This window comes from Balaenoptera ricei, chromosome 14, assembly GCF_028023285.1.
Source record: "Balaenoptera ricei isolate mBalRic1 chromosome 14, mBalRic1.hap2, whole genome shotgun sequence".
NCBI classification, from domain to species: domain Eukaryota; kingdom Metazoa; phylum Chordata; class Mammalia; order Artiodactyla; family Balaenopteridae; genus Balaenoptera; species Balaenoptera ricei.
This window is the reverse complement of record NC_082652.1, coordinates 28,947,891-29,399,281: the sequence shown is the minus strand read 5'-3', so window position 1 is coordinate 29,399,281 and position 451,391 is coordinate 28,947,891. Positions and strand designations below refer to the sequence as shown.

The 451,391-nt window shown below is 43.3% G+C and overlaps 8 protein-coding genes, 1 long non-coding RNA gene, 2 other non-coding genes and 2 pseudogenes across 48 annotated transcripts; 8 read left to right on the top strand and 5 right to left on the bottom strand.

The window, feature by feature from the left end:
• The first annotated feature begins 4,048 nt into the window (after window positions 1-4,048).
• On the top strand, window positions 4,049-31,984 carry IMPA2 (inositol monophosphatase 2). The gene is made up of 8 exons (XM_059893685.1): window positions 4,049-4,273; window positions 13,827-13,960; window positions 20,183-20,287; window positions 22,070-22,115; window positions 23,853-23,961; window positions 29,507-29,615; window positions 30,208-30,359; window positions 31,495-31,984. The coding sequence occupies exons 1-8, from the start codon at window positions 4,178-4,180 to the stop codon at window positions 31,608-31,610; spliced, it is 867 nt and encodes a 288-aa protein (XP_059749668.1). The 5' UTR covers window positions 4,049-4,177; the 3' UTR covers window positions 31,611-31,984.
• Window positions 31,985-37,178: 5,194 nt separating this feature from the next.
• Window positions 37,179-51,930, top strand: CIDEA (cell death inducing DFFA like effector a). Of its 3 annotated transcripts, none has more exons than XM_059893725.1 (5): window positions 37,179-37,276; window positions 44,229-44,373; window positions 45,070-45,216; window positions 47,978-48,159; window positions 50,211-51,930. In XM_059893725.1, exons 1-5 carry the CDS (start codon window positions 37,239-37,241, stop codon window positions 50,356-50,358), a joined length of 660 nt encoding a protein of 219 aa, XP_059749708.1. In that variant the 5' UTR covers window positions 37,179-37,238; the 3' UTR covers window positions 50,359-51,930. The 3 variants fall into 3 exon arrangements, with proteins under 3 accessions (XP_059749708.1, XP_059749710.1, XP_059749709.1); XM_059893727.1 differs by lacking the exon at window positions 37,179-37,276 and adding an exon at window positions 37,286-37,622; XM_059893726.1 differs by lacking the exon at window positions 37,179-37,276 and adding an exon at window positions 37,635-37,898.
• Window positions 51,931-52,056: 126 nt separating this feature from the next.
• On the top strand, window positions 52,057-62,126 carry LOC132347881 (uncharacterized). Its single transcript, XR_009497308.1, has 4 exons — window positions 52,057-52,295; window positions 52,981-53,100; window positions 55,713-55,974; window positions 61,916-62,126. It is a non-coding gene; the product is annotated as an uncharacterized LOC132347881 (long non-coding RNA).
• A 1,416-nt stretch (window positions 62,127-63,542) lies between these two features.
• TUBB6 (tubulin beta 6 class V) lies at window positions 63,543-76,519 on the top strand. 2 transcript variants are annotated; one of them, XR_009497291.1, is made up of 5 exons: window positions 63,543-63,683; window positions 63,971-64,079; window positions 65,604-65,714; window positions 72,004-73,120; window positions 76,065-76,519. XR_009497291.1 is itself a non-coding variant. In XM_059894551.1 (4 exons), the coding sequence occupies exons 1-4, from the start codon at window positions 63,627-63,629 to the stop codon at window positions 73,065-73,067; spliced, it is 1,341 nt and encodes a 446-aa protein (XP_059750534.1). In that variant the 5' UTR covers window positions 63,543-63,626; the 3' UTR covers window positions 73,068-73,485. The 2 variants fall into 2 exon arrangements, 1 of the variants encoding a protein (XP_059750534.1); XM_059894551.1 differs by lacking the exon at window positions 76,065-76,519 and having other exon boundaries at window positions 72,004-73,485.
• Window positions 75,439-102,778, bottom strand: AFG3L2 (AFG3 like matrix AAA peptidase subunit 2). 3 transcript variants are annotated; one of them, XM_059894548.1, is made up of 17 exons: window positions 102,547-102,778; window positions 98,673-98,772; window positions 97,852-97,929; window positions 95,759-95,865; window positions 95,469-95,621; window positions 93,399-93,473; window positions 90,143-90,267; window positions 88,135-88,408; window positions 86,713-86,850; window positions 86,036-86,189; window positions 84,972-85,079; window positions 84,751-84,876; window positions 83,971-84,081; window positions 81,541-81,656; window positions 79,958-80,158; window positions 78,158-78,352; window positions 75,439-76,076 (listed from the first exon to the last, which is right to left on the bottom strand). In XM_059894548.1, the coding sequence occupies exons 1-17, from the start codon at window positions 102,661-102,663 to the stop codon at window positions 75,837-75,839; spliced, it is 2,418 nt and encodes an 805-aa protein (XP_059750531.1). In that variant the 5' UTR covers window positions 102,664-102,778; the 3' UTR covers window positions 75,439-75,836. The 3 variants fall into 3 exon arrangements, with proteins under 3 accessions (XP_059750531.1, XP_059750532.1, XP_059750533.1); XM_059894549.1 differs by lacking the exon at window positions 93,399-93,473; XM_059894550.1 differs by lacking the exons at window positions 95,759-95,865; window positions 98,673-98,772; window positions 102,547-102,778 and having other exon boundaries at window positions 97,852-97,928.
• Window positions 102,779-102,983: 205 nt separating this feature from the next.
• PRELID3A (PRELI domain containing 3A) lies at window positions 102,984-190,175 on the top strand. 30 transcript variants are annotated; one of them, XR_009497362.1, is made up of 9 exons: window positions 129,785-129,918; window positions 145,425-145,593; window positions 146,253-146,342; window positions 147,508-147,578; window positions 147,671-147,773; window positions 176,690-176,812; window positions 177,392-177,612; window positions 179,519-179,582; window positions 186,342-186,359. XR_009497362.1 is itself a non-coding variant. In XM_059895401.1 (9 exons), the coding sequence occupies exons 1-9, from the start codon at window positions 129,887-129,889 to the stop codon at window positions 188,098-188,100; spliced, it is 699 nt and encodes a 232-aa protein (XP_059751384.1). In that variant the 5' UTR covers window positions 129,785-129,886; the 3' UTR covers window positions 188,101-188,202. The 30 variants fall into 30 exon arrangements, 26 of the variants coding, with proteins under 26 accessions (XP_059751381.1, XP_059751400.1, XP_059751384.1 ...); XM_059895401.1 differs by lacking the exons at window positions 176,690-176,812; window positions 177,392-177,612 and adding exons at window positions 186,595-186,640; window positions 188,063-188,202 and having other exon boundaries at window positions 146,253-146,361; window positions 186,342-186,408; XM_059895398.1 differs by lacking the exons at window positions 129,785-129,918; window positions 176,690-176,812; window positions 177,392-177,612 and adding exons at window positions 102,984-103,107; window positions 188,063-188,673 and having other exon boundaries at window positions 146,253-146,361; window positions 186,342-186,408.
• On the top strand, window positions 118,155-119,261 carry LOC132347736 (S-adenosylmethionine decarboxylase proenzyme-like; annotated as a pseudogene).
• Window positions 179,584-388,180, bottom strand: SPIRE1 (spire type actin nucleation factor 1). 4 transcript variants are annotated; one of them, XM_059895392.1, is made up of 17 exons: window positions 387,642-388,180; window positions 343,224-343,258; window positions 266,303-266,536; window positions 251,287-251,412; window positions 227,598-227,675; window positions 223,768-223,932; window positions 217,434-217,520; window positions 216,125-216,254; window positions 206,809-206,981; window positions 197,543-197,630; window positions 192,890-193,032; window positions 190,479-190,652; window positions 186,541-186,678; window positions 185,882-185,952; window positions 185,334-185,361; window positions 185,101-185,237; window positions 179,584-182,821 (listed from the first exon to the last, which is right to left on the bottom strand). In XM_059895392.1, exons 1-17 carry the CDS (start codon window positions 387,937-387,939, stop codon window positions 182,563-182,565), a joined length of 2,364 nt encoding a protein of 787 aa, XP_059751375.1. In that variant the 5' UTR covers window positions 387,940-388,180; the 3' UTR covers window positions 179,584-182,562. The 4 variants fall into 4 exon arrangements, with proteins under 4 accessions (XP_059751375.1, XP_059751376.1, XP_059751377.1 ...); XM_059895393.1 differs by lacking the exon at window positions 190,479-190,652; XM_059895394.1 differs by lacking the exons at window positions 343,224-343,258; window positions 387,642-388,180 and adding an exon at window positions 296,869-296,929.
• On the bottom strand, window positions 361,942-362,610 carry LOC132348155 (ATP synthase subunit a-like; annotated as a pseudogene).
• Window positions 388,181-399,090: 10,910 nt separating the features above from the next.
• On the bottom strand, window positions 399,091-417,039 carry CEP76 (centrosomal protein 76). Its single transcript, XM_059893732.1, has 12 exons — window positions 416,881-417,039; window positions 416,050-416,205; window positions 414,912-414,993; window positions 414,051-414,275; window positions 412,750-412,935; window positions 410,122-410,219; window positions 409,615-409,743; window positions 407,380-407,568; window positions 404,844-405,010; window positions 403,471-403,804; window positions 401,408-401,625; window positions 399,091-400,849 (listed from the first exon to the last, which is right to left on the bottom strand). Exons 1-12 carry the CDS (start codon window positions 416,941-416,943, stop codon window positions 400,711-400,713), a joined length of 1,986 nt encoding a protein of 661 aa, XP_059749715.1. The 5' UTR covers window positions 416,944-417,039; the 3' UTR covers window positions 399,091-400,710.
• TRNAR-CCU (transfer RNA arginine (anticodon CCU)) lies at window positions 411,456-411,528 on the top strand. Its single transcript has one exon. It is a non-coding gene; the product is annotated as a tRNA-Arg (tRNA).
• Window positions 417,040-417,272: 233 nt separating the features above from the next.
• On the top strand, window positions 417,273-435,033 carry PSMG2 (proteasome assembly chaperone 2). The gene is made up of 7 exons (XM_059894069.1): window positions 417,273-417,435; window positions 418,855-419,026; window positions 422,371-422,429; window positions 430,162-430,280; window positions 431,138-431,311; window positions 433,749-433,869; window positions 434,734-435,033. Exons 1-7 carry the CDS (start codon window positions 417,379-417,381, stop codon window positions 434,824-434,826), a joined length of 795 nt encoding a protein of 264 aa, XP_059750052.1. The 5' UTR covers window positions 417,273-417,378; the 3' UTR covers window positions 434,827-435,033.
• A 10,041-nt stretch (window positions 435,034-445,074) lies between these two features.
• On the bottom strand, window positions 445,075-445,147 carry TRNAK-UUU (transfer RNA lysine (anticodon UUU)). Its single transcript has one exon. It is a non-coding gene; the product is annotated as a tRNA-Lys (tRNA).
• Window positions 445,148-451,391: the final 6,244 nt, after the last annotated feature.

The window sequence follows — 451,391 nt, the reverse complement described above, 5'->3', positions numbered from 1 at the left end:
CCCCTCCCTCCCAGCAGGTTCTGGCAACCCCAGCTCTGAGGCTGGGAGCTGCTTCCTGCCTTACTACCTCTGCGGCCTCAGTTCTCTTTTTTTGCCTTTTTACCTGCTTATCCAATTTCTTTTATTCAATTCTCTCTGTTGAAATACCCAGTGTTGTTTCTGTTGTCCTGATCGACCATGATTGATGTCATGCTGGGAGTGATGGTCCAAGAAAGCAGACTCACAGGTCAGGCCACGGGACTGATGTGGGCAGGGAAGACCTTGAATGCAGTGCCAGGCTCCTTGCTGATGAGAAGCGGCCCGTGGTGGCCTCGCATCACTATCAGTCAGGTGATCACCCGTGGTTCGTTGTGATGAAGCATTGACTGGCCTGTCTCAAGGACCAAGAGGCTGTGGCCCTTGACCATTAGGGCAGCAACGAACATTCCTGGGTGGTGGCTGGGGGGGCCTGCAGCCGTGTTTAAGAAGGAAGCCAACATGTGAGGGCACGGCTACAGGAGTGGGGATTCGGACTCTCCTGAAAACTAAACTCAGTAACTTCTTCTTGGTTTGAACGTGTGCGAGAAAGCACATTCTGAAATGCCCTTAATCACGTGTTAAAGTAGATAACTTGAACGAGATACCCCAGGACGACCCGCCAGAGCACAGTTGGACGCTAACCTAAGCAGCTTTAAGTATCAGGGAATCTTAACACCTGCTCCTCAGTCCAGGCACCTGCTCCACGCTCGCAGTTACTCTCTGAGAGCCAAACGGAGGGGTTTACTTCGACCCCAGTTACATTTTCCTTTGCCAAGCCGTCCACAAAAGTCCCTGAGGCCTTATTCTGTTATCTACTGTGAGTTACCTCTTAGGTTTGTCAGCTTAAAACTGACACATGCTTTTGTTCCTTCAGTTCTAAAAGCAAGTGCCTACTAGATTCAAAGACAAAGAAAAGCAAATAATTGCATAATGTGTCTAGGTCTGCAGCCATTTGGGGAGTTGCCGGGACCTAGGGGCCTGGGAGGGGCCTGGGGAGGCCTAGGAGTGGAAAATTACTGATTCTGAGTCAGAGGAGAGGCAAGGTCTTCAAGGTCCCCAGACAAGGTGGTCTTGGCAGAGACCCTGAGAAAGGGGATGGAGGTGCCTGGGCCGGGCTCACAGATGTGCCCAAAAGCACGGCTGGGGAAGTGGATGGGGAGGCTTCTGAGTCTTGGGCTGAACTCCCTCCAGAAAATGGCAGCGCGCTGGCCGAGTCCCAAGTCCAGTGCGGGGAGGGCAGACCCCACCCCTGTGAGGCCTGCCAGGTAAAACTCTGTAGTTGCCTATGGTCAGGTCTGAAAAATCACACGTGTAATTTTGACCTGGAGCCAGACTCCTCAGAATAAAGTTCAAGTAGGACATGATTTCTCAACCCCAGGGTTATTATCCTTTTGCGCTGAACAATCCTTTGCTATGGTGTGTGTGGCGGGGGGAGAGTTGTCCTGTGCACTGGGGGATATTTGGCAGTTTCCCTGGCCTCCATCCACTAAGATCGTCTCGTGTGTCTCGGCACACAGTCAGCGTGGAGGAGGGTGGATCCAGATGACGGGAGGGGGTGGGGGGGCCCACCTGAGGCTAAGAATGACCAGATGTCATACTGGGATTCAGATGAGATGAAACAAACAACAAACTCATCAAATGTCCAAACCAGCCATCGTAGCCCTGGGAAATAAGATCAAAATAACTTGGGGAGGTAGAGAAGTAGGTAGAAGAAACGAAAACTTGGACATTTTATTTATTTAGACTTTGCTTTGTCCCAGAAAAGACAGGAGGGAAGGGACTCCCAGATTAATAAGGACAGAGGGGGAGGCATAAAGGAGACAGTCTCTCCTGAGTGCCCTCCCACCTCTCACCGCCCCCCCGCCTTTGGCCCAGCTTGGGCACCTTGCATGCCACCTCCTGATAACCAGAGCACCCACCTAGGCTGCACCCTCAGGTGGGGGTGGGAAGGGGCAGTTAGGAAATCGTTTTCCAGGGTGGAGCCTGGTACTCTAGGGGCTACCAAAGTTACTGTGGTTCCCCAGGGCCCCTGGAAGAGGCAGCGAGCAGACTGGCATACAGGGCATGATGGTGAAGGAGCATTTCACGTTTCCACAGCGAATCACCATTAAAGCACGGGAAACTTGGATAATCCATTAGAAAAGGCTGATTTCAGTATTCAATGATTAACATATTTATTAAGCACCCATTATAGCTAAGCAGTATGGTGATCACCTTAGGGTACATTGGTGAGCAAGTCTTTAATAACAGAGGTGCCAAATATTCACAACAGCCAAGCCATGGAAACAACCTAAGTGTCCATCGACAGAGGAATGGATAAAGAAGATGTGGTACATAGGTACAATGGAATATTACTCAGTCATAAAAGAGAATGAAATAATGCCATTTTCAGCTACATGGATGGACCTAGAGATGATCATACTAAGTGAAGTAAGTCAGAAAGAGAAAGACAAATACCATGTGATATCACTTATATGTGGAATCTAAAATATGACACAAATGATCATATCTACGGAACAGAAACAGACTCACAGACATAGAGAACAGACTTGTGGTTGCCAGTGGGGAGGGGGCTGGGAGAGGGAAGGATTGGGAGTTTGGAGTTAGCAGACGCAAACTATTTTATATGGAATGGATAAACAACAAGGTCCTACTGTATAGCACAGGGAACTATATTCAGTATCCTGTGATAAACCATAATGGAAAAGAATATATATGTATAACTGAGTCACTTTGCTGTACAGTAGAAATTAACACAACACTGTAAATCAACTATACTTCAATGAAATTAAAAACAACAACAAGAAGTACCAAGCACATGTATGTTAACCCGTATTATACTTACCAAAAATATTTTACAGTTGAGGAAACTGAGTCAAAAGAGGTTATTTGTAACTTGCTCAAATGCACACAGCAAGGAAGGAATGAGGCTAATACTTAAAGTACTTAGGAAACCTGGGGGCACCAAACTTCACACTAGTTAAAACCACATGATTCTGCCTTAAGATTTTTGGAAGTTAGGCAAGGAAGTTATGGTCTTTTTCTCTAGATGTGTGATAGGCTGGACTCCATGTGAGTTTATCTGAGCCCCAGGTTGGTCCGGGCCGGGGTTGGGGGGTGGGGGTGTGTTCAGAAAGGGTAGCTGAGAAGAGGCCAAATAGAAATGTCCTAACTTCCTAATTTTGCTTTGTGCTGGGAGTAATCTCTAATGAAAACCTGCCATGAGGATCAGCAACTGAATACACTTAATTTTAAAATGAAGCATCCGAAGCACAGTCTTAAGTATTTTCAGAAACCAACTCCCTATTTGACAATCATGAAAAACATGAACAAGAAAGATGGAGCGGAGCCTGCCCTCGGCTGCCCCAGTGCGGCCGGGCGGAGCGGGCAATTCTCCGCCAGTTTCCCCACGTGTAGGGCGAGGTGGCCGGGCGACCCTAACACACTCCGTTTCCTGATTCCTCCTTGTTGTTTGTATTTCCACCTGTCTCTCGTTCCTACACCTAAAGCCTCTCCACCGGGTGTCCAACGCACGGTGGGCACAGACGAAGGCTGACCGTGTGAACAGGGTCCCGTCGGGGTGCACGCGGTCAGCGCCTGTTACAGGGCGGGCCGGGCAGCTCCTGAGCTCCTGAGCTCCAACTGTAGGAGGACCGCCGCCCGGTACTCGCGATGAGCGGTACTCGCGATGAGCGGTGCCCGCGGCCAGCGGCGCCCGAGGTGCTGCCCGGCCGGGTCCGCGCGGGGGACGCTCCTCGCTCGCGGCCACACCCTCGGGAAGGGCTCTGAGCTCCGCGAGGGTCCGGGCCGGGCCCCTCTCCCGCCACGCGGCCCTCAACTTCCCACAAGCTGGACCCAGCTTCAGCGGGGAGCCGGCGGGGCGGGGCCCGGCGCTCTGCGGGCGGGGCTCAACGCCAGTCGCGCAGGGAGAGGGACCCAGGGCGGGAAGGAGCGGGGCTCGGCGCGGGGCGGGGTTTGCGCAGGAGGGCGGGGCAGGGAGGGGCGAGGGGCGGGACGGTACGCTGGGCGCTGCTCCAGGGCCAGGCGCAGCTACAGGTCTGCTCCCCGCCCGCTCCCGGTCCCTCGCAGGTCCTCACGGGCGGGCGAGCGCGGCCCAGGCGCGGAGCGGCGGGAGGCGCCGGCGGGCCCGAAGGCCGCGATGAAGCCGAGCGGCGAGGACGGGGCGGCGCAGGCCGGGGGCCCGTGGGAGGAGTGCTTCGAGGCAGCGGCGCAGCTGGCGCTGCGGGCTGGACAGGTGAGCGCGCCCCCGGGAGCACGGCAGGCGCACTCCCACTTGGGGCAGAGCGGACGCAGGGCGTGGGCGGACGGAGACCCCGAGGGCCGGGCCGGGACCTGGGGGCGCGAGCCGCGGAGGGGCTCCGCGCAGCCTACCGCACACCTGTGCACCTGCCACGCCCGCGCCGGGACGGGCGCCCTGGATCCCGCGGCCGGGAGGCGCGGGCCGGGCTCGGGGCGCAGGGCGTCCTGGCGGGAGCGGGCGGGTCAGGGCGCGCGGACTGCCTCGAATTTGACCCAGTGGGCGGGACACGGTGCGGTTGCCCCGGGTTAGAACCCCTACGCGTGGTGGTCGGGCGGACAGCCTGTCCTCGCGCATCCGGAGTCTAGAGGGTTCGTTCCACTCTGCGTTTGGAGGAACTGCTACCCTCACCGGAAGGGTGACGGTCAAGCAGCGGAGCTGAAGAAACCTTCAGAGGGCAGCCCCTCTCTTCGCACTTTCCTGTGTGTTTTGTTCCCCCATTTCCTCGGTGCTTCACGCCTGGGGTTCCGCGGGCCACGTGCGGCGGCGAATGGGGGGCGCTGGGGGAGGCAGGGCGCAGGGACCGCTCGCTCCCTGCTCGCGCGTCAAGGCTCTCGGCTGCGTTCCTGCGAGCGGAGCGGGAGGGTGGACAGAGGAGGAGCCCTGCGCGTAGACGGATTTTCTGTTTCCAGCGGCAGTTCCTTTTCGGTCTGAAAGTGCCCCACGGGCTAAAGTCCTGCATTTGAAGTGAGTCCTTAACGTGCACAGTCACAGTGCGGTCCCTTGGTCCCCTAGAAGTTAACTTTCAACACTAGTGGACCCTCCCTCTGTGAGACTTGATCCTTGGGGAAAAGGAGGGCCCCAACCTTACCTGCTGCATTGATGGAGCTCATGGCTTCAGGGCAAACGTTCTTCCTGGAAAGCTGGTCCACTGTGTGAGGGGCGCGCTTGCCCTCCCCCCTCCAGAGACCCTCACTTCCTCTCCAGAGTGAGCGTCTTCAGGATATTTGGTAACTTTTAGGTTCCACCATACAACTTTTCTTCTTTCAGCTTTGAGAAGAAGCCAGTTTAGAATTCAGACACCACTGTGTAAACCCTGGTGAGTTGTTACGGGTTTCTGTGGTTTTTCAAATTTAGATCCTTGAGGAAACAGAAGGGTTTTTGAACCCCCCCCCCTTTTTTTTTTAACAAATTTACAAATGCTTACACAGAACTTGCAATATAGCAGGCACCGTTCTAAGGGTCCTGGGAACTTTAACTTATTTAAGAGATAGCTTCTGCTTTTGCAACTTGCCAAGAACAACAGAAAAAGCTTTTTTTGACAGTGGGGAAGGATGCAATAAGGATTCTGCCATTGGGTGTCTGATCAGGGGGCCCAGAACTCTGGGCTCCCTCCTGGGCATTATGCTGATGCTTCCTGCCTGCCAGGCAGTGGCGGGGAGAGTGGCCGAATTGCCTGTGGCTGGGACGAACAGAAGCCACACAGGGTCATCCTAACCCGTGTAAAGAGGGACAGACTGTCTTAGTAATGTTCTGACAGTAACAAGGTGATGATTGGAGAAAACCTGGCCTGTAGCCAGAAAGCCCCAAGAGGCATGAAGGGTGGTTAGTGGTGATTCTTGGGAGTCCTCCTTAGCCAGAGGCACATTTGGTACAGGTTCTGTGGCCTTGTGGCCCAACGTGCCCGCCCTCTCACGTTCAGCTGTTTTATTAAGTCTGCTACTCCGGAGACAGCTCTGTGTGCTCCACCGAGTCTGGGTTCTCTACGTTCAGAGGGAGTGCCCTCCCTCCCAGGAGACAGTGTCTGCCGTCCATGTTTCAGACATTGGTTCGGGTCAGGGCAGCCCTGGACGATTTGCTGCCACCTCCCCTCTGCCGCATCCTGAGAGGCCTCCCAGACCCCTCCTTCCTTGTCTCTCCACCACCCATCCCTGTGGTGCCCCTGAGAGGCATCCCTTCCAGTCCCAACCACCATACCACTGCAGAAGCCCCTCCCTGGCTGCTGGGCTTTGGGGAGGGGGGTGACGTCAGCCCCACACCATCACCACCACAAGTACACAGAGTGATATTCATTGAAATGGGTATTTATCATCTTTTATGTGATATGTGAGCAAAAGTATCTTAGAAAACTATGCTTTTTAAGTTGACCTGCAGGGATAGATCCAGGTTTTCTTGAACCTGAAGTTTAGACAATTTACAGGCCCTCTTTAAGAGAAAAAATACAAACTTACAAATTCAAAATTAGATATAAATGTTTATTTAGAATAAGAAAGATCACAACAGCATAAAATTTAAGATGCTAACAAATATAACAAAATACATAAGAATAATTTTTTAACTGCTTCTCAATCTTCTGTAATACTCTTTTCCCATTTTTGGCTTTATACTCTTTACATCTTTGAATGACAACGATTTTGTAGTATTTTCTATGGAGAGACTAGAAAGGTAAATTCAGGCGTTCCTGTAGGATGGCTCATTGAAATTGATTACTATGATTTAGAAAAGTTTAATTAGGCTTCAAACTTGTTATTGGTAGGGTCATATAAATGTTTAGGATTGCCATCAAATTTGAGAATCCTGTCAGTTTTATTTTACATATTAGTTGTCAGACAGGGAAGAATTTTCCAGTGTGCTCTGAGGGGATGCCCTATGTCTGCCTCCAACTGCCCGGAGCAGAGGGGCACAGCGGGGGCTCTGACCCAACATCCCTATTTGTCTGGCTTGCATTGCCACAGGTGTTTTTGTTTGTTTGTTTCTGTTTTTTTGTGTGTGTGTGTGGCTGCATTGGGTCTTCATTGCTGTGCATGGGCTTTCTCCCTAGTTGCGGCCAGCATGGACTACTCTTCCTTGTGGTGAGTGGGCTTCTCATTGCGATGGCTTCTCTTGTTGGGGAGCACGAGCTCTGGGGGAAGGGGTTCAGTAGTTGCAGCACGTGGGCTCAGTAGTTGCGGCACAGGAGCTCAGTAGTTGTGGCTCAGTGGTTGTGGTGCACGGGCTTAGTTGCTCCGCAGCATGTGGGATCTTCCCAGACCAGGGCTTGAACCCGTGTCCCCTGCATTGGCAGGTGTACTCTTAACCACTGTGCCACCAGGGAAGTCCCCACAGGTGTTGTCTTGATTTGTGATTTTATTTTTTATCAGTTATTCACACAGGGAGTTTAAAAAGTGAAATACTGCTAAAGGGACTGTCGTGGAACCAGCAGTGTCCTGTCCCGTGTCATCCTCATCCTTTTCCCCAGAACTCACTGTTTTCAGTTTTCTGATAGTTACACCCATTTTCTAAATGGTAGCTCTGTTTTTGCGTCATCCTCATTAGACACTGTTATGTCCTGTTGCTGCGTTACCTGTTGGTTCCATTGGTGCCTGTGCTCACGTGCTATGACCACATGTAGCACACGGTCAGGCTGGGTAGCATGGTTGTATTACATATTCTTTTCTTTCTTATGCAACTGGTGTTTTCCTGAAGGTTAAAAAAATTTTTTTTTATTTGCTTAGTTTTCTACACACCTACCAACAGCCATCTTCTGACTTCCCAACAAAATTTTTGATGATCTCCTTGGTATAGACACTCATGGGTCTCGCTGCTGGGGACACGTGGTCCTCACACCTTCATGTGCATCAGAAGCACCTGGAGGGCCTCCACGGCAGGCTGCATCCACCACAGGGTTCCTACTCACCGGGTCTGGAGTGGGGCCGAGAATGAGCACTTCCACCAAAACCCCAGCTGATGCTGTCCAGCTGGGGATGGCACTTTGAGAAACACTGCTGTATGTAGTATTTTGTTACGTGACTATATGACAGTTTATTCATTCAACTCTTGAAGAAACTCTGGATAATGTCCAGTTTGGAATTATTAAGAATAATGTTGCTCGTCCAGCACTCTCGCATGTGTCTTTTGGTTACCTCCGTATGCATTTCTGCTGAGGATAGATTAACAATAGGAGTGAAATTGCTGTGTCATCGTGTATGAAATTCTGCCAGGTGGTTTTCCAAGGCGGATGCAGGGATTCACGATTCCCCAGCAGGAGGTGAGGGTTCCTGTTGCCTCATCTCTCAGGCGACACTTGGTGTTGTCTGTCTTTCCATTTTAGCCCTTGTGACCGGTTTGAGGTGGTGTTTTACGGTGGTTTTAATTTGCATGTCCTGTATGACTAATGAACTTAAGTGCCTTTTTATGTGTTTACTGGCCTCTGTTTTTAAAAGGGTGGTGCTAAAACAGGTTAGAAATGTATTCATTCACACAACAACTATTTGAGTAACTCTGGAAAGGACCTTAACCTTACTCTGAGTGTGATTGAGGTTCGGGGTCGAGTGCCATGTGGAGCCCTGCAGGGTGATGGGGAGACCACCCTGGCTGCTGCTGGGGTGGGGGTGAGGCTGCAACGCCACAGTGGGTGGGGCAGAACCAGATCTCCGATGGAAGTGATTAGAATATTCCAAGTGAGGGATGAGGGTGGATCTGACTGGGGGTGGTGAAGAAGGTGGTAAACAGATGTATTTCGAAGGCAGAGCTGCCAGGTTTGCTGCCGGATCGGAAGCGGGTGTGAGAGGAGCCAGGGGTGCCTGCAGGGTTTGGGCCTGAAAAACTGTCCAGTGGATTTGCCAGAACTGTAGGGGGAGCAGGTTTGGAGGTGGAGGTCAGGTCCTGTGTTCCGCGAGCTGTGAGCTGTTGACCTTGAAATGCCGGTGGATCTCTACGTGAGGGCCTTTGGGTGGAGAGTTCACGTGAGAGGCTCAGGGTGGAGGCGCCAGCTTGGGAGCCGTCAGTCGGCCTGGGCTGGTGTCTCAGGCCAGGTCCCGCCCTGGACGGGGACAAGCAGGCTTGTCTGTCCTGGGCTCTCCGTAGGCGGATCCCAGGTCGAGCTCCCGGCGTTTGCTCTGGGAGATCCCAACTTGGCGGGACGTGGAGGTGGAGGTCCCCCTGCTGTCCTGGCTGAGGATGGAGGGGGCAGCTGGTGACCTCACCATTTCCACTGTCAGTCCTGGCCTTGTCAGCCCCGGCCTTGTCAGCCCCACCTGCACCCGCGCCCCAAGCCTCCGCAGAGTGGGGTCACCCATATTGACAATTGTAACACTTTCACCCACATTTGAAGCCTCAGCCAGGATGGAACTTGTGAGATAGCAACTGGCAGGTGAAGCAGCAGCCCCACTGGCACACATGGGCTGAGGGTCCAGGGACAGTCTATGGAGAGCTCTCTCTCACGCAGAGAAGGGTTTGTGTTTTCCGTCTGTTCTGGCCTTCAGCTGATGGGGCCAGGCCCACCCACATTCCAAAGGGCAATCTTTACTGATTTACCGATTAATATGTTCATCTCATCCAAAAACGTCCTTGTAGAAACACCCAGAATAACATTCAACGCAGTATTTGGGTACCCCACGGCTCAGTCAAGTTGCCACATAAGATTAACCATCACATCACATTCATAAGTCTGGAACCTGAAACATGGCAGTACCGCCAGGCCCACATCTGCAGAGGAAAGATGTTGCCTGTTGAAACCCCACTTCCACAGACTTCTCCGTGTGCGTTCCATGGGTCCCCGAGCTCACACAGGTTGCTCCGTAAGGATGGGTGATAATCGTATGGTCGACTTGGGGACAGTAGCATACAACCGAGATGGTTCACAGACAAGAAAGAGGCATTTGGACATGTCTCTGAATGACACCTCAGATGCTGGAGCTGATGGGGTTTGAAATTCAGGCTTCAGTGACTTAAGTCCCATATTTTATATATTAAACATTAACAGAATGTTATTTCGAGGGAGAGATCCAGGCCAGGAGGTCTGTGAAGTGCAGGCTTAGCTAGTGAGTAGCTGAAAAACATTAATTAAAAAACAGCACACACTAACTTATTGCTGGCAAAATGAGAATGTTTAAAATCCCAAGACTGAGAGAAAACAGATGTGGTAAAGGGTTTTAGCAGGTAACTCACCCAGAACCCCACGGGCCTTTCCCCTGAGGATGCGACTGTGGTTAAAAGGCAGGGCTGACTGAGTCTCGTAATGATTTATTTAAAAACAAGACACTATCCCCACCTTTCCTCTCAGTGTAGGAAATTGTCTGAATTGAACTTTTCTTAACCTCGTACTGAGATTTGTACATTGTATATGTGGTAGGTTTGGGGGGTTTTGTCATAAGGCGTTAAGTTTTGTGAGGCCTCGGCCCCCTCAGATGGACGGATGGGCCTTCAGAGGAGTGGATGGGGGAGTGTCTGGGGCCAGGATGGCCAGCTCATCTGAAGGGCAGTGTAGTCTGGGACGATAATTCAGAAACGGGATCTAAATATCTGGGAGTGTAACCGGATGAGAGGGAGGAGTCGGGAATGGTCTGCAGGTCCCTCCCAGGCGTCCAAGGCCCGAAGGAGCAGCAGCCAGGTGGCCGGGAATGCGGGTGTGGCCTGCCCTGCGCTGAGGGACACAGGCCCACAAGGAAAGGATCATCACACAGCCATAATAAACACTAATAGAAGCGGAAAAGAAATCCTTATAAAAGGACACGCTCTAGCATCCTCCTCCTGGACCCGTAATTTCCGTCCTTTGCATGATCTGTGGCTGGGGGCCTGGCTCCCCTGGGAAGGAGCCCAGATGACATCAGGACACCCCACTGCCCCGGGCATGTCTCCCCTCCGTTGGATCCAGAGGATGGAGAGGCCAGGGTGCTCAGATGAGGCTTCATGAGAGCACTTGCTGAGCGTCTTCCCGACTTAGTTACCTGAGCCCCGTGTGCACCCAGCAGGTGTTCTCTGAGACCCCACCATGTGTCAGGCTGCAGAGCCCTCCTTGGGGGTGGGTTCAGACACTGGGCAGACAAGGGTCCTAACCCGGGAGCCAGGAGCGCACTTGCAGGGTGAGCGCCGGCTCTGTGGGAAGGTGACATCCCAGTCACAAAGGAGGAGTGCTGGGGCCAGGGGAACCTGGCGTCCAGTGGGAAGGGGGTGGGAGGGTGGGTGATGGGTTCGGTGCAGCAGGAGGGGCAGGGGATGCGGGGGCGCAGAGGTGGGCCAATGGGCTGGCTCCTTTAGAGTCGGGGACAGAGGCACGGGGTCCTTTCTCCCCGCCCCTCCCAAGTCCAGTTAGAGTCTGGGAGGCAGGCTCTGCTTCCCGAGTCACCGAGGGGCCCGTTCCTTCCCGCCACTGCTCTGACCCCGCTGCTCTGACCCCGGCAACCACGCCCAAGTCATGGCGGAGGGAGTGGAAGGGCAGGAGGAAGTGCCATGCCAACGGTGGCCCTTTGAGGACGTGACTCGGGAGTCACACGCATCGCTTCCCCTCACGTCCTCGGGGCCGACCTTGGTCCCAGGGCCACACCTGCCTGCACAGGAGGCTGTGATGCGGGCTGCCATGTGGCTCGGTGCCCTGCTAACCTTGGGCTCTGTTCCTAGAAGGAAGAGGACCAGCTACTCGGGTCCAGTTGTCTCTGCTCCAAGCCAGCCCACAGAGGCCACTGTGAGCTACATCGGGGGTGACTTTATCCTCGGGGTGACAGGGGGCCATATGGTGCTTTATGGGGGCCCAGGCTTAGAGAGCCCTTCTGGCTGCGCTGCAGGGAGTGGACGTGTGGGGGGCCCCAGAAGGCAGGACGGGGTGGAAGCCAGAGGGTGATGGGCTTCGAGGGCAACAAGAGGCGAAACAAGACAGATCAAGGGGTCAGTGTTCCACAAGCGCGTGAGGTCCGGTTGGAAAAAACGGTGCTGAGTCTGTTTAAGTAGTCTGAGGTGTAATGTACTGGTGACTTGAAGGGTTTTGCACCTCGGCTGTGTGCCGGGCACGACCCTAGACACCAGGCGGGCAGCAGGGAGCAGAGAGCAAGCCGGATTTTCTGTTAGAAAACGTTGCAACCAATCTGTTATCTTTGCAACCAACCTGGGAAAACCAAACAACCGTCTGGGCTTGGTGCTGGGATGAGGACTGCCCCTGTCTAGGGGGTCCTGCTTATTCTGTGAAATCCTGCATGAGCACCCTTGTCTGCAGGCTTCCTGGAGGCGTCTTCCTGGCCTCCTCCTCTTCAGCAAATGGGTACATGGGATGTGGGTACAGGGCATGTGTGTACACAGTATGTGTGTACACGAGAAGTGGGTACAGGGCATGTGGGTACACGGCATGTGGGTACATGGCATGTGGGTACATGGCATGTGGGTACATGGCATGTGTACAGGGTATGTGTGTACATGGCATGTGGGTACATGGCATGTGGGTACAGGGTATGTGTACAGGGCATGTGGGTACATGGCATGTGGGTACATGGCATGTGGGTACAGGGTATGTGTACAGGGCATGTGGGTACATGGAATGTGGGTACAGGGCATGTGTGTACATGGCAGGTGGGTACAGGGCATGTGGGTGCAGGGCAGGTGGGTACAGGGCATTTGTGTACGCAGCATGTGCGTACATGGCATGTGGGTACAGGGCATGTAATTACATGGCGTGTGTGTACAGGGCATGTGTGTACATGGCATGTGGGTACGTGGTATGTGGGTACAGGGCATGTATGTGTACAGGGCATGTGTGTACACAGCATGTGGGTACAGGGCATGTGGGTACAGGGCATGTGTGTACATGGCATGTGGGTACGTGGCATGTGGGTACAGGGCAGGTGGGTACAGGGCATGTGTGTACACGGCATGTGGATATAGGGCATTGTGTACGCGGCATGTGGGTACAGGGCATGTGTACAAGGCATGTATGTACACGGCGTGTGTGTACAGGCCATGTGTGTACACGATGTGTGTGTACAGGGCATGGGATACACCCGCCTAAGGTTGAAGAGTAAGTATCACGGGGTGGGCGGTGTGGATGTCAGGTGGCGGCTGAACGAGGGGGTCCTTGGAAGGAGGTGAGGGATCCTGGGTGCAGCGGGTCTTGGAGGAGAGGTCAGAGGTCGCTTCAGGGTCCTGATGTCACCGTGGTTGGGAACTCGAGCTGTGACTCGGGCAGAGGTGACAGGATAGGCCCTAGCTGCAGTGGGGCTGTTTCCTGATTAGTACCCTCAACGCCTTCCTGTGTGGGCCCCCAGGGAGGCCCTGGCGCTCAGCCCTCCGTCCCCGGTGTAGGCGAAGCGCTGGCAGCTCCTGGGAGACCAACCCACTTGGTCCTGCGACCTGATGCACCCAGCCCCCGGGGCGTGAGGCCAGGGCCTGCCTTCCAGTTCTCTGCGTGCATTTTCACTTTCTCGGGTTTGGTTTCGGCTGGACCGTTTGGGCTCCCGATCCAGGGGCACGTTCATGTGACTGGTAAAGTGAAAGAGGAGAAGCAGTTCCTACACTGAAATCTCCCGAGTTCAAGCTCGGGGGCTCCGTGGGGCTCTGTGGCTGAAGCGTCACGTCCTTAGAACCGCGTTTCTTTCCTCCAAAGAAAGACTAGTCCACCCATGACCGCCTTTCTCGCGAGAAGAGTAGGCGGCAGTGAAGGCTCCCAGGAGCCCCACAGAGAGCCGGGCGCCACAGGTCCGTCTGTCTGGCCATCCGCGGTGGGGGAGGGGGCCCAGCTCCGGTGCAGGACCGTCCCCAGCGCAGGGGGTGCTGGCCAGCATCACCCACCTCCCGACTTTCATTGCAGATCATCAGGAAAGCCCTTTCTGAGGAAAAACGTGTCTCAACAAAAACGTCGGCCGCGGACCTGGTGACAGAAACAGATCACGTGGTGGAGGCCCTGATCCTGCAGGAGCTGCAGCAGCGCTTTCCCTCCCACAGGTGGGTGCGCTGGGGCCTCGCTGACTCCTTGCTGTGACCCGCCCCCGGTCGCGTGTCCACCACCCCCGCGGATCCTGGTGGGGAGTCCCCTCTGCTGTGCCCTGTCAGCCCAGGGCCACGTGGACTTTCCCAGGACGCGTCCCCGCGTGTGGCCGTCCCCAGGGCCGCCCGCCCCTCCTGCCAAGCCCACACCAAGCCCCCAGGGCCACCCCCCTCCAGAGCAGGTGTCCCTGACCTTTTGGGTCACCATGTGGAGAATCCGATGCAACGATTAATCTTTTCCTTGAAAAAGGCCAGCATTTGCCCAGCGCTGTGTGTCTAGTTCCAAGGGGGCCCAGAGCCCCAGGAGCGGACGCTCTGAGCTCGGGGAGGGGGCTCCTTGGGCACAAGTGTCCCTTTCCTTCCTTAGGGAGCTGCTCACCCTGGAGCCCGATCGCTGGATTCCCAGGTGTAGATGACATGTCTGTCCGGCCCCACGTCCGTGTGGACGAGTGAGGGGCTCCCTCCTGCCGCGTGACGCCCTGCGAGTGACTGGGGGCGAGGGGACAGGCCGTACACACTCGCACCTTCTCCCCGCTCCTTCCTTCTAACCCGCATCACCTGGGGGGTCATGTGTGTGTATGTGTGGTGTGTGTGTGTGCAAGCGTGTTGACGGCAGCCCTTGTGTTTCAGCGTCTCTCCCTTTTTCCTTGTTTGGCGTCAGGACCCTAACATCTGTTATAATGGTTACAGGCTCTGCACTGTTTATGATTTCTTCACTTTCAAAAATCTAAATTAAATGGCAGCGTCCAAAAAATCACAGCTGACCTTTGAACAGCATGGGTTTGACCCGCTCAGGTCCACGCAGACGTGGCTGCAGACGCGGGGCGGGGTGGGTGGGGCTGGCTGGCAGGGTCAGCGCCCCTGGCCCCGCCGTGTTCAAGGCAGTTGGATTCCCTGAGAGGTGACGGCTCAGGAACCACCACTGGTTCTGGCCCAGGAGCTCTTTCTGTTCCTGCATCGTCCAGTGGCTCCAACAGCAGTGAGGCAGCTGGACTGTGGGGCCCTGGGGTCCAGGGTCCAGGTAAAGGCTCTGGTCACTGCAGGGCTCTGCGTGGTGGCGGTCCCAGGCCTCCTGGCGCTTTGCAGTCGGATCACTCTGACAGACCGAATCCTGAAAATGCTGGCCGGTTGCTGGTGCTTTGGATGCACTGTTATGTCGATATGGGGCCTGGTGTCTGTTTGCACAGTGTGAATTTACACGCTCCTTGCCAAGTGTCACAGGACAGAAGACAGTGTGTCACACGGGGGGCCTCAGGCTCCGAAGCCCCTTCGGAAGAACTGTCTGGGTCTGCCCAGAGCAGCAGTCCCCACCCTGGGTGGGTGTCAGGCCCCCTGGAGCCTCTCCAACCATGCCTGCCAGCCCACCTGACAAAGCCCTGGGCGGTGCAGGTGCCCCCCAACCCCTAACAAGAGGCAGCGGTCCCCAAGCTGCAGGCTGCGAGGCAGGGACTGGCTGCCCGTGTCAGCCTGGCTCTGCTCCCTCTCCCGTCTTGGCTCTGAGAGCAAAGCCAGGATGCTACTCTCTGCTCTGTTGCCTAGAAAATTCAGATAGGTGAAATCATTTTTCAGCATACCTAAGTCAGGTTTGGTTTCTTCCCAATGATTAAGATTTAAAAGAAAGTACCAGAATTGGGGGACATTTAATTGTATTTTAGGTCAGAGACAAATTGAGAAACTTGTGATGAGGAAAAAAGTTGCATGCATATTATAAGATAAAATAGTATATTGTTATTTTTCTGCATTCAGAGTATTTAAATATATCCCTTAAACAGCAAGTTGGTATAAGGCTGCCACCCTGTCTTAAGAAGTCTGAACTTATGCTCTTCCTCATTTTTAGTCTTTCACAAAACAGTACTAAAGATAGATTGCATGGGACTTCCCTGGTTGTGCAGTGGTTAAAGAATCCGCCTGCAACGCAGGGGACACGGGTTCAATCCCTGGTCTGGGAAGATCCCACATGCCACGGAGCAACTAAGCCCGTGCACCACAACTACTGAGCCTGCGCTCTAGAGCCCAAGAGCCACAACTACTGAGCCTGCGTGCCACAACTACTGAAGCCTGCACACCCTAGAGCCCATGCTCTGCAACAAGAGAAGCCACCGCAATGAGAAGCCCACACACCGCAACGAAGAGTAGCCCCCGCTCGCCACAACTAGAGAAAGCCCGTGAGCAGCAACAAAGACCAAATGGCAGCCAAAAAAAAAAAAAAAAATTAAAAAAAACCCGATAGATTGCAGCTGTTTTGACTTTGATAAAATAAGAAACAACCTGACTGTGGGCTCCCTGGTTTTGCTACTTTATTTTACTCACTGGTGAAATCCAAAGCCTGGGAGATGGGTGTGGACAGAAACTGCGCTTGCTTCTGCCCTCGGCTGGGCAGTCGCTCCACCCCCAGGGACGGGAATCTGACCACGGTGTCACCCAGCACTGACGCTGCCGCACGGAGGAGATGACACAAGGAACCAGGTCAGGGCCGCGTTCCCGAAGCACTATGTTGGCGCCAACGGCATGAGCTCAGTCTGCGTCCGGGCCGCCTCTGTGGGTGCCGAAACCCGTTCCAGCTGTGCTCCCAAGTGAGATCCAAGTGGGGCGACTTTGAAGACATGCAGTAGCATCGCTGAGCCTGTCTGCGTCCCCTTGTCCGGGAGGCACAGGCCGGGGGAGGAGGACGGCTGGTGCTCTCTCGCCTCTGCCCGGCCTGGGCCCCTGGTGGGACATGGCCGCACTGTCGTGCTGACCGACCCCTGTGCCCTGTGGGGTGCGTGCACTCGGGGAGAAGGTGTTCCTGGCCACCACCACCTGGATGCCTGCCTGCATTGTCTCCCCACTGCATTTCACGCTGTGTCCTCGGGCAGCAGAGCCTGGGCCGAAGCCTGAGCGATGAGGCCGAGGACATTAGCTGGCTCCCTAGTGGACTGAAGGTGACCCTGACCTTGTCACAGAGCCAACAAACTGGCCAAAGAGAAGGCCTGGGTGCTCCTGGCCATAAAAATCACAAGGAGGGTTTGTTACGACTCTTAGGAAGAAGTAATAAAGCAGAACGTATTGGTCTAACTTGTTTCCAAGCTCTGAACCTTGTCCCTGGTGCTGTTTTCCTCTGTACCTTCCATAGGCCTATGAAATGGCCCCATGCTCAGTCACTTGTGTTGTTTCTGTTTACATTGTGGGTTTTTCGTGGATGGTCCAGTGCCCTTGTTGAGGTGTCTGTTACTCTCTCACATGCCATCTGAGTCCGTGTACCCCGGCCTCTGCAGGAATTACCTTCCCACACGGAGAAAATCAGGATCCACAGGCTGGGGAGGTATTCTGGTGCCTTAGAAGAGTGGACACGTCCGAGGCCCTGCCCCCGGGGCCACCCACGGGCCCGAGGCAAGTGGGGAGGGGACCAGTGCTCCCCGCACCTGGGCTTGCGGTCAAGAGGAGGGTGCCCTCGGCCTGAACAGTCGACGCCCAGAAAGGCCAGGCCTTGGAGTGGCTGCTTGGAGTGACTCCCACCAGAAATGCCCCGCAGGATGAAAGCTGTGTCTGCAGATGCATCATGGGGGCTGCTCCGGGAGCCCAGAGACCACGTACACACATTTGCTGATGGACTGACTGCCAGCCGCAGGCTGTGGTCCAGCTGTCTGAGCTGTCGGCCCCTCCTCCTCCTCCAGGACCCCAGCGACTCCTGCCAACCCCCCTAGTAGGTACCAGCTTCTCGCTTAAAATCAGGTTAGAAAAGGAAGAAGATTCCACATTCCTCCCAGGTTCCTGGGATCATCTTTGTTGTGAGTCATTTCTATTCTCGACCTTAGTGACGTCTTCTCACTGCTTCCTGGACCTTGTGCCCAGTTCAAGCCTGGGACTTTGTCCTTATGTGTGTGTGTTTCGGGTATGGCCCCCTTTCTTTAAGAACATAATCACAAACTTGCAGGAAAATCACGCTGCAGAAAGCACTGAAGACGGATTTAATACCTTACGTCTTTGACTCAGAAAACCTCAGAGCTAATGCGGCATAGGATCGTCCCCTTGTTTCTGCCAGGGTTAGCGGTCGGGGAGTCACCCTGCCTGGCCGCACCCCGCCCAGCCTCCTCTGACTTGATGGTCACCACGACCTTGTTCATCTAGACCCGCCTACCTGGGTCACATGATCCGAATGATCCAAATTCCCAGGGGGGAGGATGGCAGGGAGGCTGCCCAGCAGGAGGAGGGACAAGAGCCAGGAGCTTCCCTGATGCATCTGGTCTGCCCTCTGGGCTGTAAGCTCCTGGGGGCGGCTGTAGGCTTTCTCCACTCACACGAATTTTCCAGGTTCCTCACCCCTGTCCCCAGTCCGGTGCTTTGCTTGCTCACACGTGGGTTTTTCCAGGGACAGCGGTGGCGGGGGGCGGGGTGGAAACAGCAACCTGAAAATGATGATGTAGCCTCATCGTGTACACGGACGAGCTTCGGGTGATTTGTCTGTGTCTGGATGACTCTGCACATAGAGCGTGAGTTTCATAATCTTTGGGACAGAAATGCTGCCAGAGTTGAGGGGGACCAGCTGAGTGACGGTGACAGCACTGTGTCAATTGAAATGACACCAGAATGAAGGGCACCTTCACAGTGTTAGGACCGTGACATGCCAGCCTGGAGAGCTTCCTGCGGTGACAGAGGTGTTCTGTCTGCACGTCCAGTGTGGTGGCTTCTGGCCCGTGTGACTAGTGAGACTAAGGCGCCAACTCTTTTTTTTTTCCCAACTCTAACTTTTTTTTTTTTTAATTTTTATTTATTTTATTTATTTTTGGCTGCATTGGGTCTTTGTTGCTGTGCGCGGGCTTTCTGTAGTTGCGGCAAGCCGGGGCTGCTCTTTGTTGTTACGGTGGCTTCTCTTGTTGCGGAGCACGGGCTCTAGGCGTGCGGGATCCAGTAGTTGTGGCACGCAGGCTCAGTAGTTATGGCTCGTGGGTTCTAGAGCACAGGCTCAGTAGTTGTGGCACACGGGCCTAGTTGCTCTGCGGCATGTGGGATCTTCCCGGGCCAGGGCTCGAACCCGTGTTGCCTGCATTGGCAGGCGGATTCTTAACCACTGTGCCACCAGAAAAGTCCCCGACTCTAACTTTTAAATTCTATTTAAAAAGAGCTTCCTGACGACTACAACTGGGGTGTGCAAAACGCCAGCAGTAGGACACCAAGCATTTCTTGTTTTTCACTCGTTTTTCCTTCTTGGTAGAGGTGTGCTGTGGTCAGGGCCCCTTTTCCTCTAGGACAGACGTGCATGTGAGGACCTAGTGGGAAGCCCTCGGCGGGACCAGGTGAACCTGATCTGTTGGGGACAGTCGGAAACCTGTGTCGGGCGCCGTCCTGGGGGTTTAGGTGGAGTTTGTTCTTTCCTCCCAGGAGGCAGGGATGCAGACACTTCGGGGGACCCTCCAGCATGAGCCAGCATGGTGGGAGGGGGGGACAAGAGGGAGGGGTAGGGGAGCCATCCCTGGTTTCCGGCCTAGGTGGCTGGCTCCTGGAGGCTCCCGTTGCTGAGACAGACCAAGTGGACTCTGCCTTGTTGCCGTCTAGTTCAGGTTCCCAATGGGGCGTGGACAGCCTTGTGGGGGGGCTTGTGTTCAGAGGACTCGTCACAGAGGACAGGCGGGGACAGGGGCCCGGGGTGCCTGGCCTGCGTACTCCTGCAGGATGGGGTCCAGAGGGGAGCCCAGGGGGGTGGGGCCTCCCAGGAGCAACGTCAGCTCCCGTCTCCGCATGCGGGACGGATGCCATGTCACCACCTGCGGTTCGGGGAGGCCGGGCTGGGTACAGATGGGGTGTCAGCTGTGATGCAGCCTGTCCCCCCCAACCCCGGGCCAGCCCCGCAGCATTCTCAGGCCCCTGGCTGGCTCTCTTGGCCTTCTCCCTGCAGAGTCAAGTCAGCGCAGAGCTCAGCTTCTCGCCAGCAGCTCTTCCCACATCCATTCTCAGACCCCCGCCTGGCCCACCGCACCCCCTGGTGCTTTAACAGAAGGTGTCACCTTGTGTGTCTGGGTCGTGCCAAGTGACAGACTAGCAGAGGGCAAAACGCAGAAGGTCTTTCCCGGACGCTGCCCCCTGTTTGACCAGAGAGGCCGGGTGAGATCTCCTCACCCTGCCTGCTGGTCTCCGGGGCCGGGGCTTGAAGCGCTGAGTCTCAAGTTCCTGGCCTTTTCTCAGGCTGAGCTCTGTCTGCTGCAGGTTCATCGCGGAGGAGGCTGCAGCCGCTGGGGCCAAGTGTGTGCTTACCCCCAGCCCCACCTGGATCGTCGACCCCATTGATGGCACCTGCAACTTCGTGCACAGGTGAGCGCAGGCACACCCCAGCTTTTCCAAACTAGCACGTCAGCAAACCTCTAGCGGGTTTGTGGTCTCACTTACAAGTCACGATACTTTAAAATAAGGTTTCGCATTTGTGAGATACGTTCAGAGCATGTAGGAAATTTTCACTTGTTTAAAAACTATTGCATTTGTCACATTTAAACGTTGGGTTGAATTAAGAAGGACCCTTAAGGAGGCCCCTGGAGAGATGGGCAGGGTTGTAAATAACATAGGGTGTCTGGTCCAGCAGCCTTGGGAGCACGCGTATGGATGGTGGCCTGGGGGGTTGAGGAGCCGCCGGCTGCCGGCCTAATCTGGGCAGATGTCAGCCCAGAGCAGCAGGTTTCCGGGAGGTCAGAGGCATGTGATGGCAGTGACCTGCCCAGCCCCAGAAGCGCTGACGGGGGTCGGGGGGGCGGGGGGTGTCAAAACCTCCCACGAGGACACTCGTGCAGCCCCAGAGCTGGTTGGTCCGGGCTCCTGCCCCATCCCGGGTCCCCATTGGCGGTTGGGGGGCCTGTGGACCTGCAGCCCCCACCAGCAGGACCCGCGGGGGGGGCCCCTACCATAGGTGAGCCAGCCGCCCGCTTCCTTCCTTACAGTGAGAGGGACCGGGGTGTGGGGTCCTCAAATGGAGCGTTTATGTGTAAGTGTGGAAAGTGATTCAGCGCATAACAGGTGGCCCTTTAGAGACGGTGGAACAGAGCCATCTGGTGACAGCAACAGTGTCACCAGACTCTAGAGCGTGACACTCCTGGGGAGTCCTGTGGGACCACGGGGCTCCCCTCCGGATGTGTATCTCCGAGTGGGGCTCCTGTTCCTGTCCCACTGGTCACCTGTTTGAGGGTGGTAGGGACAGAACGGGCCAAGCCCTACCATGGACAAAGGCCACATGTCCACCCCAGGACCAGAGAGAGAACCTGGACGACAGTGTCATTTGGGAAACAAGCTGTGAGGCTGACCCTTAGGCTCCAGACACAGTCCAGGGCTGTCCAGACACCGTCCAGGGCTGTGGTGACCCTTGAAGCCTCAAGGCATTTGGGGGCCTCTGGCCACTGCAGCTCGGACAGGACCTGTCCTGCTCGTGTCCAGCAGCACTGGGACTAGAGCAAGTGCGAAAAGCCTTCTGAGGGTGGGAACCACAGCCAGGCCCAGCCATGGCGTGTCAAGAGCCTCCCCATGGAGACCGCAGGGGACATCACGGCGCAGCCTGGGCAAGGCTGGGTCCCGAGTCTCCTGGGTTAGAAGCAGCCCTTCCTTGTTCCTACTCGTTAAGCCCTAACGATCCTCACATAAAGGAGAAATCGTTCTGGAGATGTAACCTGTAAACCCGCAGGCAGGATGCAAGGTCACCTCCCGCCTTCCACGCAGTGGCCACGCCTGCTGTTCTGCTCGAGGCTCACCCAGGGGTCATGGCAGGAGGGACGTGATTGTCTTGGACCCGGCCCCTCAATGGACGCTGGGGCCAGGCCCCTCCGTCCCTTCAGCCTCTGAGAACCAGAAAGCTGATTATTAACGACGCTCCACCGGGTCCTCCATGGTCACTGTTGAGTCACGTCCGTCCTGACGACGGCCAACACTGTTGTCTGTCAAGGTCGCTGTTCTACATGTCAGCTCGGCCTGCTTGTCCTCGAAGCGCTCAGTGAAATTGTGGGAGGTAGTTTTTGACAAAACAAACCCGGCCACGCTGTAGAAGGGCATATGGAGGCTCCTGAGTTTGCATGCGTCCATGTGTGTCACCGTGTAAACCATCTGTCTTCTCTGCAGGTTCCCGACCGTGGCAGTGAGCATTGGGTTTGCTGTGAACCAGGAGGTACGTGATGGGTGGGGCCCGGCCACGCGGCCCCTTGGGTGTTGTTTATTCATCTTGCTTCTTGGTTCCAACCTCTGTTTTCCTCTCCTTGTCCTCGGCCTTCATCACGACGAGTAAATCCAAGCATGTGTTTTCAAATCCAAGAAAGTAAACAAGTGCAAACCGGTTTGGGGTGTGTGGGTTTGGGGCTCCGGCCAGCCCTCCCCCTCGGTGGCCGTTTAGCGATGCCGCGTGGAGGGGACGTTCTGGGCAGATGTTCCCAGTTAGTCTCCATCTGACCCCTGGGGCGTGTGATCGAGTCACACACAAAAGAAACTCCTATTTTTGGAGGACATTTCTAATCCCAGTGTTCTATTAGTTCTTCATTCTCCTCTAGCTGTTGGGTGAGAACATGGCTGTTGAATGGTTCCCATCAACCTCGGAACTGGACCGTATCGTGGAACCTGCAGAAAAGGCTGGATCCAGGCTTAAGCTTTGTTATCCAGTTTCAGCGATTACACTTCGGAAAAGCCTTACCTTCGTTGCAGTTACTACAGTTACACTTGAACAGGGCTGGGGGCCAGGCTTTGCGGAGGGAGCCCTCATCAGGGCACCCTCAGGGTTAGCGCAGATTCTGGGGCAGCAGAGGACTCATACCCATGAGAAAGAACTTAATTTTTGAGGTGAAGATAAGCAAGAGCCTTAATGTTGAGATCTGGTGAGGGAGTCAGCTACTCACTTGTTTCTCTGTTAAATGTGGTCATTGAGATGAGCAAGTGGAGCAGGAAGCTCGGGGGCTGGGGGCTGTTCATCCTGGCGGCAGGGTCTCTGACTGGCCAGGCCGAGGCCTGTGATGGTCCGGGGTGTGTGCTGGGTACACGTGTTCTGGCCTCGTCGTGGAGGCCCTGGCTGCCTGCCGCAGGGTCTCAGAGGCCGGCCAGTTCCGGGACTGACCCGGGCTTGGGAAGGGGGGGCGGTCACGTGCTGACTGGAGGGGGCGCAGGCTCTGGGTGTGTGCTGACTGGAGGGTCTTCCCAGAAGTGAGCCCTTCTCCTGCCCGCCCAGACTTCCTTCGGGCGTTTGCGGGGCTTCTCCTCGTTTTCTCTGTCCGTTGGCGGCCCCCCAGGCCAGGCACGCGTGCTGTTCTTAGCCCAGGATGGCAGGGAGTCTGGGAGGAGAGGCAGACGGGCTCCGGGTGTAGGGAGGCCTTTTCCCAGCTCCCCTCCTCTCGGCACTGGCTTGTGGGGACTGAGGCCGCGGCCCGATGATGTGTGCGGTGAGGGAGGGATCAGCCCCTCTGGTGAATCACGTCTCTTCCTGGGCCACCCCGGGCTCTGTGATGCTCTTGGATCTCCAGATGCATTCTGAATTCTTCACACGTCAGCAATTTTGAGGGTTTCTTGTGGGGTTTGATTAGAGTCACAAGAGCCTTTTTTCCCCTCCCAGAAAAAACAAAAGAGGCCTTTTTGAAGAAGGAAGCTTTTTCAGTAATTTTCAGTTACTAATGCTTGATTATGATGTCAGTTTAAAATATAGTTTTATTTGTTTAAATATATCTTTAAATATAGTTATTTAAGAAAAGAACATTTGCTTTCATGTCCAGGTCTAGGTTTGAATCCAGATGCTGATTTTTTGCGTTCCCTTTCGAAAGCTAATTTCTGTCCACGGTCCTTGTGTTAGTGGTCACAGCTAGAGCTGCATGGCCTTCGGTCCCTGTGTCACATCCTGTGTCTGTTTTCTGTCCTGCCCTCCCCACAGCTGGAGTTCGGGGTGATTTACCACTGCACCGAGGAGCGGCTGTACACGGGCCGGAGGGGCCGGGGTGCCTTCTGCAACGGCCAGCGACTGCGCGTCTCCGGGGAGACAGGTGGGCCCCGCTCGTGTCACGCATTCCGCGAGGCAGTGGTGGGGATCTCCTACCGAGGTCCAGTCTCTTTGGGGACAGCACGCCCCTGGTGGGCTGGACGTAGGGCCAGTCTGTGTCTCAGTGTGGATGTGGATGTGGCCGGGAGCCTTCAATGGGCCCTTTCTGTTCTGCTCTCACCTTTCATCCCTAATGTGAGAAGGAACCCGGCCACTAGTTCCCGCGTGGTCCCAGTGGACCTGGGCGAGCTGGCCAGGCCAAGGGCAGAGTCAGAGGCATACTCTGGCCCTCGGAGCTTCTTGGTGACCTGGTTCCCCAGGTGCGGGCTGTGGCTCCCTGGATGTGGACCCACTGCCATTGGCTTCAGTCCCTGTGAGAACACGGATGGCCGCAGGGCAGCCGTGTCCGTGAGCCGTGTTGTATGCACCACAGATGTTCCCCGTCCTTGTCATTCCTGGAGCAGGACCCAAGGACACCGGTGGCTTTTACAAAGGGCTGCTGTTACACTCAGACTGCCTGTAACATACAGAGTTGACAGTATGTGCCTAGTTGGCCTGAGAGGTGGTGAGAGGGGTCAGGAGTGTCCCTGCCCCCGAGCTGCCCGCAGCCAGTGAGGAGACGGGCCTTCCAACCCAAGTCAGGTCCGCTGAGGTCCGGTGAGAGCAGCGCCATCTGGATCCCTGGGCGGGGTGACTGTGAGCAGCGGATCTGCCAGGGAGATGACCGCCCCGTGAAGGACGGGCGACGCAGGAGGTCAGGCAGGAGGCCCAGGCGTCACGAGTGTTGGGGGGGAGGGGGCAGGAAGTAACGTCGCAGGAGCTCCAGAGGGAGGGGCCCGGCAGGACCACGGACCGGCCTCTGCCACCGCCCAGCCCAGGCTCCTGCCCGGGGACTGTTTGCTTTGGCCGCGTAGACAGCAGCGTTGATTACAGCTGCGCCTGCCAGGAGCTGGCCTGCCAGCCAGTTGTGTAACTCGGGGCTGAGGGAGCGAGTTGGTAAAGGCCCTGGTGAACTTTGCTCCACATTCATTTGCTGTGACTCGAGGCTCGGTGCCCACGCTCGCACCCATCCCAGGCCCTCCGCCCACGGGCCTCCTTGCTCAAACATGCCGTCCACCCACCTCTGCAACACAGAACCCCAAGTCCGTCGGTGCTCATGTCCGAAAGCTCACTTGGGATTTTTTAAAAATTCTGACTCATAAAGTCCAGGGTGATGTTTTCAGCCCTGGTTGTCTTCTATTTGCCGGGTGACGAGGTTTCTACAGGAGGTGACGGAAGGCTCTCCTCAGCAGCATGGTCCTTAGGTGTCGTACAGACCTGGCTTCAAAGCCTGATTCTGACACCTTCCACATGTGACTTGTCAGCTCTGCCCCTGGAACCTCAGTGTTCACGTGGGCGGGAGGTGACGCTGATGACAGCTGTGAGGATCAAATTAAGTCCTACCCGCAGGGCACTCAGGGACGGCCTGGCGCTGGCGCCCAAAATGAGAGTCGTTATCAGAGAAGGAATTTGAATCTTCGCACGAGATCAACCAGCTATCAATTCTGGGATGCGTTTCTGGAGGAGGTGGTCGCTGAAACAACCACCACTCATCTCCCTGCTTTCCTTGCCTTCTCTTTCCTGTGCTCCTTTCTGCAATGTCTTCAACTCACAAAAGCAAAGCAAAGACCGCACTGCACAGCGGTAAAGGATTAGATGAGGCCAGAATTTCTTTGGTAGTTTTTTCTCAAAATTCTACCTTGCAGAACTGCAAACACATACAAAGGAGACAGAAAAAGTACAGTGAACCCACATGACCCATCACCCATCAGGGGGCCTGATGTCGCCCCCCTGCCCCCTCGCGGCCAACCCTGCTTCCTCCAAGCTCCCTGCCCCCACCACCCCAAACAACTCCCTGCTACAAACCCCACACATAATGGCACTTTCTAGCCAGCATTTCAGTACGTACCTCTCTGTCACTTTGTCTTAAATCTTTTCCACCGATTTTTTAATTTTTAAAAATTTCCTCCTTTTCACCTTCCATGTCTTATAAAGCATAATCTATTGTGTTTATTTATTCTCGTTCCTTTAGCTTGACCTTCTTTTCTGAACTGTTTTCTTTCCTAATTCTTTCCTAGGTTCTCTCCCCTCCACTTTTGAGTGATGTTCTTCTTCCGTGGATTCTCCGTTTCTTTCACTTGCAGCTACTTCTGTTTTGTGGACAGGTCTTTCTGGAAATCTCTGATCGACTAGAGAGATGTTATTCTGCTCCCTGTTCTCTTTTTTCTTATGATAATTGTGTATGGGATTCAAACATAATTCTTTTACATTCTTTCTAATTGAAAGAGCTCTGGAGGCCGGTGGTGTGATGGGGTGGGGGAGTGAACACTTTCCATCGTCTCGTGGCTCTAGGGCTCCCTCTTCTGCTGTGTTTGTGAAGTGCCTGCAAAGTTGGCCTCTTCCTTGGACGGTTGGCTCTGCCCCTCCCTCGCTGTTACCTGGATCTTCTCCCTCCTTTGCCCCAGATTCCCGTCCAGTGAATTTGGGGTTCACTCCCATGCGTTTCTGCTCGGTGGGTCCTGCCCTGAGAGTCCCTGGAAGGTCGGTTACGAGAGGTCGTAGTAGCTGTCAGGGGTTCGCCCGCCCACTTGCCCTCTGGGGCCTGGATACGCCCTTGTGGATGTAGGTTTTTGTAGATGGTTTTTGTCTGTGGTTTGCGTTTTGCTCTCCCAGCTGCTCTTTTTTTTATCAGAGGGGATTTGGAAGAGGTTACATAGGTTTCCAGGGCAGCCTTCTCCAGGATTCTGAACAATACTTTTTTTTTTTCCAATTACTTATTTGTTTTTGAACATAATGTATTGAGGTGAAGGTCGCGTAACATGAAATTAGCTGTTGTAAAGTGAATAATTCAGTGGCATTACATTCCTGGCGCCCCGTGTTTGGGTGGCTCTGGGGTAACCCCTTCCCGTTGGTCACTCTCTGCCTCTCCCTCACAGCCCCCAACCTTTTTTCTGTCTAGTTCTGGGGTTTTCAGTGAAGTACAGCTAATACTACTTTTCATGTGAGGAGCTCACGGTCTGCAAGGACCTGGAAGCCCAAGCACGTGTGTCACACACTCCAATCCGAGGCCATCACGGGAGCTGTACGCCCTGCGTCCATGCCCACACTTCAAGGCACAGTCACCTCTTTCCTGTGAGGATGTATTTCAGGGCAGACAGAGGACTTGCCTCTCTCACCTCTAAGCTGTAAAATCTCTCTCAAGACAACAGTGCTCTGATCCTCAACCAGAAAAAGGGTTTTCAAATTGTTGGAAGTCACGGACTATTTTTTTCACCCTAAAATTTGTTTATTGAAAGAGGATGCAGAGATGCCCTGCTTCAAAATCTATTTGATTTTTTTTATAGTGGTAAAATACATATAACATAATAATTGCCGTTTTAACCATTTTTAAGTGTACAATTCAGTGGCATTAATTACATTCACAATCTTGTGCATCCATTTCCTCTATTTCCAAATTGTTTATCGCTGCAAATAGAAACTGAACTCATTAAGCAATGGGTTCCTGTGCCCCACACACACACCCATGAAGTCACAGAATATTTTAAATTATATGTATATTAGTATTTGATTAAGGGCTAAACTATTATGATAAAAATAGTTTGAAAGGTAATAAAAGTCATAGTAAGTCATAGTAATTGTGGAGAGCTAGTCAGAATTAATCATAATATAAGACAATATTAAGTAGAGGGGATTGTCATTTTTACCTTTGTTTCATTATCTGGGCAAAAGAAAACAACAGAAAGTATTTTGCCTCAGGTGGCAGAGTTCAGATGACTTCTTAATTGTCTGGGTTTCATTTAGGAAAAAACACCACTTGAGCAAGCATGAGGAAGAGTGGATACACTGCAGCTGGGGGGCAGGGGACACTGGGCACAGAGGTGTCTTCTCACAGATGAAAAACAACGGGAAGAAACCCTTTCTTTGGCATCATCACCAGACAAGCTTGAGTCAAGGTCTGGGCCTCACGACCTCCTGCAGGTCACCCACTGCGCCTGGCCCTGTTGAGGTCTTTTTCTTCAAAACAAGGCTTTTTTCCATGGGAAGGTGCCCTCTCAGCTTGCAGCCCAGTGAAGGTGGGGTTGGGAGGTGAGCTCTGGAGGGCAGACTGGGTCCCTGTCCCCGGAGATCCTGGAGCCGCCGCCCTGTGCCCCTCGTGTGGGTAGAGCCCGAGCCGCCACCAGACACACGGCAGGGCTGGTCGCTGGCCCAGCTGTGGTGCCAGGTCTCAGAAAGTCTTTACAGTATAAAATGAGAGCCTCCAGTGTGAGAAAAGGGGAAATGGTACAGACTCAGTGTCTCCTCCCAGTGGTCTCTCCCTGGTGGGAGGTGACTTTATAGGAGTCAGGCGGGATTGGGCCTGGGGAGTGAGGTTACCTATGGGCGTGTTTTTCCTCCACTTCATGGAGGGGCTTTGTTCTCTCAGCTGAACACACGGGAGTGGCTGATCCTGCCTGAACGGCAAGGCCTGACGAGACAGGACACTAGATCTGGATGTGATTGCGTGTGTGGCCAAGAGGGACAGTGCTGTGACCCTCGCAGTGAGTCAGGCCCGGCCCACCTGCAGCCACTTTCCTGTGTCTGGTGGCCACAGCATCTACCCCAATGCTGGGGGGTTACTCCCGAGGACCCCTTTCCAAAGACGTTGCTTAGCAGTCGCTTCCTCGGCAGGGATGACGTTTCCATCTTTGTCATCACGGCAGCTAGCGAAAAGCTTTTATTATTATTATTTCGCAGCTAGCGAAAAGCTTTTATTATTATTATTTTTTAAATTTATTTTCGGCTGCGTTGGGTCTCCATTGCTGCCCGCGCGGGCTTTCTCTAGTTGTGGAGAGCTGGGGCTACTCTTCGTTGCGGTGCGCGGGCTTCTCATTGCGGTGGCCTCTCTTGTTGCGGAGCACGGGCTCTAGGCACACGGGCTTCAGTAGTTGCGGGCTCTAGGGCGCAGGCTCAATAGTTTTGGTGCACAGGCTTAGTTGCCCTGCAGCATGTGGAATCTTAGTTCCCTGACCAGGGATCGAACCTGTGTCCCCTGCATTGGCAGGTGGATTCTTAACCACTGCACCACCAGGGAAGTCCTGAGAAAGGCTTTTAAAGGCAGATTTATTTGATGAGGCATTGTTTTTCCTCCAAACATGGGGCGTTCCCAGTTTGGAGTCACTTTGTTTTTATTTGTGACTGAATGATGCTAGTTTCATGAGCCACCAGACTCTTCCGAGTTCTTGCTGGTAAGCGTCCTTGAAAAGAGAGAACTGGGAGGTCTACCCCCCGACCCCTGCATCTGGGACTTTCTGGGGCCTGGGAGGTGAGATGGTCAGGGTGTGGCTTCGACTCTAGTCAGCACGTCCTTCCTTTCCCAGGCCAGAAACCTCTGCAGCATCAGCCACCCAGGGAGGACACTGAATTGAGCAAGAGCGGGAGGCGGGTTTGCAGTTCGCTTCGAGGAAAACCCCGACTGCTGGGTGAGAACTGAGCCTTGGTGTTTCTGACTTGGAGAAATTCTCTCCACACAGATCTCTCCAAGGCCCTGGTTCTGACAGAAATCGGGCCCAGACGAGACCCCACGACCCTGAAGCTGTTCCTGAGCAACATGGAGAGGCTGCTCCGTGCTGGGGCCCATGGGTACGTGCTCCCCTCCCAGGACTGGGACCCGTGGGTGCATGTTCCCCCTCCCCGGGACCCACGGGACGCCCAGGCCCCACGCACAGCTCCCAGGCTGCTCCCCGGGGCAGGAGCAGTGATACGCGAGCCAGCCCGGTCCCCAGCCGGGAGCTCGTGCAGCCCGTGGGGGTGGGGTGGCAGGGGACCTGTGGGAGCCCATCTCAGCCCCTTGTGTGCCCAGAGCTCAGCGCCCTTCGTGATGACAGTGACGCCCCCCCAGCCCAGTCTCCCCCGGGTCTGTGCTGTGACTGCGGCCACCCCAGATGGTTTAAATCTAAGATCGTTGAAGGTCCACAGAGTGAAAGTTGTGTCCTTCAGTTGCACCAGCCACACTTCAAGTGCCACGGCCTTGGGCTGGTGGCTTCTCGGTGCCGAGTGGTCCATCACCACAGAAAGTTCTATTGGACGGCATGGCTCTGGGCCCAGGGCTCAGAATCGAGCTTTTGGGAAGAGGCCCTGGGCTCTTGTTTAGCTCCTGGGGGTGCCCGCGGTGGAGGGGGCGGGCACTGGAGCAGAGCCATTCAGTGTGTTTCCCCTCCTCCATCTCCGCCAGGGTCCGCGTCATCGGCAGCTCCACCTTGGCGCTCTGCCACCTGGCCTCTGGTGCCGCCGATGCCTACTACCAGTTTGGCCTGCACTGTTGGGACCTGGCTGCAGCCACTGTCATCATCAGGGAAGCAGGCGGCGTCGTGATGGACACGTCAGGTGAGCTCGGGCCCTCAGCCCGCCCTCGTCCCCTGGGGTGCATCCCCAGGACAGATCCGCAATGCCCCAGACAGACAGGCCCCCTCCTCTGCTAACAGGGACATGTAGGGAGGGCAGTGGGCCAGGCCAGAAGGCCCCTCCCCCTTCCTGCCTCCAGGTGTGAAAATAGACCCAGGGTCAGGACGGGTGGCTGTGAGTGTTTTCTAAACACTCACTTCCCTGCCCCCGCCCCCCCCCCCAAGTCCACTGAGACCACAGAGCAGGAAGCATGCTCCCTGATCCAATGACGAGGATTTAGGTGATGGATCCTAGAGGTGACCTGTTCCTCTGTCTCAGAGTCACCGTGCCCAGTTACCGACCCCACGGGGGCGAGTCCTGCAGCGTCCCTGTCCCAGGGACACCCATGGAGCCTCATCTGACATTGGGGTCCTCTGTGGAGCCCATCCTCCCCCAGCTTTAATCCAGAGCCTGTTGCGGAAACGCTGGGCTCCGTTTAACTGCTGGCGCTGGCGGTGGGCCCTTCATCCCATGATTGCTCCGTTTTTGCTCCTTCTCCTCGGGAGGCCCTAGTTGAGCTTCCGGGAGGGTGTGAAGTGAAGAGGGGTCAGCCTTGGGCATCAAGGCCAGGCAGGCCCGTCCCCGTTAAAGACGTGTTTGTCCTGGATGTGACCACGCGCGCACACACACACACGCACGCAGGTGCACTGAGGTCTCCAGTGAGGCCTTTAGGCCTGTTCACACCTCCAGGAGGTCGAGGGCCTTCATCCTGCCCCAGATACCTGGTGCACAGAGCAGCCGCATCGAGGGGCCCATCAGAAAGGCCACCCCCAGCACCCCCCACCCCCACCCCACCAAGGCCTCCTGGGTCCCTGGAGCCCCGTGCAGCACAGAGTTTGAGAACTGCTCCCTGTCCTGACCTAACATCGTTTGAGCCTCGGCCCTGAACGCTGTACCTTAAGCCGCTTTCTCCCAGCACAGCCTCAGGAGGTGCCGGTCCTGCAGCCTGGATGGCACCCAGGTTGGGGCAGAGCGGGGCTGAGGCTCCACCCTTTGGGCTGGCTCAGCCTGAGTGCTGGGCTGTTGGGGGTCGTGCCACCCCCTCCCTAACCCAGACACCCTGTCCCTCTGTCCGCAGGCGGGCCGCTAGACCTCATGTCTTGCAGGGTGGTTGCTGCGGGCACACGGGAAATGGCGGTGCTCATAGCTCAGGCCCTACAGACGATTAACTACGGGCGGGACGATGAGAGGTGAGGGGAGCAGACAGGGCTGCCCCAGGATGGGGCCTTCCTGGGAGCCTGGAGCAAGAGTTCCTGATCCCCAAAGGAGCCATCAGGCTGGAGTCCGGGCTGTCTGGCTGAGCCCACATCTTGGTGACTTTGGTGTCCAGTGGTTCCTCTCTGTAATCTCACGTAACCTTGTGTGGGTTGGTCCAGCCCTCCTACCGGGGCCGAAACCTGGATCTCACAGGACATATGTATTGATACTGCAATGGCAATTTTTTTTCCAGAACGCAAATCTCAGGTAATAAGGCTTTTGAACTGCTGATAAAGCAGACTTGCTCTCAGCGACCTCCCCCGCCTCCGCCCAGGGTACTTCGGAATGCAATAAACCAAATGATGACTCTCTGCTTGTTTCCCTCCACAAGTGTGTCTCCTGTTTCCCCAAACGACCCCAAAAATCCACAGGCTCTTTAGGGAGGTTTGCATATGACAGCCCAGAGGTGACATGCTTGCTATCTGCCTGCTGCGGGTGATGAAAACGGCTTCAGTAATTATCACATCAGTATTTAAAATCCGAGACGTGGGTCAGATTGAAGAAAACCAAACCTCTAAAATGCTATCATTTTTGTGATCAGTTTAACAAAGAAAAATATTTTCTGGGCCTTATTTTTTTCATCTTTAGGAGGAGGAATTACATATAAGAATAATTCTAATGACGATATTCACTGGCTGGCCACAGGTCTTTTCTGAAGTTTAAAAATCGAGAAAGTCAGTCTTAGGACAGAGGAAATTCCAGCCCACACTTAGCTTTCTCCCTCATGTTCCTAATTTGCTGTCAACAATAATTAAAGAGTATTTAGAGCGGCCCCAGCACCTGCTGTCTCTGGCACCTAAACTCCAGGGCTTGGCCTGTGCAATGACCCAGGCACTTTCACCAAACCACACCCTGGAGAGCCCTCGGCAAGCCCACCGGCCCTGCTCCCCTCTGCGGACACTGCGGGGCCTCAGAGCCCATCACGCTGACTCCCCTGTGCCACCTGCTGCTCACAGGGCAGGTGCACTGGGCCCGCTCACACACCTGGTGGAGCCCAGGGGGCCTCCCAGGGGGTAATTCCCTCCCCAAGCCAATCCCCAGAGGCCTCACCTCCACCTCCCCTTGGGTTACTGATTGATACATTCACTGTCTTTAGGAAGTTTTCTGATCTGATCTGAATGGGGTGCCAGGTGATGTCCCGAGAGGCGCACAGGTAAAGGGCTCAGACACGTGAGGACTGGGGTCTCCTTTGGGACTAGGGGGTCTCATGCCTGCCGTGCATGAGGACCCACCTTTGATACCCACACGAGGACCGCAGGCTGCATGCAGGTGGGGAGCCTCAGCGGCCACTTGGTGCCCCTGCCACCCCTCGGGGCCTCGAGTCTCCCCTGCACCCCGACCAGTGTCCGGCCTCTTGTTGACCCCCATTGAAGGCACACCGTCCTCCAGAGACCACCCCCCACGCTGGGACCCTTCAGCTTCCGTCTCGGCTCTGGCTTTCACCTGTGGGTCCGTGAATAACCAAGGAGGCTTCCATGTGGTGGTGTCAGGACTCAGATCCCTGTCTCGTCCTGCCCCCGCCTCCAGGTGAGGTGGCTCTGGTTCGCTTCTGGGCACCAGCATCCATCCCCCCCCACCAAGCCAGTGCGGCCTCTAGACGTCAGGCTCCATCTGGCGGCCCCTGTGCTCCGCCTGACCAGCCAGCCCAAGCTCCCTCTGTTGGGACACCGCCAGCTGTCCTAGCTGGTGGATTGTACGACCACATGTAGGACGTTATTCTCTTCACACCTCGTGTTCTAGAATCAATGAAAACAATACAGCCAAGTAGGGAAGCAGCTTCTCTCTGTGCAGGACCACAGCTCTGCGAAGCTTGAGCACCACAGGTGCAGAGCATCTAACCGCAGGATCTTATCCCAAGGCAGTGGGAGGACGCGAGAGACGGGAGCCGTCCCCGGGCCGTGGCTGCAGGGCACTTGCAGCCCCACTTTGCTGTGCGAATCTGGGGAAATCGTGCGTTTCTGGTGGCAGCTCCCGCCTAACCCCCTGCAGTGCACTTGAGCGGGCTCTGCGGTCACGCACGGATTTGTGACGTGTCGGCAGGGCCCCACAAGCCGTCCCCGCCATGGGCATGTGCTGGGCACGCGGAAAGGCACGTGACCACTCCCACAGACTCTAAACAGACCTCGCGGATGGTGATGCTGCCACAGTCTGGTCCTCTCCAGAGCTCCATGTTGTGTATGAGCTCGCAAACCTCGGTGCGTCCACAGTGGTGTCACCAGTCTGCCCGTTGACAGCCTTGGCTGGAGAGTATTCATGCAAAGCCTAGGCTGTGAGACGGGGGTCCAAGGACGGGGCGGGGGGCGGCGGTGGGCAGGACAGCAGGCAGAGCAGCAGCCAGACGCCCAGGCGACCAGGTCGGTGGCCGGAGGAAGAGCTGTTTACTGCCACCAGGCAGCTGGTGGCAGGTCCCCCCTCCACGACCTTGGCAGGGAGGCCACATGTGGAGCCAAATGGGGCCAGAGTGGACATGTGGGGCAAGAGGGTTGGAGCCGCCACTCCCAGCTGTCCAGAGTCTCGTCCCTGGGCACACGGATGCCTTTTGCTGTCTCTCAGCTTCGAGAAAAGCCTGAGCTTCTGCTCACCCTGGTCACTGCCATGGCTCGATGCTGGCATGGGTGTCCTGGTCCTGCACTGGCTCTGACAGATTTCTGGTTGGCAGTAAGGCCAGTGCAGAAAAGGAAGGAAAAGGTCTGGGCCACCCTGGTTTTCTATTTTTAAAAAAACATGATGCCATATCTGTACACTGGTGTTCACAGTGGCACTATTCACAGTGGCCAGGAGAGGGAAGCTACCCAAGTGTCCATCGATGGCTGATGAATAAATGGAATGTGGTCCATCCACACAGTGGGGTATTATTCAGCCTTAAAAAGGAAGGAAATCCTGACCACTGCTACCACGTGGATGAACCTTCTGCTCAGTGAATCCAGCCAGACACAAGAGGACAAACACTGTGGCACCCACTTGTGTGAGGGACACGAGCAGTCAAGTTCATGGAGACAGGAGTAGACGGTGGGGGACCAGGGGCTGCATGGAGTGGGTAATGAGGGTTATTGTTTAAAGGGTATGGATCAACTCTACCTCAATAAATTTTTTTAATTAAAAAAAGTGTATGGAGATTCCATTTTGCAAGATGCAAAGGTTCTGCGGATCTGTGGCACGAGTGTAAATATACTGAACAGTACTGAACTGCACACTTAAAATGGTTAAGATGGTCAATTCTGTGTTATGTGTTTTACCACAATTAAAAATATTTTAAAATTATTTTTAGAATATGATGCCTACTGGTCTTACTGTTCTTTTTTGCAGCATTATTTATGTATTTTATATTTTTACATTATTTTGTGCTGAGGTGTAGCTTACATACAATAAATCACATCATTCCTGTGTGTTCAGTTTGCTGAGTGTTGACTACTTCAATCTTTCACTATAAGTGTCATACTGGGGTTGAAGAGCTCGACTGTAGACCAAGTGTCAGGTGTGACTAGCAGTCACTTTTATTTCATTAGGAGACGTGACATCACTATGGTGTGTGTGACAACCTTCTGGTTTCTTCAGAGATGCAGGTTGAAGGATTTGATGTGAAGGGGTTCAAATAAAAATAACAGATTAAAAAAAACAAGCAAATATGTCAAAATGTTAACGGTGATTGAATCCAGGCACTTGGTATAAGGATGCTCATGGCATGTTCTTTCTATATGCCTTTTTTTTTTTTTAAAGGTTTTTTAAAAATTTATTTATTTTTATTTATTTATTTTTAGCTGTGTTGGGTCTTCGTTCCTGCTCGCGGGCTTTCTCTAGTTGCAGTGAGCGGGGGCTACTCTTGGTTGTGGTGCACGGGCTTCTCATCGCGGTGGCTTCTCTTGTTGCGGAGCACAGGCTCTAGGCACTCGGGCTTCAGTAGTTGTGACACATGGGCTCAGTAGTTGTGGCACGTGGGCCCTAGAGCACAGGCTCAGTAGTTGTGGCGCATGGGCTTAGTTCCTCCACGGCATGTGGGATCTTCCCGGACCAGGGATCAAACCCGTGTTCCCTGCATTGGCAGGTGGATTCTTAACCACTGCGCCACCAGGAAAGTCCCTATATGTCTTTATATTTGAAAGTTTTTAAAATAAAAAGTTTTTAAAGAGGGGAGTTGAATTGACTGGACCCACTTTTTCATTTGTCAAACTGCGTGTCTAGTCTGGTGGGGCTGCTCTAACAGAATGCTCTACACAGGGTGGCTTATTATGAATGGCCGAGATTTACTGCCCACGGTTCTGGAGGCTGGAAGTCCCAGATCAGGGGCCAGCAGAGCCGGGTTCTAGTGACGCCTCCTCCTGGTTCATGGCTGGCCATCCTCTCCCTGTGTCCTCATGTGGCAGAAGGGGTGAGGGAGCTCTCTGGAGCCTCTTTTGTAAGGACATTAATCCCATCCATGGGGGCTCCGGCCTCACAATCTAAGCACCTCCCAAAGCTCACCTTCCAGTGCTGTCACCCTGGGCATTAGGGTTTCAATATGTGATTGTGGGGTGGACACAAACATTCAGGCCACGGCAGGGGGTCGGGGGAGGGGCAGCTAAGGCCCAGTCCAGCCCCGGGTCTCTGGGCAGGAACCCCCTTGCCTGGGGCTGGGGTTTCCGCAGGCCCTGTGAAGTCCAGGACTCTGGAAAGAAATTGCTTTTGGCTCCACACTCATCTCGTGACACCAGTGACCCTCAGGGCAAGACATGTGTTTGTCTCTGTGACTAAAGGGAGGCGGAGCGCGGGCAGAAGGGCCTGCTGTGCTGGTCAAGTGAGTCCCGGGACCGAGGCAGAGGTCAGGTCACAGCTCTTTGGAAAACGGCTCCTCGCAGCAGCACGGGCAGCAGGCTGACAAGGCGAGGGCCAGTCACCCTGCGTACAGGGCGGCGCTGGACACGTTCATCCCGGTTTACCCCTTTTAAAGCGCCGGGGTTGGGAGACCACCCCACTCCTTAACCCGTTCAAGAGAGTCCGCTCCAAGTTCGCAATTAAGAGCTATGGAATCCCTGACAGCCCCGCCCCTTCTGGGGTCTGAACAGGCGCTATTGCATCTTCCCATCCCGAGGGCTATGCAAGCAGGAGCTGGGTTACCCTCTCGCCCTGGCTCGGTGTTTCTCTCGCCTTCCTTACTCTGATAAAGTCCCGTCCCTGTAGCTAAAGGATTGTGAAGTCCCCGGGGTCCTTCACCCCCTCTACCCCCTGTCCCGACCGCGAGACAGCCTGGCGGGTCGGCCCTGAGGGCTGGTCCTCGCCCCAAAGGCAGCGGCTGGCGCGGCCCTAGGGGGCCTGCGCGCATCCCGCCCCACGGTCCCCCGAATCCTGGGGCCACATCCGCCTTTCCACAGCCGAGGCCACGCTGCCAGCGTGGTGGTGTCCCCGACTGCCCCAACCTCCGACAGGCCGACCGGCGACCCCCTATGGCCTGCGGAGCGGCTGGGCTCTGGGTCGTGGCGACTGTCGTCCTCCGCGGCCTCCGCAGCCCGAGGGGCGTGGACGCGGGCGGGGCCGGTAGCGGCGCTTTAAGAGGCTGCGCCCGGGGAGGCCGGCCCCGCAGCGACCCGAGCGATGGAGATGGCCCGGGACTGCGCCGGAGCCCTCCTCAGGCTAGTGCCCCGCGGGCCTGCGCCCCCGCCGCCCTCGGGGCCCTCGTTTCCCCGCCCCCTCTCGGCCCCCTCCGCCCCCGGCTCCCCTTGTCCCCACGAGCCCCGCATCCCCCTGCCCCCTTCGTCCCCCTGCGCCCTGGTCCTCCTGCGCCCCCTGCGCCTCTCACCCCCCCGGCGCCCCTTGTCCTCGTGCGCCCCGCTCTCCCTGCGCTCCCCCACCCCCGCGGCCCCTGCGCCCAGGCGCCCAGCCGGAGCCCGCGCGCGATCCCTTCCCCGCCTCCGGCCGGCCGCCAGCGCCAGGTGTGGCTCCCGAGGTGCGCGTGCGTCCGCGGAACAGGTGACCGTGGTGAGTGCGGAGCGGCTGCATTTCTAGCCGCGACCGCCGCGGGTGCAGACGGGGCCCGTCCCGGGAGGCCTGGGCGCCCGCGCGGCAAGGCTTCTCGGGGTTCCGGACCGCGGCGGGAGCTGGGGCGAGACGAGGGGCGTTGGTGGAGACGCTGGGCGGCCTCGAGGCGGCCAGCTGACCCCTCAGGGCCGCGCGGGCTCCGGCTCGGAGCGTGGTGGGCTAACCGGGGCGTGCCCGGGCCTGGACGCTCCCTGACTGTGCTGGCTGAGCCCCCAGGTTTGTAAGGAGGAGTTTGGGGGGAAGTGGTGACGCTTTGGGGGGCGGAGAGGGGTAGAGGGGCAGAGGGGCCCGCGGACCCCCGCCGCCTCCTCTCCTGGTCCACGCGCCTGTGACCCAGGCCCTGCATCACTTTTTTTCCATTCTTGGGTTCATCCTCACACCCAGGAAACCCGAACCAATCCTTGTCTGTAAAATCCTAAAGATATTGGGTGGCAGTAACTTTACAGACTTGGGGGAGGGATCCTGCTTCTCTGAAGATCTCCTTGAGTTCTTTAAAATGCAGGTTTTCCAAGGTGACTGGGGTGGAGGGATGGGCTGGGTGAGAGAGAGGGGAGTGTGATCTGTAAGCTTCTGAACCTGGGTCCTTAAAGGGGGATCTGTGCCAGGCCCAAGGTTAGAGGGGGCCGCCAAGATGGAAGGGGGCGCTGTCTGCCACTCGGGTTTTCTCTTTAAAAACAGGACCCCAGGAAGGTGAGAAACAGACGTTTTCATGCATCTTCACTGATGTGGTTTAGGCCTAAGGGGAAGGCCCTTGGTTTCTTCCTCTACCTCCAGCTTCACTCGCCCCCCAGTCCCACTCCCAAGGGTAGCAACTGCTGACAGTTTGTAGTGCATCCTCCAAACTTTTCTCCCATGGACCTCTCCGAGGTCCTCCCGGCACTGAGCTGGTGGGCCAAGTTGTAAGGACTGTGAGAGGGCCCTAAGCCCTGGCTTGTGTGGCCTGGAGCGGGAGGAGACGAGGCCTGCAGAATTAAGGCTGCCCCTGCCTTTGTACCTGACCCTACAGCACAATCCCAAACCCAAAACATCTCTGTGTGAGGTGGAAGAGACTTGCTTCTGAAATGTTGGCAGATGAGCACATGGGGAAGGACTGATCTGCTTAGACAGCCCTGAGTGCAGGGATCTGGGAGCTAGGGACCACCTCTGGGGACTCACTGTCATTGGGTTCCTGCTTCAGAACTGAGCTGCTCTAATTCTTGGGACCCCACCTGCTTCTGCACCATCTGTAACACTTGCTGAAAAGAAAACTTTTGTCTTCTGCCTTCTTTAAAGCCGAGTCCAGGCTGCAGACCCAGCAGCTGCAGCCCAAGGTCTCCTGGCTCAGCTCTGGACACCCAGGGTGTCCACAGGGTGTGTGTTGCCACAGACGAAGTCTGCTCTGACTTTGTGTTCTGGCTTTGATAACATTCACACTGACCCTGAGGTTGTTACAGAGCTGATCTCCTTTACACTTTGTGCAAAGTAGCTGCTTTTGTAGCTATTTAGTACCTCTTTCCTTGAACAAGGAACTCTAGGTTTTGAATAGCTGCCCTTTCAGTACAAATTTGACCAGTCTTGTTAGTGATGCAAGCAAGGAATTGACTTTTCTACAAGTCAATCTCCCACGTTACTGATGCTTACTCCTTCGTGGTCTAAACTCTTATTTTAATAATATTCAAAGTGTTCAAAGACTTCACGGTCATGTATTGGATATGATTTCTAACCAAGCATTTTGCTGGGTGGGTCAAGGCACAGCCGGGAGCTGCCACAGTCCCGCCATGGGGCTCCCAGTGGGGCCCACATGTCCCATGTGTTGCTTGTCATGAGCCGGGCCCGCTGGGGAGCAGGAAGCCTCGCAGGGGCCAACACTCCTCTGCTTCCTGCCGCAATGAGACCCCACCACCCCCGAGACTGTCCCTCAGCCACTGTCCCTGCAGCTCTCGGAGGCCCCGCCAAGCCTGATGGATGCTTTCCAAGGCCTGCCCCTTCTCTGCATTCCCATGGCTGGGGTCACACCTCCCTTCCCTGCACTGTCCTTGTCACCCAGCTTTGGGCACAGAGCTCTGTCTGAGCTTTATCTCTTCACGTGGGCCCTACTTGTCCACCTGACGGCCTGTTCCCGGGCCTGCTTTTCTCCCCCAGTGCTTTCAGAACAAACATCAGTCCAGAGGGTGGCCTAGAAAGATGCCTTCTTGTGACCTGTGGGCCAGCTTTGTTCCACTGCAGTGGGGTTCACGTCCACTGTCAGTCTGTGCCTATTGCTTTATTTCCCACTCTACGAGTTGAGGTCTCCTTACTCCCTCCTGGAAAAATACAGAGACTTCCCTGTTCCTTCACTTCTGGGAGATACACACCCTCACAATTTTCCAGAATGTTCTATGAAGTCTGACTTTTCTTATCGTCTTGATTTCCCCAAACAATCTATTTCCTTGAAGAGCCTGTTTCCTTGTTTTTTTTTTTTTCCATGTACTGAGCCATTTCCCTTCCTGTTTTGTGTGATTGCCTGCACGTTCCCAGGGATTAGAGGGCGGCCAACATGAGGGGTTGCCAAAAGCTGGATTCTAAGTCTTCTTAGTGCTCCTGTGACAACTTTGATGTAGTACAGCATTCAGGGGGAATAGCAACACATTTTCAGCCTTGGGCTAGTGGCCAGTGACATAAATGATCCCATTAAGAGGACCAGAATTGAGCTGGATTAATATGTTGCTTTGTTCGTGTGCCTGGTTGTCCCTGCTGTTCCTTTCGCTGGAGCAGGGTAAGCAGGCATAGTATTTGTTAAGCAGGTTTAGTGTACCTAAGATATCATTTAACCCCTTTTTACATCATCTATAATATAGTCTTGATTATATATAATTCAGCACATCAAATCACTCATCCTGTTCCTTGGAAAGAATGGCTCACGCCTGCAGGGCCTTCTTATGTGGCTCCTGAGCCTTTTCTCCAACAGTGACCCAGTTCTCTGTTGGGAAACATATGGCGTAAGAACAGCAATAACTGGATGTCCTTCTTTATTGAGGTCGGCTATCTCAGGGCAGCGAGGAGGGAAGGCCCCCGGAGTGACTGCCAGCACTTAATCTGCTCAGAAGTTAAAAGACAATGAGGGCTTTGTGGTGGGCGGAGCTAGGTCAGTGGATCACCTGGGGGCTCACAAAGGTGGCGATAAGATACAGACCACGACTAACTGGGTCAGAGCTGTTCAGCCCAGGGCGTGCCATTGACCGCCGCCCCCCAGGGCCCGGGTCCAGGTTCCAAGACGTGAACTTTGTCCTTCCACCCTCCCACTTCTCTGGTTGGCCCTAGCCTGTCTTTTACTCAGGGACAAAGGAATGACTCCCTGCTCTGGGGGGAGGGAGGCTCTTGTTGGCAGGCCCTGGGCTCCCCACACCAGAGGAGGGTTTCACCAGTGGACAACCTCCCCCCCCCACCCCACCCCGACTCTGACGATCCCTCCCTCCATGCCCTGAGCCTCCCTGGTACTCAGCTGCGATGCTCGCCTTTGGCCTGGTCAGGCAGTGTGCTGGTACACTTCTTTCCTCCTCACTGCGAGCTCAAGTTTCTGATGATGCTACGATCAGGTTAAGAACAGAGCCAGGTCCCAGCTGTGAAGCATTGTGTGGATAATCCTCGCTGCCTTGTCCACCGGGCTGCCGGGGAGGGCTCTGAGCGTCAGCCCAGCAGAATGTGGGGCCCTGGTTGTTGTGTTGTGTAATGAGGAGCCTGTGTAACTCCCTGGAACTGGGGCAGAGGTCTGGAGGCCGTGTGTCAGGCCCTCCGCTGGGTTGGTTCAGCCCCGGCCTCCCTCGCTGGGCCGCTCTAATTCTTGGGGGGGAGCCGTGTGGGGACCACTGGCCAGGCATAGTCCCCTTGCAGCTGCCACGCTGGCCACAAGCTGGGTGGTGACACTGGAGAGGAGCTGGGGGTGTCCTCCCAGCCCGCAGCTCTTCTTCACTGGCTCTGGCCAATGTTTACTGCTTGGGACTTGAAGTTCAGAGAGATTCCTTATTAACTGGGTGACCTTGAGAAACCACTCTGAGCCTCAGTTTTCTCACCTGAGAAATGGGGTAATACTTTCCTTGTAAGGTTGTGATGAAATTAGTTAATATATTTAAAAAGCCAGCACAGGGCTTCCCTGGTGGCGCAGTGGTTAAGAATCCACCTGCCAATACAGGGGACACGGGTTTGAGCCCTGGTCCGGGAAGATCCCACGTGCCGTGGAGCAACTAAGCCCGTGCACCACAACTACTGAGCCTGCGCTCTAGAGCCCGAGAGCCACAACTACTGAGCCCATGCGCCACAACTACTGAAGCCCACACACCTAGAGACCATGCTCCATAACAAGAGAAGCCACCACAATGAGAAGCCTGCGCACTGCAATGAAGAGGAGCCCCCGCTCGCCGCAACTAGAGAAAGCCCGTGTGCAGCAACGAAGACGCAATGCAGCCAAAAATAAAAATAAATAAATTTATAAAAAGCCAGCACGTTGCTGGCTGTGGCAGGTGCTCGGATGCCTGCAGTCACGAGGCACAAGCCTGATGCCGGCTAAATATGCTTCACACCAAATTCTTGCTGACAATCTAGGTAAAGAGGTTGTGACACCAATTCTAGCATGTAAGGATGGGGGAGGGGCTTCCCACACAGCACCAAGCATTTCTCAGTCGCTGGCAGGGTGTCCAGGGAAGGCAGATTCTTTACCACTGGACCACCAGGGAAGTCCCTGAACTCAGTTCTGACACCATCTACCCAGAGACGGTGTCAGATTCCACAGGGTGAGGGCTCAGCCCCACAAGACTGCCCCCCACCCGCCCCCCGCACTTCAGATGCCAGTCGCAAGTCCAGGTTGTCACCTTTGTCCATAAGGAAAGTCCAGTCTAGTTGGAGAGATAAACCATAGATAAATGACTGTGTGTGAGATATATATATATATATAGATAGATGCATATGTATATAGATGCAGGTGTGTGTATATATAGTATATATATATATATGCAGGTGGCCGACACTGGCAAACAGGGCAGGTGTTCCTAGAATTTTAACCTTCGTAGAGTTACTCTAGACAAACTGCTATAAGTGTCAGAAAGCAGTCATGTCCTCACTTTGTATCTTCTAGGTTGTCCCCCAAAATAAAGCCCTTTGTTTCATTCTCCTGATTGTCACTGAACAAGGATTTGTCCAAATAGTCACCACCTATTTGAGCGCTGTTCGGGGTTGGGGGACAGTGCCATGACAGGTGCTAGTCCCTCGGGGTCTGAGGAGATTGAGTGTCCAACATTTATCACAGTGGCCAGCACAAAGCAGGACCTGGGACATTGCTGATTTCTGTTTATATTGTGAATAATTTCTCTACAGATACATTCCTGATATAAAAACATCCACTGTTCAGGGTGGAGCTCCTCCCTCAGTGCCAGACTGGTCGCCACAGAGACTGAAAAGCCCCTTCCAGCCCCACCAGCAAGGCGCATCTGGTCCCCTCCAGATTTATTTAGACAACTTCTTGCTTGTGGGTTTAAGAGCACACATGGTGTCAAAGGTGGTTCTGCATTTCTTTGATTGTTGTCAAATCTTCACCTCTTCACTGATATGCAGGCTTTTCTTACTCCTTCTTCGCCTGTGGCATCTAGATCACCTTTCTGAGGCAGAGACCAGGCGCCTGGTCTGAATCCCAGCTCTGACCTGTGGGGCCGCTCTCTGGTCTGAGTTTCTTCACCTGTAAATTGAGAAAACTAGGTTTTTTGAGGATTGAGTGAATACATATAAAGCAAAATATGTGTATGTTGAAAAAAACTACTAAAGTTACTACTTATCAGCTGTTTTAAATTTACCCTTCACTTTATTACTTTTTAGTATTTGCTAGGTAACAAAACTTTAATAATCAAGGGTTGGGGATTTTTTTCCTCAGAAAATTGTCTTCATTTGGTTTTGCTACGTTGTTTTCTTTTCCTATGTTAGTTCTTTTTTTGTGGTGAATTGTTAAATTAATTCTTTGATAAATGTGGAACTCACTCCAAAGTGCCACATGACATACAATCTGAAGTGGTTGCTTTTCCAGCCGCAGTGATTACAGGGTTCTGCTGTTCCTCATTTATCCTAATTTCAAAAAATTGGTTTATTGCTATAGAGAACACTATCTGGCTTTTAAATTTCTGGCTTTGTCTTATTGTGCAAATATGTAACTATTTGTGTGTGTGCCTAATTCTTTAACTCTGTTCAGTTACTACATGGCCTGGAGAAATCATTTTCTTAGATTTTTCAGCTCTAAAACCCATGTTTGCAGAATATAATTGTTATTTCTCTTTTGATGACCTTACCTTTCCTTCTCAAACAGTTACTGCAAGGGCTTTGAATGTTCTGGTAAAAATGGGTGTAACGATGGTTGTATTTTTTAATTGTATGTATTTGTTTGTTCCTTGGATGTCAGGTACACAATTTTTAATCATCCCCAACCATTGGCTTCCTTTCTTTTAGGTGCAAATACTAAGCTTGTCTTATTTCTGTGTACTTCAAACCTCTCTTTAAAGACTCTTCTTTAAAGTAACATCAATTTGTTTTTACTCTTCCCTCCATTTCTAGGCCCCTGACGTTTATGGGGTCGCAGACGAAGAAGGTGCTGCTCACACCCCTCATGCATCCCGCTCGCCCCTTCCGGGTCTCCAGCCACGACAGGAGCAGCCGCCGAGGGGTGACCGCCAGCAGCCTGCAGGAGCTCCTCACCAAGGTACCCCCACCAGCCCACATGGGTCCCGGGAACAAGCCAGTGCAAGACAGAGGGTCTGTGTCCTGGCCTCAGAGGGTCTGGGGGAGCCTTCTGACATTAAAGGGAATATTGCTGTGTCCCTGTCGCACAAAAGACTTAGGTACAGAGACGAAAACCTTCAAAGTAGCCATCAATTGATAATGTGGCTTTGGTTCTTTGACAGGGGGAATATAGGAGGCAGCAACTGTAGAAATCTGGTTTTGGTTATAAAGGCCAGGGACGAATTGTCCTTAATGTAAAACAGCGTCCTCGATGGCCAGATAAGGAAGAATCATAGACTCTCATCGGAGACGAGAAATGAGAATCCAACACGCCATCTCTGAAGCGACAGAGATGTGGGCTCTTTAAGTATCACAGATACAGGGTCGTTCTTTTTATTTGTCCAAATAAGCAGGACATTTTAGAAACTGAATATTATTCAGTGTAATCCCTTATCTCACATCGTTGAAACCTCTGAAGAAGTTAGGTCCATTTGACTTTTTAACTTCTCTTTTCCAAGCAAAGGCTGAGTCATAGACACCAGGTAAGGTACATCTTTACCATTTAAAACCCTCAAAATCGGCCAACACTTCTGGAACCATGACTTAGTTGATGCCATGGATGGGTCCAAACAGAGTCTCTCACTTCACCCCGTGACGCTGGTGTGTTCTGACCTAGACCCTGGATGCCCTGGTTATCGCCAGCGGACTGGTCACGTTGGTGTTGGAGGAGGACGGCACTGTGGTGGACACGGAGGAGTTCTTCCAGACCCTGGGGGACAACACGCACCTCATGGTCCTGGAGAAGGGACAGAAGTGGACACCGGTAAGCGTGTTGTCTGGGCAGCTTCTGGGAAGGCTTCTCACCTATGGAAGTGTGGTCCCCACTTTGGGGTTGACCGGCCCACTTTCCAAATACCTCCTTTGTGTTCACCTGATAACTGGATCTCCTACCCTCCAGGGATGCTTTCAACTATTTCTAGGAAACTTGGCATCTTTATGAACCTGGACTATGTGATTTAGAGCCAGTAATTCTGAGGGTCAGGCTTTGGCCAGTGAGGGGCTACAGATCCGGTTAGAGTGTGTGGATATGACCTGTGACCACTCACTGTCTGTGACCTCAGGAGGTGGCCAGCTGACACAACTGGTAAAATTAGGGAGGGGTGTGTAGGTGTAAACACAGTGATTTAGGCAAGCAAAGAGGTAGAATAAAGGGTTTTATTTCTGAGAAAACTATAGGTTATATATCTTGGAAAACATTCCCACCATAAAACACCTAAAAATGTAAAGCAAAATATTCAAACATCTTTTTGTATGCCTAACTGACCTTCAAGAAAGGGAAATCCTCAGAATCCAACATTTTATGGAAACCAGGATCCAGAGAGGGAAGCAGGCAGGGAAGCTGGCATCTCCCCTGTGGGCAGCCAGTGACCCCAGCTCTGCTGGATGCTGGGCGGACAGCTGCCCAGAGCTCTCTCCTGAGCACCTGGCCTCAAGCTGCCCCCCTGAGGCTTTAGGGACTGCTGAGTCCCAAACCACGCAAGCTGGAGTGTAGTTTACAGAGACCCGGGGAGGAAGCATCAGTGGACGGAGTTTATTCACTGATGCTTGTGACCCAGCTGGTCCCTCTCTCCAGCCCCCGTGACCCACGTCCTCATCCCCAGAACCCAGGAACGTGTCACTTTATGTGGCAAAGGGGACTTGGCATGGGGTGATGATCCTGGATTGCCTGGTGTGGCGGTGTCATCACAGGGTCCTTGTAAGGGGGACACAGGAGGGTCAGCGAGGGCGGAAGCAGAGAGAGGAGTGACGGGAAGACGGGCCACGGGCCGAGGGACAGAGGCGCCTCTGGCGCCGGGACGGCAGCCCCAGCAGGACAGCCTGCGGCTCACTCAGGACCTCCAACCCCCAGAACTGTCAGAGCATCAGTCTGTGTTGCTTTCAGCCACTCAGCTTGTGGCCATTGGTCCCAGCAGCCCCAGGAAACTAATTCAGAAGGGAAGGGTCTTTTATGTTCGTTTTGCTAGTGAAATCCTCTTTTACTTAGTGGGGGAGTCAGTCGCCATGTGACAGGTTGAAGCCCCCGTGTGGTGGGCGCTGAGCTGGGGGTCAGGGTGGTGACAGGAGGCTGTGGACGAGAGTGGCACCGATATGGTGGTTCTCGGGGTGAGAGGAGGCTTCTCTGTCTGGTAACAGCCTGGTTGACGTGAGTCTCACGCGGGGTCTTAGGCGTCTGGACCTCCTTCCTTCAGGGATTGTAAGTCCTGCCCCACTTGTAGGGGTTTCTCAGTGAGGCTACTTGACTTGACTTGGCCAGAACTTCCAAGAAGTAGCCGCCAGGGGTCTCCCTTCCTCAATCCAAAGCCTTGGAGCCTGTCCCGTGGGGAGCAGGTCCTCAGAGCATCTTCAGGGGCCTCCTGGGTCCAGATGATGGAAACCACACCCCCATTAGGTCCCGAGTTTGGGGAGGCATCTCGATTTTGACTCAAGACCAAGGATGTTGGGAGAGTGAGATTAAAACTTTCATGCGTCAGAGAGGAGCTGTGTCAGGGGCTCAGGTGGAACTCACCCCTTGATTCTGTAATCTTAATTTTTACTAACGTTTCCTAAACGACAGACACACCCTCTCCGAGGCAGCAGGACCTCGGTGCGTTAGTCGATGGGCTGCAACCATCATGTGTCCAAGTGGGCGGGGGGTGGGGCGGGAAGAGAAGAGGGGCTCCAGCAAGAAGGGTTTGGGTGCTTTTAGAGGAATTTATGGTTTAAATTCAAATTTAGTAGATTTTTGTCAGAGTATTTAACACTCACAGCCTCAACTACTCCCAACACCTAAAGTTCATGAAAGTTGTACCTCTATTTGAATCCTGGACACTGCAGGACCATGTTGCAGCAAACCCACCAGGACGTGTGCCTGGGATGTATACCTGGGATGTGTACCTGGGACAGCTTTGTTCTCTCTTGTTTCTTCTCAAAGCTTCTGTGGGAAGACTGTTTATAAACCTGGGATTTATAGAGGTCTCCGACCTTCTCTCCCAACCACAAGGGTCTCCGGTAGACCGAGAGTAGGTCCCACTAGTGTCCCCAAGAGGGCAACCTTCTTCCAGGGCAGGAACTAGAAATCAGGGGAGCCCACGATTTATCACACGCCACCAGCCCTGGCTTAGCTGTGGATTCTGGCACTTTCCGTGGTGCCTCTCGTACGGCGGGAATAGCGTGCCCACTGGCCATCAGGCGGGCTGTGGCACAGTCATCAGCAGGCGGCCGCGTGGCCCTAGGTGACCAGGGTGAGTGCGTTTCCACCTCAAGTCACCAGCACAACTGTCCACTGACCCCTGGACCCTGAAGCCGAATCACACTCATCTCCGGTCACTGAACAGAGCAGCTTGGAGGAGGGCACTTTCTTATGGGTTTGGACCCCATGGCAACATAAGCACACTGATCTGCTGAAAACATTCCTCGAATAGTTAGCGGCTTAGTCACAGATTTTAAGCTGACAGGACAGCTGAAACCAGCCTAAAACCAGAGGCACAGGATTTGTTGGTCACAGCGAGGCCAGTGCTGCAGGCTTTCTTCCTCCACGGCTCTAGGGTGGTACCTACATCCCAGCCCGCCAGCCGCCAAAGAGACAGGGGATCGCGAGAGTCACCTTCGACTTGTACAAGCTGAACCCCAAGGATGTCATCGGCTGCCTCAACGTGAAAGCCACTATGTACGAGATGTACTCGGTGTCCTACGACATCCGGTGCCCGGGCCTCAAGGCCCTGCTGAGGTAACAGACTTGGGGACCAGAGAGTCTGGACATGGCGGGCAGCCCGTCCCCAGCCCCTCGAGCCCCGGCCTTACTCTCACTCATGTTGTCATAAAAACTCTTACGCCACAGACTTACTCAGAAAACAAAAACTTGAGCCAAAATACATAGTTTTCTCCAAAGACCAATAAATACGAAATGGAAAGAAAACCTAAATAATAAATAGAAAGAAGAACCAAATTCCTTTTAAAACCTAGAGCTGTGCATTTAAAAACCTTATTTCTCAGCAATGACAGCTAAAACCAGAGCCAAGGAGATTCTGACCTGGTTTGTGCAGATTAGCCCCCAAACCTGGATGAGGACTCGCACATGTAGTTCTGTGTTACGGAACTTGAAGCTGGTGGGCAGGAGGTGCTGGCCTTGCCCCTCTCCACGCACTGCCAGGGCACCCCTACCCCACAGGCCGGGCCTGGAGAAGACGGGTCCCGATCTGTACCCCAAAACGGTTTGAACACATTCTCTATGTGCACCAGGCACACTCCGGACACCCGGCCTGTGAGCCCTGCACCAGGGGTTCCCGCCCAGCCTTGCTTCTGAGCAGCCAGCTGTGTGACCTTTAACAGGTTACTCAACTTCTCTGAGCCTCAGTTTCATCATCTTTAAAATGAGGAGTTTGCTTCCAACTTCTCTGATCGCATAGGCCCTAAATACACCTGCTTCCAGCCCTCCGTTAATCCGTTACTGAGCCTCTAAAGAAGGGATTCGGGTTGGGGGGATGCAGGGAGAGGGTGACAGGAGAAGGAGGTCTTTGAAGTTCGCCTAAGAGGTGCCACGTGACACCTGATGTCCCCTGCACAGCTCCCTGGCAGGGCCTGCCTGTTTCTCTGGGGCGCTGGTCCCCTCCTTCCGCTGTCCCAGGACGGCTTCCCTGAGGGAAGCACGGGGCAGGGTAGTGCGGGCGGGGAACGAGGCTTTCCTCATTCTGGAAATGAGGCTGGTCCTTCTGACGGGGCTGCACGCCTGGTACACGGTCGTGCGGGCAGACGGTGGCTTCCTTTGGCCTCCTTTCCCACCCAGAGTCACCGAGGCCCGGTCCCAGACAACACATACTGTCCTGCTGCTGGAATCTGGACCGCCCCCCCCATTCCCCAGGGACCTTCCTCTTTTTGCTGAGACGGGTGAGAACAGCTTGATTGCTTGATTTTTCAAGTGAGTCGGGAGAGTTACAACAACTTAGATAAGTGTAAAGAAAGTGAACCCACCTCAGCAAAATCTTTCCCGAGAGACGACCCAGCCTTCTTGTCACTGATTCTCACCGTCTGGTGGATCTGAGGGTGGTGCGAGCAGCTGCAGGAGGCCCTCAGATATGAGGCTTTGCTGGCCAGGCCCCACGGGGACGCCAGGAGTGGAAGTCCCCACCAGTGCGGCCGAGCCCTGGTTCCTTGTGAAGGGACGGACCTTAAAATGCGTGGAATTCCTCAGCTTTGGACTTGGTAGAGAATAAGAATTTGAGTTAGAGCTATTTTTTAGTCTGAAACAATACGAATGCCAGGTCAGCCTTGGGCTCAGACGCCCAGGGTTGAGTCGCGGTGTCCCGTCAGCCCTAAGCGAACTGGGTCACAGGGTCGCAACGGCAGGTGTGTTGAGTCCCCTCCAGCCTGGGGTTCCTTTCACCCCGACTCGACTGAGTTCAGCCACAAGCTCCACAGCCCTGGCAAGGCCGCCAGGGTTAGCAAGCGGCCAAAGGAGGACAGAGCCTGTGCTGCCTGGACCGCCCGCTCAGCATGTTCCAGTGACTTGGTGACAGGCCACATTCGGGAGAGGCCAGGGGACGAGTGGTCCCAGGCCAGTGGCAGGGGAGCTGCCGGAAACACAGAGTCCCAGGTCCCACCCAGACCTCCGGAGCTGGCGCCTGCATCTCAGCGCTGGGAGGCTGTGCCCTGGGAGCTGGGACTGGAAAGTGCTGGGATGTAGGCTGTGTGGCCCTGAGCGCGTGCGGGTGTGGGAGTGGGGAACCCCTGTCCTCTGCCCCACGGGCCCGGACCGCCGCCCAACCGCCCCGTCTCTTGCAGGAGCCTGCTGTGGTTCCTGTCTCACACCGCCCAAGTGACCGGCCAGTGTCTCGTCCACACGGGCACCTACATGCTCCGAGTGCTGGCTGACACGGAGGAGCGGGCGGTGCCCGGCCCACGCCCTCGCCGGGGGATCACGAGTGGATAGGGGCGCATGGTGTGGAGTCTCCGCTGGCCTCAACCCCGCAGATCCCTCTCCGGACACGCATTCTGAAGACACTGTGTTCCCACCACGTGTCCCCTGCTCAGGAAAGAAAAGGGGCCTGAGGGCACTGCCAGGGGCCAGGCAGTGGAGGCCCCCCAGGTGGGGATGGGGTGGGGGGACGGGGGCAGCACGAGGCCTGCGGCTCCACAATAAACCAGTCAAGAGAGTCGCTGTGATACCGCACTTCTTCCTCCTGTCTTCTTCATGTCAGAAAAGCACACAAAACTTACAGAAGCAAAACTCAGCCAGAGATGCTCTGCTAACACGTGCAATCACTTTTAAGTCTGTCAGGAGACAGGAGGGTCAGATGTTATTGTAGGGTTTTTTAATGTCGGTCCTGAATGAGCCCAGTGGCCTGAAAGCCTGTGGATCTGAATTTTTAGAGGTGATCAAGCTGCACTGGCAACCTTTCCTTAAAACAAAGCTGCTCCAAGCCGGGGCCTGATGCAGGGCGGGCGTGGCCGAGTCAGGTGGGACCCCAGGCCACGAGGGATGCGGGGCAAGCCCCGACCACATGGCTTGGGAGGGGGCAGTGCGGCTCCCTGGGGGAAACGGGACGCTGCTGCTAGACTAGGAGACCGGCAGGAGCCAGGTGCCATTTGGATCTGTGGTTTTCCTCCTAAGAAACGCTGCCACGGAGGCCTGTCCCCTTCCTGGCTGACAGCCCAGGACAAAGGGAGACACCACAGCTTGTCCCAGAAGCACAGAACCTCCCGCAGTCAGACCCCTGGTCCCGGACTCGTGCTGCCCTGCCCCCGCCCCCATCACAGCCCGGATCCCCTCGGACCCCTGCTACACCGACCTGACTCCCACCCATTCCCTGCTTCACACGCCCAGCAACAGGGCCAGGAGCCCAGGACCGCAGGCAGGAGGGGCAGAAGTAAAGGAATTGCAGCCTCATTCCTCAGAGCACAGCCTCTTTTTCAAACAGAGCAAAATAAAAAAGGCATCTCAGGGCCCCCCTTCCACTCCTGCTCGGCTTCTGGGGGAAATGCAGCGGGTGGGGAGGTTGGCAGAGGTGGGTGGTGCTGCCACCGGCTCCGCGGGCTCTGCTGTGAGCGCTTCCCTTACAAGGAGCTCGGCTGGAAGCCCTTTCCGAGCGAGGGAGGAGGACGGAAATGGCTTTCCGGCACCTTCCGCTGGGCGGCTCCTGCCTCTCACTGACGGAGGGCTGCATCACTTCCCAGGGATTTGGCCTCCTGGAGAGGGGCGGCCCGGCTTCCAAAAAAGGAATTTTCACTCAGTGCCCTGAGGCCTTGACTCAGCCCTCTCTCTGACTCAGCGCCCTTTCCTTACTGCGTCCAGGGGCTCCCTGGCCTGTTCTAACAGGGATTAAGCAGGAGGAGAATGTGGAACGGACAGGGGTCTTGGAAGCGGGTTACATTCAAAAGAAGTATGGCTTAGAGTCTGGGATTTTCTGAATGAGCTCCTCCACAACAACCTGCATCTACCCACGGGCCTCCTATCTCCTGCTCCCGCTCCTGTGTGATGAATAAATTGTGTGCAAAAAGAAAACTCTGGACGTTTCCTCTCTCCTTTCTGCCATCTTCCTCTCTGGGGATGCGGGTTCCTTTCTCCGATGATTGATGATCGTAGTTTCTACAAAGGAGCTGGATTTTGCTCTGGCAGTTTTCAGTCAGTCTGCGGCAGGGACCCTGGGGCCTCGTCACCAGCAGGAGCCCAGTGCTTTCTCTGGGTGCGGCGCTCTCCCTTCTGTGCAGTGAGGCCTGCAGCTGGCCAGAGCTTGCGACCCGCACGCCTGGGGGCTCCCCTCCCAGCCCACCACCCAGACTCCGGTGACGGCAGACAGAGCAGGGCTGGCCTCAGGGCTCCAGAGATGGAGAGGAAGCCAGGCACCACGTCGCCCTGAGTTGCGACAGGTAAAGGCATCCTTTTTCCTGTGTCCTCAGGCCACATTTCCAGCATCCCCAGAACAGTCAAGGGCAGGGCCTGTGTCCCCAGCTGTCCAGCTGTCACCACCTGCTGTGGGATTCCTCGGGCCTGCTGAGGCCGGCCAGGCCTGTCCAGGAGGCAGATGGCCACATAAAAATAGTCGGGGGCCTCGAGGTGCCACTTCTCCAGCTGTTGTGTTGAGCGGAAGCCAGATTTGGGGGGGGGGGGGGCCTCAGTGAAGGCATCGGGGCAGCTGCATTGGAAGGCAGGGCCGGCGGGGGGGAAGTCTCACCCAACAGAAAAGTCTTGCGACCCCCCCAGCCCTCCCTGGAATGAGCATCCGACACAACGGTTCTTCTGTTCCTCAGTTTCTAGTCAATCCCATTGCAGCTGAAACAGGTCATATAGGCAGAGCTGCAGAGCCCCAGCCTGTCTCCTGCTCAGGAAGCCAGGGTCTAGGCGGTGGTTACGGGTTCAGTGAAGTCAGGTGAGGACGTCTGGTGGCTGCTGGTTGTACCTGAATCAACAGTCATACAGCTCACACCTGAGAACCGGGGGAGGGTCGGCCTCATGTTCAGTGTTCTTACCCCAATCAAATGAATTTCAAAAATAAAAGAAGCTGGGGTCGAAATGTGTGGCTCGACGGTTTACTTGGTTTCCTCACCTGTGAAGGTGCAGTGAGTACCTGCCTGGAGAGGACGGTGGGGGAACACATCGCGGAAGGACCAGGCCCCCTCCCGGCACTGGGACCCTCTGTTTCTCCCTGGAAAGGATGAGCGAGCCACGTGGCAGGTATCTGGGAGTTGGTCACACATAGATTTAGGAGGGAAGGGCTATAGAATCGGGGTGAGCTGGGCCGTGGGTGTGGGTGGGGAGGGATGTTTTCTGAATCTGGGGCCAGAGGGGCCTGCGGGCGCGGGCGCTGCCGCCACCCACTGCATTCCTGGCAACAGCTGAGACAGCTGGAGGGCGGGCTTGGCCTGAGCTGCGTCTGACTCCCCAAAAAGCCAGGGCTCTCTTGTGGGGAGGAAGGAAGAAGAATTCACACGGCTTCGCGTCAGTACCTTATCTCAGGCACCCTCCCAGCAAGCCTGTCAGCAGAGAAAGCCGCCCAGCCCAGAGCCTCGGAAGAGGGAAGGCACGCCGGACCACTCCCCACCTGCCCTCCACGCCCACCACCCCTGCAGGGAGAAGTCAGGACCAGACACAAACCAGCAGGAGAGGTGGGAAAGCAATTCGGGCAAATACCTGGAGGATCATAATCAGCTGTGAATGATTCTGACTCTCTTAAAAGCACCACCTGAATTTATATTTAACTCGAACAAAACCCTGGTGGAAACCTGTTTGTTTAGGGAGGCATTATACAATTCTTCTTCATTTCCCATTGTAATATTCTGGGCCCCCCTTTCAGAAAAGGAAAGTCCTTCGAGGCTGTGAATTCTGTGCCTGTTTTCTTCCTTCACAATCACTTACTCAGTGCAGTTGCATGTTAAATCACGTGCTGAGTATTACAGGCAACACGCGGGAAGTCTAGTCTCCAACCTGAGGAATTTATAACCCAGCCCAGGAGGCAAGACTTCTACGCGTGGAATGCCTGGGCACCTGGGCACCTGGCAGGTTGGTGGGCGCATGGTGTGCAGTTGGTGCAGACATGGGCCAGGGAGCAGACGAGAGCTCAGCCCTGACACACCTTCTCGGTGCTTCACATCCAACTGGAATCTGGGACCAGAAAAAGGGCCCATCAGAGCATTGCACCTGCAGGTGGCGATGATGCAGATTAACTTAATTTAATCCAGTCTACAGGTTTATGTAGCAAAAAGACAAACATTCCCATTTGTGCGCTTAGTTGTGAAAGTGCAACATAGCTTTAAATATCTTTCCTGTTCCTTACACAACAGCCCAGTGGGTGAAAAGAAGGGCTGGAAAAAAAGATGATCAGGTCCAAAAGATCCAGAGACGTGCAGGGGAGGGGCAGGCGAGCTGTAAGCGCCGGGGGGAGGTGAGGAGGTGACCTGAGGGTCTCTACAGGAAGGGGAGCGGGAGTCCCCAAGGTAGACAGAGCTTGTTGTCAGGGGTCCAAGGTCCAAGCAGAAGATACAGCAGGGAGAGGCGGTGGCCAAGGAGAGCAGGAAACAAGAAGTGGGGGCTGCCCAGGGAGAGGCTCCAGCTCCTAGGAAGGCTGGGGCCGGTGACCCACAGCAGCGTCCAAACCACAGGGAAACAGAGTTCTGTGACTGGAACCAAAGGTCAGAGTTTAGAGCAGGGACACGCAAAATTAAATCTTTTCCACGAATGATATTGCAAAGCAAAGACAAGGATAACTAATCAGTGGACACAAGTTCTGGCCTATAACATATTTATCACAAAAAATGTACCCTGGCATGTATACCAACGCTCGCGGGATTCATCACCCACAAGGCACTGGAAACTACCAATCAACCTCTGGATGTGCAGGCGGGGCGTCCTCTGGGGCTCGGGTGTCCCAGGAAACCCCACCTCTCTGGTGCACAGCTCAGCTCCAAGCTGCAGGTCCAGGGCTTTTGCCCCAAGGCCGGTTGCATCAGTGGCTTCTCTGCCCTCCAGCCTAGAAGCCAGTACCCGAGGCTCCCAGCCTGGATGGTGGATCCCACGTCTTGCCAGGACTCGTTGGTCTGGCCATCCAGCCAGCCCTGCCCGTGTTTTCCTGGGGGTCCGCTCTGCCTGTGCAAACAGGTCCTGTCGAATTCTCCTTCAGCCGTTTCCACAAGCCTGCACTCTCACACACTCACGGGCAGCCTGCTTCCTTAATATTAACATGAAAATAGTAAGCATGATGGCGATCACTATTTGTTCCAGCACGTCACATTATTATAAATGTTATTTTTCGTCTGTTGCAGACGTTACTAAACCTCGCGAGGATTATAGTCAGGACCTAATGGTGTCCAGGACGCAGTAAGGACTGTTGAAGAAAACAGGGAATAAATCAATGAATCATCATTGAAGACTTAAACAGTATCCTACGATGGGAGTAGGTGGGACCCAGCCCCTGACCTTAGCAGCTTTGCTGCCAGTGAGTGCGTCTGAGGGCCAGGCAAGATCCCAGGGACGGTTCCCAGGGAAACGCACGGCCAATTTTCCCCGTACTTCTCACCCCCTTCAGCACGGTGCTCCGTCTGCCCCTCTCTGTGTCCCTCTCCCCTTTTCTCCTCCTGCCCTCTTCTCTCTTTCCTGACTAAAAGGTGGAACTTACTGTTTGTTCTATCAACTAAGTCAATATTTGATTTTAAATATTTAAATATTTAAATAAAAGGTGGCTGAGTATATATTTCTCCATCATACACACACACAAGAAAACAACTACCTTCCAAATCACATAATCACTTAGATCAATTTCTATTTTGCTTAATGTACCCTTAATTTTTTAGAGCCCAGTGGTCTCAAGCGAGCCAGCAAGGTTGCCTTCTACAACCAGGGACGGAGAGGTGCGTTTATGGGGTACCAACCACACATGCCGAGCGCCTGCTCTGTGCGGGGTGCCAAGAGAGAAAGAAGACTTTCCATACCCCCCACAGTATGCCCAGCGACCCTGCGGGGCTACAGTTACAGCCCACGTCCCCCTGCGGCAGAGCCGAAATGAAGCCCACCTGCCCGACCTCAGACTCCCTGCGGCACTGACCTTTCTTAGTGGTGAGTTATGTGCCCCAATGTCCCCAAGGAGAGGACCCAGCAGAAGTCACAGAGAAGGGGACAGAGAACACTGCAGTTCTCCTGCGGGGGGTGTGGATGAAATGGCAGGGGGAGGCATCCTGGGCAGAGCCAGTGGGAGAGCACCACCCATCCCCCCCCACGGCTGGGTGCCGTCCTGCGGCTCCCGGGCCACCTCCACCTGGATGGGCTCCGGCCTGCAGTCCCCCGCAAAGGCCTTCCTCTTGGAGGGAGGGACATCAGGGCTAAGAAAAGACAGCAGGAAGTGTGTCCGAATGTTATTAATTAATTAATGGTGTTTGGGCGTTGGATGTTGTCTTTTGTTAGTTTTCAGTCTTTTCCAACTTTTCTGAAGCTTGTCTATTTCTCTCCTTTTTAAAAATTGTGGTAAAAAGCACATCACCTGAAATGCACCATTGTGGCCCTTTTTAAGTGTCCAGTTCAGTGGTGTTCAGTTCATCCACATTGTTGGGTACAGATCTCCAAGACTTCATATCTTGCAAAACTCATCCTTTAGTTTTTTGGTTTTTTTCTTTAATTATTTATTTATTTATTATTATTATCATTTTTTTGGCTGTGTTGGGTCTTTGTTGCTGTGCACGGGCTTTCTCTAGTTGCGGCGAGCAGGGGTTACTCTTTGTTGCGATGCGCGGGCTCTAGGCACGCAGGCTTCAGTAGTTGTGGCTCAAAGGCTCTAGAGCACAGGCTCAGTAGTTGTGGCACATGGGCTTAGTTGCTCCACGGCATGTGGGATCTTCCAGGACCAGGGCTCGAACCCGTGTCCCCTGAATGGGCAGGCGGATTCTTAACCACTGTGCCACCAGGGAAGCCCCATCTTTAGTTTTTTTTTTTTTTTTTAATATTTATTTATTTATTTTTATTTATTTATGGCTGTGTCGGGTCTTCGTTTCTGTGCGAGGGCTTTCTCTAGTTGCGGCAAGTGGGGACCACTCTTCATCGCGGTGCGCGGGCCTCTCACTATCGCGGCCTCTCTTGTTGCGGAGCACAGGCTCCAGACGCGCAGGCTCAGTAGTTGTGGCGCACGGGCCTAGCCGCTCCGCGGCATGTGGGATCTTCCCAGACCAGGGCTCGAACCCGTGTCCCCTGCATTGGCAGGCAGATTCTCAACCACTGCGCCACCAGGGAAGCCCCCATCTTTAGTTTTTAATGGAAAAATAATATAAAGACTATTTTTAAAAATATTACCTACCCAAGGCCAGTCCTGAAAGCTGCTGGGCCTCAGCTGGTTTGAAAAACCCTGGTGAAGGTGTGTCTCCTCACCTCCCCCTCCCCAGCCCCTGATGGGGACCCTCCAGAGCTGATCTCACTGGGCAGCCCCCGGACCCCCACCCCATCCAGTACTGTGTCCCCTCCACCCTCCTCGCTGATGGCTGCTGCCTCCGCCCCAGCCCCGCACACCCTGCCTGTGTGTCTGAGATAAGGGGCCGGGGCGGAGGGAAGCTCTGGACGCCTGGCTGCAGAGCCCTTGACCCCCTCGTGCTGCAGAGGGAGAAACGGGCTCCGTGGTCACACAGCTTGTCAGGGGGTCACAGGGGACAAGATCCCAGGGTTCTGTCACCCCGTTCAGAGTCCATCCTTTTACAAGAAGCTGAAGACAGTTACACTGGGCCGGGGAACAGAGAAGGTGGTCAGGATGGAGCTGACTCCGCGTTTCGGAAAATAAGGAATGCAGAGGGTGAGGCTTGGCTGGTGAAAGCCATTGGGTTCGTTACGGGTGAGACATTGTTCCTCTTTGCTACAGAACATGGTAACAATTTCGTTATCATCTGATCACATCTGTTATAGATTTGATTTTCTAGACTCAGCTTTATACATGAATTTCTTCTTCATTGTGCACTTCCTGGATACATGCTCACTACTTCCTTAAAAACAGATGACTCAGGACTATCAGATTGCATTTTAGGTGAGCTGGGTTTTGTCTGATGTAACTTAGGATGGGTGTTGATCAGTCATAGGATGTGAGAGCTGGCAGGGAATTTAAAGACCGTCTGGTCCTACTCACTCACCTGCAAATGAGGAGACTGACTTGTCTGAATTTAGAGCTTCCAGGAGGCAGGGTTGAGCATCTCGTCAGAGTTTCAATTCACTTCCCGCGCGCACGTAGAACAAAATAGGCTGCAGTCACCCTCCGTGCGGCCTTCCTCTGGCCCTCCAGGGGTTTACCATCACACATCCTACCCTGTCTGGACTCTTGTCTAGAAAAGGCACAGAAAACGGAGTTGTACTTTTGTTCCCAACCCTGCACAAGATCGGCCGAGGTGGGGTGTGTGTGTGTGGGGGGGTACCTGTCACCTGTTCACCACCATCCGGATGAACCCAACACAGAGGCAGGTGGGGCGGGCAGAGCTGCGAGCAAGAGCCCGGCCTCCTTTGATGTCCAGTTATCCTACTAGTTGGGCAGCCTGGCTGTTGACTGCATCCCAGCCAGCACGGTGCCGGCACAGGACAGACACACAGCTCACGCTGGTGGGTTGGGTTGGACCCGAAGGAGCTGTGTCCCCAGCTGCCTGGTGACCATCATGGAAGGAATAGGGATTCACACACCATCCCCACACACACTTGGCTCCTGTGGACCAAGGGAACCTGCCCTGGTTTTGAAGACCTCCAGCCTTTGGAAGCCCTTCGGGGACGTCCTCCTTGTCCCTGGGAGCTGCCATCCTGGCCTCCGGCCACTCCACACTCCTCTGACCCTCTCTGTCCCCAGTCAGGAAGCAAAGCCCATCACCACGCCATCACCTAGAGAGCCCCGGGACTGCTGCCGGCTGGCTGCGCTCCCCACTGGCCGGCTAAATACTTCAGTTCATCCTCCACCACCACCATTTCGTTTGCAGTTTCCAAACCCACGGGAGAGTTGAAAGAACAATCCCGAAACAAAATGCACACCCACACCTTGTCTGGGCTGGGCTTTGTGAACACTCAGCCACATTTCTTCCCCTCTGAGCACACACGCCCACCCTTCCTATGAAGCACGTGAAAGCAGGCTGCCTGTACCCCCGACATCTCATTATCACACTTAAAATAACATCGGTTAGATATGATCCACGCTCCACACCTGTTCTCCAAAGGCCTGTTGGAGATGAAAACAACCGCAGCACTTGGATCCCATCAGGGCCGCTGTCTCTCCCTCGCGGTTCTTTCCCCTCCCTTCATCTTTTTAAAATCCTGAACAATCTTTGTGGCTTTATTCTGAACTCTCTTCGTGTTTCCCAGATCTTCTGTAATCAGATTTACACGGAAATAAAAGGCCCTGCACCCCATGACTTGCTCATCCAGCAAGGCAGCCCCCTGGAGGCCCCCACTCTGGCCACCTTCCCTGTTGAGAAAGGGAGGCTCTTCATCCTAAAGTAAAACCGGAGGTGGTTGCTGCTGTTTGAGATGCTGAGCCTGGAAAGGCAGGTCTCATTTTTCAGTGGAATAACTGAAATCCATGAGGCAGAGGGCAGCTCATCAGGCAGAGGGCCGAATGGTCTAACCCACACACCTCCCCAAGCATTAGGTGCTCTGTGACCCTGTGTTACAGGGTCTGGGTCTCTGGCCCGGCCGTGATCACGCGAGGGATGCAGTCAGGCCCTGACCTCCGGGGGCCTCACACTGGGCGGGGCCGCAGCCCCTGGGCCTCTGGAATAAGTGTCCCTCTCACATCCACTTGGCCTGTGAGCCTGGTGTTCTGGTTGGTCAAATATTTGTTTAAATACTATATATGAAATACGACTTTTCCAAAGAATTAAAACCCAGGAAAATATACTTTCCTAGACAGCATGACGGGGGCCAGTATATAATAGGTCTGCAGGCTCCACTTGTAACCAGGACCCTCAGGTGGACCCACCAGCTACATTTAGGCTCCACAGACACGGGCCCAGGGCCCACTCGCTAGATGAGCAGGACCTGAGCTCCCCTTTGCAGAACTTCCGGAGAGGGAGCTTTGACAGCTTCAAAACGGCTTTGTTGAAGGTGCAGATGGCGGAAAAGCCCAAGAGTCAGCTCAGAGCCTCGGCACTGGGCACTCGGCACTCGGTGGCCACTTCCCGCTTGTCCCAGGAATCCAGACCCACCCCCCCCCCGCCCCCGCCCCCGCTCCACGGTACCAGCCAGCCTCCACTCCCAGTCCCAGCACATGCCCCTGCCTGGCCGAGCACGGGTGGACAGCCACTCCCTTCCCAAGCACCGTCCTTTGTCCACCAAGAGTCACATCACATAGAAGCACAATGGTCCCATGTCATTACACTTGTCAAAACCTAGGGTTTTAGCTGCAAATAAGGCCACAGGTGGCTATCACCAGCCTGGTCCCAGAGCTTGACCTGGTCCCTTGGGGTCTTTCTCCAGGGGCTCCTCAGGATTTGGAGAGGACAGGATGGAACCTACCTCCCCGTCACCATGACTTTCAGACACGGGCAGGGAGCAGTGAGACCTGTCCCCGGGGTTGGGGGGCTTTTTCCCACCTATATCCAGACCTGGGCAGTGGCCCCAGGTCCTTACCCCACGTGGTGACCGTGGAGGAAACAGGGCAGGGCGAGGGGCTGTGGAAGGTGGAAAGCGAGCAGACAGGAGGCGAGGACCCAGAACTCTGGCTCTGTCCAGACCGGGCCCTGGGTGGCGCCCCTCCCACTTGGGGCCCCCGGGACCTCAGGACTCCCTGCCCAGACATCCCTGAGCTTGCTTCACGGCCCCCTCCTCCCACTAGTGACTGTGACACGGAATGTGGCCCAGGGATGGCCATAGTGGGGGGGGGGAGAGATGGAACGAGGGTTGGTGTGCACAGGAGATGCTTCCCGTGTGGGACGCAGGAACGGTTTCCGCAAGCCTGATTTGTAGCTGCTGTGTCTTTAGCCTGCCTGTGCCCTTGCTTGGGCCCCGTCCGTGTTAGGGGCAGGGGACCCTTTCACTCCCACCTGCCTCAGCGGCAGTGACAACTAAACTTGGAGGGGTGGCGTGCAGATTCTGTACAAAAGCGTCTAGCACTGAGCCCTTGTCACCTCCCCCTCCCCCCTCATGGTGCAGGGGGCAGGCTGGGCCGCTGGTCAGCAGGGAGAGTCCATCAGAAACTCCAGTAAATCAGCCTACCCCCCATCAAATCCAGGTGTCCCTGAGGCCATGCCGACACCTATTCTCTGGCTCCAGTGAACACCTTGGACTCAAATTCCACCCAAGGAGTAGCTTTGGTGAGGTGGCCATTTCAACAAAGCACTGAAGCTGCCAACGTGGGCACTTCTCTTTACTCAGGGGCTTGATTTCGCAGGGACTGAGTGACCAGGCTCTTCCAGGAACCACAGCCCCTCCCTCCACTCCCTGCACCAGACTCAGCACCAGCACACAGATAAAGGGAGCATTTCTTTGGAGTCAGTAATTAAATTGAGCGACGGCAACACGCAGGCTAAGCAAGGGTGCTGGGTTGTCTCGGGTCCTGACTGGGGGCATGGGCGGGGCTGTGCCCCCTAACCTGCTTCCCCAGGTGCCCTGTGTGTAAAGAGAGGTATGGGGACCTACAGGAAGGCAGAGAAGCAGCATTGCAGGGGAGGGTGAGGGGGGACAGGGCAGGGATCTTAAGGTTAAAGAAACTGACCCCTGAAATTGGGAACGTTTGAAAAACTCCAGAAGAAAACATTTTAAGTTCTCCACTTCTTTCAAACCACACACAAACACACACACACACACACACACACACGCGCGCGCACATTAGGATTTCCCCAGAGTTTTCACGCATCTAAAAGGAAACTGGTGGTGCCAATGACAGAAGGGTTGCTTCCTCATCATGGGGCATTTCCACTTGGCTTGGGGTGGGGTGGGGCACAGCCCCCAGTTTCCACACTCTCCTCACCTGAAGTGTTCACGGGGAAACTCACACACACTCAGGCTGAAGGTGCCAGGGGCTCAGATCCCCCAGGACAACCCTTTCCTTTTACAGACGCACAAACCCAAGCCCAGAGGATCTGAGGTAGCACGGAGCTAGTTGGAAATGGAGTCGGGACTGAAATCCAAGTCACCCTGACTCACTGCAAAGTGGTCATTCCTTTCCACCATAGAGGACCGCTTGGAAGGGGGACCGCAGCTCCTGAGAGCCTAATTCACGCCCAGAAGTGACCTCGACTCTCGCCTGGCACACAGGAGGCATTTGTGGCACAGAAATACCTGTGAGCCGCCTGGCCAGCTGGGCTGCCCACAGGAGTGGCCTGGAGATTCCTGGGTGTCAGGTGGAGCCGTGCCCCTGGGAGGCTGGCAGCGGGGGCCCAGGCTGCTGGGGTGACAGCCCCTGGGGGTTGAGGACCACTGAGAAGGTAGGGTGGGGGACCCAGAACCCTGATGCCAGCAGCTAAGGATTAAAGACTGTTTACCTGCTGGAGGGGCTGTGGGCAAACACTGGGGAAGGGGAGGGCGGGGGTTCAGAAAGGTCGGGCTGCACCTTGTAAAAGGAACAGGAAACCAAGCTTTGCACAGCAGAACTGTCTCCTGGGCCGGGGGAGGGCTTAGCTCATTCCACAGGGAACCCCTGACTTTCCGTGGCCCCAGCGGAGAGAGAAGACACACGAGCTCCATAAGATTGAAGTTTCCTCCCTCCTCCAGCTTCGCACTTATTCACACGCAGGAGGTCCGCGTCCACATCCCCTCCCAACAGCAAGGGAGGCCCCGACCCAGTGATGGGGAAAGTGAGGGAGCCAGGCAGAGAGCCCAGACCCCTGCCCCTTCCGGGGCCAACAAAGAGCCTTTCCTCCCAGATTCCGGATGGAGAGGCTGCGTAAACTGTGCAGGGCGGGTGTGTGTGTGTGTGTGTTCGTTTTCAGGTCCAGCCATGTGTTCACTTTAATCAACTCCATCACAAACTGTTCCAAGTGCTCAGAACCGAAGGGCACCTGTATTTCGAGATGGAGATACAGTAGGGCGGAGACGTAAGAACCCGTGCCGGAGCCTGAGTCGGGGGGCGGGGGTCAGAGTCGCCCCGAAAAACTCCACTCCCGTGTCCCACAGCCCTCTACCCGCTGGGTTTGAACCCGTGGCGGGCGGGGACCATGAGCACCCCTAGGCCCGCGGTCCGGGAACCCGCGAGGGGTCTCCGGTTTCCCTCCGCGCGGGGCAGCGAAGGGGTGGGGGTCGAGCTTGTCCTTCCCGTCCGCCCACCGCCCGCTGCGTCTCCGCCCCGACCCACTCGGGTGGGCGCCCCAAGGACCGGCTCTTCCCCGGCCCGGCCCCCCAGCAGGGGTCCCTCCACTGTCCCGGGTCTGTTCTCCCTTCTGGGACCGCGCAGGGTCGAGGCAGCCCGGGAAGAACGGCCCCTGGGTGGGGAGCCCAGGGCGCGCAGGCCGCGGGGAGGAGCGGAGGGAGGCGCACCGACCGCTGGGGGCCCGGGGTGGGGGCAGGGGGAAGGCGCAAGGACCGCGGGGGCGAGGGGGCGAGCGGGTGTGAGGCGGGAGCTGGGAAGACCCGGCCTGGCCCAGGGAGATGGGGGAGGGCGCACGGGTGGCGGGGGTGGAGGGGGCGCGGCCAGGGGGGGGAGGGCCCGGCCATTGGCCAGGGCGGCTGGGGGAGGGTCGGGGAGGGGCGGCTGGCGCCGAGTCCAGGGCGCGGAGCGGCTGGGCCCGCAGTCGCCGCGCTGTCCGAGCAGCGAGCGCCGAGCTCGCGCCATGAGGGAGATCGTGCACATCCAAGCGGGCCAGTGCGGGAACCAGATCGGCACCAAGGTGGGCGCGGGCCGGGCCGGGCTCCCTGCGGGTGGGCGGCCCGCCCCTCCCTAATCCCTCGGGCCGGGGCAGCGCGGGAGGACCGGTGCGGCCGAGGGGAACGTCACCGCGGGACCCGGCCCCGCTCCCCGTCCCCGCGGCCCCGGAGCGCCCGCTGGCAGCTCAGGCGCGCCTGGAATTGTGCGGCCGCTCCCCGCGCGCCGCCCGCCCGCCGGGCCGGCCCTAGGGGAGCCGTGGGTGCCAGGGCCCAGGGCTGACCGTCTGTCCTTCGCCCCGCCCTTTGCAAGTTTTGGGAAGTGATCAGCGACGAACATGGCATCGACCCTGCTGGAGGCTACGTGGGTGACTCGACGCTCCAACTGGAGAGGATCAACGTCTACTACAATGAGTCATCGTGTGAGTGGCGCGGCGCGACCCCGCCCTTCCCCCCGATCCCCGGCCATCCCTCTCTGGGACCCCGTCATCGCCCTGTGGGACCCCGGCCATGCTCCCCCTCCCCAACCCGCGGGGCCGCCCGGCGCGTGGGTGGTTCACTCTGGAAAAATCCTCCCAGATGTAGCGGGACGCCCGACTCCTCCCTCGCTCCCGCTGGGGCGGGAAATCCGACGTCGGTTGATTTCAAACAGCATCTCGTCCTCCCTGGCGGGTCTGAGCTCTTGAAGCGGACCCGTTGCTGCTGTGAAATCAGCTTAGTGGGTCATGTCCGGCTCTTATTAAAATTTATTTTATCTTTAAAATTTTTATTTCTTAATGAAGGTTTTTGGTTAAAGCTTTGAAAAACACTCCCTCAAATGATTTTTCTGGCCCTTTGCAGACCTCCAAAAAGACTTTACATCCCCTGGAAGCTGCAACTACAGACAGAGAGGGTCATTGTCTGGTGGAGTTTAGTAAAAATTCCAGGTTGTGGTTTATCCAAGTTTGAGAATAGTATCACCCCTGTCCTGGGTAGCTACATCTATATGGTGGTTACATTATACTTTATTTTTGTAACAACGTTTATTATAAAAGTGATACATGCCCTTCACAAGACAACACAAAACTAAGACATTGAAGGAACACCCAGGAAGTGACAGGAGCTGCCCTTCCATACACATGTGTCCCCGGCCCCAGAGATAAGCACGCTCTGTCTTTGGAGTTACTGCTGCTTGTCCACACGAGAGCTGGGAAGAACAGGACACATAAATTACTGGGTTTTAAAAAGGTCTGGAACAGCAGGACATGGATGGTGAGATTCCTGGATGGAACTGAGAAGAGGGCAATATACATGGCACTTGCTGGTCACCCTCAGGCCTAGCCTGGTGACATTCTTTCTTCAGCCTGGGTGTGTGCGTAGCAGGACGGGTTGTAGAGCAGTTCCCAATGCAGTCCTAGTGACCCCACCCTCATGGGGACAGTTTCTTGCCCAGTTGGTGTGAGCGTGTGCTTACAGATGAAATGGCACACGGCCACACTTGTCCATAAATGAGACAGTCTCCCGGGAAACAGCCGTGGACGCACCTGGAACAGGTGCTCAGACTCGCTCGTGGGTTCACGTGTGTGTGAGGGAGGGAGGTGCCAAAGTGTCCCGGCAGCTCGGCCACTCGCTGTAGCAAGTACAATTTCTGTGGAGCTAAAAAGTAGAACTGCCCACGGGTGAGAACTGGAAAATACAGGCGGCAGGAGGTCGGGAGACCTCGTTTCTCATCCTGCCTTTTCCAGGAACTTCCTGTGCCCTGTGCCGGGCTGGCTTCCTCATCCGGACAAGTCCACGGTGGACTGTGTACTCTGGGGCTCCCCTCCCCCAGGGCTGAGGTTCTGTGACTCTAAGAAAGCCCGCTCTGTACATCCCAGGTGGCTGTGCTGGTGGGACTTGCTCCCGGGAAGTCCATTGCCTTAGGAACCAGAGACTGACCCTTGTGGGTGGGCTCTGTTCTCTTCCAGCTCAGAAGTATGTGCCCAGGGCTGCCCTGGTGGACTTGGAGCCGGGCACCATGGACAGCGTGCGGTCTGGGCCTTTCGGGCAACTCTTCCGGCCTGACAACTTCATCTTCGGTAGGTTCCGTCTTTCCTCCTTTCTTCTTCCTCTTTTTTATTTTTTAAACATCCAGCTAATTTGGGTGCAAGATTAAAAACATCACGTGGTGTAGAAAAGCTTAGAATGGAAATCAGCAGTCCCCAGCCCCATCATAGGCAGCCTCTTTAAGAAAAGTACCCTCTTGGGGAGAAGTAACCTTTGATTCTGTAAATGAAATGCTTACTGGTGATAGTTGATTTTGAAAATTTTTAGACATTAACTTCTTTTTCCCTCTTATAAATGACTATCCTAATATGATAATAATAATTTGTCTTTGGTTTTTATGTTGCTCATCTTTTAACTTCAGTGTGTTTATATTTCTTCTTCCATCATCTATAGACAGTTGTTCTGCTTTCTTTCTGAAGGTTGGTGCCATATGAATTTATTAGTTTTATCGGATTTGGGCAAATCTTCCTTCCCCCTTCCTCCACCAGAAAATGATGGCAGCGCCTGTTCCTCTGCAAACTCCTCAAGAAAATTATATAAAATTAAACGAAGTGGCACTGTTAGTGTGACCAGCCTCTTTCACCTTGGAGCCATGGTTTTGGGAGTCAAGGTTACTTCAAAGTGTACAAGAGGAGGCAGAATCTTGGAAGATTTTATTGGTACATGAATTGATTCCCTTGTATTAGAATCAGGCAGTGACCTGTTATAAAGGTACAGCGAGGTACCTTCAGCTGGGTACATGTTCACGAAGTTTATGAGTCCTCTTGGTGTCATCCCCTTCCCCATCACAATGACAACCTACACAAGCAATGGGACAGGCGAAGCTTCTGATAATTTGTTCAAGGGTTTTTGTCACCTTTGATATTTCAAATAGACCAGGACGAAGGTCTCTGGTGCCCCTTTCATTACATCAAAAAATCTAAATTAGCAGTATTTTTATAGTCTACAAATGGGGACATTTATATTCTTTACCTTTTGCTGAACTAGACTTTTCATAGTTGTTCTCAAGCAAAGATGCTTCAAGATCCTACCATCCAATATGGTAGCCACTAGCTACGTGTGGCTATTTAAATTTAATTAAAGTTAAATGAAATCAGTCTACTTCCTCAGTTGTAGTCGACACACCCAGTGCTCAATAGCCAAGTGTGGCTAGTGGCTACCGTATTGGACAGTGCAAAGATACAACAGTCCCATCACTGCAGAAAGTTGTATCAGACAGCAGTGCTCACAGCCTTAATAGAGATATTCTACCAAATTAGGGGAACGAAGATGGTACTGATATGAAATAGCTTTAATAGTAATTTTTAAAAGTTGACACTATTTTTAACTAAGAAAATAACATGTTTGCCATGGGGCATGGAGAGGACCCAGAATGTCTGAACGCACTGTGGTGTGCTGTTAGGCTCAACAATTGTTTTTTAGTCATTCTCCAGTTAATAAAAGAGGCCGAGTTGCCTGTGAATGGAGATGGTTCACCCCCATTGCCTTCAGAGTTGGTGAATTAAAAAAAACAGTGTCATTCCATTTTCAGATATAGTTTGAAATAGTTTAAAAAAAAACACTGACTTGAAGTAACTAATTTTAAAAGTGGAAGTTCTCTGCATTTGAGTTTTAAACATGAATATGCTTTAGAAAACCCCAGTTTTTTCTTAACAAACTGCTCGTTGCATAGCAGTCATGCCTATTAGTGGGAGAGAGTTTTGTGGGACAAAGCGAAGCACCAGGAAGGTTGACCTTAGGCCTCTCTGTACGTGTAACTTTCTCTTCCGGATTCAGGGCTGGAGGGGAGTCTGGGAGCACGTAGCCCTAAGCTTTACCCCACACCCTGTGTGAGCTGGAGGTGAACCAAGGGTGGGCTCTGAGGCCCCTGGGATCTGTTGCAGCTTCGTGTTCTACAATTTGGAGCCACTGGTTAATGTCCCAACCTCTATTGCAGAAGATGCTCAACTCCTGACCCCCAAATATTTAACTGGGAACGCCTGTTGCTATGAGACAGTGGCAAAATATTTTCAGAAGCCTCCAGCTTCCTTCTTTTGTCGATGGCCGAGAAAACCTCATGGCTGATCACGCTGTAAACACCGAGGAAGCCAAGTGGATGATGTGAGCTGGAGGGAGGGGAGGGTCAAGGCCAAGGGGCTTCACTGGCTGTGGCTGCCTGTCGCCCGGTGTCCCCACTGCCCTCCGGTGATTGGTTTCCACGCTGTTTAGTGAAATCATTCTTAGTCCCTCGGGGCAGCTGAAGGTGCATCTGCTCTTCACCAAGCTCCAGGCGGGAGGCTGGCCCGGCGCGTGCTGGCTTGGTGGGGAGATGCGAGAGTCGTGGGGGCCTAGGAAGGATGTGATGGTTTTCCAGCCTCATACGAGAAGGCGGCCAGCCAGGTTTCACCGTAAAGGGAGTCTGTGTTCGTGAGCGAGAATGCAGTTACCTCCTGGGGGCGGGAAACGCCCCAAGGGGCCGTGGCAGGACTCAAGGCTGCCCCTCTGGAGTCTGTCCATCTCTGCCCCCGGCTCGATGGCCTCGCTGACGTCACCAGTCCTCTGCTCATAGATATTTAGCTCTTGACCTTTTCACTGTTACAAACTGCTCCCTGGTGAATCTCTGTCCACATGTCATTCTGCGCGTTTTGGGTAGACTCGCTGAGTCAATGGGACCAACTTGGATCCTTGTCGCTGACTTGCCCCCTGTGGAGGCCCGTCCTCCTCATGCCCCCAGTGGCTCCAGTGTGTGTTGGGGGGGCCTTGCCCCAGACCCCCGTCAGCACGGTGTTACCAAGCTTTTGAGCTCTGTCAGCTTCATGGAGGGTAATAGAATCTCCTTATTTAGTTTGTATTCCCCTCGTGAGGAGTATGCCATGGGTTTGTTACTTGCACTTCCCTCCCTGCGATCTGTGCTTATATCCTTTGCCCATCTTCCTAAAGGCTGTCGTTGTCCTTATGGATTTGTAGGACTTCTTTAGATGCTTCCGAAGGGATTCCCTTGGTATAAGATATGAATCACTAATAGTCAGTACATCTTAAACTTACTGAATAATCACAGAATTTCGGTGGTTCTTCTTTTACAGACTTGCACTTTACACCACAGGGCTTAGCACTGATAAATGCTGTGCAAGATCCAAAGACATTTGAGCTAAGACTCCTTCCCCATGTGTGAGGCCGCCCCCCGGGGTAACTGCAGAATCCAGGGGTGTCCGAGAGCAGGCCCCGCCCCCAAGTGCCCAGAGCCTTCCTTCTGCTGTGGTGCTAGGCGGGTCTCCAGGGGCAGCCCCGGCTGTGTCACTGCCACAGCTCAGTTTCCCCCATCGGTGCACGGGGGTGGTGGTGAATTGTTACCACCAGTGGGGTAGACAGAAATCAAGGGAATGTCTTTGGCGTAAGGGGGGAGAGGTCTGCACAGCATGTGCCAGCAGCGCCTTGGCCCCTCTGCTCCTCTTGCTTTCTGAGTCCACCTGACGCAGCCGAATCCCCTGCCCGCTCCACCTTCAGCAGTGGGACCACCGTGGTCTCTTTTGTTCGACGTGTAGGGAAAGTTTGATAAGGGGGATGCTGGATTTATTTTTAAATTTTTTATAATACATGATTCTTTTCAAAACCAAATTTGATATACCCAAACTGAAGAAATACAATGTCTTTAAATAGCCTTCCTTGCTTCCTCAACAGCTGACCATTTTAGCCGCACCTTACACTGCCTAATTACCAGTTAATGAGAAATGGCAATGCCTTGTCTTTTTTTTTTTTTAATTAATTAATTAATTTATTTATTCTTGGCTGTGTTGGGTCTTCGTTTCTGTGCGAGGGCTTTCTCTAGTTGCCGCGAGCGGGGGCCACTCTTCATCGCGGTGCGCGGGCCTCTCACTATCGCGGCCTCTCTTGTTGCGGAGCACAGGCTCCAGACGCGCAGGCTCAGTAGTTGTGGCTCACGGGCCCAGTTGCTCCGCGGCATGTGGGATCTTTCCAGACCAGGGCTCGAACCCATGTCCCCTGCATTGGCAGGTAGATTCTCAACCACTGCGCCACCAGGGAAGCCCTGTCTTTTTAATTTATCTTTAAATCTCTGCATCATTTACTTTGATTTTACTGCTTTTTGTAATTTACCTTACAGTGTGCTCTAGAATTCAGTTCTCAGTGGTTTCTCTAATATTCCTTAAAATGCATATTAACATATTGATTTGAGTTGAAAATTAAAGTCATGTTTTTCTGACAGAAAGTAAGTCCAATCTACAGAATCGCTCTGATAATGAGGGCTGCCTTTGCCAGTTAGGTTACGTGGCCAGTAGTTTTTACAACCTGAATAAGCTAAATCTGCAACCTAAAAATTTTGACAAAAATATATTTAAAACATTTCGTTAAAAACCATATTTGCAAAGTTGTGTTGGAATTAAGATTTCAAATTTTCCAACCCTTTCTAAGTATACTGGACCACACAAAGAGTCTTTCAATGAAAGAGCATTAGGTAAGTCTTGGTGCAAAGCCTTTTGGACCAACAGAAGGAAAGTGTGATTGATGCAAGTCAGGTGTTTCCAATTCTGCTTTCCACAAAATTGAGTTTTGGGCTGAAAGATGATTAAAAATACTTTTTTTTTCTTTTTGGCCATGCCACGTGGCATGTGGGATAGCCAGGGAAGTCCCTAAAAATACACTGTGATGATAGATCACTATTTGATTTTTGGCATTTACTCTGAAGATCAAATAATTCAATGACATTGTTAGAATACAATTGATTCCACTTACATATTTATGTGAACAAGACTTCTCAGTATTTATATATGTAAAAACAAAGAAAAAGGAATAAAATGGATGCCAAGTACTTCCCTGGTGGTCCAGTGGTTAAGACTACACTTCCACTGCAGTGGGCACGGGTTCGGTCCCCGGTCAGGGAAGATCCTACATGTGGTGTGGTGCGGCCAAAAAAAAAAGAAAAAAAAGGATGCCAAACCTTGTCTCATTCTGGCAATATCTGATGTTCACACTTGGATAAATGAACTAATTGAAAAGAATACAGTTATTGACATTTTAAACACCTTGTGATCATAGGAATTTTTTTAAAAAATTCAATTTCAACTTAGGATTTATTCCTGTTTTTTTTTTTTTTTTTTTTTTTTGGCCATGCTACGCAGCTTGTGGGATCTTAGTTCCCCGACCAGGGATCAAACCCTGGCTATGGCAGTGAATCTGCCAAGCCCTAACCACTGGACCGCCAGGGAAGTCCCTATTCCTGATCTTTACATGGACTCTGCGGGATACATTTAATAGAATGATGTAACATGTTTGTTTTCAAAAGGGAGTATTTATAGTACCTCGGAAATTAAAATATCATTTGCAACTATTTGAATTTATGAAGACGTTAGATGTCAGCTTAATGTTGGGGTATGTAGTTTTTAAATATTTTCAGGGCTACAGAGCAGTGGTGTCTGAAGAGCACTGCATTACAGGAAATGTGCAGTGTCCAGAAAAGCAAAAATGAAAATAAGTTCCTCCCGGTCCTCTTTGCCAGATCTTTTCAAGTGCATCCATTCAAACAAACACAGGCCTGTGTATACAGCTTGGAAAAAATGCTTTGTCTGCTGATGGAGCTTCCATTTTATAACGAAGTGAACTGAAAATTAGGATTTTAAATTGAGCAACCAACCTTTCAGATTAAAAATTTTTTCCATAAAGTAAAGTAGAAATAAGCATGTTGGGGAAAATGCACTGTTGCTTAAAACAAGCAAACAAAAACCCCAAAACAGACTAATGAGAAGGTCTCTTTCTAGTTACTTGAACTCCTTGGAAAAAATACAAAGACTTTCACATATGTTAATCTTACCACGACTGACTGGAAGCAATTTGAGGGCAGGAATGACTTCCTGTGCTGCGTGTTTAATTACAGGTGCAAAATAGTGGGTGCTCAGAAACTTTTGCAACCGTAATTCTGGATGATGAACGAGGAGCCCCGTTAACGTGAGAAAGTATTACTGTTTCGAAAAGAAAGTATTTGTGCATAGTACAAGATTCAGAGAGCCCAAAGGAGAGGGGAAAGCAATTTGTTTTTTAATGTATACTTTCTGTCCTCTGTCTTTTACCTTGTGGGAGAATTATCTACTTAAAAACAAGAATGGAATTACCAGGTCAGAACACGCGTACATCTTAAAACTGGTGGATTTCCCTTGTCTGAAGCAGCTGCCTGCCCTCCCGCGCTCCTGCAGTGCTGGGGGACCGGGGCCCACCCCTCGCTCTATTATCTAATCGTTTCCTAACACATTTTAAACGTACTAACGGCCCCTCGCAGCTCCCCCCGCCCCATAGCCCTGTCTGAAACGTGTCCCCTCTCTTGCTTGACTCCAGGACAGACTGGTGCCGGGAACAACTGGGCCAAAGGCCACTACACGGAGGGCGCCGAGCTGGTGGACTCGGTCCTGGATGTGGTGCGGAAGGAGTGCGAGCACTGCGACTGCCTGCAGGGCTTCCAGCTGACCCACTCGCTGGGCGGCGGCACCGGTTCTGGGATGGGCACTCTCCTCATCAGCAAGATCCGCGAGGAGTACCCCGACCGCATCATGAACACCTTCAGCGTGATGCCCTCGCCCAAGGTGTCGGACACGGTGGTGGAGCCCTACAACGCCACCCTCTCCGTGCACCAGCTGGTGGAGAACACGGACGAGACCTACTGCATCGACAACGAGGCCCTGTACGACATCTGCTTCCGCACCCTGAAACTGACCACGCCCACCTACGGGGACCTCAACCACCTGGTGTCGGCCACCATGAGCGGGGTCACCACCTCCCTGCGCTTCCCCGGCCAGCTCAACGCTGACTTGCGCAAGCTGGCCGTGAACATGGTGCCCTTCCCGCGCCTGCACTTCTTCATGCCCGGCTTTGCCCCGCTCACCGCCCGTGGCAGCCAGCAGTACCGGGCGCTGACGGTGCCCGAGCTCACCCAGCAGATGTTCGATGCCAAGAATATGATGGCGGCCTGTGACCCCCGCCACGGCCGCTACCTGACCGTGGCCGCCGTGTTCCGGGGCCCCATGTCCATGAAGGAGGTGGATGAGCAGATGCTGGCCATCCAGAACAAGAACAGCAGCTACTTCGTGGAGTGGATCCCCAACAACGTGAAGGTGGCCGTGTGCGACATCCCGCCGCGCGGCCTGAAGATGGCCGCCACCTTCATCGGCAACAGCACGGCCATCCAGGAGCTGTTCAAGCGCATCTCGGAGCAGTTCTCAGCCATGTTCCGGCGCAAGGCCTTCCTGCACTGGTTCACGGGTGAGGGCATGGACGAGATGGAGTTCACTGAGGCCGAAAGCAACATGAACGACCTGGTGTCTGAGTACCAGCAGTACCAGGACGCCACAGCCGACGAGGGCGAGGAAGCTTTTGAGGACGACGAGGAGGAGGTCAACGAATAGAGGCGCGTCCCTGCCTTGGACGCCGCGGCTCAGAGGTCCTTCCTCCAATCCTGGTGAGTCTCCCGGCCGCCAAGGGGAGCCCTGGTCTGAGTGTGTGGGGACGGGCCCCTCGCAGAGGCAGCGAGACTGTCCTGTCCGTCATCCGGGATGAAGGACATCAGAAGAGCGGGGACTGGCATCCCTACCCAAACATCAGACCAGAGAGGACTTGAAAGAACTCATGGGCCATAAATAAAGGGCTAAATAAATAAACCTCACCTTCTCTTAAGTGTTCAACCATGTCTGGGAATTAGGGGGTTAGAAACGGTGTGTTTCATCCTGTGATGACACCTGGAGCCACAAGGTGCTGCCTCGTACTGGACGTGCAGCTCTGAACTCGGGAACAACCTGGTCACAATAAACCCTAAGTGTCCCTGTCTCTCCCGCCTCTGCTTCCCCGACAGCACCCGCCCCTTCCTGGGGTGCAGCCCTGACAGCCCACTCCACGCAGGGAGGGGCTTCACTTCCGTTGGAGGCTCTCGGGCAGCCCTGAGATTCTTTAATTGGTGGCTCCTATGGAAAGCAGCACACCCCCAAATAAAAGCCCTTGTCCCCGTTTGTACGTCCCCAGCACTTACACCCCCACGAATCTTTCCTGCGTCCAGCCCTAGGCTAGTCCGCCCAGCCTCCCCTAACAACCTGGCTGAGATTTGGAGGAGCCACAGAAAATGACCCTCAGGCTTCCAGCCAAAGCTGGGGACACACAAGCTCAAGGTGGGTGGGGTGCCGGCTGGCGGCTCTGGGAGCTGCTGTGCTTCCTGCTGGGGTGCAGGGCCAGCAGGCAGGCCCTGCACAGGGCACAGGATCCCCCGCCCCCCCACCTCACGGTGTCTGCTCCCTAAGACGCCTTTTAGGCTCAGCCTCCACGGGGCGAGCGGGCTCGCTTCCCAGGTTCTGGCTTCTTCCCCCTGGAGGGCACTGTGAGCCCAGCTGCTTCAGCCCAGGGAACACGAGCGTGTCACTGCGGGTGGAAGCATTTTAATGCTAGTGCTGGACCCCCTGCCCAGCCTCCCCACCCCTCATGGGTCCCTGAGGAACTGCTGAGCTGAGCCCCTGCCCCATGGTGGTCCTCTGTAATTCTGTGTCCGCTGCGCCTTGGACAAAATGACCCACAAAACATGCAACATGGCTTGAACCGAGGTGAGATCCCGTTTTTGCAAAAATCTAACCATTTTGTGAAACTACGGTGAAAATCTCTCACCGCCCCCATCTACGCTGGACCCTCACTAGGTCTGATGGGCCTTGAGCGCCTGCTGGAGGCCAAACCCGAGTCAGGCCCCGACACACTCATGCTGCGCGGGTGCCGCACCGAGGCCACAGCGGCCACTCTGGGCCCCACTGGCCGCCAGCCATGCAGGACCTCATACAGCGCAGGGGAGATGTGGGTCACCACCCGAGCGCCATCAGGCCTGACTCACGACTGGCACCACCCAGGAGGCTCAGCAGGGGCGGCGCACGCTGGCCCCCTCCCTGCAGGGCTGTCCTCCTCACGTAACAGCCTTACTCAACAAGCGCCCAGAGCACCCCGTGAGGAAGGGAAGGGAGGCTGTGATTGGTACCCCTGCAGCCCCAGCTCCCGGGATGCTGTGATGCCGTTAGTGCTTCTGTGGCCTGGCGAGCTGGAGTGTGGAAGAGTGGTCCCAGGATGGGCAGGGGGGCGGGGGCCACCTGGGCCACCTGCCACCCCATCGGTCCAGTGCTCCTCCAGGACGCCAGCCGATTCTGTGCCTGAAGCCTGACAAGTCACGTCCCACAACACATCTGCATCAAGAACACACAAGCAAGTTGGAATAACACTAAAGGAGACAGCTAAAAAGTATTAAAAATGCAGAAATGTGTGGTGCCTCCAAGTCCAGATAATGGCATTTGAAGACCTACATCTTCTTCGGGCCACCTTCTGGTGAGCTCTGACCTAGGTCTGCGGCACTGTGGACTCTGGCTTTTCTGGAACCACAGCAGCACATCACTCCCTTCTAACAGCAACAGTGACCTCGCGGAGGGCGCAGGGCTTCCCAGCCCCGTGGCAGTCCAGCCTGCCAGCCCGCAGTCCAGCGGTGGTTATACATCCGCTGCAGACCCACACATGGGACCAAGGCCCGGTCGTTGTTGGCTGAGTGAGGATGTGCCGTCATGGGCTCACTGACTCACTCGGGCCAACACACTTCACACCCTGAGTTCATCCTCCAGGATGAACAAATCTAGACTTCCTGAGCATCTCGTGGGAGCTGAAGAGAACCGCAAACCTGAGACCCTTAACGGTGACCTCATTCAATCCCTTCCCGTTACGTTTTCTGAGAAGAAGTAGCCCAAGCATAATCAGCGACACTGTATGTTCAGGAGGAAAAAAGTGCAGTGTTTACACTTTATTTTTGACATAAAGCCGTATTTACACAATACATTCATATTTTTAAATGTTACAGCTCTCTGTAGAAAACCATTCCATCACAAAACAGCAACTTGTGACCCGGATTCCATCTTTAAAATATTAAATCAAATGAAAATATTCCTAATTTCATAGCCCATCACAGAGGGAGACTCTGAAGGGAGGCGGGAGTGAAGAGCAGGTGACAGTGAGAGGGCCCCCACCCGATGGGGACAGAGACCGGGAGAGCCCGAGGCTGGGGCACGTGCCCTCCCCCACAACCCGGGTGACTTCCGAGGCCGTGGACGAAGCACCCCACTTCCCACTGTGTCGTGAGGCCGAGCGCGGCTCTGAAGGTGCAGCTCGGGCTACGCGGGGCCAGCGCCCTGGACCTGGCTGGCGGCCTTCTCGCCCGAGGGCTCCTCTGAGCCCTCCCGCTCCCTGTTCCAGTCCTTCAGGCCCTCAGGCAGCGAGGTGTCCTCGTCCAGGCTGCCGGTGCCTTCCACAAATTCCTCATACGTAGACTTTTCCGCAAACGGTCTGGGGCCCAGGAGTTCCACCATGTCGTTCTTGTCTAACACTTCTTTCTCTAACAGGAGCAGAGCAACCTGCAATGCGAACACCTGCGGTTAAACAGTCACCCAGCAACGTCTCTCCAATCTCATCACCTCCTATTTACAGTCAACCCCCTTCCAAAAAACGGTTTAGGACCACTGAAAAGAGATATTCACGGTCATGTCACTTTAGAATAAGATGTGCAAAAATCCTGGAAAAACACGTGTCCCCACGAAGGGCGCAGCTGCACAGTGTGGTGCATCCACGTGGCCCGTGACTGTGCCCTGGACTTAGTGGGGGAGCTCTGTCCCTGATGCCGCAGAAAGACATCCTTGGGGAGGAGAGCCAGACGCAGTGTCCCTGGGCCCCACCTGCTTCCAAAGAGGGGAGGAGCTCCCTCTGGCTTACGGAGCAGAAAGAAATACTGCAAGGAAGTGTGAGAGTGATGCAAGTGACTGAGGGTGGGGGTGGGGGAAAGGGTGGAAACAGGGAAATTTTAAAAGGTGGTTGACAAAAATAAAGACAAATGAGGCAGAGACACAATACGAAGCAGGAGATTAACGTGAAAATATGCATCTCGAAGTTCTGGTCTCTGTGTGGCTGAACCACAAGACTGACATGACACACGGCCACAGAAAAAGGGACCCCTGCCAGCTACGAGTGGGGAGGTGAGGGACGGTGTCAGGAGGACAGGGAACAGGGTCACGTTAGACCCGCTCACTGTTACCACTGCCTTTCTACTTCTGCTGCCACCACGGCACCATCTCAGGAAGTTAAAACACACCCACGGCTGCCTCTGCACTGGCCTCTGACTGTCCCCCTGGAGGTGGCACCCTGCTGCCACTCTCCTTTATTTTTTTTAAGTTTTGGTATTTTTTTTTTTAAAGATTTATTTTTTTTAATTAATTTATTTTGGCTGCGCCGGGTCTTAGTTGTAATGTGCGGACTCTTAGTTGCGGCATGCGAGATCTAGTTCCCCGATCAGGGATCAAACCCAGGCCCCCTGCAATGGGAGCGCGGAGTCTTAACCACTGGCCCACCAGGGAAATCCCCGCCGCTCTCTCCTTTAAATGATGAGTTTTTAAGCATTTCCACTCCGGATTCTTTCAGTACTCCTGACTATAAAACACAGGGGCCGGATGAGATCTCCATGAAGGGTGCCTCTAGCTCCAGAGCTGTGTTTCCCGCAGAGCTCTGGAGGCCCCAGACACCCTGTCCTGCCCTCTGCACCCCCTCCTCGCTCACTAGGGCCCCACACAGCGAGTCCTCCTCTCCTCCCCATGTTCACTCTGTAGCCTGATGAGCTGTCAGGGTGGATGTCAGCCTTCTCTGCCCTCTACCCTCTCCCCTCGGAGCCCCTGCTGCAGGCCCCCTCCCACCTACCCCATGCTCTGTGAAAAGGCACCTCGGGCTCTGCCGGGCACAGCTCACAGTGGGCTTCTCTGAAGATCTGCCAATCGGACAGCATCATCTTAGAATAGCTTTTTTCTCTATCAATCCTTTATAGAAGACTTTTCACCTGTGCTTTTGTCATGAGAGTGTGGAATATTTAAAAAACAAAATTCTCCGTTTGGTTGCACGGATTCTGAATAATTAAGAGTTTACTGGATGCAAGAAATCGACTGAATTAGAAAGGCTCCCTCCCTTTTGAAAGTGCTATCAAATGAGGCACAACAACGGAAGATACAAAGAATGTTTGTTCACGGAAGGTCATAATTAAGCAAAGGTCCTACATATCTAGTTTGGCTAATTCTTTCATTTGCCGTTCCACTACCTCTTTACTCTGGAGGTGAAGAGCAGTGGTCAATCCTGATCAGGCCACCGGGCTCTGCATCTGGAAGCACTTGGTGGGTGAGTGCAGGTTCAACTGTGTGTCTGGTGTTGTGAACAGACTTCGTTAATCCCGCGCTCACATTCCTAAGAACCAGCAGCCGGGATCGTGCCCGCTGCTGCTCCTCCCACATCCCCCCAGCCCCACAGAGACAGCAGACACAGCATCAGGATGGAGGAAGGAGCCTGGGATTAACAGGCACAGGGGATGTCGGCGTCTACAAACCAACCAACCAGTCAAGCCATCAGTCTCAACTCTTTCTGCAAAACCGTGCAGAGAATCATTGGTGCACCCAGCACCCACCTTCTCCACATCTGCTTTCTTTTCTGTGAGAAGAGCGACTGTCCTCTTGTAAGCATCGTTGATAAGTATTCGTACTTCGTCATCTATCAGTCTGGCCGTGGCTTCGCTGTAAGGCTTTTCCAACACCATGTCCCCCTGACGGGGGAGGTCAAAGGAGATTTGCCCGACCTTTTCATTCATGCCGAACTGAACAATCTGAAAAAGAATGCGTGACTAGTGGTGGGCATCCATTTCTGCTCACAGGTTTTTATAAAATGGCAGCAAATCCACTGACATGAAATCCACACACCTCACTGCAGTACTACTCGTTAACCCGCAACAACGACACGGCGGCCTTGAGTCGGCCAAGTAGACCAGGGTGTTCTGCATAGATGGAGGTTGGTAGGACAAGACCAGAGACCCACAGGCAACATCTACAAGGCAGGTGGCAAACGGGCAGGGACAAACCCCAACGGTGACGAGACCTGCTTGAAATCGCTCTGCACGAGGGGAGGTGAGGACAGGCAAGGAGCATCCGACAGACGGGAGGAACCACCCAGGCCACCCAGAGGCTCCTCCCGCGTCGCCCGGGCTCCAGGAACCTGTAAGGGGCGTCTGCATTCTCCCTGAGTCCATGGGGCCCGGCCTGTACCCCATGAGACCCCCACACTAACTAACCACACAAAAACCCCACATTAAGAAGCTGTGGAAATAAAATCCAAACTGACCAGAAAAGAGAAGGTGCAGATAAAAGACGGGAGCAGGAACAGATCAGAAAGTAGGAAGTCACGTTTTTTAAAAGTTTATGAAAACAGCAGGAAAGGAAACTCTAAAACCGTAAAACTAGAAAAACTGTCTTAATCCACCTCCTTCCTAAGAGATCAGGAAAACAAACTTCATGTAAAAGTGGGCAACAGAAAAATCCCTTACAAAGTTGTTATGAGAAGAAAGTAAGGAGAATAATGTCTACACAGATAAGGGAAGTGGGATGGAGAGACGTCCATAAAACAGATGAAAACTGTAACCCACAACTTCAGAAAAGGCTAACCGAAATCAGGAAGGTGAAGGAAAATAAGAAAGAATAATATTAAGTCAGAATCAGAAAATTTAGATGAGGTGCTAGAACGCAGGAAATAAAAAAAGAAAACATTACAATTATTTTTTTAAATGGAGATTAAACTAGAAAGAACACAAGAGCAAACAACCCCAACAAACAAATGCCCTAAGAAAAATTATTGGTTTTTTTGGGTTTTTTTTGGCAGTGCTGCGCGGCACAAGCGATCTTAGTTCCCTGACCAGGGATATAACCCACGTCCCCTGCATTGGAAGCTTGGAGTCTTAACCACTGGACCACCAGGGAAGTCCCAAGAAAAATGAAAGGTATGGGAAAGTAACAGGCCCAGAAGAGCTGACATATGAATAAAAGGAGTTCCCAAAGAAAGTCACTGACATCAAGTTCCACGACAGCAAAATGACCTTGTCTGGGGATGGAGGCGGCCGGGATAAACTTAAAGGAAACAGGGGAATGGCTGCTCCCAGCAGAAAGGACCAGAAGGGACAGGCACCGGGGAGTCCATGCGGGATCCCATAGGCTTGTAACTGAACGTAAACTCTACTGATGTGCTTTATACACTCTTAGTAATAAACTTGAAAAACCGAACTCTCAAAACAAGGGTTTCTTTTCCTAAGTTTTGATCGTTTTAAAATGGATTTCTCTTAAGAAGTAACCCTTGCCTGGAAAGCCTAGACCAGTCAAACAGCAGTGCTGTTCCAGAGCCGTTGGTGCAGGTGAGGATGCAAGATGACCCCGCCCACACTCACCTGAGCATACGCACTCTGAGTCACTTTTCGCAAGTCGTCCTGAGCACCGGTTGTGATTCTCCCGAAGAAGATCTCCTCTGACACGCGGCCGCCCAGAGTCATGCACATCCTGTCCAGGAGCTGCTCTTTGGTGTAGAGGTACTGCTCCTTGGGTAAGTACTGCGCGTAGCCCAGCCCTTTGCCCCGAGGGATGATGGACACCTGAGGAGGAGAACACACGGCGCGCTGAGGACGGAGGCGGCCACTGGAGGCTGATGTGGAGCCACAGGGAGACTCACTGGCGAGGAAAGCACCACAGACTCGGCTTGAGGAGCTGGGTGGGAAGGCCCGTCCAGGAGAGCATTTTCTCTTAGGGTAACCTCACCCGAGAGGTCTATAAAGTATTTCTTGTCTCTTATAAAGCTCAACTGGAAGTGTTCAGTCCTGACAACAGGGCTGCTGCTGAGTGGCGACCCCTCCAGACTTGACCGCTGGCCCCGCCTACCCCGCTTTCCAGAAGGCAGACAGAGGGGCCAGCAGCCTTCGTTTTCTAGTCCTCTTGTTGCAATTGAGTAGATTCCTTTAATTTTTACAATCAATGCGCCCAGTTACAGGTTACAGTTCAGTGAGTTCCGACAAACAGCCTCTCCCACAACCAAGATACAAAACATCTTCCTCTTCTCCCCGAAGTCCCCTCCCCCGCCCCCACAGATGAGTTGCAATTTCTAGAACTGCAGTAAATGGCCTCATACAGTATGGACTTCACCGCATCTGGTCTGTGTCACTGTCCCCGAGACCCACCCCCACTGCCGGCTCTGTTAACAGTGCACTCGGCTCCACTGCCGCAGAGCAATCACTGGGTAAAAACACACCAAACATCCACTCCTTCTTGAGGGACTTTGGGGGCTCTTTCCGGTTTATTGCTATTACAGATGAAGCAGTAAAAGTATTCCATGGACATGTTTTTATTTCTCTTGGGTAAACACACAGGAGTGGGACCGTTTGGTTGTATTGGAAGCATTTGTCACCTTTACGAGAAACTGCCTAACTGGTTTCCACAGTGGCTGCCCCGGGTCAGGTGCCCGTCCGCAGGCATGGGGGCCAACTGGACTGACCTCGGGACACGTGGAGCTTCGGCAGGGTTCCACCCACACCTCCCGGTGACTTAGGGCATCCAGTATCTTCACGTGCCTGGCGCCCATTCCTATTCCTTCTCTTGGGAAGTACATGCGCATATATCTTGCCTATTATTTTACAGGGTTGCTTGTTTCCCTACCACTGAATTTTAAGAGTCCTTTATGTATTCCAGGTACACGTCCGTCCTCTGTCATATACACGTACTGCAAGTATTTCCAAGGTGTGTGGCTTGCCCTTCATTTTCTCTGTGGAGTCAGGGAAACCCTCTGGGCAAGAGAGCCCCAGACGCCCAAGCCTGACCCACAGTAGCAACTGCTTTTCCAGAGTGAACCCCTCCAGCTTCTGCACACTTTTCTTTCCAAACTTTATAACTCATCTGTGTGACCCCTTCACCCCAACACCATCAGCAGATGTTCCTGCCACGTGGCCCCGTATGGCCACCGTCTGTTCCACGCCAACTGCCTCACCTTCAGGAGGGGGTCTGCGTGCTCCAGATACCAGCCGGCAACTGCGTGGCCAGCCTCGTGGTATGCCACCGTCTTCTTCTCCTCGGGCTGCAGAACCTGAGTTTTTTTCTCTAAGCCTGACATGCAGAACAGAAAACAAAACCCACTGCTTTAGTGACACCGACATCAAAGGAGATTTACACGATACCACACAGTGTCTCATCTAAATCGTGACTCAGAGACCAAGCTGCCTGTGACCATGGAAGATTCCCAATCAGGGGCAGAACGAAGCAAAGCATCAACTTCAAAATATACAACCACCGCAAAACGCATTCACTACCCCACCCCAGGCCCACTTTCTCCTGCTCTCCCACTCGAGTCACATATCTTGTTTTGAGAAATAAACAGAAATGCAAAGTAAAATTCAGCACTAGGGTCAATTTGACACATAAAATTCACAGAAAACGAAGACATCTGGAAAGAGCTCACTGCCTAGTCTAGGCATTGGGAATCACCAAGTAGGGGGAGACAAGGACCCGGCCGAGGTGGCGGGCACACGAGGGTGGGAGGAGAGCCAGGCCCGTGAGAGGGCCTGGGATGCCTGCTCAGGGCCACAGACCGAGGCAGCAGCCCCGCACCCCCAGCAGTGCAGCCGCAGAGCAGCCCTGAGAAGGTGCCCCCGAGCCGGCCCACGTGTTGCCAGAACTGAAGGACCCCCGCTCCAGCCTGGATGGAGGCGGACGCGGAGCTCGCCCGCACCTCTGGGCTGTAGTCTGTACTGATACAAAGCTCACACGTGACACCAGCTTTCTCGTGTTCCAGGTACTCATCTGAGAATTTCTCAACTGGTAACACGTTAAGGAGTCTGGGAGATTGAAAAAGAAAAGAGGGCAAACTGTGTTCCCGAGGACTCAGCCCAGGACAAGCACACGCCGCAGAGCCGCCAGTGGGTGGGGAGAGGGCAGGTGGACAGCCCTGTGCTCCAGACACAGACACGCAGTTCTCATGCCCCCAAAACACAAGAACCCCCAGCTTGTCACAGGATTTCCTCTCCTCCGCTCGCGATCCCGTCACAAGGCGCGTGCTGGCCCTAGCGGCTGAGCGTGACGCCCGTGCCCCTCAGGGCAAGGGCTCTGCCCCACCCGCCGCCCTGGCCTCTTTCACAAACTCACTTTCCTACTAAACACGCCCCCCTCCCCCGCTTCCCCCTGACCTAAAAGAACACAAAGAGTCTTCTCCTGTGTTTACAGTGAGGTATTTTAACTCCACTCACAACTCTGTCATTTTAGACTTTTTCTTTTCCCTAACTAATCTCAAACGGTCCAGTCACTCACTCGGCCCCGCTACAACTCCCCCCACCAACCAACGCCCGGCCCCTCCCGGCCCCCCTGCAGTGGCACCTACTCCTTGTCTCACCTGCTAATGAGCCTGCCAGGCCTGTGGCACAAAACAAGCTTCGGAAACTGCTGACAGCCGTTTCCCCCTCGGCTGTCGGCTGCGTGGCCCGTGCCCTCACCCACCCCGCACCACGGGAACCACGGCCGTGCGCAGGACCCCACGGGGACATCCCGCCCCGGCTCACTTCCCGCCAAACCAGCGGCCCCGAGGACGCCCTTCCCACCTGTGGCCATGGGGCTCCCACGCTCACGTCCGCTACCGCACGTTAAGGACCAGTAGGGGCTCTGCCTCCAGACGCGCCTCTTCTTCAAAGATGCATCTTCCTGAACTATCACTGACTATCCCGTTACTCAGTGGCTCAGGAAAACTCGTGTTAGTACAATACTGGCCACAAAACAACATTAAAAAAGCTCTTAACACTCAAGGCTTGCTAAAATCTAGGCTTCAACACCTCTCTCCACTTTGTCTTCCTTCCCACGGGAACTGGAGTCTGAGCAACTCACCTCCCTCCCTGAGGCACAGGCCATGACCTGCTCCTCTGCTCACCCGCGTTCACACCACATCCCCTCCTCCTCCTGAGCCCAGTTTAAACCCCGCTCTTCTGCGGAGCCTGCCTGGCTGCAGTACCGTGCCCTCCTCTGAACGTCCAAGTTCTCCAACTGCTAGTTATCTTTTTAACGGTGTTAACTATAAGCTCTCTAGAAAGCAAGGAAAACACATTACTGGCCAACCCTGCGTGACAGGTGAGCATTTCCCAGTCAAACGGTTGTTACAGCTGTTCATCCATCACCTATATCTAGCTTAGAGCACATTTAACTCATGCGATGAAATTTTTGGAAACAGAGAGGTTGTGAGTGTTTTAGAAAAACTAGATTGCTATGATGCTATAGTTCAGGGGAGGACACCTCCCTGCTTGCCGCCCGTGCAGCATGAGGGTGGCGTCTCAGACCCATCCGACAGGGTGCCGGCAAGCCCCAGGCCTGGGCAGATACACACCCCGGCCTCAAACTCACGCCATCCGCCCTTGGTCGTGGGTCCCACCAGATGCCTTACCGCCAATTACTCGTTCAATTGCTTGTTCGAAGTGTTTCTGATTTATGGAATCTGAAAGGTGTCTCGCAGCGATCAAAGCAGCTTCATTGCAGACGTTGGCAACATCGGCTCCTGTGAAAGGGACACAAACAACGGCTCACCCACCAAATACACCTGAGCTCACTGGTCACACATTGTGAAGAAGGGAACCCGGGCCAACCGTCCACCAGCAGCAGGCTGTAGCGCTCAGTCCTGCCTGGCACAATCTGGCCCCTGAATTGCGCGCTGCAAGTATCAGCAGCAGACAGATGCCCACAGGCAGCCCTCCACCTTTAGAGACTGTGCAATGACAGCAAACTAAGACAGCGCTTTAAAATGCCCATCAACTTAGTTCCACCATCTCTGTTGGGAAAGTGACTTAAGTGGATATTGGGCAATCTGCTGAAATATAATGAAATACATAGGCATTAAAATGACCTAATGCATTCAGTTAAACAACGAAAGTTAAACATGAGAAGCTTGCCAACAGCTTTCTAGATCCTTAGGTCTCTGTAAATTACCTTTACAGAGAAAGTATATAGGGACACAAATAGGCCATAACACAATGTATGTGCTCAACAAAAAATATTAAAAAGTCAGGCCCCTGGGACATTGAAGGTGCCTGTGCCCGTGTATATAACCTTCTCAGGCTGTAGATAGATGGTCCCTTCTATTTCATGTTAAGTTCGGAAGAAGGGAGAGAGGGAACAAGAAAGGAAGGGTCACATCCTGTAGACACAACAGCAGGTCGTGCTCACCTACCTGAAAACCCTGGGGTCAAGGATGCGAGTCTTCTTGCCAGCTTCTCCTTTTCCAGGGTGCTGTCCAGTTTCAGTGGTCGGAGGTGAACTTTGAAAATAGAGGCTCTTCCTTTTATGTCCGGCGGTCCTTGAAAAATTATTTTTAAGGAAAAAAAAACCATAGTGAAACAGTTGTACCCCTCCTCACAAGAACTGGCCTGAATCCAGGGAAAACCATCTCACCGATAAAGATCTGCCTGTCGAAGCGCCCTGGCCTCATCAGCGCGGGGTCCAGGATATCTGGTCGGTTGGTGCCCGCCAAAATGACCACGTTCGTCGTTGTGTTAAAGCCTGGAAATAGAACAAAGGCATCACCATTGTTAAACGCCGTGAGGAAGAAGGTGACAGCGTGCCTGTCCAGAACGTATGAGCACGAGACACACCACTTTAGTTTTCTATTTATTATCTAGTGATTTTTTAAGTCACAAACTTAATGATTTTTCTTACTATTCATCTTGTCCTTAATGATTAAGTCATATATAGTATAAGACTTAAAGATTTAAGGATCAACTACTAAAGACAAATTACCAAAGATTTTAATTTATGTAACTAGAAACGTAGATTACGTTGTCAACTTTACCAAGTTTTAAAAAATCAGTAAGGTTAAATTTGCAAAGGAAGTGTCTGAACTCCCTGGGCCACAGGGACCACTCACTGCATATCTGAAGGCAGGCACCACCCCACCTCCAACCTCTTCTGCAGACTCAGCCTGCTCGTCTGACTGGCCATTTCTCAAACGGCAATGCCGTGGCCACAGAGCCGTCACCCCCAGGACCCTGGCGCTGAAGGAGCCTGGCCCGTTCCTCCAGGGTGGGCTCTGCTGTGCACGGGGGTCCGCAGAGCCGAGGATCAGTCCCACCTTCTCAGTCTGGCTCCCATGCCCGGCCCAGGAACGCAGACCCGCTCAAAATCTGCCAAATTCGCACTTGCTAACGCATGGGTTTTCCTGATCCTTCAGAATCATAAATGGTTTGAGAATGAGATTATGATTCTTTAGTGAAGCATTTCACCAGTTTTTCTCTTATTTGGCACCAGGTACAAATGCCATCTTAACACCAATATTAAGTTACGGCAGGCTGCCAGGCAAGACTATTTTGCTATTACCTGTACTGGAATAAAAGAGCCTTTCGATAGGGCTGTTTATTTTAGCAAAGCCTCTTTGCTCTCTGTATCAGCACAGGACTCTCATTTTAGAAACATGAAGAACAATTAGCGCAGTTCAAAACACAAAAGACTTGAATATTCACCATCCATTTCCACCAGCAGCTGGTTGAGGGTATTCTCCTGCTCACTCTGCCCCCCGAAGTTGCCCCTTCCTCTCTTCCTTCCCACAGCATCTATTTCATCGATGAAGAGGATGCAAGGGGCATTCTTCCGAGCGAGGGCAAATAAGTCACGGACCTGGATGAAAATGTAAGCACTGGAGTCACTTGACAAGTGAGTGTTATCCTCCCAATAAAACACAGACATCAAGCTTCCTGTCCCCCAGGAAGGCCATCCTGTGTCACACACTGTACAGTACAAATTTAAAAAGTTACAAGCAGCAAAGAAGTCACATGGCAAACGGTGGGAAACTTATGTAAGGTGAGCAAATATTATTTCTAAAAGCTCATCAGTTATTGTTATGTAAGAAGCACGAACACCAACAAACTGACGCTACATATCTTTGTCCTACTAAAAGGTAACAGGTAGAGTTGTAAAGTTTGTATTCAGTTTATAAGTCCAACCACCCCGGGCCCCCTTCACGCCCGAGGCAGGCAGTAACAGCAGACACTTACTCAAACACCCAGCGACGTGTACACACAGCAGAGGCATGACCCTCCCGAGCCCAGCCAGCTGTCGCCCCGCCCTCAGACCACGGCAGTGGGGGCCCTGCGCCCACCTTCTGACCTGCTGAGTTAATACAGTGTGAGGTGAGACTTACTCTAGCTGGACCCACACCGACAAACATCTCCAAGAACTCAGATCCACTAACGGTGATGAAAGGGACGTTGGCTTCTCCGGCTGTGGCCTTCGCCAGCAGTGTCTTCCCAGTGCCTGGAGGACCGGTGAGAATGGCACCCTTCAGATACAAAAAAGAGAAAGTATATTTGACCAGAATTTCAGAAAAATAAATTGCATATCCATAAATAATTCCAAGGTATAAATCTGTCTACAAATTTTAGTGATATACACTAAATATTTCTTAAACATGTGAACAATGATAGTAATTATATTAGTAAGAATATTAGTAACATTATATTAGTAAGAAGAGAAAGAAAATTATATGAGAAATATAGAGAAATATATTAGAAATTATATTAGAGAAACATAGAGAAAGTAATTATATTAGTGAGAAGAGAAAGGAAAAGACTATTAGAGACTATACTGTTTTAAAAAACTTGGTAAGAATGTGAAATTTGAAATACTTCTCTTACTTTTTAAGACTTTTAGTGTTTCTTTTTAGACCTAACAGTATATAAAGGGTGACTTAAGCTGGGAATCTACTAATAAACCGCCTGAGGTTTACTGCAATAATTCAAGGAGACACAAATATCACACTTCCCACTTACATTTTGCTTATTTTCTTTCCTGTAAAATTTCACAAATGAAGTAAAAATCTAATAACCAATGATGAACTTAAAAAGAATACTATGTTTGCTCAAACACTGTAATTACTTAAGTCGTGGAGATGCCTAAATATGATGTGAACAGGTATGCAAGTATAGCAAATTACAGAACTATAAAATGTGACTTTTTATCCATGGAGGCAGGCAGGACATGAAATCAAGGAAATGATGATTCCCTTTACAAAGGACTCCTTTAAAGTAAACTTTATTAACGGGTTTTAAAAAGAATTAGTTAAACATTTTCTCTTCATTTACTTAACGCCTGAGCCTGGCCCTGGGGACACAAAGATGGGCAAGGCTACCCGTGGCATGCAGTGGGCGGGGGGAGGTCTGTCCTCCATGGAGTCCTGGGCCACGAACCTGAGTTCCAGGCCAGGCCTGCTCATGGTGCTGAGCGAGGGACAGCGAGGTCACAGCAGAGGCAATGTGCTCGGGGCTGCTGAGAGGGGGGTGTCTAAGTGGCCCTGGAGGGAGAAGGCAGCAAACCAAGGGGAGAGGACACACAGTTTCTCGGGAACGCACGCTACCTGCAAGAAGACACATCCACGCAGGACAGCTGACCTGAAGAGACGCGCAAGTTAAACGGAGACTAGTAAGTTAAGATGGAGGAAGGAGAGAAAAAGAGCTACTTTATAAGTAATCAAACTTCATAAAATTGTAACTTCAGAGATCAAGAAATACTTCAGAAGATTTTTGGGTTAATGAGCTGAAAACCGTCTTCTGAAAGTTCATTTTACCTTTGGGATTTTTGCTCCTAGGTCTTGGTACTGCTTTGGGTTTTTCAGGAAATTCACAAATTCCATTATCTCTAGCTTGGCCTCCTCGCAGCCCGCCACATCTTTGAACTTCACATCTATCTCGTCCTTTAGGACCTTGGCAGTGGTTTCTCCGACACTGAAGAGTCCGCCCATGCCCCGGCCCGTGCGGCCGATGCCGGCCGGCCCCCTCCGGATGGTGTAGAGCAGGAAGGTGATGATGAGCACGGTGGGCAGCATGCTCAGCAGGAAGGAGCTGGGGGCCACACGACAGCGCAGCGCTCAGGCGGGCGGCCCTGGCTCGGCTGCCCTGTGAGGGACCCGCCACCCCGTAACTGCGCACGGTTTCTGCCTGTGCAACACCGGGCTATCCGGGTACATCTGAGGCACAAGGAGACTCTTAGTGTGTCAGTATCACTGAAGGAGAATCTCAGAAAGACCAAAGAAAAACCTGTTCCTAACACGTACGCTGTCCAGTGGTGCTTTATTCCTACCTCAAGAACCACCATTTATGCACAGGACAGACCTGTGATTTACTATCACTACATCAAAATTTCAAAGATATTTCGTTCAAATTGCTCATTTAACAATTTTAACATGATTCTGGCGTTAGCCTGGGTAGAAATTCCAGTTCTCTTATTGGAATGCATCAACTTATTCTGAAGAGATGTCTTCCAAATATTCAATCCTTGCGAAGGCAACAGTGGTGAAAGCTGTCTCTGGGCGGCTCGTGCAGGCTCAGAGACCCAGGGGCAGGGGTGCCCTCCAACCCGTGCCTGCCCTGGGGGGAGCGGCTCAGGGATGACCTACAGCCTTTTGCTTTCTGTTTGTCTTAATAAAGTCAATTTCCACACAACCACGGGCACAGACATATACTTATACTGGGTAACAGAATGCAATTTAGTTTAACTTACCCTAAGAAATTTAGGTCAAAACCTGATACATGGTTTATGTAAAAAACAAAACAAAACAAGAATAAAACCAGGATTAGCTTTCTAATTTTTCATCTATTATAAAATTTTAAATGCTGCTATAGCATTTAAACCATGAACAATTTACCTTTGGTTTATTTCTGGAGAAAAAAAATAAACACACTGACAATAAAGGTTTAAGGAATGGTGCAACAAAACTTTGTGTAATGTTTCAGGACCAGCCGACAAAGTTAAGTAATTATATGATAACTTCGGGGACCAAGGGATATATTGCATCACGTGTGAAATAATCTCGGCAGCTAGCTGGATCTATTAATAATACTGCAGGTAGATTGCAGATCTACATACACCAAGACTCAAGAGACTCCCTGAAGCCGAGTAAGACCATCAGCTCAATAACATGCTAGCTACCCCTTTCTCTGCTCTCTTACATGTACAAAAAAATTAAGCTTTATTTCTACTTTTTCACTCTCAAACTGGTAACTAAATCAAGGTATGCGTTCTGCATTTAATGCAAATGGGGTCACCACCAGGAGATCTACCAGGGCGTCCATGGGTGAGCACTCAAAGGCCATGTATTCCCAAATAAACCCAAAGACAAGCAACTCCTGAAATCAACAAGCTGTTCCTGAAAGACTCAGACCTGAAGTAGCCTTTCTAAAGACAAATAACCTTTAAGTGAAGAAGCAGCTCTGACCAGAGAGGAAGAAGCATTACTTAAAAATCCTGGAAACTCTGTGAAATACAAATGTAAAGGATAGTTAAAAGGTGGGAATGCCACTCTTTAACACAAACGGGCTCTTTATGCTAAAATCCTACTCAAGAACGGAGCATTGGACATTAACCCCAAACCACTGCTTAATCAAGATAAATATTAACATGTAGAAAATCAACCAGTCTCCAGCAAACTAGTAAGTTACTAATGGTTGAAAAGAACTCTGGCCAAACTGAGAGGCCAGTTGAGAATATAAAGTGTGATGCGATGCCCCCTGGTGACAGAACACACAGTGAGCCCAGGGGCACAGGCAGCCTCCGGTGTTCACAGACACGCTTCTTACCCGTCACTCTCAGCAATGTAGACCACAGGGACCCGATTCTCCCCTTCTATGCCCAATTCCTGCTGTAAAGTTTCCAGATTCCGCTCAAAGGTGTCCACACTGCCAATATTGAACCAGACATATTGCTGTAAGGACAGAAAAACAAAATATCCTAATTTTGTTAGGGGAATGAAGAGGAAACAAAGGATTCAATTTACAAAGGATTCAACTTTCCAAGAATTTTTCAGAAATACTGCAAATTTACAAATTAAAAAACCCAACAATAACACAAGACGTGTTTTAACAATGCAGTGACTAAGCTTCACTCAGTGAGAACCCTTGACAAGCCTCAGCCAGTAAGCATTTCTATAGGCAGCATTCCTCCACGGTCCTAAAATTGTAAACTTGAAAAATGAAAACTCTCTTTGAAAAGACAACCCTTTTCATAAACAAACAAGCGTCCTTTTCCTCTTGTCCACTTCCCAGGAACTTCTTAGCTGCCTGGTCCCAAACTAAACACCAGCCTGCGGCAGTGATGGCACTTCTCAGTGTTGGGATGGTTCCCAGCCCCAGATGCACCACGACACCCTGGGTCCTCAGAAGGAGGTGTTATCACCGACCGCTAGGAGGCAGCTCCACCCAATGGGGCAGAAATCCCCTCCAGTCACTGGACCTGGGAGTTCCTGGGACCCTAGGGAGGGACACCTGAAGGGCTGGAGGCAATGGCGATGCTCCCCGCCAGCACAGGGTTCCCCACCGTGCTGGCGTTTACTGTCCCCGTATGACAGAGGACAAAACTACAGGGGTGACCTCGCCGCCCACGGTTACACATCTAGGAAGCCAGTCCAGGCAGGCTGGCTCCAGGGCCAGCGACAATAACCAGCAGGCCACACTGGCTCTCCGACACAACCACTCCCACCTCTGGAGCTTCCCCACACACTGGCCCCTGTTCCCAGCACCCGGCAAGTGTCAGCTGCACTGCACAGCCCCGAAAGACTTTATTCCTCCTCTAACCTGCAAACACCTAAAAAACACGTAAACCTCAGACACTTGAGACGTGTACACAGACAAGAGCAACACGTCCCCGCAACCCTTCCACCACCAGGGTTACTGAGTGGAGGCCGTCACTCTGGTGTTTCTCTCCATGTGTCTAAAAACAAAAGACGGCGAGTAAGTTGTATAATATTATATAACAATAGTTCTAGGTAAGTTGTTCACAGACAAAGCTACACGATTCCTGTGGTTATAGGCCCCAAATGTGTCAATGACAAAACACTCCCCAACTTGGCTCCCACCACCAACGGGGCAACAAGCTAAATGATGCCTCATATCAGAGAGTCGGGCGGACCAAGGCCCAGCAGCACGGAGATTCCAGGGACAAGACCTAGGTGAGACCCTCTGGGGTGGGTCCCAGCTCTGCAGGTGATTCCTATGCACACTGAGGTTTGACAACCACCACTGACCTACACAATCTCATTTGAGAGCTAAGCCCTAAGAGCATTAGTGTCACTCCCATTTTAAAGATAAAGAAACTGAGGCTTCGAGGGGTTAGGCCATAGAGCTAGTAAAGAGCAGAGCTTATCTGAGGCCAAGTGTGTCAGACTCCAAAGCCTGTGCTTATACAGCACAGCACAGCAATTAATATCGCTATGCCATAAGCAGTTGGACACTGAAAATCTTAGACCCATTTCCGAAAGCTTGAAATAGTCTTTATTAAACAGGCAATACATATTCTCTGTAAAAAACTAAAGAAACACAAACATAATGAAAATAAAAAGCATCCATGACCTCAATATCCAGAGATAAACACTATTAGCAATTTTGATGTTGTTTTTTCAAGGTTTCATAATACCCCTTTTACAATCTTGAAATATGCACAATTTTGAAAAGAAATCAACATAAAACCTTAACTGTAATATAAAGGAGTGATACAAAGTAATTTATAATAAGATGGTACGAATTTCAATATGAAAATGCTTGTGCATGCCAGTACTAAGTGTAAAAACTGCTCCCCAGGGAGGAGCAGGCCCTACTGAGAGCCGAGCCCCAGCAGGCGATTAAAGAGGGACGTGAGGAGCCGCTACTGCTGACCAGGGGCCTAACGGGCCTGTTTATATGGTTCTAATTTTTTGCCCTATAAACAATGTTTTGGAGGACATTCTTGCACAGACACCTTTACATGCATCCCTAATTATTTCCCTAGGATTATCACTGAAGCAAAATTACTGGGTGTATGCGTACTTTCAAAACTGCTGATACACACACTGCCAAACTGTCCTCTTGAAAGGGAGTGCCAATTTAATTCCCAGCACTAAAAGTCTGAGGAATAGTTCTGAGAAAAAAAAAAGTAGCATGGTTATTAATGAACATTTCACCATAAGATAAAGAGAATGGGGGGTGGGGATTAAGACAATTCAAACAACTTTCCTAACAGTGACTGAAATACCAAAGTCCTATGACGTTACAGATATTCTTATATTTATTGATACGTTATCAGAGACACGGTCACCATCAGTTCTCCTTTTCCTTAAATGTGGCCCCATCCAGGCAGGATGACGACGAAATGGTGAAGCGAAGGCATCCTGAGATAGAAGGGATGCAGCCTGGAAGAGGGCTGGCCCTAGAGGAGCTGTAAGATCGCAGGATGCCCAGGGGCTAGGAGTGGGCCTGGGGGTTGGGCCCAGGAGGGCTGGGAATCACCTGGAAACCTCATCTGCCCCCTCCCCCCTCCCCCCCATAATCCCCTCAACCCACTCTGGGGTCTCTGGAACACAGTTCAAACTGGTTGGACAAGAAATACAAATGTTTTTTTTAAAATAAGAACAGAAATGGAAATTAAAATAATATAACATCACAAAACAGTTGGGAGAGATATGACCAGAATGCTTCTTAAACTGATTTGACAAAAGGTGTCTTAAGACATAAGCAATTCAGATTTTTAACATTTTTTTTCTTAACCAAACAACTGTTTTCTCAGTCTTGAAAAATCATAGAGACTGGAATACTGAAAACTAGATTTCACTCACTGGTTCCTAAATGAACAGCCAACGTGATCACCAAACCAAACCAAAACCAAAACCACTGCCCAGTCCCTGCACACGTTACGGACACAACGTTCACATCCTCACTGTTAGTGAGGATCCTGGCTGCTGCGCTGCCCAGCTCCGACGCGGCCAGTGTACATGGCTACCGCAACGTGAGGGAATGCTTGCTTTTCAGTTTTACATCTGAAAAGTTAATTTACAGCTAATTCATATCAATTAATAAAATCATTTACCCCATCAACAGGAGTTTTTCCTGGTGTAAAAGTCACTCGAACAAAACGCTTGTTGACGACTTCCAGTCTGTCTACCTGGAATTTTGAGAAGTTAAATATTCAAACATAAATTTACACAAAGACTTGAGATATTCTTTTAAGCTCATCTGAAATGCCTACATTTCAGACACACAAAAGAATATAAAGTAAAGAAAGAAGATAACGTAAGGATTCCCCGTGTTGCCCCCTCCTGCTTGAGAAAGAAAACATCACAAACACTGCTGAAGCCCCCAGTCACCCAGATGTGGCCGCTCTCTGCAGCGGGTGCTGGCCACCCCAAAGCAGGGCCTGGTCCCAGGCCACAGAGACCCAACCCTGAACAGACACTCACTTCTGCCTGTTTTTAAACTTTAAAAATGGTCTCATCTGGCATGTACTTTTCTACCACTTTTTCTTCTGTCCTTGTATTTGTAAGGTTCTCCTTGCTGACATGTCAGTTCTGCAGGGTACCCCATTTTATAAGTACACCCCAAGGTATTGGTCCATTCTCCTGTTCACAGACATTCAGGCTGTTTCAAACGCTCCCCCATCACAAACAATGCTGCTGCGAACATTCCTGTGTATACCATCTGGACATATCTTCAAGAACTTCCCTGGGATACGTACCTATAGATAAACACAGTCCGGCTAGGCTGCAGGGCAAAATCGCTCTCCAAAACACTACTGTCCTCACTTGCTATTGTAAGACTTTTAAATTTCTGCCCCTCTACGGTATAAAATGGTTTAAACTTGATTTTCCTGCAAGCTTCTAACTACACAGGGTCCTGAAGATCGCTTGTACACCTCACCCTGAGGGCTCTGGCTGCTGCGGAGTGGAGCACTTTTGGGGGGGCCTGTTTCCTGCCGCTGTCAAGTCTGCTCTGGCAGGAAGTCTGGAAGGTACGAGCCCAATATGCGAAGTGAGGGAGCCCTGGAAGGTTCCAGGAGGAACCGGAATAGGGGCTCACCATCTGGAAAGGACTATAGAACTCTACCCCCCATAAAACTGCTGGGGCAACGGTAGACTGAGTGCAGAGAACCAGCAGGTCAGGAGGAGATGTGGCTACAAAGCCAGGACCTGTCCCCACACTCGAAGGATAGGAGTCACTTCTTAGAAAGCAGGCTCCTCACGACACCTGGGAATCACACAGGTGAGAGCCTCACTTGCTTCAAAAATCTGAGTAGATAATCGTTTCCATTTTGTCCATCCTCACCTTACTGTACGACCTTTAAAAATAATTTTAGATTCTTTATATTTCTTAAGTATTAACATCTTTATTTTACTCATTTCATTGAAGAAAAATCCAGTATTGAGAGCTTAAATCATTTCCCCAAGGTTACAGAGCAGGCCTAATCCTCGTTCTCTTACTACCACTTTACTTCATCAAGTCTAAGATGGGCATTTTTCATATTTTAACCTCTCAGACATTGGGATGCATGTTGACAACTGATGGTATTACACAGTTTCACTGGCGGCTCACTCAATCTTTCTTAGTAACATGTAAAATAACATGTCCCTTACAATCCACAGCATCTTAAATGAGCTGAAACCGGGTCTCACTGGGCAAAGACCCAGCCCGGCGGCACAGAGCTCATGCCCAGGCCTTCACTCAGAGCCCATGGCTCTCACTGTAAACACTGAATCACCTATTCACCCACTTCCAGGCCCACAGGAGATTACAAGCAGTGAAGGTGTAAAGGAGCTGGGAGAGGCTGGGAGAGGCTGGGAAAGGTGCAGGGAGGAGAGGCACCCGAGGGCACAAGAGGAATGATGGGAGCAGACGGGGACGCCAGAGCAACAGTCAGGAGCCGTGGCTCCAAAGCGAGGCTCTAGCATGAAAAGAAATAAAAGGAGTTCGTGGTAAATTTGGGACTGCTGGGTCAAAACAAACAGGTTCCTTGGTTGCAGTACTTTCCAGCATTAGAAAAATCCAACACGGGACTTGATGACGAACAAGCCTGGCTAACTTGGTGGCTGTTTATCACTTTATTGGCCTCATCTGAACCCCACCCTTTGAACCCCTGCAGCCTGCGGGCCCACTCAATACTTACTACTCCTTTGGAAAGATAGTTATTGACAAAGTCCTTCCATGTGATTTCTCTCCCGGAGCTCTTGAACAGGAAGTAAAACAGGACTCCTCCCCAAAACAGGGCGGTCCAGAGAAAGTACATCCTGAATTCCTTGTCATCCCACGGAACGTCACCCTGGGCAAGGAAGGAGACATTTCTGTGAAGCATGCAATGTAACAACACAGTCTATGCTGTGCTGGATGCAAATCCCTTCCAATGCCATGAATGCCACCCCAGAGCCCCAACGTCAACCACACAGTGTGGAATCAAACCTTCTGGAACCTGGACCACCAGTGAGAATCATCTTTCTTCCCACCTCGTTTTCCACCACCACCAACTCCTCCTCCAGAAGGACGCGGGGCAGCCGCTGGCTTCGGTTCTGTTCACAGACAGAGAGTGTGTACAGCGGCACAGCAGGATTTCCTATCTCTCAGCAATGTTTTCATTAATACCGTTTAATAAAGTTTTATTGCAAAACACATGGCAACTGAACAGTTACTAAACAAAGTGCTATGAGGAAGCCTGAGACTAAGAGAGGGGTAGCCCTCAGGGAGGCTCCTGGAGCTGCACACTTACCCAAGGACCAGCAGACACACGACTCCGCCCATCTTACAGATAAGAAAGGGGCTGATATGCCTGCTGATCACCTGGTGCAGTGCTCAGTGACAGTGAGCAAGTGACAGAGCTGGGATCTGAGTGCACATGAGTGCGTTCCTGAGTTCCCACCTGAAGGTAAAAAGTAGGTGCCCCCGCCCTGCCCCAAGCCCTGAAGTGAACACTTAACAGTTTCTTCTGCAGGAAAGACATGATTTTGATAACTGGCCAAAAACAAAACCACCACCACCAACAACAAACCCACCTCATCCCCATAAAATCTGTTGGTAAGAATCTGAAATTAGTCACTGTCATGAGTTGAACTGTGTCCTCCAAACTCATTTGCTGGAGTCCTACTCCCCAGTGATCTTAGGGTCTTCACCAAAATACACAAGTTGAAATGAGGTCACATGGGTGAGTCCTAATCCAATATGATTAATGTTCTTATAAAAAGGGGACATTTGGACACAGACATGCACAGAAAAAAGGAGACATGAAGAGACCCAGGCAGAAGATGGCTGTCTACAAGCCAAGGAGAAGGCCTGGAACAGACCTTTCCCTCACGACCCTCAGGAGAAACCAACCCTGCCGCCTGCCGATACACTGATCTTGGACATCCAGCCTCCAGAACTGAGAGACGTACTGTTGCTTCTGACACCCAGTTGTGGAACTTTGTTCTGGCAGCCCTAGGAAACTAATACAGTCACTAATACCTTCCCTTTCCCCCACTTCTCCATCCTTTCAAAGACCCACGAATACTGTTCTGACATCGTCAACTCCTGGGAAGCCACCCCCTCACTGTGCAGGCCAGGAGGCTTCAGCACCCAGTCACCTGCAGGGCTTCATGGCCTGGGCTTCCTGCTGTGCTCACCCCTCCGAGATGCACACAGGCAGCTCCTGCACCCCTATTTTAAGTGAGGCAGGGTCTCAGAGAGGCAAGCCCACCGCTGAGAGGCCCAGGCCTGGGAAATAAAGAGGAGGCACATTTCTAAAGTTGTTGAACGATGTCCCATGTACTCTGGGACAAAGTAACATATATGCAAAAGGTACCCAATAGGTTATATTTAAAAAGTGGACCAATCACCATTAATCAGTCCCAAACCAAGGTCAACAGGAAGTCGCCCAGTCACCAGCGCTCCATCAGCCCACACAGCACTGCTCCTTCCTCGGCTCTGGCCTGGCTTTCATGCTCCACATTCTCTTAGCATGTATTTGTCCCTCCAACGAGACCCAAGTTCACTTAAAAACAAAGGCTGTATTTTATTTTTCCTTATATTTCCCTAGAAGGAAACGATGCCAGCTGAATGCCAGCACGTGCTGGGCACTGTGCTAAATGTTATCACACGTGAAAGGGGAACAGGGCCTGGGACCCACACAGGCCCCCAAGCCGCTGGCTCTGACAAAACCTCTCTGAGTCGCTAAGGGACGATAAGCCTCCGAGGAACAACTTGAAAAACACTGCACTCACAATACATGTCAAGTAAATTGCATGTATTGATAACATGTGCCAAATGTACTTACCAAATATGCAGTTAGATATGACTGATACTGACCAGCCAATATCTCTAAGGTAAACTTCAATTAATTCAATTTGAAAAATGACAAGAAATATGAGCAGAAAATTAAGATAAAACGAAACAGAATTTTATATGTCCTCCTAGACTACAGTTTCAGAACTGACTTAAGATTTTCTTTGTTCAGTGAAAACTATCAGCAACATCATATATTAAGGGAAAACAGTAAGTTCAAACATAATCTTTTGAAAAGGTACCTTTTTTTTCTCCCATAACTTCTTTAGGTTCACTAGCTTTTTTTCCATTTTTCCCATTGGGAAAGTATTTTTCAAATCCTGTTAGAAAAGGAAAAAAATACATATCCTCAAACTAAAATTCATCAAGTTTTGTGTACGTGCTCTTTGTTTTTATTTTTATTTATTTAAAATAAATTTATTTATTTATTTATTTATTTATTTATTTATAGCTGTGTTGGGTCTTTGTTTCTGTGCGAGGGCTTTCTCTAGCTGCGGCGAGCGGGGGCCATTCTTCATTGCGGTGCGTGGGCCTCTCACTATCGTGGCCTCTCTTGCTGCGGAGCACAGGCTCCAGACGCGCAGGCTCAGTAGTTGTGGCTCACGAGCCCAGTTGCTCCGCGGCATGTGGGATCTTCCCAGACCAGGGCTCCAACCCGTGTCCCCTGCATTGGCAGGCAGATTCTCAACCACTGCACCACCAGGGAAGCCCGCTCTTTGTTTTTAAAGCAGCTGATTCATCACTAAAAAGCACAAGCTAGAAGTATAACATTGCTTGTGTAGGGAGTAAATCAAAGTCTAGATAATACAGCTCACAACCCCGAAGAGTCATAGGGAAAGGCCTCACTGGCCTGCCCACCTCATTACCGACAAAGGTGCCACATTTGAAGGTGACACACTGTCATCGCTGCAATCACACAGGAGGAGGTGGGGTGGGTTATAAGATGAGACATGACTTAGGAATCAACCGAAACAACGCCTCTGCACCTGCCCTGTCAACGCCCGCTGACAGCGAGTCTCTGTCACAAGACTGTCTACCGTCACAGTCACATCTAAATGTTTACCTTTTGGAGGCCGAGAACAGAATCTTTGATAAGCAGCAATCACATCTGTCAGAAGAGAACGTCTGCTGGTTTTTGCTTGAGTTGTAGCATATTGATAAAGCTGCAACACAACATATAAATAAAAGCATGAAGGTTACATCAAGGTAAGAATGAAAAGAGCTTCATTTCCTAACACCACCAAGTGGATGAAATGCTTCTCCCTTCAACAGGCAGTTACAGACTAGAATAGAACGGCTCCCCCACCGAGGGAGGACTAGGGTTGTCCAGCCCTGGGCCGTTCTAGTGCAGCAAGAACTAGGAGATACACACTTCGCCCAGAAAACGAGAGTACTTCAAATCATACCTAATTAAGAGCTGCAGCCCAATTACGATTCTCTACCAACACGTTCACTCTGGCATTGTTTACTTAATTTGTAGCATTCAAAAGGCAAACTCTGACATGGAACATCTGCTGCCTCACTTGCAGGGTCTATCACACTACAAGGTCATTTACCTGAAATTACAGAACAATGCCGCTTGTGAACACAATACTAAATTTATTTGTGCTCAAAGACAAGAAAGTTATGGTCCAATGTCACTGATAGCCCTTGTACTAGTAACATTTGCTAAAGGTATTTGATATACTGCCATCCTGACAAGTCCCTTTACAGATATATCTCTGCTTTAAATAACATGCTGCTAAAAATTGTTTGTAAATACTGCCTATATAAGTCAGAATATAATGTAAACAAACTGAACAAGCTCCTTATTAAATATTTAGGTGCACAATTAAAAGCAATCAACGGCAAGGTCCACTGAGGGGCTATATCCAAATTTGGCAGTGGAAAAGTTCAAGTAATCCTATCCTTTTGAAAAATGAAAATTCACCACCATTTTTTAGGACAAGCTTTTACATACAGGTGAGAATGTTTAAAGTGAAGTTCATCCGCATTAGTATCCATCCTCACTTGCCTCCTTTATGGTCTGATGAGAAAAACAAAATACCATAAAACCATATAAAATCACTTCACATCCACAAGTGTGGCCATAATAAAAAAGAGAGACAATAACAAGTGTTGGTGAGGATCTGCAGAAACTGGAACTCTTGTGCACTGCTGGGGTGATGGGTACAGCCACTTTGGGAAAGTTTGGCATTCTCAAAATGTTAAACGTAGAGTTCAGTTACCACGTGATCCAGCAAATCCATTCCTACTCAAGAAAATTGAAAACATATGTCCACACAAAACCTTGTACATGAATGTTCATAGTAGCATTATTCATAATAGCCAAAAAGTGGAAACAACCCAAATGTCCATCAACTGATGATGAACAGACAAAATGTGGTATATGCACACAATGGAATTTTATTCAGCCATAAAAAAGGAATGAAGTACTGATACACGCTACCATGAAACCTTGAAAACATTATGCTAAGTTAAAGAAACCAGACACAAAAAGTCACATATTACATGACTCCATTTATATGCAATGTCCAAAATAGGCAAATCCACAGAGACTGTAGATTAGTAGTTGCCTGGGGCTGGAGGAATGGTTGGGGAGAAATAGGGCATGACTGCTACTGGTTATAGGGCTTCTATTTGAGTGATGAAAATGTTCTGGAATTAGATAGTGGTAATGGTTGCACAAACTTATGAATATACTAAAAACCACGGAACAGTACACTTGAAAACGGTAGATTTTATGATATCTGGATTAAATAATCAACTAAAAACCAAAAAAGAATGAGCTGATTTAATTCCAAATTAATGCACAATTAATAGCAAAGTAGGACAGAAACACTGATACTGTTCTTGGTAGACAGCAATGCTGGTCTGAGAGAACTTGGAGCTTCTGTTATGTTGGGCCCTCCCTGACGGCTGGGAACACTTGGCCTAAGAAATAACCACTGATAATGGATAAGAGTGTGCCATATGTCAATAAATATATTCCAATGCCAAATCCATTACGGGTGTGGATTGAAATGACCTGTTATCCACGCTGGACAGGGCAAGAAGTCACTGAATATCTGCTCCAGGCCAGGTGTTGCCAAGCAGTGGGGAGCCCACCGGGGGACCAAAACTAGTGCTGCCTCGAAGAAACTCAGAAGAGTAAGGAAGAGTCCTGGGAACAAATCAATTACAGGACGGCACCGCACGTGCAACAATACAAAACCTTAAGTAGAAAGGTACAGAGGTGGCACAGAGAAGGAAGTGGTTTCATGTTTAAGGGACCTAGCCATGTCACAGGGAAGTGACACCTAGCCTGGGATTTGAAAGACTCACAGTTCACCAGGCAAACAGTATCAAAACTTTTAATTTTGGTGAAGCTGGAAATCTGATTTTTTGCATGATGATCTTCAACATATCTCATGATATTAGGGGACTCACAGTCATGAACCTGCAGTGGGAGAAAACAACGAATGCCCAGGGATACTACTGTGAGGGTCAAATGTGATAATATATGGAAAAACACTTTTAAAATTGTGTGGCAATACCCAGATTTACATTATCATTTCCAATCATTCTGAAAGCTACTTGAGAGCAAGGGTTCTTTATTAACACCATATTAAGCAAGTCTTTGTATCACAATAAAGTACAGAAATGGGTACACGGTATGTACTTCATAAACATTATTAGCTTGCTGAATAATCAGCCCCCTTTAGGCTCTCTTTTCAAATTGCATTGACCTGGAATACCTCTAGCAATAACCCCCGTGACTGTATTTAATGATGAGATTATTTTCTACAAAAGAACCATCAATTAAATATTTTTCCTCTATCTAATCTAAGCCCATTCAAAGAACAATACATATAAAAGATTATGAATTTGCAAAATTTAAGTACAGAGGACCCCAATTTAGAGAATTAGGTTTTACGTCTGACGATGTGAGTACTTTTTAGTTGTGAAGCATCGGTTTCAATCCTTTGAGGATTATACCTGAGACCACACATCAAAATCTTTTCCCCAGGAACCTCACTGTGAGAACAGATTTTTAACAGATGGACAAACGTAGAGGAAAATCTGTCCTCTCAGCGTCCCTTGCAGGTAGCAGAGTAATGCCCTGGCGTCCCCACCCAGATCTTCAGGGCAGTACCAGGGAATATGTGGCACCGACTTCCACAAGCAGGAGACTTCCTTACACCTCAGCATCGAAGATTCACGGAAACTATAGTGCCACTCGAAAGAAAGGCCTTTTAGATAAGATTCCTGACAAAAAACCCTACAAACTCACAAGGCAGATCCCTACCTGCTTATTACATGTCTGAGTCCAATATTCACAAGGGACAAAAGAGGAATTCGAGCAAGGTAAGACGGGGAAATGGATGTAATGCAAGAAACGGAAAAAAGGCCTAGTGCACGGCCATTCTGAGTAAGAGACGAAGCCGAATAACCCTGGCTGGCAAGGGGGCTTCGAGGAGAAAACATCAGGAATGCAGGTGCTATCACTGCCCTTTCCGTGTAAAGACTGAGAACACTTCCTCCAGGGCATCTGGCGACTGACCCCAGGGCTCGCCCACCACCCCCGGGGCTCCGTGCGCGGTCGTGGTCAACCTGCGCGAGGCGGGTCCGCCGCGCGCACAGCCGACATCGGCTCTGGGAGCCCGGGCCTGCCGGCGGCAGAGCGGCGCCCCTCTGGGGGGGTCACCGTTAACGATCCCGGTTGTTAGGCGTCGTGTCCGCCGGACGGCGACAGCCCCACCCCCGAGCCCTCGCCGCCGGCTCCCGACGCGCTCCGCTCCGCAGGCCTCCCGGGCCCAGGGCAGCCCCGCCGCTCCGAGGCCCGTCTCCACCCGGGCCGGGGACCCACGCCGAGAGCAGGGCCCGTGACCTTGACTCCCGGAGCCGGGCCGGAAGCGGGTCGTCGGCCGGAAGCGGGCCGGGGGCGCCGGACTCACCTTCCGCAGGCAGAGCCGCTCGGTGGGGCCCGCGCGGCCGCCAGGCACGAGCATCGGGGGCAGCCCGCGGGTCCGGCAGGCGCCCCGGCCCCACAGCAGCAGGCACCGGTGCGCCATGGCCGCCGGCGCGTCCCTCGGGCCGGGCGCTGACGGGCAAGCGGCCGTAGACGGCCGGACACTCTCAGAGCAGAGGCCACGGGACGGCTCGGCAGCCACCCCAGGCTCTTCTGCGTCTGCTCGCGCCCCGCCCCGCCCCGGCGCGCTGACGTCAGCCGCACGGCGGCGTGCCCTCGGGCAGGGCCGCGGCCCCACCTCCGCAGCGTTCAGGGTCAGGGCGGAGGTGGGGCCTGAGGGGAGGAGCTGAGAAGGTGGGGCGGGGCTTGAGGGGAGGAGCTCAGAAGGAGGAGGGCGGGGCTTGGGCTGGGGCGCTAGCCTTGGCGCTGCACGGGCTAGAGCACGGGCTAAAGCGCGGGTCGGCCCCGCCGAGGCCGCTGGGTTTCAGCCGGGTGGCCCTTTCCCTCAGGGCGGAGGCCGTCTTCGACCCTTCGGACACCTGTCTCGGTAGGTCCCTCGTCACATACTTGCTTGAGAGCCTATTCAGTGGGGCCTTGTCCGTGGCAGGCACCGTCCTAGGCTCTGGAGGAGCCAGGGCGGCCGTCAGGAACCGGGCCCACAGCAGGTGAAGCTGCGCGGCCGTCAGTCCCTCAGCAGTGAGAGGAACTTGTTCTCCCAGACGAGGTGGAGTAGCGGGAAACGAGGGAAAATGTGTGAGTTACTGTGGCCGGTTAAGTCGTGTGGGCTCTGCCTGGGGGGAGGGAGCGTTCTTTTCCGGTTCGGGTTCGAGTAGGCGAACGTGACCGTAGCTGAGATCCACACAGCACAGGCTTTATTCAGCGACCAAAGAACGGAGAAGCGGGAACTGAGTTCACGGGTCAACTTCTGCCCACCTGGCCGTGTCACCGTAGGGTAGGTTCTTGTTTCCTCACAGAATTCAGAGCCCCACACGGAGGCCGCGGAGGCGAAGCGAGGGTTTACTGAGCGACCGCACGCTATCGGGAGGGAGGGCGGGCTGCTCGGGTGAGCAGCTGCCCTGAGTTTCTTACCGCGAGTTGGTTATATGGGGCGCGGAAACAGCTGGGAAGAATATTCATTACAGGGCGGGACTCAGGGGAGACTTCTCTCGATCTTATTTCCCTTCTCCGCTTCCCCGAGGACGGGGGAGTTTTGGTCCTCTTTGGTCTTTTCAGGTCTGTCGTGGCTTCAGGTGCAGGATGGGTACTGCCCCGGTCACAGTGTTAATTCTGTTGTAATGAGGGCATAATGAGCAGAAGGTTACTTTCGGACGCTGGTGGTTCCTGCCTTTCTTGTTTGCCTCTAGGACCCCTGTGGTCACAAGATGTATGGTTTCCTGTCAGACTCCCACGCCTCCTTTCTCTGCTCTTATCTGGCCAACTGCCTGCTCTAACACTGGCCCCCTCAAGGAGTTTGGACCCTTAAAATCTTTTAAGGGTCAAAGGGTCGATGGTCCGTCTTCTGAAGCTGCTTCAAGCCGAGCAGGGGCATTGTGCCTACCTGTGGGGTCCAGACCACCTTGCCATCTGTCAGAGATAGGGGTCTCGGGGTCATTGGCAGAAGCAGGGATGGAGAGTGGGGAGTGGGAGGCTGCAACCCTGTCCAGGTGATGTTGATAGTCCCCATCTTCATGTGGGCTGGGTTGAAATCCCTGGCGTACCATCATCTGCAGGTGAAACTTGTAATCTGGAGGAAACAAACTTAACACGCAGGTTAAAAAGGCAGGGGCCAAAAATCAGTAAAAGTACTATTGCGATCAGAGGTCCAAGTAGGCGTAAGAACCAGGGGTATGTAATACCCCTCTGACTACGGTCCCAATGGAGTCGGCGCTGGGGTTACCCTTTCCAAAAATGTATAGCCATTGAGCCTGTTTATATACCTTTTGGATATCTTCTTCCATCTGGCCCATGGCGTTGATGTAGGTGCAACACGTTTTATTATTGTGCATACCCCTCCCTTCTAAGCTAGGAGATAACCCAAGGCCAGTCTTTTACCATCACCACATTTGCTAGGGAGTTAAGAGAGGTTGAGAGTCTGGAGAGTGCATTCCCCGTGCTCCTGGCCAGAGTAGGTAGAGTAACTGACAGGTTACGAAGCATTGCCTTGTGGTATGCAAAGCCTCCCTGTGGGACCACCAAGCCAATAGCAGCTCCAATTCCTGCCAGGAGGAGGCCAATCGCACGCTGGAGCCAGGGATGGGGAATGGAGATATTATATATGGATATTACCCCAGGGGCTAAAAAGGCGAGTGTGTAGGATCCCATGGTTAATCTTTTATGTATGCATTGGTAGCCCATGGCTCAGAGGGGATTCACATAGATGGGACCCTGCAGCCTTCCTTTTGGGTGGCCACAAATTATGATGTGTCCCCTTGGAGCACATAGCCATGTCTGGGATCTGTTTTCCTGAAGAAGCTGGCTCTGCCAGGTGAGGTTGGGATTCGTTGAGCAGGTGCAGCTGGGACTAAGTGGCCCTCCTCGGATCCCCACCTCAGGCAAGTGGGTCTTATATGGGGGAAGAGGTTCCTCTTCATGTGAGGCAGTCACGTTATATTTTGTGAATGGAGGGGGTAGAGTGCCCGCTTTCCAGTTTCCAAAACGGGGGTAGGTCGTGGACTCCCGGGATCCCAGGGATGCCAGACATGTCCAATGGGTGGAATTCTGTGTCTCATCTAGCTCTGTTGAGGTCACTTCAGGTGTCCACCTTTTGCATTTGTATCTTTGAATAGACCTTCAACATATGGGTTGTGTCCTACCCCTAAAGATGGCTGTCAGATCATGCAGTCTTGAAAGTTTGAAGATATGATCCCTGTGGGTTTTAGGGAAAGGCTGGGTACTTTACCAGTCAAGTTAATGCAAATGACTGAGGACAGGTTAAAGCATGTCCAATTGACTGTGGAGAGAAGCACTTCTGTGGGTGGGTCCCAAGACCAATTGGACTGGTTAAGAGTATAGAGGGAGGTGTTGGCCGAGGCTGGGTAGAAGATGGGTCCCCCCGGGGCCTCATGGGGGTTGGCATGGCAGACCCAGCAGTTAGTAAGATTTTCAGTTTTTCCTGTGGTGGAGGAAATTTGTACTATGCAGTTGCCGCTCCATCCCCCTTGTGCAGGTATCCACAGGAGGGAGAGAAATTTTAGGGTGAATAATGGCTTCATGGTGGCGGTGGCGAGCTAAAAGTGAACAGTCTTCTTTAAACCCAGCATGGACAGAGGAGTTCTTCCCTGGCAGGGGTGGTTAAGTGAACTGGTAAAATGTAAGTAAGAGAATAATAGCAAAAATGGTGAGTAAGAGTCCAACCCACCAAATCATTTTACTTATCTGCCAAAGATGTCTGTCCTTTGAGTATATATTCAACTTCTTAGTTTTTAAATAGGAGCCTCAGGCCTTTGGTGGGCTCACAGGTCCAGTTGGAGGTGTCTTCCTGTTCATAGCCAGGGTCCTGTTTGGACTCAAGAGGAACTGGCTTGATTTGGGACAGGTGAACCCAACTGTTGATCCCTTGTAATTTAACTGCAATAAGGGTGCTGAGAAGGACCTAGTAAGGGCCCCTCCACTTGCACAGTAATTGATCAGAGGGGGACGCTTCTCTCCATGTTTTTAGGAGGACAAAATCTCCCAGCTGAATATGAATGGGGTCAGTTTCCTGGCTGGGGGCCTGATTTCCATATTCTGAAATCGCCTTTTGGACCAGTCCCAGATTAATTAGGTACTTAATAAGCTCACTGGTTTCAGTATCCACCAAAATGTCAGAGGATAAAAAGGGCCTACTATAAGTCATTTCAGACGGGCTGATCCCTAGCCCCGTTTTAGGTGCCCCCTTGATTCTCAAGAGGGCTATCAGTAAAAACTTTGTCCAAGGTTCTAATGTCTCTCGAAAAAGTTTAGCCAGGATTCTTTTTAAAGTTTGATTTGCCCTTTCCACCTTCCCTGATGGTTGAGGCCTCCAGGCAGCATGGAGGTGGTAGCAAATGCCTAGGGCAGTAGAGATTTGTTGGGTAACCCTAGCCGCAAAAGAGGGACCGTTATCACTTTGTAAAGACCGTGGAAGCCCAAACAGAGGAATTATTTCCTTTAGTAATGCCTTTATTACCTCCTGAGCTCTCTCGATCTTAGTTGAAGGCTTCCACCCATCTGGTAAAAGTGTCAATAAAGACCAGAAGGTATTTATATCCCTGGGAGGATGGCATCTGGGTAAAGTCTATTTGCCAGTTCTCCTCTTCTTTGGATGGGCTGGAGGAGAGGTGGAGGCCTTAGTTTTCCCCCTGGGTTATTATGGTAACATATATTACAGAGCTCTGTGACTTCTAGGCTAGTCTGAGAAAGGCCCATGCCAGAGAAGACTTTTTCCACCAGGCTAGTCAAAGCATCCCACCCCAGATGAGAGAAGTCATAGAATGATTTTAAAATATTCCATTGTAATGCTCTGGACAGCATTATTGTTTGTTCCTTAATCCACAGCCATTGGGGCCCTCTTGGTATCCCCTAGTTCAGGCCCACTCTATTACCTTGATTGTGTACAGGGGTGACAACAAAGTGGGCTGGGGGTTGATTATGAGGAAGTAAGGTGGCCTGAGCTGAAGGTGTTTTTTGGTTTTTGCTTTTTGAATTTTATTGAAGTATAGTTGATTTACAATGTTGTATTTCTGCTGTACAGCAAAGTGACTCAGTTATGCACATATATACATTCTTTTTCATATTCTTTTCTGTTATGGTTTATCATAGGATATTGAATATAGTTCCCTGTGCTATACAGTAGGACCTTGTTGTTTATCCATTGTATACATAATAGTTTGCGTCTGCTAATCCCAGACTCCCAACCCTTCCCTCCCCCACTCCCCTCCCCCTTGGCAGCCACAGGTCTCTTCTCTATATCTGTGTGTATGTTTCTGTTTCATAGATATGTTCATTCTTGTCATATTTTAGATTCCATATATAAGTGATATCATACGGTATTTGTCTTTTTCTTTCTGACTTACTTCGCTTAGTAGAATAATATCTAGGTCCATCCATGTTGCTGCAGATGGTATTATTTCATTCTTTTTTTGTCTGAGTAGTATTGCGTTGTGTGTGTGTATACATATGTGTGTGTGTGTGTGTGTGTGTGTGTGTGTATATCACATCGACTTTATTATCCATTCATCTGTTGATGGACATTTAGGTTGTTCCCATGTCTTGGCTGTTGTGAATAGTGCTGCTATAAACATAGGGGTGCATGTATCTTTTTGAATTATAGTTTCGTCCAGATATATGCCCAGGAGTGGGATTGCTGGATCATATGGCTACTTTATTTTTAGTTTTTTGAGGAACCTCCCTACTGTTTTCCATAGTGGCTGCACCAATTTACATTCCCACCAACAGCGTAAGAGGGTTCCCTTTTCCCCACACCCTCTCCAGCATCTATTATTTGTACACTTTTTGATGATGGCCATTCTGACTGGTGTGAGGTGGTACCTCATTGTAGTTTTGATTTGCATTTCTCTAATAATTAGTGATGATGAGCATCTTTTCATGTGCCTATTGGCCTTCTGTATGTCTTCTTTGGAGAAATGTCTATTTAGGTCTTCTGCCCATTTTTTGATTGGGTTGTTTGTTTCTGTGTTATTGAATTGTATGAGCTGTTTGTATATTTTGGAAATTAAGCCCTTGTTAGTCACATCATTTGCAAACATTTTCTGCCAGTCTGTAGGTTATCTTTTCATTTTGTTTATGCTTCCTTTTGCTGTGCAAAAGCTTTTAAGTTTGATTTGGTCCCATTTGTTTATTTTTGCTTTTATTTCTATTGCCTTGGGAGACCTAAGAAAACATCTGTATGATTTATGTCAGAGAATGTTTTGCCTATGTTCTCTTCTAGGAGTTTTATGTTGTCATGTCTTATATTTAAGTCTTTAATCCATTTTGAGTTTATTTTTGTATATGGTGTATTCTAACTTCGTTGATTTGCATGCGACTGTCCAACTTTCCCAACACCACTTGCTGAAGAGACTCTCTCTTTCCCATTGGATATTCTTGTCTCCTTTGTTGAAGATTAATTGACCATAGGTGTGTGGGTTTATTTCTGGGCTCTCTGTTCTGTTCCATTGATCCATACATTTGTTTTTGTGCCAGTACCATGCTGTTTTGATTACTGTAGCTTTGTAGTATTGTCTGAAGTCTGGGAGGGTTATGCCTCCTGCTTTGTTCTTTTTTCTCAGGATTGCTTTAGCAATTCTGGGTCTTCCATGGTTCCATATAAATTTTAGGGTTATTTGTTCTAGTTCTGTGAAAAATGTCAGGGGTTATTTGATAGGGATCTCATTAAATCTGTAGATTGCTTTGGGTAGTATGGCCATTTTTACAATATTAATTCTTCTAAGAGCATGGGTTGTCTTTCCATTTCTTTGAATCATTTTCAGTTTCCATTACCAATGTTTTTTTTTTTTTGGTAGAATTTTTTTTATTGTAGTTGATTTACAATGTCTTAATTATTGTACAGCAAAGTGATTCTAAGTGTATATACATATATATATATGTATACACACACACACACACATACATATGCATTCTTCTATTTTATATTCTTTTCCATTATGGTTTATCATAGGATATTTTTTTTTTAAAGATTTATTTATTTTATTGATTGATTGATTGATTGATTGCTATGTTGGGTCTTCGTTTCTGTGCTAGGGCTTTCTCTAGTTGCGGCAAGCGGGGGCCACTCTTCATCACGGTGCGCGGGCCTCTCACTATCGTGGCCTCTCTTGTTGCGGAGCACAGGCTCCAGACGTGCAAGCTCAGTAATTGTGGCTAACGGGCTTAGTCGCTCCGCGGCATGTGGGATCTTCCCAGACCAGGGCTTGAACCCGTGTCCCCTGCATTAGCAGGCAGATTCTCAACCACTGCGCCACCAGGGAAGCCCATAGGATATTGAATATAGTTCTCTGTGCTCTTCAGTAGGACCTTGTTGTTTATCCATTCTATATATAAAAGCTTACATTTGCTAACCCCAACCTCCCACTCCTTCTCTCCCCCAGCCCCATCCCCCTTGGCAACCACCAGTCTGTTCTCTATGTCCGTGATTCTGTTTCTGTTTCATAGAAAGGTTTGTGTCATACTTTAGATTCACATATAAGTGATATCATATGGTATTTGTATTTCTTTTTCTGACTTACATCACTTAGTATGATAATCTCTAGTTGCATCTGTATTGCTGCAGATGGCATTATTTCGTTCATTTTTATTGCTGAGTAGTATTCCATTGTATATATGTACCACATCTTTATCCATTCATCTGTCGATGGACGTTGAAGTTGTTTCCATGTCTTGGCTATTGTGAATAGTGAGTGCTGCTATAAACATAGGGGTACATGTATCTTTTTTTTTTTAAATAAATTTATTTATTAATTAATTTATTTTTGGCTGCATAGGGTCTTCATTGCTGTGCGCGGGCTTTCTCTAGTTGCGGCGAGCGAGGGCCACTCTTCGTTGCAGTGCGTGGGCTTCTCATTGCAGTGGCTTCTTTTGTTGCGGAGCACAGGCTCTAGATACGTGGGCTTCACTAGCTGTGGCTCGCAGGCGCTAGAGCGCAGGCTCAGTAGTTTTGACACACGGGCTTAGTTGCTCCGCGGCATGTGGGATATTCCCGGACCAGGGCTCAAACCCATGTCCCCAGCATTAGCAGGCGGATTCTTAACCACTGTGCCACCAGGGAAGTCCTGCATGTATCTTTTTGAATTATAGTTTTGTCTGAATACATGCCCAGGAGTGGAATTTCTGGATCATATGGTAATTCTATTTTTAGTTTTCTGAGGAACCTCCATACTATTTTCCACAGTGGCTGCACCAACTTACATTCCAACTAACAGTGTAGGAGGGTCCCCTTTTCTCCACACCCTCTCCAGCACTTTTTTAAAATATATTTATTTATTTATTTACTTTGGCTGTGCCGGGTCTCAGCCGCATCACGTGGGATCTTCACCACGGCACACGGGTTCCTTAGTTGTGGCATGCTTGGTTGCGGCATGCAAACGCTTAGTTGCGGCATACGTGTGGGATCTAGTTCCCCAGCCACGGATCAAACCTGGGCCCCCCTCATTGGGAGCACGGAGCCCTACACACTGGACCACTGGGGAAGTCTGTAGCATTTGTTATTTGTAGACTTTTTAATGATGGCCATTCTGACTGGTGTGGGCTTGTACCTCATTATAGTTTTGATTTACAGTTCTCTAACAATTAGTGATGTTGAGCATCTTTTCATGTGCCTATTGGCCATCTGTGTTTCTTCTTTGGAGAAATGCCTAGTTAGATCTTCTGCCCATTTTTGGATAGGGTTGTTTGTTTTTTTGTTGCTGAGTTGTATGAGCTGTTTGTGTATTTTGGAAATTAATCCCTTGTCAGTTTTATCATTTACAAATATTTTCTCCCATTCTGTAGGCTGTCTTTTCATTTTGTTTATGGTTTCCTTTGATGTGCAAAAGCTTGTAAGGTTAATTAGGTCCTATTTGTTTATTTTTTGTTTTTATTTCTATTGCCTTGGGAGACTGACCTAAGAAAACATTGGTACGATTTATGTCAGAGAATGTTTTGCCTATGTTCTCTTCTAGGAGTTTTATGGTGTCACATCTTACGTTTAAGTTTTTGGCCATATTGAGTTTATTTTTGTTTATGAGGAAAGGGTGCGTTCTAACTTCATTGATTTACATGCAGCTGTATGACTTTCCCATTACCACTTGCTGAAGAGACTGTCTTTTTCCCATTTGATATTCTTGCCTCCTTTGTCAAAGATTAATTGACCATAGGTGTGTGGGTTTATTTCTGGGCTCTCTATTCTTTTCCATTGATCCATATGTCTGTTTTTGTGCCAGTACCACTCTGTTTTGATTACTGTAGCTTTGTAGTATTGTCTGAAGTCTGGGAGCGTTATGCCTCCTGCTTTGTTCTTTTTCCTCAGAATTGCTTTGGCAGTTTGGGTCTTTTATGATTCCATATAAATTTTAAGATTATTTGTTTTTGTTCTGTGAAAAATGTCAGGGGTTATTTGATAGGGATCACATTAAATCTGTAGATTGCTTTGGGTAGTATGGCCATTTTTACAATATTAATTCTTCTAATCTAAGAGCATGGGATATCTTTCCATTTCTTTGAATCATCTTCAATTTCCTTTATTAATGTTTTTTAGTTCTCAGCATATGTCTTTCAACTCCTTGGTCACGTTTATTCCTAAATATTTTATTTTTGGGGGTGTGATTTTAAGAGGTACCATTTTATTATATTCCCTTTCTGATATTTCATTGTTGGTGTAAAGAAATGCAATCGGTTTCTGTATGTTAATCTTGTGTCCTGCTACCTTGTTCTATTCGTTTATCAGTTCTAGTAGTTTTTGTGTGGACTCTTTAGGGTTTTCTCTGTATATTATCATGTCATCTGCATATAATGACAATTTTACCTCTTCCCTACCATTTGAATACCTTTTATTTCTTTTTCTTTTCTGATTGCTGTGGCTAAAACTTCCAGTACTATGTTGAATAGAAGAGGTAAGAGTGGGCATCCTTGTCTTGTTCCAGATTTTAGCGGGAAGGCTTTCAGCTTTTCACTGTTGAGTATTATGTTGGCCATTGGTTTGTCATAAATAGCTTTTATTATGTTGAGATATGTTCTCACTATACCTACTTTCAAAACGGTTTTTTATTATGAATGGATGTGGAATTTTATTGAATGCTTTTCTTGCATGCGTTTCTTGCATCTATTGAGATGATTGTTGTTTTTGTCTTTTCTTTTGTTGATGTGGTGTATCACATTGATTGATTTGCATGTGTTGAACCATCCTTGTGACCAACTTGGTCATGGTGTATGATCTTTATGTGTTGTTAGATTCAGTTTGCTAATATTTTTTTTTTGAGAATTTTTGCATCTATATTCATCAAAGATATTGACCTGTGATTTTCCTTTTTGGTGGTATCTTTTGTGTGGTTTTGGTATCAGGGTGATGGTGGCTTCATAGAATGTCTTTGGGAGTGTTCCTTTCTGTTCAGTTTTTGGAAGAGTTTGAGAAGGATCTGTGTAAGTTGTTCTTTGTATGTTTGGTAGAATTCACCTGTGAAACCATCTGGTCCTCAACTTTTGTTTGTAGGGAATTTTTATTTTTTATTTTTATTTATTTATTTTTAAAATGTATTATTTTTAAAAATTTATTTTATTTATTTTGTTTTTGGCTGCATTGGGTCTTCATTGCTGTGTGTGGGCTTTCTCAAGTTGCGGTGAGCGGGGGCTACTCTTCATTGTGGTGCGTGGGCTTCTCATTGTGGTGGCTTCTCTTTGTTGTGGAACACAATCTCTAGGCATGTGGGCTTCAGTAGTTGTGGCACACGGGCTTTAGTAGTTGTGGCTCGCAGGCTGAGTAGTTGTGGCTCGCGACAGCTCCTTTTATGATTCGAAGATCTTGGATCATTGTATATTCCCCATTTGGTTTGAGAACATGTAGGATTGGAGTATTACAAGGAGATTAGCATGGTAACAAAAGCCCATATTTGATGAATTTTGAGATCAGGGATTGGAGGCCTCATCAAGCCTCTGGCTTTGTGGGGTATTAATGCTTGGAAGGGAAGTTATTAGCCTCCTTTAAGGTGATTTTCACAGGAGTGGCAATCTTTGCCTGTCATTAGATTTCCTGGTCCCAGACCTGTGGATGTATGAGTTCTTTAATTTCTGGGGAAATATTTTGAGCTAGACTGTCCATGTCTTGTATAATGCATAGTCTAGCCAAAAATAGGTCTTCGTTTTGGTTTTCAGGGACAGTAAGAGTCACTTACTCAGGGAGAGAAAGATTTGGAAGAATGAAATCTCTTCCTAATAATGGGCTGGGGCGTTCAGGCATGACCAAAAACTTGTGAGTTATAAGAGTTTCCCCAGGTGCAAGTTAGAGGGGTGGTGAAATGTTTTCATTTTGGCCTTCCTTCTCCCCCAACAATAGAGCAGGTTTTGGGGGCAAGGAGCCTAGCATGAGAAGTCAGGACAGAGTAAGTGGCTCCTATGTCTAGTAGAAACTGGACAACCTGCCATGTCAGTGGTCACCTGTGGTTCCTCCCATGTGATAATGACTTTCTTCTTGGGAGGTCCCAGGTCCCATCAATCAACCACTGCCATGACTGGCAAGGGGGAATTTCCCCACTCCCTTTGGAGCTGAGGGCATTCCCTTCTCCAGTGGCCCATCTTCTTACAGAGTGGGCATGGTGTCTTGGGTGGAGGCTGGGACCTGTTTTCTGGGCATTCCTTGCTCCAGTGTTTGGGGCTCCCACAGTTAAAACAGGTTCCTTTACCTGGCGGAGGTCTTCTGGGAGTGCCTTTGGGGTGACCAGGAGGTGAGTTAGGTCCTGCCATGATGGCTGCCAGAAGCTTGGCTTGCTAATGGTCCCTTAAGTCACGCTGTTCCTTCCTTTCCTCCTCAGCCTGGTCTCTGTTGTTAAAGACACTGAAGGCCATATCAATAAGAAGGTTGCAAGGGGTTTGGGGGCCCCATGGCAAGCTTTTGACAGACGTTGGGGGCTGACAAGCTAATGAAATGAGTTGCAAGTACAATGCGTCCCTCAAAAGTGTTTGGGTCAACAGTCATATACTTTTAGAGGGCATCTACCAGCCTGGCCTGAAATAGGGCTGGATTTTTGTCCTGACCTTGAGTGATCTCTTTAACCTTATCATAAATGACAGGTTTAATTATGTATAGTTTCATCCCTTCAGTGAGGCAAAGGATCATGTGGTCTTTTTTAGGGATACCAGTTTAGCCTGGCTGATACTCCCAATTGGGATCAATCAGCGGCACTGCCATCATGCCCACAGGATAATGATTGTGTGGGGCAGCGTGTAGTCCATCAGCATATGCTTGAGCCTCTGCCCAAATGTAGGTCTTTTCCTCAGGGGTGCAGCAGTGGGAAATGGCAACATTCAGGTCCTTCTAAGTGAGGTCGAAGGAGAAAGTCAGTCCCTGGAGTACTTCAGTGAATCAGCTAGGGTCCTCCAAGAATGGGCGTAAGCGGTTGCAGCACTGGTTAAGGCTGGACAAAGAAAAGAGCGCAGGCTTAGTAGTTGTGGTGCACAGGCTTAGTTGCTCTGCGGCACGTGGGATCTTCCGGGACCAGGGCTTGAACCTGTGTCCCCTGCAGGCAGATTCTTGACCACTGCACCACCAGGGAAGTCCCTGTATCATATTTTAGATTCTACATATAAGTGATATCATATTATATATATATATATATATATATATATATATATATATATATATATATATCTCGCATCTTCTTTATCCATTCATCTGTCAATGGACATTTAGGTTTTTGTGTGTGTGTGTGTGATATGATACTATGTTTTTATTTTTATTTATTTATTTATTTTATTTTTTAAAATAAATTTTTAAAAATATTTATTTATTTTATTTTTAAAAATATCTTTATTGGAGTATAACTGCTTTACAATGTTGTGTTAGTTGCTGCTGTACAACAAAGTGAATCAGTTATATGTATACATTTATCCCCATGTCCCCTCCCTCTTGAGCCTCCCTCACGCCCTCCCTATCCCACCCCTCTAAGTGGTGACAAAGCACCGAGCTGATCTCCCTGTGCTATGCAGCAGCTTCCCACTAGCCATCCATTTTACATTTGGTAGTGTATATATGTCAGTGCTACTCTCTCACTTCGTCCCAGCTTCCGCTTCCTGCCCTGTGACCTCAAGTCTGTTCTCTACGTCTGCGTCTTTATTCCTGCCCTGCCACTGGGTTCATCATTACCGTTTTTTCAGATTCCATATGTGTGTGTTAGCATACGGTATTTTTCTCTTTCTGACTTACTTCACTCTGTATGACAGACTCTAGGTTATCCACCTCATTACAAATAGCTCAATTTCATTGCTTTTTATGGCTGAGTAATATTCCATTGTATATATGTGTCACATCTTCTTTATCCATTTATCTGTCGATGGACATTTAGGTTGGTTCCATGGCCTGGCTATTGTATATAGTGCTGCAATGAACATTGCAGTACATGTATCTTTTTGAATTATGGTTTTTTCAGGGTATATGCCCAGTAGTGGGATTGCTGGGTCATATGGTAGTTCTATTTTTAGTTTTTTAAGGAACCTCCATACTGTTCTCCATAGTGACTGTATCAGTTTACATTCCCACCAACAGTGCAGGAGGGTTCCCTTTTCTCCACACCCTCTCCAGCATTTATTGTTTGTAGATTTTTTGATGATGGCCATTCTGACCGATGTGAGGTGATACCTCATTGTGGTTTTGATTTGCATTTCTCTATGTTTCCATGTCTTGACTATTGTAAATAACACTGCTATGAACATAGGGGTGCACCTATCTTTAATTTTAATTTAATTTTTTTTTTTTGGCTGTGCCATGCGGCATGCAGGATCTTAGTTCCCCAACCAGGGATTGAACCTGTGCCCCTGCAATGGAAGTGCTGATTCTTAACCACTGGACCACCAGGGAAGTCCCTGCATGTATCTTTTAGAATTATAGTTTTGAATGAGTATATGCCCAGGAGTGGGATTGCTGGATCATATGGCAACTCTATTTTTAGTTTTTTTGAGGAACCTCCCTACTGTTTTCCATAGTGGCTGCACCAATTTACGTTACCACCAGCAGTGTAAGAGAGTCCCCTTTTCTCCCCACCCTCTCCAGCATTTATTGTTTGTAGACCTTTTTTCTTTTTTTAAATAAATTTATTTTTATTTTTTGGCTGTGTCTTTGTTGCTGCGCGCAGGCTTTCTCTAGTTGTGGCGAGCGGGGGCTACTCTTTGTTGCGGTGCATAGGCTTCTCATTGTGGTGGCTTCTCTTGTTGCGGAGCACGGGCTCTAGGCATGCGGGCTTCAGTAGTTGTGGTGCGCAGGCTCACTAGCTGTGGCTCGCAGGCTCTAGAGTGCAGGCTCAGTAGTTGTGGCTCACAGGCTTAGTTGCTCCATGGCATGTGGGATCTTCCCAGACCAGGGCTCGAACCTGTGTCCCCTGCACTGGCAGGCGGATTCTTAACCACTGAGCCACCAGGGAAGCCCTGTTTGTAGACTTTTTAATGATGGCCATTCTGACTGGTGTGAGGTGGTACCTCATTATGGTTTTGATTTGCATTTCTCTAATGATTAGTGATATTGAGCATCTTTTCATGTGCCTATTGGCCATCTGTATGTCTTCTTTGCAGAAATGTCTATTTAGGTCTTCTGCCCTTTTATCTATTGAGTTGTTTGTTTTTTATTGTTGTTGAATTGTATGAGCTGTTTGTATGTTTTCGAAATCAATCCCTTGTCGGTTGCATCATTTGCAAATATTTTCTCCCATTTTGTAGGTTGTCTTTTCATTTTGTTTATGGTTTCCTTTGATGTGTGGAAGCTTGTAAGGTTGATTAGGTCCCATTTGTTTATTTTTGTTTTTATTTCTATTGCCTTGGGAGACTTACCTAAGAAAATATTGGTACAATTTATGTCAGAGAATGTTTTGCCTATGATCTTTTCTAGGAGTTTCATGGTGTCATATCTTATGTTTAAGTCTTTAAGCCATTTTGAGTTTATTTTTGTGCATGGTGTGAGGGTGTGTTCTAACTTCATTGCTTTATATGCAGCTGTCCAACTTTCCCAACACCACTTGCTGAAGAGACTGTCTTTTTCCCCTTTTTATATTCTTGCCTCCTTTTTTGAAGATTTATTGATTGTAGGTGTGTGGGTTTATTTCTGGGCTCTCTGTTCTGTTCCATTGATCCATGTATCTCTTTTTGTGCCAGTACCTCTATGTTTCGATAACTGTAGCTTTGTAGTATTTTCTGAAGTCTGGGAGGGTTATGCCTCCTGCTTTGTGCTTTTTCTTCAGGATTGCTTTAGCAATTCTGGGTCTTTTATGGTTCCATATAAATTTTAGGATTATTTGTTCTAGTTCTGTGAAAAATGTCATGGGTGATTTGATAGGGATCGCATTAAATCTGTAGATTGCCCCCAACATTCATATTTGAAACCCCAACTTCCAATGTGGCTGTATTTGGAGATAATGTAGTATCCCTTATGAATATACATGCAAAAATCTTCAACAAAATACTAGCAAACCAAAGACAACATCATATTTGAAGGATTATACATCATGACCAAGTGGGATTTACCTCAGAATGTCAGGTTGGTTCAACATAAGAAAATCAATCAATGTAATACATCACATTAATAGAATGATTTTTTAAAAATCACATGATCGGTCCCACAGTATGGCCGGCGACATTAGCTAGCGCTCTCTCTACTCTCTCTAACGGGGAAACAGCGGACTACAAGAGACTGAGCTGTATCTGCCTCTATTTCCAACAAACTCACGTTCAACTTTCTCTTACAAAAAAAAGAAAAAAAAAAAAGCCGGGAAAATTTTATTAACCCTTTTTTTAAAAAAAGTTAATATAAAATTATAGCAAAAAAGGAACCCGAACTTTAGTAACACAGCTGGAACAATCCACAGCGGCGGCGGCAGCAGCGGTGGGAGAAGAGATTTAATTTAGTTGATTTTCTGTGGTTGTTGGTTGTTCGCCAGTCTCACGGTGATGGAAGCTGCACATTTTTTCGAAGGGACCGAGAAGCTGCTGGAGGTGTGGTTCTCCAGGCAGCAACCCGACGCAAACCAAGGATCTGGGGATCTTTGCACCATCCCAAGATCCAAGTGGGACATACTTTTGAAGGATGTGCAGTGTTCAATCATAAGTGTGACAAAAACTGGCAAGCAGGAAGCTTATGTACTCAGTGAGAGTAGCATGTTTGTCTCCAAGAGACGTTTCATTTTGAAGACATGTGGTACCACCCTCTTGCTGAAAGCACTGGTTCCCCTGTTGAAACTTGCTAGGGATTACAGTGGGTTTGACTCAATTCAAAGCTTCTTTTATTCTTGTAAGAATTTCATGGAGCCTTCTCACCAAGGGTACCCACACCGGAATTTCCAGGAAGAAATAGAGTTTCTTAATGCAATTTTCCCAAATGGAGCAGCATATTGTATGGGACGCATGAATTCTGATTGTTGGTACTTGTGTATTTTGGATTTCCCAGAGAGTCGGGTAATCGATCAGCCAGCTCAAACCCTGGAAATTCTGATGAGTGAGCTTGACCCAGCAATTATGGACCAGTTCTACATGAAAGATGGTGTTACTGCAAAGGATGTCACTCGTGAGAGTGGAATTCGTGACCTGATACCAGGTTCTGTCATTGATGCCACACTGTTCAATCCTTGTGGGCATTCAGTGAATGGAATGAAATAGGATGGAACTTATTGGACTATTCACATCACTCCAGAACCAGAATTTTCTTATGTTAGCTTTGAAACAAACTTAAGTCAGACCTCCTATGATGACCTGATCAGGAAAGTTGTGGAAGTCTTCAAGCCAGGAAAATTTGTGACCACCCTGTTTGTAAATCAGAGTTCTAAATGTCGCACAGTGCTTTCTTCGCCCCAGAATATTGAAGGTTTTAAACGTCTTGATTGCCAGAGCGCTATGTTCAATGATTACAATTTTGTTTTTACCAGTTTTGCTAAGAAGCAGCAACAACAGCAGAGTTGATTAAGAAAAATGAAGAAAAAACGAAAAAGAGAACACACATAGAAGAAGGTGGTGGCTGCTTTTTAGATATTGATACCAAGGGCCATGCTTTCCATAACCACCACCTTGTAGTTGCAGAAAGCCCTAGATGTAATGATAGTGTAATCATTTTGAATTGTATGCATTATTATATCAAGGAGTTAGATATCTTGCGTGAATGCTCTCTTCTGTGTTTAGGTATCCTATGCCACTCTTGCTGTGAAATTGAAGTGCATGTAGAAAAAACCTTTTACTATATGAAACTTTACAACACTTGTGGAAACAACTCAATTTGGTTTATGCACAGTGTAATATTTCTCCAGGTATCATCCAAAATTCCGCACAGACAAGGCTTTCGTCCTCATTAGGTGTTGGCCTCAGCCTAGCCATCTGGGACTGTTCTATTAAATTGCTACCAGGATTTTGCATCCAGTTACCTCCACTTTCTAGAACATATTCTCTACTAATGTTATTGAAACCAGTTTCTACTTCATACAGATGTTTTTGCAGCACCAATCAAAGTTCTTCTTCCACGAGTCGAGTCCTTTACGAAAATGACTGCAGTTATCCATTTTGTGTATTACTATCTCTCTGCTTCCTATACTTGTGTGACTTTAATTGATTCATTCCTCACCATGGTGTCTCCCTCCCAACCTCACCCCCTCCATAAAGCAATATGCTGTTACACTGTGGGTTTACACTAACCTTATACTCCAGAGGGGGAACGGGGGGATGGACCGTGGGCTTAATTTTCTTTTAAGGTCAAGGGAGTTTGGCATTCTTCGTTACCATGAGCTCTTTTGGAATAAGCTGGTGTTGATTAGCAAAGAAGGTGTAGATTGATACTAGGGAATATTGGCAGAACTGTATGGAAACTGTATGCCATTCTGTGCCTGCCATTAAATGAGATTAGCTTCTCATGGGTACCATGTCTTTATTAACTTGCTAAGTAGTAGTATAAAAAAATTATCACTAAATTTGTTAGCAAGGAGATTTAAGATAAAGGTTGTGTTGGATTCAACAAGTCAAGTCAGCTCAGATGATTCACCTCAACTTTACTTTCATAGCCATTTCCACTAATTTCTATTAATGATATGCCATAATCTTTGGTTCAAGGCAGAATCGATGTCTTTGCCATCTTGTGACTTAAAAAGTTCTGTGACTTTGTGATGCATGTGATAGTGTTCTGACGGTTCCTCTTACTGGTATTTCTTTCACCATGGAGTAACATCAAGTGATGAATGAGAACTGTTCAGGTTATTCAGACATACTACACAGTGAATCAGAGTGCTATCCATAAAACATAACATACAAAATTCCAAAATGGTCAATGGGAAATGACTAGAAATACAGTGAATCAGAGTGCTATCCATAAAACATAGTGAATCACAGTGAATCACAGTGAATCAGAGTGCTATCCATAAAACATAACATACAAAATTCCAAAATGGTCAATGGGAAATGAGTAGAAATACAGGCTTAAAAGAGTTGGCATCTTTTAGCTGTATTTGCTAATATGGACATTTATTTAAGCAGCTGCGAAAAGAGCAAAGTTGACTCAATTTTGTATTTCTTCTTGTTCTCAAACAATTTTTGATTCTTTCTGGATTGATGCAGTGATGTTTTTGTTCCTTCCGTATTTATAAATGAAACACTTTTTTTTAGTGTTTCTAAACATAAATTCTACTTGGTTTGAAATCAAGTGGTTGGAACACTTTTGACTTTTAAACATGTTGTTGTTTCAGAGCTTCATTGAAGAAGCTTTCAGTCAATGGATCAGTCCGATTCTGTAATTAGCGCACAGTACCTAATGTTTTGGTGCTATTATGAGGACCAATGCTCAAAGTGGATTTTGTTCTTGAACAGTGTCCCAGTAGATTTGATGAACATTTATTGGCTTGAGGTCTGATCCCCCCCACCGCCCCAGCCCAATAGATTTAAGATTTCCATTTAATGTTGAGAAACTGCACAAATTTGTATGGAACAAAGCCTAGAAAAATGAAAACTATAGATTGAATAGTAATCTAAATTAATCCTCATATATATGATAGAGGAGGGAAAATTTTGGTGCCATAATTTCTCTCTTCATGGTGTTGGACTTAAATCAGTTGAAATGTATTTCTGTACCACAATTTAAGCTTCAGTAAAGGTTTGGTTAATTCGTTGTCTAGTGACATTCAGAAAGTTTTCTGTTGATGTATTTTTTAAAATAATATATATGACCAAATACTAGACATCTAAAGTTTTTATAATTAATTGAGTAAATCAATATTTAATGATCATTTTTTAAGATTTATGGGAGTTGTCATAAAGATAAGATCTCTAAGCTCCTGGGAGAACAGATTTAAACATTTTTTTGTTAGTGGCTTCATACCTGAAGCTCAAAGGAAATCATCCGGGCTATATACCAGGATATCAAAGAGTAGAGAGGGTGTAAGTAGTAAGAATAAGAATGCTAGAATTTGGAGCTAGAAAAGTGAAAAGTTTGAAGGTGGAATAGTCTAACATTTATTAAGAAATAGGCTCTTGATGGTGGGGTGGGGGCAGAGTCTAACTCATGGTTATTTCTATTAACTAGAACAGAGTTATAAGCTTTTGATCATTGTGCCATGCAGGTACGTATCTCATCATCTGAGTTAAAAAGGGTTGATCGTAGAAAAGCAGGTTGTTACATATGTGTGCAATACCTACAGCACCAGATTCTTTTACATGAGCAGGTAACTGAGTTTGGCAGACACTTGGTGTTAATCAGATTCAGGGACATAATCTGAAAAATATGGTAAATGTGATATCACACTATGAAAGATAAAAGGCTTTTATTGTCCTAGCCAGATAACTCACCATTTCCTGGCTACCCACCTTCAAACTTGACATTCTCATATACCCTTTTTGTCATAATGGAAGAAGTATTGGTCCTTTGGATTCTATCCACCCATTCCTACCTTCAGAGACTTTCTGAGTTCACTGCAAGCATGTCCACTGTTGTTCACCATCAGTTTGTTTTACTTTTCTAGTTTCTTCCCACTTATGTTTGCTCCTTAGGGGCTACTTTATTAGTCCTTTACAAGATGACAAGTGTCAATTCTTAGCCCAAACTGAACCCTCTTCAGACTACTTCTTGCAATCTAGCATTTTCCTGAGTTGTTCAAACCAGAAACCTAGGATGAAATTGAGGCAGGGTCATAGAGATCTGTTATGTGACTAAGATTGGAAGAAAACCATTGGCAGTGTCAAGAGATGTCCAATGTGCTGTTGGATATGTGAGCTAGGAGCCCATAAAAATACGTCAAGATTTGTAATTAAACATCTTACTTGGAAGTATATTAAAAAAAATTGTACCTTGAACCTTCACACCCTAGCTTCGATAGTCCTCAATTCTGCTTTGGTACATTCGTCTGTCCACTATACACACTTCTTATTAGGTAAGATTTATAAAATTGAAATACACAAATCTTAACTACAGTTTTGAAAATGGATACTTTTAGCCCACAGTCATATCAGGACAAAGGAAGGTTCCCTTATACCCCTACCTAAGCAACAAAGCACTACCCCTACTTTAGTTGGTAGTTTAACTACTATCCATATTTTTTCACCATAGACTAGGGTTTCCCTCCCCCCCAGCTCTGAAACTAAATTGAATCACTTAATGCTTTCATTAGTATAAAGTTTTGAGAGGTTGAACCATGTATTTCTTTTTATTGCTGAGTAGTATTCCACTGTATGAATGTACCACAATTTGTTTCGCTATTCTCCTGTTAATGAACATTTTGTTTCCAATTTTGGGAAAATATGAATAAAGCTGCTATGAACATTCACATATAAAAACAAAACAAAACAAAAAATCACATGATCATCTCAATTGATACAGAAAAGGAATTTGACAAAATCCAACACCATTTCATTAGAGAAAACACTTGGAATACTAGGGAAGTTAACTTTCTCAACATAATAAAGGATACTTGTGAAAAACCCACAGCTAACTTCTTACTCAATGGTGAAAGACTGAAATCTTTCCCTCTAAGATCACGAACAAGACAAGGATGCCCACTTTCACCACTACTATTTTTTTCTTTATAAATTTATTTATTTATTTATTTATGGCTGCATTGGGTCTTCGTGCGGGCTTTTCTCTAGTTGCAGTGAGCAGGGGCTACTCTTCATTGAGGTGCACGGGCTTCTTGTTGCGGAGCATGGGCTCTAGGCGCACGGGCTTTGGTAGTTGTGGCACGCGGGCTCAGTAGTTGTGGCTTGTGGGCTCTAGAGCGCAGGTTCAGTAGTTGTGGCACACGGGCTTAGTTGCTCCGTGGCATGTGAGATCTTCTCGGACCAGGGCTTGAACCCGTGTCTCCTGCATTGGCAGGCAGATTCTTAACCACTACGCCCCCAGGGAAGCCCTCACCACTACTATTTAACATTGTACTGGAAGTTCTAGCCAGATCAATTAGACAAGAAAAAGAAATATTAGGCATCCATATTGGAAAGGAAGAACACATGACATGATCCTAATTATAGAAAATCATAAACAATCCATTAAAAGTTGCTAGAACTAATAAATAAATTCAGCAAAGTTGACGATACAAAATAGGGAGTGAAAGTCAATCTCTCATTCTCACTGCTTAAAGGTAATTTTCTTAGAGTTTTTTTTGGTGTGCTGTGTATGTGTCCATACAGTTTACATGTATTTACAAGCATATAAAGTATATTTTCATGTGAATGAAATTGTAGTTTATACACTTTGCTTTTCTGATTAACATATACTTTTGTATGTTAATAGCATATACTTCCACCCAGTTCTTTAATAAGCTTTCTGGTATTCTATGGGAAAAGTATAACAGTTTCTAACCAAGGGTCAGTTAGACTGCTTCCAATTTATTTGTATCTCAGATGCTACAATGAACATTATTATTGATGCATATATATATATATATATATATATATATATATATATATATATATATACACACACACACACACACACACACACACACACACACACACGTGCCAATATATATTCAGAGGATGATATCCCAGCAGAGAAATTGCTTGGTAAACATTATTACAAAAAATAAATAAGTTACATGTGTTTGGGGGCTAGGACCCTGAGACGGCGCACACGAAGCTGTGCTGCACAATTTTTCCACCAGGTGGCAGGAGAGGTCTATTAATCTATTAGTCTATTAAAGACAACCGCGCATTGTGCATTCAGAAAACTTTTAAGTATCACAGGCTGGTCTGGATTTTTCTTCCTCCTAAATGATGTTACTGTTGTTCATCTATAACAATGCTAATTATTTTCTATAAGGTGAAGCTGATGTGCTTTTTCCGCCTGTGGTCATGACTTGTGCTGCTGTTCCTGGTAATGTGCCTCAAGTAAAGGAATCTAAAGACACAATATTAATATCTCCTACATGAAAACAAGTAAGAGAGTGAATTACAACATCAAACCCTAATAATGCAAGTTTCATGAATGACAATAGCAGAACATTTAGAATATTCCTAGTCACCACTTTACTTGGTAGTGATCAAACATTTTTCTAAAACTGTTGGTCACAGTAGTGCACAAAAATCATAAAGTTTCTAGATTTTTCCTAGTTGTATCTTCTCGAGAGAAAACTGATGATTGTTTTGGACACCAGACCCCTTGGTCATAAGCCATCTTTGCAATGCCAGAGGCATAATGGGAATTGGATAGAATTAAAGTGCCCAGAAGCAGAAATAAGGAGCAAAAGTTAGACTACTTATTGTAGAGACTTACTCCAGGAATTGTATTTAAGGGTTGGGAAGAGGAATTAATTACATAGAAACATATACCATAGAAAGTAAAAGCTCACAGGCATATACTGTTTTAATAAAACATGAGAATATCTTGGCTGTGTTGAGGTTCAGGATAGTTCTGACTCTGGTTAGAGAACTTGTCTCTGGATACCAATAATATTCCTACATAGGATCTTGGAAGATCTAGATGTTGATGGTGCCGGCTGGAATCCTGCCCTTCTGCCCTCTTGTTCTAACTGCATGGAGGGTTGAGGAATCCCTGTAAGTCAGATCTTCATGATCATTGTATTTCAGGATCAATTAAACATCACAGCCTAATGAAGAATATCCATGACAGTGGGAAAGGAACGGCTCCAAAAGTTCTTCAAAACTCCTGGGAGATTTGAAGAGAACAATGCTGGGAGATTGATTTTCTCTCTAAATTAAAAAGCTATTCTGGTACAGCAGTTTTCAAACTTATTTATTTTTAGCAGCAGACTCTTGTAAAAGTGAAATTTTGACACCGAATCTCAATATATAAAATGTGAATAGATTAACAAAAAAGACTAGGACCACCGGTTGAAAAGCCTCTCAATTTACCCCACAGGTGACCCACGAAGGCACTAGGATTTCCTAAACTCGACCAGGTGTCTCTGCAGTGGTGACAACAGATGGAGCCCCACCCACCCTGGCCAACCTGCTCCCAGGTTCATGATGCCCTTGGAGTCATCCTTGACTCACTGAACAGGCACTTATCTGGAGCTCACTGTTTGCCAGATACCGGGACCGAGCGTGGGCACACAGAAATGAGCCAGGCCTGGTCCCATCCCAGAGCTCAGTCTAGTGCAGGACGCCTTTCCAAACTCCAGAGCGCTGTGATTGCCTCGGCTGCTCATTAACAATGCCTGTTCCTGGGCCTCACCCCAGAGGTAACAATTCAAAAGCTAAGAGAGAGGTCGAGCCTAGACACCTGCTTCCTTAATAAGCATAATCTGGTGGGAGAGACAGAAACACAAACTGGTGCAGTAATTATAAAACAGTGTGCTGAGAGTAACGATGGAGGTATCAGGAGCAGCCGCAGGAGGGCGAGTGGGCCGAGGAGCACCCCAGGGCACGGCCAAACAGAGCTCTGGAGGGGGTGTGGCAGGGTGATGGGACACCGCTCTGAGGGGCCAGCTAGGGAGCTGTGCAGGAACCCGGAGAGGGTGCTGCTGGACGGAGCCATGTCAGCAGTCAGCAGGGATGGTGACAGCAATACTAACCACGGTCATGTACTCTGTTCTCATTAATTCCCACAAGTCCCAAAGGACTTTTTGTTTTTTTTTACTAGTAGCGTTCCCATGTCAAGGATGGTGATACTGACATTTGGAGAGGTTAGCAATTTGCAGCATGGGAGCCAGGACTGGAACCCAGGTTTGTTCCTCTTCAAACCCATGCCTTCAGCTACAACTATTAAATCGTATTGGCTCTTAAAGAATGCGGAAGAAGTAAGGGATTAAAACAGTCTTGAAGAGGTAAATCCCAAAGGACTCGATGTTTGTTTGGATGTAGGGGTCCAGGTCTAGCTTGAGATGCCTGGGTGATGCCAGGGACCTGGGCAGTGCATCCTAGCGGAGGAGTCTGTTTAAGTGGGAGATTCGTGGCCATGCTGCGTTTGAAGTAGGACCTAGAGAACGCCCCGTGGGCAACTGGACAGATGGGTAGGAATGAGATGGAGAGGCAGGCCGGGGACTTAGTGGAAACCAGGACACTCAGTGAATCACTCAGGGAGCAGGTGTAGAGGCAGAAGAACAGAGAGGGAAGAGGCGTGTGTCCTGGGAAGGACCAGTGCAGAGGATGCAGACGGAGCAGAGGTCCCAGGAGAGAAAGCCCAGTACTTCTCATGCAGCACAGAGGCCCGGGGGAGGGGGACAGAACAGCACCCGTTGGACTGGAAGTGCGATGGTTACTGATGACTAACGAGAGGTTCCGGGAGCCCGTTCCAGCCTGCGGTGGAATACATAGCAGTAAAGGAGCAGGAAGAGCAGATGCGGACTCCTGCTTTGAAAGGTTTAGATGTGAAGTGGGGCACAGCTCCCAAGATGCTGTGTGGTGGGGCCAGGGGTCTCCACTTCTAACAGGCTCCTGGGCAGCTCTGCTGCTCCTGGACCAGACTTGGTGGAACAGAGTGAAACGGTGGTCTTTGACCAAAAATGGAGGTAGCAGTATAGACTTGAAGCCGGGTGTGACGTTCATCTGTGTTCAACAGGCATTGATTTATTGTGTGCCTATTGGGTTTCTGACTCTGGAAGTAACAAGGATAATGATAACCTAGTTCCTGATGGTCATAACACGTGGTGGTAAGTCTCGGATGCAAGTACGTACAAGTAGTGATGGAACCACAGAGGTGCTGACACCTGAGCCAGGCTTGGCCGCTGGGACCCAACAGCTGTGTGTGAGATGGCTTTGAAGGCGAGGCGGGTGCAGGTCACAGTGAGCCTGGAGGCCACCCTCACTGTGCTCCTGCCCTCAGGCCCCAGCTCCACCACTAAGTAATGTCTCTACAGAGATGTTTCCTGGTTAGGGTCTTGGTTTCCCCACAAACTCTCACTGCAATGTCTTCTGTCACCATTGGCCCAATTTCTTCAGCCTCATGCTCAATCGTGTTTGTGGAAAATGCTGATTGTAAATGATGATGCTTTTTTTTTTTTTAAACTTTTTTTCCAGTGGTTTGAGAGATGGCAGTTTATTTATTTATTTATTTATCTATTTATTTATTTATGGCTGCATTGGGTCTTCATTGCTGCGCGCGGGCTTTTCTCTAGTTGCGGTGAGTGGGGGGCTACTCTTCATTGCAGTGCACGGGCTTCTTATTGCGGTGGCTTCTCTTGTTGCGCAGCGCAGGCCATAGGCACGAGGGCTTCAGTAGTTGTGGCACGCAGGCTCAGTAGTTGTGGCTCGCGGGCTCTAGAGCGCAGGCTCAGTAGTTGTGGCACACGGGCTTAGTTGCTCCACAGTATGTGGGATCCTCCCGGACCAGGGCTCGAACCTGTGTCCCCTGTGTTGGCAGGCAGATTCTTAACCACTGTGCCACTAGGGAAGTCCAATGATGATGCTTTTTAAAGCCAGAATTACAGCACTGAGCTCAGAGCCCAGCACAGGGCGTGTTCCATAGCTGGCTACAATGGCCAGTCACTGCAGCATGGCTGTGGGGGATTCATCTCAGCTCTGCCCTCAGAGTGTGATCACTCGGCGCACTTTTACACCTCCTCAAACCCCAGTCTGCTCGCTAATAAAATGGGCAGCAGCGCTGACATGGGAAGATCGCCGTGAGGTTAGAGCGCAGGTGGCAAAGGTGGAGTGTGTGGAGCGTGGAGATGGTGGGGCCAGGGTCCTAGCCCAGGTCTTTGGGCTGCTTCTGCTCTCTCCCCACTTCACTGACTCATCGCACAGGTAGGCTCGGGATGACCGCTCGCTGTGGGTGTTGCGCTGGGTGCTGACCTTACACCCCAGCTCTTTCTGCAGAGGGTCACCCTCTTCTCAAACTAGCATCTCGCTCCTCTGCATTTGAACTGTATTTGTGGTAGTGCAGGGTAAATACAAATCTAGAGTAAAAATGATTTTTCCTGAGTGCAAAAGGGAAAGGGTCTCTCCTTTACCCTTTCTTAAAGCATCTACTCTAAAACACTTCTAAGTTGTCTTTTTGAGATCTAGGTAAATGTTTTTATTTATTTTTAATTAAAAAAAACTTTTTTGGCTGCGTTGGGTCCTCGTTGCTGCGCGCGGGCTTTCTCTAGTTGCGGCGAGCGGGGGCTACTCTTTGTTGCGGTGCCTGTGCTTCTCATTGCAGTGGCTTCTCTTGTTGCGGAGCACGGGCTCTAGGTGCGCGGGTTTCAGTAGTTGTGGCACGGGAGGTCAGTAGTTGTGGTTTGTGGGCTCTAGAGCGTGCGGGCTTCAGTAGTTGTGGCGCATAGGCTCAGTAGTTGTGGCTTGCAGGCTCTAGAGTGCAGGATCAGTAGTTGTGGTGCACGGGCTTAATTGCTCTGCGGCATGAGGGATCTTCCTGGACTAGGGCTCGAACCCATGTCCCCTGAGTTGGCAGGCGGATTCTTAACCGCTGCGCCACCAGCGAAGTCCTACATGAATATTTTTAAAGGCTAAGTAGGCCTTTGGCCAGTTGAAGAACCCAGGAATGTTTTTTCTCAGGGACATGGGAGCCATCTTTTTGAAACATTATCCTAACTTACAGGGAGCACCTGGCTTCAGGCTGCAACCCTACCTTCTATGGGAATGAGAAATATATTTCTCCTTTGGACAAAGACAAGTAGCGAACCCAAGTGGCCACTCCAGTTGCCGGGTTAATTTAGGATGAGCTCTGACAAGCGGTGCTGTCAGTCCGCTCACTTGACATCCGGGTCTCTAGGGTCGCACCTGCCTGGCTACATAAAGGGTTGGATTTCGTGGGGTCTTCGAACCCCGCAGCGGACTGCCTGCGAGGGGCCTCACGTTCTGGTTTAAGGCCTTTCCACACCTGCTTCTTCCTTCCCCGCCCCACTCCGCGGAGAGACTTGTTGGGCTGGTGGAACACACACACTGTTCCTTATTCTTCCCAACAGTGGGAACCAGCATGGCTAGAAGGAGCTTTGGGAAAATTTGGACCACCTGACCAGTAGGAATGAGCCCCGCCCCCATCCCCACAGTGGCTCCGGGGGGCCTCGCCCCGCCCCCCGCCCCCGCCCCCGCCCCGCTGCGTAGTTGGTGTCTGCCTCAGGCACGGCTACTGCCAGTCCCTCCGCGCAGCCGTGGTGCCGCCGCTCTCGTGATGGGCGGGCGCCCCGCCCAGTCCCGACCCGCCCACTCCCTAAATGCCTGGCACGCTGCGTCCACACGCCCCGCCCCCCCGCGGAGCGGAGCATCCCGGCCCTGGAGCTTCCCCGGGCCTGTAGCACCCCGGGACGCGCTCTGTGTGGGCGGCGATGAGGGTCTGGAGCTCGGAGCATGTGTTCGGGTGAGCCGGCTGCGGCCGCAGTGGGTCCAGACTGGCCTGGGCCTGGGCCGCGGCCTCCGGGAGGGCGGGCTCTGTCCCTCGTTGGGCCGCGCTGCGGGCAGTGACCTGAAAGGGCCCGGGGTGGGGGGACCGCGTCTTCGCCCCCGCCGGCCTGGCCTCACGTCGCGTGGGGCTGTCACAAGGGGCGGGGGCGGGACCCGCCGAGTGGCTGATCACGGCCTCCAGAGGGAGCCGGCGTGGGCACGTGGGGGCTTTGGCCCTGAATGCACTGTGGGCACGGAAAGCCTCCAGCTGATTAAAAGTGCCCTCGTGACCTAGGCGGTGTTTTCTCTTGTCACTTTATCTGTGACACTCTGAGCTCATTCTTTCATATTTTTTAAAGGAACTAAGATATTTAAATTCTTTGATCCCACTTAGAACAGCATTTCGTTTTTTAATTTAAAAAATACTGCATGAAATAGAATTGTCATCCTTTGGCCTTTTCATGTAAAATTATAATGAAAATTTATCAGTGGGTTAAAAACCTCCAAAATTATTTTAATGAAATCTTTAGACTTGATGGGATCCAATTTTAGTGTTGATTTTTGTACAGCCTGCAGCCTGTAGAAAAATCTCATCTGGGGTTCCATTCCCAGACTGACTCCAGCGATTTTCTCAGTTCTCCCAAAGATGGGGCATGGCGGGCACTATCTGGATGCAGAGGGGACAGGTTAAGTTCCTGCAGATGGTGGATGCCCAGGCTGTGCAGCTCAGGCCAGGACTGCCCTACAAATTCAGGAAATGTTGGTCGACAAGCAGAAGTGAATTGTCAGCTGTGAAAAGTCACTATTGATAATATTCACCCATTTAAATCATACAATTCAACGACTTTTAGTAAATTTACATAGTTGTACAACATCTCCGTAGTCCAGTTTTAGAACATTTCCTCATCCTGCAAAGACCCCTCATGCCCATCTGCAGTCACTCTCCACTCCTCTCCCCAGCCAGATCAGTATCTGCTTCCTGTTTCTATGGATTTGCCTTTTCTGGACACTTCACATAAATGCAATCATACACCAAACCGTCTTCTGTGTCTGGCTGCTTTCACTTAGCATGATTGTTGAGGTTCATCCGTGTGGTAGTGTGCATCCTTGCTTCAACCCTCACTTCATTCATTTTGTGTCCCTGGGACGTAGTAGGTGCTCAGAGAGGGACCAAGGAATATCCTGGGGAGCAGATGTCCTTTGAAATGAGGGCGACTGTCCACCAGAGGAATTCCCGTCAACCCCTGAGCTCCTGTGGACTGGGCACAGATCTCCTCCCATTGATTTTTGAACTTAAACGCTAAGCGCCATGATGAGAATTGACAAATGTGGAAGACAGCTGTGGGGAGGTCACGCGGCTGCCAGGGCGGGTGACATGATGCTGTGTGGCAGCATCACATCTGCAGGACGGTACAGATTTGGAAGCCTGGCTTTCTAGCTGAGCTTACCGTGGAGTTTTCCCCTTGCTTAGTCCCTTGAAATCCCTGATTTTTTTCCTCTGAGGATTACACACCTTTTTCTTTCTGTACTTGTTTTCTGTTTATATGTTTGTTGAATATTTGATTGGAAATTAATAAATTTACTCTTGAAAGGCCAAAAATAATCAGGCACAAAGACTCTAAAAAATCTTTTTTATTGAAATACAGTTGATTTACAAGGTTGTATTAGTCCCCCCCCACCCCCTGCCGCACCACAGACATGTGGGATCTTAGTTCCCTGACCAGGGCGCAAAGTGCGCCCCTGCAGTAGAAGCATGGAGTCTCAACCACTGGACCACCAGGGAAGTCCAACAATGTTGTATTTGTTTTAGGTGTACTGCAAAGTGATTCAGATATATATATATATACTCTTTTTTAGATTCTTTTCCATTATAGGTTATTACAAGATACTGAGTATAGTTCCCTGTGCCATACACAGGTCCTTGTTGGTTATGTATTTTATATATAGCAGTGTGTATATTTTAATTCCCAACTCCTAATTTAATTCCCTACCTTCCCCGTTTGGTAATCATAAGTTTGTTTTCTATGTCTGTGAGTCTATTTCTGTTTTGTAAATAAGTTCATTTGTATCATTTTTTTATTAGATTCCACATATAAGCAATATCATATGATATTTGTCTTTGCTTGACTTTTACTTCACTTTGTATGATAATCTCCAGGTCCATCCATGTTGCTGCAAATGACATTACTTCATTCTTTTGTATAGCTGAATAGTATTCCGTCGTGTACGTATACCACATCTTCTTTATCCGTTCATCTTTAGATGGACATTTAGGTTGCTTCCATATCTTGGCTATTGTAAATAGTGCTGCAGTGAACATTGGGGTGCATGTATCTTTTAGAATTATAGTTTTCTCTGATATATGCCCAGGAATGGGATTGCAGGATCATATGGTAACTCTATTTTTAGTTTTTTGAGGAACATCCCTACTGTTTTCCATAGTGGCTGCACCAATTTACATTTGCACAAACAGTGTAAGAAGGTTCCCTTTTCTCCACACCCTCTCCAGCATTTGTTATTTGTAGACTTTTTAATGATGGCCACTCTGGCTGGTGTGAGGTGGTACCTCATTGTAGTCTTGATTTACATTTCTCTAATGATTAACAATGTTGAGCATCTTTTCATGTGCCTATTGGCCATCTGTATGTCTTCTTTGGAGAAATGTCTATTTAGGTCTTCTGCCCATTTTTTGATTGGGTTTTTGTTGTTGTTGTTGTTATTGAGCTGTATGAGCTGTTTGTATATTTTGGAAATTAATCAGTTGCATCGTTTGCAAAATTTTCTCCCATTCCGTAGGTTGTCTTTTTGTTTCGTGTTGTTTCCTTTGCCGGGGCACGAAAGCTTTTGAGTCAAGTTTTCCTCCATTGTTCACACACCGAAGAAACCCTGGGCACTGGAGATCAGACAGAGCTGAGAGCAGTATAAACTCCCACAGAAGTGGAGAGCCCTTTGGTTTCAAGTAGATTAAATAGTAGTGGAAAATATAGGACCGAAATAGAAACATATAGAAAGGGGCACTTAAAAATTAACAGGTTTGTAAATGCAGGTTTATAAATCCCATCCTTACAGCATTGACTGAGGTTTCAGGTGGACTATAACAAAATGTTTAATAACAGCCAGTATGAGTAGATTCCCAGCAGAGTCAAGGCCGTACACTGCTTGGATTCCAGCAGCTCCCAGGAGAGGTCTCTAGTAGGCAGTGTCCCTCTCAGGGAAGTAAGGAGGAGAGGCTGCCCTAAAGCAGGCTTGCTCTCTGGTCAGGAGGAGGGAACCCCCTCCCTTTTTAAATAAGAGAAATGGAATGTTACAGGTAGGAGGTGAAGTGCCCACTGTCCCCTCCTAGTGCTGTTCCCTCCTCTCTCTCACAGGCGGTCATGATTGTGAACCTGGTGGGTAGCCTCCTGAAGGTATATGTTCCATAAACAAAATGTAGTATTGTTTGTTTTTTTTAAATAGAAATCACTGGCACCATCTTGTACAGATCTTTTCAGTTTCCCTTTCTTCTCAACAGTGTGTTCCTGAGATCTGTGTGTGTGTGTGTGTATCTGTTTGAGATCTGGGTGTATGCATGTACACACACACATTTGTATCTCAGCTGTATAATATTCTAATATTCCATTTATTCCATAAAGAATATGTCACCATTTTTTCTCTCTCTTATTGAAGGGACATTGTTTCCCCCTTATTACAAATCATGTTGTGGTGACCACTCCTGTGTATATTTCTGGGTCACTTAATCAAAGGCCTACTTAGGCCAGAAATCCTCAAACTCGTCAGCAGTAGGACCTCTTTACACTCTTAGAAAATATTGGGGACCCAAACAGTGTTTGTTTATGTGGGTTAAATCTACTAATATTTACCATATTAGAAATTAAAACGGATAAATTTTAAGATATTTATTAATTTATTAAAATTAACAGTAATAAACCCATTACATTAACATAAATAACATTTCTTAAATTTAAAAAACCTGTAGTTTCCAAAACCCCTCAAAGTAGTGAGAGTGGCACTGTTTTGTTTATTTTTTCCCAATTTCTATAATGTCAGGCTGCATAGACACTTTTTTTATTGTCAACAGATTTTATTTTTTTTAATTTTTAATTTTATTAAAAAATAATTTAATTAATTAATTTTTTGGCTGCGTCGGGTCTTAGTTGCGGCACGCGGAATCTTCGTTGCAGCATGTGGGATCTTTCATTGCAGCACCCAAGCTTCTCTCTAGTGGCACATGGGCTCCAGAGCGTGTGGGCTCTGTAGGTGCGGCACGTGGGCTCTCTAGTTGAGGCACACAGGCTCAGTAGTTGTGGTGCGCAGGCTTAGTTGCCCCGTGGCACGTCGGATCTTAGTTCTCCGACCAGGGATCCAACCTGTGTCCCCTGCATTGGAAGGCGGATTCTTTACCACTGGACTACCAGGGAGGTCCCTGCATGGACGCTAACTTGATGGTCCTGTCGGCTTCTGCATTCAGTGTTTGCAGTCTGTTGTTTTGGTTGAAGTAAATGATTAAAATCCAGCCTCACACTATATGTGAGTAAAACCTAGTTGGCAAAGATATTTCAAAAGTCTTTAAAAGTAGTCGTGGTTGTTCTTTGCTACTGCAACGAAACAAGCAGTAGTTTCTCAAATTAATTGCAGTGTAAAATCTGACACCACGAAGACCAGAGTAACTGGCCCGTCTCATACTTTGAATGACTCCTTCTCCCATGTGATCTGTGATGTCTTACACTGGTCACTTGGCTGTGTGGGTCACCGGGTACAGTGTGGGGCAAGCAGCAGGCCCATGGTAGTGATGCAAGTTTTCTAAAATTTCAGTTTTCACTTAGAAGCTCAAGTTTTATCTTTGGCAGCAAATGCCATCAGGTGTTTTCTTCCAAGTGACAGGCTCACTTCATTAATCTTTGAGAAAATGCCTGTCCGACACCCATGTCTGAGTGACCACAGTTTGTGGTCAGTTGTTTCAAGGAGAAGTGGTGGCTGGGGAAGCACAGTAGCTGGGCTGCCACCCCTGTGGCTGCCAGTGCTTCCCGACCAGCGAGGCCTCCCGCGTCCTTTCTGTGCCCTCGCTCAGAACCAGGGATCCAGGTGTAGTAAAATGAGTCCTTTTACTCTCTCATCAGGGATGGGCCCTGAGTGCACAGCTCAGCAGTGACCACCATGCAGCCTTGGCCCGGCTGTCACTCCTGGGGAGAGGCTGGCAGTCTGTGGCCTGACTCAGGCTCCTGCAGCTTCAGCTGATGTCATGCAGCCAGAAGGGCAGGCCCTCCCAGCAGTGCCCAGGCTCCCGGGGGGGCCAGAGAGCCCAGCTTTGCGGGCCTTGCTCCAATAACCACTGGGCTGGCCCGGGGTCTCTTGGGGTCTGAGCACTTTATCTTTTTTTAAAAAATATGTATTTACTTTATTTCATTTCATTTCCATTCCATTTCATTTTATTTTATTTTTTTATTTCATTGCGCTGGGTCTTAGTTGCGGCAGGCGGGCTTTCTTTTTTTTTAAAATAAATTTATTTATTTATTTATTTATTTATTTTTGGCTGTGTTGGGTCTTCATTGCTGCAGGCGGGCTTTCTCTAGTTGCGGCGAGTGGGGGCTACTCTTTGTTGCGGTGTGTGGGCTTCTCATTGCGGTGGCTTCTCTTGTTGCAGAGCACAGGCTCTAGGTCCGGGGGCTTCAGTAGTTGTGGCACGCAGGCTCAGTAGTTGTGGCTCGCAGGCTCTAGAGCGCAGGCTCAGTAGTTGTGGTGCACAGGCTTAGCTGCTCCACAGTATGTGGGATCTTCCTGGACCAGGGCTCGAACCTGTGTCTCCTGCATTGGCAGGCGGATTCTTAACCACTGCACCACCAGGGAAGTCCCCACGCAGGCTTTCTTAGTTGCGGCTCATGGGCTCCTCACCTGTGGCCCGCAAGCCGCTTAGTTGTGGCATGTGAACTCCCAGCTGCAGCATGTGGGATCCAGTTCCCTGACCAAGGATCAAACCTGGGCCCCCTGCATTGGGAGAGCAGGATCCTAACCACTGTGCCACCGGTGAAGTCCCTCCTTCAATTTTTTTTTTTTTGGACTCCTTATTATGCACGTTATGCAAGAGTGGAGACTGGAATAATGAGTGCAGTGCCCTCCTGCAGGCTAACAGTGCCTCTCACAGATGTCTGGTCTCACGTGCCCCCATCCCCTGCTCCTTCCCCTGGGTTGTTGTAGGCAGGTCCCAGGCACCCTGTGTCCTCACCCCACTTCCTATTTCCGACACCCTCACTGAGCATAGAGTTGCCTTGTTCTTCCTCTCCAATGCCCCCAAGTGGGACCAGCAATTGCCCCCTCCCTGGCTGCCAGCCCAGCCGTGTGCCCCCAGCCCCCAGTGCTGCTGCTGGCCCGTTCCTGCAGGATGGGCACGGAGGCCTCCCTGGTGCGGCTCACAGGCCACCATGCTCACCGTGAGCCTCGGCCAAGGCTGGGGATCTTTATCCCGAGGATGAACTTCAGCAAGTCTCCCTTCTGCCTCTCCCAGGAGTGGGGCCCGTTCACATGTCCACCTGCAGGCCTGTCTTCCTGCTCCCACGTCCTCCTGACACTTGACATTGCCAGACTTCTCAGCTTTTGCCAGTCAAATGAGTATTGGGCTATTTTCTTTAACCAAGAAGTGTGTGATACTGACTTGTGTACTTAAACCTTGTAATTTAAAAAATATTATTTTTAAAAATAAGTAAATTTATTTGTTTATTTAGTTTTGGCTGCGTTGGGTCTTCATTGCTGCGCGTGGGCTTTCTCTAGTTGTGGCGAGTGGAGGCTACTCTTCATTGCTGTGCGTGGGCTTCTCATTGTGGTGGCTTTTCTTGTTGCGGAGCACGGCCTCTAGGCGCGTGGGCTTCAGTAGCTGTGGCACACAGGCTCAATAGTTGTGGCACACAGGCTTAGTTGCTCCTCGGTATGCAGGATCTTCCCAGACCAGGGATCGAACCCGTGTTCCCTGCATTGGCAGGCGGATTCCTAACCACTGCGCCACCAGGAAAGTCCCTAAAAAATATTATTATGTTTATCTTTTTCCTGCATCATTCTGTTGATGTCTGGAAATTATTTTTTATGTGTTTTAAGCATATTGTATTTAGTTGAAATCATCAATTAGAAAGATGCAGAGTTTCTATATAAAAGAAGCATTGTGTGATATGTGCTTAATACAAATATTTATCAACTTTTAGATAATTTCAAGTAATTTTAGAAGGCAAACCCTATTCTGCCTCAAGTAATGATTTTTATGGGAACTACTCTGGGGAACTTGACTTACAAAGCTCACAGCTTATTTCACTGGGCAGCCTCCATCCCCCGCCTCTGCTCTCATGAGTATGTGGATTCTCCCTCCTTCCCCAGAATTGTCGACTGTGCCCCTGACAGTTCTTTTCCTGAGAAGAAAGGCTCCCTGTCCCCTGCAGAGTGATCAGGACCAGCCTCATCTCTGCTCCTTTATTCCTTTATGTTGGAGCTGGTGGACATGTTAGCGCAGTGACACGATTCCACAGCTTGAAAAAGCATTTCTTTGTTAAAGAGCGGGGCTTCTGGACCTGACAGTGCAGAGGCCATGCGTGTGACAGAAAGATCGTGGAGTAAGGGCTGGGAGGCCCAGCTCTAGTCTGTGTCTCATTGCTAGCTTTTTGACCTGGGATGAGTGTTTTATGAGGATAAAGTAAATTCATGGTCAGTAAGTTATATTTAAAAAGGACATCAAAGATGAAACAGAAACCTTCAATATGTTCATAATCTTTGATGTTTAATTTAGTAATTTCATTCTAGAAATTTACCCTAAGGAAAAAGACGTATGTTGAAAGGCTGGTGTGAACCAGTTTGCCCTGCTGCCTTCATTGTACAGTGAAGGTTGGACACGATCAAAATAATCCGCCAGAGGAGACTGGTTCAAGATGGTGGAGTAGAAGGATGTGTGCTCACTCCCTCTTGTGACAGCACCGGAATCACAACTAACTGCTGAACAGTCATAGACAGGAAGACACTGGAACTCACCAAAAAAGATACCCCATATCCAAAGACAAAGGAGAAGCCACAATGAGACAGTAGGAGGGGCTCAATCACAATAACACCAAATCCCATAACTGCTGGGTGGGTGACTCAAAAACTGGAGAACACTTATACCACAGAATTCCACCCACTGGAGTGAAGGTTCTGAGCCCCATGTCAGGTTTCCCAACATGGGGATCCGGCAACGGGAGGAGGAATTCCTAGAGAATCAGACTTTGAAGGCTAGTGGGATTTGATTGCAGGACTTTGACAGGACTGGGGGAAACAGAGACTCCACTCTTGGAGGGCACACACAAAGTAGTGTGTGCATCGGGACCCAGGGGAAGGAGCAGTGACCCCACAGGAGTCTGAACCAGACCTACCTGCTAGTGTTGGAGGGTCTCCTGCAGAGGTGGGGGTAGCTGTGTCTCACTGCAGGGACAAGGACACTGGCAGCAGAAGTTCTGGGAAGTACTCCTTGGTGTGAGCCCTCCTGGAGTCTACCATTAGCCCCACCAAAGAGCAGGGTAGGCTCCCGAGTTGGGTCGCCTCAGGCCAAACAACCAACAGGGAGGGAACCCAGCCCCACCCATCAGCAGACAAGTGAGTTAAAGTTAAACTGAGCTCTGCCCACCAGAGCAACACCCAGCTCTACCCACCACCAGTCCCTCCCATCAGGAAACTGGCACAGACCTCTTAGATAGCCTTATCCACCAGAGGGCAGACAGCAGAAGCAAGAACTACAGTCCTGCAGCCTGTGGAACAAAAACCACATTCACAGAAAGATAGACAAGATGAAAAGGCAGAGGGCTATGTACCAGATGAAGGAACAAAATAAAACCCCAGAAAAACAACTAAATGAAGTGGAGATAGGCAACCTTCCAGAAAAAGAATTCAGAATAATGATAGTGAAGATGATTCAGGACCTCAGAAAAAGAATGGAGGCAAAGATGGAGAAGATGCAAGAAATGTTTAACAAAGACCAAGAAGAATTAAAGAACAAACATCTAGAAGAATTAAAGAACAAACAGAGATGAACAATACAATAACTGAAATGAAAAATACACTAGAAGAAATCAATAGCAGAATAACTGAGGCAGAAGACCGGATAAGAGACCTGGAAGACAGAATGGTGGAATTCACTGCCACGGGACAGAATAAAGAAAAAAGAATGAAAAGAAATGAAGACAGACTAAGAGACCTCTGGGACAACATTAAATGCAACAACGTTCGCATTATAGGGGTCCCAGAAGGAGAAGAGAGAGAGAAAGGACTCAAGAAAATATTTGAAGAGATTAGAGTCGAAAACTTCCCTAACATGGGAAACGAAATAGCCACCCAAGTCCAGGAAGCGCAGAAAGTCCCAGGCAGGATAAACCCAAGAGGAACACGCCGAGACACACAGTAATCAAATTGACAAGAATTAAAGACAAAGAAAAATTATTGAAAGCAACAAGGGAAAAATGACAAATAACATACAAGGGAACTCCCATAAGGTTAACAGCTGATTTCTCAGCAGAAACTCTACAAGCCAGAGGGGAGTGGCACGATATATTTAAAGTGATGAAAGGGAAGAAACTACAACCAAGATTACTCTACCCAGCAAGGATCTCATTCAGATTCGATGGAGAAATCAAAAGCTTTACAGACAAGCAAAAGCTAAGAGAATTCAGCACCACCAAACCAGCTCTACCACAAATGCTAAAGGAACTTCTCTAAGTGGGAAACACAAGAGAAGAAAAAGACCTACAAAAACAAACCCATAACAATTAAGAAAATGGTAGTAGTAACATACATATCGATAATTACCTTAAACATGAATGGATTAAATGCTCTAACCAAAAGACACAGGCTTGCTGAATGGATACAAAAGCAAGACCCATATATATGCTGTCTACAAGAGACCCACTTCAGACCTAGCGACACAAACAGACTGAAAGTGAGGGGATGGAAAAGATATTCCATGCAAATGGAAATAAAAAGAAAGCTGGAGTAGCAATACTCATATCAGATAAAATAGACTTTAAAATAATGTTACAAGAGACAAGGAAGGACACTACATAATGATTAAGGGATCAATCCAAGAAGAAAATACAACAATTATAAATGTATATGCACCCAACATAGGAGCACCTGAATACATAAGGCAACTGCTAACAGCTATAAAAGAGGAAATCGACAGTAACACCATAATAGTGGGGGACTTTAACACCTCACTTACACCAATGGACAGATCATCCAAACAGAAAATAAAGAAACACAAGCTTTAAATGACACACTAGACCAGATAGATTTAATTGATATTTATAGGACATTCCATCCAAAAACAGCAGATTACACTTTCTTCTCAAGTGCACATGGAACATTATCCAGGATAGATCACATCTTGGGTCACAAATCAAGCCTTGGTAAAATTTAAGAAAATTGAAATCGTATCAAGCATCTATTCTGACTACAATGCTATGAGATTAGAAATGAATTACAGGGAAAGAAACGTAAAAAACACAAACACATGGAGGCTAAACAATACATTACTAAATAACCAAGAGATCATTGAAGAAATCAAAGAGGAAATCAAAAAATACCTAGAGACAAATGACAGTGAAAACACGATGATCCAAAACCTATGGGATGCAGCAAAAGCAGTTCTAAGAGGGAAGTTTATAGCTATACAAGCCTACCTCAAGAAACAAGACAAATCTCAAATAAATCTAACCTTACACCTAAAGGAACTAGAGAAAGAAGAACAGACAAAACCCAAAGTTCGTAGAAGGAAAGAAATCATAAAGATCAGAGCAGAAATAAATGAAATAGAAACAAAGAACACAATAGCAAAGATCAATAAAACTAAAAGCTGGTTCTTTGAGAAGATAAACAAAATTGATAGACCATTAGCCAGACTCATCAAGAAAAAGAGGGAGAGGACTCAAATCAATAAAATTAGAAATGAAAAAGGAGAAGTTACAACAGACACTGCAGAAATACAAAGCATCCTAAGAGACTGCTACAGCAGCTCTATGCCAATAAAATGGACAACCTGGAAGAAATGGACAAATTCTTAGAAAGATATAACCTTCCAAGACTGAACCAGGAAGAAATAGAAAATATGAACAGACCAATCACAAGTAATGAAATTGAAACTGTGATTAAAAATCTTCCAATAAACAAAAGTCCAGGACCAGATGACTTCACAGGTGAATTCTGTCAAACATTTAGAGAAGAGCTAACACCCATCCTGCTCAAACTGTTCCAAAAATTTGCAGAGGAAGGAACACTCTCAAACTCATTCTATGAGGCCACCATCACCCTGATACCAAAACCAGACAAAGATATCACAAAAAAAGAAAATTACAGACCAATATCACTGATGAACATAGACACAAAAATGTTCAACAAAATACTAGCAAACTGAATCCAACAACACATTAAAAGGATCATACACCATGATCAAGTGGGATTTATCCCAGGGATGCAAGGATTCTTCAATATATGAAAATCAATCAATGTGATACACCATATTAACAAATTGAAGAATGAAAACCATATGATCATCTCAACAGATGTAGAAAAAGCTTTTGACAAAATTCAACACCCAATTATGATAAAAACTCTCCAGAAAGTAGGCATAGTGGGAACCTACCTCAACATAATAAAGGCCATATACAACAAACCCACAGCAAACATCATTCTCAGTGGTGAAATACTGAAAGCATTTCCACTAAGATCAGGAACAAGACAAGGATGTCCACCTTCGTCGCTGTTATTCAACATAGTTTTGGAAGTTTTAGCCACAGCAATCAGAGAAGAAAAAGAAAAAAAAAGAATCCAAATCAGAAAAGAAGATGTAAAACTGACTGTTTGCAGATGACATGATACTATACGTAGAGAATCCCAAAGGTGCCCCCAGAAAAGTACTAGAGCTAATCAATGAATTTGGTAATGTAGCTGGATACAAAATTAATGCACAGAAATCTCTTGCATTCCTATACACTAATGATGAAAAATCTGAAAGAGAAATTAAGGAAACATTCCCATTTACCATTGCAACACAAAGAATAAAATGCCTAGGAATAAACCTACCTAGGGAGACAAAGACCTGTATGCAAAAAACTATAAGACACTGATGAGAAAAATTAAAGATGATACAAACAGATGGAGAGATATACCATGTTCTTGGGTTGGAAGAATCAATATTGTGAAAATGACTATACTACCCAAAGCAATATACAGATTCAGTGCAATCCCTATCAAATTATCAATGGCGTTTTTTACAGAACTAGAACAAAAAAACTTAAAATTTGTATGGAGACGCAAAAGACCCTGAATAGCCATAGCAGTCTTTTGTGTGTGTGTGTGTGTGAACATAAGAACTATAAGAGTTGAAGTCATTTGGGCAGATAGCAAGGAGTGTGATTGCTGGATCTTAGTATGTAGTGTTTTTTTTTTTTAAATTTTTTATTTTATTTATTTATTTATGGCTGTGTTGGGTCTTCATTTCTGTGCGAGGGCTTTCTCTAATTGCGGCAAGTGGGGGCCACTCTTCATCGCGGTGCGCGGGCCTCTCACCATCGCGGCCTCTCCTGTTGCAGAGCACAGGCTCCAAACGCGCAGGCTCAGTAATTGTGGCTCACGGGCCTAGTTGCTCCGCGGCATGTGGGATCTTCCCAGACCAGGGCTCGAACCCGTGTCCCCTGCATTGGCAGGCAGATTCTCAACCACTGCGCCACCAGGGAAGCCCGCCATAGCAGTCTTGAGGGAAAAAGACAGAGCTGGAGGAATCAGACTCCCTGACTTCAGACTATACTACAAAGCTACAGTAATCAATACAATATGGTACTGGCACAAAACCAGAAATATAGATCAATGAAACAGGATAGGAAGCCCAGAGATAATATCCATGCACCTATGGTCAAGTAATCTATGACAAAGGAGGCAAGGATATACAATGGAGTAAAGACAGTCTCTTCAATAAGTGGTGCTGGGAAAACTGGACAGCTACATGTAAAAGAATGAAATTAGAACACTCCCTAACACCATACACAAAAATAAACTCAAAATGGATTAGAGACCTAAATGTAAGACCGGACACTATAAAACTCTTAGAGGAAAACATAGGAAGAACACTCTTTGACATAAATCACAACAAGATCTTTTTTGATCCACCTCCTAGAGTAATGGAAATAAAAACAAAAATAAACAAGTGGGACCTAATGAAACTTAAAAGCTTTTGCAAAGCAAAGGAAACTACAAACAAGACAAAAAGACAACCTTCAGAATGGGAGAAAATATTTGCAAACGAATCAACGGACAAAGGATTAATCTCCAAAATATATAAACAGCTCATGCAGCTCAATATTAAAAAAACAAACAACCCAATCAGAAAATGGGCAGAAGACCTAAACAGACCTTTCTCCAAAGACATACAGATGGCCAAGAAGCACATGAAAAGCTGCTCAACATCACTAATTATTAGAGAAATGCAAATCAAGCTACAATGAGGTATCACCTCACACCAGTCAGAATGGCCATGATCAGAAAATCTACGAACAGTAAATGCTGGAGAGGGTGTGGAGAAAAGGGAACCCTCTTGCACTGTTGGTGGGAATGTAAATTGATACAGCCACTATGTAGAACAGTATGGAGGTTCCTTAAAAAACTAAAAATAGAATTACCATATGACCCAGCAATCCCACTACTGGGTATATACCCAGAGAAAACCATATTTCAAAAAGACAAATGCATCCCAATGTTCATCGCAGCACTATTTACAATAGCCAGGTCATGGAAGCAACCTAAATGCCCAGCAAGAGACGAATGGATAAAGAAGATGTGGTGCATATATACAGTGGAATATTACTCAGCCATAAAAAGGAACGAAATTGGTTCATTTGTAGAGACGTGGATGGATCTACAGACTGTCATGCAGAGTGAAGTAAGTCAGAAAGAGAAAAACAAATCTCGTATATTAACGCATATATGTGGAACCTAGAAAAATGGTACAGATGAACCAGTTTGCAGGGCAGAAACAGAGACACGGATGTAGAGAACAAATGTATGGACACCAAGGGGGGAAAGTGGCAGGTGGTGGTGGTGGTGTGATGAATTGGGAGATTGGGATTAACATGTATACACTAATATGTATAAAATGGATACCTAATAAGAACCTGCTGTATAAAAAAATAAATAAAATTCAAAACAAAAAGCAAAAAAAGAAATGTAAGGTTTCCAAGTTTAAATGATGATGAAAGTAATATAAATAAAAGAAAAGCTAGATTAAAAAAATAATAATAATGCGCCAGAGGGGTCTGGTTACACCACTGTCCACAGGGTGGCCTGTTGTGCAGTTACTTAGAGTCATATTTCTGATAATAGCCTCATGATGCAGGAAAATGTTCGTCTGTTACATATAAAAAGCGGTGATCAGTGCATGTAAGGAGCATGATCCCAGTTTAATTCTTGAGTGTGTGCATGTCTATGCATGCATGCGTGTCTCCAGGTCTTGGGTCTGGGCTGTGTCTGTACATGCCGCTCAAACCTGTGTGGGTACATATGGGGAAACAACGGTGTTGTCGAGACGCACTCACCTCTGTGGGGATGCACCTGGGCACGCATCCTGAAGGAAAAACCAGGACAGCAGCGCCTGGGGAAGGTCCACCCTAAGTACCCCAGACTCTGAGCCCTTGGACGCCCTTACGGCTGCTGGCCTGAACAGGCCCAGAGCTCCGGGGAGCAGGGGCAGCTGTGTGGTCTCTGACGTCAGGAAATAAACAGGGACACTGGTGTCCACCCCTCACTCCAGAGCTCAGGGCCAGAGGGGAGGGGTGGGGTCTACAGGATGCCTGCACAGACTTGTCTCCAGATAGTGAAATTGTGGATTTTTATTTTCCTCATCCTGTGTTATTTTTCAAAATTTTGAATACATTTTTTAATAATCAGAAAACATATGTAGCCATTTCAAGTCACATACTGTTTAGAAGTTGGAACAAAGTAGTTACTTCAGGACCTCATAGCTGGGCAGCAGCTGTGGGCGATCCTTGTTGGGCAGGTGTGCTGCTCTGGCCTGTGGTGGGCTGCAGGGGTGAGGCGGGCAGTCAGCAAAAGGGCCCCCACAGTTACTGCGACCAGGTGGAGGCAGAAATGAGCCCTGGCCCCCTGGCCTTGCAGCCCACAGAGCAGCATGGAAGGTGGTGACAGGCAGGGGATAGGGACATTGTCTCTTGCCCAGAAGCCCCAGACCAAAGGGTTCTACCTCTTTAGGCTCTGCAGGGCTGGGGAAGTAGGGGGCCCTCAGCCAAGCTGGGACGGCCAAGCCTGAGCCTGGTCTGCGCCCCCCGCCCGCCCCCTGGTTGCCCGGGGGATCAGGGATCCAGGATCTGGATCCAGAGCCCAACTCCTCAGGCGTATTTGTTGGAACAAAGCCTGAAGAACAGGGTTGACCTGACTTTGGACCCACTGCCCGCTCATGCTGGTGGTTGCGTTTTCCTCCAGCCACCCGTGGGACACAGTCATCAAGGCTGCCATGAGGAAGTACCCGAATCCCATGAACCCCAGTGTCGTGGGCGTCGACGTGCTGGAGCGCAGTGTGGACAGCCGGGGCCGGCTTCACAGCCACCGCCTCCTCAGCACCGAGTGGGGGCTGCCCGGCCTCGTGAGAGCGGTGAGCCCCCAGTGGAGCCCGGCTGCACCCGCATGACCCCCAGCTACACTCACACAACTGTCTACACCCGCCGGCCCAGCTGGCACCATATGCAGGGAATGACAACCTTCCCATTTGGGATTTCTGGGAAGCCCCAGAGATGGTTTGTTTCTCTGTGAATTGAGTTAATCGTCCACTTGAGTGTTCAACACATCCCCTGACCCACCTGCAGTGGGGACACCGCCCACAGGACCCCCAAAATCCCATGACCCCTGGTCCCCCACCCTTCCCCACACCCAGTCCCCCCACCCCAGCCTCATCGTCCTGCCTGGTGTGGCCTGAACCCCAGAGTTGGCTCCGCACAGCGGGGGCCCAGGGGGTGGGGGTCAGGGTCGGTCCACAGCTGACTCACCAGCCGGACCTTGACCTCAACCTGGCCTCAGCGCCCCAGTTCCTGCCCTGCTTTCTCCTCTGTCTAAGCACCGGTCCCTATGTCCCTGTTTCATGTGTCCGTCCCACCTGCTGGACAGAGCACCTGGAGGAGCTGGAGGTGCTGCTGCAGCCGCACCTGCGTCCCTGGTTGAAGAGACGGGTAGCGGATAGGAAATGGCGGTCGGTGTTCCAGGATATAAGGTGGAGTTTCTAACATGTCACTATGCTGGTTTTGCTTTGTTTTTCAGATTTTGGGAACCAGTAGGACTTTGACATACATCAGAGAACATTCTATTGTGGATCCAGTGGGAAAGAAAATGGAGCTCTGTTCCACCAATGTAAGCAATGGCCACGATGGTGCGTAATGTCTTCATTTAATTTTATTTCCAGCCCACCTTTGGTCTAAGTGATCTTTTATTTTTAATAGAAAGGCTGAGTTTATTTAGCAGTATCTTACTTGTCTTTTATTCCAGTATAAAAATGTATAGAAGAACGCACATAATGATGTGAACACACCTTTGTAACCAGTGGGCAGGCCAGGGGACAGACTGGCAGCCCTGGGGCCCCCGTGTGCCTCCCCAGTGCCTCCCCGCCCCCCCAGCCGCCATCCTGCCCGCCAACAGCACACTCGGCTCTTCGCAGCCACTGAAACAGCCACTTTCTTCCTGGCCTCCTCTCTCACATCTCACAATGAAGAACCATTGATATTGGCCTAATGCACATTCAAAGAGCGTGTTGGGGGAAATGGGTGGCCCGGGAGCATGGTTTACGTCAGGCCCCTTACCCTGTGGGTCGTGTCACTGTGTGCGGAGGCTCGTTGGTTTACCGCCTGGACCTCTGTCAGGGGCCCCCTTTCCTTGACCAAGGCAGCCCTTCTGCAAAGTCACAGGGAGCCGGGTGGGTGTGTCCACATCAGCCATTACTGACAGTTTATATATTGTTCTCTATTCTCCTTCACTTGGAAAATTCCTCTTCCTCCTTCAAGAAAGCTTAGTTGTCAGTAAAGAGGGACGGTTCTTGCTGTTGTAGGAGGTCTAGTGGAAAGGAAGGGCTTTGGGCGGGACAGCCGCATGCCTGCATCCTGGTTATCACGGAACCGCTGTATGGCTGCGGGTGTCAGTGATCAACCTGTTCTGAGCCTCACTTTCCTTTTCTAAAAAAGAACAAACCTCACAGTATTGTCCTGAGGATTAATGAAAGAAAATGTTTATTAAATACAGAGCCTGGCATAAAAATATTGCACATACAATGATGACAGCTAATGAGCCTGGCTCAGGTTTGGGTGGGGTGTGAAGGGAGGGCGGTGACCGTCGCCAGGAGTGGCCAGGACGTGGTGTCCCTGAGCCGTACTTTGGCCGTGCCTCCTGGGCCTTGGTGGGCCTTGGCGTTTCTTCTATTCTGGCTCCAGTAAGTGCAGATTCGGGGATGGGAGGTGGGGGGGCAGATGGTCTGGGAAGAAATCCAAGAGAAATAGAACCTACAGCCATTGTTTCCTGTTTTAAGATCACACTCACAAACTGGGTGTCGGTGAGCGAGAGGCTGGTGTACACACCCCACCCAGAGGACCCAGGAAGGTAAGCAGACATTGAACTCCAAGGCTGGGGCGGGGCGGGGGTGCCCCCCACCCCCCAGCTGCTCAGCTCCTTCACTTCTCGCTCTCCTGCAGGACCGTGCTCACCCAAGAAGCCGTCATCACCGTGAAGGGGATCAGCCTCGGCAGCTATCTGGAAAGTTTGATGGCCAACACGATATCGTCCAACGCAAAGAAGGTACCATCTCTAGCTGTTCGGGGGCCAGATGAGCGGGGGTCCTACTGACCGTGGGCAAGTGGGGAGGGCTCCAGGCCTGGGGGAGCACAGGCCAGCAAGGCAGCCACCCCTTCCAAGAGCCGAACCATCTGGGCTCAGTTAACAAGACATACCCCACACATCCAAGACAGGTGTTGGCGTGGGCAGGCAGGACACTCGGAATTTTCAGCAGTTTCATATTTAATTGGCATTGAGTGGCTCTGGCTGAGCCTCTCCGTGTGCAGAGTTTCCCTTTGCCTCTCGCTCTGGTGGGATTTGGGAGCGAGCCTTGTGGAGGGAGTGGCGGAGGGATGGACCAGGAGGCTGTCAGCCCTGGCCTCCTCTCCAGTGGGGTTGGCATGAAGAGCTTGGGTGTTTGGGAGGCACATCCCAGGCAGTGCTGGGTGCCAGAGCAGGGCCTGGCTGTTTGCCCAGCTCCCCTTGCTGTCCTCCTTCTGCCGCCACCCCGACTCTCCCCTCTCCCCTTCTCTCTCTTGTTCTTTTTGGTCGGAAGAGATTCTTCATTCTGGGACCAGTGGGATGGCACCTAAGCCGTCCTTCCCTTCCTACCACGCTCAGGTCACGGCTTGGCCAAGAGCCATTTATGCTTGTGTTTAGGCTAATTGGTCTAGTCACTAATACAGAGCCAGTCTGCCCTATTTTTAGAAAAATCCAGATTTGAGGAAGGTCGGCAGTAGCTCAGCTCAGTTCAAGAAAGTCGGGGAGGCCCCCTGCCCAGAGCAGCATGCATCATGTCCACTCTGTGAGCCCTGGGGACAGAACCTGACCGACTCACTTTGTGTGTCCGGGGTCTGGTTTAGGGCAGGCCTGAGTGTTTGCTGAAGAATATTCTGGGAGGAAGGCGGCACTGGGTGAGGCCAGAGTCACCTCAGCCCTTTATGAGAAAAGTCAGGGGAAAGTCAGTGAGGCCAGATCAAGGTCTTTTATTTCACTTTATTTGGGGGTTGCTGTTTTGGAGGCCTATGGAGAATCATGGCCGCCCCAGCTGTGGTTGCCATCCGACAGCATCCCAGCCAAGTTCGGGGGATGCCGGGGCATCCAGCGGCCTGAAGATGGAGGAGAAGCCAGAGGGGGAACCGGAGGGGGAGATGGAGGTGGAGAGGCGGGTTGCCCCGCACGCGGTTCAGGAGCCAGAAGTTAGGGGTGACTCACGGAAGAGGCTGAGGGGCCGCGCTCCCATCACTGCCCTCAGTAGGTGACGGCACTAATGAGGGGTGCGGACTCAGCATAGCTCAAGCTGGTGCGGGAATTTCAGGCAGAACAGGTGCCACCTTATTTCTGGGGCTGAGAAGCTGCCTGCAGAACGTCTTGGCTGCGTTTGCTGCAGAGCCGCGGGGCTGTCCCTGTGCATTTATGTGACCTGCATAGCCTGCTGTCTGCGGTGAGACAGGCAGGACTTCTGACACCACGTTGAAATCTTTCTGTGTTGCTCCAGGGGTGGGCTGCTATTGAGTGGATAATTGAAAATGCTGAACGCGCCCTGAGCTAACGAGGCCTGCAGCGCCCCTGTGCTGAGCGGCGGTAACTACAGGATTCTTGAACCTGGGGAGGATCTGGTGCCCACTCACCGTGTGCATGGCCTGCGTGCTGGGAGGGGGTCTGCAAGACACAGCTGCATGGGGGTCTCCAGCCCTGTAGTGAAAAACCTAACTGGGTTCATCCTCCTCCGAATGCACCAACTCGTTTCGTGGCAGGATTTATGTTCAGGTTTGTTATCTCGTCTCTGAGGGCAGTTCAGCTTCTCCTTCAAGCTGTTCTCAGCACGTGGTCATGTGTCCCAGGACTGGTGTGTCCTCAGCAGGAAGGCTTTCACGAGCAGGTCCAGACAGTGTGAAGGGCTGATCTTATGGGGGCAGTTTTCATTGGGGGCAAGACTGGAATACCTGCCCACGTTCCTGTGAAGGTGCCCCAGGCCTGGGCGTCAGTGCTGTGGTGAGAAGGCAGCCCTCCTCCCCTCGTGCTGCCAGCTGTGCACCCTAACTGGCCAGTCGCTTTTAGTGGCCGAAGCCGTTGCAGCGTCTCCTTGAGCTTCACAAACACTCCTTGGTTTCCTAGGCCAAGTGGCTGGGGTGTCAGAGCGGATTTGACACTCGTGTGGTCAGCAGTCGTCTCTGTACTTCGTAACGTCAGAGTTTCCTGCTTCCCTCTGTTCATGGACACTCCTGCCTTGAACCTCCTCTCACTCTTGGCTTTCCGAGCTGTGCTGCTCTGGGCCCTGCTTCCCACCATCAGTTGGACGGTCGGTCGGTCTGTCTGTAGCATGTGTGCACACTCAGCGCCTCTGTCAACAGACGTGAGCCCCATGGCTCAGGCTCCTCTAAGAACTTCCTGCTGATTTTCTTTAAGCCACTGACGCTTAGGTTTGCCAGGACCTTCACCTTGAACCCAGAATCATGACCTTCTTCCTTGGATGAACCACTAGGGTGACCTCATGCAGAGAGCCTGCCCACCTTGTGGGCGTCCTGCTTGTGCGTGTGCATGTGTGTGTTTGATGGTGTGTGTGGAGTGTGTGTGGTGTGTATGTGATGCTGTCACTTTGAGTTGTGGACTCTGTCACATTCTGTTTCCTCATAAACTAGAGCTAAACTGCCTCAGTCTTCAATCAGATGCCTCACCAAAAAAAATACCATCAAAAAGCAGGAAAAGGAAGAGAAGAAGGAAGAAGCGAGTCTGGAGTGCGGTTCTGGCTGGGTTGGGAGAGGCGGGAGCTGCTGGGCCACAGCCTCCACCAGGCTTGTCAGTCATGACCACACAGGGCAGGAGGCCCGGCTGGTGGTGGCGCCCGTGGAGCGAGGCCCGGGGAGCAGACCTGCTGGGAGGAGGCCGGGCCGCCGCTCTGCCCACTCCATGCTGAGCCACGCACCTGCTCTGCCACCAGAGCCAGGTTTGCTCAGACGGCTGTGGGGCCTTACCTGTCCTCCCTCAGCTCCAGCTCTTCTGCCGACTCTCGGCGTCTCACTAAAGAGCTTGTCTCTTTTCAGAGGACACCCCATTTCCCTCACTCGCCCTTGATCCACAGTCTCACTGCCGGTCTCTTCACACACATCTGGCCACCAGTTGTCACCTCAGAGGCAGTTGACGTGTGTCCCTGTCTTACCCCCATCACGGATCTGCACACGCTAGAGTCGGGGTGTTCACCCCGATGGCGACACAGGGACAGTTAGGATTGGTCGGGATAGCCGCATGCTCTGCCCTTGGGCTGCAACTAGACTGTCCCGCCGTCCGGGGCCCCCGGCCAGCCCGCAGCCTGTGCTGCTCCTCACCACACAGGCACCCGCAGCCACTGTCAGGAGGTCGCAGCAAAAGAGCTGTGATTTCAAGCTCTGAGCTGTCCTGTTAGCGTCAAGGTACCTCCCACTGCGAGTTCTAATTTTCTCATTTTCAAAAGTAAAATGTAGTATCTCTTTTAGTGTGTTTCAGATTATAAAAACTTTAGAGAAGCTCTCCTCTGTAAAGGATGGGTAGAACTATACTCTACTGTGGTTTTTTTAGATACTGCTTTTTCTTTGATAATAGTACTTCCAATCCGAAATGAAATGAAATTCATTTTTATTTTTATGAGAATATTTTATGCACATAGCGTAAGGTGAAATAGAGTTAAAAGTTTTATGACAAAAACAATCCCTCTTACCTCTTCTGCAAAGCACTCTTCTACCCTTCTGAGGGGGCTGTTGACTCTTTTGGTAGTTTTGGCATTTACTGTTAGATTTCTAAATAAATAAGCATATTCTGCTATTTCTTGATTCAACAATTTTAGACGTTATCTGCTGACTTCCTGCCGTGGTAGATGGTTATTTTCTCTCTTAAATCTTCTTCCCCTCTCCCATTTCTCCAGTGTAGCTATATTGTCACTTATTGTTAAAAGCACATTGGTTCCATAATTAAAACATACATAACTATTGTTTACTACCAAGTGAAAAAGTGTACTGTAATTACATTTTCTTTCTTTCTTTCTTTCTTTCTTTTGGCTGCACCGGGTCTTATTTGCGGCATGTGGGATCTTCGCTGCGGCACACAGGATCTTTAGTTGTGGCATGCGGACTTCTTAGTTGCGGCATGTGGGATCTAGTTCCCTGACCAGGGATTGAACCTGGGCCCCCTGCATCGGGAGCACGGACTCTTACCCACTGGACCACCAGGGAAGTTCCTACATTTTCTTTCTTATGTAGCTTTTTTCTCCTTGAAGGTAGTAACTGTCTTATCCTCTTCATCTGTTTAATCTTATTTTTAGAAGTCGCTGGCTGAGTCCCCCACACTCTTCACCTCTTCACCTGCTCTCTGCAGCACCTTGTGACATCCTTTTCCAAGGTCAGACCCTGTAGGTAGCACACCCCTTTCTCATTTCTCTGGCGCTGTACTTCCTGGAGGCCAGTCTTGCTCTCTGACCAGCAGCTGTGTGGCTGTCATCCCTCCTGGCCATTTCCTCGGCTCGTCTCCCCTCCTGGAGCCCTTGTCTCCTGGCCTCCCTGCCTTCCTCTCTCTGTTTCTTACCACAGGATGGGGAAGGACGCCCCATAGTAGCTTCCAAGATTTGGCACATCTGAAAATGTCCCTTCTGTTTCCACTCTTCACTCAAAGCTTGGTTGGACATACAGCTGTAGATAAAAATACTTTCAGAATTTTGAAGGCTCTGCTCCATCGTTTTCCACTCCAATTCCTGAGCCTCTGTATGTGGCTTTTTTTTCCTCTCTGAAAACTTTCAGGATCTCTTTGTCCCTGATGTGAAATTTCATACAGCTAAGCTTTGTTTGAAGTGATCTTTTTAAATCTCTCTGTGCTGCACTGTGTGTGTTAAATTCCTGTTTTTGATGCTGCGCTACAATTATGTAAAACGTTACTGAGGGATGTAATGCAGGCAGCTTTGCAGCTTCCAGTTAGTCTATGTTAATTTCAAAATTAAAGGTTAAAAAAATACATAAATAGTGACTTCATGGAAAATGGTAGAGGTGGGTGCTCCCACCTCTGAAACAAATCAATAAACAGTCCTCCCATTGAAACAATCAGTAAACTGGCAAGAAAAAAATATGACAGAATCAACTTTTGTAGAACTCTGGATTCTAGTCAAATACCTAAACCAACAAGTGGGGCGCTGAATGAATCTTGATTAACCCACCCTGCAGATTTTGGACTTCGCAGCCTCCAAAAGTAGAGCAGCCAATTCCTTAAAATAAATCCCTGTGTGTATGTGTGTGTGTGTGTGTGTATGTGTGTATATATACACACACATACACACACACACACACACACACATTTTATTGGTTCTGTTTCTCTGGAGAACCCTGACTAATACACTATTGAAGCTAAAACTGGTATCAATTCAAACTAGATTTTTATGAATTTAAGATGATAATTATAATTACCAGGATACCCAGTAAGAAAATAACTAAAAACTATATAAAAAATAAAACAAAGGGGGAATTAAAATGTTATACTAGAAGAAAATCAAACATAATAGGAGGCAGTGAAGAAAGAATTCAGGAACAAAAGTTGTGAAATTTATAGAAAACAAATAGCAAAATGTAAGAAGTTAGTACATCTTTAACATTTACTTTAAAGGTAAATGGATTAAGTTTACCAATTAAAAGACAGAGATTGGCAGGATGGATGAAAAAACATGATCCTACTATATATGCTGCCTATAAAAGACTCACTTTAAAGCCAAAGAGGTAAATAGGTTGAATGTGAAAGGACGGAGAAAGATATTCCATGAAAATGGTAACTAAAAGAGAGCTGAGCTGGGTGGCCACACTAATATCAGAAAAAACAGACTTTAAGGCAAAAATTGTTACAAAAGGCAAAGAAAGATATATACATACCACACTACAGAACCCCCAAATATATGCAGCAAACATTAGCAGAAGAGAGAAATAGACAATTCTATAATGATAGAGACTTCAATAGTCCACTTTCAATAATGGATAGAATGTCCATTATTGGATAGACAGAAGATCAGTAAATAAATGGAGGATTTGAAGTACGCTGTAAACCAACTTGACCTAACACACATATAGAACACTTCACCCAATAACAGCAGAATACACATTTTTCTCAAGAGCACATGGAATATTCTCCAGGATAGACCATAAACCAAGTGTCAGTAAATTTAAGAAGACTGAAATCATAGTATCTTTTGTGATCACAATGAAATGAAGTTAGAAATCAGTAGCATAAGGAAAACTGGAAAATTCACAAATGTGGAATTTAAAAAACGTACATCTAACAACCAGTGAGTCAAAGAAGAAATTATAAGTGAAATCATAAAATGGGATGAATGAAAATGAAAACAACATATTAAAACTTATGCAGTGAGAGCAGTGCTCAGATGGAAATTCATAGTTACAAACACATATGTTAAAAAAAGAGGAAAGCTGTCAAATCATTAACCTGACTTTAAGGACCTAGAAAATGAAGAAGCAGCTAAATCCATGGCTTGCAGAAGGAAAGAAATGATAAAGATTAGAGAGGAGATAAAATAGAAACTAGGAAAATTATAGAATTATTGAAACCAAAAGTTGTTTTGAAAAGATTAACAAAATTGACAAACCTTTAGTTAGACTGACCAAGAACAAAAGAGGATTCAAAATAAAAAAATCAGAATTGAAAGCGGGGGCATTACTACAGACCTTACAGAAGTAAAAGGATATAAGAAAATACAGGCATACCTCATTTTATTGCATTTCACTTTACTGCACTTTGCAGATACTGCGTTTTTTTTTTTTTTACAAATTGAAGGTTTATGGCACCTCTGCCTCAAGCAAGTCTGTTGGCACCATTTTTCCAATAGCATTTGCTCACATCATGTCTCTGTGTCATGGTTTGGTAATTCTTGGAATATTTCAAACTTTTTCATTATTATTATATTTGTTACGGGGATCTGTTATCAGTGATCTTTGATGTCACTACTACAACATGCTGAAGGCTCAGATAATTAGCATTTTTTAGCAATAAAGTATTTTTAAATTAAAGTTATGTATATATATTTTTAGACATAATGGTATTGCATACTTAATATACTACAGTATAGCATAAACATAACTTTTATATGCACTGGGAAACCAAATATTTCTTGTGACTCGCTTTATTGTGATATTCACTTTATTTTCATGGTCTGGAATTGAACCTGCCATATCTCCAAGTTATGCCTGTACTATGAACGATTATACCAGAACAAATTAGATAACCTAAGTGAGATGGACAAATTTCTGGAAACATACAACTTACCAAAACTGATTCAGGAAGAAACAGAAAATCTCAACAGGCCTGTAACAGGTAGAGATTGAATCAGTAATTAAAAACCTCCCAACAAAGAAAAATCCAAACATTAAAGAAGAATTAACACCAATCCTTCACAAACTCTTCCAAAAAAACAGAGGAGGGAATACATCCTAACATTCTGAGAGACCGGTATTAGCCTGATACTAAAATTAGGCAAAGACACCCCCAGAAAATAAAACTACAGACTGATATCCTTTATGAATATTGATGCAAAAATCCTTAACAAAATACTTGTAAGCTGAGTAGGAAATAGAGAATAGGAAAATAACAGAATTATTGAAACCAGTGTTGTTTTGTTGAAAAGATTAATAAAATTGACAAACCTTCCAACTTTTTCACTAGTTTTTATCTTGGCAAGCTGTATTCTAGATTTCTAAATCTTTCTTGTTCATTATGGCATCCTGTCCTTACTTCCCTCCTGTCTATAGAGATGAGTGTGAAGGGAGCTTTCCTCTGTGTCCATCTGTGTTGGGGGCTTTACTCTGACACACTCAGCGCGAAGCATTGCCCTCTACACTGGGTGACCCTTTTCTGCAGTGAACCTCTTGTTCCATGACCTCTAGGTAACTGTATAATCTCATAGAGGTAATGGTCTAAACTTGTCATGTAGGGAGTTCTGTTCTAGAGGGAGACATGAATATTTGTCATTTTGGAAACCATGGTTTTTAAAAATATATATATACACATACATTTTTATTGCAGTATAGTTGATTTACAGTATTTTATATAAGTTTCAGGTGTACTACATAGTGATTCACAATTTTTAATGGTTATATTCCATTTATAGTTATTATAAAATATTGACTATATTCCCTATGCTGTACAATGTATCCTTATTGCTTCTCTATTTTATACGTAGTAGATTGTTCCTCTTAATCCCCCACCCCTATCATGCCCCTCTCCTTTCCCTCTCCCCACTGGTAACCTCTAGTTTGTTTTCTGTATCTGTGAGTCTGTGCAAACCACATTTTTGAAGCAGGGATAAAAGTGCCAGAAAGGGTGGATTCTTGTGAGCCTTCTACAATGGCTATGGTGTTCAGAAGTCCCCTGTGTAGTTTTGGAGGAAGACTGCATTTTTAGGGCAAGGGCAGTTGTAAATGTCAGTTATTTGGACTCTTCAATTTTCTAGTAGACTGAAGTTGGGTAAAGATAAGCACATGCATGTGCTGGGTTTTTATTCTCCTATGTTTTCCATTATCAATACATTTTTTTCTTGGGGGGTGTTAGTCATTAAGAAAGCAGTAGTGATTATCTTCAAAATTTGTTTAGTGCAAAAGTGTTTGGCTTTGTAACTTTCAGTTTGGTCTGGAAGTGGATTCAGTATTTATTTGTATTTGGAATTCACCATTAGTACAGTAGCAAATGTTGTCTGACAGAATACACGAAGCTGAGTGCGGATGGCCGTGTGAAACTTAACCTTGATTTCTAATTTGAGAAATACTCTCTGCTAGCGTTTCTTAATGAGTATCTGTCAACACTGCTGTTGCACTGACCTTCAGAAGGTACCCCCGGCATCCAGGGGCGGCCCCCTCTCCTGAGATGACCTAGGCAGGAGGCTGGAGAACATGAGCGCGGTGGGACCTGACCGAGGCCTTCTTCCCCGGGAGGGTCCTCACTGCTATTCTCTCAGCCAGGTCACAAGGCCCTGGAGTGGGTTATCGGCTGCCTGAACTCAGAGCTGGAGGGGCTGGCAGCCCCCGCCTGCGCCAGGGCTTGAAGCACCACTGGCACGTGGCCTTGTGGTTCCCTGCACCCAGGACAGGAGACACAGAGTCCGGGCAGCAAGTTGACAGCCGGGGCTGCACACACACGCTCTACATGTGTGTCCAAGGGAACATTCGTGGTTACTGCATGCGTGCCTGGGACACTGAGGAGAAGGACTCTGGAAAGGGGCTGAATTTGCTACATTCGGGCCTGTTGTTCACATTTACCTTTTTTTGGTGGAAAGATTTTTTGTTTAAGAAGTTAAACTTCTGATATCCCTTCCCTAGAAACCAAGGTATCAGGGTGAAAAAGGAATGGCTTTCTCACACTCCGTAACCTCCCACATTCAAATGGAAAGTTCTTGTGGGTGCTGATCCGCAGGTTTGCTGTGGTTGGAGACGTGGATATTTGCCTCGGATTCTCAGGAAGGATGACCTGTCAGAGGGCGGGAGCAGGTTTTAAACGTGAGAGCCTGAGATTGGTCTTGGAGCTTGTTAACATGACACATTCCAGGCCGTCAGCCTCGGGGCTCCTGCCAGGTCCGGCTGTGGCTGCTCAGACCAGGCCTGGCGCTCAGTGGCCCAGGAGCCCTGTGCTCCGTCGGGGGGCTGGGCGTGGCCTCTGCCCAGCCTCCGCCGACCTGCCCATACTCAAGTCTCATGTTCTACAAACATCATTTCATTTGTTTGTCAGACATCATTATCTCCCACTGACCACAGACCTTAGATTTATTTACGGACATGTGTTTTTAATTATACGTATATAGTAACATAAAGAAAGCATCCTTATTTCATTTTAGTTTCTGAACATGAAATGGGATACATTTTTATGTTTAACCAAACCAACCAGTTTAGTGTTTTAGAGAAATGAGTATCAGGAGGAGGTGTTTGTTTTGATAATGTATTACTTGCGTAAGGTTTATTTTTTTGCCAAAAGCATAGAAATAAATCCAGAATTCTGCTGCCTTTCCTCAGTTTCCTGTGTTACATCCCTGTTATTGTGGCCCTGAAGTCTGGTAGGAATAAAAGTTGAAATGCACTAGTTACTGTGTCAAGTATGCAGATAAACCAGAAGTTACTGGGCTGATGTTCAGGAGAAACCGAGAATATTTTCTGGAAGCTGGGCCCCAGGCCATCCTGTGGTCTGTGTAGGCGCCAGCCTCCTGGTTGGGTGGCCCCGCCTCGCCATTACTGTCGAAGCAGTGCCAGGGGCTCTGGGATCAGAGGCTTCTCTTCTTGTAGGAAAAGCGATGGTGCTGAATATCCTTTGAAGAGTCTTCTGCCCATTTGGCATTAGAACCAACTGTTGCAAGTGTCTCTGATTTGAGCCAGTGTCTTTTGGCTTCGTAAGAGTGGGTGACTGTTTGCGCCAGCATTTCTGTCCTCATGTTAAGGAACGGGGTGCTTCGATGTAGGAGTTACCTGCTGGGTGTCTGTTACGAGTTCCATTTTCTTCCAGAGTAGTCTTCCCTAGCAGACCTCTACTTATGGCTAGGCCTTAGTGAATGCCCATATATTAAGAACAGATTTTCACAGGTTCTGTTACAACTTCAGTATCCAAAGGAGAGGCAGGGTCATTCTGGTGACTCTGGCGGCTAGGGAGAGAGCACTTTGCCAGCCCATCGTGGGGCTAAAGGCGTGTGGGAGTGAACCGGGCAGACCACGTGACCCCTGAGCTTTGTTCCTGTCTGTAAAGTGTGGACACTGGGACCTACCTCAAAGTATCCAAGCAGAAAGCGAGGTGAAGGCCTCATGGCTCCCGGTCCACAGCGCCGTTTCTGCCTGTGCTGGCCTGTCGCTGGGCTGCAGAGTCCCTCAAGGGGACCACTGGTGGGGCTGGAATTGGGAACACTGGGCTTCACAGATGGAACATACTTTTTTTAACAATGGTATTTTTGTTTTTTAAAAAATCTTTTATAATCACTAGTAAGAGTTAACTATCAACAGTGAAAGAGGCAGGCAGTAAGAAATGAATGGACACTGACTCAGTAGTGAATTGGATTTCTGGCCTTGACTTCTCATCACGTTCTATGCTTGTGTTTTCAGCTGTTATAGGACAGTTTGCTTAGGGCAGGAGTTGGCAAACCACAGCCCATGAGGTGGGAATGGTTTTTGTATCTTTAAAGGGTTGTAAATAAACCCCTCCACACAGGAGCGTACGTGACATAGACCTAAGAGGCCCACGAAGGCTGAAATATTTACCGTCTGGCCCTTTACAGAAAAAGTTTCTGTAAAGCCAACCCCTTTCTTAGAAATTCCACTGCATCTCTCAGTCAACATAAATAAAACTAAATTTGGTCCCTTCCACCGAACTGCTTTCCTCTCCCCGCTTTCTAATCAGTGCTCCTTCCATTTCCCAAGTACAAAACCTGAGGTATTTGAGACGTCTTCCCCCTGCTCGTTCTCTGTAGCCATTTGGAAACCAAATATTGCTCTAAAAGGTCTCATCAATTCTCTGCCTTCTCATTTCACCGTCCCTGTCTGGTTTAGGTGCTTATTGCGTGGGGTGGCTGGCTGCCTCCTGCTGACCACACCCACATGTGGCCTCCTCCATAGAAAGGGCTGACCTGTGGGGTCAATGAAATACTGCAGAATACCCCATCATGGGTGTGGCTTCCCAGGCCGATCATGAAAGATGTGCTTTGGGGCAAGCTGGATGCCAGGTTGTGCGGACATGGGAGGAGCTGTCCCGGAAGCAGATCCTCTGGCCCCAGTGAAGCCTTCAACTAAGTGCACCCGCATTAGAGACCCAGGCTGGAGCCACCCAGCTAGAGCTGCACCCCACCTCCTGACCCATAGAAACCTGTGTGGCACTAAATGTTTATTATTAACTGATACTTCACCATGTACTAAGTACACTCACCTTTGAACTGGTCTCCCTTTCCTTCTGTTCCACTTCTTGTCAGATTACTCAAAAATAATCCTGTCGTAACTCCCCTTGATTAAAAAGCTAGAGCAATTTCTCATTACTTTTTGTTTTGTTTTTTATTTTTTAATTTTATTGGAGTATAGTTGATTTACAGTGTTGTGTTAGTTTCAGGTGTACAGCAAAGTGATTTAGTTATACATATATTCATTCTTTTTCAGATTGTTTTCTCAAATAGGTTTTCACAGAATATTGAGTAGAGTTCCCTGCGCTATACAGTAGGCCCTTGTTGGTTATCTGTCTTATATACAGCAGTGTGATTTATCCCTCTCCACCACGTTTCCTCTTTGGTAACCGTAAGTTTGTTTCCGATATGTGAAAGTCTGTTTGTTTTGTAAATAAGTTCATTTGTATCATTTAAAAAAATTAGATTCCACATATGAGTGCTATCATATGATATTTGTCTTTCTCTGACTTACTTCACTTAGTGTGATAATCTATAGGTCCATCCATGTTGCTGCAAATGGCATTATTTCATTCTTTTTTATGGCAGAGTAAAATTCCATCATATATATGTACCACATCTTCTTTATCCATTCCTCTGTCGATGGACATTTAGGTTGCATCCATGTCTTGGCCATTGTAAATAGTGCTGCAGTGAACATTGGGGTGCATGCATCTTTTCGAATTATGATTTTCTCCGGATATATGCCCAGGACTGGGATCGTTGGATCATATGGTAGCTCTATTTTTAGTTTAAGGAAGCTCCATACTGTTCTCCATATTGGTAGTACCAATTCACATTCCCCACAACAGTGTACGAGGGTTCCCTTTCTCCACACCCTCTCTAGCATTTACTGTTTGTAGACTTTTTGATGGTGGCCATTCTGACCGAAGTGATACCTCATTGTAGTTTTGATTTGCATTCCTCTGATAATTAGTGATGTTGATGTCTTTTTATATGTTTTTTGGCCATTTCTTTGTCTTCTTTGGAGAAATGTCTATTTAGATCTTCTGCCCATTTTGTGATCGGGTTGTTTGTTTTTTTTTGTTTTTTTTGATATAGAGCTGCATGAGCTGTTTGTATATTTTGGAGATTAATACTTTGTTGGTCACTTTGTTGGCAAATGGGGTTGGCAACCCCATTCTGTGGGTTGTCTTTTCATTTTGTTTATGCTGTGCAAAAGCTTTTAAGTTTAATTAGGTCCCATTTGTTTATTTTTGTTTTTATTTTCATTACTTCTACAAGGTGGATCAAAGAAGACATTGCTGCAATATGTCAGAGAGTGTTCTGCCTATGTTTTCCTCTAGGAGTTTTATAGTGTCCAGCCTTACATTTAGGTCTTTGATCCATTCTGAGTTTATTTTTGTATATGGTGTTAGAGAGTGTTCTAATTTCATTCTTTTACATGTAGCTGTTCAGTTTTCCCAGCACCATTTATTGAAGAGACTGTCTTTTCTCCACTGTATGTTCTTGCCTCCTGTGTCATAGATAAATTGACCGTAGGTGCATAGGTTTATTTTTGGGCTTTCTATCCTGTTCCATTGATCTATATTTCTGTTTTTGCACCAGTACCATACTGTTTTGATGACTGTAGCTTTGTAGTATAGTCTGAAGTCAGGGAGCCTGATTCCTCCAGCTCCATTTTTCTTTCTCAGGATTGCTTTGGCTATTCGGGGTCTTTTGTGTTTCCATACAAATTAAAAAATTTTTTGTTCTAGTTCTGAGAAAAATGCCAACGGTAATTTTTTTTCTGGCCATGCCAGACAGCATGTGGGATCTTAGTTCCCTGACAAGGGATCAAACCTGTGGCCCCTGCATTGGAAGTGTGGAGTCTTAGCCTCTGGACTACCAGGGAAGTCCGCCATTGGTAATTTGATAGGGATTGCACTGAATCTGTAGATTGCTTTGGGTAGTATAGTCATTTTGACAATATTGATTCTTCCAATCAAGAACATGGTATATCTTTCCATCTATGTTTGTGATCTTCGATTTCTTTCATCAGCATCTTACAGTTTTCAGAGTAAAGGTCTTTTGTCTCCTCAGGTATGTTTACTCCTATTTTTATATATATATTTTAAAGATCTATTTATTATTTATTTATTTTTATTTTTGGCTGAATTGGGTCTTCGTTGTGGCATGTGGGATCTTCATTGAGGCACACGGGATCTTTCATTGCGGCACGTGGGCTCTTCATTGTGGTGCGCGGGCTTCTCTCTAGTTGTGGCATGTGGGTTTTCTCTTCTCTAGTTGTGGTGTGCAGGCTCCAGAACGTGTGGGCTCTGTAGTTTGCGGCATGCAGGCTCTAGTTGAGGCGCGCAAGCTCAGTAGTTGTGGCATGCAGGCTTAGTTGCCCTGTGGCATGTGGGATCCAATTTCCCCGACCAGGGATGGAACCCAAGTCCCCTGCATTGTAAGGCGGATTGTTTACCACTGGACCACCAGGGAAGTCCCTATTGCTGTTTTATTCTTTTTGATGCGATGGTAAATGGGATTGTTTCCTTAATTTCTCTTTCTGATCTTTTGCTGTTAGTATGTAGGAATGCAAGAGATTTCTGTGTATTTTGTATCCTGCAACTTTACTGAATTCATTGATGAGCTCTAGTAGTTTTCTGGTAGCATCTTTAGGATTTTCTGTGTATAGTATCATGTCATCTGCAAACAGTGACTGTTTTACTTCTTTTCCAGTTTGGATCCTTTTTATTTCTTTTTCTTCTCTGACTGCCGTGGCTAGGACTTCCACCAGTATGTTGAATAAAAGTTGCAACAGTGGACATCCTTGTCTTATTCCTGATCTTGGAGGGAATGCTTTCAGCTTTTCACTGTTGAGAATGATGTTAGCTCTGGGTTTGTTGTATATGGCGTTTATTATGTTGAGGTAAGTTCCCTCTATGCCCACTCTCACTGGAATCAAAACCAAGGTCTAGGCATTGGCCCAGATGATTCTGATCCAGGTGTCATCAGACCACACTTTGGGGCATATTGGGTCCCCTCCCTCCTCTGAACCCACCTTGAAATCTACTTCCATGAAGGTGTTCTTGACTGATACCAGCTCACAGCTTACTACAAATTCCTAGACATTTATATTGCTTTGGATTTTTTTGAACTATTCACACATGTATTTGACCAGGAGCCAAGATGAGATGTTTACTTTGCACACACAGCCCTGGGCATTCACTGAGTGCTTGGTAACGTGAGGACTGGGTTCAGAATCATAGCCCTTGGTGGGAAAAGCAGGTGGAAACACAGCAGGGTCATGAGCACAGCATCGGAAGTGATGACCTCAGGTGTGATTCTGGGCTAGTGGTTTGACCTTGGGCAAATGACCACTTTGCTATTCCTGTTTTTCAGATGTAAAAGAAGGTATGCACAGCACCTGCTTAGAGTTGAGTATCAGAGTTGTGGCTGAGGGTGCTTTGCACAGTACCTGATATGGAAAAGTGCTTGAAACCAAGCAGGACCCTGCAGGGCCTTTGTGGTGACAGACCCCACCCTCCTATGTCCCCTGCCTCTTGTTTGTAGAAAAGCTTTAGCCTCCTAGGGCTTCCCCAATTTCCAAAGAGCAAATTTAATCAGAGAAGTGAGAAAATGCAGAAACAAATGAAAACAGTCAAGCAAGTCAAAGTAATGATAATTTAGCCATTAAACGAACTCAAGGAGCTTTAGTTCCTCCTCAAGGGCTATAGGTAATATCCTAAACTATATCCTGAGTTGTTTTGCAGATACTAAACCCTCACCAGGTGGAGAAGTTAACTGCATATTGACCACAAGCACATAGACCCCTAGAGTGGTTAGAATCAGAAGGTTGATGATGTTAACTGCTGAAATACCACCCTGTTACCTCACCACCCACCAATCAGACAAATGTCCACAGGCTGATATGGCACCCATGACCCTCTCCCTCACCTTGCCTTTAAAAACCCTTGGCTGAAGGACATCAGGGAGTTTGGGTCTTTTGGTCACGAGCTGCCCATTCTCCTTGCTTGGCCCCATGTTGGGTGCCTTGCAATAAATGCTGTACTTTCCTTCACCACAACCTAGTGTCAGTAGGTTGGCTTTGCTGCATGTTGGGCGAGCGGACCCAAATTTGGCTGGAAAACAATTTTGGTGGCCCAGGTGGGCCTTCCATCCCAAGTGGGCATCTTGCCAATGGCACACTGGCCCCTGGCCATTGGCAGCTCATGGATCCTGTCTCCAGCAGCTGCCTGAGCACTTTTTTCTCAGGAGCAGCCCCAAGTGCTTGCACTGACTGGACATTGCTGGCCCATGGCAGTTTTGATTCCATGGTGAAGGAAACTAGGCTCTGGTCCTGATCTAGTCTGGTCTGTGAGACCTCTCTGGTAAGTGGCAGAATGTCCTATGTGACTACACCAGGGTATTCTTCCCTACTGGGTTGCCTTGCTTGGAATTTTCCTTTTGGCAGGGGCTGTGTGGAGGGGAGACGTAAAACTTGGTCATCTGGTTTTAAGTGGAATGCCACTTTAATTGGATTTCCCCTTCTGGGTCGAGGAGTCCCTCAGCCATCCAGCACTGCCTGAGTGGTAATTGGAAAACTCCCTGTTAGACCAAGGCTGATCTGCACCCCTGTCTGGAATTCCAAATAAGAAACTTTCCATTCTCATGCTAGGGAACTACAACCCTGAAAGGCCACCAGATAACACTCTGCCTGGTTCTGATGTGTTTCTGGAAATATCTGCAAAATGAGAAAAGGGGGGGGGGCAGGAATCAGAGCTCTGTTCCATCTCGTAGTACCCTGGGATGTATTTTGCAAAACTGGGAGAGCTTTAGTTATGCTCCTACAAAGAGATAGAAAGAAAATGATTTTTCCAACACTGTGTGGCCACAATATTCTTTAGACTTGAGAAAAATTCCAAAACTGGTTCTTTTTTTACTCAGAGAAAACTGGCTTGATAAAATATTTTTTTCAAAATTCTGATCCTGCGAGAACAAAAGTATTCCTAGGAGAAAGCTTTAAGTTATAACTCTTATCATGTCCTTGGAATGCAAACACAGTCCACAATGCCTGAGACTACAGCCTTGGGTTAATCAGTAGAACCTGAAACTGAAAGGAAAAAAGGGAAAAGAGGCTTAAAATTCAAGTGAGTAAACTTACTCCAACTGTTATTTATAAACTAATGAGTTTTATAATGTCTGATTCATGACTAAGTTTTAAAATAAAGCTATGAGATCTCTGATTCTGTCTTCATGTAAAAATGAATCTATGAATGAGCTCTATTTAATTTGCTTAAAGGAAATTAAGTGCTTATATAAATTCTCAGAAATACAACAGAAACTCTCACGTGATTTGGGGAATATTCAATATTAAATTAATATCTGGCATTAAAGTTACAGTTTGTTGGTTTAATTAATACAGAAATGTCTTTACAGTCATCAATATTAAATATAATACTTTTATCATACCTAGATTTAATAGAAGCCAAATAAGTTCATATGATATCTGCTGTAAAATTTGTCAGCAAAACAAATTAACTTGGTATGATGATATTTTCATAAGCACTGAAATAGAGATAAATGGGATAGAAGCTTTTAGGTGAACTCTTTAGGAATAATTATGCTTTAATTTCTCCAGAGGTTGGTAACTTGAAATTTTAGAATTTTACTAAATTAAGGTAAATGATGAGAATTCATTGAATGTTTAGATCATTTTTAAAAAAATTTTATTTATTTATTTATGGCTGTATTGGGTCTTCGTTTCTGTGTGAGGGCTTTCTCTAGTTGCGGCAAGCGGGGGCCACTCTTCATCGCGGTGTGCGGGCCTCTCACTATCGCGGCCTCTCTCGTTGCGGAGCACAGGCTCCAGACGCGCAGGCTCAGTAATTGTGGCTCACGGGCCTAGTTGCTCCGCGGCATGTGGGATCTTCCCAGACCAGGGCTCGAACCCGTGTCCCCTGCATTGGCAGGCAGATTCTCAACCACTGCGCCACCAGGGAAGCCCCCTAGATCATTTTTAATTAAGATAAAATACTGGAATATTGATTGCTAGGCAAGTCTAAGTTTGCCTATCTTCTTATGAGAGAAAAGCCTAAAAACGTATGTTTATTAGACAAACGTCTTGGACCATGTTAAAAGAAAGAAATTATGCTATGAGAAAATGTATGTTTTTAAAGGTTATGGAATGTTTTCATTAAATGTGCCAGTCAGGAAATGCTGATGTAAGAAACAGTTCACAATTGCTTGCTTCTTGGTTTTTGCTAGAGAATAAGGTTTTTAAAGCTTAAAAATTACAATATATATGCAATTAAACTACTAAGGATAGTAAGGGAAGCTTTACAATATGTAAAGAAAGTAGTATATATGTTGTCAATGAGAGAAGGTATAAAGAATGGAAATATTTTGTTAAGTGAAAAAAAGTAATTTTATTCTAGAGCTGGTTGTTTCTGGATGAGAAAGAAAATAAGGGACAAACTAATATGGATACAGAAAGTGATAGAATGTTTGTGGAAAAGGAACCTTGAGAAAAGAGTTTTGTTCCTGGCCAACACTGGCTAAGATTAGATTCAATTTAATTAAGTAAATAAATTTTGTTACTAAAAGTAGGCTGGTACAAACTGGAGTTTGATTTTCTCTGTTAAGAGAACAAAGTTTTCCTGCAATATTGAGCTGCTTTTGATAACAGATTGTAAGCTTCATAGGTTTCTTTCTCTGGCTGATGTTGGGATGTTTCAAAGGGCCTGTAAAGCATCTCAGTGAGAAATATTAAACTAATTAGAATTATTTGGTATATTAAATTACATGAGAAGCATTGGCAAATGAGTGGTGATAAACATTCTTAGGTTATACTGTATGGATAAATGTCATTAGTATAAGTGTTCTAGAAATTATATGAAGTTCCTAAAATTTGAATATGTCCTGATATTATGTTATCAGTCAGTTTTAGCTATTATCTTAAAATGTTGTTTATCAACTTGGTTAAGTTTGTCCAATTGCATTTTAATCAGATCTTTACCTGTGCCTTTTTAAGTCTTTTTTCATCCATGGAGAGTTATTGTTTCACTCTGATGCTTTTGCAAAAATGCTTCATCTTCAAGACAATTCATAGAAAGGACTTTTGGACAAGTATAGGTTTCTGATAACTTTCAGATCATACAGCTGAACTCGGTAAGAAATTAAAGAATTATAATAGAAACCCTAATGACCTCATAAAACTGTTTACCAAATGTTTGTCTCCCTATCAAAATGGAAAGAAAATTCTCTAGTAAAGTTGTCACAGAGTATAACTAATCATGACATGTATCACTGCTTGTTTTAAGTCTATTGCTAGAAGCACATGTACAATGTTTATGAGACAATTCAGTATAATTGATAAAATGTATAGCCTATAAAATGCTTCCCCATTAATCTAGCTCTGAGCTTGTTTACTGTCAGTTTTCCCCCCAATGTGGACAACTAGGCAAATGTGTGTACACACAAAAGTAGGCCTAGCACTGAGGGACAGGATAACCAGGGCAGGCAACTACCACCCTGGCATCGAGGGACAAATATTTTGATCATCAATGCTTTCTATAGAAAGATTTGCAATCAAAAGGGGAAAATGACGGAGGAAATTTTCACATATTGAGGTAGGGGGATGTCATTCTGGCATACACATGATTTAACTTGAACTTTAGGCTAATCAAAACAGTCTGTTTATGGCCTATTAAACATACATCGTATATCTGCTTTAACGATTAAATGAAATAATGCATTTAAAAAAATAAAAATAGAATAACCATGGTTCAGGCATCCAAATGGAGCTGGGTGTCCATTGTGGACATGGTTTCAGACGTGTTCCTGTATTACTGAGAACTTAAATTTTCTGAATTGTATCAGACTCAAGGACACCACCAGCTGTTCTCAAAACATTATCTGCTAGCAGCTGCCACCTTTTGGTCATAAGGTCTCCTCTTGTAACTATGAAACCTTTCTCTTACTTTAGGAATAGTAATGGCAAATGAGACAACTCAAGACGTAGCCTGCCAGCAGAAGGCACTACATTCTTTAACAAGAATAATACGAGAAAATAAAATTGCTTTAAATTTTGTTTTAGCAAAAAAGGAGATATATGTGTAAATGGCCAGTAGCTCCTGCTATGTATATATTTACACCCCGGAAAAGCTGAAACCCAAATAACTAGAATAATTCCGAAGGTTACTTGGTTACAGAATGTATGTAAAGAGGAATGACCCACTTCAAAACTTATTTTTTCTGATTGCTATCTGGAATAGGAAGACTCTTTCAGGGACTACTACAAGGGTGTGCATTTTGGTCATTATCATCACTGTAATATGAGTACTAATTTTCAAGTATTTGTTCAGGTACTATGACAGAGGAATCAGGGACTTCCCTGGTGGTCCAGTGGTTAAGACTCCCATGTTTCCACTGCAGGGGGGTATAGGTTCAATCCCTGGTCGGGGGATTAAGATCCTGCGTGCTGTGCTGTGTGGTGAAAAAAAAAAAGACAAAGCAATCAAAGAGAGAGGTAATATTTTTCATAATACAAAATATTGATGCTAAGCTTGAGACTTGAGAATTCTTTAAAATTAAAGTCAATGAAAGATTTGACAGCCAATATGGTGGAGTAGAAAGACCCTGAGCTCACCTTCTCTCACGAGCACGCCAAAATCACAACTATCTGCAGAACAACCATTGACGAAAAAGACTGGAACCTACCAGAAAAGATCTTCTAAAAAAAGCAACCCCAACAAGACAGGAGGGGCATACACATGATATAATCAAAATTCCATACCTCTCCCTTGGGTGGGCAACACACACCTGGAGAATAATTATATTGCAGAGGTTCTCCTACAGCAGTGAGAGTTCTGAGCCCCACGTCAGGCTCCCCAGTCTGGAGGTCCAGCACCAGCAAGATGAGCCCCCAGAGCATTTGGCTTTGAAGGCCAGCAGGGCTTAACTGGAGGAGGCCCACAGGACTGGGGAAATAAGAGACTTCACTCTTAAAGGGTGCACACAAAACCTCATGCACCCTGGGACCCAGGGCGAAAGCAGTAATTTGATAGGAGCCTGGGCCAGACCTACCTGCAGGTCTTGAAGAGTCTCCTGGAGAGGTGGGGGGTGGCTGCAGCTCACCCTGGAGACATAGACACTGGGGGCAGACATATTGGGGAACTTTCAGCTGCGTGAACACTACTGAGGCTGGTGGCTGACACCTTGGATCATCAGTGCCAAGACCTGGCCCCACCAAACAGCCTGCAGGTGCCAGTGCTGGGACACCTACCGAAGGCCACTTCTCCAAGGTCAAGAAATGTAACCAACCTACCACATACATAAAAATACAAATAGCAACTTAGACAAAATGATGTGGCAGAAGATTATGTTCCAGACGAAGGAAAAAGATAAAACCCCCGAAGAAGAACTAAGTGAAGTGGAGATAGGTAATCTACCCGAGAAAGAGTTCAGAGTAGAGATGATCAAAAGAACTCTGGAGGGGAATGGATGCACAGAGCAAGAAGTTAGAAGTTTTTCACAAAGAATTAGAAAACAGAACAACCAGAGATGAAGAATACAGTAACTGAAATGAAAAATACACGAGAAGGAATCAATAGTAGACTAAATGATTCAGAAGAACGGATCAATGAGCTGGAAGACAGAGTAGCAGAAATCACTGCCGCTGAACAGAAAAAAGTAAAAATGAAAAGAAATGGGGACAATTTGAGAGACCTCTGGGACAATATCAAGTGCACTAGTAGGGGTCCCAGAAGGAGAAGAGAGGGAGAAAGGGCCTGAGAAAATATATGAAGAGATAATAGCTGAAAACCTCCCTAACCTGGGAAAGGAAAGAGTTACCCAAGATCAGGAAGCACAGAGAGTCCCATACAGGATTAACCCAAAGAGGAACACACCAAGATGCACTGTAGTCAAAATGACAAAATTTATAAAAGATAGAACATGAAAAGCAGCAAATAACACACAAAGGAGCTCCCATAAGGCTATCAGCTGATTTTTCAGCAGAAACTCTGCAGGCCAGAAGGGACTGGCACAATATATTTAAAGTGATGAAAGGGAAAAACCTACAACCAAGAATACTCTACCCAGCAAGGCTCTCATTCAGATTTGATGGAGAAATCAAAAATTTTATAGACAAGCAAAAGCTAAAAGAATTCACCGCCACACCAGTTTTACAACAAATGTTAAAGGAAGTTCTCTAGGTGAAAAATAAAAGGCCACAACTAGAAACAAGAAAGTTGCAGAATGAAAAAGCTCACCAGTAAAGACAAACATACAGTAAAGGTAGGAAATCATCCACACACAAAGCTAGAAGGGAGGTTAAAAGACAAAAGTAGTAAAATCATCTGTATCCACAATAAGCAGTTAAGGGATAACAAAAACAATTAGATGTAAAATATATCAAAAACAGTAATTGTGAGGGGAGGAGAGTACAAATGCAGGGTATTTAAAATGCATTGGAAATTAAGAGATCAGCAACTTAAAATAATCATGTATATATAAATACTGCTACACCAAAACCTCATGGTAACCACAAGCCAAAAATCTGTAATAGATAAAAACACAAAAAAGAAAAAGGAATCCAGACATAATAGTAAAGATAGTCATCAAAAAAAAAAAAAAAAAAAGATAGTCATCAAATCACAACAGAACACAGGGAGGAAAGAGGAAAAAAAAGACCTACAAAAACAAATCCAAAATAATTAACGGGACTTCCCTGGTGGTCCAGTGGTTAAGAATACGTGCTTCCACCTCAGGGGACGTGGGTTCAATCCCTGGCCCAGGAACTAAGATCCCACATGCTGCACAGCCGGAAAAAAAAAAAAATGGCAGTAAGAACATATGTACTGATAACTACATTGAATGTAAATGGACTAAATCCTCCAACCAAGAGACACAGACTGGCTAAATGGATACAAAAACAAGACCCATATATATGCTACCTACAAGAGACTCACTTCAGATCTAGAAATTCATACAGACTGAAAATGAGGGGATGGAAAAAGGTGTTCCACACAAATGGAAATCAAAAGAAAGCGAGAGTAGCAATACTTACATCAGACAAAATAGGCTTTAAATTGAAGACTGTTACAAGAAACAAAGAGGGACGCTACATAAGAAGATATAACAATTGTAAACATATAGGCACCCAACATAGGAGCACCTCAATATATAAGGCAAATATTAACAGACATAAAAGGAGAAAGTGACAGTAACACAATAGTAGTGGGGGACCATAATACCCCACTTACATCAATGGACAACTCATCCAGACAGAAAATCAATAAGAAAACACAGGCCTTAAATAACACATTAGATCAACTTGACTTGATTGGTATTTATAGAGGATTCCATCCAAAAGCAGCAGAATACACATTTTTTCCAACTGCACATGGAACATTCTCCAGGATAGATCACACGCTAGGTCACAAAACAAGCCTTGGTATGTTTAAGAAAACTGAAATCACACAAGCATCTTTTCCAACCACAACACTATGAGACTAGAAATGAACTACCAAAAAAGAAAAAACAAAAAAAAACACTGCAAGAAAACCAAACAGGTGGAAGCTAAACAACATGCCACTAAACAACCAATGGCTCACTGAAGAAATCAAAGAGGAAGTTAAAAAATACCTAGAGACAAATGAAAATGAAAACACAATGACCCAAAAACCTATAGGACATGGCAAAAGCAGTTCTAAGAAGAAAGGTTATAAAGATACAAGCTTACCTCAGGAAACAAAGTCTCAAGCAGCCTAATTTTACACGTAAAGCAACTAGAGAAAGAAGAACAAACAAAACCCAAAGTTAGTAGAAGGAAAGAAATCATAAAGATCAGAGCAGAAATAAATGAAATAGAGACTAAAACAAAAACAAAACCAAAAAACAACAGAAAAGATCAATGAAACCAAAAGCTGGTTCTTTGAAAAGATAAACCTTTAACCAGACTCATCAAGAAGAAAAGGAAGAGGGCCCAAATCAATAAAATCACAAATGAAAAAGAAGTTACAACCAATACCACAGAAATACAAAGGATCATAAGAGACTACTACAAGCAACTATATGCCAATAAAATGGACAATCTAAAAGAAATGGACAAATTCTTAGAAAGGTACAATCTCCCAGGACTGAACAAGGAAGAATTAGAATATGAACAGACCAATTACCAATACTAAAATTGAATCAGTAATTTAAAAACTCCCCCAAAACAAAAGTCCAGGACCAGATGGCTTCTTCAGAGGTGAATTAGCGAAGAGTTAACACCCATCCTTCTGAAACTATTCAAAAAAATTGCAGAGGAAGGAACACTTCCAAACTCATTCTGTGAGGCCACAATCACCCTGATGCCAAAACCAGACAAAGATATCACACTCAAAAAAAGAAAATTACAGGCCAATATCACTGATGAACATAGATGTAAAACTCAACAAAATACTAGTGAACTGACTCCAACAATACATTAAAAGGATCATACACCATGATCAAGTGGGATTTATCCCAGGGATGCAAGTATTTCTCAACGTCCATGAATCAATCAATGCAATATAACATATTAACAAACTGGAGAATAAAAACATTCGATCATCTCAGTAGATGCAGAAAAAGCTTTTGATAAAATTCAACATCCACTTATGATAAACTCTTCAGAAAGTGGGCATAGAGAGAACATACCTCAACATAATAAACGCCATATATGACAAACTCATACACAACAGCTAATACCATACTTAACAGTGAAAAGCTAAAACCATTCCCTATAAGATAAGGAACAAGACAAGGATGACCACACTTGCCACTTTTATTCAACATAGTTTTGGAAGTCCTAGCCACGGCAATCAGAGAAGAAAATGAAATAAAAGGGATGCAAACTGGAAAGGAAGAGGTAAAACTGTCACTGTTTGCAGATGACATACTATACATAGAAAATCCTAAAGATGCCACCTGAAAACTACTAGAGCTCATCAATGAATCTGGTAAAGTTGCAGGATACAAAATTAATACACAGAAATCTGTTGCATTTCTATAGATTAACAATGAACTATCAGAAAGAAAAATTAATGAAACAATCCTATGTACCATTGCATCAAAAAGAATAATATACTTAGGTATAAACCTACCTAAGGAGGCAAAAGACCCATACTCTGAAAACTATGAGACACTGATGAAAGAAACTGAAGACCACACAGATGGAAAGATATAGTGTGTTCTTGGATTGGAAGACTCAATACTGTTAAAATGACTGTACTACCCAAAGTAATCTACAGATTCAACGAAATCCCTATCAAATTACCAATGGCATTTTTCACAGGATTAGAACAAAAACATTTTTCTTTATTAGAACAAAATTTTTTAAAAATTTGTATGGAAACAGAAAAGACCCTGAATAGCCAGAACAATCTTGGGAAAGAATGGAGCTGGAGCAATCATGCTCCCTGACTTCAGACTATACTACAGAGCTACAGTCATCAAAACAGTATGGTACTGGCACAGAAACAGACACATAGATCAATGGAACAGGATAGATAGCCCAGAAATAAACCCATGAACTTATGGTCAATTAATCTATGACAAAGGAGGCAAGAATATATAATGGAGAAAAGACAGTCTCTTCAATAAGTGATGCTGGAAAAACTGGACAGTTACAGCTAAAAGAATGAAATTATAACATTCTCTAACACCATATAGAAAAATAAACTCAAAATGGATTAAAGACCTAAATGTAAGACCAGACACTATAAAACTACTAGAGGAAAACATAGGCAGAATGCTCTTTGACATAAATTGCAGCAATATTTTTTTGGATCTGTTTCCTGGAGTAATGGAAACAAAAGCAGAAATAAATAAACTAATTAAACTTAAAAGCTTTTGCACAGCAAAGGAAACCATAAACAAAACGAAAAGACAACCTATGGAATGGGAGAAAATTTTGCAAATGATGCAACCGACAAGGGATTGATATCCAAAATATACAAATAGCTCATACAATTCAATAACAAAAAAACCAAACAACCCAATCAAAAAATGGGCAGAAGATCTAAATAGACATTTCTCCAAAGAAGACATACAGATGGCCAACAGGCACGTGAAAAGATGCTCAACATCACTAATTATTAGAGAAATGCAAATCAAAACTACAATGAGGTATCACCTCACACCGGTCAGAATGGCCGTCATCAAAAAATCTACAAATAATAAATGCTGGAGAGGATGTGGGGGAAAGGGAACCCTCTTACACTGTTTTGGCAGGAATGTAAATTGGTGCAGCCACTACAGAGAACAGTATGGAGGTTCCTTAAAAAACTAAAAACAGAGTTACCATATGATCCAACAATCCCATTCCTGGGCATATATCTGGAAAAGATGAAAACTCTAATTCAAAGAGATACATGCACCCCAATGTTCACAGCAGCACTATTTACAATAGCCAAGACATGGAAGCAACCTAAATGTCCATCAGTGGATGGATGAATAAAGCAGCTGTGGTACATACATACAGTGGAATATTACTCAGCCATAAAAAAGAGTGAAATAATGCCATCTGCAACAACAAGGATGGACCTAGAGATTATCATACTAAGTGAAGTCAGAGAAAGACAAATATCATGCATCACTTATATGTGGAAAAAATGATACAAATGAACTTATATACAAACAGAAATAGACCCACAGACATAGAAAACAAACTTACAGTTACCAAAGGGGAATGGGGGTGAGGGATAAATTAGGATTTGAGGATTAACATATACACACTACTATATATAAAACAGATAACCAACTGTATAGCACAGAGAACTATACTCAGTATACTGTAATAACCTATAAGGGAAAAGAATCTGAAAAAGAATACGTGTGTGTGTGTGTATACACACACCCATGTATAACTGAATTACTTTGCTGTACACCTGAAACACTGTAAATCAATTATACCTTAACTTTAAAAAATAATAAAGTCAATGACTTTCTCTCCTCTTATCCTGAAAATTTGGCTTTGCCCCCATTCAGCAGTTAGTAGCCAGAGCAGTCATCATTCCTGTTCCCCTCAGGATTGAGGAATATCAAAGAAAAGGGGGGACTGAAACCGGGCAGGACCCTGTGGGGCCTTCCTTGTGACAGACCCCACCCTCTGTCCCCTGCCTCTTGTTTGTAGAAAAGTTTTAGCCTCCTAGGCCTTCCCCAATTTCCAAAGAGCAAATTTAATCAGAGAAGTGAGAAAATGCAGAAACAAAGGAAAACAGTTAAGCAAGTCAAAACAATAGTTTAGCCATTAAACAAAGTCAAAGACCTTTAGTTCTTCCTCAAGGGCAATAGAAAATATCCTGAGTTGTTTTGCAGATACTAAATCCCCCACCAGGTGGAGAAGTTAACTACATGCTGACCATCGGCACACAGACCCCCCAGAGTGGTTGGAACCAGAAGGTTGATGATGTTGACTCCTGCAATACCACCCTGTTACCTCACCAGCCACCAATCAAACGTCCACAAGTTGATTAGGCACCCTGACCCTCTCCCTCACCTTACCTTTAAAAACGCTTACCTGAAAGCCATCAGGGAGTTCAGGTCTTTTGATCATGAGCTGCCCATTCTCCTTGCCTGGCCCCATGTTGGGTGCCCTGCAATAAATGCTGCACTTTCCTTCACAACCCGGTGTCAATAGATTAGCTTTGCTGTGTGTCAGACGAGTGAAATCAAGTTTGGTTCAGTAGTTCAGTAACGTGCTCAATTACTGGTAGCTATTATTAGCTACTAAAAATCAGCAAAATATTTTAAAAGTTATTAATAGTAACAGCACAAAATATCTAATCTCATAAAACTTACCTTTTATCTTCCCTTATTTTCTTTTCTTGGCCAAATTATTTTAATATGACAAATTTGAAATCACTTAATATATTTTATTTCAGCCCAGTTGGCACATAAATTTTAATCAAAGTATTATGATTACTACCATACTATGAAAGGGGCAAGTAGTAAAAAGGTAATGAGTACGAGCTCAGTGCTGATAAACATGGTCTTCTTTGCATTTATGTAGCGGCTTCAATTATGGGTCTTTAACATCTGCCCATCAATTTGTTAATGGAAAAAGCTGGGTCAGGAGGCTGGGCTGTACACGGTGGCTCCACCCAGGGGCTCTGGAAGTGGAAGAGTGCCTGGAGAGGAACTGTGATGAGTGGCATTTACAAGAGTGGGGTCGGAAACCCAGACTGGCAAGTAGGGTTTCTGCGAGCTGCAGGTGACCAACAGATGCATGAGCTGCTGACTCAAGCCTCCCTATTCTAATTGGCCACGTTAGGGCTGCAGTGATTTGTTGGCTTAGGATTGTACTCCTGCCTTAAAGGAAAAACACAGGGCTGTACGTGGCCCTTACGTGTTAAAGAGCACAGACTACACACTGTCTCAGCTGTTTTGAAGACGTTGATGGTTCCATCTTTGTATTGCTGACTTATTCTCATTTCCATATTGAACCTGCTCATTGACTCCACAAACATTTATTGAGCACCTGTTGCATGCCAGATAGTTTTCCAAATCTAGGGATGTGGCAGTAAAGAAATCTGACAAATATCCGTGTCTTCATGGAACAATGTAATAGATGCTGAGTGCAGTGGAGAAAAAGAAGATGCAGAAGGAGTAGGAAAGGCAGGAAGCACTGCAGAGACATGGCAGGCGAGAAGCTATTGGAAGCAGCCCCTTGCCGGGGAGGAAGCCCGTTCAGTAGAGCTGTGAGACAGAACCAGGGAGTAAACGACTGCATGAACGACACAAGGGCTCCGTCCCAGCTATTGGACCTGTTCAGTGATGGAACTTGGCAGAGCATAAGCATCTGCCTGGCCCTGGACGTGTTTCATCAGGGCTGAGAACTGTGAGGGCCAAAGAGACAAGCTTCTTGGCCGGGGGTCCCATTACCACACACGGGAGGTGTGTAGACTGGGGACCCCTGTAGCTGTGGTAACTATTTCTTTGATTAAGCTGGACACCAAGAGTTGTCTGTACTTTTGTTTCCACTTAACACAATTAAAAGTCTGTTACATGTAGTCATCCCTCCAGCTACTTGCTTCCCTTTACGTCTCGACAGGAGCACACGTCACACTGTGGGAACAGAGACCTGCCAAGACAGACCATGTCTTTCCATCGTGCAGGGCTGGGAGATGAACCACCAGTAACCGGATGGTGCCAACACAAAGTGGCGGGTGCAGAGGTGTTTGTTTGGGTTTTTTTGTCTGTTTTTAATATATGTCAACTCATCTTTCTGTTTTGTTTTTTTTTTTTAAATTTTGGGAGATGGACTCAGGTTCTTTATAGCAAATAGTGAAACTGAACTTGCCTTTGCCTCCCCAAGTTTCAAATAAATGCAGCATATACCGTTTCTTGCATTCATGTAATATAATCAGGTTCGTCATCAATACAGAGAAATATTGTTTAATAACACCTCGCTTCAGTAAAAGTGCTGGTGTGGATGCACAGAGATATGAGTTGCTCACTACAGTGGGTCGTGCTCTCGGTTACTCACTGTTAGTGTTTGTGCAGTACTGGTTCTTTGGCCCCGTGTGTTGTGTCTCTCCTGGTTAAAAGTGACCTCAGAGACCACCTCGTCCAACACCCTCACTTAAAAATTGAAACTGAAATCCAGAAATGTTAAGGTGCTTTCCCAATGTCTGATAGCTGTTTTGCTGCCATGCTGGAGCACAGTTTAGTTAGAACCATTTTAGATACTGGAGACCAGGTACTGCTGGAAGGCTCTGCTTCGCTAATTACAGACTAGTTTTTTTTTTTCCAGTTATCAGAAAGCTCTTTGCAAGTGAATACCATTGTGGAGCAGAGTCAGCTCCAGTTCCTACCATGAAGGAGGTGTGCCCACCACCGGCTGCACCAGGAGAAGTGCCTTAGGCCACCACAGGAGCCGCGCAGAAGTGGGGGTGTCCAGCCAATTACACCCACAGTGCTCAGTCCAAGCTCACAGTCTGTGGATCTGACTCCTTAAATGACCTTGAGATTGTGGTAGGATGACCCAAGTCATCTTCCCTTCCTTGGTGGACAGCTGAAATCTTCTCAGGCTTCTTCTGTCTTTGGGGTGTCTAAGATCAAAGTTTTTTCCCTTTAAACGAGAAGTTATTCTGTTTTCTGTTTACACCTTAGGCTCCCTGCTGCAGGAGCTACACTGCTGAGGTTTACCTGTGCAGAATCTTGCTCTTCCTTCTCTTTCTCCCAAGTGATTTCCTGCAGCTTTTGCACCATGTTTGCTTATTAGGAATTTGATACTCAGTTTAGCTCTCCGGAAATCCTCAATTTCTCTTTGGCATTTCCACTCTCCCAAACACTGTTGCTCCCGGAAAAGTTTGAGGTGTGACATTTTCTGCTGTGTTACCCTAGGGAAAGGAACTGGGGGAGGCAGGCCAGGGACCAACAGATGATTCCTGCAGTTACATGGGAACATCAAAGCAAAGAAGAATTATACAGAAGGGCAAACTTCTAGTGAGGCTGCCCCTTCTTTCTAGCCACTCCCGAGGGAAGGAAGTTCCGCCTTTTCTTCAATTCATAGACAGTCACGTTCGTTGGAGCCACTCTGAGAGCACTCACTCCTAGTACAGGAGCCAGCATCTGGCCCCCTGGGTGAGTGGGACATCCAGGTGATCCCTCAGGTCTTAAGCCCCAGGGACATAAGTGAACTTTAATTAATGCCCCAGTTTTCAAGAGCCCACTTTTAGAGAACTGTGTCCTGTCAGTTCTGAAGCCCTTTTACTTCCACTACTTCGATGGTAAGGAAGTGGCTCAGATTTTGCCACCAGCATCACAATCCAACAGCAGAAACAGCTGTAGAATGTTCCACACAGTAAAATCTACTCTAAATAGATAAATATATACATCATACACAAATGGAACGAGCCAGAACAGCATTGTGAATTCAGTCTGCCAGGTAACCGCACCTGAACATTTAATTAGTGCAAGCAGAATTTTATATTAAGTAGGTTCTTAGCTCTTAAATTTTTTTGGATGAGCAAAGGGAGATGTTTCTAGACATGGGCCTTAGGCTGACATGCAGGAAGAAGGCACATTCTAATGAATGTATGTGTATGTGTGTGTGTAACTGGAGTCTTGAAACACATCATATGTGCAATCAAGCCCTTACCTAGAAGAGTACTCCTTATGAAATTCTAGACTCTGATGATTTGCAACTATACAACTTCTCAACAGGAGCTGAGAAGGAAAAAGAAAGATGCAGTTAAATAAGGGTTACCCAGAGCTTCCCTTCCTGGTACCCGACCTCTCTGTGTCTCTGGAATCCAGGAGGCACAAGGCAAGGGCTGTGACCCAGATTCAGAAAGTCAGTGAACATTAGAATTATGAGCTGACATCTTGTTACACACATGTCACAGAGAAACTTTAGCAGAAAAAGAGCCTAAAATATATCTGGCAAATAAGTAATGAATTAATATCACACTCAATATCACGTAATGTTTAAGATACGTAAAGGGCTAATGATGCTCTATATTTAGTTAACATAAAGACAAAAGAACTTTCCTAAATTCATTCTGGGTTTAATCTTCCTAATTTTTTCTCGACCCTTTAAGAGCTACAGCAAGAAATTTTCTTCATTGGACATTTTAAGAATATATACCTTGAGGAATTCGATTGAGGAAAAAAAATAAAAGCTTTATCTTTCTATACATAATTTGTCTCCATAGATGTGACCGCTTATATAATAAGTGTTATATATATTATTTATAGATTTTAGTTTCCTACCCTGCTGAGCTGAAAAAGGAGGCAGGCTGCTTGGTGACACAGCAGAGTTACAGTGACTGCTCATTTTCATTTATTTTTCCAGTGTGGTCCTTGTAGATTGTATTTCTCAAGCTGATCGTAAACTGCTGATGTCATATAAATATATCTTGTCTTCCTAACCTAGGTGGTTTCCAACAGCTAGTTACCAAAAGACATCATCATTTTACAACAGGAACTCCACACAGAAGGTATGATGGAAAGTCATTTATTTTCCCCTCGATAAATTTTAAAATGAAAGACTTTAATGGAAAACGTTTAGTACTTTCATGTCATGCTGAATGCCAGCAGTACCTTGACTTTTATACACACAGGAAGCCAGGTCAACGTGTACACATTTCCCCATGGCCCTTCAACAGTTTTGCATGTACAAAATTGTCTGCTATTTTGCTTTAGCAAACAGCAACATAATTTAAAAACTTTCATGTCTCCTATGTGACACCTAAAATCAGTACAACATTTATTAATACAGTTAGAAAAATAAAAGCCTTAAAAAATTCATGGTATGAGCTCACGGTGCTAATCACATGACGTGAGTTTATGAGTTCACGGGATCTCATCAAATGTAAGATCATTTTAAAAACTACATAACAACTTTCTGGTTTAATTTGAAAGGCTTAAGACTTGAAATCTAGTAAGACTGTTAAGTCGATGTACAAATCAATTACTTGATTTAACTTTTACTTGCCTTGGGAGAGTTAATTCTCATTGTCCACTGAATGAACGCCTTTCAAATATTAATAACTATATTACAGTATTTACAAGCTTTCTTATCGATCCTGAACTGATAGAAAGTTCAGCTGTGAGAAGGGTGAGCTCATGAGGCAGGGGATGCAAGGGAGGGTGTGAGCCTGGAGGGAGAGGGTGAAAGTGAAGCCCCCCGCTGGGATACATCAGGCTCTAGGAGACCAGCCAGCCAATGACGCTGTTGTTGTCAGACCAGAAGTAAGTGCCAACACCCAGGACAAAGAGGAGGCCTGGGAAGGTGTGTCATCCCAGTAGGAAGGGAGGAAGGAAGCTAGGCCTCAGGTCAAACGAGGCTGAGGACTGAAAGCACGCCCCACAGGCTGGCAGTGAATGACCCTCTGGAAGTTACCTGATTTGGTTGAGGTGCTGGGGATACTTGCCATGGATAAGGGAGGGGGTAAGTGCAAGAATTTGTTTTGGCACCAGATAGTGATGCTGATTTGATTTCTACAATATTAGCTGTTCCATGTGCCTTTTTCTACTGTACTTTCTGCAAACTGTCCCACGGAGACCTACCACCCACTTGACCTCTTCAATACACTTGGCAAAGCCCGTTAGTGCTGTGGACGCTCTGCTAAGAGGCGCCAACGATGCCCAGACAGCCTGCACAGTGTCACAAACCTGGAGAAGTGAAGTCAAAGACTAGATGTGCTAGATTTTATGTGCCTTGTGAATGTGGACGGGATTCTCATTTGGGGGGTTTAGTTTCTTGTGTTTTAATAACACCTGTAAACTAGTCGTTATTTTAAAAAGCACACTCTCCTAGGTCTGGTCTGTGCATGGATACAAACACCACCCCATCTCCCTTGCACCCTTCCTGGTGGTTGTTTAGAAGCTGCTCACGCCAAAATTTTATAAATGAGATTCACTCAATATAATGTTTAAAGCTCTTACGTGACAGTCTTTAAAACTTTAAACATTTCCATAATCAGTAAGGGTTCTCTGGTGGCCCACTTTTACATGCAAATACAGACAAACTGTTAACATGCATTACTTCAGTCAATTGGTAAAGTTTATTTTGTAAGTGTAAGTAATTTTAAGCCATTTACTAATTTATAAATTTCAGTTACGTAAAACCACTACCAGGGCAGTTCTGAGGTATTACTGTTAATTCGCTATAGAAATGTTCCTGTATTGTGAGGTGGTGTGAAGTGTGACTGCCCTGCCTTTTGGTGAGCCGTGCTGTCACGGCGCTGACGACAGATGTGTTCTAGAGAGCGTTCAGGAAACTGCTGTGCATGTGCATTAACCGAGCTTCCAAACATGACTGGCAACTTGATTGGCTGGTCTGCTGAGCGAACCAAAATCATAAAGACGGCCATGGAATGGGCCACACAAGTCGAGAAATGACAGGTGTACGGTGCTACCTCAACCTGGCTTCATCAAAACCCGTCCTACTCAAGTCACTTACAAGGAGAACGTGTGCAAAAAGCATCCACAAAGCCTATCAATCAGCAGGTTAATTTTAAAGAAGTAGACCATGTTTTTTCTTTTAAAATTCATTTATAAAAATAAATTTCAGTTTGAGAACTGAGGTACCAAATTGTGGCTTAATTTAGTCGTGATGGCGAGACTAAAGTTATGAAAACCACGGTTGGAAATGTGGGCGCTCCAGCTCGTTCCCTGCGGTGTGGCCGACGCACTCACAGCCCTTCTCCTATTGGCCAAAATACTCAACTTCTGGACAAACTTCTAGCCTGCCCTTGTCCCCAAACGCCACAAAACTTTAAATCTTAGACCTCCAATATAAAACTACTAGTAACCATAATACATTCAAGATAAGGAAAGCCCTGCACCTGCCTCAAGAGACACCGCCCCACTGCCTGGGCACAGACACAGCGTGGGGGACATGGGCGCCCACTTGAGCATACAGCTTATTCAGATGCTTTGTACTGGAGCACGGAGTAAAGTCCCTCCCGAGTCTTTATCTCAGAGCAACAATAATTTAAAACCAGTTTGAGAGCATGAGCAAATCCTTGTAGGTTCTGTGCTGTGAGACGGTAACAGCCTGGCCCAGCCTCCAGGGATCTGTGTGCATCAGGTAGGAACACTGTCAAGTGGAAATGCCAATATGACTTACTGCTTAGACTGTGCTGACTTCGATGCCTGTGTTAGACCGATTTCTCACACCAGAAGCTTTCTGCCTCAGTCAGAAAATTATTTGAGGGACAGTAGAGAACTGAACTAAGGAAAAAGTTCCTGGCCTCCAAATCCCCACACACAAGAGAAGCAAATTTCAAACTACTGTCCTCTCTCAGTGCAGACAAGGGACTGGCTGATATGAACACCGTGTTCAGTCTGTGGAACAGTGTGATGCAGCAAAACCCTGATCTCATGCAAACCCGAACCAGTTAACTGCAGCGAGAAGACAGCCCCGCTCAGTGTTCTCTCGCAAATGCGACTCTGCACACGAATGCACGGGGCTCAGACCTCACTGATGGTCCTCTCTGAAGGGCAGTACTCCGAAGGGCCTGCTGAGGACACGTAGAAAGACTGCGTTTTCCTTTTCAATCGGGCTCTTTTGTTGGCCAGCACCAGGCTATGCCGGCTTGAGTTGATGATTTCTGAAATGAACTTTTTGCAGTCTACACACACCTCCATGGTGCTCCAGTCCTCCATCAACTCTTTGGGAAATTGGAGTTCTTCATCTGATTTGTCCACAGACTTGGATTTTGAGGACAGTCTGGAAAAAAACAAAACATGTACAACATCCATTATTATTACTTATAGTTCTACTGCAATACTAAGAAAATATGTGCAAAAAAAGTAAATCTGTTGGCAAAACATGATGGAATGGGTGGGTGATTTAGTCATGTCAGTTTTGTCCAAAGAAGAAGTTATAATTGGCAACAACTTTCCAAATATTTTTGGGGACTTCTCTGGTGGCGCAGTGGTTAAGAATCCACCTGCCAATGCAGGGGACACGGGTTCGACTCCTGGTACGGGAAGATCCCACATGCCGCAGAGTAACTAAGCCCGTGCGCCACAACTGCTGAAGCCCATGTGCCACGACAACTGACCCGTGTGCTGCAACTACTGAAGCCTGCGTGCCTAGAGCCTGTGCTCCGCAACAAGAGAAGCCACCGCAATGAGAAGCCTGCACACCGCAATGAAGAGTAGCTCCCGCTCACCACAACTAGAGAAAGCCCACATGCAGCAAAGAAGATCCAACGCAGCCAAAAATAAAAAAATAAAGACATGTCAAATTACTAAAAAAAAAAGAAACAAAATATTTTTTAAGAAAGAAACCAGGAAACCTTTTATTAAGAAATAATAATACGGGACTTCGCTGGTGGCGCAGTGGTTAAGAATCCACCTGCCAATGCAGGGGACAAGGATTCGAGCCCTGGTCCGGGAAGATCCCACATGCCGCGGAGAAACTAAGCCCGTGCGCCACAATTACTGAGCCTGCGCTCTAGAGCCTGTGAGCCACAACTACTGAGACCGTGTGCCACAACTACTGAAGCCTGTGCACCTAGAGCCCATGCTCCGCAACAAGAGAAGCCACTGCAGTGAGAAGCCCGCACACTGCAACGAAGAGTAGCCCCCACTCGCTGCAACTAGAGAAAGCCCACACGCAGCAACGAAAACCCAACACAGCCAAAAATAAAAATAAATAAATAACGTTATATAAAAAAAAAAATACTACTACTAAAAGCTCTTAGTATCCCTTCTAGAATTTTTGGAAAATAGGATATTCAGAGTATTCACCTGACTACTATACATAGATAGATCATGAACTTCAACAACCGAAATGAAATGAAGTACATGTTGCTAATCTCTCTGATGATTCAGAGAGAACTTCAAGTTCTTTCTCCAGTGACCCTGTGTCATGGTTAATGAACATTAGTTAACTGTAGAATGGTAGGTCAGACTACAAGAAACTGAAGTAAATTTATCTTAATCCTACGACAAATCCTGAAAAATTATCTTTGGACCAGCTTTCTTTTCATTTTCATATTTATCAAATGTGCTTCCCCCTCCACAACAATTCTCTATATCTGGGTGACTGACTATTTGGATTCCAGAGAGCTGGAGTTAACTAGACCAAATCATCATAAATGTTTTGGATAGTTTTTGGAAATAACTAGGAACCATCTACTCATTCACTATTTTAATTAAACCAAACAGGAACGTAGAGCTAGTGCAGGAAAGAACAGACTGTAGTTCGCCTGCCCTGAGCCCATGGACAGCACCCCATACTCAGAGGTCAGGATGGGGACTGAGCACAGGGGCAGGAACCTCGGGTACAGGTTACTGCTGGGCTCTCAGCTCCCTCACCTCACTGTCCACAGACCCTGACATGCAGAATGGCCACTGTCCAGCATCTGGCAACAACACCAGTGTCCCTCCCAAACAGGGGGCTGCTGGTGCATAAAACCCCAATACCCTGGGCCCTGCCAGCGTGTGGTCTGACCTCCTGTCTTTCTTAAGGACCAACACTAACCTTACTCTGCATTAAATGCAAAGGGCTTGATATTTGGGCACCTTTTTTCTTTTAAATTGTCAGCTCTTGGCATAAAGCTTTATTTCTGCCTTTACAATAGGAAAGTAAGCCAAAGTTATCACAGACTACTGTAAACACAGGATTAAAAAGATTTTTTTCAAAACTAAAGAAGGAGAGAAAGATTAGACTGTTAGGTGCAAGTTTTCAACTCCGTTGAAAACAAGGTCAGTTTTAAAGATGACTTTTAAAGGACACACAAAAGTAATTACTTCCAAAGTAGAAAAAAAATTAAACTGTGAGATTAAGTATCTTTCAGGGAGCTAGCCATCATCCCTTGTCATGTGACCTTTGGCAAGTTTTGGAGATTTGTGTACAAGTCAAAACTATATTAAAACCAACCCACTCACCCACCCACCCAAACCCCTGCAAGCCAAAACCCCACCATATCACCACAGTCCTCAAAAGAGCTCTCGTCTTTCACAAAGGATGCTCTGGAGACCCGGCCCCTTGCTCACCTGGCAATGCTCCGAAGTGGCCGATGGTGGCCAGTGGAGGGTTTTTCTGGCCTCATACAACTTTCCCCTCTCTGCAAGGCAGAAGGTCCCAATGAAAAGATAGGAAGGGTGGAGTATGGCTTGGAGGGCAGCCGCATCTAGTATCCCAAATAAAACTGAGAATGAGCAGTACTGTTAAAGAGGCAGAGTCAATAAAATTAGCACAAGTTGTGATTTCACTAAGCTTAGCTTACCTTTTTGCAACACTGTGAGCACACCGGCCTGTACACAAAATCAGAAGTGTTACTCAGCGTGATAACCATGAACGCAACTGCAGAGTTAGAGAAGCCGCAGGCTGCGTGGCTGTGAATTTCTACAGTAAGTCCCCTGGACTCTCTGCTTCTTCTATCAGAACGTAACAAATTGAGACAACTGGATTGCCAAAAAGACAATCACACTGTAAAACTTAACTCTTACACTGTGTCCTATGAAAGGATCAACTTACGTCTGTTTGGGATTTTCTTACTTGTCTATCCTGGGATCACGTGACAGTCACATCTATTTTTTTCTGTTCAAACATGACATATTATTATTAGACCTATCTTGGATATGAAAAGAAACACATGCAGAGAAACTTTCCAGGCTTAATATCAAATAATTGTCCACTCTTGAAGCAATCACTATTACTAACTTACAAGCACAGCACATGATAACAGACTGGATTATTTCTAATATTGTTCCTCAGAGAAAAATGATGAAACAGTGGATCCTTGACTGCTGTCATCAATTACAAAAGCCTTACCTCTTACAGAACTGACAGGTATAAGACCAAGTGAAGAAGGAAAATCTCCTGGTTCGGCAACAAAAGCAGAGCTAAAAAATAAAAATTTTAAAGGAGAAAAAGGCATTGCCAATAGTTAATTTCCTAATTTGCATGTTTGTACACACATTTATATGTGGAAAGTTTAGTAGACAAAGGGAGAAGAGCATTTAGAGACCCTTTTATTAAGTTTGGTTCTGTGATAATTATAATCTGCTCTGTATTTGATTATAATTCTACCTTTAAATGGTAATAAAAGGCCACAGTTCTCAAGGGTCTTGCCACCATGGAATCAAACTGAAGAAGGTTCTGAAAAAGTCTTCTCTGTTTCTCAGATACATTTTCTCTACAATCCTTTAAAAGTATAACAACTAAGGGCAGACCTTGTTTTATGAAGGCATACCATTATTTATTATGGTGGTTTTAACCTTCTGGTTTTCAGTTTCTCAGGGAGAAATAAAAATACTCACTTTCGTGAGCAAGGCAGAAGAGGGACTGCCTGCCACGGGGTAAGCGTCTTACCTCCTAGAATCCCCCCAAAGTCCTATGCCATCTGGCCAGCAGACAGTGTCCTCAGGGGACATGCCTGTGACTGACCGATCTTCTAACCCTGCTGATCCATCAACTGTAAGTGGCTCTACCTTTCCTTTTTTCAGAGCAGTGTAGACATCTTTATACTGTTGGTATTTTTCCAGCTCTGCCTTCACCAGGACCTGACGAATATGCATCACCTCCTCCACAGTAAGTGCTAGGCATTCCACTGGGTAGCAGAATTCCTCCTGAAATTCAAAATTCCACATGAATAAGAAGTTCCCACCACCCTTCTGGCAAGGCAAAGTTCCCCTTCAGATCAGTCACCTGGTTAGTAGCTTCAGAGAAGAAAAGAGGTTTCCCAGTAAACACTGGAGCAGAGCTGGCTCACTCTGGGGACCACACAATTTCTAATTACACTGAGACAAGAGATGGCAGAAAACTTCCGGGGACCATGTGAAACACTGTAGCCACTGAAATTTCCAATTAATAAAATTTCCTCACATTTGTTTAGATGTTTTGCCTCAGGTATCTCTATTCCATGAAGTGGAGCTACATATCTATGCATTGAAATCTTGGGGAAAAAATGTTATTGTTCTAAACCAAATTTCTGTCAGTTTTCTCCTATGATTACACAAAGATATTATTTCGTTTTGTGTTGTATATATCTGCTAATAGATAAATAGCAAATCTACAACATTGGTACTGTTTTAAAAACTGATTTGTGGTACCCAGAATAGCCAAAAGAAGGTGGTTAGTAATTGATATTGAGAAGCGTTATTTAGTGGTAAGTTACATCAGCACAGCCTAAAAACTCCTAACAGTGTGAGTGGAACTGGACCTGGAAGCCAGCAGGCACTCCCGTCAGGCTGCCCCACGCTCTCCAGATCTCTTATCACTTTTAAACAACTACGGAAGCACAGCCCACACTGGACAGATGTGGAGACACTCAGAGAACTCTGACGATAAATATCGAAGTTGGCTGTCTTATGTTAATGGTTTCCCTAACAACAGTGGAGGAAGATGTTGATGTAACTGATCCCACTGAATAAAGAGCCTCACACCATCTGCTCCCCAGCCGGCCCTGCGCTTGATTGGTGGGCCCAGTAGAAAGACAGAACGGTTTTGTGCGCCCGCACCCTGCTGGGCTTCACAAGGGCCATTGTGGCGGAGCGACACAACCCTGATGTCCTCAGTGTACACATGCTGTAACTCACGCCCACACACACAATAGTGCTGCGCACAGGCATTCTGGAATCAAACAAGCCAAAGGAGACAGCACAGGACTATGAGTGCAGTCAGTTTATGGAGTTTTAACATTTAGTTCTGTCTTTCAATCAGAGAAAAACAAAAATAAATCTAGGTTGCAAACTTGAAAAACATTAGCATTTACTAAAAAAAAAAAAATAGTTTGCAGAACTACTGCTTCTTACAAATAATCAATACAAAATCATCTCTGTTCAAGCTAACTTAGGGAAGATTAAATTTGCTAAAAATGTTTTGGAAAAGATCCTGCAATTGAACGTTTAAGATGAAGAGCTTAGTATCTGGAGGGTAGGAGGATAATTCATGTGCTCGAGGATGTCTGAAATACTCAAAAAAACCCACCATCACCCAATTTTCTTTCAACAGGAAGAGCTTTCAAAGTTGGCATGTCCCATATTTCCTGAGCTTCGCTTGACCCTGAGAACAGAGTGTGGGAACGGGCTCGCCTCCGAACGCTGGGCATCACAACTGTGCACAGATGGTAGGGTCAGCTGCACACGTCTGAACAGCGACTTTTCTCAGCTTCTGACATAGTTCATAAGAAGTATCCCTACGGTCATCTTTATTCATCAGCAACAAGCATGACTATCGTACATTTTCTGACAGTTACCTATATGACAAAATTGCTGAGCTGGAGTAAAATAATGTATGAATCTAGCAAACAAGCAGAAGACCACTCCCTGAGATTGGCTGTCGTGTATTAGGAAGATGGCGATGGTGCCAACGTCACAGCTGCGATGCCTGGGTGGTGGGGATGCTCCACACACAGCAACCCAGACAGCCTGCAGTTCCCGCTCCTCAGTCTCAAGTCATAAAAGGGCCCAGTCAAGCACACTTCCAACTTACTGATTTGACCCATACACAAATAGAGTGTTCCATCAGATGTAATAAGAAATTGTGGATTTTTTTGTGTTCTTGTTCTTTTTTAAAATTTCAAGCAGATTACCCTTTAGTAAAATACCTTCCATCAGGTCAAATGCTAATGTTTTAATTCTGGTGCTTTCCCAAGGACAACAAAACTTTAATGCAACATGAAAGAAAATATTAGTTACTAGAATAGCTTTCATTATTTTTTTCAACTGACAAAAAATATTAATTCAACATCCCCAAAGCCAAATTAAACCTTAACAGATCTTGCTGAGATGCTGATGCCCCAAATTGTGAAGAGCACTCAGGGTTCTACCCATGAGCCGAGCCCTAGTCCCTGTTGTTATGATGGGCAGGGTCACGCCTGCAGCAGGCACTGACCTCAGTTCATGGCATGGACTCCAGGGACCAGAGCAGTACAACTCTGATTCTCTGGCTGCTCTGTGCTTCAGTGTGGCGTCCAAATTTAGGAAAGGGAAGCTAAATCTTAATGAGTTTTAATAGAGATTACAGTATACTGTAGGAGCAGATGTGCCTTTAGAACTCACTGTTACGTACGTCACTAAAATGGCTGAGTTTTTGTTAAATATTCTGGTTATATTTACCATTCAAAAGGGGTCAGAGTTAGGGAGCACAGAAATCAGAGAGCATGGTGTATAACCTGGTTACTGAGCCAGAGAAGTGGAAATGGTCATATTTTATAGAGTGTTCTAGGTTAGCAAAAACTTCATAAATAAGTAGCAGATATTTGACAATTATCCAAAACAACCATTGGTTTTTGTTTCTAATAAACCAAAGGAAGGCAGATTTAAATAAAAATAGCAAATATTAAGTTTAATTACTCTTTTTTCAAGTTCACTTTTAAATTTCAAGGTGAATTCTCTGTCTAAAGTCACATGTAGACTTAGTAGACAGACTGTTTGGGGAGGGCTGAAAATAAAAATAAAATGTCAGCAGATATTCAGAAACAGCAGCAGGAGGGACAGGATTAAATGCCACCTCCGCATCTGACCATGTGCTCACAGGGCCAGATCTAAAGTGAAAAAAAGAAGAGATTTATCCTGTATTTCACGGCAAATATAGAGAAAGGAATCTGTTGTACCTCATTTACATTCAGTCTCTTTTCTAAACCAAGATGGGTCATAAAGAAAAACAAAGAAACCAGCTGCTGGTTCGCTTATCCAGGACAGGTCTGGTGAACAGAGGACTGTGGAGAGCCGGGCTGGGCGGCTGCCGACACCTGGTCAGCAGGTCAGCAGCTCGGGTCACACTGGGGGCAGGGGAAACCTCAATATGGTCCGAGGCTTTCTATCCCACTTAAGTTTGGAAACTATTATACTTCCTTTAAAAAATGTATTCTGTATGAAAATCTCAAAAACAATACAAAATGAGAATTATTTAAAATATTTTAAATAATCACATCAATTAAAAAAGACTTCCAATTTCTCTCTACAGAGAAGCACGGTGTTTTTTCATAACAACCACATAATATCCTGACCATCACAACACAGCTTTAAAGGTGCTGGAGAAGAGAAAGAGTGCCCGAGCCTCCCTGGCCAGGCAGCTGAGTATATGGGCAACGGCTCTTCTGAGGGTGGGGCGGCTCTGGGCTGGGGGAAGGTCCTGATCTGGGGGTGGGGGTGTGGGGGAACGTGGTTCAATCAGGGGGCTCAGAAGCACCGCCCATAGCCCCTCTGTGCTGATGCCGCTGCATTCTGAGTTTGTTGTCCTTTCACTATCGTCCCGTCAATTGAGATCATGGTGTGATCTATGCATCTACCAAAGATTGGAATCAACAGTCAGAAGCAAAGTGTCCATCTAAGCTGTTAATTTTTGCAGAGTGCGGTAGCTGAGGGATCACTGCCAAAGAGGCAGAGAGGAAAATAATTCCCAGAACCAGCAGAAAGAGGCCAACCTTTGCGGATTTCCACCTGCTGGTAAAAGCTCTCTCACACAGATAATACATAGCCCCTGCTACCCCCAACAAGGCTGCCTCCAAAGGGTGAGAGCCGAGCAGAGAAGCTGTTTGAAGGGTAGAAAAAAGCGGTCGGAAAGGTGTCCTTGGCCATACTCTGGTTATCCTAGGAACCTGAACAATAGATAAAGGAAAAGAAAATGGCAGGGGAAAAAGAAAAGGAGAAAATAATGCTGAACATGAGTGACCTACAAATAGCGATTATAGAGCATGAAACAAAAATAAACAAACACCACGGAGGACGTTATGGTAGATTCCACATGCAAGTCCATGCCATCGTCTGCATCCACATGTATCAATCAGGAGCCCAACCATGCCTAGAGAACCTCAGAATTCACACGGCAACACTTAAGCTTTCTGGAACTCGGTTGTCCTGTGAACACTGAGTCTCCTGCACACGGGCTCCGTGGGATGCAGGCCAGAGGCGAATGCAGAAACATACACCACACAGCCGCCCCTCCCCCGGTCGGTACTTAAAGACAAGTCGCCTTCATTTAGAGGCGTCACCCACAATCATCTGACCAAATGATGAAAAGAATTACACTTTCAACATCCTAAGGAAAGGGAGGAAGATACAATAAAAATGAAAATGAGTAACAACAAAGACATTTCTGCCATTTTTAGTTGAGAGCTTATAAATACAAAACGATTCCATGTTTTCTAAAATATAGCTAAAATTTTAAATTATCATACTTTTAAAAACAATACTTACCAAGCTAGACGGCACTACCATTAAAGGAGTGTGATTTTATGGATTTCCCAAGGTAAGCTACTGGCAAGAAAAGTCAGGACTTTGACCTGGAGGTTCTTTTGTCTCAGCTGGTGTCTAGAGGCACTTCGGGGGCAGAGTTCTGTGCCGACCACAGGTCTCCCCTGCCTGCTCACTGAGCCCCTTCTCCGCCATGGCATGTGGGTTGTATCTTCCTCTCCTTCTCCACAAAAAACAACTGACAGCCGGACCACACACACACTGAGTTCCCCTTCGCCAGGAAATATACCTCACGGGCCTTTCTTGGTAAAGCTTCCATCACTAGCCAAAAAATCCTTGTAGTTGATCTGACAGTTTCTTTATACTGATAATTTTAAAATTTAAGTCTAACCTCAACAATGATGTCATATGATCACAAGGCCAGGTACACAGCTGAATGCTAAACTGACTTCTAGGAAGAGCTGTGAAGAAAAGAATCACCTAATCGTTGGACTTGTGGAAAAAAAAAAACCCAAAGGAGTTCTCTCTTTTTCAGTTGTGACAATATTTTTCAGGTGTGACAATAACTGTGTATTTTGGTAAATAACTTATTAACAGAAGTCTTTGGATTTTAAACTTTGAACCTGTCGGGTTAGAGTTCTGTTTTTCAGTTGGTAAACCACTGATGAGGCTGTATTTCACCATATATCAGTGTGTGGTGATTATTTAGGAGTTAGAGGAATCCTAACAGGAGTTGCCACGAAATCATTAGTTCTTTAATCGCATTATTTGGGAATAGAGAAGACTGATCAAATTTCAACACTATCAGTGTAGTTCAAACTTTGTTTCTTCACAAGATCCATACTATCTCCCTTCACCTGGACGGAGGGACCTCTATCACTGCTTCATTTGAACCCCTGATGATTCATCACAGCCTAAAAGTATGGACTGCGTGTAGTCCAGTGTTTTATTCATGAGAATCTGAAGAACGATTAGGTATCGGGTTGGCTGCTGGTAGAATTATTGACTGAAGCCCTGCATCTTGCCTGCAAGTATTTCAGAAGTCAAGTGGGACAGAAAGAATCTTCGCAGGCTTCCTCTGGCTGGCAGACCTGTTAGCTCTTCCTGGAAGGGCCCTGTGTGCCACATCCCCTGTCTGAGAAATGAGTAGCCACTACATGAGCCTGGAAGTCTCCGGAAAACAGCAAAAACTGTCAACCCGTCCAAATAGCTGCTTTGGCTCCAATATCACAAAACATGCTTGAAAACAATTAACAATGGTTTTTCATGGATCAAAATTCTCCCCTTGGACTTCTGCCTCAATAAAAGAGTCTACTGTAGTCAGACTTCACTAAGTTTTCTGTTTAGTTTCAACAATTTTTAAGTGGATTAATGCCCTTTGAAAGGAAGAAAGTATTTCTTTAATAAATATCCATACTTTCAACCATTAATAAGTCTTCTGGGAAAAAAAAAGTACTTTAAACGAACAAAGAATGGTCAGACTTCATTTGGGTTACTCTTAGGTTTGGTTTTCTGTAGCTACTAAAAACCAATAAGGTTATTTAAAGTTCAGTCTAGCTTTTGGAAGCTTCTCAAGGAAGCTAATGATTCCAGACCCTCTAACTGCTCACAAGTTACTCTGCAGAGTCTGTCGGTTACTTACGAGAGACCGGGAGCTCTGCCTGGACGCTGGCAGGAACTGTCTCACGTTAGTGGGTGTTTCCTTTTCAATGGAATGTCGTCTCTGGGGTGGCTGCCGTCGTTCTGGCTGGGGTGTGGAGGATATGGGCAAGAACTTTGGAGGGTCTAAAGAAACGGAATGAACCACATTGAAATCAACTCTCTTATAAAAAAAACTTAGGTTTTGAATTTCTAACAGAAAACCCTTTGTCATTTGTGACAAACACTGCATTCAAAGATGAAGTGTTTATTTTGTTGGAGAGGTATATATTAAGATTGGAGGTCCCTAGGGGGATACTGGAAGGACTGTTATAGAAGAATCTTTGCAAGATAAACTTGCTACATAAATAGCACGGAAAAGGAAAAAACAGTTTTTAACATTCATTCAAATTCATGCATAAAACACAATATAAATAGTCTCTCAGATTTGTAATACAAATGCCATGTTATTTTCCACAGAATTTTGCAATTGAACAGTCAGGCTTTATTTAAAATTTTTTTTAATTGGACAAAAGACTTGTATTCAATAAAAAATTTTAAGAGCAAAAAATTCAAGAAATAGATCTTGGGCTTTATTTTAAAAGCATGTAAAAATTATGTATTCTGTGTGTCAAATCATACCAAAATTCTCAAGTGTACCCTCCTTTTACATTCTCCTTTTTGAAAATAAAATATGAAAACTCTTTCTTCTTGATGTGTATCAAGACATTTTATCCTTAGGTTTAAATCAAGCTTTATTTAAATTTCAAAAAATAAATTCCAGCTTCAATGTTAATACTATATATGCTACTGCTCCTCTGCCTAGGAATATGTGGGGACGGGGTTTAAAAGGAGAATGTCTCAGGGTCTGATTCACATTTTGGAAACATAAGGAGGACAACAGAAATCATTTCTGCTGTCAGAGCTTTACTTCTGTTATTGATTTCTAATCAATTGGTAGCCACCCCAGCTCACTTTTGGTTACTCTCTGCATGGAATATCTTTTTCTGTCCTTTCACTTTCAATCTGTTTATGTCTTTGCATCTCAAGGAGTCTCTTGTACACAGCATGTAGTTGGATCATGTGTTTATCCATTCTGCAAATATCTGTCTTTTGATTAGAGAGTTTAATCCATTTACATTGAAAGTAATTACTGATAAGAAGGGACTTACTTCTGTCATTGTACTATTTGTTTTCTATATGCCTTATAGCATTTCATTCCTCATTTTCTGCATTCCTGTCCTCTTTTGTGTTTAGCTGATTTTTTATAGTGAAATGTTTAAATTCCTTTCTCATTTACTTTTTGTTTATATCCTATAGCTATTTTCTTTGTGGTTACCATAGGGATTATATTTAAGACCCTAACTTCATAACACTATAATTTGGATTAATACCTGCTTAACTTCAGTAACACAAAAATCCTCTGCTCCTATACAGCTCTGTCCGCATCCCTTTTAGTTCATGGTGTCACAGAATTACATCTTTATATATTGTCTGCCCCAAAACAGACTAATAATTCTTGTAAATGCTTAAGTCTCTCAAATTATATAGAAAACAAGATTTGGAATTACAAACCAAAGTTACAGTAAAACTAGCTTTTATAATAATAGTTCTTTTTTTCTTTAACTGTATTAATTTGTTAAATCATGCAGAAAACAAAAAGTACAGTTACAAACCATTGTTATAATAATATTAGCTTTCATAATTGCCCATCTATTTATCTTTATTGAGATCTTCATTTCTCCATATGGCTTTGAGTTACTGTCTAGTGTCCTATCATATCACCCTACAGGACTCTGTTGAGCATTTCTTGAAGGGAAGGTCTAATGGTCTTGAGTTCCCTCAGCTTTTGTTTATATGAGAATGTCTTGATTTCTCCCTCACTCTCGAAGGACAGTTTTGCCAGATATAGGATTCTCGGTTAATGACTTTTTTCTTTTAGCACTTAGAATATAGTGGCCCAGGGTCTACTAGCCTCCAAAGTTTCTGATGAGAAGTCTGCTGAAAATCTTACTGAGGATCCCTTGTGTGTGATGACACTCTTCTCTCTTGCTGCTTTCAAGATTCTTTGTCTTTTGAAATTTTGAATATACAGGTTTCCCCCACTATCTGAAAGAGTATTCCTATGAATCCTTTCATAAACTGAAATGGTATAAAGCAAAGAAGCAAATACCTTAGGACACATCTTGCTAATGAATGCACAAAATAAATCAAGGTAAAGCACAGAGGCTCACAGACACAGTTCAAAGTTATGGTGGCCTGATGCAAAGGCTGAACACTACTTTTTTTTTTTTTTTTAGAAAATTGGGCTGGAGATTTAAATTTATTTATTTTATTTATTTTTATTTTTGGCTGCGTTGGGTCTTCATTGCTGCACGCAGGCTTTCTCTAGTTGCGGTGAGCAGGGGCTACTCTTGGTTGTGGTGCGCAGGCTTCTCACTGCAGTGGCTTCTCTTGTTGCGGAGCACGGGCTCTAGGCACGTGAGCTTCAGAAGTTGTGGCACGCGGGCTCTAGAGCGCAGGCTCAGTAGTTGTGGCGCACGGGCTTATCTGCTCTGCGGCATGTGGGATCTTCCTGGACCAGGGCTCGAAGCCGTGTCCCCTGCATTGGCAGGTGGATTCTTAACCACTGTGCCACCAGGGAAGCCCTGAACACTATTTTTGCTTTTCAGCTTTTTTTTTTGTAAAAGCAAAAATCCTCTGCTGATTTCTTTCAGTTAGTGAAAACAGGTACCAATGTAGGTCTTTTGTAAAAGTGAAGGGACATAAGGTGAACTTTTGAAAAGCAGGGGATACCTGTAATGTGTCTTGGTGTCGGTCTCTTGACTTCACCTCAGTTGAGCTTCTTGGATATTTATATTCATGTCTTTCATCAAACTTAGGAAGTTTTAGCCATTATTTCTGCAAATATTCTGCCCCTTTCTTTATCCTTTGCTCCTGGGACTCCCACACGCATATGTTGGTCCATTTGATGGTGTTCCACAGGTCCCTTAGTCTCTGCTTTTTTCAATCTTTTTTCTTTCTATTCTTCAGTCTTGATAATTTCCACTTGCTAATTCTTTCTTTTGCCTACTCAGATCTGTCTTTGAATGCGTCTAGTGAATTTTTCATATCAGTTATTGTACTTTTCAGCCCCAGAATTTCTTTTTTGTTTCTTTCTAGGTTTTCTCTCTATTGATATTTCCATTTTGTTCACACATTGTTTTTTTTCAACTTTCTTCACATCTTCCTTTATTTCTTTGAGCATCTTTAAAATTGTTGTTTTAATGTCTTTGTCTAGTATATCTGTCATCAGGTCTTTTTCTGGGACCTGTTTCTGTTATTTTGTTCTTCTGAATGAGCCATACTTTCCTGTTTCTTTATATTCCTTGTGATTTTTTGTTGAACACTGAACATTTGAATTTATCAATGTGGTAAATCTGGAAGTCAGATTTTCCCCTTCCCCAGGGTTTGTTGGGTTTTGTTATTGTTTTTGTTTATTGTTTTTCTTACTGTTGAAGGCTGATCTCTGAAGATCAGCCTGAGGTGTAAACTTAACATTTCCTCAGGTCTTTTATGAGCCATTCCCTGGGCATTCATAGTCACTTTCTAATTCTCCCATGTGCATATGCCATTGTTTTTGAATGTTCTAGGCTTTTCACTCTCAAAAGGGGAAACATGAAAAATGAAGGGGTGGGGGAAAGGCACCAGCCCTTTAAATCCCCTGGAGATGACTTCAGCTAGAGGGGAGGGGGTGAAGCTAGCAACAGTGCAACAATGGCTGCCTGCCTCTTTGCACCTTTGAAATCAGAAGCAGTAATCAGCAATCAGAGGACAGATCCCCAGTATTTGGAGGACAGGGTCCTTTTTGTCCACCCTGGCTCCTGCAAGCTGCTCTAAGAACAGCACACAGCTGCCTGTCATGTGGCTGGGGGTGGGGGATGAGTAGCTGCCACTGTGCTATGAGCTGAAATCTACTGAAATTAACCCTGGAAGTTTTAGGCATTCAACAAACTCCAGAGTTCCAAAAATAATTACATCAGACAGATTCTACCACTACAATTATTGTCTAGGTGGAAAGACAAATTCCGGTGCCTCCTACTCTGCCATCTTCCCAGAATCCTCCCCTTTAATATATAATTTTTAATTTTTTATATTGGTCTTATAAATGAAAAGATTACCAATAGTATTTTTTTAAATCACTTAACTTTAGATTCTGTATTGCCTGAAGAGTTATAAAGGTGTTTTTACTATCTACACGTGTATGTGGGTAACGATGTGTGTGTGTGTGTGTGTGTGTGTGTGTGTGTGTGTGTAGGGGGGATAACAAGTGTGATTATTCAGAGCTTCTGGCTTAAATTTAGATAAGGAGGTAATTAATCTAAAAAATACATACAGACAGTTGACCTATTCCCTACAACTATTATCTGTAAGCCCAAAGGTGACTGATTTGTTATAAGGTGAGAATCTGAGACCCAACTGCCAGTTTAGCCCTACCTTATGATGTCATTCTAGGAAAATAACAATATTTCTCTTCCTGACTAGTGAAATGCCAGGGTTAGTTCTTTAATTAACTAGTTACCCCAAATGACAACAAGGCACTTTGGGATTCCCTTTTTTAGGTCAAGTATGTTTTTTAAGGCATCTGACACTAGTTCTTTGTACTACAAATACTCACTCTTCCTTGTGGACACAGCCTCCAGAAAGGGAGCTTCAAGGAAGGAGGGAGATGCACTGCTGCTGGCTGACCTGGGCAGAGTTTCTTCCTGAGAAAGGCACAGGCAGACAGAGACAGAGAGAGATCTCATGCTAATTAATAATGTTCATTCATAAATATTTAACATGAGGCACCAAATTTTAATGTCAAAGGTTCAAGGCAGGTTGGAGACAAGCTAGAAGGGATCTAAAATTAGACATGTCTGGGTTGTGCCCTGGCTTTGTCCCTCATTAGAGAGATGTGACACTGAGCAAGTTTCTTATCTTAGTTTCATAATTTCCATAGGTCACTGCAAGGACAGATCTGAGAACACATTTAAAATGCTTACCACATTACCTAGCACACAAGAAATGGTGATTAATATTATCATTAGTGGAGTATTTAACACATTTATAAAAGTAATAGACTTGGAACCCCACAAGGATAGATGTGGTGTATCTTGTTCATCGTTGTTACCTAGTACCAAATCCATCACTTACTAAGTAATGAATAAATATTTGCTGAATGAATGAAAAATATTTCATGAAATGTCATATGAATCTAGAAAAATGTCTGCATTGTGCCAAATAAAGTTTAAATTCCTATTACCAGTGAGAAGAGACCTTCTTAATTTGTTTTAGACTATACCAAAATAAAGTATAATATTTATTCATGAAAAATTTACTATTTACTACGTGACAGGGGATATACATTAACTAGAAGACAACTTATTTCCATAATATGTATAGAAAACTGCTAAACATTTTTAAATATACAAGAAAGTTAGGTTAATATATTAATCTATGACTACGTGAAACAAATAGCGAAAATTCTCTCTGACCTACTTAGTTAAGGTGACTTTAAGAATTAGCCATTCACTAAAAACTGGCTTTACCTAAAACCTACTGCTGAAAGCATGAGTTTTGAACATGCCTCACTACAAAGGATCTGGCCAAGGAACAAGAGAAGAAGAAAGCCTTGTAAACCACAAAGTCCAAACAAAGCCAGTCTGAGCAGCAACCTCTGCATTCTTGATACTCACCACCAAGAACAAGCCAGGCAACGTAAGCAAAGCCTCACCCCAGACACGCTGGAGGTCACACAAGTCTCCAGAAAAGCCAGCAAGAACTACCATAATCCCCTTCTGCTTATGGAAGGTCAAAAAGGAAATAAAAGCTAAGAGTATCTCATAGAAAAAGAAAAAAGGAGTCATACCAGGACTTTCCAGTAGTTATGAGGTGGGAGCTAGAAACAAACAGCAGAAACCATCCCCATCGCAAATATTTCAGCCAACCTTCCCTAGAATCATTTTTACAGCCTAATTTCACATAAGTCTGAGACATGTCCATGCCTTGCACCCCACTACTTACTGGTCTGAAATCCTCCCACTGAGAACAGCCAAGAGCCTGTCCTGGGCAGGCAGGGCGGATGCAGGTCAGTGCGGGAGACAGGGCCATTGCGGGGGTGGGGTGTGGCTCAGGGCCTCCTGGGATTTGCTCCCAGAAGCTGTGGTTGGTCCTCTGGCCATGCATGCCCACCTCAGGCAGCTGCACCCACTTTCAGACTACTTGAAAACTAATCCTACCATTAAAAAAATAAACTCAAACTGGATTAAAGACCTAAATGCAGAGGAAAACATAGGCAGAACAGTCTTTGACGTAAATCATAGCAATATTTTTTTGGATCCGTCTCTTAAAACAGGAAATAAAAGCAAAAATAAACAAATGGGACCTAATTAAACTTAAACTTCCTTTTGCACATCAAAGGAAACCACTGACAAAATGAAAAGACAACCTATTAAAGGGGAGAAAGTATTTGCAAATGGTATGACTGATAAGGGGTTAATATCCAACATATATAAACAGTTCATACTATTAAACATCAAAAAAAAAACAGATTAAAAAATGGGCAGAAGAACTGAACAGACATTTTTTCAAACAGGAAATGCAGGTGGCCAACAGGCACGTGAAAAGATGCTCAACACAGCTAATCATCAGGGAAGTGCAAATCAAAACCACAATGAGCTATCACCTCACACCTGTCATTTTGTTGTCAGAATCGCTATCATCAAAAAACAAAAACAACCCCACAAATAAATGCTGGAGAGGATGTGGAGAAAAGGGAACCCTGGTACTCTATTGACAAGAATGTAAATTGGTTTAGCCACTGTGAAAAACAGTATGGTGATGTCTCAATAATCTAAAAATAGAACTACCATATAACCCAGCAATTCCACTCCTGGGTATGTATCTGAAAAAAACAAAAACACTAATTCAGAAAGATACATGGACTCCAATGTTCACAGCAGTATTATTTACAGTAGCCAAGATATGGAAGCAACCTAACTGTCCACCAATAGATGAGTGGCTAAAGAAGATGTGGTATATATATATATATATATATATATATATATATATATATATATATACACACATACACACAAACACACATATACATACAATGGAATATTACTCAGCCATGAAAAAGAATAAAATTATGCCATTTGCAGCAACATGGATGGATTTGGAGGGCACTGTGCTGAGTGAAATAAGTCAGAGAAAGGCAAATACTGTATGATCTCAATTATATGTGGGATCTAAAAAATACAACAAACTAGTGAATATAACAAAAAAGAAGCAGACTCACAGATACAGAGAACAAACTAGTGATTACCAGTGGTGAGAGGCAGTGGGGGAGGGGCAATAGAGGGGTAAGGGATTAAGAGGTACAAACTACTATGTATAAAATAAGCTACAAGGGCTTCCCTGGTGGTGCAGTGGTTAAGAATCCGCCTGCCAATGCAGGGGACTCGGGTTCAAGCCCTGGTCCAGGAAGATCCCACATGCCATGGAGCAACTAAGCCCGTGTGCCACAACTACTGAGCCCGCATGCCACAACTACTGAAGCCTGCACACCTAGAGCCTGTGCTCCGCAACAAGACAAGCCACCACAATGAGACGCCTGCGCAACGCAATGAAGAGTAGCCCCTGCTCGCCGCAACTAGAGAAAGCCCGCGCACAGCAATGAAGACCCAATGCAGCCAAATAAATAAATAAATAAAATTTAAAAATAAAATAAAATAAGCTACAAGTATATATCGTACAACACGGGGAATATAGCCAATATTCTTTAATGAGTATAAATGGAGGATAACCTTTAAAAATTGTCAGTTACTGTATTTTACACCTGTAACGTATAATATTATACATCAACTATAAAGTATTTACTTTATAGAAAGAAAGAGAGAACAGAAGAAAGAAAGAGAGAAAGGAAGAAAGAAAGAAAACTAATCTTCACCAGGATTAGTTCCTGCCCCGGAGGAGTCACGGAGACGCCCAGAAAGGAACCAGGGGGCGTGTGGTGTCCCTGTCATGTCCACTCCCATTGACTAAACACTTTCTGCCTGGCTGAGGTGTTTCAATGGGTCTCTGACATCTCTTAACATTAGTCTTTTCTACGGCCTGGTCTGGTTTCGGAAATTTGCTTATTTGTATTGTCTGATCCAAGTTACTAGTCTCTGACACTAAGTTAGGCCTTTTCTAGTTCTATGTCCTGACCAGTGACTCTTAAATCAGGTCCTGGATGCAATGAGGTCACTGTCAGAAGTCCCGCAGCTTTGCTCCCAGGGTGGTGCTGTCACTGAAGGCTGCCAGAATTGTCTCAGATGCCAGCCTGGGCACCTAACTCACTTAACAGGAAGGAAAATCTCCCTCTTCCTGAAAAGAATCTCAGTGAAGGCACAGATACAGCTCCTTTGCTTAGCTTTCCTACTGAAAGCTTTGATATAGCTCCAATCAAAGCTTATCTTGACTTTTAAAATGTTACTTGGGATAGGCTAGCAGAGGTTATTAAAGATAAGCAAGAAACACTGAGGTTTAGAGTTTTAGGAAGAGAAAAAAAAAGTGATGGAAAAAGATCTGGTGTTGGGAGGTCTGGTTTAGCAGGGATTCTGCTACTGAAAATTTGTTTGACTTTTTAAAGTTGGTCTCTATCTCTACTAGGGGCTCAGTTTTCTCACTGAAAAGTAATGACGTTGAACAAGATTTCTAAGCCCCTTTCCAGTGTAAGTTATTTTAAATTCAAGCATTCTCATGTACTGCTAGTTGGAATACTAGAAAGTTTATGAGATATGCAGATTTTGGAGTTAGACTTGGGTTTCAAATCCGTCTCTATAATTTACTCTTTAACAATCTTAGTTCAAAGACAACACCTTTCTGTGTGTCTGTTTCCTTATCTTTTATATAAGGATCATAGCTACTTCTCGGGTCTGATCAATTTATAATACCTAAAGTATAACATAGAGTTGGCTCAATAAAAAGTAGATATTAGAGCTTTCTTTAAGGAACTTGGCAATATGTATCAAAAGCTATAAATATGTACATTCTTTCATCTAGCAAACATTCTTCTAGAAATATCCTGAAAAATAATTCAAAGCAAAAATGTATCATAAGGATGTTCACAATATTATTGTTATTTATAATAACAGAAAACTGGAAACAGCTTAAATGTTCAAAGACAGGGGACTTTTTGTCAAAGACAGGTTAAATATAATATGGCAAATTATTATGATAGAATACCACACAGATATTTGGCATCATGTTGAAAAAGGATTAATCAGATGGGAAAATGCTCATAATATTTTGTTAAGTAAAAAACATGGGTTAGTTCCAGTTCTGGCAAAATGGCAGATTAGATAACCTATTCCTATGGCCTCAAGCAGGGTATAAGGTCTCTGGGTCACTACCAATAGCCCAGTTTCACAACTAGAAACTTTAAAAGACATCAATTCAAGCTTGTAGTTAATGCTGATTATTTAACTATTATAATTTAAACGCACAAAGCTGCTGGGTAAATCTAAGAGAAAAAAAAGTCCCTTTACTGGTTCTGCAACTGGAGGTCTCACTTGACAGAAAGGAAGAAAATGCATTTCCTTGATGGAACAAAGGACGCAGGGCATTAAGAAGACTGAGGGCAAGTCATCATCTCATGGCTCTGAACAGGATTAAGGAGTTTTTCTTTCTACATAAAGCAGCTGAGTTTATGTTGATAAAGTAAATAATCCATTAATATTCCATTTCATAAGAATATCTGACATAATAATATATTGACTCTACAGGGAAATTCACTACTCAGTGGGGAATATTTAGACAGGAACCTGTTCTTTGTGATAATTTGGGCCCAAGTTTAAGTTAACCTCAAAGACAGCAAGGGGCAACAGGAACTTTGTGGTGCACAATGGAATCAAATGAAATATGTCTGCAGTGGTGAGCAGAGCTGCTACCCTGGAACGGTGGCAGTTACCTCTTAGTATGAAGTCTCTGTGGAAGAGAAAATTAAATGAGATCATGTATGAAAGAGTTCACCATACAGTCGGTATTCTGGTGGCTGGAAGGGTTTTTTTGGTCTGTTTTAATTTTTGTTTTTGGCCACGCCGCATGGCTTGTAGGATCTTAGTTCCCCAACCAGGGATTGAACCCAGGCCCTTGGCAGTGAGAGCCTGCAGTCCTAACCACTGGACCACCAGAGAATTCCCCTGGAAGGTATTTCTTAAACCTGAGGGAAAAACCTCCGGTGGAGAGACTGCAAGGCCAGCAGGAGACGTGTGATCGTGCACAGCAGCACTTCCTCCAGGAGTGAGTACGGTGCCCTGTCCGCAGCGGGACGAGCTCAGTGTCAGGCGTGCTGGGACTTCCTAGGGGACACTTCCTCTGAGAATGGAAAAGGCATGAAGATGGGGAGGTGGCGGGGTAGGGAGCGGAGGGCAGGGCCTAGCCCCGCCTCCATTGCTAGCTGACCTGCCTTGTATTTCTACAGCTTTGATGTGAAGAAAAAGTTTTGGTCCTTAAAAAAAAATTTTGGAAGCCACTAAGTAAATGGGAGGGAAGGAAGAAAAATGGGGAAGTGGTGATAAAATTGAGGGGATGGAAGAAAAGAGTAAGACCAGCCTTTTCTGAGCTTCTTCGTTATTTGGCCTCCACTGTCCTCCCACTACAGGCCTGAGTCTTAAGTCTTTGTTCCTGTGCAACCTCCAACAGGAATGCTTTAGACAAGTCAGAGAGGCGGGGTCAGTCCGCTCCTCCGCCCCCAGGGGAAGTCCACGCCAATAGGGGAGAAACAGGAGACCGGCTGTGACGTGGCCTGGCACGTGCCACAAACAGTGGAAGCCCTCTGCCCACTGCTCTCCTCACCTGACTCCTCAGCCCAGGTCCTCCCTCTCCTTGAGGCTTCTCCAGCCCCCGGCCCCCTGGTGGCATCACACACGGGTGGCTCAAAAGGTGCCTGGCAGGCCGCGAGCACTCACCAAACACGTGTAATGACTCAGTGTATGCTTCTTATTTCCCATTTGGATTATGAGCAAGGGGACAAAGCCTATTGCACTGCTGTCCCTTTACTGCTTACTGAAGGCATTTGGTAAATACATGAATGGAAAAAATGCAGAGGCATTGGAAAAAAAAGAAGTTGGCGAAAAGGAAAAATAGGAGAAGAGTTAAAGAAAAAAGTGTGAAAAAACGTTACTATAAAATGTGAATGAAGACACTGTGCAATGTGATGTGGGATATATCTAAGTATCTATAGCCATTTTTATAAGTGAGCAAATAGGACCAGAGATAAATCAGTCTTGGTTTAGGAATTCCCTGACATCAGGAATTCATTAAGGTGGGGAAAAGAACACCCACCCATCAATTTAGAGAAGGCAGGACTCCTCAGCCTCTTTTCCGCTTTCATACTTATGGGCAGAACTGCCACATTCTGGAGCTGGAAGAGACCTCAGATGGAGGACACGGTGGTGGCTGACACAAAGGGACCTGTCTTCGTGTACTGTCCACAAAGCAGAGCCAGAGCCCATGGCACGTTCCTGACTACCTCACACTGTAAGGAAACCCGGCTTGAGTCTCAAGGTGCTTCGTTCATGTCTATAGAAACATCGGTTAATTATCAGGCTTTACAAGAGACATCTTTCTGAGTTGGCTTTAACCAGCCGGTAGATAATCTTAAAGAGGCTAACGTTAAGAAAGCTTTTTAGGATGAACACAACTAATCTACCACAATTAAAGCCGAGTTTCATCAAAAGAAACTCTACGGAGCCTCAGAGAAGGCACCAAAAAAAAAACCTCTACTGAAACTTTATCACAAAGCCCAAGTTTGAAATATAGCTGTTTAGAATTAAAGGCTTCTGCTCACCTGTGTTTTCTAAATTTTAAAGTTTGAACATATTTAGAAGTTTTAAAATTCTATATTCAGAAGTTTAAAAAAAAAAGGAATGTAAGGCATTCTCACATTCAGCATCTTTGCCCTGCCCCTCCTTAGTACTTTAGAGCATCAGCTGTAAGGGAAGAGGACAGAGGGGTGTGCTTGCTCCAGTCCTGGCCCAGGACCATTCCCTCTGTTCCAGAAATCAGAGGTCCCCACCTTACTCCCAATCATGGGAGCCATGATTGCCCAGGCCTGGACCAGCAGCCAGACAAAGACCAGGCTCAACACTTCTCAGCACCGTATTTCACACTTCCTTTCTAACTAATGGGCAGGCACGCAAACACAGCCTCGCTCTGATTAAGAGAACTGTGTCTAGCAAATCATCTCAAGATTTGGATTTAGGGCATCAGCACAATATTTTCACGAAGAGGAAAACTAAGACAACTGCAGAGGCTGTCCACTGCCCTCCTCATGGCCTGGGCATTCTAGCTCAGGGCAGTAAAGGATGAAGAAAGGACAGGAAGGGGGTCCTGGACACACAGGACGGCGCGCTCCCTGCACCGGACACAGGTGCTTCCAACAGACTCTGCGAGGGCGGCACTGGTGTCGGCACCGTCCAGCTTGGTCACCTCCAGCCACACGTGAGAACTCAATGAACTGAGTTTTACATTTATTTAATATAATTTACATTTCAATCATCACAGTTCTAGTGGCTAACCACTAGATCTTCTTTTAATTTAAACTGTTGTTCTCACAGATTAGCATGAATTTCTTTAAATACGTGAGTGTCTGCTGGGGATTAGGAGCTGGGAATATAAGGTGAATTCCACACCTTCCCTCCTGGGAGCTTGCACTTGGTGAGAGAGAGAAATAAATGGACAATTATATTACAAAGGGTCAAGTGCTCTAACACAACAGACGGATCAGAAGGTTATAATGGAATCGGAGAGGAGCTGGGTGTAGGCTGCACGCAGATGCACAGAGCGGAGCAACAAGGGAGTGAGCAGGAAAGAGCAAGGGGCCCAGTGGGGCTGAAGGGTAAACTGAGGCAGAGTGATGTTGCAGGCACCAGATGGCACAGGCTCTGACGCAGCTTCTTCAGGGACAGGAGTTTAGTCCTGTAAGTGGCAGGATGCCTTCAAACGGTTTCAAAGACAAAGACCCTGGTGGTATTTGCAAGATGGAATCAGGGAAGCTAGGAAGAAGGAAGATAAGATATGACTGATGAGAGAGCGCATGCACTGAATTGGGCAGTTAATAAGAATACTTCTTTACTATTCTTGAAGTTTGAAAAACATTTAGTGGCAAAATTGTTATTACTGATATTGCTGGATGACGTGTGGAGACCGGTGAGGGCGATATGAGACAATAACTCCTCAAGTTCTAACTTGGATGAATGAGGAGAGAATGGAGCCAGCAACCGAGACAGCAGACAGGAGACGAGAAGCCTGCTATGTGTGGCCTGGTTTGGCAGGGGGCGGGGAAATCATTTCATTTTATATAAGCTGACTTTGAGGGTCGGGTAGTGGAGACATACAATACTGACGCTGCAGACAGAGGCTTGCAGAGATCTGGGAGCACCCACGTCAGGAACAGGAAGGATCTGCAGGGCATGGGCGCAGTGTTGGGGGACTTGTCTGTTGGTGTTACTATTACAGAAAGAAGCTTCAGTATGGATGTGTGTGTGTGTGTGTTCTAGAGAGGGAAGAATCTATGAAGATGTTTTTCTTTTTCCTTCCCCAAAACAAAGGGAAACATATTTAAGAAAATATAGGTTTGAAAACTGTTGACTTATTTTAACCCCACTGTAATCTAAGACTACGTATGTATGTCACAAGTTATTCTATAAACTACAGCTACTGTATTGGCCTTTATTAAATAACAGTAAGTAATCCACTGTTTCATTTCCTGCTAAATGAATGAATTTTAAACCTAACTTTAATTGACTGAAAAATGGGAAGAGATTAAGTAACAGCTGGAGCAACACGAGGACCGGTCGGAGGGCGCTCGCCTCCTGACCCCGAATCGGGACATGGGGGGCCGTGGGGCCTCACCTCCGAGTCAGAGCTGTCCAGCTCGGCCAGAGTTGGGGCTTTGAGGAGTTTCTTCCGCTGCACAGGCACCTGCTGTGCGGCACCTGCCCCATTTTCTCTTGAATGTGACGTTAAACCTCCATTCACCATCGATGATTCCAGGACATTCTTTGGAGATTCAGGGGTAGCTACCTCTGGTAAAACAAAGGTGAAAGCTTACCTTTTCTTGAGCACAGAAAGGTAATCAGTGAACCAAACACACTTTTCCAAGTACCTGCACTTGGAATCACACCCGAGGTGATATGGCATTTCTACGTCATGCAAATACAACACAGAGGCTGGACACAGTAACACCTATGCATATACAACACTTGTGTTAGACATTAACTGTCAGATTCAAATAAAGGAAACCTTTAAATGAATAATTATATATTCACATTTGTAGATTAAAATTTAGAGCTAGAAGAAATACTACAGATAACTGACTCCAACTTCTCTATTTTCCAGAGGCCCAGAGAGGCTAACTTTCCTTTTAGCCTCTAAAGAGCTAGTGATCGACGGATCAGAGTAATGGCATGCACATATGGCTGTAAGATCTGAAAGTGGTTTGATTTTAAAATAAAAATAGCTAATAATCTATATGCATATAAACATGAACACAAAGACTCTGGGATACATTCCCTCTGATAAAGCTGATTTTGATTACCAAAGCTCAAATCTGGATGGGAAGGCAGTGAAAGAAATGTGGCAGCACAGAGCACAGAGCATGGAGTACGGAGTACAGACTACAGAACACAGAACATACAGTATGGAGTACAGTGTACAGAATACAGAATAAGAGCATGTAGCATAACGTATAGAGTATAAAGTTTAGAGTATACAGTATAGTTAAGATGCAGATGGTTTGGATTCAAAGTCTAGCTCTAGTTGTTTGACCTTGAGCAAGTTAAATTTTCATTCCTCAACTGTAAAATGGCTAACAACAGAAATGGGCTCGTTGTGAGGATTAAATAAGTTAACAACTGCATATAAAATACTTAATAGTGTGTGTAATAAAGGCAGTGCACAGTAAATGTTAGCAATTATTAACACTAACTTATATCTACATTTGTAAGTGAGTGAACTAAGGCTAAGGGTGATTCAGCCAGTCACACAGCCAGCACGGCAGAGCTGACACTAGAATCCTTGTCGATACTGATTCTAAAAGGCCACCTTTTTCTGTACTGGAGCCTGTAATCTTCCAATGCAAGTGGAACTAATTTTCTTCATGTATTTCAATAACTAATAATTTTAATAACTAACTACTAAATTAGAGTATTTAAAAGTGAGAAAAAGCAGTCCCTGCATGATTTAACTCACAGACCAGCCCATAACCTGGTTTTTGCCCATGGAGCAGTCTGTGAAACTCCCATGGTCGGGGGTAAAGGGTATGCTGGGCACTGAAAAGACAGGATTAATGCTCGTTTTTTGGGGGGAAGCATTGTACCTGAAGTAACTATAAAATACAAGAATGTTCTATTTATAGTAGCTCCCCTCAACATGTAATAGTTTTATGCTTGAAGTGGAAGAGGTGGATTTCCAGGTAGCATTCAGAATGTAAGTATGTTCTAGTACAGCATTCCTTGACATTATTTAAAAGAATTATGTAAATTATTTATTATAAATGATGTATATCTAACTTAATATTCATAATTTCTGCATATTTTTAGATATCAAGAAGGCCAGGACTAGAACTGCCCTTGTGAACTAGAAGGAAGGGTTTGAGTGAGCAAGAAAGGAATGAGGAAAGGAAAAAAGGAAGGAAGAAGACAGACTTGTCATCAATCATTTATCATTTTACATAAAATGTTTAACAGAAAACCTGACAACACATGAATTAATTTTGTTATTACCTCTCCAGGTATTAGGTAGCTAGAACAAATATATGATTGGGGGACGGGGTGCGCTGAAGGGACAAAAGGGCAAAAGCAGCAAGTTTTTACAAAATTACAAAGGTTAAAATCTTTAAATAAACCTTTCATAAGGTGTAAAGAGCAGTAGGCTGCCACACTTACGAGCGTAATTTAAAAGTCTTCCAGAGAGCAAAGGAGGAAATGATTGGGCTAATTGATTAATTCCTATTCAAGAAAAAAGGTAATGTTTAAATATGGTCTTGAAGTATCTTTTGAAAAATCGTATTTTATAGCACACATTTTTTACACACTTCCTCCAGAGGTTCACGCAGTAGCCGCAGCCAGTCTTCCAAGAAAAAGCACGCACATCTCCCACCGGCCCAACTATCCACACCCAACTGAGGCTCTGCCTGGAGACACAGTGAGCTTCTCCAGGCGGGTCTCACAGGTCCAAGCCAGAGTTTCCCTAAGGGTGAAGTCACCAGTGGTGTGTGGAGGAACACTAACACAGTTTTAATGGTTATATATTTAATGTTTCACAAAAATTATAATTACTATATCAGATACATGATTTTATGGATGTTTTTGCTTAAGAAAATTTTAGAAGTCATTTATGGTAGATTTAAAAAGTTTAAACAGTACTGGTGGCACTTAAGTCTGGTAAAATCATGAGGGTGATGTCTGCACTGAAGTTTAGGGAACACTGTTAAGTGACAGTGGCTGCCATGAGCTAATTTCATTCTCAATGCAAGGGATCTGAGAAATTACCCAGTAGCTCTCTAACTGCCTGAAGACTTTGCTGAGGTTGGTAACTATACTTGAGCTCACTGACTCAAACTACTGAAATAAACACCTAGTACTCAATTCAAAGCTTTGAGATAAATGGAATTAATAGAAGAATATGTTATGTCCCAGTCAGGCTTCAGGATGATCTCCGTATGTAAGACTAAATATTGTGTGTGATTTTATCTAATACTGCATATTTGTAAAAGCCCCAGTTGAACATACTTTTAAGAGATATTTTTAAGTAGTTTGATTACTTATACTTTTCTCTTCAAATGAATGAATCCTCACTATCACTTCAGTGTATCTGGTGAGAAAACCAAACCCTTGGATAAGACTTTAGACTTCTTCTACATAAGACAGAATTTCTGGTGATATTTATAAGTAAGCAAACTATTTAAGATGCTACACAGAGCTTTAGAAGTCATATGCCTCAGGTTCAGAATCTAAAACGCACAACCATGATATTAAATACCTTATCTAATAACTTCTATTATTACATAGTGTAATAATTATGTCTGTTAGATATACCCAGGCTGCTGCCTTATTTAGTTGGAGGAAATACGGCTGAAATAAAGATTGTATATTTAATATTTGCATCAGAAAAATAAATTATACTTACCTTAATTAATGTTGACTGGATTAAGATTTTCCACTAAGAATTAATATTTCTAAAACATACCTGAGCAGCAGAACATACTTCAATGTGTCCTATTCTACACTTACGTGCATTACCTACACTACACGTTTAAATATTTACTCCTTAGTTAGCTAATTTCCCAACTTAGACAAGAAATGCATCCCGATCTTTACATTTAGGTTAGAAGAATAGATCAATCTTTTCCATTTATAATTTGGGACATTTAAATTGGTTAGTCAAAATGACACAATGAAAACACAAGAAATCGAGAATGAAGTGTGTGGAAATTGCAAAGTACACTAAGGTACAAAATAAATTATGGCAAATGATAAGCAGTGAAAGCAAACCAAATTTTTTGTTGCTCCTTTACATCGAGGAAGCTCAGCACCAAGAGCTTCCTTCCCAACACAAGAACCCATCATATAACCTGTAAGACACGAACACACCTACATACATGTGTGTGGGCATGCACGCCATCCAGGTGAGCCACCTGTGCCTACTTCACGGGAGCCAGCAGCCAGTGTGCTTAGGCAGCGGCCACTCCCGGAGAGCCCGCCAGGGAGGAACATCTTTAGTAGATATTTAGAAGAGAGGGATCTTAGAATGTGTTGCCAACTTTTGGAGATCAGCAGTAACACAGATGTTCTCAAACATTTCTGAGTTTACTTTCCAGACCAAGTTTTTTTTTTTTTACAAAGTTACTCTGCAAATGGTTGATAAAATAAAAATTGTCAAATGGATAAAGAAAATAGAAAAAGCTCCTCAGTGGTCAGTCAAAAGTAGTAAGTGAAGACTATAACATATTTATCTTAGTTTCTTGAAAGTGCAAATATTAGTCATGCCTAAGAGAACTACAAATATACATAGAAATTCAAAGAGCAGTTGGGAACTATTTTAGCAGTTGGAAGATACTCAGTAAATATTCACAGACAGAACATGATACTAGAACTCTCTGGCTCTTTAAATATGAATTTGTATGTAAGATATGCCAACAATTCCATGGCATGTAAAAGAAAATTCTGGAAGGAAATACTAGTGCCAATATCTTATCTCATTTTACATTCAAAACAGCAGCTTCCAAAGTCTAAAATTCTAACGTGCAAAACATTTTATTGGGACTAAGTTGGCTTTGAAAATTTGCTCATATATAATTTAAAATTTCAATTTAAAAGGGGGGCTGATTTTACAGATCAAATTTAATCATTAATAGCTACTTGTTTCACTGTTAGTCCCTGTCTATTTAACAGAAGGGCTCTAAACGTGTACTACAAACCCGGGACACATGATTATATTTTACAACCAAAGCCATTACAACGCTCGTGTGTTTTTAGACTCTTAACCAGCACACAGAACCAGAGTGACAAGGCCCTACGCACAGGAGCACTGGGTACGCAGATAGCTCTTGCCCCTCAACTGAGGAGCAGTCGTCCTCTGAAGCAGCTGACAGTTCTGAGTTCAGCTACCTGAATAACTGAGTGCTTTAGAGAGTAAGAAGTGGCAAAACTTTGTTTCTTGAAAATGTTTTCTATGATCTGAAGGCAGAGTTCTGTTAGACTCTGACTGCTGCTTTATGAGATTGGGGGTGGGGTGGGCACTGTGTTCCATGACCACAAGTGTCACGGTTCTTCCACAGGCTCCTGCAAGGCAACAGATTTATTACAGTTTTAATTTTTTTCAAGTATACTATTTTCAAAGAAACAGAATGTTTTATTTGACTGACCACAGCTTAGAAGAAGCCTTTCAATTTTCTTTTTTGACGTGTTTGAACAAGCAGATGAATGAAATGTATTTCACAGAGACCACAAAACCCACGTCAGGTGTGAGAGTGCTTTTTTTTTTACCTGACAAGTCAAAACTGTAAGACATGCTAAGTGGCCGCATTGCTGAAAAAAGAAAACAAACAATAAAAAGAAAGTAATTCAGCTGTTAGGATATACAGGGAAGATGAAAAAGGGAGGAGGGTTCAAGACCTGTGGTGGCACATTTCACACTTTAAGGCAGAAGGCAGTGAATAACAATCTGAAATACAATAAAACCATGTGTCTTAGTTTTAATTATATTACTAAGACTTGAAATGGAGTAACAATAAAAGAAAAAAAATAACTTTTAAAGAACATGTTAAAAATGAAAGCATGTTAAAGATACAAACATTTTAGAATCATATACAGGACTTTTTACTTAAATATAAAAGAGTTCAAAAGAAAAAACTAGCCATGTTTTAAAACATGATTTTAGGGAACATACAAAATCTTTAAAATTTAACAACAAATGTATTCTTAAATAATTAATTTCAGGATGAAAATGTGGCTCTCTGCATACAGGTGAAACATCTTATAAAAAATCTCATTCAGGTACTACCAGCATCACAAAGTGTCACTAATTCTCTATTGTAGGCAGTGTAACCTGGCAGTTGAAGCGAGGCCTCAGGAGCCAGAGAGCCTGAGTTTGAACCTCAGCTCTGCCACTTACTAGCAGTGTGATTCTGGGCAAGTTACTTAACCTCTCTGTGCTTCAGTTATTTCATCTGTAAAATGGGAATAATGGTACCTATTTCATGGGATTGTTATAAAAATTAACTGATTCCATACAAGAAAAGGTGCTCAGGATAGTGCTTAGCATATAGAAGAAGTTAAATAAATACAATCTCTTATGAATAAACTTATTTCTTTCCTGTTGAAATCATTTGTTTTAAAAATTTTATTACACATACTAAAAAACACTGAATTGTATATTTTTAATGGGTGAATTTTATGGTAGGTAAATTATATCTCAATAAAGCTGATTAAAAAAAGGTTATTACCAAGGTTTGACGAATTTCGGTATTCATAAGAGTGAGAATTACCTATTTTCACTGTAGCCCCATCCATCCTATGCCCCCGGTCAGGGAGGACAGGTGGCTGTGTGGTCGGAAGGGGAGAGAACCGCAGGTCCACAGGCTTGTCAGGCACAATGTCCCCACAGCTCATGTTTCCGAGGCAGATGGCATACAGTTCTAACACCCAAATTTAACAGAATGAAAGTATCTCTCCATATGCTTTTGGCAGATGTTTTTAAAGGAACAATTTACATTTACAACCCCAAATCTCATAGTATGAGATGTTAGAAAAGGTGTTAGGAAAAAGAAAATGATCAGATATGAACAAAGACTGATGCAAAAGAATACTAATTTCAGACTTAACAGGAAAAAAATGGAGCTAGCCTGTAGAACAATAGGGAAATAGGCGAATAAAAGACAACTTAGCCATGTGTTAGTAATAATGTCCTTATAAATAATGCTGTGGGGGATATTTAACGACGTGGGAAGATGTTCCTGCCCCACACAACGTTACATGGGAGCATCAGACACTGTGCACACAGCTCTTGTCTCCACCTCATGACGCACAAGCTCCATCACAGCGCATGCCTCTGCTGGTGAAACTACGGGTAATAGTTCTTCTTTAAACATTTCCCCAATTTCTACAGTGGGTTTCTACTTGCAATTACATGGAGGGGTAAGGTTTTAAAACTATTTAGGGAACTTTTCTTCAAGATAATTCTGCCAACTTTACCCAAACTCCCCAAGGGGAAACTTTATAGTAAGAACCAATGTAGGTCTGCAGAAAGAAGAGCCCAAATCTCTTACTTTCCAATTAAGGTGCAAGGTCAATTTGAAAAGTAAGACTCTCATAGAACAATCACTTTCAATAACAGCTCAATTCTGGTTGTTGTGAAACACCAATTCATAAGGTTAAAATAAAATAAGATATACTATACAGAAAATTGATATTTAATTATTCTAAAGTAGATTTCCTGCTAGTTAGCATCTAACTTGTTGAAAATGAAACAGAAGAATATGTATATGACAAGGGCATGTGACACCCCTTGTATGCAACGTGCGGTGTCCCGTTGCCACCCACAAGGACTGCTGGTCTCCCGCACGCTCAGCCCCGGCCACCCCCATGCCCCTGACGGGCTGCTGTCGGCGCTGCAGGGGGAACATGTATCTGCTGCCCCGAGCCTTTCCTCTGTCAGCGCCTGTGGGCGGGGACTCTGACTGCTCGTCTCTCTACTCCAACAGCTGACATGGCTGTTTAATAAACATTTGGAAAAATGAAGGAACTGTATGTCAAATATCATCCAAATCACACAAGCACGTTACGCCTGTCTTGTTCCTTTCTCTGTCCTGTTGGTGCTTCCACTGGAGTTTATAATCCCTCCTCTTTTCTCCTGAAAATCATGAAGCTTACTTTTCTCATGGTAATATATTTGTTTTGCCTTATAATTTGGCTGAAATCTTTTCTATTACCCCATTATTCCTTCTCAAGGTACAGTAATTTTAAAAAATCCAGTCTTAAGCAGCCGTCCTATGACACGGTTTCCTTATTTTTCCATAGTGGTTCTTACTCTTTGAGGCTGTGGACCCTTTAGGAATCTGAGCAAAGCTATGAACCCCCCTCTCCAGAAAATGCACATACATACACTTTAGGAAATACATACAAATCTGTTATATTTCAAGGGATTCACAGACCGTCCTCAGGCTCATGCAAGGACTCCCAGAATAAGAACTCTCCATTTATGTCGTGTATATGTTCTGGCTCATTATTATATAAATGCTCATATGGGTTTGTTTTAAACATCATTTTAAAGGGAAACACTTGCTGCCATAAAAATCAGACAGGGATAAATTCACACAGCCTGCCCTCACTCTGAAGCTCTCTATGTGGAAGGTACGTGCTATTATTACAACACCTCTGGGAGTACTTTTCATCACTGTCCTTGCAGTGGAGACCAGGACATAACAACCAACAAGACAGATGTGGGCCCTGCTGCCATGGAGGCCACAGTGTGACAGAATGGCCAAAAGTCAAACAAAAGAACATCAGCGCGCAGTGACTGAGAGTCATGGAAGGCAGGGAGAGCCATTGGAGCAGACGCGACTGACCAGACGGAGAAGAGGAGAGCCTGGGTCAGAGCGGGGAGGACTAGAGAGACCTAGAAGTAAAACCCACAGGGCTTGGCTGTTGGGTAAGAGTCAGAGGTGATGCTGAGCAATCTGTCCTGGGCTCTGAGATGGGGAACCAGGAGGAGACAGTTTGAGGAGAAAGCAGGTGAGGTCACCGGTGGCTGCGGGGCTTGTCCTGCGTGAGGGGCGAGGAGGCCCTGCTCAGCAGACGGCTGCACGTGTGGGTCTGAACTTTCAGAGAAACCTGCGCTGTAGGGCGGGAGCTGAGGAAACCAGAAACAAACCCTGGAGGAGGATGTGGTTGCTCAGGGAGAGGGAGCCCGGGATAGAAACCGGACGACCAAGCAGGGCCTGAAAGAGGCAGAAGAGGTCGGAGGAGAGAACCAGGAGACAGTGCCACAGGGCCAGCTCCTTTCCTGTTCAGGCGCCATGAGACTGTTTCCCTGAATTCTTTGGGCATCTTTAATCTTACAAATTGGAGGACAGCTGCATAAACAAAAATGTTTACATTTTATAAAATGATTTTGCTCTAAATGAAAATCAATGTGTGCTTATAAAAAACATTAAACATAATAAAGGAACGTGAGTAATAAGTGATATCAGTAATAACTGAGTCTCTCATCACATAATACCATATCTTCAAACCATAATTAAGACAATATAAACCTGAAGTAAAACTATGTATCACTTATATTTCTAAAACGTAATAACTTATCCATGTATATATATTACAATTTATAAAGTATTTTGACCATGATCCTATTTAATTCTTCCATGAAAGTCATAATGAAGGTGTAGAGGACTTTTTATCCCCCTTCTGCTGACGAAGAAATCGATGCTCAGAGAGGTGAAGAGACCGTCCTAAAACCACAGCCTAGAGGTCGGCAGAGCTCTGTCCACTACGCAGCGCGGTGCTCTCCTACACTCAGCATCACGGGGCAACAATTTCCTATTCCATGAATCTCAAGTATAGACTTCCAGCATGAGGGTGTGTGTGTGTGTGTGAGAGGGAGAGGGCCCTGCAGACGGCAGTCTCTCACTGGGCTGCTGTGCTGTCTTCCAGCGACGCCCCGGACTCACCTAACCTGCCGCGTCTGGTTTCCTCTGGTGACACGGGCCGCAGCTTTCTTTCTGCTTTGATTTCTTCCAGGATCCTTTCATGGAGGCTCCGTGGCCGTGGTGGAGTAGGCTTCAGTTTTCTGGCTGAGGCCTTAGAAGAAATATTAATGGCTATAGAGACTTGCTTACGTAGTTGTCCTTAAATAATTTTTACTGAAGTCCACTCATACAGTACATTATGAAATTATGTTTTACTGATTGCAACACTGCTTGATAAAAGACCATTTTCAAGCAATAGGGAGATTATTGGATTTCACAGTGGTTCAGTCACATGTGCTCAAGTTACTTTAAGGAGTCAGCTTTGCTGCAGCTGTAGTCATCTTCCCTACGTGCTACTATGACAGGCAATCCATTGAAATGTAAGCTGTACGTTACCTATTACGATTATTGTTTTTGAAAGTAACGTTTTTGAGTAAGTCATCACAACCTTCTTAGATTATTATCTTCGTTCTATAATTGAGGAAATACAGGCTCAGGGAGGCCGATCAACTCTCTCAGAGACGTGTGGCCACTAGGTTGTGTAGCTAGTGTGCAAATCTGGGCCCATCTGACTCCACGCTCTTTCTGCTCCACCACGACCCGCCTTACTAAAATTATTTCCCACATGGCCTCTTTCCCTTATTTTAAAAAGATTTATAAGAGGGATCATTAATTATGTTTTAGATGTTCACAAACTGAGAAAGAAACACCATTCCTGTTCTAGTTACTGAACATACATGGGGTTTGAGAGGCCTTGGTGAGCACTGGCTGTGGAGCTGGGGGGAAGTAAGTGTAGAGCAGAGGAAACGCAAACCAACATTCAAACCAGATCAGAACACCCTGATTCCATGGTCACTAGAAAGAACCCCGTCAACAGAGGAAGATAAATAATACAAAAGAGGAGGTACAGCAGGGTGGATTTACTGTAAAACAGTATCAAAATGACAATTTAATCAAGGTGAAGTGTTTGCACCATAAAGTAAACAGGGAGGGCAGCCCACACCAGGAACTACTTGGTATCATATTCAGCTGTTATTCTAGGAGGTATTTGGCCAGATTTTGCACCATAACTCAGGTTGTTTGAGTTAAAATATCCTAAGACAGCCTGTATTGAATAATTTTAAGTACTTTTTTGTGACTTAAAATGTAATTTACAGTTGGGCTTCTTATTTCTGAGAATGAAAGCTCAGTGTAAATACTCCTTTAAGAGCTGAGTTCTAGAGGTCACAGGCTAGAGGAGAATACTTCATTATGTGCTCTCCAAACAAGGGGAATATGTCAAATTACGTACTGGATTTAAAGGAGGTCTTGATCTGATGAAGTCCAGGATGATTTCATGAGCACTTTTTTTTAACCGAGGGGGAATATCACCATTCACCTGAAAGGAGACAAAAAGCAGAAGATTCATGTGACTACAGGATTATCATTATAAGTTTCTGGGTACGTATGCCAACATATGTCACTTCAAAATTACTGAAGTGGAATCTGGCTCCACCAAGGATGCATTTCAAATCAATAAAAATGGAGAGTAAATGGCTGAATGATTCAGAGCAAAAATAACTATGCAGAATTGAAGAAACTCCACATCCACTTTAGTTCTATATTTGGGGAAATTATATATAAGATGCATCCTTCCAACAAAAAGTTTCTACAATTATGAATGTGAATGGAAAAAGTAATACTACGCTTAATTACTGTATAATTTCAAATGTCTTTGGGACTTCCCTGGTGGCCCAGTCGTTAAGACTCTGTGCTTCCACTGCAGGAGGTGCGGGTTTGGTCCCTGGTCAGGGAGCTGGGATCTCACGTGCCAGGTGGTGCAGCCAAAACAACAAGAACAAAAAGTCTTTTACCTCTTATTTTCATCCTTGTACAAAATCTTGGTAATGGGAAGGAGTGGGGACATGGTTCACATTCTTAGACAAAGCTGAGGCTCAGATCGAGGTGGTCTCTGCCCCCTTCACAGGGTCAGTGAGCAGAAGAGCTTGGCAGGGGTCTGGTCTGACTCTCTTGCCCTAACATCTTCTCTTTTTAAAGAAACAAGTTACAAAAATTTTAAGAAATTTAAGAAAAACCCACCAAAAAACCCCCACCTAAACTCACATTCTGACCACTCAGAAGGCACAGTTGTGGTGACCATAAGTCATACTTATTTCCCAACCTCATATGAAAAAACAGAACTGCTAGGCACTTTCTATCATTATTCTCATAAAAGATAGATGAAAAAAGAAAGGTTAACAAATTACAAATTTAAAAAACTGATGAATACCTTAAACTTCTCAAAATCCAGAAAATCAGCATACTATTTTTATTATGAACTGCCTGAAAAACCTCTATAATACTTTTTCACTCTACTTTGGTGACCTACTCTTTATCTTGTCATATTCTAATAATTTTATGATATCAATTTTATTGGAGAGAAAAAAGATAATTTGTTTATTCCTCTAGCACCAATGGTTGATTTTTTTTTATTTTGATAGGTTAGAAAGGTTTCTTTAAGCTTCACAATTTGTTATTGGAATGTCATGCCCAATTTTAGAATTATCGTAAAATTTGGTCAAACTTTTTAAAAGTATTTTCTTATCTGAATTGTAAGACTTCAGGGCATGGACAGTTTTGTTATGTACTTCCCAATCTTAATTACTGTTTTAATTGCTCAGGATCATTAATCAATTGGTTATTAATTTTTTATTGCAGCTGTATGAGTTTTGATTTTTTTGTCAATGTCACTATTTTGTGTCACCTGAGAAATGAAGTTAATTAAAAAAAAAAAGAACCTGAACTGCTGCTCCCAGGCCCAGTGGCTGCCCCCCACAAATGCGACCACTCAGGGTGTGTGACAAGCCTGCTGACATCATCCACTCCCCTTTTCCCTTGCCCCCCGCCCCACAGTCCTGAGTGAGGACAGAACAGCCCTAAGGTTAGAGTTAGGAGTGAAAGCTGCCTGAGCCGAGCCAAGCTTGTGACCGCTAGTACTTGGTTTAAGGAGGGCGTGTACCCAAGCAGCAGAGCTAGGGGCCTACCGTGGCACCACTCTTTACCCATGGACTTCTTGTTACACAAGACTTTTAAGAAAATCCTTATTATATGAACAACTTAATCAGACCTTTCTATTCTACTCCTGAACAGGATAACACATATCTTTCTAGCTATTTTTTTTAATTGGCGCTTTTTAAAATTAATTTTTTTTAATTTTATTTTTGGCTGCACTGGGTCTTCGTTGCTGCACTCAGGCTTCCTCTAGTTGTGACGAGCAGGGGCTACTCTTCGTTGCGGTGCGCGGGCTTCTCATGTTGTGGAGCACGGGCTGTAGGTGCGCGGGCTCAGTAGTTGTGGTGCGCGGGCTCAGTAGTTGTGGCTCACGGGCTCTAGAGCACAGGCTCGGTAGTTGTGGCACACAGGCTTAGCTGCTCCGCAGCATGTAGGATCTTCCCGGACCAGGGCTCAAACCCGTGTCCCCTGCATTGGCAGGCAGATTCTTAACCCCTGACCCACCAGGGAAGCCCTCTTTCTAGCTATTTTTCGTATACTTTTATTTTAATGTTCTTTCCATCACAACAGCAGGGTTGAATGAGATAATGGAGTCAATACGGCCAAGGTTGTAAGTTCCATTCCCCAAACAAGCACATTAACATCAGTTTCCTCACTAGTCAGAAACTGGATACTGGATCCCAATTACAAAATGTGTGTCAGTGCTCATGAGGGAGCTGGCAGGCCAGTATTGATGTGAGTCAGTCAGTCAAAGTCGTTACTAGCAGGAGGAAAAGTAACAGCAAATTCCATTCTGCTGCTGGGTCAGTGAAATTACTTTTTTAAAATATAAATACAGAACACATCCTGAAACAAGCTCTCTGAAGCTGCAACAATAAATGATTTCTAGATGAACACAAATAGTAGGCCCATAAGTAAACGAGACCAGTTATAGAACTTGATCTTACTTTTGAGCCACAATACCTTAAACAAATAACTTCTATATAAAAAATGTTTAAGTTTCTACATCTTTATTTTTGTTTTGAATTTTATTTATTTATTTTTGTACAGCAGGTTCTTATTAGTTATCTATTTTATACATATTAGTCAATCCCAATCTCCCAATCATATATGTCAATCCCAATCTCCCAATTCATCCCACCACCACCAACCCCCTGACTATACATTTTACAAGGATCTTTCATTACACTGGACTAGTCTTCTCAAATAATTGGTTTATACTTAAGAAAAAAGAGGTTAAGACAATTAGAAATAAAATGCCTCCTCTGTTAGGCTTCTATTAATCAAAGAAAGACAAAGTTTTCAAGAGCTCAAAAACATCAGAAAAACAACAGATCATCTGATCAGGCTTTAGACCAAGGTAAATAAATAGAGGTAACTTGGTAATGCTTTAAAAAAAAAAGACCTTTAATGAGATATAATTCACACATAAAATTCACCCTTTTATTTATTTTTTTTGGCGGCACCACTCGGCATGTGGGATCTTAGTTTCCTGACAGGGAATGAACCCATGCCCCCTGTAGTGGAAGCACGGAGTCTTAACCACTGGACTGCCAGGGAAGTCCAAAATTCACCCTTTTAAAGTGTACAATTCAGGGTTCTAAGTAGTCACAAGGTTTTGCAATCACTACCAATAACTTCAGAGAAATTTTATCACCCCAGAAGTATATGCTGCACCCATTAGCACTCATTCCTCATTCTTCCCTCCCCGCAGCCATTGGCAGCCACTAATCTACTGTCTTACTGATGTGCCTACTCTGGAAATTTCAAATAAATGGAACCCCTCATACATTATGTAGCCTTTTGTGTCTGGCTTCTTCCACTTAGCATGTTTTCAAGGTTCACACACGTGGTAGGATGTATTGGTACTTCATTCCTTTTTATGCCTGAATAATATTCCATTGTATATTACCCACTCATGAGCTGATAAACATTTGGATGGTTTCCACTTTTTGGTTATTATAAATATGCTGTGAACATTCATACATAAATTTTTGTGTGGACAAATGTTTTCATTTCTCTTAGGAGTGCATGTAATGGCTGGGCCGTAAACTCTATGTTTAACATCTTGAGGAATTAGCAAACTATTTTCCCAAGTGTGCACCATCTTACATTCCCACCAGTGATATGAGGGTTCCAATGTCTCCACATCCTCACCAGCATGTTATTTTTTGTGTTTTTTATTTTAGCCACTCCAGTAGGTGTAAAGTAGCATCTCATTGCAGTTTTGATTAGCATTTCTCTAATGACTAATAATGTTAAGCATCTTTTCATGTGCTTATTGGCCATTTATATATCTTCTTTGGAGAATAATTCAAATTATTTGCCCACTTTCCAACTGGGTTGTCTTTTTTATTTTTGAGTTTAAAAAATTCTTTATATGTCCTGGATACAAGTCCCTTTTTGGATATATGATTTGTAAATATTTTCTCCCAATTTGTGGGTTGTCTTCACTTTCTTTATATTGTCTTTTAAATCACAAAAGTTTTAATTTTCGATCAAGTCCAATTTATTTTTTTCTTTTGTTGCTGTACTTTTGTTGTCATATCTAAGAAAGCACTGCCTAATCTAAGATCACAAACCTGTTTGCTTCTATGAGTTTTATAGTTCTAGTTCTTAAATTTAGGTCTTTCATCCATTTTGAGTTAACTTTTATATATAGTATGAGGTAGCAGTCCAACTTCATTCTTCTGCTTGTGAATATCCATCTGTCCTGGCATCATTTGTTGAAAAGACTGATATTTCCCTTTTGTCTTGAGATCCCACAGAAACCAACTGACAACAAATGAAGGGAATTATTTCTGGACTCTCAATTCTATTCCATTGATCTATGTTTATCTTTACGCCAATGTCACACTGTCTTGATTACAGTTTCTTTGTAGTAAGTTGTAAAATTAGGAAGTGTGAATCCTCCAACTTTGTTCTTTTTTCAAGATTGTCTTGGCTATTCTGGGTTCCTTGTAATTCCATGTGACTTTTAGGATCTGCTCATCAATTTCTGAAATGACCTGCCAGGGAGCAGCGGCAGCACCACACGGGCATGGAGCGCGGTGCACTGGGCGCCCGAGCGCGACCACCACGGCCAACTCCCTCGGCGGGGTTGCCCGTTTGGGGCGCCCGCCTGGTTACGCAGTCCTCGCGGCACCCACGCCCCGCGCCTAGCCGTTGCCGCAGCTGCCGGAAGAGGCGGTTCAGCAGCCGGCCGGGCTCTGGAGCAGCCGGCCAGGTTCTAGAGCACCCAAGCCCACTTCAGGAAAGCGGCTGCCGCTCCTCGACTACTGGCAGCCGGACGCCGGCAGCCGACGATCTACATCTTTACTTTTAAAGGTGAGTTATTTGAAGTTCTCTGTTAGAATTAAAGCATTTTACCAAAACATTTTGAAAAAATTCCATTGAAATGTTTTGTACTTCTATAACTTAATGTTCTAAATATAATCCCATATGGCTAAGCCATTCAATTCCCATGAGCATCACAAATATACAAAAAAAAAGTGGATTACTATGGTATAGTTACGTAGTTTAAAACCTGAGGATTAAATTAAGAACATCTTAGCATACCGCTTCAGATACAGATAGACTATGTGTGAAAATCCTTTGTGTTTACTCTTTACAACAAAATTTTTTTAAAAGAAATTAGAAAGTGGCATTATATTGATAACAGTAAAATTTTTTAAAAAATATATCCAGTTTTTGAATGATTAAATATGAGTAGCTGGATTTCCACTCTCATCTGTCAGGTACATATATACATAACAAGGAACTAATCAAAATCTTAGCCTGTTAGACTAAAACTTGAAAACTTCCCCCATGCGAAACCAATCACCACTAGAACTGCCATCTGCCTAGTCCCCTGCACAGAGGCTCAGTATAAACGTATCCAAGTGAACTGCATGGAATTAGCCAGACAGAGAAAGACAGAAAAAGGAAAACAATAATGGGTATCACAAAGTAGTAACATGTTCTTCTTTACATACTACTCACAACCTCCAAACTGTATAAACATGCACATAACAGGAGTCCCAGAGGGACTGGAAAGACAAGAAAGGACAAAGAAAATGTGAAGAACTAATGGCTAAAAACTTCCAAAATCTGATAACAATACAAATCTACTCATCCAAGAAGCTCTATAAACTCTAAGCAATAAACTCCAAGAGAGCCACAACAGAACACATTATAGTCAAGTTGTTGAAAGAAAAATATTGAAAGCAGCAAGAAGTGACTATCACATACAAGGGATCCTCAATCAGATGAACAGGTGATTTCTCACTAGAAACCATAAAGGCCAAAAGGCAGTGAGATAAGTTTAAAGACAGAAAAAAACACTGTCAACCAATAATTCTATACCCAAAAAAACTCTGCTTCAAAAATGAAGAAGAAATTAAGACATTCCCAGGCAAACAAACACTAAGGGGGTTCGTCACTAGTAACCCTGCCCTAAAGGGAGTTGTTCAGGCTTAAAGAAAAGGACAGTAGACAGAAATTTGAAGCCATGGGTTGTGGAATTACACATTTGTAACTTTTCTGTGAGCTTACTGTATTTTCCAACTTTTCTATGTTGAGAAGAACATTTTCAACAAATAAGATTACCGAAAAACAACCATTTGAGTCCATTAACAGTTTTCTTTGTTACTTACCATCACTTTTCGCAGAGTGTATCTTTTGGATCGAATGTCATCCATTAGCATCTCATAAGGGGTGAGCTGATATTCAATGGGCAGAGGGTTGTACTGCCGCTCTTGGACCTTCTTGAGTTTTACTCCATTCCGCAAATCCCTCATCACCTGCACCCAGAATCGAGCCTGAAAGAGCCAAGGGTGGAGAGACATCCATGAATAAATTTACTAGTTTCTTCTAAAGACCTATAGTCGTAAAGAAAATATTAAGAGCTTGGATTACAAAACACCAAGCAAACCAAAGAAAAACGATTTTAAAAATTAGATTTTAGGGTACTAAAAAGCAGGTAGGATGCCAGCAGAGAATCCACCAGCTCTAACTGCGGGGACACCTGGATAAAATCCTAACTCACCCCCTGTGCTACCTGCATCCATGGCCTCAGTTCCTCAGGCCCTCATGTTCCACCTATCAGGTGGCTTTGCTCACTGAAGAGGTGAGTGTTTCTCACACTAGACTTTGGGTTTGGCTCTATTACTTGCTTGGCACTGGAATTTTAGTGGATGTGACATGACCAAAGGCTTCAACAACAAACGCACAATGGCTTGTCACTCTGCTCCTGTCACTGCCATGACAACATCACGCTTGGGTTGGCACGAGGCACACTGGCAGGATTATCCAGGAGAAGGACGATGCACAGAGTAGAGCCACCACTCTGATCTGCAGACTCATGAGCTGAGTAAATGCTACCACTTAATGCCGTGGTACTTTGTAGTGTTCAGTTACGCAGCATTACTGTTACCACAGCTAACTGATACAGCCATCTACTGCTATTTGACATCCAGCAAGTTGCTTCCCCTTTCTGAACCCTGGCTTCCTCATCAATAAAAGAAAATGGCACTTTATAACTTGTTGAGATGATCAGAGCTGATGTATAGTGTTCTGCACATAGAAAATGCTCAAAAATGACAATTTTTATGTTATTATTATCTCTGCACAAATTAATTTAATATCAATGTTCTTATCTACGAATAATAGCAAGTTGCTCTGCCTGCCCTTCAAGAAAATGAAATATATGTGAAATATTTATTATAATTTAAAATATATTAAATGCGTTAATATTATTATACTTTAACCCTTTTATTTTCCTGCCTATAAGCTATCATATTCTCGGCTTCAGTAAAGAAAAAATCAATATGATATTTAACTGAAATATTATAGGTTGTTAAACATTAATAAGTGGCTCAATAGCTACATAATATATTTATTAAAAATCAAGTGACATATTTCATAAGAATTGCCTACATAACTGATTGAACTGCTCAAAATGTCCTCAAAAAACGATTTGTGATTTTTAAAAAATGTATACCATTTCTTATTCCCAAAAGGATTTGAGGTACTTAATATTGTGGTATAGCCATCAGAACATCTTCTAAAATATTAACATTTAAGACAAGTTCTTAGATTCTGCCATTAAAAATATCCTAATATAAATCCCTAAAATATTTAGATCTCTCCTTTGGGAATGCTCGTCTCAACTTCTCTTGCTCATTCCTTGAAGATCCAATTCAAATACCATCTCATTTTTAAAATACTGTCTCTTCTCTTCACCTCCTCAGGCTTTAAGAAAACCTGACATATGAAACTTTGAATTCTCAAAACAGATAAATTAGTGATGATTACTCACATTAGAATCTTTTGCTATAATTTATAGAAAGATTCAAACAGACTCTTATATAGCCAGTTCGTTATATATTATTGTTGGCAAAAATTTTACAAATGACTTTCCAGAAACTAAGTCACAGTTATATAAAATAATGGACAACTGTCACTGTACGTATTCCCAGAGATTTTATCATTTACCCCTTATTACACTTGAAAGATTCTGAGATGTATAGATTCTGCCATTAAACGTATTCTAATTCTCCTTCATACTATTCCTCATACCTTCCTCATTTCATTCTAATCTTTCTAGGTAGTTCATTTTCATGATCTTATGAAAAAGAAGCTGGTGATCTAGGCAAATGTAACTTCCTTTGGAGATAGTACGTCTCTTGTCAGTGATCATACTGTTTTAGATGAGGTTGCCTTAAGACAGTTAATTAAATTTTTGGTTCAAGTTTATACTAGCTATTGGCTAACTTCTGAGCACCTGGAGTTATTTACCTGGCTTCAATGTCTTGGAAAACAAGTTTAAAAATTTATTAACCAGGCTCCCCTGGTGGCGCAGTGGTTAAGAATCCGCCTGCCAATGCAGGGGACATGGGTTTGAGCCCTGGTCCAGAAAGATCCCACATGCCGCGGAGCAACGAAGCCCATGTGCCACAACTACTGAGCCTGCGCTCTAGAGCCCGTGAACCACAACTACTGAAGCCCGCGTGCCTAGAGCCCTTGCTCCGCAACAAGAGAAGCCACTGCAATGAGAGGCCCATGCACTGCAATGAAGAGTAGGAAAAAAAAAAAAAAGAGTAGGCCCCGCTCGCTGCAACTAGAGAAAGCCCGCGTGCAGCAACGAAGACCCAACGCAGCCAAAAATAAATTAAAAAAAAAAAATTTATTAACCAAGATGACATACACCTAGAGCAACACTATGCAAAGGAAACTGATAATCAATATTATTCTAAAGTGACAATACTAGCTTATAAGACAATATAGGCTACTTGTTTTTTAACCTTACTCTTAAATATTCCTGATTAATATCATTCCAAATATCTCAGGAAAGATATCGTCCATAAATTAAGAATATTGCTAACAGGAAATACCCAAATGACCATCAACAGAAGAATGGATAAACAAATTGTGGTACTTACATACAATGGAATACTACTCAGCAATAAAAAGTATAAACTATGATATAGGCAACGACATGGATGAAATCTCCGAAGAATTATGCTGAATAAAAGAAGCCAAAAAAACCCCAGTATATACTATGTGATTATATTTACATAAAAGTGTAGAAAATGCAAGCTAATCTATAGTGACAGAAAGCAGATCACTGGTTGCCTGGAAACTAGGGAGGAGGGAGGCAGGAAGTAGGGTTACAAAGCAATACGAGGAGACGTGGGGTGATGGACAGGCTCACTGTTTTCTTATGGTGATGGTTTGTTTCACAGGTGTGAATGTGTATGCATATATGTCAAACTTATCAAACTGTACTTTTTAAACATGTGCAGCTTGTTGTATGTAGATTACACCTTAATAAAGCTGTTAGAAAAGAATATGACAATTGAAATCTAACATGGTCAAAGGCTACTCGTTCATACCTCCAAATCTGTATCTTTTCCCATTCCGTCATTTAATGTCATTATTTATCCAGTATCCTTAACATGAAAAGTCAGAATCCTAAAATGTGCCTTCCTACATGGATCTAGTACCATGTTGGAAAAACAGTAGATAGTCAGTGAGTCACATGAATACACTGCAATCATCTGTTCTAGAAATCTATCTTCTGTTTCACCAGGGCAGAACGTTGTAACGTATCACTCATTCTGCATCCCCAGGGCCCTAATCCAGTAACTATTCATTGGATAAATGAATGTACTATACTATAGTTTCACTATATCCTGAAACAGAGCTTAAACTTTGACTTTCACATAAGAGGATGCTAAGGTATTAATATAATTAGAAAGATCAATATTTTAAAACACTGAAATTCTCAGAGACATTGTGGTAGTTCTAATAAAATTAGATAGTTTTTAAAAAATGGAATAGCTATTTCCTCAAATGTAAGGTTAGGTTTTCAAATTGGTATATCATTTCATACTATAGTCCTTAAGATAGACCAGCATTTTAAAAAACATGATACGACTTCTTCAACACTAAACAGAACAGAGAGAATACCCAGCTAGCTCACCCAGTCAGCGTTTTTCAGCTCCTCCAGGTCTGTGTTAGATTCGTTACTCTTCTCCATTTCTTGAATCTTCTTCAGATTCTACCAATTAAAATTCAAATAAAACATTTAAGCACAAAATTTCATTAAGCTACCTTCTCAAATTAAAATTTCAAACGGATACCTTCAGATAAATATATACAGAAGTGTTACTGAAGCAGATAGCACAGAATCTACTCCTCTGTAAATTTCAGCCAATTTCAGTAAATTAAAATAAATGCAGTCCTGCAGAGGGATGGACTGAGATTGTTCATTCTAATTTCCTTTGAGGCCTTGTGGTTAAACCTCAGTCACAATATTAATTCACATCTTCTAAACTGTACTGACATTTCCTTCTCCATCAACCCCCACATTCAATCCATCATTATTCTCACAGATGTAACTTTATCTCTTTATTACTTAAGTTCTCTTCTTTTTATCTCCACTGTAAATCCCTTAATCCAAACACCATCTTATTTGGCCTGGACCTCTGAAGCAGCCTTGCCCTGGACGCTAAGTGCTAAGCCTTCAGGCAACCATCAATTTAACCCCAACTACAACCCATGTTACAGGAGAAACTGAGGCTCACGAAAGCTAACTAATATGTCTGGTGTACCCCAAGGTGAGTGACAGAGCAGGAGTGAAGCACATGGAAGTGCCCCAGGGCCTCAGACAAGGTGAGTGATGGAGCAGGACTGAAGCAGACATGAGGTAATACGTATGGAAGGGACAGCACACGATGAGCAGAGTGTTGGGAATGTAGCATCCAGACGCTTAAATAACCCTGAGAAAACGACGGGTAACATTCTACTTTAACTTGGCCAAAATGAGTATTTACGAATTGGTATTACACAAGGAAAAGAATAGGATTTATGATTTGTACCTGGGCTTTGCACATAACGGGTACTTAATATGTGGTGTGACATTATGTCAAAATCTGAGTAATAATCATTATTAACTAAATCAGGACTCTCAGTTTTCTGACTTTAAAGATATATCAGAGGTACTTGTATTACATTATTTCTGATATTCAAAATTCCTCATTTTTTGCTAGGGACTATTAGTTAGCTTAAAAAAAAAAATCTCTGATGACTTAAGCCATAATACCACAATAAGAATTGAGCGGGGAAGAGACTGAAAAGGAGAAGCACACGTGTTATTTTGTTCCTCTAATGACTGCAACCCAGGCTCCATTCCCAAAAGAATTAAAGTACATACTACTTGGGATTTCCCTGGCGGTCCAGTGGTTAAGACTCCACGCTTCCTCTACAGGGGGCGCGGGTTGGATCCCTGGTTGGGGAACTTAAGATCCCGCATGCCGTGCGGCGCGACTAAACTAAGATAAAAAATAAATAACATAATGTAAAATATAAAAAAAATAAAGTACACACTACTCTATTGACTAGAAGATTCTTCCAGTTTTTTTAACAATTAAAATGGTGAAAGAAAAGAGACTTAGGAGGTGAACTGCCTCTGGGCACCCTGCGACTCTATCAGGCTATATCATCTATTTATCAGCAGCAGCACTCAAATAATGACAGCTGAACCTAAGTCCCCATCTCCCTCTCCCTAGAAAGATTTACCCCAGATGCCCACTTAGCTAATTCCCATATATCCTTCTCATTCTTGCTCAAAGGTTACCTTCTCAATGGGGCCCACCTTGACCACCCTATATAAATTCCAAGCCCCACACCCTGCCATGAGCAACCCCTAGTCTACATCTTTCTCCAAAGTCCATCCTGCCTCTAACAGTCCATATGATTTACTTAATATGTTCACTGTCTGCCTCTCCCTGACAGATCCCAAGCTTCCATGGGGAAGTAGTTTTGGTCTATTTTGTTCACTGTTGGGCTCCTCAAATCTCTAGAACAGTGCCTTGCACTTAGTAGGTGCTTAGTAAATATTTGTTGAATATGTGAATTAAGATACTTTCAACCAAGAATGTTCAATCACTTAAATCTCTTCAATAGCTCTTATCACGTCAACTTTAATAAGCGGAAGCTCAATCAAAAGGAAAATTATTCAGAGGAAAATCTGTATTTTCTTCCCTAAACTCAGAATCCCCCGGAAGGATGGGACGGAGAAATCTTATCTGTCATATTTCTCCCATCACCTAAAAAGGCTGATCCCACAGCAACCACTTTATTGTTTATCCAATGATCTATAAACCAAAAGATAATGAAAAGAGCTGAAAACACAGTGGAGAAACTCATCTTTACAAGCCTATGTTGTTTTTAAAAATTCCGATGGTCTCTAGGTCCTTTTAGGATCCAAACAAGAGAAGGCAAGACAAATGTACAGATACAGCAGAAGATGGGAGGTCTTTGGCAAGATGAAATCTTTATCTTTTTTCCTTGAGTCCTACTGCTACTACCAAAAAGGTGATTACAGTAGGTCTCTGAATTGTTCTTTCTGCTTCAGCTTCTTCCTCATTTGGTTTATCTTCTCAATCCCCCATGACGGGTTCTCAGTGTCTCTGTTGTGCTCCTCAAACTGGGGTGCCTATAAGTACTTCTGGGGAACTCTTTTAGTTAGAGCCTGTCCTGGGGATGTTGAGAGAGAGAGAAAGCCAGTTTGAGATACTGGATCCAGCTGTGCCTAAAGCTAGCTGTGCCCTTAGATTCCCAATTAAGGGAGTCAATAAATTCCTCCCTCTTCCACTCATGCTAATTTGAGTGGATTTCTGTCACTTGCAATGGAAAGAATTATGATTTAACATGTCCCCTTAGTCCAGAAATATGAGTTCACGCTTCTATGTCTTAGGGGTGTTCTGGTGGAAGAGTACGAGAAGCATATGACCCTTTTTCCACGCAACCTTAACTGTTACTGTTCTCGGACACATCCCTGATGAAATGTAGCCAGGATGGTCTCACTGTTAAGACTTAAGACATCTCTGTCTTTACTTGTGCTGTGACAAAATCCCTAACTCCCTGCAGCTAAGAAAAACTATCGCTGTCTATAATACTGAAGATAATTTAAATGAATGGCCTGAGAATTTCATGTTTCTTTATTTTTCTGAACAGCAAGTAGCACTAATTGTAGCTCAGATACTTCCTAGCTGTGTGACTCTGGATAGTTATACAACTGCTCTAGTCTTCAGGTTGATTTTCTCACCTGTAAAATGCAGCTGCTAATAAATACCTTTTCGATTTTGTTAACATTACATAAAATAATACAAAAGAAATACAGCATGTGGCCTGGCTCATATTAAGCAGATTAGTAGATATTAGTTATTTAGCATTTATTTAGTAGATATTAGTTACTATAAGCCAATGAACATCTATGAAGATTTGATTGTGAACACTTCCACCCTATCACAAAAACATTTTATTCTTTTTTTTTAAAACATTTTATCTTTTAACAAATGAGACCTCTCTTTAGCCTCTTCGTGAAGTAAAAAATCCTGACTCAGCAATAAATCAGTATAAAATAGCTGAGAATCTGTAAATACTATAATTTAACAAGCTTAAACAAATATGCAACGAAGAATCTCAGGTTTTCTCATTAGCAGCAACACAAATGAGTTATTTGAAAGTAAATTACAGATTTTTATAGTTTTAGAGACAAGCTTCTGTCAGCTATATTCTAGCTTCTGAATAAGTTTTTTTTTTTTTGCTTGTACAAATGTAAGAACAGATGCCAACCTGTGCTTGGAATAGGGTGAGAAAGTCCTGAGAGCATCCACATGGCAATAACTCTCCTCATTTCTGACACAACCATTCTCAAGCTAGCAATTAGAACTGCTCTTTGCCAACATCTTTAGTTCCCAGCGTCTTAAAAAATAAAAAAATAAAATCTACTCCGTGAATCACAAGTATATCAAATACTCAGAGTAATGTTAATGTATTTGCATAGATTCAACCACCACCCTTACTGACAATGTATTTATGTATTAACATAATATTTTAATAACAGCATTTTAATGATCACCCTTTTCCTCCATATTGTTAACCATTTAGAACTATTTGTTATTTAATGGTATTCCCCTGTGCAATGCGTACGTTTTCAGCTAGAAACTTTTAAATGTGTAAAAATGAATGTTTCAATAATTCCTTGAAAAAAACCTTTTTTTGAACTCAGTTAAAATATGCTAATATTCTTTTAAACAAATTACTTACATAGAGATCATTAAATATATCTCACAAGTGACAAAGTCACTAATATAAATATTGCCTATAATAAATAGAACATGTATATTAGCCTCACAGACTAAGAGCCATGATGTCCTTCCTAATTCAGATACTTTTACCACAGAAAAGAAAAAGGACTTCCAAATTAATATTTTGGAAATTAGAGCACAAAAAAGCCCCCAATTACAGCAATTCTTGTGATAAATGGAAGTCTCCCATGCACATAAAGAGCTAATGGATAATTACTAAAGAATATGATTTATATTTTCATCAACCTTTATGGCACTGTCTTAAAGATGTAACATGCTCCTTCTCCCAGAGGGGTGGAAGAGGGAGAAGACATGAGAGAAAGTCAGAGCATTTTACTTAATGAAAAATGTAAAATGTTAAGATACTAAACTATAAGTTGATATTCTGTAAAGCTCAATTTGAATTTATACAGTTCACTGTAGAAATTAGAAAAAGTATAGATGAAGTCGTCAAAATGAAGGAAATGCATTTCTAGGTTCCAGGAAAGGAACACTGTTCCTCCATTCTCCCAATATTTTTGTAGATAGACAGACATATACACACACACACACACACACACACACACACACACTCACTGGCTTGAGTGTTTAATGCCTGTCTCTGCCCCAAGTAGCTGGACTCACAGTATCTCCCTAAAGACATCTATCTGCCCTTTCTGTTTTTATACTCATTAACTGTTCACACCTACAGAAATGCAGTGATGATCATTATAAAACAATCATTAAAATATCAGAGACAATATTTACAATTTATATCACAAAAAGCTATTTTCTTAATAAATAAATACAAATCAATAAGAAAGACCAATACTCCATTAGAAAAATGGGCAAAGAATATGAATACACAATTGAAAAATACAAATAGCTCTTAAGCATATGAAAAGGTACCTGAGCTCATTCATTGTAAGGAAAATGTAAACTAAAACTATGAGATATAAATTTTCACTTATCACTTAGAAAAACACATTGTGAAGATGTAGAAAAATAGATACTCTTACACATTTCCAAGGAGAGTATCAATTAGTAAACCTCAATGGAGGACAATCTCATAAATTTTATGAAAATTATAAATGCACAATTTCTTTGACCCAGCAATCCTACTTTTTAGGAGTTTGTCTTACATATACAATCACACCCATGAAAAACAGGTTAAAAACTATCCATTGCAGCATTGTTTATAAAGAGCAAAAGATTGGAAGAGACTTATTAGTTGTCAATAGAGGACAGATTAAATCAATTACAGTCTATCCACGCAACAGAACATCACGGAGACACTAGAAATGTAAACACTATGCGCTGATATAAAATGATCTACAAGATTTATTATTAAATGAAAAAAGGAAGGTTCAGAACAGCATAAAAAAGGAAGAAAAAATATTGATATTTTTCTGTTAGTTATACATAAATCATCTGTGTAAGGACAAAGAAGAAATTAACAGTATTTGTCTCCTGTGGGAGAGACTGTGCAGCTAGGAGACAGAGGGAGAAGAGTGCAGCTTCCTGCACTACTTCTGGACTCCTGGAGCTTGAACCATGTGAATTTTTTTATTTGTTAAAGTTAATTAAGTTCAAAAAGTTACAGGACCTGAAAGGTCTATAACTGAGTTCTGACATGATCTTCTACATAAAAGATTCTTCTGAAGCATTTTAACAGGGCGAGTAGTGACAAACGCAAAGAAACCTAAGGGCAGAGAGGGTAATTTCACTATTGCTGATGAGATGAGTGTTCTGCACATTTACTAACATTCACAAAATAAATCAAATAGAAAAAAGAGAGACTTTGACAAGGACTCTAAAAAAGTTACAAATAATAGATGATTTAATTAAAATGAACAAAATGGCAACCTTAAACAGACATCTGGTGGTAGATTCTTTCTTTCAAAAAATATGTTCACCCCTTGGAGGACTGGAAATCCGTTTTGGCTCTAGGCAGAAATTTCCAGTTAACTTAAATGTCATCGCAGTTTTATTACTGGAGGTGTAGGGAGCAGACATGGGAGGGAGAGGCCAGGAGTATGAGAAAGCTAATTAAAATATACTTCAACATGTGAATGAGATAGAGGTCTTGTGGCTTTATCTTTGTGAGTGCATTAAAGCAGAAAAGAGTCTCAAGTCCTGTCACAGCAGACGTCTTAGGAGTCAGTGTAAATGGCAATGGCACTATGATGTAGGTGGACTTGGTTATACTGGCTGTGAGATACTGGGTGGGAAATAGTTACATTTGATTCTTTTCAACCAATTACAGGTTATAAAATGTGGTCATCTGATTTTAAACAACAGACAAAAGACAATTTCATAACAGCCTAATCAATTCCAAAAACAGTTTTCCCCCCCTAGCAACAGAAGATACTTTATATATACATATATAGTATTCCATTTTAAGTAAAATATTTTAGTACTATCTTGTTTAAGATTAACTGAGCTCAAAGATTTCATCACAAAATTATGATTCTTTCATAGGACTAGTTGAAATAATATACGTAAATTACTTAATAAACTATTACAGCAATCATTCTGATTATATAGTGTAAAATTACTCATATAATCTTTCGAAAATTCATAATGAACCATGCTGCTTTCCCACTCACCTTCTTAGCCCATAATTTCAATATATGGTCAAATACTAGCAGCTAAAGATAGACTGGCTCTAATCTGGGCACCTAGAAATCATCCTCCCATTACAGGGTTTTATTAAATTTAGGGTAAGATTTAACCAATCAGAAGAATTTGACTAGTGAGGTTTAAAATAAAGTCACATGTAAGTGAGAATCACTCAAACACTTAGAAAATGGAGACACTGGCGTAATGCTCCTTCTAACAGCTGTATCTCTGAGTACCGGAAGAGGAAATAGGTGCCTCCACGGTGCCTCCATTCACACGCCACAGCCCGCATCCCACTTCTGGACTGGCTGCTCCTGGGCTGTGGCTCTTACTGGAGCATCTTGTTCACCACTGTGACCCCAGTGAAATGGAAATAGTAAGAGCACTGAACACACGGCTGTTGGGAGAACTGCAGAGTTAATGCACACCACAGCCTTAGAGCCGTGTCTGCACAGGATAAGCGTGGGAGAAATACTAGCTGTTATTCACTGTAGTAGCACCTGCCGTATAGGAGACACATGACACAACTGTTGCATGAATGAATAAATTTTGCCAATTGATCCTAATTCCTTTGGGACCTAGTGCTTCTTCACTCGCCAGGATTTGCAATAGACAAATATGGCTGCTGCATTCTCACAGGTCCCCCAAAGTCCCCCAGTCTCTGCCCACCCCCTCACTCAGGTTTATGGACTCCTCCTGTACATCCTCATCTCCTACTGCAAGATCCATTTTTGGTGTTTTCACTATTTCTAAAACCTTAGAAAGGAGTGCTAATCCAAATTCTTTCTATCACTATGGGCAGCTAATTGATTATAGTTTGTTAAACTGTGCTTCAGCTTTCCTCTCTATAAAATGAGGTGGGACGCAAACGGTAGTACTTCCTACTTATCAGGACTATCACGAGGTTTAAAGTGCTCACAAAGGCAATGAATAAGACATAGTCAGGGATTATAAATGTTTATGTGACACTGACATAAATTGTTTGAGCCCAGAGCTGCAGCTGTGGGCTTTGGATCTTTTTTCCCAAAGTACATACATTTCCTTAGAGTGGAAATCTTTGAAAAAATTATAAAATTCCAGTAGCACTCCATCTCACCCCCTACTCCTCAGGTTCCCACTTTGGATAGCAGCTTGAATACACGGGGATGACTATAAAAGACTTAAGGCTGATTCTATTTTGCTCTATTTCTTCTTGAATGTTAATGTGTTAAACACTTAGGAAAATTCAACTATAGAACAAAATGTGACATTTACTAGGTTGAAAAAATCTCATTAATGAAGGGCCCTAGTGTTACCCTAAGCTGAGGAAGCAGCAAGGGGAACATACCTAAAAAGACGACAGGAGATGCTGTCCTCGGTCCCTAATTCTATGACAGGGTTGGGAATATAAACATGGTCCTTGTCCCTAAGATGTTCAGTCTAATGAGGAGACGAACGTAAATGGTAATTCCAATACAGTGTGATAAGTGACAGAAGCCAGAGCAGAGTGCTCTATGAATGAACACAGAGAATAAAGAAATTAACTTCGATCAGCAGAAGCATTTCAGAACAGTGGACATCTGAGTTAGGTCTTAAGAATAAGTAGGCATTTTCTATGTGAGAGAAGAGAGGAAAAGGACATTTCCAGCAGGTGCAGAGGCCCTCGGCAATCAGGGGCTGGAGGAAGGGTAGCAAAGCGTGAACGCGTGGTAGGCAACAGGGAATGAAGAGCCCAGAGAGATCAGATTGGGGTCCGGCTGTAAACGGTCCCTATGCTGTGCTAAGGGGTCTAAACTTTCCACCTACAAGCATCAAGGAGTCAACACATCTTTACACAGGGACGGAAAGCTGGAGGATAAACAGAACGCTGGAGGATAGACTGTACACGGGGACGGAACGCTGGAGGATACAGTCTATCCTCCATTAGGAGGCTTTGCCACAGCTCAGGCAAGAGACGCAGACCACTGCACGAGCAAGGCACAGGTAAGAACACGAAGGAGGCTCTGCATCTGGAGACAAGTCAGGAGTGTCAGGGGACCATGATTCGAGAGAAGTGGCAGAAATCAGATGTCCAACACCTGAACCACAGTTCTCTAAGTCATTCAACGTTGATCCAAGATTTATACAGGCCCTATTACACTGCGGTTGCAGCAGTGAATTGGAGAGAAAAGGTCTCTGCCCTCAGTGAGAATGTATCCTAGTGGCAGATATCAATGAGGGGGAAAAGAGACCAGCAAAACAACTCTAGACTGTGATGGCTGCTAGAAAGGAAATACACAGAGTAATGTGACTTTAAAGAAACAGGCCGAGTGCGCTCACTACATAAGAGCATTTAGGAGACGCCTCAGACGTCCTTTCAGCTGAGGACTGAAGGATACAAATGAAGAACCATAATTGAGAGGGTGAATGAACATAGCATTTATAAGAGGAGTTTAAGATGTCAACAAGCAACTAAATAATCAAGCACCACAGGTGCAGTCACACTTGAGAAGAGATTAAGATCATTATGATCGGATAATCGGGAATGACAATCTACACCGTGATAGCCTGCCTCTGAAGAAATCCAAGATGGCTTAACAATATTAGACATCTTATCCCTCAAAGATCAAAATGTTTGGGGGTATTCTACCTTCATTCTGGGGTTGTTTACATGTATGGCACAAGAAACTGCAAGGGGAGAGAAAATTTTCATCACTTTAAGTATATAATCTTCTAACAGAAATTACGTGCTTTAAAAACCTTTTACGTGCCTTCTAATTAAGAGTTCTTATTGCAACGATACGAATATATGTTTCATAATGCTCAATTATTTTTACTGTTCATTCACTTATGACTAATATTATTATATTAGGAATTTCTTCTTTCCAGGAACTTGTTTACCAATAGATTTTAAAATACAGAAGTTTGGGACTTCCCTGGTGGTCCAGTGACTGAGACTCCGTGCTCCCAATGCAGGGGGTCCGGGTTCGATCCCTGGTCAGGGAACTAGATCCCACATGCTGCAAGTAAAGATCCTGCATGCTGCAACTAAGACCTGGCACAACCAAATAAATAAATAAATAATTTTAAAAATAAATAAATAAAATACAGAAGTTTTAGTCCCCACTGACATCAGTACAGTAGCAATGTCAGTACTGAGTTTACAGCTCAATACTGACAACACTGAGCTTTCCTATAAAATCTACAACACTGAACTGCTTTCCTATGAAATCCATCTTGAATTTAAAATATAATATAAAACCAGATAAAATATGATATAAAATAGTATACATTAACTTCCTAGCAAATTTTACTGGGAATGTATTTAAAATGTTTATCTGTATATATTTTGCCTACACAAAACAAGACTGGTACAAAAATGAGGAAAATCTTGAATGAACAGAACAAAGATTTAGTCACATAAATTGTACTTTCTGCAGAGCATTTTATGACTAGAAGGAATCTGAGCATGTCTATTTTTGCCCCACTTCCCTTTTTAAAGTGAAGTAAACAGAAATCTAGCAAAGGCTATTTGACTTAAGCAGTCGCATGACTAATGAGTGGAAGAATATGATTCACTAACACAGAAGGGGCTTTAAAAAATGACTGGTGTTGATATAAATATTTTAAATATAATAAAAATGAAAAATGAGTTATTTGTTTGAAAACAAGATTTTTTTTCAAAAGGTTCTTTTTAAACAGTGTACTTCCCTGATACATCAAGTTTTTTCTACAATGATAAATAGTTACACCTCTACTGTGAAACAAAGGATTTCCTGGAGAAGGGGTGTGGGGCACACTCACACTAAATGTGGAGGCAATAATGTTAGAGCAGGCTGGGAACATACTGGAATCAGTCAACCGACTTTCTAGTCTGGAAATAATTTTATCTGTCTTTGACATTTCCATTTCCATATTACTTCATACCTAAACCTAACATGATACGTCCCGCCTCCCATCCCATTCCCATCTGTGTGCATGTGTTAGACAGACACACATACACACACACACTCTCTCGCACACATGTTCCCTCATGAGCCCCCTTCTCCCCCAACTCCAAATTTTATTCTCTCTGGCTCACACCCCCTTCTTCCCAACCCTGATCAAAAGCCTGTATCAAAGCGTACACCTGCACTTTCCTCCAGGGACTCTTGTCAGCCATGTTCCAGGACAGTCTGTTGCAGGTGACTGTTCTTACAGGAAAACAGCAATAACCACAGAGAGCACCTTCGCCAGGCTGGAGAGCGGGATGAGGATGGAAACACGGGCATCAGAAGTGCTGAGAACTTCCTTCTATGGGAACCTCTAAGCTAAGCCTCAGTTTACTAATCTGCAAAGTGAGAGTCACAGGACTGGTCATGAAGACTAAATGAAGCAAACAACAGCAGCCACTTTGTGGCTGTAGGGCTTAAAGTATGAGGAACTGATAAATAATTTCATGTAATAATAACAAAACCAGGGACTGATGATCAAAAACTACTTAGACAGCAATGAATTAAAGCACGCTGCCATTAATATAATTTCCTTTTTTCCAACAAAGTAATTTACACTTGAAATTGCCAAGCTCAATCCTCCCCTCCCCACTGCACATGCTCACCAGCTCTAGCCAGTCGAGTTGGGCTGGGGGTGGAGTTACTGGCACGAGGGCACGGGCTGTCTCTTCTTTCACGCGACCCTATGCACTAAATGGACGGCTCAGACAGTCCCTTCATCTACACTTACGTACGAGGATATCAAATTGCTTATAAGACACGGGAACACGTACTCACTTTCAAGGATATCAAATTGCCTTTGAGACACAATAACAGCAGCCTATTCAAATCTTCTCTATCATTTGGAGAACCACCTTAAAGGGTCTCATTCATTGTTTAAGAAGGAAATCATCACATCATGAAAAGAGATCATAATGAAAATGAATTTGCTTTCTAAATAAATAGATGAACTACAAGGCCTTGTGCTTTGTAAAGTAGCTAGGTCTGGTAAATGTAATGACCACTTTATAGAACAATTGTAACACTTGGAAATAGGTTATGGGTTTTATATTTTAATAAACTGCCAATTGAGCATATAAGAAGTTTAATATAATTAAAGTACTTTTGGTCTATCAAATCAATACATTATCAACAACTGAGCTCAAACGTTTTGACACTAATATTTTACCCTAATTTTATACACGCACACACAAGCACAGGCACACACACAGATATATGGTTGTCTGAAACATCACTGATAATCAGATAATCAATCAACCTGTTGAATTAGAGGTTATTACTTTGAAAATTCCAGTTGACATAGTAACTCACAGGTATAGAAGAAAGAGCGTCTGATTCTTTTTTTAAAAGAAATCCCATGGGTTTTTAAAAAATAAATAAATAAATAAATAAATTTATTTATTTATTTATTGGCTGCATTGGGTCTTTGTTGCTGTGTGCAGGCTTTCTCTAGTTGTGGCGAGTGGGGGCTACTCTTCATTGTGGGGCATGGGCTTCTCTTGTGGAGCATGGGCTTTAGGCATGTGGGCTTCAGTAGTCATGGTGTGTGGGCTCAGTAGCTGCAGCACACGGGCTCTAGAGTGCAGGCTCAGTCGTTGTGGCACGCAGGCTCAGTAGTTGTGGCTCGTGGGCTCTAGAGTGCAGGCTCAGTAGTCGTGGCACACGGGCTTAGTTGTTCCATGGCATGTGGGATCTTCCCGGACCAGGGATTGAACCCATGTTCCCTGCACTGGCAGGCCGATTCTTATCCACTGTGCCACCAGGGAAGTCCCTTGTCTGATTCTTAAATTGTGTATTTTGAGATCTTCAGAAAAAACATCAAATTAGCCCAGAGTTTTTTATTATTAGTGTCAATTTAGCACTCTTGAGACTAGGTTAAAGGTTAGAATGACTAACATACATACATGAACTAATATGTATGAAAATTTTCTTTAATTTCAAGAAAAATGCATACATTGAAGAGGAAAGGGAAATCCATTTGGACCCTATAAGACTTTATTCCTAAAACCTCAGTATTGACAGGCAATTTATGTAGTATAAAATCTGTAATTAAATGGTACAGAATGTTCATGCCAGGATTTCCACATATTTTATAGCTTACCTTCTCAAGACTCACTATTAAGTAAGTTCTTATGTGTAAATTTAAAGAATGTAAAAGGCACTCAAAGGCCTCATCTACAGCCCACAAAACTTCCTGTATTTACTAGAAATATCTTGGTCAAAATGTTTCTAATAGTCAAAAATGCTTTCAAAACTGGCTTCTTTCAACCAGAACATTTCTGAAGCTCTGAAAAAACAGACATAATGCATAAATCATTTCAGTTCAACAGACATTTCTAGAGTGTTTCCTACATGCACACACTGCAGTAAGAGTCACCAACAGGAAGATGATTCAAAACACAGTCATTCATCTCAAGCACTATCTGGCCCAGTTGTGGAGAAACAGTTCAAAGACAAGCAAATAACTCCCAGGGAGTATAAGACGTGCAGGACTGAGGGGTATAAGACACAGAGGGAGTGAAGGGTGGAGGGAGGTACCACGTGAGCAGGCTTTAGGTGGGTAAACAGGAGCTCACCAAGAAGGCAAGGCAGGGAGAGAATGCCAGGCAGAAAGAACAGAAATCTGCTAGGGCCACAGACATACAACAAGCATGATATATTCGGAAACTGTAAGTAATTCTGACTGGATAGTGTAAAATGCAAAGAAGGGAGAGTTGAAAAGGAGAATAAAAACACAACTAGGTGAAACGCCATGAAGGCCTCGTGTGCAACACAATGGAGTTTGGTTTCACTCTCTAGGCCATGCGGAGCCATGTTAACCAGAAAGCAAAGTGCCTGTGTCGAGCTGCCAGGTGTCCAGTGATCAGGAAGGAGGAGCGAAACTGAAAGTAACAACCACGCCCTTATTCCCATACTGCAGCAGCGCAAACAAGAGGCCAACAAAGGTTTTGCTCTCCTTGCTCCATTTTCCCCTCAGAATGGCGCTGGGTGAGGTCAGGTGACAGGCGGTGGAGGTGGGTGATCTTCTCACTGTGGAAGACAACTGGACAGCAGGGCCCTGCATGTGTGGACCCGGGGCTGGTGGAGGGAAAGAGTGGAGGCAAGGGCCTTAGCCAAGGTCCTTTGAGTGCAAGCGCCAGGTGAGGAATGCAGGTGTGTGTGCCCTTGTGGCCTGTGGGCGTGGCACACCAAGCTCGCCATCCTGTCCAGAAAACCAGAGTACAGCACTCAAGTCCCGTGTGGAGAGGGCAGCCCGCCCCCGGGAGGGCTGCCTGGGAAAGCAGGCCTCGGGTCAGGCCTGGAAGACCACGCGGAGGTTTGGGAGTGGAGCCAGACTCCTCAGGTCAGATCTGTGACCTACAGGAATTATTGCCGACAAAGTGGAAGGTGAACTGGACGGAGAGAATTTAGAGAGATGAGACCAGCAGGAGGCTACTGTAATAACCCAGGTTGGACACGTGGGCCTGAACTCTTGGTGAACTGACTAAACCTAAGCCACATAGGACAAGAAGTGAATCCAGGAAGGACTGATAAACTGTTCAGAAAATAGCAGGGAGGGGAGGTCAAGGGACAAGACCGGTTCAGGTGGCAGTGAGGGGAAGAGCTCAATAGGCAGGGGTTACAGTCAGGGGGTGAGGAACGAAAGCCCACGATTTCCAAGGTGGAATGATCGCAGGTTATCACGAGGACAAAGGTGTGTTCAGGTAAGCAGAGTGCTGAAGTAGAGGAGGTGTCAAGGAGACAAAGCTAAAGTTTCTTTTATCAATCAAATCAGTCAAGATGATGGCAGATGACAGTGACAATGGGTTCAAGAATAACAGAAGCGGATGGCATGAGGTTATGGTACAAGTATGAAGAGTCATTGTTTAGAAGCAGCAGAGAGAGAGAATATCACCAACCGACCCCAGTCCAAAGATCTGAAGCTGTGGAGGACAGAGCAGCCTCCCACAAGAGGGAGGCAAGAGAAAGCACTGCCCTTGGGGGAGCGGGAGTCCTGAGAAGAGCCTGAGGGTACTGAGAAGTTCTTTTTAAAAATGGAGCAGAGTTTCCAGAAAGAAGAATGGAGATTCAAGTTTGTGCTTAGATCACGTCAACAAAGCTTTTGCTTCATTTTTTTAAAATTTATTTATGTATGTATGTATGTATGTATATATGTATGTATGTATGTATGTATGGCTGTGTTGGGTCTTTGCCTCTGTGCGAGGGCCCTCTCCAGTTGCGGCAAGCGGGGGCCACTCTTCATTGCAGTGCGCGGGCCTCTCACTATCGTGGCCTCTCCTGTTGCGGAGCACAGGCTCCAGACGCGCAGGCTCAGCAATTGTGGCTCACGGGCCTAGTCGCTCTGCGGCATTTGGGATCTTCCCAGACCAGGGCTCGAACCCGTGTTCCCTGCATTGGCAGGCAAATTCTCAACCACTACGCCACCAGGGAAGCCCCTGCTTCACTTTAATGAATCATAAATTATATATTAAGAAAAAAAGGCCCTGAACCAAGATGGTGGAGTCTAAGGACGTGCTCTCACTCCCTCTTGTGAGAACACCAGAATCACAACTAGCTGCTGGACAATCATCGACAGGAAGACACTGGAACTCACCAAAAAAGATGCCCCACATCCAAAGACAAAGGAGAAGCCACAATGAGACGGTAGGAGGGGCGCAATCACAGTAAAATCAAATCCCGTAACTGCTGGGTGGGTGACTCACAGACTGGAGAGCACTTATACCACAGAAGTCCACCCACTGGAGTGAAGGTTCTGAGCCCCACGTCAGGCTTCCCAACCTGGGGGTCTGGCAACGGGAGGAGGAATTCCTAGAGAATCACACTTTGAAGGCTAGTGCGATCTGACTGCAGGACTTCAACAGGACTGGGGTAAACAGAGCCTCCACTCTTGGAGGGCACACACAAAGTAGTGTGCGCATCGGGACCCAGGGAAAGGAACAGTGACCCCAGAGGAGACTGAACCAGACTTTCCTGCTAGTGTTGGAGGGTCTCCTGCAGAGGCAGGGGGTGGCTGTGGCTCACCGTGGGGACAAGGACACTGGCAGCAGAAGTTCTGGGAAGTACTCCTTGGCGTGAGCCCTCCCAGAGTGTGCCATTAGCCCCACCAAAGAGCCCAGGTACGCTCCAGTGTTGGGTTGCCTCAGGCCAACAACCAACAGGGAGGGAACCCAGCCCCACCCATTAGCAGTCAAGTGGATTAAAGTTTTACTGAGCTCTGCCCCCCAGAGCAACACCCAGCTCTACCCACCACCAGTCCCTCCCATCAGGAAACTTGCACAAGCCTCTCAGATACCCTCATCCACCAGAGGGCAGACAGCAGAAGCAAGAAGAACTACAATCCTGCAGCCTGCGGAACAAAACCCACATTCACAGAAATATAGACAAGATGAAAAGGCAGAGGGCTATGTCCCAGATGAAGGAACAAGATAAAACCCCAGAAAAACAACTAAATGAAGTGGAGATAGGCAACCTTCCAGAAAAAGAATTCAGAATAATGATAGTGAAGATGATCCAGGACCTCGGAAAAACAATGGAGGCAAAGATCGAGAAGATGCAAGAAATGTTTAACAAAGACATAGAAGAATTAAAGAACAAACAAACAGAGAAGAACAATACAATAACTGAAATGAAAACTACACTAGAAGGAATCAATAGCAGAATAACTGAGGCAGAAGAACGGATAAGTGACCTGGAAGACAGAATGGTGGAATTCACTGCTGCAGAACAGAATAAAGAAAAAAGAATGAAAAGAAAAGAAGACAGCCTAAGAGACCTCTGGGACAACATTAAACGCAACAACATTCGCAATATAGGGGTCCCAGAAGGAGAAGAGAGAGAAAGGACTCAAGAAAATATTTGAAGAGATTATAGTCGAAAACTTCCCTAATATGGGTAAGTAAATAGCCACCCAAGTCCAGGAAGCGCAGAGAGTCCCATACAGGATAAACTCAAGGAGAAACACACCAAGACACATAGTAATCAGATTGGCAAAAATTAAAGACAAAGAAAAATAATTGAAAGCAGTAAGGGAAAAACGACAAATAACATACAAGGGAACTCCCATAAGGTTAACAGCTGATTTCTCAGCAGAAACTCTACAAGCCAGAAGGGAGTGGCATGATATACTTAAAGGGATGAAAGGGAAGAACTTACAACCAAGATCACTCTACCCAGCAAGGATCTCATCCAGATTCGATGGAGAAATCGAAAGCTTTACAGACAAGCAAAAGCTAAGAGAATTCAGCACCACCAAACCAGCTCTACAACAAATGCTAAAGGAACTTCTCTAAGTGGGAAACACAAGAGAAGAAAAAGACCTACAAAAACAAACCCAAAACAATTAAGAAAATGGTCATAGGAACATACATATCGATAATTACCTTAAACATGAATGGATTAAATGCTCCAACCAAAAGACACAGGTTTGCTGAATGGATACAAAAACAAGACCCATATATATGCTGTCTACAAGAGACCCACTTCAGACCTAGGGACACATAAAGACTGAAAGTGAGGGGATGGAAAAAGATATTCCATGCAAACGGAAATCAAAAGAAAGCTGGAGTAGCAATACTCCTATCAGATAAAATAGACTTTAAAATAAAGAATGTTACAAGAGACAAGGAAGGACACTACATAATGATCAAGGGATCAATCCAAGAAGAAGATATAACAATTATAAATATATATGCACCCAACACAGGAGCACCTCAATACATAAGGCAACTGCTAACAGCTGTAAAAGAGGAAATCGACAGTAACACAATAATAGTGGGGGACTTTATCACCTCACTTACACCAATGGACAGACCATCCAAAATGAAAATAAATAAGGAAACAGAAGCTTTAAATGACACAATAGACCAGATAGATTTAATTGATATTTATAGGACATTCCATCCAAAAACAGCAGATTACACTTTCTTCTCAAGTGCACATGGAACATTCTCCAGGACAGATCACATCTTGGGTCACAAATCAAGCCTCGGTAAATTTAAGAAAACTGAAATCATATCAAGCATCTTTTCTGACCACAACGCTATGAGATTAGAAATGAATTACAGGGAAAAAACCGTAAAAAACACAAACACATGGAGGCTAAACAATACGTTACTAAATAACCAAGAGATCACTGAAGAAATCAAAGAGGAAATCAGAAAATACCTAGAGACAAATGACAATGGAAACACGATGATCCAAAACCTATGGGATGCAGCAAAAGCAGTTCTAAGAGGGAAGTTTATAGCTATACAAGCCTACCTCAAGAAACAAGAAAAATCTCAAATAAACAATCTAACTTTACACCTAAAGGAACTAGAGAAAGAAGAACAAACAAAACCTAAAGTTAGCAGAAGGAAAGAAATCATAAGGATCAGAGCAGAAATAAATGAAATAGAAACAACGAAAACAACAGCAAAGATCAATAAAACTAAAAGCTGGTTCTTGAGAAGATAAACAAAATTGATAAACCATTAGCGACACTCATCAAGAAAAAGAGGGAGAGGATTCAAATCAATAAAATTAGAAATGAAAAAGAAGTTACAACAGACACTGCAGAAATACAAAGCATCCTAAGAGACTACTACAAGCAACTCTATGCCAATAAAACGGACAACCTGGAAGAAATGGACAAATTCTTAGAAAGATATAACCTTCCAAGACTGAACCAGGAAGAAATAGAAAATATGAACAGACCAATCACAAGTAATGAAATTGAAACTGTGATTAAAAATCTTCCAACAAACAAAAGTCCAGGACCAGATGGCTTCACAAGTGAATTCTATGAAACATTTAGAGAAGAGCTAACACCTATCCTTCTCAAACTCTTCCAAAATATAGCAGAGAGAGGAACACTTCCAAACTCATTCTACAAGGCCACCATCACCCTGATACCAAAACCAGACAAAGATACTACAAAAAAAGAAAATTACAGACCAATATCACTGATGAATATAGATACAAAAATCCTCAACAAAATACTAGCAAACAGAATCCAACAGCACATTAAAAGGATCATACACCATGATCAAGTGGGATTTATCCCAGGGATGCAAGGATTCTTCAATATATGAAAATCAATCAATGTGATACACCATATTAACAAATTGATGAATAAAAACCATATGATCATCTCAGTAGATGCAGAAAAAGCTTCTGACAAAATTCAACACCCATTTATGATAAAAACTCTGCAGAAAGTGGGCATTGAGGGAACCTACCTCAACATAATAAACGCCATATACGACAAACCCACAGCAAACATCATTCTCAACGGTGAAAAACTGAAAGCATTTCCTCTAAGATCAGGAAGAAGACAAGGATGTCCAGTCTCACCACTATTATTCAACACAGTTTTGGAAGTCCTAGCCACGCCAATCAGAGAAGAAAAAGAAATAAAAGGAATACAAATTGGAAAAGAAGTAAAACTGTCACTGTTTGCAGTTGACATGATACCATACACAGAGACTCCTAAAGATGCCACCAGAAAACTACTAGAGCTAATCAATGAATTTGGTAAAGTTGCAGGATACAAAATTAATGCACAGAACTCTCTTGCATTCCTATACACTAATGATGAAAAATCTGAAAGAGAAATTAAGGAAACACTCCCATTTACCACTGCAACAAAAAGAATAAAATACCTAGGAATAAACCTACCTAGGGAAACAAAAGACCTGTATGAAGAAAACTATAAGACACTGATGAGAAAAATTGAAGATGATACAAACAGATGGAGAGATATACCATGTTCTTGGATTGGAAGAATCAATATTGTGAAAATGACTATACTACCCAAAGCAATCTACAGATTCAATGCAATCCCTATCAAATTACCAATGGCACTTTTTATGGAACTAGAACAAAAAATCTTAAATTTTGTGTGGAGACACAAAAGACCCCGAATAGCCAAAGCAGTCTTGAGGGAAAAAAATGGAGCTGGAGGAATCAGACTCCCTGAGTTCGGACTATACTACAAAGCTACAGTAATCAAGACAATATGGTACTGGCACAAAAACAGAAACATAGATCAATGGAACAAGATAGAAAGCCCAGAGATAAATCCACGCACCTATGGTCAAGTAATCTATGACAAAGGAGGCAAGGATATACAATGGAGAAAAGACAGTCTCTTCAATAAGTGGTGCTGGGAAAACTGGACAGCTACATGTAAAAGAATGAAATTAGAACACTCCCTAACACCATACACAAAAATAAACTCAAAATGGATTCGAGACCTAAATGTAAGACCAGACACTATAAAACTCTTAGAGGAAAACATAGGAAGAACACTCTTTGACATAAATCACAGCAACATCTTTTTTGATCCACCTCCTAGGGTAATAGAAATAAAAACAAAAATAAACAAATGGGACCTAATGAAACTTAAAAGCTTTTGCACAGCAAAGGAAACCATAAACAATACGAAAAGACAACCCTTATAATGGGAGAAAATATTTGCAAACGAATCAACGGACAAAGGATTAATCTCCAAAATACATAAACAGCTCATGCAGCTCAATATTAAAAAAATAAACAACCCAATCAGAAAATGGGCAGAAGACCTAAATAGACATTTCTCCAAAGAAGACATACAGATGGCCAAGAAGCACATGAAAAGATGCTGAGCATCACTAATTATTAGAGAAATGCAAATCAAAACTACAATGAGGTATCACCTCACACCAGTTAGAATGGGCATCATCAGAAAATCTACAAACAACAAATGCTGGAGAGGGTGTGGAGAAAAGGGAACCTCTTGCACTGTTGGTGGGAATGTAAATTGATACAGCCACTATGGAGAACAGTCTGGAGGTTCCTTAAGAAACTAAAAATAGAATTACCATATCATCCAGCAATCCGACTACAGGGCATATACCCAGAGAAAACCATAATTCAAAAAGACACATGCACCCCAATGATCATTGCAGCACTATTTACAATAGGCATGTCATGGAAGCAACCTAAATGCCCATTGGCAGACGAACGGATAAAGAAGATGTGGTACATATATACAATGGAATATTAGTCAGACATAAAAAGGAACGAAATTCGGTCATTTGTTGAGACGTGGATGGATCTTGAGACTGTCATACAGAGTGAAGTAAGTCAGAAAGAGAAAAACAAATATCATATATTAACGCATGTATGTGGAACCTAGAAAAATGGTACAGATGAACTGGTTTGCAGGGCAGAAGTTGAGACACAGATGTAGAGAACAAACGTATTGACACCAAGGGGGGAAAGCCACGGTGGGGTGGGGATGGTGGTGTGATGAATTGGGCAATTGGGATTGACATGTATACACTGATGTGTATAAAACTGATGACTAATAAGAACCTGCTGTATAAAAAAAGAAAAAAAAAAGAATGGAAAAGGTTGAGAAGAGATCAGCAAAGTAAGGAACAAGAGTAGGAGATGAGTAAACAGGACACAACTCATGTCTATAAAGACCCAGATGTGGGGTGGTGCCAGAGGGTGACAGGGTGAGATATGGCCAAAACCCTGACCTCAAGGTCCCCAACCTTGACCAGGGCCTCGCTGGTCTCTGTGGGCATCACAAAAGCCACCAATGGTTCCTAACACTCGTGTTCTTTTACTCCATTTGTGAGCATTTTCTTTAAATAGACTTTTATTTAAATAAATAATCCCGTTCTAAGAGTTTGTCTGGCAAAGGAAAGTTTTCATCAAGAGCAAATAAAAAAAAAATTGAAGCTCATTGGAACAGAAAATTTATTAATTCTGTTCTTTAAGCTCAGAAATGATTCCTAAGACTGTCTGTGTTGGAAGGGCTCTAAGAGCTCATTTGCTTCACTCTAACCCCACAGGACTCTACTTATGCCCTAAAAATAACACTAGCCTCTCTGGAGAAGACAATCTTAATTCCAACAAGCTAGAGAAGACAATTACCAAAAAAAAAAGTAATCTTTTTAGTAAATCTACTCTTTACTAAACCTTAATTGAGGATGTGCTTTTGGATGTTTACTCGGAAGCTTTTAACTGGACCCTTTGTCCTCTGGTTCTGTCCAGGAGGAAAAGCTAGCTTATGACGTATTTATAATTATTTTTCAAATAACAATTAGTTCACCCTTTCTACCCTGTTAAGGACTTTCTTCTTGGGTCCAATTCCATAAATTCCTAGAAAAATAGACATAACTTTTCATTAGCCTATCAAAAAAGACAGAAAGAGAAAAACAAATACAGTATGCTCACACATATATAAGGAATCTAAGGAAAAAAAAAAAAGGTCATGAAGAACCTAGTGGCAAGACGGGAATAAAGACACAGACCTACTAGAGAATGGACTTGAGGATATGGGGAGGGGGAAGGGTAAGATGTGACAAAGTGAGAGAGTGGCATGGACATATATACACTACCAAATGTAAAACAGATAGCTAGTGGGAAGCAACCGCATAGCACAGGGAGATCAGCTCTGTGCTTTGTGACCACCTAGAGGTGTGGGGTGGGGAGGGCAGGAGGGAGGGAGATGCAAGAGGGAAGAGATATGGGAACATATGTATATGTAAAACTGATTCACTTTGTTATAAAGCAGAAACTAACACACCATTGTAAAGCAATTATACTCCAATAAAGATGTTAAAAAAAAAAAAAAAAGACAGACTATAAGCAGTATCCTGGTTAGAACTAAAAAGGAATGCTTGGAGCTCTTATTCATACATATAAAATGGATTTATTTAAGGTGATTTATTAAGGGTGATCTGAATAAACTTACATATTATCAGAACTAATTAGTCATACTTTATTTAATATAGGTTAGTATTTTCCTTCCTCCCACATCCCATATGTGTCTCTCCCCAAACTCTGTGCCATCGTGGGTTTTAAACTAGTGTTTCAGATAAACTCCATACTTCAGTCACAAAAGAAATGATACCCACCACTGATCATGTACTGAGCTCTTACTATGTGCCAGGTGCTTTACATAGAGCTCAAGAATCTTCACAACTGTCTGTGGGATGTAAAATATGGCAATTCACCTTGTAAATAAATTAGAATGATTCTCTTTGGACTCTACACGTAATTTTTTTTCAACTAAAATGTTTTTATTACACAAAATTTTATAAAAATTGAAAAATACAGAAGTTGTATTAAAGTAAAAAGGGAAAGCTCCCTCTACCCCCCACCCTGCCTCTGTAGTCTCTCTATTCCGTAGTACAGAGTTTGGAAGGTTTATTTTTATGTATTAAGTAGGTCAGCTGTGTTTCCCATTCTTGGATAAGTGGCCTTCTATAGGAGACATTCTATGGGGCCCAGCAGCACACTCCCCTCTGGGCACCAGGGCTATATGCGACAGAAGTGATCCTCTGTGGGCTGCATGGGCCTTCAGTTGCGGCGGGGCTGACTGCTGTGGGTGCGCTGGTGAGTGGGGCAGGACCCCAGCCTGGTTGGCCGCCAGCCCCTGCCTCATGCAGTGACTACTGGCCCACTGTGGGTGGGTACACATAGTATTTTTAACTCATAGACACTGATAGATAATAAATAAAATAGCTAAAATGAGATTCTGGATTATCTGAAAGTTAATTCACATCTCCCACATTAAATATTTAATCACATCCACTATAAAAGTTAAATTATCAGATGTGTAGCTTCCTCTCTGCGTCCTTATCCCTTCCTGAAAGACACACTAACATGTTTTACAATGGACAAAAGAAGAGTGGCAGAAAGAGGGTGAAAAGCAAGTTATATGGGAAACTGACTAAACCAGTTCAGTAACATTTATTTTCCATTTGTAAGGAAGCTTTATGAAAATCTTTGTTTTATTAAATGGATTCACACGGTAACATTTTAAAGAACAGATTTAATTCTGCCGAAGTTGCTTCTTTCCTGAATGATTTTCAGCACTCATCAGAAGGATGGCAATAAATATTTTAAATAATATGATAGGCAATGTTGAAAATTCAGGTTTCTCTTTCACAATGCCATTAAATAGGAAAGCAGTAGTACTTACCTCCTTTGCACTCTTAATTTTAGTCAGAAATGTATGCAGCTCCATTGTCTCTGCGAACAGTGCACGACACACTGCCTGATAATGATTTGGTGCCTCTGATGCAGTTGGGAGATGAGCAGCACATAACTACAGAAGAGGAAAATAAAGGTGCTTTTTTATTATCAGTGGGGTTTTTGTACCTTAAAAACAGACACACCCAGTATATTCACATTTTCATATCAGACAGCAAGGCAACCCCACAATTCCCATCACCCAAAGCTTAATGCATCACAAGACGACCAGTAAAGTCCACACAATTATATGGAAAAAGTGGTCCAGTAACTAACAAACAACCAGCAGCACAGATGAGCTTACTAGAATTAGTTAGCTTCTACTTGAAAATGATAGGGCATATGTAAAAGTTTTGGTTGGGAGTAGAAAGGGAACTACCAATTACCGAGTACTGATCAGAACTCAAGTATTTTAATAGCTACCATTTATTGAGTATTTATCATGCCATGTTTGACATGTCATATACACAGCATAATACCATTTACTCTTCAGCGTAACCCTGAATTAGCACCGTTATATAGCAACAGAAACTAAGGCTTCAGGGGAGTCAAGTGACTTGTCCACAGTCATAAAGTTAACCTAAGGGAGAAGGAGAATTTGACACAGTCCTATGTGATTCTGAAGCCCAGGATCATTCTAATACACACTGAGTCGTATAATTTAGTAAAAAGAATGTCAGGAAGACATGTGGACCACTGGGAAGATACCTCGTCAGTAGATGGGGAGTGGAGGAAAGAGGGCAGAGGGCAACTGGTGATACCACCAGTCCTAACGTCCTTTACAATAAACAGCCCATAACCCCCACAAAACTACTTGTAGGTAAAAGATGCAATTTAACATCACGCACAACAATTTAGAAAAATCAAACACAGCTTATTAGATTGGAAAAGACATCCTGTCAAGAGCCTAGTGCATTTTATTAAAAAGATAATTTTATCTTTCTATAAAATAATAGTTTTGTATCTGTGTACAACAGTTATGTTTTAAGGTACTTCATTTGCATTAAAAAGTTGTAAGTTCTCCCTTATTCTTTACTATATTCAGTAAACTTGACATTAATACAATTACTGAAAATACACATTTATTATATTTAATAACTTGTATCTTTTGGAGAGTAAAAGATATCTTTGTAGCTTATAATATCCTTCATAATGTGTCTTTCTGTTATTTTTTCATTTGTAGTAAGTATTGTATGCAATTTAATAGTTAGATTACTATCTTTAATAAAATACATTCTCAGGAAAATATCTTGAGTTTCAGTAAGAAACTTTTTCCACAGTACCAAAAACAGGCTAAGAATTGATTCCTCGGGAGCATGAAAAGCAAAAATCTCACAAGCTTAATTCACAAAGTGACCAATGAACAGAAAGTATATTTTTTGCTCAATTATTTTTGTACACAGAAAACAGCTTCCCATATAGAATTATCATTTCCAAGGTTATGAAAGGCAACTGCTAGGACTTTCACCTTTCACTAATCCCACAATTTTATATTCCAATTATATGTTCTGAATATGGCATAATATTTTTGACTGTAATTCACAGTAATAAATACATTTTAGGGGGCTTCCCTGTGGCACAGTGGTTCAAAGTCCGCCTGCCAATACAGCGGACATGAGTTCAAGTGCTGGTCTGGGAAGATCCCACATGCCACAGAGCAACTAAGTCCGTGAGCCACAACTACTGAGCCTGCACTCTAGAGCCCATGAGCCACAACTACCGAGCCCGTGTGCCACAACTACTGAAGCCTGCGTGCCACAACTACTGAAGCCCGTGCGCCTAGAGCCTGTGCTCCACAAGAGAAGCCACCACAATAAGAAGCCCACACACCGCAATGAAGAGTAGCCCCTGCTTGCTGCAACTAGAGAAAGCCCGCGTGCAGCAACGAAGACACAACGCAGCCAAAAATTAAATAAATAAATAAATAGAAATACATTTTACATAAGGATTCAAACACATGCATATGTATATGTTTTATACACAAAAATTTCACAAAACAAAACTTACACATTCAATTGATTTCACAACCCATTAACAGGCTGTGCCCTGCAACTTGGAAAACACTGGTGTAAAAGTCTAAAATTTTTTTAATGCACATGATATAATCTTATATGTATAAGAAAATCCACAAAAACTATTAGAACTAAGAAGCAATTTTAGCAAAGTTGTGGGATACATCATCAACACAAAAAGTTCTATTTCTATACAATACTAATGAACAATCAGAAAATGAAATTTAGAAAACAATACCATTTTTTTTAAATAGCAAAAAAATAAAATACTAAGGAATAAATTTAACCAAGGAGGTGCAAGACTTACACACTGAAAACTCTAAAGCATTGATGAAAGAAATTAAAGAAGACTTACATAAATGGAAAGACATCCCGTATTCATGGGTTGGAAGACTTAATATTGTTAAGACAGTAATACTACGCAAAATGATCTACAGATTGAATGCAATCCCTAACTAATTCCCAAAGGCCTTTTTTGAAGAAATGGAAAAGCTGATCCTAAAGTTCATATGGAATTGCAAGGGGCCCCAAATAGCTGAGACAATCCTGAAAAGAACAGAGCTAGAAGACTCAAACTTCCAAATTTCAAAACTTACCTCAAAGTTATAGTAATCAAAACAAAGTGGTACTTGCATAAGGACAAACATACAGATCAATGAAATAGAACTGAGTCCAGAAATAAACCCATATATCTATGATTGATTGATTTTTCACGGAAGTGCCCAGACCATTAAGTAGGGAAAGAATATTCTCTTCAACAAATGATGCTGGGAAAACTGGATATCCACATGCAAAAAAAAAAAAAGAAGTAGTGGTACCCCTATCTCACACCATACATAAATATTAACTCAAAATGGATCAGAGACCTAAATATAAGAACCAAAACTATAAAACTCTTAGACGAAACCATAGGCGTAAACCTTCATGGTCATGGATTCAGTACTGGTTTTTAAGATATGATACCAAAAGCACAATAAACAGCGTATCTTGTTTTATTGTACTATACTGTGCATCGCAGATATTGTGTTTTTTTACAAATTGAAAGTTTGTAGCGACCCTGCATTGGGCAAGTATATCAGTGCCATTTTTCCAACAGCATTTGTTCACTTCTTGTCTCTATGTCACATTTTGGTAATTCTCACAATATTTCCAACTTTTTCATTATTATTACATTCATTATGGTGATCTGTGATCAGTGATTTTTGATATTACTATTGTAATTTTTTTTGTTTTATATTTTTAAATTAAGGTATGTACATTGTTCTAGACATAATGCTATTACACACTTAATAGACTACGGTATAGCATAAACATAACTTTTATATGCAGTGCGGACCCAAAATATTCATGTAACTCGCTTTATTGCAATATTTGCTTTATTGCAGTGGTCTGGAACTAAACCTGCAATATCTCCGAGGTATGCCTATAAATGGATAAATTAGACTTCATCAAAGTTAAAAATTTTTGTACATCAAAGGACACTATCAAGAGAGTGAAAAGATAACCCACAGAATCAGAGAAAATATTTGCAAATCATATATCTAATAAGGATCTAGTATCCAGAATACATAAAGAACTCAAACTCAACAAAAGATAAACAATCTAATTTAAAAATTGACTTGACTAGACATTTTTCCAAAGAAGGTATACAAATGGCCAAAAAGCACATAAAAAGATGCTCAACCTCACTGGTCATTAGAAAATGCAAATCAAAACCACAATTAGATACCACTCACATCCACTAGAATGGGTATAAAAACAAACAAAAAATGGAAAATAAGTGTTGGCAAGAATGTGGAGAGATTGGAACCCTTGTGTATTGCTGGTGGGAATGTAAAATGGTGAAGCCACAGTGAAAAATAGCTTGATGGTTCCTCAAAAGTTAAAGATAGAACTACCATGTGATCCAGCAACTCCATTCCTAGGTATATACCCAAAAGAATTGAAACAAAAACAAAACTGGAACACAAATGTTCATACCAGCACTATTCATAGCAGCCAAAAGGTGGAAAGGTGGAAAGAATTCCAATGTTCTAAACTGATGAATGAATAAACAAAATGTGGTATATTCACAAAATGGAATCTTACTAAGCCACAGAAAGGAAAAAGGTACTGACACATGCTACAATATGGATGAACCTTAAAAATATTATGCTAAGTCTAAGAAGTCAGACACAAAAGGTCACATACTGTATGATTCCATTCATATGAAATACCCAGAATACATAAATCCACGGAGATAGAAAGCTGATTGATTAGTGGTTGCCAGGGGCTGAAGGAGGAGGGATGGGGAGAGATGGGTATGAGGTTTCCATCTGGGATAATGAAAAAGCTCTGGAACTAGACAGTGGTGATGGCTGGACAGTATTGTGAATGTACTTAATGGCACTAAATCGTACACCTTTAAATGGTTTAAATGGTAAATCTTATGTGTATTTTACCACAATTTTTAAATGTATAAAAAATTTTAAAAGAACAACGAAATTCCACAAAGCTTCCATTGAGACAGAGGAGAAATAATCCCTCAGAGGAAAAATAACCCCAGTGGTTATTTCAGTGTCAATGAATTACTTGGTATTTATTTTATTCTTTGTGTTTCTATGCATCTTCACATCTAATCCTTACAACAACCCAATTTAGAGATTTAGAATAGCTAAATAATTTACCCAAGCCCACACAGCGAGCCAGTAGAACTGGAAATGAACCCAGGCAGTCTAACTCTACAGCCCAAGTCCTTATGCACTCCACCCTAGAATGAGAGTATATTACTCTTCCATTAAAGGAAATAATGTTCTTAAAGTGCTTAAGCATAGAGCATAGTATTCAGTAAGCATGCAACAAAATCATCTTCTACAGTTACCAAAGAGGGGATAGTTTGGGGGCAGAGGGACACAATTAGAAGGAACAGGTTCTGTCCCATATCTGTCAACATGCCATTATATAACCTTGGACAATTTATTGAACGTTGCTGGGTTTCAGCTTATTTCTAAAAGGAGAAGACTAGGCTAGAATATCTTACTTAACCTACCTTCGCTGTTCTATGAATAAATTTTAAGCTAAACCAAAATGCTGGAGTTTTTAGGGTTCAATCTTGGATCTTTGGGTTTCTCTCTACTCACCTTAGCTGATCTTGTCTACTCTAACTGCTTTAAATGCTACTTATAAGGCTGATGACTCCCCAACTCCTACTCTAGGCCACTGCTTTTTTGGTCAGGAAAAGAACTACTTTACCTTTAATCTGGAAAGATACTTCACTAGGTAAAGAATTTTAGGTTCTCTTCTAGAACTTTGACAATGTCATTCCAGTCTGTCTTCTAGATTCCATTGTTTCTGTTGAGAAGTCAGGTGCAGTCCAGTTTTTTCTCTGGCTTGATTTTAGACTCTCTGCTTGTGGTTTTTAGCAGTTTAAGTATGAAACTAGATTGTTTTCCATTTAATTTATCTTGTTCTTTTTGTTTGTGGGGCTTCCAGAATCTGCAGCATAGTGTTTTGCATTGTTTTGGGAAATTCTTAGTATGTCTTCAAGTATGCCTTCCATCCTCTCTCTTCTTTGGCTCTCCTTGGGACTTTAATTATGTGTACTGCCTTTGTAGTTTACCCTCTATTCTGTACTTTCTATTCTTTTTGTGTCTGTGCTTCACTCTGAATATTTTCTATTGACAACGTTCCACTTCATTCTCTCTTCAGCTCCGTCTAGTCTATTAAACCCATCCACTAAACTTTTATTTCAGTTACTTCATTTTTTGGTTCTCAAATTTCCATTTGGTTCTTTCTATATATTTTCCAGTTCTCTACTCAACGTTTCAATCCTGACTCTTAGAATCCTGAACATCAATTAAAAGTCTATCTGACAACTCCATTATCTGAATTCTCTGTATAGAATCATTAATAATATTGTCAGAATCGAAATTAATTTTCTGAAAACTTCATTACACACATAAGACCTTGTTATATATTTTCAACAAAACTTGAAATTATCAGCAAACCTGGGCTAGACTGATGTGATTAGAAAAAAGACAGCCTACAATACTTTCTAACATTTGGAAACATTTTTTGGTCAAATAAGTTAGCAATTGTATTTTGAAGCAATGTACCAACTAGGAAAAAAATCTTTATCTGATATCAAATCAAAGATGTATGCCAGAAACTCTATTATCCATTGGCCTTTTATCCTAATTAGCGTCAAAATACTACACAGTAAAAGACCATAAAGTTTTTTTAAAACTTTGGCACAATGAATTGAGAATACAGTTTTTGTTTAAACTCTAAATTACGAAGTGTTCAGCAATCCAAGTCACTCTTTATGTCTGGAGACACATACTGCAGTGTGTGTAAATAATATCACCTTAGAAGAGAAAAAGGCATAATCAAAATTATATCTTCTGATATATTTAGGTTTTATATCACAGTCTTTTGTTGATAATATTAGACTCCAAATTTCCTCATAATTTATTCTCAACTGCTAAAATTCAAATGTTTTAAAAAACATTCAGTTCACAAAGCTTAGAATTTTATTTGCAAAAATCTAAGTAGAATATAATTTTAAACCATAATTAAAATGTTTTGCCTAGTGAGTATAATCATACATTTGTCATAAGAAATTAATAACAAAGATAATAACAAAGATCATCTTCATTAAATGTAGCATCATATAGTTAGTTAGGATAAATTACTAAATTTTTGCCTAAACCAGTGAGAAAATTAGCATGTTCCCAGCAAATTTCAAAACTTAGAGAACAAACATTTTGAAGTACAGAGAACTGCAGTTTGTTCCTTGGAGTCACTCTAATTTGACTGATGGACTATGGTCACCCAACTAACCTATGTTAACACACCTTCACTCAGTAACAGACAAGCTTAAACAAACATTATGGCTTCCCTTGGATATACTCCATTAAACCTAGGCCAAATTTATACACAAATGAAAATAACAGACTCATTCCACTTCAGCTGTCTGTAATACATGTGCAATTTGAAGATGAAGATAAACTGTGCACTGGACTAATCTAGCTTGGTATAATAAAATTAGGGACTTCCCTGGTGGTTCAGTGGTTGGGACTTTGCCTTCCGATGCAGACGGTGCGGGTTCGATCTCTGGTCGGGGACCAGGGATCCCACATGCCTTGCAGCCAAAAAACCAAAAAATGTAAAACAGAAGCAATATTGTGACGGAATAAATAAAGACTTTAAAAAGTGGTCCACATCAAAAAACAAATCTTTAAAAAAAATTAAATAATATAGGTTTTTTTTTCTATTTTTAATCACACTCTACAGTACTATCCTTTTCTTAGATTTTTCTCCTGATGAGTTTTCAAAATAGCATGCAAATTCTGACATTATGTGGCAAACCAAAAACATATTAGCTTTTTATAAGCAGGGCTTATTTGTAAACTATACTCTTATATTTACAGAAACATGCCAGATTTTGTTTGAAAGTATGAATTAACACTGGAAATATAACTTATAAAACTATTCATGGGCAATAACTTAATATAGCCATACTAAAATTTTACAATATTTTATTTATTATACAAATGCTAAACAATAAGAGGAATGGAATTTCTGAAGCCATATGGTTCCCCCTGAATCACAATGCCATTAATACCATTTATGGTAAATCATAAATCAGCAGTGTCTTTTTTTTTTATACATTATAGATTTATTGAAAACCATAACTCACCTACCATTTCTTTTTTTTTTTTACATCTTTATTAGAGTATAATTGCTTTACAATGGTGTGTTAGTTACTGCTTTATAACAAAGTCAATCAGTTATACATATACATATGTCCCCATATCTCTTCCCTCTTGCATCTCCCTCCCTCCTACCCTCCCCAGCCCACCCCTCTAGGTGGTCACAAAGCACCGAGCTGATCTCCCTGTGCTATGCGGCTGCTTCCCACTAACTATCTATTTTACGTTTGGTAGTGTATATATGTCCATGCCACTCTCTCACTTTGTCCCAGCTTACCCTTCCCCCTCCCCGTATCCTCAAGTCCATTCTCTAGTAGGTCTGCATCTTTATTCCCGAGCACAGTCTCTTCTTTATACACATAGCAGTACACGCAGAATTCTGTGGTCTTTTTTCCATTTATTAAAACAAAAATTTCCCATATTGCTTCATAACCCACATAATTATAATTTAAAGACCATATGATTATCCATGTAGTTGATATATCATTTCTTTGTGAGTCATTTATTTCCAGTTTCAGAACAGTATAAATAATGCTGTGATACACATCTCCATGTATCTATGTAACATTTTGTTTTAAAAAACATCTCTTTGTACCGAGAACAGATTGGTGATGCCAGTGGTTGGGGCTTGGGGGTACAGGGTGGGTGAAATGGTGAAGGTGATCAAAAGGTACAAACTTCCAGTTATAAAATAAGTAAGTCCTAGGGATGTAATGTACAGCATGGTGACTATAGTTAACAATACTGTATTATATATTTGAAAGCTGCTAAAAGAGTAGAGCTTAAAAGTTCTCATCACAAGAAAAAAAATTTGTAACTATGTGTGGTGATGGATGTTAACTAGCCTTACTGTGCTGATCATTTTGCAATTTATACAAATAGGGAATCATTATACATATTGTACAAGTGAAACTAATATAATGTTACATGTCAGTTCTATCTGAGTTTTAAAAATTGCCCTCTTTGATAAATAAATAAAATTAAATTTAAAAAAAAGTCCACAGGAACTGGAAAGCAAAAAAAAATTGACCTCTTTGAAAAATTCCTAATAGTAGTATTACTATGTGAAAAAATTTCAAACATATAAAAAACGAGGTGAATAGTATAATGAATTACAGTGTACCCATCACCCAATTTAGTAATTATCAATTCATGGCTAATCTTGTTTTATCTACATCCTCATCCACTTAAGCCTCACCCTCCAGGATTATTTTACAGCAAATCCCAGATATCTGAATTTCACATGTAAATATTTCAGCATATATCACTAAATGATGAGTTCTTTTTTAAAAAATATAACCACAATACTATTATATTTAAAAATATGAATAATTCCTAATATCATCAACTATAGAGTAAGAGGTCAAATTTTCCTGATTATCTCAAATGTATACGCAGTTTCATAATTTATTTCTTTTAATCGAGGTTCATTCTACTGCAATTGGTATGTATTACGTCTCTTTTAATCTATGTTTTTCCTCCCTCCCCTTCCTTTTAATTTGTAAGTTACTTGTTGAAGAAATTATGTGATTTGTGCCATAGTTTCCCACAATCTGATTTTGCTGATTGCGTCCCTATGGTGTTATTTTAAATGTTTCTGTCCCCTGGACTTCCTATAAATTGGTAGTTAGATTAGTTAGATCTAGAGCCTTGATCAGATTGTTTATTTGGCAAGAAGACTTTGCAGGTGGTGCTGTAAACTTCCATCGGAGGCACAGAAAATCTGCTGGTTTCTTGTGATGCCACAATGCTATTATTTTGTAGAATCAGAATATTACCATTTTGCAATCCCTATCACTTCCCTTTCATTTATTAGTTGGAATACTTTTATAGAGAGACATTCATCCAAAACTCTTTGGTTGCCCTGAGGTGGTGTCCTTATGGAAAAGGCAGAATGGATTCTGTCTATACGCCAGTTCTCAAAATAATAAATGGGTTAACAACTTGGTTAACAACTGAACAACTGCTAAAGGTAACCAAAAGGGTTTTATTAATTATTACTTATGTGTCCAGAGAATGCAGAATATTTGGTCTGCTTTAATCCATCACAGCTATTATTCTTATTGATGATCAAATTCTTCCATCTGACCAATGCAGGAGCCTCCCTGAGTTGGCTTCTGAGTCCTTTTTACTTAATTTAGTAATCTTGGATAGTCTGTTTGCTTTCTGGTATGACAAGATGTTCCAGGCTATTTTACACATTTCCTTCCCAGATCTGGAATTAGCCATTTCTCTAAGGAATTCTGGAATTCTTTTAGTAGGGAATGGTATTCGGAGACCATGAGCTGGTGGCAGCTGTGCTCACTGCTACTATGTGATCGTTGCTTTCCAGGTCTGTCTATATGGTCACGTTTCTGATGCGGTAACAGGCTCAGTTTGCTTTGGATTTGGGGGGATTATATTTCTATATTCAGTTTTGTTTCATAATTATGTAAAATATTTATATGGTTTCTAAATCAAATCCACAGAATCAAGTACACTCATAGATGCATAGCTTTAATGCCTGTCCTGGTTTCTACTCTGGTTTATCTTTCTTCTTTTTTAAAAAAAATATAAACAAATACTTTATATATATTCTTATCCATACATTTTCTTAGATAAATGCTGGCATACTATACATAATTTTCTACACCTTGTTTTCTGATGTAAATGATATATCCTGGAGATCTTTCCGCAGCCCTTTTGATAGTGATATAGTACGCCACTAGTTGGCTGTACCACAGTTAATTCACCATTTCCCTATTAATGGACATCTGGGATATTTCTAGCATTCTGCTATTATAAATAGTGAATAGTTTTAGACTTCTTAATATACTGTCAAATTATTTTATGTAAGAGCTATGTAAATTTACACTGCAGCTATCAATTACTGAGCAAAAAAATTTACCATGATTTCTAATTTCAACAAAAGTAAATTCTTGCTTTCAAAAGAATGGCAAATGGTATTGCTTTATTTGCGTTCCCTGATTATTAGGGGGACTGTATTGTGTAAGAGAACCAGGATCCACCAGGCTGAGTTCAGTGCCCCTCTCTGTGCCCTACAAGCCTCCCATGAACCTGTGCTGGCCCACTACTTTCATATGTTCAGATTATTCGTAAGGGTACCCCTTCTAGAAGGACATCCTCCACATTACAGACATTGCAAATTTTTATTTATTACGATTCTCTTACAGATGGAAGTACAGTATCCTGAAGAAGGAAAGCAGATTGCTAATTTACACCAAGGTGTATGGGCTAGTATGGTCCCAGACACCAGGTCCATAATATTTACCTCACTGGGGTTCATTTAACCCTAGTTAAGTTCATCTCCAAGCATCTGATAGAGCGCTCAGCACAAGGAAGGCACACTAAATGCTTCCTAAATATCTGAGAAGGTAAATGAATGCATGAGTAAGCTGAGACTTTTACATTCATCTCAAATGAAGAACTTTGCTCATGTGCTATTCTCATACTAACTTCATTCATTTCTCAAACACTCCTTTCACTCTTCCTCTCCACACACTGTCTCACGTCCTCCTCTTCCATCATCCTGCCCCTGGTCTCCTTAATCTTCCTTGCCTGCATACTTCACTCTCCATCACCACCACCGTTTACTTCACATCTACAATCCCTTTTCTTTTCAACTAATGTTAACTGAAGGAATCTTTTCTAGGATATATTTATATATACAAAAATAATTTTTAAGAATGATCTTTTCTTAATACTTCCTGAAAGGCTCCACTGAGTTCTATATGTTTCTCAACAAACAATCTGAAAGAAAAATATTTTAGGTGTTATATTCTTAATTTAAGAGAAGAACACATTCTATCGCTGACATAAATTTGTGCCTGCAATTTATTCTGACCTATATGCAGTGGCAAAAACCCTTGGAATGACTCAGAAAAAAATGATATATGTGTTTATACTTTACTTGTTTATATCCTGTTTTTCTCCATTACAATTAAGAACCATAAAAACAGGGACCAATTGTATGTTGTTACTGGTGTATCACTAGCACCTAGAAAAATGCGTGGCATATAGTAAATGCTATTAAATTTTTATTCATGACAAGCACTATACTAGGTACTTTACATTAATTATGTTATTTAATTTAATCTGCACAAAACTCTATCAGGCAGATATTCTCTCTTTACATAAGAATAAGGATCATAGGATTAAATAATCCAGGGTAAAACAATTGGTACAAAAATGGCAAAACCAGGGTTCCAATCTAAGTCCTACCTGACTATAAACCTCTGAATTTAACTTCCTCGCATTCACTCAGTTCAAAGAAGCTGGACAAATCACATGCCTCTCTGAGCCTTAGTCCTTTCATTTGTAAAATGGGTATAACAATGCCAACCCAATACCTCACAGTGTTACCATAAGTCTCAGATAACAATGGACGTGAAAGTAATTTTCAAGTGTAACACACCATATACCAAATTGAAAGACTGGTAAGAATAAACAACTGTTCAGGGGAAAAGTTACACAATAAAAAGGTCTTGCTCACTAAGAATTAAAAACAAATTGTCTCCAAGTTCCTAAATATTCTATTATTTATATTATTCAAACTTAGTTTCACATTTCCACTTTCAACAAGGAGAAAGCATATATTTCTTCAGTTAATTCTTGTCTTCTCTTCCAACAATATAAACAGGAGCCAATTTACTAATTGAAGATTTCAACCCACTGAGCAAATCACAAACTCCTATGTGTCACTATTTGGCCATGAATAATGGGTTTTATGATATATAAAATTCAGTTTACTTGTCAAATGTTTCAGCAATTATTTTTCTTCTCATGTAGCTAAAACAAATATTCAGAACATATTGTTACAGATGTGGAAATTTTTACTGATCAGTTTTGGTTAACATAGAAACTAAGAAACAAGGGGTGAGTATATGATATTCTCCAATAAAATTCCTAAGAATGGAATTGGTAAACTTAGTTTTCCTTCGATCTATAAAACCTTTCTAAAAAAGCATTTTAATTGTTTATTTTTCATATTATAATAGAAATAAGATAGGAGGGCAGACATAGTAGCTCAAATTAAAAAAAACAATAAAACAGTGTAAGAGTTCTCAGTTCAAACTGATGAATGTCCAAGAATCTTTGTTTTATAAGTTAACATACTGAATGTCACTGAGTAGAACTGTAAGATTCCAATGACTCTCCATGCCTCACCTTCCAAATCTGTAGAGCAAGAGCAATCTGGCCATGACATCTGTCATTTGACTGGTGACAGGGTTAAGCTACTGACATGGTTGGTTGGGTGGGTGTCCCCTCCTCCTTCACCATGCCCTGTTCCCCCCCCACAAATACCCACTAAACCACTACCAAAAACTGTTAGCTCAGTTTCAGAGGTATACACAGTTTTGTTTCTTTCTTTTTTTTTTTTTTTATAAATTTATTTATTTATTTTTTAATTTATGGCTGTGTTGGGTCTTCGTTGCTGTGAGCAGGCTTTCTCTAGTTGCGGTGAACGGGGGCTATTCTTCGTTGTAGTGTGCGAGCTTCTCGTTGCAGCGGCTTCTCTTGTTGCAGAGCACGGGCTCTAGGCGCTCAGGCTTCAGTAGTTGTGGCTTGCGGGCTTAGTTGCTCCACGGCATGTGGGATCTTCCCGGGCCAGGGCTCAAACCCGTGTCCCCTGCATTGGCAGGCGGATTCTTAACCGTTGCCACACCAGGGAAGTCCCAGTTTTGTTTCTTAATGGAAAACTTTTTACTCTTCATTTATCACAGAATCGAGTATTTTTAGTTCCTTATTCACTTCATTTATGTTTTTTCATTTGCATCATTTTTTAATTAGATTCCACATATAAGTGATATCATATAATATTTGTCTTTCTCTGACTTACTTCACTTAATATGTTAATCTCTAGGTCCATCCATGTTGTTGCAAATGGCATTATTTCATTCTTTTTATGGCTGAGTAACATTCCACTATATATATACACCGCATCTTCTTTATCCATTGATCTGTCAATGAACATTTAGGTTGCTTCCATGTCTTGGCTACTGTAAATAATGCTGCAATGAACACTAGAGTGCAAGTATCTTTTTGAATTATGGTTTTCTCCAGATATATGCCCAGGAGTGGGACTGCTGGATCATATGGCAACTCTATTTTTAGTTTTTTAAGGAACCTCCATACTATTCTCCATAGTGGCTATACCAATTTGCATTCCCAGCAACAGTGTAGAAGGGTTCCCTTTTCTCCACACCTTCTCTAGCATTTATTGTTTGTAGATTTTTTTGATGATGGCCATTCTGACCAGTGTGAGGTGATACTTCATTATAGTTTTGATTTACATTTCTCTAATAATTAGTGATGTTGAGCATCTTTTCATGTGTTCTTTGGACACCTGTCTATCTTCTTTGGAGAAATGTCTATTTAGATCTTCTGCCCATTTTTGATTGGGTTATTTGGTTTTTTGATATAGAGCTGCAGAAGCTGTTTGTATATTTTGGAGATTAATCCCCTGTTGGTTGCTTCATTTGCAAATATTTTCTCCCATTCTGAGGGTTGTCTTTTCATTTTGTTTATAATTTCCTTTGCTATGCAAAAGTTTTTAAGTTTAATTAGGTACCATTTGTTTATTTTTGTTTTTATTTTCATTACACTAGGAGGTGGATCAAAAAAGATATTGCTGCGATTTATGTCAGAGAGTGTTCTGCCTATGTTTTCCTCTAAAAGTTTTATAGTATCCGGACTTACATTTAGGTCTTTAATCCATTTTGAGTTTATTTTTGTGTATGGTGTTAGAGAGTGTTCTAATCTACAGATTCAATGAAATCCCTATCAAATTACCAATGGCATTTTTCACAGAAGTAGAACAAAAAAATTTTTAATTTGTATGGAAACACAAAAGACCCTGAATAGCCAAAGCAATCTTGAGAAAGAAAAACAGAGCTGGATGAATCAGGCTCCCTGACTTCAGACTATACTACAAAGCTACAATAATCAAAACAGTATGGTACTGGCACAAAAACAGAAATATAGATCAATGGAACAGGATAGAAAGCCCAGAGATAAACCCACGCACCTATGGTCAACTAATCTATGACAAGGGAGGCAAGGATATATGATGGAGAAAAGACAGTCTCTTCAATAGGTGGTGCTGGGAAAACTGGACAGCTACATGTAAAAGAATGAAATTAGAACACATTTCACTTACAGCTGAAAGTCTAAGAACTATTATCAAAAGCTAAATCACCATTCAGTTTTTTAAAGTGAAATAACAACTCTTCAGAGAAAGAGGTACTATTGTAAACTTTACCTTCATGACATCTCTATAGGACCGGATTGCTGAGATTTTTCTCTTCTCATCTTCCTCCTCCTCCAGACCTTCATCTGCAGCCTCGTAGCCCTCATCATTGCTGCCATCAGCCTCTACCGTGTTGGCCATGCGATCGATGAGCTGCTCCAGGGGAGGGCTTAATTCCCTTTCTTCATTCTCCTTCAAGCCATAGTCCAGTGCCTTATAAATAATAATTCCCAAAGATTCAATAACCTAGGAACATTAAGGAAGGTGGTTAATAGGGACTACTAAACAGTTTTATAGAACTAACTGTAAGGCATAAAATATTTAGTATGATATAAGCTAGGTCTAATTTATTCCATTTCAGAAACATGACAAATTAAATTTGAAGAGATATTTAAAAGTCTCAACTATGCTTTTTAAAAAATCTCAGATGGAAATTTTTGTGTGATTTCTTCAAACCAGTATATAACACATACACAAACCCTTTTCATGTTTCTTAGATTTATGTCATACACTAAAATCTGTATTCTCCATTTATATAAAATACCAACAATACCAACCAGGTTGATTTTCCACATTTCCAAAAGATATTTTTGAGAACGGACAGAGTTATCAAAGATCATATCCATTCAGAACTCCTATGGCAATGCTTATCTAATTAGGGATTTCATAGACATACCAAGGATCTGAGACTGAAAAATCAGTGATTGGTAGCAGCTAACGTAAGCTTAAATAACAACAACAACAACAAAATCTATTAATAGCCGTATACGTACTGCTCATTGAGTTCCATTCAATTATTAGAAACACATATCCCTCATATGATGCAAACAAGTGAGAGACTTTCAAACTCTGAACTTTCAGTGTAGTGCACAGATAATCCTCCCTGCCACTCACCTCCACCACTACTATCTCCCAAGAAATACGAACCTGATTTATGAACACTGAATATACATCCCTGTCTACTATCACCCTAACAAATGCTTTGGGCTTTGGCCAATATAGGGAAGTCTACTTTATTCCTCAACACTACCTTCTTTTCTGCTCAGAAAAATCACAGATAAATAACTCTTTTTAAAAAATTTTTACAATGCCAACAGCTCATTTTACCTTAGCTATTTTGGAGGGAAGAACACAGGAAATAAAGCCAAAGATGTAGGATTTTGCCACTTTTACCACTAACCATTTGACTTAGGGAAAATTATTTATTTTAGTTAAATTATTTATTTTCTTATCTGTAAAATGGGTATCAATGATATCTACATCTCATGGGGTTTTGTTAAGACTAAATGCATTTGCTACATGTGGAAGTACTTAGTACATGACTTCTAACATGCACTGAATAAATGTTATCTGCCCCCAGCTCACCCTTTTCCAATGTTTATCCAGTTAATATACAGACATGCATACATCTTTCCTTCCCTTTATTCCATTTGTAGCCATAGTCAGTGCTGTGTTGTTGGGTTTTTTTAAAGTTGTTTATTTGGTACCAAAGAAAAGGAAAAGACAGAAGTTTTGACGATGAGTTAAATACATGGAGTCACTGTCAGCATATATTATAGCCCTTAAAAGCACTCAAGCATTCAGTCAAAAAATCTCCACAAAATCTGAAATCTACCTTATCAAGTGAAATAATATTTTCTCAACACAAGTTTCAAAATGAATAAAAGGCTTATAAATTCTCAGCTTCTAATTTTTAAATAATACCGGGTTGTTTTTTTGTAATATTTCTCATTGAAAATATGTAATATTTTCATTAGTTTTTAATGGTCTGACTGGAACTCTAACCACTATTTTCAAAGTTGTTTTGTGTGACAATGGATCTTCTGAGTTCCAAGTCAGCTGACTACTTTGGTCACCTCTTCTGGGGACCAAACCTCCCTCGACACCCCACCCCCATCCACCCATCTGTCCTGGAGAGGGTACCTGTTCTGTGTTTCCCTGGCAGAAGGTCCACATAGCCAGGGACACTCTCACCACAGGCAGGTACTACTTAGGGCAGGGATTTTACCTTTCAGTTCAATGTCAGCAGAGCCTGGCATTGTGATGTATGTGTAATAAAAACCCGTCGACTTGAACCTAGAGCAATCACTTTAACAATCAGAGCATTATAGCTGATATAATGAAAACCTTAGACATCAAGAAAAGTTAAATTATGTTCAGTACATTCTTTTTAAGGCTGAGAAGGATTTATTTATTTACTTACTTACTTATTTATTTGGCTATGCTAGGTCTTAGTTGCAGCACGCGGGATCTTTGTTGCCACGTGTGGGATATTTAGTTGCGGCACACGGGATCTTTCAGTTGTGGCATGCGAACTCTTAGTTGCAGCGTGTGGGATCTAGTTCCCTGACCAGGGATTGAACCTGGGGCCCCTGCATTGGGAGCGCGGAGTCTTAGCCACTGGACCACCATGTAGGTCCCAAGGCCGAGAAGGTCTTAATGCAATTATTCTCGCATAGAAGTTACATTTAACTGAGAGTCTTACATGCTTGGATGAATCTAGCCATCTATATCCCTACCCCACCCACACCCGAGCTGAAAAAAAGAATCCACAGTAAATACCAACACCAATGATGGCTTCCGACCTTAGCAAGGACCCCAGAGCTGCCCAGCAAGCTTCATCCCCTTCCCCACTCAGGATTTTACCTCAAGGGGCTGTCTGTTCTTCAACTCTGCAGACCTCCAACACCCCTTCTGCCTCTCTGGGTCTCAGCTGATAACTCTCCTTCATACTCCACTGCAAAGTGAAAGTCCCTAGATGAAAATGCACTCATTTTCCCACCTTCAAACGCACAATATGATAGGCATCTACACTTACTATGCCCTTCCTTCCTTTCACAGTGGAGGAAGTGTCTCTCTTCCTATCAAAGGTCAATCCCACTCTCCCTGAACCTCTCATGCCCCTCCAGCCACAATCCCGTTTCTGTGCTCCCTTTCCCAGCAAAGCTTCTCATAAGGGGCCGTCTTACATACACTGTCTCTCTTTTCTCTCCTTCTATTCATTGTTTAAGCCATTCCAGTCTGGCATCTTATCTTCTGAAGCCCCTGAAACCACAGGTAAAATCACAAACAATCTCTATATGCCAAAACTATTGAACAACTCTGTCCTCATCCCAAATGGCTGTTCAGTGGCATCAGACACAACTGACAACAGTCTTCTGTTCTAAGGACTCTGGACTTCTGATTTCCTCTCAACTCAGCAGCTCCTCCTCCTCAGTCTGCCTGTAGGTATCTTCTCCTGCAGCTGCATAAATGATGGAGTTCCTCAGAGTTCACGCATTCTACTCTCTTCCACAGTCTCTTGCAAAGTACTTTTATCCATTACCAGTTCTACAAATATGATATGTGCTCTGCTGTTTCCTTAACTTATATTTCTAGCTCAGAGAAACTTGTTGCCTAGGTAGCTGAAAGAGCCTAACTGGTCTTCCTTTCCCCAGTATCTCTTCATTTCTATTCATTGTATACAGTGATGCAGGATTAATCTTTCCAAAGTGGTTTCAAACTATTTAACCTAGCAGTGACTAAATCTATATCAGTCAGGATTAACCAAATGTGTATTAGGTCAGGGCTCTCTAGAGAGAAACAATAGGATGTATATATTGATACAGAAAGCGATTTACCATAAGGAATTGGCTCATGCAGTCACGGAGACCAATAAGTCCCAAATCTGCAGGGTGAGTTAGGAGGCTGGAGACCCAGGAGAGTCGATGGAATGGTTCCCAGTCCAAAGGCCAGCAAGCTTGAGACCCAGGAAGAGCCAATATTTCAATTTGACTCCGAAGGCAGGAAAAAAGTCAATGTTCCAGTCCAAAAGCCATCAGGAAAAATTTTCTCTCTTACTCACAGGAAGTCAGCTTTTTGTTCTATTCAGGCCTTCAACAGATTGGATGAGGCCCATCCACGTTAGGAAGGACAATCTGCTTTGCTCAGTCTACTGATTTAAATGTTAATCTCATTCAAAAACACCTTCATGGAAACACCTAGAATAATGCTTGTTCAAATATCTGGGCAGCCCATGACTCAGTCAAGTTGACACATAAAACTAATTCCTTGTCAACTTGGCAATCATAAAGGTCTCCTTAAACCTTCATCACCAAAAGAAGACAATAACAAGGTCACAATTCCATCTAACATGACACAACTCTCTCGCATACAACCAAAAATCACTAACCCCTTCACAAGAGGATCAAAATCCTTGAGTGTTTTTTTACTCTTCTCCTTTGATATCCCACAACTTTAAATGTAAAAGTTAATAATACCTAAGTATGATGTATAAAATCAATACATCTTATGTTACATAATAAAGGGATCAGAGAGGGAAGAAAACAGAGATACTTGAGATACACATACATACATACTCAAAAGAAATAAGGAGGAAATACTCATGACAATTGCAGTCCTCGGGTCTGTAACTGGTCATGTGGTCATAGATGGTATTTATAATCACCTTCTTCCAGTATCCATTCCACATTCCCTTTGCCTTTAGTAAGCACCTCAGCCGGTCGTGGTTCTTTCCTCGGTGGTGTGACATAAACCTTCATTCCCGCCATGAGTAGTCCTGACTGGATTGGGTTGTGGTTCTCCCCTGATTTTAATCACAAGGCATGGTAATTCTAAGAGACAGCTTAAGGGCTCTCCTGTATTCCAGACATACTCTTCCTTAGCTCCACTGAGGAGGAACAGCCTAATCTCCCCTTGGGAATCAGGGCCAGTCACCCCAGACAGCACGGTAACTCCTTCTTTGCCTGCTGATTCACAGGAATGAGGAACCCGAAGTGGACGAGAAGCAGTCTTAACTTCCAATTCAATGGACTCATTGTTGTGTCTCCTAATGGAATTAAGACCTTCAGGCCAGCAAAGCAGAGGCAGAGCAGGAAGCAAAAATGTCGCTGTGGGTCACTAGGGGCAATGGTGAGTGGTGGCCCTCCCATTTCTACCCCTTGATTCCTGACTTTGAGAAAAACAGCACCATATATTGGAGAACCCTGCCCCAGACCTGCAAGGGACTGCCACCTAGCTGTCACTGTAACAGAGTCTTTCAAAAGGCCATTCCACCATTCTATCACGACTGCTGCTTCAGGACGGCAGGGAACAGAGTAAGACCAGTGAATTCCATGGGCAGGGGCCCACTGCCATACTTCATTTGCTGTGAAGAGAGTTCCTTGATCAGAAGCAATGCTGTGTGGACTCCATGATGGCAATCTGTAAGTCCATGGATGGGAGTTTTGGAAGAAGCACTGCATGAGGGAAGGTAAGTCCATACCCAGAGTAAATGTGTCTGCCAGGAAGGACAGAATACTGCCTCTTCCATGATGGAAGTGGTCCAACGTAATCAACCTGCCACCAGGTAGCTGGCTGGTCACCCTGGGGAATGATGCCATACTGGGGACTCAGTGCTGGTGTCTGCTGCTTCAGACTGGGCACTCAGTGGTGGCCGTAGCCAGGTTAGCCTTGGGTGCGTGGAAATCCATGTGTAACGCCCACCCCTGCCCCTGTAGCCATGTTCATGAGCCCACTGGGTGATGACAGGGGTGGCTGGGTGGTGTCCATACAACGGGTCAGCCTATCCACTTGAATATTAAAATCCTCCTCTGCTGAGGTCTCTCTTTGGTGAGCATTCACATGGGACACACATATCTTCATGTTTTTTGCCCATTCAGGGAGGTCTATCCACATACCTCTCCCCAAATTTCCTTGTCACCAACTTTCCAGTCATGTTCCTTCCAAGTCCTTGACCATCAACTCACAGCCCAGGGATCGGTGTACAGTTGTATTTCTGACCATTTCTCTTTCAAGGAACAACCAGGTGTACTGCTGGAAGTTCTGCCCACCAGGAGGGCTTCTGCTCACTGCTGTCCTTCGGGGGTGTCCCAGAGACGGGCGGCAGTGCTGCAGCTGGTGCCCGCAGGCCAGGCAGAACCGTCTATCTGGCCTGAGTTTTCCCTTCCTCAGTCAACTGATTGAGGGCAATGCCCCATGAGGCCACAGGCAGGGACTGAAACAGAGAAGATAGTGTGTGTCGGGGGGCAAGGACTCCACTCAAAACTAGCAGTTTTCTGGGTCACTTGGTCAATGGGCTGGAGTAGCACTCAAGTGAGGAATATGTTGCCTTCAAAGTCCAAAGAGGCCACCAGGCATTGTGCCTCATTTTTGGTTGCAGGAGGGGCCTTGGAAGGGTTATCTTGACATGCCCCACACCACTGGACCCCTAGAAATTTCACTGAGGCAGACGGCCCCTGAATTTTTGTCAGATTTATTTCCCACCCTCTGACACACAAATGTCTTGCCAGTAAGTGTGGCATACTTGCTACTTCTCGCTCACTAGATCCAATCAGCATAATGTCAGGAGTAACAGGCGAGTGTGGTATCTTGTGGAAGAGAAAGGCAATCACGACCCTTGTGAACTAAATTATGACACAGGACTGGAGAGTTGATACACCCCTGAGGTAGGTCAGTGAAGGTGCAGTGCTGGCCTTGCCAGATGAAAGCAAACTGCTTCTAGTGGTCTTTACTGACAGGTACGGTGAGAAAGGCATTTGTCAGGTCAATAGCTGTATACTAGGTGCCAGGGGATGTGTAAGTTGCCCAAGCAATGAAGCCATATCTGGTACAGCAGCTGCAACTGGAGCCACCACCTGGTTAAACTTACAATAATCTAATGTCATTCTCCAAGATCCATCTGTCTTCTGCACAAGCCAAATAGGCAGGTTGAATGGAGCTGTGGTGGGAGTCAGCATGCCTGCATCTTTCAAGTCCTGGATGGTAACACTAATCTCCGCAGTCCCTCCAGGAATGTGGCGTTGTTGCTTTTGGTGTACTACTTTCCTAGGTAGAGGCCACTCTGCTAGCTTCTACTTGGTCTTGCCCACATACCAGCCCTTACTTCACAGGTCAGGGAACCAGACCTGTGAGGATGTCTATGCACTCCAGAACTGAAGAGATGACTGGGGAAATAACCAGATTCAGGATGGGTTCAGGAGCGCACTGGCCTCACTGTGAGATAGATCTGAACTAAAACTCTAGTGATCATCCGACCTCCATAAGCGCTGTTCTAACTGCTATACTGCGGTCACATTTTGAGTCTCCTAGAATCGGTGTCAGTTCAGAGCCAGTGTCCAGTAGTCCCCAAAAGGTCTGCTTGTTTCCTCTTCTCCAATGCTGTTACCCTGGTAAAAGGCTGTAGGTCCCTTTGGGGAAGGCTGGGAGAAAGATGAACAATGTAGATATCTGGCAGCATATTGGGGTCCTCTCCCCAAGGGGACCTCGTCTCTCCCTCATTCAAAGGATTCTGGGCCTGTAAACGGCTCAAGTCTGGGAATTGATTGAGAAGCCATGACTCTCAGTTTTTATGATTTAAAAGTTAGATTTCTGTTCACTTAACCTAGAACTTTTCTGTTTATACCTATCTAGTGAGAATTTAGTGGGCTTCCTTCCTATGTCACTTCTAAGAACACCATGATCAAGTAGCTAATGCCGTAGGTCTCTGGGAGTCCGAGTATTCTAAATGTCGCTTTAAAAAATAAATAAATAAATGCTGCTTTGACTCTGCAGTGTATTATGGTGACCACACCCACCGTGCCTTGTGGGTGTGGCTAAGTGCTACCACCGCAGGATCCAGTTATTCCCATTGCCTTAAGGTTTCCCAATTCAGTGACTGCAGTCCCCCCTCTGTAAGATCTAACCTACAAAGAAGGATGATCATAAAGCTCTTCAAGGGTACCAGGGCCCCCCTCATAAATTTATTTCTCACAATCATTGTAAAAGCTGTGTCTTCTAGACATTCCCAGGGTGGGTGAGTAGATCTTAAATGACAAATCCACTCATAACTTTTTTCTCATCTTGCTATAACTTTTCAACCTAATTTTCTTTTATTATCACTCATGAGCGCTGTTATCTGAATATACTAATTTCTTATTCTTTCCTTTAAATGCTCTACACTTTGTCCCTATGCTAGTATTCAGCATCATTCCTACTTTCTACATGGTCTTTCCCCTGTATTTTTTTTTTTTTTAATTATAGGATTGATTCCCAGTCCCATGTTTTGTTTTTTTGTTTATTTATTTATTTATGGCTGTGTTGGGTCTTCGTTTCTGTGCGAGGGCTTTCTTTAGTTGCGGCAAGCGGGGGCCACTCTTCATTGCGGTGCGCGGGCCTCTCACTATCGCGGCCTCTCTTGTTGCGGAGCACAGGCTCCAGACGTGCAGGCTCAGTAATTGTGGCTCACGGGCCTAGTTGCTCCGCGGCATGTGGGATCTTCCCAGACCAGGGCTCGAACCCGTGTCGCCTGCATTGGCAGGCAGATTCTCAACCACTGTGCCACCAGGGAAACCCTCCCCTGTATTTTTGTATGTTCAAATCCTACTCATTTTTCCATCCCCCTACTCAAAGCAATCTCCTCCATGGAAGACTCGTTAATCCTGATTTTACCATCACATCACAGTTTCTACCTACCCTTTTTTCCTAGATGAAAACAGTAATTTTTTCTTCAGACTAGCCATGACATTGACTTACACCCTTATGTGCTTACGTTTCACTTTTTAAACCTGGATTACAGTTAATTATGTATATATCTTAATCCCCCAACAAGACTAAGCTCCTTGATGGCAAAATCTTCTATGATTCATCTTTATATCTTAACATTATTTTATAAACAACAAAGACTCAATAGTTAATAAATGAATTAACCAAAATATAAATTCCTTCCACTCTTATGGAAGTGGGCATGTATGGCTGACAGCTGGAAACAGATTTTATGGACAGAAGCCATGCCACCTAGTGGCATCCCAGCCCCAAACAGCTCTGAAACATTTTGGAGGGTCTCCTAGCTGAAGGATAAACTATGTCCAACCTGGTTTAAATGTCCCGAACCTATTCACCATTCCTGATTTAAACCTGAGCCATGCGGCAGTCCTATATTTAACCCAAGCTCTTAGAAATATAGCATAAGAAGGCTGGGCATTATTAGACTGACATGTACACCAGCTGACTCACCACTTCACAGACTAAGGGAACCTCTAGCCTTTTGTTAGAGAAGCATATACCTAGTTCTTCACACACAGTCTTGAGCTGGGGATAAAGGGTGACCACCCAAAAAATAACTGAAACATAACAGTACCTGGACATACCAGCTTGCCTAAATATATACTTATTTACACTAATTTTAGAAGCTCATTTTTCAAAACTTGTGGAAATGTTAAGAAAATCCAAGAGAAAGAGCAGTGTCAGATCTGAAATATTAATCTGAGTCACCAGTCTCCAAACAGCTGGAAAATCATCGGTCATGTCCTGTCACAGTGGCACCTCTAACATTCATTAAAGTGAGCAGGAAGTGCAGTATAAAACCTTAACGTTAAATGGAACAGGTGAAGCACAGAAAGCTGTGGTTTTTAAGCCTAACTGATTGACAAAGGGTGGGAGAAGAATGTATTAAATAAACCACACACTCCAAAATTTAAGGTTGCCAGGTCATGCCTAATTACCTCTCAGCTAGTGACAGGCGGCTATGAAGCCCATGGCTCCGGGGTAACAAGACACAGGAATGGAACTGCCTGGTCCCTGGCCTCAGACCCAGCCGTGCTGTCCCGAGGGCAGCCTCACACAGGACAGCAGCCCACGCGCTAACACCATGCTCCGTGCGACCACCCAAGGTTAGCTACAAGCCCACCAAACCCATATCCCATCTTCCTCTGACCACACCACCCTTCATCTGGCCCCTCTTCATGTTGACTTGTACTTCCTAAAAATATTTGAGTCTGTATCTGTCTCCTTTACTAAAATGTAAACTTCTCTAGGACAGGGGTCAAGTATGATTCTTCCTGGTATTTGCTACAATGCCTAGCACTTTGCTTTACACAGAGTATATGCTTTAAAATCTTTGTTAAACGTGTAAACTGCAGTAGCACAAAAGCCTTTAATGCCAAATCTGATGAAATGGGAATGACCCATATCAAGGGTGTCAAGCACAGCACCTGGCACTTGAGCTGACACCAACAAACAATAGCTGCTCTTGCTGTCACCGTCCTGCCTCACTGCCAACAAACACCCCCCGCCGCCAGCCTAAAAATTAAAACAAAAAGTTTCTTCATCTCTTCAAGTCCCCTTGCCAATTAGACAAATGGGACTTCCTTATATCTGTATAGCATTTTATTAAGCATGTTTTCCTTTATTCGTCACAATCCTGTTAAGTAGACATTATCCACATTTTAAAGATGAGGGAACTGAGTTTGAAAGAGGGTCAATAAATTGCTAATCGTCAGACAGTTAACAAGTAACAAAGCCAGCGGGGACTCCAACCTGGCCTTGTTACGTATGAAATTCCATACCCAGAATTCTACTATACCACAAAGCTGCACATGTGAACATCTCCTAGTCTGCCAATGTTTGTCTAAAATGTGGCATCCAGAATTAAATCTTATTCCATGTGCAGTACAATCATCAGAGAATACACCAAATGAGCACCTTCCTCATTGTACACCACATGCTTCTATAAATACACCCTGTCTGCTATTCTGATTTCTGGTCAACTCATTAAATTGCTGACACCCTGGGTTTACAGTCAACCACAGTAGCCAAGTCAGGACCACCACATATTAGTTAAACATCTTTCTCTCTTAAACTGCGTTTGTAAAGATTTTTTTTTTAAGACATGGTAAAGGGTTTTACATTTTTCTCAAATCTATTTTATCCTATTTATTTTGACCAATCATTTTAGCTTAGGAAAATCACTTAAAATCTAGAGTCCAGGGCTTCCCTGGTGGCGCAGTGGTTGAGAATCTGCCTGCTAATGCAGGGGACACGGGTTCGAGCCCTGGTCTGGGAAGATCCCACATGCCGCGGAGCGGCTGGGCCCGTGAGCCACAACTGCTGAGCCTGCGCGTCTGGAGCCTGTGCCCCGCAACGGGAGGGGCCGCGATAGTGAAAGGCCCGCGCACCGCGATGAGGAGCGGTCCCCGCACCGCGATGAAGAGTGGCCCCCACTTGCCGTAACTAGAGAAAGCCCTCGCACGAACCGAAGACCCAACACAGCGAAGAATAAATAAATAAATAAATAAAGTAGCTATAAAACTGTATTAAAAATAAAAACAAACAAACAAAAAAAAAAAAAAAAAAAATCTAGAGTCCACCATCTAATTCATTATCTATCACTCCTAAACTTACAAAACCTACCAATTTGGGTATGCCTTCTGAGGCTTCAGAAAAGTGATTTAAATATTAAATAGGAGAGTTCCAACCAAGAAGACCTTCAGAAAACCAGAGACATTTTTCCCATGCTGACATCGATTACAATCTACCTTTGTAAATACTGACCTGACACTTATCCATCTTGCTCACAAAAATACTATAAAAGACTTACTAAAATTTCCTGTTGCACTCTCTAAATACTAACTGTGGTACACTCATATCTAGTAAAACTTATCCCCCAAAAGCCTAGTTTTCTATTAGTTAATCTAGCTAATGTCCAGTGTACTTAGCACCCTTCCCTTCACTCATTAATTCAGTCAACAGATATTTACTAAGAATTAAGTGTATGTGGCGATGAAGGAATAGATGAGGTCTCTGGCCTTCAAAAAGCTTTTGTCCTAGGGAAAACAGATAATAAATAAGACAAATGATTGTGCTATACATTATAATAAAAAAAAGGAAGGGTGTCATGAGAGCATAATTTAATAGGGAGCCCTAATCTAGTCTGAAGAGCAGGGAAGCCTTCATTAAGAAAATAAATTTTAGGACTTCCCTGGTGATGCAGTGGTTGAGAATCCGCCTCCCAATGCAGGGGACATGGGTTCGATCCCTGGTCTGGGAAGATCCCACATGCCGTGGAGCAACTAAGCCCGTGCACCACAACTACTGAGCCTGCGCTCTAGAGCCCGTGAGCCACAACTACTGAGCCCACGAGCTGCAACTACTGAAGCCCGAGCACCTATAGCCCATGCTCCACAACAAGAGAAGCCACTGCAATGAGAAGCCCATGCACCACAACGAAGAGTAGCCCCCGCTCGCCACAACTAGAGAAAGCCGTGCAGCAACAAAGACTTAATGCAGCCAAAAAATAAAGAAAGAGAGAGAGGAAGGGAGGGAGGGAGGGAGGGAGGAAGGGAGAGAGGAAGGGAGGGAGGAAGGAAGGAAATAAATTTTAAACTGAAACCTGAAAGGTAAGTAGAGTTAACCAGGATCAGAGGGGGTTAGAAAAGAATTCCAAAGAGGGGAAACAGTGAGTATGAGGGCCTAGAGGTCAGGAAGAACATGGAAGAAAAAAAAAACTCCTAATGACAAGAGGAAGGGCTAGGATGAGGCTAGAGAGGTGGGGAAGGGCGATTCACACACCACACAGGTCCTCAAAGGCTATCTGAAGGATCTGAGTCGTCATCAAGTAAAAGCCAGGGCAGGTCCCTGAAGTGTTTTGGGGAATGGGACAATATGATCATATTTTTATTTTTAAAAGATATCATGCCACAGTAATCAAGACAAGGTGGTACTGGCAAAAGAACAGACAAAGAGATCAATGGAACAGAATACAGGGCCCAAAACAGACTTACAAAAATATAGCCAACTGACCACTGACAAAGGAGCAAAGGCAATTTAAAATGATAGTCCTTGTTGGTGGGAATGTACATTGATACAGCCACTATGGAGAACAGTATGGAGGTTCCTTAAAAAACTAAAAATAGAACTACCATACGACCCAGCAATCCCACTACTGGGCATATACCCTGAGAAAACCATAATTCAAAAAGAGTCATGCACTGGCTAAAGTTGATGTCTGGGCAGGGTTTATTCCCTTCCTGTGCTGTACATTACATACTTTTAATTTAAAAAAAAAAAAAAAAAAAAGAGTCATGTACCACAATGTTCATCGCAGCTCTATTTACAATAGCCAGGACATGGAAGCAACCTAAGTGTCCATCGACACTTAGGATGAATGGATAAAGGAGATGTGGCACATATATACAATGGAAGATTACTCAGCCAGAAAAAGAAAGGAAATTGAGTTATTTGTAGTGAGGTGGATGGACCTAGAGTCTGTCATACAGAGTGAAGTAAGTCAGAAAGAGAAAAACAAATACTGTATGCTAACACATATATATGGAATCTTAAAAAAAAAAAAAAAAAGGTCATGAAGAACCTAGGGGCAGAAGGGGAATAAAGACGCAGACCTACTAGAGAATGGACTTGAGGACACAGGGAGGGGAAGGGTAAGCTGGGACAAAGTGAGAGAGTAGCATGTACATACATACACTACCAAATGTAAAACCGGTAGCTAGTGGGAAGCAGCCGCATAGCACAGGGAGATAAGCTCGGTGCTTTGTGACCACCTAGAGGGGTGGGATAGGGAGGGTGGGAGGGAGGGAGACACAAGAGGGAAGAGATATGGGGATATATGTATATGTATAGCTGATTCACTATGTTATAAAGCAGAAACTAACACGCCATTGTAAAGTAATTATACTCCAATAAAGATGTTTAAAAATAAATAAATAAAATAAAAGGGTAGTCTTTTCTTCAAATGGTGCGGGAGCAGCTGGACATCCACATGCAAAAATATGAGTCTAGATTCAGGCTTTACACCTTACACAAAATTAACTCAAAAGACATCACAAACCTAAAAGTAAAATACAAAACTCTAAAACTAAAAGATAACGTAGGAGAAAATCTAGATGAGTTTGGGTTTGGTGATTTTTTAAAGATACAATGCATGACCCATGAAAGAGAAAATTGGTAAGCTGGACTTCATTATAATTAACAAATTCTGCTCCATGAAAGGCACTGTTCAGAGAATGAAACAACAAGCCACAGCTAGAAGAAAATATTTGCCAGATACATGTCTGATAATGGACTGGTATCCAAAATATACAAAGAATTCTTAAAACTCAAGAAGAAAATAATCCTGGGAGTTCCCTGGAGGCCTAGTGGTTAGGATTCTGGGTTTTCACTGCCATGGCCTGGGTTTAGTCCCTGGTCGAGGAACTGAGATCCCGCATGCCGCACGGTGTGGTCAAAAAATAAATAAATAAAAATTACCCGGGTCTTCCCTGGTGGCGCAGTGGTTAAGAATCTGCCTGCCAATGCAGGGGACACAGATTCGAGCCCTGGTCCGGGAAGGTCCCACATGCCGCAGAGTGACTAAGCCCATGCACCACAACTACTGAGCCTGCGCTCCACAGCCCGCAAGCCACAACTACTGAAGCCCGCACGCCTAGAGCCTGTGCTCCACAACAAGAGAAGCCACCACAATGAGAAGCCCGCGCACTGCAACGAAGAGTAGCCCCCACTCGCCGCAACTAGAGAAAGCCCGTGCACAGCAACGAAGACCAACACAGCCAAAAATAAATTAAATAAAATAAATTTTTTTAAAAAACGCTTTAAAAAAATTATCCAATTACAAAATGCGCAAGTAATCAGAACAGATACCTCACCAAACAAGATACATAGATGGCAAAGAGCATATGAAATGATGCTCAAGATCATATGTCATCATAACTCGTACCAATGTTTTCTTAGGTGAGTCTCCCAAGGCAATATAAATAAAAGCAAAAATGAACAAATGGGACCTAATCAAACTTAAAAGCTTTTGTACAGCAAAGGACATCATAAACGAAACAAAAAGCAGCCTATGGACTAGGCGAAAATATTTGCAAATGATGCAACTGACAAGGGCTTAATACAATCCAAAATACATGAACAGCTCATACAACTCAACAACAAAAAAACTTACAACCCAATAGAAAAATAGGCAGAAGACCTACATAGACATTTCTCCAAAAAAGACACACAGATGGCCAACAGGCACATGAAAAGATGCTCAACATTGCTAATTATTAGAGAAAAGCAAATCTAAACTACGAGGTACCACCACACGCTGGTCAGATGGCCATCATTAAAAAGACTGCAAATAACAAATGCTGGAGAGGGTGTGCAGAAAAGGAAACCCTCCTACACTGTTAGTGGGAACGTAAGTTGGTGCAGCCACTATGAAAAACAGTATGGAGGTTCCTCAAAAAGCTCAAAATAGAGTTGCCATGTGATCCAGCAATCCCACTCCTGGGCATATATCTGGACAAAACTATAATTCAAAAAGATACATACACCCCAAGGTTCATAGCAGCACTATTCACAATAGCCAAGACATGGAAACAACCTAAATGTCCATCAACGGATGAATGGATAAAGAAGATATGATACACTCAATGGAATACTACTTAGCCATAAAAAAGAATGAAGTAATGCCATTTGCAGCAACATGGATGGACTTAGAGATTACCACACTAAGTAAAGTAAGTCAGAAAGAGAAAGACAACTACCATATGACATCACTTATATGTGGAATCTGAAACATGACACAAATGAACCTATCTATGAAACAGAAACAGACTCACAAAGAGTACAGACTTGTGGTTGCCAAGGGGGAGGGAGGGAAGGATGGATTGGGAGTTTGGTGTTAGCAAATGCAAACTATTACATATAGAATGGAAATAGAACAAGGTCCTACTGTATATCACAGGGAACTATCAATATATTCAATATCCTATGATAAACCATAATGGAAAAGAATTTAAAAAAGAATGTTAAAAAAAAATCATATGTCATCAGGCAGTTGCAAATTAAAACAATGAGATCCCACTATAAGCCTACTAGAATGGCTAAAATCCAAAACAGTGTATCATCAAATGCTGATGAGAATGTGGGGGAACAGGAACTCTCATTAATGGCTGGTGGGAATACAAAATGGTTCAGCCACTGTGGAAGACATTTTGGCAGTTTCTCACACAACTGAACATGCTCTTATCATCAAGCAACTGCACTCCTTGGTATTTACCCAAATAAGTTGAAAACTCATGTCCACACAAATGTTTAGAGTAACTTTATTCATAACTGCAAAAACTTGGAAGCAACCAAGATGTTCTTCAATAGGTGAATGGATAAACTACGGTAAATCCATACAATGGACTATTATTATTCAAAGAAAAAGAAATGAGCTCTCAAACTACAAAGACATGGAGGAAACTTAAAAGTAGATTGCCAAGTGAAAGAAGCCAATCTGAAAAGGCTAAATTCTAACTATATGACATTCTGGGAAAGGCAAAACTATGGAGAAAGTAAAAAGATCAGTGGCTGCTAAGGGTTGGGGTCGGGGGTGGGGGTGGGAAGAGATGAAATGGTGGAGCACAGGTATTTCTGAGGCAGTGAGACTGCTCTATATAATACAGTAATGAGGGACATGTCATATTTATGTGTCACAACCCATAGAATGTACAACACAAAGAATGAACCCTAATATAAACTATGGATTTTAGTTAATAATAGTAATAATAATAATAATGTATCAATATTGATTAGTCAATTGTAACAAATGTACCACACCAATACAAGATGTAAATAATCAGGGAAACTGGAGGAGGAGAGGGATATATAGGAACTCTGTACGTTCCAACCAATTTTTCTGTTAACGTAAAACTGCCCTAAAAGATATAAAGTCTATTAATTAAAATTTTAAAAAACACAGTATGTGAGCCTGCGCGTCTGGAGCCCGTGCTCCGCAACAAGAGAGGCCGCGACAGTGAGAGGCCCGCGCACCGCGATGAAGAGTGGCCCCCGCTTGCCGCAACTAGAGAAAGCCCTCGCACAGAAACGAAGACCCAACACAGCCAAAAATAAATAAATAAATAAAATTAAAAAAAAAAAATGACTGCTCATTTTGACAATGCACCTCGTCACCCAAGAGCTCTGACGGAGATGTACAATGAGATGAATGATGTTTTCATGCCTGCTAACACAACATCCATTCTGCAGCCTATGGATCAAGGAGTAATTTTGACTTTCAAGTCTTATTATTTAAGAAATACATTTTGTAAGGCTATAGTTGCCATAGATAGTGATTCCTCTGATGGATCTGGGCAAAGTCAGTTGAAAACCTCTGGAAAGGATTCACCATTCTAGATGCCATTAAGAACATTCATGAGTCGTGGGAAGAGGACAAAATAGCAAAGTTAACAGGAGTTTGGAAAAAGCTGACTCCAACCCTCATGGATGACTTTAAGGGGTTTAAGACTTCAGTGGAGGAAATAACTGCAGATGTAGTAGAAAAAGCAAGAGAAGTAGAATTAGAAGGGGAACCATAAGATGTGACTGAATTGCTGCAATCTCATGATAAAACTTTAACGGATGAAGAGTTGCTTCTCATGGATGAGCAAAGAGAAGTGTTTTTTTGTGAGGGAATCTACTCCTGGTAAAGATGCTGTGAAGACTGTTGAAATGACAACAGAGGGTTTACACAAACTTAGTTGATAAAGCAGCACAGGGTTTGAGAGGATTGACTCCAATTTTGAAACTTCTGAAGTAAAATGCCATCAAACAACATTGCATGTTGCAGAGAAATCGTTCCTTAAAGAAAGATTCGATCAAAGGGGCAAACTTCATTGCTGTCTTATTTTAAGAAATTGCCAGCTACCCCAGCCCTCAGCAAACAACACCCTGGATCAGTCAGCAGCCATCAACTCGAGGCAAGACTCTCCTCCAGCACAAAGATTCGCTGAAGGCTCAGATGATGGTTAGCATTTTTTTAGCAATAAAGTATTATTTAACTAAGGTAAAAAAAAAAAAAAAAACAAACAGTATGGCTTAAAAAATATAGTATTAGAGAATGGATCCAAAATGGGCTAGAGCAGCTGTGGGAAGATTAGCTAGGGGACAACTGCAGTAGTGTCCAGCTTAGGGATGATGGCTTCTTGGGCCAGGGTGATAAGAGTGGGTAGAAAGGAAATGGTGAGGATTTGAAGAGCTTTTAGGTGGGGTGGAATAGGACTGAGCAATGCAATAAATGGAGGGAAAAGGAACCAAAGTGATTCCTGGGTTTCTAGCTTGAGGCAGCACTGAGAGTGGTACCATTTACTAACATGGAAAACTGGAGGCAAAAGAGTTTCTGAGAGAAAGGTAAGTTCAGACACCTATGAGAAACACAATCACAGGTGTTAGATAGGCAGCTATGTGGACTGCGAAGAGTCTGTGAGCTGGGGTCATGAAGTGGGATTCCTTGGCAAATAACTGGTCCATGAACTCATGAGAGTGTATGAGACAACCCCCGGAGAAAAACTACCCAAGAGATGGAGAACCAAACACTTAATGACTGGCCAGAGGACTAGAGTGTAAAGGAGCAAGAGTATTGAGGAAGGGAGGGAAGGAGGAAACAAAAGACTGATATCACAAAAATCAAAGAGAGAAAATACTTCAAGAAGGAGGTCATGGTCCTGTGCGTTGAATGTGGATTAGAGGTAAGAAGAGGCCTAGGACACAGCTGCTGGATTTAGTGAGGCAGAGGTCACTGGTGACTTCAGCAAGGGCAGTCTGGGTGAGTAAACAGTGCCCTGTGTAAATAGTACACTCCAAAATTTTTATGAATAGGAAGGGAAATATATGGCAGCAGCTAGAGATGAAGACAGGGCAGAGGTAGGGCTTTTTTAATTACTTTATTTGAAGACTACAAATCTTAAGCATGTTTAAATGGTGATGGAAAGAAAATGGAAAGGAAAAAGCTGAAGATAATGAAAAGATAATGGATCAGAATTCCTGACAGTGACCTTTGTTTGGCCAATCAGACCTCCAAAAGAGGTTAGTCACTTTTCAAGAACAAAAATCTTTCCGTGAAATTTAATATGCTTTTTTTCTTCTATTAAGTGGAAAAAAAAAAAAGAGGTCCATTTACACATGCATGAGAGTTAGTCTTTTATTCAAAATTACTTCCTGAGCATTTTCTATGTGAATATCTGATAAATTCCTTAACATGCCATTTTAAGTATTTTACATCCTGAGCCCAGTGAACTTTTCTGTTCACAGCTCCACAAAGAGCCTGTCACTTCAGTCATTTTCCTTTTGCTGTACCTTTCTTTATTCATGTCATCCTCTGCCTATGGCATTTTTTGTCTGACAAATCCTACCTATACTCTTATCCCTCAGATCCCAGGGCAGTGTGACCTGCTCTGTGAGGCATTCCTAGTCACCCAGAGTTGATCATTTCCAACCTTGCACCTTTCCCTGCTCTGTTTATCCAACTTTTATCATAGTACATGTGACTATTAATTGCATCCAAAACTGCAGAATCATTCTTTTCAAGTGTATCTGGAATGTTCACCAAGACAAACCCTATGCTGTGAAAAAAAATAAAATAAGTCTCAATAAATTTCAAGATTGAAATATCAAAGATTATGTTTTCTGACAATGGAATGAAATAAGAAATCAGCTAACAAAGTAACTGGAACATTCCTAAGTACTAAAAAATTAAATAGCACACTTCTAAACCCTTGGGTCAAAGAAGAAATCTCAAAGGAAGTTTTAAAATATTTAATGATAATGAAAACATATACAGAAATTTGTGGGATGCAACGAAAGCAGTTCTTAGAAATTGATAGCTTCAGATGAATAGACAAACTCCCTGGAAGACACAACTTATCAAAATTTGCAAGATCCCAACACTAAAAACTATAAAGCATTGCTAAAAGAAATCAAAGATCTAAGTAAGCAGAGAAATACACCAAGTTCATGGACTGAAACACTAAATATTGTTACAATGTCAGTTCTTTCAAATTGATGAAAAAGTCAATGCAATCCCAATCAAAACTCTACTAGGACTTTTGGAAAAAATGACAAACTAATTTAAAAATGCATGTAGAAATGCAAATGACCTAGAACAGCCAATTTTGGGAAAGAAGAACAAAGTTGGATGATTTACACTACCTGATATCAAGGCTTACAAAAAAGCTGCAGTAATCAAGCCTGTATGGTATTGGCATATGGAACAATAGAGAATCCATAATAAATCCTACACTATAAGAGCAACTGATTTTCAACAAAAATGCCAAAGTAATTCAAAGGGGGAAGGATATCATTTCAACAAACGGTGCTGGAACAACTAGGTATCCATATGGAAAATTAATAAACACAGACCCCTACATCATATCATACACAAAAATTATTTTTAAATGGATCATACATTAAAATGTAAAACCTAAATCTATTAAACTTCTAGCAAAAAAACACAAGAAAAAAATCTATATAACACTAGTAGTGTTTCATGGATTTTACATATTTTCTACATGTATCATCATGTTGTCTTTGAGATAGGCAAATATTTCTTATACAAAACACAAAAAACATTCATCATAAAATGAGAAAATTAACAAATTAGATTTCATCAAAATTAAAAACTGTGCTCTTCAAAAGACAACAATAACAAAATGAAAAGGCAAGTCACAGACCGTGCAAAAATATCTATAATATAGAAGTATACACCTGACAAAAGACTTCAATCTAGTATACATTTTAAAATTCTTACGACTCAATAATAAGATAAATAATCCAATTAAAATGGGTAAAAGATTTAAACATAAACTTCACAAAAGAATATCCACAAATGGCCTATAAGCATGTGAATAAACGTTCTGCATCAACAGTCTTTGGGGAAATGCACATTAAAATGACTAGATCATAATTTACATCCTCTAGAATGGCTAGCACTAAAAGACTGACAAGTATTGGTAGAGATGTGAAACAACTTGAACTCTCATACACTGCTGCTGTAAATACAAAATGATACAACCACATCGTAAAACAGTTTGGCAGTGTCTCACAAAAGTTAAACATACATTTACCATATGACACACCAATTCCACTCCCAGTTATTTACCCAAGAGAAACAAAAATATATGTCTGTCCACAAAAGACTCATACATAAATGCTCACAGAATCTTTATTTGCAATAGCCAAAAACTCGAAACAACCCAACTGTCAATCAGCAAATGAATGGATGAACACACTGCAACAGATCTACCCAGTGGACTACTACTCAGTCCTAATAGGAGCACACTATTAGTGCACGTAACAACACAGAGGAATCTCAAAAATACTCTGCTGAGCAAAACAGTGAACTCACAAGTACATTCTGCATGGTTACATTTATGCGAAATTGGGGCTGGGGGGATGGACTGCAGAGGGAACTTTCTGGGGCGATGAAATGATTGGGGTGGTGGTCACATGAGTGTACAAATTTGTTAAAACTCATCAAACTTGACATATAAAATATCTGCATTTGTTAGCTTGGTCCAGTCACTTAATCTCTATGCATCTAAGCCTCTACAAGAGTAAACTTGAAGAAAAATCATTGAAGTCCTTTCCAATCCTGATTCCTATAAGAACAGGAAAACTGCAGAATTGGAATACTAAAAGAAAATACAAAGGCTGTAACTATGTGGAGGTTTGCTTACGGAAATGCCACAGTTGAAGAATCAGAGGTTAATTGGACTTTTTTTCTAAGTAGCCCTTTGAGTAAATTGTACTTTAACAGGAGTAAAGTAAAATGACAGCAACTGCGGTCTCTGAAAACCCTAACCGTCATAATGGGAACTTACCTGGACTGCTTTGTGGGGTCATTCAATTCTGGAACTGATTCCCAACTTAAGAAACAACAACAAAAAATCCCCCCAAAACTCAGACCCTAAGGACTTTTTAGGAGAGGGAAAAAAAACGTACATACAAAAACATGTCAAGGACAATCAAATCTGAACAAGGCTAAGACCAAACCAGGAATTTTCCACTCTTGAGAGGAAAACATTTACATACACACATACAATGACTAGTAATAAAACTTACTCTTAGGGGCTTCCCTGGTGGCGCAGTGGTTGAGAGTCTGCCTGTCAATGCAGGGGATGTGGGTTCGAGCCCTGGTCTGGGAGGATCCCACATGCCGCGGAGCAACTGGGCCCATGAGCCACAACTGCTGAGCCTGCACGTCTGGAGCCTGTGCTCCGAGACAAGAGAGGCCACGACGGTGAGAGGCCCGCATGACGCGATGAAGAGCGGCCCCCGCTCGCCGCAACTAGAGAAAGCCCTCGCACAGAAACGAAGACCCAACACAGCCAAAAAAATAAAATAAAAATAAAAAAAAAAAAACAAAAAACTTACTTTTAAATGATTAGGGCTATACATACAATGAAATATTGTTTAGACTTAAAAAGGAATGAAATTCTGATATATGCTGCACCACGGATGATCCTTAAGGAAATAAACCAGACACAAAAATACAAATATTATATAAATCCACTTATATGAAATATCTAGACTAGAGAAATTCATAGAAACACAAAGTAGAGGTCAGCAGGGAACTGGGGGAGGGGCAGGGAGTACTGTTTAATGAGCACAGAGTTGTTTTTTTTTTTAAATAAATTTATTTATTTATTTTATTTATTTATTTTTGGCTGCGTTGGGTCTTCATTGCTGCGCGTGAGCTTTCTCTAGTTGCGGCGAGCGGGGGCTACTCTTCATTGCAGTGCTCAGGCTTCTCATGGTGGCTTCTCTTGTTGCGGAGCCTGGGCTCTAGGCATGCGGGCTTCAGTAGTTGTGGCGCACGGGCTCAGTAGTCGTGGCTCACGGGCTCTAGAGCACAGGATCAGTAGTTGTGGTGCACGGGCTGAGCTGCTCCACGGCATGTGGGATCTTCCCCGACCAGGGCTCGGGCCCATGTCCCCTGCACTGGCAGGCGGATTCTTTACCACTGCGCCACCAGGGAAGTCTCAAGCACAGGGTTTCTATTCGGGATGATGAAAAAGTTTTGAAAAAGATAGCGGTGATAGTTGCACAACATTGTGAATGTAATTAATGCCACTGTACACTTAAAATTTTATGCTATGTGTATTTTTACCACAATAATAATAAAAAAAATGATGGTGGCTGCTCAGTTTCTCAGGAAGTGCTATCACTGAGCAACACTCAGAAAGGTCTGATTCTTCTCACCTACAGGGGTTACTAAGGTCTCCAAAAAGAAATAAAGGGGCCAACTCACCTCTCTACTTGGACACCAGAACCCCTTTTGAGCCACAGTTCCACGCCACACCACCGTTCTGTTTAGAGCCCTGAGTGGAGGCTCTAGGTACTTGAATCATCAAGCCTTGGAAACCACCTCTCACCAACATTGGACACAGTTGACCAGGCCCTATTTTTTTCTAATTGTCTTCTCGTGATTCTACACTCTTCTATTTTTCTTCCCCTCTGGATTGATGACCGTGACAAGAACCTTTGATAGAGTGGGTCTCAGTGAAAACATGAGGAGAAGAAATGGTGACCGTGGTACAGGACATGAACAGCCTTTTCTGGCTATTTTTGAAATGATATTCTTAACAGGTACTTGGCACAGATGCAGCGAGGCAGATAGGGCGGTGGGAGAATGTGAAAGTTCTCTTCAGGTTGCGTCTATTTTCTTGAGTAAAAAAAGCAGAGCTGCAGCTGGGAGTGTTGGAGGGATGAAGGAAGAGAAAAGGTATGAAACAGTTCCCCAGCCATCAGGAAATGTGGTCTCTTTAAAAAGCCAAGTTTTATCATGACCCTCTCTTGCTAAAATCCTTCACTGCTTAAAAAAAAACTGAAGGGCACTACATGAAAGAATCTCCCCGTAACTCCTGATCACATGTAGGAATGATTTCTTCAGTCAGAGAGAAGGTGGTGTGGGTGTGCCTAGGTGACAGGACACACGCACAAGCCCGGCCGAGCCCCTGAGACTAAGTGTGGACGGGGTGGCCATGCCTGCTCCAGAGTCACAGCAATATCTACCATGAGTGAGTGCAACGACTGAGAGCTATAAGTTTATTTCCATTTTATTCACAAATTCAATTTTAATTAGAAAGAACTGGGCGATACGCAATGAGGACAGTGTCAGGGGTGAATCCACAGCTACACCATACATATGAGATGCTACGAATATTTGCCAATTACCAAATAAACAAGGTGATGCAAGTGAAATCCATAATAGTTAATGACATTATTAACATTAAAATCTATACATTCCAGGTGTCCTAGTTTTAATAGTAAAATAAGGCTTATTTATGCTTTTTTTCAAATAGCACATACTTGATTGCTTCATTTATGTTTAGGAAGTGAAGGTCTAGAGAACAAATCAAGCCTTTATTTCCTCAATGAAGTTCAGTTTAAAATTATATTACACATATTTATTTTTCCTCATAACATGGCAATTTCCTAAGCTCTTTATAAAACTAATTTTATTTTAAAAAGATTATAAAACATAGTAATGGCCCAAATGTCCATCACCTGATAAATGGATAAACAAAATGTGGTACAGCCACACAACAGACTATTATCCAGACACAAAAAGGAATGAACCTTGAAAGCACTACACTAAGTGAAAGAAGCCAGCTACAATAGGACACAGATTGTATGGTTCTATTTATATGAAATATCCAGGGACTTCCCTGATGGTGCAGTGGTTAAGAATCCGCCTACCAATGCAGGGGACATGGGTTCGATCCCTGGTCCAGGAAAATCCCACATGCTGCAGAACAACTAAGCCCGCGCGCCACGACTACTGAGCCCGTGCGCCACAACTACTGAGCCCGCATGCCACAACTACTGAAGCCTGTGCGCCTAGAGCCCATGCTCCACAACAAGAGAAGCCACCGCAATGAGAAGCCCACGCACCACGACAAAGAGTAGCCCCCGCTCGCTGCAACTAGAGAAAGCCCACGCGTAGCAACGAAGACCCAGCAAAGCCAAAAACTAAAAATAAAAATAAAAAAAGAAAGAAAAAGAAATATCCAGAATTGGCAAATCTATCAAGACAAAAAGTAGATTACTGGTTGCCAAGGGCCAGGGGCATTGGGGGGAATGAGGAATAAATGCTAATGGGTGCAAGAATTATTTTTGGGGTGAAGAAAATGTTCTAAAATTGATCATGGTGATGATTGCACAACCCTGTGAATATACTAAAAACCACTGAACTATACACTTTAAATGGGCAAATTGTATGCCATGTGAATTGTATCTCAATAAAGCTGTAGGGACTTCCCTGGTGGCACAGTGGTTAAGAATCCACCTGCCAATGCAGGGGACATGGGTTCGATTCCCTGCTCCGGGAAGATCCCACATGCCGCGGAGCAACTAAGCCCGTGCACCACAACTACTGAGCCAGCGCTCTAGAGCCCGCTCACCACAACTACTGAAGCCTGTGTGCCTAGAGCCTGTGTTCTGCAACAAAGAGAAGCCACTGCAATGAGAAGCCCATGCACTGCAACGAGAGTAGCCCCCGCTCGCCACAACTAGAAAGAGGCCACATGCAGCAACGAAGACCCAACACAGCCAAAAATTAAATAAATAAATAAATAAATAAATGAAATAAAATAAAATAAAGTTTGAGGCGATCTGAACCACAGGAAGAACTGCAAACTCCTCGGGTATGCAAGGCCCCTCAGACCAGACTCTGCTCACCTCTCTAGCTTTCTCCCCCCAATTCTCTGGCCCAGTCACACTCCAACAGCTTTACTCACAGTGCCTCATGCCTCTGGGTCTCTGTGCATGTTGGTCCTATGTGGACCACTCCACAACCTAACAAACACATACATCCTTCTTTATTTACCATCAGTTCAACATGGCGTTTGGGAGTTACAACCATAAAAAGCTGGAGAAAAAGGAACTTGCCCTGAAATCCATCTCCTTCCGCAGAATTACCAAATATGAATCTTGACCTCTTTTCCAAAAACATTACTTACCATAAAGGAAAATCAATCCCATTTACTAGGTTCCTATTAAACTGGCTACTGTGTTAAGATATATACCCTAACTCACTTAACCCCTAGAAATAGATGAGGTAATAGATTGAGGAAAGTTAAGTAACTTGTTCAAGGCCAGAGCAGGAATCTGAACTTAAGTCGAGATAATTACAAACCACATGATCTTTCTACTATACCAACTTGCTCTCCCAAAGTTGCTTCTTATATACAATGATGAGGAAAGCTCCTTGGATCTCTGGGACTCAGAACATTAATGCAGTTGAAATATCAGTCAAAAAAACCTAGAATAAATCCCAACATTAATGGAATGATGTGGTATCATACAGAAAGAACTGAAATCTAAGTACAATATTAAAAAATAGTATTTTTAATATTGCAAAAGAAATAGAGGTAAGAAATGGAAAAAGGCTAAGAACCACAGGATGGTTTGTCTAAAATTGTAGCTTAGAGTACAGATATGATGACAGAGTCCACTGGAGTCAATTGGTATAGATAAAAATGGGCAGCATACTTTATTCTAAACTGCAGCACTGCCTAGTAGGACTTTTTGGGTGACAACATGGTCTATATTTGTGCTGCCCAATACTATAATCACTAGCCACACTTGAAATGTAGCCAGTATGACTGAGAAGCCAAAATTTTAACTTTATTTCATTTTAATTAATTTAAACTTAAAAACACAGGAGGGTAGTGGCTGCCATTCTGGACAATGCAGGTCTAGAGAAAGGAAAACAATGCCTTCTAGTGAGTCTACGCACAGGCTAGAGACAACAGAAAGAGCACGGTATAATCACCAGAAAGGCCCAAAGTTTGAAAGTTGGGGAGCATTTTACAGCCCAGAGACCTAAAGGGTAATAAAGACAGGTAGTGCCTAAAAGACACTAACATTTAACTGTCTTACGGATGTTGCACAACAAAGGGACCAAGTCTTGTTATAAGCATCAGCTGATGAAGTTTATGTGAAAGCACTATATAAATGTAAGATAAATGTATATAAATTTTTACCATCAGGATAGACCTGGAGAGGACAGAAATTCACTTTTCTTTTTTCCAGGTGACTCTTCTATTTATCCTCAAGGGCAGGGGTTATGTTTTATTAGGTCTCTCTCCTGCGCCTAGCACAATACCATGCACATGGCAGGTACTCCATAAATGTCTAATGAACTACTAAAGTGAGCAACTCTTTACTGAGTTTCCAAGCCAAGGATGACAGACAAGAATTCAAGAATAACCCACAGGTGAGCCCAGGAATCCCTGAAAATGGGGACCATGTCCCATGTCATCAAAAATAATCCTGACAGGACTTTGCTGGTGGCCCAGTGGGTAAGACTCCGTGGCTCCCAATGCAGGGGGCTCAGGTTCAATTCCCTGGTCAGGGAACTAAATCCCGCATGCATGCTGCAAATAAGACCTGGTGCAGCATGAATGAATGAATGAATGAATGAATAAATAAATATTTTTTAAAAAGAAAAACCCATCCTAAAATTTTAAATGTCAGGATTATTATTATTAATTTTTAAGTAAACAATCCTATGTTAGTCATTTCCACTGAAAGTTCTCAAACTACTTATTTAAAACATTATTACTATAGTACTTTGAGCTAAAGTAACTTTCAACTACACATTGCTTAAAGCACTTAATTAGTAACCATTATTTAAGGTTCCATACTGTACAAAGTATAATTTCCATTTGAAAACAGGCAAACCAAGGTATTTAATCTTTAAATACCTAGATTAAAAGGTGAAAGTTAAAAAGCAAAAAGCCACACTTTTTTTTTTAACTCTAACTTGATTAAATCTGAAAACACCGTCCCCACTAATATTTTTCCTTAACTATATCTACTGAATCAAAATTCATTATGAGAGACTAATGTTCTAAACGCTTAGTTTCAGAATACAGACAAGGGACTTGATGAACTACTTTTTCAACTGTAGGTTTCACTAACAATTTTCTGCAAATCTAAAAGATTCACATTCCCACGAAGTTTTGCTCCTTGAAAGTAAGTTAATTTCCTTACTCCACAAATGACAACTCAAAACAATATCATGCGTACAAGAGAGTAAACAAAAAATCAGAATCAAGTGCTCTGAATCCTAGTCAGTTCTATATACTATAAACCATGATGAATGTCAGCTAAGAGAATCAGTATCTTAAAAACAGGAAGAAGCCTAAGACCACCAGCCCAGACACTCATTCCGGGCTTTCATCCCTCTGCCAAATGTTTCCAATGATTGACATTGTTGATATAAAGGCCCAGAGGCATGTTCAGCCCAACCATCTCCTGTAGGGCACATGAAAAAGATGCAGGAAAGCTGAAAGAATTATTTGAGAAAAAAGGAAAAATTTACCATTGCTGCTTTAGTGTTACTCAAATGGTGATAACCAGGTATAACTTAAAAAAGAGAGAGAGAGCACTAAAATGTGGTATGTTTCCTTGCTTTAGGGGATCAGTGTTTCACTTCACAATTATTAACTATATCAAGAGAGTCACAAGTTGTCTCAAGATAAAAAAAAAGCCCATAAAACATCAGTCCAGATTATTCCAAATCTAGCTGATAATCACATTATCTGGTGGAATTTTTTGTTTGTTTCTTAACATATGTATCCAGGCTCCATATCAGACCTACCAAATCAAAATCTCCAGGGTATGGGACCAGGTATGAGTACATTTTAAAGCTACCTAGATAATTCTAATAATCACCTATCCATTAATTGATTCATTCAATAAATGTTCACTGAGCACCTATGTACCAGGTACCATGCCTGGTGCTAGGGGTACAGTGGTAAAGGAAACAGACATAGTCTGGACCCTACACTCATGGAACTTAGCACAGGGATCACAGAGATATACTGAACATCCATGTGAGGACTGTGGCAAACTGGAGAGTACAGCTCCTAAAAAGAGGCAGCAGCTTTACTATTTTAGCTGAATGTTTCCATGTAGGAGTGCATGACTGATACCACCATATGTGATTTTTCAAGAAGGCAGGAAAAGGGGGTTGGTGGATCTAAATCAAAACATGACAAATAGATAACACAAAATAAGATAAAGGATATGAGTTCAAATATATCAGAAATAATAATAAATGCAAACAGGTGAAACATGTCTATAAAAAGAAAAAGATTCTCAGATGAGATTTTAAAAAGAGATAATCTAGCAACATATCACCACAAACACACCTAAAACAAAACAACACAGAAAGGCTTAAAATAAAAGGAGGGAAACGTGCATTCCAGAAAAATACAAATCAGAAGAAAGCCACAGTAACAATGTTAATATCCAAAAATGAGAACTTAAGGAAAGCAGTATTTAAAAGGGTAAAAAGGGGCATCTCAAAAAATAATAATTATGAACTTGCACGTACCAAAAAATATAGCCTTAAAATATAACCACAAATATTTTACCTAAAACTAAAACTGTCAGAATTACAAAGTGAAAATGATAAGTCCTTAGTCACAATAGGAAATTTTAAAACATTTCCTTGAGAAACTTAGAAAACAGACAAAAAAATTAAGATGAAGAGTGTCTGAATAATATGATGAACCAGCCAAATGGAAAACATACACATACACACATGTACATGCTTGTGTGTGACACTGGAGTAGTAAAACATGTCACCCTTCAAAGAATAAGCATAATTTTTCATTAGAAAAGCAAAAGTTAGAGAAACTGAAAAACTAAGAAACTTTGAGAGATGAGAAGAGAAAGGGACAGCTAGGGTCTCACCAGACAGAAGGCTTTCAATGACAGCAACAATTTGGATGTCATAGCGAAATATAATTCAGAAAGAAAATTCAGATAATTCTCTCCTTTGCTGAAAGCTAGTTATTCCTTCCACCCATATAAAAATAAGGTAAAGGCTAGAAAATTTAATAAAACATTTACCAAAAAATAAGTTATAATGGGACTTCCCTGGTGACGCAGTGTTTAAGAACCCGCCTGCCAATGCAGGGGACACGGGTTCGAGCCCTGGTCCGGGAAGATCCCACATGCCGCAGAGCAACTAAGCCAGTGCGCCACAATTACTGAACCTGCGCTCTAGAGCCCACGAGCCACAACTACTGAGCCTGCATGTTGCAACTACTGAAGCCCGCGAGCCTAGAGCCCGGGCTCCGCAACAAGGGAAGCCACCGCAATGAGAAGCCCGCGCACCGCAACGAAGAGTAGCCCCTGCTCGCTGCAACCAGAGAAAGCCCACGCACAGCAATGAAGACCCAATGCAGCCAAAAATTAAATAAATAAATAAATAAATAAATAAAAAGTTATAATGAAAAACGGAAAATAATGTGATGTCTGTCCATAGCGAAATGTCACGTTTTGGTTAAAAAGGCAGTCTCTAAAGTTACTTGCCTGGGTTCACATCCTGGCTCCATTACTCATGTGTTGTTGGAAAAGTTGCCTCACATATCTCTATGCCTGTCAGCTCATGTATAAAATGGGAATAATAACTGTACCTACTTCATAAGGTTCTTGTGAAGATAAAATGAGGTAACAATATATGCAAAGAGCTTAGAACAGTGCCTAGCATACTGTAGCTTTCAAACCTGTTAGTGTTCCATCAATGAGGTACACAATGAGGCAGCTCTATGTGTATCAATACGTAAAAAGATGCCCAGCATGTATTATGGTTTAAAAGGCAGCTGCATAAAAACACTGATATACAAAAGAAATATGTGTATAATAAACATATATGCCTGTGTATACATATACATTTATCTAGAAGAATATACAAACTGTTAACAATTACCTCTGGTAAGTGAGACTAGAAGAGCTTGGCAAACAGTTTCTTTCTGTATTATGTGAATTTTTTGTAAGAGCCTATATTACTTTTATAAATTTTAAATTACAAAAAACGTAAAAATCATTTTTCACAACTCAGTTATTTTGCCACCATAATCCTAAAACATTAAGCCCTACAGAGTAAACTGTTATTCGCACAACAAATTTGGTTTGACCCATGCCTACATTCATTCCCATGCCCATAAAACAATGGTTCTTGAACCAAGATCCCAGGTTACCTTGGTATCCCACAGGCTGGAATGAAGCATCATGCCACCAAGATCCAAGAATAATAGCCTCTTCTAAATCACAGAAATGCTTGAATTAATGAAGACAATTTTCTCAAATCCATCTAATACACTTTTACTAGCAGATGATCAAACAAATTAACAACATGCAAATTTAAAATAACATCTATTTACAAGGAGTTGATTAGGCTTCATTCTATAGCTTTCTCATGGATGTGTACGCTTAAAGGGAATTTATATTATATAGATACAATAAAGTCATTCTCTGCTAGTAAAATTATTTCGAGTTTATAAGACAGTTTATCATGTGTTCTATAACAAGCATGATGGCTCCATCCTCTGAATAAATTTGATAATCACTGCTCTGGGTTTATCATCAGAAAAATTATAAGGCCTGTCAGAAAAATTATAATGTAGATATGTTGAGAAAATGCATATTTCACTTAACTGTCCTTTTAAAGATATTCCTGAATCTAGACCCTTAAAGAAAGCAAATACTGTCTGAGTCTATTATTAGAAATGACAGCTAACATTTACTTAGCATGAACCGTGTGCCAGTGACTATGCCAAGCACTCCACGTGTACTCTATATCATTAAATCATCACAGCAGTTCTATCAAGTAAGCATTATTCTTACCCTGTTTCCTTCTGATTAAGAAACTGAAGCACAGAGAAGTTAAGCAATTTGTTCAAAGTCACAGAGCCAATAAAGAGGCAGAGCCACTAAAAAGCAGGTAGTACCTAAATCTGTGGAGGTCATGGGGTGGTAAGGGATTATTATATACAAAAAAGATTCTACAAGACGAATGGAAAGACTACTGGATTGGGCACAAGCAGACCAAAATCTGGATTCCAATTCTCCCACTTAGTAGCTCTGAGACTATCAAGAAAAAATTTAACTTCTCTGGCTTCAGCTGCCTGGTCTGTAATAAGGCAATGCTAGAGTGGTTCTGATGTAATTTCAAACTCTAAATAAATTGCTAAATATATATCTTAGTACTCATAGGCAGCCAGAGCAACTGAATAAAAACAAAGGCTGGATCAACAGACCCAGGAAAACATTCTAAGAGAACCCTCTCCCTGAGTCGTTCTCAATTTCTGATACAGAGAACAGCTGATTCCTTTGGGTACCCGTTAAAAAGAGTCCCAGACCTTCCCAGTCCTGCTGAATTAGAACCTGCAAGGGAGGGCCTGGGACCCCACACTGTAACGACTCCTTAAGTGACCAGCATGCACTGGAGTTGGTGTCCCCTGACTTAGGTATTAGGGAGAATCCCGCTCAGTGTAAATGATCTATTCAACACCTTTGCTTTTTGAAGTTAGGAATTCCTTAAAATTGTTTAATTTTTAAAAAAATTAACAGCTTTCTTAAGATATAATCACATACCACACAGTTCACCCATTTAAAGTGTATAATTCAGTGGTTTTTCATATATTAACAGAGTTATGCAATCATGACCACAATCAATTATAGAATATTTTCATCACCCCAAAAGAAACCCCAGACCCATTAGCAGTCACCATTTTTCCCCAACCCCATCCTCTTCCCCCCAGTAGACAACCATTAAACTACTTTGTCTCTATAGATTTACCTATTCTGGACATTTCATACAAATGGAGTCATACAATATGTGATCTTTTGTGACCAGCTTCTTTCACTTAGCGTGTCTCACTACACGCTCCATCCACGTGTCACTACTTCATTTCTTTTTATTGCCAAACAACATTACATTGTGTGAAGGTACCTCATTTTATTCACCCATTTATCAGCTAACGACTATTTAGTTGTTTCTAAAATTGCCTAATTTTAATAGAGAAAAGAGATTAGATAAAAATTTTTTGCATTAAGATTTTTCCAGGTAAACATATCAACATACTCAATATGTTCACTACAGTAAACCTTACTACAATGTAAAACATGTACTACTTAGAGTTAATAGCATACTTTTACATATTACTAAAACAAATAGGCTACCAAAATATGAATATGATTATCACATGTTTAATAGCAGAGGTTTTTATTTCTAAACCGAATACTCTTTCTTTCAAAACCAGTTGTTAAATTCTGATTCTGCCACCGGAGATTATGGCTTCTGTGCTGGAAAACTACTGACTTCACTTTACAGCTCACAATTGCTCTCCTTGTCCCACTTTTTTTTTTTTTTTTTTTTTTTTTAAGCTCCGTGGACTTGCTCCAGTCTACTTCACGTTCTTTCTCCTCCCTTCCTTACTTGTCTAGTGCTGACCTACTAATTGTCCTTACAGGCAAATCTGTCAGCTTGTGGAAGCACTTTTATTCAAAACTCTGGAAAACTACACTGATTTTCCTAAATCTTTTTTTTAACTTCAGAATTCTTTACTAAGCTTTCAATTTAGAACTTTATCCCTGCTTCAAGTTAAATTTCTTTTTCCACTTGAGATTAGGTAAAAAGCTTGCTTCTAATAATTGACAAGTTCCATGGCACAACCATCTTTCTCACTGGACTCAGTGTCGTCAGGCTCACACCTGTTTTGGTCATTGTTGTATTCTCAGCACCCAGCAGAGAACATGGGTAGTTATTCATAGTCTTGTTGAAAGAGTGAAAACAGAAATGCAGCTTGAAGTAGATTTTTATCATATAGCTAACATGTACTGAGCTTATTTATACATGCAGGGGCCTAGGCTAAACATTCTCATGCACATCTTACTGAATTCTCATCACAGTACCATTAAACAGGTAGTATGCATACTACCCCCTCCCAATTCGAAAGATGAAAAAACTGAGATTCAGTAAGCAACAGAGCCAGAACGCAAACCCAGGTCTGCCTCAGAGCCCATGAACTTAACCACCGTGCAGCTCTATTCACACAGTCAAAGGCAACAGAGCTAAAGCCAGAAGAGCAAGCGAAAAAGAAGGAACACTCGTGACCATAGATCACACCACTTGGGGACCGAAGGAGGAGGTCCGAAGGTGGCCTGGCCCTTTGGGGTTTCTGTAGAGAAGGCAGGCACACTCTTTCTACGACCTCTCTTCAAACATGCACTCAGAGAGGACAGAAGAGGCACAAAAATTTCCACGATACATAAAATGTCTTTCTCAGCCCCAGGGGCTACTCAAGTTGCTCTTATGTAAAACGAGCTCATTCTGAGTGGTTCACACCTCATAACTTCTGAAGCAAAAAGCTTCTGTGTCAAACTGAAAAAACAAACAAAAAAGGACAACCTGAGAAGAGTCAGGGCAAGGACAGCTGCTAATAACCAAATGCCGGCTCCTGCTGGTTTTAATGGAGTCACAGCCACCACCTCAACACTCACGCTCATCTGTGTCAAAACAGGGAAGCAGGGAACACATTTATTTAAGGATTAAATTAACCTTGCTACATAGAGAGTGGTTTAATGTGACAATGATATTAGGTTATCAAAATAAGTACTTTTCCATTGTCTGTTCATATTCAATTTATCTCCATAAAGCAAATATATATTGATAAAGAACAGAGATTTGCATTTTTAAAAGCTTAGATGCATAATAAATACACTTTCAGGACTAGTTGGGATATTAGGATATTTTAATCTTGCCTCTCTTAGTAACATTTTTCCTATGTAACAATGAAAACGTCATTCTAAAAGGCAACTCCTAAAAAATGGTTCTGAAGAACCTAGGGGCAGGACAGGAATAAAGACGCAGACGTAGAGAATGGACTAGAGGACACAGGGAGGGGGAAGGGTAAGCTGGGACGAAGTGAGAGAGTAGCATTGACATATATACACTACCAAATGTAAAACAGATAGCTAGTGGGAAGCAGCCTCATAGCACAGGGAGCTCAGCTCGGTGCTTTGTGACCACCTAGAGGGGTGGGATAGGGAGGGTGGGAGGAAGACACAAGAGGGCGGAGATATGGGGATATATGTATATGTATAGCTGATTCAATTTGTTATACAGCAGAAACTAACACACCATTGTAAAGCAATTATACTCCAATAAAGATGTTAAATAAATACATACATACATACATACATATATACATACATAAAAGGCATCTCCTAACTTCTGAATGGGTTATGTTCCAAAGTTCCCTTTCAGTGCAGTCTGAAAACTAGAAATTAATTTTTCCCACAGAAAAGAAGTTATAAACAATTCCAATATTAGGCCACAATCAACTATTTAAATTGAAGATAAAGTGCAATACGGGGAGGGTGAAGGGTAAGCTGGGACAAAGTGAGAGAGTGGCATGGACATATATACACTACCAAACGTAAAACAGATAGCTAGTGGGAAGCAGCCACATAGCACAGGGAGATCAGCTCTGTGCTTTGTGACCAGCTAGAGGGGTGGGATAGGGAGGGTGGGAGGGAGGGAGACGCAAGAGGGAGGAGATATGGGGACATATGTATATGTATAGCTGATTCACTTTGTTATAAAGCAGAAACTAACACACCATTGTAAAGCAATTATACTCCAATAAAGATGTTAAAAAAAGAAAAGAAAAGAAAGTGCAAAAGTAGTCTGAGCCCCACGCCCACCCCAGAGCTCTCGGAGCCCTGAGCAGCGGAAGGCAGCACGGGCACTGTGGAGTCTCCACAGCCAGCTGTGCGGCAGCAGCAGGGACAGAAGGAGTGAGAAGACCCCCAGGGAGGCCCCTGCAGCACTAGCGGCAGGAGCACTGCAGCCTCCCGGGCCACACAGCACCCTGCTTGAGTCAAGGACCTCCTTCTGCACATGCTACTGTATACAGTTTGTGAAATGGGTTACGCAATGCCCATGACCTCTTCAGCTTTAATATACACTCACTGGGGAGTACTCAGTCAAAATGGTATCTATAAACAATATATAACCCTTTATTATCATCTCTATTTTTACAGATGGGAAAAGAGATTCTACAGATTTATTTGCCAAATATCACAAAGCCACTGACACAGCAATGAAACAAACAGACGCAAGTCCCTGCCCTCCAAAGCCGACATTCTAGAAGAAACAAAGAGAGACAACAAACAAGACTAATAAATAAATTACAGTATTATTAGAAGGTGCTGTGTGCTGTGGGGGAAAATGCCGTGTGAAGTGCCAGGGTGGTGGTGGGAGCAGCCTGCAATGTGAGCAGGACAGTCAGTGTAGACCTTACACCAGATGGTTACACAGGAGCAACTGGAAGGAGGTGAGAGGGCAGTATGTGAATATCTGGGGAGAGAGTTTCGGGCAGAAGGAACAGCCAGTGCAAAGGCCTTGCGGAGGAAGTGTGCCTGGAATGTTCTGTCAACAGCAAGGTGGCCAGCATGTCTGAAGAAAAGCAAGCGAGAGTATGAATGAGAAGTAATGGAGCACCAGGTGCACGGGACCTTGCCGACTGCTCTAAGGACTCTGCCTTTTACGCTGAGGGAGATAGGGAGCCACTGAAGGTTGTGAGTAGAGGAGTGACAATGACATAACTTACAACTAAAAATGAGAGCTTCTGGCTCTGAGACTCCAGCAGAATAAGGGCAGGAGGAAGGAGTGCTGGCGAGAGGTGGGCAGCTCCTGGTTGTATCAGGAATCAACGAGGACACCAAAGTTTCTGTCTTGATCAAATATGGAAGACTCTAGGAATAGCAGGTTTCGTGGGGAGGGGATCAGGAATTCAGTTTTAGGCAGATTAAGTTTGAGATGCCCGTTAGATTTCTCAGAGGACCAGTAAATTGGCAGGCAATTTCAGGGGAGCAATGCAGGTTACAGATACCAAGTTGTAAGTCGTCAGCACCAAGATGATATTTAAAACAATGAGGCCAGATGAGATCACTGTCCTAGATTCAAAAGCTTGAATATAAAGAAAAGAATTCACCAGGATTTTCCTTTTTCCGAGATAATAAAGAATTGTCAGCAGTTTTTAATTACTGAAGATTCATTTGAAGGGCTTTTACAATGTATGAAAATACTAATAATCTGTTAAACAAACGTAATATTATCACGTTTTACACAAAGGAATAATCCCCTTTTTCATTCATGTGTCTTCTCTCAAGGGCAAGATTTTTCTTGTATATTTGGTCATCAGAAAAATCAGATCATTTCTGAGTTTACGGATCATCTAATCCAATTCCTTTCTTTTACAGAAAGAAAGACGAAGGTGAAGACAGGTAGGACAACCTGCCTAAATTCACACAACCAACCAGTGGCAGACCCCACGCCTGGTGTCCCTTCCACCCCAGCAGTCTTCCTGAAGAGCAGTGGCTCCCAGCCCGCGCCTGTCTGCACACACCATCGTCTACGCTCACCACGGATGGCAACGGGACTGCCGTGTGGGGAGAGGGCAGAGCGGCTGACAAAGTTCCTCTGGGGACCCCACCAGGGCTGCCCTCACCCCAAGGTTGTGCTGCTTCCCAGTGGGATCACTACTGGAAGGAGTTAGTAAGATGAAAAAAGAAGGAAAAGAAAGGATAATTGTCAATTAATGACAATGCAGAGAACTGTGAAGAATTCACTACTACTATCTTATAAGCCTAATCAAGTGCTCTTATTTTCTGCTACTATTAGGTTCTCTGACCCGTATCCAAATATTTGTTGTATGGTTATTTTTCTTGTTACCTGATCAAAGCCCAATTATTACGAGCCATTAGATACAAAAAAATAAGAGCCTTCAGCTTCATGCTATAGTTTTAAATCAAAATAATTACAAAAGTTTCATCAGAGTTGATATCTAATTACTACTTAAGACAGGCTTAAAATATAAATAATATAACCTATTAACTGAAACTTGTTTAGAAAGAAAATTCTCTACTTAGAAAAGTTAAGACTGCAGATATGAGAATTACTAACATTATTGCTTAACTATCAATAAAGACTAATATATTAAGTATTCAAATAACAGATCAATTCATTTGCAATGCATAATACCAATAAATTTAACAATACAAAATAAGAGTTGAGAATATTTTGTACACTAAAAACCACTTTACAAATAAAAGGTATTATTAATTATCATGCTTATCTGATAAATAAAAATACAAGATTGTTAAAGATCATCACTTAATGATGAACATTGGAAACTGAGGGGTTTTTCATGCATTCATTCATTCAAAAATATGTTTACTAAGAAGTTCGTCCTATATACCCAGCACTGCACTTAGGGCTGAGAAGTACAATCGGAAATAAGACATAGTCCCTTTCCTGAAGGAGTTCATAATCTAGTGGGAGACATACTTAAGAAAGCATGCAATTAAAATACAGCAGACTGAGTGCTCCCAGGAGTAAGTACAAAACGCCACTTACAAGCACACTGAAGGGTCAACTAATTCAGTCTGGGAAAACTTCCAAGAAGAAGGAATAATAAGCTCAGGCTTAGCTAGGCAAAGCAGGAAGTGTGCTATGAGCAGAAGGAAGAGCAATGCAAATATCTGGAAGTGAAAGAAAGATGAAGCTTTCAAAGCCTTAAAGGTGGATCAACATTACCAAAGTAAAGGATAGGATGGGAAAGGGATGAAACAAGAGAGACATGCATGATTAAATACTCTATTAAGTGAATAAATAACTACCCTAAACATTGAGTAATGCAAGATAAATTATATCCATATAATAGAATATCGATAAAGTAGAATAAATATCCATATAACAGAACACTATGCAAACATAAAATATGATGCTAAAATATATTTGATAACACGGAAAGTATTTTTTAAACAAGTACCTATGGAGCATCTATTATGCACTGAGCTAGCTAGACAAAAAAATCAGGTTGCAAACCAGTATGTTCACATGTGATATAACTCTTACGGAAAACATACAAATCTCCATGGGAATAAAGATAAAATTACAAAATGCTAACAGCATTATTGGGGAATGGGGTTGCAGTTGACTTTTTTCTTTTTTTGCTTATCTTTATTTTCTAACCTTTCCCACTTATTACAGAAGTTAGTATAAACAATCCAAAGTAGATTAGAAGCCTTTCCATAGGGCCAAGTGTTATTTAAAGAAAACTACACAGGTAAATCTTCTATCACAGGCTCTGGCAAACAGCAGACACCTAGAGCTGTATATGTGTTTTTAAAACAATTATCCAACTAACCTTTACTGAATGCCTGCCTTTTACCAGGCACTGAAATATGGATACAAAGATAAATGAGGCACGTGTTCTATGCAGTTTTATCACGTGTGCAGGTTCCTGTGTGAACCATCACAGTCAAGATACAGAGCAGTTCCATCACCAGGAGGATCCCTTGTGTTGCCCTTTTATACCCACCCCCCTGCCCTCTTGCACCTTCCCTCACTCCTAACTCCTGACAAGCACTCATCTCTTCTCCATTTATATCCTTTGGTCATTTCAGAAATGTTATATAAATGTAATCATATAGTTAACAACCTTTTGGAATTGGCTTTTTCTTTTTTTAATTTTATTTTATTTTATTCTTTACTTAAAGTATTTTTATTTTAAAACTTCTTAATATTTAAAAAGTGTTTTTAAAAAATTTAAAAAGTAATGCATATTAGAAAGAAAGGTAATACAAATTCATGATGAAAAAAAGTTCAGACAGTACAAGAGAATACACAGGAAGTCCCTCTCCCACCCCAGACCCCCAGTTTTCCAGACCTTCTCAGAAACAACCACTTCTATCAGTCTCCTGGATGACTTTCTATGCAATATAAGCTTTAAAAAAAAACCTTTTTTTAAAAAATTTTATTTTATTTATTTTTTTATACAGCAGGTTCTTATTAGTCATCAATTTTATACACATCAGTGTATACATGTCAATCCCAATCGCCCAATTCATCACACCACCACCACCACCCCCCTGTGGCTTTCCCCCCTACACCTGTGTCTCAATTTCTGCCCTGCAAACCAGTTCATCTGTACCATTTTTCTAGGTTCCATATATATGCGTTAATATACGATATTTGTTTTTCTCTTTCTGACTTACTTCACTCTGTATGACAGTCTCTAGATTGGAATTGGCTTTTTCATTCAGCATAACTCCCTGGGGATTCATCCAAGTTGTTGTGTGTATCAATTTTTTCTTGCTGAGTAATATCCATGACGTGGATATACCAGTTGGTTGACAGCTGGATTGTTTCCAGTTTTTGACTTTTATGAATAAAGTTGTTTTGAACATTCATGACAAAAAAAAAAAAAAGATAAATGAGGCACAGTCCTTGCCCTGAAAGGGCTCACAATCAAGCGGACAAGACAGACATGCAAACAGAAAGCACGACAGGGTGAGGGAACTTTAGCAGAGACAACAAAGTGCTACAGAAGCACTGAGGACAAATACTTGCAGAAGGTCAGAGCTGTAAGACAAGCATACCACTTCTGGCACTGCAGAAGCTGCTCTTAATATGTGCCTTATGGTTTCTCAAAAAAATGAAAACAGAACTACCATATGACCAGCAATTCCACTCCTGGATATGTATCTGAAAAAACAAACAAACAAACCCCAAAACTATAATTCGAAAAGATACATGCACCCCAGTGATCACAGCAGCACTATTTACAATTGCCAATATATGGAAGCAACCTAAGTGTCTGTCAACAGATGAATGAATAAAGAAGATGTGGTACATATATACAATGGAATACTACTCAGTCATAAAAAAGAATGAAATTTTGCCATTTGCAACAACATGGATGAACTTGAAGGGCATTATGCTGGGTGAAATAAGTCAGACAGAGAAAGGTAAGCACTGTGTAATGTGATTTATATGTGCAATCTAAAAAATATGACAAACTACTGAATATTAACAAAAAAAGAAACATATTCACGGATATAGAGAACAAACTAGTGGTTACCAGTGAGAAGAGGGAAGGGGGGAGGAGCAAGATAAGTGTAGCAGATTAAGAGGTACAAACTACTATGTATAAAATAAGCTACAGGGCTTCCCTGGTGGCGCAGTGGTTGAGAATCTGCCTGCCAATGCAGGGGACACGGGTTCGAGCCCTGGTCTGGGAAGATCCCACATGCCACGGAGCAACTGGGCCCGTGAGCCACAATTACTGAGCCTGCGCGTCTGGAGCCTGTGCTCCGCAACAAGAGAGGCCGCGATGGTGAGAGGCCCGCGCACCGCGATGAAGAGTGGTCCCCACTTGCCGCAACTAGAGAAAGCCCTCGCACAGAAACGAAGACTCAACACAGTCATAAATAAATAAATAAAAGAACGTGAATTTCTTTAAAAAAAAAAAAAAAAAAAAAAATAAGCTACAAAGATATACAGTACAACACAGGGAATATAGCCAATATTTTATAATAACTATAAATGGAATACAACCTTTAAAAATTGTGAATCACTACATTGTAAACCTGAAACTTACATAATATTGTACGTTAACGATACCTCAATTTTTTAAAATGTGCTTCATGTACCCAGTGAATCACATTTATCCCACATCACTTTGATCAATTTGCCACAAGAAAATAAAGGTGGGGAGGGATTGGAGGAGACAGCAATTACACAGACCAACCAGGCTCACAATGCAGGGGTGACACACTAAACCTGCCTTACAAGGAGCCTTTGTGGGAGCTGCACAATGGCCCGCCCAGAAGAGTGGGTCAGACAGTCTCACTCCGGGCTGTCAAGGGCAGACACGCAGCTGGGTCTGACTGTGGAGGGACAGGGAGCTTTCTACTAAAGCCAAATAGCCAGAAAAGAGGAAGCCTATTCAATATCACCCATCTTTCAGTGAAAGAAAACAATTGAAGCGCAAATAAAAGCCAGGAAAGAAGGCTAGAGTCTGCTCTTATTTCATCTGCCAAATAAACCAAAACAATAATTTTCCCTTTGCTTTCACCTTAAAAACTCATCACCAGGGGTTCCCTGGTGGCGCAGTGGTTCAGAATCCGCCTGCCAATGCAGGGGACACGGGTTTGAGCCCTGGTCCGGAAAGATCCCACGTGCCACGAAGCAACTAAGCCCGTGTGCCACAACTACCGAGCCTGCGCTCTAGAGCCCGCGTGCCACAACTACTGAGGCCCGCGTGCCTAGAGCCCGTGCTCGGCAACAAGAGAAGCCACCGCAATGAGAAGCCCGTGCACCGCAACAAAGAGTGGCCCCCGCTCACCACAACTAGAGAAAGCCCGCGTGCAGCAATGAAGACCCAACGCAGCCAAAAATAAATAAATAAAATAAATTTATTAAAAAAAACAAAAACTCATCACCAACTCTTGAAATAGTTTTAATTTCCTACACTTATGTTGCCTTTTTCATTTCACAGACATTTCATTTTTCTCCTTCACCATACCACTTCCAGTTTTCTTTTGAAAAGGTAGGACCAATCAAATATAAGTATCAATCTAGCCACTTTGATTATTTAAACCTTTGTTACACACAAACTTATGAAGAAATCTTTTTTCCTACAAAGTTCAAAGAGAAACAGGAAATATCCTAACAGTGTAAATCACATAAACAATTGTAATTTATTACTCATGTCAGATATTCACTTGAAATGTCATTAGGAGGAGAAATCCATGGCTTGTATAAAATTCATATATTACAATGACTGTGGCACTGAACCTAATTTAAAATCACATCTAATTTTGTTAACACATGGTTAATATTAATATTTAAAATGATGTGTCAATTCACAAAACACACAGCTGGGAGATATGACTTTTGTCACTGACTTTGTAACCGTCTATTGCATGTTCTTTAAGATCAATGTGGAGATGAGACCCTAACAGCACAGGTGCAGGAATGCACTGCCTGTTACCCCTTCCCTATTTCCTCCTCTGCCTGGAAGGAGTGACCACAAAAAGCCTGCTCCAATCCTCACTACCCTATTACTTTATTCTAGCCAATAACAACAGCTCGTGACACAGGTCTTCCTGTCTTTCTTCCTTTGCGCCTTTACAATAACCGAAGTACCCCATTTGCATCATCTCTTACCTCAAAACTTCTATTGTTCATTTCATTTTTGCAACTTTAGTCTGTCTCTCTCTCTCACACACAGTTATCTCAACCACCTGGCTTATTTGCAGTCCCCGGTGGGAAGAGAGCCCACCCACTGGGGCCACTCCCGCTCTTTTCTGGGCCCGTGTTTTGGAGCAAGCCTGAAGAACTAAAGAAGCTGTCAGGTCAGAAATCCCAGCGAATCAGGCACCACCCACAGGTAAGAGCCGTCTAGGGTGAGACAGGCAGTGATCAGGCTCTGCTTTAACCCCTGCTGATAGACCTTGAAGACTCACCCAAACAGGTATGAGCCAGAACAGCTTTCCTCTCCAAACTGGTGCCAAAAACTAAGGAGAAGCTGTACTATTATCTTTGCACCTGCCATTTTTCAGCATTTGCCAAACAAATGGTTTCATCTCAGGGCCTTCAAAATAGTTCAACTGCTTAAAGGAATGTTTGGAAAAAAAGGAAACTTTGCATAGTGATAATCTGCTGAGAATTAAATGCTAACAACCCCCACAGCTGGCTTCTCTTGCACTCAGAGTATTCAAAAAAGCAGAGTAGATATGGTCCCCACCAATTTTTTTTTTTTTTTTTACATCTGCTCACCTGCCTGCAACAGCTGCTTAATTTCTTTGCTCTGCTTTCTAGAGGGCATAACTAACTATGCAGGCTGGAGGAAGAGGAAAAGAGTGGACTCAAATGGCACAGATGACCAGATGACTGCATAGCTTGGTGTGTGGCCCTCCCTGCCCCCGGCTCCCCACCTTCACTCCCATCCAGCCCAGGACTGGACAGCACCAGAGTGGAGGCGGCAGTGAGGAAAGCCAGGGCCACCGGCCAGCGTGCATGTGCAGAGGTGGCAGAGACTCCACATACTTTGGATGCTACACAAGATACTAGCTTGAGTCACCGAACTAAAGGGTATAGTTAAAATTTTTTTAAATATGTGGTACAAAATAAGAAAACAAAGTAATATCTATATCATTTACTCCTAACATAATTTTCTTATATGTCTTTGGTATAATTATATCTTCCTAAAATACACATTTATTTTTCAAACTAAATTAGAATTGTACAATGATTATAAGACACTTCAAACCTAAAATTCCTTTCAAATTATGTTGGAAGCAATAATTCTTTCAAGAATACTCCCTAAATTCCTGGTTCTTTATTAAAAGAAATATTCTGAATTCTGCCTAAGATCTCCTTTGGAGAGTACATAAAATTCAAATTACATCTTAATATCTTAATAACCACATAAAAGAAAAAGTATACTTTTTTTTTTTTTGCTGGGCGCAGGCTTTCTCTAGTTGCGGTAAGCGGGGGCTACTCTTCCTTGCGGTGCATGGGCTTCTCATTGCAGTGGTTTCTCTTGTTGCGAAGCACGGGCTCTAGGTGCACAGGCTTCAGTAGTTGTGGCTCATGAGTTCTAGAGTGCAGGCTCAGCAGTTGGCACATGGGCTTAGTTGCTCCGTGGCACATGGGATCTTCCCGGACCAGGGCTCAAATCCATGTCCCCTACATTGGCAGGCAGATTCTTAACCACTGCGCCACCAGGAAAGCCCCCAAAAATGTACTTCTATCACCACTTGCTTTCAGGCTGTATCTGTCCCAACATATCTTTAACATAAATCACTGATTACATGTTTTTTGGTTTTAAAAAAAAATAACAATGAAACTTCACCAGCCAAAATAACTACCAATTTAACAAAAGTTTAAATGACAGAATAAGCTTTTTAAATGCAATTATTACCTAATGTTATCAATAAAATCTATTTTGATGAAAAAATACAGTTTTAAGTTATCATTATTTATCTGTAAATAGATGCCCCAAATTAAGGTTAGTACTTTATGATCAACAGGGCAGTAACAAAAAATAAGCCCATAAATTAACCTTAGTATATATAAATATAGATAACAAACATTCCATTTCAAATCAGTGAAGAAAAGCAGAAGAATCATTAGTTAACATCTTAGAAAACAATAAAATAGCATCCTTCATATTGAACCATCCCCAAATTTTCAGGTAAGACTAAAATTTACTTTTTAAAGTACTAGAAAAAAATGTGAAAATTTATCTGCCAATGGTATGGAAAAGACTTCTTGCCTATTTAAGAGCAAAGAAATAATCCATTTTTTAAATTCTGTAGGACAACAAAAATAAACAAATGGGACCTAATGAAAGTTAAAAGCTTTTGCACAGCAAAGGAAACCATAAACAAGATGAAAAGACAACCCTCAGAATGGGAGAAAATATCTGCAAATGAAGCAACTGACAAAGGATTAATCTCCAAAATATACAAGCAGCTCAATATCAAAAAAAAAAACTGAACAAAAATGGGCGGAAGAACTAAATAGACATTTCTCCAAAGAAGACATACAGATTGCCAACAAACACATGAGAAGATGCTCAATATCACTATCATTAGAGAAATGCAAATCAAAACCACAATGAGGTATCACCTCACACCAGTCAGAATGGCCATTATCAAAAAATCTAGAAACAATAAATGCTGGAGAGGGTGTGGAGAAAAGGGAACCCTCCTGCACTGTTGGTGGGAATGTAAATTGATACAGCCGCTATGGAGAATAGTATGGAGGTTCCTTAAAAGCTAAAAATAGAAATACCATACTACCCAGCAATCCCACTACTGGGCATATACCCTGAGAAAACCATAATTCAAAAAGAGACATGTACCACGATGTTCACTGCAGCACTATGTACAATAGCCAGGACATGGAACCAACCTAAATGTCCATCGACAGATGAATGGATAAAGAAGATGTGGCACACATATACAATGGAATATTACTCAGCCATAAAAAGGAACAAAATTGAGTTATCTGTAATGAGGTGGATGGACCTAGAGTCTGTCATACAGAGTGAAGTAAGTCAGAAAGAGAAAAACAAATACAGTATGCTAACGCACATATATGGAATCTAAAAAAACGGTACTGATGAACCTAGTGGCAGGGCAGGAATAAAGACACAGACATAAAGAACGGACTTGAGGACACAGCGGGGGAAGGGGAAGCTGGGACGAAGTGAGAGAGTAGCACTGACATATATACACTACCAAATGTAAAATGGATGGCTAGTGGGAAGCTGCTGCATAGCACAGGGAGATCAGCTCAATGTTTTGTGAAGATCTAGAGGGGTGGGATAGGGAGGGTGGGAAGGAGGCTCAAGAGGGAGAGGACATGGGGATTATGTATACATATAGCTGATTCAGTTTGTTGTACAGCAGAAACTAACACAACATTGTAAAGCAATTATACTCCAATAAAGATATAAAAAAAATAAATTCTGTAGGACAAAAATACCATATATAATGTAAAAATGCCAAGAAATTGATTTCAAACATTGCTAACATATACAACAGAACAATAAGACATAACAAATAATGGGCTCTTACCCAACACAAAGATGAATATCGCAACAGAAAAGCAAGCAAAAGACATGAATGAACATATCACTAGAAAAGTTTAAATAATCAAAAATATGGTTTTTGTTGGTGTTGTTAAAAGTTCAATCACACTGACAATCAGAGAAGTGTATATTTTTTAATGAGATGTCATTTCTGCCTACCCATTTAGAAAATATTCTTAAATGGTGATACTCAAAATATCACTGACTGTTCAGAAAAATGAACATTCTTTCTTTTACATCATTTGTAGGATCATAAATTGGCACAATCTTCTGGGTGAACAATTTGGAAATATGTCATCTTAAAAAATGTGTATACCCTTTGGTCTAGCTACTCCACTTCTCTGAATATTTCCTTATGATAAATTCATAGATGTAACATTTAGTTTGTTTACCAAAGAATTACTCATAATATAAAAAAACTGGAATCCTAATGTTCTACCCCAAAGGACTGGTTAAATGTACAGCCTTACAACTTAATGCTATATAACTGCTATATTATCAGATATTTAATGATATGTAAAATATCCACAATATCTACAGCAATACGTATAATTCCATGCCTGTAAAACAAATTTTATATAGACACACACACACACACACACACACACACACTCCCCAATGGAAGAATATACAGTGTAATCCTATATCCATTATCAAGGATTGGTTCAGGAACAGGCAAGTCACAGTATCCGAGTCAACTGGAGACAAAGAAAGGTTTGCTGGGAGTGACTATCTCCCCAGGTGGGTAACTCTAGAAAAAGGAAAAACAGAAATTCTCGAGACTTTTCTTGAGACTTTTTCTTTAAGTTTAAAATTATATCAAAATGAAAACTTCCCAAAAACTTAAACTGACATGAATGGCAAGGATATTTATTGGCACAGTGAGAAAGCATGCAGCCCTGACTGTTACTGGCAACCATCTACAACCTCAGAGCAACCAGCTTTAGGATGAAGCTGACACTATGGGCTACAGAGCGTAAGGATGGAAAGAACCTGGCTATTTCCTAAGATTGCTGAGCTGCTAAATAAAGCCAACCCTAAAGCGCACCCCTCTGGACTTCTAGCTTTTGAGCCAATAAACGCCCTTGTCGTTTGAGTTTTTTAGAACTTTTCATTTCAATATAATTTTAAACTAACAGAAAAGTCTCAACAACAGTCCTAACGCTTCACCCAAATTTATCAATAGTTAACATTCTGCCCCATTTGCTTTATGTTCTCTCTCTCCCAAACACACACACACACACACACACACACACACACAAACTCCTGAAACCATTTGAGAGTAAGTTACATACATCATGCCCATCTCTTCTCCAAATATTATAGTGTTTATTTCCTAAAAATAAGGACCTGTCTTAGATGACCACAGTACAATTATCAAACGCAGGAAACTTAACATTGATACAACCTACTCCACAGTCTATACTCAAATTTCACCAACTGTCCCCAAAATATGTCCTTTGTTGCTATTTTTCCTAACCCAGGGTCACCCATCCCATCTGCTGTCATGTCTCATTCGTCTCCTTTAATCTGGGGCAGTTCCTCTGCCTCGCATGACAATGACACTTGTGAAGAGCACCAGCCAGACTCTCGTCTCTCTCACATCTCCTCAGGTTCCGCACACTTGGCAGAATACCTCAGAAGCGGTGTTGTGTCCCTTTCAGTGGGACAGGAGGCACACGGTGCTGGTTTGTGCCAATACTGGTGATGCTGACTTTGATACTGTGGCAGACAGACTCAGGTGTCCCCATGACCCCAACCTCTTCGTGTTCATGCCCTGTGTGCCCTCCCTTGAGAGTGGCCAAGACCTGTGACTTGCTTCTAACCAAGAGAACAGAGCAAAGATGACAGGATGTTCGTGACTACAAGTAAGTGATTATGTTACATAAGAGGTAACTTCCATCTTGCTGGAGCCCCCTCTCCCTTGCTGGCTGTGAGGAAGCAAGTGGCCACAATGGCGAAGCCACCTGCAAAGAAGCAGAGACAGCCTCTAGGCACTGAGGACTTCCTCCCGTCAATGGCCAGCAAAACAGTGGAGCTGTCAGTCTTAAACCACAAGGAACGGAATGCAGCCAACAAGCACATAAGCAGGAAGTGGACCTGCCACAGTCGTGCCTCCAGATAACCCAGCCCTGGGTTAAAGTCTCATCAGACCCTAAGCAGAGGACCTAGCAAAGCCATGCCCAGGCTTCTGACTCACAGAAACTATGAGGTAATTTTAAGCTGCTAAATTTGTGGTAATAACTTTCTGGGCATTGTTACACAGCAATAGAAAATGAATACAGTCACACTTAAGGTGGTTCTGCCAGATTACCCCAATGTACTCTTTTTCCCTTTGAAATCAATATATAATTTATGGGAAGTTCCTCTGTAACTATGCCAACACCATAGGCCTCATCAAACTTTCACAGAGTTAATAATCACTGGTGATTCTTGCTTAAGCCAACTATTACTACCATGTTTGGAAAATTATGATGTTCTATCCATCATCCCTTCTACATTTATTAGTTGGCAATATGGGAAAAGAAGAACTTTCGTTCTCCCCCATTTATTTATTAATGAATTTATTTACATGTCAAATATACTCATGGATTATTTTATTCCATAGCAGATTTAATCCATTGTCATTATTTATTGTGATACTCAAATAACCAGATTCGGCCAGTGGGAGCTTCTTCAAGCTAACTCCTGAGTCCTTTTGACAAATCCCATAACTTTTTTTTTAACTACCTTAATGAGGTATCCTTTACTAACCATAAAATTCACTTATTTATTGATTATTTATTGTAATAGATCTTTATTGGAGTATAATTGCTTCACAATACTGTGTTAGTTTCTGTTGCACAACAAAGCTAATCAGCCATATGCATACACATGTCCCCATATCCCCTGCCTCTTGAGCCTCCCTCCCATCCTCCCTATCCCACTGCTCTAGGTCATCACAAAGCACCGAGCCGATCTCCCTGTCCTATGCTCCTGCTTTCCGCCAGCCAACTATTTTACATTCGGTAGTGTATATATGTCGATGCTACTCTCACTTTGCCCCAGCTTCGCCCTCCCACCCCATGTCCTCAAGTCCACTCTCTATGTCTACCTCTTTATTCCTGCCCTGCAACTAGGTTCATCAGTACCATTTTTTTTGGGGGGGGGGGGCGAGAGATTCCATATATATGCGTTAGCATATGGTATTTGTTTTTCTCTTTCTGACTTACTTCACTCTGTATGACAGAATCTAGGTCCATCCACCGCACTACAAATAACTCAGTTTTGTTTCTTTTTTTTTTTTAATTTTATTTATTTATTTATTTATTATTTTTGGCTGTGTTGGGTCTTCGTTTCTATGCGAGGGATTTCTCTAGTTGCGGCGAGCGGGGGCCACTCTTCATCGCAGTGCGCGGGCCTCTGTTGCAGCCTCTCTTGTTGCGGAGCACAGGCTCCAGATGCGCAGGCTCAGCAGTTGTGGCTCACGGGCCCAGTTGCTCCGTGGCATGTGGGATCCTCCCAGACCAGGGCCCGAACCCATGTCCCCCGCATTGGCAGGCAGACTCTCAACCACTGTGCCACTAGGGAAGCCCCCAGTTTCGTTTCTTTTCATGGCTAATATTCCATTGTATATATGTGTCACATCTTCTTTATCCATTCATCTGTCGATGGACATTTAGGTTGGTTCCATGTCCTGGTTATTGTAAATAGTGCTGCAATGAACATGGCGGTACACGTCTCTTTTTGAATTATGGTTTTCTCAGGGTATATGCCCAGTAGTGGGATTGCTGGGTCATATGGTAGTTCTAGTTTTAGTTTTTCACCACACCCTTTCCAGCATTTATTCTTCCTAAATGTTTTGATAATGGCCATTCTGACTGGCGTGACGTGATACCTCATTGTAATTTTGATTTGCATTTCTCTAATGATTAGTGACGTTGGGCATCTTTTCATGTGCCTCTTGGCCATCTGTATGTCTTCCTTGGTGAAATGTCTATTTAGGTCTTCTGCCCATTTTTTAACTGGATTGTTTGTTTTTTTGATATTGAGCTCCATGGGCTGTTTGTCTATTTTGGATATTAATCCTTTGTCTGTTGTTTCATTTGCAAATATTTTCTCCCATTCTGAGGGTTGTCTTTCTGTCTTGTTTATGGTTTCCTTTGCTGTGCAAAAGCTTTTAAGTTTAATTAAGTCCCATTTGTTTATTTTTGTTTTTATTTCCGTTACTCTAGGAGGTGGGTCAAAAAAGATCTTGCTGTGGTTTATGTCAGAGTGTTTTTCCTATGTTTTCCTCTAAGAGTTTTATAATGTCTAGTCTTACATTTAGGTTTTTAATCCATTTGGAGTTTATTTTTGTGTATGGTGTTAGGGAGTGTTCTAATTTCATTCTTTTACATGTAGCTGTCCAGTTTTCCCAGCACCACTTACTCAAGAGGCTGTCTTTTCTCCATTGTATATTCTTGCCTCCTTTGTCGTAAATTAGATGCCCATATGTGCGTGGGTTTAACTCTGGGCATTCTATCATGTACCATTGATCTATATTTCTGTTTTTGTGCCAGTATCATACTGTCTTGATTATTGTAGCTTTGCGGTATAGTTTGAAGTCAGGGAGCCTGATTCCTCCAACTCTGTTTTTCTTTCTCAAGATTGCTTTGGCTATTCGGGGTCTTTTGTGTTTCCATACGAATTGTAAAATTTTTTGTCCTAATTCTGTGAAGAATGCCATTGGTAGTTTGATAGGGATTGCACTGAATCTGTAGATTGCTTTGGGTAGTACAGTCATTTTCACAATATTGATTCTTCCAATCCAAGAACATGGTATATCTCTCCATCTGCTGATGTCAGCTTTGATTTCTTTCATCAGTGATTTATAGTTTTCTGAGTACAAGTCTTTCGCCTCCTTAGGCAGGTTTATTCCTAGGTATTTTATTCTTTTTGTTGCAATGGTAAATGGGAGTGTTTCCTTAATTTCTCGTTCAGATTTTTCATCATTAGTGTATAGGAATGCAAGAGATTTCTGTACATTAATTTTGTATCCTGCAACCTTACCAAATTCATTGATTAGTTCTAGTAGTTTTCTAGTGGCATCTTTAGCATTTTCTATGTATAGGATCATGTCATCCGCAAACAGTGACGGTTTTACTTCTTCTTTTCCAATTTGTATTCCTTTTATTTCTTTTTCTTCTCTGATTGCTGTGGTTATGACTTCCAAAACTATGTTGAGTAAGAGTGGCTAGAGTGGACATCCTTGTCTTGTTCCTGATCTTAGTGGAAATGCTTTCAGTTTTTCACCACTGAGTATGATGCTTGGTGTGGGTTTGTCATATATGGCCTTTATTATGTTGAGGTAGGTTCCCTCTATGCCCATTTTCTAGAGAGTTTTTATCATAAATTGATGTTGAATTTTATCAAAAGCTTTTTCTTCATCTATTGAGAGGATCATATGGTTTTTATTCCTTAATTTGTTAATGTGGTGTATCACATTGATTGATTGGCATATATTGAAGAATCCTTGCATCCCTGGGATAAATCCCACTTGATGATGGTGTATGTTCCTTTTAATGTGCTGTTGGATTCTGTTTGCTAGTATTTTGTTCAGGATTTTTGCATCTATGTTCATCAGTGATATTGGTCTATAATCTTTTTCTGTGATATATTTTTCTGGTTTTGGTATCAGGGTGATGGTGGCTTCGTAGAATGAATTTGGGAGTGTTTCTCCCTCTGCAACTTTTTGGAAGAGTTTGAGATGGATCGGTGTTAGCTCTTCTCTAAATGTTTCATAGAATTCGCCTGTGAAGCCATCTGGTCCTGGACTTTTGTTTGTTGGAAGAGTTTTAATTATAGTTTCAATTTCATTACTTGTGATAGGTCTGTTTATATTTTCTAATTCTTCCTGGTTCAGTCTTGGAAAATTGTACCTTTCCAAGAATTTGTCCATTTCTTCATGGTTGTCCATTTTATTGGCATATAGTTGTTTGTAGTAGTCTCTTCCAATCCTTTGTATTTCTGCAGTGTCAGCTGTGATTTCTCCTTTTTCATTTTTAATTTTATTGATTTGCATCCTCCCCCCTTTTTTTCTTGATGAGTCTGGCTAAGGGTTTATCGATTTTGTTTATCTTCTCAAAGAACCAGCTTTTAGTTTTACTGATCTTTGTTATTGTTTTCTTCATTTCTATTTCATTCATTTCTTCTCTGATCTTTATGAATTCTTTCCTTCTACTGATTTTGGGTTTTCTTTGTTCTTCTCTCTCTAGTTGTTTTAAGTGTAGGGTTAGATTGTTTATTTGAGATTTCTCGTTTCTTGAGGTGAGATTAAATTGCTATAAACTTCCCTCTTAGAACCACTTTTGCTGCGTCCTATAGGTTTTGGGTCGTTGTGTTTTCATTGTCAAAATTTGTTTCTATGTATTTTTTTATTTCTTCTTTGATCTCTTGGTTATTTAGTAGCGTACTGTTTAGCCTCCATGTATTTGTGTTTTTTACAGTTTTTTCCTGTAACTGATTTCCAATCTCATAGTGTTGTGGTCAGAAAAGATGCTTGATACGATTTCAATTTTCTTAAATTTTCCAAGGCTTGATTTGTGACCCAAGATGTGATCTATCCTGGAGAATATTCCATGTGCACTTGAGAAGAAAGTGTATTCTGCCACTTTTGGGTGGAATGTCCTATAAATATCAATTAGATCTATCTGGTCTATTGTGTCATTTAAAGCTTGGGTTTCCTTATTAATTTTCTGTTTGAATGATCTGTCCATTGGTGTAAGTGGAGTGTTAAAGCTCCCTACTATTATTGTGTTACTGTTGATTTCTCCTTTCATGGTTGTTAGCATTTGCCTTATGTATTGAGGTGCTCCTATGTTGGGTGCATAAACATTTATAATTGTTATATCTTCTTCTTGGATTGATCCTTTGATCATTATGTAGTGTCCCTCCTTATCTCTTGTAACAGTCTTTATTTAAAGTCTATTTTATCTGATACGAGTATTGCTACTCCAGCTTTCTTTTGATTTCCATTTGCATGGAATATCTTTTTCCATCCCTTCACTTTCAGTCTGTATGTGTCCCTAGGTCTGAAGTGGGTCTCTTGTAGACAGTATATATATGGGTCTTGTTTTTGTATCCATTCAGCCAATCTATGTCTTTTGGTTGGGGCATTTAATCCATTTACATTCAAGGTTATTATCAATACATATGTTTCTATTACCATTTTCTTAATTGTTTTGGGTTTGTTTTTGTGGGTCTTTTTCTTCTCTTGTGTTTCCCGCTTAGAGAAGTTTCTTTAGCATTTGTTGTAAAGCTGGTCTGGTGGTGCTGAATTCTCTTAGCTTTTGCTTGTCTTAAAAGCTTTTGACTTCTCCATCGAATCTGAATGAGATCCTTGCTGGGTAAAATAATCTTGGTTGTAGGTTTTTCTCTTTCATCACTTTAAGTATATCCTGCCACTCCCTTCTGGCCTGCAGAGTTTCTGCTGAAAAATCAGCTGATAACCTTATGGGGATTCCTTTGTATATTATTTTTTGTTTTTCCTTTGTTGCTTTTAATATTTTTTTTTAATTTAATTTTTGTTAGTTTGATTAATATGTGTCTTGAAGCTCAGCAGGCTCCCCAGGCCAAGTGGGTCGTGCGATCACCCTCCGCTCCTCTCCCTCTCCACCCAGGGGGCCCCTCCCACCTATCTCTCCTGATCTCCCCAGCCTCAGGGGTGCCGATCCTGTCTGGCCTCCACTTCTCATCCCCCCTCTGTCCCCCTATGTCCTACTGGTTCACTTTGGGGTTCCTCTGTCTCCTTGGGCGTCAGAATTCCTCCACCAGTGGCCAGCAGGCACCCGAGTTGTGGGGAGATGCTAACTCTGTGTCTTCCCACACTGCCATCTTGACCAATATTAGCCTTTTCTTTTTTTAAAAAAATAAATTTTATTTATTTTATTTATTTATTTTTGGCTGCACTGGGTCTTCACTGCTGCTTGCGGGCTTTCTCTAGTTGCAGCAAGCGGGGGCTACTCTTCGTTGTGGTGCGCAAGCTTCTCATTGCAGTGGCTTCTCTTGTTGTGGAGCACGGGCTCTAGGCACGCGCGTTTCAGTAGTTGTGGCTCGCAGGCTCCAGAGCGCAGGCTCAGCAGCTGTGGCGCATGGGCCCAGCTGCTCCGTGGCATGTGGGATCTTCCCGGACCAGGGCTCGAACCCACGTCCCCTGCATTGGCAGGCGGGCTCTCAATCACTGCACCACCAGGGAAGCCCCAACCTTTTCTTAATTCAGTTATTTAAAGTATACAATTTGAAGATTTTTAGTTTATTTATAAAATTGTGCAACCATCACCACAATCTAATTCTCAAATTTTAATTTTTTATCACTCAAAAAACAAACTTCATGCCCATTTGCAGTCACCACCCTTCCACATCCCAGCTCTGGGAAACCGTTCATCTATTTTCTGTTTCTACAGATTTCCTTTTCTGGACATTTCATATAAATGAAATCACATAAAATGTGGTCTTTTGTGTCTGGATATTTTTCACATAGCATGTTTCTGAGGGTCATCTGTGTTGTAGCACTTGTTCCTCTTTACTGGCAAATACTATCTCATTGTGTGGACATGCTCCCTAATGTTTCGTACGCTTCCTTACTTCTCAGCACAAGATGTTCTGGGATCATCTTGTATTTTTCCTTCCCCAGCCCTGGCATCTGCCATTTCTCCAAGGAACCTTGGCTACTTTTAGTGGGGAAGGCTATTTGGAAACCAATATCTGGGTGGCTAGGAGTGCTCAGTGTTACAGGGGTGCCCCTACTGCTTCCAGGCCCTTTTGTAATACATGTGTATGTACACATAAATATGTTTCTATAAACATAGACACACATATATACATACATACAAACAAAAAAGGTTGACCTACTTTTTGTTGCTTGCAGTTGAAAGCATCCTAACTCACACAGACATCAGAGATGAGACAAAAATCCCTTCCTTTCAGGACTTCCCTGGTGGTCCAGTGGTTAACAATCTGCCTTCCAATCCAGGGGACACGGGTTCAATCCCTGGTTGGCGAACTAAGATCCCACATGCCACAGGGCAACTAAGCCCGCATGCTCTAGAGGCCACGAACCACAACTAGAGAAAAGCCCATGCGCCACTATGAAAGATCCCGTATGCCGCAACTATGACCCGATGCAGACAAATAAATAAATAAATAAATAAATAAATATTTTTTCAAAAATCCCTTCCTTTTTCCATCTAGGAAGGAAAGGGCAGTAAAAAACAGATTAGACTTTTAATTTCATTCTGCTTTATAACTCTGAAACATATACCCGAAAGGCTTTGCTTGGGCCTTTTGACAAAGAAATCTCTTCCAAGCAATGATCTCAAACGCTCGACGTTAAATTTTTATTTTTACTTTCCTCTCTAGAAATCTGCATAGTAGGTATAAAACTATTTTGGGGGCTTCCCTGGTGGCGCAGTGGTTGAGAATCTGCCTGCCAATGCAGGGGACACAGGTTCGAACCCTGGTCTGGGAAGATCCCACATGCCGCGGAGCAACTGGGCCCGTGAGCCACAACTACTGAGCCTGCGCGTCTGGAGCCTGTGCTCCGAAACAAGAGAGGCTGCAACAGTGAGAGGTCCGCGCACTGCGATGAAGAGTGGCCCCCGCTCGCCACAACTAGAGAAAGCCCTCGCACAGAAACGAAGACCCAACGCAGCCAAAAATAAAAAAATAAAAATAAAAAAAAAAAAATTTAAAAAAAAAAAAAAAAAAAAAAAAAAAAAAAAAAAACTATTTTGGTTGAGTCAAGGGACACCCCCCCCCCATCCCCGCCAATGCCTATCAATTCATACACTGGCTTAGAGAATAGCCAGTGAAGGGGAATTTCTGAGTCATGTGTTAGACTGAGTGTGAACTGTGAGTTCACCCTTTCAGACTGTCATTCCACATCAAACACATTCCAGATAAATGACAGCTAATTTTTTTTTTTTGTCTTTCTGAGATACAGCCATGCTCAAAAAACGATCAGCATCTCCATGGACCAGAAACAAACAGAAAAACAGCAATAAAAGGGCTGCAGTCATGGTCTCTCAGCTTCTGTATCCAGTAGCAGCCAGGAGTTAGGGACTCACGCACAGTTGGAGACTTGGAATCAGTCTACTGTGTATGGCGGGGATAAGTCTCTCCTGCCATGAAATAAGGCTGATGAAAACTGCAAATGCTGTGTAGCCTACAATTTGTAGTTAAGTGGCACTGCCTGCTCAGGGACTGAATCTATGAGATCTCTGATATCACTGTAGGATGAGCACTCCAAGCCACCAGTATAAGCCAAAGAGTCAATGCCCTAGTTATATATGAAGTCCTTCTATGGGCATCAGGAGTTAAAGAACCCACTGACATTTTAGGTAAACATTTAGTATATTTGAGTGCTTGTTTTTCTGAGGAAGGTTTCATATCTTTCATCAGATTTTCAATGAGGTCTGTGATCCCCATATAGTAAAGGACCACTGACCTAATACGTGTGTGAGTTAACACAGCGTAAAATCACTTGGTGGCTTCCAGAGCTTGCAGCTCAGTGTTTAGTTCTGTCATTTATTTCCTCAAATATTTGAGTGCCAGACAGTTTGCAGAAATAAACACAAAATCTCTGCTTACTTATTAATGGGGAAAGAGAAGAACCAGACTGCAGTCTGTCTTTTTGAGAAAAAGACAGACCAAATCATGTCACTGCTCAAAACTCTCCAATGGTTGCACACCTGTGTCCACTGCAGTACTATTTACAATGGCCAAGGCGGGGAATCAACCCAAGTGACCACCAAGAAACGAATGAATAAACAAAACGTGTTCTAAACAGAGTGGAATATTATTCAACCTTAACAAGGAAGAAAATTCTGACACATGCTACAACGCGAATGAACCTTGAGACATCATGCTAAGTGAAATAAGCCAACCACAAAAAGACAAATACTGTATGATCCCACTTATATGAAGTACCTAGAGCAGTCAAGTTCACACAGACAGAAAGTAGAATGGTGGTTGCCAGGGACTGTGGGGAGGGAGAGTTCTTGCTAGTAGTTCAGAGTTTCACTTTTTCAAGATGAAAAGATTCTGGAGCTCTGTTGCCCAGCAATGTGAATACATTTAACACTGCTTAACTGTATGCTTAAAAATGGTTAAGATCGTAAATTTTATGTGTTTTTTACCATAATAAAATTTTTTTTAATCACATTATTTTGTTTGCTAGCAAATCCTAGAGGACAAATGTCCAAACAACAAACCAGCAATAAGAGAAAAACTCAGAAATGTGATTACAAATATCTCATACATTACCAATTATCAAAGTAAGGAGACCTGTATGTAATAATTCAATTACATTGTCTGTGAGCTGAATTATTCCTAGGTAAGAGGGAATTAAATATGTAATAGTCCTCAAATAAATCTCTGTTGAATAGGTATGTCAGTATCTGTATTAGTGAGAGCAGTACTAGTTGCTGTAATAAACAGAGCTCTCCAGTGGTTTCCACATACTCTGTGGATGCTCACTGTGGCTGACAGGGCCCTGCATGATCTGGCCAGCTGCTACCTGGCTGACCTCACCCACCACCTCCCCAAGCCACAATGGCCTCCTTGATGTTCTGTGACCACCTGGGTACCTCTCTGTGCAGTGCCTTCACACTTGCTTTTTCTTCTGCCTGGCTTATTCCCTCACATCATTCAGATCTCTGCTCAAATGTCACCATGAAAGAGACCTTCACTCCTACAATATACCCTTCTCTTCTCTGTCCACTCCACCCCTTTGCCCACTTATGCTCTATTCCCTTGCCCTCCTTTATTTTCCTTCATAGCATTTAATACCATATATTATTTTATATATATTTATTTGCATGTTATCTATAAACAGCAGAATGTAAATCCACACAAGCAGAGGTTTTTGTCTGTCTTGTCCATTGTTATACTCTCAAAGCCTAAAACAGTGTCTGGCACAGGGTAGGTGCTTTCTTGTAGAAAGAAGGAAAAGGAAAGAGAGAGGTACAAGGAGAGAGGGAGGAGGGAGAGAAGGAGAAAGAAAGAAAGAGGGAGGAGGGAGTGGGAGGGCAGGGGGAGAGGGTGTCTCTGCGCCTCCCTAGCTCAGGGGCTACTCTCCTGGTCTAGCTCCTTTCCAGGGCTGCTTATTTTACTAAGACCAGTAAATTATTTTCTCCCTTTAATTACCCGACTTTTACAGTTAACAGTGCTAATGTTCCCTTTTATTAGTACTCTACACATAATTAAAAACCTGACTTACTCTCGTACCTGCTGAACAATAGGATAAAAGATACCTTTGTTAGGACATGCAACTTGCTTTTTACTTAGCTCAAGGTAAACAAACTGCAGAAAATATTTCAGTTATCTGAGAAGTCATCTGGTATAAGAACCACACTGGATCTCTCAGCTTTGTTACTATATTTGTTTGACTGTGTGACTCATGTACTGGTTTACATAAGATCAAATTTCCTGGTTTCTAATTGCTTGAGTAACTTGTGACGATCACAAGGTCCTGTTTCTTGAAAATGGATTGTGCTAATTCAAAAATATTCCTGGAAAGCCTTTAAAAGAAATTGCAGTTCATCTTTTCCGGATGGCCCGCAACTGCTAACTTTCCCCTATGTCTCACATTTTTTTCTTTTGGGTCACCTTGTCAGATGCTTTCCACCTCAACCCTATTTCGATTTTCTCTCCTAGTGAAAATCATCGAAAACCCTAAAGACACTGAATTTTATGGGAATCTACTACACTATCGCTGACTTGTGGCCAGGCTCTAAGGCAATGAGCATGGCTTGTTGCCTCCCCTGCTCATCCCGGGCTTAGTCACAGGACTGGGTCTGAGTTTGGACAAATGGTGCAGAATGCTCGAGTCACTCAGAATTAGTAAGAAAGCAAATGTATGTTCACCTCACATACCTCCTCTCCACCCCAACACATATCCATGATGTCTCTTTTCTTATTACAAAAGCAAAATATATCCATTAGAAATCTCGGAAAATACAAGCAATCTAAAGGAACATTATAGGATGGACCTAGAGATTATCATACTAAGTGAAGTCAGACAAAGAAAGGCAAATACCATATATCACTTACATGTGGAATCTAAAATATGATTCAAGTGCACTTATCTATGAAACAGAAACAGACCCACAGACATAGAAAACAAACTTACGGTTACCAAAGGGGAAGGGGGGGGGGAATAAATTAGGAGTTTGGGATTAGCAGATACAAACTACTATATATAAAAGAGATAAACAACAAAGTCCTATGGTATAGCACAGGGAACTATATTCATTATCTTATAATAACCCATAAAGGAAAAGAATATATATATGAATGAATCATTTTGCTGTACACCAGAAACTAAAACATTGTAAATCAACTATACTTCAATGAAAAAAAAATTTTTAATGAAAAACACTTATGACCTGACCCAATAAATGGAAGCATAATCCCTAATTTTAAAAATATATATATTTCAACATTAAAAAATAAAAGAACATTATATATATATAATATATATCTCATCTATATCTCACTATTAACAGTTCATTATATTTGTCCTGTTCATATTTGTTAATAAAAATTGGATCATTTGGTACCTACTACTTGATAATCTGTTTTATACCATAATGGACCATCTTTCCACATAAACAATTCTATTCCATCCATTTGTTTTTAATAATGTAGAGTCTTCTGTTGCACAACAGTGAGACAGCTAGACAGATGCTAACTTTTCTCTCTTATAAAAAGTGCTGCATTATAACTGAATCACTTTGCTGTACACCTGAAACTGATACAACATTGTTAATCAACTATGCTCCAATATAAAATAAATTATTTTTAAAAGTGCTGCAAATAAGTATCTTCTTGCTACATTTTTGCACACATTCAGAGTTATTTTCTTTGAAAAAGTTTCTAGAAATAGAATTAATGGATTAAACCCATGCTCTTCAATGATAAATTGCTCTCCAAAACATTAACTGCAATCTCTACTCCTACGTTTGCATATGAAAATGCAGTATATAATCTGGTTTGTGAATTCCTTTTAACAAAGTTTTACATTAAGGTGATGACAATAATAATAATAGCAATAGTATCTGCCATCCCAGGAGCTGTTCTAGGCACTTTTCCTATCTGATCTCTAATCCTTACAACCACCCCAGGGACAGGTGGTAATATCATCAGTTTACAGACAGGAAACTGGGGCTCACTAAGGTTAGGGGCTATACAGAAGCAAAATTGAGGATTAGTACTAGTTCCAGGCCTGCCTAACTCCAAAGCTCCCAAATGGGGCGAAATGATTTTAAAGAGAAGACACGGAATCAGCCCTACAGCGCACGGCGCGCTGCAGAGCCCAGAGCCACTAATCAGGAGCACGGGGGCAGAATTTCAGAATTTTGCAAGCTGGTTGGTTAAACTTTTGCTGGCTTAAAATTGGCCAAGTGGCAGTATTTAGACCACAGAAATCAGTGTTGTTTTGTTTTGTTTTGAGAGCCAGTTCACCAACACAGCAAATTCAAGTACTGAAGTCTGACTTTGCTTTCCCCGCCATCTCTCCCGGTCATTACCCAGGTGAGAAGGGCTGTTGTCATTTTTTCCCTAAGCAGTTGCCTGCTCCACTGCCAGGGAGAAGTCAGGGTCTCCCACCTGCTGGCGTCACAGGTAGCCCCACACACTCCTCTCCAGCACCCACCGCCCTACACCTCATCTGCCCTGAGACCTGCACCAGCACTAAGACCACCCTGCCTGTGTCCCCACTGATGGCGACGGGGACAGAAGCCACAGGCGCCCGTGACCCACCTCCCCACCTCGCATCCCACGAGGCTCCACAGTCCCCTCTTCTAGGCCTGGGTCCACCCCTCCCCAACTCTTGAAATCCTTCCGTTGTGCACATCTAAGGGTTCCCTGTATCTTCAACTTCTCTGAATGCTCCCCCTTCCCCTTCTTGCTCTAACCTAAGCCTGAATCTCCCCAGGGGCAGTGCTGGTCCTGGCTGGCCTTTCTGTAATAATTCTCAAATCGCTGGGTCTGGAATTGGGAAGACGTCCTCCTTGCTTCTCACAGTGCCTCCTCGCCCACCTCCCTGACTCCCCCTCAAAGTTCCCCAGCTGGGCTTCCCTGGTGGCGCAGTGGTTGGGAAAACGCCTGCCAATGCAGGGGACATGGGTTCGAGCCCTGGTCCGGGAAGATCCCACATGACGTGGAGCAGCTGAGCCCGTGCGCCACAACTACTGGGCCTGTGCTCTAGAGCCCACGAGCCACAACTACTGAACCCATGTGCCACGACTACTGAAGCCCACATGCCTAGAGCCCATGCTCCGCAACGGGGGAGGCCACCGCAAGGAGAAGCCCACGCACCACCACGAAGAGTAGTCCCGCTCGCCACAACTGGAGAGGGCCCGTGCGCAGCAACGAAGACCCAATGCAGCCAAAAATAAAAATAAATAAATTTTAAAAAAAAAGCTCCCCAGCTTTGCCTCTTCTGTCCCAAAACACACCTGCCCTCCTCGCTGCTCTCATCTGTGACTGTACCCCACACAGTGCCAGTACGTGACCTGCGGCTTCACTGTCCTTCTCCTCCCTCAACTCTTGGTGATGTTAACAGGACCTTTCCACACCCTGGCCTCTCGTTTCTGTGCCACCCACTGCCGTGTCAATACCCAGGACTCCCTCATTACCAATAAGTGCAACTTTCCATCACCTCCATTTCAAGGGTCCCTTTCTTTGACAACCTCCTTCTAGCTTTCTAGTTCATTCCCTCTAGGATCTGACTTGAATAATCTTTTGACCCCACCAGGATCTCCAATCCATTGATCCTATGTTCTGTTCACTCTCCCTCACCTCCTTTGACTACACCACACACTGGTTAAACCCCACTCTTCACCTGCCTTTGATAACTGAATGTGGCTGGAGCAAAACAGAAAACTGTACTGACTGATCTTGCTTTAAATTTATTTAAATTTACAATTCTGCCTCTCATGTGGTTGGCTAATGCAACCCAGAAGCCACCAACATTTCCTTAGCCCATGGACTCTCCCACTGTCCCAGCTGACTATCTCCCCTCCTCCTCTCCCATGCCCACACGCCAAGAAGGACCCTGCTGCTCATGTCACTGCGAGGGCTGAAGTCATCAGAAGAGCACGTCCACAAACCCCCTGCCATCACATCTAACTGCCTTTGAACACCTTCCATACACACAGACTCTGTCTTCCCTCCTGTTACTCCACATGGACTGTCCTCATCCTGTGTGACGCCGATTCCCAAGTCCTTCACTTGTGCTCTAGCTCCCACCCTCAAGGATAATTCGCCAGCAATTCTCCCCTCTATTCTGCATCAACAGTCTTCCTTTGTATACTGGATCATTCCTGGATCAACATACAAATATGCTGTTACTTCTCTTTTCAATACAAAAATAAAACAGAAACTAAGAACTCTTTGGGATCCCACCTTCCTCTCCAGCTATCGTCCTAACTCCCCAGCTCGCCGGGTTAACCAGACTCCCAGGTGGCCCCTGATAGTCCCCACACTTGGCACCTATTCTCTCATGTAGTGCCTCCCACACTGTATCCACAGGACCAACAGAAAACAGGCACAAGTGACAGAATGTGACTTCTAAGGCTAGGGCATCAAAGACATTCTAGCTTCTCGATCTTGGGTCACACTCTCTGCAAGAAGCCAGTCGCCGTGCTGCCTACGAGAAGGCCATGCGGTGAGGAACTGAGGCCCCCGCCAGCAGCTGTGTGAGGGAGCCATTGTGGAAGCAGAGCCCCTCCCCGTCCCCCAGCTGAGCCCTAGGATGACCACAACCCTGGCCGATATCCTGACTAAACCTGAGAAACATGAGCCAGAGCACTCAGATAAGCCATTCCTGACCCACAGGAATGGTGACAGAGCAAATGTTTGTTGTTTTAAGCCACTAAGTTTCAGAGTTATTTGTTATGTAGTAGATTAACTGATATACCCACAGTTTACAGGAAAATGCCTCAATAAGTTGACTTTATTTACTGTCTCCAATTTCTTTCTCTTTTAAACTCACTGCAGTATGACTTTTGCCCTCATACCACTATACCAACGCCGCCTGTCAGCAACCACCACACTGTCAAACTCAGTAACCAATTCCTAGTTCTCATCTCACTTACCTGTTAGACAGCATTTCATACAGTAGGCCACTTCCTCCTCCTAGATGTGCTTTAGTTACTTGGTGTCCTGGACACGACCCTCACATGATTTTCCTCCTACTTTTCTGGTCACTTCTTCTGAGGCTTCTTCACTGGTTCCTCCCTGTCTCACCACCCTCTTAATGTTGGGGGTATTCCAGGGCTCAGCCCTTAGCCCCTTCTCTTTTCTGTCTACCCTCACTCCTTTGGTGATCTCAAAAGTCTCGTATTTACATAGTCCTACAATGGCCTTTAAGGCCTTACATCCTTGCTAATCAAAGTGTGGTCCTAACAGCAGCAGCAGCAGCACCTGAGAGTTTGTTCTCTCTGGCTCCACTCAAAACCAACCAAATCAGAATCTAAATTTTACCAAGATCCTTAGGGGGGTTGTATGCATATTAAGGTTGGAGAAGCACTACCCTGGTGATCTGGTACCCCATTCCTCTCTGCTCCCACCACAATGGCCTCCTGCCATCACAGGAGCTCAGCAGATACTCTCACACCTTCAGACGGGAGCAGTACTGTTCGCTCTGTCTGAAATGCTCTTCCCCAGATATCTAGATACTTGCTCCCTTACCTCCTTCAAGCTTTTGCTCATTTGTAACCATTTTGGGAGGTCCATTCTAATCACCTTGTTAAAAAATGCAAACCTACCACCATCACTACTACCACCATGCTCCCCATCACAGTTCTCTATATTACTTTTCTCCAACACACTCATAACCTTCTACATACTATAGTTTACTTATTTATCATATTTATTTTCTGTCTACCCCTAGTATAATGCAAATATTTGAGGGCCAAGATTTTTGTCTGTTTTGTTCACTGGTGTATCCCAAATCCTAGAAGAGAGCCTAGACACAGCAGGTGCTCAAGAAATGTTTGTTGAAAAAGGACTCTAGTCTCCAATAGCTTCTTCAAGCGCTTGGTAATCAACTCTGTGACTCAGGTGCCCCTGAAATCACTTCCTTCATTAGCACAGTTATTCATGCCTGGCTGGAATCTCTCTCCCCCTTGCCTACCTAGAATCTACTCAGTATATCTGAGAATAGGCATCTACTGTTTTACCAAGATTTAACCAAGCCCCTCAACATTCTGTTACTGCCTCCCCACTAAGCCTCATGATTTTTTAAAGATAATTCAGAACTAAAACTATTCTGGTCCCTTCAACTTTCTCATTTCTTAAATATTTCCATTCCTTCTTCTCCCTATTTCTTTAACCAAATGTGGCTATTGAGTACTTGAAGTGTGGCTAGCCCAAACTGAGAAGTGCTGAAGCAAAATACACACCAGATTTGAAAGAGTTAGTATGAAAAAAAGATACAAAATAGTTCATTAATAATTCTCATATTGGGCTTCCCTGGTGGCGCAGTGGTTGAGAATCTGCCTGCCAATGCAGGGGACACGGGTTCGAGCCCTGGTCTGGGAAGATCCCACATGCCGCGGAACAACTAGGCCCAGGAGCCACAATTACTGAGCCTGCGCGTCTCGAGCCTGTGCTCCACAACAAGAGAGGCCCGCGCACCGCGATGAAGAGTGGCCCCCACTTGCCACAACTAGAGAAAGCCCTCACACAGAAACGAAGACCCAACAGAGCCATAAATAAATAAATAATTAATTAAACTTTTAAAAAAATAATAATAATAATTCTCATATTGATTACATGTTGACAATTCAGAAAGAGTGGGTTAAATAAAATATATTATAAAAACTGATTTCACCTGTTTCATTTTATTTTTTAATGTGGCTACTAGAACATTTTAAATTACATATGTGGCCCCCCGTTATATTTCTATTGGACAGCACTGTTCTAAACAAGTTCCAAACAGAATGTTTGCTTCCTTCCCGGAAGAAATTCTTCCCGTAGTTTTTGTTTTAACAAGCAGGAGACTGGGAAAGAATGTGGGGGAATGCAACATGTAATTAAAAACAGAAACTAAAAATCAGTAATGCTTTGAAATTATCACTTTGATGGTCACTTGAAATCGAACATTTTAAGATAATATTCTTCAAAGACATATATAATAATACAGTACATTTAAGTGACATTAAAATACAATATTATCACTATCTGTAAAAATTCATCAAGCTACAACCTAATGATCTATGCACTTTTTTCAATGTGCTATACTTAAATATTTTAAAATATAATGCTAACACCACACAAATTAATTTAATCCAAACCAAGTGATTCTGTGTTTAAGGAAAAAGAAGATTCTTGCTTTTGCATGCTTTCTAAAAGTTAAAAGGAGTGAAATAAAAGCACCCTCCTCCTTTCATTTCCTCCCTTTAAAGTCAGAACTCAGTAACAGATCATTTAAATACTACCCCTTCTCATCAGAATCTCCTTAGCAACCTTTTACAGCTTGTCATGGGTTGCAGAATTTTCCTATCTCCCATTCTTAAAAGGGCCTGTGTCCCTTCCAGAACAAAGGAATTTAAAACAGAAAACAACAAGCTGTTTAAATAAAAATTTTAAGGTCACAATCTCCTTCAATCCTTTTGCCAGCTGCTTTCCTGTAAGCATTCTGTTTTCCTCCCTTCCCAAGTTAAAATCAGATCTGGTAACAATGACTCCTGCAAAAACAACAGGGGACACTTCTAACAATACATGGCAGTCATAATTACAGGCCATACCTACTGGTCCAATACCATGAGACCCTGGGCCCATTTCACAATTACAGGTTGTGGATCCATTTTTAGTTAATTTATTAAATTTCTTTCCTGTGTAAGCTGTATAACAGTAATAGAATAATATATTTGAAAATACCTTAATAAGAAAAGTACCAAATAATACAAATGATAATTGTTTTGTCCTTTTTATTATGTTGGAATTAACTACCTAATTTTATTAACCATGCAGAAGGAAAAAATAAAATTCCAAGTTTAATAAAGCCAAATTTATATAAATAAGTTTAAGATATCAGGTACTATTGCCTCTAAAGAGGGAATATTTGTGTCCAAAGCGTGTATCCACTGTTCTCATTTTTGCCATGTTCATGTAATCCTAACCAAATTATTTACTTATTTATGTATTAAAACACAAGCTCTGGGACTTCCCTGGTGGCGCAGTGGTTCAGAATCCGCCTGCCAATGCAGGGGACACGGGTTCGAGCCCTGGTCCAGGAAGATCCCACATGCCGCGGAGCAACTAAGCCCATGCGCCACAACTACTGAGCCTGCACTCTAGAGCCCGCAAGCCACAACTACTGAGCCTGCGTGCCACAACTACTGAAGCCTGCGCACCTACAGCCCATGCTCTGCAACAAGAGAAGCCACCGCAATGAGAAGCCCGCACACCTCAACGAAGAGTAGCACCCGCTTGTTGCAAATAGAGAAACCCCGGGCAAAGCAACGAAGACCCAACGCAGCCAAAAATTAATTAATTAATTAATTTTTTTTAAAAAAAACACCTCTGAATAAAAACATGAGAGTGCAACAAGTAAAGTCAGTCACCAACTCCTCACTGGAAAGCCATACATACCTTTTAAACTTATATTCTAGAAAGTACTCTTGCAATAAAGTTGATACTCTAAATAGAAAATGATCCTAAGGGGAAACAAAAAACAGCTCAAAATTCAGTTATACTAGGCCAAACTATGTTTCAACACACAAACAGTTTATATTTCTACTTGAAATATAAATTATATAAAGATTATTTCAAAAGTCTGATTTAGCATTCAAATATTTCAATATTCTCTCATAAAACAGATTTGAAGTAAATTACTTAAAGAGTTTGGGGGATTACTCCACCCTCTGACTCTGAGTTCCATAAAAACAATTTTTAAAAAGAAACAGCAAGGGACTTCCCAGGTGGCGCAGCGGTTAAGAATCCGCCTGCCAATGCAGGGGACACGGGTTCAATTCCTGGTCCAGGAAGATCCCACATGCCGCAGAGCAACTAAGCCCATGAGCCACAACTACTGAGCCTGTGCTCTGGAGCCCGCGAGCTACAACTACTGAGCCCACACGCCTAGAGCCCGTGCTCCGCAACAAGAGAACAGCCACCACAATGAGAAGCCCACGCATTACAACGAAGAGCAGTCCCTGCTCACCGCAACTAGAGAAAGCCCGCGCACAGCAACGAAGACCCAACGCAGCCAAAAAAAATTAATTTAATTATTTTTAAAAAGCCTTTAAAAAAAAAGAAACAGCAAGAAAATGAAATAAAAGACATCCATATTGGAAGTGAAGAAGAAAAGCTATCTCTGTTCACAGATGACATGATCCTGTACATAGAAAACCCTAGGGAATCTACTAAGAAACTACTAAAACTAATAAATGAGTTCAGCAAGATTGCAGGATACAAGATCATTATACAAAAATAAATTGTACTTCTAAATATTTACAGTGAACAATCCAAAAACGAAATTAAGAAAACAATCCCATTTATAATCACATCAGGTCAACTGATTTTTGATAAGGGTACCAAGAGCATTCAATGAAGAAAAATAGTCTCTTCAAGATATAGCTCTGGAACAAATGGATATCCACATGCAAAAGAATGATGTTGGACCCTTCATACCATATCTAAAAATTAATTTTTCTTTCTTTCTTTCTTTATTTTTGGCTGCGCCACACGGCATGCGGGATTCTTAATTCCCCAACCAGGGATTAAACCCACACCCCCTGCAGTGGAAGCATGGAGTCTTAACCACCAGACCACCAGGGAAGTCCCTAGCAATGCATTTCTAGATATGCCACCAAAACAAGAAAGAAAAAACAGAAGATTGGTCTTCATTAAAATTAAAAACTTTTGTGCTTGAAAGGATACCATCAAAAAAATGAAAAGAAAACTCACAGGATGGGGGGAAATATCTGCAAATCATATATCTGACAAGGAACTTGTCTCTAGAATATATAAAGAACTATTACGACTCAATAATAAAAAGACAAATAACCCAATTTAAAAATGGGCAAAGGATCCAAACAGACATTTCTACAAAGATGTACAAATGTCCAATAAGCACATGAAAACATGCTCTGCTCAACATCATCAGTCATCAGGGAAATGCAAATCCCTAGCACGAGATGCCATTTCACACCCACTAGGATGGCTAGAACAAAAGTCAGATAAGGGGTGTTGGCGAGGATGTGGAAAAACCAAAACTTTCATACACTGCTGGTGCAGTGTGGTAGTTCCTCAAAAGTTAAAACACAGAGTTACCAGTTGACCCAACAAATTCTGCTCTTGTGTATATATCCAAGAGAAATGAAAACTTACATCCACACAAAAACCTGTACAGAAATGTTTATAGGAGTGTTATCCATAATGGCCAAATGGTGGAAATGACTCATATGTCGACCAACTAATGAATGGATAAAAACAAAATATGGTCTATCCATACAGTTGAATATTCAGAAATAAAAAGGAATGAAGTATTGATACATGCTATAACACAGATGAAGCCTGAAAACATTATGTTAAGTGAAAATCACAGTCAGTCACAGAAGACCACATATTATGATTCACTTACATGGAATGTCCAGAGCAGACAAATCTATAGAGAAAGAAAGTAAATTAGTGGTTGCTACAGGAAGTGGGAAGATGGGGGATGATAGCTAAAGGGTAACAGATTTCTTTTAGAGGTGACAAAAATGTTCTAAAAGTGATTGTGGTGATGGCTGCATAATTCTGTGAATATAACAAAAGCTAATGAATCACACACTTTAAATGGTCGGTTGACTTGTACAGTTTGTGAATTACATTTCAATAAACCTCTCACAAAAAATTAAGAAACACCATCATCAAAAGAAATTAGGTAATTATCACAATAGCACAACATCAATTTTACTGCTAACAGGTTTTTCTTTTAAATATGTCTTACAATATCTGCCAAATACAGTAAAATCTCTACAAAATTTAGGGAAGATGCCAAGAGACACCACACTGAACAGCAGAAGCGCTCTTAATCAGCCTCTATCTAGCTGACTTTCCCATCTCACACTCCCCAGTCCTCTAGAGACCATACTGACTGATCTCCATGACAACTACTGGCCATGAACAGGCTAGCTACTCTTAGGTCACCAGGTAGGGAGCTGAACGTTTACCACAGGTCAGTTGAGTCTAGTCCCAAACCTATTCATACAACTCTACTTATGTGACTACAAAAACAATTTAATTAAATGATGCTTTAACTGATGAAATGCGAATGCATAAAAACGATACCCCTCCTAACAACAAGCAAATGAAGATACATAGCAAAATAAGAATGACCGTAGTGAAACAGAAGAAAATTTCAGAAGGAAATGATTTTTCCCTTGAAGAGACACTGGATCTACATCCAATCTTTAATACAACCTCTAAGACCTGGCATCACTTGTCTGCCTCCATTTCCTATACCTTCCCCCTCACACTCTCCATGCTGACATCCTACTCTCTGTCAGTTTCAACAACAGCTTGCTCTCTGAGTCCTCACTATGATGTCCTTTTGCCTGGAAAGTTCCACTCCATATCCAAACCCTTTCCATCAGCCTGACTAACTCCTTAAAGCCAAGTTTGTCATTTACGCAAAGATGCATGTATCCCTAAGAGTAGCACATAAAGGTGCTCAAAGAATAAGTCAACTTTATTATGTATATATGGGAAGAAATGTCTAGAAGAATATTCTAAACAGTCATTACAACTAGATGGTAGGGTATGAAGTTATTTTTACTTTCTTCTCTGTATCTGCCTGTGATACAAAATACAACAAGCTAACATAATTTCTATAAATGAAGAAAGGTACTTTGAAAAGGAAATAAAAATCTAGCTCCTTTGGACTTCCCTGGTGGCGCAGTGATTAAGAATCAGCCTGCCAATGCAGGGGACACGGGTTCGAGCCCTGGTCCAGGAAGATTCCACATGCCACGGAGCAACTAAGCCCGTGCGCTACGACTACTGAGCCCACGTGCCACAACTACTGAAGCCCATGCGCCTAGAGCCCATGCTCCGCAACAAGAGAAGCCAGAGCAACGAGAAGCCCGCGCACCGCAACAGAGTAATCCCCGCTCGCCGCAGCTAGAGAAAGCCTACGCACAGCAAGGAAGGCCCAATGCAGCCAAAAATAAATTAAATAAAATAAATAAAATTTTTTAAAAATCTAGCTCCTTTCCACTTTGATACTATCAGCATTGTATTATCTGTGTTGAAAATTTCTATTTTATCTTATTAAAAACATTTAAAATTTAAACTATTCATTAAGGCAGATTGATATGGCCCCTGGATAAGGCAAGTTATTAAGAAAACTTTCTACTCTATTATCAAAGTACTTAGAAGTGCTTAAGTTACCTGAAAGGTAAACTTTCTGCTCCTTCAAGAATAAAATGTTTACTCCCAGATAATTTGGTTACTCTGAAATCCTTTGTGAGACATACGTAGAGTACAACTGTCACTGGTCTTCAAATATAGTAAAAACTACACAAAGGAACACTACTTGTTATAAATTTTGTGTCCTATGGTCAAACAATGTTGTTGTGGTCCGGGTGCAGCTTGGAAAAGAATTTCCAGACACAAGGCAGAATGTAAGGAAGACAGAGTTTATTAAAGAGAAAGTCGCTGCCAGAACAGCAGGCCTTAAAGGGTCGCTGCAAGAACAGCTGGCTGACTTCCTGGTAGCCAGGGAAGTCGACCCCCTTTGTGGGCTAGTAGCCAACTTTTATAGCCTCAAGACAAAGAAAATTCCTGCTGTCAGGATGGCATTAGGTGATTGGTCAGGATGCTACAACGTTACTACATGGTGATTATTTTGCCTAATATGGAGTCAGGGGGCTGTCCGGTTTAGATTAGGAGAGCCCATGGCAGCAGCTGCTATGGGAGCTCGGTTAATTCCGGAATTTTTGTCCTGTGTCCTTGATGTAGGGTATCCTTGATGTAGGGCTCCACAAACGTCCCCTGTATTTATGACATGTATGACTGTACCACAGAAAGGCCATTTTGGTAATATTATCTGAGACAGAGTGAGAAGAGAGGGGAGCGATGGGAATGAGGGGGCAGAGGAGAGAGAGAGAGAGGAGCTATCATGATGCCTCCAGTCTACATCTGATGATACATGAAATCACATCATCAATATCTCACTACCAACCTCCATTAGTATTGACACTCAGAAGTAACAACTCAAAGGTAGACACAATTTACTCTGAGGGCACACAAACCAATTTCCAGACCATATAAGTTAACGTCAATCAAATGGCTGTGTAAATTTAGGCATGTTTGGATTCTTTAATCCAAAAAGACAGGAAGCGGAATGTGAGTATACTTCCTCTTCCTTTTAGCCTGCTGATCAAGGAGAAAATGTTGTTGTTACCAGCAGTTAATTTGAACTTACTCTTCCAATCCTTTTAAAGAACACGTATCATCATTTTAACTTATCACACAATCCTACTTATAAACCCTTAAATCAAGGTTTAAGATCAGACAATGCCTTCCAATAAAAGGGCAGATGTGATAGTAATACCTTTTTGTTTCTGCTAGATATTCCTAGATTTACTAAGTTTGGTATCAAATACTATTTTCACAATCACATAAAACAGGCTCGGGACTTCCCTGGTGGTGCAGTGGTTAAGAATCCGCCTGCCAACGCAAGGGACACGGGTTCGAGCCCTGGTCCGGGAAGATCCCACATGCTGTGCAGCAACTAAGCCCGTGTGCCACAACTACTGAGCCTGTGCTACAACTACTGAGCCTGCGCTCTAGAGCCCGCAAGCCACAACTACTACTGAGCCTGCGCTCTAGAGCCCGCAAGCCACAACTACTGAGCCCGCGTGCTGCAACTACTGAAGCCCACATGCCTAGAGCCCGTGCTCCGCAACAAGAGAGGCCACCACAATGAGAAGCCTGCACACTGCAACAAGGAGTAGCTCCCACTCACCGCAACTAGAGAAAGCCCACGCACAACAACGAAGACCCGACGCAGCCAAAAATAAATTAATTAATTAAAAAAAAAAGGCTCACTATGCAGCTAAAGCTGATGCAAACATTTTTGTAAAGATATTACATACTTCTTTCATGTTAATTTTTTACTTACTTTTGAAATTAACTGAGGGCTATCAAATGTCAATTAAAAGAGAGATTACTCATCCAACTATCACCATGAGTCTACATGAGCCAGAGGTAAAATCAAAGTACAGGGGGCTGATTTAGCTAAAGACAAAATGGATATTTTTTTTCGTATTATACTCTGCATTAAAGCAGCAAACACCCACATACTACCTTTGGCAGTTTATTTTAGGCTGCTCAGGAAACATTAAAATTTTTCACATAGTCCAGTTTGTATCAAAAACTGTACATAACCAGAATGCAATAAGTCCAAATACTATGATGTATTTCTTGGCTCATTCTCAAAATCTTTTGGGTTTCCCCACAAAGCAGACTAATTCTAGGTCTGATTTCCAAGGAGGTTAAAATATTGATATGCAGCGTAATTCTTGAGTCATTCTGAGTAATTTAGAATCAGACTAATTCACAAATTACTCCAGTACAGACCTTACATTCACCTAACAATGGGGCTGGAGGTTCATGGATGGCGTTCGTTCACTCCTTTGCCTGGGTTCCATTCAAAAGGATCATATTCCCGGGCTACATAATGCCAGGACCAAAAGAGTCATAGGTGAGAAGCATATACAGAATAAGGACAATTTCACTGTCCCAAATGGGGCACAAAATTAATTATCAGCATTATGCAGATGCCTCACACAGCAGACAAATAAAGGCTGGATAAACACAAACATAAGAAAGGTGAAGAGAAGTGGTTCTGCAACATACTGGCTATACGGCCTTGGGCAAGTTACTTAACCTCTCCGTACTTTAGCTCTCATTTCCAAAATGCAAATAATTAGTATCCACTTCATAAATTTGTTGTGAGAATTAAATTAATGCCTATAACAGTAACTCAGCATAGAGTAAGCTCTAAAGTATTTTTTAAAGATGTATGTGGGAATGAAACAGTAAGTACTTACATACAGTACACATGAACTTTATTTCTAAGATGGGAAGATGAATCTTTTTCATAGTTTCCCTCAGTAAAGCTTAAATTTTTCCGCTATGCTCTGATTTTTACAAACTAGCTCTATCAAGATTAAAGTATTGACAAAAGTTATTTAACTTTATATAATGCTTTAACCAATTCCACCTAAAATACAGCAAATCCATCAAGGAGAACAGAACAGGATTGTCCTGGTTACTCATTTAACCTTCTTGCCTGCTAAAGGGAAAGGGCTTCTGAGTGCTACATAATTAACTGTAGTTAATAGAAGACAGAATGTGATGAAATTTGGAAAGCTAAAAACAATGAAAAGGTCTCAATTAAGATGCTTGAAAATTCAGATCTTTTGTTTTAGTATTTTTAAGTGCTTAGCCTTTTCTTCAAGTATAAGAGTATATAACCCACAAGACTATTTAAATAATGGCAGAAGGAAAAACTTGTAAACTGGGAGTGAAAGCTCCCCTAAACTGTGGTTGGGACTGCTTCCTTGACAAGCAAATCCCAAGTACAGGTCAGTCACGCAAGACTTTGTTTGGTTTTTTTCACTCAAGAGTTTATAAATTACCAATTTGAGCTGTGAGCCATTCCGGGAGGGGAGGCCGAGGGAGAATAACACACTATTTACCTTGCAGGTCCTCCTCAAAACCAAAGGGACAGAATACAGATCAGTGGATGCCAGGAGTGGTGGGGTGGGGAGGGAAAAACAAGAGGGGGAGTGGGGGGGAACGGGGGAGGGGGGAGGGACACAGAACCTGAACTTGACTGTGGAGATGGTGTTCGTCAAAACTCGAATAATTTTAACTAAAAAGTTTAATTTCTACTGTATATAAATTATATCTTCAAAAAATAGAATCAAAGTTGTAAAAAAAATTAAATTGCCTATTAAAGTAAAAATTTTGCATGTCTTTTAAAACAAATTACATGAAAGATTTCCTTTCATGAGTTCAAACTCTGGAAAATACTCGTATAATCCAGTGTATTAAAAAAAATTTCCACACAGTGAGAAATAAGGAAAAACACCTGATTTTAATAAACATTAAGCTATTCTTGAGGTACAAAATCCCGTTAACAGTTGACTGAATGCCTATGTATGGCCTCCTTGCTTTCTCTAAAGTCCTAGTTTTGCTTGGTTTTTATGAATACAGGTAAAGTATGAAAAAGAGGACTATCAGTAAAACTAGAAAAGAATTCATAATATGATTTTTATGTACTAAGAAAACTATTAAAATAAACAGTCAAACACTTCAAATCACGTCTTTCAGCCACGTGAAAAGGTGAGGGGGCTGAGGCTCCCCTCGGGTCTGGGAGCCTCCCCAGGAGTCGGACCTTCTTCTCCCCCACGGGAAGCCGCAAGCGTCCGCCGTGTTCATTCACCGGCTCCCACGACCACGACCCCACCGTGTTCATTCACCGGCTCCGTGCTCAAGGCTCGACCTGTACAGCGAGCCGCCTTAGGTCGAGACCAGAGCGAAGAAAATGGGGCGCTGACGGAGCTCAGGCGCGCCCGCCCCTCCTCCCAGGGAGAGGCTGTGGGCACGTGCACCGTGGGCCTCCACGTGCTCTCGGTGGTCGAGGCCCCTTCCCACTCCTCCCACATGCACCCGGGTTCGCAGCCCTGGCTGTAGTGGACCCAACTCCAGAGAGGGCCCGTGGGGCTTCTCACTTACAGGAGGTACAGGGAATCTCTTTTCTCAACAGAAAAGCAATTTCAGGGTGAAAACAGGCTCTGGAAGTCACCGTTCTGACCCTCGCTCTCAAAACAGATTGGCTTCATCCCTATATCACGGCTTTCCTCACCTTCCACCATCCACCTTAGGGCTCTGGTTTGACCTCTCTGGACCCCCAATTCCATTTCTCAGGAAGAAGTATCTCTGCTCTTCAGGCCCCAGCCCAACAGTCTCAAACTAGTTAGCTTCAGGACCCCTTTTACACTCAAAAATTACCAGGGAGTCCAAGGAGCTTTTGTTTATATGAGCTATAATCTATCAAACATTTATCGTATTAGAAATTAAAACTGAGAAATTTTGATTGAATCATTCAAATTAAATTGTTTAAAAATAATATTAAATATGTTAATATGTGTAACATTTTTATAGAAACTCAAAAAAAAATAGTGAAAGGGGTGGTATTGCTTTACATTTTTGCAAAATCCCCCTCTCTCTCTCTGTCTCTGTCTCTCTCTCGGCCCCCTTTCTACCACTACCAACACCAAATGTATGGTCTTCCCCAAGCTAAAAAACAAAACATAACTTCCTACTTAAACTATCTTCTCCTTCTCTGGAGTCAAACTTCTTGAAAAAGTTCCCACTCCCTCTACTGCCCCTTCTTTTTATTATTTTAATTATCAAAGTAATATACAGTGACATTCTCATTTCAAAAAAAATCCAAGCAATATAGATAAAACACCATACACAATCGCAATCTCTTCCCCAGAGGTAATAACCACTGTTACTCTAAAAAATACCCTGAACCCATTCTGTAAACTGAATATCACACTGAACTTTTTATTTTCTCATGATTTTCCCTCTCCAAACAGACCAAAAAAAAAAAAAAATCTGAGAGTTCTGTTTAGATTCCAATTCTTTTGGTGATCCAAGTTATGGATCAAAGAGGAGATAACATGAAGTGACATTCCTATACAAAGCAAGTGCTAAACAAAATGTTAAAACCATGTTTTTATGGCAACAAAACATAGTAAGAATAATGAGATTTACGACTATGCCTTGTATGTAAAAACCTCACATTTCATTACCTAAAGGCAGATGAATGCTGATTATATTTGTATCATTCTGATGTAGATAATAGTGTGTCTTTAGAGTTTATAAAACTTTTTCACCTATATAATCACTTAAAAATTTTACAACCCATGAGATTAACAGAGATTATCTTTAACATTTTATAAGTAAGAAAGCCAAAGTTCTGAGAGAAAAAACTACTTGCTCAAAATTACATAGCTAGAAAGATGCACACCAGAAACCACAGACAGAACTTGTATTTTTGGACTCAAATCAAATCCCAATCCTTTATATCATATTGAACAATACATCAAAAATTGTCACAATATAAAAATATTAAGTTCTTGCTCATTTTTACAGCTAATTTGGAAGAAATTACCTCTAATTCTCAAGTTGAACAGAAAACATAAAATGCGTTGAATAACTTCTGAATGCAAAAAAGAATAAATTATTTTTGCTTCTTTATTATACAATATAATCCCTTAGGAAGCTTACATCTTACTTAAAATAACAATTAAAATTTAATAAAACCTATATCAACATGTAAATGTATTATAAAATTAGAAAAATAACTTCTTAAATCCTTAATTAGGCATTGCCATTAACAAAAGACCTAAGACTCCTAATTAAGGATGACGCAACAGCTCCAGAAAAGACCACCACACATACATAATTCATCAATGCTGCCCTCATATTTCAGTGTCACCACTGAAATTTCTAAAAGGGACACATGGAGTCGCATTAAATTTCACAATCAGAATTTTAAATTATTTAAATTATTAGAAAATAATAAACCTACTTATACAAATGACAAAGCATTTAATTCATCAGTAATCTTGCTGAAACACTTCCCAAGTCCCTATTTTTTCCTACTCCCAGGCAACTCCATAGGAGTCCAACACATTTAAAAGATTTATTATGACACACTAGATTGGATTATTAAAAAACTGAATGTAAACTACTTCTTACTAAGGGCTCTGAATCTTAGTTAACTCCATTTCCTAAACAACAACATAGGAAATTTTTTAAATTATGACTAAGCTGATCTTTATAACGCACCTTGACATTTTAAAACTACGGACGAGATAATTGATTTTTCTTCACATTTTACTCTTCCTAAATATAAAAAATATATACTTACTCTCAGTACATTCTTATCAGAAAACCAAAAACCCATAGTGAGATATTTCAGAACTCAAGTTAGTCTAAAGAGAACTTCAAAGCTGCATTACTGAGAAATATTTGAGGATTTTTCTTACCTCTGTTTCTGTACAATGTGAATATTCCAATTTACCTGTAATGAAAATACAAAAAGTTACTTTCAGAGGATTTTGGGTTTTTTATCATTGACAAAACATATCTGAGCTATTCTGACTATGGCTTCATTATATCTAAGAAAATATACACACAAAAAAAGGTGTTAGAATGACCAAGTTTCTAGAAGGTCCTGCTTAGGGATTTAAATTTAAAAATACCCATAAGAGGGCTTCCCTGGTGGCGCAGTGGTTGAGAATCTGCCTGCCAATGCAGGGGACACGGGTTCGAGCCTGGTCTGGGAAGATCCCACATGCCGCGGAGCAACTAGGCCCGTGAGCCACAATTACTGAGCCTGCGCGTCTGGAGCCTGTGCTCCGCAACAAGAGAGGCCGCGATCATGAGAGACCCGCGCACCGCGATGAAGAGTGGCCCCCACTTGCCGCAACTAGAGAAAGCCCTCGCACAGAAACGAAGACCCAACACAGCCATAAATAAATAAATAAATATTTTTTTTTAAAAAAAGGAAAAGAATTGAAAAAAAATATGTATATATATATCCGAATCACTTTTCTGTACACCTGAAACTAACACAATATTGTAAACCAGCTATACTTCAATTAAAAACAAAAACAAAAACAAACAAACAAACAAAAAATACCCATAAGAGAATAATAAAGAAAAAGATGGGAAGAACTTGCTTAACTGTAATAAGATATAAAACATATACACATATTTAATATACATATATAAATTAATGAAAGTAAAATAAAAATACTTTTTTCTTGCTTTCTTTTTAAAATAACTTAAAATACTTTAAAGGCCTTTAAAAGGTACCACTTAAAATACTTTTAAATACCTTAAAAAGATCTTTAAAAGACTCTTGGGCTCTTCCCTATATATGTTTCCAGTTTAAAGTTACACTGATCGTTTCAATTAAAGCAGAAATGTTTCAAACTCCTATTTAATATACAATGGTTGTTTTTCTTTAATACATGAAGAGACACAACCATATAATTAATTTAGTAATTCTTCCAGTAGAGGATCATCTATAGAATAACCAGACTGGGGGCTTCCCTGGTGGCGCAGTGGTTGAGAGTCTGCCTGCCAGTGCAGGGGATACGGGTTCGAGCCCTGGTCTGGGAGGATCCCACGTGCCGCGGAGCGACTGGGCCCGTGAGCCACAGTTACTGAGCCTGCGCCTCTGGAGCCTGTGCTCTGCAATAGGAGAGGCCATGGTAATGAGAGGCCCGCGCACCGCGATGAAGAGTGGCCCCCACTTGCCGCAACTAGAGAAAGCCCTCGCGCAGAGGTGAAGACCCAACACAGCCATAAAAAAATAAATTAAATAAATTAAAAAAAAAAAAAGAATGAATGAAGAATAACCAGACTGAACAATATTTGGCTGCACCAACGTTAACATTTTCTCATCATCACCGAGACATAATACCAAAGAACATGTACAGTTACATATTTCTGTCAATTTGGGTGATTAAAACATACTTTCAAAATAAAAAAACAGCTATTTTTAAAGGAGAATCACTTATTAAATAGCTTTAACAAAAAGAATACATAACATATTTATACTGGATGCTAAAAAACTTAATTTTCCCAGTCTACATTTCTTAAATTTCATTGTCCTAAGTTCAAATATATATGTATCTCTACCTCTTTCCCTCCACCCAAAACTATCTTTCCTCCTAGCTAACTCCTTCTCCCCAACAACTGATGGGTTGTTCCATCAGTCTGTGATTTTTTTTTTTAATGATTAATGAGAATTTATATACCTTAGAGTCTATGATGATACCACCAAAAAGAAAAAAATCATAAATAATGTTTTTATATGCCTCCTAACTCTTAAGATGAAAAATAAAGTTGAAACCCACATTTCTGTTGACCTAATGATGCTAATGTGAAATACTGGCTGAAACTGAGACCAGAAAATAAGGAACCTTGGGTTCTGTGAATTAAAAATGATATATACGCAATAAATAATTTTAAATTATATGAAGACACTGACAAAATGGGTTTAATATATGTGTGTATATACTAGAGTTTGATAAATATATAACTGTTATTTATATACTTAGTGTTATATAAAATTATGTATTATAGTTACATTTTTCATATTATATATTATCTTTTATTTATTTATATCTGACTGCTCAGAACATTAGTGCTTTTGGTAGATTAATTATACTTCACTCCTATAGAAATGGTAATTAATTTAACATAGGAAAGTACTGTGGACAGGAATAGCTCACAGAAGGGCACAGAATACCTCTCAGCAAACATTTACTGAGTGTCTACTCTGTAAAGGAGGAAGAGGGAGGGAGAAATACAGTTATTAAGACAAGCCATAAGAGAGAGTAACCTCTTTGAGAGTACATGGATATACATCTTCGGTATGATACATTCTCAGGGTAAAGAGAATTACAAAGAAAAACAATTTTATGTAGTAGGTTTGTTGTTGGTAATAGCATTGGTGAAAAATTCTGAAACTGTTTTGTATGTACTGTAGCACTGAGCGAACTAGTAAATACAGTGATATTGTTGGGAATCAGCAACAGAGGGAAAAGAATATACAAACCTAACATGTGGGAAGGAGAGACGAGCCCTGCAGTGGCGAACTGGACCAAGAGGTGTTATACAACTTCAGAAAACGATCTATTTCCTAGCTCTGCCCTCCAAAAGAGGGAGAAACAACAGCACCCCAGTTTGCAAGAGCATTCCTAGCCGATTCCCACTCAAAGGAACCAGGACTTCGGGAAATTGGCAGAAATCAGGGCTGGGACAGGTAAATTATAAGATAAGCTGGAAATTATAAGATAAGCTTCATTACTTTGCACTACAAAGTAATGAAGTGCTCAAAGAATGAAGGAGGTACAAGTCCTGTAAGATTTTTTCAGTGACCTCTATTATAAAACTGAAAATGCGGGCTTCCCTGGTGGCGCAGTGGTTGAGGGTCTGCCTGCCAATGCAGGGGACACGGGTTCGAGCCCTGGTCTGGGAGGATCCCACATGCCGCGGAGCGACTGGGCCCGTGAGCCACAACTGCTGAGCCTGCGCGTCTGGAGCCTGTACTCCGCAACAAGAGAGGCTGCGACAGTGAGAGGCCCGCGCACCGCGATGAAGAGTGGCCCCCGCTTGCTGCAACTAGAGAAAGCACAGAAACGAAGACCCAACACAGCCAAAAATAAATGAATAAATAAATAAAAAATAAAAATAAAGGAATTCCTTTAAAAAAAAAAAAAGACTATTTAGGGAGGCTTATTCCAATAATAAGAACATTTATTAAAAAAACAAAAACAAAAACAAAAACAAAAAAAACTGAAAATGCTTTCCTGTAAGAGTGCCAAAATTTTTGTGAGAACATACACTACTTTCAGTTATTCAATCTGAACTGGTAAGTCACACAAATATGAAAAGGTGGTTAGGGACTTCCCTGGTGGTGTAGTACTTAAGAATCCACCTGCCAATTCAGGGGACATTGGTTCGATCCCTGGTCCAGGAAGATCCCACATGCCAGGGAGCAACTAAGCCTGTGAGCCACAAATACTGAAGCTTGCGTGCCTAGAGCCCATGCTCTGCAACAAGAGAAGCCACTGCAATGAGAAACCCGCGCACCGCAACAATGAGTAGCCCCCGCTCAACGCAACTATTGAAAGCCCACGTGCAGCAGCAAAGACCCAACGCAGACAAAAATAAATAAATTAAATAAATAAATAAATAAATAAGAAAAGGTGGTTAAGTATGAAGTGCCTGACCACCTGCACTACTCTGCCATCCAAATCCCTGCTCAGACTCTGACCCAGGAATCAGAAAATCCCAATTACATGACAGCAGAGCTTAAAGGAACCCTGGAAATGATCTTGCCCAATCCACTCATCCATAAATGGGTAATCTGAGCCTGAGGAGCCAAACATGCACAAAATGACAGAGCGAGAAGAGAAGCCTCCAAGGCTCCGAGCCCTGCACAAGTATCAGTGTGCTTTTGTTACGCTGCTCCTCCATTCCCACTTGCAGGGGCCAGCGTCCCAGCTACCTACCACTGATGACATTGTTTCTGGGGAAAGGCACCCACAATTTAACAGCTGGAAACTTCCAGTACAGCACCTAGGATTTTCATGTGACACCTTTGAGCCTTTCTTCAAAGGTTGGCCACCTCTGTTTACAGAACAAGACCTAAGGAATCCCTCTAAAACCTACAATCTTATGACTTCACTTTCAACAATCCCATGACTTCACTTTCAACAGTTTCAGTAACCTAAGCTGATGGTAGGCCTAAGCAAGGTTTGAGATTATTAAATGCAGTAAATTAGTTCTTTCAATTAAAGTAACAACTTTACTGATTTATTGATTCTATTAATTTTTATTAGGTTGAGTTTAATTAGAAGGCTAGATTAACTATGTGATGATACAAAATAAAATCAAATATCTGAAATAGTATTTAAACATTAAGTTTCAAAATATTTTAACATTATCAAAGTACTTACACACTAGGAAGAGGGATGATTTGCATAGCAAGCCAAAAATTCAGTTCAGTATTTCTCAAAAGAGCATTTTAACAATGCTGCAAGAATCAAGGCTGGGGTTTAGACTCTTCTTTTTAACTAATTCTGAAATATCTGATGCTCTTAAGATTTACTAGACAAGTTCCCTCATGTCCCAGGAAACAGAAAAACTAATATCTTCCTATAAATTAACATAGAATGGCTTTTAAAAAACCACACTAGTCCTAGTATGAAATGTCTGTCATAAAGAACTCATCACCTAAGAAGCACTGTCATCTTTAGCAGACATTTTAAATCTCAAATGTTGATAATCAGATAATCCCACTCAGCAGGCCTGCTCAATAAGGTACCAGAGGGACTACATCCCACCCAGTAGGCCACTCAGAGCCCCGCTGTTCACACAGCACTTTCTGAAACGGCCTCACCTCAATGGAATCACAAATTCTGATGAACCACACAACTATCTGGTGGGAATTAAGGCATAGTTTCAAAAAAATTCACAGAGGTGAATAATAGTTTTAAATTAAGGTAGTACTCCAGTCTTCGGAGTAGAAACCTCAGCATATGGCTGAATTATCACACAGTCACATTATCAATATGATTCACATTAGCTGAATACACAAAAGGCAAACTATGCCTGCCAAAAAGACACAGAATCCCGGTAACTTTTAGGATGAATAAATGGCTCTGAGGATTATTCTACAATTTTTTCCTATGTGACCAAACTCTGGGCAGTGTCTAGGTCTATCTGTTCTTTTTCATGGTGAAACAAAGCAGTATCAATAGGTACATCCGCCTTCTCGCCAGCTCACTCCTATCCCCCTCGTTCCTTCAATAAATATTTACTGAAGACCTACTAAATACTACTGGTAACACTGATGATAAAGCAGCAAACAAGTCAGGAATGGTCCTTGCCCCATAGTGCTTACATGTTAGTGAACAGAGAGCAAAAAAGGCAATCAAATAAAATAATTACAACTGGTAATCAATGCCATTAAGGACAGAAAAGGGAGAGAAAGAAAACAGCTGGAAAGACTCCTTGAGAAGATGACATTTAAATAGAGACCTTGAAGTGGGGTAGCAACTCACTGCAGGGTTGGGGAAGCTGCTGCTCTGTCTGGAACGAGGTGGCAGCTGTGGGAGGGCCCTGGAAGCTTCTGCAAGGACAGGAGGGGGCAGATCACATGGGCCTTGAAAGACAGTACAGGGAGTTTCAATTTGATGTGAAGTACAATGGGAAGCTCCTGGAGGATGCTAGGAAGAGCGTGAGCTGGTGCAAGATAGGTTTCCAGGTCAGTCATGCCATATGAAAAAAGCAGCAGAGAGGGTCAAAGTGAAAGCCTGCGGCCAGTGAGGAGGCCACTGTCACTGTCTTGGGGAGCAACGGGGCTGCCAGCCTGGTGGTGGCAGCATCCAGGAAGAAAAGCAGTGGATGCAAGGTATGAATCAGGAGCAGAACGCACAGAACCTGCTGATGGGCTAATCAGGGGTGGAGTAGGGGAAGAAGGAAAGAAGGATGCCCTGAACATGCTCCATTTTTCCAAGGAAAGTATTCTCAACGACTTGATCAAAACTGATCAACAACAGCACTAGCTTAAGAACTCAAATATTTTATAAGAGAGAAGTAGTAGGCTTTTTGGACAGTTTTTATATTAATACTAGAAAAAAAAAAAGAGAATAGTTTTGAACAGTTAACAGGCTGAAATTCAGCAATAAAATAATTCCTGCAGCCTAACCAAGCCTGGATTTCTGAAACACCATGGCCACTGAGGGCTTAAAATCCATGATCAGCATATACTTTAGTTTGCTGGGGGGTTTTTGTTTGTTTGTTTGTTTTTAGGCCGCGCCATGCAGCATGTGGGATCTTAGTTTCCCGACCAGGGATCGAACCACGCCCCCTACATTGGGAGCACAGAGCCTTAACCACTGGACCGCCAGGGAAGTCCCTAGTTTGCTGTTTCTGTATCAAAAGTAAGGAGAGTGAAACTATGTAATCATTAGCTTATACCCACCTCCCCCATAAAATCATTTTTTCCAAGTTACATTTTTAATGAGGAAAAAAAAGCTATGCATTTGACAAAAGAAACAGCTACATAGAAGATACTTTTATTTTGACTGTTAAATTATAAAATCATTATCCTCTATATCAAACAAATTCACTAGTATAAATGTTCAAAGATTAACAGGAACTTAGAATTTAGAAATGGGAGAAAACTAGTATACTCTCTGACCAACTAAAGAGTTTCATTAAGTTTCTCTTCTTCTCCTGGCTGTCAGGAAGAATGAAATAAAATTTAACTTTCCACTGCCATAATGGCCCTATGCTAATATATTTCTTCACAACTGCTGATGTTCAAGCAGTTGAGCATCTAAGTAAGCCTTTTTCTTGGCTGCCTTGGTAAGGCCATCTGGTAGAATAAGTATCAAGAACAAGCCATTAGATTTTGACAGGCCTAGGTTCAAATCGTCCTTCCATCACTTAATAATTGTGTGATGCGACTTTAAAATAAGATACTTCCCAGAGTTTTCAGCTTTCTCATCTACAAAAAAAAGTGGGATAATTCCAACCTCATGAGGCCAATACGAAAATTAAATGAAATAAAAAATGTTTTGAAGCGCTCTGCACGATGCCTACAGTAGGGGCTCAGCAACTGGTGTGCTTATCATCACAACCCTGTGGAAAGAAGGGTGACGTGGACACGTGAAAATAAAGTCCTAAGTAAAACCGGCAGCGTGAATTAACAGAAAGATCTTAGTTATTCTTCAAAACTCTTATGATAAAATGTTCTATAGAGAAACTGAATATAAATTTTTATGTTTACCAGATTACAACCATGTAAAAGAGGTATAGACTTTGAAATACAAAAAGTAGCTAATGTTGCAGTGGAGGATTGCTGGACTGAATGTCGATACTGTGACATAGTATGAGTGTGTTTCATGTTTGGTAATTGCAATCATTGTTGCTTTTGTTGTGGTCATCCATGTGCAATGCTTGGTGTCAGTCGATTTGTCTCTTGTAAAAATAAAATACAGTGTGTGTGTGAAAAAAAAAAAAAACAAAAAAAAAAAAACAAAAAAAAAAAAAACAAAAAGTAGCTAAGTCATATGATGGATTGTTGTAAAATTCAGCTCATTTTTATACCTGCTCACTAAGATCTTTAAAAGCCACTACCTTTTACTCTACACCTCTCTCCAGAGCCTCCTAACACACATACTCTCCTCTCCTCATGTGATGGTATCTGGGGGGACAACATCAGCAGAGGCTCAGGCCAGGGTGGTGAGAAGGGGGGTTTCATCAGTTATTACTCAAAAGTGAAAATAAGGAAGTCTGGAATGGCCATATCTATCATCAACCCATAAAGAGAGAGACTAAATAAGTCAAATAATGACACCCCCCCCCAAAGATGTCCACATCCTCATCCTCAGACTCTGTGAATATATTACTTTAATGGCAAAGTGATTTGCAGCTGTGGTTAGGGGTCTTGAGGTGGGGAAGAGTACCCTGGATTATCCAGGTGGGACCAATGCAATCACAAGGGGCCTTACAAGAGATCCAGAGAAGGAGCGGTGGTGATGGAAGCAGAGGCTGGAGTGACATGATTGCAGGAAGGGGGACACAAAGCCAAGGAATGTGGAAAGCCTCTCTAGAGGCTGGAAAAGGCAAGGAACAGATTTTCCCCTGGAGGCTCCTGAAGGAATACAGCCCTGCCAACAACTCAATTTTAGCCCACAGGACCCATTTTCAGACTTCTGACTGATAAAACTGTAGAATAATAATTTTGTATTGTTTTAAGCCACAAAATTATTGGTGATTTGTTACAGAAAACAAATACACAGACCATCAAAAAGTCAAAGCAATATGATGTCCTCTCACCATCCCAAACATGACCCTCAGGCCACCCTGTATACCGGCTAATCCCACAGAGAATGACCCACAGGGCACAGGACAACAGAGCACAGTGGTTAAGAGCAAGGACTCCAGGCCAGACTTTTGGGGTTTGAATCCCAGGTGGGCTGTTGGCTGTACTTAAGGCCTCTACACTTCACATCCCATCTGTAAGGTGGAGGTTAATAACAGTACCTATCACAGGGTTGTTGTGAGGAGCAAAAGTAATAATCAAAGTAAACTGCTTAGCCTGTCACCTGTCACACGATAAGTACTTGATAAAACATTAGCTCTATTACCACTTAAGTCTTTGAAGCATTCTCTCCAGGGAGAAAATAAGTCAAAAAGACTTTCCTCTTCCAAACCCAAAAAGCTGTGGTCCACAGACCACTTGACCCCTCAGATATGGAGGTATAATTGACAGGCCCATACCCATGCCCTGGCCTGTAAGGAGGAAGCCCGCCATGCCGTCTGTCCATCTTGAGTCCCCTGCACCTGTATGTGCTGCGTCAGCCACGGGAGAAGACTCGGGGCTCACGGCCCTCACCCCACTCTCCTCTGCCCTCCCCTCACCATCTTCTCTCCTCCCTGTCCCGTCCAGGGCATGTAGTGCTCATCGTCCACTGCCTGTGCACAGGCAGAGAGTCTTATCTTACCTCTCAAGTTCTCCTTCCAAAACTGACAGCACTAAGAATGATTCTGGTTATTATAATTTTTCATCTCCCTACCCTGAATAACTCTGGTTGAAAGCTTCATTCAGATGGAATGACAATTATTTTCACAAGGCCCCAACCTTAAAGGAAATGCTATGATCAATGGAACTATTCTGAACACCTCTGCCAGAAACGTATTAAAGACAAAAGGCATCCATCCAAAATTTCCTAGACATTTCTAGATATCCATGCCATTCAAACCACCCCCACAACGCTCTTTTAAATTCTAAGAAAATAAATTATTCTTAATGAAATATTAGTACTTCAAATTAATCCACACTTGCTTTATATGGATCAAACATATTCTACCTGCTGGTGTGAAGCCCAGACCTGAGAAGCACTGCTGTAAAACCTTCATTTTTACAGCTGAGGAAGCTCAAGCTCTGAAGAATAAAACGACTCAGTGAAGGTCAAAGAACTGGGACCAGTCGCCCAGCCCAGTAAGGGAGAGACTAGGAAGCAACGAGTGCCCAGAAGTGAAGCACAGGTTGGCACTAGGGGGGCAAAGTTCAAGAATAAGTGAGAGAGTGGCATGGACTTATATATACTACCAAGTGTAAAATAGATAGCTAGTGGGAAGCAGCCTCATAGCACAGGGAGCTCAGCTCGGTGCTTTGTGACCACCTAGAGGGGTGGGATAGGGAGGGTGGGAGGGAGGGAGATGCAAGAGGGAAGAGATATGGGGACATATGTATATGTATAACTGATTCACTTTGTTATAAAGCAGAAACTGACACACCATTGTAAAGCAATTATGCTCTAATAAAGATGTTAAAAAATAAATAAATAAAATAAAATAAAGAATATTAACAACAAATTTTGCTAAGTACTGGGACTTCCCTGGTGGTCCAGCAGTTAAGATTCCATGCTCCCAATGCAGGGGGCCCGGGTTTGATCCCTGGTCAGGGAACTAGATCACACATACAGCAACTAAGACCTGGCGCAGCCAAATAAATAAATATATATTTTTTTTAATTTGCTAAGTATCACTTTGGTTTACTCATCCCCTGCTCACAACTAATAAATGTGGGCAGAGAAAAAAAAATATGCTGTGTTTATGTGAGCTTTATAAGTCCCTTTAATAAGACAAAGGAAACCCCTGAATAATCAGTGTGAACAATACACTTAATCACATTTTGTAGGATTTGGAGCATAATCTTACCATTTTAAGGAAGTATAGAACTTAAAGCCATTATATGTTTCCTTGTATAATCAGCATTGCTCTTACAGATGACTGATTTTTTTGGCCACGCTGTGTGGCTTGTGGGATCTTAGTTCCCGGACCAGGGATTGAACCCGGGCCCTCGGCAGTGAGAGCGAGCAGTCCTAACCACTGGACTGCCAGGGAATTCCCTTCAGATAACTGATTTTGATCCTGACCCTGGTGAGGAACATAACCTTTCATTTGAGTACCACTTATGGACGAAGCGTTCATTCATCTCTTCACTCATGGACAACATGTCTGTGTGACAGGTTCTCCCCAGAATTTGACTCTCCTTCCTTGAGATCATCTGACCCCCATTGGCAGACTCTGCCCCAAGCCAGGCTCTAGAACCTTCAGCGTCAAGTCACCTTTGCCATAAACCTCAAGTTTAACCCAATTCTGAAATGTGGGGGCTTCTGCTTTAACTTTGAGACTCAGACTGTACTTTGCATCCTAGACCCTGTCACTAAATCCTTTATCTTAAAAAAAAAAAAAAAAAGGAAGCAAGCCGTGGCTTGGCTTATTATTGCCAGTTGCCTTCCTAGGGACTACCTAGCCCTTGGACCTAATATCCCCAGCACAGACCACTTACTGGCCCTTATCTGCAGCCCCTGCCTCCCTTCTGGCTCTGCTTGCTCATCCGACGAACGAGCCTGGCTGACTGCCTTACAGAGCTAACACATCTGATTTCTGTCCCTCCTCCACCACCAAACCCTCCCAACCTATTCCATGGCACTAGAGTAACCAAATATAACTGAGCCTGTTCTGAAATGAAAGTTCTAGTAATACATTTTGTTAATTATTAGGTTTTTTTTTCTTTCTATTTAGCAACCTTAATTAACTAAACTTTATATCATCTCATAGAACAAACATCATTAAATGTCAAGTATTTTCTACTGAAAAATAATTACTTCAGTTTCAGCATAACTTTTTTCAACAAAACTCAAATACTATCTTTGTCTGCTTCATGTAATTTGGCAATACTCAAAGCTTGTATAGCAAAGACGTTTCCCCTCCTGTGCAGATTCTAGTCCAACAGTAGTGGCTGTCTAGGATACCACTTTCAGAAGAGTTCTGAGGGCAGCTATGGGGTGGGAGGAGCCCGTGACCATTTAGCAATGTTTCCAAGGCACAGAGGGAGGGGCAGTGCAGAGGCCACATTTCTGACACTCCTGTGTTGGATGCGATGATGGAAGTTGTGGTCCTTTTCGTGTACAGTGTGGATTTGGGTTAAAAAAATTTCCCTAGTGATATTAATCCAAACATTAGTTGCCTAAATTTCATGAGACCTCAAAAATACACTGAGATCACAGCACTTTATCATTTTTCTTCAAGAACAAGGAGAACTTGGAGGAGAACTTCCCCAAGCCAAATCATAAAAAGAAGATGACTAGTGAGTGTCAATCCCAAATGTTCTCATATTTCCTATCAATTGAAAAAATCTGGCTGTCATGCATTTCATACCCTGTGTATTCTCCTAAGAATCTCCTCTCCACTGTGGCCTCTGATCATGTACGAGACCATCCTAGCCAAGAGGAACCCTGCCAGAGAAGTATCTCAGGTACTTCTTCTATCCCCAGACTGAAGCTCCTTTAGATACAGCACCATAACTGCCATCTATATCCATTTGCCCAAATATGTTACTTATCCTCTATCAAGATTGGGTATACCTGATTTAAACTATAAAAACTACCTAGGCACACATTTTTAGCTATTTAACCTTTAGTATATATATAGTGTGTATGTGTGTGTGTGTGTGTGTGTATATATATATATATTTATATTATACCTATGAATAAAATATAGGGTTGGCCAAAAAGTTCGTTCAGGTTTTTAACCAACCCAATACTAAGTTCTTTAAATGCAAATAGAATCAAAATGACTATTAACTGCAAAAGGAGGTCAGAGTTAGGGATCAACTATCATTAGAAATTTTTTTTACAAATTTCAATCATTTAATCATTTCCCACCAATAAAATTTAATTTTATACACATCAGACAAAAGAATAACCAAATGTTTCATCTAAGCAATGTTTTATCTTACAGTTCTCAAATGAAATTGGTTTCAACAGTTTAGGGGGAAAAGTTATATTTACATTCTTTTTCATTATTAATGTAAATAAGCCCCCCAAAACTCCCCCAAGGATTTAAAGAGGCTAAATTAAATTATGAATAAGTGAATATCAAACAAGTTAGAAAGTGATAAAGTGAAAGAAAGCTAAATTCAAGAATACTATATGATTTTTTAAATTTAAAACTAGCGTAAGTGGTGGTCAAACACTAACTTTCCCTGACATTTTTTTTTTTTAACATCTCTATTGGAGTATAATTGCTTTACAATGGTGTGTTAGTTTCTGCTTTATAACAAAGTGAATCAGCTATACATATACATATATCCCCATATCCCCTCCCTCTTGCGTCTCCCTCCCACCCTCCCTATTCCACCCCTCTAGGTGGTCACAAAGCACCGAGCTGAGCTCCCTGTGCTATGAGGCTGCTTCCCACTAGCTATCTATTTTACACTTGGTAGTATATATAAGTCCATGCCACTCTCTCACTTCGTCCCAGCTTACCCTTCTCCCTCCCTGTGTCCTCAGGTCCATTCTCTATGTCTGTGCCTTGCCTTTATTCCTGTCCTGCCCCTAGGTTCTTCATAACCTTTTTTTTTTTAGATTCCATATATATGTGTTAGCATACGGTATTTGTTTTTCTCTTTCTGACTTTCTTCACTCTGTATGACAGACTCTAGGTCCATCCACCTCATTACAAATAATTCAATTTCGTTTCTTTTTATGGCTGAGTAATATTCCATTGTATATATGTGCCACATCTTCTTTATCCATTCATCTGTCGATGGACACTTAGGTTGCTTCCATGTCCTGGCTATTGTAAACAGAGCTGCAATGAACATTATGGTACATGACTCTTTCTGAATTATGGTTTTTTCAGGGTATATGCCCAGTAGTGGGATTGCTGGCTCATATGGTAGTTCTATTTTTAGTTTTTTAAGGAACCTCCATACTGTTCTCCATAGTGGCTGTATCAATTTCCATTCCCACCAACAGCGCAAGAAGGTTCCCTTTTTTCCACACCCTCTCCAGCATTTATTGTTTGTAGATTTTTTGATGATGGCCATTCTGACCTGTGTGAGGTGATACCCCATTGTAGTTTGATTTGCATTTCTCTAATGATTAGTGATGTAGAGCATCCTTTCATGTGTTTGTTGGCAATCTGTATATCTTCTTCGGAGAAATGTCTATTTAGGTCTTCTGCCCATTTTTGGATTGGGTTGTTCGTTTTTTTGATATTCAGCTGCATGAGCTGCTGGTAAATTCTGGAGATTAATCCTTTGTCAGTTGCTTCATTTGCAAATATTTTCTCCCATTCTGAGGGTTGTCTTTTCGTCTTGTTTATGGTTTCCTTTGCTGTGCAAAAGCTTTTAAGTTTCATTAGGTCCCATTTGTTTATTTTTGTTTTTATTTCCATTTCTCTGGGAGGTGGGTCAAAAAGGATATTGCTGTGATTTATGTCATAGAGTGTTCTGCCTATGTTTTCCTCTAACAGTTTTATAGTGTCTGGCCTTACATTTAGGTCTTTAATCCATTTGGAGTTTATTTTTGTGTATGGTGTTAGGGAGTGTTCTAATTTCATTCTTTTATATGTAGCTGTCCAGTTTTCCCAGCACCACTTATTGAAGAGGCTCTCTTTTCTCCACTGTATATTCTTGCCTCCTTTATCAAAAATAAGGTGACCATATGTGCATGGGTTTATCTCTGGGCTTTCTATCCTGTTCCACTGATCTATATTTCTGTTTTTCTGCCAGTACCATACTGTCCTGATTACTGAAGCTTTGCAGTATAGTCTGAAGTCAGGGAGCCTGATTACTCCAGCTCCATTTTTCTTTCTCAAGATTGTCTTGGCTATTCGGGGTCTTTTGTGTTTCCATACAAATTGTGAAATTTTTTGTTCTAGTTCTGTGAAAAATGCCATTGGTAGTTTGAGAGGGATTGCACTGAAATCTGTAGATTGCTTTGGGTAGTAGAGTCATTTTCACAATGTCGATTCTTCCAATCCAAGAACATGGTATATCTCTCCATCTGTTTGTATCATCTTTAATTTCTTTCATCAGTGTCTTATAGTTTTCTGCATACAGGTCTTTCATCTCCTTAAGTATTTATTCCTAGGTATTTTATTCTTTTTGTTGCAATGGTAAATGGGAGTGTTTTCTTAATTTCACTTTCAGATTTTTCATCATTAGTGTATAGGAATGTAACAGATTTCTGTGCATTAATTTTGTATCCTGCTACTTTACCAAATTCATTGATTAGCTCTAGTAGTTTTCTGGTAGCATCTTTAGGATTCTCTATGTATAGTATCATGTCATCTGCAAACAGTGACAGCTTTACTTCTTCTTTTCCAATTTGGATTCCTTTTTTTCTTTTTCTTCTCTGATTGCTGTGGCTAAAACTTCCAAAACTATGTTGAATAATAGTGGTGGGAGTGGGCAACCTTGTCTTGTTCCTGATCTTAGTGGAAATGGTTTCAGTTTTTCACCATTGAGAACAATGTTGGCTGTGGGTTTGTCATATATGGCCTTTATTATGTTGAGGTAAGTTTCCCCTATGCCTACTTTCTGGAGGGTTTTTATCATAAATGGGTGTTGAATTTTGTCAAAAGCTTTTTCTGCATCTATTGAGATGATATGGTTTTTATCCTTCAATTTGTTAATATGGTGTATCACATTGACTGATTTGCATATATTGAAGAATCCTTGCATTCCTGGGATAAACCCCACTTGATCATGGTGTATGATCCTTTTAATGTGCTGTTGGATTCTGTTTGCTAGTATTTTGTTGAGGATTTTTGCATCTATATTCATCAGTGATATTGGTCTGTAATTTTCTTTTTTTGTAGTATCTTGGTCTGGTTTTGGTATCAGGGTGATGGTGGTCTCATAGAATGAGTTTGGGAGTGTTCCTCCCTCTGCTATATTTTGGAAGAGTTTGAGAAGGATAGGTGTTAGCTCTTCTCTAAGTGTTTGATAGAATTCGCCTGTGAAGCCATCTGGTCCTGGGCTTTTGTTTGTTGGAAGATTTTTAATCACAGTCTCAATTTCAGTGCTTGTGATTGGTCTGTTTATATTTTCTGTTTCTTCCTGGTTCAGTCTCAGAAGGTTGTGCTTTTCTAAGAATTTGTCCATTTCTTCCAGGTTGTCCATTTTATTGGCATATAAGTGCTTGTAGTAATCTCTCATGATCCTTTGTATTTCTGCAGTGTCAGTTGTTACTTTTCCTTTTTCATTTCTAATTCTACTGATTTGAGTCTTCTCCCTTTTTTCCTTGATGAGTTTGGCTAATGGTTTATCAATTTTGTTTATCTTCTCAAAGGGGGGTTGAGTATTGATGTGATTCGTAGTATGCCGTAGCCCCTGAGTTTTAGTAATACAGCTGCAAAGACTATAGAGCCTGCGATGGGAACTTCTACATGTGCTTTGGGTAATCAAAGGTGGAGGCCGGGGCTTCCCTGGTGGCGCAGTGGTTGAGAATCTGCCTGCCAATGCAGGGGACACGGGTTCGAGCGCTGGTCTGGGGAGATCCCACATGCCGCGGAGCAACTAAGCCCGTGAGCCACAGCTACTGAGCCTGCGCGTCTGGAGCCCGTGCTCCGCAACAAGAGAGGCCGCGATAGTGAGAGGCCCGCGCACCGCGATGAAGAGTGGCCCCCGCTTGCCGCAACTAGAGAAAGCCCTCGCACAGAAACGAAGACCCAATTCAGCCAAAAATAAATAAATTAATTAATTAAAAAAAAAAAAAAAAAAAAAGAAAAGCAATTCTGTTTAAAAAAAAAAAAAAAACAGGTGGAGGCCACAGAGGAGTATTTTTACTATAAATGCTATCATGCAGGCCAGTCATATAAAGACGTTGGATCAGGAGTTGCATAGTGGTAAGGCTCAACATTGAAGTACTAGGAAATTCAGAGAGCCCATGGTGTTTTGTATGTATATTAATGCCACTAGCAGTGGGAGTGATCCAACTAGTGTGTAGAATAAAAAAGAGTCCTGCAGTAAGGCGTTCTGTTTGGTTACCTCAGCAGGTGATGATAATAAGGGTAGGAACTAGTGTAGCTTCAAATATAATGTAAAATAGCATTAGTTCTGTGGTGGTAAATGTCATGATTAAAAATGTTTGTAATATGATTAGTATTGTCATGTATAATTTTTTTCAGATTAGTGGTTCTTTGAGTAGGTGAGATTGACTGGCTATTAGTATTAGGGGAAGGAGCCATATTGTTAGGACCAGTAATGGTGCGGATAGGGAGTCGGAGAAGAATATTAACGAGAAGTTAAAGCTACTGTCGTTGAATTGGTTAAGAAGAAGGAGGCTTGGGCTTCCCAGGGGGCGCAGTGGTTGAGAATCTGCCTGCCAATGCAGGGGACACAGGTTCGAGCCCTGGTCCAGGAAGATCCCACATGCCGCAGAGCAACTAAGCCCGTGTGCCACAACTACTGAGCCTGCGCTCTAGAGCCTGTGAGCCACAACTACTGGAGCCCAAGTGTCACAAGTACTGAAGCCCGCGCGCCTATAGCCCATGCTCCGCAACAAGAGAAGCCACCACAATGAGAAGCCCGTGCACCACAACAAAGAATAGCCCCTGCTCGCCACAAATAGAGAAAGCCCACGCGTAGCAACGAAGACCCAACACAGCCATAAATAAATAAATAAACAAAGTTTTAAAAAGAAGAAGTGGGCTTGTGAAACTAATTAGTAGGCTATGGGTTGTGGAGTTAATTCAGATTATGTTGCTTTTTGATAATCAAGTTAGGGGTATTAGTATGACTGTGGGAATAATAAATTTCAGCACTGGAGGAGGTTGAGGTTTTGTACATAATCAGTGCCATAGGTATTTGATACTACTACTAGCAAGGCTAACCTGAGTGCTGCTTCGCACGCTGTGAACACCAGCAAGATGACTGGTATTATGCTGGCTAAAGTGTGAATTTAGGATTGCTAGAGTCGCCAGGATGAATAGTGATAATATTATGCCTTCTAGACATAGCAGTGAGGATATTAGGTGGGATTGATATATTAGTAGTCCTATGAGGGATATAGTGAACGCTATAATAATATTTCTATGTACTAAAGACACTTGGTAATTATGGGTCTAATCATAATCTAATGAGTCAAAACCACTTGTTTTGTTTTAAACTAAGTACCATATTCAGCCCACTCCAGTCCCTTTTGAGTTCACTTGTAGGCCAGGCTAATTGCCAATAATGAGATTAAAAGTAAAGCCATGGTGAGTACTGTTTTTCGGTTGTTTGGGTTGCTCAGGGGAGGGGCAGTAGGAGAGCAATTTCTAGGTCAAAAAGGAGGAATGTGATCGCTACTAGGAAAAATTTTATGGAAAAAGGTAGGCAGGCGGATCCTATAGGGTCAAATCCGCATTTGTAAGGGCTTGTTTTTTCTGCGTGTTTAGCTGAGGGAGTCAGAAGGCAATGAGTAAGAGTAATGAGGCTAGTGTTGTATTTGTCAATAGGGTCAGTATTAAGTTTATTATTCTTTTTCGGGGTGTACCGAAACTAACTGATTGGAAGTCAGTTGCACTAATTAATACTAAAAGAATTATGAGCCTCATCAATAGATAGATACGAAAAGGAGTAGTCATACAACATCTACAAAATGTCTGTATCAAGCAGTGGCTTCAAAGCTGAAGTGGTGGTTGGACGTGAAGTGAAATTTTAATTGGCACAGGAAACAAACAATAAGGAAGGTAGATCCAATGATTTCATGCAGTCGTGGAATCCTGTGGCTATGAAGAAAGTTAACCCGTAGACCCCATATGAGATCGTAAATGGGGCTTTGTAATACTCTGAGGCTTGTAGGAGTGTAAAATAGATACCAAGAGTAACTGTAATAAAGAGGACTTGAAGAATATGCTTACGATTTCCTTCCATAAGGCTATGGTGGGCCCAAGTAATAGACACGCCAGAGGCCAATAGCACGGAAGTGTTGAGAAGTGGTACCTCTAAGGGGTTTAGAGGGCAAATGCCTGTTGGTGGCCAGCACCCACCTAACTCAGGGGTAGGGGCGAGGCTTGAGTGATAGAAGGCTCAAAAGAAGCCGGTAAAAAAGAGGACTTCTGAGATGATAAATAAGATTATTCCGTATCGAAGTCCCCTTTGGACAGTTGGTGTGTGGTGGTCTTGGAAAGTGCTTTCTCAAATAACATCTCGTCATCACTGATATATTGTTAGAGTGTTAGTTAGTAGGCCTAGTATTAGTAGAATTATTGAGTTGAAGTGGAATCATATGATTAGGCCTGATGTTATGAGAAGGGCTGAAAGGGCTCCTGTAAGGGGTCAAGGACTAGGATTTACTATGTGGTATGCATGGATCTAATGGGTCATTATGTGTTGTCATGAAGATATAAGCTTACTAAGAGGGTAAATACATAGCAATGGTGAATTCGAGGATAGTTGAGTAGAGTGAGAATAATGAACGTAATGAGAGCCGTGAATGTGCTGATGCTTATTAGCACTAAGGTTGCTTCTCCGATTAGATGTATTAATATTTGACCTGCTGTAATAATGGCCGTTCATCGCACAGCTAGTGCTACCGGTTGGATAAACAGGCTGATAGTTTCGATAATTACTAGCATGGGGATGAGAGGGGTGGCTGTGCCTTGTGGTAGGAAGTCAGCTAACTATGCTTTTGTTTTGTTGCGGAAACCTATAACCACGGTACCAGCTCATAGGGGAATGGCTATTCCCACATTCATTGAGAGCTGCGTGGTGGGTGTAAATGAGTGGGGCAGTAGCCCAAGAAGGTTGGTTGACCCAATAAATAGGATGAGTGACATTAGTATTAGTGATCAAGTCTGTCCTTTATGATTATGGATGCTTATTATTTGTTTTGATGTAAGTTGGATTAGTCATTGTTGAAGGGAAATTATGCGATTGTTAACTAGTCGTTTTGATATTGGAAATAAAATACTTGGGAATATAATAATTAAAATGACTATGGGGAGGCCCATTACTGTCAGGGTTATGAAAGGGGCAAACAAATTTTTGTTCATTCTGTTTCTCAAGGGGTAGGTTGTTTTTGCACTTTAGTGAGTGTTGACTCTGGGTTGGGGTAGTAGATATACTTTGAGACTTTTAGTTGAAATATAATAAATAGTGTTAGAAATATAGATGAAATGGTAATAAATCATGTTGATATATTTCATTGTGGCATATCATTAAGGAGAATCTTAGCTCTCGGTCTTTAACCTGAAAGGTTAACGCTATTCTAGCTTCTTAATGAGCTTATAACATAGATGCGATCATTTTTCAAAGTATTTTAGAGGCACTAACTCAAGGACAATTGGCATGAAGCTGTGGTTTGATCCACAAATCTCTGAACACTGTCCGTAATAAAAGCCTGGTTGTGTTGATATTAGGGTTGTTTGATTTAGGCGTCCTGGGATTGCATCTGTTTTTAGGCCCAAGGAAGGTACGGCTCATGAGTGTAATACGTCTTCAGAGATTAGTATTCGGATTGTCATTTCTATGGGCAATACTACTCGGTTATCTACTTCTAGCAGTCGTAGTTCCCTTGGTTTTAGATCTGATGTTGGGATTATATAGGAGTCAAAATTCAGGTCTTCGTAGTCAGTATATTTATAGCTTCAGTATCACTGGTGACCTATAGTTTTTACAGTAAGAGATGGATTATTAATTTCATCTATTATGTAAAGGATTCAAAACAATGGTAGGGCAATTAAGATCAAGATAATGGCCAATAAGATAATCCAGATAGTTTCTACTTCTTGTGCATCTATCGTGCTAGTATGTGCTAGCTTAGTTGTTAGTATTAGTGAAATAATATAAAGAACCAGGGAGCTAATTAAGAAGACAATTATTAGTGTGTGGTCATGAAAATGTAGTAGCTCTTCCATGATGGGTGATGTTGCGTCTTGAAAGCCTAGTTGAAAGGGATATGCCATAGAGATATACAAGATTTCCACTTGTGACTTAACTTCGACAAAGTTACATAAAATTTTACTAATATCTCGTTCATGGAGAAAGACATAGCAGTTATGGTGTTGGCTTCAAACTGATAAAAGAGGGTTCGACTCCTTCCTTTCTTGACTACTTTAGACTGATGTAGGTTGGCTCTTCAAATGTATTATATGGTGGAGGACATCCATTTAGTCACTCTAAATTTGTAGTAGTGAGTTCTACTGTTAGTACTTCTCGTTTGGATGCGAATGCTTCTCAGATAATGAAAATTATCAGGATGACTGCTGTTAATGAGATGAATGAGCCTATTGATGAGATAGTATTTCATGTTGTATAGGCATCTGGGTAGTCGGAGTATTGTCGAGGCATACCAGGTAGGCCTAAAAAATGTTGTGGGAAGAAAGTTATGTTGACACCCACAAATATGATTACAAAGTGAACTTTTGCTCATGTTGAGCGTATATCCTGAGAATAGTGGGAATCAGTGCACAAATCCTATGATAGTGAAAACAGCTCCCACTGAGAGCACATAGTGAAAGTGTGCGACTACACAGTAGGTAACATGAAGGACAATGTCTAATGATCAATTAGCTAGGACAATGCCTGTTAGTCTGCCGACTGTGAAAAGGAAAATGAAACCCAGGGCTCACATCATGGCCGGGGACCACTTAATATTACATCTGTGGAGTGTTGCCAGTCAGCTAAACACTTTCACCCCTGTGGGAATGGCGATAATTATAGTGGCTGATGTAAAAAATGCTCGTGTGTCAATGTCTATACCCACTGTGACTATGTGGTGGGCTCATACAATGAACCCTAAGAATCCAATTGATATTATAGCTCATACTATACCCATGTACCCGAAAGGTTCTTTTTTTCCTGATTAATAGGTTACAATGTGTGAAATTATCCCAAATCCAGGCAGGATTGAAATATATACTTCAGGGTGTCCAAAGAATCAAAATAGGTGTTGATATAAGATTGGGTCTCCTCCTCCCACAGGGTCGAAAAGGTTGTGTTCAGGTTTCGATCAGTTAGTAATATAGTGATTCCAGCTGCTAGTACAGGTAAGGAGAATAGAAGCAACACTGCTGTGATTAGTACTGATCATATGAATAATGGTGTTTGATACTGGGTTATAGTGGGCAGTTTTATATTGATGATAGTGGTGATAAAATTGATAGATCTGAGAATTGAGGATACACCAGCAAAGTGTAGGGAAAAAATAGTAAGGTCAACTGAAGCTCCTGCATGTGCTAAGTTTCTGGCTAAGGATGGGTACACAGTTCAACCTGTACCCACACCGGCTTCAACTATTGATAATGCCAGTAGCAATAAGAAAGGAGGGAGTAGTCAGAAACTCATATTATTTATATGGGGAAAAGCTATATCGGGTGCTCCAATTATTAGGGGCACTAGCCAATTTCCAAATCCACCAATCATAATGGGTATGACTATGAAGAAAATTATTACAAATGCGTGGGCTGTTACTACCACGTTGTAAATTTGGTCATCTCCGAGCAGTGTTCCGGGCTGACCTAGTTCAGCATGAATTAATAAGCTTAGGCCAGTGCCTACTATTCTGGCTCAAGCACCAAAGAGTAAGTATAAAGTACCAATATCTTTGTGGTTGGTTGAGAATAATCAGCGGTTTATGAACATAGGTAAAATGGCCGAGTAGGAATTAGACTGTAAATCTAAAGACAGAGGTTAAGTCCTCTTTTTGCCAAGTCCCGTGGTGAATTGATCATTTTGAATTGCAAATTCAAAGAAGCAGCTTCAACCCTGCCGGGGCTTCTCTGGGCCTTTTTTTTCTCGTGGCAGGAGAAGTAGATTGAAGCCAGTTGACTAGGGTATTTAGCTGTTAACTAAAAATTTGTGGGAGATGTATCCCTCCTATCTAGTGAGGATTTAGCTTAATTAAAGTGTTTGATTTGCATTCAGTTGATGTAAGATATAGTCTTGCAATCCTTATTAGGCAGGAATTAAGTAAATTGTACTTGCTTAGGCTTTGAAGGCCCTTGTTCTGATTTAACCTAAATTCCTATTCTAAGATTGATAGTATTGGTGTGAGAGGTAGAAGTATTGTAGGTATTACGATTATGGTCGGTAAAAGGATTGTTTGTTTTGTACAGTCAAATTGTCATTTTATCTTTATGTTGTTTGTGGAGGGAAATATGGTTAATGCTGTGGAGTATGTAAGTCGTATGTAGAAGGACAGGTTAAGTAGTGCTGTGGTGGCTGTAAGTGTGGGTAAGATAATACTATTGGATTTTGTTATTTCTTGAATAATCATTCATTTAGGCATAAATCATGATAGTGGCGGGAGTCCTCCTATTGAGAGCAGGGTGGTCATGGTGAGGGTTGTGATGACAGGTGTTTTGTTTCATGTGTGTAATAGTGATAGTGTGGTGGTGGCTGAGCTGTGAATAAATAGTATGAATATAGTGAGGATTATTATGATATAAATTACTAGGTTTAGGATGGTTATAGTTGGGTTATATAGTAAGATGGCTGCCATTCATCCTATGTGGGCAATTGATGAGTAAGCTATGATTTTTCGGAGTTGTGTTTGATTTAATCCTCCTCAACCTCCGATTAGAATAGGAAGTATAGACAGAGACAATATTAGGTTTAGATTAATTGATGGTGAGATTTGATAGAGGATTGATAGGGGTGCAAGTTTTTGTCATGTTAATAGAATTAGACCTGCTGTTAATGGGATGCCTTGTGTTACTTCGGGCACTCAAAAGTGAAAAGGGGACAGTCCTAGTTTTATGGCTAGGGCTACTGTTATTACTGTTGATGCTGTTGGATTGAATAATTTTGTGACAGTCCACTGGCCGGGGTGTGATAGGTTAATGATGACTGCTATTATAAGTAGTGTGGATGTGGTGGCTTGTTTTAGAAAATATTTAGTGGAGGCTTCTATGGCTCGTGGGTTAAAGTTTTTTATTATAATAGGGATGATGGCTATTATGTTTATTTCAAATCCAATTCAGGCTAGTAGTCAGTGGGAGCTGGTTATTATGATTATAGTTCCTAAAATGACAGTTACTAGGATAATGACAGAGATGATGGGGTTTATTAGTATGGGAAGGATATAAACCAACATTTTCAGGGTATGAGTCCGATAGCTTGTTTAGCTGACCTTAATGTAGAATGTAGTGTAATATGGTAGCACGGAGAATTTTGAATTCTTAAGGGTAGGTTCAATTCCTATAATTCTAGAAACAAGAGGACTTGAACTTCTATTATTTACTCTATCAAAGTAATTCTTTTGTCAGACATATTTATGTTTGTGGGGGGATGCTTGCCGTTATGGTCGGTAGTGATACATGTCATATACATAGGGCTAGTGTTAGAGGCAGGAAGCTTTTTCAGAGTAGGTATATTAATTGGTCATATCAGAATCGAGGATAGGATGCTCGAATTCATAGGAAAGATACTGTTAGCAACAATGTTTTAACGGTGAAGTTAATTGTGTATAGTTCTGGTGTATATGCGTTGTGGAATGCTCCTAGAAATAGGATTGTTGTGAACATGTTTATTATACTGATGTTGGCGTATTCTGCTAGGAAGAATATGGCGAAGGGGCCTGCTGCATATTCTACACTGAAGCTGGACACAAGTTCAGATTCTCCTGTTAAATCAAAAGGGGCTCGGCTGGTTTCTGCTAGGGTGGAAATAAATAATATTATGGCTAGTGGTCATGATGGGAAGATTAGCCATAGTTGTTCCTGTGTTGTGGTTAGGGTTGATAGGGTAAAGGACCCGTTTATTAAGAGCACTGATAAGAGGATGATTGCCAGTGCTACTTCATATGAGACTGTGCTACTGCTCATAGGGTCCCAATTAGTGCATACTTTGAGTTGGAGGCCCATCCAGATCATAGGATAGAGTATACGGCTAGACTTGATATTGCTAGCATGAATAACACCCCTAGATTTATGTTGATGAGGGGGTATGGCATGCGTAGGGGGATTCATATTGTTAGGGCTAGAGTTAAGGCTAAGATGGGTGCGATGATAAATATGGAGGTGGAGGATGTGGCTGGTTGTAGGGGTTCTTTAGTGAATAGTTTGATTGCGTCAGCAATAGGTTGGAGTAGGCCGTGTGGTCCTACAATGTTTGGTCCTTTTCAGAGTTGTATGTAGCCTAGGATTTTTTGTTCTACTAATGTTAAGAATGCTACGGCTAGGAGAATAGGAATAATGAACATTAGGATGCTGATTGTAAACATTTTGTTAGAGAGAGGATTTGAACCTCTGGGCATAAAGATTTAAGTTTTACACAATTACCAGGCTCTGCCACCCTAACTAAACACTGGTCTCGGGTGATTGTTTTGTGTTTGCTTATTAAGTTGAGATTACATCATTAATTGTTTTGAAGACACTTGTTTAAAGTGGGCCTTATTTCTCTTGTCCTTTCATACTGGGAGAAATGCATAATAGACAGAAACCGACCTGGATTACTCAGGTCTGAACTCATCACGTAGGACTTTAATTGTTGAACAAACGAACTCAATAGTGGTGACACCATTGGGATGTCCTGATCCAACACCAAGGTCGTAAACCCTATTGTCGATATGGACTCTAGAATAGGATTGTGCTGTTATCCCTAGGTAACTTGTTCCATTAATCTATTTTTTGAATCAATAGTGATATTATGCTTTGGCTAGTGGGTCTAGGCTTTATCCACTCGGAGGTTTTTTTGTGCTCCAAGGTCACCACAACCAAAATTGTCAACCCATGTGAAATTTTGTTATTCCTTGGTAGTTGAAGATTATGGTTTTTTGGGTTGATTAACTGAAGCTCCCTAGGGTCTTCTTGTCTTATTTTGTCATCCCCGCCTCTTCACGGGGAAGTCAATTTCACTGATTAAAAGTAAGAGACAGTAAAACCCTCATGTAGCCATTCATACAAGTCCTTATTTAGAGATCAGATGATTATGCTACCTTTGCACGGTCAGGATACCACGGCCATTTACGGTTGTTACTGTCAGGCAGTGCCTCTAATACTGGTGATGCTGGAGGTGATGTTTTTGGTAAACAGGCAAGGTTTATAACCGCTGAGTTCCTTTTACTTTTTTTAACCTTTCCTTGGGTGCACACCTGTGTTGGATTAACAGTGTATTTAATTAATAGTTTAGTGTTACACTGTATTCATTTACTGTTAATTATCAGTATATTATTAGTTGCAAGGAGAAATATTTCTTGTTACTCATATTAACAGTATTGCTTCTATAATTTTATAGATTGGTCCAGTAGTAAGACTAGGAGTTGATTTACTTAATATTGGAATTGAGATGTGTTAGTTGTTGAGCTTGAATGCTTTCTTAATTGGTGGCTGCTTTTAAGCCAACTATGGTGTTGTTTGTTTTTACCCTCTAGTTAAGGTTGTACCCATTTCTAAAGAGCTGTACCTTTTCAGACAAACGTTTAAATATACACTGAAGCTTATTATGGTTTTTAGTATTATTTAACATTGAACTGAAATTCTTTTCCTGGACAACCAGCTATCACCAGGCTCGTTAGGCTCGTCACTTCTACTTATAAATCTTCTATTTTGCCACATAGATGAGTTTGTTCTAGTAACTGTTCATAAGTAGCTCACCTGGTTTCGGGTAGTTTAGCTTAAGTTCTCCTTGTTAAGTTGTTGCTAGTTAAGTCATTATGCAAAAGGTACAAGGGATAAGCTTTGCTTTTTATTACTTTTAATGTTTCTTTCATCATTCCCTTACGGTACTTTCTCTATAGCGCCATCAACGTCTAAATTTCTATCTCCTATACTTTAGATGTCTGGTGAATGTTTTATTTGACTAGTTAGTGTTAGTATGGTGGGAAGAGTGTGGGCTACGCTTAGTTCAAGGCATATATAGGTTATGAAATCTTCTAGGTGTAAATTAGGTGCTTTATTTAAGCTATGCCTTGGTTTATCCAAGCACAATTTCCAGTATGCTTAACTTGTTATGACTTATCTCCTCTCATATAATTGATTAGCATATGTTAATAAACTGTGGCTTTATCATAGCACTTGAGGAGGGTGACGGGCGGTGTGTGTGTGCTTCATGGCCTCATTCAATTAAGTGCTCTATTCTTAATTTACTACTAAATCCTCCTTTAGTTTTTAGGTTTCATAAAAACTTTCGTATAGATAAAGGGTATTCTTGGTGTATAAAACGTAGCCCATTTCTTCCCACCCCATAGGTTACACCTTGACCTAACGTTTTTATGTGTTATAGTTGTGCTTACTTTTGCTCCTTTTTAGGGTTTGCTGAAGATGGAGGTATACAGACTGGATTAGCAAGGGTTGGTGAGGTTTATCGGGGTTTATCGATCATAGAACAGGCTCCTCTAGAGGGGTGTGAAGCACCGCCAAGTCCTTTGAGTTTTAAGCTGTTGCTAGTAGTACTCTGGCAAATAGTCTAGTTCTTATGATTATCTGGGTTTAGGGTTAAGCATAGTGGGGTATCTAATCCCAGTTCGGGTCTTAGCTATATCATGTAATCAGGATATGTTAGTCACTTTCATAGTTTATTTTTACTTTAATTATGGCTTTTTACAGCTTAATCAAGGTTTAATTTTATTTTGTATAATTCTTTAACACGTTTTACACCATAATTCTATTAATTCGGGTCAATCGTATGACCGCAGTGGCTGGCGTGAAATTTACCACCCTTATTAATATGCCTTAGTTGAACTTTCGTTTATGGCTTAATTCTTATCACTGCTGTCTCCCATGGGGGTGTGGTTGAGCAAGATGTTGTGAGCTGCTGGTACAGCGTGCTTGATACCTGCTCCTTTTAATCTTAGTGATTTAGAAGGCATTCTCACCGAAGTGCAGATATTTGCATGTGTAATTCTATTAAAAACTAACAAAAAGGCTGGGACCAAACCTGTATGTTCATCGGGCTAGTGAGCCCATCTAGACATCTTCAGTGCCTTGCTTTAAGAAGTGTTTAAGCTACATTAACTTGTTATATATAGGTGGTGTTTATATGGTTGTGTTGTGTGGTTTGTGTCAGATTTAGTATTAAATTTTTGATAAAATGGCTAGCGAATCTAGGGGGATGTCTGTCTATATGGGTGGTGAATATCTAAGTAGCTCATTGGTATGATGGAGGGGGGTTTGAGGTTGAGTATATACCTGGAACAAATGCTACATTTGTTCACCAAAAGACATGTTTAATAGTGTTCACGGCAGCATTATTCATAATATCCAATAACTGGATGTCCAAATGCAAGATCCCAAAACTCTAATGTCCATCTAGAGTAGAATGGATAAATTATGGTCTAGTCATACAACGGAATATGACACTAAAATGTGAATGAACAAACTACAACTATATGCAACAATGTGGATCAATGTCACAAAGTTCAGAGAAAGAAGTCAGAAATAAGGTAGCCTAATACTGGTTGATTCTATATATTTAAGCTCAAATACAGGCTCAACATATGCCATTATAAGTCATGATGGTGGTGACTCACGGTGGTTGGTGACTAAAAGGGTGCACAGGCAGACGTTCTGGGATCGTAGTAATGTTCTGTTCCTTGATCTGTGTCCTGCTAATGTGAGTGTACTCACATTGTAAAAAGCCATCAGTTATGATTTATGCACTTTTCTGTTAGTTACATTTTAATTAAAATTTGCTTTAAAAATGAAGACAAAATAGAGACATTTCCAGACTAACAAAAACAGTGAATTCAACAGCGGCAGATCTGCACTAAAGTAAATACTAAAGGGAGCTCTTCAGGCAGGAGGAAAATAATCCCAGAAGAAAGTATAGTAATGTAGGAACAAACAAAGAGCACGGAAAGAGCAAATATGTGAAAAAATCCACATGAATATTAAACTGTACAAAAATATTATCTTATGTTTAAAATCTATGATAAACTAAAATACATGTCAACAATAATAAAAAAGCAAAAGGAGATAAATGGAGTGACAGTGTTCTAAGATCTCTGCATTGTCCAGAGAGTAATATAACTAGTAATTTATATGAAACTTTAATAAAAAGTCAATAATCTGGGACTTCCTTGGTGGTCCAGTGGTTGAGAATCCGCCTTCCAATGCAGGGGGCACGCTTTGATCCCTGGTCAGGGATCTAAGATCCCACATGCCGTGGGGCAACTAAGCCCGCGCGCAACAACTAAAGAGCCTGCGGGCCGCAACTAAGACCCAACGCGGGCAAAAATAAATAAATAAATATATTTTTTTTTAAAGTCAATAATCCATGTTGTAAAGCAACTACTAAGAAGAACAGTAAAGGAATATACAATAAGCAAGCTAATGAAGGAAGAAATTTCAACAATTAAAAAATACTTAATCAAAAAGAAGATAAGGGATAGAAAGTTAATACAGAACTGGTGGGACAAATGGAAAAAGTAAGATAACGTGCTCTTAAATTACTGATTTTAAAAATCAGTAATTACATTAACTGTAAATAAAATAAATAATCCAATTTAAAAGTACACATTGCTATATTAGATAAAAAAAAAATCCAAACTATATCCTCCTTGTAAAAAACACACCTTAAATGTAAGAATATAAAAAAATTGATAATGAAATTATGAAAAGGAATATACCATGCAAACATTAGTCAAAGAAAGCTGATGTAACTTTACACATGTAACTATAGCCACATTGACAAAAAGGTCAATCCACCAAGACGTTATCACAACTCTAAATTTGTATGTACCTAAAAATATAGTCTCAATATAAATAAAAATTGACAGAAGAACCCATGGATCAAAGAAGAAATTACAATGGAAATCAGAAAGATAATTGAATTTAGTGATAATAAAAATGTGATGATATATCAAAACTTCTAGGAGAGTGACATCAGAAATATAGCAGAGTGAAAAACTTCTATTCATCAAAACACACCATTAACAATGTGAAAAGGAAAGGCACAGAGTTGGAGAAGATAACTGCAATACACACAGCTGGCCAATGGTTCGTATCCACAGTACACAAAAATCAGAACATGTAAAAATAAGGAGAGACAAAAAACAATAGAAGTAGAGTTGCATTTACCAGGGACTGGGGAAGGGGAGAACCGGAAGTTACTGCTTAATGGTTACAGTTTCAGTTTGGGGTGATGAAAAATTTTGGAAATAGACAGTGGTGATGGTTGTACAACACTGTGAATGTAATTAATGCCATTAAAATAAATGGTTAAAATGGTAATTTTTATGTTATATATCTTATAAGAAAATAACCTAATAGAAAAATGGTCAAAAGACCTGAACAGGAACTTCACAAAAGAGATATCCTCATGGCCAATAAACATATGAAAAGGCACTCAACCTGATTAGCCATCAGATAAACACAACTTAAAACCATTATGAGATATGTACTATTCAAACAGCTAAACTTCTTATTTTTTAATAACATTTCCAAGTATTAGAGTGGATGTGGAGCAGCAGATACACTGCTAGTAAGAAAGGTAAACTGAAACCAGCACTTTGTAAAACTGCTTGGCAATATCTACTAAAACTCAAGAGACACACATGCAACAATCCAGCAAGTCTACTAGATGTATACCTAACAGAAGTACATACATATATTCAGAAGTGTTCATAGCAATGTTATTTGAAATAGCTAAAAACTTCAAACAATTCATACGTCCATCAACAGCAGAATGGGTAAATCAACTTTGGTTTTTTCATGCAGTTGAATACTGTATAGCAATAAAAACAAACTAAAGGGCTTCCCTGGTGGCACAGTGGTTGAGAACCTGCCTGCCAATGCAGGGGACATGGGTTCGAGCCCTGGTCTGGGAAGATCCCACATGCCGCGGAGCAACTAGGCCCGTGAGCCACAACTACTGAGCCTGCGCGTCTGGAGCCTGTGCTCCGCAACAAGGGAGGCCACGACAGTGAGAGGCCTGCGCACCGCAATGAAGAGTGGCCCCCGCTCGCCGCAACTAGAGAAAGCCCTCGCACAGAAACGAAGACCCAACACAGCCAAAAATAAAATAAATAAATAAATAAATAAAACTGTTAATCTACAGGCTAAGCCATCTCAGATCACAGGTTTAAAAAAAAAAAAAAAAAAAAAAACTAAAGCAACATGCAACAAGTAATTTATCTCACAAACATGATGTTGAACAAAAGCAGCCAGACACAAAAAACACATAATGTAAGATTCCACACACATAAAGTTCATAAGCAAGCAAGCAAGCCCAATGTATGGTGATAAACTAAGGCACTGATTACATGTGGAAGGCTACTTGTAATGTTCCTTTGTTCTTAACCAGGTTGGTGTTTATGTGATTGTGTCATTAATGATTTGTGCACTTTTCTGTACGTATACTGAACTTTCAAAAAAGTTTTAAAAAGCCCAAGAAAATAAGTTTTGAGGAGGAAATGTCAAAAGAAATTAGATTTTTAGACAGAAGTGGTCAATGATTTAATTATCTTCAAATAGATACAACATACACCAGAGTCTTTAAGAAATTCTGATTACCAGCCTGTCATCACTAAAACCAAAAACAGCTGTTGAACTCTCATGCAACTAGATGAAAACTGCTCAAATTGCATAAAAATCTGGTATAACATTTTCTTAATGTATTTTCTTTGTATGGTGAGGATAATGCAAGCAGCAAAACAAAACAAGGTATCTATTTAAAATCAATAGAATGCCAGTTAGATACTGCCCTGAGAACAGCAGTCTGGACCAGATAAGCCGAATAATAAATTCAATGCCCCTGCAGGAAAAAAAAATCTTGTCTCGTCCTGACTTGTTATACCACCACTCGAAAGTAACTACACAGAACTTAGAATTAGGGAAAATACCACTACCTTTCCTAATAAATACACATTACTGTTTATACACATCAGTATTTTTCTGGTCGCCTAAAATAATCACAATCCCATGTAACAGTCAAATACTTAGACAAGACGAAAAACCATTTTCTCAATGATACTTAGTTTTCATCTCTTCTGTTTGTTTGGTTTAAGACATTTTACAAGCATTTTATCTACACGTTACACTTCAGAGCCATAATGAAAATGCACAGGGACTTCCCTGGTCGTCCACAGGTTAAGGCTCTGCACTCCCAATGCAGGGGGCTTGGGTTCGATCCCTGGGCAGGGAGCTAGATCCCACATGCTGTAACTAAAGATCCCACATGCTGCAACTAAAACCCAGCGCAGTCAAATAAATAAATTTTTTTTTTTAAAAAGTGTGATATCCATTAAAAAAAGTTAAAAAAAGAAACTGCACATTTACAAAATGGGGAACAATTTCAAATCTGGTTGACTGTCAACATTCTGCATGGTTCTGCTGCTATTTTAGGGACACCTCCAGCCCAGAGGTGCCAGAAGTACTTTCAAGAGGGAGGCCAGTGATCCCAAGACTTGTCCCAAACCAGTCCTTTTTTTGTTTTTTTTTTAATTTAATTTTTTTTTTTTTTGGCTGCGTTGGGTCTTCATTGCTGCGTGTGGGCTTTCTCTAGTTGCAGACAGCGGGGGCTACTCTGCATTGCAGTGAGCGTGCTTCTCAGTGCGGTGGCTTCTCTTGTTGCGGAGCACGGGCTCTAGGCACGCAGGCTTCAGTAGTTATGGCTCGTGGGCTCTAGAGCGCAGGCTCAGTAGTTGCGGCACATGGGCTTAGTTGCTCCGTGGCATGTGGGATCTTCCTGGACCAGAGCTCAAACCCGTGTCTCCTGCATTGGCAGGTGGATTCTCAACCACTGCACCACCAGGGAAGTCCCCAAACCAGTTCTTGACCATCTATGTATCTCGGTCAATCCACACTTGACCCCAGGTCACATTTCACTGACCTCCTCTCAGCTCCAGTCCATCCAAGTTTATACCCCAATACAGGCTCCTCTGGCTTCAGTTCCCAGGTATATCTCCCTTCTGATAAACAGGTTGGGCAGACTGCTCTCTCCAAGACTCCCTACTCAACTTGGCTCTATGGTATTTAATAAACAACTGCTGAATGAAGGATTGAATAGAATACACAGGCAGACAGTGGTGGGCAAGCCAGTAAGAGCAAGATACCAGACAGAGATACTTCCCAAATCTAACAAAGTGTGAACAACAAAAATAACCAAAACTTTTACCATTTCAATTCTTCTTCTGTATTAAAAACAAAACCAGGGCACAAGCAAAGAAGAACTACAATTCTGCAGCCTGTGGAACAAAAACCACATTCACAGAAAGATAGACAAGATGAAAAGGCAGAGGGCTATGTCCCAGATGAAGGAACAAGATAAAACCCCAGAAAAACAACTAAATGAAGTGGAGATAGGCAACCTTCCAGAAAAAGAATTCAAAATAATGATAGTGAAGATGATCCAGGACCTCAGAAAAACAATGGAGGCAAAGATCGAGAAGATGCAAGAAATGTTTAACAAAGACCTGGAAGAATTAAAGAACAAACAGAGATGAACAATACAATAACTGAAATGAAAACTACACTAGAAATTATCAATAGCAGAATAACTGAGGCAGAAGAACGGATAAGTGACCTGGAAGACAGAATGATCAAATTCACTGCCATGGAAAAGAATAAAGAAAAAAGAATGAAAAGAAATGAAGACAGTCTAAGAGACCTCTGGGACAACATTAAATACAACAACATTCGCATTATAGGGGTCCCAGAAGGAGAAGAGAGAAAGGACTCAAGACAATATTTGAAGAGATTATACTCAAAAACTTCCTTAACATGAGAAAGGAAATAGCCACCCAACTCCAGAAAGCACAACGAGTCCCATTCAGGATAAACTCAAGGAGAAACACACCGAGACACATAGTAATCAAATTGGCAAAAATTAAAAACAAAGAAAAATTATTGAAAGCAACAAGGGAAAAACGACAAATAACATACAAGGGAACTCCCGTAAGGTTAACAGCTGATTTCTCAGCAGAAACTCTACAAGCCAGAAGGGAGTGGCCTGATATACTTAAAGTGATGAAAGGCAAGAACCTACAACCAAGATTACTCTACCCGCCAAGGATCTCATTCAGATTCGATGGAGAAATCAAAAGCTTTACAGGGCTTCCCTGGTGGCACAGTGGTTGAGAATCTGCCTGCCAATGCAGGGGACACGGGTTCGAGCCCTGGTCTGGGAAGGTCCCACATGCCGCGGAGCGACTAGGCCCGTAAGCCACAATTGCTGAGCCTGCGCGTCTGGAGCCTGTGCTCCGCAACAAGAGAGGCCGCGATAGTGAGAGGCCCGGGCACCGCGATGAAGAGTGGCCCCCACTTGCCGCAACTAGAGAAAGCCCTTGCACAGAAACGAAGACCCAACACAGCCATAAATAAATAAATAAATAAATAAAAATTTTTATTAAAAAAAAAGCTTTACAGACAAGCAAAAGCTAAGAGAATTCAGCACCACCAAACCAGCTCTACAACAAATGCTAAAGGAACTTCTCTAAGTGGGAAACACAAGAGAAGAAAAGGACCTACAAAAACAAACCCAAAACAATTAAGAAAATGGTCATAGGAACATACATATCGATAATTACCTTAAACGTGAATGGATTAAATGCTCCAACCAAAAGACACAGGCTTGCTGAATGGATACAAAAACAAGATCCATATATATGCTGTCTACAAGAGACCCACCACTACAGACCTAGGGACACATACAGACTGAAAGTGAGGGGATGGAAAAAGATATTCCATGCAAATGGAAATCAAAAGAAAGCTGGAGTAGCTATACTCATATCAGATAAAATAGACTTTAAAATAAAGAATGTTACAAGAGACAAGGAAGGACACTGCATAATGATCAAGGGATCAATCCAAGAAGAAGATATAACAATTATAAATATATATGCACCCAACATAGGAGCACCTCAATACATAAGGCAACTGCTAACAGCTGTAAAAGAGAAAATCGACAGTAACACAATAATAGTGGGGGACTTTAACACCTCACTTACACCAATGGACAGATCATCCAGACAGAAAATTAATAAGGAAACAGAAGCTTTAAATGACACAATAGACCAGATAGATTTAATTGATATTTATAGGACATTCCATCCAAAAACAGCAGATTACACTTTCTTCTCAAGTGCGCATGGAACATTCTCCAGGATAGATCACATCTTGGGTCACAAATCAAGCCTCAGGAAATTTAAGAAAATTGAAATCATATCAAGCATCTTTTCCAACGACAATGCTATGAGATTAGAAATGAATTACAGGGAAAAAAACGTAAAAAACACAAACACATGGAGGCTAAACAATACGTTACTAAATAACCAAGAGATCACTGAAGAAATCAAAGAGGAAATCAAAAAATACCTAGAGACAAATGACAATGAAAACACAACGATCCAAAACCTATGGGATGCAGCAAAAGCAGTTCTAAGAGGGAAGGTTATAGCTATACAAGCCTACCTCAAGAAACAAGAGAAATCTCAAGTAAACAATCTAACTTAACACCTAAAGGAACTAGAGAAAGAAGAACAAACAAAATCCAAAGTTAGTAGAAGGAAAGAAATCATAAAGATCAGAGCAGAAATAAATGAAATAGAAACAAAGAAAACAATGGCAAAGGTCAATAAAACTAAAAGCTGGTTCTTTGAGAAGATAAACAAAATTGATAAACCTTTAGCCACACTCATCAAGAAAAAGAGGGAGAGGACTCAAATCAATAAAATTAGAAATGGGGCTTCCCTGGTGGTGCAGTGGTTGAGAATCTGCCTGCCAATGCAGGGGACACAGGTTTGAGCCCTGGTCTGGGAAGATCCCACATGCCGTGGAGCAACTAGGCCCGTGAGCCACAATTACTGAGCCTGCGCATCTGGAGCCTGTGCTCTGCAACAATAGAGGCCGCGATAATGAGAGGCCCGTGCACTGCGATGAAGAGTGGCCCCCACTTGCCGCAACTGGAGAAAGCCCTCGCACAGAAACGAAGACCCAACAGAGCCATAAATAAATAAATAAATAAACAAACAAACAAACCCAAAGTTTAAAAAAAATAAATAAAATAAAATTAGAAATGAAAACGGAGAAGCTACAACAGACACTGCAGAAATACAAAGCATCCTAAGAAACCACTACAAGCAATTCTATGCCAATAAAACAGACAACCTGGAAGAAATGGACAAATTCTTAGAAAGGTACAACCTTCCAAGACTGAACCAGGAAGAAACAGAAAATATGAACAGACCAATCACAAATAATGAAATTGAAACTGTGATTAAAAATCTTCCAACAGACAAAAGTCCAGGACCAGATGGCTTCACAGGTGAATTCTATCAAACATTTAGAGAAGAGCTAACACCTATCCTTCTCAAACTCTTCCCAAAATTTGCAGAGGAAGGAACACTCCCAAACTCATTCTATGAGGCCACCATCACCCTGATACCAAAACCAGACAAAGATATCACAAAAAAAGAAAATTACAGACCAATATCACTGATGAATATAGATGCAAAAATCCTCAACAAAATACTAGCAAACAGAATCCAACAACACATTAAAAGGATCATACACCATGATCAAGTGGGATTTATCCCAGGGATGCAAGGATTCTTCAATATACACAAATCAATCAATGTGATACACCATATTATCAAATTGAAGAATAAAAACCATATGATCATCTCAATAGATGCAGAAAAAACTTTTGACAAAATTCAACACCCATTTATGATAAAAACTCTCCAGAAAGTGGGCATAGAGGGAACCTACCTCAACATAATTAAGGCCATCTATGACAAACCCACAGCAAACATCATTCTCAATGGTGAAAAACTGAAACCATTTCCACTAAGATCAGGAACGAGACAAGATGCCCACTCCCACCACTATTATTCAACATAGTTTTGGAAGTCCTAGCCACAGCAATCAGAGAAGAAAAAAAAATAAAAGGAATACAAATTGGAAAAGAAGTAAAACTGTCACTGTTTGCAGATGACATGATACTATACACACAGAATCCTAAAAATGCCACCAGAAAACTACTAGAGCTAATCAATGAACTTGGTAAAGTTGCAGGATACAAAATTAATGCACAGAACTCTCTTGCATTCCTATACACTAATGATGAAAAATCTGAAAGAGAAATTATGGAAACACTCCCATTTACCATTGCAACAAAAAGAATAAAATACCTAGGAATAAACCTACCTAGGGAAACAAAAGACCTGTATGCAGAAAACTAAAAGACACTGATGAGAAAAATTGAAGATGATACAAACAGATGGAGAGATATACCAAGTTCTTGGATTGGAAGAATCAATATCGTGAAAATGACTATACTACCCAAAGCAATCTACAGATTCAATGCAATCCCTATCAAATTACCAATGGCATTTTTTACGGAACTAGAACAAATCATCTCAAAATTTGTATGGAGACACAAAAGACCCCGAATAGCCAAAGCAGTCTTGAGGGAAAAAAACGGAGCTGGAGGAATCAGACTCCCTGACTTCAGACTATACTACAAAGCTACAGTAATCAAGAGAATACGGTACTGGCACAAAAACAGAAACATAGATCAATGGAAGAAGATAGAAAGCCCAGAGATAAACCCACGCACCTATGGTCAACTAATCTATGACAAAGGAGGCAAAGATATACAATAGAGAAAAGAGAGTCTCTTCAATAAGTGGTGCTGGGAAAACTGGACAGCTACATGTAAAAGAATGAAATTAGAACACTCCCTAACACCATATACAAAAATAAACTCAAAATGGATTAGAGACCTAAATGTAAGACCGGACACTATAAAACTGTTAGAGGAAAACATAGGCAGAACACTCTATGACATAAATCACAGCAATATCCTTTTTGACCCACCTCCTAGAGAAATGGAAATAAAAACAAAAATAAACAAATGGGACCTAATGAAACTTCAAAGCTTTTGCACAGCAAAGGAAACCATAAACAAGACAAAAAGACAACCCTCAGAATGGGAGAAAATATTCGCAAACGAATCAATGGACAAAGGATTAATCTCCAAAATATATAAACAGCTCATGCAGCTCCATATTAAAGAAACAAACAACCCAATCCAAAAATGGGCAGAAGACCTAAATAGACATTTCTCCAAAGAAGACATACAGATGGCCAAGAAGCACATGAAAAGATGCTCAACATCACTAATTATTAGAGAAATGCAAATCAAAACTACAATGAGGTATCACCTCACACCAGTTAGAATGGGTATCATCAGAAAATCTACAAACAACGAATGCTGGAGAGGGTGTGGAGAAAAGGGAACCCTCTAGCACTGTTGGTGGGAATGTAAATTGTTACAGCCACTATGGAGAACAGTATGGAGGTTCCTTAAAAAACTAAAAATAGAATTACCATATGATCCAGCAATCCCACTACTGGGCACATACCCAGAGAAAACCATAATTCAAAAAGACACATGCACCCCAATGTTCATTGCAGCACTATTTACAATAGCCAGGTCATGGAAGCAACCCAAATGCCCATCAACAGGCGAATGGATAAAGAAGTTGTGGTACATATATACAATGGAATATTACTCAGCCATAAAAAGGAGCGAAATTGAGTCATTTGTTGAGATGTGGATGGATCTAGAGACTGTCATACAGAGTGAAGTAAGTCAGAAAGAGAAAATCAAATATCGTATATTAACGCATGTATGTGGAACCTAGAAAAATGGTACAGATGAACCAGTGTGCAGGGCAGAAGTTGAGACACAGATGTAGAGAACAAACGTATGGACACCAAGTGGGGAAAGCCGCGGTGGGGTGGGGATGGTGGTGTGCTGAATTGGGCGATTGGGATTGACATGTATACACTGATGTGTATAAAACTGATGACTAACAAGAACCTGAAGTATAAAAAAGCAAAAAAAACAACTAATACTAAACTTTCTTTGGGTTATTTGTATGGAAATAGGTTAATATAAATGTTTCAGACATTACATGACATTTCTAAAAATCTTATATGTTCTGGTATAATATTGTAAGTCATAATTCTAGTTATTACTTAAAAATGTATATCTCGGAAATAATAAATAACTAAATAAATAAATAAATAAATAAAAACACCTCAGTAACAACAAGGACACCCAGCACTGAGCTCCTTGAAGATATATCTGATTCTAGGGCTGGGGCAGAAAATACACATGATAAGCCTTGAAGCACCTTGTACTGCCAGAAAGTAAGGATGTGCTCAAAAACACAAAAGGATGGGGCACATCAAAGTGACATGGGCGCCTACCTGAAGGAGCTTCCAACGGCCACAGCTGGAACAATTTGAGCAACAAAAGAAATAACATGGTAACAGATAACAAAGTGTAAAACATACACGGATCCAGACTTCATTAATGACTGAATAAATAAGTAAATGAGGAGAAGAATCAAATCTTCCTTACAGAAGAATCCAAAAAATACTAAGTAGATATTCACGACTCCAGGAGGAGGCCCCCGTGAATGCAGACTGGACTCAGTAACTCCCTTCCAAAGAATAAAGTATAGAAAAGGTAAAAACAGTAAAACTCTTTATTGGAGAAACCTGGCAAACAAGGCTCACATCCCCAGTGGTGCTGTGTGGATATCATGTGCCTCAATCCAATGTGACGAGGGGAGCCCTTCCCCTTTCTGGTACTCTTCACTCAAACGCATAACCCCAGCCTAGTCAAGAAAACAGCAGGCAAACCTAAATGCAAGGACATTCTGCAAAACCCCCAACCAGTACTCCTCAAGACTCTCAAGGTCATGGGAAACAAGGAAAATTTGAGAAACTGCCACAGAGAGAAGAGACTAATGAGCCATGATGACTAAACACAACCAGGTGTCCTGGGTGGGATTCTGGAACAGAAAAAGGACACTAACAGAAAAACTAGGGAACTCCAAGTGAAGTCTGAAGTTTAGTTAATAGTAATATGCCGTTAGTTAGTTTTGACCAATGTACCCAGTAATATAAGATGTTAACATTAAGGGAAACAGGTGAGAGGCACACAGGAACCCTCTGCACTAAGTTTGCAACTTTTCTTCAATCTAAAATTATCTCAAAATTAAAAATTTATTTAAAAAACATTAAATTTGGCAATTTAGCAACACGCAATATTTTCCTCATAGTTTTAAACAAGAATCTGGGAGACGGTAGTTTCTTTTTTTTCTACTTAGCCAATAGGAAGCAAATGGGAAATATAGTATGACTCCAATATTATTAAAGTGGGATGGGAACTGCTGCCATTTTACAGAACCTACGAAGCAGGAAAGCGATTCCCACCTTACAAATAAAACAGGCAGAGTGTGACTCATCATCTCTTATCAACATATAGTCCTCGGTAGATCAGTGATTTTTTTCCTTCTAAAGTTGAGTCAAAACTCTTAGTAAGACAAATGGTTTCCCAAAAGAGTCCCAACTTACTTACATACCAATATCTATATGTGACTGATATTTTTCCACTGTTTTCCTTTGCATAAGGCAGAAATACAGATACAAAACCACAAATGCATTATTCCAAAATCTCTCCCAAAAATGTCTGTGGCCATTCTCACACAACCCAAATGGAAGTACGCTGGAGAGTAAACTGGAGTCAAAAGTGACAGCAATCTTAACTGATTATGGCTAAAATATCTTAATCTTGCAAATGGTCATCTGGACACATGGTTAAAGCCCCCCCAGGGGCCTAGAAGGGGACTGTGTAAGGGAGCAGGTTCCAAGTTGACCTGCGTTAGCTTCACCGTAAACTGATCACTGTTTATGTTCTATTTTCTCCTCTATAATAACTAAACTTGGACACTGCTTGCACGTAATAGGGACTCAGTGCATGTTTTTAAAATTGAATTAAGCCCACATATCTGGACATATTGTTCACATGGAATAATTCTCACCTATTGCTGTAACTGACAAGGTATTTCACCAACCCCTAATACTGTCATTCACCCCCAACCGTTACCCTGGACACACACACCTCAAGTATTCCTTTCATTTAATGATCAGAATGTAAACACTCAAGAAAAATATCAAGAGTGAACAAAAATTAATCTCTTTAAACATGTTTTCACTATTTCAACCTTCTCCGCAAATATTCTGTCTCTCTTTAAACTCAAAAAGGATATTATTCCAAGACCACTTCCCCACCAAATTGGCATGAACCCTGCTGAGAAGCCTCGCGGATCACATCCTCTTTTCAAATCCCAAACAAAGCCCCAATGTTCCCTATACCAAGGGATGCCTTTATTAATATGCACGCAGTCCTTCATTGTTCCTCCCAGGAAAACCTATCACTAACCTCACAATGATTTTAAATCAAGATGTGTTCATAATTTTGAAAGTGTTCTTTATACATCTAAAGCTAAAGGTACATCAAAAATTTTGAAACCAAATCTGAAACAAAGTTATTTTTGTCAGATGGGTATTTAAGGTCTACAAGGCTGCTAAGACCATGGAGTGGTTCTAAGCTCTAGTACTACCATTAATAATTCTTTGTGGCATCCCAGAGAAAAACGAGTTATAATCTTGTGGAGATTGGAATATAACCTAAATTCCATCAATGACTACTTTCTAAAGAAAGTGTACACTAAAATGTGTCTAAAGACCAGTTAAGTGCCCTGGTTAAAAACAGCAGATTGTATATCAAGAGCCTGAGTGCCTTTGACTCATTAATTAATGGTGTGAATGAAAACTTCACCAACCTGTATGTAATAAACTTTTGCCAAACAATAAGGTCTTTTTATGACAAGTTCATAAACATTGGGGGAAATAAAAATTTTAAGTAAGCCACCTAAGATAAATCATAAACCCTCTTGATTCTAATCAACAAATCACCCTCCCGGCATCACAGAAATACTTCATAAAATATACTGCCCATTTTAAGATCCTGATTCATAATTTAATCTCTTCCTCTTAAGGTATTCTCTAAAGAACTAGTTTTCCTTCTTCTTTAATCTCCTTCAGTCCTATATCACACTGCTTTCATGGCCATGTCAGTAAATGACTAAGTTACATCTGAATGCTAAATAAAATTATCCATTCTTCACTGTTTTCTTCCAATATTGGGTTCATTTCCATGCCTCCCACATTTTTCTATTTCTCTTATATGTATTTCTAATTTTTTTAATTCAACCTGAATGTGAATATTCTCTACGTGTCGATACTATTAAAACAAGAATAAAATCAATTACTGATACATTCAATTCCAAAACAAGTTAAGAATGAGTGTGAAGTGCTATTTCTTTCTATGAGACTAAATGGAGCGATATTGCTGATAGTGGTAAGAACCAACTATTCAACTCAACAGCAGAGAGAACAGTGGCCAGCTGAAAGATTCACACGCTTTAAGATTACAGCTGGGATCCATTTCCCCACGCTAAACACAATCCACGGCACCACCCATCACTGGCTAGACCAATGGTTCTCAACAGGGGACAGGTGGCCATGTCTGAAGAGTTTACTCAGGGAAGGGGGCAGGTGATAACTGGCATCTGGTGGGTAGAGACCAGGGATGCTGCTAAACATCCTACACAGGCACAGGACAGCCCCCACACAAAGAGCTATTCAGTCAAAAATGTCAGTGCATAGGCTGAGAATCCCTGACCTAGACATGTGTCCCAATTCTGAGTAAAAAATACAGAACAGCTGGACAGAGGCACCGTGGTGCTGTGAAAGGACCGCAAGATCAGGAGAGACCTAAAACTTACTGAGTACCTGCTACATACCAAGCCTTGCGTTAGGCACTTTACACATACCATCTCACTTAAACCTCTATCCCGTAGGGAAAAAGTGATCTATTCTCACTTTACAGATGAGAAGGTTGCACTCAGGGAGATTAAGGAACTTATTCAAGGTCACTCAGCTAGAAAGGGGAAGAATCATGATTCCAATTCAAACCAAATCTGTTCCATTCCACAATACTACAAAGGCTAGAGGTTAAAAGACCTAGATTTGATTCAAAGAGTTACCAGTATGAATTCAAGCACATCACTTAACTTCCTAAACCTGCATTTAGAAAATAAGTCAATGGATAACACGTGAAAATACAAATCCTGTTGACTGCCACCACACAATCATGTTAAACATCTTACAATGAAAAACAAAGTGCTTCTTAGAATGGAGGTTCAAGATTACCATTTTTCCTTAAAAATAGAATTTATACAAGTGTGCAGAGTACCAAGTTATACAACGTTTTTAAGAATCAGGGTAAATGTTCAGAAGACGTTGTGCCTTCCATACCCACACAACTACTCTTAATACTAAGAAAAAATAAATTATCTAATATAAACACTATTTTGGTATGAACTTCCCAAATTTTTAATCAGTCAGCCCTAAAATGCTCAAGACCATATCGGCAACTTTGATTGGGCTCTCTCCACAAGTGGCAGCAAAGGTCACAAGCAGAACTAAGTAGGAAGAGGATGGATTACAAGTCCATTACTGCTGCTGCAGGAAACAACTATGCCATTCTCCAGAAAGAGAGAATGTATTACATTGAAGTCAACACGTTATCATTCATATGAATGATGCAAAAAGTAATTCATTTCAACATAAGGTTATGATTTTTTAAAAAACTATCACCAGAATCCATTAGTCTTTGACAACTAAACTACTAGTAGGTCCACAAACATAACTTGAACTCCGGGATTAAGTTCAAGGACAATGTAAATCCAGTTTGTTCCTTCTGGAAATCACCACTACCAATGCTACTTCTAAAAGGAGGTTGCACACAACCATTTTTCCCCTTAAAACACTGGATCTCAAGGCATGGCTTTGCTGTATTTTATGAAAGTATCTTTTCATATCATATTAATACACTGTAAATAAATTATAATTGCAAGTATTTCCCACTAATATTGTCCAAGTTTAAAAGCAATAGACACATCAAATGAACTAAAAAACTGTTTGAAATAATTTCAAAAGAATTGCAAAAAGACTGGCTTTAAATAAATTAAAATTCTAAAAGTCTGTTTACTGACACCGAAAATAAATAATAAATGTTCTGTTGGAATTGAAAGAATTGATAACATCCTCTTGACTGTTCTCTATTTTAATCAATTCAATAAGTCACTCTACTAATTCTAAGTACATCTTTCACCTTAAGCATTTTGACACTTCCATCAACTTAAGCAAGGGTGGATTTTCTTTTTTTAATATTTTTAATAGATCTGTCTCTCAAAATGCTGAATTAGATAAAAACTGATTGGAGAAACCTATTATCAACCTCCTCTTCATCATCAATAGATATTTGGGTAAGCCGTAGCTATATGTTGATGGGTAGGTGATAATCTTGAAGAATTTACATTAGATAATAACCTAAGTAAAATCCATTTTATCCATTTATCTGACATCCTGTCAACTTTTTACTTTACAAGCTTGTTTTTCATCACAACAAATATTAATGTACAGGGAAATCGTATTATTTTTATGTTAATTCAGCCTCTTCATTTCTCCCAAAATAGCAGCATTCTCCTCAGGGCTCAGATTTTTTTACATTCCCAACCGAGGGAATATCGTTGTCTTTGAAAGGTACAATCAGCTGACAGCTCCTTGCGAAAGCGCAGCCCTCCTGCCAGCGCGTCACCCCCCCGACCAGGTCTTGGCGAACGCCGGCAGCGCCGAACACATCCCACCCGGGCTCGGCCGCGAGCAGCACGAGCGCGTAGAGCCGGCCTCTCGCGTCCGGGGACCGACCCCACTCCCCTTCTCCGGGGCCTCGGTGCCCCGACAGGTCGCGCACTGACACTCGGACACCCGCCCCACTCCCGGCGCAGCCGCCCGCCCCCCGCCCACGCTCCGGCCCACGCTCAGACCTACGCGGGCCGCGCTCGGCCGCAGGCCCGGCCCGCTTCCCTGGCCTCCCGTGAGGGGTGGGGGGCCGCGGGGCGGAAGGGCCCGGGGCGGGGGCGGAGGTCCTCCGCGGAGCCATGGGAGATGTGGGGGTCGCTGTGCGGAAAGGGCCCAGGGCCTTGGCGAGGGTCCTCCAGTAGGAGACTGGGGGGAGAGGGAGCGGCGCCGGGGCGGAAGGGCCGGGGCCTGGGGGGCGAGGTCCTCCTGGGGCCGGGGTGGGGGTCCTCCGTGGGCCGTGGGAGATGGGGGCCGCGGGGCGGAAGGGCACGGGGCTGGGGTCGCGGGGGTTGCGGGAAGGGCCTGCGGCGGGGTCCTTCTGTGGGAGAAGGGGGTCGCGGGGGGCGGCTCACCCGCGGCGGCGGCCGGCTCTCCCGCGTCGCCGGCGGCGGGCGCCAGGGTGACGGCGCCGTCCCTCCACACGCGGATCTGCGCGGCCGAGCGCACCCGGCGGCGGGGCTGGCGGCGGCCGGCGTCCGCGGCGCGCAGGGAGCCGCAGCACTGGTAGCACACGGCCCACGCCTGCTCCTCGTTGATGGGCTGATTGTAGAGCCGCAGGATTTCCTCCAGGCTCAGCGCGTGCTGCGGACCCGCGGCCGCCCCGGGGTCCGGAGGCCCCTCGCCGCCCTCCGGGCCGGCCGGCTGAGCCATCCCGTGGGTCGCGCCGCGCTCCGGGCGCCGCGTCTCCTCAGCTGCCGAGCATAGTCTCCGCGCGTCGCCGCCGCCGCCTCATCCCCGGAACCCCGCCCAGCGGGCCGCGCGCGCCGCCGCGGGGACGGGGGTGGACGGGGTGGAGACCAGGCCGGGGATGGGCCAGAGGCCGGGCCGGAGAACCGGACAGGGGATGGCCAGCATATGAGGCGGGACGCCGCGCGCCCGACAAGACCGCCACCACCTGGTAGCAGCGCAATGGCGTCCGCGGACCCACCCTCCGAGCCCCGCCCCAGGGGCGCGCCCCACCCAGAACCCCGCCCCCGCTTAGAACCCCGCCTCCATGGTCCTCCTGGGTCCTCCCCGCCCTCTGAGTCCCGCCTCTGTCCCGGGTTCTCCTGGCGCACCGAGCCCCGCCCCTGGGTTGGCCCCGCCCCCTGGGTCCGCCCCGCCCCGCCCCGCCCCGCCCCGCCCCGCACGTGCACCCGCACCCGCGCCAACTCCCGCGCCCTGGTCCAGTCTCCGCGCACTGGCCGACTTCGTAGTCCCCAGGCCTCGCCCCCCGCGTCCCAATACATGCCCTGCCCTGCTCCGTCGAATACTGTCGCCATCAACGCACCGGACCGTTTGCTTGGATAACCTCCCTCTCCACTCCCAACTCCATCCTAAGCCCCATGAAGACAGGGTCTTTTCGGGTTTTGCTCACTGGCCTCTCCCAAGGGCACAGATCAGGGCCTGGGGTACAAGCTTGTTGCAAACAATCTGCAGACGTCCCTCGGATTCGCTTGTGGCGTTTGTACAACTCTTCACCAAGATGATGTTCCCAGTGACCACACGCCTCGTAGCCCAGTTAACCCAGTCTATTCATACCTCATGGAACCAATAGCACAGGGGCAAAACTGAACTGGGGCATTCAGCCATAGAATAAAAGACAGAAGTCCTCCTGGGCCTGGGCCTCGCTGAACTCATTAAGTGTACAATAAAACACATAATTCTTAGATAAAACAATCGCTCATTGGCAGATAAGTTTAACTGGTAACATTCCACTCTGAGACTAGTCCCGTATGTGAACCTTAGAGTTGAAAGCATCAACCAAGTAAGAAATGGATCTATACTAAGTACCAATAAACCTTCTAAGGCAGTTTTATGTGCAGTATTAATATTGCACTCTCAACAACTGCATCTTGCCATAGAAATTACAAGTCATTGTAATGCCTAAGACACCACAATACATACAGCAGGAGTGGGGAGAAGAGAGGAAAGCAGGATATAAAAGTAAGAAATTGAAAGACGGGAGGAAAAAGTTTCTCCCTAGGCACCCTATTATAATTTCATTACAAGAGATATAAAAAAAACCTTTAAAGTAACATCACTTAATTATGTGTTCATAATCCAATTTGTAAAAATGCATATGTGTGCCACATCCCTGAGAAGAAAAGGTCTAATGCCTTATATGATATAGATAGATATAGATATACAAAACCTCTTGATTAAAAGCATAGAAACAATTACTAAATTTTGCTAGTTTGCTTAGGCCCTGTGTGAATTTTGAAAATACAAACGGCTTTAAAAATACTGACTCCCGGGATTCCCTGGTGGCGCACTGGTTGAGAATCTGCCTGCCAATGTAAGAGACACAGGTTCGAGCCCTGGTCTGGGAATGATCCCATATGCCGCGGAGCAACTGGGCCCGTGAGCCACAACTACTGAGCCTGCGCGTCTGGAGCCTGTGCTCCGCAACAAGAGAGGCCGCGGTGAAGAGTGGCCCCCGCTTGCCACAACTAGAGAAAGCCCTCGCACAGAAACGAAGACCCAACACAGCCATAAATAAATTAATTTTTAAAAAATTATTGAAAGAAAAAAAAAATACTGACTCTTTTGGGCATCTTAGTGCCCCGACCAGGGATGGAACCCGCGCCCCCTGCAGTGGAAGAGCGGAGTCTTAACCACAGAACCGCCAGAGAAGTCCCTAAAATACTAATTTGAACAATGCAGTAAAACAGCAGGTCTACTTTTATAGACAATAGCACCATCTTCTGGCCTTATGGGATATTGCTGCAGTGTTGCGCTTGGACAACAACAGCCAAAATTCACTAACATTTTTGTCCTTGCCTCACCCCTCAAAAGACAAGCAAATGATTTAATCAACTGAGCAATCCATGAGCCAGACACCTGCTACCCCTGGCACAGGGCAGCAAGTAAATCTCAAGTAAAGATAACGATGACAGGAAGAAGGGAGTGGAAGTGAGGAAAAGAAGTCCAAATTTTATCTCAAATGTTATCTTTAAAACCAATTCACAACAGAAGGATGTTTTTCCCTTCCTAAGTGATAATTTTTTTAAATATGAATACATTTTAGTAAGAAAAATACTTTGGTACTGAATCACAGGAATATACAATGTTACATACAACAAAAGGGCTTTTGTTTTGTTTTTGCCAAATTCATGACTAATATACTGTGTTTAAGGTAAACTTCTTGCCTTTGTGAGCTTATATGGAATTAAGTGGAGGCAAGATGACAAGTTAAATGTTTGATCCTTCTGTATGCAGTAAAAATAAAAGGTAAATCCTTAAAAAATCCTAGCTATCTTCTATTATATTGGTAAATCTAGTCAATGTATACCCTGAACACTTGATGCTTTTTTATACAAAGACAGTATAATTGTACTAATATTTATATGATTTTCAGAACCCTTTGCAATTTTGATAAGCCCCACTGTCCATCACCCCCAGGACTCTTAGAAAGTGATTGCTGACAGCTCAAAGGCTCTCAGAGGCTGACACGATCTCTGCAGGTCCAAACAACACTGTGTGATAACCCGGGACCTCCCCATTTTCTCATTTTCAACTCAAAATCGAAGATTCAGATACCTTTATGTACAGTATACTTTGTTCCAATTTCTGTCATTGATTTTATTTTTTTATCCTGTGGCTTCACCACCTTAAAAAATTGCTCTGTGTAGTTAAAATATCTGAACAACTCAAATCAACATTTGAATGCCGTCTTCAAAGTGCCGTGAGGTCTGTGAAAAGTGGTGGCCTGTGTTAACTCTGAATATGACTTTAGTTTTCATTGATTTTATTGTTGTATTTATTTAAAAAACAGAACCCTTGAAATGTTGTCTTATATTTAATTAACATTTTTGGAGAATAAATGTACTTCATGCTTCACACTCTCGATGTGCCGGCTGAGCTGCTCCGAGTCTTTCGGGGAGCACACTGCCTGTGCAGCCCAAGCTTATCCCAGACTCTCCCAGACAATTGCTCCTAAGAGGCACATTCACCTAGAAAAGTGCACCAAAAAGGAAAAAATAGAACAGCATATTTTTTTCAGTGTTATAACCTAAATTTTTCACTGCCTACAATTATAATACCTTATAACTTTACAGTGATATTTTATACTTTCAAAGTGCTTTCTTCAGTTATACAACTTGAAGATCAGATATTATTTATCTCACAGATGACATCAAACAGATGACAAAATACAAGGCTGGTAATGAAAGATATAGACTGGGATCCAGGCCTCCTGATCAGCCCAGCTCTTTCTGCTACACTAAAACATCTCTCAACTAGCCCAGAACAATAAAAAAGTCTTCACACTTCATCCCACCCTGTACCAAGCAGGAGTACAGTAAAAAGCAGATGCTTTAAAATTTGTATGTACCAATATGATCGATTAAACTTCTGATAGTTTAAACACTTTAAATAAATGATGTAATGCCCCATCTCCCTCGATTGGTCCTTGTGAATTCATTAGCATTTAAGTTTCACCCCAGCAGTTATCTCCCCATAGTAGTACTCATCTTCAAAGCTATCTATATGACTTCATCCCCATCAAAGGGCTGTAAATGATCACTCCTCTAAGGAGGTGAATTCCATCAAAAATCCTAAATGCAATTTGAAACTCATCTCTTGTAATCAGTTATCAGATTGAATATTAACCAAAATCTTTAAAATCTGTCATGAAAATTAGCATGTAACCTTATAAGCAGAACTAGAAGTACATAGGCCAGATAAGAACACAACAGAATTGGTTTCCTCAAGTCTATAAACTTGTAAAGAATTAGCTTTTTTCTTTTGGCAAAGATACATGTTTATTGGAAAACATTTAGTAAATATCCATTAATGCCCTTTTACTAAGTTATAACCTAAACAAGTGTTTTCCCACATTTTCATTCTGCATCATCTAATATGTAAGTTTACCTATCCTACCTTGATTAGATCAATTTATATACCTATTGATAAAAATTGAGGAAAAGTAGAGGAATGAGGTAAAACATATGAACAGTAGCATATCGGCATGTCCATGGGGGACTCTGGAAAATCCTAGGCCAAACAATAGTCATGTTTCAACTTCCTTAATGTGATTCTCCTTTGAAACAATTATTTTAAAACCAACAAAGAGAGATGGTATTCTCATCCTGAATATAAGTGAAATTATTAGCTTCAATTAGTTAAGAAGATTTGATTTGGAAGAATCTCATAGATCTAAATTTTAAGCCAAGCCACTATTTTACTCTTAGGGAAATTTGAGTCTGCAGGAGATATGTGATTTACTTTAAATTACTGCTAGTTGCCAAAAGTAATTCAAATATACTTCCTATAACATAAACTTTCCAGATGCTCTTTTTTAGCCATATTGCCTAGTTCTCATTGGATTTCAAAAGTTAAGATAAGCAGTAGTTTACTTCTTAATTCCAATGGGAAATAGAAAATAACATAAGGCACAAATATATCTTTGATAGAAAAATGTTGATGTTTAACAATAATTGCTTGAAAATATAGATTCTCAATAAAACTTTTAATAGACCAGAGTTTCGGGTTGTTTAAGGTAAAGAGACTTAATCCATTTTCAGGCCAAACTCATACCTTATTGATGAGACAAAGCTAAACTATTTTTTTCAAACCTCTGTTAATTTGTGCTTATCTTTATACCAAAAAAAGAAAAAGAAAAACGGCCCTTTCTTTTTGCTCAAAAAACCTTGTCTTTTTCCCCTAACGTACACAGGTAGAAGTCTAGAGCTGCTCTCACATCTAGAATTCTACTGTGACTCTGTGAAAGGCTCATTTCTCTTCCAAAGTCAACATGTAACCAACACACATGTGGCTCACCTTCTAATTAAATTAAATAAGCAATGAATTAAGCACCTTCTAGTTATCCTCTAAGCCTTGCCTTGGTAATTTTTGTGGAAGGTTATAGGTACAGCTGTACTCCTTGTATTTATTCACTCACTGTTCTGTGAACCTGAATTCCTGTGGCCTCTTGATTCTTTCTCAAGAGTCATTCATGGAGCACGTCTTTCTCCTATTTGCTATGCATGCTCATTCCTCTTAAGAATTGAAAGTTGTAACCCTTGCTCCTACTTTCTGCCTAGTCATCATAATCCTTTTAAAGAGAAGAAAATCATTGACATTGAAATTCATAAAGACATGACTCCCAGATTTCAACCTGAAGCTCTACAATATTTTAAACAAACTTCCTCACTATTCTTTTAATGGTATTATTATTCCCTTGCAAGATTTGGTAAGTAATGGTCATTCTTCAACTGTAATACTTTCATAATGCCACTGACATTTTCAGTTTTAACTAAATTATATACATTTTTTTCTTTTTAGCAGAAGCAAATTTTAATTTTACTTATGTTACAGGATTATAAATATTGGGCCAACTTTCCTCATCCACAGCAGAGCACCAAAGTAACCACCCAGATAATGTAGGCCAACTATTCACAAACTTTATTCTGATTTAACACATAAGATAGAAGACATTCATTTATATAACAATCCTACAAGCATATCTAGGGATATTTGAAATTCTCAGCCACCTACCTATTTATACTTCCACTGATTTCTCTACACTCAAAAAAGCATGTCATTATGCAAGACAATGAACTTGACAAAACTAAACACCTAACAGCATAGGCTTTGCACCTTAAGTTTGCCTTAATTATTTTACAGTAAATTAACACATTAATATTTAAACGAAATTCTTTCAAAGCACCTAAAAATGTATAAAATAACTAAGAAGAACTTATAAAGTAATAGAAGTGTATTAAAAGAGATTACCCACAACTCCAGGCAGGTCCCCTCTCATAATCTCATTTTACAAACAGGCAAATGAGGCCTGGCCCAGAAAGATCAGGCTGCTGCAGTCCTGTCGTTATCAACTCAGATATAAGACCGTAGCTGGCCATCAACTTTTACCTGTACAGACCACAACACGAAAACTAGCATTTTTCAGTGATTAAGTAGAGTACCAACTGATTGGAATCTCATTATACATATTTTAGAACAAAAATATAACATGTGAAGACATTCAATATCTCAAAAAGACTTTAATTCTGAATATGTCTTTGAAAAAGAACCTAATATTGCCAGGGAAAATTAAAAAGAAGTAACTACTGAATTAATTTCATCTACCATATTTAAAACAACCTCTACTTGTAATATACAAGCTATTTAACCAGTTCTTACAATCAGGTTTATTAAAAACTGAAGGTTCCAATTTAACATGTTTTAACTAATCCAAAGACACTAGTTTTAGTAATATAATGCCAGAAAAAAAGTAATCAAGTTTGATTTGAAACATTATTTATAACTTTAGTTTAAAAAATTAAAAATTCCATATATTTAACAATCCAGTCAAAAGGCAGAGTGGAAAAAAAACAAGATTCTGCTATATGCCATCCATGGGAGATACACTTTATTTTGAAAGATACAGATTACTTGAAAGTTAAAGGATGGAAGAAGATATAATCATGCAGACAGCAACCGTAAGAAAGCAAAACAGGGGCTTCCCTGGTGGCGCAGTGGTTGAGAATCTGCCTGCCAATGCAGGGGACACGGGTTTGAACCCTGGTCTGGAAAGATCCCACATGCCGCGGAGCGGCTGGGCCCATGAGCCACAACTGCTGAGCCTGCGCGTCTGGAGCCTGTGCTCCGCAACAAGAGAGGCTGCGACAGTGAGAGGCCCGCGCACTGCAATGAAGAGTGGCCCCCACTCGCCACAACTAGAGAAAGCCCTCGCACAGAAACGAAGACCCAACACAGCCAAAAATAAAATAAAATAAACAAAAAAATAAAAAAAAAGAAAGCAAAACAGAGTTTAAAACAAAAATATTATTATACATAAATAAAAATATTAGAGATAAAAAATATTAGAGATAAAAGGATATATGCGTATAACAATTATAAATATATATAACAGAGCACCAAAATACATGAAGCAAAAACTGACAGGAATGGAGACTTCCCTCGTGGTCCAGTGGTTAGGACTCTGCACTTTCACTGCTGTGAGCCTGGGTTCAATCCCTGGTCAGGGAACTAAGATCCCGCAACTGGCATGGCATGGCAAAAAAAAAAAAAAAAACCTGACAGGAATGAAGGGACAAATAGGCAATTCAACAATAACAGTTGTTGACTTCAATATTCCACTTTCATTAATGATTGAACAATTAGGTTAGAACCACTAATGGACAGATCAGCAAGGAAATATTTGAACAACACTATACCCAGCAGGCATCTAGAGAACACTCCACCCAACAACAGAATATACACTTTTCACAAGCGTTCACATGAACATTCTCCAGGATAAGCAGTATATTATAAAACAAACCTCAATAAATGTAAAAGGATAGAAATAATACAGAGTATGTTCCCCAACCACAATAGAATGAAATTAGAAATCAATGCAGCAGGGGAAAAAATTGGGTAACTCACAAATACATGGAAATCAACACATTCCTAAATAGCCAATGGGTTAAAGAAGAAATCAAATGGGAAATCAAAAAATAGTTTGAGATGGAGGAAAATGAAGAACATACCAAAACTTATGGGATGCACCTAAAACAGTGCTTAGAGGAAAATTTATAGCTGTAAATAACTATATTAAGAAGAACAATCTCAAATCAATAAGCTGTGTACCTTACACTAGAAAAAGAAGAGCAACTAAACCTAAAGCAAGAAGGACACAAATAACAAAGATCAGGGTGGAAATTAATGAAATAGGGAATAGAAAAACAAAGAAAAGTCAATAAAACCAAAACCCAGTTCTTTGAAAAGATCAACAAAATTGACAAACCCTTAGCTAGACTAACCAAGAAAAAAAAAGGAGAGCAGACTCCAATTACTAGAATAAGAAATGAAAGAGAGGACATTACCATTGACCTTATAGGAATAAAAAGGTATAAAGGAATACTATGAACAATTGTATTATATATCAAAATTAGATAACTTAGATGAAATGGACAAATTCCTATAGAGACACAAACTACCAAAACTGCCTCAAGAAGAAAAATAGACAATCTGGATAGACCTATAACACCTGAAGAGATTGACTTAGTAATCAAAAAACTACACAACATAACGCCCAGGCCCAGATGGCTTCCAAATTCTACCAATTAAAGTAAGAAATGACAAAAATTTTTCACAAACTCTTCCCCAAAAATAGAAGTAGGGGGCGGGGGGGTGGACACTTCCAACTCATTTTATGAGACCAGTATTACTCTGATACCAAAATCAAAGACATCGCAAGGAAAGTAAACTACAAACCAGTATTGCTTATGAATATGGACACAAAAATCCTCAACAAAATAGTACTAGCGAACTTAACACAGCAACATATAAAAAGAATTATACACCTTGACCAAGTACAATTTGTCCCAGAAATTCACGGTTGGTTTAATATTTGATAATTAATTCATGTAATACACCATATCAATAGAATAAGAAACAAAAATCACATAATCATCTCAATAGACACAGAAAGAGTATTTGACAAAACCCAGTACCCTTTTGTGATAAAAATTTTTTAAAGGAGGAGTAAAATGGAACTCCCTCAACCTAATAAAGGGCATCAATGAAAAACTCAGTCAACATCACACTTAATGGTGAAAGACTAGATGATTTCCCCTGAGATCATGAATAAGACAAGGATGTCCGCTTTCACCACTTCCATTCAACATTGTGCTGGGGGTACCAGCCAGGGCAATTAGGCAAATAAGTGAATGAATAAGTAAATACATCCAGATCAGAAAAGAAGTAAAACTATCTCTCCTTGCAGATAACTTGATTGTATATAAAGAAAATCCTAAGGAATCCACCAAAAGAAAAAAACTATTAGAACTAATAAGTGAGTTCAGCAAGGTTGCAGGATACATCAATATACAGAAATCAATTGTATTTCTATACACCTTCAATGAACAATGCAAAAATAAAATTAAGGGAAAAAATCCATCTACAATAGCATCAAAAAGAATAATAAGAATAAATTTAACAAAAGAAGTACAAAACTTACACTCTGAAAACTACAAACATTGTTGAAGGAAATTAAAGATTTAAAATAAATGTGAAAACAACCCAGGCTCATGAATCATAAGGTTTAGCATTATTAAGATGGTGATATTACCCAAAGCAAGGCACAAATTCAAGGCAACCTAGAATCCTGCCTGCCTTTTTGTAGAAATTGACAAGCTGATTCTAAAATTCATATGGAATTGCAAAGGACCCAGAATAGCCAAAACAATCTTGAAAAAGGACAAAGTTGGAAGACTTTCACACTTCCCAATTTCAAAACTTACAACAAAGTAGTGATAATCAAAATGTATGGTACCAGCACAACAGGAACATGCATTTGTAATTATAACTGAAGTTGTGCTCTAGATGTAGAATATGCTATAAACTATATGTTAAGGTTCTTCAAAATTGGATGGCTTCTAGTTCATGTGTTTGGTTATTTTGTTAAGATTTTATATACACTTTGGCTAGTCTCAAATGATTTCCTTAACTACCAACTGCTGGAAAGCAATGCTACTTTCATTGGTATAACATGTAGGTGCATGTTAAAAAACAGATCTAACTTCTATACTTATCTACTTAAGTAGAAAGTACAAAATTGTTATGAGTTAAAAAAAAAAATTATGAAACTGCAAACTGTAGTCTAACCTAAGCTATTTTCTTGTTTAGTAGAGCATGAAACCAGAAGTTTGAATTAGTTTAAGCAATTCATGGTTCATAACTAATGTCTTCTAATGGTGAGATATCTGGCACAGGATACTACTTTATGAGATATATTATTTTCAGATATAAGCCTTCAGTTCATTTGGCTCAACTCTTATCTTTGTTAAGAAGTAGAAAAATGGGTTTCAAATGTGTATACCTTCCAGAACTGCCAGGTTATACATGCTTTTGCAGATCATAGCTAAAAATGTATACCTCAATACTAGAAAATATCTTAAAGGCACCTGGAGTGTTCAGTTAGTTGAAACTGAATTTAGTTAAGTTTTATTCAACAAGTTCATGCTTGAGTAATAAAGTTTCTAGGTTTCTGATATTCTATGAAATAAATATACCTATCTATTATATATTACATATGTAAAGAGAACTACGTTAGTGCACATATTGTCAAAAAGAACACATTAGGGACTTCCCTGGTGGTGCAGTGGTTAAGACTCTGCGCTCCCAATGCAGGGGGCCCGGGTTCAATCCCTGGCCAGGGAACTAGATCCCACATGCATACATACCATAACTAAGAGTTCGCATGCCACAACTAAGGAGCCCGCCTGCTGCAACTAAGGTGCCGGCGAGTTGCAACTAAAGGAGCCCACCTCCCACAACTTAAGACCCAGCACGGGACGAAGTGAGAGAGTGGCATGGACTTACATATACTACCAAATATAAAATAGATAGCTAGTGGGAAGCAGCCGCATAGCACAGAGAGATCAGCTCAGTGCTTTGTGACCAACTAGAGGGATGGGATAGGGAGGGTGGGAGGAAGACACAAGAGGGAGGAGATATGGGGATATATGTATATGTATAGCTGATTCACTTTGTTATAAAGCAGAAACTAACACACCATTGTAAAGCAACTATACTCCAATAAAGATGTTAAAAAAAAACCAACCCAGCACAACCAAATAAATATATAAATATTTTTTAAAAAAGAACACAATAGAAGCATTATATTAAAAAAAGTTTACAATTTTAATAGAAAAACAATTTTTATGACAGAGCTAAATATACAAGGTAAATTTAATTTTTAAAAAGAAAAATTATTAGCAAGAAGAGTAGCAGAATTCTAGTGATAAAAGAACTGAAGTAATATCCGGAAATAAACCATCTTTAAAGGAAAATATTAATTCATGCCAGACTCTATTAAAGTGCATAAAAAGGAAATTTATTTTAGAATTTACACCAAAGGCGCATTATAAGTACATGTGTTACTCTGGCACAATAAGGCAGAAAGCCCAGCCTCAAAGATAACACAGTCTTGATCTCATATATTATACAGTCTGCCTCTTAGTACGTGCCTCATAAAGAGTTTGTTCCAGAAGTTGAAAACTACAAGCCACTTTGTCTGTCAAAAGCTTTGTGAGTAACTCCAGCAACACAGTAAAAGTCTAACTCATATCTCGCTAATCCTCTAAAGTCATGTCAGTCTCTCAAGAAACTCCTGATTGTTTTCAATAAGAATTGATACAGGAGGGATATTTTCAGACTTTTTAAACAAGTGAAATCATAAATAGTTATCATATGTAAAAATAAAACAAAAAGTAAATTTTAGGATATCTTTAGATTTTAATTTTTAAAACATTAAATCTTATTTGTGATGGTGAATTAAAGTGATGAAAAGAATAACTTGCACAGCCAACAGTACACAGTCACTTTCCTAAGAAGCCCAGCGGGAGAAGGAACTGAACCGAGAGCTGTGCAGAGAGGCGGACGGACCTGCAAAGTAATCCGTCAGGCAGCTTCTTACAGTCAAACTGCTACAGCCTCTTTCTTCAACGCTCACTGTGCTCAATTTAAAATCAAACATCGGCATGGAGGCGCTCACAGAGGCTTATTTTTCAGTGGCCTCACACACAATTCTGATTTAGATTTGTCACATATACGTCGATGTTTTTATCACAAAGGGAAAAAGAAAGAAAGAAAAACTGTGGTTTCAGTAGATGGACTCCATGAGAGGCTAGTAATGAACCCTCTGACCACAGAAAATCAGCCAGCAACAGACTATCAATATTAATTACAGAAAACAATTTCTCAACATCATAACAAAAGGGTATGATAAATATTTTCTAAAATACCCAATTCACTTTTATAATGAATCAAACTAACAAATATTTATAAATTATTTGTGTACTTTCAAGTGCAGTTTGTTTTGTTACTAATATTTATGCTTTTCTGGTACTAGTTTTTTCCCTGTTCCTGCATCCATATCTTCCCATAACTCTCTGGAAAGTCACAAATATCCCTATGGTTATGGGTAAACCACAAAAGTGGTAAATTCATCAAAATGTATTTTCACCTATGTAATAAATAAATCTGTTGTGAAGTTAAAGTCTCCTAACTTATATAAAATAATCCCATTAATCTATGAAAAATAATAATATTAATTTTACTATGGCTCAAACCCTTAGACAAATAACTTTCTGATTACCTGTTAATGTAAAGAAAACTGAGTAAATTTTATATTCATATTTAAACTACTGACTACCTATAAACAAAGTAGCATTTATTAAAATAGGATACACACTTAATTTATACTAACTTCCACTCAGATTTATACAAGTTTTTCATCCTTAATTTTTAAATACACACATCATGATTTTTTTCAAACATTGTTAGTCAGGTATATACGAAAGTGAAATATGACATCCAAGCCAGACTGTGATTTTTAAAATAATGAATCTCTAAACAGCTAGTAATGTATCAATACAATGTGTAAAATTCCAATAAAATACAGGTATATTCTTATAGAAATGTTAGTTAGTCCTATAGTACTGAGCGATATTTACAAGCAAACATGATCCAAACAGCACATGCAGATTCAGGGTAAGTAAACACTCGGACACGAACTGCCAGTCGCACCTGGTCTCCACGGCAACAGATTATTTCTTCACAGAAAGGAGACCTACAGAAGAAAGAAAATGTATTCAATTAAGAAATGAATTTAGGTTTTACTTTCTTATTCCCAAGAAAGTCAGTATTTAAAATGATTTTTAGGGATGGGGAGGGTGGGAGGGAGACGCAAGAGGGAGGAGATACGGGGATATATGTATACGTATAGCTGATTCACTGTTATACAGCAGAAACTAACACACCATTGTAAAGCAATTATACTCCAATAAAGATGTTAAAAAAAAATGATTTTTAAAAATCCTGTCTCTGCTACCAATGGCTCTGTAATTTTGGTAAAACTATTCAAATTATAAACTATTTCCTCATAGTCTATAAATTTTTAAAGTGACGCTAGATAAGATCAGTGATCCTCAACTAGATTGCACCAAAACCACTGGGAAAATTATCCCGAACTCTCTAGAGCTACATTCCGGTCCTAATGAATCACAACCTGTGGCAAGAGGATACATCATAAGAGCTGCCTGTGTGACTCTGAAGTCATTCCTAAATGAGAACCATACTGATGGCCGAGATTAAGTCAGAAACATCTATGATGTCACAATCCACCTACCGAAGACACGTGGCAAAGGCGCGCCGTGCATTTCTATACACAAAGTGTATCGGGAACCCTTTAAATGTGTGACCATCAGGTACAGCCCTCCTGATGGCGTCCTGAAATTCTTCATTGCCCGCAGATATACTGGTTGTACGCTCAAATTCATAAGATGCCAGAGCTGGTGATAAGAGATAGGAAAGCTGGTCTTCCCAAACAGTAGTGAGGCCAAGATCCTACAAGCAATCGAAAGGGAAATTGATTATTTTATTGATTATTTTAATAATTGATTATTTTAATGTATGCTAAGAAAAGATTTTTAAAAACCTGTCATAATTTTCTTCCTATTAATTATTATAAGGATACACAGAAGTAAAAATTATAAAAGGAACCACAGGTATCAGGTTTTACTTCTTAGAGAAACAACAAAAATCGGCCAATGCAATGTTAGTGAAGGCCCCAAATCCTGTACTTCCTTAATATCCACAAGACCATAAGGAATCATCCTACTGTGGAAGACACAGTGTCACTGAATTCTGAGGTTAAATTTTATTTAACTTTAAAGAGTTTAGCAAGATTGAATCTGCTTAATTTGATTGCTCCCACCATAAATTCAACTGTAGTATGGGAGAAAAGTCAACAAACAAATTGCATATATAATTAAACTCAAATATTTACCAAGCATTTATTCTGCAAAAGGTACCGAAGAGCACAGGCTTTCGGCCCTCAGGGAACTTAAAACATGTTGAAGGCAATTCTAATGTCATTTATAATATCAAATGAACTATTGCTATCTAGACACGAGATTTTTTTTTAATGTTACAAACAAACTCAAAATTCTAAATATTTTGATTACCATAACAGATCTAATTTCAGATTCAGTTACAACTGGTTTCAAGTGATTCCAAGGTCTATGATCACCTATACTTTTCCTCGGAATCCCACTTGCTGGTTTACAGACACCATTAACTTAGCTAGTGATCATCAATGGCATCCAGCTCAGTTTTGTTTTCTTTTTCTACACAAAGTAACTCTTATAATGTAATAAAACATTGGTTTCATTTGTGAACAGGAGCTAAGAAAACTAAAAGGCAATACAAGCAATGGAGGGCACAAGGCAGGGGCTTTGGCTTCCAGCGGTGCAGTGAGCTGGGGCCCTGACCCACCTATTGCTGCAAACACACTACAGATGCCACATTAAATACTTCCCAAAACATATTTCTAAATGCTTTGAGGAGTTGGCAAGTAGGTAAGAAGATTTTAGAGGTCAAAGCTAAGAGTAACTGGGAGCCCAGAGAACATACTTGGTAATCAGCTTGCCTTTGATGGTCTCAAGGAATGAGTATCAGGGCTCACCCAAGGTGGGGAGTCTACTAGGGAATCCCAAAAGGTGAATTAGAAATCAATCTTCTGTAGAAGTTTTGGACTCTAGTCTTTTGTTGGTTATATGTGTGGCAAATAACTTTTCCCACTCCAAGGCTGCTTTTTCACTCTCTTAATGATTTCTTTTGATGAACATAAGTTCTTAAAATATACTAATCTTTTCCTTTATGATTAGTTCTTTTTATGTTTCCTTTAAGGCCCTTTACAAAAGAAATCTAAATGACTAATAAGAAGCTTGATCTCATTAGTAATCAGGGAAATGCAAATTAAAGACACAATGAGGATACCATCTTACATCTACCTACTTTAATGTAATAGAAAAACAAAACAAACTAAACTAACCTGGAAAAAAATGAATATGAAAAAAACTAACCCAATATTTTCAATGGGGAATGATTTGAATAAGTACTTTACAAAGAGGAAATCCAAATTCACAAAAGTCTGACCAAGTCCACCGTTCTTCATTTCTAGAAGGAAGTAATAAATTCTCGAAGTATTGGTGAGTTTAGAAATTTTTGAATCTCAGAACTTTACTCTCATGATTTTCAAAACTACAAGCTTCATAAAGGAAGGGATTGAATTTGCTTTGTTTAGGGCTAGAATATTGATTGGCACTATTTTACATGCCCCCCCAAAATTATTAAATACATAAACAAATGAAAAAACTGCACGAAAGCACAAACGTCAGTGTTAATTACCTTCCTGTGTTCTGACACGAGTAGCCTGAGCTGCATTTCAATTTCATTGCTTGTTACCGAAGCATCGATTGTGGACGCACACAGCGGAGGGAAGGGAGGGAGGGACGTCGTGGCCCCTGGAGCACACACGGATTTAACTGCTTCCTCACTCATGGGTTTCCATTTGGATTCATCATTCAAATCAAACACACAGCTTTCTACTGAGTCAGAGGGCTGACAGTTTCCCAGGAACATCTGATGATTGAAAACACAACCGATTGTTCGATACGGGTACAACGGTTTGGACTGTTCAGCAGCTGAAGGCTCATCAGGATTGGTAGGTTTGTGGAGGTATCTAAAAAAGATTAATCATAATTTTATATAATAAGAACTTAAAAATTAAGATGACAGCAGCTTATTGAGGAAAAAAATTATTCTAACACTTAAGGTCATAACTATTTCCCAGGACTACAGTTTAATACTTGTTTTTCCTTCTTCTATTTCCACAATCTGATTACTCTATGTTAATTGTATGGCACATCTTACGATATAGAACCAATTTTATTCCTTTAACACAAGAACATATTCTGTGTATAGCATTAAGATCAAAAACACTTATCAGATAACAAAATAATTTAGTTACACATTTTTAGGTACAACTAATTAAAATGATTATCAACCAGGGAAAAAGAAAACCCAGGAAAATGAGAAGAGGGCCCAGGGCTGTGCCTTCAGGAACTCCATTTGAAGATAAAATGAAGGAAAACAGAGAACAGCCAAAGAGGAATAATGAAAACTGAAACACAGTGCTACGAGAGAAGCTATGGAAGAGAATGTTCCAGGAAGGAGGGGAACATTTCGCTCTTTCAAAATCTGATGACACTGAAAAAAAGTACAGTGGATTTACCAACACAGAGTTGGTAACCACATCAAATTTTCAAAAGAAATGATTTACAACTTGTATTTATTTTTAGGCTTAGGGACGATCATCAGGAAAAACATATGCCAGGACATCCCTGGTGGTCCAGTGGTTAAGACTCCACAGTTCCACTGCAGGGGGCACGGGTTTGATCCCTGCTCAGGGAACTAAGATCCCGCGTGCCACGTGGCACACATGGCCAAGAAAAAAAGAAAAAAAAAAAAGAAAAAACATAAGCCAATTACATGAAATTAAAAATAAACGTAATTCATTTTTTATTAATATCATGTTGGTAAAGAACATTTTAGGTGTACAAATTTTCTTAGAATTTAGTTCATAGTTATCTTACTTGAAGTAATTTTTTATATAACCAAAATTATCAATACGTGTCTTCGAGTATCATCAATACAAAGAACCTATAGTTTACAACATTTACACCTTCATGTTAATATCCTTATAAACTTAGTTGACAAACCTGTGTCCTGTTAAACTCTCCCAAAAAGTGATGGTTCCATCAGTCCCACACGTCATAACCCATGCGTGGGTCACTCCCTTGGCCTTTGTCCCGACACAGACAAAGGCTTCCAGCCCATATCCGAGAAGGAGACTGCACAGGAGGTTGGCATGGTCTTCACAGTCTCCCTGGAAATGAAAGGAAGTAAAATTAACTATTTATTCCTTCATATTGTTTCCTCTTTAAATATTTAAATACAAAATTGCAATTAAAAAGTATTATTAAATTTTCACTTTCAATCATTAGTCCAGTGTTAAGCTAAAATAATGAGGGGAAAAAAGAACATACAAATTTTAAAAGCACCTATTTTACAAAGTCAGTGCCTACAAATGTGATAGTAATAATATGTACACTTTAAGATTCCAAAGTTTATAAAGAACTCATACAACATAGAAAGAAAAGCAGTAAGAATTTAAAGGTAAATAGCTAAAGGGCATGAACACACAAGCTGACAAATCATATAGTAGGAAATGAAAATAAATGGGAAAATACTCAAACTTAAAACAATGAATTAAAGTATCTATACATGATCGTTTTAAGGAAATACATACATAGAAAAAAATGATTGGATAAAAGAACAACAGAACACCAACAATAGGTACAATTAGCATAGATTATATATATATAGTTTCCCCTTCTCTTGTCTAAACTCTCTTTGATAATGTTATATTACTTTCACAATTTTAAAAAATTATGAAACAACAAAAATAATAGAAAATATCTGACATTTTCTGTGAAAAAAGTATTAAAATTAATTAAACAGTAAGGCTATAATTATATGAAGATATGTATTTAAGTGTAGGACTACAGGTAATATACAAAAGCAAAAATAACTACTGAGTTCAGTGTTAGAATGAGGGATGATTTCTTTCCCCCCAAATTTTGCATTAGTGGCTCTACACTGCTGTCTTTTAATTAACAATAATAAAACAAATAGCATCTTATAATTGTTAAATTGACTTTTGAAAAATGTAATATCCAACCTTTTAGACCCAGTTATTTCTATACATGAGATTTTGTATTAGAAAAAAATTTCAAAAGAAAAATAACAAAACAACCAAAGACATTCAATGTAAAAATTCATTCACAGTGATATAAAAAAACTGGAAGCAAGCCTAACTTAGCCAAAAGAAACAGTTCCTATGATGGCAAAACAGATCCTATGACAGCAAAACAGTTAAGTAGATTTTGTATATCAACTCATGAAAACTTTATTCAGCCATTAAAAGATGGAGATCATAATGACTGTAGCAACACATAGGAAAATGTTCAAAGCATAATGCTAATTTATAAAAGCAGGGCACAAAATTTTATTTATATCAATTATAATTATGGAAAAAAATCATATATACACAGGAGAGAAACATAAAAATATAAAAATAAATGAAAAATAGAATTATGGGTGAAATTTCACCTTTACTGTTGTAGAGCTATCGTTTGTGCAAGAAAAATATTTTAAATAATTTTCAAACTTCTAAGTCAAGCTGTGCTATCTCTTCAAATAAACTCAGGTAAAGAAAATAAAACAGAGAATCAAAGGGGGTGATTATTTGTTTTACAAAAGAATTATTTAGATAATTTAAAATATGTACCAGTCCTACTATATTTGAAATTTTTATTTTAAGTTTAAATCCATACATATAACTTCTGGGAACTACAACTTGGGAATAAATCAAAATAATTTTTTTGATAAGTAATGTTTAACTGTTTTCAATTGTCTTTAAAAATCTTTCCAATTGACAAATCAATCTCTAATCTAAATGGTTTCTTCCAATGTATAAGCTTTGCCTTGTGAATACCCATATGTACTATTTATACAACTTCAGACTAAAAATTATTTCAAAACAATACATGAAACAAATTTATTTTTTCTGTTGTGTTTCAACAGAGTTGGAATGCTAAAGATAGTCTTGTTTTCATAATATCATCAAAATTTTTAGAACACAGAAAATTAAAAAATATCCCATAATATATAAAATTAGTTTACTGAAATCAATTCATTTACGTTCAATGTCAATATATACACACAAATTCTTAAATATATACTTATATTTGAAACTAAATACCGTGTAATCCAACATTTTTTTCCATATTCATTTTGTAACTGCCATTTTCTCTTTAAAAAAAAAAAGTACCATCTAAGCAAATTTTAACCCATGAATAGTACTAAAAGACCATGGTTCTGGTCTTGGTGCTATACCTAATTCACTGTTTACCTCTCCACCTTGGTTTCTGACACTATAGTACTTGTAGGTCCCTACACCTCACAAAAATCACATTATGTTAAATAAGAAATTACAAGAGAAAATAAAGATGTGAAGTTTTTTTTTTAATGTACTGACATTTAAATGTTAAGGAAAATGATGAAAACAAGACCCTGACTTGTTCAAATTGACAATACGTACTTTTTTCCGAAGTTAATTCTTTTACAAATATACCATAAACTCACAATAACTATGATGTACTGGTTTTTAGTTCTATTATGTGTGTAGGATACCTTGTTTCTACAGAGAAAGGCCAGCAGAGTGCACCACTGTTCCTGTTTACCTCCTCCTCCGATAACAGGGGCTCTTTCATAACCAAGGACATTAACAAATCTTGCTGCTTGCCTTGGAGTATCCAGAAGCCTCCCAGCTCGAAGTGGTTTAACATAAGAACAGACTGGTCTATTTATCCCATTTTCATCCTGGAGGAGAAGGGGAAAACATTATCTGTAATGACAGGTTAATCATTCCCAATTTTAACACTTTTTCTTAGAATACATTAATGAGAGAAAATAATTCTGGACACCACTTCTTGAGCACTCACCTTACATGCAGCACTAGGCTGCTGAGTGTTGTGCATGCAGTTTTTCTTTTAATCCTCATAACATCTCTTATTATTTTCATTTCATCGATAAAGAAACTGAAGCTACACGCAGAGCAACTAAGCTCATGTACCACAACTACTGAGCCCTCGTGCCACAACTACTGAAGCCTGCACGTCTAGAGCCCATGCTCTGCAACTAGAAAAGCCACCGCAATGAGAAGCCCGCACACTGCAATGAAGAATAGCCCCCGCTCGCTGCAACTAGAGAAAGCCGGCGCACAGCAACGAAGACCCGACGCAGCCAAAAATAAATAAATAAAATTAAAAATAAATAAAGTTAAAGAAACTGAAGCTACAGCTATTACACAACAGAGCCAGGATTCAAACACTGAGCCATCTGACTCCAAAGCCTGTGACAGTAAGAACTTAAACCATCTTACGACCCAGCAATCCCACTCCTGGATGTACATCCAAAGCAACTGAAATCAGCATCTCAAAGAGATACCTGCACACCCATCCCAGGTCACTGCAGCATTATTCACAATGGCCAAGTTACGGAAACACCTAAGTGTCCATCAAGGGATGAATGGATAAAGAAGGTGTGGTGTATATGTATACACAACAGGACATTATTCAGCTCTTCCGTGTGCCATTTCTCCGATCCACTTCCTCCCTCCCTCCCTGTGCAGGTCCCCTCTCTGGTCCGGGATTCCACAGGGCAGTGAATAACTGCACCCCAGACTACATAGACAGCAGGGAGCCAGTTATACCTCAACTGGTTTCTCTTCACCCTTGTCCTGACATCACCTGCCCAGTCATTCAACGTATAGACAATGCTATTGGAAAGTCAGAAGCCACTTCCCGCATTTCCACCACCAGTCAACTAGGTCTCCCATTCTCAAGCTCCTCACCTAGAAACTGAACCATTTTTAGCCTGTTCTAAAATCTAGGGAATGTAGGTTAAAGCTAGACAAATGTATAGGGTCTGAGAAATACTACCCAAAATACTACACTATACTCATATGAAAGCACCTACTCGAGGCTGAATACATATATTTGAATGGTTTCTCAGAAGTTGTAAAAAAAAATGGATCTGATCATTTATCTTATGTTGGTTCATTAATAAGAGAAAATGGGCTTAGGATACAGAAAAAATAGAGGCAGAGGGACTTCCCTGGCAGTCCAGCAGTTAAGACTCGCGCTCCCAATGCAGAGGGCCCAGGTTTGATCCCTGGTTAGGGAACTAGATCTCACATACTGCAACTAAAGATCCCGCATGCCCAACTAAGACCTGGCACAGCCAAATAAAAATACATAAATATTTTAAAATTATGATAAAAATAAACAATAGAGGCAGAGATAATAACTAAAATGCTGTAAAATATTGCTGGTCACCAGCTTAGAGATCTGGGTTAAATAAAATTATTACATGTAATATTGTTTGCCTTAAAAAAGTACCCTAACAAAAAAATACATGCCTACACTCCCAATTCTGCACATGAAAGTTGAATTTATATATAAATTGCAAAGTGTCCCAGTACTTAATTATTTAGTACAAAGTATCTATCAAGGACACACTCCAAGTTAAATAAAATGAGTTTTCATCTAGTTTAAATCAAATATATTCAAAAAAGGTTTAGAAAAACAATTGAAAAAGAAAACCAAAATAAAACAAAGATTGTGTTATGTCACTCACCTACTTACTACTGCAAGAGAGTACTACAAAGTCAGCATTCTATTTTATAAATAAACTTTCATTTGTCTGGAATAAATACACTTTACAAATTCAAGTTAAATGAAATTTACATTTACAACAGTAAATCTCAAATAAATACATTTTACAAATTCAAGTTAAATGAAATTTACATTTACAACAGTAAATCTCAAATACAGGTGTGAAGCTTTTCTCATACAATTTACAAACCTGTGCAAAAATCTTAACCAGCCGTGAATTGTGTGAGGGTCGAATTTGCAAATATTCTCTCCACCACTGCTTAGCATACACAAGAAATAACCGCTCTTTCTCTGCAGTTTTCTGACGTTCCAAAGCAAGCTTGAAATTTAAAAAAATATATATCAATTTATATTCATTCTGCTTAATTAATTACTTCAAATATGTAACAAATCTCTGCATATCCTCCATCGTTACCAGTACCCTAATCGAAGACACCACCATCACTTGTCTGTAAAGGCCTCCTAACTGGTCTCCCTGTTCTCACACTTCCCAGGACAATCCAGTCTCCATACAATAGTCAGAGCCACCTTTTTTGACCCCAGACAAAAATTTTTAAATAATGATTCATATTGTCCTTCTCTTGCTTAAAACTAATAAATGATAATTTTCTAAAAAGAGAACACTTTCTACAATTAACAAGTAAATATACTACTATGAAAACACACACACAAAGAAGAGAAATTCAGGATTATTTACCTGTGTGTTCACTACTTCCTGAGATAATGTTTGATTGAGTGGTGGGTACATCTCAAGTTTTATATTTAAAATTCCCACAGAAACTTTTGATTCTGTGCCTGTAAATGTAAATAAATGTAACTTCAAAAGTTTCAATACTATATATATTTAGTCAATCAAAGTTTAACCAAAATAATTTAAGAATTTTTGTACTTTACCACTTACATGGAATAAAGATAATATTTAATGTCACCTTTAATATTCATATTAAAAATGAACCAAATCAAATTAGTTTTTATTTTGTTCAAAGGCCTTTATCTAGTTATAAGGAGATTACCTATTTTCTTAGCTTCCAAATTACATTTTAAAGGACTTTTCAGACCTAAAGAATTTATGATTCTTGATTTTTATCTTCATTAAAAACAAAGTCAGGGCTTCCCTGGTGGCGCAGGGGTTGAGAATCTGCCTGCTAATGTAGGGGACGCGGGTTCGAGCCCTGGTCTGGGAAGATCCCACATGCCACGGAGCGGCTGGGCCCGTGAGCCACAACTACTGAGCCTGCGCGTCTGGAGCCTGTGCCCCGCAACGGGAGGGGCCGCGATAGTGAAAGGCCCGCGCACCGCGACGAAGAGCGGTCCCCGCACCGCGATGAAAAGTGGCCCCCACTTGCCGCAACTAGAGAAAGCCCTCGCACGAACCGAGGACCCAGCGCAGCCAAAAATAAATAAATTAATTAATTAATTAATTAATTAATTAAAAAAAAAAGTCAAAGCAACTGGTTTTTTTTTCTTCTTTTTTTTTTAGTATCAATAATGTATATGTGTCAATCCCAGTCTCCCAATTCCTCCCACCCCACCCCCCCTTGGTATCCATACATTTGTTCTCTACGTCTGTGTCTCTATTTCTGCTTTGCAAATAAGATCATCTGTACCATTTTTCTAGATTCTGCATATATGCATTATTACATGATATTTGTTTTCCTCTTTCTGGCTTACTTCACTCTGTATGACACTCTCTAGGTCCATCCATGTCTCTACAAATGACCCAATTTCATTCCTTTTTATGGCTGAGTACAAAGCAACTGTTAACACCTCATTCTCAGAAAATATTTATATATTTTGTCACATATAGTAATTTCCATTTATCCCTTCCCATTTTTCACATTACATGTGAGTACAAATTTTTAATCCATGCCTGGATCTAAAGAATTAGAAAACAAATATACTTCACACCAGAACTATTTAATATTTCTTTGATGAATCAGAAATTTCCAGGTCATTCTATGACTATAGTGTTAGGTCTGTATTTGAAAACAAATAATAGGTATCTCTTTTGAGAATAAATATCCTGGGACTTCCCTGGTGGTCCAGTGGTTAAGACTCTGCACTCCTAATGCAGGGGCCCCGGGTTCAATCCCTGCTCAGGGAACTAGATCCCGCATGCCGCAACTAAGACCCAGCGTAGCCAAATAAATAAATAAGTATTTTTTTGAAAAAATCTCCTACATAGAGCTTTCTCCCTACTATTTACTTATGGAAAAACGTATTCTGGGTTCTAACTTATCAAAATCTAAATTACTAAAGCTCTATTGTCCACTGGCCAAGTTTAACTCTGTAACCAAATTTCAATACCACAAGTATTGGGTCGGCCAAAAGGTTCGTCCAGGTTTTTCCATAAGATCTTTTTGGTCAACCTAGTAATTGCATAATATGTAGTGTTTAAAACAGTGCAGGTTTTATTTTGTTCTTCATTCCACTAGCAAATATTTATTACATATCAGGTAGCATGCAAGAGTCCAGGAAAACAATGGTGACAAGACAGGTACCATCTCCGTTCTCAAACAATACTACCATTGATACTGACATTGAGCAAATTAGCCCTTCTTTGAGCCCCTTTCCCACCTGTAAAAGGTTAGAAGAATACCTACTCCATGTTCTGCAAGAACCACTGGTACAGGAAGGCCCTGGCACTGATGGGATGCGCAGTATTCTGGGCTGTGCTAGGATGGAGGTTGTCACGTATGGGTGAGTGCGTTCGTGCGTGTGTGAAGAATCTTAACTTTCTTCATAGCAAATAAATTTGGAGGAAAAAAGCCCTCAAGATTTCTTTATGCATCTCACAGAAAAAACATTTTTTTCCTTAAGACAAGGCCAGAGTGACAGTGAAGTTCTATGCTCACACTACTCAAGACATTTCCTAAAATTATAATACTGGAGTCCAATTGTAATTCCAATGAAACTCTTTTTACACGTTTCCCCCTTGGCTTACAAAGGCATTTTTTTAAAATTAATTAATTAATTTTTTTGGCTGTGTTGGGTCTTCACCTCTGTGCGAGGGCCTTCTCCAGCTGTGGCAAGCGGGGGCCACTCCTCATTGCGGTGTGCGGGCCCCTCACCATCGCGACCTTTCTCGCTGCGGAGCAGAGGCTCCAGACGCGCAGGCTCAGCAGCTGTGGCTCACGGGCCCAGTCGCTCCGCGGCACGTGGGATCCTCCCAGACCAGGGCTCGAACCCGTGCCCCCTGCATTAGCAGGCAGACTCTCAACCACTGCGCCACCAGGGAAGCCCACAAAGGCATTTTTAAAATGTAAAATGTATTTACAAACCAACTGTGGCTATAAAAAGGTAACAGTGATATTAATCATCATACCTACACCCATAAGTTCCACAGAAAGATTGGTGACTCCATTTTCTGAGCCCAAAACTGATCGCCATTCAAGAAAATAGGATGCTACTAAAGTGGTCTCGGCAAATATGTCTGTTTTGATTAGCACCATATGAACTGGGTCACTTATTGATAACATTGTTGTTGAATCAGCCATTCTAGTTCCATCACCTAGCAACATAAACAAAAAAAATTACACCACATTACATATCCAGTTAGACCAACATAAAAGAATACTTTCATTGAAAAGGATACTAATAATAAACAAATAAAACCAAACAGAGCAAGTTGGCAATGCCTCAGGAAGCATGCTACAGACTGGGAATAAAAGTACAGTCCTATTTGTATCACTAACTTTTGAGAGGACTGGTGGAACTGTGACAAGTTACCTAGTTACTTAATGCATATTGGTGTTTTCTGACCTCTAAGAGGTAAGTCTGCTCTTCAAAAGTACATAAATAATATATGCTACCACAATAAAAGGCCTTCAAACATGTCAACATTCCCCTTTAATATTCCCCTTTAACAAAGGTACCATTATACCATTATTCCCCTTTAATAAAGGTACTTTAGGAATAAAATACCTTTATCCCAAAACCTCTAGAAACAACCACTGTATTATCTACACAAAACTGAAAGATCCAGCACCTTGGAACTAGCAATTTAAGCCATTAACTGCCTTATTAAGGTAACATTTTTCACCGGGTAAAAAATAACAAAATTTTAGTAGTGCATTAGCCATCTCAGTAATCTAAAATTCTGAACGTATAATTATAAAACTGTTAAGTTTACAAATATGTTATAAAGATTTTGATATTGACAACTAAAGTATGTAAGATACCTTTACAGAAAGAAACAATGTTAAATAATTACAGTAATCAAGCATCATAATTTTAAAGTCATAACAATGAGTAACAGATTCACATCTAAACTTTGATTGTAAAAGTTACATGACATCGTAAATCTAGCCATCTTTCATAAATGAGGATCCTGTCTCATTCTCCACCTAACAAGCATTTAAATTTTTATTACTAAAGAACCAACCCTTAAAACAGTCAAAAAATAATATTCAGGGAAAACAAATTTGCAAAAAATAAAGCAAGAAAGTAGGTATAAATAGTTTACGTAGAAAAAAGCAGCAAGGGAAAATAATAAAACAAAAGACCGGGAGATTCATCCATTATAAATCTCTCCTTAAGCAGAAGTTGTTTACTGCAGAAGTTGTACTGCAATAAAACCTAACAAAGATTTACAAAATTAAATGGCAATTTATTATTGCTCCTTACCTAAATTTTCTCTGTGTACTTCAAGTAAAAAGCCATCATGAAAATCTGGTTCACAGGCACATGGAACAGGTTTAGAACGAAAACGTTGGTTTCGAAAATGTAAACATAAAGTAAAGGTTGAACAAGCTTGTCCTGGTATAGGCTCAGGTTCTTGCAGGTGTTCCAAGAAAGCTTTTCCACCCAAAACCTGAAGGTAAAGATACCTCCGTGTTGGATCAATATTAGCTGTAAAGTGTAGCAATATATATGAGGAAACTGCCAATTAACTTAAGCAATGTGATCAAGACAATAGGAAATAATAATTTGACAGAAATAAAACCAAAGACTAAATAAAGAAAGAGTAACATATTTACTATATACCAGGCCCCCCCCCCCCACCGTGTACCCTGCGAAGAAAAGATACCTAATATGATATCTTTTTCTGAATTTACACTCTGGCTACTTTCTCCCAGCTAGAAAGGAGTCAGAGCCAAGGTTTAGGATACCTTTATTTTTTAGTTGCTTATCCAACATTCCTTCACCTCCACAAACCAACTCAAACAATTACCAACTCAGCTAGTATACTTGTTAGATAATTACACTGCCATTAAAAAAGCAAGGCTGTACAATTTATAAGCTATATTAATAAAATATGAGAAACAGGTGGTCCTGTTTTTGCTTCCACTCAGCTATACATTAAATCTTCTGATATACTTCATGCAAAATAGAATCTAGGTTTTTTGGATGATTAATCACAAAAATATAAGTATTTCATTATGGAAAAAAAAATTGAAATGTTTTCTATCAAATACCAAACAGTATAGCCCATCAATATGCAGTACTATCCACAACTAAATTAATGTTAAAAAGAAATACACATACTTTTTTTTAACAACGTTGATTGTCTGTCAGTAAAGCCAACAGGTTGTTTTGGAGAGGAAGGGAGTTCTTGATCAACATTATCCTAGAATGGCAGAAGAAAATCAAAACAAATTAGAAAACAAAAATTATAGTTAAGCAAGGAAATGCCAATAATGGGACTAAGAACTGAACCAAAAGCAGATAGGATAAAACCCCCTCAAAATGTCCTTACTTTCCTAGCATAGTTAAAATAATGAAAAGCCTGACAGAACAGTAATGCAACTGGTCACGCCTAAAGTCTAACACGAAGGAATTAATGATCTTCAAGCCATGTCCACAGAATGCTAAAACAAATTCTTAACAGTTTACAGAAGGTTAAATTTTCTCCAAACCTCATATAACATCTGGCTTGTGATTCCACCAGGAACAGAACTGATTTTAATAAGGAAGTGACACATTCACACAGCAGAAGCTGTTACTAGGTCAATTTTTATAACAAATGAGTTTATAAACCTCAAAAACCAAAAAAGGATGCTGTACTAAAACACTTATTCCCTGGTGTATTATGAAGTCCATCCAATTTTCACAATATATTACCTAGGTATTGAGGTCACAGTCTCTCATTATTGCCTCATTTTCAAAAGAAGACCTACTTACTAATTTGTGCACTGAGAGGCTATCACCTCACTACTGACCTATTTGTATGAAAAGATTTGAAGGTTCTTATGCAGACAATTATTTTCTTGAAGAGACTGATAATTTGTTCATCTTAGAAAACACAGTGCCAAAAGAATGTGTTTATTTTAAAAATAAGCTTAATCTAGAAAAATTATAGAATATTAGTAAAAAAGAATTAGGTTGGAGTGAACTAATTTGACTAATATATATACTTACAGACCTAGAAAATAACAAGAAAAAACTCTCACTGTAAAGGGAATAATCAGGTCCATAACTCCAATTTCACTGAGGCATAATCCTACCTGCTCCATTCAAGGGTAGAGTAGCTCATACTTGAGACAAGGATATTACTAGACAAAATGGTCTTATTTAAAAAGTAGTTTTACTAAAAGGAGAGGCCCCAAATATGGACCCTATGAGCAGCAGTAAGCATGAGAATATACTTAGACTCTCAAATTTTTTCCTCTAAAAGATTACTCACAGTAACAAAATTAAGTTCTTTCATCACATCATCAATGATTCCCCGGCGTCTAAGGGCTTTGATCAAATCTTCCGTTGATAACTGTTGCTGATCAGGTGCCAGTTCTTCCCGTATGGTCTCAGCAAGGATTTCTCTTATCCTGCCATGGACATCCATCTATGCAGAAAACTCGCATTACGACTTACAACGTTACAAATCAGTCAAAGATTGCCAACTAGCTAACCTCTTTCTAAAATACTGACCCGCCCCCCCAAAAATAGTAATCATAATGAGAGTGTAGATAGACTAAATTCAGGAAGACCTCTAAAGTAACAATAAATGTGAAATTGTCACCGAAATTCACTGAGAATAAAGATAACGTTTTTAAAAGGAAAAAAAACTTTAAAGATGAATTTTTTAGTACAAATCCTAAAAATAAGCTCTACTGCTTATCTATTACCTTTGCTAGCATTTCCCCACAAATAACACTCAACCGAAACCAGCCTTTTGAGAGTAGAGCAGAGACCTGCAGGAGACGATCAAAGGCTAAATGTCAGCTTTCAACTTTTTAGATGTGACCGTGAGTTAACTGAGTGACCCTCTATGAATCTGAGGGACACAGTGCCGTGTCAGGACCACGGCAGGGCTGAAAGACGCCGACACTCGGCACAGGCGCGCGGCGGGCGTGGGGCGGCTGCTGCGGGGCCCCAGCTGAGCCCCGAGCACCAGCAGCCCGTCCGCAGCCACCTCCCCGGTGAAGCGACGGCCTGCGGCCCCACAGCCGTGCTCGACGCGGCTCCGCGGGGCTTGCCTCCCGCCCCGGCCCGGCCCCCGCCGTCCGCCCCGCCTCGCCTTGCTCAGCTGCTGGTGGATGAGCTGCTTCAGCTCGGACGCCTTCTCCGGAGGCAGCGACATGCTGGGTTCCCCTTCGGGCGGCCCGGCCGCCGCAGCGTCTCCGCGGCAGAGCGAGAGCCCGCGACGGCTCAACTCGCGCGCTCCCGGGCCGCCGCGTCAGGCCGGCGGGGAAACCGGGCGGGGCCAACTGCTGTTTCCAAACGGCGGCCGGGCTGCCCCCGCGCCGCCTGTCAGTCATTTCGGCCGGCGCCCCCCGTTTGGCCCCGCCCGCCGCCTCCGCGAGGTGCCTGCCGGCTCCCCGCGGCGCCGCCCCTGCCACCGCCCCTCCACGCAGGCCCTGCCGCGCGCCGTCTCGGCAGGTGGTTGGACGGGCACCTCAGGACCCCGCGCCGGGGGCCTCGAAGGACCCCGAGCCGAAGGCCTCGTAGGACCCCGCGCACCGCCTGCCCGTACTTCCGGCCGCAGGCTCTTCCCGCTGTAGCAGCCGGCCAGGCCATGTTCGTCCCCTGCGGGGACTCGGTCCCCGACCTCTCGGGGTGCACGCTCCTGATGGTGAGTCCGGCCCCGGGGGAGGGGGCGGGGTGGGGGTCCGAGCGGCGGTCCCCGGACGCGCGCGGGTCTGCGGCCCAGAGTCCTGGTGGCTGAGAGCGGAACGTGCGGGGAAGTGACCTGCGCTCAGCTGGTGTCGTGCGGGCCACTCGCTTTACCTTTCATCCTGGAAAACCTTTTCTCAGCTAGTTTGGGAGTCAGGCTCAAGCTAGGGAGTCGTTGTCATTAGCCAGGAAACTACAGACGGGTTGCTAAAGACTTTTGCTCACTCAATGAGCGTTCTATGGTGTCAAAATGTGACAAAAAGACTAGATTCTTGTCCTCAAGGAGTTTGCAGTTTAGTTTGAAACACATGTATATAAATAAGATTAGAATGTCAGAAAAGGTACAGAAAGGCCCTAGGATTTATTGGGAGGGGGAGGGACACAAGGACCTCTTAAGAAAAGCTTCATATTTGGAATTTAAAAAACAAACAGGCAAACAAACAGAAACATAGATTCGGAGAACGGATTGGTGCTTGCCAGCAGGGGTGGATAAAATGGGTGAAGGGGGTCAAAAGTACAAACCTCTAGTCAAAAATAAGTCCTGGGATGTAACTCGAAGTGTAGATCTTAAAAAGTTCTTATCACAAGAAAAAAGGTTTTTTTTGACTGTGTGGCGTTGGATGCTAACTAGACCTGTTGAGGTGATCATATTGCAGTATGTACAGATGTCGAATCACAATGTTGTACACCTGAAATTAATATAATATTATATGTCAATTATATCTTAGTTTTTTAAAAGGATGATGGTAATAGAAAAGTTACTGTTTGATAATTGTCATCATAATAGTGCACACAAGAAATATCAATGGGGACTTCCCTGGCGGTCCAGTGGTTAGGACTTCACCCATCCACTGCAGGGGGCACGGGTTTGATCCCTGGTTCAGGAACTAAGATCTCGCATGCTGCGTGGCCAAAAAAGAAAAAAAAAGTCAATGAATGCTTAAATTAGCATGTAATAGTGTACTGAGGAAGGAAATTTGACTTCATTTCAAAGTATCTTCCTGAAAAACATTTATTAATCACAAAAGAGAAAAAGTGTTTTTGCAGGAGATACCTGGCAAAACAAAAAAAAAAGAAAAAGAAGAATGTCATAGAGAAAGTAATGTCCAAAAGATACTAGTGGTACCCTTGACAGTGGAGTGGTGAAGAGGGAAGCCATGTTGGGTTGAAGAAATGGAAGATTCATTCCATTGGGGTATTCAGTAAGTGTTCAATCAGTAGTCTGAAAGGTGGAGCTAATGAAGGGGTCAGAATCTAGCTGTGATTCACCTGAGCGTAAGCGTGCAGTACCAGTGCTGTGACTGTTGTCTTCTGACTAAACTTTTGAAAGTGCTGCTAATTTAGTTGACTTAATGAATATATTATTTTACTGTTTCAGCCAGCAGTATCTGTTGGAAATGTTGGCCAGCTTGCAATAGATCTGATTATTTCTACACTGAACATGTGTAAGATTGGTTACTTCTATACCGATTGTCTTGTGCCGATGGTTGGAAACAATCCATATGCAACTGCAGAAGAAAATTCAACAGAACTCAGTATAAATGCTGAAGGTGTGTTATATTCTCCTACAAGGTAGAGTTGTTTTAAATCAGAACCAGACCCTCCCAGTATGTCCTGCAGCACCTGGCACCGGCTCTGTGCAGAGTTCAGGGCACTGTGTTCTCTTCTCCTGTGTACACCCTGGTTTAGGCCTTAGCCTTTCCTAAATGGCAGCTCCCTTGAGAGATGTGGTTGTATTTGTATTCTTGGATGGAATTTGAGATACCTATTTGTTTAACGTGGGGTTTTTCCCCTTTTATCCTCAGTTTTATTTTCTCTCCTTACTGGCGTGGGTAAGCATCACTAATACCAGGGAGAGAGAATTCCACTGGGCTCAGTCCCGTATGTTTAATACACGCTACCTCACACAGGCCTCTGCCATCCTGTCACATTGTTGTAGAATCCGTCGTAACACTGACGAGGCTCAGAGAGGCCGAGTTTCCTAACACTGCAGTAGGTGTGGGCTCTTCCCACGCCGTATGTCTCCACAGTTCCTCGTTGGACTGTCACACTGGGTTAGTTGGGGCACACAGTTTACAGCCCCCGACCACTGTGTTCATGATGAGACTGCCCCTCGGGAGGAGAGGAAAACAAAGGAGCCTCCAGTTACCTTACGTGATGGGCAGCTGCTGCCTTGGCCGCTCAGTCTTCGGTTTACCAGTTTAAGGTAGAAGCCAAAGGTGACAGAGGAGCATGAAAGACCGTAGGTGGACCGAGAAACAAGTGAGGAAGCATTTTGGGTTTTGTCAGTCTTACTAACCATGTCATTAGCTTGCAATAATGAAATACACTTTAGAAAGATGGTTTTGTTAACACTAGATAATTTCAATTATTGCCTTGAAGGACAAAGGACTATAAATAGTAGAACTAGAATTTTTATATTTAGGCTAATGATAACAACTGTCATTTGTTGAGTATCTCCTCTGAGCTGAACACTGTGCATTTACATGTGTTAATTCACTTAATGCTCACAACTACTCCATGGGTGGTTTTATAGATCAGGGAACCAGTGCACAGAGAAGTTTTGGTCCCATGATTAATCGAGGCAGCCTGACCCAGAGACCTGCCTCCCCGTCACCTGCTAATGCACTTTCGCTCCAGCGGAAGACCCACTGGCTTTCCTCTGACACAAACTGGCAGCAGGTCCATTGGGTACAGTTCTTTAATCCACTTTTTTATTTTTTAAGATGAGGTGTCTTTTTGAAATAAATTATAGACATCACAACATTCCACCCCCAAATATGTAAGTATGCACCTCTTATAGTACATTTTCTTACATAGCTAAAACACCATTGCATTTAACAAAATTAGCAATATCTTCCTATACCCTATCCATATTCAGAGAGGCCCAGTTTACCCAAAACTGTCCTTTTAAAGTTAGTTTGTCCAGACCAGGCCATAGTACTTCTGATTATCGTGCCTTTGAAATCTCTTACCCTACATAATCTCTTTCCCTTCTTTGCAAAACTGATTTATTGAAGGAAAAAACTGGACACACTGTCCTATAGAATGTCCCACCTTCTACGTTTGTCTGATTGCTTCCTGTGGTGTCATTTGCCATGTTCCTCTAGTTTCTGTATTTTCTGAAACTGGAGTTAAGAATAAAGGCTTGAGGGCTTCCCTGGTGGCGCAGTGGTTGAGAATCTGCCTGCCAGTGTGGGGGACACGGGTTCGAGCCCTGGTCTGGGAGGATCCCACGTGCCGCTGAGCAGCTGGGCCCGTGAGCCACAATTACTGAGCCTGCGCATCTGGAGCCTGTGCTCCGCAACAAGAGAGGCCGCGATAGTGAGAGGCCCGCACACCGCGATGAAGAGTGGCCCCCGCTTGCCGCAACTGGAGAAGGCCCTCACACAGAAACGAAGACCCAACACAGCCATAAATAAATAAATAAATAAATAAGTAAATAAATAAATAAATAAATAAATAAGAATAAAGGCTTGATTATTTAAAAGCTAAGTATTTTTGGCCAGAATATGTGAAAGGCGATGTTACATCACCTGACAAGAAAAAGGATCTGGAAAACAGGGTCTTAACAACAAAAAAAGACCTTTGTGATAACACTGGTGGAGAACACAAGTGTTGCTGTTGTAGAAAGTGGTACATCTTATATTTTAAAGCTCAGCCTTCCCTTTTCCCTAATTCCTAGACCTCCTTCTCTAGACTCCTTTGCCCCACACATACCTGGTGGTCAGCAGACTCACTGATGCAGCACAGCCCCGGCCACCCCATGTACACCAGTCCAACGAGACAACCCCGAAAAGACCTGTATAACAGAAGAGACGTGATCCACCAAAGGCTGTGCCCAAGTCTAGGGTAATTTGTAATCTTTTTACAGTAACTGAAAGCTTACCCCTTGGCACAGTGGCCTAATCACGTGTCCTCAGGCACTCTGTATTTTGTCCTTGGGTCATTTCGGAGCTTCTCATCCTTGGAGGTGAAGTTGGGCAGGACCTCTTAAGCATCAGTAAAGTTGGCCCCTTGTAGAATCTGATGAAAATTGTGGATCCTTTCTGCAGAAAAAATTCACACACGTTGACTCACAAAAATTTTTGCATGTTATTTCAGGTCTTTCAAAAACTCCTAAAGAACACAAATGTACCTATTGCAGGTATTTTATTACACAGCTAACATTTGCCGCATTTTATTCTTCCTTCTTCTAATGCCAATGACTGTTGCTGTTCTCTAGAGAAAAGAGGGAAGAATATCAGAAACCAAAAACGGTCTTAAGAATGATGTCATTTGTCATAGTGCTAGAAATTTCCAGGGGAATACTTCTTTGGTTTTACAGTCAAAGAAGAGAAATAATTTTATTTATTTATTTATTTATTTATGGCTGTGTTGGGTCTTCGTCTCTGTGCGAGGGCTTTCTCTAGTTGTGGCAAGCGGGGGCCACTCTTAATCGCGGTGCGTCGGCCTCTCACTATCGCGGCCTCTCTTGTTGCGGAGCACAGGCTCCAGACGCGCAGGCTCAGTTATTGTGGCTCACGGGCCCAGTTGCTGCGCGGCATGTGGGATCCTCCCAGACCAGGGCTTGAACCCGTGTCCCCTGCATTGGCAGGCAGATTCTCAACCACTGCACCACCAGGGAAGCCCCAGAGAAATAATTTTTGATAATTTTCTTACAGTTAACGTTTCAGCGCTGAATGTATTCCGTAGAATAAAGCCCACAGGTGAATTCTGAGGTATTAAAGTGTTTTGTTTTAACTAAATGATATAGTGCATATGTTCTATATTTTAACTATCAAAAACATTTAGATACAGAAGTTCTCCTAGTACAGCTTTTTATCATTATAACTTCACTTGTATGACTCCTTCAATTTAACTATCATTTGGTTTCATTTTCTTGGACTTGCAGTGTATGCATCGCCTTCAAAGAAACTAGTGGCTCTTCAGTTAAGATCCATTTTTATTAAGGTTAGTACATTATTTTTGCCTTCTTAAGTTTATTAAAGTGCAATATAATGAGAAAATACTGAGTCATTATCATTAAGACTCAAAAATCATTTCTTTGTTTATGTTTATACAGTTAAGCAAGGTTTGATTCTATAGAGAAATACTCATAAAATTTCGGAGTTGTTAGTATTATTTCATTAATATATTGAAAGGAATTGGGACCTATAGCTTGGGTCTTATATATTCCCGATTCAGGTAACATTGGTGAAAAACTTTAAGCATATAAATATTACAGGTTTATTCTATTTGAGTTACATTTCAAATCAGTGGCATCTACATAAAAATTATATATATATGAAAATATTTTCTGAATCCAACTTCTTTCGTCTTCCGCTGCCACCACTCCAGTCCAGCCACCACCTCCCTCACGCCCCGATTCTGCTTCTGCACCACCCGCCCCACAGACAGCTCCACCCATGATCCTTTAAATCTCAATCAAAGCACGTCACTTCTGCCTTCCAAACCCGCCAGTAGCTTCCCATCTCAAAGCGAGTTCACAGCCCTCACCACGGCCCGACAGACCCTACATTTCTGACGTGGCAGCCACTAGACACATGTAGCTGTTTAAATTTTGACTCATTCATTAAAAGTAAGTAAAATTTAAAATTCAGTTCCTCTGTCCCAGTAGCCACATTGCAAGTTCTCCACAGCCATGCGTGGCGAGCAGCTGCCGTAAAGAGCATTTGGTTACCATGGAACATCTGCGGGACAGCTCTGTCCCTGGCCCCACGTCCAGCTGTCCTGCGTGCCTGTCCCCTGCTCCCCCTCTTGCTTGCCCTGCTCCAGCCACACTGGCCACCCTGTGCTGTTCAAACACATTAAGCTCATCCTGTCTCAGTCTTCACAGTAGTTTCTCTGCCTGGACCACTTTTCCACTGGACACCTGAATGGCTCACTTCCTTTAGTCTTTGCTTAACTGTCCCTCATCAGAAAGGCCTCCCCCCAGCACCCTTTCTCTCATCTTATCCTGAGCTAGTTTTCTTCACGACTCCTCACTTCCCACCTCTGATAGAAAGGAAGTTCCCTGAGAAAAGTGACAAGGTGTCATTCACTGCTGTATCCTCGGCTTCTAGACAGAGCCTTGGTGTAGAGTGGATTGAGGTACCACCTGTTCAGGGGGGCAGAAAGGTCTCCCCTTCCCGGGGGCCCCTCCACACCCCCACAGTCACCATGTTGTAGGAGCGGGATCTCACGGGTGCACTTCTTCACGTCTGGCCTCCTTAACTCCACATTCTGTCTACGAGGTGCTTCCACGTTGTTGCAGGTAGAGGTAGTTACTTCCTTCTCACCTCTGTGTGTGAATCTGTTGTGTAAATAAACCATGATTTACCCATATTGTTGATGGAGCATTTGATATTTTTCCAGTTTGAGGCTATCATGAATGGAGCTATGGTTATTTTAATATTTATCACTCTTTGCTTAGTTAACAATATCACACACAAAGTTTGGCAGTGAGAGTTGCTAGCATTTTTGCATTGTGCCACGTGGCTTTTTTGTTCTCTTTCTAATATCAGTGTAAGTTCGAGAAGTAAGATGGACAATTCAGACACTTCTAAATGAAATTTTTTAAAAATTATTTATTTATTTATTGGCTGTGTTGGGTCTTCGTTGCTGCATGTGGGCTTTCTCTAGTTGTGGCGAGCAGGGGCTACTCTTGGTTGCGGTGCGCAGGCTTTGGGCGGGGGCTGCTTGGCTTCTCATTGCAGTGGCTTCTCGTTGCAGAGCGCAGGCTCTAGGTGCGCGGGCTTTGGTAGTTGCAGCACACGGGCGGGCTCAGTAGTTGTGGTTTGTGGGCTCTAGAGCACAGGCTCAGTAGTTGTGGCGCACGGGCTTAGTTGCTCCATGGCATGTGGGATCTTCCCGGACCAGGGCTCGAATCCGTGTCCCCTGCATTGGCAGGCAGATTCTTAACCACTGCGCCACCAGGGAAGTCCCTGAAATTGTTGATGTAAATAAAGAGTGATTTCAAAGTAGCAAACATTTATTGAGCGTAGATTCTTTGCACCAATAATACTCTAAATACTTCAAGCATGTTGCTCTACTCAGTCCTCACAACAATCCTAGGAGGCAGATGCTAATTATCTTCATTTTACAAGTGAGAAATCGGAAACACAGAAGCTCAGACAGCTTGTTCAAGCCGTGTGGTCCATGGGTGAAGCCAGCATTCTAGACCCGGCAGCCTGGCTCTGGAGCTGGCCTCTCTTAACCACGACACAAACTGCCCTTCTGTTTTTAAAAGGTAGCCATTTCTTACCTGCATTTTAAATTTTATTGAATAATTATTTTATTAACAGCCTCTGAAAAGAGTGTCCATAAAGTGGGTTTTCCCCCCAAATTTTATGACCCAGATCCCAGATTAGTCACCTGTTCACATCTTGCCACACCTGCTTGATTCTCTTTGCGCAAGTACACGCAGTTTCCTCCTGCCAAACAGTCCAAAAGGAGGCTGCTGACATCATGTTGCTCACTCCATACAAGAACGAGACTCTTCTTCACACGCAACCTCACAACCACAACACTGCCACACACCTAGAAAGTCAGCATTCAGTGAATTATTAAGTACTAGCATTCGGCATATTCAAATTCCCCAGTTGTTCCCCAGATATCCTTCAATCCTGGATCCAGGCAAGGTTTGTGTGTTGCCTTAGGCTGTTACAGCTTTTCAGCTGGTGTTCAGTGTAGAGCTGCCCTCCTCTTTCTGTGATTCACAATATTGACTCCTCTGAGGGACCCAGGCCAGATGTTCAGCCTTCTGGATTCACCTAACTGTTTCTTTCTGATCAGATTTGGGGCAGAAATTTCTGGCAAGAACGTCTCATAGATAACCACGTGGTGGTTTTTGAGTAACAATAGATCACTGAAGTACAGAACCGGGAAATTGAAATCTAGATTCCTCACGCTTAGCTTATCTCTAGTTGTAAAGATAAAATAAATAGTCATTGAGGGGTGCCTTCAAGATGGTGGAGGAGTAAGACGTGATGATCACCTTCCTCCCCACAAATACATCAAAACTACATCTACATGTGGAACAACTCCTACAGAACACCTACTGAACGCTGGCAGAAGACCTCAGACTTCCCAAAAGGCAAGAAACTGCCCATGTACCTGGGTAGGGCAAAAGAAAAAAGGAAAAACAGAGACAAAAGAATAGGGACGGGACCTGCACCTCTGGGAGGGAGCTGTGAAGGAGGAAAAGTTTCCACACACTAGGAAGCCCCTTCACTGGTGGAGACGGAGGGTGGCTGGGGGGAAGCTTTGGAGCCACAGAGGAGAGTGCAGCAACAGGGGTGCAGAGGGCAAAGTGGAGAGATTCCTGCACTGAGGATCGGTGCCGACCAGCACTCACCAGCCCGAGAGGCTTGTCAGCTCACCCACTGGGGCGCGTGGGGGCTGGGAGCTGAGGCTCGGGCATCGGAGGTCAGATCCCAGGGAGAGGACTGGGGTTGGCTGCGTGAAGACAGCCTGAAAGGGGCTAGTGTGCCACAGCTAACAGGGAGGGAGTCCGGGGAAAACTCTGGACCTGCCTAAGATGCAGGAGACCATTGTTTTGGGATGCACAAGGAGAGGCGATTCAGAGCACCACCTAAACAACCTCCAGAGATGGGCGTGAGCCGCAGCTATCAGTGTGGACTCCAGAGACAAGCATGAGATGCTAAGGCTGCTACTGCAGCCACCAAGAAGCCTGTGTGCAAGCACAGGTCACTATCCACACCTCCCCTCCCGGGAGCCTGTGCGGCCCACCACTGCCAGGGTCCTGTGATCCAGGGACAGCTTCCCCGGGAGAACACACGGCGCGCCTCAGGCTATTGCAACATCACGCCAGCCTCTACCACCACAGGCTTGCCCCACAATCTATACCCCTCCCTCCCCCTGGCTTGAGTGAGCCAGAGCCCCCTTAGCAGCCACTTCTTTTACCCTGTCCTGTCTGGGTGGGGAAGAGATGCCCTCATGCGACCTACACGCAGAAGCAGGGCCAAATCCAAAGCTGAACCCCAGGAGCTGTGTGAACAAAGTAGAGAAAGGCAAATCTCTCCCAGCAGCCTCAGGAGCAGCAGATTAAATCTCCACAATCAACTTGATGCACCCTGCATCTCTGGAATACCTGGATAGACAATGAATCATCCCAAAATTGAGGCGGTGGACTTTGGTAGCAACTGTAGACTTGGGGTTTGCTTTCTGCATCTAATTTTTTTCTGGTTTTATGTTTATCTTAGTTTAGTATTTAGAGCTTATTAACATTGGTAGATTTGTTTATTGATTTGGTTGCTCTCTTCCTTTTTTAATTTTTATATATATATATTTTTTTTTTTTCCTTTTTCTCTTTTTGTGAGTGTGTCTGTGTATGCTTCTTTGTGTGATTTTGTCTGTATAGCTTTGCTTTTACCATTTGTCCTAGGGTTCTGACTGAGCGTTTTTTGGTTTGGGGGTTTTTTTTTTTAGTATAGTTTTTTAGTGCTTGTTATCATTGGTGGATTTGTTTTTTGGTTTGGTTGCTCATGAGAGATTACTACAAGCACCTATATGCCAATAAAAGGAACAACCTGGAAGAAATGGACAAATTCTTAGACAAGCACAACCTTCCGAGACTGAACCAGGAAGAAATAGAAGATATAAACAGACCAATTACAAGCACTGAAATTGAAACTGTCATTAAAAATCTTCCAACAAACAAAAGCCCAGGACCAGATGGCTTCACAGGCGAATTCTATCAAACATTTACAGAAGAGCTAACACCTATCCTTTGCAAACTCTTCCAAAATATAGCAGAGGGAGGAACACTCCCAAACTCATTCTATGAGGCCACCATCACCCTGATAGCAAAACCAGACAAAGATGCCACAAAAAAAGAAAGCTACAGGCCAATATCACTGATGAACATAGATGCAAAAGTCCTGAACAAAATACTAGCAAACAGAAGCCAACAGCACATTAAAAGGATCATACACCATGATCAAGTGGGGTTTATCCCAGGAATGCAAGGATTCTTCAATATATGCAAATCAATCAATGTAATACACCATGTTAACAAATTGAAGGAGAAAAACCATATAATCATCTCATTAGATGCAGAAATGGTTTCGACAAAATTCAACACCCATTTATGATAAAAACCCTCCAGAAAGTAGGCATAGAGGGAACTTACCTCAACATAATAAAGGCCATATATGACAAACCCACAGCCAACATTGTTCTCAATGGTGAAAAACTGAAACCATTTCCACTAAGATCAGGAACAAAACAAGGTTGCCCACTCTCACCACTATTATTCAACATAGTTTTGGAAGTTTTAGCCACAGCAATCAGAGAAGAAAAAGAAAAGGAAGGAATCCAAATCGGAAAAGAAGAAGTAAAACTGTCACTGTTTGCAGATGACATACTATACAAAGAGAATCCTAAAGATGCTACCAGAAAACTACTAGAGCTAATCAATGAATTTGATAAAGTAGCAGGATACAAAATTAATGCATAGAAATCTCTTGCATTCCTATACACTAATGATGAAAAATCTGAAAGAGAAATTAAGGAAACACTCCCATTTACCATTGCACAAAAAGAATGAAATACCTAGGAATAAACCTACCTAAGGAGACAAAAGACCTATATGCAGAAAACTATAAGACACCGATGAAAGAAATTAAAGATGATACACACAGATGGAGAGATATACCATGTTCTTGGATTGGAAGAATCGACATTGTGAAAATGACTCTACTACCCAAAGCAATCTACAGATTCAGTGCAATCCCTATCAAACTACCAATGGCATTTTTCACAGAACTAGAACAAAAAATTTCACAATTTGTGTGGAAACACAAAAGACCCCGAATAGCCAAAGCAATCTTGAGAAAGAAAAATGGAGCTGGAGGAATCAGGCTCCCTGACTTCAGACTATACTAGAAAGCTACAGTAATCAAGACAGTATGGTACTGGCACAAAAACAGAAATATAGATCAATGGAACAGGATAGAGAGCCCAGAGATAAACCCATGCACCTATGGTCACCTTATCTTTGATAAAGGAGGCAAGAATATACAGTGAACAGCCTCTTCAGTAAGTGGTGCTGGGAAAACTGGACAGCTACATGTAAAAGAATGAAATTAGCACATTCCCTAACACCATACACAAAAGTAAACTCAAAATAGGTTAAAGACCTAAATGTAAGGCCAGACACTATAAAACTCTTAGAGGAAAACATAGGCAGAACACTCCATGACATAAATCACAACAAGATCCTTTTTGACCCACCTCCTGGAGAAACGGAAATAAAAACAAAAATAAACAAATGGGACCTAATGAAACAAAAGCTTTTGCACAGCAAAGGAAACCATAAACAAGATGAAAAGACAACCTTCAGAATGGGAGAAAATATTTGCAAACGAAGCAACTGACAAAGGATTAATCTCCAAAATATACAGGCAGCTCATGCAGCTCAATATCAGAAAAACAATCCAATCCAAAAATGGGCAGAAGACCTAAATAGACATTTCTCCAAAGAAGATATACAGATTGCCAACAAACACATGAAAGGATGCTCAACATCACTAATCGTTTAGAGAAATGCAAATCAAAACTACAATGAGGTATCACCTCACACCAGTCAGAATGGCCATCATCAAAAAATCTACAAACAATAAATGCTGGAGAGGGTGTGGAGAAAAGGGAACCCTCTTGCACTGTTGGTGGGAATGTAAATTGATACAGCCGCTATGGAGAACAGTATGGAGGTTCCTTAAAAAACTAAAAATAGAACTACCGTATGACCCAGCAATCCTACTATATATATATATATATATATATATATATATATATATATATATATACATACATACATACACATACCCCGAGAAAACCATAATTCAAAAAGAATCATGTGCCACAATGTTCATTGCAGCTCTATTTTCAATAGCCAGGACTTGGAAGCAACCTAAGTGTCCACTGACAGATGAGTGGATGAAGAAGATGTGGCACATATATACAATGGAATATTACTCAGCCATAAAAAGAAACAAAATTGAGTCATTTGTAGTAAGGTGGATGGACCTAGAGTCTGTCATACAGAGTGAAGTAAGTCAGAAAGAGAAAAACAAATACCGTATGCTAACACATATATATAGAATCTAAAAAAAAAAAAATGGTCACGAAGAACCTAGGGGCAAGACGGGAATAAAGACGAAGACCTATTTGAGAATGGACTTGAGGATATGGGGAGGGGGAAGGGTAAGCTGGGACAAAGTGAGAGAGTGGCATGGACATATATACACTACCAAATGTAAAGTAGATAGCTAGTGGGAAGCAGCCACATAGCACAGGGAGATCAGCTCGGTGCTTTGTGACCACCCTGAGGTGTGGGATAGGGAGGGTGGGAGGGAGACGCAAGAGGGAGGAGATATGGGGATGTATGTATATGTATAGCTGATTCACTTTGTTATACAGCAGAAACTAACACACCATTGTAAAGCAATTCTACTCCAATAAAGATGTTAAAAAATAAAAATAAAAAAATAGTCATTGCTCCTCATTTTTCACCTTCAGTCTAAGGACAGTAAGTGGATCTAAAAATAATTCTAATTTTAGTATATATAAACTATATATCATCACATAACGTGGGTGAAATACTATATAGACTACTCTTACTATAACTCTAGGATCTAACTTTTCTATTTTTGTTTTATTCTTTCAATGGTATACAAAGTATAAATCAAAGTCATTCTGTGAGAAACTGCTTTCCTGGGTGAAAAGCAGCAACTGTGCCAAAGTTGTTGTTCTTTCAAGCAGCCACTCGTATCACCGTAATGACCTCCAGCTCCGCAGGTATGTCTGTGTCTTTGGAAAAGTATTTTGCTATGATTTATACAGTTATTAGGATGATTTCTCTATTAAAAGGTTAAAATATAATTTTAAAGCCATGTATATCCTTTCCTGTCCTCCCTGGAATTTAGAAAGAAGGAGGTAAAGAACATGAGCTAGGAGGATTAGAGGTGGGGGGCCCTTGACATTCCCAGGGCTGTGGCACTGGGATCCTAGGGTAAAGGCGGGAATGGTTCTGGAGCTGTGCTCTGCTCTGTGGTATCACGTGCCTGGCAGCGCTGCAAACCTCAGCTGATGAAGAGCAAGGAGAAAGGGTACCTGATGTTTATTGGTTGATCGTTTTTCAAAGACTGGATTGATGTTTCTGTTTATTTCTGTATATTCAACCATTTGTATTTGCAGAACTCCAGTTGTCTTTAAGTATAGCTCCCAGGCATGTCAGATTGAATTCTTAAATAGAAGACAAAGTATACAAGACTTAGAAATCTAAACTAGTTTATTGCATTATCATTTCTTCACCTGTAAAATTCTGATGAAGAAATTATTAGCCAAGAGTAACCTTTCAAGACTAGACTTAGTTTCTGGGACTCTCACAGTGGGCCTGGTGGGAGCGTGGCTGTGGACATCCTCACGCTGGCCTGGCCTTGGGTTAAGTTTTCCTGTCTCTATGCTCTCCCCTAAATTTGTAAATAGCAAGTCAGCGCAATATTTTTACATGTTGCTCTTCCATAGACTGCTGAAACGCGTGTTTTGCTTTGTGCAGAATATATGGAGAACAAGATAATTTTTGCTAAAAGAACTGTTAATTGTCTTAATGTACGTATTTGTGAGTTTTTAGTTAATTATATGATTGTTTCCAGTACTCCCTTCAGGTACCTACTTACACCTTCCATGCAAAAAAGTGTTCAGAATAAAATACAGAGCCTTAACTGGGAAGAAATGGAAAAAAGCCCATGCATTCCTGAAATAGACGATTCTGAGTTTTGTGTCCGTATTCCTGGAGGAGGTATCACAAAAACGCTCTATGACGAAGGGTGAGCTTACCTATATATTTGCTGCCCATCTTATCTGAAAATGAAAGTAAGATAACTGGGATAGTGTTTGGAGTACTTACTGGAACTCTGAAAATGTCTTCCTTAAATAGGTACCGTGTTACATTCAGGGGAAAGATTGAAATGTGGTTATAGAATTGGTTCCTGAAAAGCTGTATTTAATGCCTTATTATGTGTGTCATGTTAGGGGTCCTAATACATATTCTGTGCAACCTCTGCAGTCAGTCCTCTTTGCAGTGGTGGTGGTGGTGAGATGTACATAACATTAAACTAACCATTTTTAAGTATACAATTAAGTGACATTCAGTACATTCATTGTTATGTACCCATCACCACCATCCACTTTCAGAACTTTGTCATCATTCTAAATAGAAGGTCTGTACTCATTAAATAACTCCTGTTTTATACCTGAAAATCTATGCTCTTATTAAAACCATCATTTCCCTCAACTTTTCTTTTTTTCCTAGCCTGTCTTCCATTCGTGTTTTCACTTCTTTCCCTGTCTAGCTTATGCCCTTTAGTATAATATATTATTTCACCTCTTCTCTTACCATAGCCTAGAAGCCCTGGCCACCTGGTTATTCTCCACATCTGCCCTGCAAACCACCAGCTTTGAATCATTCTCTCGCTCCATTCAGGCCACATCACCTGTGGCCTGCACTTTTGTCAGACCATAGACTGCGGGGCTTAAACAACAGAAATGTATTTGCTCACAGCTCTGGAGGCTGGAGGTCAGGGTGCCGGCCTGGTCGGGTTCTGGGGAGGGCCCTCTTCCTGGCCTGCAGACGGCCACCTTCTGGCTGTGTCATCACGCAGCAGAGAGAGAGCTCCTTCTCTCCTTGTAAGGCCATGGTCCCATCGGATTAGGGCCCCCTCCTGTGACCTTTCACTGAATTACCTCCTAAACCTCCTGCTTCCAGATACAGTCACCTGTGGGTGAGGCTTCCACTTGTAGGTTCTGGAGGGACACAGTCCAGGACACAGCAGCTGCTGTCAGGGTCTCTTGATCGATCCCCTACTGCCTCATTCTGACCTGCCCTGACCACCTCAGCAGCAATGCTGGAATTAACTTTCTAAAATGCAAAACTGATCACAAGACTCCCTGAGTAAAAATCCATCAGCAGTTTTACTTGCCTTTTGCGGAATCTGGTTCATCCTCCGCAATGTGCCATCCAGGGCCCTCCTGGCCCCTCTGGCCTGGCCCCCCGGGTGCGCTCTGCACAGATGCCTCCTGGCCCTCATGGTGTCTCCAGAGCTGTCTCATTCTTCCTTGCTTTTGTTCCGTCTCCTTTTCTCCTCTTGTCTCCTTTGCAACAACCTGCCCGGTTTGCCCGAGTCGGCCCCACGTCACTTCCTGTATGTCCTTGCTGGTCTCGCCCTTCTCTGCGGGGGGAGGGGGATTCTGCTCTCTCCGCGCTCCCCCCGCACTCTGCCCCTTCAAACTGACTTCTTGCTTCTTTGCAAGTCAGTCTCCTATCTTTGCTTCTGACCGTGTCAGAGTAGCTGATAGCAGACTTGCCCTCCTGCCATAAACAGTTAGAAACTGGACAACATTAATGAAACAACTGTTCATCAGACATTGGACACCATGCAGCACACAGCTGTGAAGCCTGGGAGAAAGCAGTAGAGTCCTGCTATTGCCCCAGCTTCCTGCTGGACTGCAGCATGGGGTGGGGGGACCCAAGCAGAGCGCAACCATCTTGCTGAGTCGAGGGGACTGGAGACCAGAGTTGGGGTGGCTGACATAGCTGGAGAGTATGAGGCAGAGAACCAGAGGGGGACAACTGCTGGGGGAAGAGCTCTGGGGCCTGCCTGAGCCCTTCTCAACCATGAGCTCACAAGTATAGGGTGAAATCGTGAGGGCAGAGAACAACCTCTGGGCAGCTGTTAACTTTGCCGACAGAGTTAGCAACAGTAGACAAAATACTGTGAAAGACACGTCCCTCATAGAACATTTGGAAAATGTAGAATAGTCAAAAGAAACAATATTTTAAATACTCAGTTCTGTCACCCAGAAGAAACTACCACTACTAATTTATTGGTCTGTTTTCTGTTTTGAATTAAATTCTGTTTTGAATTAAACATTTTGAACTAAATGTTTGTATCTGCAAGATACTGCAACTCTACCATCGGTAGCTTTAAAATTCATGCTATTTACAGATATTTCTCACAAAATTGATGTTCTTTTAATTTTCCAGCACGGATCTTGGTGTGGGGCAGGAACATTCATGTGCCCAGGGTGGGTGTTACATGGTTCCTAGTTTTGTCCCTACAAATAGAAGATAAATAAGTGATCTTGTGATGTGGCATCTCCTTGCCTAAAACCTGGCAGATTATCTCAGCTATAAAAACAGGCACACTGGAACCATCATCTTGTATCAGTAGAAGAATACCTAATTATTCTTTTTAATTGTTGTAGCTGTTCTAAAGAAATCCCAATGGTGATTCTGCTGAAATTCGTTTCGGAAGGAGACAATATCCCAGATGCGTTAGGTCTTGTTGAATATCTTAATGAATGGCTTCAGATAATCAAACCATGTGTAAGTTCCACTAAAGCTTAAGTCTCTGATTTCTCTGGTTATGTATTCATAAACTTGCATTTTTACATACTATATAAGTAGACCAAATAAGTGAAAGTTTATGTTAAATTTAGACATCTTTATATAAAATTTAAGTTAGCTGAACTTTTCAAAAGAAGACAGCTAAGCAACCTGTTGTCTACAGTTGTTTCAATAAGGCTTATTTTCAAAAAAAAGGAAAATCTTAAGTACTTCATTGTATTCATTCTTAGTGTTGCATTAATTATACCAGGCAGCTTTTTATAAGGATAAACAAGTCCTCTTTGGAATTCAGGTTTTTCTTTTTTTTTTTTAAGCAAAAGGTATAGCTTTGTGAGTAATACTTTAGCTATTGAATATGCATTGTAATTAAAATACTTTTCTCTATTATGAAATAAGAGCATGACATCCAGGGAAATCAGTTAGCCTTTAGGCATAACAGAAGTAACCTAAGCCTGCTTTACATGGTGGGTGACTATCTTTTTAATTCATGCTTTTTTGAAGAAAAAATTGATAAAAATCACACAGCATTGATTTTTTTTTTTTAACCACTATTTCTTTTGAATTTGATTTTGCTCCATGGACTCTATTTATAGCCTTTCTGGTTTGTATCTTTATGGTTTGGAAATTTATCTTCAGCTGATATAAAGACACAGAAATGTATTACTTTGTTTTTCCTTACAATAAATCACAGCTAGAAGTGTCAAAACCAAAAGGAACAACAACAACAAAGGGAGAGTTTTGTAATACGTGTTAAAAGGAGATTTAGTGATAAAAAAATCACTAAATATTGATTAAAAATATTGCAAAGTTGAGGGATTACAATATTTTGTTCTTCATTTGCAGTGTGATGACCCCTCAGCATCTGCCTTGCCATGGAAAATGCCGAGTTCCTGGAGGTTACTCTTTGGCAGTGGTCTTCCCCCTGCACTTTTCTGATCCGTTTTCAGTTTTATACCTTATGTCCCAAGACACTTACTACCAACACAACTGTTAAACAACTATATAAAAAGAATGTATTAGGAAATCTTTACTTTTCACAGAAAAATCTCAAAGAAAAATGGATTAACCAAAGGTTGTTTTTGCCATGCTTTTCATCATATACAACAAATGTAAATTTTGTGCAATAAAGTGTTTCCTAAGTAATTTTATCTGAATGTGTTTTTTTTTTTTTTTAACTCAGACTTCTATATTAGTTTCCTATGTCTGCTGTAACAAATTACCACAAACTTAGTGGTTTAAGACAAAATAAATCTATTATCTTAGAATTCTGGAAGTCAGAATTCCAGAATAGGTCTCACTGGGCGAAGTCAAGGTGCTGGCAGGGCTGCGTTTTCTCTGGAGGGTCTTGGAAAGAATCCGTTTCCTACCCCTTTCCAGCTTCTAGAAGCTGCAGCATTCATTGGTTCATGGCTCCTTCCTCCATCTGGAATAATTTCCCCATCTCAAAAGAAAGAGTTTGAGTATAAGAGAAAAGGTTTTCATTTTTGAGTGCCTACTACATACCAGTCACTTTTTACCTGCTATTTTGTTGTGTTACGTCTGTGCCTTGGCTTTCTCATCTATAAAACAAGGGCTTATAATATTAAGGGGTACACCCTACTCCATAGCACTCAGTAAATGATTTATTTCTGATAAATTATTCTGGGTTCTGTAGCCTGATGTGTTTCCCTTTGGGAAACTATCGTGGGGTTGGGATGTCAGCCAGATGATGGGATAGGAAGTCCCAGCCCTTGACCCAACAGAGACACCACTTACAAATCAAAATACCTTTATGGGAAGCAGAAACCAGTTAAAGAGTTCCAGTTCCCCAGGCAAGTCCAGAGTTGAGAACAGCTGCACTGAAAACAGAAGAGCGGTTTCACTTTACCCACAACTGTCCCTCCCTCAAGCCACCAGCTCAACATGTTGGGAGAAAGTCACCAGCTCCAGGCTTCTGGGGGATGAAGGGGTAGGGAAGAGGGGACTGCATCCAACGGGTTGGCTTTTCGCAGGGCTGCTGGAGTGGCTGGTTTCTGCCTCGACTGACTTGGACCCCTGACGAAACTGGCAGAGTTTAGATGCCAGGGGGCCACTGAAAGCAAAGGCGGGGTGGTGGGGGGAGGAGTGGTGTGCTGCAGCCCCAGAGAGCCTGCGATGCCACAGACAGGCCAGCAACATCTCTACACAGTCCAAAGGCACCCAATTGGAGGGAAAGAGAAGAATAAAGTGTGGGTCCAACAGTCCAGCTTCTCAGAGGGCTGTTGAGGGACCAGTATCTGTCTCACCTGACTCAGGATGCTGATGGGGAGACAGCATACTTTGGATGCCCGGGGACTGCTGAGGACAAAGGGGAGAGTGGCACCTTGCTGCTGCAGCACCAGAGAACAAGCCTTGGACACCACAGGGAGCAAGAGATGACAAGCACCTGAAAAAGAAACCTGCAATTCTCTCTAACTGGGAAATTACATGCACAAGCCCAGAGAAATTACGTCCTCCAAAAAGGATTTCTGAGGCCCCCAGACTCCCCAGCTAGCCCAACTGGTGAAGGTCTTCCCTGTAAGAAGACTGAGAGAGGTGGCTGTTTTATCAAATACATAAAACTCAACAACAACCACAAAATCATGAGGCACAAGAATAAACAGAGAAACATGGCTCAATCAAAAGAACAAAAGAAACCAATCTCCAGAAACCAATCCCAAGGAAACAGAAATCTATGAATTACATGACAAAGAATTCAAATTAATTGTCTTAAAGAAGCACAGTGATCTACAAGAGCACAGACAACCAAGTGGATTAAGAACAATGCATGAACAAAATGAGAATATCAACAAAGAGAAACTATTTTTTAAAAGAACCATACAAAAATTCTGGAGCTGAAGAATATAATAACTAAATTGAAATATTCACTAGAGGGGTTCAACAGCAGACTCGATCAGGCAGAAGAAAGAATCAGCAATTCTGATGATTGAAATTAACCAAGTCAGAGGTATAAAAAAAAGACTGATGAAAAATGGAGAAAGCCTAAGGGACCTATAAAACAGCATAAAATGGACCAATATATGTATTTTAAGAGTCCAAGAAGGAGCAAAGAGAGACAAAGCATATTTTAAAAAATAATAATAGGGACTTCCCTGTTGGTCCAGTGATTAAGACTCTGTGCTTCCAATGCAGGGGGAGTGGGTTTGATCCCTGGTCAGGGAACTAAGATCCCACATGCCAGGTGGCACTGCAAAAAAAAAAAAGGCTTTTCTAATCTGAGAAAAGAAATGGATTTGAGAAGCTCAAAAGACTCCAAATAGGATGAACCTAAACAACCCCCACCCAAGACACCTTATAATCAAAAAACTGTCAAAAATCAAAGACAGAATCTTAAAAGGAGCAAGAGAAAAGCAACTCATCACAAGTGAGTTCCCATAAGATAATAAGCAGATATCTCAGCAGAAAACTTAGAGGCCAGAAGGGAGTGGGATGATATATGGAAAATGCTGAAAGGAAAAAAAATGTGCCAGTCAAGGATATTATCCTGAGGCTTCCCTGGTAGCACAGTGGTTAAGAATCCGCCTGCTGATGCAGGGGACACAGGTTCAAGCCCTGGTCCAGGAAGATCCCACATGCCGCGGAGCAACTAAGCCCATGCACCACAACTACTGAGCCTGCGTGCCACAACTGCTGAAGCCCGTGCGCCTAGAGCCTGTGCTCTGCAACAAGAGAAGCCACTGCAATGAGAAGCCCGTGCACCGCAACAAAGAGGAGCTCCTGCTCACTGCGACTAGAGAAAGCCCACGCACAGCAATGAAGACCCAACACAGCCAAAAATAAATAAAATAAATAAATTTTAAAAACTTAAAAAAAAAAAAGGATGCTATCCAGCAAAACTGTCCTTCACAAATTAAGAAATAAAGACTTTCCCTGGTGAACAAAACCTGAGGGAGTTCATCACCACTAGATGTGACTTACAGGAAATAATAAAGCAAGTCCTGCAAGTTGAAACAAAAAGATGTTAGAAAGCAACATGAAAGCATATAAAAATATAAAACGCTCTGGTAAAATTAAATAGACAAATACAGAATCTAGTAATGGTGTAAAGGTGGTGTGTAAAGCAATTTTAATTCTGGTATAGAATTTAAAAGATAAAAGCACAAAAATGACTATAAAACTTAATAGATAAATAATATATAAATATATAAACAAAGTGAAGGTGGAGAGATATAAAAGAATGGAGTTTTTGCAGATGATTCAAGTTGTTATCAGCATAGAATAGATTGTTATAAGATGTCTTATGTAAGCCTCACAGTAACCACAAAGTAAATATCTATAGAAGATATACAAAAGAAAATGAGGAAAAAATTAAAGCATGCCAACACACACAAAAAAATCAATGAAACACAAAGAAAGGCAGCAAGAGGAAAAGAGGGACAAAAAAAAAAAACTAACAAAATAACAAAGTGCCAATAGTAAGTGCTATCATCTGAATGTTCCCATCCCCCAAAAGTCATATGTTGAAATCCTCATCCCCAAAGTAATGGTATCAGGAGGTAGGGCCTTTGGGAAGTGGTTAGGTCATGAAGATGGAGCCCTCATCAATGGGATTACTGCTCTCATAAAAGAGCCTACAGAGAGCAAGCTTGCCCTTTCCCACCACATGAGGGCACAGCAAGAAGGCACCATCTATGAGGAAGCAGGTGCTCATCAGACACCAAATCTGCCAACACCATGATCTTGGACTTCCCAACTTATAGAACTGTGAGAAATAAATTGTTGTTTATAAGCCACTTTGTTTATGGTATTGCGTAGTAGTTCAAACAGACTAACACAGTAAGTCCTTCACTATCAGTAATTACTTTAATTGTAAATGTATTAAATTCCCCAAACAAAAGACATAGAGTGGCTGAATGGACTAAAAAAAAATGCAATTATATACAGTCTACAAGAGACTAACCTTACATATAAAGACACACACAGGCTGAAAATGAAAGGATAGGAAGAGATTCCACATAAATAATAACCAGAAGAGAGCAGGGGTGGCTATACTAATATCTAATATCAGACAAACCAGGCTTTAAGTCAAAAACTCTCACTAGAGAAAAAGAAGGACATTTTACAAGATAAAAGTGTCAATACACAAGGAAGATAACAATTATTAATATATATGCTCCCAACATCAGAGCACCCAAATATACAAAGCAAACATTGACAAAATTGAAGAGAGAAATAGACAATAACACAATAATAGTAGGAGTTTTCAGTACTCCATTTTCAATAATGGATAGAACAACCAGATAGAAGACCAGTAAGGAAACAGAGGACTTGAACAACACTATAGATTGATTGTACCTAACAGACACATGCAGAATACTCCACCCAACAGCAGCAGAATACATGCTCTTCTCAAGTACACATGGAATATTCTCCAGGATAGATCACATGTTAGGCCAAAAAAAAAAAAGTCTTAACAAATTTAAGAACATTGAAATCATACCAAGTATCTTTTCTGACTAATATGGGATGAAACTATAAATCAGTTGCTGTAAAAAAAAAAAAAAAACTGGAAAATTAACAAGTGGAAATTAAACAACATATTTTGAACAATGAATGGGTCAAAGAACAACTGACAAGGGAAACTAGGAAATATCTTCAGACAAATGAAAATGAAAGCACAACATATGCAAACTTATGGGATGCAGTACTAAGAAAGAAGTTTATAATAGTAAACACCTACATTAAAATAGAAGAATTTTCTCAAATCAACAATCTCACATTATACCTCAGGGAAGTAGAACAACTTTAATCCAAAGTTAGCAGAAAGAAGAAAACAACAAAGATTAGAGAAGACATAAAATAAAGAATAGGGAGGGGCTTCCCTCGTGGCACAGTGGTTAAGAATTCGCCTGCCACTGCAGGGGACATGGGTTCAAGCCCTAGTCCGGGAAGATCCCACATGCCATGGAGCAACTAAGCCCGTGTGCCACAACCACTGAGCCTGAGCTCTAGAGCCCGCGAGCCACAACTACTGAAGCCCCCATGCCACAACTACTGAAGCTTGCGTGCCTAGAGCCTGTGCTCCTCAACAAGAGAAGCCATCGTAATGAGAAGCCTGCACACTGCAACAAGGAGTAGCTCCTGCTCACTGCAACTAGAGAAAGCCGCATGCAGCAATGAAGACCCAACGCAGCCAATAAATAAATAAAATATATTAAAAAAAATAAAGAATAGGGAATTCCCTGGTGGTCCAGTGGTTAAGATTCCACAATTCCACTGCTGAGGGCCCAGTTCAGTCCCTGGTTGGGGAACTAAGATCCTGCAAGCCGTGCGGTGTGGTCAAATAAATAAATAAATAAATAAATAACTTTAAAGATAAAATAAAATAAAGAATAGAAAAAAGTCAATGAAAGTAAGAGTTGGTTTTTTGAAAAGACAAACAAAATTGACAAAACTTTAGCTAGACTAAGAAGAAAAGAGAAGAAGACTCAAATAACTAAAATCACAAATGAAAAATAGACTACAACTGATGCCACAGGAACGAAACAGATTATAAGAAACTATGATGAACAATTATATGCCAACAAATTGGATAATCTAGAAGAAATGAATAAATTCCTAGAAACATACAAGCTAGTAAGACTGAACCATGAAGAAATAGAAAATATGAAAAGGCTATTTCAAAAGAAGGTTGAATCAATCAGTTATCAAAAACCACCCAACAAAGAAAAGCTCAGGGACTTCCCTGGTGGTACAGTGGTTAAGAATCCACCTGCCAATGCAGGGGACATGGGTTCAAGCCCTGGTCTGGGAAGATCCCACATGTCACGGAGCAACTAAGTCTGAGCGCCACAGCTACTGAGCCCGTGTGCTACAACTACTGAAGTCCATGTGCCTAGAGCCCATGCTCTGCAACAAGAGAAGCCACTGCAATGAGAAGCCTGTGAACCACAACGAAAAGTAGCCCCTGCTCGCTGCAACTAGAGAAAGCCTGTGTGTAGCAATGAAGACTCAATGCAGCCAAAAATAAAAAGAAATTAAAAAAAGAAAAAAGAAAAGCCCAGGACCTGATGGCTTCATTGGAGCATTCTACCAAATATTTAAAGAAAAATTAATACCAATCCTTCTCAAATTCTTCCCAAAACTTGAAGAGGAGAAAACACTTCCTAACACATTTTATGAATCCAGCATTACTCTGATACCAAGCCAAAGATCCAAAGAACAAAACAAAAACAACAACAAAAACAACTATAAACCAATATCCCTGATGAATATAGATGCAAAAATCCTCAACAAAATACTAGCACTTTAAAAAGATTATACACCATGAAAAAGTGGGATTTATCCCTGGAATGCAAGGATAGTTCAACATAAGAAAATCTATACATGTTAATACAACACATTAACAAAAAATACAAAAATCACATGATCAGCTTAATTGATGCAGGAAAAGCACTTGACAAAATTCAACACCCTTTCATGATAAAAAACACTCAAGAAACTAGGAACAGAAGGAAACTACTTAAATGAAGGTAATTTCATAATGAAGGTCATATATGAAAAGCTCACAGCTAACATCATACCCAACAGGGGAAAAAAAGGGTTTTCCTCCACAATTAGGAACGAGGCAAGGATGCCCACTATTGCCACTTCTATTCAACATAGTCCTGAAAGTCCTAGCCAGGGAAATTGGGCAACAGAAAATAATGGTATCCAAACTGGGAAGAAGAAGTAAAATTATCTGTTAGCAGATGACATGGTCTTATATGTAGAAATCCCACGTGTGTGAACACGTGTCCTTCTGTGTGAGCATGCCCACACACGCTTAAGTAGAATGTAGAGGTAAGGTGACACACTCAGTTTTGAGCATTTAGGCACGTCTGCTTCTGTGCTGAATGACCCGTTTTCACAAGCAGGTCCGGCACGTGGAGTGGCCGTCCCATCCGCACTGGTTTTATTTGGTTGAAAAGCATGGGTGGTTCCCGGACGGGAGCCAGCGCTGAGGCCTCTCCCAACCCCGTTCATCTCGCCCGGGGGGGTTCCCACTCCCTTCAGTGTAAAATGAGGCCACCCAGCATCACTGTGCCAGCACATCCCAACCAGACCATCTTCTCCTCCATCATGGCCTTCTTAGAAGTCAGGCAGATGAATTTCAATAGGGAGAAATTCATTCTTACTTTTCAATATTTCACTTCTCAGTAATTGATATTTTTGGTGTTGAGACAAGTTTGAAAATAGTAATATTCAGTAAATATTTAGTGAGCACCTACTATGTGCCAGGCACGGTTCCAGCACTGCAGACCCCTGCCCTCTTGGGAGTTAACATTATGGATGAACAGGCCATGAACAGGAAGCACCGTAAAAACGTATCGCGTACTATATGCGGAAAGGCAGGGGCACGACAGGAAAGGCAGGGGCACGACAGGAAAGGCAGATTGGCCCGGGGTGCAGTCAGGGCCAGCGCAGTTTTTAACGTCCCTGTCTTGCTCTCACACTAAACATCTCTGGTACCTCCCTAAGTGTGTCACCCAAGCCTCTGTCCTCTCCCGGCCCACATCCCGCCTCAACCAGGCCGTCCGTGCACATGCAGGCCTGGACCCTCACCAGCTTCCCTGTCCCCCAGGCCCCAAGCCAGGCTCCAACTCTGTCTGACTCACGGACGGTGTGCCCACCTCTCAGGGGGTGGCCCGCTTCCCAAAGGCTTTGGGGACTGTCTCGTGGTCCTCTGAACTCCCTGGTGTTTGCCAACCACTGCCCACATTCAGGCCCTGGACCACGGGCCTCCCTGAGTTGCTGCTGAACCACGTCAGTCCTGGAGGGTGAGCACCACCTCAGGATTTAACTCAGCTGCTTTATGGGTACGTGATAGGCCCCAGAAAAACCCCTGCTGTTGAATAAGTGAAGTACAAACCACTAACGAGAGACATGCACACAACTTCTAGATGGTACCAGACCTCCTCCCTGCTCTTAGAGGAGTGAACAGAAGGATGGAGGCGGTTCTGCCAACCTCTCTGCCAAACACTGGTTTTCAATCTTTGAGCAATTGTTTATAAAACTGATTTGACATAAGACATCATATTTTCAAGCCACTTATATTTTCTATTATTACTCTCTGGCACTGTTCTGTGAAAGATTTTTGGTTGCTTGCTTATAAAACTCTAAATTATGGCCTGCCTGGTTGATAAGCAGTTAGAATCCCATTCAATCAGCTCTCTGCCGTTGATGTCAAGTCCAGCAGATTCTGTGTACTGTGCCCAGCCGTAGCCAATGCCATACAATAACTCTGAATGTGGTCACGACAATTCACATCCCGAGAAGCTCTTTTTCAAGAGGCGGGAAATGTCAACAGGCATTTGAGAACACTTCTTCCAGGAATTGCTTTTCGGTGACTGTGCCCATGCAGGACACAGAGGACAGACTCTGCAAAAGGCCGCAGGTGTCTGGCAGAGTCCGCATCTGCTCTGGGGCCCCTGGACTGGCACAAGGAAAACCCAGCCCTGGCCCTAAGGTTTTATTGACAGCACCTGCTGGAAACTGCCCTGAACTTGAACACAAGCCAAATATAATTAAAGCACAAATTGATGAGGTTTTAAAAAAAGGTTAAAAACGATCATTTGGAAGCTCCTAGGAGCCAAGTGGACAAAGAATGGTGTCAAAGGCCGAGGTCCACAGAGAGGTCCAGCCTCAGCCCAAACACCGTAAACTCAGGCGAAATGGGGCCCGTGAAACCCTTAAGACTTGGTTAGTAGGACTTACACACACCGCAGCCTTGTAGGCTCTGTCTCCACGGCTGGTCTGTCCTCCTCCTTCTTCCCTGGACCCCGCATCTTCTTCACCTTCTGACCCTGACCTGCTGTCACTTATTCCAGGGGAGTTTGGAGATGGGCTTGGGGTAAACATGAAACCTGGCTCTGGGGAGTCAGGGGAGGCCTCACGTCAATGGCCTCACTCTTCACGCCTCCTGGAGTCTGAGCCCCTGGGGCCCGGGACGGACCTCCTGTGCGTCCAGGCTGCACCGACCCGCCTCTCTCTCCGGCTTTTGGTCTTTCTTCCCCTCCCCAGGCCGCAGGCCACCGTCTCCCTTCCTGAGTTCCTCCCTGGGCGCCCTCTCCTCCCCGCCAAGGTGGGGAGTCTGCGGGGGGAGGGGGGCGGAGAGCCCATCCCCAGGCGGGTGCGCCTGGGGGCAAAGAGCCATCAATCACCAATGAAGAGGAACAACTGAAAATCCTTAGCATGTGAAGCTTCACCTTAAGAGTGGAGCCCGAATCCACCCTCGCTCTCGTGTTTGGCCCAACACAAGGGACACCTTGTGTGATTCCCAAAACAAGCCAGGCCGACAGGCTCCCTAGGGGGTGGCTGCCAGGTTGTGCCCACCCACCTCGAGCTCCAGGATGCGGGAAAGCAGTCAAATAGAGACCCTCAGGAAAACACAGGGGAGGGGTCTTTAACTCGCCAGCGAGTATGACCAACCAAGGGATTTCTAGAGAATGATTGACACCGATAGGGTTTACTGTATTTTAACTTTGGAATGTGTGTGAGCATAGCAGAGTGTAGTGTAAGTGTAATGACAGAGAGCTCAAAATGGCTTAAGAGAATAAAAGAAAATTTTAACTCAGTAACAGGAAGGCAATTTACACGTTTAATGACGTCAGCTGGACTCTGTCCCGCTCCATTTTTTTTTTCCTTTTTAACCAAACCGTCTTCATTTCTTAACTGCTTTCTCCTGTGTTGGACTTTTAGCCCCTCTCCAGTGGGGGTGGGGCATCCCAGCAAGCCCAGACCAACACCCGCCAGGCCTCAAGTCCAGTGAAAATGCTCCCCTTCTCCATGGGGCCTAATAAAGCCCGGGAACACGAGCCACACCCTGAACTAATGACTGTGTGTGGGGTTGGTCAGGTAACGCACTTGAGAGATGGGACTTGGCCCCATCAACCCCGCCAAGTACATACGCGAGGGCTGTGCTGTATAGGACATTTTCTATATTTTTTCAGAATTGTATAATGAAGTAATTAGGAGCACATATATGATGTATGTAATTTATTTCACAATGTTTTACTAAAAACAGATAAAGCAAATATGGAAAAAATAATCCTTATATCTAGCTAGTTGATGGGTATATATTTATACTATTCTCTCTACTTTTCTCTGTAGTACTTAAATATTTCTTTTCTTTTCTTTTTTTTTTTTTTGTGAGGGTGCTGTGCCGTGCAGCTTGTGGGATCTTAGTTCCTTGACCAGGGATTGAACCTGGGCCCTCAGCAGTAAAAGCACCGAGTCCTAACCACTGGACCGCCAGGGAATTCCCTTAACTATTGCATAAGTTAAATAAATGCCCACACAATTATTTTCAAGTAAGTATTTTCAAAAATGATTTTTAAAATAAAATCATAACATTTCTACATGAAATTCTGCCAGAACTATAAGGTGTCATACAGTTTTTCCTTTTCTTTATAAATTTATTTATTTATTTTTGGCTGTGTTGGGTCTTCATTGCTGTACACGGGCTTTCTCTAGTTGCGGCGAGCAGGGGCTACTCTTTGTTGCGGCACCCGGGCTTCTCATTGCAGTGGCTTCTCTTGTTGCGGAGCACAGGCTCTAGGCACGCGGGCTTCAGTAGTTGTGGTGCACGGGCTCAGTAGTTGTGGCTCACGGGCTCTAGAGCGCAGGCTCAGTAGTTGTGGCACAGGGGCTTATTTCCTCTGCGGCATGTGGGATCTTCCCAGACCAGGGATCAAACCTGTGTTCCCTGCATTGGCAGGTGGATTCTTAACAACTGCGCCACCAGGGAAGCCCTCTTACACAGTTTTATCAAAACTTTTAAAATTAAAAACCAGACATTATGTATTCATTTCTTAGAGCTGTGAAAACAAATTATCACAAACTGGATGGCCTAAAATCACAGACATTTTGTCTCTCACAGTTCTGGGGGCAGAAGTCGGAAACCCAGTTGTCCACAAGGCCGTGCTCTCTGAAGGCTCTGGGGAGTATGTTTCCCTGCTTCTTCCAGCCTGCGGTGGTGGCCAGCCACCCTCGATGATCCTTGGTTTGTAGACTGGTCACTTCAGTGCCTGTGTCCATGTTCACATGGCTTCCCCTGTGTCTCTTCTCTTTTCATAACGACACTAGTCTTGTTGGATTAGGGCCCACTTACTCCAGGGTGACTTCATTTTTGCTTAACTCATTACACCTGCCGTGACTCTATTTCTAATTAGGGGTCTGGGAGGGACATGGATTTGAGGGGACACAAATCAACCTCAAGAGTTTTATACATTTGCCTGTGGACCTGTTTGTCCAGGTTGTGCCAGGGGGTCATTCCTGGCTGTGTTTAGAGTTCCTGAAGGGCAAAGTTGTCCCTGGAAGTACTGAAATAAGGTGTAAACCGATGGCTCAGTGTAGGATCAGAGACGCAAGTTCCAGTTTGTATCAGGTGTAGCGGAAGGTAATCTCTGAATACACTTCTTTCCCTCTTCATATCAGTGTTCTAAGACAAGAAAGCTTAGAGGTTTTATAATTTTTAAAATACAAAGTATTTTGGTTTCAGAATTTATTTGCTTAACTGCTTCGGAAGGAGTTAATGTCATGTCATCCCCAGGACTAGGTAAGACAGAGCAGATTACACAGTGCACAAATATTTGGTTTTAGGACTGGGGAAAATTGTCCATTTGAGAAACTGAATATGAAACGGTTTGCTCTCAAGTACACAAATGTCCTCTGTGAAATATGACTGCATGGCCACAATAATTAAAATATTTCCCTGGATTTTGAGTTTGTCACTGAGTTTCTTGGTTATTTATTTTATATCAGATTTATAAGGTCCAGGAATTTTATTTAATGCAAAGGATTATCTCTGGTTTCATTTAGGTGAACCAAAATGGAATGATAATATGCACACACAACCAGGAGGGTATATAGCTGTCAGCAAATGTCCCCACCTCCCTGCAACTCACTCTCCCAATTGGCTCTTCTCCATGGAACCACTGCTAATCCTGTGATGTCTTTCCCTTCAGACCTTTAACATGAATATTGAAACTACTTATATGTTTCTGTGAGTGAATGTGTGTAGTTGTTTATTTATACATTAGTTGAATTAGGTCACATGTATTTTGGATTTTGGGACAACTTGTTATTTTTCTTAACTAAGCTATCCATGGTGGACACACTGACACATCCCGTGTCAGTATACAGTGTTCCATTCTGCATCGATAACCATTTATTTAGTCCACAGCCCTCTCGATGGACATTTAAGTGTCTCCAATTTTGGAAAGCCTCATTTTTACAGGGAGTTTTCAGCTGACAGTACCCTTTTGTTAGCAGTAGCTTTGTTTCAGCTCTTTAAAGGAATCTGGGGGAAAAAAAAAAGGTTGGGATGCAGCAACAAAGGACAGTTTCTCCATCATCAGTTTTATCATTGCCACTAACATTAACCAAATATTAAAGAGTGAAAAGCAAAGGGGACTTCTGGTTTTCAGCCCAGCATGGAAGGCGCCTTGGAAGTGGTTACTGTCCTAACAAGTAAAAGTTGAACAAACTGAAAAATTAACAACCCTTCTTAGATGCAGTGGGGTCACAGGGAAAATGGCTGCCCCCCCCCAAATTAGAGAGACAGACAGGCAGATACAGAGAATCACAACTTACCGGGGCAGAAACCCACGAGCAAAAGTTCCCAGAGCAGGAAACCCTGAAGTGTGACCGACAAATTGCTGGAGGCTCGGTGTGGACAGGCCTGAGAGTGAAAAAGCCCAGGGGCCCCAGTCGGGGTAGGGGGGCCATATATTTGTGAGTTTTATCTCCAGGAGCTCTACCAGTTTCTCAGAATGAATATCAGAGAAAAAAATCCTCATGTTTCTGACAGGGGGAGGGGAAAAGCAACCATTCTGAAGTTCACCAGAGCGTTCTGTTCTTCTTAACAAGGTCTGTCCTCAGGAGGAACTATTTCCCCAGAGCCTAATGTGCTGGGGTTTTATCAGAGCCTACACTCTAGGTTCCTGTCTTTCCTGAGGCCATGGAGGTGGGGCACGAGGGGGGCAGGGAATGAGGATCACGTGTGAAGGACACAGTCCGGTCTAAGACCGAGACTTAATCACAGGACCGCAGGACGCTTCCCTACCCTCTCATCTTACTGCCACATCACTAAAGGCCTATTTATACCAGTTCCTTTTACCCAGTACATCATATCCTGCTACACAGAAAAAATTAGAAGGAATACCGAAGGCAAAACACACAATTTGAAGAGATGGGGCCAGCTTTAGAATCAGACATGGCAGGAGTGTTGAAATTTTCAGACCAAGAACTTAAGACAACTATGATTAATATAAAGGCTCTAAGGGGTAAAGTATACAGCATCCAAGAACAGAGGGGCAATGTAACGGAGATGGAAATCCTTAGAAAGAATCAAAAAGGAATGCTAGAGCTCAGAAACACTGACCGAAATAAAGGATGCCTTGGATGGGCTTGTTAATAGACCGGAAACAGCTGAGGGAAGAATCTCTGAGATTGAGGCTATGTCCATAGAAACTTCCAAAACTGAAAAGTAAAGAGAAAAAGAATGAAAAAAAAAAAAAAAAAGAAGAGAAAGTCCAAGGATTGGGAGAAATAAGTGAAGGGGATTAAGAGGTACAAACTTCCAGGAAGTTGCGGGGTGGTCTAGTGGTTAGGTTTCTGGGCTCTCACTGCTGAGGGCCTGGGTCCAATCCCTGGTCAGGGAACTGAGATCCCCCCAAGCCACGCAGTGCAGCCAAAAAAAAAAATCATATAGAGGGAAAAGAGGTACAAACTTCCAGTTATAAAATAAATAAGTCACAGGGATGTAATGTATAGCACAGGAAACACAGTCAATAATATTACAGTAATGCTGTATGGTGACTGATGGTTTTAAGACTTACCATTTCGATAAATTTGTAATGTATATAAATGTCAAATCACTATGAAACTAATATAATATTGTATGTCAACTACACTTCAGTGAAAAAAATTTTTTTCAAGAAAATCCAAGAAATGTGAGACAACTACAAAAGGTGTAATATATGCATAGTGGGAATACCAGAAAGTGAAGAAAGAGAAAAAAGGAAAAGAAGAAATATTTGAAGCAATAATGATTGAGAATTTCCCCCAAATTAATATCAGACACCAAACCACAGGTCTAGGAAGCTCAGAGAACACAAAGTATGGGAAATGACAAAAAACTACACCTGGGCATATCGTTTTCAAACTACACAAAATCAACGATAAATAAAAAGTTTTAAAAGAAGTCAGGAGGAAAAGTACTTTACTTATAAAAGAGGAAAGATAAGAATTACATCCAGGGCTTCCCTGGTGGCAGTGGTTAAGAATCCGCCTGCCAATGCAGGAGACACGGGTTCGAGCCCTGGTCCGGGAAGATCCCACATGCCGCGGAGCAACTAAGCCCGTGCGCCACAACTACTGAGCCTGCGCTCTAGAGCCTGCAAGCCACAACTACTGAGCCTGCGTGCCACAACTACTGAAGCCCGTGCTCCTACAGCCTGTGCTCCGCAACAAGAGAAGCCACTGCAATGAGAAGCCCGCGCACCACAACGAAGAGTAGCCCCTGCCAGCCGCAACTAGAGAAAAGCCCGTGCACAGCAACAAAGACCCAACACAGCCAAAAATAAATAAATTTATAAAAAAAAAAAAATTACATCCAAGTTCTCAAAAAGCATGCAAGCAAGAAAAGCATAGAATAAAATATTTAAAGTGTTGAGAGAAAAAACACCAATTTAGAATTCTGTTTCCTGTTAAACTGTTCTTCAAAAGTGAAGGAGAAGAGGACTCTGGGAAGATGGTAGAACAGGGAGTACCAGGAATCTGTCTCCCCACACAGACAGCACTGCACTGGCAGAACCTGCCTGATGTAACTAGTCTGGAACTTGAGTCCATTGAAGGCTTCCAACTTCACCCCACACCCCCAGTTCCCCTGCCCAGAAGTGGCCATGCTTTTTGAGTTTTCCTTTTTGGTGAATCCACCACAGACACTATCCACTATCAGATATTAACTGAAGTTCCCTCAGATCCTCCTGCAAGTTACACGATGACCCTGACGACCCCTTGGGTCAGACACATCCAGTGCTCTGAGAGGAAGGGAACAAGGAAGACCCAAGCTTACTGTGAGACTTAAAAGCCAGGTTTCTGAGACCCACAGCATCATCGTGAAAGCAAACATTTTTTGCTAGTAATGGTTGGGGTGTTTTTATTAAAAAAAAAAATTGAGTAATAACATACAGATAGTAAAGTGCACAAATCTTAAATTTACAGCTTGATTTTAATTAATTTATTTATTTAAATTTATTTATTATATTTATTTATTTTTGGCTGTGTTGGGTCTTCGTTGCTGTGCACGGGCTTTTCTCTAGTTGTGGTGAGCAGGGGCTACTCTTCGTTGCGGTGCACGGGCTTCTCATTGCGGTGGCTTCTCTTGTTGCGGAGCACGGGCTCTAAGTGCGTGGGCCTCAGCAGTCGTGGCACTCAGGCTCAGTAGTTGTGGCTCACGGGCTTATTTGCTCCATGGCATGTGGGATCTTCCCGGACCAGGGCTCGAACCCGTGTCCCCTGCATTGGCAGGCGGATTCTCAACCACTGTGACACCAGGGAAGCCCCTACAGCTTGATTTTTAAATATGTGAAAACCCATGGAACCCATCCCCAGACATCCAGAAAGGAGTCAGGCTTTTGCAAAAAAATGGGGTTTTTGAATTCCAAAAGGCTAAGAACCCAAAGGAATTAAAGCACAGAGTTTATACATTAAAATGTCTTCAAAAAGAGATAAAATGTTATTACCTAGGAGAAAAAAATTGTCTCTCAGAAGACATCCTGCTTCCCACTGAGGCCAAGAATGGGGTTGGTAGGTGTTATGGACCGAATTGTGTCCCCAGATTCATATGTTGAAGCCCTAACCTCCAACATGACTGTTTGAGGAGACAGGGCTTTTCGGGAGGCACTTAGGTTAAATGAGGTCACTAGGGTGGCCCTGGTCCGATAGGGCTGGCATCCTCACAAGAGGCAGATGCTCTGGGCAGTCCCCTCTCTCCACACACAGGCGCCAGGGAAAGGTCATGTGAGAACACGGGAGAAGGCAGCCGTCTGCAGGCGAGGAGGATAGGCCTCGCCAAAAACCAGCCTTAGGACTTTGGAACAAAACCCATGCTATCCTCAGTCAATAACTGTTCTCCTTTGAGGAATTGCTTTGGCCAGTTGCTGGGCCCTCCTGAGTGCTTGGTCATGAACCACCAAGTTATCATGTGGTCTGAGTGTCCATCGTGAACCAGTTGTGTCTGACCACTGGGCCTGACGACCCAGCAGCCTGCATCCCTGACTGACTCCATGAGTGCAGACCTCAGCCGGCCACAGAGGAGCCAGTTAAGTGGCTGAGGACTGAGGTCTGAGTGCCTCGAATTTGCGTGAACATTAAACTCACTTTGGCTGCTGGTCACCTATCATAACAGTAATTAAGTTTCAGTCCGGTTTCTTAAACTGGACTCCTTTGACACGGGCCCTCCTGTTAAGGTTTTCCACAGGGTTATAAGGCTTCTC

Excerpts from the sequence above, each read along its gene's own strand:
- IMPA2 (XM_059893685.1), top strand. The coding sequence starts at position 4,178 with ATGAAGCCGAGCGGCGAGGACGGGGCGGCGCAGGCCGGGGGCCCGTGG. Across the intron at positions 4,274-13,826 it reads TGGCGCTGCGGGCTGGACAG|ATCATCAGGAAAGCCCTTTC; the intron begins GTGAGCGCGCCC and ends CTTTCATTGCAG. Across the intron at positions 13,961-20,182 it reads CAGCGCTTTCCCTCCCACAG|GTTCATCGCGGAGGAGGCTG; the intron begins GTGGGTGCGCTG and ends TGTCTGCTGCAG.
- CIDEA (XM_059893725.1), top strand. The coding sequence starts at position 37,239 with ATGGAGATGGCCCGGGACTGCGCCGGAGCCCTCCTCAG. Across the intron at positions 37,277-44,228 it reads TGCGCCGGAGCCCTCCTCAG|GCCCCTGACGTTTATGGGGT; the intron begins GCTAGTGCCCCG and ends CTCCATTTCTAG. Across the intron at positions 44,374-45,069 it reads TGCAGGAGCTCCTCACCAAG|ACCCTGGATGCCCTGGTTAT; the intron begins GTACCCCCACCA and ends GTTCTGACCTAG.
- TUBB6 (XM_059894551.1), top strand. The coding sequence starts at position 63,627 with ATGAGGGAGATCGTGCACATCCAAGCGGGCCAGTGCGGGAACCAGATC. Across the intron at positions 63,684-63,970 it reads GGAACCAGATCGGCACCAAG|TTTTGGGAAGTGATCAGCGA; the intron begins GTGGGCGCGGGC and ends GCCCTTTGCAAG. Across the intron at positions 64,080-65,603 it reads CTACTACAATGAGTCATCGT|CTCAGAAGTATGTGCCCAGG; the intron begins GTGAGTGGCGCG and ends GTTCTCTTCCAG.
- AFG3L2 (XM_059894548.1), bottom strand. The coding sequence starts at position 102,663 with ATGGCGCACCGGTGCCTGCTGCTGTGGGGCCGGGGCGCCTGCCGGACC. Across the intron at positions 86,851-88,134 it reads TAGGAGCAAAAATCCCAAAG|GGTGCCATTCTCACCGGTCC; the intron begins GTAAAATGAACT and ends TTGTATCTGAAG. Across the intron at positions 84,877-84,971 it reads CGACAGGCAGATCTTTATCG|GACCGCCGGACATAAAAGGA; the intron begins GTGAGATGGTTT and ends TAATTTTTCAAG.
- PRELID3A (XM_059895396.1), top strand. The coding sequence starts at position 129,887 with ATGAGGGTCTGGAGCTCGGAGCATGTGTTCGG. Across the intron at positions 129,919-145,424 it reads AGCTCGGAGCATGTGTTCGG|CCACCCGTGGGACACAGTCA; the intron begins GTGAGCCGGCTG and ends GTTTTCCTCCAG. Across the intron at positions 179,583-186,341 it reads ACAGGAACTCCACACAGAAG|TTTCTCAGGGAGAAATAAAA; the intron begins GTATGATGGAAA and ends TCTGGTTTTCAG.
- SPIRE1 (XM_059895392.1), bottom strand. The coding sequence starts at position 387,939 with ATGGCTCAGCCGGCCGGCCCGGAGGGCGGCGAGGGGCCTCCGGACCCC. Across the intron at positions 227,676-251,286 it reads AAATTAAGAGTGCAAAGGAG|AATCTGAAGAAGATTCAAGA; the intron begins GTAAGTACTACT and ends TTTAATTGGTAG. Across the intron at positions 193,033-197,542 it reads GGCTGTGTCCACAAGGAAGA|ACCCTCCAAAGTTCTTGCCC; the intron begins GTGAGTATTTGT and ends CCGTTTCTTTAG.
- CEP76 (XM_059893732.1), bottom strand. The coding sequence starts at position 416,943 with ATGTCGCTGCCTCCGGAGAAGGCGTCCGAGCTGAAGCAGCTCATCCAC. Across the intron at positions 410,220-412,749 it reads TGTGGAACTTATGGGTGTAG|GCACAGAATCAAAAGTTTCT; the intron begins GTATGATGATTA and ends TTACATTTACAG. Across the intron at positions 407,569-409,614 it reads TGGTTAAGATTTTTGCACAG|GATGAAAATGGGATAAATAG; the intron begins GTTTGTAAATTG and ends CTTCTCCTCCAG.
- PSMG2 (XM_059894069.1), top strand. The coding sequence starts at position 417,379 with ATGTTCGTCCCCTGCGGGGACTCGGTCCCCGACCTCTCGGGGTGCACG. Across the intron at positions 422,430-430,161 it reads TAAGATCCATTTTTATTAAG|TATAAATCAAAGTCATTCTG; the intron begins GTTAGTACATTA and ends TGGTATACAAAG. Across the intron at positions 430,281-431,137 it reads AATGACCTCCAGCTCCGCAG|TACTCCCTTCAGGTACCTAC; the intron begins GTATGTCTGTGT and ends GATTGTTTCCAG.